This window comes from Homo sapiens, chromosome 9 (assembly GCF_000001405.40).
Source record: "Homo sapiens chromosome 9, GRCh38.p14 Primary Assembly".
Classification (NCBI taxonomy): domain Eukaryota; kingdom Metazoa; phylum Chordata; class Mammalia; order Primates; family Hominidae; genus Homo; species Homo sapiens.
In genome coordinates, this window is record NC_000009.12 from 11,122,616 (window position 1) to 11,699,331 (window position 576,716).

At 35.0% G+C, this 576,716-nt stretch overlaps 3 long non-coding RNA genes across 7 annotated transcripts, besides 2 other annotated features; all 3 read right to left on the reverse strand.

Moving 5' to 3' along the window:
- Positions 1–49,493: 49,493 nt before the first annotated feature.
- Positions 49,494–73,927, reverse strand: LOC102724027 (uncharacterized). The gene is made up of 3 exons (XR_001746617.1): positions 73,893–73,927; positions 72,659–72,832; positions 49,494–49,757 (listed from the first exon to the last, which is right to left on the reverse strand). It is a non-coding gene; the product is annotated as an uncharacterized LOC102724027 (long non-coding RNA).
- Positions 73,928–131,353: 57,426 nt separating this feature from the next.
- Positions 131,354–379,983, reverse strand: LOC105375974 (uncharacterized). 4 transcript variants are annotated; one of them, XR_001746618.1, is made up of 6 exons: positions 379,912–379,983; positions 234,132–234,276; positions 174,940–175,065; positions 152,790–152,921; positions 133,994–134,248; positions 131,354–132,373 (listed from the first exon to the last, which is right to left on the reverse strand). It is a non-coding gene; the product is annotated as an uncharacterized LOC105375974 (long non-coding RNA). The 4 variants fall into 4 exon arrangements; XR_007061893.1 differs by lacking the exon at positions 133,994–134,248; XR_929476.2 differs by lacking the exons at positions 131,354–132,373; positions 133,994–134,248 and adding an exon at positions 143,882–144,219.
- Positions 348,298–348,799: an enhancer, noted in NCBI's record as "H3K4me1 hESC enhancer chr9:11470913-11471414 (GRCh37/hg19 assembly coordinates)". NCBI's record gives its function as "activates a minimal SCP1, AML or CMV promoter by ChIP-STARR-seq in primed H9 embryonic stem cells {active_cell/tissue: H9 hESC(primed)}" and the evidence as "EXISTENCE:reporter gene assay evidence [ECO:0000049][PMID:30033119]".
- Positions 348,800–349,299: an enhancer, noted in NCBI's record as "H3K4me1 hESC enhancer chr9:11471415-11471914 (GRCh37/hg19 assembly coordinates)". NCBI's record gives its function as "activates a minimal SCP1, AML or CMV promoter by ChIP-STARR-seq in primed H9 embryonic stem cells {active_cell/tissue: H9 hESC(primed)}" and the evidence as "EXISTENCE:reporter gene assay evidence [ECO:0000049][PMID:30033119]".
- Positions 379,984–487,606: 107,623 nt separating the features above from the next.
- On the reverse strand, positions 487,607–496,134 carry LOC105375975 (histone-lysine N-methyltransferase SETMAR-like). Of its 2 annotated transcripts, none has more exons than XR_929479.1 (2): positions 495,881–496,134; positions 487,607–487,745 (listed from the first exon to the last, which is right to left on the reverse strand). It is a non-coding gene; the product is annotated as a histone-lysine N-methyltransferase SETMAR-like (long non-coding RNA). The 2 variants fall into 2 exon arrangements; XR_005646972.1 differs by lacking the exon at positions 487,607–487,745 and adding an exon at positions 488,421–489,330.
- Positions 496,135–576,716: the final 80,582 nt, after the last annotated feature.

Here is a 576,716-nt window from a genome sequence, read left to right on the forward strand (position 1 = left end):
CCTGGACATCCAGGCGTTTCCATACATCCTTTGAAATCTAGGCAAAGGTTCCCAAACCTCAATTCTTAACTTCTGTGTACCTACAGGCTCAACACCATGTGGAAGCTGCCAAGGTTTGGGATTTGCACCCTCCAAAGCCATGACCTGAATTGTACCTTAGCCCCTTTTAGCCATGGCTGGGATGACAGGGATGCAGGGCACCAAGACACTAGGCTACACACAGAAGGGGGGGCCTGGGTCTGGTCCACAAAACCATTTTTTCCTCCTACTCCTCTAGGGAGAGGGGCTGCAGCAAAGATCTCTGACATTCCTTGGAGATATTTTCCCCATTGTCTTGATGATTAACATTTGGCCTTTTGTTATTTGTGCAAATTTCTGCAGCAGGCTTGAATTTCTCCCCAGAAAATGAGTTTTCTTTTCTATTGCATCTTCAGGCTGCAAATTTCCCAAACTTTTATGCTCTGCTTCCCCTTGAACACTTTGTCACTTACAAATTTCTTCTACCAGATGCCCTAAATAATCTCTTTCAAATTCAAAATTCCACAGACCTCTATGGCAGGGGCAAAATGCTGCCAGTCTCCTTGCTAAAGCATAACATGAGTCACCTTTGTTCCAGTTCCCAGCAAGTTCCTCATTTCCATCTGAGACCACCACAGCCTGGACCTTATTGTCCATGTCACTATCAGCATTTTGGTCAAAGCCATTAAATAAGTCTCTAGGAAGTTCCAAACTATCTCACATCTTCCTGTCTTCTGAGCCCTCCAAGTCTCTAGGAAGTTCCAAACTTTCCCACATTTTCCTGTATTCTTCTGAGCCCTCCAGATTGTTCCAATCTCTGCCTGTTACCCAGTTCCAAAGTTGCTTCCACATTTTTGGTATCTTTATAGCAGTGCACCACTACCTGGTACCAATTTACTGTATTAGTCTGTTCTCATGCTACTAATAAAGAGATACCCAAGACTGGGTAATTCATAAAGGAAAGAGTTTTAATGGATTCAATTCCACATGGCTGGGGAGGCTTCACAATCATGGCAGAAGGCGAATGAGAAGTAAAGTCACATCTTACTTGGTGGCAAGCAAGAGAGCTTGTGCAGGAGAACTCTCATTTATAAAACCATCAGATCTTGTGAGATTTATTCACTATCACGAGAACAGCATGGAAAAGACCTGCTTCCATGACTCAATTACCTCCCACTGGGTCCCTCTTACAATACATGAGAATTATGGAAGCTACAGTTCAAGATGAGAATTGGGTGGGGACATAGGCAAACCATATCAGCAAACAAAGAGAGTGTTATTTCTTACTTTCCAACCTGCATGCCTTTTATTTTCTCGTTTTAATGCATTAACTAGGAATTCCAGTATAGTGTTGAATAGAAGTGTAAAGGGGGTATCTTCCCTTGTTCCTGATCTTAGGAGAAAATTTCAGGCACTCTTTGATGGTTAGAAAAAATGGGAATAATCTTAAATGCAGTAAAGGCAGAAAAGTCCTATATTTGGGGCTTAGCGTAGAGAGGAATAACCATAGTGAAAGTCAGAAGCTGAAATTCACATTATAAATCAAGAGCAATCGATCAGTGTTGGCAGTGTTGTAGGGAGTACTTATCAATGAATAAATCTGAATTTTCTACCAGCTTTGTATAGAGGGCAGAATGGCATCTCATCTCACCGCTACCCTGTGTTCCAGACTATAGCTCAAGACTGCTCAAGGCTTTAGTTCATAGGGACTGCCAGCTATGTTCTCTGAGCACCTTAGAATGGGCCTCAAGAATTTTTATTAGTTCAATAATCAGTCATTATGAGGAATCAAAAACAAGTCATTAAGGAATCAAGAATGTTTACCTACCACCTAACATATACTACTGTATGTAGGCAGGGCTTCAGAAGTAACTAAATCTGTTATCAAAATAGCCTGTGTATTGAAACTTCCCTTCAGCTCACTTTACTTAAGTGTTAACAGAACTATTTTAAAACATTTGACTTAGGATTTGATTTGTTTGTCAGAGTTCGTTGGAGAGCCTGATCAGGAGGTATTTGGTTTGAGATGGGAAAAAAGTATTCATGAATCAGTGACTAGATATATAAATTTCCTATTGTTGCTGTAACAAATTACCACTTCAGTGACATGAAACACCATAAATTTATTATCTTATAGTTCTCTAGGTCAGAAGGATGATACAGGTCACTGGTTTCACCAGGATAAAATCAAGGAGTCAGTAAGAATATGTTTCTTATTGGAGACTGTAGGAAAAAAAAATCATTTCTTTGTGGTTGTGGAACTGAAGCCCCAGTTTTCTTGATGGTTGTCAGCTGATTATTATACCCAGTTTCTACATAGTATATGCATTTTTTTTTTGGCTTATGGTCCCCCTCCTCTATTTCCAAAGCCAGCAACAGTGGGTTGAATTCTTCTCATGGCTCATGGCTCTGACCCACTCTTCTGTCTCCCTCTTCTACTGTTAAGGATTTATTTGATTGCATTTGGCCCACCTGAATAATTCAGGATAATCTCCCATTTTCAAGGTTTTTAATCTTAAGTTCCTTTTTCCATGTAGGGTAATATATTCACAGGTTCCAGAGATCAGATCAAGGGTATCTTTGGGACAAGGGTGTATTATTCTGCCTGCCACACTCAGTATTAAAGAGAACAAAATAATTAAAGTCAAGTAACAAAATATTTAAGTGAAGGTCAAGGAAAATTACTCATTTTTTTTTGTATAACAAAGACTGTGGTTCAAATAAGAAAATAATTTATCATAATGGTGGGCATTTGATATATATATTTTCAAGTTCATAGAAGATGGTTGTCTCAACATTCATTGCTCTTTGCAGTTTTTTCTTAAAAGATATTCCCCTGATGCATCTATTACCTTAAACTCTTTTGAGATATAAGGAAGTATATAGATTTTTAGCCTTTAGATATTCATTTTTTCCAAAGGTTGGAGAAATACTTGTTTCACTGAAGTATCTGGAGTGCTTGAATAATATAAAAATTTTTATATGATCACTTATTACTACAATGACTATTAATGGGAAAGCAAAGGATGAAGGGGAAATGGACACAGTTTCTAGGATGTTCAGGTTTCAGTTGAATGAAAGTATCATAGTTTGCTTTTCATTCCTACAATACTTTTCTTACCTTAATTTATTTAAGATTATGTTCTTAAATTAAATGATTTAGGTTATTTTTAGACCGATTCTTCTCCAATGTGCTGTTTTAGCGCAAGTCTGTCTTATTTCTTCTTGGTATTTTTCGGTGACATTGCACATGCTTTGGCATATAGTGAATACTCATATCTTGCTCATTTGAGTTGAATTTAAAGACACAGCAAAGCCAATTTTTTTTTGACTTGAGTTTTAATTTGTTCCCACAGAAACTATTATATTGACCCAGCTAAATACCTGTTAGTATGTTTTATATAAAATGGAATAAACTCAAGGAGGCAGTTTAACTTTCATTAAACTAGTTTTATGACTTTCTAGTGTGTAGTGGTAACACTTTAGGATAAAAGGTAACGTTTTGATTGCAGATTTTGAATTGCCAAGTATATTAACAAACTAATGTCATAAATATGTGGTAAAGTATACGTAATAAAATTAACCTACACATTTAACGTGGTATTAAGTAAATTTTATTTTTAATCTACTAAATTCAGACATAGTAATTCCTAGCAGAAACAGAAATTTGATAGCAAACATAACAGTGTATATTATTGAAGCTCTTACTGATAATCTCCTTCGATTTTAATAAAAATCCCCAAGACAGATAAATAGCATAAACTTGCATAGTGAATTGTAGGTCTAACAGTCTAATGTAAATATGTAATATTTCTTCCTATAAAGAGAAGTGGTGGTCTTCTGTGAAATCATACTTCATAGCTTCATTTTTAAAGGGGCTTATTTTCAACAGCAGTATTGAGTGTTCTTTAAGCCCTTCTTGGGAATTCTCATGCTGCTTTATCTGGCAACCAGAATGTGGACAATGTCACCAAATTGTTTAAAGTCTATTGCTAGGTGTATTGCTTCCACTTCGAGTCATCAGCTATGCTGTTCTTCCGGAATTGATTGTGAATTTTTCAGTTGCACATAAGCAAAATCTGACTTCAAGTGTTTTTTTTTAAAGGGGAATTTGCTGAGATGGTAATAGTCTGTCTTACAGAAACCAAAGATAAAAACCAAAGCTGGCCATCAGAAGCAAATGGAGCTAAGGACTATGCATCTCCAGATTCTGATGCCACTGCTCATCCCTGCTCCTAAGTATGCCCCATTCCCTCCACTCTTCTTCCTACCTTCCCTTTTATTTCCCTCATATTACTTCCTCTCCTGTCTCCTTCGCATTTTCTCCAGACATTTATTTTGCTCTTACGTGGTAAATACAATAATTTATATTAAGGGTTAGTACTATCAAATACCATCACCAGGTAGAATATTTATCTCCATTTTCCCAAGTATAGAAAATGCATTTGTATTTAAAAGCATTTTTACTGGTTGGTAGGTTAGCATTGGCCTAGTAAACATTTTCTGTTAAAGGACACATAGTAAATGTTTTATGCTTTGTGAGCCATGTTGTCACTGTAGTTTTACTCAACTTTGCCATGATTGTGCAAAAACAGTCATAGAAAATACGTAAATAAATGAGTGTGGCTGTGTTCCAATAAACTATATTGACAAAAACAGAAAAGAACTGGGTTTAACTCACAGGCCGTAGGTTGCCAGTTTTAAGTTAGGCTATATCACATGCATTTTCTCTTCTACTGCTCTTTATTCACGGCAGACTCAAGTATTTGAAGTGGCTCATCAAGGTTACTTGTTGCCAGACAGTTTTAAATATTAGTTTAAGTTGCACAGACACCTCTAACCCTCCAAATTTTTCTGGGTTATATACCACTTTGCTCTTTATAACCAGCCTATTCTCAAACAACAGAGTTGAAGAGCTATGGATTCTTTTTCTTCTGCCTTGTTGTATGGTAATGCCAGATCCCTGTGATAGCTTACTTTTTGTCATAGTTGGCTTATAAGCAACAAAGAAGCATTTGATCTCCATTAAAAGCTTCATCTAGTATCAAAATTAATTTTGACTGCTTCAGACATTGGTACTGGGTGATGTTTCCTGCAAGCAAACTTCAGACATAGCTACTGGGTGATGCTTCAGACATAGCTACTGGGTGATTCTTCCTGCAAACAAACTTTTCTGGTTGCTTCAGAAATTCCTGACGTGCTGCCTTTTACCAACATGAAGACCTACTCAGTCTGTAACTTCTTTGTTCCTTTTCTGAATGCCAATTTACTACTGTCTGATTGGTTAGTTTGCTGATGTGTTCACTGTTCTCATATATTATCTTCTATTTCTAGGCTATTCCTGGAAACTGAGACTACCCAGTAAATTTATTCATTCATTTATTTATTTTGGTTCCTATTCCTGCTCTGTTTTGTATCCATGATGATTATTAATAAATATAATTTTCTACTCTAAAAGTAGCCATTAGCCAGGTGAACACTGAGAAGACATTTAACTACATAATTATTTCCTTATCTTCTTTGTCTAAAATGCAATAAGGTAGATTTAGATAGGTCAATCATAATGCCTACATTCTCCTCTTTCCTTTTCTGAGGGGAACAGCTATATTCGCTAATTCCTTCTCAGAAAATAATCCTGTTCACTATTAGAGATTACCTATTTCCTACCAAGTGAAACTGGTTATATCCTCAGGGCCAGGTTGGCACTTGACTCAGTCAAGCCAAAACATGCCTGGAGCGTCATTCAGTTAGTAGTAGTGACGGAGCACAAGGGGATTCAAAGAAAAACAGAGATAATTGTTAAATCATGTTAATATAGCACACTAAATAGAAACTCAAGGATTTCTGTTCTGATTAGGAAACCCCCACAGATAGTGGCTCCACCCAAACTGCCTTGGATCCTGAACCATCTTCAAAGCCATAAACTATGTTCCCATGTTGGTGAGGCCTGAGTCTCTGCCCATCTTTGGTTCCTGTGATTTTCATTTTTTTACTGATGTGCTGCTTTATAATAAACCCATTGTTAAAGATAATCTGAGTCTCTAATTCATGTGTTCTGAACGAAATAATGAACACATAGACCCAAACACAAACACAAATAATAGAGAAAAACAATTTTGTTCTTGTGTAACCAAATAGAACACCAACAGAATATTACATTGTAAAAATAATAGGTTTCCTGAGTCCTATTTTATTTTCTACCTACGTACTTATGTTCGTATCATAAATAAGGAGATATTGAAAAAAGTTAATAATATCACATTACAGCTATATAATGTTGGAACACTCTGCCCTTATGAGGCTAATCAAAAAGTGTTATTAGGAATAAACAGAAAAGTGAGGGTAATTAGTTCAGGACTACCTTTAATAGATAATAATTTCATTTAGATCTGTTAAGTGTGGGTAATTTGGTGGGTGCTGTGAATGATAATAGAAAACATGGAGAAGTTGGATGTAAGCAAAAGACGTAATTTTAATGAACAAAAGACATTGAATTATAATGAAATTGGAAAGACTGGTTAATTTCGTGGAAAACTAATGCAATCTTTTAACATATTCTTGCATTGCATATGTGAAGTTCATAAAGATATGTGATGTTTCCAATTAACTTGATTGACATACTAGAGTTTTATATCTTTAATAGGTGGTATATTTGTTGTGTTGAGATGAAAATAAAATTTATTCTTGAAGTACTAAAATAAAGCATTTGTTTTACAATTAGTTTAGACTTCATGTCAAGCTATGATGTATAATACACATGATGTTGGGGTAGAAATTTTTGAACAGTTACTCAAAAGTAGTCTGACTTTTTATAGTAATAAGAAGACAGCATCAATTATAGTTTTCTTGATTTGAAAGCACAGCACTAGGCAAACTTTTCTAAAAACATGATCAATATTTATTTTGCACATGTTAGTCATTAACATTTTATTTATGAAGCTGATTTCAACACTATCAGATTATTTTTATTAAATCATGAAGATGTTGAATGATTTATTTAGTGAGTGTTCACGTACTACTAAGCACTTTTCCTATTTTGTCAATAAAACAATAGCTATCTTTCGTTGATTTTTAAATATGCATCAGGCAGTGTGTTGAGCCCTTATATATATTATCTTATTTAATCCCTGTGACAACGCATATAGACAAAAGTAACCAGGTTTCAGACGGTGAAAAAACTTTTCCAAAGGTAGCTAAGATGGTAATAGAATTGGAATTCAAAGCCCTGTCTTCCTATAATCACTCCAAACATTTTACAATTTTCTAAAGTCAGTACTGGTTCAGAGACATGCTGTTTTTAACATGCTCTAAATTGTAAACAATTCTCGTATGAGCAAATGCATAGTTTTCTAGTTATAAGAGATTTGTCATTAGCAGTTCTCAGATGCAAATGAATTTGCAACAGCATCAATAACAAATTATCAATATCATTACTAATACAGCCAGGTAAAGTGGAGCAACAAAAACTGAAGGATATTATTTGTCTGAGAAATTTACCCTTTCTCAGAGACTCCACACTGCATTATTTGCTGTTAAAAAGGAAGAGAGCACATCCCTCCACATTTAGATGTGTCACTTGCTGACATCATTTTACATAATTAATTGCCAAGACTCCTCTGTTGTAAGTCAGTTAAAGGCAAAAATTGTCTTTAGTATTGGCATATGGAGTATTTGTTATATTAACATTTTTCTCCATGCAGTCATCCAAAATGAGAGATATAATTATCTTTTTTTTTCCCTAAGTTTATGCCTTCATCTCCTGCAGTGGGTGGTCCATCGGACTTAAGTTTAATTTGAAAATTAAATTGCTATAGAAAGGCTTTCTAGTTTCAAATTATGTTGTATAACTCAGAAAAACAGAAAAGTAAGCATTTTCACAACTATTAATATATTATAGATATTAACATCCTAATCCATTAACAAATTATACAGCAGCAGCACTAATTGATGAATTATCATTTCTAAGCTGCTACTGGAAAAGTGAATTTTTTGGTCTAATTTTTTTTTTTTTTTTTTTTTTTAGTGTTGCTTTTCCTTTCTTAGAGAAAACATCCAGCCTAAGAAAGCATGTGGTGAGCATTTTAAGATGACAAATGGGAGGCCAACCAGTGAAAAGAACAAAGGGTGATTTATGGTTCTTTAGTAAATAACAATAATAAATAGCAAAAATCTTACTCATAACATCTTTTATAATTGTGAAATTCTTATAGTGTGGTATCCGTAATATTTTATCATCACATATTTGCTTTCATAAAGTATTATTTATTCAACTTTTTTTTCTGATACTGTATGATAATGATGGTCTGAGGAGACTGCTTTTCTAAATCATATGCTAAATCATGCAAGAGATTAAACTAGTCAACCTTAATATATATTACACAGATTGTTGCATTTTAAGTCCTAAAAATTGGTGTTCCAAATATGGAGGATATGATGTGTTTCTAGGATTAGCTTTTAAGCATCTCCACATTCTTCTAGTAATGGCCAAAGATTGTCAATTTCCTGAATTGCCATTTGTTTTTTGGTTGTTTTATCTTCCCAGTCTAGTTTTCTGCATTGCTTGCACTTGGATAGATTTAGGTTTAATTATAACATGTTAAATCTACATCTCAGATCCTGTGTGTTGGCAATGTTTTTACAGACTGGTCTACTACATTTACTGATTTAATATATTTGCATGCTGAAGTTAAAGGGACAGTACCTCTGCCAAAGGTAAAACAAATGGAGGACCAGGCATAAGATACTTTTGATAAAATAGCAATATATGGTAACTTAATATGTGTTATTATTATCATTAATTTTAGTGTTTCGGGAAGTAATTTTCATCTTCCTAATATTGTTTTTCATGCCTTGCTTACGTTTAAATTTGAGATTTTACCCCCTCGAGTTTATGTGATAACAGAACTGTTTGTCTATGTGAGACTGGGAAAAAGTAATTGAAGGATTCTTAGAAACAATTAAGGAAGGCTTTATATATGCAATCTTTCCAAAAGTTACATTTACTAAAAAAACAAAAACAAAAACAAAAAAATGTCTGACATTTGCTCCATTTTCTTGGCCAGATTAAAACTAGAGGCTATAGTAATAGTATTTTGAAGATGATGTGAGCAACCACAATTTGGTGATTTTGATATTCTAGTTTTCAAAAAGGATATTTTATTTTGCTTGAGTGTTTTCTTTTGACAATATAAAATATACTGACAAAGTGAGAGGCTGGAGAGACTGTAGCTGCTGTCTTTTTGCAGATGAAGTGTCATACCTCTTGGCAGCCTCAAGTGCTGAAATCAGTTGCTTATTTTCCAAAGGATATTAGCTGTTGGATCAGACAACATCTGGACTCTGAAATGTGTTCAGGTTGAAATTGGTCCTAAATGTTAAATTTAAGCGTTGACTTTGATCTTTGAGTATCACTATGCTTTTACTGTTGTCTGCATCAAATCATCTTTCTACATATAAACATTTTTACATGCTGTTGAAAGCATCACTGGATCAAGCATAGCGGGTAGACTACAATTAATAATGATTATATATGTGTAAACTAATCCTGCTATGATTTTGGTATTCTTTTCCATAGCAGTGGTTCTCAAGACTTAGCAGTTATGATTACTTTGAGAATACGATAACCATAAAACCATGCTGTAGAAATATAAAGTAAATTACCTCTTACTATTAAATTTTCTAGCATCTCTATTATGAAATTAAAAAAAAACAGGTAAAATGAAATGTAATAATATGTTTTATTTTATATATAAAATGTTAGTATTTTAAAATGTAACCAATCTAAAAATAATTTATGAGATGCTTTGCTTTGCATGCTTTTTATATTAATTCTTTAAAATATACTATTATTTTATAATTGCAGCAAATCACAATTCAGATACTAAATTTTTATTGGATATTCTTGATCTGAATTTAGATCTGATATAGTTGGGCTCTGTGTCTCCATCCAAATATGATGTCGAATTGTAATCCCCAATATTGGAGGAGGGGCCAGGTGGGAGGTGATTGAATCATGGGAGTGGACTTCCAACCCTTGCTGTTCTCATGATAGTGAGTGAGTTCTCACAAGATCTGTTTGTGTAAAAGTGTGTAGCACCTCCCCCTTTGCTCCCTCTTCCTCCTGCTCCAGCCACGTAGAATGTGCCTCCTTCTTTTTCATCTTCCACCATGACTGTAAGTTTCCTGAGGCCTCCCCTGCCATCCTTTCTGCACAGCCTGTAGAACTTTGAGCCAATTAAACAACTTTTCTTCATAAATTACCCAGTCTCAGGTAGTTCTTTAAAGCAATGTGAGAATGGACTAACACAAGATCTCATAAAATTTACAGTTGAAAAGTGTCTTCACATAATCAAGTTGTTCCAAACATACTACTAAAGGGCTTTCCAATAACTCAGTAACTTAACTGAGTCAAAAAATTATTTTCTTAGGCTGGGTGCGGTGGTGGCTCACGCCTGTAATCCCAGAACTTTGGGAGGCCGAGGCTTGCAGATCACCTGAGGTTGGGAGTTCGAGACCAGCCTAACCAACATGGAGAAACCCCCTGTCTACTAAAACTACAAAATTAGCTGGGCTTGGTGGTGCATGCCTGTAATCCCAGCTACTCAGGAGGCTGAGGCAGGAGAATCACTTGAACCCAGGAGGTGAGGTTGCAGTGAGCCGAGATCGTGCCATTGCACTCCAGCCTGGGCAACAAGAGTGAAACTCTGTCTCAAAAAAAAAAAAAGTTAAAAAATTATTTTCTTTTATATTTACATTCATGTTGACAAAATGGCTTCATGTTTTTTAGAATAATTGATTTATCTTTGAAGCAAAAACACATTACTTTCAAGACTACTTCTGTCCAAGTTAAGTAAATTCACTAACTCTCGTTTTGCTTACCACAGAATTCAAAGGATTATTGCATATGTTGAAAAACAACTCTAAATTTATCAATATCGAAAAAGGATTCTTCAAAGTTTTCTTGTATGTTTTGTAATTTGAATTATGTTATCAGTTATGACTAAAAATTCATATTCATAGAAAAATGTGACAATTAGTATTATTGATTTCTATGACAAAAAGTTTCCATTTCAACATATGTTATTTTACCTTTTTAGCTAAGACACAAATAAGCTTTACTTTCTTGGAGATTCAAATTGTCTCATTCATATGCAGTGTGATATTGAAGAGGAAACATATATCACATAGCCATTTTTGGCTTTGATATTGCATTGCCTTTGTTTCAAGAAAACCTAGAATTAAAATTAACACTACAGTAAATCTCTGAAAAACTTTTCCATGATACACACAGTGATTATTAGCAAAGAATCATTAAAGATCATTAAATTCATCGTCTTCAATTCTGTCAACAGTTCCATAAACTGACAATGATTCATAGCATCTGGATGTATATAATAAATGTTTAGCAACTCTATCCATAATTGACATGGTTTGGATATTTTGTCCCCTCAAATGTTTTTTTTCTCATAATTTTCTAAAAAAATATATGACTAAAGTAATTATTTTGTTTTAACATCTTTCTGTGTAATAATGGTTTTCGTTTTGAGCAAGAAACTAAGCCATCTGATACCTTGCCAAAATTATCAGCTCAGTTGAATTTAAAATCATTGAAAATTGTTTTGTTAGACATTAAACTCTGATTTTAGGAAACAAATCTCTTTGATTTTTCTTTTGACTGTTGAGAGAACATTTCTTATATTCATTATATAATTGTTGAAGATGTCCATTACTATTTTCTACTTTACTAGCATTAATACAATTTTCACAAAGATCGGGGTTTTTAAAATTTTGCTTTCCTGTAGCAAATTGCATTTATATTTATCCTAAAATGTGTACCTTCCTCCAGTGTCTTCTTTGTACTCTTCTAATGATTGTACTGGCTTCTGCAACTCCGCTTAATTTTTCATTAGTATCATGTCTTTGTTTCAGTTTTTACATTTTATTTTTCTCATTTTTAAACTGGAAAAATCATTTTAGCATATTATAATGAAAATAATACATATTTTATTTTAGTCACCAATTACAATTTACATAGATGTCACTGCAACTCATGTCGTCTACCTAGAATATCTAAATAAATACATTACAAGGTTATACCTGTGAAGAAAAAAAAATATGAACTGAATCATACAGTCGATACTAACTAGATCAATGGTATGTTCACATGTACTTTTGAAAGGACCTACATATTCCAAACAAATCCTAAAATGTGATTCATTGGTTAAAATGAAACACAGTCCCATTAAAACAATAACATTTTGTTTAATGAGAAATATTTCTCCCTGCTTCAATTTAAACTACTTACAATTAAATTAAATTAATTTTTCCCCTCAGCTACAACTATTCATACTTCAAGTACTCAATATACATATGTGCACAGGGGGCTACTTTTATTGAAAAATGTAGCTATAGAAACATTTCACAAAATTATGCAATACATACAAGATTGAACAAATATCCCTCGGGTGGAGAATACAAATAAAGCATAGACAGACATTGCAAAGCATCTCATTATTCTTTGTTACATAAATTATTATTTATGATTTATTTTTTTCAAAAATGATTCTTTTTACAGTTCTCTAATTTTGGAATAGAATCAACCATCAATGTTTGTCAATTCAATGAATGAACAAATTGTGTTGAAATATATGTTAGATGTATATGTTTTAGAATACAGGGAAAGACTTATTTTCCTTTTAAGTATATATGTTTTGTCTCTGAGATGTCAGTGTGGTGATTTTATTAATATTTTAAAATTTTATTATTTATTTGCTCTTAAAATAGACTGCACTTTATGTTTCCCAGAAGGGATTTTATTATTTGACTATTTTGGATGCCCAGTTTCTACATATTACATAGCCCAGACTACACAATAATAATGCATATCTTGAGCCTCCTCACAGTTTTGACACTTTGCATTTCTGGGGTAATGTTGGGGAAGATGAAAATTAGTCCAATTTGCAAAGTTTTTTTTAATATCACCACAACATGAAAGTAAGGTTAAAAGCAATGATCAGCGTTGCTCAGAAGTAAATCTAGACTTAGGTTTATGTAAACTAAAACCTTTTTTTTTTCTAAACAAGACTCTTTCCATTAGAGAGGCAGCACACCTAGAACATGCTTTGAATAACATGTTAATAATAATAAATGTTATTTTACAGCAGAACCTTTTCTCATGTATTGTGATACGGGATGTCAAGAGAAGAATCTAATGAATTGATAGCTTTGGAATTATGCCAACCTCAAAATGTGTTTTAAAACTTGCTTTTTCCTCTCTTGCTCTTGCTTTCAGCCTTGAAACACTTTAAAACTCTGCTTCTCCCTTTCCCACCAGGCACTTCTGTAAACAGTGCTTTCTTATCTAATTATGTGCTTGCTTAGAAATTCCAAGGGCCAATTTTGAAACAAACCAGACAGAATTACCCAGCTATGGAATGCTCCCACGTAGGTGGTGTTAGGGACAGTTAGCCCACCACTACTGGGCGGAAGAAAGGATGATGCAGATGGTACCTCCAGACAGGCAATTACTCAAGATAACCATTGGAGCAAGACATGCAGACCTGTACCCTCCTGCACCACTTCACATGTTTGCCACACCTTTCTCCTTAAACCCCTTCGCCCAGCCCAAAAAGTTGGTATGATCTGATAAAGGCATGAGGCTGGCCATTCCCCAACTGCTGGCATTTGAATAAAGTTGCTTTCCTTTCACTACACCTTGCTTCTGATTTTTGCCACTGAGCATCCAGCAGCCAAACTTGAGCCAGATACATGTTTACAAATTCAAATGTTTAGAACTAATGAACAATTTTACTTTAGAGAGGATATTATTAATATGGATCATGTGGTGTTCTTGAAAGAAATCTTGACAAAATACCAATTATCAATACTTATATTTATTTTTTCCTCAAAACCACACAATGGCTTAAATACGTAGGGCAAAAGAAACATTTATTAGAAAGAACAAATGTTTTTTATATCATTTTTCAAACTGAATTGCATTATAATAATCACAAGTAAAAATAAACATTTTAGCCTTAAAAAGATGGCAAAATTATTAACCCAATGTTTTATTCTTGAACATTAGAGCAATATAAACTCTAATGCTATTCCAACTCTATTTTTGACTTCTTTGTAACATGAAATGATGCCAGATAAATATATAAAATATAATTGCAAAGTCATTGTTTTGAAGTTTAAGTCTGAAATGCATAACAACAAAACTCCAGAAAAGTCAATTGCATGTATGTGTGTGTGTGGGCACGCAAGGGTGTAGGTGTGTGCATGTGTGTATGTGTGTGTCTGTTAGTGCGTGTGTTTAGACTCCTAGCACTGTAAGGGACATTTTGAGAAACAATTCAAAGAACAACTCTTTGTCATAAACACTTTTAGCCAGTAATTAACCAGGAGGTTGTCCTCATTTCGCCAAAACCAAAAGAAACTTGAAAGCCTTTCAACACATTGCATTTTGTCAAGAGACTGAATGAAGAACCGCTTCCACAGTGTCTGCAAAAATCTGAGCAAAATTGACTAATACAAATGGAGGTAAAGAGCGGTGTTACAAAGCAAGATTATCAAAAACTTAAAAATGCTGCAATTAGTGTATCGTCGTATAAAAAGAACTAATTAGTCTGATTTGGACCAGTGTGAATCAATGTGGACCACAAAATTAGCTCATTAGTGTTATTTATTAAATAAGCATTTTATAAGTGCCTGTTGTGGGTCTAGTACTTCATTTAACATGATTAATGTTGAGATCGACAAAAGATACACTTTCTCTTTTGCAAGGAGTTTTCAACAATGAGCAAGGTTCCCCTTCTTTTTTCCCTCAATGAGAAGTGATGTTCACACATGTTAGCCTATGATAATGAGCATAACCAATTGGTTATAATCCAACATAGCTGGGTTAGAGATGTATTATTGACAGAACTGTGCTCCCCCAAAATTCATATGCTGAAGCCCTAAGCCCCACTGGAACTGTATTTGGAGATTAGGCCCTTAAGGAATTAATTAAGAAAAGTAAGAGACATCAGAAGTAAGAGACACCAGAGATCTCTTTTTCTGTCACACATGTACAGAGCAAAGGCTGTGGGAGGGCATAGACAGAAGGTGGCCATCTACAAGCCAGGAAGAAAGCTCTTGTCACACAGCAGCCCTAACAGTAACTTGATTTTGGACATCTAGCTTCCAGAATGTGAGGAAATTAATTTCTGTTGTTTAGGCCAAACCGTCTGTGGTATTTTGCTACGACAGCCCAAGCACACTAATTTGTACTACAGCTCCTCAATAATTATCATTGCTGTGACTATGAATATTAAATCATTGAGAGTTGCTCCCTACTAGATATATGATCTGTTACTTCTTGTATACAATTTCCAGCAGACTCGCTGTAACCTCACCCCACTTTTCTACAATCAGAAAACCACATCTGAAAGATGAGGACAGTCTTATTGGAAAATGATGTTAATTTGTTGAATTGTATCAATTTGACATTGAATTGTATTAATTTGTTGATAGTAACAAAAACAAATTTTAAGATACCGCAGACAGATCAAGTCAGTAATGTGCCTTCGTTACTGTGAATAAATAATCTGGTAGATAGAGAACTGGGTAAAACAAAGTGAATACAGAGAGAAATATAGCAACATATATGCTAAAGATATCCAAACATATAAAAAAATTGGTACCAAAAAATCACATTTTAATTAAGCCTACATATTGTTTTATCATGTAATTTTAGGCAAAAGGTATCTCTTTAGTCAATGATACACAGAGAATTATATAATGTGAAGTCAGCTTTTTAAATAAGTGTTTTGTTGTTGCATATAAAATCTCTAGTTAATGTCTCTTTCAAGGTAGCTAGAGAGAAAATCTGAACTAGACACTGAGAAAAAAAAAAGCTGTTTATATTTTAGTGTCAAGAGGAGTTTTGGCTTTATGATTTGAGTGCCAAAATTTGTGCACACAGGTAAACAATAACCAGTACAAAATTGCATTTAAAGCGCTAATTCTTCTCATTGATACATAACATTTCAGTTGTGCTGCCAGGCTAGGTTGTGGAACAATTTCACTAACTATTCCCATATAGTGGTCCTTCCACAGGAAACAATATTTAACAACACACTCTGCCTTAACAAGTCCTAGTACTCTCTGTTTAAGAAAACTGTAATTGAGTATTATTTACCTGTTTTGCATCATGTTTTCTTGGAGCTACAACAATAATCCTGTGGCAATTTTTTGAGTCATTGGCAAAATTATTAGTACCAGGGGAACTCATGATATTTTTAGGATAAGAAAAATTGTAAAAATGCACACAGTATTGTTGTTACATTAAAAACTAAATAGTAAATACATTTTTTAATTTAATATAATTAATATAAAATCTGTGCATTCAATATTTCTGACTAGAGAATATAAGCGCAAGCACTGATGAATAATAATATAGAAGACTCAACATAATAGACAATTACTACAAAAAAGTTCAAAATGTTTTATTATTTTAAAATAAATAAGTGTTCTGTTTAAAACATAAGATTCTTCCTCATGGTTCATGTACTTATTTGTAATTTATAAGACATTGTGAACCTCTTTACAGAAAACTTCAAAGAAAGCAACAAAATTCAACTGAAACAAATATAAAATTAGTAATTTTGGTATCTGAAGCATTATTTCCTTTAATGTCAAATGCATTAAAATTATATCAGGTTCCTATATGACCCCTAATCAATTTAACATTTGATTTCAAGGAACACATGTACTGAACAGGTCAAGTACTATGCATTGCGGGAACAAAGAAAAGTAAGATGCAATTTCTGCCTTCAAAGAGCTTAGCATCCAAGAGGACAATCTTGTAACAAAAAACAATTCCAATAGTGTATTGGGTTAATGGAATGATTCCATGAATAAAAAATGGGAAGAGTGCTTCTCTTGGCTATGATTCAGTTTTCCTTAAGGAAATGTTTGAATCGAACCAAATAAGTAAAAGAAGGGTCTATAGATCCAGAGGTGCCCTAGATTTTTAAAAAATTTTTATTTTTTACAATTGGCAAAAAGTAGTTGTATATATTTATGGGGTACAATATGAAGTTTTGATACATGCATACATTGTGGAATGGTCAAATTATGTTAATAGACATATCTATCACTTCATGTATTTGTCATTTTTTTATAATGAGAACATTTAAAATTTATTCTTTTAGCAATTTTGAAATACACATTATTATTAGCTATAGTCCCTGTGCTGTGCATTAGATCATCAGAACTAATTTCCCGTGTTTAACTAAAACATGGTATCTTTTGAACAACATCTCCTCTTTCCCTTTAGCCATACCTTACCCTGCCCTGCCCCCTCAGCCTTTGGTAAACACCCTTCTACTCTCTACTTGTATAAGGTCCACTTTTTAAAATTCTACATATAAGTAAGATTATGCAGGATTTGAATTTCTGTGCCTGGCTTGACACTGCCTCATGCCACACTTTCACTGCACTTAGGAGTAAACTGTAAGTTAACATTTAAGATCTGATTTGAGTTGGTACTGAGTGGAAAACTGAAGTTCTGGATACACACAATATGAACTTTTCCTTTAACAATAGAACATATTACGAAAGACATAATCATTATATTACTGGTATTATTAGTCATTTATACATTAATATATGTTTGTTTAAACTTATACTAAGAGCAGGCAAGATTTTAAGAAAGTAATACTAAAAAATATATCTTGTAAATAATAAATTGCTTTGAACTTCCAAGTGGAATATAGAAATTTGCAAAAAGAATGCCTGAGGAGTTTTACAGGTTGCTTAAGTAATTTACCTTATTTAAACCTGGGTAATCTTAGAGTAGAAGCCAAGGTCTACATTATAAGGAAGCCCAGTTTCTCTCTGACAACTCAGAACTATTACTACAAAGCACTATTTTATTTTGAAACACTTGCAAAAAAGACATGAATAGAATGGCAACAAGTAATTCATTGTATTATACACTGAATAATAAGTAGGGATGTGGCTTATAACACACAAATGTAAGCTCTGGTGAGTAGTGGCCCTTTCCTATGCAATTTTTTAAAATAAGTAAAATATGACTTTCCATGTTCTAGCCTCTTTATTCTGTACTGTTTTGGTACTTTGCTGCACTCTTTTATGATCCACTAGTAAAAACATAAACTTTAGATTTTGATAGCCTCATTTTATGGTCTGTAAACTTGTTATAAGCACCTCACAAAACTGGTGGGAAAATTCAACACCTAAAACAATTCCAGACAATCACTCAAAATGGTAAGTTTCCTTTCTTTCCTATTATCACCCTTCAACCTTCTTAGAAGCCCAGAAGCCTAATGATATCTTGTTCCTCTTCACTTACATTCGTGTAAAACTCACTTCAAAATAGAATAGGTAATAGGGATGGGCAACAGGGAATTATTGTTTAATGAGTACAGAGTTTCTGTTTTATCAGATGAAAGCAGTTACGGAGGTGGATGATGGTGATGGCGGCATGACATTATGAATACATTTAATGCCACTGAATTGTATATTTACAAATGGTTAAGATGTTACATGTATTTTATCATAAGAAAAAAATTGGAAAAGCCCTCATTCATACTATGGTGTAAGTGACTAAATTACACTTTCAACTATTATGAAATAAGATGAAGATTTTGTTTCAGCAAAACTCTTATCTTGCCACACTAAATATGTAGCAGCTGAATGGGAATTTCTAACATTGGTGTACTGATAGTGTAGGGTGAAGTGAAAAGAAGCCGAGTAGATGCCTTGATCTGTTTGTAACATACATGCAATGTGCTTCTCAATATTTAGATCTCGTTCAAGGAAATTTGGATGCTATTCTTAACAACAAAGAGTTGCCTGTACACTAAGATCTAGGCTCATTTTGGAAAGTGATCTCTCATTTCCCTTGCTTAAGTTAGTGCCAAGTGATTCATCAGTGCCCTATTCTGCACTGTATACTTCCCTTTCAATTGAGGTCATTTTCTCTTACACCTCTGTCTTTTCTGACTTCTCTGATATTTGTTTATTTCTATCTATATGTGGTCATCAGCAGGTAACGCAGACCCTAAAAACACTAAGTTTTTATAAGGAAACTACCAAATGCAACCTAAAATATTCACAACTTCCTTTTATTCTTGTGTCCACTTGCAAGTAATACACATGTAGACACACATTCATACATGCACACATATGTACACACACACACGAGTTATTTTAGCTTCAAAGCTTTGCCATCTGGCTCATATTTAACAATTTGGTAAACCTCTTATTCAATCTTATTACATCTGGTGTCAATATTTCCAAAATAGTTGTGTTTGTCTTGAGAAATTGTAGAACAAGGTAACAAAACAAGGACTTTCACTGGAGGTTAGATTTAATCACTCTTTAGCTGCTTTATAAAAAGTACTATTCAGGCTTCAAGCCCCTGCCTCAAGAATTTACAGAATTTCAAAATTATATAAATTTTCATTATACAAATTATTCTAACATTAGTAAGCCAATATGATATAGGCAAACCTATTACTATTTTATTAAAATTAAAGTGGTTAAAAACATGAAGCCATCAAAATAATTGTTCTATCAGCTTCGTATTTCACTCTCAAATAGGAACCGACCTTAGGCAAAATGATGAAGCCGGTCCTCAGAGATGCCCTCCACACCCTTGGGCTTCTCATTGCCAGCTTTGTTATCTGATTCCTGCAAGCAATCCTCTGGCAAAGACTCAGCTTGGGCCTATGATCCTCAGTACCCTATTTTATGTCTTGACATTTCCCTGGGTCATCTCCAGATCAGAAGTTACCTGCCCAGTGTCAAGTCTTCCACCTACTTTCCCAAAGTTAATACACACACACACACACACAAACATATATATGCTAAAAACCAGTGTCTGCCTCTTTTTCACAATATCCAGTATTCATTTGAACAGATGTGATAATAACAGTAGACATTTTAAAACCTGTTTTTTTTGTTGTTGTTGTTGTTTTGTTTTGTTTTTGTTTTTTGAGACAGGGTCTCGCTCTGTTGCCCAGGCTGGAGTTCAGTTGTGGTACAATTATGGCTCACTGCAGCTTCAACCTCCTTGGCTCAAGCTATCCTCCCACCTCAGCCTCCCAAGTAGTTGGGTTTACAGGCTTGTGACACCATGCCCAGCTAATGTTTTAAATGTTTTTGTAGAGTTGGGGTCTCACCATGTTGCTCAGGATGGTCTTGAATTCCTGGGCTCAAGAAATCCTCTTTAGCCTCCCAAAGTGCTAAAATTACAGGCATAAGTCGCCACCCAGCACAGTGAATACTTTAAAACATTTTGAGGGTTCATCATTTATATCAAGCTTGTCCAACCACGGCCTGCAGGTCACATGTGTCTCAAGATGGCTTTGAATGTGGCCCAACACAAATTTGTGAACTTTTTTAAAACATTATGAGATTATATTGTGATATATTTTTTTCCCATCAGCTATTGTTAGTGGTAGTGTATTTTATGTGTGGCCCGGGGAAGCCAAAGATTGGACACCCCTGATTCATATATTATTCATCAACCACATCACAGGTTTTCTATTCCTTCTATGATATAGGCAGTTCTGTGATCTCAATGGCCACAGAGGTATATGGTGGTCAAATATATCAATGTGACAAGTGAAATAAATTAGGGCTCCAGAACAAGAAGTCCTGGTGTAGTGATTACCTGAATCTTAAAATCAGTTGGATCTGAAGCTACCAGTTGAAGAAAGCATGTATAAACTTAAGGGATTTAATAACCTTCTTTAGATTCAGAAAAATAGAAAAAAAAAGACAGCATACACAGGATGGCTCTGAAGATTAAGGCAATGAATTACAAGCCCCTCAATACATAGTAGCTAACAATATAATTATCATAATAATTACAATTATTGTGCAATAGGAACTTGAAGGAAAAGGCAGCTATTTCTAGAGTGCATCCTATACACCAGACATTCTGTTGGGCAATTAATTTGTAAATATAGTGTCATCATGTTACAACTATTAGGCTTTTCCTTTTTGAACATATTCTTTTCTATCTTATCTATTATTATTTTAAAAGTACCGCTTCTTTAAATAAAAAATATACAAAGACTCAAATAAATAGCTAAATATCAGGATAAATAATTTAATACATACATTTTACCAGTATTTTTTTCATTCTTTGAAATTATGTTAGACTAGAGTAGTAAAAAAAAAAAAAAAAAAAAAAGGTAAATGGACCTAGAGAAGTTGGTATGGTGGGAACAAATTTTCTGACTTAGGAAGAGGAAGAACGGCCACCTGTGTTGAGGTCTGTGGAATATAATGGAAATCAGCATCAAACTCATCTTGAGTGTGCAACCCTTGCTGATGTGCCACCTGGGAATAGCTCATTATTTAACCATGCTCTACCTGCTGGAAGTCAGAAAAAGAAGAGTCAGATTTCGGATAGCTTTTTGTGGGAATTATGGCTCAAAGAATAAACTTCAATCTCTAATCAAGATAGAATTAAACATATCAGCTTTGGTTATCCCATTCGCTGGTGCATCAGTGTACACACATTACTAGAGTGCACATTATCTGATTTTATTTTCAGTACAACATTGAATGGTATATATTATCCACCTGCTTGCATAGGTGAATAACAGACTTAGTTTTCTCCATTTTAAGTGCCTTACTCAATGTCACATATAGCAGTACAGATGGAATAAAGGTATGTGTCTAAACATGCTTTGATCTACTCAGAATTAATCCTGCAGTACTGTTATTGTTTTGCCCAGAGAAGTAATGTTGACAGAGCCCTTGGCATAAGAGAGGAAAAGACAAAAGGGAACAATTTTGACATTCAGTAAGATAATGGTACAAATTCATATTTTAAAACACATCCCATGTATGAAATACATGAATATTTTAAAATAATATTTAAGTATTATTATTAAAACATAAAAAGACAAGGCAAAGAGAATGAGAAAAGAGACTACAGGAAAAAACAAGCAAGGATTAGAAAGCAGATATGAGAAAGGTGAATTGTGAGACAACTATTTGATGGTGGGAAGCCACCCAGTTTACTCAGCAGAAATCTCAAGGGACTCAGTAATTGGTGACACAGATATGTCCTGAGTGATGCAGGGGTAAGATGACAATGAAATCAGAAGGGTTGTGCTACATCATTTTAAGAAGAAATACACTCCCTAACGATCTCGTCTTCCACTTTGTACAAACAGCTGACTTGCTCTTTCTTTGATTCTGACATAAGATTTGGGAAACTATAAGGAGATTAGATCCAGTTTAATGTGGAAGCTTAAGTAGAAGTTTACATATTAAGCATTTTGATGACCAGGCATATTTTCTCAAAAACCATGAATTGCTGGAAGGCAAGTGGAAAGTTAAAGGATTCTTCTCTGAAGAATCTAATTTGCTCAAGAGAAAAGACATTATATGCTAACATTGGAAATCCCCTAAAAACACACCTACAGCTTACTAGCCAAACTTACATGCATAAAGCTTTTAATGAGATTTTCAGGCTCATTTCTAAATATTAACAACTATTCTACAATCACTGAGGATAACTTTCAATAGGAGAGACAGATTATAGAGGAATGTAATTTGAAGGAAATAGAGACTTTATCAAGAGAAAATAGAGAAAAATGAAGAGGCAACATGAAAACTTGTCAGCAGTATTTACGGATATTTAAACATGACTCAATTATATAACACAGTAATGATACTCCTGAATTTATAGATAAGATAAATGAAAACCTATAGACATACATCAACTAGAACACAAATATTCATAGCAACAAATTGTGATATATATATATAATAGAATATAATGCAGCAATTAAAAGGAAAAGACTATTGATATGAGCAAAAAAAGAATAAATCTCAATATTACAATGCTTAGTGAAAAAATCAGACAAAAAGATACATACTGCATAATATAATTGACTTAACATAGTTTAAAAAGCAACTTAATATACAGTTACAGAAAACAGATCTATAGTTGCCTGAGGATCAGGATGGGGATGGCAGAGAGGAATGTGAAAGAAAGATTACGAAAAAAGAAAGATTTTTTGTTGTGTGGATAAGTTCCTTATGTTGATTGTGATGTGCCATTTAATGCATGTTAATTATACTTCAATAATTCTCATAATAAGAAAGTATATGAATTTTGATGTGGCAAACTTTCAAACACATAGATTTTTAATAAAAGTGCCAACTAGAAGGATAAGGTATACTTCAGAAATAGGCTGGTGTTATGGGTTACACTGTGTTCCCCCAAAATGCATATGTTGAAACCCTAACTTTCAGTGTGATTGCGTTAAAAGATAGGCCTTTTAAGGAGGTAATTAAGGTTAAATGAGGTCATAAAGGTGGAGGTTCTAATCCAATAGTCCTCATAAGAAGATGAAGAGACACCAGGGATGTGTGCAGAAGAGAAAAGGCCATGGGAGGACACAGCAAGAAGGCAGCCATCTGTAAAGCAAAGAGAGAGCTCCAGGAGAAATGAAGCCTTCTGACACCTTTATCTTGGGTTTCTGACCTTCAGACTGGGAGAAAATGAATCTACATTGCAAAAATTTTGTTTTTGCAGCCTTAGCAGAGGAATAAAGATAGTGAAGGAGTGGTGAGGGAGAAAGGAAGGGAAAATTGGTATCTTTCAAGACAAGGAGGGATAAAAAAATTTCAAAAAATATAAGATATATATATAGAGAATATATACATGCTCAGTATATATATATTCAGTAAGTTACTGTATCTGGATTCTGCTATATGACAGGAGGATACCATGAAGTTAGAGAGATTGCAATCCATTCCAATATACAAATCGTCAGGAAAAGCAAACTTATACTGATATATTAACAAAGAAAACAAAGAAAAAAGACACATTAAATCAGCCCTCCCCAATATAACAATTAAGCAAAAGAGAACTGTAAGATAAAACTCCAAACTGAATATACACTTGGCCCTTGAACAACACAGGGTTTAGGGCTGCTGACCTCCTACGCAGCTGAAAATTTCCATATAAATTTTGACTCCCTCAAACCTAACACTAATAGGCTACTTGGTGACTGGAAGCCTGATAACACAACAAATTAAGATATATTTTTTGTGTCATATGTTTATGTACTGTATTCTTAGAATAAAATAAGCAAGAGAAAAGAAAAATGTTATTAAAAAATCATAAGGAAAATAAACTATATCAATAATTGTACATTTTAAAATAACTTATAGATTATAATTGAATATTTGTAACTCAAAGTATAAATGTTTGAAGGGATGGATAACTCATTCTCCATGATGTGCTTATTTCAAATTGCATGCATGTATCAAAACATCTCATGTACCCCATAAATATACAGGTGTGCTATGTACCCAGAAGAACTTAAAGAAAAATAAAATAATATTTTTATTTTTAATAAATTAATATTGAATTTTAATGTCCTATAAACCTAAAAGTATAAAAAATACACATGACAAAGAAAGAAACATAGTAAATAAACATGACATAATTATAACATATTATTACAGAGTTGGCATCAATCATTTCACCTTATCAATAAATATAAAGGGACTTAACTCTGTCTTCTTTTCGTTAAAACTAAATTTTAGTTTGGCAGGCAAAGCAAAATTCATGCTGTCCACAAGTAAAAACCTGAAAGCAGTGTTATTATGAAGAGCTAAAAATAAAGACATGAGTAACAGTTTACCATGCAAATAAAAACAATAAATAAGAGGTAGTGATACTGATATTATACATATAATTCAAGCTATAAAGGACAATTGTGAAAAAGAAGGGTATATTCTAATGCTAAAAGCCACAGTCACAAGAAAGGTATAACACTTACGAATATCTATGTACCAATTCACATAGTAACCATTTTTTTGAAGCAGGAATTTTATGATATATAGAGGCATAACCAGAAACATCTAGTAATAAGAGACATTAATACGCTATTCTAAGTACGAAAGAGATTGACAAGACAAAAAATATTTAAGGAAATAGAAGATTTAAATAACATGAATGTTGACCTTGTGGACATTTATCAAACTGTATAAACTGAGAAGAGAAAATACAGCTTCTCAAGTGTCGGTTGAAAAAACTTGAAATTATTAAACCGCACCATGACCACAAAATGACGCTTCCTCCTGGAAATCAAGAAATATTTTCCTTACTCCTGATTTGCCCTGATCTATTTTTATGATTTCTGAATCAATAAAGTAGATCAAGTCTCAACATGGCTCACGTCACTTTGCAGGAAAAAAAAAAAAAAAAAAGCTGTAGGCCATTGCTGATGTATACCAAGAGAAACTGGGAAAACATTCCTGGGAATGTATCTTGAAGGTGTTGAACCGGGGAAAATACAGATTATTAATCTGGATAAGGAAGAGTTTATTTATGGGGATACTTTCCCTTGACTTAGGAGTTAACATACTATACAGACATCTGGAATTAGCCCCAATATGCTGCTAGCCTAGCTCCTTGAAACATAAAGTGACAGCTTATTATAAAAGTGCTAGGAGCCAGAATTCTAAGGTATTGAAAAGGGATCAAAAAGCTAAAAAGTTAGACATGCTCGAATAGATTAGTTACATAAGGGCAGGTTATTAGAAGACACACCATTCATCAGTTCAAAAAAAAATTTGCTCATTGGGGGACCACTGATAACTGTGGTGGTTGCAGTCCTTGTAGGCAATGGTTAGCAGACGAAGAGGATTCCATGGAATTGTGCTGTTTTGTTAATGGAAATGGTAGGCGTCTGGAAACGCGGAGGCCAAATGGCAGCACTTAAGCATATGAGGTGAAGTGAACATGATTACTGTAGGAAACAGCAAATCCCTAATGGCAACAAAATGGCCCCAGCCTGAAGACATTTGTGAAACTGTTAGTAGGTCAAGGTGTTTCTGGAGGAAAATATAGATGAGTAATCAACAAAGATATTGCTTGAATTATACAAACAAAAATGATCAAGAGTGTTTGAAATAAAGACTGATGTGAACAAAAGGTATCAACCAAATGGTTAGATAAATAATTGTAATATACACATGAATTGGGATATCATTCAATAGTGAAAATATATTAACTCTATACAAGAAAGAAACTTAAAATATTATGTTGACATATATCACACAAATGTGCATTGTGTATTATTTAAAGGCAGCCAAAGGTGGATAATACATTGTTTAGGTATACTTATATAGGAATATAGAGTTTAAAATTATAAGAAAAGCGAGGGCATGTTTATGCAATGATGATCTTATAATAATTACCTTTGGTGACTAAGAGGATATTTTCAGAAAAGGGTAGACAAGAGGCTTTAAAGTTACCTGCAATGATCTGTTTATTAACCTGTGGTTATGGTTCAAATGAATTTCTTTCATTAACATTCTAATTAAAGAAACTTATTTTAGGCTGGGCTCGAGCTCACACCTGTAATCCTAGCACTTTGGGAGGCTGAGGCAGGCAGATTGCCTGAGCTCAGGAGTTTAAGACCAGCCAGGGCAACACAATGAAACCCCGTCTCTATTAAAACACAAAAAATTAACCAAGAGTGGTGGCCCGTGCCTGTAATCCCAGTACTCGGGAGGCTGAGACAGCAGAGTCGCTTGGACCGGGGAGAAGGAGCTTGTAGTGAGCCTAGATGGCGCCACTGCACTCCAGCCTGGTCTAACCTGGGTGACAGAGCAAGACCCTGTCCAAACAAACAAACAAACAAACAAACAAAAAACCAAACCAAAACGAAAGGCTTATTTTAAAAATAATAAGAAAATGAATGTTGTAAGTGTATGTGCTTGGCAGACACAACAAAAATTAGAAAGTTGGTGTGCAAATGGTTGCAGATTTGACTAATGTAAGAATGTTCTATAACTACCTAATCTATGATCCTTCCCTTCATCGGAGTTGCAGAGATTTTATTTTAAAGAGTGAAATATGGAGTCTTGTTTTTCATGAGCTCCCAGAATCTAGCAGGCATTTGGAAAGGTTTGCTTCTATTTTTGCTTTTCACTTTAGGGGCTTTCCTCAATGAACCCCTTAAATCAAGTGCATCATTACACTACTGCATGCTTGAAAAGTGCTTTATATAGTGATTTTTATATATAAAGAGTATCATATATGATTTCATGTATGCCTCTTAATAATCCTAAGAGGCAAAGAGAGGCTCATTTTACAGCTGGTGTCTGATTCCCAGAGAGCGAACTGCTTTAAGGCCAAGATTAATCAGCGGATTGGAATTTAAACCCAGGCTTTCTAACTCAGCCATCTTTCACCTCATGATATAACCTTATATTTTATATTCTGACCCCATCCTATTATGTTTTCTCTTCCATACCAGCTAAGGGATCTTAGCTAGATTCTTTTTTTTTTTTTTTTTTGAGACGGAGTCTCACTCTGTCGCCCAGGCTGGAGTGCCATGGCGCGATCTCCGCTCACTGCAAGCTCCGCCTCTCGGGTTCACGCCATTTTCCCGCCTCAGCCTCCCGAGTAGCTGGGACTACAGGAGCCCACCACCACACCCGGCTAATTTTTTTTTTTTTTTTTTGTATTTTTAGTAGAGACGGGGTTTCACCATGTTAGCCTGGATGATCTCGATCTCCTGACCTAGTGATCTGCCCACCTCGGCCTCCCAAAGTGCTGGGATTACAGGCGTGAGCCACCGTGCCCGGCCAGCCAGATTCTTTAATGTCTTTTAGTAATTTATATTGTCTATGAGTGATTAGCTACATGGATAATATTTATGTGGATAGTAGCGTAACTCCTAAGTCCTATTTTGAAGATTACCTGAGAAAATAATTTTGGATTATGTATAAAATATAGTAAGAACAATATAAATGTTAACTTTTAGTAATAATGATCTTTTTTGCCATTTTTAATGCTGTTTATATTTTTTCTATTGCTGTTTTATTTTAGATTGTAATGTTCTAGAAAAAAGAGCCTAGGTTCTTTAACATATATTAACAGTATTCATCTCACAATTTTCCTATTGAGAAATTAACAAGAATTCCATGCCAATCATCCAGTGAGTATCATACTTCCCCTTCTTCTAGCTAAGCCATATAGGTCTAAATGAAATTAAAACTTTCCCAAACTTTTAGTTAACTGTTCAGTTTGCAACAATTATGAGAGTAAAACTCAGTATCACTTTTACTTCAATTATGAGTAGAAAATACAGATATTGCTGAACTCATTCCACATTTTATTGTAGCCATAGCCAACTGATAGTAATCTGACAGAAAAAAATGATATAGTAGTTATTTAATAATGCCAAGAAACCTAGATTCTATTCTTGACTAAACTTGCCTTTGGATAAGTCATTTTCAATCTCTAGATAAGGTTTCTCATCTACAAAAATAGGTAGGTAGTTATATGCTAACTGATGTCACTTTTAGAAATAAAATTTTAGAGCTCTTTCAGTGTAATGCAGTAATGAATGAATTAACTAGAGCTGAAAGCACATACACACAGAGAGACACAGTTTATACACAGTTTAAACACATAAAGATGTGATTTACTGAGTATCAACATTCTTTGCTTCAAACATATATATTGGTAAAAACTTAAAACTAGAAAAATACAGCTGCCACAAATTGTTCTATAGGTTATTTTGAGAAATCCTTAGGTTAAACTGCTAAATGCTAGCAACAGACATATTTCTAGGAATGATTTTCTGAGCGTGTTCTTAGAATAGTTACAGACAAAGCAACATTTGCAGACTAGCCAAGAATCAAGGGATTGTGATTTTTGCGTGCTTTAATATTTTAAGTAATGTATTGATTTCATGGTAATGTTCTGATTTTATATTAGGTACAGTTAAATTTTATTTGTCTATTACTACGTTAGGCATATTTTTGAATTACATTGACCTTGCCCCCAACTCATTTTCTAGATGTTTGCATCCACTGGCATCTGTCAAAATAATATGAATATTTCTGTATCTTCTCTTTTCCATTTTTTTGTTGTTCTTGTTGTTATATCTCATAATTGAGGAATAATTTACATATGTACTATGTATATCACAAAATTTATCTATTTTTAAGTAGGTATTAAGTTTTTGCTGTTGTATTATCATTCAAACAACCCACTTTTGATACACAGCTACTATTCTCTTTCTCATTTTCCTCATGCCCTTTGGAGCAAATTTTCTCTCCAATAGACAGCCCAAGGAAACAATTAATCTGTAATCTGTGATTACAACTTTACTTTATCAAGTATGTAGTTTTTTTCTGTAGGACTTTAATTGAGCCCAATATATTTGAAGTTCAATCATGTTGTTGCATATATCACTAGTTTGTTCATTTTATTGTTGAGAAGTAATATAACGTATGAATGTAGATTGTATTTTTTGCATTCTCCGGGTGAAGGTTATATGGATTGTTCCTGGTACTGGCTTTTGTAATAATGTTGAGAGGACATTCATTACAAGTATTTGTGGTGACAAATGTTTTTATTTCTCATGGTTAGATAACTAGTAGTCAAAGTACTGTTTCACCTTCTAAAAATTAGTAAATTCTTGTCCAAAATATCTGAATCATTTTACATCCCTACCAACAATACACGAGAATACTAGTTTCTCCATACCATCACCAATGTTGAATATTGTCAATAATTTTTAATATAAACGTGTTTGTTTAGTGGTAACTCATTGTGATATTGACTTGAATTTCCCTAATAAGTAAACATCTTTTCATGTGCTTATTAGCAATTCTATTATCTTCTTGTGTAATACACCTACTCTGTGTATATATAATCTAGGTGTTTGCATCCACTGGTTTTTCTCATAATAATATGAATATTATATGTTATATATTATTATATATTATATATATTTTATATATTTTTATATTATATATTAATATGTATATATGTAAAGCCGTGTTAGGTTAAAATATTTAAGTACTTGTATGCTTACAGAAAAACTGAGTGGACAGAATAGAGTTTGCATATAGCCACCCACACTTTTAGCTAGATGAACCAAGAAAAAACAGAGAAGATTCAAATCACTAAAACCTGTAGTAAAGTTGGGTCATTGTTACTGACTGGAAAAGAACAAAAAAGGTTATAAGGGAATATTATGAACAAATGTATGGCAATAAATTAGATAACTTAGGTAAAAGAGACAAAATCATAGAAAAACACAAACTACTGAAAGTGACTTAAGAAGAAACAGAAAATCTGAATAAAAATATAACAAATAAAGAGATTGACTTAGTAATTTGGAAACTTCCCACAACCAAAGGCCCGGCTCAGATGGCTTTTTGGTGAATTCTAATGAACATATAAAATATTAATAATTATTATTCACAAGCTCTTCCAAAAAAAATGGAAAAAGGGAGCAGTTCCTTAATCATTTTCTGAGTACAATATTACCCTGATAATAAAAGCAGACAAAAACCTTACCAGAAAAGTAACTACAGACCAACATAACCAATATATAATTAATAGAGAAATCTGAAAAAAATACGAGCAAACCAAATCCAGTAACATATAAAAAAATTATATACTATAAGTGGCATTTATCTCATAAGTGCAACATTAGTTCAGTATCCAAAAATCAGTTAATGTAGTACCACCAGTAAGGTATAAGGTTTCCTTTTCTCTGCAGCCTCACGAGCATCTGTTGTTTTTGTTTGTTTGTTTGTTTTTACTTTTTAGTAATAGCCACTCTGACTTCTGTGAGATGGTATCTTATTGTGGTTTTGATTTGCATTTCTCTAATAATTAGCGATGATGAGGATTTTTTTCATATTTTTGTTGGCTATTTGTATGTCTTTTTCTGAGAAGTCTCTGCACATGTCCTTTGACCATTTTTTAATGGACTTATTTGTCTTTTAATACATGTTTTTACATTCTGGATATTAGATCTTTGTGAGATGCATAGTTTGTAAACATTTTCTCCCATTCTGTAAGTTGTCTATTTTGTTGATGATTTCTTTTGTTGTGGAGAAGCTCTTTAGGTTAATTAGGTTCTACTTGTCAATTTTTTGTTTTATTGCAATTGCTTTTGAGAACTTAGTCACAACTTCTTTGGCAAGGTCAATATCAAGAAAAGTATTTCCTACGTTTTCTTCTAGGATTATTATACTTTGGGGTCTTACACTAAATATTTAATTCATCTTGAGTTGATGTTTGTGTATGGGGAAAGGAAAGATTCCAATTTCATTCTTCTGCTTATGGCTAACCTGTTATCTCAGCATCATTTATTGAATAGGGAGTCCTTTTTCCATTGCTTGTTTTGTTGGCTTTGTCAAAGATCAGATAGCTGTAGGTTTGCAGCTTTATTTCTGAGTTTTCTATTTAGTTTCATTGGTTTGTATGTCTGTTATTGTACCAGCACCATGCTATTTTGGGTACTGTAGCCTTATAGTATAGTTTGAAGTCAGGTAATGTAATGCTTTCAGCTTTGTTCTTTTTGCTTAGGCTCTTTCTTTGATACTATATGGATTTTAGGATAGTTATTTCTAATGCAAATATATGGAAATTAAACAACATCTTTCTCTGAAGAATGACATTGGTAGCTTGATAGGACTAGCATTGATTCTGTAAATTGCTTTGGGCAATGTGACCATTTTAATGGTATCTTTTTTTCCAATCCATGATCATCAAATGTTTTCCATTTAATTATGTTGTCTCTAATTTCTTTCAGCAGGATTTTATAGTTCTCCTTATAGAGATTGTTCACCTTCTAGGTTAGCTGTATTCCTAGGTATTTCATTTTTTGTGGCTGTTTTAAATGAAATTGTTCTTGATTTTACTTGAATTCTTAAGTTGTTCTTGATTTGACTCTCAGCCTGGATGATATTGGTGTATTAAAATGCTACTTATTTTTGTACATTGATTTTGAATCCTGAAGCTTTACTAAAATCATTTATCAGTTCTAGTAGCATTTTGACAGTCTTTAGGGTTTTCTATGTGTAGAATCATATTATTAACGAAGAAAAGTACTTGGATTCCTTTTTTTTTTCTCTATTTGGATGCCATTTATTTCTCTTGCCTGATTGCTGTGACTAGGACTTCCAGTACTACATTGAATAGGAGTGGGGAGATTGGGTTACACTGTCTTCTTCCAGTTCATAGGGCAATGCTTCCAGGTTTTGCCATTCTGTATGTTATTGGTCGTGGGTTTGTCTAAGAATTGCTCTTAATATGGTGAGGTGTGTTCCTCCAATGCCTAGTCTATTGCGGGTTTTTATTATGAAGGTATGCTGGATTCTATGGAAAGATTTTTCTGAGTCTATTGAGATGATCACATTGTTTTTGCTTTTAATTCTGTTTATGTGGTGAATCACACGCATTGATTTGTGTATGTTGAACCAGCCTTGCATCCCAGGAATAAAGCCCATTTGATTGTGATGTATGAATTTTTCAATGTGCTGTTGAATTCGGTTTGCTAGTGTTCTGTTGAGGGTTCTTGCATCTATGGTCATCAGAGATATTGGCCGGAAATTTTCTTTTATCATTGTGTCTCTGCCATATTTTGATATTATGCTGATACTGCCTTCACGGAATAAGTTAGGGAGGAGCCTTTCTTCCTTTTGGTGGAAATCATTTTAGTAGGATTGGTACCAGTTCTTTTTTGTACATCTGGTAGAATTCAGCTGTGAATCTATCTAGTCAAGGCCTTTGTTTTTGTTGCTGTTGTTGTTGTTGTTGGTAGTGGTGGTAGGTTTTTTATTACTGATTTAATTTCAGAGCGCTGTTGGTCTATTGTGGATTTCAATCTCTTCCTGATTCAAACTTCCTGAATCCTAATTCAATATTGTGTGTTTCCAGAAATTTCCTCTAAATTTCTAATTTTTTGAATAGATTTGTTCACAGTATTCTCTGAGAATCTTTTGTATATCTGTGGGGCCAGTTGTAACATTATCTTTGTCATTTTGGATTCTAATTATTTAGATCTTCTCTTTTTTAAATTAATCTAGCTAGTGGTCATTTGATCTCATTTATGTTTTTGAAGAAAAAACCCTTGGTTTTATTGATCTTTTATATGGATATTTGCATCACAATTTAATTCAGTTCCTCTCGATTTTAGTTATTTCTTTTCTTCTGCTAGCTTTGGGATTGGCTTGTTGTTTATTTTCTAGTTCCTTTAATTAGAAAGTTAGATCATTAATATGAAATCTTTCTAATTTCTGAATGAAGATGTTTAGCATTATAAACTTTTCTCTTGACACTGCTTTAGCTTCATGCCAAAGGTTTTGGTAAGTTACGTTATTACGTTCATTACTAGCAAATAATTTTAAAATTTCTGCTTTAATTTTCATGTTAACCCAGGAGTTATTCAAGAGCAAGTTATATAATTTCCATGTATTCATGCAGGTTTGAGACATATTCTTGATACTAATTTCTATTTTTTTCACTGAGGTCTGGGAGTGTGCTTGGTATAATTTTAATTTTTCTGAACTTATTGAGACATGCTGTATGACCAAGCATATGGTCAATCTTATATTATGATCAGTGTGCAGATGAGAAGAATGCATATTCTGTAGTTTTTGGGTGGAGTGTTCTGTAGATGTTTGTTAGTTCCAATTGGTCAAGTATGAAGTTCAGAGGCAATTTGTTAGTTTTCTGTCTCAGTGATCTAATGCTGTCAGTGGGCTGTTGAAGTCTCCCACTATAATTCTGTGGTCATCTAAGTCTTCTTGTAGGCCAAGAATAACTTGTTTTATGAACCTGGGTGCTTCAGTGTTGAGTGTGTATACATTTACAATAGTTAAACCTTCTTGGTGGATTATATCCTTTATCATTACCTAATGCCCTTTTTTGTCCTTCTTAATTTTTATGGGTTTAAGGTCTGTTTCTGTTTTATCTGATATAAGAACAGCTACTCCTGCTCTGTTTCATTTTCCATTTGCATGACAGATTGTTTCTCCATTCCTTAAGTTTGAGCCTGTGGGTGTCATTACATATGAGATGGGTCTCATAAAGAGAGCAGATGGTTGGGTCTTGTCTTTTTATCCACATTGCCACTCTATGTCTTTAAGTAGGTTGTTTAGTCTCTATACATTCCGGGTTCATATTAATATGTGAAATTTTGGTATTGTCATCATGTTATTAGCTTATTATTATGTAGGCTTGATTGTGTAGTTGTTTCATAGTGCCTATAGTGTTTAAATGTGTTTTGTGGTAGCAGGTGTGGTTCTCATGATTTCATGTTTAGCACTACTTTAAGGACCCTTTTTAAGTCTGGTCTAGTTGAAATGAATTCCCTCAGCATTTGCTTGTCTGTGACAGGTTTTATTTCTCCTTCATGTATAAAGCTTAGTTTGGCAGGGTATATTATAGAATTCTTGGTTATAATTTCTTTTTCTTATCTTCATCTCTTTCCATAATCCCATATTTCTTGGAGGTTTATTTCATTGTTTAAATTCTTTTTCCAAAAAAAAAAAACTCTGTCTGACTGAGTTGATTCAAAGAACTGGTCTTCAAGCTCTGAGATTCTTTCCTCAGCTCAGTCTATTCTGCTGTTAATAATTCTGATCATATTATGAAATTATTGTAAATTTTTTAGCTGTAGAAATTCACTTTGGTTCTTTCCTAAAATGGCTTTCATCTTTCAACTCTTGGATCATTTTAGTAGATACTTGGATTCCCTGTATTGGATTTCATCTTTTTCCTGAATCTCAGTGAGCTTCCTTGCCATCCAGATTTTGAATTCTATGTCTGTCATTTCAGACTAGTTAAGAACCATTACTGGGGAGCTAGCTGACACACTTGGATGTAATGGAACACTGGCCTTTTAAATTGCCAGAGTTCTTGCACTGATTCTTTCTCATCTGGGAGGGTTGGTGTTCCTTTAACTGTGGTGTAACTTGATTATATTCAGCTGGCTTCATTTCTGGATGCTTTTGGAGGGCCTGGGCTCTGTACAAGATCTTTATGTGTGAGTGATTCTTGCGTTTAGTTTCACAGATTTATTCATATATACTAGCAGGAAATGTTTGGTGTTGTAGTTTTGGCTGTGATTCAGTAGACAGCCCTTAAGAGTAATAGGCCATAGCTGGGCTGTGTAGCCCTTTTGCAGTTTCTTGCATTCACAGGCACTCTCAGTGATTGGGGATGAAGAAAGATTATCCTCTCACCAGGCAGGCCCTTTGACCTCGGAGGAGCCCTCTCCAAACACTGGTGTCATACCTGCGTTTCTTTGTTAGATGTTCTGGGCCAAGGGGCTCCCTCAGGAATAGGCTGCAGAAGACAAATAGGCCACACCCTTTCTGCAGGGCCTCTAGAGAGAAGCAGGCTCTGCTTTAGCTCTAGTTCCAGAAACCCATGTCTCACCTCTCTCAATACCCTGAGAATAAGGGCTTATCTCCTGCCTGAGTGGTGGCCACAGATCTCAGCTCAATACTCCTGAGCTGTATGCCACAATCCTAGGGGCAATGGGACATCCCATGGCTCAGGGTCATGCTCTAGCTGTACGGGAGGACCAGGTGTGGTCCCAGATCACTAGGGAAGTACTCAGGTGGAGCAATGCACTCATGCTGGGCTGCAGAAACTGTGCCATGCACCTGCTCCTGAAAGCTGTCTAGGCATGGGCCCTCAGAGGGATGGCTGGCAGGAGGGCTTGCAAAACAGATGGGCCCCAGTCCTGTGGGGAAGCTAGCCCTGCTCTCTCCCTACTCAGTGGTCCCCTGGGGCCAGAGCTTCCTACGGCAGGAGGTGGGGGAGACCCCTGAGGGATGAGCATATATGGCCACTCCTTTGCAGGAGCTGTTAATTGCACAAGAGCTTCTAGGCTCCATGCCCTCTGGAGGCCTGTGTCTGCTTACTGCTCAGGCACTTCACCCTGCCAGCTCACATGTCTATGGGGAATGCAGGGTCCTCTGTAGCTAGGATCCTGAGGCTTGTAGGAGAGTGAGCCTTCCCTGAATTCATTCACTCACCCCTTTCCCAGGAGCCAGTTTGGGACCAGAAGTTAGTGTTTGGGTTCCCTGTGCAAGGTTTCCTACTTCCTCCCTCTTCAAGCTCAGCTTCATCATCCTTCTCTATTCACTCTCAGCATTTTCTTTCCAAAGATCTGCCCAAATTATGTTGGTGTACTCAGTAGTTTGGTCTCTCTCATTGGGAGCAGTGCTTCCTGGTCATGTCTAGTCAGCTATTTTGTCCCCTCCTCCCTAATTCTCTATTTAGTGTATGAAAAATTAATATGCAAAATACATGTGGTTATGATAATAAGAAATTATTTACATTCTCACTAATCATGAAACAAAATATTGTGTAATAGAATATTACCAGAAACTTTGGTATGAGGCCCTCTCTAAACTTTTCCTTCCCACTAATCCTCAACATGAGTCACTACCCTCAATACTATCTTATTCATTTTCTTGTGGGTTTAAAATATTGGTATTTATCTCTAACCTATCTAAGTTTCTTTTTATCTTTGTATAACTAGAATCATAATTTTTAAATGACTTCATATTTGTTCAACATTATATTCTTTACAGTCATAAATTGATGTGGATAGTTGTAGCTAATTTATTTTTATTGGAGTATAGTACTTCATAAAATAAATATTTTAATTCATTTGTACACTGTCCTATATTATCCTTTTAAATTATTTTACTTTCAAGTTTATACATCATAAAATTTAAGATAAATCATGTCTATGTTGCACAAAGATGAATATTATTTTTCTATTTCTTAATAGACTTTATATTTAGAGAGGTATTATGATTACAGAAAGACAGAGCAAAAAGTACAGAGAACTCATACACTCCCTCATTCCTTATCCTCCTTTTCACCAATTACTGAGATCTTGCATTGGTGTGGTAAAGCTTTCACAATTGATGAACCATTATTGATACATGAGTATTAACTAAAGTTCATAGTTTACGTTGGGGTTTACTCTTAGCACTTTACAGCCCTATGAGCTGTGCCAAATGCATTATATCATGTATCCACCATCACAGTACACTCATACCTTGGAGATATTGAAGATTCAGTTCCAGATCACCTGCAATAAAGCAAATATTGCAATAAAGTGAGTCATACAAATTTATTCATTTCCCAGTAAATGTAAAAGTTATACTTACACTACACTTTAGTCATCCATGAGGCCTGGAATCAGTTTCTTTCAGACTCCTGTTAATGTTGATATTTTTACCTCCTCCCATGAATCATGAACACTTTTATTAGCATCTGAATTGGTGAATCATTTCCAGATTTTCAACTGACTGCTCAGATCTATCCAAGGAATTACCATCTATGACAGCTAACTCCTTACCAAATGTATTTATTAAATAATATTACTTGAAAGTCAAAATTACTCCTTGATCCATGGAATGCAGAATGGATATTGTGTTCACAGGCACAAGAATGACCTTAATATCTTTGTACATTTGCATCAGAGCTCTTGGGTGAAAGCTATGATGTACCAGCAGGTGCATTGTCAATGAGCAAGCAGTACTATTATGAAAGGAATTTTTTTCTCAGTAGTAGGTCTCAAGAGTGGTCTTAAAGTATTCAGTAAACTATGCAGTAAACAGATGTGCTGTCATCCGGGATTTGTTGTATCATTTATGAAGCACAGATAAAGTAGATTTCACATAATTCATAAGGACCCTAGAATTTTCAGAAAAATGAATAAACATTGGCTTCATTAAAATTAGCAGTTGTAATAACACCTAACAAGAGAGTCAGCCTGTTTTTTGAAGCTCTGGAGCCAGGTATTAACTTCCCCTCTCTAGCTATGAAAGTCTTAGATAGCATCTTCCACTAAAGTATGAGCCCATTTCATTTACACTAAAAATCTGTTGTTTAGTGTAGCCACCTTTATCAATTATCTTAGCTGGATCTTCTGGATAGGTTGCTGCAGCTTCTACATTAGCTGTTTTACCTTGTGCTTCTATGTTATAGAGATGGTGTCTTTCCTTAAACCTCATGAACCAACCTCTGCTAGCTTTCAATTTTTCTTCTGCAGCTTCCTCACCTCTCTCAGCTTTCCTAGAATTGGAGAGAGTTATGGTTTCACTCTGGATCAGGCTTTGTCTTAAGGGAATGTTGTATCTAGTTTGATCTCCTATCCATACCACTAAAACTTTATATAAGTAGAAAACTGTTTTAATTTCCTATTGTTATGGTTTGAATGTAATTTGTCTCTACCAAAACTGACATTAACATTTGATTTCCAAGTTGGCAGTGTTGGGAGGTATTTGGGTCGTGAAGGAGGATCCTGTATTAGAAGATTGATATCCTCTTGTGGGAATAGATTAGTTACTGAAAGTACAGGTTGTTAAAATGCATCTGGCTTCAATGGTTTCTTCTCTTGCTTCCTCTCTCATCATGGAATCTCTACACACAACCACCTTTTGCTTTCCAGCATGAGTCAAAGCAGCCTGAAGCCCTCACTAGATGCAGCTGCACAATCTTGAACTTTTTAGCCACAAGGATTGTGAGCCAAATAAGCTCATCTTCTTTATAAATTACTTCTGGTATTCTGTTATAGTAACACAAAACTAACTAAGACAGAAAATTGGTACTATAAAATTCTCTGATATGGTTAAAGTGGCTTTGGAACTGGGTAATGAGCAGAGGTTGGAAGAGTTTAAATTTGCAGGCAAGAGAAACATTGTATAGCAGTAAATGGAACATTAATGGTGATTCTGGCGAGGGCTGAGAAGAATACAAAAAGACCAGGAAAAGTTTGAAACTTCTTAGAGATTGGTTAAGTGTTCATGAACAAAATGCTGATAGAAATATAGACAGTAAATGCCATATGATGAGCTCTCATATGGGAAGGAGGAACAAGGTATTGGAAATTAAACAAAAGGTGATTTGTATTATGCCATAGCAAAGAAATTGGCTGCATTGTGTTCATACCCTAGAACTTTGTGGAGGGCCAAACTTAAGAGTGATAACCTAGGGTATCAAGCAGAAGACATTTCTAAACAGTAAAGTATTCAGGCTACTGCATGGTTACTTCTAACTGCCTACAGTGAACTGCTGGGGAAAAAAAAAAGAGCAGGGTGGGAAAACCTGAAAAATTTGTGGCCTGGCCATGTGGTAGGGAAGAAGAACAAGCTGTTTTCAGGAAAGAAATTAAAGAGTGCAGCTGAGAGAGTCTTTTAAAAAAAAGATTAGCATGGCTAAAAGGGAGCCAGGTGTTAATAGAACAATGAGAAAAAAGGCCTCAAGGACATTTCACAGATCCTCAAGGCTGTCCTTCTCATCACAGGCCAGGAGACCTAGAGGTACAGAGTGGTTTCAGGGAATAGGCTTGGGACACCAGTTTTCTGCATCACCTTAGTTACCCTGCTCCATGTATCGCAGCTACTCTGGCTACAGCATCCATGGCTCAAACAGCCCCAGATGTGGCTTGGGCCACTTTTCTGGAGGGCCCAATGGGTAAACCTTAGTGGCATCCATGTCAATGTGGTGCTAATTTTGTAAGCTGGCAGAATGCAAGAGAAATAACAGCATCAAGGCCTCCATGTAGATTTCAGAGGATGTATTGGAAAGCTTGGGAGCCCATTGGAAAACTTGTCCCAGGGACAAAATCACTGTAGAGATTCACTGCTATAACAATGCAGAGTGAAGTTTGGGTCAGAACTGCCACAAAGAGCTCACACTGGAGCAATGCCTAATGGTATGAGGCTGCCACTGGGACCCCAGAAATGTAAAGCCATTGGCAGCATGCAACCTCAGTCCAGAAAAGCTACAGACATTCAGTTGCAATCCATGACAGCAGCTATGTGTATTGCACCCAGCAAAGCCATTTAGGCAGGTCCACCCCAGTCTTTGGTGACCCAAAACCGTCACTGTGCCCAGGACGCATGGAGGGAAAGATTATGCTGGAGCCCTAAGATTTCATGTATGCTCTGCTGTGTTTCAAACTTGTGTACGGCCTTTAATTCCATTCTTTTGGCCTATTTAACTCCCAACCCTCCTTTCTTTTTTCTTTTTCTTTTCTTTTTTTTTTTTTTACAGGCTGGAAGGAATTTGCCTTGAGTTTCAGAAGATACTTTGGAGTTTGGGCTTTTGAGTTGACGTTAAAATGAGTTAAGATTTGGGGAATATTGGGATGTAATGATTGTATTTTGCATATGAAAATGAAACTACCTTTGCAAAAATTGTAGCAGTGAGAGAAATCTAACCTAACTAACTCTGTCTTGCTTCTAACCTCACAAGCTAACCACTTTTGTTAACTTAAGACAGTTCTTTTTTCAAAACTAACCCACTCCTTGTTTGGGGATGGAAATTCCCTTTATAAGACTAATGAAGGGGCATGAGTTTAGGATTATAGGAGGGGCCTGTATTCTGATGAGATAGAGGCATGGTTAAACAATAGCTAGCCATTGTTCCAGAAGTCACAAAATTTGTATCTTCCCCAATTGCTCCTGTAGATAACATCACTATTGTCAAAACCTAAGATTATCCTTTGAGACTTTTTTTTAGACTTTTGCATTCTGGTGACCAACTGACTCCACCCAGACCCATGACTCATACCAAGGAACTGACTCCTACCCAGAAATTGATCCAGAACATGAAAACAGTTTGAATACTCCTGTGATTTCATCCCCAACCAATCAGTAGCACTCATTCCCTAGCTCCTGGCCACTAAGTTATCTTAGAAAATCTTAGTCAAATGCTTTTGGGGCAGCAGGTTTCAGAAATGTCTCCCATCCTGCTGCTTGGCTGGACCTTCAATAATTAAACCCTTTCTTTGATGCAATACCTGCTGTTCTCAGTGCATTGGCTTTTCTGGGCAGCAGGCAAGATGAACCTGTTGGGCTGTTACAAATTAGACATGAGTTTTGAGAGCCAAGCATGGAATTCTGTGATTTAGATGTTGAAATTTGATCTCCAATGTGGCAGTTTGTATCAAAAGACATAATTACAACAAATTTAATTTAAACTTGGCTTTATTAGCAATTCTAGAATCAGACAATACTTAATTCCATAAAATAGAATATGTGTTCCAGTGAGTTGAGCATAAGAATTTTTGGTTTAATAGAAAATAATGGGCTGAATTAAACAGAAGCAAAGAATCATCAATCTGTTAGTTACTTTTCAAAGTTACTTTTCCTTCTAAGGCAGGGCCAGGGAGAAAAAAAAAATAGCTGACTAATTAACATCATGTTACCTCAGCCTACTTTTATTTGTGTATGGATTAATGTAGAGAGTTCATGCTCACTGAAAATTTAAACTGGCTTATTTGGGAAATAACTGATCTCTCTCTTCTGAATTCTGAGAAGGTCTGATGACAATTTAGTTTAGGTTTGGTGATGTGGAACTTTAGCATGGGTTACTCTATTTTGATTTTTAGTGTGGTCTGTTGGGGCTTAGTGAAAAACAATGACTTCCCATGATTTTTACTTAACAATTCCCCACTTTGGTTAGGCTGTCGCCTAAGTGAGATTGTCACCAAAACCTTGGGTATCAGTGCTACTCTCAGCATCATTTCAGGTTTCTAGTCTCAGAATGACATTTAACCATTATGACATCATCATCATTATCATACATTTCTTTGAGTTTTTGTTGTTTTAGCTGGAGAAAGACCATCTGACAGATGGCCATATGGAAATATTTAAAATGTTTTGAGAGAACACAGCGCACCAGCAAGACTACTATTCTGACTATCAAGATGATAATACAAAGAGTTTGGAGTACACTACTTAGCCAGGATCCCCATGATCAAACCAACTAAAATCTAATAGCCAGGCAAAGACCCGATCCATTTTAACCAAGTAATTGGATCTAAAAACCAACGTATTTATCTATGTGCATCAGGAAGTATCATCAACTGCACAGATTCCTCCCTCTTTAATTAGTAGGTAATCTAGCATCCCAAGACTGGGTCAACTTAATGCAGGCAGTGCAAGTTATCCTCTGAAGCTTTTGTAAAAACTTAACTACAGTACTATCCTGCCAAGCAAAAGAGGTAGGCACAAGTAAGGAAAAAGAAAGAGGGGTAAGAATCTTATTATGGTAGGGAGTTTTATTCTGAGAATCTTGGAAATAGCTTTTCACAGTATGAAGTTGGCAACTTCTTGTCCTAGTTTGCAGTTTGAATGTCTCTAGTTGTGGCATGGGGTGTTCTGGTAAACTCTATGTAGCTCACACATCAGAACTGAGACTTGTCCCTTGAAATTTATATTGAGTTGTTCAGCTTCGGCTTATAGGGCTTCAAGAACAGAGCAGTTCTTGTTTTTAGCTGGACAGCTGTAGCCAGATATTAGAAAAAAAAATAGAATTCAGAATCTGGTCCAGTCTGTAGGCAGACAATAAAAAGTCAAAAACAATGAACAGGGCTACAATTTAATAATAGCCACACTATAGTTTTCTTTTGAAATTAAATTTTTCTCTCTACAGTAACTCCCATTTCTATCAAAAATAGTTATAGTAAGACCAATTTGACTGATATTTTTATAAATGTAGTAAGTATAAACATATACACTTCTTTTAAATTTGCTCTGCTGGAAATTTTGTCAAGGAATCCCAGATCAGACTTTTGAAAATATCTCTTAATGCTAGGAAGGCAAAGCAAGGCAGACATTAAACTTTGCCTGCTCTATTTAATATCTTGAGGTTCCTAGGCCTTCTAAAAAGTCACAACTTTTTAATTACCCAGTATAAAGCTGAGAAACATTGAAACCAGACATTCTATGAACATTTTCAAATGTGACATTCCAGTCAAAGCCTTGGTAATATAACCACTGTTCCCAAATGTATCCTGTTAAAGAGAACAGATTATTATTGAATTTATGCATATAACTATATTGCTATAAAAAGTAAAAATACTCAAATTCTGGAGGGATCAGAGAGAGAGGAAAAGCAAATGTTCCTATTTTTGTTTAGAAATGTATGCTTTACCAAATTTTTGTAAACTATATATAGCTTAAAGGAAAAATAATGTTTTCTTAAATCTGGAAATCAAAACATTGAGAAAACCAGCAATGTCTCAAGTAAAGTTTGAAATAAAGTTTCAAATGTTTCAAGTAAAGTTTGAAATGTTTCAAATAAAGTGGTGAAATAAAGAAATGTTTCAAATAAAGTTGTGAAGAACCTCATAATTATTTTTCACTTGTTCATTCAGTCTCAAGTAAGTAATTCTTGCTCTCATCTTGGTTAGCAGTTTTACAAACACATCAGTTTCATATGAGTTTTGGAAATTTAGTCCAATGTTATAAACTCAAAGTTATTAGAAACCTGTCCTTGTCAGAGTTATTTTATTCTTTCCATGAACCTCCCTGAAGACATAACACTTTAGGCTTATAAATTTCTTGCCAGAAGGCTTCAGAAAGGCATCAAAATAAAGCAACTAACTGGAGAACAAGACCTAAAATGACCATGCTTAAATATTGTTATAGAACTAAGCTGAGGTCCACTCACCTGGTGCACATCCACACCAAGGTTTTGCAGAGGTAGAAAGGAAGGCATTTATTTGCAGAGCAGCAAGCAAGGAGGACCAGGAAGCTAATGCTCAAATCCTGACCTCCCTGATTTACAGGTAAGGGTTTTAAAGACAGGGGTAAATTTTGTGAAAGCAGAAGTTACAGACAAAATTATGTCAATACGTGGAGTTTACACTTGGCTTTGGCTAAAAATGGGTGGATACCTTGAAGTGATGGCTTACAGGTCATAAGCAGATTCAAAGATTTTCTGATTAGCAATTGGTTAAGAAAGGGAACGTTTATTTAAAAATTTAGAATCAGCAGAAAACAATATTGCCTCTGGCTTGTGGATGTGACTCCCCCGGGGTCCCTCAGGAAGAAATTTAGGACAAAGAATGGTGGTCAGAATTCAGCCTTCACATGCCCCTCATCTGAGATCTTTGTGCCAGCAGATCCTTTCAGGAGGGGTCTGGATTTCTGAATCTATTCAGGGACATATTTTTGGATGTTATCTTTGCCTCTACAGAGAACCAAACATCTCCTAACTCTAACTTCCTTGGCTATTGTTTTACACTACTATTACCTTCTTCTTTATCGAGTTGTTAATTTACTTCTCAGGGATAGCTAGGTACCTGGAATTTCCCTTGAAGGAACTGAAGAGTTTTATTCATTCCTATGCTTGGGGACTTGCAGGTCTCTAAGAGGGAGTCCCTGATCTGTCACAAGAGCTGACAAGTTCATAATAATGATTCAACTGACAAAGAAATTTGTTTATTTTTGGTGGCCTCCAACAATTTTACATAATAGCCATTATTATTACTGATAATGTATACTAAGACATAATAGATTTTTAGGAATCTTACAAAATTTTGGAACATATGTTAATAACATATTAATACAAACATAATTCACAGAAGATTAAACATGTTTTACTTGACAATGCTTCCCATAAAATTTATCATATTAAATAAGGCTAATATTTCTTTCCTGGACTTCCAGGAACTTATCTTCGATGTTCAAAGGTTAGTTTCACGTACAAAAGACTTAATTTTGATTTTGAGAAATCTGTCAGGAATGAAAGATTTAAAACACCTGATCAAAATAGACTCACAGGTCACAATGAAATAAAACTGAAGTGCCAAAAGGTTTCAAAAGCAAAAAACTCAAGAAATTATCTTGATGAAGCATAGAATCTCTGTTTTGTAGGCCAGTTACCTAAAAAGTAAAGAAAATCCTGCACAATTTTATATTTAAGAGCAGATGAAGGCTCTCAAAAAACCTTGTTGTTCCAACACAGGCGTCCAAACTCTAACCTTACTTACATCAGTGTATTTATGAAATTAATGTTCAATTTTTAGAAAAACTTAACAAATATTTCTCTTTAAATTTTAGTCTTCTTGATCATGCATAAATTTTTTTCAGGTGATATATTTTTCATAAACATTCAGTTTTGTCTTTTACTTCCTGTTTTTTTTTAAATATTGGCATTCCAGCTTAGGATAAAAATTTACTTTCCTTTTCCCCTTATCATTTTGACCACACAAAGTTCTATCTCATGCAAAAATAAAACAAAATAAAATTTAAAAATTGCTCTTTTTTATTTTTTATTACCAAAAATACAGCCTCATACTTTTAATTTTTAAATTTTTACATCTCTTCTACTTACTGGTTCCTTTCTGCCTTGTTTCTGTTACCTTCATAATCTGTATTTTTGAAACAACATTTAAATAACCTTCAAATTAGATGAAATTGCTTTTTTTTTTTTAAAGAAGAAGATAGCCTGATATCTTTTTATAATTTTCTCGTCAAAAACACATCTTACTTTCCTTGTATACTTTACATACAGAATTGTTTTCCTTAGAAAGTTGCATTTTGAGGAACATTTAGTTTGGTAGGTAGTCTTTCACCTTTGCCTGTTTCATAATTGTATTACCATCTTCAGAAAAGAGCCCTTTAAGGAATAGGGCAAAAAATAATTTGTAAAAACTTGTGATAACTTCCCCTGGGAGGCCTATTAGTCTTAATAATTAATATGGACATTATTATCAGAGGGTGAACAGCCTCTTTTTTAGATGTTGTCTTCAAATCTTTGGGGGAAATCCCTTTCTCGATGTCCTGGTTATTTCCACAAACAGCAACCAATTTTTGGAAACTGCTGTTTCCGGGGTCACTTATTGGAGAGCTGCCCTGGAGCAAGCCTAAAGGTCATTCTAGATTTTTGGTAGCCATGAAGCTGAAACACTTTGGGAATGATTTTCAAAAGGTCATTTGCAATCTTTTGGGCTCTTCCTGGCAATAAAAGTAGACCAGGTGAATCTTGTTGGATTGTTGATACCATTCTCAAGGGAATATCATTCTGCCTCTTTTATGCATTTAACCCCAGGTCCTACCAACATGTGTATTACTTCATAGAAGCCAGATATTCTGAGGTCATAAGTTATAATTAAGAAATAAATTCCAAGACCCCCAAGCAACTGAACAGATTCCCGTTTGGTCAACAGGACCCCAGGGACACCCTGGAAGCTGAGTTCCTGGCCATGATGGGATCAGAGGTATGACATGCCTTGTTATAGCCCCTCCCTCACTAACCACCATTAGGCTTCTTCCTAAAGAGCTAAACAGAAACTATTCCTTTCAAAAGACTTCGGTGCTGACTTCAGCCAAGAGCCTGACTGTGGCCCCTCCCTTTAGTCATTCACAACAACTGAGGAGCATTTCTTCATGATAAGAGACCACCAACCACTAAGTGGTTCTGGCCATTCTATGGAGGATGCTTAGTGAGGGTTTTTATACTCTCTGCTTTACCTTTTGACATCAAAGCATCCCCAGACTAAACCAGGGGTTGAGCTGCTTATTCTCGCAGCCCAATAACAAGATGCAGATGAACTGGGAAAGAGGAGAGTTTGTTTCTGTAACCGGGTACAGGGAGAAGGCAGGGAAAATATTGCCAGGCCAACTCAAATTTGCAAAGTTTACCAGAGCTTATATATGTTCTAAGCTATACATCTATGTGTAAGTGTGGATTCATCTAAAGACATAAATGATTAACTTCTAATCTATATCTAAGGCCTGAGACCTGAAGAACTTTTTCTGGAACCTCAGTAAATTTACCTAATCTAGATGGGTCCAGCTGCTAGCAGTGATTACCCTTATCTTGTCTCCTGCTAAATCATGAAACTTTGGGGAGTTCCTTCAGACCCCTAGTAAAACATGTTTATGGAGGTCTGGGGAGTACCTCAATTGGTCTATGATGCTTACTGATATAGTTAGGATCTGTTCCGGATATGATAGTTACTGACAATTACTGATAGAAGAGTATTAAAGTCTCCAACTCTAATAGCAGTTTTTCCATTTCTCCTTGCAATTCTATCAGTTTTTGTCTCACTTGTTTAGGTGCTCAACTTTTAAGTGCATACATATGAATATTTGCTGAGTATCGGAGTATTGACCTTCTATTATGTAATTCTATCCCTTGTCCCTGACAGTGAGGAGACATTTAGGCATTCTTCATTTTCCCCAATATTATGAAAATTACAGAATTAGAGTTCCTTCAAGATGCTCTTTGGAATTTTAATTAATGTTGATAACTCAGGGATCCACTCTGCCATGAGGGAACTTGACCTCTGTTTCAGATCAGAATTAATGTTGTTTGTCATAGAGTCATATTAAATAAGAGAAAGAAGAACCCAAGGGTGTGGAACAGTTTTCAGTGGGTGAATAAATTGCTCAGCAAGTATAACTGAGATGTAGACTAAAGTGATCATTGCAACCTTGATGTAATCACTCTATTGATAAGATAATTAAACAATAACTTTGAAAGGAGATATGAACTATCTGAAAGAACTCATCTACTCTGTTTTTACATAATTATTGAGTTGATGTTTATGGGCAAGCATTCTGGCATTACATAGGAATATCTTGTCCTCTCATAAAGGTTTTATGTGATGTGATGGAGAAACTATAAAATTTGGAAGAAATATTAATTAAAAACCAATGCTAAGTTTATTATTATAAGTTACAAAATGGTTCATGACCTTAAGCCTAACATTTGTTACTCAAAGAGTCAAATGTGCAACAAATAATGTTAACACCATGATAGATGCTACAATGAAATAATAAACTTATCTTTGCTTCCAGAAAACAGTAATAAGGAACCTCTCCCTGTGGACACTAGGCCAGGTTTTACAATAGGAGAGATAAATGAGCTGATTCTTGAATGCCCAAATGAGAAAGAACATTCTAAGAACAAAGAAAATAGCAAACAATCATTTGTATATGACTCATAGACTTTTAAATCAATTAATTGAAATTGAGAATTTATAAGGTTTATCAAACCAAAGTTATTTTTGATTATCTTTTGAGGATAGGAATTCCATATGGCCTGAGTTTATATGTACATTATACAAATATGTAAATATTAGCCAATTTAAAAGTATGTGTGTCTTATAGGTGCTATACACACCGTGGGTTGGTTGTTTACCTATACTTTAAGATTCACTTGTGGTTACTGATAATCCACTTATTACAATAGCTCAGATTCAAAGCACATGGTTAAATATATATACACATATGTTTATTAATATATTACTATATTAATATATTTAATTTATATTTTAATTATATGTAATAATATTAATTATTCAGTATAATATTGATATGTTATTGTAATTATAAATATATATAAATGTATACATGTGCAATATATTGAGAGAATATTTTATGTTTGTAAATAGCCATCTTTTAGTAAGAGGTGTGGTTTTGGCTTACATTTGGGTGAAAAACAATTTTCTTTTTGTTGATAGTCTTCATAAATAATTTTGACTCTAAAAGAATTAGAAAATATTTTGAACACCATTAAAATGTTCTAATTTTTTCTTTTTTTTAATGCATATCACTCTTTATCTAGTGCAGATTTGTTGGCAAATGTCTTAATCTTGATGTGTTTTATTCCAAGAGTCAGCAAACTTCTCTTGACTATTTGAGGCCTTGAAGAATGTATAAACTCTGTAGAAACCACTAAACTCTGCTTCTGTAGCACAAAATTAGCCATAGATAATACACAAATGAGTGGCTGGCTGTGTCCCAACGAAACTTTATTTACTAAAATAGATGACTGCAGGCAGGCTATAGTTTGCCAGCCTTTGCTTTAGTCTATTTAATTTTTTTCCTCCCTAAATGTGACAAGTGCTAATGTATAATGTAGAAAAAAATGTGAAGCTTAATCAATCCTTCAGGCAGGGAACATTATTAAAAATATTTGAAACTGTGTAAGACAAATACGATATGTTTGAATGTGCATTCAGGATGATGTATTTTAGACTTTAAGTACTAAAAAAGCTGAAAATATATCTTTTGTAATTCTAAATGTCTGAAGGTATTACACAGGAATGCAAGATACTTTCAACTAAAGTCATAAAATAGTGTTATTTACCAAATATAACATTTAGAAGCAATATTAATTGAAAATCAATGCTGAGTTTATTATAAACAGAGTTCATCCAAAACCTATAACTTTCCCTTTTAACTTACTTTATCAGAACCTTACATTTCTACTTTTAATATTTGACTATGTATATTCTTTGTGGATGCTGAAAGAGGGAAAAAAAGAGAAAAAGGAAAAAGAAATCATCTTGGCTTCAATAACAGTAGCTCACATCAATTCTAAGAAGTTGTTACATCAACTTTTCGGGCAAGACTCCACTGGTGGTGTTTATTTTTCATTAAATTCTGATTCTTGACAGAAGAGCTTACTGGCAGTAAAAGTAAAAAAATAATAAAATGTAATACAAAAACAAAATAACCTTGAGTCTTCCTAGGTAGAACCATTTCTGTTAGATTAAAAACATACTTTCAAATCTTTTTTCTAGTATTAAATAGTTACTATCTAACAATGAAAATCATATAGAATGCAAAAATTTTGAATGTGAATCAACATTTTTAATGCTTAGGTCACTGCCACATTAAATTTAAATTACTAAAATTTGAACCAAGATGACAATAACAATGATAAAATATTTGAAGGTGAAAACAAAAGAAAAAGTAACGAACAATGAAATATTTACTCTAATAATAGGTATGATAGAGATTAAGTTGATTGTGAATATTTCCATGTCAACTCTACATCTGTATAGACAGATATTGATAAAGACAGATAGTGTGGTGAGTTCAAATTGTTAATGTAAAATATGTGATATGGAGTGAAGTAGTTGAAATAATTCATCTGGAGCAGATCAAGATAATAATAACACATATATTACACCCTGTCAGGAATAAGAGTCATTTATTTCTTTCTTCTCTAAAATAAGGCATACTTACAAACATCCTTTTTGTGTTGAGCTGTCTTCCCCAAGAAGTAGTTGATGTCAGTTTCAAGTCAGCCATTCACACTGCAATCAAAGCCTATAATATCTGAGAGGTTTTCTTATGTACTGTGAAGTAGATGAAGAATAAAAATATCAGTGAAGGAAGAGAGGAATGAGAAAGTAAAAAAAGGAGAGAAAAAAACATAATTAAAAAGAAAGAAAGGAAGCTCTACCCCCATTCTTTTGGTTTTTTCCCCCTTAGAAGCTGGAGAACTAAATTCAGAAGTTTCTAAAAGTAGTAGGAAATATATTTGCTGATTGTGGTTGGGTAATATATTTTAAGATTTTTTTGGCCAAATTCAGATGCTATGTTGAGAGGCATAGCAATGACACTTGTGAAGACTTTATATATATGTAGTTTTTCACACCTATCAGGAGATTGCCCATCTATTTCAGGAACAAGACATAAAACAGTCTTCAGTTAGCCTAAGTAAGATTATATCCTCGCAGATTATCTTCTCGATATGGCAAAAGTAATGAACTGAAATGTCGTTAGCAATTCAGGCAATTATTTTCCATGGGATAAGGATGTCTGGTATTCTTCTATTTAGACTCTGAAAACTTTTTGTTCTCATACAGGCTAAGAGAAAAACATGACAATGAGTATTGGCATTAGAGAATCTTTTGTTCCATGATGGATGTGCTCCTTCTAGGAAGAGGAGGACGCTATTGGACCTCATTCATTAAATTGATGTAATGATGGCATGAACTATCACCCACAGAGATTTTCAATTGAATGTTATGCCACCAGTTACTTTCTCACAGCCTAACGGAGTGCCCATGACATTAGAGACTGATAAATTGTCCAGTGCCAATTAAAAAAAGACACTTTCCCTCTAAGCCATTTAGCTACAATATTCTCCCTTACTAGATTAGGTTCTATAAATCTGACAAGTATGATGGAAGTTTGTTTGTAAAATTCTTCAATTGAATTTTTGAAACTATATACCATAGGCTTCTGGGTTTCCACCCTGGGTCCAATGTCAGGTAGGACACTTATTGATGTCATTGAAAGACATTCTAAGTAGATATTGCAACAGAAATATGGAACGATTCAAATGTTTTGAGTAAAAATAAACTAATTGTGAAGAAAAATGCACCCATTCATTTATCAATCATGTATTGAAAACTTCAAAACTTCTTATGGACCTGCTTAGTACATGATAAGGCAGTATAAACTCTAAAGTTATATATTGTCCTCTGCCTTATACCTGCCACCTCTTTCAACTCATCTCAAATTGTTGGGTTTTGCAAAACTAACTCTTTTACCTAGAGAAATATTTTCTACTTTAGTAAGCAGATTTAAATCATAATGCAGTCTCTGAATGCACATCAGCCTCTGCTTCTGTTAGGTTGTTTGCCAAGCTAATGAATAACAGATTTTAATGTTCTTTTTTTTACCCCCATTAAAATCTCCTTAGGATTTTAGCATCCAACACATAAGAAGTAATATTTTTGTGACTTTTATCATGGGAATTATGTGATGAATATAGCCAGTTTTCTTGCTTGAGAAGTAGCGTGTCAATACTTTTTAAAAGCCTGGTGCCCAAGTTTGAATCTCATTTTCACTGTTCACTAGTCATATGATCTTGGGCAAGTCATTTACTGTTCTATGTTTCTGTGCCCTTCTAATAATATTATTATAAGTTTTAAATATAAATTAAATTAAGAATTTAGAAACGTGACAAGCACATTATTAGCATTCAATGTATACACTTACATCAAATACCAAAAAACCCCCACCTCTTTTGAAACAAAGTAAATTTAAATTTAATCATTATTTCACTTAAAAAGCATTTGGTATACCCAGCCAAAGGTTAGGTATTAGAGATATATAGATGAATAAATAATGCAAATGCTTGCCACGAATTTAGGGATGGCTCAGAAGACAGATGCATATATGTAATAAAGTAAGTCAATCATAAAAAATATTAATGGGTACTAACATTATAAGGTTAAAATAAATCCAGAATTGTATTGTTTACTCCTTAGAAATTTTAGATTAAATACACAGCTCTCTATAATCTATATGTCTTTCTGTAGATTCTATTGCCCAGGTCACTGATACCTTTGCTCAAGTGGATCTAACTAAAGAAAACACATGGAGAAAGCATTTATTACCTTTGCCTAGGGAGCAAGTTTCAGTGTAGGACACTGTGTTCTCTTCAGCTTCTTAATGATGGAGCATCAGTTAAAGCCCTTTTTGGGACACATGGTTTTATTTCAGCATTGAGAAATTCTTTCTCATTTTTGTCTTGTACAAAAATAAAATCAAATTGGCAGTGTTTCAGGAGCTTTAATGGACTTTGATATGAGCCAAAATGAGTATTTGACTTAACTGCATATCCATAAACAATTAAAAATTGCATAAACTATGTGAAGAACTAATTTTCAGGTATTAGACTATAGCTAACACAAGGCTGTGATTCTTGAGAGATGGGAAAAACAGCGGAAGAGATCCATAGTCTCTCTCTCTTTTGTTTGTTTTTGCCTTAGGACACTTTATAAACAACTGTAATTTCACTGGGCAGAGGAGAATGAAATGACAGTTTCGGGCTCCTGAGGTAGCAGCCTTGTAATGTTTTTAAGGTAACAGACAGGAGAGAACTGAATAAAGAAAACACTCTAAAAATCTATATAGGGATCCTCTTTAGTCTTCAACCACATTTGTATGTGTGCTCAGAGCCATGAGACCTGGACGAAATCAGGTGCTGGAGAAGGAGAGAGGTTTGTGAGCTGACAATGGAGTCTAGCGTTCACATGGTATAGGGAGAAATGAAAGAGTAGCTAAAGTCAACAGACTTTGACAAAGAATATATCAGGCATTTAATCAAGACCTCCCTGCATCCTCCCCTCCAAGAAAAAAAGCTACACTTTAGGAATGGGACTACTCTAGAACTACCATAATCCAACCTAAAAACAAGCCCTGACAGGATAAAGCTGATCCTTCAGGAAACTGACTGCCATCAAGAAAAAATGAACACTGGAAAAAATCAACAAAAACACATCAAAACATTAAAAATAATATTCACAGTGCCTAGTATACAAAAAAAATGTTACCAAACATGGGGATCAGCAGGAAAAGGTGACTGATAACCAAAGTAATAAGCAATCAATAGAAGCAGAGGCAGAGATGACAAGGACATTAGATTTAGAGGATAAGGAATTCAAAGCAGCTATGAAACACTAAAAATGTGTTCAATTATCTAAAGGAAAAATATAAAAAACATAATGGGAAAACAATTAGGATCCCAATAGACAGATGGAAAACATGAGAATGAACCTAGTATAAATGCAAAATCTGGAAAATACAAAATCTAAAATGATAAATGCAGGGATGGGATTAACAGTAATTAATTATTAATAATTTAAACACTATAGAAGAGGAAGTCAATGAACTTAAAGAAAAGGCAATATACATTCTCCAAACTGAAGTAAAAAAAGAACATTAAAATACTGAAAATAAGGCAAAGTGACTAGTGACCTGTGGGGTGGTATTTGGAGGTCTGATTTAAGAGCCCATCTCTAAACTGTTATGTCTACGTTAGCTTAATGATAATAATTTTCATAAATAACCTGCTATCTCTGGGTAGTTATAGAGTGCCTGGTTCTAAATATGAAAATATAACAAAAAATTTACCTTCATTTCAAGTGATTGGAAAGCAGTTTCAAAAATTCTACCTAGTTTTGAGGCAAAAGGAAGAATTCACTATAGTCATTGGGTAAATAGTTATTTAGGAAGATGAACTATACTGTGCTAGGGTTTTCAAACTAAGAATATATCATTTCATAAGAACTTATCTCTTGTGTATCTCAACCTATAAATTAATTATTTTTCTACAGCAGATGGTAATTCTGCCTCTACATGTAAGTTTAGTCTACTCAAGATTTTTTATTTTTAAAAAATTCAGTTATTGAATTTAAATTTTTCCATTGCTTTTTAAACAACAAAAATACATAGAATAATAAATATACAATAAAAATACATTGAATACATAGATACCTCTAGTAATCCCATTACATTTTGGAAGCATCTCTATCTTCTTACATTTTAAAACAAATTATATTTTTTGAAACAGCTATCTTTTTTGTCAGCTGTCTAAACATTACTGTTTTAAATTTTATAGACGTTAAAAAATTTTCCTTTACAATTTATTTTGCTTAGCTAAAGGTCATCAGAGAAATGTTATGGTTTTTATATATTGGCCTTCAACATATATTGATATAATTTGATATTTCATGACTTGATTGAAAATTTGTAACCAGTATAATGCTGAAATTCTAAACATCTCAAGGAAAGAAAGCAACTGTCATTTTTTAAAGCCTATGCTGTGTCAGACACTGTATTGACCCTGGAAGACTGATATTATCAGGATCTTGTGCAAGAGAAATTTCAGGCTAGAATAGATTAACAGAGTTAAACAACTAATAAGTGACAAAATTAGAATATAAACTCTAAGGATCATACTCTTACCTCTAGGATTCTTTTCAATAGGGAAGAGGAAAGCCGTAGGTGACTTTGCCTCAGGTTTTATAGTGCAGTTACTAAATCATGTTATTTTTGTTACATTCAATAAAACCTTTTTATTGGTTTATTTTTGTTTACATCATTACCTGGGAGATTGATGTGACTTTATTTTTTTCCTCAAACTAATTTTTAGATAAATATAAATACTGCATTTTTGTTATTCACTTTCTCTACAATGGCTTTTAAAATCTTTAAGCTCAAAGTCATACAGGGCACAGAACCATATAACACTAGATAGTTGCAAACACAGATTTAGTTCAAGCTGATCAAGTCAGTGTTAATTTAGAATTGATACTTAGGTCCAAAATTGTAAAGATATGTTTGCAAAGTGACAGAGTATTTTAGATTAAAGCTATATAAATTATTCAGAAAATTTTCCTGCATATTTCTGTCCCTTTTTTCTTTTTTTCTTATAATATCTCTTGTCTCAAACTAAACTTCAAAGGTGCATTTAACAATAATTGTTCTCTATTTGTAGCAATATTAAAAGATGTTATGTGAAAAGTAAGTTTAAAGGTCAAAAAATTGAGGGTAAATTCTAGCTTTGACAAAATAGAATAGATTTACTTACTTAGGGAACACCACAACTCTGAAAATATTTCTGTGCATAGTGATTCTCTGAACCGTATACAGAAAGCAGGTTTCCTAATTTTATTTGATAAATCACTCCTCATAGCAGTTGGTCTTTTAAACTATTATTTCAGGCAACAAACTTTGTAAAGTGTTTTCTGAATGGGTCTATTGATTTTAACCGCAAAGTCAAGGTCAATTTTCCTTTTAGGAAAGACACTTAAACTATCAGAGAAATTCTACGTATTATTCTTATTTTACATACATTATTTGTATTTAATCTGCACATTTGATTATATAGTATTAGTTTCAATTTTATGGATGTGACATCAGAATAACAGACACTTGTATTTGCTGAAGGTAAGTTTGTGATGTGGCAAAATGTACTACTGCCTCACTGCCCTTTCCCTGCCATCCCAAAGATAGCATGGACAAGTTCTAAAGCAAAACTAAGTGAAAAGGTATTCAAGCAAAGCCAGAGTGTGAGCTGTGGGTATAAACTATTTGCAGGTTCAATACCTATGCTATACCAGCTTCTGCTGAGAAGAACTTAAGAGAAACAGTGAAATATTTACTGCAACCCAGGAAGAGGTCCCACTAGCAATACACAAGTTTCAGTTCATCCGTATCCTTAGCAACACTTAGTAAAATTAGTCCTTTTAATTTTAGACATTGCAGAATATATAATACCTCTGTGATTTCAATTTGTATCTCCCTAATTACAATGATGCTAAGCATCTTTTCTTATACTTTTTCATGTTTCATGCTTTTCATGTTTTATTGCCATTTATGGATCTTCTTTGGTAAAGTGTGTTTAAATATTTGGTACATTTTTAAGTTAATTTGCTTGTTTTCTTATTGAGCCTTGAGAGTTGTTACAATCTGAATACAAATTTACTTTTGGATATATGGTTTCTGATCATTTTCTCCCAGTGTGTGGCCTATATTTTCATTCTCTTACAGTTACTCTCAAGGAGCAGAAGATCTTAGTTCAGATAAATCCCAATTTATATACGTTATTGTCTTGTGGATTGTGCTCACAATTTCTACCTTTTATGTGCAGTGTTTTGACCTTTTACATTTAGCATAATTATTGATATTATATTATAACAAATCCTTAGTTTTTAAAGTCTGATTGATTTTCCTCTTTTTCTCACTCTTTTGAATATTTATTTATGAACCCATTTTATCTTCTATGTTGGCTTTTAGCTATGTGTGTGTGAAAAACGTTTTTATTTTGTCTTTGCTTTTGAAAGATATTTTCAGGAATTATGATATTCTAGTTCAACAGATTTCTCAAGACACACCTTGCATGGTCTTTAAAAATAAGCCTGCTGTTGTTATTTTCCCCCCCCACTATACATTATGTCTTTTTATTTTCTGGCAGCTTTTAAGATTTTTTTTTCTTTATGACTCATTTTAGTAATTTAATTATAAGGTAGCTTGGTATATTCTTTTTCATGCTTATTGTGTTGATGTTTATTGAGTTTGTGGGTTTGGCAGTTAATAATTACTGTCAAATTTATTTTAAAAATTCAACTATTATTTCTCCATACTTATTGTGCACTATCCCACATTCTCCCTTCTCCTGTAGGGTCTTCGATTACATATATTATTAATCTGCTTAAAGTTTCACACAGCTCACTGATGGTTCTCTCATTTTCTTCAGTTTCTTCTTTGTTTTTCTCTATGTGTTTCATTGTGAATACTTTCTTTGGCTGTGACTTCAAGTTCACTTATCTCTTCTTCTCCAATGTTTAATATCCTGTTAATGTTTCATCACATGAATTGTATTTTCAACTCTAGAAATTTGATTTGAGTCTTTCTAAAATTATCCCATTTCTATTTAGCATGTTTTGTCTTCCCTGTACTTTCCCAGACACAGGAGAAATAACAGAGTTATAATAACCTTTTAATCTCCTTGTCTGCTAATTCAATCAGGTGTGTCATTTTACAATGTTTCCCTGGATTAAATCTTACTTTCATTATAAATCACATTTTTCTGCTTCTTTGCATTACTGGTAGTTTTTGACTAGAGCTACTCATCGTATATTTCACCTTATTTGTTTAAATAATAAAAAATTATTTCTATTCATATTCTTGAGTTTTGTTCTGGTACATAGTTAAGTTACTTGGAAACAGTTTTTTCCTTTTGAGTCTTGTTTTTTGGCTTTGTTGGGTGGCCAGGGTAACTTGTAGTCTAGGGGAATTTTTTTTTTCACTAAATAAGGTATAAGAGTCTGAAGACTTATACCAATGTTCCACGTGTTAAGAGATGTTCTACCCTGGCTGGTGGCATAAATCCCCAGGCCTGTGTGAGCTCCCAGCAATTGATCTCTCTGCCCTTTTTTGTAGATTCATTTACTGTCTCAGTTAGTTTCCTCATGTACATTTGCTAATCGGTACTCATCTAATTATCATAAGATGCACATTCTGTAGATCTCTGGAATTTTCTTTTTCTATAACTTCTCTTTTTTTTTTTTTCAACATTCTGCCTAGTAAACTGTAGCTACCTTGGTTTCTCTAGACACCCAGGTTTGTTCTCCACAACCAGACACTCCCTAGGCAGTAAGTTGGGACAACTGTTTCACTCACTTTCTTTGTTTCCCTTCTCTTAGTTATCACTGCCCTCCATTGCCTATTGTTAAAATCCTTAAAATTATTGTTTTACTATGTTTAGTTCATGTTTCCAGCTGAGGATTGTTCCAGGTTCTATTACTTTGTCTTAGCTGGAAATGGAAGTTCTATCAATGTGTATTTGTTTTTTCACTGAAGTTGTTTTGTGTATTTTGATGGAAGAAAATTGAGAGATACGGGAACTATTTTACAAACATGCTCTTCCCAGAATTTACTCTTATTTCCCCTTTTCTACCCAAAGGTAGAAAAGCCTTTGCGTACCCTTGTAATCTGTGTACTAGCTTCTTATTTCAGTAAACCATCACAAAGTTCAAAGTTTGACTTGCTTTTCTCTTCCGTAATCACTTGTAGGATGTCTAGATCTTTACATGGCCCCTCATGAATTCCTTCCAAGTCTTATCCTTACATTTCCCTATGCCTAATTTATGGGGTTATCCCTGATGATGGAGAATTTGCAATCACAAAACCTGTGATTCAGAAAAATGCTATTTATTCAGGAATTAGCTAGAGCTTGACACCATTTTCCACACTTTCCACTCTGAAACATACTCTTTGAGTAAATTTTCTTTGTTCATTTTTTTTCTCACTTTCTGCATTATTATTGGCTTGATAACCCTTAAATGCACTGACGTATGTAATAGCAAACAACATTTTATGGTCCGTCTCTCTCACCTTTGCTTTTAACTAAGAAGGCTACATAAGCTTTATATATATATGAGTATATATAATCTACATATATACATTATTTACATGTATATAATATACATGTAATTTACACAATTATAATGTAATTACATAATTATATATAACAATGTAAATTATATATATAAAGCTCATGTGGCATTCTTAATTATATATATACATAGATACATGTAATCTACACATATATATTTTTAAAATTTTATGCGTATATATATAACATACACACACACACACACACACACACACACATATATATATATACACACACACACACACACACACAAAATTTAAAAAATTAGAATCAGTGAATTTTTGTTTTCTACCCATTGGGGAAATATCTTCTGAAAAGCAACAGAGCAACAGCAGTTTTGAATATATAAGGTAAAAACTAATGCCTTCATATGATCAGGATGACTTTCCAAAATAGTTCACCTTCTCTACTGCACAGTTAATTTCAAAGCCATCTCAATTTAGAAATTTATGAGAAGAGTTTCTAAATCAGATTAGCAAAGTCTTGTCACAACTCAAATTGCTAAATGAAGAAAGTATTTGCAGTAGAGACTGTGCTTTTCTGCTGTGATGACTAAAATTAGCTTCACTTCATAAAATAGCATACTAGAGATTATTATATCCATAATGTGTCCAAAAGCATTTAGATAACTAAAATAAACTAAATATGGAAACTCTTATATTATTCCCATTAGATGAGCTTATGTTCTTATTTAAACAGACTAGCAACACAATAATCTTTATATGCAGGGCATACACATTTAAACCATTTAAATTATGTGTTCTTTTACATTTAACAAAAGCTGTTTATATAAATGCCTAATTTTCTATATTTCTTAAGAACCAGAGTTCAGTTCTCACATTCTAGTAAACCACTATAAGTTATTTAAACAAAAGAATATATAACATACTATCATAATAAAACAGCTAATTAAGAAGAAAAATCTTAGCTTAAATTAATTTGATGCATATTAAAAATTTTCATGTTAAGTTTGAAAGTGTTTTTTACATTGGGTTCATACTCCACTTATAAATGCTGGGACATACACAAACACATATATGCACACATTTACACACACATAAACTCCTAAAATAGGGAGCTAAAATCATAAGTTAAAGTGGCCAGACAGGAACATGTAAACAGCAACAAGATGAATTTAATAATTACGAAGAATGGAAGCCATTAAAAGCTACCTACAGGGTAGTTAACTGCATTAAATCAGTCTTGGGGAATGTTTACCAATTTAGAATTTACTCAATCACTTCTCTCTAAGGCGCATAGTAATTTCATTTCCCTTGATCTGTATAATCCTCCAAAATACAAAATATAAAGAAGGAAACAATTAAAACCTAAATAATGTAACCACATTAAAGGGCCAACAGATCTATATCCACTCTTCATGTTGCATTCAGGCATACATAAGTCATAAGGATTCTTTCAGCCATTCAGTATGTGTTAGTCACTACACCAAGCACTTTGAATAAAGCGATTGTCAAAGAAAAGACTTTTGCTTTCTTGTACCATCAAATCTAATGGAAGTAAGAAGACAGTGAATAAGTAAACATGTAAATTAAAGTGATATTTTCAGATATAATATGTGCTACAATTGGATATGGGGAATTAATAACAGCTTCAAACAAGAATTGTTTATTGAATATATAAAGTATGTAAGTCTTTATATTCTTGTAATGGTTCTTTCATTATATCCTGAATGACTCAGCTCTTCATGACAAATTCTTGTTATTGAAAATATTTCAGTGCAAGTTATTAACATGCTATTTTCAAATGAATTAAATGTAAAATAAATGTATATACCCCTTTACCTCACAATATTTTTCACTGTGAAAGGAAAACAAACTATGACAGAAGAGTTAAACATTTCTCATTATTTTTTTTTTCTGAAGGTACAGAAAGGATAGTTGGATAAAATATAGTATCTTTCAGATAGAAAGGACCCCTCTCTGGACTGACTTGCAATTTTTGTGAAGTATTAATATGGCTATATATGAGTGTATATGGAAGCCTCTGAATCACCTTTTTTTATGTTGAATATTTAAGTTACTCTTAAGCCCTTCGTTTTACTGATTCACACCTTTGGTTATGGGGCTGGGAATGGGGTTTGGTTTCACTGACTATTGGGTTTGAAGGCCCCTTTTTCCACTCTACTCGGCATTATAAATTATGCTATTGGGAATCACTTAATGTACGTGTTTAGTATGTGGTATTAGTGAGGTGAAATGATGGGATTAATACTGTTTTATTCAGTTAGATTTGCTTAAGAAAAATAAAATAACTTGGCCATATTCTCTGGATTTCCTTATCCAGAGTATGTTCTAAGAATGTTGGTGTTAACTAACCTCAAGGGAGGAATGCATAATGCAAATATGTGATACTGGCCAGACTACAGTAAGTGTATGTCCTTCTGCCATTGACTACAGTGTAAAATCCTACAAGAGTTATTTCACAGAGTTTCTGAAAAGCACACCTTTCATTTTGCCAATGCAGGGAGAATAAGGTTCCTTTTAAGCATTAAAGAGTTAATATTGTACCTAGGAATTTCCTCTTCCTTTTAGGTAGAGAAATTATGCTAGACCACCAAGAAAAATATGACCCTAGAACATTTTCTTATATCAATAACAACCTACTGATACTGGTCTTCCATACTCAGAAAAAAAACAATATTCCTACTGGCTACTGAAATATACCTTCAGACAATCAGCTTTTAATCTTTGTTCCTTTACATTTTTTATTACCTTTCCCCCTCACCTACTGAGTACATAGTTATATATGTGAAAATGCTTGTAAGCATACATACATACATATATTTTTCTCTTTATATACATCTTTGATTTGTGGTCTGTATTACGGAAGCCTGCTTCATGTGGTTTTTCAAACATTAAAATAGTTATTTTTCTTATTTCTCTTGGGTTATTTTTATTAATAGTCAAGTTAATTTGGGGAGCTATTTATATTGACTATCTCAAAAGTATAAATTTTAAAATTAATTCTTGTTTCAAATAGACTTCATTTTTAGAAAGTTTGAGCAACACTGATCAAAAGGTACAGAGTTTCTCATGTTACCCCTGCCCCCAGACATGTGTAAGCTACACCATTGTCAACATCCCCAGTCAGAGTGGTACATTTGCCACAATTTATAAACCTACATTGACACATCATTATCACCCAAAGTCCATAGTTTCCAATGAGGTTCACTCTTGGTGTTGTACATTCTATGGATTTAGACAAATATATAATAATATCTATCCACTATTATAGTGTCATACAGAGTAGTTTCACTGCCCTAAAACTCAACCGTGCTCTTTTTACTATCTGCATAGTTTTGCCTTTTCCAGACGTCATATAACTGGAATCATACGGTATTCAGCCTTTTAAGATTGGCTTCTTTCATATAATAAAGTGCAATTAAGTTTCCTCTATGCTTTTTCATAGCTTTATAGCTCATTTCTTTTTAGCCTGGAACAATATTCCAATACCTAGTTGTATTGCAGTTTACTTACTCATTCAGCTACTAAAGGACATCTTGGTTGCTTCCAAGTTTTGTCAATTATCAATAAAGCTGTTGAACACATCTGCATTTTGATTTTTTCACGTACATAATTCTTAAGTTCATTTGGGCAAATACCAATGAGTGATATTGTTGGATCATATGGTAAGAATATGTTTTATTTTATTTTATTTTTATTTTTATTTATTTTTTATATTTTTGAGATGGAGTCTTGCTCTGTCTCCCAGGCTGGAGTGCAGTGGTGGGATCTCGGCTCACTGCAAGCTCCGCCTCCCGAGTTCACGCCATTCTCCTGCCTCAGCCTCCCCAGTAGCTGGGACTACAGGCGCCCGCCACCACGCCCAGCAAATTTTTTGTATTTTTTTAAGTAGAGACGGGATTTCACCGTGTTAACCAGGATGGTGTGGATCTCCTGACCTCGTGATCCACCCGCCTCGGCCTCCCAAAGTGCTGGGATTACAGGCGTGAGCCACCACGCCCCGCCGAATATTTTTTATTTTATACAAAACTACTAAACTGTCTTCCAAAGCGTCGGTAACATTTTTCATTTCCACCAGCAATAAATGAGAGTTGCAGTTGCTCCCCATTCTCATCAGCATTTGATCTTTTCAGTTTTCTGGATTCAGGGCATCCTAATGGGTGTGTAGTGATGTCTCATTGCTATTTTAATTTACAGTTCCCTAAGGATATGTGAGGTGAAGCAACTTTTCATATGCTTATTTGCCACCTGTATATATTCTTTTTTTAAAAATGTCGATTCCTGTATTTTTGAGATGTTTAAAATAGACAAATAATTGTACATATTCATGGAGTACACATTGATGTTTCTATACATATAATGTACAGTGATCAGATAGGGTAATTAGCATAGCTATCATCTCAAACATTTATCATTTCTTTGTGCTTGGAACATTCAATATCCTCCCAGTAGCTATGTTAAATAATATATCTATTGCTGTTAACTATAGTCATCCTACAGTGTTAACTAACACTCGAACTTATTCTTACTATCTAGCTGTAATTTTGTATTATTTAGCAAATCTCTCCCTGTCTATTCTTTCCTTCAATGGATCTAATAGCCTCTGTTCTACTTTGAATGATATTGAGATTTTTGAGCTTCCACATATGAGTGAGAATATACAGTGTTTAACTTTTTGTTTCTAGCTTATTATACCTAACATGTCTTCCTGTTCTTTCCAGGTTGCTGAAATGGCAAGACTTGATTCTTTTTTATAGTGAATAGCATCCCATTGTGTGTGTCTGTGTATATATATATAATCACATTTTCTTTTTCCATTCATCTGCTGTTCAGCACCTTGGCTGTTTCCACATCTTGGTATGGTGAACGGTGTTACAATAAACATGGGGCCACTAGTCCTATTGCCTTGCTGATTGTCACCAGAACTAATCTTACTGCTCATTTATTTCTAGTATTTCTGGGTTTTATGGGGTTGTAGACAGTGATCCCCTGAGTGGCAATGGTGGTCAACGTGCATTCACTCCTGTTCCAAGTTTTTGATATACAAGGGAAAGCTACTCCTAAAAGAATAGGTGGCTCCCTAGGAAGTTGGGAGTGGTTACAGGATGGGACTTCTTCCCATTCATGACAGAGATAACCCCAGTTGGCACACAAATTGAGGCCTTATGGGGGTGTAATGTCTATTATTTGCTGCCAAGTTGGGTCTATAGAGATACTTTTTTCTTGTTCCAATGGGGGTGGTTGAAAGGCTCTTGTTTTCCAGAAGTGGGCAGTACTCCTACCTTCCCAGATCAATCACTATGTATGGTTTCCTCACTTACAAGTGGGATTTCATTTACCTCACTGTGGCCTTGGGAACTTGGCTACTAGGGTTTGATTAGAGCATTGTAAGGAAACTTCTACTTTTGTGTCATTAGCACAACAATGGATGAAAAACGGGGGAGAATACCTAACAAGTAAAGGTCTGGATACTAAGGGATCACTGTGGCTAATTGAGAGATCCATAGAGATGGCTGTGAGATTTTCCAGATGTGCCGGAAGAGGGAACTCTATCCTGGGGATATTGATGACAAATCCAGCAACCATTAAGATGATTTCCTGCTGCTATAATTTTTGAAACATTTACTATAGAGTTTTGTTTCCACTCACACTGGATTAGGTTAATTGGGAGAGCAAACGGAATTAACAGAGGCAGCCTGGTGTCTGGTCAAAGAAACTACAGTTAACTGGTGAGTCTGGGGTCCCACTGCTGCTTTTTGTAGCTCCCTCCTAATATCAGGAGCAGATTGAATAATAAAATGCATGCCCAGGAGAGCTTGGCCTTACAGGGAGTCAGGGTCTGCATTAGTATATTTTCCGAGGGCCTCATCCGGGTGACCCTGAAATAGAGTGGGATTTTCATCTTCTCCCCGAATTACTTCTCTAATCTTGCTATAATTAACTGGCTTAACCATGCACTTTTTAATACCTTCTATTAAAGAAGTTGGCATGTGGTTTCTGAGTTCAAGGTCCTGGGAACCTCTCTGGTAGTTTCACTGAGGGTCCAGATCTGAAACTGCACCTCCCCCTACACAATAAATGGCCTTGGTAACAAGCAGCACTCCAACTGCATATTCATGGACAATATCTAAAATCTTTTCTTTCTCCTCTATGGTACAGCAAGTAGATAATAATATTTGCAAGTCATGCCAAGTTAAATCAAAGGACATGGTCAACAAATTCCTCTATAAACTTCCCTGGATCCTCTGAAAACTGGCTAAATTTCTTCTCGCATAAAGCTAAATTGTACATTAAAAAAATGAGATATACTCTGATTGTTCCCCCATCTCTGTCTGCTTCCCACAATGGGGACAGATTTAATTTTGGGAGCTGATGTGGGGCCCCACTCTTGGTGGTATTGGTTAGGCTTATTTCTGTAGGCTGCAAAGGTATAGACTAGGCTTAGTTGGATAAGGGAGACGGGTGCCTAATGACCTTGGAAAGAAATCCTGCACTGGAGAACTGGCAGGACTTCCCTCAGAATTCAGGAAATGCAGAGGCTCCAAAGGGGGGCATGAAACTCCTAGCGGGTGCAGCTAAAAGGGGGTCATCTAAGATATCTAGTGCTGTCTTTTGGTCCCTGAAAGTGACATGGACTAGACACATTCTACAGCATTCTCTTAGGTTCAGATCCTGGTAGAGGCTATAAAAGCTGCACATAAGAAACTTCTCCTCATTTTCGTTCCCTCTTTTTTACAGAATAAGTCTAGTTGTTAAATAGCATTATAAGGTAAAGAACCATGTTTAGGTGAAATCTTTTGGTTCCCCAATTTGTATTGGACCTAAATGGTGTTGCAATAGAAAATGATTTTTTTTCCTCTATATTATCTAACTTGAATTTGCTCCAGTTGCCTAAATGACATCCTAGTGGCCAGTCCTCTGGGATACTGTCATGTTCACTTTCCAGTAAGGATTCTTACAGAAATTTTTTTTTTCAGTTTGCCCTAAGTCTAGTGAAAGCTTAGTTACTTTTCCTTTCAAATTCCCACATACTGCAGAGAAGGTGTAGGTAGAGGTAGTAAAGCTTTACAAATGTGGATTATGAGATATGAGTGGTGGGCAGTAGAATGCTTAGGGTCTGAATTCCAAAGAGATTGAAGTAAACATTTTAGTTTGAACAAAGAGGGATTAAAAAAACAAGGTCATTGTAGAAAGGAGGAAGGGTAAGGGTAAATAGTGTTGCTGAAAGGAGACCTTACAGGCCCCAAGCCAACAGAGAATCCACCCAGTAAGAGAGACATCGAAGAAAGTATTCAAGCATCCACTTGTCTGCAACTGTGGGTAGTTATCCAACAGGTCAGGGGGCCAAGAATCCCCATTCTCTTCATCCAACAGTCCAAGATGGGCTTGAGCAAGGCAGTTTATTGGACAGAAAGGAAGACAGCACATAGAGAGGGGTCCACAACTGGCTCTTACAGAAAATGATAATTTCCAACTTCAGGGCAGAAAAAAATGACACCAAGAGACCAAGATTCCCCCATGGGTGGGGCTATCACCCACAATCCTAGAGGGAATGTCAACGCTAAAAACCCCTGAGCATCTAGGGGGTGGCCAACTGTGACCTCCAAAGGCCAAATTGGAATCACAGAACAACATGACTATGGTGGTCGTGAATCAACACAATTGGGGACCTGTCACAACCAAGTGTCCTGACTTAAATAATTGCCCAAGTACAGTTAGCAGGAAGCCAAAGCAAAAAACAAAAACAACTATAAACGAAGCATTCATTTCAGTGTGGAAAATAAATGACTGGCAGAAAAAAAATAGGACAATACAGAGGAAAGGACTAAGAGAAAGGGTGACAAGAACATAGGCGGCCAGGCAAGCTTTTTTCATGACACCAAAATGACAGGGAACTTTGAATTGACCACCTAGCCAGAGGTCTTACTTCCTGGTTCACCCAATATTAAAAGGGGCCAGAGAGGATGCTCATCCATGTACAGGAGCCAAAATGGTCCCAACTGAACTCCAGCATGGAGTGAGCTGGGTGAAGTCACCCCAGGTTACCCTGGCTTGGGTGGACTTGGCTGCCACAGATGAAGTGGTGTTCGGATTTGTGACCTGACATTTGGAGTGGTGGGTCCCACATGAGGCAGCAGCTCTGCAGTTGCTCGCCCATCCACTCAGCTTCACTGCCTCCACCTGTCCAGAAAGATGATGGCTCTGAAAAGAATCTTTGGCTACTGTTACAGCTCTGTGGTGTTAGCAGCTCTTTAGTGTTACAGACTTAATGTTGCAGCTCTGCAGTTTGATCACCAATTGCCCTGCTGCTTCACCACCTCTCACCATCTCACTTCTTCACTGCCATCTCTTTCACCATCAGTTCCTCTCTGCTTCTTGCCATCTAGCTGCCTCTCCAAGCACTGACTTCTCTTGTCCCACGTTGGGCGCTATAATGCAGGGCACGTTCTTGGCTTTGCTCAGGAAATAATTTAAGAACAAGCTGGCAGTGGAAGAAAGGAGCTTTATTGAAGTGGCAGTGTTACAGATCAGTGACAGCCCGTTGCAGAGCAGCACTCACCCATAGGCAGTGCAGCAACACTAGTAGCATATGGGCTGTGACTATAGTAGCATGTTGGTTGTTGACTAAAAGTGAGAATTTATAATCACTTTTAATTACATGCAAATTATTGGGGGGTTATTCAGAAATCTCTAGAAAATGGGTGGTAACTTCTGGGTGTTGCTATAGAAAGGGCCAGCAACTTTCGTGTTTTGCCATGGAATTTGTAAACTGTCATAGTGCTGGTGTAAGTGTCTTATGCTGAGTGCAGGGAGGGCAACTAGAGGTTGTTTTTGAAGCCACTTGCTAGTCCTGGCTATTTTTTCATCTGGTTCTAGAAGCAAGTTCTATAGGTGTCTTACCTCAAAATGATACCTCATTGTGGTTTTGATTTGCATTTCTCTAATGATTTATGTTGTTGAATATTTTTAAAATACATTTGATGGAAAATTCTATATCTTTTGAGGGATATCTGTTCAAATCATTTGCCCATTTTTTAATCACATTGTGTTTTTGCTGCTGAGATGTTTAAGCTCCTTGTATATTCTGCATATTAATCCCATTGGATGAGAAGTTTGCAAATAATTCTTTTTTTCATTCTGTAGGTTGCCTTTTCACTCTATTGATTATTTTCTCTGCTGTGCAGATTTCTGATTTGATACAATCTCATTTGTTTATTTTTGCTGTTGTTACCTGTTCTTTTAAGGGTTTTAAAACAAAACCTTTTCCCCAAATTCCCAATATTCTGAAGCATTTCCCCTGTGTTTTCTTTTAGTCGTTTTAAAGTTTGAGGTCTTACATTTAAGTCTTTGATGGAGCTTAAGCTGATTTTTGCATAGGATGAAGGGTGGCGGTCTATTTCATTCTTCTGCATATGGCTATCTAGTCTCTTGTATATATTCTTTGGTGAGGTGTCTGTTAAGGTCTTTGGCCCAGTTTTAAACCAGACTTTTTTGTTGTTGACTTTTAAGAGTTATTTATATATTTATACATTTTACCTTTTTATTAAATAAGGTAATGGAGGTAAAAGGAGTATGTAATTTGCAGAATGCTATATGAATGTAAGAAGTTAAATGGAAAATTAAATTAACACAGAAGGCAATTAAGAGGTTATTACATTCTTCATAAAAGAGTTCTTAGCATTGTAAGACATGATTTATTATAAGATTCTTATAAATGGTGATCACCTAGATAGGTCTGGGAAAATGATTATATTTTCCATGTTTAATTTGTTCTTTTTGAAGAGAAACTTTATAACATAAAATTATGCAGAAACTTATTTTTAACTAATCAAACATGGCTAAGATATTCTTCCTCACATGATCTGAATAGAATTGTTGCTATATGTTTTAAAATGTTGTATAGTAAAACTACTTTTATAATCTATTAACTTGAATTTTCTGACTAAGGACACTGGTTCGTTCTAAAGATATTAGTACATATTTTATAAATGATGGCCTTGTTTTTACACAATCTGTTTAATTAGGTCACAGTTTCAATGTCAAGAAGTTTGATCGTTTTTCCCCCTGATATTTTAATGATCTACCCTTACATAATGAACCAGACTGAATTTTCAGTTGATCTAGTTCTGTCATAACTTTGCCAAAATCACTGACTAAGCCATTTTTCATTTCAGTGCTTTTGGTCACATATTCACAGTTTTAGAGTGCTTCAATTTTTCCAACCATCAGGTTATAGAGAAGGCCTATTACTGTCTCTAGTCATAACCTAATTCTTCCTGTTCATGACAGGGTCTGTTACCTGTTTTAGACCTTGTCTTTTCATCTGGTCATGTAGGTGTTTCTTATTTGGGAGCTATTTCTGACACTTCTTTTTCCTTTAGGGTATGGTTTTTTAATGAGTGATGATTTTTCAAACTTGCCTAAGTGATGCTTGTTATGTACATGCATAGTGCCGTCTAGTTTGTGGTTTATGACATTTCTAGGGAAAAAATTGTGATTTGTACAATTCATAAGTTAGCATTTTTCCAGTGCTTTGTACTGGTGGTACAACATAAACTTTAGAGATGGTAAAGACAATGGGAAAGGACATTAATATCTATTGAGGACCAAATAATATGCTAGGTGTTATGTAAAGCATTTACATACATTATCACAGGTAAATTCTAAGCTAGAACTTTCAGACAGTAATATTTTCCCATTTAATAGGTGAGGAAACAAAGGCTGTAATTTTTCATGACTGTATGGCTAATAAATGCTGGAGCTCACATTAACCCCAGGTTTATCTGACTCCCTTCTAACAAATTCTATTGCCTTTCTTCATCAAAGAAAAATCCAATCACTTTCTAACAGCTTTCCTTGTAATTAACCTACAAATACACTGGACATATTTAAAGTGTACAATTTAATAAGATTTATAATAGGAATAAACCTATGAAATCAGTAACAAAGTCAAGAAAATGAACATGTCCATCCCCCCTAAAATTTCCTCATGCCTCTTCTTACTTCTTCCCTCTATATCTCCTTCCACACTTCAGATAACTTGTTTTCTATTACTATGTATCCTTTTGTATTTTCAATAACCTATGTAAATGAAATCTGAAAGTACGTGCTGTTTTTTATGACTTATTTTATATAGCATAATTCTTTTAAGACTCATTTCATTCATATTGATGTAGATACCAACAATTCATTTCATTACAAAAATATACAACAGATAATTATAAATTCACCTGTTAATGGATATATTGGTTGTTTTCAGATATTGGGTGTTACTGAGAGAATTGCTTAGTGAGAAGCAATTGCTATGAACATTCATGTAACAAGTGTTTGTAAGTATGTGTGCTTTCATTGGTCAGGTATAAATATCTGGAAATAATATTGCTAAATAATATGATAGATGTATGCTAATTTTTATAACTATAAAACATATTTCTGAAATGATTGTTTATTTGACATTTCTCCTTGAAATGTTTGAGACTTCCAGTCATTCCTCATCCTTGCCAACACTTCATATGGTTCGTTTCTTTAATTTTATCCAGTCGAATGTGAGTAGTACTAATTTATTGTGGCATTAATTTCTGTTTCCCTAATAACTAATGATTTTGAAAATCTTTTTATATGCTTTTAAAAATTCCTGTATCTTTTTGGTAAAGTGTCTGTTCAAATCAATTTCCCACTTATTTATTGGATTATTTTCTTATTGATTTTGAGGGTTGTCTATAAGTTTTGGATATAAATCCAATATAAGATGTACGATCTGAAAATATTTTCTCCCTATCTGTGGCTTCACTTGTCATTTTTTATCAGTGTTTTTGATAAGCAGAAATTTTTCATTTTGATTAAATCCAGTTTATTGTTTGATCTATTGTCTATCTTTACATTAATACCAAATTATAGTAACAAAATACCTCTCATAATAGTAATGAAATGTCTTGTTTTGTGTATAGTCTTGACTGTCATAGCTTTGCTTTACAGTAAGCCATGAAACCAGATAATGACAGTCTTTCAAAGTTGTTCTTCTTTTTCAAATATGTTTTGAAATATGAGGTGATAATCAGGGTAAGTCTGAAGAGCTAGCACAGGATAGGAGTCATCTAGAGAAACTTTGTGGATTTTAGAGGGTTTTGATTTATTTTTGGACTTTTTTAAAAGCTCAAGTCTAACTAAATTATCTTGTAATTCCAAATCTTGGAGAGGTAAATTTCTGTAAAATCCATTCATTCAGAAAAAAAGCACATAAATCTAAAAATTTCCCTTAGGTTCTCTAATAGTAGCTAGATTTAATCTAAATTCCCAGATGGCTCAAACAAAAACAAAAATAAAACAATAACAAATGGCTCAGCATTAGTTAAGTGACTCTCAAACTGTACCAGGCCAGCCACCCAAGCAAATGCAAGGCTGACATTTTAAACAAATAAATGTGTCATGATCTACAGTATTCAATGATAGACAGGTTACCTGTGAGTCAGGAGACATTTATGCAGTTTACATGAACTCTTTGTTTTACAATCTCCTGAAATAAACTGGTCAAGGTTCTGCCACGTGAAATTAAGTGAATCCTGGTGAAGCATCTTTAAGGAACTAATGTAAATTTATAATGGTCCCAAATGAAGCAGAGGATAATTTAATTCTTAGGTGTTATAAAGAGGTATCAGATGCATAATTATTAAATAATCCTAATTTCTACTCCAAATGGGAAGAAAAATAAATGAATTGCTCAGTTATTAATACTTTTGTTTTAAGAATATAGTCAAACACTTGGGTGCACATTTTATGTTGCATCTGACAAGAGCCATGTGATTACAATTAAGAATAAAATAAGTCATATGGCGAAATCTCTTTATTTCACAATGAAAATAGCCTCTTTAATATTACTTTAATGAAGATTATATTAAAAGTAAATTATTCCAGTGTAGCTAAGTAGCTATTATCATTCACTGCTTTTAGTAATTACCTATAGCATAAATGTTCTCTAATAAAGTATTTCACACACCAATGTCTGCCATATTATTTTGCGGCCATAGTAATCTAAAATAATTTTTTATGAGAAGCAGAATTTCAGAAGAGACAATCAAACTAAAATCTTACTGGATCTTCCAGTGGCTACATTTTTCACAAATTTAGATTTATTTTTTTCCTTCAACAATATGTACAGAGACTATGAACTTTATTTTCGCTTCTCAAATATCTGCTCAATATTTTCTTGAGAGTGCCTCTAAATTTATTTTATATTTATTGCTTATAATTCACATACCAGTTGTACTGCTATCCTTTCAAGGCTAAACAGGAAGCGTGAACAGGAAGCATAAACAGGAAGCATAAACAGGAAGCATAGGGTCTTGATTCAATCTCAAAGCCTAGATTAACTACTATGGATGCAATTCCAAGCCTTGCTCAAATGCCTGGAAATACACAGGTCAAGTTGTAGACATTGTTTCTGACTACTGTTTCATCTCCCCACTGAAAAAGAACTTCATAGGAAAAATTGATTTTATAATATTGACGTTGCTGCTTACCTTAATATTTGTCCCTGAAATTATAATAACTTGAGAGCTTTTACATGAGGACTTCTATAACTCTGAAAATAAACCTGCTAATACACAGAAATAAGCTATAGTTGCCAGCCTTCAATTTTGTTTACCATTTGACACAAATCTGGTGACTATAGCAACATCTTGGCAAGGCCATACATATGGCAGAGTGCCTGTACTACTGATTATAATTTTCTGTTGACTGACTTTGAATTGGGAAGGCTGGTGACTCTAGGTCAAATTCAAGAGAAAAAAGTGCTTAGGAGAAAAATTTTAGCATCATTTGAGTTAAGCAATGGAAGAATTACAACCATAAGCATGCCCATTTTTACCAACTTTATTATCCACATCTATAAATTCATAATAATTATGCTCATATAGTAGCTTATGTAATACATATTTCATTATATGTGCCCATAAAATGTACTGTCAATAAAGTAAATGGGTAAGCATATCTTACACATATGCCACACATGACTTTTATATAAATCAAAGCATTCACATTTAAGATCATATAGGTTTTTTACATTGGTAAAAAAAATACTACCTCATGCAAATTATAGACTTCACAATTTGCTACAATATAGAAGTTTTTAAGAGAATGTCCCCTAAAGGCACTGGCAATTTGGCGTATATATTTAAGACAACTAACATGTTCTTATTAACACTGTACAGTATAAGAAACACATCTCATCTCTCTCTAACAAAAATTTTTGTTCATTTGTTATAGCTGGTGACAATAATGAACAGATGCCAATAGGAATGAATGATAATTTAGTTCACTTTAAATAAGGCTTACTAAAGTACAGAAATATTTTAAAAGATGATTACTTAGATTCAATGAATTTGTAATTGAAATAGATGCTGCAATTTTTTGGAAGAAAATGATCATTTAAAATAATTTGTTTCACCCATTTCATCTTGAATTACCAAATCAAGGGTATAATACAACTCAATACTAAAACTAGTAAAGCCCACGTTACCTTTTTGTGTCCACCTGTAAATTAGGTTGCTTTTTCCAAGACATTCTAATTATAAAATCCATGTTTCAGTTATTCAAGTCAACTGTAAATAAATGAACCTGCTTTAAGTCTGACTTCACCAGCTGTATTAATTTCAGACCACGTGTCTCCTTTCTTTGGTTTCCTCTATTGATTCTGGAAAAAGAGAATGGTATTTGATTAGAATGAAAGTGTATACTCCAGCCAATTTTGATATTTCATTTGCAAGTTACTTCCTGTAATGTCCTTCTCCTTTGATCTAATAATGAAAATGTGTCAGTATATTCTCATTACAACAGCAAGGTAAAGCAGCCCAAGCCTCCTGGGGCCAGAAGGACTATAATTTGCGAATTTAAAATGAGAAAACTATACTCTCAGTGCTTGCCAAGGAGTGTGCTGCAGACCCCTAATTTCTCCCTTCAGCAACTGAACCAACTGGGAATTTAAAAATGGGTGATACAAAAGGGTTCTAATATTGAGTGAGAGATGGGGGTGGGGAAGAAAAAGGAGAATGAGACTACAAGTAGATAGTAACTGTTGTGTTGACATTTTCTGCTCACTGGAGAATTATGATTAAAAAAATTAAAACAAAAACCAAAATATGTTGTTGTACACCCATTTCAACTTACACATCTTGATTCTTTATGGTGTTAATAGTATTTTGAATAGTAAAGCTTGATATGGATTTGAACTCACGTTTGAAAAAACAGCTTAAAACATTTCCCTCTAAGTTCACATAAAAATAAATTCAAGTTATATTCACTTCTAAAAGGCTAACAGCAAATAAATATATCTAGATAGTAACAAAATGTAGTGTAATGGGTGACTGAGTTTGATAATTAGATATATCTAACAGAAAAATGCACATGCTAAATTTATTTTAATTTAAAAACTCCAGCTGAATTTGTAATTCATGCACGTATCACATATGGATGTGAGGTAGTTAATATCCTTAAGATTAGAGGAACATTTTAACTCTTTCAAAAAAACATAAAATCAATATAATATTTTGTTTTACCTTTACCTTAAAAAGAAGACTTGAAAAATATGTGTAATATATATAATTAACATTGTTGTACACCTATATTAAATAATACATACATATTATTCCTTAGATACATATATTTACAGTTCAGTAATTTTAGTGGGTTGAACACTGTCTCTCCAAAAGATATATCTGAACCCTAATCCCCCCTACCTGTGGAAATACTCTTACTTGGATGTTGGGATGAGGTCATCCTGGATTTAGGGTGGACTCTAAATCCGATGACTGATGTCTTTATAAGAGAAAGAAGAGGGATATCTGAAATGCAAGAGGAAAACCATGTGAAGACAGAGGTACATATTGGAGTGATATGTCTACAAGGCAAGGAACTCCAAACATTGCCACAGCCCCTAGAAGCTAGTGAGAGGTGACAGCGTGCTAGCAGTCCTCACAGCTCTCGCTCACTCTCGGCGCCTCCTCTGTCTGGGCTCCCACTTTGGCGGCACTTGAGGAGCCCTTCGGCCCTCCGCTGCACTGTGGGAGCCCCTTTCTGGGCTGGCCAAGGCTGGAGCCCACTCCCTCAGCTTGCAGGGAGGTGTGGAGGGAGAGGCGTGAGCGGGAACCAGGGCTGCATGCGGCACTTGCGGGCCAGCTGGAGTTCCAGGTGCGCGTGGGCTTGGCGGCCTGGCACTTGGAGCAGCTGGCCCCGGGCAATGAGGGACTTAGCACCAGGGCCAGTGGCTGCAGAGGGTGTACTGGGTCCCCCAGAAGTGCTGGCCCACCGGCCCTGCGCTCGATTTCTCACCTAGCCTTAGCTGCGTTCCCGCAGGGCAGGGCTCGGGACCTGCAGCCCGCCATGCCTGAGCCTCCCACCCACTCCATGGGCTCCTGTGTGGCCCCAGCCTCCCCGACGAGCACCACCCCCTGCTGCATGGTGCCCAGTCCCATCGACCACCCAAGGGCTGAGGAATGCGAGAGCACGGCGGGGGACTGGCAGGCAGCTCCACCTGCAGCCCCAGTGCAGGATCCACTAGGTGAAGCCAGCTGGGCTCCTGAGTCTGGTGGGGACGTGGAGAGTCTTTATGTCTAGCTCAGGGATTGTAAATACACCAATCAGCACCCTGTGTTTAGCTCAAGGTTTGTGAGTGCACCAATCGGCACTCTGTATCTAGCTGCTCTGGTGGGGCCTTGGAGAACCTTTATGTCTAGCTCAGGGATTGTAAAGAAACCAATTGGCACTCTGTATCTAGCTCAGGGATTGTAAATACACCAATCGGCAGTCTGTATCTAGCTGAAGGTTTGTAAACACACCAATCAGCACCCTGTGTTTAGCTCAAGGTTTGTGAATGCACCAATTGACACTCTGTATCTAGCTGCTCTGGTGGGGCCTTGGAGAACCTGTGTGTCGAAACTCTGTATCTAACTAATCTGATGGGGACGTGGAGAACCTTTGTATCTAGCTCAGGGATTGTAAACGCACCAATCAGGGCCCTGACAAAACAGGCCACTCGGCTCTACCAATCAGCAGGATGTGGGTGGGGCCAGATTAGAGAATAAAAGCAGACTGCCCCAGCCAGCATTGGCAACCTGCTTGGGTCCCCTTCCACACTGTGGAAGCTTTGTTCTTTCGCTCTTTGCAATAAATCTTGCTAGTGCTCACTCTTTGGGTCCACGCTGCTTTTATGAGTTGTAACACTCACCGCGAAGATCTGCAGCTTCACTCCTGAGCCCAGCGAGACCACAAGGCCACCGGGAGGAATGAACAACTCCAGACATGCTGCCTTAAGAGCTGTAACACTCACTGTGAAGGTCTGCATCTTCACTCCTGAGCCCAGCGAGACCACGAACCCACCAGAAGGAATAAACTCCGAACACATATGAATATCAGAAGGGACAGACTCCAGACGTGCCACCTTAAGACCTGTAACACTCACCGCGAGGGTCTGCGGCTTCATTCTTGAAGTAAGTGAGACCAAGAGTCCACCAATTCCGGACACACTAGGAATAAGTAATCGAACAGATTCTCCCCCAGAGCCTCCCTAAGGAACCAGTCCTGCTGACACCTTGATTTCAGATTTCTGGCCTATGGAATTGTGGGAGAATAAATTTCTGTTGTGTAAGTCACAAGTTTGTGGTAACTTGTTAGGCCAGCTCTAAGAAATATAATAGAGTGATCTAGCAATAAATGCAAGCATACCTGATCACAATTTTAATTGGCCACCTATCATCTCAAAGATCAAGGACAATTGCATATAGCAGTAAAATAATCCAACAAGAACCATCTCTCAAAATATGAAATTTTGACTGCAGAAGTGACCACAGAGAATCTTTACTGAGAAAACTCATTTAGACATTTTAGACATTTAGACATAAAACTGCATTTTAGACATCTCAAAAAAAAAGTAGACATCAAGTTAGGTGGGGACAAAGACAATTCTATAGGCATTCAATGTTCAGAAGGCAAGTTGGTAATTTAATGGATGGTGTTATAAATCTGCCTTTGATCCTTTAGGAGGAAAGAATAGAGAAATTGCTTCTAAAATGAACCCAAGTCTTCAAAGGAGAAATTCTTAGTACTTTCAAATAATTTGGAATTCACCCTTTGACCAGATTTTAACTTTTTATTCACCTGCCTTTCTGAAACTTGAGTCTAACACTCCTCACTTAAAAATAAATTCCTGGATTCGACCCAAAATATTCTCATTCAGTAGGGCTAGGGAGATGTGAGTTTATTGTATTATTAATAATTATTTGAGTAATTGTGACAAAGGAGGTAGTGGGCAACATTTTGAAGTACACTGCTTAGAAAATGTGTTGTATCCTTATACCTCATAAAATATACCATGACACTTACTAAAAATACAGCTTCTCCAATTCTTATTCCTGACCCATTGAATTAGAATCTGCAGTTTGTAAGGCCCGCTGTGATTATTATGACTAGGCAATTCACAAGACAGTGGCTTAGAACCAAAAAATCTGACCTTGATTGATTTTGATACACACATTGACATCAATATAAGAAAGCAGGGACTTTAAGAAGAATATAAACCCATTACTTACCATTGTATATCACAGTATATATAAGTTTTGGAAAACACAGCAACTTGACCTGGTAGAAAAATTCAAGTTTTGTTCAAAAGTACCTTTGAGGTCAATGTTCATCCTAGTGTCTTTCTCAGCATCTGCAGATTCCCTCAGCCTGCTGCTTGAACAGTTGCGAATGAATGAAGATCACCGCAGCCTTCCCCCCTGCTGTTGCTCATTTGCCCATTAGCATCTGCTTAAGCAGCAGGCTGGGGGAAGCTCTGGTGCCCAATCAATGTAGCTGATGAGGGCTGGGGTAGGGAGGCCTCTGTTGCCAACAGAGCCAGAGCATAAATCAACTCCAATCTTGGCAAAGGTTATTAATCTTTGAAAGGGTGACTTATATATCACAGTGCTGGGATGGAGAAAGCTATGCTTGACATTTATGGGAAACAAGGTAAAGCTGAAACATTATTTGTATGCTAACTTGGGCAAATCCATTGAATGTCCTAAGTCACAGGTTCCTTAACCTGGAAAGTGATTTACAATAAGGTTCAAACCTTATCTGATGCTAAATATAAACCCAGAGATACAAAAACACCCCAAGAAAGAAAACCACCCTAAGACTTTTCTGGAGTAAATTATCCTATTTTTATTTAAAATGCAAGATCACCTTATTATCAAATTTCTCAGAAAAAGACTAATTCTACTCTCTCAAACTAAATATTTGTTATTTCCAAATTTTACAGTTTGGAAATTTGAAGACTTAGAGAGGTTAGATATAGATAATAAAAGAAGTTGGCTGGAAACTGAAAAGTAAAGATCCACTCCATCCTGAGCATGGGTACTAGCTTTATCGCCACATAAAATGGCCTACTTTAAGTATTCTGAACATAGGCAGAATGCCTGTGAAAAAGGTTGGATGTAGCACTGTAGGGAGAAGAGAAAGGCTGGCACAGATTAGGGTGAGGCTAGGGTGGTATATTGCCATCAAAACAGACAGGGTTTAAGTTACACAGAACATATGGAGTATTAAACAATGACACAGCATCTGAAAGTACTTTGCACATTGAGAAATGCTAAATGTAAACAGGTTAGTCTGTGAATTAGATGTTATTTTTCTCTGGTGTGAGGGATTTTTAAGTGACGTAAAAAGAAGTATTCAAACAGACCCACTGAGGACTGAGTGTTAAGTAGTTTGCAAATACAAGGCAGTTCATACAAGAATTGCTACATTTTCTACATCTATAATGGACCAAGTACAGTGCTTGGAAATCCCCTTTGAGTGTATTAGAAAAATATTAAACAAGATTCCTCTCTCAACAAGATTTCTGGCTACTAAGCAGATGCCAGCCATATATGAAAAATAAAATCACTACATAATCATATAGCTATATTATTCTATGATATATTGAAATAATAATATAAAAATGTGACAAAATTACTGACACAAATAGTTTGAATGCAATCACTTTCGACATCTCAATAGTCTCTTTCTAAATTGGAATGTAATGATTTACTTAATTTCTCCCTCTAATATATCATCCTTTGCTTCAAAAACTTTGCTTTCAGATGCAAGATCTTATAAATGAGCATTAATCTATATGATATTTAATGGAAAAATGGCGATGGTACTATTAATAGTAAAGTAATAATATTAATAATGTGCTGTGTAATAATATACAGTGGATGACAGTTTATCTCATCATCAGCCTAATAAAATGCAAACTCTCCCAAAGCATCCAGGATTGTAAGAATTGTAGCATCTGGACATCAGTGTTTGCATTTGTCCAATTGTTCAGCAGAAAAATTGGCACAAACTATCACTATCATTTTCAATTACTTTTGGGAATAACTTTCATGAATAGCAATTTTGATTAAAAAACAAGGTATATGAGTACTCTGAGTACTATTCTTTAGAATATTTCATTGCTTTTCTTTTTGAATTGAGTATAATCTAACTAATCTGTCATTAAGAGTAAAATCATGTACAATTTCAGAAATATGTATAGTATCCATATATATCAAAAGACACAGCTCAACAAAATAAAAAAAATAATGCTTCAAATGTTCTTAAGAGTATGGATAAATGCATTTAAAAGTGTCTTAGAAAGCCACATCAACCAATAAATATAGTCAACTCAAGTGAAGGGTCCTAGGTTTGAGCAAGGTCAAAGCTGAATTTCTAATTGCTATTGTATTTTAATTTTAGGTATGTATGTATGTATGTATGTATGTATGTATGTATGTATGTATTTAGAGACAGGGTCTCACTATGTTGCCTAGGCTAGAGTGAAGTTGCTATTTACTGGCACGATTGTAGCACACTACAGCTTCAAACTGCTGGCATCAAGCAATCCTCCTGCCTCAGCCTCTTGAGGAGCTGGAACTACAGGCATGTGCCACTGTGCCCAGCTCTCCTGATCTTTTGAACAACAATACTTTCTCTATGTATTCATTGTGTAATGAGGTAAATATAATTAAATGTGTGGAGCATTGAAAGATAATGTCCATTAACCAAACTAAACTGTCCAATAACCAAATAAGAATCCTATTATATTCACCAGTATCAAAATAATATTTCCACTTCTAGGCTGGATCTGGATGTCCTAAAGCCAAATATCTGAAGCTGGTATTTTAACTACCTCACCTGATTCTGAGGCATGCCAACATGGAGAACCCAAGATCTATATAACACATGGATAGGGCAGCCAGGCCAGGGCTGCTAAAGACCATTGATGAATCCAGGAACATGTGAGCCACTCCCTGTCCCATGAGTTCTCTCAGGATCAACCCAGATGGTTCCTTTTCTTTGGCCACCAATTTGCAGATTAGCTATTCTTGATCTGAGAGACTCCAACAGAAAGTCCTTAACTGGTCCTTATATTGGGGAGCTGGCCAGGGTGGGAGTAAGAGATGACCACTACCCATCGTGGGTAAAGTTTGAAAAAGATGAGGTTCTGGTTAGTCCAGACCTGAGATTTACATAGAGAGGCCTGAATCTGGGACACACTTGCTTGGAACTGAGAATCCTCAGGCTTCCACATGAAGGTAAAGGCTATGAAAACCTCATCTTTTTGTTTGTTTTAGCCAGGATGGTACCAAGTGAGGAGCTGTGTACGTGAGGATTAACCTCTTAGTTCAAAAGGGAATTTAGTCTTAAAAACTTCATCTAAGAGGAAGTGCTTCCTCTTGGTCCAGCCCTTTACCACTAATCAGTGAGTTTATAACCTCTGGAATAGTCCTGGCTTCACTCATTCACTTGATTGACTCTAGAGTCGATGACTCCTTTTCTAGGCCACATCTGGCATTGGTTATCCCATCACTTCCAGGAGATCTGCTTTAAAACCCTATGAATCCCTGTTAACTAGTAATCCATTTTCCTATGTCTTATGTCCCTACAGCTAAAGAGCTTCTACCTCCAGCTCTCACCTTAATTCTCTCTGCAATGAAAAATCTGCTCTACTTTACTCCCATTCCAGGGATCATCTCCCAATATGCAGCAGTAATATCCACCCTCAGCCCTGATACCCTCCCTTCCAAAACAGACATCTGTTCCTTGATATCTATCCATAATTACAATGGGTATGGTGAGATTTTCAATAGCATTTAATGAGCCTCTGCATGTTCTCTCTTGTAGAAATTTGAGAACTCTCTTAATTACACAAGGAACGGAACATAGATCTTTATTTATTTATTCATTAATTCATGTATATTATATAATTGTTGAATGAAATGCTTGACCTTGTCTAAAGGACAGAGCTCACTTTGGAAATTGAAGTGTTATTCTTTGAGTCAAAAACCTTAGCTGATAATATCCTTGAGTTATGGGTGGAACTGGGCTTCCCATCCCTCAAATTAATATGTTGAAGTCCTAACGCCTGTATCTAAGAACTAAGAGCACGATCTTACTTGGAAATAGGATCGTTGCAGATGTAAATAGTTAAGATGAGGTCATACTGGAGTAGAGTGGGACACTAATCCAATATGATGATTGTTCTTATATACAAACAAAATTTGGTTATGGATACACACACCAGAAGCACACCATGTGAAGATGAAGACAGAGATCAGGGTGATGCAGCAGAAGCCAAGGAATGCCAAAGATTCCAGCAAACTAACAGAAGCTGGGAGTGAGGCATGGAACAGATTCTTCCTCATGGCCCTCAGAAGGAACCAACCCTGCTGACATCTTGATCTCAGATCTCTCCCGAAATGCAAGGCAATAAATTTCTGTTGTTTAATACTCCCAGTTTGTGGTACTTTCTTATGACAGCATAACAAATTAATAACACCTTGATTTTTAATTTTAAGAATTCATTGTGAAATAACAACAAAGCAAACTTTTATTTCATGTACCAGATAGAAAATTTAGCTTATATTACATTTTGCAAACTGTCCACATTTTATCCAAAGCCCCAAACCATAACAAATGTAAAGAGATTTCTAAACAGAAAAACACTTCTCCATTCTTTGAACACTGTAGGAGAGAATAGAAACTAGGGGTTCACAGACTAAATTTGTTCTCTTACGTATTGTAGCTTCCCTGACACAACGCTTTCAAACATTGGATACATATCAATGGCTTTAGATGGGAAGTGTATATTTCCCATCTAAAGTTGTATACAGAACACACTTCTCTCTGTGGCCTTATGCTCTCCAATTTTACACATTTATACAGGCTTCTTGGCACATACAAGTAACTATACTTACTGTCTTGGCTCTGAATGGTTTAATCCAAGGATACTTCCTATGAAGTACCAATTAATAGCTTTTATTAAACTGTGCTTCCATCTCTGTCCTATGATTATGCTGAGGGACACTGCTTAATCATCAGCTGTTTCAAGGACATTGCCCATTCTTTCATTCAGTAACAATGGTCAAAAAAGTATTATTTCTTTATAGATGCTAGTGAAAAATGACAATCTTATAAATTATCATGGGCTCCCTTTTAAAAACTCATTTCATTACACAATGTACACATATATCAGATTGTCACTTTGTATAACTTATAAATATACAATCTTTATTTGTCAACCGTATATTCCAAAATAAAAAAAAAGTTACATATTTTTTCTCATTTTTTGTGTTATACATGTGAAAATCTTTTGCATATCAATGTACAGGTACATATGAAACAGATAAAGAAAAATGTGGGAATAATAGTATAATTTAATGCAAATATATTCAAATGGCAATATTTCAGGAGTATTTTTCTATGCTGGACTAAATTGTGTTTTCCCCAAACTCATAAGTCTAATGCCCAATGTCTCTGTATTTGGAGTTAGGTGTATAAGATATTAATTAAGGTCATAAACTTGGGTCCCTAATCCAATGTATCTGGTGTCCTTATAAAAAACAGAGACTCCAGGAGTGCACCTAGCGGTCACAGAGAAGAAACCTTGTGAGAACACAGCTAGAAGGCGACTGTCTGTAAGCAGGAAGAATGACCTCACCAGAAACCAGTTCTACCAAAAAACCTTGATCTTGAATGTCCAGGCTCCAGAACTGTGAGAAAATTAACGTATGCTCTTGAAGCTGCCCAACCTGTGGTATTCTGTTATGACTATCCTAGAAGACTAATACAATTACTTATCAACATAGGCTGCCTTTCAGTAATTAAGTGTAAGAGAGATAAAATATAATCGTGTAAAAATTTAAATACTGTTAATTTCTTCAGTAGAAATTCTCAGTCTTAGATATCTTTTCTGCTTAGATATAGGTCAAAAGTAGTCTTAAAAGCTTATCTGGGGGAGGATTTGTTTCGAAGTGATCCAGTTGATCAGTGGTATGGAATTGTGTTTCTTATTCTGTTCAGGCTACTAGTTCCCAGTAGCTTTAGAATTAAGATCATACAGGTGGACTATAGAGGGACTGGTGATTGAGACACAGGTGGTGGTGTTAGAAGGCTAAATAAATATAGGAAGACGGGTTTTCCAAGGAACAAGACTCAAAAGCCCCTTAAATTTTAAGATAGTAAAGAATAGGAAAATATAGGGCATTTTAGAGTTGGTTGCGCTTGGACTCTTTTAATTATTTTGGAGGATGATTGTAAAGATTAGAGTTCCACTTTGGAATGCTCTTCTTTGAATCGGGCAATAATCTATGATTAAATTAGATGGACTGGTTTTTACTAAGATTTCTCTTGGATTTCAGAAAAAAATTATTTGCATTTTAAAGCATATTTCAAAGAATCTGACTTTTACTAGGGGAATTGAAGGTTATAGAAAACAATGCTAGACTCGTAAAATTATAACTAAAACTAAATGAGATTCGTATAAACTAATTTTTGACACAAGGCAGGTGCTCAGGTTATTTTAGCTCTGGATCATAGGAAATACACTACTGTGGGCCTCTCTGGTAGTCATTCACTGACAACATCGGAATAGGTGGGTTACTACAATACTTTCAAATAAAAGTATTAAGACTTTCAAATAAATAATGCATAATAAATAAATACATACATAATGAATAAAAATCAAAGGAATATAGTAGGTGCTTAAGACAAATGTGTTGAACAGAACAGACTTCAGTGAGGGAAAGGTGAGGTAGACATAACTGCGGTGTTATTTATTTGACATTATATAAAGTCACTTAATGTAAAAATGTTTTATAAAATACAATGAAATGAGGATCTTTCTTAATAGCTTAAGATGGCAATAGACTGTAAATATGTAAAATTGGGATCCCTAATAGCATAAGTTAAGTACTTTAGATGGTTCAAAATTAAATACTTTAAAAGGCCATTCTTGGTCTTGTAGTAACTCACTCTAAAAAGTACTACTGAATGCCATGGAATAGGGGAGAGATTTGCAAACATATTTTGTTTACAACATAAGTCCCAAATTGCTTTTTCAATATATTCTCACACTTGTTTTGGGCTGATTCTATCACTCCATCTATTTATAATTAGGATTTTTGATTCCACTTCACAACAATTTTGATTAAATATCTCAAGACTTTTGCCTCCAGGAACCTACAGTAAATATGCTTCCTGGGGCCTCCTGTCACCATAGTGGACTATCCTTTCTCTAGACCACATGTCTCCTCACCCTGTATTCCAGAAGCAGTGCTTCTATGGCCTATGCAACAATCCTGCAAAGAAGAGAAGAGAAATAAATTCTTAAGTTTTATCTACCACACGATTTTGAATACGTTTTCTAATTTCAGTTAGAAATGACATTTATTAAAAGGGAGGGATTTTTGACTATTGAAAAAAAGACACTTTTCAGCTTCAAAATGAGTTGGAAAAAAATCTCAAAAGGTGGGTTTATTTGATACAAATTTAAGAGAATAAGAGGGAGAGAGCAGAGATCTTTTGTCTCCACCTTTAGCATTACAGGTAGTTGATATGGGAGTAATCTATTCAATCATCAAACTGACCAAATGAGAGATGGAATAAAAGTTATCATGTCTACTGTTTTTGTACCTTACTATGCTTGTGAATATACATATTAATATATATAATATAATTAACAATGTTCCATTATTTTATCTAGAAAAATAAAGGTTAAAGACTTTTTCAGTTTCTGTAATTGTCTCAATATTATCTAAAAATAACAATTATATTTTCCAATTAAAGTGATCATCAAATGAAAGGTAAACAAACTGGACTATGTGTCCTGCTTGAAAATCAAGCTATTGAAATGCCAGGCTAGCTCTGTCAAGTGTAGATTGGTCTACTATGAACTCAAACTGAGCTAATGATAGATAAGGAAGACAGGTATATTTGCTGGGTCTGCTGCTGTCATGAAGGATTCTTGGATAAGGTACTCTGAGTTATTATCTGTCTTTTTGAGAAAAGACAAATGGATTATGTACCATGTCAGGAACTTGTCATTTGCATAGGTGTAAAGTATGACAATTACTAATTTAAAATGTCTCAGAGCTTGAGACAGATATAATCTTTCCATAAACTTTCCACATATAATTTGAAAGGAAGACATGAGTCACATTCTTCATGTGTCTGATATTTTCTTAGATGGGATAAACTCCAAGGTTTACATGATGCAGAGAGACATATCTTGAATGTGATATTTTGAGATTTAAGTAAAGTAGTGATACATTTCTTGATTTTTTAAAGATTGCATTGTGAAAATAGAATCTAACAATGTGTACCCAAGGGCATTTTATAATCTAGAGCTAGCATGTATTTCAACTTTATCTTATTTCTTGATACCTAGTGTATTTTGTATTTTTAGTCCTGAGTCTAAATTAATTTTATCTAAAATTATTGAATTTACTTCAACAGCTTTATTGGTCTACTTTTAGCCAGGGTAAAAAGATTTGATATTTTAAAAATCTATCTATTCTATACTTGGGCTTTTTCTGAATATAATTTTGTAATCATAAAATTAGAAAGATTATGGCGATTTTAGTCTAACTAGTTCACCTAGTTTAGCTTCCCAATTAGAATCTTTTTTGCAACATCCCTGAGAGATGGCAACTTATTCTCTGCTTAAATGCTGCCCATAGAAGGCAATCTATCTCTTTTGACAGTGCTAATAACTAAAAATTCCCATTTATATGCTTGTCCTATAATTGACAAGTACTCTTTCTACTACTGCACATTGGATCACAGCAAAACAATCTTATTTTTCTTCTGCATGATAGTTCTTCAAACATATTCTTCACTCATTCCTTCATTTGCAAACATACATTGAGTACATACTAGGTAGCATAGGAAGAATTAGTTGAATAAAACACACTTCCTACATTCAGGAATTTACATCCTGGAGGAAGTACGTATGTATGACAATGTTTTAAGTGTTCAATTTATGTGAATTACCCAATGGGAACAAAGTGATCTATCATTAAGTTGCGATTTTTCTCTCTCATCTTTAGGTAGTATACAAATTATTGATCTTGAATGTCTACTGCTGAAATTTTTTGAGTTTGCACCCCAATAAATGTTACTTCTTTATATCTATTATATATTATGAAAGCACAGTAATTTATAACTATAATATGAATTATAAGTTATGCACAAATAGCCATTATAAAATAATAAATATAATATATATAGAAATTCTGACATTATCTTTCCAAATCCCAAAGCATCATCTGGCAGAAGCAGAAAATGACATTTCCTAAGTTCTCATGCAAAACTGAAATATTTTCATTTGGTTATTTTTTACATATTTGCATGGCAGGAGAGGGGGAGGGCATACTTCTGTCATTTTCGGCTGGGAAGTATCATTGCGGTCATGTCTGGTTTGCTGTGGTGGCTTCCTAATCATGACTATTAGCTGATTATGGTAATTTTATGAAATGGTTAGTTGAACACAGCAACATAGCTTTTTTTTGTGACTCAGTCCTGCAGTATTTCCTGAACGACTAACATAAAGTCAGTTTCTTCATTCCTGCCATTGATTTTGTAAGCCATTTAGTACCCAATAGGATACACTTTAATGTTACAACTAGCTAGAATAGATTTTATTCCATATGACCATAAAAATACATTAATGTGTTGATATTATTCTTCTCAAATGTGATACGTCTTAAATTTATTAAGTCATTCAAGTAAAAATATGTTTAAAATATATAAATTATTTCATTTAACCATGATTTATGGCGCACCTGCCAAGTACTTGCTGCTGTTGTTGGCACTGGGAATGTATCTATTGACAAACGTAAGACTGTGTAGGATATGATTTCACAACTTACCTGCATAGTTATACAACTTAAAACTTTACAACTTTAAACACTGTTTTACCTATTTGTAATTGCTTATAAATAAATAGTTCCTCCAAATATCTTACTTAGGCTCTATTATTTTGAGACTTATCCTTACCTGTTAGCCCCATTTTGAGACTAATCTCCCAAAATTATTAATTTGAAGAGACAAAATATAGCTTCTATGACAAACAATGAAAATATATATTCTAATTACATAGCAGTTATTAAATAACTCACTAATTACATTTTAGGTAAATAAAATGACTTTTTGAATTAAGACAGTATGTAATGTAACATTCTGACTAAAAGTGCTTAAACCCTTAAAAGTGTATTGAAAATCTAGTGTTGGTCAAAGACATATACAACGATTAGCACTTCTGGTGCTTATTTTCCTTGGTTTTACTAATTCTGTATATTTGTAAATGCTTTCTTATAACTGCATGCCCATTTTATAAGGAAGAGTAAGATAAAATGATCAAGAGTTGAGAAATATTTTCTTCTCAGAAAATGGCATAGCAAAACAGGACTCAATTCCCAAACTGAGATTTAGAAAACTCAATTTGAAAATATATGAAATATGAGAAAAATACAAAAATAACATGAATGTTTAAGGATTTCATAGAGCATAAACATTTTTAGATATACACGCCATCAATTTGAAGTAAAGCCACATTCATTTGACTCAAAAATCAAGTTTCTATGTAATTTAGAGTTAAGTCATGTGGTTTAGTTTCAAGAATCTCCTTTTGTCCCCAGCTCTATTTTTCTGTTTAGCTTTTTGTAGATTTTCTGTTGGCCAATAAGATAATTAAAATCATGCTCATTCTTATCCAAAGTATTTGGATTAGAAGAGTTTCTAGTGGAAAAAGCCTTGGTAATACATTCTGAAAACATTAAAATTTTAGTGTTTAATCAGTGCCCTCATTAGTTGGAGTTAGTGTGTGATGCATAAAATGCCTTTTTACAAATAGTTTGTTGATACATGAGATAAAGGCACATATAAGTCTACTTAATAGTTCTTTCTATCTGTTTAATAGTATTAATATTTTCTCCATATGAGCTTAATGTGTTTATATTTCATTAACTACCATGTAAGCAATAACTTTGATTCTAGAAATCCTGGAAATTTATAGATGGTTTGAGTTGAGAACTTCAGTATTTTTATTCTTTTTGAAAAATAATTTCATTGACTATTTAAGGTACTTTTCCCCAGTTGTATTGATTACTTTTCAGTATCTATTCACATAGCATCAGTCTGAATCCTGGTATGTGTCAGAAGTGCATGAAACCATACTGTTAAATTTGTATTTCAAAAATTGAAATATTCTACATTGGTAAATTAGTAGGTACAATTATTGTTAATGTTATAATTTAACAACTTCAACTGCTATCAAATGATCTAAGAAAATCTCAGAAAATACTAAATAACTCTATGTTCATATCAACAAAAGATTATAATTTTACAAGTACAATAATATTCAGTAGTTTTCATGAGTTAGATAGTTGAAGTTCAGTATTATAAATTGGCTTGAAAACTTTTGCCACTGCTGATCATGCTTAAAACTAAATGACCAAATGTAAGTTGAATCCTAACTATGAATTTCACTAATAGATTTTAGTGCTGGGCAGCCACATATGCTAAAATTATAATATAATTACAGCTGGATTCTAAAGGTCAAAGATATAAAATATTAAAGTTTGAATGAGAAATATTATATGGGTTTTAATATTCAGGTTTCAAAAGTAAATTATAAGAACTGGAATATCAAAATTAGCATTGTCAGTTATACATACCTGCAAATATTTGAATTTATTACACATGTCTTAGTTTCTTTTTGTTCCCTATAGAACATTTGTTCTTAAAAGAAATCAATACAATTTTCAGCTTGATATCCCCTTCTGTTTAATAAATAGTTTTATTAGGTAAACTATTACATTTTAAAAATCCTTACATCATCTCCATCTGTATCACCAACAAGAGTTAAATTTATAACCGGGACAACTTTCCATAAATAGTCATAGTTTCATTTTTTTTCTTTTGCTTATTTTGTTTTATTTGTTGTCAATTCTCCAAAGTTAGTGTTACATGATATCTATAAGAAAATGGTAACACAGGCCAATGTGTCGATGGTGTAAAAATACTCCAATACACCAACTCGGCAGTAAACACATTGAATACGTTTTAGTAAAGTTGAAAGCAGTATCTCTAGATGTTTATAATCTCTGTAAATTGTGTGTCTTATCTTCCTCATGAGGCATTAAGTTTGGAATCTGTTCGCCTGGTGATGTACTTTTATAGTTTCTTTAAGCTTGTTTATTTTTTCTCGTTTAAAGGATGAACTAATATGATTATTTTCTTGTCAAAAGTAATATCAGATAATAATAAACAAAAATACATGGCTAATAACAATCACTTAAAAATACTGTTATTGTTTGTGGGGTTTTTTTTTTTGCTATTATTGCTTTCCAAAAAGTATTATTTCTAAAAATTATTATTATTATTGTTGTAAATTAACTTTTGGTTGTGTTTCCAAAAGTTTCTAAGCAAGTATTACTCAGGAAACCATTAACTATCCTTAAAGAAATTTTGATTTCTTCTTATCCTGAAGCACATTCTATTAATATATAGTTGCCCAGATTCAGGTAGACTGAAAAATCAACATGCACAATTTGAAACTTCCATGTTTCTGACATTTGATTTATAATTTATGTTTGCAAACTCTGTTTCCTGACTCTGGTCATAGTATCTTCATATTGCTTGCCTGTCTCTTCTGATGTGTGGCCACAGGAGCCAGGATTACACCATAAGAATTATGAGAGCATTCCTTTTTCCCGTAATCTCAAATTAAATCAAACATCCAATTTTATCAAAACATAATGGTATCAACATCTAATTTGTATCTATATCTATCTATATTATTTATTCTTATTAGAGATTTCATTTTGGAAATTGTATAGAAATGATAGGTTGAGTAGAATCTCTGCTCCCAGTTCCAAATCTCTTAAAGTCATAGAAAACATATGCGATGATATTCATATGGAAACGAGAAGCATCATTGCAAACTACGATCTGTGAGAAATCTCTAGAAAGTATAATTTGATGGAAACATATCAACAAAATCGAAGTAAATCACAACCAAGAGCACACACATATATATGTTCTCTAATTGGTTCAGGGAAATTGAATCTAGAACAAGCATATATGAAATTACGGAAAAAATTATCGGGTAATTTATTAAGAAACTTCATTTTTAAGAATTCAGCCAATTTGTTCTTCATCTAATCCTGTTGATGAAGCCAAGAACATGAATGATCCAAATCATGAAGAATACTCTAAGATAAAATGAACTTTCAGCCTAATGAAAGGCTCCTAGTGAAAGCAGTATAGGACCCTAACAGCCAAGCAAAACTGGCGACTGCATTTCCCCACCTTATTGAGGAACTGCAGAGAATGAACCAAGGGAAATAGGGGGCTGAAGGAAATTTATTAAGAGAAGAGAATCACATTAAAGTATTCTTTACTGGAGCACAGAATATCAGTCTCTTCTCTCACTGCTAATAAAGACATGCCCGAGACTGGGTAATTTATAAAGGAAAGAGGTTTAATTGACTCGTAGTCACATGGCTGAGGAGGCCCCACCATCATGGCAGAAGGTGAAGGAGGAGTAAAGTCATGTCTTACATGGTGGCAGGCTAAGAGATAATGTGCAGGGGAACTCCCCTTTATAAAAGAATCAGATCTCAAGAGACGTATTCACTATTATGAGAACAGCATGGGAAAAACCCACCCCCATGATTCAATTACCTCCCACCAGGTCCCTCCCATGACATGTGGGAATTATGGGAGCTACAGTTCAATTCGTGATTTGGGTGGGGACATAGCCAAGCCATATCACATACCCGTGACTATTTTGTCAATTTATGGACTAGGAGCTACAAATTAGCAATAAATACATTTATATATAATAAACATGACATGATAAATGCATCAAATAAATTATTGATAAAATATTTTTCACTCATCAGATTGGCCATAATTGTGAAGATGGAGAACAAAATCATAGAGTAACTTGATATTCTTTTGAGGAAAAATGCCCAAAACTGACAGAGCAGTTTGGCTTCTGGTTATCTGTTCTTGAGAAATGTTTTCATAGGCTTATAAATGACATGCACATGATTACTAATTGTATTATTGCTTATAATAACAAAATAATTAGAAAAAAACTTTAAATGAATCCATAAGGTTAAGTAATATGTGTTACATTTCCACATATCCATTAAAAATACTGAGGCAGGGCGGGTGCGGTGGCTCACACCTGTACTCCCAGCACTTTGGGAGGCCAAGGCAGGTGGATCATCTGAGGTCAGGAGTTCAAGACCAGCCTGGCCAACATGGCGAAACCCTGTCTCTACTAAAAATACAAAAAAAATTAGCCAGGCGTGATAGCGGTTGCCTGTAATCCCAGCTGCTGAGGAGACTGAGGCAAAAGAATTGCTTGAACCCAGGAGTTGGAGGTTGCCATGAGCCAAGATTGCGCCACTGCACTCCAGCCTAGGGGACATAGTGGGACGCCGTCTCAAAAATAAATAAATAAATAAAAATAAAAAAATACTGAGTCAGAGATATGTACATACATAGAAAACATTCAAAACATTGTTAAGTAAAATAAAATAGTATCATAACAATATGCATTGTAAGGTAGAATATACCATTTATTAAGAGGCTTTACTTTTTTCTAATATATATTACTGTACTTTGACTAGCTTATAATGGAGGTGTATATTATTTCTATTAAAAATAATTTCTTAATTTTTATTAACATTTCCTATGAAGTAATAAAATCATTGCATTCTTCTAGAATTTTTAAAAGGAGCAGTATTTAATTATTTAAATAAAATGTTGAATTATAATAAAGTCTCTGATATACACCATCAGTTCTATTTTAATATGTGATGACTTCATAAAAGTAAATACTTCTTTCAAAATTTTTTAAATTTATATTTCTATGGGCACACTGTAGGTGTGTATCTATTTATAGGATACAAGAGATATTTTGATACAGACATACAATGTATAATAATCACATCAGGATAAATGTATCAGGTATTCATCACCTCATGAATTCATCATTTCCTTGTGATAGTTTGCTGAAAATGATGGTTTTCAGCTTCATCCTTGTCCCTAAAAAGGACATGAACTCATCCTTTTTTATGGCTGCATAGTATTCCATGGTGTATATGTGCCACATTTTGTTAATCCTGTCTATCATTGATGAACATTTGGGTTGGTTCCAAGTCTTTGCTATTGTGAATAGTGCCTCAATGAACATACGTGTGCATGTGTCTTTATAGCAGCATGATTTATAATCCTTTGGGTATATACCCAGTAATGGGATGGCTGGGTCAAATGGTATTTCTAGTTCTAGATCCCTGTGGAATCGCTACACTGTTTTCCACAATGGTTGAACCAGTTTACAGTCCCACCAACAGTGTAAAAGTGTTCCTATTTCTCCACATCCTCTCCAGCACCTGTTGTTTCCTGACTTTTTAATGATCGCCGTTCCAACTGGTGTGAGATGGTATCTCATTGTGATTTTGATTTGCATTTCTCTGATGGCCAGTGATGATGAGCATTTTTTTCATGTGTCTTTTGGCTGCATAAATGTCTTCTTTTGATAAGTGTCTGTTCATATCCTTCACCCACTTTTTGATGGGGTTGTTTGTTTTTTTCTTGTAAATTCATTTGAGTTCTTTGTAGATTCTGGATATTAGCCCTTTGTCAGATGAGTAGATTGCAAAAATTTTCTCCCATTCTGTAGGTTGCCTGTTCACTCTGATGGTAGTTTCTTTTGCTGTGCAGAAGCTCTTTAGTTTAATTAGATCCCATTTGTCACTTTTGGCTTCTGTTGCCATTGCTTTTAGTGTTTTAGACATGAAGTCCTTGCTCATGCCTATGTCCCGAATGGTATTGCCTAGGTTTTCTTCTAGGGCTTTTATGGTTTTAGGTCTAACATTTAAGTCTTTAATCCATCTTGAATTAATTTTTGTATAAGGTGTAAGGAAGGGATCCAGTTTCAGCTTTCTACATATGGCTAGCCAGTTTTCCCAGCACCATTTATTAAATAGGGAATCCTTTCTCCATTGCTTGTTTTTGTCAGGTTTGTCAAAGATCAAATGGTTGTAGATGTGTGGTATTATTTCTGAGGGCTCTGTTCTGTTCCATTGGTCTATATCTCTGTTTTTTTTTTTTACCAGTACCATGCTGTTTTGGTTACTGTAGCCTTGTAGTATAGTTTGAAGTCAGGTAGCGTGATGCCTCCAGCTTTGTTCTTTTGGCTTAGGATTGCCTTGGCAATGTGGGCTCTTTTTTGGTTCCATATGGACTTCAAAGTAGTTTTTTCAAATTCTCTGAAGAAAGTCATTGGTAGCTTGATGGGGATGGCATTGAATCTATAAATTACCTTGGGCAGTATGGCCATTTTCACGATATTGATTCTTCCTATCCATGAGCATGGAATGTTCTTCCATTTGTTTGTGTCCTCTTTTATTTTGTTGAGCAGTGGTTTGTAGTTCTCCTTGAAGAGGTCCTTCACATCTCTTGTAAGTTGGATTCCTAGGTATTTTATTCTCTCTGAAGCAATTGTGAATGGGAGTTCACTCATGATTTGGCTCTTTGTTTGTCTGTTATTTGTGTATAAGAATGCTTGTGATTTTTGCACATTGATTTTGTATCCTGAGACTTTGCTGAAGTTGTTTATCAGCTTAAGGAGATTTTGGGCTGAGATGATGGGGTTTTCTAAATATACAATCACGTCATCTGCAAACATCGCATGTTCTCACTCATAGGTGGGAACTGAACAATGAGAATACTTGGACACAGGAAGGGTAACATCACACACCGGGGCCTGTCATGGGGTCGGGGGAGGGGGGAGGGATAGCATTAGGAGACATACCTAATGTAAATGATGAATTAATGGGTGCAGCCCATCAACATGGCATATGTATACATATATAACAAACCTGCATGTTGTGCACATGTACCCTGGAACTTAAAGTATAATAAAAAAAATATTCAGAGATCGGGGCAACAATTTGTTGCCGTAAAAGATATCCAAACTGATGGATTTTGAAAGCAGACTCTTCCAATTTTATTTGTGCAGTGGAACTAAAATAAATCTCATTTAAAAAATACAAAACATAAAACTTTATTTTCAATAAATACCTCTGTAATAGTGAAAAAAAAGAATTCATCATTTCTTTGTGTTATGAACATTCCAATTTTACTCCCTCAGTTACTCAAAAATGTACAACAAATTGTTGTTACCCTGTTGTGCTACCAAATCATAGATCTTATTTATTATATCTAACTGCATACAAAGCATAGTTAATATTAACAAATGCAATACAAATACAAAACATTAACCATCTTTATTTTCCCCTTCCTCCCCACTACCCTTCCCAGACCTTGGTAACCATCATTCTATTTTCTATCTCTGTAAGTTCAATTGTTTTAATTTTTAGTTCCCACAAATGAGGGAGAACATAAGTTTGTCTTTCTGTATCTGGTTATTTCATTTAACATAATGTTTTCCAGTTCCATCCAGTTATTGCAAATGATGGGACTTCATTTTTTATGTCCGAATAGTACTCCATCATGTATAGATACCACAATTTCTTTGCCTATCCATCTGTTAATGAACACTTAGGTGGCTTTCAAACCTTGACTATTGTCAATAGTGCTGCAATAAGCATGGGAGTTCAGATATCCCTTTGATATATTGATTTATTTTCTTTTGTATATATGCTTGGCAGTGAGATTGCTGGATTATCTGGTAGTTCTATTTTTAGTATTTTGAGGAGCTTTCATACTATTATTCATAGTAGCTCTACTAACTTACATTCCCATCAACAGTGTATGAAGCTTCCTTTTTCTCCATATCCTCACTAGCATTCATTATTGGCTGTCATTTGGATAAAACCTATTTTAATTGGGGTGGAATTATATTAATATTTCATTGTAGTTTCTATTTGCACTGCTCTGATGATCAGTGATGTTGAGCACCTTTTTATATACCTGTTTGCCCTTTGAATGTCTTCTTTTGAGAAATATCTTTTCAGATCCTTGCCTATTTTTAAATTGAATTATTAGGGTTTTTTTTTTCCTGTAGAGTTGTTTGAGCTCCTTACATATTCTGGTTACCAATTCCTTGTTAGACAAGTAGGTTGCAAATATTTTTTTCCCATTCTATGGATTTTCTCTTCAGTTTGTTGATTGTTTCTTTTGCTGTGCAGAAGCTTTTACATTGATGTAATCCCATTTGTCCATTTTCAGTTTGGTTGCCTGTGCTTGTGGGGTATTACTCAAGAAAACTTTGCCTAGTTTCATATCCTAGAGAGTTTTCCTAGTGTTATTTTTTAGTAGTTTCATAGTTTCACATTCGTCAAAGAAATAGAAAATTAGTCCTAAAATTTATATGGATCTACAAAAGACCCAGAATAGCCAAAGCCATCCTGAGCAAAAAGAACAAAATTGGAAAAATCACATTAACTGACTTCAAATTTTACTACAGAGCTGTGGTAACTAAAACAGCATAGTACTGGCATAAAAACATGCGGACCAAAGGATCAGAATATTCAGAACTAAATCTATATACCTCTAGTGAACTTATTTTTGACAAATGTGCCAACAACATACATTAGGGAAAGAACAGTCTCTTCAATAAATGGTGCTGGGAAAACTGGATATCCATATGCAGAAGAAGGAATTTAGATCCCTATCTCTCATCACATACAAAAATCAAATCAAAAGGCATTAAACACTTAAATCTGACCTGAAAGTGAATACTCTTATGAATACTTTCTTCATTGTATTTACATTCAGCAAATATTTAGCATCTGTTCTGTATCAGACACTGCAATAGGTCTGAATACAGCAATGAAGAAAACCAAATCTTATGTATCTTATAATGCAGTGTGAGGAGAAGTGTTTATCTGATAATACTCCAGCCAACATATTTCTCACCTTATCCTATTGGTGAACTTGGTAGTGGGAATTGGGAATGTCTGGCTTAGTTCTAACCCCCAATCCTTCCCATCATACTTTCATCTGTGAGACATTACTTTCTGGTGAGTAAGTAGTAAGCTTAGCTTTGCAGGCCAGAGCTTATGGGATTAACCTGCTATTTTGTGGAATAATTCTAATTCAAGCCAAAGGCAAGAAATAAGCAAGCCCCTTCGTAAACATGTAGCCACATCAGTTATAAAAATAACATTCTGATATCTATGTCTTGTTATTCTTTTCATTCATCATTTGCTACTAAATGTAGATGGAAAACAAAGGTGCATTTATTGATCATCCTTGGAAAAAGTGATTATATTTGCCAGCAAAACCTTCCTTCCCACACTTTCAGTCCACAAATTACTGCATAAACGTCTATGCCTGACCACCCTCTGGATTATCTAACCAGTTCTATAGCCTCATAGAAAGTCAGAAAAACAACTGTCGATCCACAAATTACTGCATTAATGTTTATGCCTGACTGCCCTCAAGATTGTCTGACCAGTTCTATAGAGCGTCATAGAAAGTCAGAAAAACAACTAAGAATAGAATAGGGGAAAAGATGCACTATTTTCCCACAACTTCTATGAATGGAGAGTATAGGAAAACAAACATCATAAATCGGCTGGCTTAGTTTACTTACTAGGCAATTTATTGACTTAAAAAAAGGAATTTGGTTGTGAATAAGTAAATGAAGAAAGTATAGGTATTACTAATTTGTGAAAAATGAATTATGATTGATTTAATTTCTGTAGCAAATTAGAACATGGAAATAAGACAAAAGTAGAATTCTCATTAGGGCTTAACTAATATTACAAATTAAATCTTTATGGAAAGAAGACATTAATTTAAACCATTTATATTGTAGGTAAGAAATCTGGGAAATCAATTTATATGAAAGGTCACGTTATTTACTCTACATAACAGCATAATAACCTCTAATTACAAATGATCAACACAAGCATATATTCTGTCTGGTATGAAGAAACAAATATGAATGTACATATTTTTCTGTTTGCACACATAAAAAGCTAGATTTAGATTAGGTGATAAAGGATTTGCCTCATAGTATTGCCAAAAGTAAAAATCTTCCTGAAAAATATTCAGTGATGGATTTCATTGCCCAATGTGCAGGAGACTGGTGACATTGCAGATTCGCAATACATGCTTGGTAAATTGAATTTTCTCCCTAAACATTTAAAAATAAACAGTAGGTGTTTAACAGAGATTCGATAAAGGCTGACTCAATAATTTTGTTTCTGTGAATGTTTTAGTGGGAAAGTGCAGGCTTTGAAGTATAGAAGACGAAAACGAATCCTACCTCTGCTCTCTTTATCACATGCAATCTTGTGTTTCAGCGTCCTTATCTAAACAAGGATGTCAATAATGGGACCCAGTTACACATTTGGTTCTTCACCAATATGTTTGTTAAAATTAGAACTAGGCATATACAATATCTAACTATACACTGTGTGATAGTGTACGTTTAATAAAATTCCATTTTGTGGTTATTGTTATTTTCTATCCCTCAGCATGCTTGAGAAACAGAGAGAAATAGCAAATGCCTATTGTAGAGATCTAGCCAGTATGACCTGGCAGTGATTTTTCTTGATGCTATTTCCAAATGAAGGTTTAATCACTAGTAATGAATTTAATATGCAAATCACTGCCTCATCACAGCCGAATAATTTCCCAAAATTTACCAAAAGAAAGAGCATAGGAAAAAGATAAAATAGGAAATAGCGAACATAAGAAATAAAGGACTAACTCCTTTTCACTCTCCTAAGAGTTTGTCAGGTGCTATACAGAGAAAAGTGACATTGTAAAGGATGCAAAGACACAGAACACTGGACAATACTCTGTGAAGTCCTTTGCTGCTCCACACCCTCCACAGTGTGACACTTACTTGGCTATTCGAAGGATAAAAGCAAAGGCATTTAATAGAAGAACATTGAAACAATGGCTCCATCTTTGACTTCCAAGGACCACGAATTGTTGTGCCTTGTAAAAATGGCTAACTCACCTGCCACTAGGAATTTCTAATTTCTTATGCTAGAATTGAGCTGGCATTAACAATAATGATGTTATGATGGAACAACGTTTTTTGTGAATAACTATCTGTATTGTCTAAAAGAGCCTCCAATATGTGGCAAAGGATTTTGCAAATTTTATTTTAAGTGGCTAGCTGCTTTTCTGAGTTTTTTATGGAGGCTGAAATTTATTTAAAAATAGATTTGTATGTTCTTTTATCATTTTGAGCCAAAATCTCACTTCTAAATATCGACAAGCATAGCTTCCATGACACAACCGAGGAGGAGCAGACTTAGCACTATGGGGTGCCCTGAAGGGGCTTGGCTTCTTGGCCCCTCTGCTATGTAATCCAAATTACTCCAGTAACCCACGGAGTGATAATGGAAAAATCACTTATCTCCTTAGCTTAGTGTCTTCATTTCTAAAGTAAAAAAGTAAAATTCTATCATCTTTATGGTCTCCTTCATACCTGTCTCTAGTGGATAAACACAAATTGCTGAGACATATATTTGCTATCTAGGGAAAGTTAAAAAAGACTCTGTTAAAAAAAAATGCTACCTGTGTTCATTATCCCTTCTGGTTTGAAATATTTCTTCAGGATTTTTGCTATGCTATACAGCTAAATATCATTAGAATATTTTCAGTTTTAAAATATACAATATTTAGTGTAATGCTTTGTTTCTTCTCTTTTGTATACAAACTGTCACAAGAAGTATAATAAAGCTAAACCCCTTAAAGCTTTGAGAAATTATTTATGCAAAGCATATGTCACAATAGAGACAACACTGTCAAAGAGCAACTGTTATACATGGTAAATATTTCAATTCTTAGTGTTTTTTGGATTTATTTCATTCATAATTTTAAAAAGTTTTGGAGATTTTTATTCTGGAATATAATCCAAAAGGGAAAAATATCATACATACTGAGATCTTTAATTTATACAGTTTCTTGCATTTTCCAGTTTATTTATTTATTTATTTAAATTAGATTTTGTGAGGTAGGCAGGAAAAGTACTGATGTTTTCATATTAAAAATAAATAAATTTGAAATTTAGAGTCACACAGCTGAAAAGTGACAGGATTGAGACTTTAACCAAAGTGTTCTAAGACCACAAAGTACCTATACATTAAATAAATACTGCAAATCAATTTCAAAAATAAAGTTGATTGTCAAGATTCACTTTTTGTGCCTATAAAGATACATTTTATTCTCTTGTGAGTTTACGTCTCTTTTACTCTTTTTCTTTTTCTGAAAAGAGAAATTTTGAATTAACAATGTGAATAAATTTTAATCAAGGGGTCCAAAAGAGGATGAAAATATGGAAAAAGAGGTAAGCAGCGAGGCATCTTTCTTTTCAGTTTGTTTTACATATTGTTACGTAATTATCCAGTAGACATACAAACAAGGACCAACAAAAAGAAAGATAATGTATTTCCTTAACTCGAAAACATTCATTTCCATCTAAAGAAGATGCCAAGTTTTAACTAACCATTTCTATATTGTGGGATATATAGATTTTTTCCATCAACATAAAACGTATCCCTTGTTTTTAAATTACATTCATTTCTATGTAGGTTGAGATGACATTTCTCAAAATGGTGCCGGAACACTATGAAATCTCAACATTATACCGTAAATTCATTTTTGATAAAGTATTATTCTAAATTGCAATAAAGCATTACACTAAATTTTGTTTTTTAGACAAAATTATGTGGAAAAAAACCTCAAAACTGATTTTTATGCATTAACTCAACTTTATCAACTAATTGCCAAAAGACAGACTCCATTCCTTTATTTTTCGTAGCCTGTACCTAATTTCTTCCACCTGTAGAAGAGATTACCAAAGGATAATCAATGTCTGTCCCTGTTGAAGTTAAAGATAGAAAACTAAGGTTATTAGGCAGAGTAGGGTGGGAAAGAGGTAAAAAAAGAAAACAAAGATAATACCAAAATTCTATACTGAATGTTAAGTCATATCCGCTGTCTCCTCTTTACAATTTCATGAGTCTCAATTTTAACATGCAGGTAAACTATTTGAGGATAATTCTTGAAGAAATGAGTCACTGATATTTGGAGATCATGTACACATTATTTGGAATCTCAATAGTACTGGATAATAAGAATAAATTGAAACAAAGGGCCCAAAATGCTGAAACGAGTTGTCCTAGAATATACTTTCGTTGCATTATATACAAAGTTAAACTAGCCATCAATTGTACAGAGGCAGTAAAGATATTTTCGGGCTTTTACGACTAGACCAATTTACTTTTCAGTCTCATGTTCTTAGAATTAACTATAATAAATGCTTCAGCAAACAAGAAAGAGGACAACATAAGATTTAGGAACCAGGAACTTCAATTGAGGAGAAGAGTGATGGGAAGTTCCTGGTTAACAGCTGTACACTTTGCCTAAAGAACAATACATCTAGATTTTAGCAGAGGACAAAGATGAAATCTCTTCAAGAGAAAACTAAAAATATAATTGAGAGCAAATTTGGAAAACTTTCCATTTGGAAACATTATTTATAAATATGCCGCAGTTCTGTTTATACTTTTGAATAATAGAGAACTAGATGTATAAAAAACTTAAATGAAAAAAGCAGTTAAATAATTTTTAACTCTAGGAAATAGAAAAATTTCTACAAGAGAGGAAATGTAATTGAACTATACTACCAGTCTCAAAAGTGAGGTTATTTTGTATTAATTGTTTCACGTTTCACAAAAATTTTAATGTTAATGGCATTAAGAGGTACGGATTTGAATAATCCAATGTAGCGAAGGGAACAAAGTAAACTCATTGACTATGATAAGAGATCACAAGATATGGCAATGCGATACTTGTATTGGGTAATAAGTTTTATTCTAGCATTAATATCACTAGATTTCAATAGAAGTTCTTGAAACATCTAAAACAAATTAATAAAAGGTTTTCAATGGAATACATCACTTAAAGATTACAGAATCTTTGCTAACGCCATCTTGAATGTTTCTTGGGTTCTACCCTGAGGCAAGTCAATGAACATAAAAAGTAACCAAGAATTGAGCTGAACACTTCCTTCATCCTCTAATTAGAATGAGGATGTTTTTCTAATCTTTCATCCAACCAATCATTGCATCTGAATTTCCACCTGCAGTAGAAAAGCATTATTTTATTATAAAAATAGTTTAAAGTTGCATGCTACTCTCTTTTACATTATTTTATATATATTTATACAAATGTAGAAAATCACCGGGCATGGTGGCTCATACTTGTAATCCCAGAACTTTGGGAGGCCGAGGCAGGTGGATCACTTGAGGTCAGGAGTTTGAGAACAGCCTGAACAATATGGTGAAACCTCCCCTCTACTGAAAATACAAAAATTAGCTGAGCATGGTGGTGGGCACCTGTAATCTCAGATACTTGGTAGGCTGAAGCAGGAGAATTGCTTGAATCCTGGAGGTGGAGGTTGCAGGGAGCCAATATTGCGCCGCCATTGCACTCCAGCCTGGGCAACAAAGTGAGACTTCATCTCAAAAAAAAAATAAATATATAAAGACACATGCACACGTATGTTTATCGCGGCACTATTCACAATAGCAAAGACTTGGAACCAACCCAAATGTCCAACAATGATAGACTGGATTAAGAAAATGTGGCACATATACACCATGGAATACTATGCAGCCATAAAAAATGATGAGTTCATGTCCTTTGTAGGGACATGGATGAAATTGGAAATCATCATTCTCAGTAAACTATCGCAAGGACAAAAAACCAAACACCGCATGCTCTCACTCATAGATGGGAATTGAACAATGAGAACACATGGACCCAGGAAGAGGAACATCACACTCTGGGGACTGTTGTGGGGTGGGGGGAGGGGGCAGGGATAACATTAGGAGATATACCTAATGCTAAATGATGAGTTAATGGGTGCAGCACACCAGCATGGCACATGTATACATATGAAACTACCCTGCACATTGTGCACATGTACCCTAAAACTTAAAGTATAATAATAATAAAAAAATAAAATAAATAAATAAATGAATAAATAAAAATTTAAAAAACAAACGTAGTAAACATAATCAGATTTTTTGGAGCAAGAAAGTACTTTATAGTTGGTAAGTAACAAGAAAAATGTTAATAAATATATGAATAAAATTGTAATTATAGAAGTAGAAATAATGACTATAAAAGAAACATTTTGGTTTATTACACAAAACAGTGGGAAGGAAAGCCTTGCTTTTAAAAAGTTACTTTATAAAACAGTTAAGCTTCTTATAATTAATAAAATATAATTAATAGAAAGCATAAAATATATGTTGTGGATATGCATACCAAAATATTACAAAGTAGTTCCTTATAATGATAGCTGTATATTTAGTAAAATTTCATTAGTCTGTATATGTGTCAGCTAAATAATTTGCATACTTAGAAGTCCCTGAGTACTCATAAACATGATCAACTATAATGCCTGAAATGATTCTAAAAGCAAAACCATATTAAAAGAATATTGTGAACCTGGCCCAAAACTCACAAGAGGGACTCTATCCTATACTGTTGCTGAGTCTCATCCTTCAAAGAGTTTGCAACCTCACATTACAAATGAAAACAATGTTTATTTGAAACTGGGCTAATTAAATATGGATTTCAACTTTGCAGAGACAGTGTGTTTCCCACATGTTAACACCATTCCATGTGTTACAGAGAGTAAGACAGAGGAGGAAGGAGGGAAACAGAGAGAAAGTGTCAAAAATGTCTCATAAAATTTTAATAGAAAGATTTCTTTATCCTTCTATAGGTTCAGCTTAATATGCATTTTATATTTGGATGAATTCCCAGTACTTGAAATTAGAATAGTGAAGCTTAAGCACATGTGTGCTTCTTTAGAACAGAAAACTAAAGGAAATCACCTAATCAAGACTGTTCTCAACAATTTGATGCTTAACATTTCCCCAAATTGTGAGAAATTTATTAGCAATGCATTGCTGTAAATAGAGAACTTGAAATTGAATGGATAATCAGAGTTAAAAATAAAATATTCAAGCTTAGTTGGATGATTGCTTCCACATTTACATATTTATTAAGCATTTATTATGTACTAGGAGTGGTATTGGCCCTTTGGTAAGGGTAGTGAGCAAAATCAGAACAATTCCTGACCTCATAGAACCTGTAGTCAATCAGGCAACTAGTCCACAGTATAAAAGCAGTAGCAGCTAAATTACCTACGAATGGTAATCACTGACAAATATTTTGAAACTAAATCAGTAAACCTCAGACAAATGCAGGTTGACCATTCTAAGGTAAAATTATTAAATCTGTATTTGTTACCTGAACCAACTAGTAAGATAGGAACTGTTAATATCTCATCTTACATGAATTTTAATCTTAACTATGCAATACATAATCAACTACTTAAAAATTAGTGAGGAAATTGTAAATATCCTTTTTATTCCTTTAGTGAGATTTAGGTAATTAAGCATAATCATATTTTTTTCTTTCTTTGTCATCAAAAAATATTAATAAATTTAGTTTCAGAAAACATAATAGTCAAGATTCTGAATGCAATTCTCTTCCTACTAACAATTTTGTTAATTATTAATACTAAATTGGACAAGGAGAGCAAAAGAAAATATAACAAATCAATAGAAAAAATATTACTTCTAACTGTATTTAAATGTTTTCAAAAGTGAATTAAAAGAATTGCTGTGTTTTCAGACAATATTTTTTTAGTCACAAGAAAAGCTTCTTAAATAATACCACCAAGGTAGTGGTTCTTAGGGGAGGGGACATTTGACTCCCAGGATAAATTTGAAAACATCTAGAGACTTTTTAGTTGTCACACCAGGAATGGGACGGGAGACACTTCTATAGTCCAGTGGGTAGAGGCCAGAGATCCTGCTAAACTTCCTACAGTGAACAGGACAGTTCACCAAGGAATTACCTGGTCCAAAATGTTAGTAGTGCTAAGGTTGAGAAACTGTGTATTAAGGTCATAAAAAGTTTTAAATTGGACAAATAATTATAAGTGCATATGTGAACTTTAACATCTTAATGATATAAAATATAAAGAGATTAGCATTTTATCACATTCTTATACTCCTCAATTTTAAATTATATAATTTTCTTATTTTATATAATAGTTAATTTTAGTATGTGATTAAATTTTAATTAAAATATTCATATTGTAATGTCCCCGAAATTGTTCGATCATGGTTCTCTATCTAACTAGATTGAATGTTTACTCTCTATCTCTGTAATATGATGTAGTCTTATTGAGTTATTTAACTTGATCCTTTTTAATTGGCTGGATTGTATAATCAATTTTTTTTCCCAGTCACCATGAGAACCTCAAGAATATTTTTCTGGACATTTCAATCACTTTTATTCTGATAGAAGATTTTATCCCAGTATAATCTTGGAGCAAAATTTTCCTGAGATATGAAATAATGTTTTTTCATCTTAAATTAAATGTTGCCTGAGCAAAGCAAACTATCAGTCAGTTATCTTCTGTCTGCATGCTTGAAAAATTATTTCTTGTCCTATAAATTTTAATGATACAATCAGGCTTAAGATCTTTGCTTTTATTGCCCTGTAATCAATTGTTTTCAGTGGTTTTTCCTTCTATCTACAAAATCGGCTGTTCTCTTATGACAAAGAACCTTTTCTCTATTAAATATTTGAATAAACTATTTCTCCTTCTGTTGAATTTTCTACTTTCAGAACAGAAGTTATTGTTTTTATTCGATAATCTGTCTTCTACTCCTTTAATTGCTCTCTAATTTCTTAGCTATGTTTGCGCTTTTCTCTTGTATCTAGTCTTTCCTATTAGCAAGTTAATTTTCGGTCTTATCAATCTTTTCCTTGTGGCTCACAAATTATTGTGTAAAAATGCTAGTTTGATTTTCATTTATTTAGCTCTATAATTTATCATTTACTGTCATTTGGTATTTTTATTATTTGGCTTTTAATTTATTTATATTAAATACATGAACATATATATTTTAATACGTGGAATACGTTCTTTCTACTACTTATTTCCCCCCATTGCATATCCTGCCCAATGTTTGGTACTCCGTATCTCCATTGATATAATATTACTCTTTTTTAGAGTAGAGTTCTATAATAGTGAAGCCATTTAAAGTATTTTTTTATTATAAATACTCTAACCTCATTAGGTCTAGGAAGGCCAATGCTTATCAAGCTAGCTATGTTAGTATATCTTTTTTACTTTTTGTTTGTAATCCATTGTGAGCTAATACCTGGTACTTCTGTGCATAACTTGCTAACAGACCATGCCCCAAGTGATAAACTATTCATATTTGACATCAGTTGAACTGGTCTATATCTTACTAAATGGCATGAGTCTGCTAACAAAGACTTTGGATACCTCAATAATGTCAAATTTCTACCAAAGTTTCTAAATACTTCCTCTGAATTTTTGTACCTTTCTCACAGTGGGCCAGTGACAGATATTTCATGGACTACACTTTGAGTAATACTATATAGATAATACCTAGACTTTTTCTAATTCTATGTTAGATTGGTTTATTTTTATTGCTGGGCCACATGAAGTTTGAAGTCTACATATATCATGTTCTTTCCACTTTTATGTAGCCTGTAGTTAAACTGTAAAGAGGTTTCAGGAGGGTTCATATGACTCTAGGCATATTCCTAGTTAGTTCTATGTTTTGAGATTGTCTTATTAGTTTATATGAGACTTTATTCAATTTATTACCAGAGTAGCTGTCCAATGGGACTATTAGTAGCATGTATTTACTGGATTGTTGATATTCTCTCCAATTTAATACAGAAGAAATCTTCATATCCATTTGAGAGCAACAGTCTTCAGTTTTAAATGTCTCTCCCAGTCAGCCATTCTACTATTGCCTGGCAATTCAGAGAAAATACAAGGATTTCTCGTGGATTCATATTTTTCTGTATTTTTGAAGGTATGGTGACAATTATCAGGTCTTCTATCTCTTAATGTAGTTTCTGTGAGATACAGTTTGTAAACCCTGAAACTTTGAGGCAAGTCTCAGTTAATTCTGGGGAGTGTTATGGGGTGGGGGGAAGGGGGAGGGATAGCATTAGGAGATATACCTAATGCTAAATGACGAATTAATGGGTGCAGCACACCAGCATGGCACATGTATACATATGTAACTAACCTGCACATTGTGCACATGTACCCTAAAACTTAAAGTATAATAATAATAATAAAAAAAAAAGAAAGTTTATTTTGCCAAGGTTGAGGACACACATCCGTGACACAGTTTCAGGAAGTCCTAACAACATGTGCCCAAGGTGGTCAAGGCAGAGCTTAGTTTTATATATTTTAGGGAGACATAAGACATCAATCGGTATATGTAAGATGCACATTTGTTTGGTCTGGAAAGGTGGGACAACTTGAAGCAAAGGCAGGAAAACTTGAAGCAGGGAGGGGCTTTCCAGGCCACAGATAGGTAAGACACAAATGATTACATTCTTTTGAGTTTCTGATTAGCCCTTCCAAAGGAGGTAATCAGCTATGTATCTATCTCAGTGAGTAGAAGGATAACTTTGAACAGAATGGGAGGCAGATTTGCCCTGAGCAGTTTCCAACTTGAAGGGGCCAAGATATTTTTCTTTCACAGGTTGATATCAGGAGCCTGTCTCAATATATACCTGGATTTTCTAATTTTGCCTTTAGCTACCATTTTTTGAAGTTTATACCATTTGAAGTCTTTGCTTGTATTTTTATTATTTGTTGTTCTTATTTTTAAACTTATTTTCTATTATGTAAGTATTGAGGAAAACATTATCTTTAAAAAAACTTTAAAAAAAATTTCAACTTTTATTTTAGATTTAGAGAGTGCATGTGCAGGTTGGTTACCTGGTTATATTGCATAATGCTGAGGCTGGGGAATGAATGATCCCATCATCCAGGGAGTAAGCATAATATTAATAGTTTTTCAACCCATACCCTCCTTTCTCTCTCTCCTCTCTAGAAGTCCTCAGTTTCTACTGTTGCCATCTTTATGTTTAGTGCCTGGTCACTCATGAAATGGGAAGAAAGGTGGTAGACAGTGTAATAGTTAAAGAAAGAAGAAAGAAATACAAAAAGTGGCTCAACAATCAAAGACAGGTTTATTTTGTAGAATAAACCTGAGAGGGGATTCTGGCTGATTTCAGTCAGGAGCACTCTCTCTTACAGACTAAGGGTATTTTAGGGTTCAGGAAGAGAGAACTTATTACAGGCTTGGAATGTTTCTGTGTGGAGAAGCCTATTGGGGATTGGAACGTCTCTGGTCAGAGGGGAGGTTATCTTGGAGCTGACATCTCTCCGTCCAGAAGGGAGGTTATCTCGGGGCTGGCATGTCTCTGGTTGGGGAGGGGTTTACCTTAGGGTTGGAATATTTCTGGTCAGAGATGTCATTGTGGTTTATGATCATGCTGACCTTAGCCATTAGGCTGAAGCCCTTTGGATTTAGGTGGCTTTTGATCAAGGGGAACTTTAAAATAGCGATGCTTGTCCAAGATGGCAATGTTCCTGCTCTGTCAATGCAGACCTTATAGTTATAAAAAGGATGAGGGGCAGTGTGTTCTTTCTGGCTACTTCCTGCTGACGAGGCGATGGAGAGTTTTCTGGTCTCAGATTGACTGTAAGAGTAATGCCTTCTGTAGATGTTTTGGGGTAGTTGTCTGTGAAATGGCCATGATTCTGACAGTTAATAATCTTTGAGAAAGGTTAATTAGGAAGGGTAAGAACATTAGCCCTAGGCATATTATTAGGAGAGGGCCCAGGAATGGGATGACCCACGCTATGATTTTGTTCCCAAACAAATAATCTATTTCATTGTTTTGGTATTCCCTTAGCTTCATAGCCCTTTCAAGTCTTTCAGCAGTGTCTCTAACTAGGCCTGATTGGTTGAGATAGAAACAATATTCCTTACCCGATGAGAGGCAGATACACATGTTTGGAAAGGCCCATGTGTTATTTTCTGTTAGTAACCATTATTCTTGCTATGAAGATAATAATTAAGCAAAATACTACAGTAATTGAGATTCTCTGTCCAATATTCCACCCTGAGGGTGCTACAGTACATAGTCCTACTGCAAATAGTAGAGTGAGTAAAGCAATTCCCACAAGGTTGGCTTAGTAAATAATCTCCATTAAAAAGTTTTAATATTTAGCTTAAAAGGAGAGGTACAAATGACAAAACGTATTTGGTGAGGTAGGGGTGAGACTGAGTAAGATGAGTATTTCTCTCTTAGTTACTTATTTTTTATGATTTTCAGCTTCATTATATTGATATTTAGGATGTTCCTTTGGGCTGTCAGGGGTTGCTTCCTCAGCTTTCCAGGCTTTGACTCCAGTGTAATGTATCCAGGAGTTGATACGTGTAACAGGTACCGTCTCAATTACCCTGGGTTCCGTAGACTCACTAGATGTGGGGGCAAAGGACTCTGGACACCCTCAGTTATTAGTTGTCCGTGAAGAGATTTCCTCCCGTGATGGTTGGGGGGCTTGGAGGCAGCACTTGCTGAAACATCTAGTTTTCAGTTCATAGGGCTTTAAGAAAGCAAAGCTTATTTTGGAAAAGTATAGCCAGAAGAATTAGAATTTAATTTAAACTGTAGAAAATAATAAAAATTGAAAAACATTAGGCAAGACTAGAATTTAACAACAGGTGTGCTACAGTTTTTGAAACATAATTTTCTCTCTCCAGTTTCCCATTTTTATTAAAAGACAAATCATGGTAGGTCTGGTTTGCTTTATTATACTTGGCTTAATTATTTTCATATAGTGCAGCAAAAATAATTATTTGTTATGTAGGCCTTTTAAATTGGCATCGATGGAACTTTGTTCCTCAGAAGGAATCTGAGATAAGACTTTTTAAAGCTGAGCCCAGCCATGGAATTGTACTATTAAATACCTACGAGTTTCCTCTTGAGGTTCCAAGATAACTTGGGGTGTCTGCCCTCTTAGAAAGTGACATTCTTTACTTGCCACAGATCAGAAACACTGTACACGGACTGTTTGCACAAAATATGAGGCCAGCTTTCCAAGTGCTTTAATCTCTCTGTAAGTCAGGTTTGATTCCTTAAAGGAGAGCACACCATTCCGGTCAAAGCGTTGGTAAGATAACCAGTTTTTCCAATTGTGTACTGTTACAAAAGAACACAGATTATTATTGCACTTATTCAAATAACTATATTGCCATAACTTAAGAATACTCATAGTTTCTAAACTCTGGAGAAAATCAGGTAGAGAGAAACAAGTATGCTTCAAATTTTGTTTATGGGAGTATACTAAATTGTTAAAAGCTGTCAATAGCTCAAAAGAAAAGTTTCTTTGACTTTGAAAAGCAAAACAAAGGATCAGCAATATTTTAAGCAAAATGTCAAAAGGATCACTCCAGTCTCCTATCAGTTCAGCCCATGCAGTTAATTCCTGTCCCACATAATATTAATGAAGATTTTAGCTCTTCAAGAGTCCTGAATGTTTTTCCTCTATTCTGATGTCAACAATCTCCAAAGTTAACAGAAATCTGCATTAAAGAGTACCTGTTAGAGCTTTATAGCTGATTATAAAACTACCTTCTAAAGAGGACCAAAACAAGACAACAATTGTTTCTGGATGACAAAAAGTTTTAGGGTAGCCATAGTTAAAGTCACAATTGACAAGGATATATGTTACCTTTGTGGCACACAATAATTTTAACATAACAATTATAATTATTACTGATAATGTACACTAAGCTATATCAGGATTACAGGAGTCTCCCATAACTCTGGAACACATACCATTAACCTATTTATGCAAATATAGCCCAAAGAAAGCCAAACACCATTTTATATTTGACAAGGCTTTCTATATGACTTTATACCAAATAAGCCAAATTTTACCTTTATATGAGTGTGCTATTAATGTTCAACTAAATTTTTAATAAAACCTTGTTGACACATTTACCAAATTTTAGTGTTTGACCATAAGGTAAGATTTTTATAGACCCTTTTTAACTCTTTATAATTTTTGTTAAAGAGCAGGTTAGTGCTTTAAGAGAAACCTGTTGTGCTTTTATTTTAATGGGCAATTTACAGAAAAATTGGATAACACCCCTTCAATTTTAGCTAATATGTTTACCCACAGAATTTCCTTTACAATGAAGCTTCCCAAACTTGCTTAAACCTTCATTTTTATTTTATTTAACTTAAAAACAGTTCTTTAACCTTTTAATCTAGGTAAAAATCCACATTCTCATGCCTCCTTATAATCTTTTTACCAAGAATATATATAAACTGTTTATTCAATAGTCCTAAATAGATATTAAACTGTTAACTTTTAGCAACCTTTACTGTGGTTGGTATGTTTGGGATTTTAATTATCTACTAGGTGTAAAGCCTAGGACCTAGACAGAAGTGCAGATAAGGTTTGACTTATTCCAATATTAACTCCATGTTTCCTAGGTGTTACCTAGCTGCAAAGCAGGCAAATTGTACAGCTAAGAGTTAAAGTGGCATTTTATAAAGCATTCAGGAGCCTAATCACTTTTAAATTGTATAAATTCCCTTTATAAAATTTTTCATGACTTTCACAGACAATCTCTGACATGCCTCAACTTTCTGACTTGTTGTAAACATTCCTCTCTTTAAACAACCAGTTGCTCTACTTTAAGACAAGAATTTACCATGTAAAATTATTTCTATATAAATTATATTTTCTTTAATATCAAAGATGATAAACAGTCCTTTCCCAAAACAAACTTCCTTCATGCCTGTGGACTAGACTGCCTAAGGCCACAAGATTAAAAGTTAGGGTATTTCACTAAATAGTTCAAGATGTAGCTATCTTTATTAAACCAATATTAATGTTTCATTTATTAAAACATTACACAAGCGAAGATTATTCTGTTTGGGCTGGGTTATAGTTTCATAGCTGCTATGCCAAATTTTGACACCTTACAGTATTTGACAGAGATAAGTATGAAATTTCTTGATAAATAAATACAAACAAAAATGTATACTGGCAAGTCTTAAGACATTTCTAATCTTACTGTAACAGTAAATTTTAAAGACTAAAGTCACGTGAACTGAAAGGTCCCACAGCTTTTACTTTTCCCTTAAAAATATTTGATTCAAGTGCTTATTTTTCTTTGGCCAATTTAATAGAGCTTTTTAAAAGACATTGCACATGTAACACATACATAGCCACACAGACAACAAGAAGAAGATCCAGTAGTTATACGATTTTTTATTTTCTAATTTCCCAGTTGGATTATTGGCCTTCAGGTGAGGCCCTTTAAGAACAGGGCTAGGTAAACAACTTCCAAGGCCTAATAAACAAGCATAGCTGGAAGACAAAAACAGATTTTAAGAGGTACTTATTCACCTCTAATTCCAGGGGTTCCATAAGGAAAACAGATATTTTCCCCAATATGGGATTTGTGGCAACTTTTCTGTTTTCCCAAGGAGTCCTAAGCCACCAGAAGTCATTTTAGGGTGTTTCATACATGCACCAAGAGTGGCAAGACAGAATGGAGGAAAGTAATTCAGTTGACTGAGGGAAAACAAGATTTATGAAGAGAAAAACATAAAGGCCTTTTGAATATACTCATAGCTTATATATCCATTTTAATTAAGCTGAGCACTTTTTTTTAATCAGGGGTGAGGGTGGAGATTAGAATTATATAAATATTATTCCACTTAAAACTACAGAATTGAGTTATTGCAGGAATTCCCTGCAACAATGAGAAGGATTTTCAGAGAAAGATCCCATATGCGACAAATCAGACATGGAGAAAGGGACATGAACACAAGCAATGCCTTCAGTACCAGCCACTTAATGGAGAGGGAGAATGGCAGAAGTGGTTTGACTGGTTGGAGCAGTTTTTGAACAGATTAACAAGTGGAGAAGGAGGAGGAGTGGGGTTTGGGGCTGAAGAATTGGGGGCAAAAGGAGCCACTGGGCTGGAGGGTTTGGAAGGGTAAGGAGCAGATGCAGGGGGATGAGAATACAGAGAGGTTTTATCTGCAGGGTCAAAAAGGGTTTCAGAGGAAGGAGTTTCAGAGGGAGGAAAGACCCAGGGAAGGTTTTAATTAAGAAGGATTTCATGAGGGGTGCAGGCTTGACACAGGGAGGGTTGGGGTCTAAGTTAGAAGAAAACCTGAATATAGAGAATCTCTTGTCATTTGCCATTCCTGGTTATAAAGTTGTCACACTTCCTGAGAATTTGAAAGTCAAAGGTACCATTTTTGGGCCATCGGCTGTCATTGTCTAATTTGTATTGGGGCCAGGCTGTGTTGCAATAAAAAACCCAAATGCTTTGGCTTTATGCTTCCCATAAGCTGAGTTTGGTGAGGTTGTGAAGGAGACAGCCCAGTGGAGAGGATGTAGGAATGTAGGATTGTTTGGCACTCATGTGGACTGGTGAGAAGAGGCTGAGGGTGTCTGTTTTTGTTCTAGGCATCCCCAGACAAAAGACAGAGACCCGAAATCCTCTTTATAAAGAGGATGTTCAAGCTGAGAAGAAACTGAGTGTCCCCAAGATGTCTTCCATCTTAGTCCCACTGGTCATCTGAGGACCGGGATAGTAGACCTGACTTTGCTGGGTTCTGCAAGAAAGCCAGAGGAGGGCATATCTCACCAGTCAGCTGGATTAGTGTCCAATGTTGGATGTTCCTATTCGAATTGGCAAAGGACTTCTTGGACTGGAGTTGCACAAGGAAGACAGAGAGAGAGAGAGAAAAGAAGATGGAGGAGGAGGAGCGGAGAGAGTGAAATACCCATTGCAAGCAGTCGGAGGTGGATTCCTGAGACCTAAGGGTTTTGAGCACCCACTGGGGAGTAGCCCCTGAGCCTTGCAGTCCCCTTCAGGTTAGTTGTCCTCCTCACACAAATCACTCAAAAAGTGAAGTGAGAGACAAGACTGGGTGGGTGGCCAGAGACTCTCAGGATCCAGCGTGATGAGTTGCCACTGCCTACTGCTTCCTGGATTGCAAGAGAGCCTCTACCCCCAACACCCATCCCGGCTTTTGGCACCAAAATGTAAGAGTTAAAGAAACACAAAAAGCAGTTCAGCAGTCAAAGACAGATTTATTTTGGCGAATAAACCTGAGAGGGCTTCTGGCTGATTTCAGCCAGGAGCACTCTCTCTTACAGATTAAGAGTGTTTAAGGTTTCAGGGCAAGAGAACTTATCACAGGCTTGGAATGTTTTGTGTGGAGAAGTTTATTGTGGGGCTGGCATGTCTCTGGTCAGGGAGGGGTTTATCTTAGGGTTGGAATGTTTCTGGTGGAGATGTCATTTGTGGTTTATGGTCATGCTGACCTTAGCCATTAGGCTGATGCCCTTTGGATTTAGGTGGTTTTTGATCAAGGAGAACTTTAAAATGGAGGTGCTTGTCCAAGATGGCAATGCTACTGCTCTGTCAGATGGGGCTAGGAGCAGGAGATTGTGAGAGAAACTCTCTCTGCTATGAAACCCAGACCATGTCCCGGGTTTTGGCACCAAATTATATGAAAACATAAAGGAAAAGAGTGAGAGACAGGAGGCATCATCTCAATGGCCAAAAAGGTTTATTCACAGGAATAAGCCTGCAAGGGGTCCCAGTCAGTAGTCTGACTTACAAGCTGAGGTTTTTATCATAAAGTTTCTATAGGGGAGGGGTTGGGGAAGTGCTGGTTGGTTGGGACTGTTGGAGAGTTTCCAGCTGGGGATGGATGCACTTAGGGCTGCTAAGTTCTGATGCAGTTAGGGCGCTTATGCTCTGTTGAGGCTATGGGTGGGATTGATGTTTGCTTTGTTCCTGAGAAGACAATCATCAAGGTTGTGAAACGACATCACTATTGTTAGTCCTCACAATTTGTTTTTCTGTTCCTGTGTTAATTAAGTTAGGATAATGGCCTCCAGCTGCACCCATGTTACTGCAAAGGACATAATTTCACTCTTTTTGTGGCTGTATAGTGATGCATGGTGTACCAAATTTTCTTTATCCCCTCCATTGTTGATGGACACCTAGGTTAATTCTATGTTTTTGCTATTGTGAATGGCGCTGGGATCAACATGAAACTGCATGCATGTGTCTCTTTGGTAGAGCAATTAATTTTTTTGATATATATCCATTAATAAGATTGCTGGGCCAAACTGTAATTTTAAGTTATTTAAGAAATTTCAAAGGTGGCTGAACTACTTTACATTTCCACCAAAATAAAGGTTCCCTTTTCTCCACAGCCTCACCAGCATCTGATATTTGTTAAATTTTAGTAATAGCTATTCTTACTGGTGTGAGATGGTATCTCATCATGTTCTGGATTTGCATTTCTCTGATAATTAGTAATGTAGAACATTTTTTTCATATGTTTCTTGGCTGCTTATATGTCTTCTTTTGAGGAATGTCTGTTTATGTCTTTTGCTCCTTTTTAGCAGGGTTGTTTTTAGCTTGTTCAATTGTTTAAGTTCCTTATAGATTCTGGATGTTAGACCTTTGCTGGATATAGAGTTTGCAAATATTTTCTCTCTTTCTGTAGGTTGTCTGTTTACTTTATTAGAATTTTCTTTTGCTGTGCAGAAGCTCTTTAGTTTAAATGGCTTTCACTTGTCAATTTTTCTTTTTGCAATTGCTTTTAGGGATGTGGTCAAAAATTCTTTGCCAAGGCCAATGTTAAGAAAAGTATTTCCTAGAGTTTCTTCTAGAATTTTTATAGTTTGAGATCTTACATGTAAATCTTTAATCTGTCTTAAGTTCATTTCTGTCCATGGTAAAAAGTAAAAGTCTAGTTTCATTCTTCTGTGTCTGGCTAGGCAGTTATTCCAGCACCATTTGTTGTATAGGGAATCCTTTCCCCATTGCTTGTTTTTGTTGGTCTTGTTGAAGATAAGATGGTTGTAGTTGTGTGGCTTTATTTACTAGTTTTCTATTCTGTTTTATTGTTCTATATGTCTGTCTTTAAAAATTACTTTACTGTTTTGGTTACTGTAGCCTTATATTATAGTTTGAAGTCAAGTAATGTGATGCCTCCAGCTTATTATTTTTGCTTAAGATTACTTTTGCTATGCAGGCATATAAATTTTGGAATTTTTAAAATATCTGTTATGAATGATGTTGGTAGTATGACAGGAATAACTTTGATTCTGTACATTGCTTTGGGCTGTAGAACATTTCAACAATATTGATTCTTCCAATTCATGAGAATGGAATGTTTTTCCATTTACTTGTGTTGTGTGTGATTTCTTTCAGCTATATTGTAGTTTTCCTTCTAGAAATCTATCACTTTCTTAGTTAACTGTATCCCTAGGTATTTCATTGATTTAATACCTATTGTAAATGGGATTGTGTTCTTGATTAGACTCTCATCCTGGACATTATTGGTGTATAGAAATGCTACTAGTTTTTGTACATTGATTTTGTATTCTGAAACCTTTCTAAAATAGTTAATCAGTTCTAGTAGACTTTCGTTGGAGTCATTAGGGGTTTCTAAGCAGATAATTCTACTGTCAGCAAAGAAAGAAAGTTTGAATTCTTATTTTCCTATTTGAATACCTATCATTTCTTTCTTTTTCCTGATTTCTCTGACTAGAAATTCCAGTACTATATTGAACTGGAGAGGAAAGAGTCGACATACTTTTTCTGTTCTAGTCCTCTAGGGGAATGCTTCCAGCTTTTGCCCATGCAGTATGATGTTGGCTGTGGGCTTGTCATATATGGCTATTATTATTTTCAGATATGTTCATTCAATGTCTAGTCTGTTGAGAACTTTTATCATGAAGGGATAATGGATTTTAATGAAAGCTTTTTCTGCATCTATTGAGATGGTCATATGGTTTTTGCTTTTAATTCTGTTTATGCAGTAGATCACATTGATTTGCATGTGCTGAACCAATCTTGAATCTGAGAAATGAAGCCCACTTGGTCATGGTGAATTAACTCTTTATTATGCTACTGATTCACGTTGCAAGTGAATATTTTACTGAGGATTTTTACATCTATGTTCATCAGGGATATTGGCCTGAAGTTTCCTTTTTGGATCATGTCTCTGCCAGATTTTGGTATCAGGGTGACGCCGGCTTTGTGGAATGATTTAAGAAGGAACACCTACTCTCAATTTCTTGGACTAGTCTCAGTAGGACTGGTTCTTCTTTGTAAATCTGGTTCAATTTGTCTGTGAATCCATCTAGTGCAGGGCTTTTTTTTTTTTTCTTGGTTGTTGGTAGGCTTTGTATTACTGATTCAGTTTCAGAGTTTGTTATTGGTCTATTCAGATTTTCGCGGTCTTCCTGAATTAATCTTGGAAGGTGTTGTGTTCCCAGGTACTTACTCATTTTCTCTAGATTCTCTATTTGCAAAGAAGTGTTAATTTCATAATAGCTTATTGGAATCTTCTATGTTTTTCTGGGATTGGTTGTATTATCTTTGTCAGTTCTAATTACACTTATTTGGTTATTCTTTTTTTTGTTCTCTTTTTAAATCTAGCTAGCAGTCTATTAATCATTCTTATTCTCTTTAAGAACACTTTTGGTTTTATTGATCTTTTGTTTGGACTTGTGTGTCCTAAATTCATTCAGTTTTACTCTGATTTTAGTTATCAATTTTCTTCTGCTAGATTTGGGGCTGTTTTTATCTTTTTCTAGTTCCTCTAGGTGCAATGTTACATTGTTATTTGTAATTTTTCTAAGTTCTTGATATAGGTGTTCAGCACTATAAACTTTCCTCTTAACACTCCTTTAACTGCATACCAGATATTTTGGTAAGTTGTGTTCCTATATTCATTAATTTCAAATAATTTTATATTTCTGCCTTAATTTCATTGCTCACTCAAGAGTTATTCAGAAGCAAGTTGTTCAATTTCCATTTTCGTGTGTGTGTGTGTAGTTCAAGAGATCTTAATAATGATTTGTGTTTATTTCCACTGTGGTCTAAGAGCGTGTTTGGAATGACTCTTATTTTTTTTTAACTTAGACTTGCTTTATGAATGAGCACATGGTTGATCTTAGAATATATTCCATATGTGGATGAGAGGAATGTATATTCTGTAGTTGTTGGATGGATTATTCTGTAAATCTTTATTAGATCCAGTTGGTCAAGTGTTGGATTTAAGTCCAGAATTTCTTTGTAAGTTTTCTGCCTTGATGATCTTTCCAACAGTGTCAGTGAGGATTGAAGTCTCCCACTATTATTGTGTGGCTATCCAAGTCTTTTTGTGGCTCTCTAAGAACTTGTTTTATGAATCTGGGTGCTCCAATGTTGGCTGAGTATATATTTAGAATAGTTAAGTCTTCTTGTTGTAATGAACACTTTATCATTATGTAATGGTCTTCTTCGTTCTTTCTGATTGTTTTTGGTCTAAATCTGTTTTTATCTGATATAAGATTCATGACTCCTTCTATTTTTTTTTTTTTTGTTCTCCATTTGCATGGTAGATCTTTTTCCATCCCTTTACTTTGAGCCTGTGGCTGCCATTACATATGAGCTGTGTCTCTTGAAGACAACAGACAATTGTTTCTTGACTTTTTATCAAGCTTTTCACTCTATGCCTTTAAATTGGGCATTTAGACCAGGGGTCCCCAATGCCCAGGCTGTGGACATGTATCAATCTGTGGCCTATTAGGAACCAGGCCACACAGCAGAAGGTGAGTGGCAGGTAAGTGAGCATTACTGCCTGAGCTCTGCCTCCTGTCAGATAAGTGGAGGCATTAGATTCTCACTGGAGTACAAACCCTATTGTGAACTGTGCATGTGAGGGATCTAGGTTGCACACTCCTTATGAGAAAGTAACTGATAATCTGATGCAGAACAGTTTTATCCAGAAACCACCCCTCCATCCTACCATCTGTGGAACAACTATCTTCCATGAAACTGCTTGCTGGTGTGTCTGGAATTTATTCATTCCAGTGGGTTCTTGGTCTCGCTGACTTCAAGAATGAAGCCGCGGACCTTCATGGTGAGTGTTACAGCTCTTAAAGATGGTATGTGTGGAGTTTGTTCCTTCAGATGTTCAGATGTGTCCAGAGTTTCTTCCTTCTGGTGGATTCATGGTCTCACTGACTTCAGGAGTGAAGCCACAGACCTTCGCAGTGAGTGTTACAGTTTTTAAAGGTGGCACGTCCAGAGTTGTTTGTTCCTCCCAGTGGGTTCGTGGTCTCGCTGACTTCAGGAATGAAGCCGCAGACCCTCGCGGTGAGTGTTACAGCTCATAAAGGTAGTGCAGACCCAAAGAGTGAGCAGCAGCAATATTTATTGTGAAGAGTGGAAGAACAAAGCTTCCACAGTGTGGAAGGGGACCTGAGAGGGTTGCTGCTGCTGGCTGGGGTGGCCAGCTTTTATTCCTTTATTTGTCCCCGCCCATATCCTGCTGATTGGTCCATTTTACAGAGTGCTGATTGGTGCATTTACAATTCTTTATCCAGACACAGAGTGTTGATTGGTGTGTTTTTACAGAGTGCTGATTGGTGCATTTACAATCCTTTAGCTAGACACAGAGTGCTGATTGGTGCGTTTACAATCCTCTAGCCAGACAGAAATGTTCTCCAAGTCCTCACTCAACCCAGAAAGTCCAGCTGGCTTCACCTCTCACTGGTACCAAAAAGAATGGGGACCACTGGTTTAGACCATTTACATTCAAAGTTAGTATTAATGTGCAAGATTTTGAACCAGTCACCATCTTGTTAGCTGGTTGTTTTATAGACTTGATTGTGCAGTCTCTTTATATTTTTTCTGTACTATGTGCTTAAGGATGCTTCTGGGGTAGCAGGTATCAGTTCTTTGTGTCCATATTTAATATTCCCTTAAGGACTTCTTGTTTGGAATTTCTTTCCTTTGAGGATGTTGAATATAGGCACTGTATACTGGCAGAATATTTGTTGTAATGTAATTTGGGCTGCAGTCTAGTAGATGGTGCTTAAGAGTGATGGCCAGCAGATAGGCTCATTCTCAGGCATGCAACTCTTGGCTGAGAATTTCAGAATATTCACAGTAGTATTCTGTAATGGGAGGGAGAGAGATGATCCCCCTCACCAGGTCTACTCCACGACCTAGGGGAAGCCCCCTCCAATCACTGGTGCTGTGGCTGCATTTCCTTTGTTAGGTGCTCTGGGCCATAGGACCCTCTCAGACAGAAACTGCAGCTGGCAGACAGGGCACACCTTTCCCAGACCAGCCCTTCAGCATGAGTGCCAACGAACTTGGATGTCTCACTCTTCTCAGTGTTCTGGGAGTTGGAGCTCCTCTCTTGCTTGGGTGCTGCCCAAGCCAGTGAGCCTTGCCTAGCTAGGAGTAGTGAGGGTGAGTGGAGCGGCACTAACTGCTCTCCTGGTGTTTCCTGGGAGAATACAGAACTTTGCCAACCCACAGAGTTTAGGCAGGGATAGGGCTGCTCCACTGGATGCCCAAGCCAATGAGTGTCTCCTGGCTAGGAGCAGTGAAGGTAGGTAGAGTTGTATGGTCTGTCATCCAAGTGTTTCCCAGGGGAACATAGAGCTGTGTCCCTCAGCAGAGTCCAGGTGGGGCCAGGGCCAGTGCCCTGAAGTCCAAGACAGCAAGTCTGAACTGTTAAGCAGCATCAAGCATGGTCCAACATCTGGATGTTTCCCAGGGGAACACAGAGCTGTGTCCCCCAGCAGAATTCAGGAAGGGGTGAGGCTGCTGTTCTGGAAGCCAAAGTCTATGGGTCCCACCCAGCTAGCAGCAGCAAGATTAGGTGGAGTTGACCAGTCTGCTGCCTGGGTGTTTCCCAAGGACAGAGTTGTGATTGCTGGCAGAGTTCAGAGGCTGGAGCCACTGCTCTGGAAGTAGAGGCTGGAGCCACTGCTCTGGAAGTAGAAGCTGAGCCTTGTCTGGCAAGGAGGAGTGGAGTAGTCTGACTGCTTCCCCAACACCACAACTATGGCCTCTATTGGTGCCTTGGCAGCTAGTGCAAGGCTGCTTCAGGGTAATAGAAACTGTGGGGCTCCCTGGGGGCCCTGAGTAATACTTCTGCAAAAACTCCCAGTGGCTCTCACTATCAGTCTAGAGGCCTCTTGGGGGTTGTGGGGGTCAGAGGTGGTTCTCTCCCATTCTGAGGATTGCACAGGTCTTTGTGGGAAGTGTAGATTCCACAGGGCTCTTACTCTCTCACCCTTCCTTCACGTTAGAGAGGTTCTTCTGGCTCTGCACCAGGCCCATGCAGACAGCTGACTAGATTTGCTATTCTATGTTCTCCATGTGTCTTCTTTCTCCCTTGATAAAATCTAATGTGGTTCCTTAAACAATACACTTGAAGAGTCAGTATTCTCTTGCCATTTTATTTCCTCTTTATGACTGTGGCACCCACTAGCTTGTTCTATTCAGCCATCTTGAACTCAACCGAGATTTGTGTATGTTGAACCAACTTTGCATTCCATGAATAAAGCTTACCTTATCATGACAAACATTTTGATATGCTGTTGGATTTGGTTTACTAGTATTGTGTTGATAATTTTTGTATCTATTTTCATCAGAAATATTGACCCGTAGTTTTCATTTTTCACCAGAATTTTTTTATTTTTCACCAGTGTCTTTACTAGATTTTAGTATCAGGGTAATGCTGAATTTATAGATAGAGTTAGGGAAGAGTCCTTCCTTCTTGATTTTTTGTAATAATTTCAGTAGAAATTGTACCAGCTCATCTTCGTATGTCTGTTAGAATTTGGCTGTGAATCCATCTGGTCCTGGGCTTTTTTGTTGGTAGATTTTATATTACTAATTCAATATCAGAACATGATATTGGTCTGTTCAGGGTTTCAATTTCTTCCTGATTCAATCTCGGGAGATTGTATGTTTCCAGGAATTTATCTATTTCCTGTGTATTTTCTAGTTCTTAGCATAGAAATGTTCATAACAGTCTCTGAGGATCTTTTATATTTAATGGGATTGGTTGTAATGTCAACTTTGTCATTTCTTATTGTGATTTTTTGGATCTTCTCTCTTTTTCTTTGTTAATCTAGCTAGTGTTCCGTTGATCTTGTTTATCTTTTCAAATAACCAACTTTTGGTTTTGTTGATTCTTTATATGGATTTTGGGGTCTCAATTCATTCCATTCAGCTCTGATTTTAGTTATTTTTTTTTTCTGCTGGCTTTGGGGTTAGTTTTTTCTTGTTTTTCTAGTTCCTCTAGTTGTGGTATTAGATTGTTAATTTGAGATCATTGTAACATTCTGAGGTAGGCATTTAGCAACATTTTAAACTTTCCTCTAACACTACTTTGCTGATTCCCAGAAATTTTCGTATCTTCTGTCTTCATTTTCATTTTTTTCAAATAATTTTTAAATTTCTGACTTTATTTCATTGTTTACCCAAAAGTCTTTCAGGAGCAAGTTGTTTAATTTCTATGTAATTGATGAGTTTTAAGAGATCTTCTTGATATAAATTTCTAGTTTAAGTTTTGTCTGAGAGTGGGGCTGCTATAATTTAAATCTTTGTATTTATTGAGACTTGCTTCATGTCTGAGCATGTAGTTGATCTTGAAGTATGTTTTACATACAGATAAAAAGAATGTATATTCTGTGGTTGATGAATGGAGTATTCTGTAGGTATTAGGTTTAATTGTTCAAGTATCAAATTTAAGTCCAGAATTTGTCAGTTTTCTGCCTCTGACTTACATTTTAACTTATACATTTTCTGTGGCTTTGTGATTTTCACTGGTATTTTATCAAAGTATTTTTTGGTATAAATGAATTTTGTATTTTCTAAAATTATATATGGAAGCAGGTATGTGAAAAATTCAAATATATAAATCATAGTTATTATGCAAACACTTTATTCTTAACAAAATATAACTGCCAGAGAGGAGATACAAAGTAATTATTGTGGAAAACAGTGACTATGTTTGTTGAACATTTAAAATAGCCTTTTATCGTAAGAAAATAAATCTGTGAAAGATCCTAAACATAGAATAAACTAACATAATCTGAAGTTTTATGAGGATATCAGGGGGCTACTGCAAATATCCTTTAAAAGCATATATACTTATGGATGGGTTACTAACAGTATTTTAAGTTCTAGCACATATGCATGGTCATGAGTATGTATATCTGTGTGTGTTCATGTGTGTATGTTAAAGCCAAAGGAAAATACATTTGTAGCAAGAACTTTTACTTTTACCTTAAGAATATTCAAAAGAGTTACTTAAATACTTGTGAAAATTAGGGGCACTGATTCCTTGACCAAATTGATTAGAAATAGTGAATTATTTGGGAATAAAATTATGCTTTTTCTCTTTATTTTTTCTTTATTTTTCTATTTAAATGGTACTAATGTCTTGAATTTCCTAGGTTTGATGAAACAGTTGCTATTGTTGCATCCATTTGTAACATATAATTTGATATTTTATTACGTTAGATGTCATTGTAATTATTTGTGACATTTTATAAATTAGTCATTTTTAAAAAAATTAAACAGGCTATTTTAAAATTATTTTTAAACAAAAAGTGTTTTATTATTTGAAGTCAGAGGAATTTCTGAAGCCAAAATGGCTATAGGTAATATTTGATTTCTATTTTAATACACCATTTATATACATAAGGCAAAAATTAGAGACCACTTGATTCTCAAATTAAGCAATAATAATATAATCCTGCTGTTTAACGAGGCAATAATCTAATTTCAAGCAAGACAAATTATAAAGTAAAATGCAAATAAACCCATGGTGCAAATAAAATACCATGAAAACATTTTCCCTATTATGTTATGAGTAATTTAAATAAAACCACCCTATTCAAATAATGAAAAACATCATGTTTTCCTTTTTTGCTATTATTATTATTATTATTATTTTCTTTAACTTTTATTTAAGTTCAGGAGTACATGTACAGGATGTGCAGTTTTATTACATAGGTAAACATATGCCATGGTGGTTTGCTGCACAGATCATCCCATTACCTAAGTATTAAGCCCAGTATCCATTCGCTATTCCTCTTTATGCTCTCCCTCCCACCATGACCCCACTCTGACAAGCTCCAGTGTATGTTGTTCTCCCCCATGCGTCCATATGTTCTCATCATTCAGCTTCCACTTACAGGTGAGAACATGTGGTGTTTGGTTTTCTGTTCCTGTGTTAGTTTGCTGAAGATAATGAATTCCAACTCCATCCATGTCCCTCAAAAGGACATGATCTCATTCATTTTAATGGCCACATAGTATTTCATCATGTATATGTACCACATTTTCTTTATCCAGTCTATTCTTGATGGACATTGAGGTCGATTCCATGTCTTTGCTATTGTGAATACTGCTGCAATAAACATACGTGTGCATGTGTCTTTATAATAAAATAATTTATATTCTTTTGGGTTTATACCCAGTAATGTGATTGCTGGATCAAATGGTATTTCTGCTTCTTGGTCTTTCAGAAATCATAACACTGTCTTCCAAAATAGTTGAACTAATTTACACTCCCACCAATGGTATAAATGAGTTCCTTTTTCTCCACAACCTCACTAGCATCTGGGTTTTTTTGACTTTTTATTAATAATGATAGCCATTCTGACTGGCATGAGATGGTATCTCATTGTAGTTTTGATTTGAATTTATCTAATGATCAGTGAGGTTGAGCTTTTTTTCCTTTTAAGCTTCAAGTAAAGTAAGTTCTTGTTGGCCACATACATGTTTTCTTTTGAGAAGCGTCTGTTGATATCCTTTGCCCACTTTTTATTGGGGTATTTTGTGAAAAACACTATATTTTCCAAGAGCAAAAAATCAGCTAATATTTTCAAGTGCATATTTATCAATAAAAATATAATAAAGAAAATAAATAGAAAGAACTTCTAGTTACATGTGTCATTTTTATCAATAGTTTAAGTTGCTATGAACTTCAGCTACGATACCCTTAATTCTGCAGCATTCCCTAATATGTGTGAGATCTAAGCCACTATGACCTTAAACAACTAATCCTTTTAGAAATCTTTACTAAATTATTTCTATGGTAACAGGAATTGTTAGTACGATAGTTAGCTTTGGAAGGTGGGATCTGAGTGAAAAGGGGCAGGAGAGAACTTTGGGTTGGGTTGGAAATTTTCAATATCTTGACTAGAGTGATGGTTACATAGATAAATGCATTTGTGGAAACTGCATTTCACCATATGTCAGTTTGATCTTAATATAAAAAAAAAAGTGAAGAAAAAAATACACTCCCTTCACACATGCTTCCCCTCCACTCTGCCCAGTCCCATGAGCGCCACTGCTCCTTATAATTCACATGACTTTATAGGTTTATTTTTCCCAAAGCCTCAAACATCTTTCAGGAAATAACTCACATAATATCTAGTGTAAAAATATTTCTGAAAAAGGGCTCAAAATCAATCTGCCATGCAGAGTTTGGGCACAAATTTCACGCTACACTTTCCATTGTTTATATATATTTTTTAATTGTGGTAAAAAAGGCATAAGGTTAAATTTATGGTCAAGCATTTTTATGTGTACATTTGAGCAGTGCTAAGTATATTCACATTGCTGTGAATCTTCTAGAACTCTTTTATCTTGCAAAACTAAAATTCTATACTTATTAAGCACTAATTTTTATCTCCTTTACACTTACTGTTTTTGCTAACAATAAAAGTAAATTTGATTATTTTAGAGAAAATGTATAATAAAAGCCTAAAATCCCTACCCATGTCTTAATTTTTAGTATAGCTCATAAGAATATCAGCAATCTAATATTTTTACATCAAAAAATTTATTTAATTTTATTATTAAAACACATTTCCCATGTTGTTATTTTTATATTTTTTCTTACCTTTTTTCTTTTTTTTAAAGACTGAGATGCTAAGTTTGCCTTAATCCATATGACTCTTTAGAGTATTGTAAGTTCTATTAACATACATATCTAAAATCTCAACATTTACATTATCTTTAGAAGTCCACACAGACAACCCCTGAAAATTTCCTAGTTCTTAGCAACTTGGCTGATAAACTGTGGTTGATTTTGTTCAACTTTAGCTGTTAGCACAGTAGCAGCTACCCATCTGCTATCCCTCAGCCCTGTGGTAGGCAGCTACGCATGTGTTTCTGGAAAAGTTTGTACACAGCTTGTGAGAGGTAAGATGGGCTAAAAAGACTGTCTTCAAATATTACAGATTTATTCTCTGATCACTAATTGCTTCTTCTGATCACAGAAGCGCAGAAAAAGAGTTGACAGTAATTGTTGTTGCACTTTACTCCATTGTTCTAAACCCTTTTCCATCTGGTTAAAGTTATTTCCCAAGGATTTAAATGGCTGGCACCTTTTCTTCCCATTTTTATGTTTTCCTTCTTCCTCATTTGGGAACTAGATATCGAAGACTATAATATTTAACAGCAATCATACATACAAGGGAAGGGGGATAGGAAAGTCACTGTGCATGCCAGAGAGAAGTCACAGACTCAGAAAAGACCTAAGAAGACTTTAAAGGTGTAACTCAGGCTGAACCTTGGCATAGAGGCAGTCTGTAATTAAAAAACAAAAAAACAAAAAACAAGAAAGATGGCAAACCCCAATGAAGGGGAGAATCTGATTTTCAATGTTACATCTTTTTATTTGAATGTATAGTTTCAAGAAAATAAAAACACAAAGAAAGTATGGCCCATTCAAAAGAAAAAATAAGCCAACAGAAACTAAGAAAAAATTCTGATGTCTGGAATGCAAGGCTGGTTCAACATACAAAAATCAAAAAATGTAATCCAGCATATAAACAGAACCAACGACAAAAACCACATGATTATCTCAATAGAAGCAGAAAAGGACTTGGACAAAATTCAACAACTCTTCATGCTATAAACTCTCAATAAATTAAGTATTAATAGGACGTATTTCAAAATAATAAGAGCCATCTATGACAAACCCACAGCCAATATCATACTGAATGGGCAAAAACTGGAAGCATTCTCTTTGAAAACTGGCACAAGACAGGGATGCCCTCTCTCACCATGCCTGTTCAACATAGTGTTGGAAGTTCTGGACAGGGAAATCAGGCAGGAGAAGGAAATAAAGGGCATTCAATTAGGAAAAGAGGAAGTCAAATTGTCCCTGTTTGCAGATGACATGATTGTATATCTAGAAAACCCCATCGTCTCAGCCCAAAATCTCCTTAAGCTAATAGGCAATTTCAGCAAAGTCTCAGGATACAAAATCAATGTGCAAAAATCACAAGCATTCTTATACACCAATAACAGACAAACAGAGAGCCAAATCATGAGTGAACTCCCATTCACAGTTGCTTCAAAGATAATAAAATACCTAGGAATCCAACTTACAAGGGACGTGACGGACCTCTTCAAGGAGAACTACAAACCACTGCTCAATGAAATAAAAGAAGATACAAACAAATGGAAGAACATTCCATGCTCATGGGTAGGAAGAATCAATATTGTGAAAATGGCCATACTACCAAAGGTCATTTATAGATTCAATGCCATCCCCATCAAGCTACCAATGACTTTCTTCACAGAATTGGAAAAAACTACTTTAAAGTTCATATGGAGCCAAAAAAGAGCCCGCATTGCCAAGTCAATCCTCAGCCAAAAGAACAAAGCTGGAGGCATCACGCTACCTGACTTCAAACTATACTACGAGGCTACAGTAACCAAAACAGCATGGTACTGGTAAAAAAAAAAAAAAACAGGGATATAGACCAATGGAACAGAACAGAGCCTGCAGAAATAATGCCGTATATCTACAACTATTTGATCTTTGACAAAGCTGACAAAAACAAGCAATGGGGAAAGGATTCCCTATTTAATAAATGGTGCTGGGAAAACTGGCTAGCCATATATAGAAAGCTGAAACTGGATCCCTTCCTTACACCTTATACAAAAATTAATTCAAGATGGATTAAAGACTTAAATGTTAGACCTAAAACCATAAAAACCCTAGAAGAAAACCTAGGCAATACCATTCAGGACGTAGGCATGGGCAAGGACTTCATGTCTAAAACACCAAAAGCAACGGCAACAAAAGCTAAAATTGACAAATGGGATCTAATTAAACTAAAGAGCTTCTGCACAGCAAAAGAAACCACCATCAGAGTGAACAGGCAACCTACAGAATGGGAAAAAAATTTTGCAATCTACTCATCTGACAAAAGGCTAATATCCAGAATCTACAATGAACTCAAACAAATTCACAAGAAAAAAACAAACAACCCCATCAAAAAGTGGGTGAAGGATATGAACAGACACTTCTGAAAAGAAGACATTTATGCAGCCAAAAGACACATGAAAAAATGCTCATCATCACTGGCCATCAGAGAAATGGAAATCAAAACCACAATGAGATGCCATCTCACACCAGTTAGAATGGCAATCATTAAAAAGTCAGGAAACAACAGGTGCTGGAGAGGATGTGGAGAAATAGGAACACTTTTACACTGTTGGTGGGACTGTAAACTACTTCAACCATTGTGGAAGTCGGTGTGGTGATTCCTCAGGAATCTAGAACTAGAAATACTATTTGACCCAGCCATCCCATTACTGGGTATACACCCAAAGGATTATAAATCATGCTCCTATAAAGACACATGCACACATATGTTTATTGCGGCACTATTCAGAATAGCAAAGACTTGGAACCAACCCAAATGTCCAACAATGATAGACTGGATTAAGAAAATGTGGCACATATACACCATGGAATACTATGCAGCCATAAAAAAGGATGAGTTCATGTCCTTTGTAGGGACATGGATGAAGCTGGAAACCATCATCCTCAGCAAACTATCACAAGGACAAAAAACCAAACACTGCATGTTCTCACTCATAAGTGGGAATTGAACAATGAGAACACATGGACACAGGAAGGGGAACATCACACACAGGGGCCTGTTGTGGGATGGGGGGAGGGGGCAGGGATAGCATTAGGAGATATACCTAATGTTAAATGACGAGTTACTGGGTGCAGCACACCAATATGGCACATGTATACATATGTAACAAACCTGCACATTGTGCACATGTACCCTAAAACTTAAAGTATAATTTAAAAAAATCAAAAAAAACTTCTGATGGCAGATCTACTAGCCAAGGTGTATAAAGCAACTGTCTTACAAAGGCTTAAAAACTAAAGAAAAACATTGAGAAGTCAAGCAAACAATGCATGAGATCAATGGAAATACAAAAAGATATGGGAAACCCCAGAAAACAACATAAATCAGTTCTGAAGCTTAAGAGTGCATTAACTGATAAGAAAACATTTCTTAAAGGGATTCAAAGGCCAATTTAAGCAGGCAGAAGTAAGAATTAATAACCTGAACATAAGACAATGAAAAGCAATGAATCTGAGCAACGGAAAGGGAAAGGACTAAAGAAAAATAAACAGAACTGAAAAGATCGTGGAACACTCTCAATCATATCAACATACACATTGTGAGAGTACCAAAAAAAAGAAGAGAAAGAGAAGGGGAAAGATAATATTTGAATAAATAATAGACACAAACACTTCCCAAGTTTAATGAAAGACATGAATATAAACACCAAGAAGCTCAAGGAACTCTAACTAGGATGACCTCTAAAAGACCCAAACTGAGACACATTATAATCAAACTGTCCAAAGCCAAAGACAAAGAAAGTAGTTTTAAAACACCAAGACAGAAAAAAATTTACAAAAAATTCCCATAAGATTATCAACAGATCACTTACTGGAAATTTAAAAGGTGAGAGGCAGTGTGCTAATAAAGTCATCCCTCCATATATGCAGGGGATTTGTTCTGGAATCCTCACATCTACCAAAATTCAAACATACTAAAGTCTCACTGTTGTTCCTGCAAAATCTGCATATAAAAAATATGGCCCTTCATATATGCAGGAGTTGCATCATGAGAATACTGTATTTTTCAACCCATGTTTGGTTGATAAAAATTTGCGTATTAAGCAGACTTGTGCAGTTGAACCCATGTTCTTCATGGGTCAACTGTATATTCAAAGTGCAAAAAGGAAAAATAAAACGTGTTAACCAGGTATCTTATATCTGGTAAAACTCTTTTTCAAAAGAGACAGAGAAATTAAGACATTTCGAGATAAACAAAAGCTCTAGGAGTTTGTTACCATTAGACCCATCCTGTAAGAAATGCTAGAAGTCCTGCAGGTTGGAATGACACCAGACAGAAGTTCAAGGCCAGCCATGTGAAGAAATAAAGATCTCAGTAATTGTAAATACATGAGTAATCAATTATAAAGCCAGTATTACTGTAACAAAGATAATATTAGCAAACTAGGTTATGTGTAACCTAACTTTTTGTCTTCTACATAATTTAAGAGACTAAAATCAACTAATCACCCAAAGTAAAGAGAAAAGGAGGAAATGAGGGACAGAAAACTATAAGACACATGGAAAAATCTATAAAATTACAGAAAAATGTATTGCATTATTAGTAATTACCTATATGTAAATGTACAAAACTTTCCAATCCAAAGAGAAAAATTGGCAGAATGGGTAATATCCATGATCCAACAATATGCTCTCTATTAGAGACAAACTTTAGATTCATGTATTTGTCAGCTTAACACTGCAGATAAAAACATACCCAAGACTGGGCAATTTACAAAAGAAAGAGGTTTAATGGACACACAGTTCCATGTGGCTGGGTAGGCCTCACAATCATGATGGAAGGTAAAAGGCACATCTCACATGGTGGCAGACAAGAGAAGAGAACTTGTGGAGGGAAATTTCCCTTTATAAAACCATCAGGTCTTGTGAGACTTATTACCTATCACAAGAATAGCATGGGAAAGACCCAGCCCATAATTCAATTATCTCCCACCAGGTCCTTTCCCACGTGGAAAATATGGGAGCCACAATTCAAGGTGAGATTTAGTTGGAGACACAGCCAAACCATATCAACTCAAATACATGAATAACTTAAAAGTGAAGTAATAGAAAATCGCATTTCATGAAAATTATATTAAAAGAAAGCAGGGGTATCTATACTATATTAGAAAAAATAGATATTGAATCAAAAAACCTTACAAAACACAAAGAAGATCATTATATATTATTAAATGGTTCAATACAGTAAGAAATATAATATATATAACATATAAGTGTTATAAATATTTACACACTTAATAACAGAATATCAAAACATATCTAGCCTAAATGAAAGGAATTTAAGAGAGAGAGATAGTTCTACAATAACAGTTGGCAAACTCAATACACCACTCTCACAAATGAATAGAATAACCAGAAGAAGATAAGCATGAAAATAGAAGAACTTGAATGGCACAATAAACCAACTAGATCTAGCAGACATATACAAAACACTCTACCTAACAGTAAAAGAATACACATTTTTCTCAAATGCACATGGGGCATTTTCCAGGATAGACCACATTTTAAGCCACATACTAAGTCTCAATAGATTTTAAGTATCACTAGATTTAAAAGATAAATGTCATACAGAGTATCTTCTGTGATCACATAGATGAAATTAGAAATCAGTAACAGAAGAAAAAAAACTTTAAAAATATAAATTTATAGAAATTAAACAATACACTTTTTAAACAGTCTATAGATCAAAGAAAATAGCCACAAAGGAAATTAGAAAACACTTAGATATGATTGAAAATGAAGACACAATATAGCAAAATTTATATGATGCAAGGAAAGCAGTGCTAAGGAAAAAAATGTGAGCTTAAATGCTTATGTTATAAAATAAGAAAGATCCTAAGTTAACAATCTAATTTTACAAATTAAGAAACTAGAAAATGAAGAACAAACTAAACTAAACTCAAAGCCAGTGGAAGAAAAAAATAATACAGATTAGAGTAGAGATAAATAAAATAGAAAAGTAATAGAAAAGGTTGTTGAAACCCAAATTTGGTTCTTTGAAAAGTTCTAAAAAACTGTCAAATATTTAGCAAGATGGACCAAGTTTCTAAAATCAGAAATGAAAGTGAGGACATTACTACCAATTCTACAGAAGTGAAAATAACTATAGGATAGCACAATAAGCAGGTGCACTTGAAGAAATTAAACAATCTAAATAAAATGAACAACTTCTAGAAACACAAAATCTAAGTGAAATAACCTGTGAATAAATATAAAATCTGACTAGACCTGGAGCTAGTAAAACCACTGAATCAGAAAACAAGAATCTCCCAACAAAGAAAATCCCTGGACCTGATTGCTTCACTGGTGAATTCTGCCAATTATTTGGATAAAAATGAATACAAATCCTTAAAATTTTCAGAAATTAAATAGAAGAAAACACTCCTTAATTAATTTTCTAAGGCCAATGTTATTCTGATAACAAAGCCAGACAAAGACACAAGTAAAGAAATCTGCAGAAAAATACCTCATAAATGTTGATGCAAAAATCTTCAAAAAATGCCAGTAAACCAAATTCAATATCAAAAGTGTTATATATAATGACCGAGAGGGATTTATTCTTCTAATGCAAGAATGGTTCAACCTACAAAAATTAATGAATATACACCATGTTAACAGGATGAATGGGGGAAAACATTATTATTGCAACTGATTCAGAAAAAGCATTTGACAAAATTCAATATAATTTAATGATAAAATACTCAGTAAAGGAGGAATGGAAGAAACTACCTTAGCTTAATAAAAGCCACAAGTAAAAGTGCTATGGTTAACTTCATAAACAATGGTGAAAAAATAAAAGCTTCTCCTCTAAAATCAGGGATAAAGTGAGGATGCCCACTTTCACCACCTGTATTCAATAGAGTACTGGAAATTCTAGCAAGAGCCTTTAGAAAAGAAAAAGGAAGCAAATGCCATTAAAATTTGAAAGGAAGAAGTAAAATGATCTCTGTTTACAGATGATATGATCTTACATATGATTAATCCACAAAGAAATATATGTAGAGATTCCACAAAAGAGGAAAAAAAACCTTGTAGAATTAATAAATGAATTCAGCAAAATAGCAGCATACAAAGTCAACACACATAAATCAGTTGCATTTCTATACACTAATAATGAACAGTTCAAAAATAAAATTAACAAAACAATTTTATTTACAATAACCTCTCAAGCAATAACATATTTAGGAATTAACTAACCATGTGAAAGGCTACAATGAAAACTACACAATGTTGCTGAAAGAAATTCACAAAGACATATATAAATAGAAATACACTCTCTTTTCATAAATTGGAAGACCTAATATTGTTAAGTTGGCAATACTACTCAAAGCAATCTGTAGATTAAATACAATCCCTATCAAACTCTCAATGTTATATTTTGCAGAAATAGAAAATTCCACCTTAAAATTAATATAGAATATTCAGGCACTGTGAACAGTCAAAACAATTCCGAAAAACGGGAACAAAGTTGTAGAACTCATACATTCCTAATTCAGAACTCACTATAAACCTATCATAATCAAGAGTGTGGTGCTGGCATAAAGATATGCCAGGTCTGACCCACAGACCCTGACTGAGCGATGGATGAAAAAATGTACTGAGACACAGTATCCAAGTGAAAGAGCAGACTAGGGAACTGGGCTGATAACAGAAAGAGTTGTAGCAGCCACGGCCTTGACAAACTGGCACTGCAGGAATTTATTTAGTACAGATTTAATGACAAAGCCTTGAGTCAACACACTTGTGGGTAAAATTAACATAGTCTACCTCCCCACTGCACACGGAGAGAGCAATCCTGTGCATGGACTATCAAAGTTTGGTCTTAGGACAACATGAGTAAAAAAGCTATTTAGATAAACTCCCTGACATTCCCTTGTTATTTGCTTTTTGCTATTAGCTCAGGTAAGAGGATTAGGCTGCCTTCAGCCATAACCCTTTCCCAAAGCTTTAGCAAAACCTTCCTGCCTTCCAAGAATGTTTGCGTCTTCCTATAATTTTTCTTACAACTTTTCCCAACACACTGACTGAACTCCTACATCTCCCTCTTTTCTATTTTTAGCATCATGTTTTGTTGATTGAAGAGTATAGATGTGTACAGCAACAGGTTTTTCAGGCATGGCGCTCATTGCTTGTATTCCTGCTTTGCATCCTAGAATTAGTAAATAACATAAGACAAACATGAGTATAATTAGTAACATTCTTTTCCAATCAAGGGGTGGCCCCCAGGAGTGGGGGGTCTATCCAGGAGAGATGATCTGGCATACCCTTCCATAAGGCTGTTTGTTGGGTGTATAGATCTATGGCATTTAGGGATTCTATAATTGTAGTTTTAAGTTGCTTTACATCTGCTGTTAAATTGTCATGAAAGGTTCCCCAGAGGTGTTGTTTCACCTCATTCCAACTATATATTGATTGATTCCATGGTAAAGAAGTGACACAGATATGTTTATGCTCCCACTCGCAGTTTAATTGCTGTTGGAATGCCAGTGCATCTTGTCGCTCCCCCACATATTTCAAGGTAGCCTCGAGGGCTTACAGACGTGCAATAATCTTTTGATCTATACCCTGCTGTAAGAGAAGTTAATTAGACACATTTCTGGCCAAATTGTCTACAAAAGTAGATGTTTGTACTGATTTAGTAATAGATGCTACAACAATACTAGCAGTTGCTAGGATGGCTATGGTTGAGACTATAAAGGCTATAAGTGTAACTATGAATCTTTTTTATCTGACCTGGGACAGGGCACGTTCTAATGTGGCAAGGGCAGAGGAACCTTGCCAATCGCCTGTTAAATTGACTGGTAGGAAAGCCTCAGATTGTGTCTTCAATACCACGACATTAGTAATATTTAAGTTAGATATATTATAATTAGAGATACAAGAGGCAAACCAAGCCTGTCCCTGCACTCTGGTCACAAACGTGGAGTTTTGGGGTGTAATAGAAATATTGGTTCCCATAAGGAAAAAATATGGATGGGTAGTGCAAATCAGACACTCATTAGTGTGATTATGAAAAAAGGTCATAGTATAATTGTGACTGGAATTATGATATGCCCCATGCCACATGTTAAGGGGGATGCTAAGATGTCCCAGGCACCATAAAGTGTCTTGCGGTGGCATGGACTCTAGTTGGGGTCTGGGATATCCCATCCCCCATTGGCCCAAATTATAGGGGAATGGGACCTGGCTACAAAACTGTCATTGATGCCACGATAGACATGGACATCAGTATGATCACCCTGCAAATGGCTTGGGGGCTCCAGTCTAAGATGTTATAATTGCCTAAGTGGAGGCTACAGGCCTGTCTCCTCTGACAGACCTCCCAGCTAAAGTGGAATCCATTACTTTCCCAGCTTTGTTCTTTAGCACAGGGAGGAATGTTTGGGAAAGTGACATTGATGGCATTGTCCGGTTTGAGGCTACCTGCAACTAAGACTGTTAAGGCATTTCCTTTGCCATGATGTAGCCATAATTGTGTTTGGGCAGGTATACAGTAATGGTTAAAAGTTTTATAACTTACACACAGTGGGAGGATAGTGGAGTGATACGTAGTGTTACCTGGCACCTTAGTCCAATGTGTGCCATTAACGAGGGACCCCACAGAGGGTAAATCTATCCCTCCCAGCCAACCAGTTATGTTATTAGAGGCTGGGAAGGTGGTGTCTGCCCAGGTGGCAGGGTGAAAGAAAGGTGGATATAAGATAAGAACCCAATGGAGTATAGCAGGGACAGGTTGCAGACAAAGCAAGAGCATAAAAAGGATTAATACCCTACATGAGTTGCAATGCAAAACAGAGAGGATAGCAAGGAACAAATTATCTGGAGTGAATGGTGTCTGTGTCCGGAGCAGGATTTGCTCAGCCTCCTGAGTTGTCCTCTTCAGCATCCCCCAGATAACGTCCGTGGATTGTGTCATCCGAGGAAGCCGCATTGTCCAGGGCTGCTGGTCCTGTAGGGTCATTTTCTTCATTTCTGGTACTGGGTTGGGTTCTAGCCACAGCATGGTATGTTTTGCCGCATTGTGCTGGAATCCAAAGAGGACCTGAGGGGTTGTGAACACAAGCCTATCCTCTTCCCCATGTTAACAGTTCATTTGGACCACACCATACATTACTGTTTACATCTTTCCATAAAACTGTGGGTTTTATGTCTTGAGAGGTTTTAGCAAAGTGCTTTTATACAGCTGATTGAAATTTATCATCTAAATTTTAAAAATTAAGGTAAATGAGGCTTGTGCCAATAGTGTTGCAGGGTCCTTACTCATATTCCCCTTTTTTGTGTTTTGAGCATATTTTTAAGGGTGGAGTGGGTATGTTCTACTATGGCCTGCCCGCCCTTTGGGGTTATACGGGATGCCTGTGGAATGTTGGATATTCCACGTGTGACAATGTTGTTGAAATTGTGAGCTGGCATAAGCCAAACCATTATCAGTTTTAATTTTTGTGGGCCGCCCCACAAATGCAAAAGTTAAAGGAAGATATTTAATGACATATCAAGTGGACTCTCCAAGGAGAGCATGAGTGCTAATTAAATGAGAATTGGCATGAATGGATACATGTACATGTCTAAGTTTTCCAAATTCAAGGATGTGTGTAACATCCATTTACCGTAACTGATTAGGCTCTAGTCCTCTAGGGTTAACACCTGTTGAAGGAAAGGACGTGCCTGTGAGGTGGCAATCTGGGCATTGTAGGATAATTTGTTAACTAGCCTTTGGGTAACTTGAAATTGTTTAAATAAGTTTCTCCAGTTTTGGTGAAAAAATTGATGCAATTGAGTGGCTTGGTCAAGCAGTGATGTCATAACCTGTAGGTCTGCTTGATCATTGTCATAAGCCAATGGGCCAGGCACTGAGCTGTGGGCCCAAATGTGTGTAATAAAAATGGGATGTGTACATTGATGTAGCAATTGCTGAAGTCAGAGAAAAAGTACACACAGGGTGGGCTCCAGAGTGGACTTAATCAGGGCTGTCTCAAGGTTCTGCAATAAATAAACAGAGTAAGCAGAGTCACTAATAAGATTGATAGGCTGAGTGGAAAATATTTCCAAGGCCAATATTAAGGCTCCACCTTCAACTCTCTGAGTGCTAGTAAATCCAAAACGAGTGAGGGAATTATGCAGTCTCCACCAAACAGCCAATATTCCACATTTACCAGAGCCATCAGTAAACAGTTTTAAAGTGTTTGGTATGGGGGATTGAACTATTTTAGTAGGCAAAAACCACAGAAGTATGAGATAAGGACTGAAGGAGTTTGTCAGCAGAAAGGGCATTCTCTATATGGCCTGTGTAACTGGAGAGTGCTATTTGCAGTTCCATAGATAAGGGCAATACTGCTTCGAGTTGCTTTTTACTTAAAGGAATTCTGATAATATCAGGGTCACAACCTAGCAACTGATTGCATCATCTGCAGTCTGAATAGATGACTTTATTGACTAACTGGATATAGGGAGAGAGTGTTTTAGTCCTAGCATGTGAGCAAAAAACCATTCTAGGAAGTGCAGACCTAGGGTCATCTGTCCTATTAACCCTTTAGGGGAGTGTTTAGTGGGAAAAAGAAACAACTGAACTGAATACCATGGATCTATGCAATCTAGTTGCCTCTGAGGAATAGTTTGCTCTATCTCTTCAATTTTCCTTTGTGCTGCGGGAGTTAAATATCTGGGAGAGTCTAGTGAAGCATTGCCTTTTAAGATAGAAAACAGGTTCTGTAAATTATCAGTAGTTATGCCTAAGGTGGGATGAAGCTAGTTAATATTGTCTAGCAATTTCTGATAATCATTTAAGGTATGTAAGTTGCTAGTACTTAATTTAACCTTTTGAGGTCTTACTGACCAAGAAGTTGGTATGTACCCAAGATATTTCCAAGGAGAGGACATTTGTACTTTTTCAGGTGCTATGATTAAACCTCTTAACTATGTATTCCTTATGACAGAGGCATATAACCTTAAAAGTACTGGCTCTGTTGGGGCTGTTAGTAAAATATCATCCATAAAATGAAATAATCTTGCAATTAGGAAATTCTTTTCTACTGGGGAGCAAAGTCTGATTTATGTAATACTGACACATGGTACGACTGTTCAGCATTCCTTGGGGAAGCACTTTCCAATGAAATCGGCAAGCTGGCCTTTCATTATTGATAGCTGGTATTGTAGACGCAAATTTTTCTCTGTTCTGTTCTGCTAGGGGAATAGTATAAAAGCAGTCTTTTAAGTCAATAAAGATTATAGGCCAATCTCGAGGAATTATCGCAGGGGAGGGGAGCCCCTCCTGAAGGGGCCACATAGGTTGCAAATTAGCACTGATAGCACATAAGTTATGCAAAAGTCTCCATTTACCAGACTTTTTGGGAATGATGAAAATGGGTGAATTCCAAGGGTTCTATATCGCAGGCTTTTAATTGCTCCACAACTAACTCATGAGGTCTTTGCAATTTCTCTCCCTTTACAGGCTACTGTTCTACTCAAATAGGATTTTGAGAGAGCTATATCAAGGGTCGGGGAGGAATAACAATGGCCATTATTAGAAAGAGGTCTGCAGAGTGACCTCAGTTAACCCTTTTGTAAATGGGCTAGTGGCTCCGTTTTCTCAAATGCCTTTTTTAAATCTGTTTGCCTTGTTGATCTTGCATTACCAGGCAGGCTAAGAGCTGCCCTTCTAATGCCGCTTGCCTAAGACAGGGTCCCATAGCTGTAGTGTATACCTTGTCTTTTTTCCAATTGATTGGAGGAGAGGGCTCAGGCAAAACCTCCGTTTCCTCTTTGTTATTTTGGCCTGGTGATAGCAGGGATGAGGGATAAGGAGGCGGTAAGGTAAGTGATGGGTCCTCCTCCCTCTCCTTTTTAGGCTCTTCTGTGTATAACAGGGCCAGAGCTGCCCTAAGTAAGCCTGTAACATTAGAGATATTACTGGGACCCGTTGCCCTTGCATATGACATTGTTTATGATTTCTCCCCACTTGTTCCCAGAGCTCTAGGTCCATGGTGCCTTCTGCTGGGAACCATGGGTTATGAAAAACAACAGTTTGTATTAGGTTCCTTAATTGAGCCTGTGAAACCGAGGCTCTGCTAGCTTTAAGCATCTGTTTCAATACTTTTATATACTGCTTCTGTTGTGCTGATATCTGTTATCACAAGATAAAACCCTAGCCTGAACAATTCCCTCGAACTGGAAATCCCAAGCAGGCACCAATGACTTATTGACTCACTAACCGCACAGTCTTTTCACCTTTGTTTTCAAGGGTTGTGTCATGATCTGTTGCAGTGTTCCTCACGCAGGGAACCACCTGCCAGGTCCAATCCACAGACCCTGACCAAGTGATGGCTGAAAAAATGCACTCAGACACAGGTATCCAATGAAAGAGTGGGCTAGGGGACTGGGCTGCTCACAGAAAGAGTTGTAGCAGCCACAGCCTTGACGAGCTGGTGCTGTGGGAATTTATTAGTAAAGATTTAATGACAAAGGCTTTGAGTCAACACATCTGTGGGCAATTAACATGGTTGCCCCACCCCCCAGAGAGAGCAGTCCTGCACGCAGATGATCAAAGTTTGGTCTTATGACAACATGAGTAAACAAGCTATTTAGATAAACTCCCCTATGTTCCCTTGTTATTTGCTTTTTGCTATTAGCTCAAGGTAAGAGGATTAGGCTGCCTTCAGCCATAACCCTTTCCCAAAGCTTTTGCAAAACCTTCCAGCCTTCCAAGAAGGTTTGCGTCTTTCCTATAATTTTTCTTACATCTTATCCCACCACCCTGACCGAACTCCTACAAAGATAGACAGGTAGGCAAATGGAATAGAGTCCAGAAATAAACCTTGGCATATATGATCAAATGACTTTCACAATGTCCCAAGATCACTTAGTGAAATAAAGTCAGTCTCTTCAATAAATGCTACCTGGAAAATTGAATGTTCACATGCAAGATAATAATATTAGTTCTGTGTATAACACCATAAACAAAATTCAACTAAAAATGGATCTGTTACCTAAAGACAAGGTTTAAAACTATAAAACATTGGAAAAAAGCTTCATGAGAGCAGATTTGGCATACTCTATTGGATAAAACACCAATGCCATAGGTAACAAAAAAAAACTAGACAGAGTGGAATTTATGAAAAATGTTAAATTAATTCATCAAAAGATACTATCAGTAGAGTAAAAAGGCAACCTAAAGAATGAAGAATGTATTTGCAAATTACGTATTTAAAAAGGGACTGATATCCAGAATATGTAAAGAATGCCTCAAACATGTAAAGGATTTAGAGATGTCTCCAAAGAAGACATATACATGATGAAGAAGAATATGAAAAGATGTTCAGCATAACCAGTCATTAGAGAATCAACCACATTAAAAATGGGCAATGGATATGAACAGACACTTCTCAAAAAAAGGCATACATGCAGCCAACAAACATGTAAAAAAAGTTCAACATCATTGATTATTAGAGAAATACAAATCAAAACCACAATGAGATACCATCTCATGCCAGTCTGAAGGGTGATTATCAAAAAAAAAAAAAAAAAAAAGAAACAGCAGATGCTGGCAAGGTTGTGGAGAAATAGAAATGCATTTACACAGTTGGCGGGAATGTAAATTAGTTCAACCACTGCAGAAGACAGTGTGGCGATTTTTTAAAAATTTAGAACTGGAAATACCATTTGATCCAGCAATCCCATTACTGGGTATATTAACAAAGGAATATAAATCATTCTATTATAAAGACACAAGCACTCATATGTTCATTGCAGCACTATTCACAATAGCAAAGACATGGAATCAACCCAAATGCCCATAGTGATAGATTAGATAAAGAAAATATGGTGCATATACACCATGGAATACCATGGAGCCATAAAAAGGAATGAGATCATGTCCTTTGTAGGGAAATGGATAAAGCTGGAAGCCATTATCCTGAGCAAACTAACACAGGAACAAAAAAACAAATACTGCATATTCTCACTTATAAGTGGGAGATCAACAATGAGAACACATGGAAACTGGGAGGGGAACAATACTGGGGCCTGTTGTGGGGAGGGTGGGGGTGGGGAGAGCACTAGGAAAGAGAGTTAATTCATGCTGGGCTTTATACCTTGATGATGGGTTGTTAGGTTCAGCAAACTGCCATGACACATGTTTACCTATGTAACAAACCTGCATATCCTGCGCATGTACCCAAGAACTTTAAAAAATGGAATAATTAAAACAAAAATAAAAAAGCGGGGACTTCAAGGGATATTTGTAGACCTGGATTCATAGAAACATTATTTGAAAAAGCTAAAACATAGAAGCAACCCAAGTATCCGTCATCAGATGAATTGATAAGCAAAATGTGGCATATACATACAATGGAATGTTTTTCATCCTTAAAAAGGAAGGAGATTATGTTATATTTTACATCATAAATGAATCTTGAATACATTTTGCTGAAAGAAATAAGCCAATCCCACAAAGACAATACTGTATGATTCCACTTCTTTGAGGTAGATAGAGAATACAAAATTATAGAGTCAGTAGAAAGTAAAATTATGGTTACCAAGAGCATGGAGGAAGATGGAAGGAGGAGTTGTTATTTAATGGATGTAAAGTTTCAGTTTTGCAAGATGAAAAGTGTTCTGGAAGTGGACAGTGGTGATGAATGCATGACAATATAAATGTACTCAATATCACTGTACTCTACAGTTAAAATGGTTACGATAGTAAGTTTAATGACACGTGTTTATCACAATTTTAAAAAGAAGAAAAATGTAACTTGTTTTTCCCAAAGATCCAGCAAACTATTTTGTAGGTATTGACAAATTGGCTCTACAGTTTATATAGAATGGTAAAAAGCCTAAATTAGCCAACATAACACTGAAGAATAAGGGCAAAGTTGGAGTGAATACACACACATACACACATATGGCTTCCATGTATGTATGTTTATGTTTATAGTTTATATTATATGGCAGCACTATGCCAAGTGATAGGAATAAAACAATTTGTAAGACATGCTCTAAATTTGAAGAATTCAAGTCTTTTCCATGTAATGTTTTAGTTATGTGAAATATTGGTGAGATATTTATACACCCATGTGATCAATGGCATGCTGGATTTCATTGAATCACTAACTAACCAATAGGAATTGGTTAGAGTTATCTGCATGTCCCTCACTTTAAGTCTTTTTTTAGCAAGATTTCCTGCAGAAAAGTAAAAAGACTGACACATATAAGGCAGGGGAAAGAAAACAAGGAAACAAAACTTTTATTTCTATTACTTATCTTCCAATTTAGAACCTAGGTATATGAAATCATGATATTTGAAGCTATTAAGCAATGTGCCTGATACAGGCATATTTTAGTATATAAAAGGACTTGAACTGCCACAGTCCTACTAAGAAAATAAGGATTCAAAAATAAAGGGAGAAGAGACTAGGAGCAGTGGCTCACTCCTGTAATCCCGGCACTTCGGGAGGCTGAGGAGGGCTGATCACTTGAGGTCAGGAGTTCGAGACCAGCCTGGCCAACATGGTGAAACCCTGTCTCTACTAAAAATACAAAAATTAGCCAGACATGGTAGCAGGCACCTGTAATCACAGCTACTCAGGAGGCTGAGGCAGGAGAATAGCCTGAACCCAGGAGGCGGAAGTTGCAGTGAGCTCAGATTGCGCCACTGCACTCTGTCCTGGGCGACAAAGCTGGACTCTGTCTCAAAAAAAAAAAAAAAAAAAAGAATAAAGGAAGAAGAGAACCATCCATAGAACCATATGAACCATTAGTTCCAGACAGTTTTATGCAGTGGTTAGTTTTTCCATCTCTTATTGACAATGAAAGCTATCTAACTTGAGTCAAAGACAAATAATTTAATTAATCGAAGGACTCATACCTCTTTATTGGTGTTGGAGCTCATAATCAAATTATCGTAATTAAAGTAGGACACAGCACATAATTTTACATAACAGTATGATGTGAAACAAAAGTAGCTAATGTTGATGAACCCATTAATGAAAATAAGACTAATTGTGAGCTACAGGGACTAAATGGCCAGAATTTATAGAACTTATTTCCTGTAATAATGAGTGGAACGTGTGTGTTGGGTTTGTTTCTTTGAATGCCCCCTTTTCCCTTTTTATCTGTTTTTCTGACCGGACATCCATGACATTATTAGTACAGCAGTGAGGCTGAGTATCACCTCGCTATGCAATATTAAAATGACCTAGTGATTTGCAAATTAAGCATCCTATGGAAATTTTTAGTAGCTCTCAGAACAGCATGAGTGTGATTTAAGCCTCCTTTAGTCAAAACATCTGAAATCAGGATTCATTTACAGCTTAATCATTTATATATTGCCAACATGTTCACATTAAGCATATTGTTTTAGTACCAAAATAATTAGACAGAAAATACTAATTTGGCCATGCATATCATTTCAATTTATATGCAATGTACATGCCAAATGATGATTTGGAAGTTATTTTCATGTTTTAACCTCTTTGAATAGCCCTACTCATGACTGGGGATGTATAATATCAGGCATGCTTGACAATGGGAGGCCTGGTTGCCAAGTAAGGAATCTATTTTCCAAATTGATGCCAATGCATTGTGTGCCACATATATTCACAATTGCCAAGCAGCCTTTCTAAATGACTTGTAATCCCTCTGCAGATTGTGTTTCTAATTTATAAGAATTTTGCTTAATAGCTATGGATCTCCCTCAAACTTTCATTTGTCAAGCATGAAATTAATTTAGAGATTATTTTATGTTGTTCTGAGAGCATCCCCTTATTATTCACCATATCCTGAGAACCAATGTGCTCATTTCCTAATCCCTGTTAATCTTTCATTTGGTAATGTAGAAGTAAAGCAGCAGTTGACACTGCCAAAAGCAGTATTAAAATGTTCATTTTTATATATCCTGTGTCTCTTCTCAGCTTGTTAGTCATGGACTAAATAACATTATTTTCAAGCATTGCATATAAAACAGGGTTTAAATCTTTTGTTGTTATATGTAGTTAAAATCTTCCAAGGATTTACACAAATACCTTAAATGATAGGAAGGCAGAGATTGCAACAGGAATAGGTTGGTATACTTTGTTCTCCTTTGATCCCAAATTAACATTAAAGGAAAAAGTTTTGATTATGTCTGGATATGTAATCTGAGGGTAAGGACGACTAAATTGATTGTCTAATTTAAAATGTTCCTAAAGGAAATGTACATATTTTTGAAATTTAAAACCTGAACATGAAAACCAGATAAAATTTGCTATCTTGTACATGGTTAAAGGACAGCAAGGACCTCTTTGCTAAGCGTTGGTATAAAGGATTCCGTATACATGAAATTTATGTCAATTTACACTGTATATATGACTTGGGAACATTATTTCCAACTATTCAATTTTTATAAAGTTCCATTTATCTATTATATTTTTGTTGTTGCCTGTGCTATTGGGGTCATATTTAATAAAAAAATAGTGTAAAACCCAAGGTTGTAAACATCTGCTCCTGTTTTCTTCTAAGAATTGTATATTATTAGCTCTTAAATATAGTAGCTGTCATCATTCTCTTATTTGCAGTTTTATGTTCTGTGGTTTCCGTTACCCCTAGTCAACTGTGGTCTGAAAATATTATGCATGAATATAGTACAATAAAACATTTTGAGAGAGAGACAGACCACATTCACATAACTTTTATTACAGTGTATTGTTACAATTGTACTATTTTATTATTATTTATTGTTGTTAATTTCTTCCTAACTTATGTATTAAACATATATATAAGTATATATACACACACACACATATATATACACACACACACACACACACACATTATATATACAGTTACAGGGTTTGATACTGTCCACAGTTTCAACCATTGGGTGAGGTCGTGAAACATAGCTTCTACAGATAAGGGGAAATGACTCTATTTGAATCAATTTGAATTAATTTTTGAATATGGTATAATGGTCTCAACTTCATATTTTGCATGTGCATATTCAGTTTTTCTAGTACTACTTGTTGCAGAAACTTTTCTTTTTCCATTAAATTATCTTGGTACCCTTGCGAAATTCAACTGATCTTTAATTTTTTTTAATTTAAATTGTAGCGATAGAGTCTCGCTCTGTTATCCAGGCTGGAGTACAGTGGCACAATCCATGGCTCACTGCAGTCTTGACCTCCCAGGCTCAGGTGATCCTCCTGCCTTAGCCTCCTGAGTAACTGGGACTACAGGCATGCACCACGATGCCTGGCAAATTTTAAATTTTTTGTAGAGATAGGGTCTCACCACGTTGACCAGGCTGGTCTTAAACTTCTGGGTTCAAGTGATGCTCCTACCATGGCCTCCCAAAGTGCTGGGATTGCAAGTGTGAGCCACCATGTCTGGGTTATTCAATTGACTGCTTATGTAAGAGTTTATTATTGGGTTCTCAATTCAATTTCATTAACCTATATTTCTATCCTTATGCCAGAGCCATACTGTTTGATTACTATAGATTTATAGTACATTTTAAAAGAAAAAATGTGAATTCTCCAACATTTTTCCCTAATGCTGTTTTGCTTATTCAGGATTCATTGAAATAGCATATAAATTTCATAATGGGTTTTTACATTTCTAAAAAAAGACCATTGAGATTTTGATAGGGATTGCATTGACACTATATTGTTTTGAGTGGAAGCATCATTTTAACAGTATTAAGTCTTCTAATCCATGGACGTGAGATATTTTCCCACATTCATTCATCTATATTCAGAAAATCTATTGGTCTATTATCTTGTTTTCTCGTCGTGTCTTTGTAGCTGGCCTCATACAATGATTTCAAAAGCATTTTTTCACTTTCCATTTCTTTTGAAAGAGTTTGAGAAGAGTGGTGTTAATTCTTTAAATGTTTGATATGACTTACTGGTGAAGCTATCTGATCCTGAGTTTGTCTATGTTGGAAGTTTTTTGTTTTGTTTTGTTTTGTTTTAGAGCACCAAATACTTGTCTCTTCCTCCTCTTCTCTTGAGGGTTACAATTGCAGAACTAGTTGGGAAGCAAAATAGTATAAATATTACCACTGGCTTTGGAGTCCAACAAGCCCAGGTTCAAAACTTTGTGACCTAATATTTACAGTTTTTTTTCCATTGACAAACAATAATGGTAAATATTTATAAGGTAAAATGTGATGTTTTAACATATATACATATTATGGAATGATTAAATCAAACATATTCATCACCTCACATACTTACTTTTTGTCATATGAACATTTAAAATACAGGCTTTTAGCAATTTTGAAATTTATTATTATTAGCTAAACATTATTATTGACCATATTAACCATGTTGTGCAATAGATCTCAAATGCTTATTCCTCCTGTCTAACTGAAACTTTGTGCCTTCAACCAACATATCCCTATCTGCTCATCCCCTACTCTCTGGTAACATCATTCTACCCTCAACTTCTATGAGTTTGACTATTTTTTACTACTGATTCAACTCCCTTACTTGTTATAGTTCTTTTGAGATTTTCTACTTTTTCTTGAGTTAGTTTGGTAATTTATGTGTTTCTAGAAATTTGTTTATTTTATCTAGGTTATCCAATCTGTTGGTATACAGTTGTTCATAGTATTCTTTTATAATTTTTTACATCTGTAAAGTCAGTAGTAAATGACATTACATCTGTAAAGTCATTTTTCATTTCTGATTTTTATAACTTGAGACTTCACTTTCCTTGGGAGGAGAGTGGCTGGGTTTAAGCAATGACAGGTTTTTAACTGGACTTCAGATCCCTCTAATGGCAGAGACTGATATTTGAGAAGGTGATTATCTGTTAGCCAGAGACTTCACTTAGAGGACAACAGTCCTGCCACATTTTGTGGGGTATATAAAGTTAAATTATTTCCCATGGTTACTTGGTGGCCAGTGGCACCAGCAAAGCCACTGCTGCAACTGTTGGGAAGCAGGCTGGTGATCCTTTAACAACCAAATCAAGCTCCATGCTTAGGTAACCTACTAGCTGTTGAGCTTGACCTAGTGCTTGAGTTAAAATTCCCAGAGCCATTTCCTTCCTTCTTGACAGATAGTGACTGAATGCCTTCTCTATGGGAAGAGTAAGGCCTGGTGACTTAAGCAAGGCTTATTTTAACTGGTTAAAGGTTTTTTAAGCCTCAGGTTCCCAAGTCAAATTGTGAGTTTAGCTGCTTGAGTTTATTTTATGAGTTGATATAAAGGGTGATCTATCTCACACTACCCAGGTACTTATAGTCTGCAAAGTCTAGTAATGCCTAAGAATCCCTTCAGCTGTTTAAGGTTTTTGGTAAGGGAAAAGGAGGAAATAGGCCTAATATTTTTCTCACCTAGTGATCTGGTCTCTTCTGATAAGGCTAGACCTAGATACTTTACTGAAGTCTGGCAGAGCTGAGCCTTAGATTTTGAAACCCCACATCTCCTTTCAGCTAAGAAATTGAGGAAAGCCTCAGTGCCTTCCTGAGTCTTCCTCAGTTGGGGTACACAGGAGAATGTTATCTACATACTGCAAAGCTTCAACATGAGGGTGAGAAAAATCAGAGAGGAGGAATAAGCATGTCCAAAAGAACAGGGCCTCTCTTTGCAACTTTCTTCTGATATCAGGGGCTGCCTGAGTAATAAACTTGTCCTTTAAGATTAGATGTCATTCAGATGAATTGGAAGACAAGGCAGTTTGTTTCACTAAGGCTTCTCTCAGACTTTCTGAAAAGGCTGAGGGATTTTTATCTAGTTTTTGATCTATCATGGAAATCTTGGAGTAGTTAATAGGCTTGGCTCCAGTCTTTTGCAAGCCTTCCAATGTATACATTTAAAAGAGTTTTCTCCATTCTCCAATGCTATCATCATGGTCACATTTAGGGTCCTCCAAGGACACAGCTACTCTCCCAGTTGGATAAGGCTCTTTCCCTTCCCTGGCACTTTGTATAAGACACAAAGTTCAAAGCTCTTTCCCTTCGCTGGCACTTTGTATGAGACACAAAGTTCATCTCCAATGCTCTCCATTGTTTGCAGGGATGCCTGTTTCTCAGCAGCAGTTAGGGTTTGATTTAAGAGTAACATAACATCCTTCCAGGACAGTTTAAATACTTGTGTTAAATCCTGGAAGTCCACTATATGTGAGTGAAGATGGGGTTTGCTCAAAGAAAACTTCAGGGTCTGAGGATTAATGGAGATCCAGCCTGCACTTGAAGAGAATGCAAATTCAAAAATATGTTGTTACCCATCTGGAAAAGGATGAGAGAAAAAGCACCCCTTAGTCTCTTTTATCCTTTCAGAGTTACCCAGGGTGGAGGAAAACATAGAAAGGTTTACCCTTTCTCCTTTTTCCTCTGGTCTCCTCTGAGTTCCAGCAACTGTCATAAGTGCTGTCCACGGATGCAAGCATCACCTTCACCCATGGATCTAGAAGAGCTAGTTAGCAGTAGTAGTCATGCTTACCTGGGCAATGCCCTAGCGCTCCACTTGTCTCTGGGTCTCTCAGATCTACTCGACCCAAAAGACTTCCAGGTTAGCCAAGAGGCCCAAGAGAAATTGTTCAGCAATTGGATTTGGTGAAGAAAATCCAATTTAATGAAGAAAGTGTCCTGACTCTATCCCTGGCTTCTCTTACTATGACCCTAGTGAAGCACTGAATTCCCAGAGAATGAGATGAATTGACTTCTAAGCATAAAATCCCCCTTTTGTTTAAATGCCAATGTAGCTGGATGCAGAGGAGGTGTCTCAAAAGTACATAAGGATTAAACGTCTATCCTCCTTCCAATGGGGACAGTACTGGGCTAGAATTTGCCTCTCAAGGGAAGCTTCCTCCTGACTGTTGAAAGTGGAGTTTTTCTGTTTACAAATAGGGCATGGGGTCTGACCAGAGGGAATGGAGTTGAGGAAATAGAGGTTTGGGGCAAAGGACCAATAGGACCACCCACAGAGAAAAATCTCATTTCACTAGAAAGTGTGGGAGGGACTAAAATGTTAGGTAAAAACTCTGACTCCAAATTATTTTCAGGCAGAGGTTAAAAAAAGAGGTGTGGGGCTTGGTGGGCTGTCCTCACAGTAAGCCTTTTAGCAGGAAAGAAATGATTTGTCTCATAGAGGAACAGTTTTAATTCATTTGGCAGTGCTGTACTCTTACATGGAGGAAAACACAACCCAAATGGACAGTAGGATATTTACTTGGGATCAAATACTCTTCTATTCAGTGCCATGAATGACTATCACTGGGAGATTAAAAAAAGCCCTTACTAGGTGAAAGTTTAGGCTAAAACTTTTAAATACCCCTATCTCAAGAAAATCATAGAAGCAGCAATTATTTGAGTTACATTCCTGGTTACTAAGAAACTTTCTAAATGATCCCAAAAAGATTATCTCCACAGGCTGCAAAAACTCCCCCAACATAGCATAAAGAAGGGATAAGAGACATGATAGCCACAAAAAAGAAAAACAGAGAATGTGATAGGAAAGTCTGGAAATCCTGGTGCTGACACCTGATGGCTGTTGGAGACCCGAATTAGTCCAGGGGCCTTCAGGTAACACTGAGGTGTGACCTCAGACAGATGCCTTCAGTTTCCCCAGGACCTCCTTCTAACCCCACGTGAAGGACCTGTCTTAACTTCTGTTGTTTTCTTTCTCCTGTCTCAATAGAGCATACAATTTACATCATCAAACCTATTTTACATATTTTTCTTTATAAAGTAGAACTAGTAATAAGACTATATACATGAGAAGCTGCAAATCCCATTGTAAACTATTTAAGCTCAAAACCTAAGTCTGAAATACATTTTCTGTCATGTTCTTCAATGCACTTTTTAAATTTAATTTTTATTTAGAGAAAGTAAAAGTAGCTTATATCAGTGTATATTTCTGCGAGTTTTTATAAACACCTACAATTGTCTAATCACCACATACTCAAGATGAAAAAAAGAAAACCTACACCACATCAAAGAAATTTAGTCTTGAAGCCACTTTATACAGTCAGCTCTTCCCACTTTTCCACATACACAACCAACTTTGGGAATGACTCATCTATTTCTTTTCATAAAAATTTGCCTTTTACAAAATGTCATATAAATGGAACGCTGCCTTTTGAATCCTGCTTTCTTTACTTCACATAATACATTTGAGATTAATCCACATGTTGCATCTATTAGTAGTATTTTTTTACTGCTAAGCAGCATTCATTGTATAATGAACATATCATTGATTGCACACTCATTTACCAGCTAAACAACATTTACATTCTGATTATTGGTTATTAAAAAATAAAGCCAGTATAAATATTTACATATAGATATTTGTGGTTGCATAAGTTTTCATTTATCTAAACACCCAAGAGTGGATTACTTGGTCATAACATAAACATGAATGTTTGAATATCTAAGACATTCTTAATACGTTTTCCAAAGTGGTTGTAGCATCATATAAGAATACCAGTTACTTTGAATCCTTACCAGCATTTGAAGTTTTCACTGTAGTCATAAGTAACATTGTTCTGATGACTAATTATGTTAAACATGTTTACATGTGCTTAGTAGCCATATATATTTACTTTAGTAAAGTATCTGTTCAATTTCTTGCCCTTTTATAATGAACTTGCTATTTTGCTATTATTGAGTTTTAAGAATTTTTATATACACACACACACACACACACACACGTAAACCAAAAAGAAAATATACATATTTATTCTTTTTCTTCTTTTTCTGGATTAAAGTCCTTGGTTATAATAATAATTTGGAAACATTTTCTCCAGTATTTGCTTCCATGATCTTTATAGTGCCTTTCACAGAGCAGGAGAATTTAAATTTCATGAAGTCAAATTTATTAATATATTATTTTATAAAAATTATTATTTTCTAAGATACTCCATTATGCTTTTGGTGTAGTATATAATAAATATTTCCTGGTACAATATCATAAAAATATTTCTTTAACTTTTTTTCTATAAGTTAGTTTTAACTTCTTTATTTAGATTATTCATTTCATGTTAACTTTTATGTAAAAGATATGACTTAAGTTTAATTTATTTACAGGTGTGTTCAATTATTCCAGGAAAATTTCTTTTTAAGACTATAATTACTTTATAGAATAGCCAAAATTTAATTAACCATTTAAGTATTAGTATAATTCTATAGTCTCTATTCTGTTCTACTTATCCAAGTATCAGTCTTTTCTCTAATATCAAACTCTGTTGATTGCTCTAGATTAGTATTGAGTCTTGAAATCAGATATTGCAAGTCCTTGTATTTCCTAATACACTTGTATTTCCTAATTTTTTTTGTTTTCCTAATTTTTAATTTTTGGGGGTACATAATAGGTATATATATTTATGCGATACATGAGATATTTTTATGCAGGCATACAATGTGTAATGGCCATATCCTGTTAAATGGGATATCCAGTACCTCAAGCTTTTATCATTTATTTATGTAATGAACATTCCAATTATAATCTTATTTTTTAAAATGTTGTACTATAAATTATTGTTCACTGTGTTAACCCTTTTATGCTATCAAATACTAGATCTCATTCACTTTATCTAACTATATTTTTATACCCATTACCTATCCCTTCTTCCAACACCCACTACTCTTCCTAGCCTTTAGTAACTGTCATTCTATATCTCCATGAGTTAAATTGTTTTAATTTTTAGCTCCCACAAATGAGTAAGAACATATGAAATGTATCTTGATTTTACTTAAAACAATGTCCTCTAGTTCCATCCACATTGTTGTGGATGACAGCATCTTGTTTGTTTTCATGGCTGAATAGTACAGCACTGTGTATATATATCACATTATTTTTATCCATTAATCTGTTGATGGACACTTAGGTTGTTTTCAAATCTTGAATATTTTGAATAGTGCTACCAAAAAACATGAGAGTGTAAATATCCCATTGATATATCGATTTTTCATCTTTTGAGTATATACCTAGCAATAGGATTGCTGAAATATATGGTAGTTCTATTTTCAGTTTTTCAATGAGCATCCATGCTACTCTCCATGGTGATTGTACTGATTCACATTCCCACCAACAGTGTATAAGGGTTCCCTTTTCTCCACATCATCAGCAGCATTTGTTGTTGCTTGTCTTTGAATAAAAGCCATTTTAACTGGATGAGGTAATGAAACGCCTTTGCAAAAATTATAAGTGAGGAAATTACGACAGTGAACATAATCAGACTTAACTGACTCCATCTTGCTTCTAATCTTTAAGGTGTCCTTGTTTATTCCTGGGCATAGACCAAACTAACCTTGGGAAGAAATTTAGTTTATGGTTTGACTCTGAAACAATATTGATTAATAACCCTTTCCAGAAAAGACCTTCTGCCTTGGGACCAGTCTGCCTTTGTAGGACTAACAAATTAGCTACAAGAGTAGAAATTATGGTAAAGGGGTTATGTAGCCTCTGGATGCAAGAGTCTGAAGCTCCCCAAACTGCTCCTGGGGATAATATCATTATTGTAAAACCTAGAATCAATGCTTAAGATATTTTGCAAACACTGCACTCGGTGCATCAGCTGACTCCACCTAGACCCATAATCTGGCTCAAACCAGTTCTGCAATTCCACCCAGGAACAGAAGACGGCAAGAAAAGCTCACTCTGGCCCTGCTATGATTCCATCTCCAACCTGACCAATCAGCATTCCTCGCTTCCCAAGCCCCTACCCACCAAATTATCTTTTAAAAACTTCAATCCCCAAATGCTCCAGAAGACTGATTTGAGTAATAGTAAAACTCCAGTCTGCTACACAGCTGGCTCTGTGAATTACTCTTTCTCCATTGCAATTCCCCTGTCCCGATAAACTGGTTCTGTCTAGGCAGCAGGCAAGGTGAACCCATGGGGCAATTATAGTGATACCTCATTGTAGTTTTGATTTGCATTTCTTTGATAATCAATAATGTTGAGCATACTTTCATATATCTGTTTACCCTATGCATATCTTCTTTTGAGACATGTCTATAGAGAAATGCTCATTTCTTAGGTTAGATTATTAGTTATTTTTGTATTGAGCTGTCTGAGCTTCCTATATATTCCGGTTATTAATCCCTTTTAAGATGAGTAGTTTTCAAATATTTTTTACATTCTGTTGGTTGACTCTTCACTTTGTTGATTGTTTCCTTTGCTGTGCAGGAGCTTTTTCAACTTAGGGTGATCCCATTTGTCTATTATTGCTTTCGCTGTCTGTGTTTTTAAGGTATTACTCAAAAAACATTTGTCCAAATAAATGTCTTAGAGAGTTTCTCCAATGATTTCTTTTAGTAGTTTCATAGTTTGAAGTCTTAGATTTAAGTCTTTAATATATTTTGATTAGAGTTTTGATTAGGGGTATAGTTTCATTCATATATATATGGATGTCCAGTTTTTCCAGCACCATTTTTTGAAGAGACTACTATTTCCCAAATGTATGTTTGTGGTACCTTTGTTGAAAATTAGTTCATTGTAGATGTATGGATATGTTTCTGTGTTTCTGGCCTCGTACCTCATCTACCCAGTCCCTGTACAGTGTCCCTGACCTGTGTTGAGTAAAAAATGTCACTTTCTAACAGGCCCAGGATCCTCATGTTTTTAGGACCTCAAGAAGAGAGGAATTTACCCAACTCATAGGTGTTTGAGGGTACAAACTCATGGCTGGGCTCGACTTTAAAAAGGTCTGTTATAAGATTCCTTGTGGAACAGAGTTCCTTCAAAGACAATTTGAAAATCATATGAAAAATAATTATTTTTGCTGAACTTTATTTTGCAAACAACTCAGTCTTATAATTTGTTTTTAACAAAAATGAGGACTAAAGAGGGAAAAATTATATTTCAAAACATGTTATTAAATTCTGTTCTCATTAGTTATTTTTAAGTTTTTTTCCTACATTTTAGACTATTCCTGCTTATTCCTTTGAATCAACTAGTGATTTCCTCCTGCTGCTCAGAAGAAACAAAAAAGGATGTGTAGTGAAAACAACAACGACAACAATAAAACTGGATCAATATTCTAGTACTGGTTAATTATCTTGCAAATCGTGCCAGGTAATAGGAGTAAATATGATACCCATAACCCAGACGTTTTTTGGGGGGAAAATAAAACCAATGGAGATAACCAAAGCCAAGCCCATGCACCCAAATCTTAACAGACATAACTACAATCATCAGTTATCCAACTGTGTCAGCAGCCTCGGAATTTTTAAAACGTCATTAACCCCAGTCTTGTTTTAACACATGTTCTCTTATAACCTAAATTGTTTCTTTTTGCCTAGAGCCTATCATGCTCCAAATAGTGATACAAATAGAACCACGCATGGATGTGCTCTTCTTAAGAGGACCCTTAGATTGATCACAGGAGAAATCCCAGCTGCTGTCCCCCATATGATGCCCTCTCCAGCATGAAGTAGTCTGAACGATCAATGCACAATGTCCCTACTCGCACTTAGGGTTTTCATTCCTGGGAAATGGGGAATGGCGGAGGGTGGAGGCGGGGAACAAAACAGTTGACAGACAGTTAAGACAGGTTCTTGGTAGAATTCTTTTAAACATAGAAACAGCCTGAAAAATCAAGCTGCAGCTGCACAGATAAGGGAGCAAAACCAAACATAGAAATACCTTTGTTCTTTGTGTAATCAGCCGGCTCCCGGAAAAAAATTTCCTCCTCTTCTACAGACACGTACAGACACGTACATGGTGGGCTTCCTGGGAACTTCCATGAGAGGGAGGCATGCTGAGACGTGCCTGAAGCTGCACAGATAAGGGCAGTTACACAGATAGGAAAAATTTCTTATAAAAACCTTTGCATTCGACTGTAAAAACGGAAACCTTCTGGGGCCTCCTCTCCACTGCAGAGAGTTTTGTTCTTTTGCTTATAAAACTTTCACTCTAACCTCACCCTTGGTGTCCATGCTTCTTAATTTTCTTGCTCATGAGACAAAGAGCACAAATAACACCTCAGACAATGAGACTGCTTCATTGATCCTAGACGGCTTCAATATCAAAAAGATAATAAAATAAAACAGGCCAGGTGCGATGGCTTATGCCTGTAATCCCAGAAATTTGGGAGGTTGAGGCGGGCAGACCACTTGAGGCCAGGAGTTTGAAATCAGCCTGGCCAACATGGTGAAACCCTATCTCTACTAAAAATACAAAAATAAATAAATAAATAAATAAATAAATAAATAAATAACCGGGTGTGATGGTGTGCACCTGTAACCCCATTGACTCAGGAGGCTGAGGCAGAAGAATTGCTTGAACCCAGGAGGTGGAGGTTACAGTGAGCTGATATCACACCACTGCACTTCAGCCTGGGCACAGAATAAGACTCCATCTCAAAAATTAAAAATAAGAAAACAAACAAAAATAAACAAACAAAAATTCTCATCCCTAACTCATGCTGCCTTGAACATGAATCCTTTAGTGTAAAGTAGCTTTCTTTTTCCTTCTACTTGCCCAAACTTTACTTGTTCTTAAAGGCCAAGTTCAAGCCTCAACTTCCAAAGCTTCTTCAAAATGCAGAGTTCTGTCTTTAATATATTACTTCTGTTATATTCTGCAGCACTCTTTTGGAATGAACCCAGTTTAATTCTACTTTGTAAATTTTTTTTAGCTCTCCACCTTCTCTTCTGTCAATCCAGTTTGTATCATTTGTTATAGAACAGTGTCTGTCATGCATAGATGCTCAATAAATATGTTAAATAAGGGAATAAAACATTAATGAATGATATGTTTTTAATTCCCAAGTTAATGCTAACTTGCATGAGGCTAATTAAATTAAGCATGCCTAGTATCTGGCTTTAAAAAGACATGTGATGATCCGAGTAGAAAATTGGTTAAGCCCTCATCATCATCTCTCATCTCTCCATCTTCTTTGGTCTAAAGCATAGTTAAAATGGATTACTATGAAAACAGTGGGATTGACCCCTTCCCCACAGTTATTCCTTTGGATTCACCATAAAGAGTACTTTGTGATAATCAGAAATTCTACATCACAATGGCTCAGAATTTTGTCATAGGATGTTTGCTTTTGGTTACCTGACATGGGGAACAATTTCACAATGCCTAATTGTATCCTTTTTCAATGACTACCTTTGCCCTTTTACTTTGTAAAAGTTTGTTATTTCAATTGCATGTAAATAATTTGAATTCTATGTTCTATTGAACCTCACTCATTATATGGTCAGATTCCTTCTTTCCAATTACTTTATTTGTATAATAGAGTTGCATTTCTTTTGTAGGCACGTTTCAGTAATGTTCTTGAAGAGCCAAACAATTCAGAAAATATTGAGCTTTTAGTTTAATAAAACATTTAAACATTAGTGATTTAAAATCAAAATATCAGGTTCCAAAATCAGAGCTAGCACCAATGTAGTGAAATAGGAAGCCATTTAAACTTGCTAAGATTCAGTTCCTTCTATATAATGTGGACAAGACTAAGAACTGCTTGTTAGGTTAACTTTCAAGATTATGATCAATAATGAAAACTCTTGCTAGTAGTTAGTATTAGAAGTAATCACAACAGTTTTATTCATATCATTATAATAATTATCATGTTTACAAATATTAATATAATTTAATATTTAATATTATGAAATCCCAAAAAATAGTTGTGTCACCTTCCTGTTGTAGGAGAATGGATGTAGAGGCTTGCAGTCTAGGAAGAATACTTCTTACAAATAGGTCTAATAGTTATTAGATAATGAAGGATTCATTGTCTTAAGTATTTAATTCTTGATACCAGTCTCTATTTTATACCTAGTTGACTCAAAAAATTAATATAAGATGACAATAGTGGCAGATAAATTGGATAATATATGTGTTTATCTGAAGAATGGGTTTTTCCAGTAAACTCTTTGAAAGATCTCAGGTAAATTTCTCACTTTTCTATTAGTGACTGAGCTCCCCATATATTTGCTAAATTAACAGCACCCTAATAGAGTTTCTGATTTTTCCAAGTTGAATGCTGATAACTTACATTGCAATGTCTCTGTTTTTACCCTCAGCTGAAGGCAACACAGATCTTATTAAGATCAGAACTACAAAAAGAGAAAAAATAATCAAGCTCTGGAACAAAATATATATATATATCCCTATCTAATCTCTTCTGTTTTGTTTTGGCTTCATACATTCAACCTCATTCTGCCACTGGCATTGACTTGTATTCTGAGTTTTGTTATAGTAGTGACCTCCAACTAAAATATGTTTGGTAAAGATAATTTTATTTTTGTTGATTTTCTTTAATACATCTATTTGGCTATACAGAATATCTTACAATTTCCTTTGGAAAAATAAAATATTTACTTACATAACAACAACATTAAATATACTTTTTATGCTTATATTTTGAATAATTTATTTATTCATCCATTTGGTAAATGTCTCCAGAAATAATACATCACTTTGGTCAATGGTTTCAACTTTCATATGTTGAAAAAGAAAAAAAGGCAGGCATTCAGTATGGATGCCTGTATTATGGGATTTTTCAATATATTCTTTACGTATGAAGTTCAAATGAATTTATTTCAAATATAGCAACAGCATGTGATGCTAAGACACACCTCATTTTATTATGCTCTAAGTGTACACCATTGGAAATACAAATACAGTTAAAACTTTCACTATTAGGAAAACATGTCTCCATCAAGATAATTATATTAAAAAATATTTTGAGTTTGAGTGGTAAATTAGTAATTTCTTGCTTTTTTCCAAAAAATTCAACTGATGTGTAGATGTGTAGGAAGAAGCCACTTATGTACATGCTTATGGGTTTGCATTACACACACACACACACACACACACAAACAACACACACACACACACACAGACAAAACTTCTAGTCGCTGTTTGCTGCATAACAAACCACCCTAAAACACAGGGCCTTAAAACAATGACCTTTTATTTGCTATTGATTCCATTGGTTAATCATTTGGACTGGGCTCAGTTCAGTCATTCTGCTGATCTCACTTGTGCTCACTCCCAATTCTGGGTGATCCAAAATGACCTCACCTTCAAACTTATTAATTGTGCTACCTGTAGGCTGGAATTCTCTTGCCATAAGGTCTCTCATCTTCATAGAATCTAGTCTGAGTTTCTTTACATTTCAATTTCAGAATATCAAGATTGGTAAGAAGAAGCTGCAATACCTCTTAGACATTGCACATATCACATCTGCTATATTACTCAAAGCAGTCAAACCACGAGACCAACCTAGATTCATTGGGAAGGGGAAATGTACTCTATCTCTTGTAGTCTAGTAACATTACAAATGGCAATTCTGATTTCCAGTGTAGTATTATATTTAAGATACCATGGGAATAGTTATCCATTCTTGTCCATGTATGATGTGTCATACACTCAGCTTTACTTTTTTGTTTTGTTTTGTTTTGTTTGAGATAGGGTCTACTTTCGTCACCCAGGCTGGAGTGCAGAGGTGTGAACATGGCTCATATGGCTCCTACAGTCTCAACCTCCCAGACTCCAGCCACCCTCCTGCCTCAGCCTCCTAAGTAGCTGGGACTACAGGAATGCATCTCCACATCCAGCTAATTTTTGTATTTTTTGTAGAGACGGAATTTTGCCATGTTGCCTAGGCTGGTCTCAAACTCCTGGGCTGAAGCAGTGTGCTTGCCTTGGCCTCCCAAAGTGTTGGGATTACAGCTGATGTCTTATATTTAGCATTTTATTTTACTATATAATTGCACCCAATGGTTGAATAACATTATTTTGATCATACAGATAAGAAAGGTTAGATTCAATGAAGTTATTTAACAAAGTTAATATAAGACAGCTTTGGAATGAAAATACAAATTTTTCCAATGCCAAAGTTCAAGCCCATAACTTCTAGACTATACTGCCTGAAGGGCCACTTTGCTTGATTTTCCAAAAGAGAGAAAAAGAAGCAATAAAAGGTAGTTTAAGATGCAGCCATCACAAAACTGAAAATTTCTCCTCTCCTCCCCAACAGATACCCTGTTTACGGTAAGACTGATTTAGGAATATCTGCTGTAGCACTTAAGGGCTCACTATTACATTTTTTACTCATTTAGTTTTATTTTCTGAAATGTTTACCATACACCTTAGCTCTCATAATGCTGACCAATATTCTCCCTGACATATAAATAAATATAAATCTATGGTTATAATTTAGATTATGACTAGAATTTGATTCCCACTTTTGGTTTGCCAACATAAATTTCACATTTCACTGTAAATTTCAAGATTTCCTTTTTATAAGCTTAGTATCTTCCCTTTAATGTAGTATATAGGTATCTTTTAAAAGATGTTTTGCCTTAAAATTCTTCTTCATTTTAAAGAATTAAAATCTTATTTTACTAGTTGCATTGCAGAATGATGCAGTTTTTATATAAGAGGATTTACATTTTTAAATATGACTTATATAAGTCTATAATTGGTTTTTAATGCCAACCTATTACTGGATAAATATGCTTTTTTCTTTGTAATGTAAATGCTATAAACAGTGTGAGATGGTGAGAGATAGCTGTGTCTCACTTCAGAGGTCAGGTCAGACAGGGTAGAAACTGCCCCCAGAAGCAATCTATTATAATGGCTGTCTTTGGGTTTGGAGTATTTTTCACAGTCATTTTTCTCAGGGTACTCCAAAAAATAGGTACAACTAAGGAGACTGAATGAATGTGCACACCAAATGGAAGCTGCTACCCCACAACCTCTTTTGAAAAAAATTGAATACTATATCTTATTTGGTCACAGATGACTGGAACAAGATTTGGTTCTTTAGTCATTAGCAGTTCTCTGTAACATGCCCAGAGGATTTTAATGTAACCTGGAATGGAAGTACTACCTATTTAAATCTCTTGAAACTGGTTAATGAAAAACTAAATGAACGAAACATTGTTTAGGAGTAGTTTGAACAAGAAATGAGAGCGAGTCAGTAATTGGTAGTGGGAGCAGAGGATAAATGTCACCCATAGACAGGACAGAATCCAGAACTCCTGTGTGAGCAGAAATTTGAAGTTGATGGCAGACATCATAGAAAATCTCAGAATAGCTAAATCATCAACATTTCCCATTAAAATGGGGAACAAAGTGTGTTTACTGCTGGACTGGCAAATAGAGTATATCACTAGAGCTGTTTTAGATTTTACATTCCTCCTTTCCCACAAGCCTGACCTTCAGGCAATTGCAACTATTTTCTTTCCTGTCTAGATTTTTCAATTCACAAAACCTCTACAATGAATCCTAGTAATTACCATCTGTGCAAACTAAAAGTGCTTGCCTAGCATCAGAGCCAATAGAGACTAGATTGCGTGTCAGGGGAAAGGGATGGATATTAACCCTGCAAGGTCTATGGTTAAATAGAGTTTGAGAGAGGGCATTTAAGCACAAGTTTTAAAACACGTTATATAAATGATCAGTTCAATAGCACTAATTACACAATATTAATTTTTTGCCAAGCCTACTGCAGCTTCTGAAGTAAAGAGGTAGGATAGCTTCTAAAAGGCATTACAAAACTCTAGACAACTATTAGCTTGAACATTGATCTAAACTCACTTTAAGCTTTCCTATCAAATGTAACTCTAGTAAAAATGTAATTTACTTTCTAATTTACTAATATTCATTTTACTAACAGGAAATGTTCTTTTTCAAAAGATAACTACTTTAATATGTCTGATGTGTGTTAAAAATTTAACCACAAAATAGTACATTTAAAATTCAGAGGCTAGGCACAGTGGCTCACACCTATAATCCCAGCCCTTTGGGAGGCTGAGGCAGGCAGATCGCTTAACTCAAGAGTTTGAGACCTGTCTGACCAATACAGCGAGACCCAATTTCTACCAAAAATAAAAACATTAGCCGGACATGGTAGCATGTGTCTGTCGTCCTAGCTACTCGGGAGGCTGAAGTGGGAGGATCACTAGAGCCTGGGAAGATCACTAGAGCCTGGGAAGTCCATTTCTACCAAAAATAAAAACATTAGCCGGACATGGTAGCATGTGTCTGTCGTCCTAGCTACTCAGGAGGCTGAAGTGGGAGGATCACTAGAGCCTGGGAAGATCACTAGAGCCTGGGAAGTCAAGGTTGCAGTAAGCCAAGACTGCGCCACTGCACTGCAGCCTGGGTGACACAGAGAGACCCTGTCACAAAAAATAAGACGAATAAATAAAAAATTTAAAAAGAAATAAAATTCAGAAATATCCAATAGTACACATTAAATTCAGTGTGTAAAATGCAATGCTGTTTACTCTAATAATTAGAAAATGTTCTTGATTATATTTAGTTTTTAAGATGAAAATGTGTGATAAATTGTTAAATTAAGAAGCAGAGTAAATGAATTAAGGCAGTTTTATATTACTATTTTAACTACCATGTAAAGTTTTTGAAATTATATTTTCTCCTATATGATTTGTCAGAAAAAAGTTACATTTTCAGAAAGGTCTTCATATTATTCATTATGTGAAAACCTATGTAAAAACTGGCAGTTCAACATGTGAATTTCAATGTTATCCTTATGTGAGTTGTTGTAAAATGAGGAATAAATGTGATTGAAGCACTGCTGAAACAGCTGCATAAATCATCTTCTTTGTCTTGATTGTTGTTGCTTTACAGGTTTATCAGAGAAGCTAGTTTTCAATGCAGTGTAGAAATTGGTAAATAATAGCCTGTTCTTCCTTTCCTTTCTCTTTCATTTGTATGTACTCATAGTTCCATGATTTTACTAATAATTCCAAAGAGTGTGTCTCTATAGGTCACTGAATGAATACACATTTTAAATTGATGTTCAAAAAAGTAAGAATGATGGGACAAATAAACTCTAGCTTTTTTATTGGTTAAAACTCACTTGACAAAAATATCTCAAAGACTAAACTTTAGTTCTATTCTATATATTTCACAAGTATCTTTAGTTAATATCAGCACAACAGATAATAAACATTTACTTTAGTAATGAATACTTTTAAAATGTGCTTTATTCTGAACAAAATGGCAGAAGATAATTCCTCTTATTGGTAAAAATTATGTTTATTTCTATTCTGATAATGCTCATCTAATAAATATGAATAGATCCTTATTGAGAGTCAGTTGAAAGCATGGCAATGTAACACATCTGCCCCTATGATTTCTCCAAATACACCTTCTCCTGGGAATGAGATAAAAACATGGGGTGTCATTACAATGTATTTGTTTAACAATTATGGAGCATTATTTGTGCATACATCACTAAATACCAGAAATTAGAGTTAAATACATTGTCCCTGCCATCATAAAACAGAGCTAGTGGTGGAAACTGTTCACCTCCCCTAAGGCACTTTCATTAGCCTTAAGCCATGAACATGAAGAAAGCTGCCCCTGATTCCAGAAAAGCAGATGCTGTATTTTTCTAGAACATTTCTTAGTTTAACTGTTTTTCAAACTAGGAGGAATTTCTCTCTCTCAGTTCAAGGCTATCTAGATGAGTACAGAGCTTAAAGTTCAGAAAAAAGCAGATAAGATTCTTCTAATAAGAGGGAGAGATATATTAAAAATCATTTTGATGCAGAAAATACCTTTAAAATATGTGATTGCACACAATCCATTTGGAGAAAAAAAGACTTGATATATCTATTTATGGAAATCTATAGATAGAGAGATAGAAGCAGAGGCACTCATTAAATTCTACTTTAAATATTTGAGAGTTGAAGGGTAAAGATAATGGAAATTATTTTGGAGAATAGAGAACAGATTTCAGATACATTTGTAAGCAGACTGTAATATATTGGTAACCTACTGGATGCTAAGCATTTATGTAGAGAAGACTGACTCATAGATAATTTTGATATGTCTATCTTGAAAAAGTTGCAGTTGGTAGTGTCAATTACTTTGGTAAGAAATTGATCAGAAAAAATGAAATGTACATACTTATGAAAGGAAAGGGAAAATAAGAAAAAGCTATAGAAAAATATGAGATAGCTTGATATGCGGATATAGATAGGAATTTTTTATTACTTTTGAGGTATTCATAGGCCAACTAGCTTGAGGTAACAGTAACAATAAGCCATATGAAGTAATAAAAGAATCTGAAAATCATGGTTTGGTTTGGAGGTACTGATTTTTAAATTCATTACGACAAAGGTAGTAGTTGAAGCCATACACACTGATATCATTTATCAGGAAGAATAAATGCAGTGCAGAGAGCAAAGATCTTGGGTTGCAAATTGAGGGACACTAACATAAGCAAGATTAATCTATAAATATTGAGCACTCCAAGTGGGTAAAATAATCCCCAAGTAGAACAGCATTGCAATGCCAAAAAAGAAAAGTGCTTCAAAGAGTAGTCAACAGTGTCATATGCTGGAGAAAGATTAGACAGCATGACCATAAAAAATAGTGTTAAAATGACATGTAGAAGTCAATTGTGACTTCAGATATACACAAGTTATTCTAGCTTGACAAGTAAGGGGACATGGAGAAAAATCTATTCTTGTAATATATATTTACCAATCAGTGAATACAAAAAGAAGAGAGACAATTGGAATTGAAGCAAACAAACAACAACAACAAATAGAAAAACAAAAACCTTCAAGGAAGAATAATGCAAACTCTAAAATACATAGCAGACTTACGTGCTCTTAATTTATGAAATGATCCTGGTTTAGGATTCTGGGAACAGCCTTTTTAGCTGAAAGAATAATGAATTATGGCCAGTGACTAGGCTATAACCCCAAAAGTGACAAGACCAAGTGTGCCTTTCTGCCACTATATTGTCAATGACTAATATAATTCCATATTATGCATTTAGCAGTGGCTGAATAAATTAATGTTTCTAACCTTCCTGGTGACTTCTCTTCAGTCTTTTCCCTGAAGAGAAGTCACTGGGTGGGTTAGGTTAATTGGTACAGTTAGTAAGAAACAGGCCTTACAAACTGTACTAATTACCTTGAATGAGATATGACCTGTGTTCAGCTTCTGGTAACAGAGACCCAGATTCATGGTAGCCCTAGTATTTTTCAATTGTTTTATTTTTCTGTCATATGTGAATTGTATTAGAAAGGCAGACCAGGTTTGTCGTGGAAGTTCAAAGACATTACTAGAATTTCAGACTCCTATGTTCTGCTCTGTACATCTTATTTAGTAATTTCCATGCTCAAGGTTACATCATTACTATAAGATAGTCTGCTTCAGTTATTACATTTATATTCCAGGCAGGAAGGAAGAAAGAAGGGCACCATGGCAATTGCCTGCTGAGTGAACCCCACCCAAGGACTTTGGCTTAAATGTAATTATCCAGCCCTATCTGTAAGACAGCGTTAAGAATACACTTTTTAAATTGCATATTTTTATTTTCTACATCATCATAATGAAGAATTGCAAAATATTATTGGGTAGACAACAGTTTCTCACATATACTGTAATGTCAATAAATACAACTACCCACTATGCCAGTCTTTCTTCTGGAAACACTTTCTTTATGTAGATACTTCCCTGAGTAAGTCCACTGTTGCTCTGCCTGGGCTGTAATTTCTTGCTTCATGTTCTTTCCTACTGTGATCTTGACTTTTCAATAACTTCCAAATGTATAATTACAGCCCATATTTCACTTCTAAAAAACCTATATATCCAACTGCCTTTTCAACTTTTCCACTCTGATTTTTCACAGGAGTTACTATGTACCCAGCAAACGGAAGATTAAACTTATCATTATACTCCCAAAACTTGTATATTAATAATTAACTCAATCTAAAAAAATAGGTATCCCGATGCACCTATTTTCTCAATCTAGAAAATTCAGAGTAATGCCAGGTTGAGTCAGGACTCTAATTCCTATCTATAAGACCAAATAGCCCATTTTGCTTATTATTATGCCTTATAGCTACCCAACATTAAGCCCACAAAAACATCTAAAAAAGAAGAAAGAAACATGGAAAAAATAGGAAGATAAGAAAATAAGTATGAGATATTATAGTAGTAACAAATAAATTCGGGCTCTTTTTGAGTCATAACAACGTTTGATAAAAATGCATGATATAGTACATAGGAGTAAATTATACATAAGTCAAGGTATTGTTTGAAATTCTGGCAACACGGTCCTGGTGATATGGCACCAAATCTACCCAGTAGACTTGAGAGATTTGTAGAGGGAAATTTATAGCACTAAATGCCCACAAGAGAAAGCATGAAAGATCTAAAATTGACACCCTAACATCACAATTAAAAGAACTAGAGAAGCAAGAGCAAACACATTCAAAAGCTACCAGAAGGCAAGAAATAACTAAGATCAGAGCAGAACTGAAGGAAACAGAGACACAAAAAACCCTTCAAAAAATTAATGAATCTAGCAGCTGGTTTTTTGAAAAGATCAACAAAATTGATAGACTGCGAGCAAGACTAATAAAGAAGAAAAGAGAGAAGAATCAAATAGATGCAATAAAAAATGATAAAGGGGATATCACCAGCGATCCCACAGAAATACAAACTACCATCAGAGAATACTATAAACACCTCTACACAAATAAACTAGAAAATCTAGAAGAAATGGATAAATTCCTTGACACATACACTCTCCCAAGACCAAACCAGGAAGAAGTTGAATCTCTGAATAGACCAAAAACAGGCTCTGAAATTGAGGCAATAATTAATAGCTTACCAACCAAAAAAAGTCCAAGACCAGATGGATTCACAGTCAAATGCTACCAGAGGTACAAGGAGGAGCTGGTACCATTCCTTCTGAAACTATTCCAATCAATAGGAAAAGAGGGAATCCTCCCTAACTCATTTTATGAGGCCAGCATCATCCTGATACCAAAGCTGGGCAGAGACACAACAAAAAAAGAGAATTTTAGACCAATATCCTTGATGAACATTGATGCAAAAATCCTCAATAAAATACTGGCAAACTGAATCCAGCAGCAAATCAAAAAGCTTATCCACCATGATCAAGTGGGCTTCATCCCTGGGATGCAAGGCTAGTTCAACATACAAAAATCAATAAACGTAATCCAGCATATAAACAGAACCAAAGACAAAAACCACATGATTATCTCAGTAGATCCAGGAAAGGGCTTTGACAAAATTCAACAATGCTTCATGCTAAAAACTCAATAAATTAGGTATTGATGGGATGTATCTCAAAATAATAAGAGCTATCTATCACAAACCCACAGCCAATATCATACTGAATGGGCAAAAACTGGAAGCATTCCCTTTGAAAACTGGCACAAGACAGGGATGCCCTCTCTCACCACTCCTATTCGACATAGTGTTGGAAGTTCTGGCCAGGGAAATCAGGCAGGAGAAGGAAATAAAGGGTATTCAATTAGGAAAAGAGGAAGTCAAATTGTCCCTGTTTGCAGATGACATGATTGTATATTTAGAAAACCCCATCGTCTCAGCCCAAAATCTCCTTAAGCTGATAAGCAACTTCAGCAAAGTCTCAGGATACAAAATCAATGTGCAAAAATCACAAGCATTCTTATACACCAATAACAGACAAACAGAGACCCAAATCATGAGTGAACTCCCATTCGCAATTGCTTCAAAGAGAATAAAATACTTAGGAATCCAACTTACAAGGGATGTGAAGGACCTCTTCAAGGAGAACTACAAACGACTGCTCAATGAAATAAAAGAGGATACAAACAAATGGAAGAACATTCCATGCTCACGGATAGGAAGAATCAATATCGTGAAAACGGCCATACTGCCCAAGGTAATTTATAGATTCAATGCCATCCCCATCAAGCTACCAATGACTTTCTTCACAGAATTGGAAAAAACTACTTTAAAGTTCATATGGAGCCAAAAAAGAGCCCGCATTGCCAAGTCAATCCTCAGCCAAAAGAACAAAGCTGGAGGCATCACGCTACCTGACTTCAAACTATACTACAAGGCTACAGTAACCAAAACAGCATGGTACTGGTAAAAAAAAAAAAAAAAAACAGGGATATAGACCAATGGAACAGAACAGAGCCTGCAGAAATAATGCCGCATATCTACAACTATTTGATCTTTGACAAAGCTGACAAAAACAAGAAATGGGGAAAGGATTCCCTATTTAATAAATGGTGCTGGGAAAACTGGCTAGCCATATATAGAAAGCTGAAACTGGATCCCTTCCTTACACCTTATACAAAAATTAATTCAAGATGGATTAAAGACTTAAACGTTAGACCTAAAACCATAAAAACCCTAGAAGAAAACCTAGGCAATACCATTCAGGACGTAGGCATGGGCAAGGACTTCATGTCTAAAACACCAAAAGCAACGGCAACAAAAGCTAAAATTGACAAATGGGATCTAATTAAACTAAAGAGCTTCTGCACAGCAAAAGAAACCACCATCAGAGTGAACAGGCAACCTACAGAATGGGAGAAAATTTTTGCAATCTACTCATCTGATAAAGGGCTAATATCCAGAATCTACAATGAACTCAAACAAATTTACAAGAAAAAAACAAACAACCCCATCAAAAAATGGGCAAAGGATATGAACAGACACTTCTCAAAAGAAGACATTTATGCAGCCAAAAAACACGTGAAAAAATGTTCATCATCACTGGCCATCAGAGAAATGCAAATCAAAACCACAATGAGATACCATCTCACACCAGTTAGAATGGCGATCATTAAAAAGTCAGGAAACAACAGGTGCTGGAGAGGATGTGGAGAAATAGGAACACTTTTACACTGTTGGTGGAACTGTAAACTAGTTCAACCATTGTGGAAGTTGGTGTGGCGATTCCTCAGGGATCTAGAACTAGAAATACTATTTGACCCAGCCATCCCATTACTGGGTATACACCCAAAGGATTATAAATCATGCTGCTATAAAGACACATGCACACATATGTTTATTGTGGCACTATTCAGAATAGTAAAGACTTGGAACCAACCCAAACGTCCAACAATGATAGACTGGATTAAGAAAATGTGGCACATATACACCATGAAATACTATGCAGCCATAAAAAAGGATGAGTTCATGTCCTTTGTAGGGACATGGATGAAGCTGGAAACCATCATTCTCAGTAAACTATCACAAGGACAAAAAACCAAACACCGCATGTTCTCACTCATAGGTGGGAATTGAACAATGAGAACACATGGACACAGGAAGGGGAACATCACACACCAGAGACTGTTGTGGGGTGGGGGGAGGAGGGAGGGATAGCATTAGGAGATATACCTAATGCTAAATGACGAGTTACTGGGTGCAGCACACCAACATGGCACATGTATACGTATGTAACAAACCTGCACGTTGTGCACATGTACCCTAAAACTTAAAGTATAATAATAATAAAAAAAGACACACCAAAATATAGTCAAAAAAAAAAAAAGAAATAAAAGGCACTCAAGCACTTCTGCTTAAGACACTCAGAATTCAACTTGATGTTTTTCTTTGCAAGACCCTCATTATAACGCCTTAGTATGAAACAATGGAGAATCCCTGATCAGCATTTAAGGGTATTATGTTTCTAAGTCATTAAATGCATATTAATTGTTGTTCTTCCTCTGCCTGACTATTTACAAGTGAAGAGATGCCCAATATTTGGAGAATATGTACTCTTCCTTGACAGAGGAGCCTTGGATGGGATATAAACTATAAGAAAAAAGACAAAGAGACAAAGAAAAGTGCAGATCTTTATGTGATACAACTCTAAATATATTCAATTATTTATTTTTTATCTGCTGTAGTTACCATATTACTATGATGGGAAGAGGAGTAAATTGTATAACTTAAGATCTAATTATATAATTTATTTGTAATTATTAAATGTTTATTTTGTACTTATTATATGAGAGGAGCTATATGAGGTAGAGAGGAAGGAAGGAAGGAAAGAAGGAAGGAAGGGAGGGAATGGAGGGAGGGAAGGAAGGAGGGAGAAAGAAAGAAAAAAAGGAAGGAGCAAAGGAAGGAAGGAAGGGAGGAGAAAGAAAGAAAAGAAAGAAAGAAAGAAGAAAGAAAGGAAGAACAAGAAAGGGAGAAAGAGAGAGAAAGAAAAAAGAAAGAAAAGAAAGAGAAAGAAAGAAAAAGGGAATGTGTTTGTGTCTATAAACATTGCCCCTAAATATTTGTTAATACAACAAAGTTTTTTGAAGCACATGCAACATGAGAATCTAAATGCAAAATTTAAATACTTGATCGAGTATTTCTAGGCTGCTAGCAGTAGTTTTCCTCAATATGGTCCCCATTGACTCATTTTCGTAAGCAATTCATTCAGTGGACAAAATTAGTTAGGACCACAGTTTAGTGGTGGTCTGAATAATTCAAACATAATATGTAATATAGGTGAAATCATATACAAATAATAGGGAAGTTATTGTATTTCTGCTAAAACATAACACATAATGTTTTATTTCATAAAATATGTGCCATAACTACAACCCTTTCAGAGTTAAAAACCGAATAAAACAAGAAAAAATGATGTGTTAGCTGCCTCATTGTCAAAAGACGAGACATCTGATTTTTAAAACCTTAGGGTCATTTTAAAAATGTTGCCTGATGGTGCTTAGCATTAGGCTCAAAGGAGTATTTACCCTTAATACTTTATGCTTTCCTCCCATTACCTTTTCTTTTAATTTACTTTCTTTTGCTTCACAGATATTTGACCACTATAATAAGTGAAAAGAGGTGCTATGAATTGACATAATTGATTACCTCTTGAGGCAGTTACATAATCTCCATATTCCCAAGAATATTTCCATAATGTTAGTACTTAATACTTAATACGTAATACTTTATATTTTTATCTCATCCACAATTTGTAGGACAAAAGAAAAACTGTAATCCTTTTGAAAGCCATTTGCTGAAAAAGGGTATTGCTGTAATCATTGTGAGAAGTAGAAAGAGGAAGACTAAAGTAGAGAATAACAGATTAAAAGATAGATAGAGGGGGAATTCACTAAAATATCTGTGCGTGATAGTAGTTTGAGTGAAAATAAATGATGAATTATACAAACACTGCTATGAGAAAGATTCTGCCCCTTAAAAAGATCCAGGGAGAAAAAAAACTTTATTTTTGTTTTATATTTTTAATAATATTTAATGTATATTTTAAATTTATCTTGAGTTTTTTAAGTAAGATCAGGAACAAAGATGCAGACTTTCCAAGAGCGTAGTACCCAATAGGTAGTTTTCCAATCCTTATCCTCCTCCCACTCTCTACCCTCAAGCAGGCTCTGGTGCTTATTGTTCCCTTCTTTGTCTCTATGTCTATTCATTGTTTAGCTCCTACTTATAAATGAGAAGGCGTGATATTTGGTTTTCTGTTTCTGCATTAGTTTGCTTAGGATAATGACCTCCAGCTCCATCCATGTAGCTGCAACGGACGTGATCTCACTCTTTTTTACAGCTGCATGTATTACATGGGGTATATGTGCCATATTTTCTTTATCCAGTCTGTTGTTGATGGGCATTTAGATTGCTATTGCAAATAGTGCTGTGATGAACATACACATGCATGTGCCTTTGTAGTAGAATGATTTATATTCCTTTGGCATATACCCAATAATGGAATTGCTGGGTGAATTGGTAGTTATGTTTTAAATTCTTTGAGAAATCTCTGAAGTGTTTTCTACAGTGGCTGAACTAATTTATATTCCCACCAGAAGTGTATAAGCATTCCCTTTTCTCCACAACCTTGCCAGCATCTTATTTTTTTACATTTTAATAATAGCCATTCTGATTGGTGTGAGATGGTAACTCATTGTGGTTTTGACTTGCATTTCTCTAAACGTTAGTTATGTTGGGAATTTTTTTCATGTGCTTGTTGGCTGCATGTATGTCTTCTCTTGAAAAGCATCTTGTTTATCCCCACTTTTTAACAGGATTGTTTGTTTTTTCCCTGAATCCAGAATCTATAAACTTAAATAAATTAACAGATGCATAATTTGCAAATATTTTTCTCCCATTCTGTGGCTTGTCTGTTTACTCTGTTGATAGTTTATTTTGCTGTGCAGAAGCTCCTTAATTTAATTAGGTCCCACTTGTCATTTTTTTTTTTTGTATTTCTGTTGCAGTTGCTTTTGGTATCTTCATCATGAAATCTTTGCCAGGTCCTACTCCAGAATGGTATTTCCTAATTTGTCTTCAAGGGATTTTATAGTTGTAGGTTTCAAATTTAAGTTTTAATCCATCTTGAGTTGATTTTTATATATAGTGTAAGGAAGGGGTATAGTTTCAGTTTTCTGCATATGGCTAGCCAGTTATCTTGGCACCATATATTGAATAGAAGTTATTTCCCCAGTGCTTGCTTTTTTCAATTTTGTTGAAAATCAGATAGCTGTGGGTGTACAGCTTTACTTCTGGGTTCTCTAACCTGTTCCATTGGTCTATGTGTTTGTCTTTGTGCTGTTACCATGGTGTTTTAGTTACTGTAGCTTTGTAGCATAATTTGAAGTCAGGTAATGTGATGCCTCCAGCTTTGTTATTTTTGCTTATGATTGCTTTGGCTATTCAGGCTCTTTATGGTTCCATATAACCTTTAGAGTAGTTTTTTTTCTAATTATGTGAAGAATGTTATTGATAGTTTAATAGAAAGAGCAAATTAAATCTGTACATTGCTTTGGGCAGTATGACAGTGCTAACAATATTGACTATTTCCATCCATGAGCATCAAATAAGTTTTTTCATTTGTTTGTGCCATCATCTCTGATTTCTTTGAAAAGTGTTTTGTAATTCTCATTGCAGAGATCTTTCACCTCCCTGGTTAGCTGTCTTCCTAGGTATTTTATTTTTTATGTGTGGCTATTGTGAATGGGATTGCATTCTTGATTTGGCACTCAGCTTGAACACTGTTGTTGGATAAAAATGCTACTGAATTTTGTGTGTATTCATTTTTATCCTGAAACTTGCTGAAGTTGTGTTTTAGATCAAGAAGCTTTGGGGCAGAGACTATAGGGTTTTCTATGTATAGAATCAGATCATCTGCAAACAGAGAGAGTTTGATCTTCTCTGTTTTTATTAATATTTGGATACCTTTTATTTCTTTCTCTTGCCTGATTGCTCTGGCTAGGATTTGCAGTACTGGGTTGGATAGGAGTGGTGAGAGTGGACATCCTTTTCTTGGTCTGATTCTCAAGGGGAATGCAGCCAACTTTTGCTTGTTCAGTAGGATGTTGGCTGTGGGTCTGTTATAGATGGCTCTTATTATTTTGAGGTACGTTCCTTCAATACCTAGTTTATTGTGTCTTTTAACATGAAGAGATACTGGATTTTATCAAAAGACTTTTCTGCATCTATTGAGAGATTGTGTGGATTTTGTTTTTAGTTATGTTTATGCAATGAAACACATTTGTTGAGTTGTGTATGTTGAACCAATCTTGCATCCCAATGACAAAACCTAGTTGATCATGGTGGATTAGGTTTTTGATGTGTTGCCAGATTCAATGTTCTAGTATTTTATTGAGAATTTTTGCATCTATGTTCATCAAGTGTATTGGCCTCAAGTTCCTTTTTTGGTGGGTCTCTGCGAGGTTTTGGTACCAGAATAATGCTGGCCTCATGTAATGAGTTAGGGAGGAATCTCTTCTCTTCAAATTTTTGGAACAGTTTCAGTAGGAATAGTACTAGTTCTTCTTTATATGTCTGGTAGAATTCAGCTGTAAATCCATCTGACCCCTGGGCTTTTTCTGCCTGGTAGACTTTTTGTTATTGATTCAATTTCAAAACTCATTGTTCTGTTCAGGGTTTCAAATTCTTCCTAATTCAGTATTAAGAGGTTGTATGTTTCTAGGAATTTACCCATTTCTTGTAGATTTTCAAGTTTGTATGCATAGACGTATTTGTAATAATCTCTAATGCTTTTTGTATTTCTATGGCGCTGGTCATAATGTCATCTTTGTCATTTCTTATTGTATTTACTTAGATCTTCTCTCTTTATTTTTTTATCAGTCTAGGTAGTGGCTTATTAGTCTTATTTATTCTTTTAAAGAAATAACTTATGGTTTTGTTGATGTTTTGTAATATTTTGCATCTCAATTTCATTTATTTTAGCTCTGATTTTGGTTACTTCTTGTCTTCTGCTAGCTTTGTGTTTGGTTTGCTCTTATTGTTCTAGTTCCTCTAGGTGTGATGTTAGATTGTTAATTTGAGATCATTCTAACTTTTTCATGTGGGTGTTTAGCATTGTAAACATTCCTCTCAATACTGCTTTAGCTGTATCAAAAAGATTCTGCTATGATGTATCATTGTTCTCATTAGTTTCAAAGAATGTCTTGATTCTTACCTTAATTTCATCATTTGTTCAGAAGTCTTTCAGGAGCAGGTTGTTTAATTTTTACGTAACTGTATGGTTTTAAGCAATCTTCTCAGTATTGATTTCTTTTGTGTGTGTGTGTGCTGTGGTCTGAGAATGTGGTTGATATGATTTCAGTTTTTTAAAATTTCCTGAGAATTATTTTATGGCCAATTGTGTGGCTGATTTTAGAGTATATGCCATGTGCAAATGAAAAGAATGTATATTCTTCTTTTTCCTTTTTTCATTTTTTGTATATTTTTTGGTAGAGAGTTCCTTAGATGTCTATGTTATGTTCATTTGGTTTAGTGTTGGGTTCAGGTCCTAAATATCTTTGTTAGTTTTCTGCCTCAATGATCTGTCTAATACTTTCAGTGGGGTGTTGAAGTCTACCACTATTATTATATTATTGTGTGGTTATCAAATCTCTGTGTAGGTCTCTAAGAATTTGTTTTATAAATCTGGGTGCTACTGTGTCGTATGAATATATATTTAAGATAGTTAAGGCTTCTTGTTAAATTGAATCCTTAACCATTACGTAATGTCCTTATTTGTCTTTTTTTTATTGTTGTTGGTTTAAAGTCTGTTTCATCTGAAATAGGAATAGCAATCCCTGCATTTCTTTGATTTTTTGTTAACTTTGTAGATATTTCTCCTTCCCTTTATTTTTAGCCTATGTGTGTCATTGCATGTGAGTTGGAGCTTTTGAAGACAACATAAAGTTTGGTCTTGCTTCTACAACCAAATTACTACTCTATGCCTTTTAAGTGGGTTTTTAGCCTATATAAATTTAAATTTCATTTTGATATGTGCAGCTTTGATCCTTTCATCAAGTTGATAGCATTTATTACATAGACTTTATTGTGTAGTTGGTTTATAGTATTAATAGTCTATGTACTTAACTATATTTTTGTGGTAGTTAGTAATGGTCTTTCACTTCCATATTTAACACTTCCTAAGGACCTTCTGTAAGGCAGGTCTGATAGTAACAAATTCCCTTAGCATTTGCTTTTCTGAAGATAATCTTATTTCTCCCTTGCTTACAAAGCTTAGTTTGGCTCGATCTGAAATTCTTGGTTAGAGTTTCTTTACTTTAAGCATGCTAAATATAGGCCCCCAGTCTCTTCTGGCTTGCATGGTTTTGGTTGAATGTTCTGCTGTTAGCCTGATTGGGTTCCCTTGGCAGATGACCCATCCCTTCTCTCTAGCTTCATTTAACATTTTTTCTTTCATGCTGACATTGAATGACTATGTGTCTTGGGGATGGTCATCTTGTACAGTATCTTGAAGAGGTCCTCTGCATTTCCTGAATTTGAATGTTGGCCTCTCTGGAAAGGTTGGAAAATATTTGTGTATAATATCCTCAAATATGTTTTTACAAGTTGCTTGCTTTCTCTCCCTCTCTTTCAGGAACATGAATGAGTTGTAAATTTAGTCTCTTTACATAATTCAATATTTCTCAGAGGTTTCATTAATTCTCTTGTATTCTTTTCTATTTATTTTTGTCTGACTGAGTTAATTTTGAGAACCAATCATTGAGCTCTGAAGTTCTTTTCTTAGTTGTTCTATTCTACTATTAATACTTGCACTTATATTCTGAAGTTCTTGCAGTATATTTTTCAGGTCTATCAGATCAGTTTTATTCTGTCTTAAAGTGACTATTTTGTTTTTCAGCTCCTGTATGGTTTTATTGTATTCTTTGAATTCCTTTCTAAGGATTGGGATTTGACTTTCTACTGAATCTTGATGATTTTCATTTTTATCTATATGCTGAATTCTGTATCTGTCATTTCAGCCATTTCAGCCTGCTTAAGAAACATTGCTGGAGCATTAATGTTTTTGACTAGAAGTAAGAGACGCTCTGACTTTTCAAGTTGCTGGAGTGCTTGCTCTGATTCTTTCTCATCTGTATGGGCTGATGTTCCTTTAATCTTTGCAGTTGCTGTCCTGTAGATGGAGTTTTTGCTTTTATTGTCTTTGATGCCCTTGGGGAATTTTATTGTGGTATAAGGTAGGTTCAGTTGACTGGCTTCAATTCTGGAAAATTTCAAGGGGCCAAGGCTCACTTTAGCACTCCTGGGCTGAGCATGTTCTCTGCTCCCTAAAGGTTAGAAATATCTTTTGCTAGAGGGGCCAAGGTGTGACCAGTCCACTAGCCCCAACACTCTCACGGGACAGGGGGAGGGGTGCTGTTAAAAGCACTTCATAGAGATGGCAGCAGCGGGAACCATGATCACTCACATGTGCCAGCAGTTGTAGAGGTTTGACAGGGTACACACATGTTGGTTGGGGCGGGACAACAGTGGGAGTGGGGCAGTGACATCCAGGAATGCATTTGTGCTGGTGGCAGCAGCACAGCAGAGTGCCTGTGCATTGTCAGGGGCAGGGCAATGGCAGGGTGGTGGTATCTTTGCTTGTGTTTACACTGGCAGTGGCTGCAGTGCAGCAGGGCAGGGGTTCCAGTGTTTGTGCATGCACTCATGCTAGCAGCAGCAACAGCAGCACGGTGGGCTGCCTGTTCCTGAGCAGGAGTGGAATGCTGGTGGGTGTGGGCAGGGCAGTCAGGTGCAATTGTGCTGGCAGTGGTGGGTTATGTGCATACATGCATATCATTAGAGGAGATGCAATATCTGCCAACACCCTGACACAGAAAAGTGGTGAGTGAGGGCCATGCGGAAGTGTAAACCAGCAAAACAGCAGGGGAAAGCTGTGGTGAGGGGAGGCTCTGGGTGGGTTGGTCATGTTGGCAGGCACCAGTCTGCTTGAGCTTTCCAATGCTAAGGTGAAGTCAGCCAGCAAAATTGCTATGATGAGAATCCCGGAAAGAATGGTGGTTGGGAGCCGGGCGCGGTGGCTACCTTCCGTAATTCTCAGCACTTTGGGAGGCCGAGGCGGGCAGATCACAAGGTCAAGAGATGAGACCATCCTGGCCAACATGGTGAAACCCCGTCCCTACTAAAAATACAAACATTAGCTGGACGTGGTCGCGCATGCCTGTAGTCCCAGCTACTCAGAGGCTGAGGCAGGAGAATTGCTTGAACCTGGGAGGCGGAAGTTGCAGTGAGCCGAGATCGCGCCACTGCACTCCAGCCTGGCAACAGAACAAAACTCCGTCAAAAAAAAAAAAGGTGGCTGGGCATCTGAGGCTGTGCTGCAAGCAGATATGGCCAGGCTGGAGCCCCAGAAGAGGTCAGATCAAACTTTCTTTGTCCCATGGGCAAGACCACCCTGTTCTGTTGATGCCCGGCAGTCATTCAAAGGCTAAAGCCACCTAGACGAGCCTGGTAAGCCTGGGGATATGGGCATTCTTGGCCGTGCTCCACTTCAGCAATTCCTACACCAAACTCTCTGGGCTTCACACATACGGGAGTCCTACCTATGCCAACTCTCTAAGCATCTGTCTGTGCTAGCTGAAGTGTCCATGGGGATTGTGGATTCTCCTGCAGCTAGGATTCTGGGGGTCCATGCTGAGCGCAGGCCACTCCTCATCTGAGCAGTCCAAGAGTGGGTTATGGTGGTCAACAGCCCCAGCCAGGATTCCCAGCTTCCTCCCCTTTCCGTACAGTGACTGTGTCTTACCTCTGTCCACTCTCAATGCCTTCCCCACAAAGATCTGCTCAGAATGTGCCAGTCTTCCTGAAGTCTCATCCTTTTGGTAAGAAATGATCCACCTGGCTGTGCCTGGTTAGCCATCTTGACTTCCCCCTATATTTTGAATGAGAAAAGGTTTCTAATAATTCAGAAAATTTTCCAGGGAAATACAATTTTTCCTGATACTGATGAGAATCAAGCACAAGTCTTTAGGCTTCAAATTCTACTCCTCTCCACTAATTTACATATCATCTAAAAGTGTGACCACAGGTAGTCCTGCAAAATGACTGTTTAGAAATAACCTCAGTTAGGTTATTTCTAACTGAGTGTCACAGAAAATGACAGAGTAGGAATTTCCAGGACTTGGTCCTGCCACCAAAATAACCATTTAACAGGAAAAAAAAAAAAAAAAGAAGACTATCATAATAAACTACTTGAGAACTCCGGAATCTAATTAGACACAGCAAGTGGGGAGTCCCTCATGAAAGAAAGCAGAGGCTGTTAAACTTTCATAAGGGAGCAGCTTGCTTGAATCAGGTATTTCCCCCTATTCTTTATCCTCCTAGCAAACATGGGATAGTTATCCTACTATGTCATCTGGTGTAAGGGTGGACAAGTAACCTTCTTTACTTCCAATAATTTAGAATTGTAAATTTTGGTCAGTCTGGTGTCCCTTAGGGGAAACAATGGAGACACTTGCCTACTTGCCTTTGTTTGAAACCCCTTAGGCCGCATTGAATTCCCAAGAGGCATCTATCCTAAGATTTAAAATGGCAAATATACCTTGTTTCGAAATCCAGATATTTAAGAAAATCTACTTCATATCACAGGCTGACTACTGAGATAATAGAACAAAAATTTCAGTGACCACATACAAGAAATTCAAACTTTGCGAAAATATTTTGAAAAAGTCACTATATCAGTGTATGAGTAAAGTCCTCAAAAAATAACAATGGCAATCTCTAAGGAGTGAGAGCATTGTGGCAGAAATGAAAAAAATGTAGAAAAATAAACAGTGTCTACGGGAACTGTGGGACACCGTCAAGCATACCAATATATGCATTAGAAGAGTCCCAGAGAAGACAGAGAGAAAGGGAAAAAATATTTTAGGAAGTAATAACCAAAAATTTTCCAAATCTGATAAAAACCATGAATATCCTTATAAGAAGCTCAGTAAATGCCAAACAGGATAAATTCAGAGATTTACATTACCATCAAATTACCAAAACCCTAAAACGAAGAGCTAGAGACCACACGGCAAAAAGAAATGACTCATCAGGTACAAAGTATGCTCCATAAAGTTAACAACTGATATTTTATCATAATCTCTGAGAATAGAAGCCTGTGGGATGGACTGTTTCAGCACTGGAAAAGAGCAAAAAACTGTCAACAAATAATTCAATATCTGGCCATATGATTCTTCAAGAATAAAAGGGAAATTAAGACATTCCAGATAAACAAGCTAAAGGAGTCTCTTAAACAAATTCTAAAGGAAGGTGTTCAGTATAAAATGAAACATGTTAGACAATAAATAAAAGACGTGAAGAAACAAAGAACACAGGTAAAGTTAATTATATAAGTAAATATAAAGCCAATATTATCATATGTTGGCTTGTGAATCCTCTTTTTTTATACAATTTAAAAGGAAAATATCCTAAACAATCATTATAAGTCTATGGTAATGTCCACTCACTGGAAAAATATGTACTCTGTGACAATAACAATATAAAACTGGAGGGACAGAGATGTGAAGGAAAAGAGTACTTGTATGCTATTAAAATGAAATTTGTATTATTCAAATGTGATTTTATTTATACGTTTAACATGTTGATTGTGCCTGTCAAGATAGCCACTAAGAAAATAAATTTTAGGCCAGGCGTGGTGGCTTATGCCTGTAATCCCAGCACTTTGGGAGGCCGAGGCAGGTGGATCACGAGGTCAGGAGTTGAACACCAGCCTGGCCAACATGGTGAAACCCCGTCTCTATGAAAAATACAAAAATTAGCCAGGTAAGGTGGCAGGTGCCTGTAATCCCAGCTACTCAGGAGGCTGAGGTAGGAGAATCGCTTCAACCAAGGGGACAGAGGTTGCAGTGAGCCGAGATTGTGCCACTGCACTCCAGCCTGGGCGACAGAGTGAAACTCTGTCTCAAAAAAAATGAATAAATAAAAATAAATTTTAAAGTACACATTTTTTTTTTTTTTGCTTCCCTGGGCCACATTGGAAGAAGAAAAATTGTCTTGGGACACATGTAAAATATACTAACCCTAATAGCTGATGAGCAAAAATGGAAAATCACAGAACATCTCATAATGGTTTAAGAAAGCTTATGAATTTGTGTTGGGCCACATTCAAAGCTCTCCTGGGCCACATGTGGCATATGGGCCCTTGGTTGGACAAGCCTGATGTACAGTAAAAGAAAGAAGAATGTGATGCAGGATTTTTGCTCCTTGAAGCTAGGTATGGGTTCTTGTCTCACAACCAGGACTAGTTAACTAAGATACTTGAGACCACCGAATGCAACACAGTGTCATTAAAAAAAAAAAAAGAAAAAAAAGAAAAAAAAAAAACAAAAAAACCCCAGCTTGGATGGCATCAACAACAGAAATTTATTTTCTCACAGTTCTAGAGGCTATAAGTCCAAGATCAAGGTGTCCTCAAGTTTGGCTTCTGAGACCTCTCTCCTTGGCTTTCAAATAGTCGCTTGCTTATTGTGTCCTCACATGGTGTTTTCTCTTTGTGGCTGTGCCCTTGGTGTCTCTCTATGCACCTCAGTCTCTTCTTATATGGTTACCAGTAAGGCTGGATTAGGACCTATCCTAAGGTAGGGTCCCTTTCACAGCACATGGGAATTCTGGGAGATGAAATTTGGGTGGGGAGACAGGCAAACAATATCATTCTGTCCTTGGCACCTCTGAATCTCATGTCCTCACATTTCAAAACCAATCATGCCTTCCCAACAGCCCCCCAAAGTCTTAACTCATTCAGCATTAACCCAAAAGTCCACATTCCAAAGTCTTATCTGAGACAAGGCAAGCACCTTCCACCTATGAGCCTGTAAAATCAAAAACAAGCTAGTTACTTCCTAGATACAAAAGGGGTACAGGTATTGGGTAAATACGGCCATTCCAAATCGGATAAATTGGCCATGACAAAGGGGTTACAGGGCCCATGCAAGTCTGAAATCTAGTGGGGCAGTCAAATTTTAAAGCTTCAAAGTGATCTCCTTTGACTCTAGGTCTCATATCCAGGTCACACTGTTCCAAGAGGTGGTTTCCCATGGTCTTGGGCAGCTCTGCCCCTGTGGCTTAGCAGGGTAAACCCTCCCTCCTGGCTGCTTTCACAGGCTGGTGTTGAGTGTCTGTGGCTTTTCCAAGTGCATGGTCCAAGCTGTTGGTGGGTCTACCATTCTGGGGTTTGGAGGATGGTGGCCCTCTTCTCACAGCTCTATTAGGCAATGCACCAGTAGGGGCTCTGTATAGGAACTCTGATCCCACATTTCCTTTCTTCACCCTAGCAGAGGTTCTCCATGAGGGCCCCATCCCTGCAGCAAACATTTGCCAAGGCACCCAGGCATTTCCATACATCTTCTGAAATCTAGATGGAGGTTCCCAAACCTCAATTCTTGACTTCTGTGCACCTGCAAGCTTAACACCATGTGGAAGCTCCCAAGACTTGGGACTTCCACCCTCTGAAGCCACAGCCCAAACTCTATGTTGACCCCTTTCAGCCACAGCTGGAGCAGCTGGGACACAGGGCACCAAGTCCCTAGACTGCGCTCAGCATAGGGACCATGTGCCCCACCCACAAAACCATTTTTTCCTCCTGGGCCTGTGATTTGAGGGGCTGCCATGAAGGTGTCTGACATGGCCTGGGGACATTTTCCCCATGGTCTTGGGAATTAATATTAGGCTCCTTGTTACTTATGCCAATTTCTGCAGCTGGCTTGAATTTCTCCCCAGAAAATGAGTTTTTCTTTTCTATCTCATAGTCAGGCTGCAAATTTTCTGAACTTTATGCTCTGTTTCCCTTTTAAAACTGAATGCCTTTAATAGTACCCAAACTACCTTTTCAATGCTTTGCTGCTTAGAAATTTCTTCTGCCAGATACCCTAAATCATTTCTTTCAAGTTCAAAGTTTCATTAATCTCTAGGGCAGAAGCAAAATGCCGCTATCTAGTCTCTTTGCCAAAACATAACAAGAGTCACATTTGCTCTAGTTCCCAACAAGTTCTTATCTCCATCTGAGATCACCTCAGCCTCGACCTTATTGTTCACATCACTATCAGCAATTTTGTTGAAGCCATTCAACAAGTCTCTAGGAGGTTCCAAACTTTCCCACATTTTCCTGTCTTCTTCGGAGCTCTCTCAAGTGTTCCAACATCTGCCTGTTATCCAGTTGCAAAGCTGCTTCCACATTTTCGGGTATCTTTTCAGCAATGCCCCACTCTTCTGGTACCAATTTACTGTATTACTCTGTTTCCACATTGCTGATAAAGACATATCCAAGACTGGGAAGAAAAATAGGTTTAATTGGACTTAGAGTTCCACGTGGCTGGGTAGACCTCAGAACCATGGTGGGAGGCAAAGGCACTTCTTACGTGGTGGTGGCAAGAGAAAATGAGAAGGAAGCAAAGGTGGAAACCCTTGATAAACCCATCAGATCTCATGAGACTTATTCACTATAACAAGAATAGCACAGGAAAGACTGGCCCCCATGATTCCATTACCTCCCCCTGGATGCCTCCCACAACATGTAGGAATTCTGGGAGATACAATTCAAATTGAGGTTTGGATGGAGATACAGTCAAACCATATCCATACCATAGTGTTTTTGTCACGATAGCGCTGTAGTGTAAATTGAAGTCAGGTAATGTGATTCCTCTACTTTTGTTGTTTTTTCTCAGGATGGCTTTGGCTATTCTTGTTATTTATGGTTACATATAAATTTTAGAATTTTTTTCTATTTGTGTAAAGAATGTCGTTGGTATTTTGATAGGGATTGCATTAAATCTGTAGATTGCTTTGAGTAGTAGGGACATTTAAAAAATATTGATTCTTTTAGTTTATGAACAAGGAACATCTTTTCGTTTTTTAATGTCCTCTTCAATCTCTTACATCAATGTTTTTTAGTTGTCATTATAGCTATCTCTCACTTCTTTGGTTAAGTTTATTCCTATTTTATTTCACTTATGGTTATTGTAAATGTGATTTTTTAAATTTTGTTTTCACATTGTTCACTGCTGACATGTAAAAATGTTACTGATTTTTCTATGTTGATTTTGTCTCCTACAACTGACTGAATTTGTTTATTAGTTCCAAGTTTTAGTTTTTGTGGTGGAGTCTTTAGGTTTTTCCAATATAAGATTGTATTGATAGATGCAGAAGGCAGATAAGAGGGAGAGTTCCCCAGAGAATCTTCAACTCACCTGCACACTGGAAAAATTGGGTGGAGCCAGAAGAATTTTGTGCCTTGTGCAGTGGGGATGGGCCTGGTCTCTTCAGCTTGGGTGTAGTGGCCTGGAATTCAATCTGTGAGGTGGGAGCCCATTGGCAATAACCCCTTTCACTTTCCTGAGAGTTTTTTATTTGTTTTCTTTTTTCCTAATAAATTCCACTCTACTCACCCTTCAATGTGTTCCCATTCCTAATCCTTCCTGGTTGTATGACAAGAATCGAGTTTTAGCTGAACTAAGGAGCAAATATTCTGCAACATTTTGGTGGCTTATGCAGGGGTATGAGAAAGAGTGAGTAAGATGCAAACCAAAAAAGCTTTTTCCCTTTCGCGTCTAAGACTTTTTGTCCTCAGACTTCTGAGGGTAAAGGAAATTGTGCCTCACTGCTCCCCTCCCTGTCAGTCCAGGGGTCAAGAATGTCAGCCTTTTTCTTTTCTTTTGGGACAGACAAGCAAATGGCTCCTCACCCCCAACCCCTTTTAGGCAAGGCTGGGGCACATGGCCCAAAGGCGCTGCATGGCAGACTGGCCAGCATTTCAAGCCATGCATCCACAGAGTCTTCCTCTCCCTCAGCTAAAGGGTCCAGCTCAGTCAGGCAGCGATTAAGTTTATCACTCTGTTGAAACAATCCGTTTATATAAGAATAAGACCTGTAACCACCTGGCAATGCTTTGGTTTAGCCTTTGTCATTTTACAGTGGCAGCTAGGGTTCACTTCTGGCTTAAGAAATTAGTCCTTTCTGGTTTGATATCTGCATGACCTTTTGCCATTTGTTGTTTATCTTCTCCTCCAAAAACTGCCTTGGTTTTTCCTTTCTCTGAGCCTTTAGTCATGTTTGAAAACCAGAAATATTGCAGCTAAAGTTGGATAACAAGGAATTTAAAAGGATTTCCTTAAAGAGCACACATCTTAATTAAAAGTGGATATCCAAGTTACAGGTATATTTAAAAGGCCTTTATGTTTTTTCTCTTCTTGGATCTTGTTTTGCTGGAAAAGTTTTTTTTCTCAGTTGACTTAATTATTTTTCTCCATTTTGACTTGACACTCTTAATGCACACATGAGAGGCTCTAAGATAACTTCTGTGGTCATGGGACTCTTTGGAATAAATAGAGAAGGTGCCACTGGTCCCGTTTTGGGAAGAAATCTGTTTTCTTCATGGAATCCCAGGAATTAAAATTGGATAGATCCATTTCAAAATCTGTTTTTGTCTCACAGTTATGCCTGTTTATTAGGCCCTAGAAACTACATGTTTTCCTCGGCCTGCCTCTTAAAGGGTTCCTCATGGAGGCCAATAATCCAATTAGGAGATTGGCCCATGAAAAATCATATAGCTACTGGGTCTTCTCTTGCCTGTGTAGTTATATGTGTGTTGTGTGATGATGTCTATAAAAAAAGGAGCTCTAATTAACTAGCCTAAAGGAAGATAAGTGATTGGATCAAATATTTTTTAAAACAGAGACAAAAGCTGTGGTACCTTTTAGCTCCTGTGACTTTAATATTTGAGAAATAAAAACAGCCTTAAATATTATTGGTGAAATGCAGATGTTGTCAAAATGTAAATAGGTAAACTAAATTATGCATGTCAGATAATAGGTTTGCAAAATGTTATAAGGTTATAAATTGCTTTTTATGTTTTTGAGAAATGTTTGACTTGCCTGCTTCACAATTGGAAAGGCTTGGGACATATGGAATTAACAGCACCCTTAATTATGCACCCTTAATTATGAGTCAAACCTTGGCTGCAATGCGCACATAATTTAAACAACTTACCAAGTTTGACATTAAAGTTAAAAATTGCTAGGAGTTACCACATAACATGTAATTGGGACTACTAAAAATAGATTTACATGTGAGGTATGTAAGAACATTAAAATGTGTTTTTAATTAAAGATTATAAGTAGGCATAGAAATGTAAATTGTTGCATAGGGTTAAAAATCATTTTGAAATAGATAGGATAAAGCTAAAAGTTCAAACAAGTTGTGGAAGGATTGTAAAAGTTAATCTAGCAAAGGAAATTCCATGTGTTAATATTCTGACTAAATTCAAAAAGGTATAATATGGTTTTTCTGTAAAGTGAGCACTGAAATAAAAACACAAGGTACTCTTTTGTTTTTTTTTTTTTTGAGGTGGAGTCTCGCTCTGTTGCCCAAGCTGGAGTGCAGTGGCGCCATCACGGCTCACTGCAAGCTCCGCCTCCCGGGTTCACGCCATTCTCCTGCCTCAGCCTTCCGAGTAGCTGGGACTACAGGTGCCAGCCACCATGCACAGCTAATTTTTTGTATCTTTAGTAGAGACGGGGTTTCACCGTGTTAGCCAGGATGGTCTGGATCTCCTGACCTCGTGATCCGCTGTCATCAGCCTCCCAAAGTGCTGGGATTACAGGCGTGAGCCACCAACAACAAGGTACTCTTAAGACAGTAATTTTCTCTTTAGCAAAATGTGTAAAGGTAAAAAGATTTATGTTTTTTAAAAATTTCTGAGTCATCATTTTGGCAAAATAAATAACTTATGGTAATCTGGAATTCTATCTTATAATATACAGTGTTTTAAATCTCGGACATTTAACAGGCTTCCCAAAATCAAACTTCAGTTTCAAAATTGTTTTTCTTTATGCCTGATGTTTGGATGCTACAGAGGGCCCCTGGAGCATCCATAAAAAATGTAAACAGGATTATTTGACATATTGATTATTTGACATACATGATATTGCCAAAGTGATGTTTAATCTTCTTCAGGTTATATTTTAGGAAATAATATTAATATATGCTCCAAAATTGTATGGAATTTCTGTAATTCTAATGCCTGAGTTTATGTTTCCAATCATAATTAAGGTTATTATGTTAAGTTATTATAAACCACAGAGATAACCAAATATCTTTGTCAATCATATTTTTGAGTGTAACTACCCTGAATATTTTGTTATTCACATACAATTGTCTTGTCTACATCTTCTTCAAAAGATGTTTTATAATCAGGTATAGAACTTTGACAGGTGCTCTCAAATGCAGGTTTCTGATAACTTTGGACATTGTAACATTGGAATAAAGGGAAAATGTACAGGACTCATGAAGAGCTGAAATGTTTATGAACATCAAGCAAAACAAGAGTTGGGCTGGGCGCGGTGACTCACACCTGTAATCCCAGCACTTTGGGAGGCTGAGGTGGGAGGATTACCTGAGATCAGGAGTTCGAGACTAGCCTGACCAACATGGAGAAACTCCATCTCTACTAAAACTATAAAAAAAATTAGCCAGGTGTGGTGGCCCATGCTTGTAATCCCAGCTACTTGGGAGGCTGAGGCAGGAGAGTCGCTGGAACCCAGGAGGCGGAGGTTGTGGTGAGCCGAGATCGCACCATTGCACTCCAGCCTGGGCAACAAGAGCAAAACTCTGTCTCAAAATAAAATAAATAAATAAATAAATAAATAAATAAGAGTTATCTGAATGGACTGAACAAATAGAAAACTGAAGCAATCTTTTCACTTTTGCTTAGAACATTGCTGATCCTTGTTTTGTTTTCCAGAGTCAAGGAAACTTATTTTGAGCTATTTATGGCCTTTAATATTTGAGTGAGTATACTCCCATGAACAACATTTGGAGCATAGTTGTCTCTCTCTCTCTGCTGGGCTTCTCTGGAATTTGGAAACTAGTTGTGAGTGCTATTAACTTATGGCAACAGGATGCAATTGGAGAAATAGATTATTTTACTAAAGTTTTGATTAGAAGGTTATGCTTCCCTTTAAGAAGACAAGCTTGACTTGCAGAGCCAATAAAAACCCCTTGGGAAGACTGGCCTCATACCTTGTCTACACAGTCCCTGTACAGGGTTCTTAACTTGTAGTGAGTAAATAATGTCACTTTCAAACAGGCCCAGGAACCTTATGGTCTTTGGACCTCAAGAAGAGAGAACTTTAGCCAACTCACAGGTATTTGAGGGTACAAACCCATAACTGGGCTCAGCTTTAAAAGGTCTTATCTGAGATTCTTTGTGGAACAGACTTCCATCAAAGCCAATCTAAAAGGCCCATGTAGAGATAATTATTTGTCCTGCAATTTATGCAAATAATCAGGCGAAGTGTAAGACTAAAGTCTATTTTTCCAATAACTCAATACTATGATGATTTGTTTTTAACAGAAATGAAGACTGGAGAGAGAGAAATTATGCTACAAATCTTATACATTTGTCATTAAATTCTAGACTCATTGGTTGTTTTTAAGTTCTTGCCTACAGTTTAAACTAACTCTGCTTATCCCTGTGAACCATCCAGTGATCTCCAACAGCAGCTTATAAGGAATAAAAAATGATGGGTAATGTAAAAATTGAGATCAATATTCTAGTTCTGAGCAATTATCTGCAAATCCTGTCTAGTGATGGGTCTAAATAGGATGCCCATCACCTGGAGGTTTCCTTTTTAGGAAAGTAAGACCAAGGGAGCTAGTCAAAGCCAAGCCCCATGCACCCAAATCTTAGCAAGCATAATTATAGTCACCAGTCATCTGCACATGTCACAGGACATCCTTTTCTCTCCCTTGTTGGAGGAGAACTGAATTCCCCAGCTTCATCTTAGCATTCAGCTTATAATAAAGAGTCCATGCAACCCCCTCCCTGAGACATGTTTTTGGTCCCAAACTCAATTCCAAGTTTCAGGTGGAAGCCCTAGGAAAGAGAACTGGATCAGAGGGATCCATAGGCAGATGATAATGGAAGTTAAAAGGCATAGTGCAGGTGAGCATGACTAATTTTTGCTCATTAAGCCAAGCTTCCCATTTCATGGATAAAGGTCATGCTAATATCCATGGCATAAATGAGGTCTAGGGAATTCAAAGGCTACTGACTGCAGGGGAGTTAGGGGATATGTTGGCATATCTGAGTATGGCCCTTCTGTTAACATGGGTGAAAGCCACTTTAACACCCATGGGCTGCACCCTATTATTGTCGCTTAGACTCGAGTATATAAGAATGAAAGAAAGAAAGAGGAATGCCTCACTTTCTCTCCATACATACCCCAGGTATTTGCTAGAAAAATAAGGAAACCTGGAAAGCATTACTTCCCTTTTTCTAGATTAGTAGCCATTCATATTCAGTTTGTACTTCTTTCAAATGCATCCTGAACCCCTCAGACTCCTTTGAAAAAAATGCCTCCTTTCTCCTTCTTCCTCCTCTGTCCTTTCCTCACTGATATGCTATTGTGTCTCTGTACTGTGGGACACTCCCCTCCAAACTGGAAAAAGTTAATTTCTCGGTTGGCTTAGGATTGGGCTCAGGGAAAGAAAACCCAGAAGCCCAACATGCCAACAAAAGGGTTAAAGTTTTTGTTTGTTTGTTTTATTTTTTTGCTCTGTTTTTTTTTTTTTTTTCTTTGCCAGTTAGGCTTTTGGCCTCCTTCTCCCTGTGAAAACTGGTGAAAGTCCTTGGGATTTTTGGGCTGTCTTTACTCCTCCTCCACTCATTTCATTTTTATACATGTCTTCAAATAACCCAGTTTGTCTCTCCTTGCATTCAGGCTTTTGAACTCCAAATGATCATGCAACAGGGCCTCAGATGAGGGCCCCTTTTGCCATGGACATTTGGATAGGCCACTGAGGGAGATCTGACTGCCTTTTTCCCAAAACAGCAGCCACTATTGGCAGGAAGCAGTTAAGATCAGTCTTTGCCCTTATCCTTATTTTTATTCTAATGGCAGTTAGATGTACTTTTTTAGGTGGAGGGATGATAAATGCAGGAGGCAGATAAGGGGGAGGGTGCTTGGAAAATCTCCAACCCTCCTGCACACTGGCAAAATGGGGTAAAACCATGGAAATTTCATGCCTTGTGCGTGGGGAAGAGCCTGGCCTCTTCAGCTCACGTGTTGTGGTCTGGAATTCGTGGAGTGGGAGCCCATTGGCAGGAACCCTTCTCGCTTTGCTGAGAGGTTTTCTTTTTTTCTCAATAAATTTTGCTCCACTCACCCTTCAATGTTTCCTCATTCCTAATCCTTCCTGGTCATGTGACAAGAACCCGTTTTTAGCTTAACTAAGAAGCAAACATTCTGCAAAAGTATCATCTGCAAGCAAGAATAATTTGACTTTTTTTCTTTCCAATTCATATGCCTTTTTTTTCTCTTATCTGATTTCTCTAGCTAGGAATTCCAGTAGTATGTTTAATCATGATGGAAGTGAGAATCCTTGTCATAGTCCAGACTCTAGAGAAAAGGCTTTAAGAGTTTATTTATTCAGTATAATACTACCAGTGAGTCTGTCATATATGGCTTTTATTGTGTAGAGGTATGTTCCTTCTATATCCGGTTTTTTGATGATTTTTATCATGAATAAATGCTGTTGAATTTTATCAAATGCTATTACAGCCTCAATTGAAATGACATATGAGGTTTGTCCTTCATTCTGTTGATAAAATGTATCACATTCACTGATTTACATATGTTGAGCCATCCTTGCATCCCTGAGATAAATCACACTTGGTCACGATGAATTATCTTTGTAATGTGTTGTTGAATTTGGTTTGCTAGAATTTTGTTGAGAATTTTTGCATCAATGTTCATCAGACATTTTGACCTGTAGATTCCTTTTTTTGACATGTCTGTCTGGTTTTTGTATTAAGGTAAAACTGGCCTCAAAGAATGAGTGAAATATTTCCTCCTTCTGTATTTTTTGGAATAATTTGAGTAGAATCAGTATTGGTTCTTTAGATGTTTGGTAAGATTCAGCAGTGAAGCCATTGGGTTCACTTTTCTTTCCTGGGAGACTCTTTAGTACTGTTTCAATCTTATTATTTGTTATTGGCCTATCCATGTTTTGGATTTCTTCATGATTCAATACTGGTACGCTTTATATGTCTAGAAACTCATCTGTTTCTTCTAGTATTTCCAATTTATTGGCATATAGTTGTTTACAGTACTCTCTAATGTTGCTTTTAATTTCTTTGGTGTCTGCTGTAATATTTTTTTACTTCATATTCTGTTTATTTTCTCTTTTATTTTTAGTCTGGTTGTAAGTCTGTTGATTTTATGTATCTTTTTAAATACTTGGCATCATTAATTTTCAGAGAAATGTAAGTCAAAACTACAATGAGATATCATCTTAGACCAATCAGCATGGGTATTTGCAGAAAGTCAAAAGACAACAGATCCTGGCATGGCTGTGGAGAAAACAGAAGGCTTAGGCCCTGTTGATGAGCATGTAAATTAGTTCAACTACTGTGGAAAGGAGTTTAAAGATTTTTCAAAGAATTTATAGCAGAGCTACCATTTGACCCAGCAATCTCATAACTGGGTATATATCCAAATGAAAATAAATAGTTCTACCAAAAAGACACATGCACTTGTTTGTTCTTTACAGTACTATTCACAAGAGCAAAGATATGGAATCAACCTAGGTGCCCATCAGTGGTGGATGGATAAAATAAATGGTACATATATACCATGAAATATACCATGGAATACTACACAGCCATGTAAAAATTATCATATCATGTCCTTTGCAGCAACATGGATGCAGCTGAAGGACATTCTAAGAAAACTAATGCAGGAACAGAAAACCAAAACTGCATATTCCCATTTATAAATGAGAGATATGCCAGGCACAGTGGCTCACACCTGTAATCCCAGCGCTTTGGGAGGCCGAGGCAAGTGGATCATCTTAGGTCTGGAGGTCAAGACCAGCCTGGCCAACATGGTGAAACCCTGTCTCTACTAAAAGTACAAAATTAGCCTGGTTTGGTGGCAGGCGCCTTTAATCCCAGCTGCTCAGGAGGCTGAGGTAGGAGAATCACTTGAACCCGGGAGGCGGAGGTTGTAGTGAGCTGAGATTGCACCATTGCACTCCAGCCTGGGTGACACAGCAAGACTCCATCTCAAAAAAATAAATAAATAAATAAAAATAAGAAACAAAATAAATAAAAGTGAGCTAAACACTGGGGACTCATGGGCATAAACCTGGCAAATACAGATAGTGGGGATTACCAGAGCAGGGAGGAATAGAGCGGGGCAAGTGTTGAAAAACTATTGGCTCTTATGCTCAGTATCTGCTTGACAGGATCAGTTGTACTCCAAACCTCAGCATTATGCAACATACTCAGCTAACAAATCTGCGTGTGTACCCCCCAACTCTTAAATTTGCTTTTATGAAGCTGTTTTCTAGATCCTGTAGGTGTTGTTTATTTTTTTAAATTATTTGTTCTCTAGATTCTTCTGCCCATGTATTTTCGGATAGCCTCTTTTCAAGCTTATTATTTTTTTCTTCTGCTTGAAAGTATCGTTGTGCTGCTGAGAGACTCTGATGCATTATTCAATACATGAATTGAGTGTTTTAGCTCCAGAATTTCTGCTCTATTTCTTAAAAAATCATTTAAAAATCTGTTAAATTTATTTGATAGGATTATTAAATTTTGTCCCTGTTTTACCTCAAATTTCATTTAGCTTTCTCAGAAACAGCTATTTTTTATTCTCCCTCTGAAAGGTCACATATCTCTGTCACTCCAGAATTGGGTACTGGTGTCTTACTTAGTTTGTTTTGTGATGCTGTAATTTCCTGAATGGTCTTCGTGCTTTTGGATGTCTTTCAATATCTGGGCATTAAAAAATTAAGCATTTATTCTCATTCTTGCAGTTTGGACTTATTTGCATTTATCCTCCTTAAGAAGGCTTTCCAAGTATTCAAAAGGAATTGAGTGTTGTGGTCTAAGTCTTTGGTCACTACAGCCATATCTGCATACAGGGTACCCCAAACCCAGTAATGCTGTAACTCTTGCAGAAGCAGCACTTTGGTGCTCCTGAGTAAGATTCAGGAGAATTCCCTGGATTACCAGGCAGAGTCTTTTTTTCTTTTCCCTTACTTTCCCTCAAACAAACAGAGTCTGTCTCTCCATGCTGAACTGCCTGCTGTTGGGGAAAGGTGATACAGGCACTCCCATTGCCACCACCACTGGGACAGTGCTGGATCACAACTGAAGCCAACATGGTATTAAGTCTCTCACAAGGCCCATAGCAGCTAATACCTGGGTGCCACCAATGTCCAGGCCCAAGAGCTCTTTGGCAGCAGGTGATGCATCCTGCCAGAGCTGTATCTCTCTATTCAGGGCAAGCAGGTTCTCTTTTGGCCCAGGGTGTATTTAGAAATGTTGTCTGGGAACTGTGTCCTGGAATTGGGAACTTTAGGAATATACTTGGTGCTTTACTTTACTATGACTGAGCTGGTACCCAAATTGTAAGACAAATACTTTTTTTTTTTTTAACTCTTTTCTTTCTTTTCCTCAAACAGAAGGAGTTCCTCCCAATGGAGAACTCCAGTGTTATCCAGGTAGTAGTTGCCAACTCTCAGTGGTAGCCAGGGAGTAGTTGTAGTAGTTGCTAACTCCCAGTGGCAGCCAGGGAGTAGCAGTAGTTTAGAAACTCCCCAGGCCTGCCAGTGGCAACTACTACCTGGCTACCACTGATGTTTATTCAGGGCCCAAGGACTCTTGAATCAGCAGGTGGTGAATCCTGTGAGGGCTGGTCTCTGCGTTCATGGCAATGGGTTCCCTTCTGGCCTAAGCTATGTCTGGAAATTCTATTCAGAAGTTAAGGTCTGGAATTAGGGACTTTAGGAGCCTGCTCAGTGTTTTATTTTCCTGTGTCTAAGTTGGCACCCAAGTTGCAAGACAAAGTCCTTTATATTCTTCTCTCTTCTTTCTTCAAAAAGAAGGAGTTTCACCCTGTGGCCACCACAGCTGAGAATGTGCTGGGTCAAACCTAAAGCCCGCACAGTACTGAGTCTCACACAAGGCCCATGGCAACTACTACCTGGCTGTTAACTGATGTTTATTCAAGGCCCAATAGCTCTTCTGTCAGCAAGTGATGAATCCTGCCAGAACTGAATCTTTCCCTTCATGTCATCGGGTTCCTTTCTGGCCCAGCATGAGTCTAGAAATATTATTCAGGAGCTAAGGCCTAGAATAGAGGCTTTAAGACTCTTCTTGGTGCTTCATTTTACTGTGGATGAGCTTTTATCCACGTTCCAAGACAAAGTCCTTTTTACAATTCCCTCTCCTTTCTTCTAGTAGAGGGAAAGTGTCTCTCCTGGAGTTGTGAGTTTCACTGTCCAGAACTGGGGGAGGGGTGGCACAGCACTTCCTTGGACATCTCAGCTGTTGTCTTACTAGGTCATGTGCTCCCCAAGTCCACTGGCTCTGAGCCAAGGACAGCACCAGGACTTGTCCAGGAATTGCAGTCCTTGTGGCCTAGACTGCCTTTTAAGATTATTTAGAATCACAGAGCACTTTAGCCCACAGTGGTGAAGCTAGCTGGAATTCAAGTTCTGCCCACTGGGAAGGACGATTCCTCTCTGTGTAGGCCTGGTGTAAATGTTCCCTCCTTGGGCACTGGATGAATTCTGCTCTATGCTGCTTTTTACTGTGACAGTGCAACACTGAATTCCAATGCAAAGTCACACAGTGATTTTTCTTTTCATTCCCCAAGTATTCAGATTCTCTCTTCATGCCATGTGGTGGCTGCCAGAGAGAAAAGTGGTGTCAGCAATTCAAGACTGTGTTTCCTTACTCTCTTCAGTGTCTCCTTCCTTGATATGATGCTAAAACCAGGTACTATAATTACTCACCTGATTTTTGGTTCTTATGAAGGTGCTTTCTTGTGTGTATAGTTGTTAAATTTAGTGTTCTGGGGCAGGAGGGTAATTCCTAAAGAGTTCTATTTGGGTATCTTGCTCCACCCCCTCTCTCTCTGAAATTTTTATAGCTATTATATTTCTTTTGCTTTTTTAATACAATTTTTTAAATGAACTTGTCAGTATCTACCAAAATAAAACCCTCGTGTATTTTGATTGGATTATACTGAATCTATATTATAAATATTCAGAGAGTTGATATTTTAAATATAATATATCTTCTAATTCCAACATATGGCATAAATTCATTTATTTAGGAACATTTTGATTTTCTTCATTAGTATTTGTTAGTTTTGAGCAGTATCTTGCATGTATTTTCTTAGCTTAAAATCTACATATTTCAAGTTTTTTTTGTACCATTTTAAGTAGTACTGTCTTTATAAATTGAAAAAAAAGTTCAACTAGTCGTTGCTAGTATATATAAATGCTATTTATTTTATTATACTGAACTTTTATCCTCCTACATTTATAAACTGACTTATTTGTTTTAAGATTTTTTTTATTTCTTTGGATTTACTATGTGTACAATTGCTTAGTCTATGTATACTGAAAATTTACACATTATAAACTGACTTATTTGTTTTAAGATATTTTTTGATTCCTTCGGATTTACTGTGTGTACAATTGCTTAGTCTATGTATATTGAAAATTTTATATCTTCCTTCCAAAGCAGAATGTCTTTTATTTCTGCTCTATGTCAAATTGGACTAGCCATGACTTCCAGTATAATTCTGAATAAGAGTTATAATCAGAAAAATCCTTTCCTTATTTCTGATTTTAGGGGGAAAACATTCAGTATTTACCATTATATATAGTATTTTCTGTAAGTTTTGTATAGATAGCATTTATAAGGTTTAGGAATAATCTTTCAAGTATTAGTATATTAAGTTTTTCATCAGGAATGGATGTTAAATTTTGTTGAATACTGTTTCTGCATCTGTTCAGAGGCACATGCAATTTTTATTCTTAGAGTCTTTAGATTTTTGAATGTTAAATCATTTCAATTGTATTTATCCTTGCTTTCCCAGGATAAATACCATTTGGTAATGACGCAGTAATATTTTCATATGTTCCTTCTTTGGGGTTGCTAATATTTTCTTTAAAAATTGTTTCTATATTAATTAGAAATATTGGTCTAAATCTTCGTTTTCCTATAATATGTTCTCTAGTTTTATTGTGTGGATTGTATTGGTCTTATAAAAAGTTTCAGAAAGCTCCCTTCCTCCTCTATTTTGTGAGATTATGTAAATGAATATTATTTCTTCTGTACATACTTTCCAAAATTTTTCTGTGAATCTACCTAGGCCTGAAGATTTTTTGTTGTTATTGCAATGTTTTAATTGCAAATTTAATTTCTTTTGTGGATATATTATTGGTGTGCTTAATTATTTATAAATTTTGATAAATAGCATCTTTCAAACAATGTGTTCAATCATAAGTTGTCATATTTATGGACAGAGATTTACTTGAGAAATGCCATTATTTTATTTTTTATTTATATTGGGCCAGCAGTGATATTTTTCTTTCATTACCTTGGTACTTTCTGTTCTCTTCTTTTCTCTCTCTCTATATATATTTGTTCTTGGTCATTTGGGAAAAAGCTGTCAATTTTATTGATTCTTTTACTGTAAACCAGATTTTTCTTTAGCTGGTTTTCTCTGTTGTTTTTCTTTTGTTCAATTTCATTTATATTTTTTATCTTGATACTTTTTTCCTTATTAATTTTGTTTTAATTTTCCATATTTTTTATTGTCTTAAGATAGAAGATTAGATTCTTGATTTAAGACATTTCTTTTTTTCTAATATAATAATGTAATGCTGCTATGGGCTGAATGTGTCTCCCCCAGAATTCATTTATTGAAACTGTAAACCCCAATTTAATGGTATTTGGATATGCAGCCCCTGGGAAATAATTAGGTCATGAAGGTTGGGCCCTCATGACAAGTTTAATGTGTTTAGATAAATAAACACTAGAGAGCTGAAGTTTTCTCTCTCTACTCTTTGCTATATGAAGATACAACAAGAAGATGGCTATTTGACAAGCAGAAAGATGATTCTCATCCAAACTCCACCACACTGCTACCCTGATCTCTTGACTTCCCAGCCTCTACCATTATGACAAATAAATTTCTGTTAAGTAACCCAAGCTATGGTTTTTTTACTGTAGCATCTAGTACTGACTTACACAAATGGTATAGAGTTTCTTCCTAGCACTGCCTTGGTAACATACCACAAATTTTTATACGATGTGCTTTCATTGTGTCCAGCTCAAAATATTTTCTAACTTCTAAATTAAGTTAGAAATTTTGACCAATGCATTATTTGACCAATGTATTATTCAAAGATCTGTTGTATTTTTTCCAAATAATTTGTGATTTTCTAGATGTCATTATTTACTGATTTCTAGTTTAATTCAATTATGCTCAGACAATAGACTTTATATGATTTCAATATTTTAAGCTAGATTTATAGGATTTTTTCAGATATGTATATATATTATGACAAACTGTTTTTGATGTTCACAAGGCAGCATAGATCAGCAGCTGATAAAGTGAACTTGGAACTCAAGAGAGAGGTTATAGAGACATGTTCAACTTTGGGACAAGAAGAAAGAGTTAATAACAGGTTTAAAATGCATTCAGAGGAGAATCTAATGTGGAATCAAGAAAAGCTTAAGAAATCCTACCTTTGACCATATTGGAATAAGAGAACTGGATGTATCTATCTACTTGAAACAAATAGAGAATAATAAAAACATAATTAGTTTTTAAAAGCTGGGAATTATTAAACAAAACATAATGACCCTGACAGATGCAACATATATGAGCTGAAACCTATAACTGCAACAATTTCATTCCCTGAGAGATTTTTCAAGCCACAATGCAATGAAAGGGAGCTTGGGCAAGTGAAGCAGATAAACTGAAAAAGGGTTAGACATCTAAGAGACAATGAAAGAGAAAGTAGCTAGAGTTTATAGATCAGGGTAGAAGAAAGGAGGGCTGCAGAGACAGAACTCAGGAGATAAACAAAGGATGTCCCTAGAATATTCATAAAAATATTAATAAGCACATGCATGTGGTGACAAAAGTATCTATGGCCAAGAAGAAAATCACACAAAATAAGAGGAAATGGTACCTGATTACTGACACAGAATTTCTAAAAATATATTTATTATTATTTTAAAATTTTTATTCCTGTTTGCTTCTTTCTACCAAACATTCTGGAAAACCTATAATTCACAGGCTATTGGGAAGAATATTTAAAAGAGAACAGTTAGCTCCAGACTAAACAATAACTATTGTCCTGTCTGAAAAATATGTTAAGCAAAACCTTATTGGATAAAAGTGTTCTAGAACAAAAGTGTTCAAAGATAAGTCCAGAAATACAAAATCATCCCACACTCAACAAGGTAAAAAACACAATGTTGGGCATCCAATCAAACAGTGCTAGGTTTGCAGAGAAGCAAGATTGTATGACCCATTGTTGCAAGAAAAATCAATCAGTTGACACAGATTCACAACTGACACAGTTACTAGACTTAGCCAACAAGGATATTTAGAAAGAGTTATTATAACTTGAGAATACATATATTCAAACATCTAAGGATGAAAATCACAACGACTGAGGAAAAAAAACTGGATGAGTTGATAAGAGATTAGACATTACAAAATAAAATATTAGTAAATGCAAAATTATAGAAATATCAGCTAAGACAAAATAAAGTTAAAAATATACATCTTTATATATAACATAAATATATATTTCTGTATATTATATAACTCCTATAATATGTAATAAAAACTATATGTACACAAAACATTAGTGAACCACGGAACAACTTTATGCATCCTTGTAACTGAAGTCTCCAAACTGGAGTGAAAGAGTAGGGAGAAATACTTAAAGAAATGACAACTGAATTTTTCTGGATCCAAGAAACTCAAAGAATCCAAAGCACAAAAATCATGAAGAAACTGCACGAAGAAATACTTCAATCTAATCATCCCATTGAGTATAGCTGACTTTAGAGACTCACTTCTAACAGACAATGAAAATAGAAACAAATAGTAAGTTTACAGTAGAGAAACGTAACAGATATTACCTTACTCAATGATTAAGGTAAACATTATCATTGATGAATCATTTTCCCAGTATTCTCTGATATGATATGATAAGAAAGGCACATAATCTCTGGAGTATACCTCCCTAAAATTCATAACCTTATTCTATTCATAAAAAAAACAGACACACTCATATTCAGCAAAGGAACTTAGCAGTATTCTTCAAAATGTCAGTCATGAAAGAGAAAGAAAGACTTTGAAACTGTTGAGAGGTTGAGGAGACAGGTGATATGACCACTATAGGAAAGTGATGTCCTACATTGTATCTTGGGAGGAAAAAAGGACATTAGTAGAAACACTAGGGAAGTATGAATAAAGTCTGTGGTTTAGCTAATTGTATTGCACCATTGTTAATATCTTAGGTTTGATAAATATACCATGATTATGTAACTGTTAAAATTAGGAGAAACTGGGTGAAGGGTATATGAATAGCACCTGTACTATCTTTGCAACTCTTCTTTAAAGAAATTCAAATTCATTTCAAAATATAAACTTAAATAGATACTATTTGCAAAGAAATCATTCAAGTATATTTAAAACCAGAATAACTATGACTTCAGAATGCTCTGTGACCCAAAAGATATCACCGATAATGTTTGCTTGAAAAAACAATCTTAAATTATGATTTGAAAATATTTCAGTTTGTGGTTGCTTATATTCATTCTAAAAATAAAATAGCAGTTCAAATAGATTATCTTGATATTTTCAAGTTAGAAATATGTCTTCAAACAATATGGCACCGTTACCCCATATATTGCAAAAGTGTACACCTTGTGTGCAAGGCTGGCAGGTGTACCTGTTATTTAAAACATTCCACATAGAACTTTTCAGATTCTGACATTTTAAAAGGGATTATTCAATATTTTCTTTTATACAAATATGAATATAAACATAAATAATCCCATGTCTTTACTATTCCTGGTCCTACTTTGATGCAGCAGAGAAGAGAAATGGGTCATAATTTTGAAAAAAGAAAAGAAAAGAAAAATGCTAGTAGTGGGAATGAGGAATTACCATTTTCCTGTTACTTTTAAAACTGTTTATAGCATAGAAGTCAGAGCAATAAGGTCATAATCTACCAAGACAGCCTCTCACTCAGCAAATACAATGAGAACATCCTTAATGTCAAGGCACCACATTAAATTGCTCTGTGGGAGACAGATGAATTTTCTAATAACCAATTTTGCATTCTTAGGAGGCTTTCTCACCATTTACCATTGCCAGGTTTTCTGCTGTTTTGTAGTTTACCATTCTGTTGTATTTCCAGAAGGATTGCCTAGGGCAATTAGCAGTCAAGTGAAGAGAGAGATGATATGCACCTCATCTCAAGTTGCAGTTGACACTGAATAAATATTTCTGGTACTGTGTAATAATCATATTGCTGTGTTTAAAAAAATCTGTAACAAAATCTTCACAATCGTTCAGTGGGCCCTGTTTCAAATACTGCTGCACTTCTGAGGCTCATTCTCAAAAATGGAGGAGAAATTTAACTATATTTACACCTAAAATATAATCCTTACAGACAAGAAGGAATTGGAATAGCCCTGCAATACCTGTGATTCAGATGAACTTAACTCTGCCTTTTGCTCTTACCAGAAAGGCACAGTGTCATATTTTGGCCACCACACAAATTCGGAAACTAGGAATCATCCACAAGAAGAAACTATTTTGTTGCCTTTTTTTTCTACAAAATAATTCTGCGTTGATAGTTTGAGAAAATAATATAAATCAAAAGCCATAAGGCAATTAAAGACATTATAGTGATTTTTGCCTAGTGAAATTATCAGTTAGAGGATGATCGTTAAAATTGCACACTGCATACACTTCAGTCTTGAAAGATTGGCAGCTCCCTCTACTGTTTCTCTGGGTGAGGTGCGAGAAATCAAGTCTCACCCCTTTGTGTAATTTCCTTTCCTGTGATGCTGGACTTTCACAGCTTGTCAATTAATGGCCTTCAAACTGGCAAGCTTTCAAACACTGGCTGACTTTCAGTAGTCTGATGGCACCTTTAGGACACCTGCTTCGAAGACCGATCTACTTCAAAAGAAAGCTTGATACTTCTATTAAAGCAAGACATGTGAATCACACTCTTTCTTTGAAGCTTTCTATTTCTGGGTATATCCGTCTGGTCTGTTTACAACAGATGCAGGCTTCTTCTGAAAAGCAGTCCTCCTGGCAATAAAAATTTGTGGCTTCAGAATCTGATTTCTTTTGCATTTTTTGCGGAAACATTCATTATTTTTTATAAAGCTCAGATTGGTTTGCATCTATTCTTCTAGACCTCATTCATATCACATGTAAAACCAACTTTTTCATGTTTTGTCCTGCTAGATACATTTCTCATAATGCAGTCTTCATTTCTTTTAACCATGCTTTTGTTATTGTGACTACAGAGAAAAGGGGAAAGAAACAGGTGCTATCGTCTCTCTAAATAGAATATTCCAGGAACTTGTCTGCATTTGTAATTCCTTTTCTATACACTGAGAAGATCTTTTAAATAGCCTGGAAGAAAAGTATTCATTATACTATAGTGGCTCAACTATTGCAGCTTAAGACACAAGGATAAAATAACCTGCTTCATTTGTTAAAACATGTAGAAGCATAATTACTTTCTTTTCTCCTTAAAATAAAATTTAGCACAACAGTACAGATTCTCTATTAGAAGTTCATTTAAAACATATAAGAAAATGAATAAAAGAAGTAAACTTCACTTCATCCCAGTATCTGTTCTTAGAAATAATACCATTTATTTAAAAGAAAATACACACATTTTTGATAGAGTTTTCTATACTAAACTAACCATGGTTACTATTACTTTTCAAATGAATTGACAGTATTTTTTCCAAAAAATATCTTTTAAAGATAACAAGGGTAGGCCAAATATAAAGGACAAAGTAAAACATACTTTTATTAGAAAATAATGACTTTGTTATTTGTGTAACTATGAATTACTCTGTGTATAATGGCAATAGTATTGTGTATCTCTTGATGTCAGGTAGTTGTTCCTTATTACAATGAGACTAAATGTAGAGACAATTTCATGGACTGACAAATGTATAAGAAAATATTTCTCCCTCTTCTCTTTCCTTCTTCAAGGTGCTGTAAGGCAGTGTTGAGTTTACAATAATAAAACAGATACAGATGCTATATGTGAAATGCTTTCAATTTTGAAAGGAAGATGTTATATACATAAATAAACATGAGTTAAAATGCTAAGAGCCTTACAAAAGTAGAGAGTTAGTATTTAAGGAATTTGAAGCAAATATTATTTAAGTAGATAGGGAAAAATCAAATTCCTGAACAGTATACCTTGAGAAAATACATCTGTTTCTACATAGCAATGAAGCAATCATGTCAATTAAGATAAAAAATGTCAATTTTAACACATAACCAGATTGCAGAATATCTCACACTGATGTTCCTTGACAGCTAGATGTTTCACTATTTATGGCAAATTCTTCATGGACTTTACAGCCTAGAGCCTTGAAGATGTAATGAATAATGATACTCACACTCTTATCATTTGATCACTCAACATTTTTTTACTCATTCAACAAAATTATGAATACAAAATATTTCTTGGCACATGAAAAGAAAATATTGAAATGCATAAAACTAAATGAATTGAAATGGAAATAAAAGAATCATAATTCAAATTTTAGTAGAAATTTAAATTAGTCCTCCTTAGTCAAAGAGCATGAAAAACATCAAGTTGGTATGAACTAATTTTGTTATGAGTTTACCTGGATAACCAGTAAGAACCAGTTGTAGGGTTCTATATGAAAACTATCTCCAGTGCCTGTAATATCCTCTGTCTCATTCTCTAAAATTTTATTGGAATAACTTAGCCTCGCTGTAATATGCTGCAGCATTACATCTAACATCTCATGTTATTGCAGCATTCACTGGTGCATTGTCCAAAGCCACTTAGGACAGCAGCTGAACTGCAATGGAACATTTAAATATTTTCTTGTCAGATATCTAGCTGCTAGCTTGCTATGTTGAGATCTAATAACTCCACATTTTCATTTCCTTTTTTTATTATTGTACTTTAAGTTCTGGGTTACATGTGCAGAACGTGCAGTTTTGTTACATAGGTATACACGTGCCATGGTGGTTTGCTGCACGCATCAACCCGTCTCCTACATTAGATATTTCTCCTAATGTTATCCCTCCCCTAGCCCCCCACCTCCTGACAGGCCCCAGTGTGTGATATTCCCCTCCCTGTGTCCATGTGTTCTCATTGTCCATTTCAACCACAAACATATGCCATGGAAAAACAGGGCATACCTGTAGCTCCTGAGTCTGTGTATACAAAAAATTCTGACTCTAATTATGATCAGATAGCTAACTACGTTCCACTGAAATATTTTAGTTGTATAAGCAAACGCAAAGTGTGGTGTAAATACTATTCTTAAGCCTGGATATTTCTGATTCAGGTAATAAGTTAGAAGTGTCTGACATCTGTTGTTTGTAGACAAATAGTTGCTTTCATATATATTTTCTTGCCTATCTCTCTGCAAAATATCTTTACAATAATAAAGTTATCTCTTTTCTGAAGTATAATATCTACTAAGTCACTGAAAGATTAGACATTTGGCTTTGTCAAATGTGAAAGAAAAATTACACATTTATCACTCAATATTATAAAGGATTTCTGATAGAAATACATTGTTTTTTAGAAGTTCAGATGTTGTTACTAACATAGGGATGCTAGGTGCATTATTATCAACAGTGTAAATTAAGACTTTCTTTCTTCATTTTACAAATGTTAAAAAAACACATTCTTTTTAACCTGTATTTCCCAAAGATCAATAAACAGACTTGCTATTATTCAGGCATTGTTGGTTTCATAAAGCATACTTCTTTGTAGAAAGCTTTGCCATGAAATCTCATACACTCATGTGCTTGGACACAGTCACTTCTATGTTCCTATCACTAGAATTTCATAAATTGTCTTTCATGTTTCCATATTTTGCAGATGTTACAATGTAGAGAAATATGAGGATGATACCAATCTGTGTGTTGGTTCATCATAGAACAAACTGGTGATCTAATTAAAATAACATGTTACATTTCTAAAGAAACTGATCATAAATATTGTCAGAACTGTCTAGTACATCTACTACTCTAAGGATATCTGTCTTCCAATTGCAAATTATAATGCAATAAATTTTTACTACACATCAACATATCCTGAGTTGATTTTTCATGTTTCATCTTGGTGTCAAGATTTTGAACTGCCTTTCTTTTCCGTGTGAAAGTGTGATCACATGAATTTCGTACTATTTGACTCAAATGTTGGCAAAGCTTTTGTATCACATCTCCCAGGATCAAAAATGACACCTTTATATTATACTAAAAAAACAGATTTGCTATGAGCAACTCTTAGATATACTTAGCAAGAATACAATAATAATGATCATAGAATAACATGAAACAGACATGCCTGCCACTGTATTTGTATTCACAAATTTAAAATCTTTTACAGAAATGTTGAGGGTAATTTTAAGAGTTTTTTCCTTCACTATAGTTTAGCTGCATTTAAACTTCTTTCTTAAAGAGTTTATTTCTACTTAATGTGTTTTATTAGTAACATGTTCTATAGCTTAGCTTTGCTCAAACAGCAAAGAACATTGTAAATGCCTTGAACAAACTCTACCAGTTAAAGCTTTAAAATGGATAGAATCGACTTCTTGCTTCATTAACATGGTCATTCACATAATGTAATTCTAAAACCACATGGGTGGGTCTTATGTCTAGATAAGGTAAAGACAACTAAAAACTGGTATGGCTCATGGACATTTTTCATGTTGAATTGAAGATGTAGCTCTTAATAATTGGTGTGAAAATTGGGCATGCTAAGATAAACTATAATATGACTATGGTACCTTTGGGACTTTAAATATGATTAAATTGAGGTTTTGCTTTTTGAAGTGATTGTACCAGCAAGAAAAATTGATAATAAATCAGTAAATGACAAATAACCCTGGATGCTAGAACTGTCAACTCATAGTTAATTATCCAATGGAGAGTAATTTTTCAAGAAGATAGTGTTTGATTCCTTTTATTAAGCATATTTTTGAAGGAGTGAAACCAAATTTGTGTGATTCATCACCTTCCCAGATTATCATTGTTTATGTCCTTTTTGGAAAACAGTCCTTGTTTCTAGTCTACATTAAATCACTGTTAAGGCTTGGGGTCAGGAGAGCAAACATACAGTAACCATATACTTAAGAGACTCAAATAGTCTGAATTATTCTTATATAATACAAATATATTTATAGTTATATACAATATATAACATGTAATATGAATATAATTATATTGAAGATAAAATAATTATTTTTAAATATGATTATGTTTTATAAACATTAAGGAGTGTGTTGTACATATGAGTATGATTATTTCATGCTTTCTGGACTGTTTCTTAAGTAGCATTATGTTTTAACTTTCTCCAGACAGTGTAATGTGGTGGTAGCTCTTTTTACCAAACAACTGCATAATGTTCTTTTTCCCCCCGCTGAAAAAAAAATGTACTGTAGGAAGCCTTCAGACAGATACACTCCCTTTACCTCCTAACTCCATGATAAGCACTTTGTTTAACTCCAGCCCAATAGCTCTGGCTATGTATTTGCCAATAGCAATGTGCTTCTGCTGTGAGAAATCAGTGTGTAACATTGATAGTATTGGAGGTTATGGTCCCAGAACTGATGAATCCCTGAATTGTACAGAAGAATCATGTTTGCCACTTATTTTTAGGAGGAGATTAAATATGTATAGGGACAAATGCAAAAGGGAACAAGATATATCATTTTGATTTAGTTACTAAAAAAAAAAAAAAAAAAAAAAAGAATGGTGAAGCCCATGGACACTGGTAGATTGCATGGAACCTAAGACCAAAAGGGCTGAGACTTAAAGGACTTCTGCCTACCATGTTTGACCAAGAAAGAAGGAACCTGTGTGGAAAAAAAATAAGAATTTGTGAGTGCAAATGTCCAGGCCTACTCCCATGTGGCAATAAGCAATAATGATTTATTTTGTTAAAGCACATACTTTGTGCCAATAGTATAATAAGAGTTTTTATGAATTATCTTCTTTCATCTTCATGTTATCATATAAGTTTTTATCTGCATTGTCCTCAATTGCATATGAGGACATTGATTTGTTTTTATTAGTGTTTTTTTACTTATTCATATTTTCTATATCCTCTTGAATACATTTTTAATTTTGTCTACAAAAATGTTTTGCTTTGTTTTTGAAATTTATTAAAATAATGTAATTTATTTTAATCTTATAAAACCAGAGACCTTTGTTCACATGTTTATCTGCTGACCTTCTCTCCACTATTATCCTATGACGCTGCCACATCCCCCTCTCCGAGAAACACCCAAGAATGATCAATAAACACTAAAAAAAAAAAATAAAAAGAAAGAAAGAAACACTGTCAATTAAATTCTGACATGCTACCTGTTGTGGGATGCAACTCGATTTCAGAGATATTAAAATTTGGGGGAAAAGTGTATCTTAAAATCACTGAAATGTATTTTGTATCTCATTGCTTTCTATATAACCATTATAACATGATTAGATTGTTGTAATTAGGCAAAAATGAATCTCCTTATAATTAAAAAAGATAAAATATCAATATTCTCTAAAACTATTGCTTTTTCTCCTTAATATTTTTGTACTTTTCTCTTTTTACATTACATGTTTTGCTAGTGACTTAACACTTTCTGAAAATCCGCTTTGAGTTTATTGAAGCTGTTTTCTTGGGGGTTTCAAATTTTCTGTTTATTGTTGTTGTACAGTTTAACAGCTTTGTAAAAATAGCCTGTGAACTCTGATTATTTAACACTTGCTGATTTCTATATGTCTCCATAAATGGCCGAGTTATAAAAATACCGCCTCAAAGTTCAAAATTTGTCTGATGTTATGTTTTATAGGTTCCATTAAGTCCAGTTTGATAACTGCAGTATTCAAAACTTCCTTGTCTTTGCTATGTTTTCATCAGAGAGAGGTAAGTTAATCTATTACTATGCATTTCAGAGAGAGGTAAGCTCATCTATGGCTATATTGGAAGTTATGGAAAATTGAATGATTGCCTAACCATTATTTGCCCTTTTCATTTCCATGAGTTTGTAACTTTGTAGGTCTTCCTGTAGACCTACAAAGTAAAATTTTTTTGTGACACTTTACCTACTTGACTTGCTTTAAACCATGTGATGTTAGCAGACATTGTATAAGTAGGAGCTTGTAATAGGTTTGTACACTGAGGCTTGCCCCTTAATTATTCTCCTTTTGAAGAACAGTGCTTCTCCCAGGTAGCTGCTGTTACTAGAATGATCACTTGTGGAGAACACTACTAGACTTGATTATCTGTATAATGCAAGCTGAGCTGTAATTGCAGCTTCAAACAGAGCTGCCAAACTGAATCTGTAATGGGTTACCACAGTTTTTAAAAATATACTCTAATCATCCACTTACTTTTTCTTCCTTCCACTTTCACCTCTTCATTCCTTCCTTTAGACACTTCTTTCTTTATGGCAATGCATGCTTATCTAATTATGATCTTGCTTAAGAAATCCAAGAGGATAGTCATGAAACAAACCAGAATCCTCCTGCTTAGGGGCTGCTGTAAACAATTAGTTCACCATCATGGATAACATCAACCAGATCTCTGGATGTGGGATTACCCAAGAGAGCCATAGGAACAAGACACATAACATAACCCCTGTACTCCACACATCTCCAGCATGTCTCCCATACCAAGTTTCTCTTTATAAACACTATGATAAATTTCAGAATTTAAAATGGCACTTTAGAACACTAGTTGGCCATCTTCTCAGTTTGCTGGCTCTCGGATTAAAACTGCTTTTCCTCTTAACAAACCTCATCTCTTATGTTTGGCTTCTGCAACCAAACCTTGGTCTGGTTACAAATTCACCCTGAATTAGCTGATCTCCAGCCAACCCACACCTGTGAGAGGAACAGATTCTTGTTATATGCCACTGTAGTTCCATTGTTGGATTTTATGAAGTATTACTATGGAAGTATCTAACTGATTTAGGGTTTTGTTATTTTCTCATTTTAATTTGTCAGCATTATACTCATTTTTATAGTTCATGCTGCCTACAATTATATAAACATTTAGGTGATTGTGTGTGTGTGTGTGTGTGTGTGTGTGTGTGTGTATGCTACTCTATTTCATACCTATTAATTACTTACCTTTATATTTTCCATATCTGACATAATTATTTTTACATTAATGGTATTTAGCTAGTTTTTGTATGACACATGACTGACAAAATTTCTTCCTTGTTTTATCTTGGGTATTTACCTCATATGCCATGTATGTATATAAACATTTTATTTTGAAATAGTTTAGATTTTTATAAAAGTTGCAGAGATAACATGACACAGAGTTCATATACACCCAAGTTTTCACTATAGTTATTATCTAACATTAATATGAAATATTTGTCACAACTAATGAACTAATACTGATACATTATTAAGTAAAGCCCATACTTTATGAGGAGTTTTTCTAAGTTTTTATCTAATGTTATTTTCCTGTTACAGGATCAAATTTAGGATACCACACCACATTGTTTTGTCAATTATCTTTAGTCTCCTCTTTGCTGGGACAGTTTCTCTGACATTTCTGGCTTTTGATGACCTTAAGATTTTTGAGGGACACTGGTTAATACTTTGTATAATTTCCTAAAATTTGGGCTTGTCTCATAATTGTTTTCATAATTAGATTGGAAATACAGGCTCTGGAGAAGAAACCACAGAGGCTACATGCTGTTATTATTATATCATACTAAGGGTGCATGCTATCAACATGACTTATTGTTATTGATCTTGTTAAGCTTGGTCACAAGCAGAGGGAATGTTTGTCTGATTTCTTCACTGCGAAGTTATTCCCACGCCCTCCACCCCCACCCCCATAATTCCTTACTGTACTCTTTGGAAGTAAATCACAATGCCTAGCCCATATTTAATGGGTGGGGAGTTAAAATGCCTCAGTTTCTTATTGCTGCTATAACAAATTACCATAAACTTTAGTGGTCTAAAACAACATAAATTTATTATCTTATAGGTCTGAAGGTCAGAAGTCTGAATAGGTCTAAGGTTTTCATGGAGTTGAATTTCTTCTGGAGGCTATAAGGAAGAATCTCTATTCAAATCCTTCTTCCATCTTCAAAGCCATAGCACAGTATCATTACATCTCTGTCTTTCTCTCTGACCCCCGGTTTCCAGTGTCACATCTCCTTCTCTTACCTTTCTGATTCCTTCTTTCTTATAAAGACCCTTGGAATTTCATTAGGTCAACCAGATAATTCAGAAATATCTCTCACTTTAAGATCCTTAATTTAATTACATCTGCAAAGTCCCTTTTGCCTTAATTGCAGGAACATATTCAAAGGTTCCTACAAAGTTAGGGGAAGAAAGGGAGGCATTACCTACTTACCACACATACTGGGTACCACACATACATTCATATATTTGCATAGATTTAATTTTTTGTTCAAAAATGTTTCATCTTTCAACATTTATTTTTTAAATGAATTTTACTATGTATACTTACGGTATACACTATGATGTTATGGCAGGAGTCCAAAACCTGGACCAGTACCAGTCTAAGGCCTGTTATGAACTAGGCTGCACAGCAGGAGGTGAGCGGCGAGTAAGCCAGGAAGTTTCATCTGTATTTACAGCTGCTCCCTATCACTCAAATTACTGCCTGAGCTCCGCCTCCTGTCAGATCAGTGAAGGCATTAGACTCTCATAGGAGCATGAACCCTATTGTGAACTATGCATGTGAGGGATCTAGGTTGCACACTCCTCGTGAGAATCTAATCTAATAAGGAAACTAATCTAATAACCATTGTTTCATTCTCTATCTCAGTATATCGTACTTTTTTAGAAAACTGAGATTATGTAATATTTTTCTTTTCGTGTCTGGCTAATTTCACTTAGCATCGTGTCCTCCAGGTTTATTCATATTGTGGCAAACGGCAGGATCTTCTTTTTTAACGCTGGATAATATATCATTATATATATGTGTAAATATATATTCCGCAGTCTCTTTATTTCTTCATTCATTTGTCTATGAATTGACACTAAGGTTGTTTTCATGTCACATCTTCCAAACATAGCTTGCTTTAATTACTCAGTAAATATCTCCCAATTTCTCATATTATTGTTAGAGTTTTAATTATGCTATCTTCCTGAAGACAAAACAAATTAGTTATTATTTTTACATTCAATAGGTGACAATTTTTTGAAATAACATGTCAACTTCTGAAGCTTTGATTCTATTTTATTTCTTCTGTTTTGTGGTTCATTTTCATACCTGCAAAAAATATTTTAGACTTCTTTTGCTATGCTTAGTGAATTTTTGAGGCTATCTAAATGACTCATGATATTTAGATCTTTGCTATGGATTATATTTTTGTCACTATTATGTGTCTTTTTGTTTTAATTATTTCACTTTTAATTCAATGTTGTCAGATATTAATTTCTTAATCACTGCTTTCTCATTTTGCATTTGCCTTTCTCTCTTCTCCATTTTCTTGTTAGAGTAAATTCCTCATGAAGCCATAAATGTAGCTTGAAAGAAAGGGAGTGAAGTAGGAGAAATGACTAGGAAGCTTCAGCCAACTGCTTATGTGCTTCGCTTCACCTTCTGGACCTTATTAGACCTGGTCTCACTTATTCCATTCTGTTACATGAAAAAAAAAAAAACTGCTATCAATGTCTAATTTTGTGATTTATTTGATCAGATAACATATAGCTCCTGATAGGTACCGTGATGTCCTGTGATTGTATATTTAGTGTCTGCTAGTGCCCAGTATTGGGCAGAAACTACTTTTTTTAAAAAACTACTTCTATTTTAGATACGGGGGTATATGTGTAGATGTGCTACATAGGAATATTGTGTGATACTGAGGTCTGGAATGTGACTCTTGTCACCCTGATAGTGAGTATAGTACCCAATAGGTAAATTTTCTAGGTTAGAAAGTCATAATAAATTAGCATGATCTTTCTCAAAAAATTACAGTTGCAAAATTTTGGACTTCTCTATTGGAGTGTGGCAAAGGCTTTCTCTGGCATTTATATTTGACAACAATGCTACCGAGATCACTGCGTGTGCTTTGCCACGTTGCCCAAATGGGAAAAGAACAACTGCTTTGCCATGTTGCCCAAATGGGAAAAGAGCTATTCTACCTACTATAGAGCCTTTTGTTTGCTTTTGTTTTGCCTCAGATATTACTGAAAATAGACAGACTTCTAGGATACATAATAAGTGAATCTGAACAATATGCCTGCATATGGTACATATTGCCTTCAAATATCAGAGGCATAACCACAAACATTTGGCCTTTTTGCATCATGTAGTAAAGCTCAGAATATTCTGTTTAGAAAAATACTCCAATATGCCCAAAACCACTGGATTCCTAGAACTTCTGCTAATATGGGAAGCCAGGAACTTTTCAGGATATATCTTCCTCTCTGTGACATGCAATCATTTACCAAGTTATATCTACATTTTTACCAAGGTATCTAGATTGCTTACTACTTTCAGTTCACCAGGAAAATTAGTGAAATATGATTATTGTAATATTCAACTTTGTACTTTTTGAGATATTAAGATGATCAAAGATACCCCACATAACATTATAACAAAGAGAAGAGTTACCTTAACCCTTAATTAAGACAATGGAGGTATTGTGCTGCTCTTGCCATGTAGAAATGAAATGGGATTTTTCTTGGCCCTGCTTTTGCTAGCCAGAATTCCACTTCTGTGGCTGGCCAGGCCTCTGCTTATTTGTTCCCATCACACTGCTCTGACCCATGGCTCCAGGGCTAGCCCAGCTCCACCCCTGCCTGGTGCCAGCAAAGGATGAGAGGGTTACAGCTTACAGCTCCTTTCACCCCAGCTCTTTGGCACGTCCCAGGTTCTTGTCCTGTGTCCAAGAAGAATGAGACTACTCTAACAATGGAATGGTGAGGAGAGTGGAGAATAATTTTATTGAGCGGTGAAACAGCTCTCAGCAGAGAAGGGACATGAGGATGGTCCCCTCCATCCCCACCAGACACATTGGGTGATTTCTCTCCCAGTGTGGCTGGGTCTGGGCTTTTATGGGCTCAGAATGGGGGAGTGTGTGCTGATTGGTTTGTGGGTATGCAAAAAAGCTAAAACAAAGACACCACTCAAAGGTGGGCAGAACAGTAAAAAAAAAAAAAAACAATTAGGGAAGAGTAGGTACATGTAAAATAGGTGAAGTATGAGGGTCAATCACAGGAAAGTGTGCCAAACAGGAAGAGAGGTTCTCGGTCTGATCAGTGGATTTGACTTGTAGCTTGGCTTTCAGGCTTTAAATTGTCTTTGGCTTGAAGGTGAGGTTTCACTGGGGACCTGCCCCTATCTGACTAGGCATTTGACTGCCTTCTGTCACTATTAAACCAAACTGCTTCTGATTATTATTCTGATATAAATAGGAATTAAAGCATAATTTAGGTCAATAACTGCATATATTTGTGTATTAAGTATCAGATATTGCATTAATTTGTTAGAATAAGAATACTTCATCTGGAAACACAGCTGAGATTGGCATATGAATGTGTCTACATTTCCAATAACTAATCATTATTATCCATGTGCTATTTGCACTGGGCAAAATATAATTCTCATAGGGATATGGTAAGAATCATCATCTCCTGTAACCCTCTTTAATCTCTGCAATTATCCTAGAGATGTGATATTGCTCTTGTCTTACTTTCCTGGCAAAAGTCAGTAGTTTGAAGGGTTTTCACTTGCCCTATGTTTTATAGTAGCCCTGATTCCATAGATCGAGAAACCAATTAGGAATCTTCTCATCTTCTAGATATAACTAATTATTCCCACAACACATTGAGAGGACCAGATAAGTAACCACAGGATGAGTCTATAATCACATTTGATTCATTGTGAGGCATACTGGTGTAAGGCTTCTGATATAGACTGAGATGTGTAAGCCTCATTATGACTAATAAAACACTGTGACATTTTGATTTCAAGGAATTAATGTCAAACCTAAGCCAGTTTTTGCTATTGTGAATATGCTTCTAAGAATATCATGTGCAAGTCTTTGTGTAAATATAGGTTTTCATTTCTCTCAAATAAATACCTCATAGTAGAATTGTTGCATTATACAGTAAAATTATGTTAAACATTTTAAGAAACTGCCAAATCGTTTACAAAGTGATACATTATTTTATATTCTCACCACAAACATTTCAAATATTCCAATTTCTTTATATCCTTGCCATCATTTATGTTTCATTTTATTAAAAAAACAAAAGCCATCCTAGACAGTGTGAAGTAGTATCTCATTGTAGTTTTGATTTACATTTCATTAATGGTTAATGATGTTGAATCATTAAATATGCTTATTGGTCATTAAATATGTTTATATCTTTTTTTGAGAATATCTATTCAACTTATTTGCCCATTTGTCAATTGAATTGTTTGTTTTTGAGTTGTTAGCACTCATCATAATATTTTCAATTTGCAGGAAAGCAATGGTAAGAAATGAGGTATTTATAATAGAATATTTTATTACAACATAATTTTTATGAAAATTAAAATTAAAAGAGAAGCCATAATGAAAATAAGGTTTCAAGTGGCTCATTTGCTAGCCATACAATAAAAAGTATTTATTAATAGGAAGTTAGTGAACTACTGTGTGATTACAGCATCCTAAGAAATATGTCCAAAGAAATAAATTTGTGTAAGAATATAAGACTCTTAGTAAGAATAGTTCTTTAAAGGGTTTATAACACTTGGAGCAATGCCAATAGTCAATCAAAAAGCAAAGCAATTGCTTTTCTAGTTGTTTGCATTGAGTTTTAAAGAATAGAAAGTGATACTGCCCATTTATTCAGACTCAATAAATGATTAAAAGATGAAGTGATTAAACAATTAGAGAGTCAGCCTCTGTTAATAGTGTATGTAGAACAATTACAGGGCAAAATGTTTTAGGAAAAGTTGAGAAAATACTGATTTAGTATAACCTGAAGAGGAATCTGCTAAGAAGTGTTAAAATTCATGATAGTAAAAATATATGTGGGGCAGAAGAAAGGCTTAACTGGACAAATTTACAAAGATTGTGAAATTTTAAGGTGTTTAAATCCTATGGTGTTCATTGTATTATGTATCAGCAGGTATTTGGAAGAGGAAAATATTTAACATAGCATATGTTGTTAAATTAGTAGAGTCAAGGGACAATGTCATTAAGAATTGTGAACTCAACCATGATTAGCTATGTAAGTTTTTGTCATAATAGACTTAATGTACTGAGTAGCCCTACATCACAGCAGTTTCATGTCTTACCTTATAAACTTTTGTTTTAAGCTTTTGAACTTAAGGCTAAGATTGATATTTTTCTACCTATGGAGATTCATTCTCAACTACTATTATTGAACACTGAATATTTTTGGAAATTAGCTTTGCCACATGTTGATAACATTTCTTAGTGAATTTAATCTAAAATCACAAGGTAAAACAGTGTTCATGTATGAAACTTATATTGTGACAGTGTTATTTTGACAGAGATTACTGCTGTTTGAATTACAAATAATGTCTAAGTCCTTAATACACTTTTCATGCTGTCAAAGTTAAAACAAGATGCAAAATCTCCACTCCCACAAAAAATTCAGCAAATATGTTTTCAAAGTTTAAATTACATTCCAGCAACATTTTTCAGACATCAATGCAAGTGCAAATACAATTTCCATATTTCTCAATCCACTTAACTGTGTAATTGAGGAGCTTCTACTAATATTCATTTGGAAGTGATTGATCTGCAATGTGATGGTATGCTAAATGACGTACATAACAATAGAAGAGTTTAATATGTCTGTAAATGTCCTCTAAATGGAAAATATTCTCAATTAAAACCATATGCTCATAGATTGATAGCAGAATTTATCTATGAGCAAAGGCATGTTCAAAGATGACCTATGTAAAATGCGATTACAGATCAGAAGTAACACATGAAGTTTTGCAATTTATTTAATAGAAACGCTAACTTGGAACCTTAATTGAAAAACATCTGTCCAAACAATACCATTCTTCTACTTAGCAGACATGTATTGCAAAAAAATTGTATGCAAGTTTAATATATAATAAAATTATATATGTATTTATAATTTTATCAATTACAATTTTTGCATTTCTTTCTCTCTTGTTACATAAGCATCTACATACCACTGATTTGCTTCTTAGCCTAATGAGCCTAAATTGCTTCTTATCTGGCTTTTTACAGAAAACGTTTGCTTACCCCTAATATATTGCTTCCTACTTTTTGTGTAAGAAAAAAGGAGAAATAAGAACATGCCTATATATATCTGCAATTTTGAACCAAAGAAACTCCCACAATAGGTAACATAGAGATTAATGAAACTGGTTACCTTTAGGGTATAGGTAGAAGTGGGATGGAAAGGATCTGGGGAATCAGGGAAGATAATACTTCTTTGAATATATCTTTTTACACAGTCCTGCATTTTCAAACAATTTTAAGTTTTCATATTCTCACAAATAAATGAATACAAAGATATATAGATAAATAAATAAATACTATCAGCAAGGATGGAAAGAAAATCCCCCAAATTTAATACAGACTCAAAACGAACAAACCTAGATATCAAATGAATAACAAAACCACATTTTTATAGGATTAAAAACAACATTAACTCAAGTAACTTTTGAACACAGTATTAGAATTACATATCTTTATGAAAAAGACAACAAAGAACTCAGATAAGAAGCTCTAATTAGTACATTTTTCTGAAAATACTTTTTGTACATTCAAAATTTGAGCAAATAAGTAAATGTTTTTTGGATAATGGTTGCTGACTGTTAGAGTAGGGAAAGGACAAAGGATAGCAACACCTTTGGGGTTTTGCTAGATTGGGATTGGAGTTATCAGTATAACCTGATGATTCGTCTGTGTATTTTTAGATAGTATGATATAGAACCGAATATAGATTTATTTAGGTTAATATACATTGCAAAGATTACACATATTGGATAGTTGAAAGGAATCACAAGACTCCACAGAGCATAAATATGCAGGACTTTCGCAGAGGTAAAGGATATGGTACAGCAAGAAAAGAAAATCAATCACAGGCAAGCTTTGGGGTACATAGAGACTTCCACTTACAGCTACTGAGGATCCTTTATTAGTTTCATAAGACAAGCTTTATTTCCAGGTTATGAACCACCAAGTATTGCATAATCTTTATTTTAGTAGAGCTCAGGTAGATAGCTTTAATATTTTTTTAATGCTCCATTTGTTATTTAGTCAGAATAGGCTGTCTACAAGTTTGACTAGGTATAAGCTGTCAATTTACAAATCCCTAAACAATGTAAACTTGTTGGCCCTGAGTGTTCCTATATGTCTGGGCATGCACACATCTATGGACATGTGAATGTGAGTATACATTTTACTTCCTAATTCTGTTCCTTGAGAGGGTCTGGATGCAATGAACCTCAGTAAGAGTGAACCCAATTAGCACTCACATTTTACTTATTGAATACTGTTCTCCCTAGAGGAGCCAGGGTTCCTTAGATAAATGGCTTATTACCCACCTGAGGCAAAAAAAAAAAAAAAAAAAGCATAACATTAGCCTGGGGCATTTTCTTGTTCCAAAGAGGTGAGCTGCTGGAAGAATGGCAACGCATATCAAAAAGAAACAAGTTAGCTTGAAGATGTCAAGTCTGGGAAAATTTGACCTATTGGACAAATCTGGGAAAATCTGAGCAGGAAAAAACATGTAAAACTAAAAAAAAAAATAAACAATTGAATAAAATAAGAATCAATAAATCCATAGTAATGCAAAAAAGTAAATGAATGAGTGAAACAAAGAAAGGAAGGAGGGGAAACTGATTTCTTCCAGTACATTGCCAACTAATCAAGGAGAAAAAATGATGGAAAGAGGAAAGCATAATTTGGCAACAATAATAATTGATTCAGTCAAGAATATTAATGAATAGTAAAATTGGTGAGTAAATATTTGGAGAGTAACAAAATACATACGTCTTAAAAGTGTCTGCCCACAAGATATTTACTATTTACAAAGTGTGAAATAGTGATGTAACCACAGTGAGGAAACCTGGCACTCATTACCTAGACCAAATGATTAAGGTTAAACATTGTCAATAATGAGAGTAATCAACAGAGTGTAGCTCCTGATGTGATACACTGAGGCAAACTCAGCATCCCTTCTTTGGTATTCCTGCCAAAAATGTACAACTGGTATTTACTCATGAGGAAATATCAGACAAACCAAACTGAAGGAAGTCTTATAAAATGTGTAGTTTGTCCTGTTCAAAAATGGCAAATTCAAAAAATTTATAGGAAAAATTTAGGAACATTTCTGTACTAAACGTGTCTAAAGAGACATGCCAAAAAACTGAATGCAATTCATGATCAGATTTTCTATTACTATAAAAGAAATTACTTGACCAACTGGCAAAACCTGAGTACAGTTTACAAATTAGATAATGGTTTTGTTCAATGCTAATTTTCTAGTTTTGATAGATACCTTGTAAGGGAATCTCTTCAAGTGATTCTCAGAAGAAAATTATGAATTTTGATGGTTATAAGATGAAAACACAAAAATTAACACTTGTACTTGATGACAAAAAAAGAAAAATTAAAAAGATAAATGTATTAACAAATTATATGTATGCATATATTTTTGAAGACAGCATCTTGCTCTGTTGCCCAGGTTGGAGTGTAGTGGTGCAATCACAGCTCACTGAAGCCTCAACTACCCAGGTTCAAGTGATCCTCCCACCTCAGCCTCCTGAGTAGTTGGAACTACAGTCTTGGGCTGCCATGCCCAGCTAATTGTTTTATTTTTGTAGAGATGGGGGTCTCACTATGTTGCCTGGGTTGGTCTCAAATTCCTGGGCTCAAGCGATCCTCCTACCTTGGCCTGTCAAAGTGCACAGTGCTGAGATTAGAGGTGTGAAACACTGTGCTTGGCCAACAAATTATATTTTTAATAATTTAACAAATGAAGTACAAGATTTTTATTGAAAAACAATATAAAAATTTGGGCAATCCTTAATAATACATAAAATAATTACATATATGTTACATTTATGGATACAAAATACAATTTATTATTGCTGAAAGTTTTTCCTAAATTATATAAATATAACGCAATTTCACTCAAAATCCCAGTAGCATGTTTTATAGACACAAAGAAGCCACACCACAAAAATAGCCTCATACCCTAGATGCTGTCATGAGTCTGAGTTATTTTTTGGAAGGCCAATCTCACCAATTGATGGATCTAATTGGGCAGTCCTGAATTGTGATATCACACCCTATCTTCTACATTTCAGCTATGGTAGTAAGTACCTGTATCTTCCCCTCAAAAATATCCATACATAAAAATGAGGATTCCTCCAAAGGTCAGAGAATGCCTAAACCACGCTTGTTTTTTAAACTACCTCTAAAATTGTAGGCTAATTTTATAATCAAAAAAGTATTTGAGTAGTTAGCCAATTATTCACAAAATATAAATTATGCATATATTACTTAGTTTTGGGTATTTATGGAAACAAATAAAATGCATATTCCTGATCTTGAGATGTTTGCAAAAAATGAGGCAATTAAAATATATTAAAACATTTTTGATTCTAGAAGTTAAGGACTTCAATCTAAACATTTATACAGAGCAGTAGAACCAAGGAGAAGTAGTATTAGATCTGTTGGGAACCACTGGATTATTTGTTTTTTATAAGGTAGCATCAAAGGTAATAGTTGATGGATAAATGAAAATTTGCCAGACAGAAAACAAATGTGAGAACTGAAAGCTGACGTAATATATCCCAGTACATCAAGTCACAAGCTTTTTTTTTTTTTTTGAATTTTTCCTATTAGCTTCTCAGCTAGAAATATTGCTGCAAAGTATTCAGCTCCAAGACATTTGGAGATCAGCTTTATAATTCATTATGTGAGTGCTATTAACAATGTAGGCCATCCTGCAGCTTTCAGTTTTAGCTATATGCCTTTGCAACCTAGGTTCTAAACTCATTGCTTCTCTATAGCTACAAGAGGGCATGTGCTATAAATATGTGAGTTAACATTAAATGATGTGAGTTAAAATTGCATGATTTAAAAAAAATTAATCTTATTAAGTTTAGGTGTCTCTACATTTTCCTGTTGTTAGGCAAAATCTGGCCTTCTGGATCTAATTAATCTCACATTCAGGTTTTCTCTCATCTTTATTGGTCTTAAATATTTTTGTAGATATGTAAATATATTTCAGGGATTACATACATTGTAATAAGGACCCCTTATAGGCCCTAAACCTAGTTTAAAGTACACTACTATTTATAACTATTAGTTATTTGGTTTTAGGTAAAACTTTTAAGTAAGGATATCAGGATCTCCCTAGAGTTACACTGATTACAGTCCTCTTAATTTAGTAGGTACAATGGTTTTGCTTTTCACAGTTTCAGTTCCTGTGGTTAACCACAGTCTGAAAATATGCAAGTATGGTGTAAGATAGTTTAACAGAGAGAGAGAAAAAAAAAGACCGCATTTACATAACCTTTATTATAGTACAATTATTATATTATTAGTTATTGTTAATCTCTTACTGTGACTCATTTATACATTAAACTTTATCATAGGTAGGTATGTATAGAAAAAAAATAGTGTGTACAGTGTTCCACACTACCCTCAATCTCAGGCATCCACTGGGTGTCTTGGAAAATATCTCCTGCCAATACGAGGGGACTACTGTATAGTGGCTTTAATATTAATAATGAACATTTAAATTCAGAAATTAAATATACACCGATCTCTCTGTCTTAAATATTTTCTCCCTTTTTCTATCTCACCCATCTGGTTAATGACTCTATTTTTAAGATTTCAGTTTAAACATCATTATCCTAAGGGATACTTCACTCACCATCACCACTAATTTCCCTCCCACCTCCAGGACTGGCAGATCCTCTTCTTATATGCCTGCTTGTTTACTTTGTATTATTTATTAGCACTTATCATGGCTGACAGGTAAAACTGACTCAAGCAAGTACTTGCTTACCATGTATCTCCAATTTGGACTCTAAGTCTCATGAGAGAAGAAGCCAATTCTCTTTTTTATCTTATTCAGTACCTCACACAGTATTTGATTCTCAGTAAATGATTTTTGAATAAAAAATGAATAAACTGAACAAAATTCTTTTAGAAGACCTAGCAAGACCATTGGTGAACTACTTGAGGAATTGTCAGGTCAATAACAGGTGTAGATATAACTAATTAGTTTCATGTAAAACTAATTACTGTGAAGATAATAATGTACATCTTTCTTTGATCATTAATCCATCATCATAATGTGACCAACACAATTTCTAGCCACTAGCAGGTGAATGAGGGTCTCAGTCCTGTTTCTACTGTCTCTTTTTTTTTTTTTATCCTGCATTACATGTTTTATTGTCTCACAACTATTTTTTTCTATTTGACTCAAGGGATTCTCTAACTCACTTTAGATTTACACAGTTTAAAAATTTTTTTATTAAGATTGCATATTGGGGCCCAGGTATGGTGACTCATGCCTATAATCCCAGCACTTTGAGAGTCTGAGGCAGGGGCATTGCTTGATCCCAGGAGTTTGAGACCAGCCTGGGCAACATGGCAAAACCCCATCTCTACAAAAAACAGGAAAAAAATAAGAAAATAAAAGATTAATGGAGCATGGAGGTGTGTACCTGTAATCCCAGCTATCAGGAGGCTGAGGCAGAGAATCGAGTGAACCTGGGAGGCAGAGATTGCAGTGAGCTGAGATCATGGCACTGCACTCTAGCCTGGGCAAAAGAGTGAGACCCTGTCTCAAAAAAATGTGTATTAAGGATGCAGAAAATATAATATTTTTTAAAATTTAATTTTTTATGTAATTTATCTACATTTGTTTTGAACCCTATTATTTTAGGTGGCAGAAACATTGACTTAGCCAACATGGCAATTCAGCACATCTCTGTTGCTCCAAATTGGAAACAAGTTGTTGGTGTGTGGAGTGAGGGCAAGGGGAGGGGTTCTTATAAATGCATGTGTAAACACACTTATATGTGATCATCATCAGTCCATGTTGGTTTCCACTGCTCACCTTCTCTGACATTCCAGTTTTGGTCCCTATGGACGTTATTGTAGCATCTCTTTCCTTTCTAAAAGGCTGCTTTTAATCTCATTTCACACTACATCTTCTGGAGCAACCTACATGGCACAAGCAATATTCAACTGCTTCTTTGCTATGCTAGCTTTAGAGGAGCTCAGTAAAGCCAGGTATAATCTAATTTCTCTCAGATGCCAACACCTAATAATTCCTTGCATCCTTCTTGTCTAATTATCCCACTGTGATTCTATCTTGTTGCAAGAGTGGTTGGTCTGTTTTAGAGGTTTCAGGTATTTTTTTTCTTTTGTACTGAGTAATATTGTGAACTAAACTTTGGAAATTCAAGGTTTTTCTTTCTTGTTGTTGTTATTGTTTTAACTGCTCGCTTACCATAATCCCTCTTTCTAGTGGCAATGAATATCTTGGAGAATAACTGACATATTTGGGAGAAAAGTCAACAGGTAAAGAAGAAATCAGGGGATAATTGCTTAACATTTCCAAATATTAAGCTGTTATTAATAATTGTAACATAATTGTCTAGTAACTTTAGAATAATTTTATGCCTCATACTGAGGCTGGTATTGCTACCGCACTCTTTGCTTCACGCTGGCAATTATAGCATGTTATTTTATGCTGAGTTTAGTCTCCTATATGTGCCATTCTTGCTAATTTACCCTGCATCTGCTTTATATAATATTGATTTACTTTGGCCACTTTTTCTAAGAGCAGCTTAGACTTCCAGTCAGGCTGTCGGTAGATGGGCCACTATTATCTTTCTGATCTCACAAACACCACTAGAATTACTCATTTTATCCTTGAATTCCTTTTACACAGGCCAGGATAGCTCAGGACAAGGACTGACCTCATACTCCTCAAGATTTCTAGTTTCAATGACTCCCATTAGTCCTGAAACATCAGTGACCTTGAGAGCTCTGATTTCATCATCCAGTAGCACAGAAGGACCTATTTGTGCTGCTCCTAGATTTAGTAAAGAAAGAAAACCTTGGGAACAGATTGCTTTCAGGAAAATTATACTCTGTATGAAAAAAATCCTTTATTGAAAGGATTTTGGTGTTTCCCCTTTTAAAAACTCCCCTCATTTTTCTCTTCCTGTTGACTTTACTTGCAAATGTATCATATATTCTTCAAGATATTCATTTCCACTAGAAATAGATATTATGGTTAGTGAGCAGTTAAAAAACAAAACAAAAACAAAAACAAAAATTCCCATTTATTAGAGCTCACTAGTAGTAAACGTCCATCTTAAACATATCAAACGCTATTTGCAGATAGAAATAAAAAAGAAAACAATGGAGCTTCACAATACTTTGAATCCCTAAATTTCTCCTAGCAAACTACAAAGATTATCCTGGAAAATGGAAACTCTAACACCTGTGAACCTCCCCTTCTTCTCTTCCTTGTGTGCTCATTTTTTATACTTCAGCTAAAACATACCTGCCTTCTTGCACTCCCTCATTGACATACATATAGGAGGATTAAGTTACCAGCATTTCCTTCACCTTATCATTTCATTGGTAGACAGATGACTGAATTTTTCACTATTTGTATTGATAGGGTACAAATTGCTGATTATTGAATATTATAATTACTTTTCCTGTGTACAAAGTGATCATTCATAGAATCACTACTAGTTATAATTGAAATTAAAATATGTTTCTGAAAAATTAAAATTTAAAAACTAAGACATAAAAAATGTGGTCAAGAAAATTTGGAGATGTATTTTGCATTAGATAAATGCCCCAAGGTTTTCCAGATTTTGTATGTATTCAACATTAATATAGCTCTAGGTAGTGATTTTCCAACACATAGGGAGTTTCTCTCTCCACCCTCAGCAGTTTTCAGGTTCAATTTGAATCCTTGAGTTAAGAAAAAACTCAGGAGTGTATAAAATACAAAACTAAAGCCTTTGTTAAAAAGTGCAAATGTATTTACAAAAAATTTGAAAATATCTATACAGCAAACATTCAACAAAGTTAAGAAATATAAACAACATATAAGTAGGCAAAGAATTTCTTTGACTTTCCAAGTGTTTTTAAAAATCATTTTTAAAGAGACAAGAGAAAATGGAAAAATGGACACGATATTGCCCAGGCAGTTCTAAGGAAACTGTAAAGGGAAATCAACATGAAATATTCAATCTCACTGTGAAGTAATAAATAATGATAAGATCAGAAACCATTTTTACATACCTGGCAATTATTTTCGAGTGTAATTTGGCAAGATCCGTCAAAATTAAAATGCATGAAAACTTGGGCTCTATAATTCTAGGACTGGGCAATTACAACAGGTATATTTGTATGGTATGCAAAGATAAATCTTGTACTTTCTGAAAGTATAAAGATTAGAAACATCCTATAGTTTCATCTGTGAAGGTCTACTTAGTAAATAATGAATCGCATTATGGGGCTGTAGGTTACTTGAGGATAATATCAGATTCTTATGCATTGTTGACTTCCTGTAGGAATTTGATGTGGGCACTTGATAAACTGTTTCTTGTAGTATTAAATGATTGGATTGCAAAAATTGATTTAAAATACTTGTGTAAGTTTCATGAATTATTGAGCGACTAGGAGATATATCAGGATATATATCAGGCATATGAGCAGTAAACAATAATGGTAGATGCAGTATGTGCTCTTACTGACCTTAAAAAGCAAGATTGAGAGATTGTAATGTTAATTTACATAATAATTTTCAAAGTCATTAGTACTTTATCATCTATCTTTCATGGGATTAATTAGGACAAAAGGTAGAAAGCAGGTATTACATTGTAAATATATTTTTGATAAACATCTATCTATTAGTGAGTAATCTGCTTAGTTTTCTTTTCCTGAGTAACAAATTAACACAAGCTTAGCTACATAACAACACAAATTTATAGTCTGTCCTATGCTTAGGTTCTCAAAACACCATAGTCAGTGTCATCTGCTGGGCTTTTACATGGAGGCTCAGAAAACAAATCTGTTTCCAGTTTCACTGGGTTTTTGTAGAATTCGGTTGTTGGCATTTGGAGGACTAAAACCCCATTTCCTTGCTGGAGGTCAGTCAGGATCTCTCTGCCTCTACAGGCCACTCACCTCCATATTCAAACTAAGGAGGACAGGTTGAGTCTTTCCTTTGCTTCTAATCTCTTCGACCTCCACTTCAGCAGTATCACTGCTGTTAAAAGGTTTATGTGAATAGATTAGGTTTACCCAAATAATCTTTCTTTTGATTAAGTCAAAGTTAACTGATTAGTGACTTTAAAATCATCTGCAAAAAGTTCATTTTGCCATGTTACCTGGCATAATCAGAAGATGATCTCTCATGATACTCCCAGTCCTCTGGATTCTAGTGAGAAATCTAGAGGAGACATTTTAAGTTTTTACCACAGTCATATACAGTAGTCTCTCCTTATCTAAGAGGGATTTGTCCCAAGAACTCCAGTGGATGCCAAACTGTGGATAGTACCGAAGCCTAAATATATTATTTTTTAAATACATACATACCGTTGTTAAAATTTAGTTTTAAATTAAAGACAGTAAGAGATTAAAAAAATAACTAATAATAAAATGGAGCAATTATAATAATATGCTGTAATAAAAGTTATGTAAATGTGGTACTGTACTTACCTATTTTCAGACCACAGTTGACCATGGGTAACTGAAACCATGGAAAGAGGAACTGTGGATAAAATGAATAGACTGTATTTGAATTAGGTGATTATGATTGACCATCCAGCTAGATCTTGGTGTTGCTATTGGTAAAAAAAAACAAAAAGTCTACTAGATTTTATTTGCATAGATATTCATCTGTATCTTTTAGTGGGCACCATAAGATAGATAGATAGATAGATAGATAGATAGATAGATAGATAGATGATAGATAGATAGATAGAATATATAATCTATGTATCTATAGATACAATATATAATCTATCTATCTATCTATATATATATAATATAATCTCAAGAAAATACATTTTAAAGACAACATTAAGCATTTTACCCTATAGGTCTACACTAATGCTGGCTTACCTTGAAACTTTGTATTAGGAAGAGAACTGTAGATCAGCAGGAAAAAACAAAATGTTCTTTCGATTATGATAAATAATCAAACAATTTGTTTTGGACATCCTTGCATATTCATTTAAAAGAAAAACCCAGAAGTAAAAAATAAATTATTTAACTTTTAATTTATAATAATGTAATTAATCTTTTCAAATTATATTAAAAGCACATTGGTTATATCGTATATAGTTTCATCTTTTATGTTTTTAGTTAATAATATATTGCTTGTAAAGAATGAATACTATAAAATTCCAATGTACTATGAATATTCATTATTCTTTAGCTAAATCAACATTAATTATGAAGTATCTTTAAAATTTTACAGATTTCTCAATAACTATAATTTCCATAATATGAGAAATCTTTTCTCATTGTTACTGTTAATTAAATGTAACTAGTAGCATTTTCTAAGTGCTTGGTCAATATTCTCATCATTCTTTTTGGAGGTGGGAGAAGGAGTTCACACAGGACAATAATCCTGTTTTACAAAAGGTAAAGTAGAAAAAGTGAAATGTAAATTTTCACTGCAGTTATTATTGTAAAGATGGAAAATCGAACCCAGACTGGTTGAATAATTTCCTAATAATCTCAACTTTATTTTATTGTTGAATCTATACATACTGGTAAAAACTTTGTGATTCAAAAACATTTGTTATACATTTATACTATATCTTAATTGAGACCAGGTTCTATAAAGGTATGGGGAAAAGTTCCATGAGGGTTTTACAATTTTTATTTACTCATACATTTAATAATTTTTTGAACATCTACTACTTATCATGATTTATGTTAATAAAATGGGTCAAAGAATTGGGAAAATCATTTCCAACTCTCCCTGTCTTTTATTTGGGGTTTTTGTCTGTAAAGTAACTGGTTCTTTGAACTTGGGAGTACATAATGACTTGTGAGTAAAATAAAACTTCTAAGCTCTACTTCTTTTTTTTTACTTTACCAATATTATTTACAAGCTACTGTTAGAATTTGAATATCAGTTGTTTGAAAATGGCAGTTGGAGAGTCAGTGTACATGGTTTAAGATTCAGAGTCATACAACTTAGACTTGCTTTTGACATTATCACTATATGACTTTGGCACGGTAATTTGTCTTTCCATGTTTCAGCTTCTTCACATCGAAAATGGGGCTAATGGATGTCATCTCATAGGATAGTTAAGAGACTTAAAATGTGCTAAGCACATAGAAAGTGGTCATTAAATGCTAGCTTTATTATTATTTTTATTAACTATTTTAGTCTGATAAAGGGTGAGATTCAAAAAGAATACAGTAAATTATAGTAGTTTCTGACATGATAATAATATTTTTTGGAAATCATAAAAATGACTGCAATATCTTAGAACAACTCTTGCTTTTTACCAAAAGTACAGTAAATGGTGAAGTTCAAAATTATTGTTATCACATTTACTAGACACATTTATTGGCTTCTGTGAAACACTGTTTTAAGCACTTTAAAATTATTTTTACTTATTTATTTATTTTGAGATGGAGTCTCGCTCTGTTGCCCAGGCTGGAGTGCAGTGGCGTGATCTTGGCTCGCTGCAACCTCCCACCACCCGGGTACAAGCGACTCTCCCGCCTCAGCCTCCTGAGTAGCTGGGATTACAGGCAGGCACCACGAAAACCTGCTAATTTTTGTATTTTTAGTAGAGACGGGGTTTCACCATGTTGGCCAGGCTGGTCTCGAACTCCTCTCCTCAGGTGATCCACCTGCCTTGGCCTCCCAAAGTGCTGGAATTACAGGTGTGAGCAACTGCGCCCAGTCGCATGTTAAAATTATTAACTCATTTAGTTTTCATAGCAATGCTTTGAAGTAGTTAGGGAAATAGAGAAACGATATATAATAATATTATCTATGTTTACATTCCTAGTGAAAAAGACAAGATTTAATTCCAGGCTTTCTCTCTCAGGAATCCAAAATTCTGAATGAAAAGCTATCTACTTCTTAATTTTGAGTATTATAAAATGATCAAAACCCTAAAGGCATTAGGTATATCTTAATAATTAGAAGTCATAGGTGGAGTTCAGAAATTCTGCATTACCTTCGGCATTTGCTATTTCAAATAATATGGTATTCCCAATAAACAGCAAGTATGAAGGGAAAAATCCCAAATATAATTGTGAAAATTTCTATCTTCAACATCATTAACATATTATTTTCCTACAAAAATACATAATTTCAAAGTAATAGATAAATATTCACAGCCTAATTCTATAATAAATAGTATGAAATATCATTTTATATAATTGATGCCAACTATTTAAGAACAAGATAAACAAGGGGAATTACAAACTTATTTATATAATCTCCACATTCATATTGCCAATTTTCTACTTTATATTTTCCTAGGTTGTCCCGAATGTCCTTAAAAACAATCATGTTACAAATTGGATTTGTGATCTTTACCTTTCCAGATCTTACTCTTTCAGTGTTGTTTTGTCTATCACCTTCCACTCTAATCACCCATCACCAATTTTTAAACATTTTAAAATGTTTAGCTCCTATGCACCAGTAACAAGAATGCGTCTAATAAAATGTTTGTAACTTCTAAAATCATTAATAATTCAAAACTGAATCACTTATGACAATGCATGAACACTAAGTGTTCATAAGAGTAGAAACCAGAACTTATGCTATGCATTGAAAAAAAGAAATTATTTCAAACAAATATAGTTCCAATGGGAGGCAATCATACCCAATGGAGTGCTAAATTTAAGAAGACTGATAATGTCCCTTGTCAGTGAGAATCTGGGATAACCGAAACTCTCATCCTTTGCTGGTGAATGGTAAAATAACAAACACTTTGGAAATCAGTACACATTTTGTTTTCATAAAACCAAATAAATTCCTCCACTGTGACTCAGAAATTCTACACTTTTCGTATTTATAGCCAAGAGAAGAAATGTCCAAGAAAAAAACTTGCATGTAAATGTTCTCAAAAGTTTTATTGATAATAGAATAAAACTGAAAATAACCCAAATGCCCTTGAAAAAGATAATAGATAAACAAATTGTGGTTTATCCATAGAATAGAATACTGCTCGGCAACTGAAAACAAAAACATCCAACGAACAAACAAACAAAAAACCCACTACTGATGCAACACAACTATGAAACTCTAATAATTTTTTAACTCTCCTGAGAGAAAGAAGCCAGGCACAAATGTGTACATACAGTATAATTCTATTTATATAAATTTGTGAAACCAGCAAAACTAATAGATGTTGAAGAAAATCAGAAGAGTTATTACTGGAAAGGAGTCATGATCCAGACCCCATGAGAGGGCTCTTAGATCTCGTGCAAGAAAGAATTCGAGGTGGATCCACAGGGAAAAGTGAAAGAAAGTTTATTAGAGAAGTTAAAACAAAAAAATGTGGCTACTCCTTAGACACAGCAGCAGCATGGGCTGCTCAGTTGCTTATATTTATTACTTGTTGATTATATGGGAAACAATGTATGAATTATTCATGAGTTTTCTAGGAAAGGGGTGGGCAATTCCTGGAACTGAGGGTTACTCCCCTTTTTAGACCATATAGGGTAACTTCCTGACATTGCCATGGCATTTGTAAACTGTCATGGTGCTGGTGTAAACTGTCATGGTGCTGGTGGGAGTGTCCCTTAGCATGCTAATGCATTATAATTAGTGTATAATGAGCAGTGAGGGTGACCAGATGTCATTTTCATCACCATCTTGGCTTGGGTGGGATTTGGCCAGATTCTTTACCACATGCTGTTTTATCAGCAAGGTCTTTGTGACCTGAATCTTGTGCTGACCCCTTATAGCATCCTGTGACTAAAGATGCCTTAACCTCCTGGGAATACAGCCTAGCAGGTCTCAGCCTTATTTTACCCAGCCCCTATTCAAGATGGAGTCACTCTGGTTCATACACCTCTGACACAGTGATTGCTTCTTGGGATTAAATGAGAAGAATGATTACAGAATGTTCTGGAGGTGAGTTTCATGAGTGCATATATTTCTCAAAACCCAGATCTGCACATTTAACTTTAAATTATACCTTAATATAAAGATGAGATGCCAAAAATAAATATGACAGATTAAAATAACTCAGATGAAAGCTTGTATATATGACACTACAGTTATATCCTACAGCCACAGCATCTGCATAATGGGATTGAGAGAAAAAAAACTTTTATATGAGGAAGACCAGCTCTCTTTAGTCATCAGGCTCAGAGAGACATTGAAATGCAGCAGTCCACATCACACTCCCCTCTTGAGCTCAATAATCACCTCTTGAAGCCACTTGCTTTTTGGCTTCTAGACTAACTGACACTAAGTAGCCATAAAATGCCATACACCAGACACCATAAGCTTGTACTCCATGGTTCAACAATGTGCAGCCAATCACTGACCGATGTTATTTCTGTGCCCAGTTAGAATTCCTGTCAAACAACTTTGCATCAGCCCATTCGTTGTCCCCTTTTTTCCTTTAAAAACATGCCTGTAAGAAAGGCCTGACGGAGCGCTCCCAAAGCAACATGAAACATTTCCCAGGCTGCATTTGCCAACCTTGGCTCAAATAAATGCTCTATAATAGTGCTGCCACGCTTTCTTCCTTCTGGTTGACAGGTCACATTTATTTGCCAAAAATAGTTACTTTACTTTTAGACAAGTACAAAGGCAGTTTTGGGAAGACAGAAGTAGGTATATTTTAAAAATTTCCCCACATTAAGTCCATGTGTAGCTCCACTGGGATGAATATCAGACAGTCCCTTCTTCCTCAACTTGCTCCTTTTGTTCTATTGTCATTTAAATAGAAATCTCTTTTGTCCTGTGTTCTGATTTCCTCTCCTACCAGTTCTTACTGTATTCTGGTAGTTGGCTATAATGTCTTTACTTTCATGGTGCTGTTTCTTTCCTGACTTGAGCCTGAAGAGTATTCAGAGATTTCTTTATGGTAATATAAATGATGCAGGATTTTTCTCGGCCCCTTTGCCAGGCTTGCAGCAGGAGGTGCCCTGTCTACCCGGCCCACCAGGCCATGTCCGGCTTGTGCTCCAGCCCCTGGCTCCTACAGCTACTGCAACTGTGTGCTCAGCCCCTGGTAGGTGGTGGGGTGTGAAAGAGCAAGTGCAGGGTCCAGTCAGCTGTTCAAAATGCCAGCACAGTGATGGATTCCATGCAGGACTTGCTGCTGGACCAGGCATGTTTCCCCAAAAGGAATGTGGTGGCACCCAGGCAGGGGTGCACATGACCCCGAAGAGACTGGAGGGGTGTTGCAACATGCTAATTAGCTCTTTTAGTCCTGCCATCCACAGCCTGACAGACAGTGGCATGTTAACAGCACAGTCGGCCTCTTGCCCTGCTCTGGACCATAGCTCCAAGGCTGGCTCAGCCCTGCCATTGCTTCCCATGGTGTAGAGTGGCTGCCCTCCTCTGGCAAAGAACAGATGACCAAAATGTTATAGCTGTCTGAGTACCCACGTTTGGTGGGTCCTGAATTCTCGTCCCCCATCTAAGAAGAATGAGGATACGCTGACAACCAAAGAGTGAGGGAGGTGGAGATGAATTTTACTGAGTAATGGAATAGCTCTTAGTGGAGAAGGGATGTGGGGTTGGTCCCTCACCCAAAGTCGGGTGGTTTCTCTTCCAGTGTGGCTGGGTCCGGGGCTTTTATGGGCTCAGAATAGGGGAGTGCATGATGATTGGCTTGTGAGTATGCAAAAAATAGTTAAAGGCACCACTCAAAGGTAAGCATAACAGTGTAAAAAATCAATTAGAGAAGGGTAAGTATATGTAAAATAGGTGAAGGGTGGGGATCAATGAGAGGAAAATGCACCAAATGGGAAGAGAGGTTCTCAATCTAGTCCTTGGATTTACCTGGGACTTGCAGCTAGGCTTTAAACTCTCTTTGGCTTGAAGGTGTTATTTCATTGGTCGCTCACCCCTGTCCGCCTAGGATTTGTCTATCTCCTGCCACTATCATAAACACCATTCCAAAGTATTTTAAATTCCTTACAATGGAGTATCAACCAGGCTTTTCTCCTAATAGGGCCCTTCCTTCATAACAAACTATGAATAATTATCTGTCACTGTCTTACCAAACACCAGTTCCCTCTACGGGTGAACAGAAGTAAAGAAGGTGACAAAAATAGGTTGGGGTGACAAAACAAAATGCTTTCCTGCTGTACTTACTTCTGCTATCTGAGGAATAATTCTTAAGAGAGCAAGGTATTATAGAGCTCAAGCTGGCTCCGAGAAAATGATGCAGTAGGTTTCTCAGTCTTTGGCATGTCTCCAGACTCAGCCTCGTTTGTCTCTCCTAACATCTCACCTTTTCTTTCCTGTGCTCCCAAGGGCAGGCTGCACATGTCTACCAGTCCCTATGAAAGTGTTAGCTGATAATTAAGATGATAGCTAAAGCCTAAGGTGTTAGCTGACACAGTTTAAGGTATAAGCCTCCTGATGAATTTACACTTTAATCAGGGACTTTGAAAGGTGAAATCCTAATTTTGTTCTTTTCATTTTCAATGCTCCGTCTTTAATATTTTTTATTATGAATATTCATGAAGAATATTCAACTCATGTAATTAGGGTGAAATAAACATATTTATAACTAGATCTATCAGTTCCCATAATCTGATCCTCTTTCCATCTGCACTATTTATGAACAACATTCAAAACAAAACAGTGGCCAAAAAATAGATATATGGACCACATCATGCAGAGCTACTTATAATTGCCTTTATTTCCTTCAGCCAACTCTTTCAAAAGTCAAAATGACTATTAGTAACCTTAATTGATATTTAAAATTGAAGCATGGCCAGCATAGGATTCTTAGCTCCTACTAATATGAATAAAATTGGTGTGATTTCTTAACCAAAGAAAAATGGCACAAACTTGCCAGACAAGTATTTTATTGACCTTGTTCGTATTTATTCTAATTGATTACTTTCAGGGAAGAAAATGTCATAACTTTGGAGGGTGACAATATCTTTGATTATTTTAAAAGTTTTACTTCATTTCACAAATCATTCTTCTGTAATTTCTATGGTTTTCTTAGTATTATATCTGGATAGTACACTTTCACTAACTGTATGCTTTCTTACAGTCTGTATTTTATATACAGTTGTTGGTATACCACTTATGACCTTTTCTATCTAGGTAAAGCATTGCCAAGATCTTCACATAAGATGATTTTCTAACCAAGTCATCCTTCTCCTTTTCATCTGAAATAATTTTATGTTTTTTCATTTAACCTATTTCCAGTTATCAATATATATATTTTTTGAGACGAGTTCTAGTTCTATTGCATAAGCTAGAGTGCAGTGGCACGACCATAGCTTACTGCAGTCTCAAACCCCTGGGCTCAAGCAATCCTCCCACCTCAGCCTCCTGAGTAGCTGGCCCTATGGGTGCATTTCACCAGGCCCAGCTAATTTATTTTATTTATTTATTTATTTATTTATTTATTTATTTATTTATTTATGTCTTTTGTAGGAATGGAGTCTTGCCATGGTGCCCCAGCTGGTCTTGAACTTCTGGGCTCAAACAATCCTCTTGCCTGTGCCTCCCACAGTTATCAATATTGAAAGCCAGTTACTGATGATAAGATAGGTAAGACTGAACAATGGCTGAACTTATGCATTAATTAATGATTGGGAAACCCCTGAATCTTTGTGCTGTGAGTTGAGAAGTTTGATCTGGCATCAATGCAAAAAGATGTATAAGAGGCTGAAAGTTATTAAGGGCCTCAGCGTTAGCAAGGCAGAGTGGAAACAGAAGGATGTACATGGGGTTGGACTAAATGCAATATTCCTGCTGTTAGGCAAATGATTACCTGTGGGAGGACGGTGCAACAGATCCAAAAGTTTGAATGACTGTGAGTATAAAAGTAACACTGAAATCTGAGGATAGTTAGAAGAGGTTTAGGAAGCAAGAGTGAATTCAAATGGAATATACTGAGGTCGAGTTACCAGAAAGATATTTAGAAATATCTTGAAGATAATATGACATTTTAGAGGTGACGCTAAGAGAATACATATGTCTAGAGAATTATATTTCAGAATTTAAATTAGTAGAATTGAGAAGTAAGTTTTTGTTCCCAGAAAGAGGATAAGATGAACCAGGAGTGCCAGTGAACAAAAAAAATCTTTGAGAAATATGCAAAAATAAGAAATGGGAGGAAGGAATGATGACCAAAGAGACTAAAAAGGAGTAATCTGGGAGGTGGAGTGAGAACTGGTGTCATATATTTCACAGAAAATGAGGGTTCAGAAATATTAAAAAGAGATGTCATGTCTAGTATTAATAGCTGTCATTAATATGCACTAGACCCTTTACTAAGTACTTTAAGTACCTTATCTCATTTAGAGTTCAGAACATCTCTTTAAAATAGAAGCATTAGTTGCACAAAGTAATAAGTCTCAGAGTTTCCTAAGGGCAACTATTCAGAAATTAACAAAGCTATATTTTGAATCTCAGGCTGTATGAATGCGATGTAACCACCTACCTACATTATCTTAAAAAATGACTGTATCCTAAGATTGAGAATGAAAAAGGGTCAAAGTGTTTGTTAACTAAAGAGTGATCTCTGAAAGAGTAGTTTGGGATATGTATCAGGATAGAAGCTTAGTGATAAATAATTGAGATGTGAATGCACAGTAGACATTGTAGAGAGTGACAAGAAATTTGGCCCTGAAAACAGACAGCTTAGTTTGATGGGTTAGCTGAGTAGAACGAAGGAAATACATTAAATGCTCTCTCTCTCTCTTTTTAATGATTAAGGAAACTAGAAAATCACTATGTGTTAACAGAATCGTTTTACATTTGTAATATGGTAGTTCTGTGGGTCATTGACTCAGAGATGAAAGCTGACACAATTGAATAGCAATTTATGCTCACTGATGCATCACTGGGAAATGACCTAAATTAGATAGCCCTTTTTAAAAGTAATTACATACATGACATTAAAGAAAGTGAAATGCTAAAATACTAGGCAGAAATAAAAAAGAATTACATTAATCTTGTAGAAAATAATGCTTGTTTTGTTGAAGAAATATTAGTATCCATAAACTTTAGACTCTATCACTTCCTGGCACAGATATATAAGTTACAAAAATCTGAAAATATATACATATTCATAAGCCTGGGATGGTGCTTTTCAAAGTTAAAAGAAAGTGACCAGAGCCTTAATTTTATTTTTTGTCTTCCAAGACATGAGTAATTTTATAATTGTATGATATATTATAGTAACATAATGCAAAGCATGTCTGGCTGAGAGCCACTATTGTGGCTCTTGTGAGAAGATTTGTGTAACTGATATTTTGATTGAAGGTTCTAATTAATTCGACAACATTATCCAAACTTTGAAGAAACTAAACATATTAGAGTATGAGATAGAACATTGGTGTATTTTGTAAAATTTCATTTGATATGGCCCACAAAGGTGGAAGAAAATTCATTATTTATTAATATTTATAATATCATTTTTCTAAGGGACAGAAGACATGTACTTTTTCATGCTGGGGCAGCTGGCACTTAATTCAAATGCACTGTTCTTCACTCTAACACATTAAAAGACATTTTGACACAAATAATGCACATTTTTAATACCTTCAAATATAAGCATACACGTAAAACACATTAAATGATTGTCTATGGGCAGTATATAGGCCAGGATACGAACACACACACACAGACACCTACAGACACACACACATACACACTTCTTTTGTCTAGGTGTGGCCATGTGACCAAGTTATCACTAAGTAAATGAGAGTAGAAACAAAATATGCACTCACTAGAGGGCCTCTTCTATCTATAGGAAATGTCTCTTTGGGCTTTCTCTCCTTCATGCGGATATGCAGTCACCCAGTTCTGACTATATAGAAGACACAATTACCTTGGAAAGAGCAGCCCAACAGTATGGAAAAAATATTCCTTGAATGACCTCAGGAAAAAATGTTTTCTTCATAGCCTAGACTTTACTGACTGTTATAGAAAGGAAAGAGATAATAATAGTAATACATTGTATTGAAGCAAGCTTTATTCTCAGTTGAATCAGAATTCCAAGGGAAGAGACTAAGATGTGTTTGCCTTGTCATTGACCACCAATAACAATGACATTCACATGCAAGGCTGAAAGTTTTGTACCACTAACTGTCCCCAAGAAAGCCTGATTGGAAAGTATTATTAATTGTAAGTTAGAACAAAATAATCTTTTTGGAAAGGGCTGTAAATTATCTAAAATCTTCCATTTTTCTTCTTAATTATACAATTTTTCCTAATTTACACAAATTAGGAAAAGAAAATTCCTATCTTTATTGCTCAAGATTCTCATTCTACACTCATCCCACAGGTAGCCTTGCCCGGCTCACAGAAGTACATTTTATTTTATAAATACATATACTTGCCCATGCAATTTTCCATAATAAAATCATGTAAGCCATAATATTTAAATAACTTTTTTTCATTCACAAAAATATTATGGACAGATTCCATGTTCAGCACATATAGTTCTACCTCTATTTTTTCTGGAAATGCTGCTTAGTATTTGATTCTATTCCTCTGCAAATAGTGGAATAGTCATTTATCATGGTTATTTAGATTGCTATCAGTATTTTTCTATTACAATATATGTTTTAATAAGTTGTTCACAGGTGTGTATATAGATTAATATGTATTTATGTACTCAAGCTACTATTTCTCTAGCTAGATTCATAGAAGTATTGTTATTCTGAATACAGCAAGCATAATTCATCCTAAAATCTTTCCCCCAAAATGTTGGCCCCACAAATAATATATTAGAATATCCATTCTCTACACTCTCACCACCAGATGTTAGGTTTTCATCTTCAGAATATGATTAATTAAAGTTTTTGTAAGTGGCCAATATCAGTTATAGAGACACATGACATCTCTAAGTAAAATGTGTGAGGAGAATTATTTAAATATCGAAGTTCACTCAGATAACATAAAGTAGGGTAATGGCTACTAACAGTTGGTGTGTGTTATATATGGTTAACTTTCTGTTAGGAAGCATAGTAATTACATTGCCCCTTTTTAACCTTTCAAAATATATGTAATGTAAATGTTCTCTTTTTGTTCATATTGTTCCCTCTAGAAGCATCAGATGGTGTAATCTGGATTTACACCATCACGGTAATTGAAACATGAATATATTTGAATTGCTTTCACAATTGTGAAGCCTGAATTTAATTATTTTTCTTAAGATGGGTAGTAGGATACAATCACAAAAATAAACAATATATTCCCTGCTGTTCATGGCACTGTGTCAAGTACTATACAGCATGAAGCTAATACAGAGGACATTACGTTAATTCTCAAAGATTTGCATTTGAAATTCTTTAGGATAAAAATTAACATGGAATGAAGTTGATTGTGATTTAAAATAATCTCATATTCTTTTATTCATTTCTATTTTTCTTTGCTACTTTCCATCTTTTTGTATGCAAGGATGAGGGAAATAATTGACTATTTTCAGAAAGAGTAAAAGAGAAATGACTAGAAAACACGATGTAGTAGAGTAACTGAGAAACTTCAAGCAATGTAAAGCAAATGGGGCTTTAAAAGATGACACCTAGAAAATCTGATTTTCCCAGAGTCTGAATTACTAGAATGGGAAAAACTATACAGAAAACAGAATAGTGAAAACGTGTGCAATAAAAATGAAATACACCATTTTATCACCTCAGAAATCAGACCAATAATAAATAAATATTCTGTGAAATGCAGGCTTTGCCATTAAGATATCAAAAGCCTTTATACCAAAGTGGCAAGTTCTTTAAAAGAAATGAAAGCAAATTCCAAATTGAGGGTATTGTTCAATTTAAAAATTTATAAGATCCTGTGATTCCTCACACAAATGTAATACGGTGCAGAACAACACCAAATTACCATTCTGCCCTCATCCTACGCCTGAGGAGTACATTACTGGGAGGAAGACAGGTTTCAAATAATATCAGAGAAACATATAGAGTAAATGTGTGTGCAAAATTCCCAGTTGTGCTTGTTTAATTAGATGCTGGTAACAGCAGCAAACAATAGTAAAGAAGGCATGGAAATAGAGTGTTAATGAGATTCAAATAAATCAGATATCACTGTTGGAATACAGATAAAAGACAAGCTCCAGTATATCTGCATTTTAATCAGCCTGATCACAGTTTTGATGAATGTGCCAAAGGGACTGTTCTTTGCTCTGTTTTCATAGTGAGTGAAAGGCAACAAAAGGAGCAGTTTTGATTTTTACACTTCCTGACAGATGAGTCATATGGGATTAATGTTGGAATTCATTAAAGCTAGAATTCTACCTAAGGATCATATTTCACAGGATATATACATTACCATTTTATAAAGGTGACATTTAAGAGCCTGGTTAGCTATTTAACAGATTTTGGCAATTGGACAGGACCTAAGTATATACACATGATATTACTAAATATATATGCATACATAAACACACAACACAAAGTGTGCTACATTGCTTAGGAAAATATTCTGAGCCATACACAAAAAAATTAATTTTGCTGGTATTAAATAAAAGCAAGAACTCCCAAATACAGAGTCATTCTCATTATCTAACCATGCATTAACCAAGTTTCTAGAACTGCAAGATATTTTAAGAAGAAAAATTATTTTATTAGGTAAATATTTACTAATAAATTAACTGCTAAAGATCAGCCGCCAACTAGGTACTCACCACTTAACATTAGAGTTTATTCCACTTGGGTCAGGCACAGTGGCTCATGTCTATCCTCCCAGCACTTTGGGAGGTCAAGGATCACTTGAAGCCAGGAGATCAAGAACAGCTTGGGAAAGATAGCAAGACCGGGTATCTATAAAAACTGAAAAAAAAAAAAAATTGGCTAGGGTTGCTGACACACACCCGTAGTTCAGGCTATAGACCTAGTTACTCCCTTGTCCCAAAAAAAGAAAACAAAAGAATTCATTGCACATGGATAAGTCAGTCTTATACTGAATCTCAGGTGTATAGAACATTGACATTATAGTGCAAATATAATAGAAAATAAGATCCAATGAAAATTACAGATCTTGAAAAGATGCAAGATTTTATGAAGTTGATGAAATTGCTGGAGAACTGCTCAAATAATCTACAAGAACTTGACAAAGGAGATTTTTTGATAATTAAAATGGATAACGGTCAAGTTAATTTTCAAACAATGTTTAATACTTCCAAAGAGGATGTCTTGAAGATCAAAAGACCTAGGATCATTGAAGAATGGTAACACTCCTGAATATTTTTCCTAAATACCAATTTTGAGAACACATTATGGAAGCCAAAGATGAAGCAAGATATACTATATCACACCACCAAATAATACTTTTAGAAACAAAATTTGATTAATAATCATTTATTAATATTTAATTTGTCCTAAATTTCAGATCATATATGTAATTATGAATCAGAATTTTTCTCAATACACAAAAATATTTTTAAAAATAACATTTTAAACATTTTTTCTTCATTTACTATTAATTTAGACACTCCCATCTGTGCCTGCAATATAAGTTTGAATCACTGAACTTATCTGATTGACTTCTTTAGGCTAAAATATCTATCATTCTGCTAGGCCGGGCATGAATAAGACATAGCTCCTCTACAGAAGCTCACAGTTTACTGTAAAGAACATTCATGTAAACAATAACAGTATTCCACTGTGATAACCAGAATAAAAGTTGTAAATTAAAATGTGAAATTTAAATGCAAAATTTGGTATCTTGGGTCACAGAAAAAAACACATAGATTCTATTTGGTAGAGAAACAAATGAAGTCATATTTTTTGTACCTGTCTATACTTTTCTTAATTATGAAGATTCATTTGATATTGTTATGAATATATGTGTTTGTATTAGTTTATATTTTCTATATTTGCCACATTTTATGTTAATCTTTTCTCTCCTAGCATGCATAATTTATCTCTGACAGTATTTCACAACATTAAATCAGCTTGGGGAATATAAAAGGACATCATAACTGTAATTCTGAAAGATTCCAGGAAAAGAAAGATGGCTGTGTGAAAACATGTACTTGGTCTGAGAATGACAAAGGGTAAACATATAAAAAATTAGAAATCTTTAGAAATAAGTGCTACAAATTGATTTACTGAAGTGGTAGTCTAATTTTGCTCTTTTGCAAGAAAAATATCTAACAAATATCAAGTCTATATAGCTTGTCAGTTGCTTTTTCAGATACAGTCATGTAACATACAACCATAATTTGGTCAAGAATTGACCACATATACTATGGTGGTTTCATAAAATTACAATGGAGCTGAAAAATATCTGTTGCCTAATGATTACTTGATGAAAAGTATATAGAAAAGGAATACAAAAAAGAAAATATTTTTCTATAGCCATAGAACCGTGCTTTTTAAGGTGTTACTGTAAAAGAGTCAAAAGTTTTAAAACTTTAAAATTTATAAACCTAAAAATGTTACAGTAAGCTAAGGTTAATTTATTATTAAAGAAAGAAAATTATAAAATAACTTCAGTGAAGTCTAAGCTTACAGTGTTTGTAAAGCCTACAGTAGTTAGTGTACAGTAATATCCCAGGTCCTCACATTCACTCACCACTCACTCAGAGCTTTAGTCCCGTAAGCTTCATTCATGCTAAGTACCCTATACAAGTGTAGCATTTTTAATCTTGTATATCATATTTTTAGTGTACCTTTTCCATGTTTAGTCTTGTTTAGATGTACAAACACTTACCATAGTGTTACAATTGCCTACAATATTCAGTTCAGTAACATGCTAAACAGGTTTGTAGCTTAGGAGCAATAGGCTATACTATATAGCCTAGGTGCATAGTAGAATTTTCCATCTAGCTTTGTTTAAGCACACTCTATAATATTCACACAATGATGAAATTGCCTAATTTGGGGGACGTATGCTATGTCCTCTGGATAAATAATTTTCTATTTCTAAATTAAAACCCTAGAGAGTGACCATACATCTTAGTTTGCCTGTGATATAACTTGTTCATATCACATGTATTAAGCCACCTTAATGTTTATAAAGACTTTTTTATTCTTAGTGTCCTGGTATAGAAAATGAATTATCTGCTTATCGTCCATGGTAGACTGTATTTATGTGAGTAAAAATGTAATATAAAATACATACTCTGCAGCAGAGATACTAGAGACTGCCTGCCATAAAGTAATTGCTCTTTACTGAATAAAATGTGTGTGTTTCCAAATAAAAATTTATGTGGATTAGACCACAGTCTGAGCATGTGTTGTAACAGTGGATGCAAATCACTATATGGCTATTGCATAAACTTCATTTTCTGAAAATTTGTGTGTGTATTTTACAATTCTTTGGAAACTGAATAAATTTTGCAAATAAATATTTTTTAAAATAACAGAATTCATCATTTTAAGATAAGCTTCTATTCTTTATATTTTTAAGGAAAATATTACCAATTAATTCACGACCTGCCATTGATTTTCAGACATATCTGATTTTCAGACATGTTAACAGGTAGATTAAAAATTGAAAAAAAGCAGTACAATATTTCTACTCTGTGTAATAACAAATTAATAAAATGGTATTACTGGTTATCACATTATTTACTCTTTATAAATATATTTGTGTTAAGTAGACATCAGTGCATCAATTTTCCTGTGGAGGTCATCATATTCTGTTCTGTGGGATCATAATTTAACAAGTCAGGAGGCTGTGCAATATATCTTTCAAATGTTTAATATTTCTAGATATCTCACTTATGTTATATGTGAATTCAACATTGCACTTATTTATATTGAACATGTTATGGTGCCAGAATCTTTCCTAATGATAATATTCACCCATTTTGACTTATGAATATTTGTTTAATAACCCATTTAGGTCAGGCACAAAATCAAAATAACTCTATAATAGTGCATTTGGGGAAGGTTCATTTTAACAATTCAGTGTATTTTCTTATTTGCAATCACATAGAATAGGGTTGGCTCTCAAGCCTGAAGTTAAGCTGGAGTTTAACACATATATGGAGAAAAGACATTTGTTGGCAACTACCATTCTGCTTTCTGTATCTATGAGTTTAATTTTTTTTAGAGTTCACATATAACGTAAGTGAGATCATACAGTATTTCTCTTTCTTTGTCTGACTTATTTCACTTAGTAAAAGGTCCTCAGTTTCATCCATGTTGTTGCAAATGGACTTCCTTCTTTTTTAATGTCAGAAATATACCACCATCCCTGCCCCGACCCATACACATTTAACTTCTTCCTTTCTGATTTGAATGCCTTAATCCCTCTTTTTGTTTTTGTTTTCTGTTTTTGAGACGGAGTCTCACTCTGTCACCCCGGCTGGAGTGCAGAGGCATGACCTCAGCTCACTGTAACCTCCTCCTCCCGGGTTCAAGTGATTCTCCTGCTTCACCCTCCTGCATAGATGAGATTACAGGTGCATGCCACCACACCTGGCTAATTTTTGTATTTTTAGTAGAGACAGGGTTTCACTGTATCGGCTAGGCTGGTCTCCAACTCCTGACCTCAGGTGATCTACCACCTTGGCCTCCCAAAGTGCTGGGATTACAGGCGTGAGCCACCATGCCTGGCCTGAATGCCTTTATTTCTTTTTTAACCTAATCACTCTGACAAGTACTTCTATTACTATGTTGAATAGAAGTGGGAATCCTTGTGTTGTTCCTGATCTTAGAGGAAAAGCTTTTAACTTTTTTCACCATTGAGTATGATGTTACTTGTAGGTTTGTACTATATGGCCTTTAATATGTTGAGGTATGTTTATTCTATAAGTAATTTGCTGAGAGTTTTCATGATGAAAGAATGTTGAATTTTATCAAATTCTTTGTGCATGTGTGTATTTATTGAGATGATCATATGATTTTTGTTCCTCCATTCTGTAAATGTGGTGCATCACATTTACCAGCTTGTGTATGTGTAAGCATCCTTACATTCCTGTGATAAATCCCATTTAATCATGTAAATGACTCTTAATGCACTGCTGAATTTGGTTTGCTAGCATCTTATTAAAAATTTTTACAATTATGCTGTGATGATTGACTGTCGATTTTATTGGATTGAAGGATGCAAACTATTGTTCCTGAGTGTGTCTGTGAGGTTGTTGCAAAAGGAGATTAACAGTTGAGTTAGTGGACTGGGAGAGGCAGACCCACCCTCAATCTGGGTGGGTACCATCTAATCAGTTGCCAGCATGGCTAGAATAAAGAAGGCAGAAGAGGGTGGAAAGAGTAGACTTGCTGAGTCTTCTGGCCTTCATCTTTCTCTTGTGCTGGATGCTTCCTGCCCTCAAACATCAGATTCCAAGTTCTTCAGCTTTTTGACTCTTGGTCTTACACCAGTGGTCTTGCACTTACACCAATGCAGACTGAAGGCTGCACTGTTGGCTTCCTTACTTTTGAGGTTTTAGGACTTGCACTGGTTTCCTTGCTCTCAGAAGCAAGAATGCAAGCAAAAAGATAACGGAATAAGATTTCTAAAATATTTTTGAAAACTAAATATCATCTTTGCTGCAGCATGGTTGGAGCTGGAGGCCATTATCCTAAGCAAACAAACACAAGAAAAGCAAACCAAATGCTGCGTGTTCTCACTAGTAAGTGGGAGCTGAACACTGAGTATATATGAACACAAAGAAAGGAACAACAGACACTGGAGCCTACTTGAAAGTGAAGGGTGGGTGGAGAGTGAAGATCGAAAACTACCTATCAAGTACTATGCTTATTACCTCCGTGATGAAATAATCTGTACACAAAACCCCTATGACACACAATTTACTTAAATAGCAAACCTGCACATATACCCTAAATTTAAAATAAATAGACAAATATCAACCCAAAATTTTATGCCCAAAGCAAATATCTTTCCAAATTGGAGACAAACTAAACTTTTTCCGAAACTCAAAGTAATTTATCTCCAGAAGACCCAACAAATGTTTAAAGAAGTCCTTCATAAAGGAAAATGATAGCAGGGAGAAATATGAATCAACATGAAGGAACGAAAAAATGCTGGAATTAGTGTCTATAAGGCAAAATACAAGAGAGTGTTTTTCTTGTTACTTAAATATCTCTGGAAGATAACTGTTTAAATAAAAATGATAAAAATGTAATGTGACATATGAAGTAACAGATGATAAATAAAATGTATACCAATTATATATAAAGGGCAAGAGGGGAAAAAGGAAGTATATACTTGTATGGTTATTGTGCTATATGCGAAGTGGTATCACTTCTGAGAGGGGACTAGGAAAATTTCAAAGTAGTTGTTATAAATTTTAGACTAGTCACTATTGTAACAAAAAATAGTTATCACTAATAGGCCAATAAAGAAGATAAAGTTCTATTATAATTACTCAATTAATCTAAAGGAATGCAAAATAAGAAGGTAAAGGAGAAAGAAGTAAAGAAAAATAAAAAACAAATATCATGATTATAGATTAATTCTAAGCATATCAATAATCATAGTAAATGTAACTGGTACAAATGATACAATTAAAAAGCAGAGATTGTCAATTAAATAACAAACAATAAACAGCTACCTGCTACTTAAATATGTTTCAAACATAAAGACTCACAGATGTTAAAATTAAATTATGCAGAAAGATATGTCAAGTAGCACTAACAAAAGGTAACTTGGAGTGTGTCTATTGCTATCAGATAAGGTCGTTTTCCGAGTAAAGCATATTACCAGGAATAAGGAAAGGCATTTTATAATGATAAAGGAGTTTACTTATCAAGACAGTATAACAATCATAAACAATTATGCACTTTATAACAAAGTTTAAAAATACCTAAAAAAATACTTATAGAAGTTAGGAAAAATAGAAATTTCAGAGTTATAATCAGAGATGACATTTACAGAACGCTCTATCCAACAACAGCAGAATAAACATTCTTTTTAAGTGCACATGAAACATTTAATAAGATAGGCTTACTCTGGACAACAAGACAAGTCTAAATACATTCAAAATAATTCAGCTCATACAAAGTATGTTCTCAGACCAGTATGGAATTTAAGTAGTAATCAATACCAGAAAAAAATGTTCAAATGCTTGAAACATAACTAATAGACTTCTAAAAAAAATTATACCTTAAAAAAAGAATCAAATTGGAGAGTATTTTACCCTTATTGCAAAGACACATCATTTCAAAATTTGCATAAAGCCATTCAAGAAGCATTGAGGTCAGGGAGGTGGCCTATCATCCCAGCACTTTGGGAGGCCAAGGCAAACGGATTACTTGAGCCCAGGAATTGGAGACCAGCCTGGGCAACATGGTGAAATCCTGTCTCTACAAAAAATACAAAAATTAAAAAAGGAACATTGGGTAAATGTATAGTATGAAACACCTACATTAGAAAAGGAAAGGTCTCAAATTAATAACATCAGCAAATTCCCTAATAAAATTAGAAAACTAAGAGAAAATAAAGTTCAAAATAAATAAAATAAATAATAATAATGTGGGTGCAAATCAATGATTAGAATGCATAAAACAATAAAGAAAATCAATGAAACAAAAGGCATCCCTTTGAAAAGATCAATAAAAATGATACATTTCTAATCTAACAGATTAAGAAAAAAGAGAGAAGATCACACCTTACTAATAGCAGTAAGAAGAGAGGTGACACCACCACAGATTATGTATGTATATTAAAAGACAGACATGGTAACATTATGAACAACTCATTGTCAATAATCTCAGCAATTTATGAGAAGTGGACAAATATCCTGAAAGATGCATACTACCAAAGCTCATTCAAAAAGTAGATAACCTAAATAGCTACTTACAATTAAAAAACCTAAATTGGTGATATAAAATATTGTAACAAAATAACCTCTAAACTTAGATACAGTCACAGGGAATTTTATAGTACATTAAAAATATTAATTATTTATTAACTTTTCCCAAAAATGAAGAGGAGGAATTAATTTTCAGCTTATTCTTTGAGGCTAGAAAATAGGTAGCAAAATAAAGCAAAAGTATAAAAAGAAAAGTACAGATACATATTCTTTGTGAATACAGATATAAGAATTCTAAACAAAATATTAGCAAATCATATTCAACAATATGTTAAAAGGATAATGAAAAATGACCATGGACAGTTAAGTCACCAATTTAAGACTGTTTTAATATATAAGCATCAATCAATGTAATTCACTCCATTAACAGATTAAAGAAGAAACTATTGATCATCTCTTATAGACACATAGAAAGCATTTGGAAAAATACAAATTTCATTTCTGATAGAAACTTTAAGCAAAGTAGAAACAGAAAATATCTCAAACTGATCAAGGGCATCTATGAAATCCTGACAAAAAATATTATATTTAATGGTGAAACACTGAATACTTTCTTCCACATATCAGGACAACAATGGAGATGTGAGGTCTCACCACTTCTATTCAGTATTGAACTGGAAGTTCTAATCATGCAATTAGCCAATAATAATAATAATAATAAGGGGCATCCAGTTTAGAGATGAAAAACTAAAATTTAATTCTCATATGAATTTATTCTTTTTTTCAAAAAAATTCTGTGGAGATTACAAAAAACAAATCAAAGTAAATAAACAGAAGCAGCTTCTAAAATAAACAGTTTAGATATTGCAGGTTCTAAAATAAATACAGTACAATCTACTGAGTTTTTGTACACTAACAATCAGAAATTCAAACAAAAACACCTATACAATTTAAAATAGTATAAAATACACCTTCAAAGGGATTGATCCAACAAAAGATCCACGAATCCAATACAACCAAAGATACACACTGAAAACCATAAAGACTCCTGAGAGAAATGAAACATTAAATAAAAAACCTTGTTCATGTGTTTAAAGTCTTCGCATTGTTAAGATGTAGAATTGATATCTTGATATACTGATATATATCTCAAATTGATATATAGCTTCAACAAAATCTAATATAATTTTTACCAGCTTTTTTTAATATAATTGACAAGCTGATTCTAAAATTCACATGGAAATGCAAAAGACATACAATGGTTAAAACACTGAAAAAGAAGAACATTGGAAGACTAACACCGTATGATATAAGACTACAACAATCAAGATAATGTGGTAGTGTCATAAAAACACACTAGCAAATCAATAGAACCTAATAGGCCAGAAATAGACCAAATCATGTATATGTAAACTGATTTTACATCAAAATGCAAAGAGAATTCAGAGGAGAAAGGATATTTTTAATAAATGGTATTAGGAAAGTTGGAGATACGTATAAATAATACACTATTGATTCCTATCTCACATATTATATAATAATTAACTAAAAATGAATCAGTAATTTACTTAAATGTAAAGCCTAAACCAGTAAAAATTCTAAAAGAAAATCTTTACAGCTATTGGTTTAAAAAAGTAGCTTAGTTTGAACATCAAAAACACAATTTATAAAAGAAGAAAAAAGATTAATTAAATTTCATCAAAATGTAAAATGTCTGCTCTCCATAATACACTCTTAAAAGAAGGAAAACACAAACCATAGAGTGGAGAAAATGGAATTGTGTCCATAATGTATAATGAATTCTCAAAATGCAATAATAAAACAATCTACCTAATAAATATGAGGATGAGAAAATAAAACAGACACAAGATGAATATATCAATAGCACAGATTTGTAAACAAGCTGAACATCATTAGTGTTTAGGGAAATGCAAATTTAAAAAATAATATATGCCTACCCATTTATTATAATGGTTAAGATTTAAAAGTTTGGCCATATTAAATCACCATGGAGGAAATGTAGGAACTAGAATTCTTATACACTCCTGGTAGGAATATAAAATGATACAATCACATTGAAATTCAATTTGGGAGATATATCTAATGCTAGATGAGGAGTTAGTGGGTGCAGTGCACCAGCATGGCACATGTATACATATGTAACTAACCTGCACATTGTGCACATGTACCCTAAAACTTAAAGTATAATAATAAACAAAAAAGAAAATTAAAAAAAAAAGAAATTCAGTTTGGCAATTTTTTAAAAATTTTGGCAAATTTATCACATATGATCCAGTCATTCTTCTAGGTATCCTTAAAAGAAAAAAAAATTATATATATATATATATATATGTTGTTAAAAAGACTTGCATACCCATAGTCATTGCAGCTTTTCTAGTAATAGCTAATAAGTTGGAAAACAAACAATGAATGCTCATCAACAGGTCAGGTATATAAATCCAATAGAACACTGCTCAGCAGTAATAAAGAATAAACGATAAGTACAACATCATGGATGAAACTCAAAATAATTATGCTGAGTGGAAGAAGCCAGACCTAAAAGAATATGTCCTATAAAATCAATGCATATGAAATTCTAGAAAATGCAATTCACTGTCGATAGAGAAACAGGCAATTGCTGGGAGAAGGGAGGAAGAAGGGATTACACTTGATCTTAGCCAAAAGGCCGACAAGCGATAAGAAGGGATTACAAAGGGAAATGCAGAGTTGGCCTCATGGAACGACAACCATTATGGATGCACAGAACCCGTGCTCAGACCTGCCCTGTGCTTGGGGTTTAATGCGATGCTGTAACCCTCTTGAAATTCTTATTTTATCTTTGAGTTTTTGTTTTATAAATGGAATCACAAAACGGAACATGTGTGACAACTGAACATGTGGTAGGAGTTTGGAGCCTTGGCTCACACGGGGCCTCCTGATACCACCCTCTACTGCGACGAGGACAGGTTCTTGGCTGCCCTCTCACGAACTCTGGCACCTTGGGACCCTACCCCAGGACCATTGCCACCTTTAATCAGGAGTGGAGACCAGGTTGCTTGGGCGGGGAGGTGTATGCAGTGCAGCTGCATCCCTCTGCCCCTGTGGGAGCCTGCGTGCGTGGGCAGAGAGGGGAGAGGGAGGGCCGGTGTGGCCCAGAGGCGTCTTAGGGAAGGGTAAAGAGAAGACCACTCTGCTTTTGGTTGGCACCACCTCAGCACATTTGACAGGCGATCCACAGGGGAGCTCTTAGCTATCCAGATCCAGGAATAGAGCATGTTGCAGGATAGAGGTCGCATTCCTTGGAGGTGTCCGGACCACAGAGATGGGACTAAGGGACTATGAACCCGTAGAAAGAGGAGATTGACTTCCCTGCACCCCGCAGGGATCCCACATTTTTGCTATGCACTGGTTACTGCAAATTGTATACCTTGCCCTGGGAATTTGTGCTCACTTTTCACATGTTCACTATCTTGATTGTGGCAAGGTTTTCACAGGTATATTCCTTCATCAAAACTTACCAAGTTATAACTCTTTACATATGTGCAGTTCATTGTATGTCAGATATGCCTTAACAAAGCTGTGGCAGAAAATCCAAGAGCAATGAAAAAATGGGTCAGTTTATTACCCACTGATATGTTTGTATATAAACACCTAGTTCTATATATAATTTGGATAGAAGAAGAATATTGTTTTCATACCCATGGAAGGCAAATAATTAGTAGTACTTTTATCACGAATGACAGGCTATGCAGCTATCAAACACATAGCTGAGGAAACAACTGCTTTCCATATTATGTAATACAAAATAGCAAATTTACAAAACTAGTTTGTGCTTGAATCAGGTAACACTATAAGGCCACACTGAAGATTTTTCAAATCATTGCAAGGGATTTTGACTGAAATCCTAGTTAGGTTAAATGGAGGAAACTAAGTATAAAGGATCTGGAGTTTCTTTTAAACAAATAATTCCAAGGCTATATTTCAAAAAATTAAAACATGGGAGTCCTGTCATTTCTCCCACTGATCTATTTGCCAGTCAGAATAAAGAAAGTATTAGCAGAATTTTTTTTTCCACCAATTCTATTTCCTGATGTGAGAAATTTTATTTAGTCTAGGAGGCCAGGAAATTCACTCCCTAGCATAGCTTTCAAATTAACCTAGCATAGCTGTGGCTGATCATGGCAGAATCTTCTTGTCTTCAAGACACTCTCTTGCTTCCTGTGGCTACCAAAGAAGGGTGAGATTATCCAATTGAAAGACTGAAAAGGACAACTGTTAATGTGTACTAAAGAGTATTATACATCTGTTTAAGAGAATATGAATTCGGTATCTCCAAGGCAGAATAATTGTTATAAATATATAAGTAAATATACATATATATGCATACATATATATGAGCATTCATGAACCCGAAAAGCCAAAATATAGCTATAAGCTAACACTGTTTAGATAATCAATAATAGGTCTTTAAAAAATAAGCAATATATAATGACAACTACCTTTATAGATGTTCATTATGTATGTAAATGCATACAAATATTCACTCAAAATTGATAAAAGGATTATCCTTTTAGAAGTATCTTGAATTGTGGAAGCAGCCGAGTGGAATTGTAATGTTATTTAAGTTTGAATTATTTTACAATGTGAATGTTAACATTTGCTGTGTATACCTAAAAATGATTTTCAAAATTACACATGAATGTGCTTTGTAAAAAGTGAACAAAACATATGAAAAACAAATGACAAAACAAGTGACAAACAAATATCAGAATCATTCACCACAATTAGAGTTATTACTGTCAGTACAGGGATCTGCAAGAGCAAACATGCCAAAACTGGAATGAGGGTAAGCTAATGAAAGATTTATTAGTAATCCTGGTTATGTATCCTAACCAAAAAGAGAAATAAATGTGTCATTAATGCAGAGCCACTTATAGTAAAGGAGCAGTGTGTGTTCTAAAGAGGAGATTTGTGCTCAGAGACCTCCAACACTTCCACAATGAGAGTGCATTTAAAAGAAATCTGCTTTTAATATCTTCTTCTATGGCAGAGAATTTATTGACTCATAGAAACTAACATTTGTAGAATGCATCCATTTCCCAGGTATTGTGCTAGGCAGAGAAATTCAAAATATATGATGTATCTCTAATTGCCATGAAAAAATAACAAGATGCTTTGATTGAATTACTCTGGTTTCCTCATTATTATAAAAGCCACACTGATATGATTGCCTAAAAGTTATTGTCCCGTACATTTTTCAGGAATGCTTCATTGATATTTGAATGCAAACTACACATAAAATAAGAAAAAAATGGAGTTGCTATTAGCTATGATACATTCCTGGCCTTTTAAAATATGTGTTTGATATTCCATCCATTTAAGACAATGTTTTTCAAATAATGAATGACATATATTCTTTCTCTCCTTCTTTCTTCCTCAAACAGGGGGTAATGTGGAACTGTTCTAGAACTCTGACTGGACTGAGGCAAAATCTTTAGGCAAAATTATTTTAGCTCTGTGCTTGGTGCTTTTCCTTAATATTTCACTGGGTTTGAAAATAGAAGATCAAAGTGAAAATCAGTGAAGCTCACCCAAATGTCACAATTGGTTGTACTCATAGTTTACAAGATAAAATGAACAGACTTGCATGATGTTATCACCAGGACAGTAATTGAAATGCTGATTATGACTGCATACATAGTCAAAAGAAAATGAATGATATTAAAAATCATACATAGTCGGAACACCTCTAATACTTTAAGTCCACACAAAGACATCACATATTTACTACGTTTCAGAAATATCATCATTTTTGTCTACACGTAAATTAAATGTGCATTTTATGGCATATAAGATAGCAACTCACTTGACATCCTACTCAAATTGAAATTTAAAACATGTTAAATTTATGTTGAATAGTGGCCTCTACAGGGATAAGAGAGCAGCAGGACTGATTTTTACTGTGGTGTAAGAAAATCTAAATTGTATGTTTAACTTTTTGTATGTCAACTAAATCACATAGTCCATTATGAAGGGAATAAAATACACAGCATTAGTTTCAGAAAGTACTCTTTTGATCATTTATTAACAAAACTAAAACAACAAACAGTTTTTTCCTCCAAATGAGGCGACTGCAGGCCTATTTACTTTGCTTAACAAGAATTCTCTTAATTTTGGATTATTATAGTTTGTCATAATCCAGAATTGGGATGGGATTTGAAGAACAATACAATTAAAATGAGAATTAAAGTGGTATCCAGGTTATTTTTAAACAAATAACTTCTACTAAAAGCAAATAAATACATAATACTTAGTCAATGTGTTCCAATCAGGATACTAGAATGTATTTAAGACAAATGAACAAGAAGGTATCTTTCTGAGTCTTACTGATTCTCACAAAAAGAGTAATCTTATGATATTCTATAGCTATATAAATAATTTCTTCATTAGTGTGTGTGTATGTGTATAATGTATGTGTGTGTGTACATGTACACACACATATATATACACAAATAGATTTAAATAAGAACATGAACATGAAACATTTTATGTTTAAATAAAAAAATGAACCTGGAAGTCAGAGGTGAAAAATAATGTGATTGAATTTTTAAAAGCCTTGGATATTTTGGAAGAGAAATCTTAAAGATGGAGAAATGTATATTAAAACTACATTTGATAATACCAATAATTCATCGTTGCTTCAGAAAAAATAAAAGTGCCGCCAAATGGAGGGAATTCAGAAATTCCTGAGCAAAGTGCTTGTTGAGATAAATTCCTGAAAGGAAAATTAAACAAACACGCCATTAAAATAGGAAGCTTTTTTCTACAAGCATTACACTTAGAGCAGTAAAATAGAGCATGAGATTCAAAGTCTTATTTTTAAAAAAAGAGAGTTTCAAATAAAAGTTGACGATGGATGAGTCATGTCCTATTCTTGATTTGGATAAAAGAAATGGCCAAACAAACTGTTAACAGAAATTTAAAGACTACAATACAAGTTCAATAAAGTTGTGAGTTCAACAGACTGAAAGTCTTGGAAATCCAGTCAGGTAAAGTAACTGGAGAAACTACTGGGGTTCCATATAATGAGTGTTCCAATGGCTGAGAAGGAAATCAGTGCACATATTGTTAAATTCATTATTGGTTTTGATCATTAGAGCATCTTTCTCCAATTAACCTTTTCTCAGCAAAGTAAATGAGACCCTGATTGTCTGCCATCATTAATGTATCTTTAGAAAGTTAGCAATTCTCTTCTTTCTCAACAATGACATTTTGAAACTTACTGCTTTTTGTATGGAAAGCACTTTACTTATATTAGGCCATTAATAAAACTATCCTTTTGGAAAAAAATAGAAATTTATTTTAAAATTAATATGTTGGTTCTTTTCTTACAAACTTGTACACCTACAAAATAGCAAGATGGACACCCATTATAATTTTTTTTCAAATGTTATTGTTATTACTAATTTATTTATTAGAAGAGTTGGAGTAGTGTTCCTGTCTAGAGATTACTCTAATGAAGTCAAATACATCTTTTTATTCAAAGCTCAATTTGGAAACAAAAGCAGCTCAGCTGGGATTTATGTAGCTAGAGTTCTAATTAAGAGCATGACCCAAACATGCAGTTATTATATTTTAATTGGAAAAGTCCAATCATATAGATTTTGTAAAGGCTTAAAGTGTCTTTACTGAAAAAATCTGTGTTCATATTTTCTATAGGTTCTTTCATATATGTGTCAAAGTTTGATAAAAACATAATTGAGAAATTACTTACTCTTTATAGCAGGCATTCTTTGACCCTGTTATGGGCAATAAGGGCAGTGAGATCTGAGGATTGCACTGAACAATTTTATAGTAGCAGACAAAGTAGTTTCATTATCACAGGCTCAGTTTTCTCTTGTGAGTCTTAGGCAATTCTTTCACTGTCCTTATTGCAGTCAATTCGTTATTTGAACCGTTTTCCTCTGAAGTCATGTTGTTTCATGGAGTACCTTGGTCTGTCCTGATTCCCAAGGCTCCCTTTAACCTAAAAGTTATTCTGATGGGTCTAAGACAGGGATTCCTCTCAAAATCAATTTGAAGGCTGCAAAGATATTTAGTGTAGTATTTGGAATAAATATTACTTTGAGTTGAAACACATCCCTGAAGGGCAAAAACTAATATAGTCCAAGCAATATGCTGTTGGCAGATCTTAAATAAGCTCTATCCTCTCACGGTTTGAGAGGCAGATTGCTTATGCTTCATGAGAGCCAAGCTTCTTGTCTCAGGAACATAAAGAATGAGATTCTGTCCTGAAGGACCATTTCACAAATATTGGAATTTTTATAGTGTGTCTAGTTTATTTGTTATAATACAAAATATGTTTTTCCAGTGTTTCACAAGTTCAGCACGGGCATCAGATTTTCTCTTGCTCAAGCATATTGCCCAAGGCAAATATTAGCATTTCTGGTGACATCTTATTTTGGATTATGAAGTGCATCCAAAGTGTGAAAAGGTTCACAGTGAGCAGTCTAACTACAGACTCTTTCTTGAAGATGAGTTACCCCTAAAGTCATTTTTCCCCTTTCAGTAATTTATGCATTGTGACCTGGTATTATTTTTAGATTTCAATTATTTTGTGTATGAATTTCAACAAAATGTTTTTTACTCCACAACAGAACCCAAATCCAAACCCAAACTCAACTTTATTTGGTAGAAATGTTTTAAGAAATTGACTTTGGATTTGGAAAATACTATGAAAAAATTATATGCATATCTCTTCAATATACAACTTATATGTGGATGACTAGATATGCATTTCATAAGCAATGTATAAGATTGCATAATGTGTTTTGATTTTTGTTACAAATTGCATTATTCTGTTTGAATTAATCTGCATCTTCTCTTCACCAAACTTGTTTTGCATATCTATCCACATTGATATATAAAGATCTACTTCATTCTTTTAAATCCCTACATGATACTCTTTTGTTTGAAAATTATCATTGATAGATATTTAGATTGTTTTCTAGCTTTTAGAGTTAAAAAAAGAAAACAAAAGCAAAGCAAAACCTTGTAACAAACAACTTTGTAATCGTCCCTTTGCAAGGGACACTGGCAAGAGGTTTGTTTTAGGTTAAATTTTCAATTTTACTACCATCAATTTCAATTTATTTGCAATTTTGTATTTTAAAAAATAATATCAAATTAAAAATTGCTTTTATTTAAATAAGTCTATTATAGTTAACTGCCCCTTCAATTTCTTAAACATCTTAAGGCTACTCAACATAATTTTTTTCTAAAAGGATTATATATACATATTTCATATTTAAATATATACAAATATTTTATATACTTATATACATATTATATTTGTATATACATTTTACATATGTATTTATATATATTTCATATTTAAAAATGTAGTAGAATCTCTTAATGTTTTTCCAATGTTTCATTTACTTTTAATGACTGTTTAAACTGTTAAACTCTGCACAATTCAATTACTGATTTACAACCAGACTCAAAACAAAATCTAACAATAACAAAGTGCTCACTAAATTTCCACTACTGTAGATTAAAAAAAATCTTAATGATACTCTAAGCAAATACAATGACATAAAATCTTATTTATTCATATTAAATATCATTAATAACTTGAGGGATCATTTTAATAAATGAACTAAGCAAACGTTTCTTAGGAACAATTCAAAAATAACATCTTTGCCTTACAAGATGATTTTTATACCTCTTATGTAAGTTGCAAATATATTTGTCTACACCTCAAGCACTGACATATTAACTTTTTACAACCTCAAATATATTTCCATAATATCAAAAACATTATTAATAGCAATATGACTTTTCTGTAAAATACAATAAAGATTTACTTAATCTAAGCTGTTATTAAAAAGAAAATGCACTGTGACATCAGCCAACTTGGGAAAGGAAAATAAACAGAGATAATGTAAATTTAAATTTAATATTATTTTATATAAAAAGGAAAAAGTCACTGGAGTTTAAACCCAAAATTTATTAGTTCTGTAAACCAGTCTGGTTTTAAAAAGTCTTTAAGCCTTGTCTGAATCACATGAAGTGGTATCTACTGTATTATTCTGCATTTTCTTGGTTGCACATGACCACATCCATTGGCCTATAGTAGGCATTACTTGTTTTATATTAATAATATGTTAATAAATCCAAGTATCTGAGTGACTTCAAAGGACTTACAATTTGATTGAAAAATTCTAGCTAGCTTCACAGTGGATTGAAAGTTAAAAAAAGAGAAAATTTCCCTTTACAATTAGTTTGAGTACACTAGTTTGAAAGGGATTATATGCATTTACACACACATAGATACTAATAACATGGCAAAAATCCATTGTATAACTAATAATAGCAGTATATTATAATAAAAAGAATAGGAAATTGACCAGTATTATAAAAATTGAGTAGGGCCAGCTGGGTGCAGTGGCTCACACCTGTAATCCCAGCACATTGGGAGGCTGAGGCAGGCGGATCACTTGAGGTCAGGAGAGCGAGACTGGCCTGGCCAACATGGACAAATCCTGTCTCTACCAAAAATACAAAAATTAGTCAGGCATTGTGGGGGGCACCTGTAATCCCAGCTACTCGGGAGGCCGAGGCAAGAGAATCACTTGAATCCTGGAGGCTGAGGTTGCAGTGAGCTGAGATTGTGCCACTGTACTCCAGTGTGGTTAACAGAGTGAGACTCTGTCTCAAAAAAAAAAAAAAAAAAGATTAGGAATTACATACAAAGGCCTTTTCATAGCCTAGACATCTGGGCAAAAAATATGAGCCTCCCAATAATTACTAATTAATGAAATTTTATTTGTTGTTTTCCTTAACATTTCTCTTTTGAAGAGAACATTGATATAATTCCTGAACTACTGATAATTTTGAATTGTTGGCCTGTATTTACTGAATTGAGAAAACAAAAGCAAATGATCAAAAAAGCTGTTTATTTATAAATTATAAATGGAGTATCACTGATGTGCCAAAATTATATCTTTGCCCCGAAGAAGATCACAAAATAGATTTGGAAACAATTACATGAAAATAATTACAAAGAATTATACAATACTTGTATGTATATAATTTATTTTACACACACACACAAACACAGAGAGAGAGAGAGAGAGAAGAGCTACCTCCTTTGAAGTGCAAAACATAGCCAGCAAGGATGAATAGAGACTTTAGGCGAAGGTGTAAATTTATAAGGGAATGAATGTGTGCGTATGCATGTTTCTGTTTTTATGTATGTGCATGTTGGTGGAAGAGGTTGCTGAAGAATGCATGAGGAGGGCAGGGCAAGAGAGACAAAGAAAGAGCAAATACAAGGCAAAATCACAGCACTCATGGTGCTAAGGAATTCCATGGAGAATAGTACTGATGAAAAGTAGAATACTGGTCGGGCATGGTGACTCACGCCTGTAATCCCAGCACTTTGGGCGGCTAAGGTGTACGGATCCCTTGAGCCCAGGAGTTTTAGACCAGCCTGCGCTACATGTTGAAAACTCTACAGATTAAAAAAGAAAAAGAAGAGGAAGAGGAAGAAGAAGAAGAAAAGGAAGAAGAAGAAGGAGGAGGAGGAGGAGGAAGAGGAGGAGGAGAAGAAGGAGGTGGTAGGATGACAGAAAAATTTGTGGTTGAATTAAACTTAGGGGCCATATACCAAGTTTGATTAAACAGGAGCATAAGTCAGAACTGCTAATCTACACTAGGTTGTTTTCTATTTTTTTTACTCTTTTACTACTGTTTTATTTTAAAATTTTATCTCTACTTTTAATATTGGATGTGTACCACAGCTGTCTAAAAAAGTTCTGCCATTCTCTAAATATTTTGTCTTAGTTTATTTATGAAAATGAGAAAAATTATTTATATTTCAAAAGTTTCTGGAACAGAATTAATGAGTTTATACATGCAGAGAATGTATAATTGTCTATGGTACATGTTCAGCACTCAATTAGTAAATAGAATATGAATAGAATTAGAGACACTGGAAGGACATAAAATTAAATATTAGCAGTGCTTATCTCTGTATGGTAGTATTACATTTTATTGTCATTCCCACTTCATACACTTTGGTATTTTATATTTCCCAATTTTGTCTATAATGAATATTAAGTTACTTTCATCAGAAAGATGTTTCTGAATTTATAGTAATGTTTTTACCATTAAGCCTTTTTGCCCTTTAATAGGATTTATAAAAGTTACAGCAGGAGCTCGAGTCCAGGAGAGCTGTTGGGTTGAACTGACAATTTTTCCTTCTTTTATGTTACTGCACAGTTGAGATTATATGTCAACACTTGTTAATGTATTTTATTCTTCATACTTTTCCAGAAATCAAGCAAATGACTATTAAAAAAATGTTGTCTGAGTTTTTTTCCATCATTCCTTCCCCTACCTCCAACTTTGTAGTTTTGTTTTGTTATTGTTACTGTTTTCATTGTTGTTTGAGCTCATTTGTGTTCATATTGTTTTCATTTGTTTGTTTATCTGTAGGTCAGGAATCTGATCAAACTTTAGTGATATTTATGAAAGAGAAACAGGTGATGCATTCAGTCAGAGTTCTGGTGTATTTTCTAAACAACTCTAATGATGGTGGTTGAGAAATGGCAGAATTATAGGATATCCTCCAAATTATTTAGCCCCAGGGGCAATGATCAGAATACTGATAGAAAAACCGAGTTGACTGGTGACCAGAAAGAATATTAAGAATAGTTTAAAGTCTGTGTCCTCACATAGTCATCATTTCCTCCTTAGGATTCTTTATGACAATTCTATCTTGTTCCCATCTCCTCTTTCTTTTGCTAGGTTTGAAAGTAGGTGAAATATTTTAAAAATTTGAAACCCCAACCTACTCACTTTTGAACTCTTCTATCCACTTCCAAAATATTAAAACACAGCCCTTTGACTTGCTTTTACTTATTCAGGATGCTAGTGGAATGAGTAATCCGATTTAAATTTCAATCCTATCAACACACACACACACTGTCTACCCCCAAGAACTGTCTCTAGAAAGAAACTTTATATCCAATACTAGCCATATGTATTTCTTAGAATCATCCAGGGAAAAACCTTGATTTTTCCAGAAACTGAAGTTTTCATATGTAGTATCGGATGGATTTCAATTATTTATTTATTGCAGATGAAAAAGAGAGAGGGAGAAGGATTAAACCTTTTGGGAGAGAGTTGGCTGTACATTGTCACTTTGAAATTGAAAATTCTACTAAATTCAGGTTGTTATTCTTAGAGTTTTAAATCAAAAGCTACTTTCAACAAAATTGTTTTCCTCTTTCAACTGTGTATGGTTTAGATAAAAATTGAATGACTGTTTTTGAGTGACTATTGATGAAGTTAACAAAAGATTTTATTAAAATGTTGAGATTCTACATAAATCAAACAGAATCAGAATAAGAAATTAAAGGTAAAAGAATTATTTACATACCAAAAAAGTGGAACTAGCAATGTCTAACCTTGCCTTCTTTTAAGAAAACTCTGTGTCTGTGTTGCATAAAAGTTCATAAAACAGGCCAGGTGCAGTGGCTCATGCCTGTATTCCCAGTACTCTGGGAGGCCGAGGTTGGCAGATCACAAGGTCAGGAGTTTGGGACCAGCCTGGCCATCATGGTGAAACTCTGTCTCTACTAAAAATACAAAAATGAGCTGGGCGTGGTGTGCACGCCTGTAGTCCCAGCTACTTGGAAGGCTGATGCAGGAGGATCACTTAAACCTGGGAGGCTGAGGTTGCAGTGAGTCGAGATTGGGCCATTGCAGTCAGCCTGAGTGACAGAGCAAGACTCTGTCTCAAAAAAAAAAAAAAATTCATAAAACCATTTTCAAAAGCAATTTATTACTTTTATAAAACATCCTTAATGATATTATTTCATGTTCTTTTGTACAATATACTTTTTTTGTATTTGCCAGTTATTTATCGGCCATTTTTTGTTAGTCCACAGAAATTTTAGCCTAGAAAACCCTATAAGGAATGTTCAGTGGATAACCCAATCTAATCAAACTATATATTTATTCTTTTTCCTTGACTCTCATTCACTTACTATATCTGATTTCAGTAATTATTTTCACCTATTTTGTAACTTCTTGGTTCTCTTCACCATATGTGTACTCTATCCGCAGTGTTCAAAAATGCAGTGATAAGAAAAACAGATGAAAATGTGAACAATGTTTTAGTGTAAGCAGAGACACAATGGACTCCATAGACTATTCCTACTCTCTCTCAAAAATACCGGTCCTGACATGCATATGTTCATGCATGATCAAATACACACACACACACACACACACACACACACATACATACACACACACACACACACAGAACAAGGGCAGGTAGAAACTAATTGAAAACAGATGAATTGGAATTCTTTTGTTTTTGAAAGTATGGTTATATAAAATTTGCACAAGAAATGTACTAGGACACAAATCTGAAAATCAAGTAAAGTTGAAGGGTTCATTCAATGGTAATCTCGTTCCATTCAGAATTAGAGAGACAGAAAGAAACAAATTGCCTGCTTCAGTGGTTGTCTTATGCTCCAGACAGCCTGCTTAATAAGTTAGTTTTTTTCTCTATGGAAAGTAGATCTATAGATCTTGTCCGAAGCTTTTGGGTAAGAATTCCTCCTGGATTATTAACTAATGGAGGGTAATAAAACAATTAATTAGCTTAAAGAATAAGCAGACTCATAAAAGTCAGAAAAGCTATGAATATATCCTGAATATCATGGGAAAAACTAATATTCAAAGAACGTTAAGACAGTTCTGCAAATAGACTTAAATCAAGAGGCGATACCAAGTTTTATAATATATTTAGTCTGTTCTCAGCAAGAAAATATTGCTTCATTGCTGTCAAACAAACAAGGATGAACAAATAGACAATCTGCACATTAAATCTCCTGGTATGGTGTTGATTTGGTTGGAATCTACAAAACTACAAAAGAATAAAAGGAATTCTCTTGTATAATTATATTTTTTGAGAAATGTTTTGACACTGAAACATGATGAAGTTGACCATTGGTTCCCTTGAGTTCTGTGTCTGTGGATTTCACCGACTATGAATCAAAAATATTTGGAAACACATTTGTGTTTGTACTGAACATGTACAGACTTTCCCTCTTGTCTTTATTTTCTAAAAAATACAGTATAACAAATATTATCATAGCATTTACATTGTATTAGGTATTATAAGTAATCTGGAGAAGATTTAAAGTATGATTTAAAGGATGTACATAAGTTTTATGGAAATTATACCCCATTTTATATCAGGGATTTCAGCATCTACAGATTTTGGTATCAGCAAGAGTTCCTGGAAACAATCCTGCATGGATATGGATACTGAGAGATGACTGTTCACGGTGAGATAAAGCTGTTAATAAAACTAATAAAAAAGCATTCTCAGATATCTAGTCAAAAAGAAATATATATGTAGGATTCTTCCTAATGAAAACAAAAACAAAAAAGTAAAGACTTATTTTAGAGCACGGGAGTATCAAAAACTGAAATTGTGGATCTAAAAGAAAACTGGTGAAAAAGAAAAAGATGAAAATTCAACCACATTTTTATTAAAATAATATTCATATAAGATTTTCAAACAAAATCGTTTTGTATTTTACCACTGACTGGGTGTCTTAAACAACCAAAATTTATTTTCTCGTAATTTTGGAACCTAGAATCCCAAGATCAAGGTGTTGGTAAGCTGGGTTTCTCGTGAGCCACCTCTCCTTGGCTTGCAGATGACCACCGTCTTAGTCTTTCCTCACTCATGGCCTCTTCTCTGTGCATGAGCATCGCTGGTGTCTTTCTTTGCATGTTCTAATCTCCTCCTAGTCAGGACACCAGTCAGATTTGATCACAGCCCATCCTAATGGCCTCATTTTAACTTAATTATCTTTGTAAAAGCCCTGTCTCCTTAGAACTTATATTCTAAGGTAATAGGGCTTAGTGCTTCAACATATGAATTTTGAGGGGAACATAATTCAGTCAATAGTTATGAAATGGGAGAATTCCCTGACCCCCCTTACAGGAAGTACAACAGAGGTGTGTCACCTATTTGGTCACAGCTGCTGCTCAAACCCCTTGTAGGAGGGGGAGCACGTAGATGGGCAGTTGCAGAGGCTGGGGCAACTGCTTTGGACTCTGGTCGTTGGTAGTGTGTAGGGCTGGGTGCCTGCAACCCCAATGTTACAATGCTCTATAAGCCTTGCCGTACGCAGATAGCTTTAAGTGTTAACCAGCTCAATGGACCCTCTGTGTTTTCCCAAGGGCAGAGGGCCAGTGTGACATCTTTCTGTATCCTGAGCTATTGCCCAGCGTCCCGGAAGAATCAGGTCTCACACGGGCCTAAAGAATGAATGCAAGGTTTTATTGAGTGGTGGCAGGGCTCTCAGCAGAATGGATGGGGAGCAAGAATGGGAGAGAGAGGGGGAAGATGTTCTTCCCCTGAAGTTGGGCTGTACTGCAGCTGAACTCCTCTCAGCGATCAATCTGTTCCTCCTCTTCTCTCTTTCTCTGCCACGTCATTTTGCCCGTTCATCTGCTTGTCTTGTTTCCTCCTCTGCTGGTCTGCTCTTTAGCCTGGGATTTGGGGTTTATATGGGTACAGAATAGGGGACGTAGCAGGTCAAAAGGCAACTTTTGGGCATGAAAACTGGAATGCTTGTTTTCGTTTAGGGCTGCAGGTATCCAGGCGTGAGGGTGGGGCCTTTGCCGGGGAACCACCTTCTTCTACCCAGTATTTCCCTTTCTCCGGTCCATATCAATAATATTGGCTTACATAAGATTGAAAAACAAAAACATTTAAGCTCTTTTAAAAAACAAGATTTTCTAATAAGAGTTTATGAATCAAGACATTAAGGAATAAACATAAGAATGTCAATTTCTATTTGGAAAGTTGAAAGCTTACATATGAGTTCTTTAATACAATAAGAAAAGTACAACCCATGAAATAAAAACATTGACAAGTTTCATGTCACTAAAATTAAAATATACTTTCTGAAAGACACTGTCAAGAGAGTTACAAAACAAGCCACAGACTGGGAGAGAATATTTGTAAAATATATCTAATTAAGAAATTATATCGAAAATATACAAAGAACTTTTCCAACTCAATAAGAAAGCAAAAAAAAAACTCAAGTAAAAATAAAGATAGCTCAGCAAAAAAGACAAATGTGAAAAAATGCTCAATATCATTTATAATGGGAGAATTGCAAATAAAAGTAATACTACACAGTAATAGTTCCTTGTTGTGTAACCAAGTTAGTTAAAAAGCTATGTCTCCACAAAAACCTGCATGTAAGTGTTTATAGCTGCTAAAGTCACAATTTCCCAAACAACCAGAAGGTTTATACATATGTAAATGTATTAACACATTGTAGCAAATCCACGTGATGGAATATTACATAGCAATAAAAAGAAATGAACTATCAAGTCATGAAAAGACATGGAGAAAATTTAAATGCATATAGCCAAGTGAAAAATACTAGTCTGAGAAGGCTACATACAGTGTGATTATAATTATTTGACACTTCAGATATAGAGTTAGCTACAGTATCAGTAGTTGCTAGAGGTTTGGAATAAGGTGTGAAACACAAGGGATATGTATGCAATGACAGGTTGAGCACAGAGGATTTTAGAGTGGTGAAAATGATTCTCCATGATACTATATTGTGGATATATAGCATTATTCATTTTTCAAAACCCATAGAACTTTATGACACAGAGTTAACCCTAATGAATGCAAATTTTTAAAATCCTTTAGGAGTTAAGGGGTTCACAGGAAAGAATTCAAACCGTGACCCGTGACAAGAGATTCTAGCTATATTAAAACTGCATGAATCAACCTCACTGAAGGGGTTGGGGGAAAAGCAGTGAAAAAATGAATGCAATATATACAAATAAAGACTAAAAAATTGCACAGTTATGTTGTCATAATTTTGACTAAATATAAATGATACAAAATTTAAAAACCAAATTTAATAACATTAATTAAGCATAGATAAAACAGTATAAATTGCCTTACTTGTGTGGGAGAATTTATTATGCAACATACAAATAAAGATGGCATCAATTATAAGAATATTAATACTATATAGGGAAAATGTGAGGCATAATTTGCTTAATACTGTACTGTAAATTTATGTAAATAAAATAAATTTAGAATTAAACACGTGGTCATAAACCACAGTTGTGCTAGCAGTTTTTTTAAAAAGAGGCAAAACAAAATTGTAAAATGGAACAAATAATAGAAGATTTTGCATGATTATATGCACAGGCATACTTCTGAAGTATTGTGGGTTCAGTTCTGGATAAGTGCAATAAAGCAATAATGCAATAAAAGTCAATCACATGAATTCTATGGTTTCCCAGTGCATAAAAAAGTTATGTTTACACTATGCTATAATCCATTAAATGTGCAGTAGCATTATATCTGAAAAAACAATGCACATATCTTAATTTAAAAATACTTCATAGCTAAAAATGCAAATAACTCCCTGAGACTTCAACAAGTCCTACCCTTTTTGCTGGTAAAGGGTCTTGCCTCAGTGTTGATGGCTGCTGACTGATTAGAGTGGTGATTGCTGAAGAATGGAATGGTTGTGGAAGTTTCTTAAAATATGACAAAAATAAAATTTGCCACATCAATCAACTCTTCCTTTCATGAAAGATCTCTCTGTAGCATGCAATGCTATATGATAGCGTTTTACCCACGGTAGCATTATTTCAAAATTGGATTCAATTCTCTCCAACCCTGCCACTATTTTAGCATAAAAATGACAAACAGGTATATGAAAAGGTGCTCAATATCATTGATCATCAGATAAATGAAAATCAAAACTACAATGAGTCATTATCCTACTCCAGTAAAGATGGCTTATATCCAAAAGTGTGGTCATAACAAATGGTGGTGAGGATGTGGAGAAAAGGGAAAACTACTACACTCTTGGTAGGAATGTGATTTAGTACACCACTATGGAAAACACTATGGAGGTTCTTCAAAATAATAAAAATAGAGGTACTGTACAATCCAGTGATTCCACTCCAAAGTATGTTCCCCAAAGTTGGGAAATCAGTATATTGAAGAGATATCTGCACTCTCGTATTTTTTGTAGTACTATTCACAATAGCCAAGATTTGGAAGCAACATAAGTGTCCATCAACAGAAAAACAGATAAAGTAATTGTGGTATATATACGAAATGGAGTAGTATTAAGCCATAAAAAGAATGAAATCCTGTCACTTGCAACAAACATGGATGGAATTGAAAGGCATTATGTTAAATGAAATAAGCCAGGGACAGAAAGACACACTTTTTATCTTTCCACACATTTTGGAAAACTAAAACTTAAAGCAAGTAAACTCATTGAGATGGAGAGTAGAATGATAGTTACTAGAGGCTGGGACTGGTAGTGAGGGGGTGTGGGCATGGTTAGTAAGTACAAAAATATAGTTAGAATGAATAAGATCTAGCAGTAGATCAAGGACAAAAGAACAATGTATGAACAATATAAAAGTTCCTGAAAAGAATACACACAGGAATCATAGAGTTGAAAAATCCAATAACTAAATTGAAAAAGGAACTAGGAAAGGAAGAACAAACTAAGCCCAAAGCTTGTAGAAGAAAGGAAATAATAAAGGTCAAAACAGAAATAAATGAAATAGAGACTATAAAAACAATAGAAAAGATCATTGAAATGAAGAATTGGTTTCTTAAAAGATAAAAAATAGAAAAATCTTTAGCTAAAATAACTAAGAAAAAATAAAAATGTTTAAAATAATTAATGTAAAAAATAAAGGAGGAGACATTGTTACTGATATCACAAGGGATCATAAAAAACTACAATGATCAATTATATGCCAACAAATTTGATAACATAGAAGAAACAAAAACATTCACAGAAACAAAACTTACCAATACTGGACCATGAAGTAATATAAAATCTGAACAGACCAACAATGAGTAATAAATTAATTCAGTAATAAAGAGGCTTCCATCAAAGAACAGCATAAATTGATGGGTTCACTGGTAGATTCAATCAAACATTTAAATTAGAACTAATACCAATTTTTCTCAAACTCTTCCAAAACTTACAAAGGATAAAATGGTTTAAAAATACTTTAAAACTTATTTTGTGAAGCCTGTATTAGCCAGAAAAAGACACTATAAAAAAATAAGATTATGAACCACTATCCCTGATGAACATAGAAGCAAAAATCCTTAACCAAATATTAGCCAACTGAATTCAACAGTACATTGAAAGTGTCACTCGTTAAGAGCAACTAGGATGTATCTCTGGGATACAAGTATGGTTTAACATAGACTAATCAATAATGTAATTCATCACATTAACAGACTGAAAGATAAAAATCATCTCAATAGATGCATGAAAAGCATTTGATGAAATTCAACATCATTTCATTATAAAAATTTCTCATCAAAGTAGGTATAGAAGGATTTACTTCAACACAATAAATATGATACACTACTAGCCCACAGCAAACATCATACACTATTGTAAAGTGTTGAAAGCTTTTCTTCTAAGATAAGGAACAGGTAAAGGATGCTTACTCTCCACATCTGTATAGCATACTAGTGAAAGTCCTAGCCATAGCAACTAGGCAAGAAAAGAAATGAAAAGCATCTAAATCAGAAAGGAAGAAATAAAATGGTCTCTATTTGTAGACGGCATGATTTTGCATATAGAGAAACCAAAAGACACCACCAAATAACTATTCAAATTAAGACATAAATTTATTTATGTTGCAGGAGATAAAATCAACATATAGAAATAAGTAGCATTTCTATACATCAACAACAAACTACTGTAAAAGAAATTATAAGAGCAATCTCATTTGTAATAGTGTCAAAATATAAAATACAAATAAATTTAACCATGATGGTGTAAGTCTTGTACTTTGAAAACTGTAAAACTTTGGTGAAAATAACTGAAGATATAAGAAATCTCCTATATTTATGGATGAGAAAAAATCATAATGTTAAAATATCTATACTACTTAAAGTGGCAAAAAAATTAAATAAAATTCTGATCAAAACTGTAATAACATTTTTTCACAGAAATAAATAAAAAATTCAAATATTTGTTCAGAGCCACAAAAAAACCCATAACACCCAAAGCAATTTTGAGAAAACAGAACAAAGCTGAAGGCCTTAAACTACCTTACCTCAAAATTTACTACAAACCTATGGTAATCAAAACAGCATGGCACCAATACACACACACAAAGACCAGTGGATGAAAATTAAGAGCTCAAGAATAAATTCAAATGTCCAAGGTAAAATGATTTTGAAAAAGTTTCCAAGAACACAATGGAGAAAGGATAATCTCGTCAATAATTGATGCTTGGAAAAATGTATTTTCACATGTAGAATGAAATTAGACCCTTATCACAACCCATAGAAAGTAAACTCAAAATGAAGTAAACACTTAAATGTAAGACCTGAAATTGTAAAACTACTAGAAAAAAAATCATAGGAAAGAAGTTCTTGACATTGGTCCTGACCATTTCTTTTGCTATAACTCCAAAAGCATATACAAAAAAGCTTAAATAGACAAATATAATTGCACAAAACTAAACAGCTTCTGCCCAGCAAAGAAAACAATCAACAGAATGAAAAGATAACCTTCAGAATAGGAGAACATATTTGCAAGGCATACATATGATGATATGTTTTGGATCTATGTCCCCACCCAAATCTCACAGTGAATTGCATTTCCCAATGTTGGAGGTGGGGCCTGGTGGGAGGGGATTGGATCATGGGGGCAGATTTCCCCCTTGGTACTGTACTACAATGGTAAGTGAGTTCTCATGAGATCTGGTTGTTTAGAAGTGTGTGGCACCTTCCCCCTCCTTCCTCCTGCTCATGCCATATAAGACATGCCTGCCTCCCCCTTTGCCTTCCACAGGATTGTAAGTTCCCCAGAAGCTGAGGAGATGTCAGCATCATGCTTCCTGTACAATCTTCAGAATCCTGAGCCAAATAAACATTATATATATATATATATAAATTACTGAGTCTCAAGTCTTTCTTTCTTTTTTTGTTTTTTGAAATGGATTCTAGCTCTGTCACCCAGGCTGGAGTGCAGTGGCACAATCTCAGCTCACTGCAACCTCTGCCTCCCAGGTTCAAGAAATTCTCACACCTCAGCCTCCTGAGTAGCTGGGATTACAGGTGTGCACCACCATGCCAGGTTGATTTTTGTATTTTTAGTAAAGATGGGGTTTCACCATGTTGGCCAGGCTGATCTTGAACTCCTGACTTCAAATTATTTCCCTGCCTCTGCCCCCAAAGTGCTGGGATTACAGGTGTGAGCCACCATGCCTGGCCTCAGGTATTTCTTTATAGCAGTGTGACAATGGACTAATACATAAAATTGGTACTGAGGAGTGGGGCATTTCTATAAAGATACCTGAAAATTTGAAAGTGACTTTGTAACTGAGTAATGAACAGTTTAGAAGAGTGTGGAGAGCTCAGAATAAAACAGGAAAACGAGGGAAAGTTTGGAACTTCCTCATTGAACGGTTGTGACCAAATACTGAGAGTTATATGGACAGAGATGAACAGGCTGATGAGGTCTCAGATGGAGATAAGGAACTTATTGGACACTGGAGCAAAGGTCACTTTTGTTACACATTTGCAAAGAGCTTGGTTGACTGTGCCCCTGTCCTAGAGATCTGTGGAACTTTGAACTGGAGATACGTGATTTAGGATATCTGGTAGAAGAAATTTCTAAGCAGAAAAGCATTCAGGAAGTCACCTGACTGTTTCTAAAAGCCAAGTGTATATGCATGAATAAAGAAATGATGTGAAACTGAAACTTATTTTTAAAGCAGAAGCGGAGCAGAAATTTTGGAAAATTTGCAGTCTGGTCATGTGATAGAAAAGAAAAGCCCATTTTCACAGGAGGAATTCAAGCAGGCTGCAGAAATTTGCACAACTGAAAAACAAAAAGGCAAATACCCATAGCCCAGAAAACAGAGAAAAAGACTTGAAGGCATTTCAGAGACCTTTGTCACAGCTCCTCCCATCACAGGTCCAGCTAGTTGTCCAGGAGGACTAAAAGGTTTCATGGACCAGGCCCAGGGCCCTGCTGCCCTGAGCAGCCTCGGGACACTGCTTACTGCATTTCAACCACCCCAGTTCCAGCTGTGGCTCAAAAGGGCTCAGGTACAGCTTGGGCCACTGCTTCAGAAGTGCCAATCCATAACCTTGGTGGTTTTCAAGTGATGTTAAGCCTGCAAGTGCACTGAATGCAAGAGTTGAGGCTTGGGAGCCTCTGCCTAGATCTCAGAGGATGTATGGGAAAGCCTCGATTTCCAGGCAGAAAACTGCTGCGGGGGTGGAGCCTTTATGGAGAACCTCTACTAGGGCAGTGTGAAAGGGAAGTGTGTGGTTGGAGCCCCCACACAGAGTCCCCACTGGGGCATTGCCTAGTGGAGCTGTGAGAAGAGGGCTGCTATTCTCCAGACCCTCAGATGGGAGATCCACCAGCAGCTTTCACCCTGCACCTGAAAAAGCCACAAGCACTCAACACTAGCCCATGAGAACAGCTGTGGGATCTGAACCCTGCAAAGCCACAGGGGAAGAGTTGCTCAAAACCTTGGGAGACCAATCCTTGCATCAGTGTGCCCTGCATGTGAAACATAGAGTCAAAGGAGGTTATTTTGGAGCTTTAAGAATTAATAACTGCCCTGCTAGGTTTTGGATTTGTGTAGAGCCTGTAGCCCCCTTTTTTTGGCCAATTTCTCCCTTTTGGAACAGGAGTATTTACCCAATGCCTGTACCCCCTGTACCCCCATTGTATTTTGGAAATAACTAATTTTTTTAAAAAAAACTCATAGGCAAAAGGGATTTGGCCTTGTCTCAGATGAGACTTTGGACTTTTGAGTTGATGTTTGAATGAGTTAAGACTTTAGGGGACTGTTGAGAAGGCAAGATTGTATTTTGCAACGTGAGGAGGACATGAGATTTGGGGGGGATCAGGGCAGAATTATATAATTTGAATCTTTGTCCCCACCCAAATCTCATGTTGAGCTGTAACCCCCAATGTTGGAGGTGGGGCCTGGTGGGAGGTGATTGGTAGGAGCAGAGTTCCCTTTTGGTACTGTATTGTGATAGTGAGTGAGTTCTCATGAGATCTGGTTGTTTAAAAATATGTGGCACCTCCTTCGCCCTCTCTTCTTCCTGCTCCAGCCATGTAATATGTGCCTACTTCCCATTCACCTTTCACCATGATTGTAAGTTTCCTGAGATTTCCCAAGAAGTTGAGCAGATGCCAGCTGCATGCTTTTTGTATAGCCTGGGGAATCATATGCCAATTACACCTCTTTTCTTTATAAATTACCTAGATTCATTCATCCAGACCCCAAAATGTTAGATTCATGGACAGTTTGCACTGTGCATCTGGAAAGGCTGCAGACACTCAATGCCTATTTCTTCATAGCAGTGTGAGAACAGAGTAATACATATTATAAGAAGATAATATTCAAAATATATCAGGAAGTTAAAAATCTCAATAATAAGAAAGCCAATTAAACCAATCAAAAAATGGGCATAGTACTTAAATGTACATTTCTCAGAAGATATACTAGGCTGGGCGCGGTGGCTCACGCCTGTAATCCCAGCACTTTGGGAGGCCGAAGCTGGCGGATCACGAGGTCAGGAGATCGAGACCATCCTGGCTAACATGATGAAACCCCGTCTCTACTAAAAATACAAAAAATTAGCCGGGCGTGGTGGCGGGCGCCTGTAGTCCCAGCTACTCAGGAGGCTGAGGCAGGAGAATGACATGAACCTGGGAGGTGGAACTTGCAGTGAGCCAAGATTGCACCAGTGCACTCCAGCCTGGGCGACAGAGTGAGACTCCGTCTCAAAAAAAAAAAGAAAAGAAAATATACAAATGGCCAACAAGTATATGAAAAAAAAAATTGCTTAATGTCACTAATTAGTGGAGAAATGCAAATTAAATCCCCAATGAGATAGCATCTTAAACCTGTTGGAATGGCTTTTATCAAAAGCCATTATCAAAAGAACAAAAGATATGTGTTGGTGAGGATGTAGAAAAATGGGAAGGAACCCTTGCATGCTGTACAGGGGTATATAAATTCATGAAGCCATTATTAAAAATAGCATAGAACTTTCTCAAAAAATTAAAAATAGAAATACTGATGATCTGGCAACTTCCACTTCTGGGTATACATTCAAAGGAAATGAAATCAGTATGTCAAAGAGATACCTGCATCCCAATATTCTTTGCAGCATCACTCACAATAGCCACAATATGGAATCAACCTAAGTGTCTATCAATGAATAAATGGATAAAGAAAATAGGGTTTATACATAAAATAAAATATTATTCATCTTTAACAAAAAAAGAAGTCCTACAATATGCCACAACATGGATGAAATGTGTGGTTCTTATCCTAAGTGAAGGATAAATGCTATATGATTTCACTTACGTGAGGTATCTAAATTAGCCAAATTCATAGAAGCAAAAAGCAGAATGGTGGTTACCAGGGACTGGAGAAGCAGGGTGAAAAGGCATAAGAGAGAACACAGAGTTGTTCAATAAGTAAAACGTTTTAGTTATGCAAGTTAGACATGTTTTAGAAATTTTTGTAGTATCTTTCCTGTACAGTAGGTTCTTGAATAAAATGGGATTTAGGGTTGCTAATCTCTTCTCTCAGCCAAAAATCCACATATAACTTTTGACTTTCCCAAAGATTAACTACTGATAGCCTACTTTGACTGGAAACCTTACTGATAATATAAACATATACATATTTTGTATATGTATTACATACAACATTCTTACAATAAAGTAAGCTAGAGAAAAGAAAATTGTATTTAAAAAATCATGAGGAAGAGAAAATGTATTTACTATTAATTAAGCAAAAGTGGATCATCATTAAGATGTTCATCTTCATTATCTTCATGTTGAGTAGGCTGAGGAGGAGGAGGAAGTATAGGGGTTGGCCCTGCTATCTCAGGGGTGATAGAGGTGGAAGAAAATCTGTGTATAAGTGGACCTAGGCAGTTCAAACCATGTTGTTCAAGGGCCAAGTGTAGTTATAAAGACTGTACTGTACACTTCAGATTTTGTTAAAAGTGTAGACACCCTATTAAATATTTCCACCACAATAAAACAATTAATAGGTGGCATTTTGTGTTTATGAACATCAGAAGCAATAAAGGATCAACAATTTTTGCTAGTTTGAGGGTCTCCAAATTAAAGGTAAAGTTAAGACAACTAAAGTTATCTTTGCTGGTAAAACATCAAAATAACTCTTCTGTGCAAATCCAATAGATAAACACAAATGGGAAACTGTGTTTGGAGAGGTATTTTTCAGGCACTCCATAATGACAAAAAGGGAAACTGAAGGGATTTAAAATCCTACCTTATCATTTTCTCCCCTTAATCCCTCTGACACCCTAAGAAAATAGTTTTCCTGAAGATAATGTTGAACCTGAAGAGTGCCCAGGTGTACAATTTAAAATCACTTAATGAGATCATCACTCTTAATTTACAAAAGAGGAAAGTAAATAGTGGAGAGGTTAGGTGGCTTGGCAATAATAAATGCTTATTAACTAATAAATGAAGTGGTAAAAAATATGTATCAGGTGTTTGCTTCTTAAGATGTGAAGCAAAATATATTCCAAAATCATATATCAAAGTGGGTGACATAAAAAATGTCATGGTTATCTGTGATTCCTACAAAAATTGATATAATTTCTTGATGTAATCATATAACTTTAGTTACTTGGGAACCGTCAAACAAATACAATAATCACAAATGGCCTTAAAACAAAAGGTAAGCATCAGACATGAAAGTGTGATATAATACAGGTCACTTTATCTTGGGAAAAGCAGGAGACAGAAAATAGTTCTTTTTCTTTTGCTTATTTAAAGTAAATTGCATTTATACCATTTTAGTGGACTGTTGACTTTATAGCTCAGTGAAGCACACTGAAGTATAACACATACAAGTTCATCCAGTTTAAATTAAATCAATATTCTTAGTCAAGTAAAATGAAAGTGTGAATAAATGACCATCAGTGCTTAGCACACCAAAAACTGGACATCTTCCCAGCAGTCTGGCTAGTTTCATTTCTCAGATCAGATTTTAAATACATTGGGATAGCACTTTGAAAAATAATAATCTCACTATCAAATTCTAGCAGCATGGACAACGTTGTTTTACTCACACTTTGTCACTTCTTTTTTTTTTAACAAGTTGCTATCTGTATATTAATCAGGTCACAGCTTAGCACTTCCTTTGGGAAATTTTGTCTGACCACAGAAGAGTGTTTTAAAGTGACTCCTGAAAAGAGTTTAAAGATTAAACATGTATCTCTGTCTTTCTCTTCTCAAGATTCTCTACAAATAATAGTAAAATTAATAAGATTTATTCACACAAGGAAAAGGAGAATAAAAGTAGGTAACTAGTAGGGTATTTAAAAACATGATTGAAATAAAAGCTAACTATTCATTCAACAAATACATATTATTCTATATATTAGGTAATGTTCTAATTACTGAGAAAATTTCAGTTAACATAAAGCTTGCATTCTTGTGAATAAGTAGATAGTAAGCAAACAATCTTTATATTAAACATAATAAATTATTTGTAAATGCATGTTTATATGATATATGTAATATACACATATTTGATGCAACACAATTTAAATATACATTAATATTTTACATTTTAAATCAGAGGGTGGTATGGTTCGGCTGTGTCCCCCATCCAAATCTCATCTTGAATTGTAATAATCAACATATGTCAAGGGTGGGGCCAGGTGGAGATAATTGAATCATGGGGCCAGTTTCCCCCATACTGTTCTCCTGGTAGTGAATAAGTATCACAAGATCTGATGGTTTTATAAATGGGAGTTCCCCTGCACAAGATCTCTTGCCCACCAGTATGTAAGACGTTCCTATGCTCTTCCTTCTTCTTCTGCCATGATTGTGAGGCCTCCCAAGCCAGGTGGAACTGTGAGTCCATTAAACCTTTCTTTCTTTAGAAATTACCCAGTCTTAGGTATGTCTTTATTAGGACGGTGAGAACAGAATAACACAGTAAATTGGTACCAGGTAGTGGGGCACTGTTGTAAAGGTACCCAAAAATGTGGAAGTGACTTTAGAACTGGGTAACAGGCAGAGATTGGAACAGTTTGGAGGGCTCGGAAAAAGGAAGATGTGGGAGAGTGTGGAACTTCTTAGAGACTTGTTAGATGGCTTTGAACAAAATGCTTTAATAGTGATATGGACAGTAAAGTCCAGGTTGAGGTAATCTCAGATGGAGATTAAAAACTTTTTGGGAACTAGAATAAAGGTGACTCCTCTTATATTTTAGCAAAGACACTGGTGGCATTTTGCCCTTGCCCTAAAGATTTGTGGAACTTTGAACTTGAGAGAGATGATTTATGGAATGTGGTGGAAGAAATTTCTAAGGAGCAAAGCATTGAAGAGGTGACTTGGGTGCTGTTAAAAGCACTCAGTTTTACGTATCACAAAGATTTGGATTGGAATTGGAACTTACGCTTTAAAAGGGAAGCAAGAGCATAAAAATTCAAAAATTTGTAGCTTGATGATGTGACAGAATAGAAAAACCCATTTTCTACAGAGAAATTCAAGCTAGTCACAGAAATTTGCATAAGTCATGAGGAGACAAATGTTAGTCACCAAGACAATGGGGAAAATGTCTCCAGGGTATGTCAAAGGTCTTCAAGGCAGCCCCTCCCATCACAGGCCCAGAGGCCTAAAAGGAAAAAAATGGTTTTGTGGGCCAGTCCCAGAGCTTTGCTGTTTTGCTGTTTTGTGCAGTCTTGAGACTTGGTGCCCTATGATCCAGCTGTGGCTAAAAGGGCCCAATGTAGAGCTCAGGCCTTAGCCTCAGATGGTGCAAGTCCCAAGCCTTGGTGGCTTCCAAGTGGTGTTTAGCCTGCAGATGCACAGAAATCAAGAACCAAGGTTTGAGAACCTCTCCCTAGATTCCAGACGATGTATGGAAATGCCTGGATGGTCCATGCAGACGTTTGCTGCAGGGGCAGAGGCCTCATGCAGAACCCCTGCTAGGACAGTGAGGAAGGAAAATGTGGGTTGGGAGCCCCTACACAGTGTCCCCACTGGGGCACTGCCTAGTGGAGTTGTGAGAAGAGCGCCACTGTCCTCCAGATCCCAGAATGTTAGATACCTGGACAGTTTGCACTGTGCATCTGGAAAGGCTACAGACACTCAGTGCCAGCCCATGACAGCAGCCAGGAGGGGTGCTGCACTGTGCAAAGCCACAGGGGTCAGCATGACCTGGATGTGAGACACAGAGTCAAAGAAGATAATTTTAGAGCTTTAAGATTTGACTGCCCTGCTGGATTTCAGAGTTTCATGGGGACTGTAGCCACTTCATTTTGGCCAATTTCTCCCATTTGAAACATGTGTATTTATCCATTGCCTGTACCTCCATTGTATTTAGGAAGTAACTGACTTGCTTTGATTTTACAGGCTCATAGGCAGAAGGTACTTGCCTTGTCTCAGATGAGACATTGGACTGTGGACTTTTAAGTTAATGATGAAATGAGTTTAGATTTTGGAGGACTGTTGGGAAGGCATGACTGGTTTTGAAATGTGAGGACATGAAATTTGGGAGGGGCCAGGGCTGAAATGATACGATTTAGCTGTGTCCCCACCCAAACCATACCTTGAATTTTAATAATCCCCACGTGTCAAGGGCAGAGCTAAGTGGAGATAATTGAATCATGGGGTGGTTTCCCCCATACTATTTTCCTGGTAGTGAATATATCTCAAGAGATCTGATGGTTTTATAAATGGGAGTTCCCCTGCACAAGCTTTCTTGCCTGTCACCATTTAAGACATCCCTTTGTTCTTCCTTCATCTTCTGCCGTGATTATGAGGCTTCCCCAGCTATGTGGAACTGTGAATCCATTAAACCTTCTTTTCTTTATAAATTACCCAGTCTCAGTATGTCTTTATTAGCAGCATAAGAACAAAATAAAACAGATGGAGATGAATCCTATGAAGGCTAACTACAAGATAAGAGGTTAGAGAGTAAATGAGGAGGGGTAGAGTGGCTACATAATAGAAAATGGTCCATAAATGCCTCTAGCATTAGGTGATAATTAACTAAAACCTGGATGAGTTGTGGAGGCAAGCCGTGCAGATATCTAGGAGATAATAATTTCCTGAAGGGTAATCAGGAAGTGTGAGCATTCTGAGGTAGAGTATGCCTAACAAATGTCTTATAAGACAGCATAAGAAGGCTAGTGGGTCTGGAGTTCAGTGAATGAGGAGACAATGTTGAATTCCCTGTGTCCTGGAAGTGATCTTTCTTTCCAGAATCCTTCTTCAAGGAAACTCAACTTCCACTTCTTTTTGGAAAAAGGGTGCAAAGGAAGGTAACTTTTTGAGTCCTTTAACGTCCGAATGTCTTAATACTGTTCTCATACTTGCTTGAAAATGTAACTAGATACAGAACTCTAGATTAAAAATAATTTCTTCAGAATTGTAAAGAAAACTTTTTTTTTAGCATTCAGGAAAGCTGTTAGAAATATGATTTCAGTCTCATTCTTTTTCTTTTGTTTGTGTCCCTTTTTACCTATTCTTCCATAAAAATGTATTTTTGCTACATATTTGTAGATATTTTAAGAACCTTTGAGTTTCTTTCTTATCAACATTTTAATTTATGTACAATAATCATAAAATATGTGTATGTATAATAAAATATATATACATCAATAAAAATCTATAATAAATAATAAAAATAAACATAAAATAATATAAATCTTAAGTATTTATACATGGGTTTTGAAAACTATGTATAACTGCATAATAACTACACAAAAAATATGTTATTTTAACCATCTCAAAGTGCTTTCTTTTGATCAATTCTACCATGTCAATATCTACAACTACCTCTGCCCAAGGCAATGACTGATCTTATTTCTATGATTATAGATTAGTTTTACCTATACCAGCATTTAATATAGATGACAATATAAAATGTATTATCTTTGCTTCTGGATTCTTAATTCAACATCTTATTTTGAGATTTGTCCATGTTGTTGTATGTATCAATACCTCCTTTTTTTATTGTTGTATGGTATTGTAGCATAAATATGCCACAATTTGTTTATTCATTCTGTTACATATTGTGGTTTTTACTATTTGGCTATTTGGATAAAGCTGCTATACACACCTTTGCACAAGTGTTTTATGAATGTGTATATTAACTTATCCTTCTTTTAAAATTCATTTATATTTCTAAGAGTGCAAATACCTTATAATTGGGTAGATGTGTAATTGACTTTACAAGTAACTAACAATGGCTTTTCAAAGATATTTTATAACACCCACTAACAATCATATGTGAGTTCCATTTGCTCCAAATACTTAACAGTACATATAAGTGTCCGTCTTTTTAATATAATTCATTCCACTGATTTGGAGATGAGATAGAGGATATAAAGAAGCTATTCTGCCATCCATAGGTTCACTTTACCAGGTGGAAACCTCTGTGGGAAAGGAGACAGATGACTTGGTCTAATACCTTTATCTAAATGAGTTTCTTCTTTTGAAAGAGTGAATAATATCTACACATATTATTTATATTTATTCATTTTGTTGATTTATTCATCTATAGATGGACACAATTTGATTTCATAGCTCAGCTACTGTGAATACGCTGCAATAAATATGGGAGTGCAGATATCTTTGGATATTCATTCCTTTTGGATATATACGCAGAAGTGAGATTGCTGGATCACATGGTATTTCTATTTTTAATTTTTTTGAAAAGTCTCCATACTTTTTTCCATAATGGCTGGACTAACTTACATTTCCATGAACAGTGTAAAAGAGTGCACTTTTTTCCACATCCTCACCAACACTGGTTATCTTTTGTCTTTTTGTTAGCTATCCAAGCAGTAGTCAAGTGATATTTAATTGCTGGATACTTTGTCTCTTAAGTGTCCTTAGTATAATGTTCATGGCAAAAAGAATTACTTATACTAACCTACACACAGTAATTTATGAATCAGAACTTCCTAGAGAATATGTGAGTTATGTAGTCCTCTGAAATATAACATTGAAATCATTCATAACTTAAAGAATCTCTTTAACTGAAGTGTCCCACAAAAGCTCACTTGGAGAGATCATTGTTTATTCCAGGGCTAAGGGAGCATGTTTTCTCCCTTTTGCCCTTTTTTTTTAAATTATGGTATTTCATATACATTGCAAATTTTCTCCATAGGGCTGGTAGTCTCTGGTTTTCTTTTCACACTTAAGAGAAAGGGACTATATTGCTATTTATTAGAATGTCTATGACTATAGTTGGACCTCTGAGCTTAGCTGCCTTCACTTTTGAGTGAATGAAATGGCAAACATACATTTTATTTGTGGGAACTACTTAGAAAAATGCAGATCCTTTCCTTGAAAGCACTTCATTTTCTAGGAAAAAAAATTCTAAATTTCTAAATTTCTAAAATTCTAAATTTCTAAATTTCTCTCCAGGAGGTTGAAATGGACAGTTGTAATTCTGCAAGAAGTGTAAATTTGGGACTATGTTTCTGACTTTTTGATATTCAGACTTTGAGATACTTCTCGATTTTGAGATTCTTACATAAACCTTTCTTTTTCGTGTGCCTCATATTCCCAAGACTTAAGCTTGACTCATTAGATTATCCATAGAAAAACTTTATATTTTGTACCTGGGAGAGAAAACCAAAGCAGCAATGTTAGAGAGTGTGACAGTGATCCAGGAGATAAAATATTCAGGTAAAGGTTGGAAGAATGTCTAAGGAAGTAAAAACAGTGGGTGAAGTGGTTGAAGATGAATTTAAGGCCAGGATGTTCTAAGTAGAAGGAAGGGAAAATGGTCTAGAAGCTCCATAAACACACAAAACAGGCTGTAATGTGCTGTAAGATGCTAACATGCTGTAGAAGATTTAGTGCTTTTAATGGTGAGACATTTTTAATAAAAATAAGAAGTGGAGATTATTTATTGAAGTTTATTGGATATGTTATATAGGAGGTACTGTCTCAGCAAAGAATGTGTTTAGTAGAACGTAACAGAAAATTGAGTTATAGAGGCTGAAATGATCAAGGCTTTATTTTTCTCACCTAACAGTCTAAGAAGGCATTTTCTGATTTCAGTCAACTTATTTAGTGGTTTCCTAAGGAACTAAAACTCTTTCTGTTTTTGTTTCTCTATTCTAGCCGCTAACTTTTTATGCCTACACTTTATCCCTAATAAATGTAATTACTAATGTTGGATGTAAATGGCTTAAATGCTCCACTTAAAAGATACAGAATGACAGAATGGATAAAAATTCAACAACCAAGTTTGTGCTCTCTTCAGAAGACTCACCTAACACATAAGAACTCACATAAACTTAAGGTTAAGGGGTGGAAAAAATATTCCATGCAAATAGACACCAAAAGTGAGCAGGAATAGAGAAATCTTAATTTGCATAGGGATATTTAATTACTGCATATTAAGTCACATTTTTCTTTCTATCATTATTTACTTATTTTTTTCTAAATATACTTTTGGATTTCATTTTATTTATGTTTGAGACACTGTCTCATTCTCTCACCCAAGCTGTAGTGCTGTGGCCCAACCATAGCTCACTGCAGCCTCGAACTCTCAGGCTCAAATGATCCTCTCACCACAGCCTTCAGAGTGGCTGGGACTACAGACTCACCACCTCAAAACAGATGATGAAGCAAGAGCAAATAAAAATTTCTTTGGCTTCCAAAAATCTCCTGAAAAAAGAGAGTTTTTATCAAGCTCCGAAAGCCACTCAGGTAAAGCTAGCACTTTTGTCAAGGAAGGAGCAGAGGAAAGGAAAATTAGCGAGGCATGTTGTCGTGCGCCTGTATCCCAGCTACTCAGGAAGCTGAGACGGGAGGATTGCTTGAACCGAGAGGCAGAGGTTGCAGTCAGCTGAGATTGTGCCACTACATTCTAGCCTGGGTGACAGGGCAACACTCCATCTCAAAAAAAAAAAAAAAGTACTTAATTTTTTACCAGAAAAAATACTCCAAAGAAAAAGTTATTTTGATAGTGTTTCACCTGTAACTTTCAGAGAAAATAAAATACCCTCAACATTCCAATGGGTTGGCAAGATTGCACTTCAGATGTGTGTGCATAGGTGTGCCTGTCTAGTATATGTAATAATGATATATATTGATTCTATAACAAATATTTAAATTTATTTTTATAAATATAATTTTTAATTATACAAGTTATTTGCAAAAATTTATTTTTTAACTTCCTATTCTACTTTTGTAAGCCCTGAAAAATATCCTAAATTTAATACAAGTCTGAAACATTTATTTAGTTGCCTCTCCAAGGTATTTCCTAGGTTCCAAAGGTACAAAGATAATTAGAGTAACAACTTTGCCTCTAGCAGATAAAAATTTAGAGAAACTTAGTAGCTACTGGTTAAACCAAGCAAACAAACAAAAACCCTCAACTAGAGAACTTCATAGATTTTTAAATGAAAAAAACTTACTTGTATTGGGATATGCATATTGCAAACAAGCTAACTTGAGATTTGAGAAAAAGACAGCATGTTTTGTATGAGTGACAGGGCCTCCCAAAAGCATTTTGCACGGCATAAAAATTAGAAAGTTCTAGAGAGTTATGAAAAAAATACATGAAAAAGAAAGGTAATAAATTGGTCTTAATTTAAATATCAGAATTACAGAAATCATTTTTCTACAGTCTAATTTAGCTAGTTTTTAACAAATTCTTATAGATCTTTTTTTCTTCTCTCCCATCATACAGCCATCCTTGATCAAATATTATTTACTCTATCTTCCAAACATATTGCTACTTCTTCCTTACCACCCCTACTGGTAGTACTCTTGTCTAAGCTATCATTGCTCCTCTGATGTTGTGGCCAGAAAAATATGCCGCCTCAAATTCTTACTTCATATATGAGTGAGAACATCCAAAATATATCCTTCTGTGCCTGGCTTATTTCACTTAACATAATGTTCTTCATTACACATTTTATAACTGTATTAAAATATGACATATATACCATAATTACATACAAAAATTATATGCTCATAAAAATTGAAAATTAAAATTGAAAGAATTCCTGCTTCAAGAGGCTTGCTGTATTAACAGATCCATCTTCAGCACTTTGGAATCCAAAGCTGCTTTGTGCTGAAGCCAAACTTTCCATGGGCTGCTCCCCACCAATGACTGAGCACGGCAAAGATCTAAGTCACATGCATTCCTCAGAGATGTGGGATCCACGTGACAAGATGTTCTTGACTCTAGAATTCTGTCAGCCTTGCCAAACTTCCTTAGATATGTACCAAAATCGAAGACTGACCTTTCTTCCCTCCCTCCCTTCCTTCCTTCCTTTCTTCCTTCTCTCCTTCCTTCCTTCCTTCCTTCTTCCATTCCTTCCTTTTTCAGAATAGTCAGACCTTAACCTAGGTCTTTTGGCTCTCCCAGCCTCCTCTAGTCCCATCTCCATTTTCCCTCCCAGACATTTCCCTCAATAGATCTCTTGTACATGGAATCCTGTCTTGGAATCTGCTTGCTTCCCACAAGATCCAGAATAACACACCATTGTTACTGAAGTAATATTCCAAGTGATCTTGCTCTTTTATTCCCCAACAGACAATCCTCATTAACCAAACAGCTAGAATTCTCTTTTAAAAATGTAATTCAGAATATTACTTCTATATCATATCCCCCTACAGCTTTTCTGCATATTCTGATTAAATACCAAAGTCCTTAAATTTTATAAGACTGAGGTCCTTGTATTAACACGTGCTGTTCTATCATCTGGGAATTCTCTTTACCAAATAATCACATGACTTACTCCTTCACCTACTTTAAATTTTTAAACTTTGACATTTAAATGAAGCTTCCCTGAGCACCCTTTTCAAAATAGCAACCTTTTGCAGCCTTCAGATATATTCTATCTCCTTTTCCTACTTTCCACTGAATGGCTGCAGCAGTTCTCTCTGGTTGCCTAACAACACATGGCAGAGACTAAAGGGACTATAAAGTTCCCTCATACCACTCCCACTCCGTTATTTCTAGCCTCAATTCCATGAAGGTCTCTAGGTTATCAATACAGACATGCAACTCCCATGGGCATCTGATTATTTCAGCCGAAGGTTGTTTGACCTCTCTGGCAAAGCATCTTAATGATTATAAAATCCAGAAGCCACATGTTTGGATTCTACCTGTCTCCTAGAGTCCTTACAAAATGTGGAACAGTAATGAAGAGCAATCACTCTTTTGGAAACAATCCAAACTGCATAATTGCAAGCCTGGCCCCTGCATACCTTTCTATAGCACGAGAGTCTTTAGAAATCTATTTTTTATTTCACTGCTAACCCTTAGCCTGTGAATTCTAGTCTACACCATGTTTGCTGATTCCCTCAACCCTTTATTAGATAGCATTTCAAAATACCATGTATTTTATTTGTGTCACATAATATTTGCCTCCCTAATTTAGAAGGTAAAATCCACGAGGGTGGATTATTTTGCACCTTTTCTTTTTTACTTATATATTTGCAGTACCTATAATACAATAGACACTGAAAAAATATTTTTGAATGAATGAACATACACATGGATCAATTGCATATGCATAAAAGTTGTGGATAAAATCATCAATCTTATGAATTTTGCTAAATAAATAAAAGAAAACATTATGAAAACCATTCCACAAAAACAAAAATGTTAATATTCTACATGCACAGAGTTCAATTTTATGAAAAAATATTAATATATAATAAATAAGTGGAGTAGAAAATGAATGAACAATATTTCTCAAAAAACAAATGTAAGAGGAAATAGAAAAATAAAGTTTTAATAAAAATATTAAAATAGGCCAGTGCTGATGGCTCACTCCTGTAATCCCAGGACTCTGGGAGGCCGAGGCAGGTGGAACAACTGAGGTCAGGAGTTTGAGACCAGCCTGGCCAACATGGTGAAACCATCTCTACTAAAAATACAAAAATTAGCCTGGCGTGGTGGTGGGCACCTATAATCCCAGCTACTCAGGAGGCTGAGACAGGAGAATCACTTGAATCTGGGAGGCGGAGTTTACAGTGAGCCAAGATTGCCCCACTGCACTCTAGCCTGGGCAACAGAGCAAGACTCAAACAGTGTATATACTAAAATAAAACAACAATGTATTCGCCTATCTACTTTGCAAGAATCAAATAATAATGATAATATTCAATGTAACCAAGACTTCAGAAAGCTAATTAACTGTTTTCTACATTGGTTTATATATATTTTCTGGAGGGCAATTGAGAAAGCAATTTCAAAATTTTAAAATACTAATTTTCTTTGAAGAAAAACTGCAATTCCACACAATTGCTAATGTGTGAAAGTTAATATAAAACATGATATAATTGTATTTTTTAACTAACAGACTTTAATCTTTAGAGCAGTTTTAGGTTCACAGCAAAACAGAAAAGAAAGTACATGGAGTTCACAAACCCTCCCCTATACTCTCACCAAACATCTGCAACATGCAGTCTTCCCCAACACCAACATGCTGTATCATTATGGTACATTTGTCATAACCAGTGAACCAACATTAACACATTATCCACCAAAGTTCATAGTGCTCATTAGGGCTCACTCTTGGTTTTGTATGTTCTATGGGTTTTGACAGATATGTAATGGTATGTGTTCACCATTACAGCATTACACAAAATAATTATTCATTTCTTTTTTCATCCGATTTTTCCTCTCATCACCACTCCGCTGTAAGTCCTGGGTACTGTCTCCATGGTTTTGCCTTTTTCAGAATGTCATATTTTAAACCATATATAGCCTTTTCTGATTGGCTTTTTTCACTTATCAATAGGCTTTTAAGATTTCTCCACATACTAATATTTTTCCAGCTCTAAATAATATTCCGTTGTATGATTACACCACAGTTTATTTATCCATTTACCTCATTAGAGACAGCTTGGTTGCTTCCAAGTTTTAGTCATTATGAATAAAGCTGCTGTATACGATTGTATATTGTTTTTGTTTGGACATATTTTCAATTCATTTGGATAAATAAGAAGGAATGAGTTTGCCAGTACAGGTATGTTTAGTTTTGTAAGAAACTGCCAAACTTTCTTCCAAAGTTGCTGTACCATTTTGCATTCCCATCATCAATTAATATGAGTTCTTATTGGTCCATCCTCTTCAGTGTTTGGTGTCAATGTTTTGGATTTTGGCCTTTCTGGTAGGTGTGTAGTGGTCTGTTACTGTTGTTTTAATTTTTAATTCACTAATGACATATGCAGATAAATATATTTTCATATGCTTATTTACCATCGTACATTTTTTATGAAGTGTCTCATTTTTAACCATTTCTTAATTGGTTTGCTTTTTATTGATGAGTTTTAAGAGTTTTCTGTGTATTTTTCATTTCAGTCTTTTACCAGATATGCATTTTACAATACTTTCTATTTTCTTCTGGTCAGTGGCTTGTCTTTCATTCTCTTAACAGTGTCTTTTGCAGGGCAGAAAATTTTAATTTTAATAAAGTCCAACATCAATATTTTTTATGGATCATGCTTTTTGCATTGCATCTAAAAGGTTGTTACCAAAACCAAGGTTATCTAGATCTTCTCCTATGCCATAATATCTTCTAGGTCTTTTACAGTTTTAAATTTAACATTTAGTTCTATTGTTAATTTTATGTTCTTTTTGCAAAAAACATATGATGTTTTTCTAGATTTTCTTTTGGTATGTGGATGTCTGGTTATTTTAGCACCATTTGTTAAAAACTCTATCCTTTAACATTTGAATTGTCATTGCTCTTTGTTAAAGAGTATCTGACTATGTTTGTGTGGGGTTGTTTTACAAGTTTTCTATTCTGTTTGTCTATCCTTTCATCAATACCACAGTATCTATTACTATAACTTTGTGGTAAGTATCACAATTGAGCAGTATGAGTCCTCTGATTTTGTTTTTCTCCTTCAAAGGCATTTTTACTAGCTGAGTCTTTTGACTTCTATTGTAAACTTCAAAATCAGTTTGCTGATATCTACCATATAACTTACTGGGATTTTGGTTAAGAATGCAAGGAATTTATATAGATCAAGTTAGGAAAAACAGACATTTTAACAATATTGAATCTTCTATCCTTCAAGACAGGTTATCTCCTCATTTTTATTTAGATCTTATTTAATTTCTTTCTTCAGAGTTTTATAGTCACCCTCATATAGATCTCATAACATATTTTATTAGGTTTATACCTAAATATTTCATTGTGAGAGTCCTAATGTAAATGGTATTGTGTTTTTTAATTTCATATTCCAATTGTCTATTGGTGATATATGGAAAAGGAATTGATTTTTTTATAATATTTATAACTTGAAAACTTGCCATAATTGTTTAGTAGTCTCAAGAGGTTTTTATTGTTGTTGTTGTTGAAGATTCTTTTGTATTTTATACATAAACAATCCTGTCACCTATGTACAACAACTATTTTATTTCTTCTTTCCCAATTTGTACACTTTTTACTTCCTTGTCTTTTTGCTTTAGATAGGACTTCCAGTGTGATGTTGAAAATCAGTGGCAAGAACATGACATAATTGCTCCGTTCTTGATCTTAGAGGAAAAGAGTTTTTTATCATAAATATGTTATCTGTCTGTTTTTGTGTAGATTTTTCTAATTTGAGGAAGTTCCTCTCTATTTCTGGTTTGCTAAGAGCTTTTATCATGAGTGAATATTATTTTTATCAAATGATTTTTCTTCATTTATTGAAATGTTCATGTGATTTTTTAAATTGATGAACCAGATTATATTAATTGATTTTCCAATGTTAAACCAGCCTTGTATGCCTGGAATAACATGATGTTTATCATGCTTAGTACTCTCTGAGATTTCTAGATCTGTGTTTTGTTTGCTTGGTTTTGTTTTGTCATTAATTTTGGAAAATCTCAGTCTTTGGTATTTCAAATATATTTTCTGATTCTTCCTTTCTTTCTTTGAATTCTTGTATTTCCATTATGTGTATGTTACATATTTTGTAACTGTCCTCTGTCCTTGGATATCCTGATGTGTCTTTTTCACTTTTTTTCCTCTTTGCATTTTACTTTTGTAAGTTTCTATTGATATTTCTCTAAGTTCACTGATTCATTCCTCAGTCACGTCAAGTCGGCGGATGAGCACATCAAAGGCATTTTTAAATTTCCATTCTAGTGTTTTTGATTTCTACCATTTCCTTTTGATTCTTTCTCAGAATTTTTTTCTCTGTGTTTATGTAACCTGACTGTTCTTTTGGTTGTCCAATTTTTATATTAGCACATTTAGCATATTAATTACAATTATCAATAACTCCTAATATGATTCCACAACCTCTCCCATATCTGAGTCTGGTTCTTATGCTTAAGTCTCTTCAAAGTATGTTGAGGTTTTTGTTTATTTGTTTGTTTGTATGTCTTCTCAATTTTTATTGAAAGCTAGACATGATACACTGAGTAAGAAGAATGACAGTAAATAGAACTTTACTATGACGTTTTATGGTTATTTCACAAGGAGTTAGCCTATGTTTATTGTTTGCTATAACTTTAAGTGTCTGAAGCTTCATTTTTCCTGTTTTTGTCTCCCCTATTGGCTTTGGATTTCCCTAGAGATTTATTCTTAAGTAAGGTATGATAAATATATTTCTTACAATTGTATTCTCCTGTTACGATATTCCTGTTATGATACAGGAACCCAATTTATGTTGTGGTAAGATGTTGGGAAAGAGAAAGTGTTCTATATTCCTTTCATTATGCCTCAGTCTTTTGGTGAGTCTGTGCCGCTGGGTTTTGACCTTCATAATTACTTCTCTGTTTCTACTCCCTCCTCCTCCTTTGAGGCTAGGTAGAAAAGCAGAAGAATATTGGAATTTGATACTTCCCTTCCCCCGTGTGAATGCTGGAGGTGGCTAGGGTTGAGTATTTCTCTTTAACCAGGTTAATTAACTTCTGCTAAAAGCCAAGGTAAATTAGGTTCAGGTAAAATTGCTTCCCTGGTAGTCAGTTTATTTCCCTCCAACTCAGTAAGGAGCACTAGAGGATTTTCCTCTGAATGACACCATAAAATCTTTGTGGGGCTACTGGAGATAAAATTCATGAAAATATGCTCCCTCTCTAAGACTGTGCCTCTCGGGAGTCTTAACTCTCAAGCTTGTTCATACTGAGCCTCTAGAAATGTATAAACTACATTTTAAGCTTTTCTACTCTGGTACTGGTTTCAGAGGAGAATATTGCTCCTAGGCTCCTGCTCCAGCAAGTTTTGATTCTTTGGGTCACCCATCTTTCCATCTTAAGGAGCAGCAATTTACTGTTGACCTCATATACTGATGGATCTAAGAAGAGTAGTTAATTTTCAGTTGGTTCATCTCTTTTCTTATTGTAAGGATGGGAGTGATGACTTCCAGGCTTCTTACATGAAAAAATGAAAACAAGAATTTCATAGTTGTATTTTATTCATTTGTTTCATATTATTACCTATGGATGACATATATATTTTATATATATATGAAAGATATTCAAAAGACATTGGAGTTAATTATTTTGAGAAATGTGAAGGTGTAATATTAATATCAAAAGTAAACTGCATTTCAATATTTGAGCAAAAACAGTGAGTAAAATTTCTAAATAATTGCATTTAAAATTGTAGATGCAATAGAATAAATAAGAATAAATTCAAACCCTATAAGCAGATCCCTTTAACTGGAAGAATGAGCAAAAATCTGATATGCAATGGAAAGATACTTTAATTTTAAAGTGGGCAATATTTTTGAGCCTGTTAAAGAAAATAAAGTACTATAGATAAGATGCCGCAACTACTTCTATGAAGGAATAAAGCACAGCTTTCAGAAAAATAGTCATGTTTATGAAAGTGTATCATTAAGTCATCTTTCATCACCATTAATGATATCGACTTTTTTACTCTAAGGATGGATAAAACTGATTATTATAAGTACACAGATAAATTAGAACTTAAAAAGAGCAAAATAAAATGCATGTGGTGACTCTCAGCAAGCCTGGTAAAATAATAAAATTATTATTGTACATGTTTTAATATTTTAAAAAATATTATTTTAAAGAAAAAAGTACACACTATTAAAATATTAAAATATTGTTTAAAATCTAAACTATATATAAACATTAGAGAATTTACTCAGGCAATCAGGACTGGTACAAGTAGATAAACAGTATATAATCATTCTTTTTAACAGCAAGACATAAAATATACTATTTTTTTAATGCTGACAATTATACTAATGAAGATTATTAAATTTTTTTTTTAGCCAGGTGCTGTGGCTCACGCCTGTAATCCCAGCACTTTGGGAGGCCAAGGTGGGCGGATCACCTGAGGTCGGGAGTTCGAGACTAGCCTGACCAACATGGAGAAACACTGTCTCTACTAAAAATACAAAATTAGCCCGGCATGGTGGTGCATGTCTGCAATCCCAGCTACTCGGGAGGCTGAGGCAGGAGAATTGCTTGAACCCGGGAGGCGGAGGTTGTGGTGAGCCGAGATTGCACCATTGTACTCCAGCCTGGGCAATAAGAGTGAAACTCCATCTCAAAAAAAAAAAAATTTTTTTTTAAATCATGAAGATTGTAAAAACAAAGTAGTAAGCCTTTCTTGATTCTAATAAACAATAAAACACAGGGCATAAAGCATATATATGGGAATAAAGCCTTTAATAAAATAAAGATGTTAAGGTTTGATAAATTGTTACAAATTGGAATTATTTTTCAATTTTACACATATTACGACAGGCCTACTTAGTGATTTTAAATTATTTCATTTTTTCCTATGGACTCAAATAAGAATATACATTATATATTGCTCATATACACACAATATATACACATAAACAGAGACACAGAAATACAGAAAAGAAGAAAACGTAAGAGAAAAATATTTATATTGGTAAATTAAATTAACAGCAAAGCTATATCTTTTGTGAATATGTATGCACTAAAATGATATGTAAAATGTATACAATAGAAACAATTAAAATAAATTGACAGCCAGAAAATAATAATGAGTTGTCTGCATAATGTTTTCAGTCATTGACAAAGGAATAAAGTGAAAAACACCCATACACACACATATATATACACACATATTTAAATACACACTTGTAAATATATAACTAATATAATCATTACATTCATTTCAAAAGAGCTCATAAAATTTCATGAATTAACCACTAAAATATTGAATCTGGCACAATAATATAATCAAAGCAAAAGTATCCAATAAAGTTAAAGCAAAATGAATACATTTGAAAGTAGCCAAAACCTTAGAACTGACTAATATAATAGAAAATTTTCAGGTATATCTCAAAAACAATTAAACGAGAGCAAAACAAGAGGCAACATTAACAACATATGATTTTATCACAGTTACTCAGAATTAGCACCACTAATATTCTTAACAGACTCCAAAATGCCCTAATGTATGGCAAATTTTTAGAAATATACATTTATCTAAATTCGTCAGGAGGTGCAAAACATAAAGATAGCTATACATTAATTAAGACATTAGCCATATTTATTTGTCAAAATATGCTGATGGCTCAACTGGTTTAAGTGTAAGACATAACATATTTCAGGGAGGACAAATAGTATCTGAGGGATTCAACTGTAGAAAACAGAATTTATGCCAGCTATTTGCAGTGAAAAATAAATTGCAATGTATTAAAAAAATTTTAGTTGATTTATAAAAATATAGATTTGTTGAAAAACTAAAAAATGGAAGCTTGGCTGAGCTTTTAAGAGAACTCTCAGAGCCACACTGGATATCCCAGAATTTTCTGCCTTTGTATATCAAGATAGTGTTTAATGAACTACTATGCAGTATTGGCTCTAATATTGTCACTCTTTCACCATGATCTGAACTATGAAATGGGTATTCTGCATTTTTCCCACACCCTTAAGAAGCTAGGAGGTTTTACCAAAGCATCTCTGATATAGCAGCAACAAGAAAATCTAAGGTCTTTTGGACCATACTAGCTAGCGGAATTGTCAGCCATCAAATGATTGGTCTCCTTCTCATGTTGCTTTATTTCTATGTTCAAAATTCCTTTTATATTCTTCTTATTGGTGCAACTTGTACCACATATGAAACTCTAAATCCAAGGCAGTCTAGGATATGTATTCTTCCATACAAAAGAAAGATTTCACAATACAAAAAAAAATGTTGACGTAGCTAATGAGCTAGCAAAATGATGATCAAACATTTAGATCCAAAGAACCCTGCATATGCTAAACACAGTTTTGACAATTCCAACAGACTGTTATTTATGTGAGTTTTATTTATCAACAGTTGTCACATGATAAAACTGTATTTCAGAGGTTATGTATTTATTATTTTATTTTAAAAAACATTAAATAATTTATTAAATGTTAAGATAGCACTTTTTCCCATGGAAAAACGTTTATATTTTCCAAAGGAGAAAAATCATAGTATGAATTTTGGTATGCTTTTACATTTTTCAAAATTTCTTTCATCTGTATTCGAATAGAAGCAGTTGGGTTCCTCATATTTTCCTCTGTATTCAACCTATTATTCTCTTATTTTACTTTGTTTTAATATACCAAAAAAAAAAAAAATTTGGCCTTGCCTAGATAATGTCATTGGAAAGGAAGAACTTTGTGTACTCCTGAAAAGTTCTCAGAGATACTGGGGCTCCTCAGGCCATACTTTCCTCAGAATATATATATTTCTTTCTATCTCTCTCTCTACATATGTATATGGTTACATATACATATCTACATATGTGTATGTATATGGTTACATATACATATCTACATATGTGTATGTATATGGTTACATATACATATCTACATATGTGTATGTATATGGTTACATATACATATCTACATATGTGTATGTATATGGTTACATATACATATCTACATATGTGTATGTATATGGTTACATATACATATCTACATATGTGTATGTATATGGTTACATATACATATCTACATATGTGTATGTATATGGTTACATATACATATCTACATATGTGTATGTATATGTAGAAAGAGATAAATAAATATATATAAGAATGTATATCTGTAAGAATTAATATTCTTAATTTATATATATTTACAAATTAAGCTATTTAAACTCTACTACATTTAAGTTGAAGATGAAATAATCTCAAAACATTTTTACGGAGGAAAAAAATTAACAAATAACAACAAAACCTTTCTGATATAAAGCCTAGAAATAAATACCACATTAATTAAAGAAAGACCGGCCTGGCGCGGTGGCTCACGCATGTAATCCCAGCACTTTGGGAGGCCGAGGCAGGTGGATCATGAGTTCAGGAGATCGAGACCATCCTGGCTAACAGGGTGAAACCCCTTCTCTACTAAAAAAATACAAAAAATTAGCTGGGTGTGGTGGCGGGCACCTGTAGTCCCAGCTAATCAGGAGGCTGAGGCAGGAGAATGGCATGAACCCGGGAGGCGGAGCTTGCAGTGAGCCGAGAACGCACCACTGCACTCCAGCCTGGGTGACAGAGTGAGACTCCATCTCAAAAAAAAAAAAAAAAAAAGAAAGACCAATCTCAGTAATGAACAACACACATGCATAAGTCCCAAATACATTTTACCAAGTTGATATAGTGATGTCAAATAATTATATCTAATTAAACATGTAGATTTTAATCCAAAAGCATAAAATATATTTAGCAGTAGGCAGTGTATTAATTAAATCCATTGCACTTATATTTCAAAAGTATAAAATATAATCAGAAACAAATCACTGACATTGACATCAAAATGTATTGATAAAATTAAGAATATAACATTATAACAAAAAACACAAACCCTAATAATTGACTATAATGCTTTGTATTTATTTACTAGTGAAATATTACAGGCATTCTCATTAATGTCAGAGCAGTGCTAAAATGATTTTACTTTTGACATAATGAGCAATAAGGATATATACATAAGACATCTGAAAGAATATGGCATATATAAACAGTGTTACTCTCTGGTGTGAGATAATTATAGAGATTCCTTTTTTGCATATTCCATTTATCTAAAATTAATGTGTCTTATTTACATAGTAAAACATTTTTAAAGAAATTTAAGTAAAGGCTGCTTACCCAAGAGACTTAACAAAATCAAGACTTAACCAAACCAGAAAGTTTAGATATAATTGATGGGGATTAATACAGCAGGGAGATTTAGAAAAAGAGAATAAAGACGGCAAAATTATTTTCAGGCAAAATATATTTTAAGAAAAAAATAGTACAGAGAGCCAAATGGTATATTTCATATAACTAAATCTCATGAACAACAACATTAGGTCTATATCAGACATTAACTTTTGTGGGACAGTGGCATAGACTGAAAACAGATGTTCAGTGAAAATCATTTTCAAATGGGAGTAAAAATGACAAAAACACAAAGATAAGACTGAGAAATTATAAGACTAGCCATGAAGAAACCATGAGACTGGTGGCCATTGCAGCTCTTGTAATTCCTCTACTAGACCTCTGACTATTCCAGAGCTGGGTTAACACAATGGATAAAGACACAATAGTAATAAGAAACTTTACCACACTCTTAACAGCCTTTAAAAATCTGAAGTTGCTGTAAAACAGACATAGACATTTTGAATCATATTAAAATATTGAATACATATTTTATATGCTAATTTTTATCATATGTTATAGATAATATAAAATCAATGCCGCATAACTATTATTTCCAAAATAAAGAAAATAAATGATCACATTGTAAATCCTTAAGATGAAAGTATTAGAATAGTCTTTAAAATTTGCATAATTTAAGAAGTATGTATAAGAATATAATTCTCATCTTATAACTCAACCTTATTATTTTGGACCTCCATTCTAACAATATGGTTAAAATCTAATCTTTTCATTATTTAATGACCACCTAGTATGCATTTTACAGTATGGGTTGTTGCCCATTTAAAATATGGACATATTTAATCTCCAAAGACACAAATCATGCAAATAATAAATCTTATGCTATAGTATTACCATATTGTGAATTTCAAAATACCATGGAACATAAATCTGTAAATAACAAACTTATACTATTCACCCAAACCCTAATAGTGATCCTTCATAATCATATTTCAAGTTTTATCTACTTTACACTACCATGTGATTTCTTTTTGCTGTAATACATTAATTTATTTTTTTAAGTTAGATTACTGAATAGAACTATACTATGTTAATTTTCCATAATCAAACAATTCACATCACGAATATTAGATAATTTACTGATTGTGCCTTTTCATTGCATGTAATTGAAATTTACACTGTGGTTTTCATTTGCATTTCCCTGATGACTGGTGATGTTGAACGTTCTTTCCTAAAACACAACATTTATACACTGTTGGTGCGAATGTAAATTAGTACGACCTCTATGGAAAACAGCATGGAGATTTCTCAAATAAATAAAAGTAGATCTACTATTGGATCCAGAAATCTTTCTACTAGGTATCTAATCAAAGGAAAATAAGTCATTAATTATATCAAAAGACACCTGCACTCATGTTTATTGCAGTAAAATTCACAACTGCAAGATATGGAGTCAACCTAAGTGCCCATCAACTGAAGAATGGATAAAGAATACGTGATAGAGATCACATTTTCATATGTATAATCTCCCATGGAATACCACTCAACCAATAACAAAGAATGAAATAATGTCTCTTGCAGCAGCTTCGATGAAACCAGAGGCCATTATTCTAAGTGAAGTAACTCAGGAATAAAAAATCAAATACCACAAAGGCAAAGATACTAAGTGGTATAATGGACATTGGAGGATCAGAAGTGGGGAAGGTAGGGAATCAAAAATTAGCTATTGGGCAAAATGTACACTATTTGGGTGATGGGTACACTTTTAGTGGGGTTTTAGCCCCAAATTCACCACTATACCATTTAACCATGTAACCAAAAACCACTTGTACCTCTAAAGCTATTGAAATCTAAAAAAAAAATTTACAAATAGATACAAAGTGACATTTTTAAAGAGATGGTAATTTTTGCACAATGTTTATTGGGATCAGATACTTAAGTCTTTATTTAATATGGAATGTTATTTATCTATTAAAAATGAAATAGTCCCTTGTTTGTAAATATGGGAGAATAGCAATGAAAGAATTTAAATAAAAAGTCCAATTACAAAGTAATGTATAAAAGATGAACTTACCTTTATGAAATATATAGGTGAACAACCTGTGTGTAAGTTTATATTAAAGGAAGTTATGTAATGATTCACACCAATCTTAAGGTGAAGTATCTCTTTATCCTTCCACTGCTGAATCACAGGAGATTAACTTTTTCTCCAGGTCTCTAACTATGTGCTGAGTAAGGTTATAGAAAATTATTTCTCTTTAAATAATATATTCCATAAAATTATTCAAGGATTATCATTATACTCCAGGAAGGCTTGCAGATAAGCAGGTCATCAATCTAGACCAACTGAGATTAAATTCATGCTATGCAGCCTATGCTATGCATAAACCTGGGTCAAAATATTTATAATGAATATTTTTATATACTTATTTTACAGCAGCTATATAGTATGAAAATCACTAACATAAAAATAATTAAACTGAATATTTGTAATAACCAGGGAGGAATTAAATTGATCTAAGACAACTATGTTCTAATTACTGCATAAGTTTTCTCATGTTGTTGCACCATGTTAATAATTCTCTTACACATTTTGTCTAGTATAATTGGTACTTATAAATAAATTTGAACTGAGTGATTTACAACCATATTAAATTTTTAATTTCTTCAGAAAGAGTGTGAAGATTATGGAAATGTATTTATGATCACAAACTGAGTGACAAGACCAGAGCACACACTTTTACAGGTATTATAAAAAGGCCTTTATTAAGAGACTATATACATAGACTTCTTTACCCACTTATGATGTAGAAAGCTGCAAAGAAGATTGCTTTTATCCTAACATTGACAAAAAACTGTATAAACTACAAAACCATGACTTTGTCAAGTATAAACTACAAAATCCTAACTTTGTCAGTTAAGAGTAGCCAATCAAACTCATTATACTCCTTAGTCAAACTAACTGCACTGGGGAATGTTGGGGAAGAAAAGGGTAAATTTAGGGCTTGAAATTCACATCTCAAGTGCTAAATAAATGACCTGAAAGTTTATATGTGTGGCCTGAAAGAAATCCTTACCTTCTATAGCCATAGTACGAAGATTTCTGAAAACCAGACCCCAGTCTCATCCTAATAGTGGCTGAATTACAGCATAAATTGAATTCCCAACATTATAGGGTGTTGATAGAAGCAGTGGCCAGTATGGAGTCACTGCCATGAAGCCGGCTGCAGTGGGGGAGGCATGGCTGGGACTGCACACTCCATGGAGCTGATGCAAGCCAGAAACAGGTGAAAGCCTCACCCCCTTCCATGGTGGAGGGTTGGGAGCCCTGCCCTCCTGGGTGCAGCTGCAGTGGCCTGGGCGCAGCTGCAGTTGCCTAGCCACAGCTGCAGACCTGGGCACTCTCAGGGACCCTCCTGCCACCACAGGATCAGAAGTGCCTATTCCCACTGCCTGGCCTCTTCCTGCTTCCGGCACTTGCTCTGGTTTCAGAGAAAAGTTATGGCTGAGCCTGGGTGCTGTCACAAGCTGGCCGGTATGCAAATGCTTGGAGCAACACTGACACATAAGCTCCCTGCCACCTCAGTCCCGTCTGGACTTTGGGCACTGATGAGCAAGAAGGGAGGTCAAGCAGAGGCTAAGAATGGTGTGGTGCAGGCCTGCAGTTGCCTCTTGGCATGAACAGCCTGGGTACTCTGGGCACCGTGGATGGCAGTATAATGGCTGCAGGAGGCAGACAGGCACCTGGGCAGAAGGAGTTGGTTCCCAGTAAAACCCCACCTTCAGGCCGAGTACAGCCTAAGGCCTGGGGCTGTGCTGCCAATTCTGTGGACCAGAATGAGAATTTATGGTGCTTTCTCTGGGCCTACAGATGGACACCCATGGACCAATCAACATGTACTTCCTCCCCTCTGAAGCCCATAAAAACCCCAGACTCAGCTAGGGGATGGGATGACCTGCCTGCAAAAAGCAGCTACCCACTGTGGATCTCCTCTGAGCTGTTCTGTCACTCAATAAAGCATCTCTTTGCCTTGCTTACTCTCCACTTGTTCACATACCTCATTCTTCCTGGATGTGGGAAAAGAACTCAGTACCTGCCAAATGATGGGGCTGAAAGAGCTGTAACACAAACAGGGCTGAAACATGCACCTTGCTCACCATGTTACAGGCAACAAGAAAAGATAGAAGAGAGATGGAAAGAAGATCTGAGGCCCTTTGGGGAGCTCAGACCTAGGAGCTCCCCAAACCAGGACTGTGACACCCTCTTTGGGGCTCTGCAGTTCCTGGTGTCTTCAAATTTCTGAGCATCACTGTGTTCACCAGTGCCAGCTGTGGAAGGTGCTTGAGAGGTGCCTGGTCTGGCCTCAGCCTCGCAGGAAGCTGGGACCCCCTGTTGGCGCTTGTAGCTGCCCACCCTGCACAGCCAGCATGCCTGGCTACACGCTTGCTCACTTACACACCCCTCACTTCACCGTTCCATGCCTGGCTCTCCACTGGTATGCATGGGATCCAAGTCAGTAGCATAAGCTGAGTGCAGCCTGCCAGGCTGAGTGGGTGGAATGAGCCCAGTAGGCCCAAGCAAAACTTTGGCAAAGGTGCAACCAGCCACAGACCTTTCCAGCCTGAAAAGTGACATCCTAAGAATCCTGTGACAGTGTGTTTTATTAAAGAAATTCATTAATTGGTAAGGAATGGGATCCTGATAACTGGAATGGACACACGTGGGAAAATGTCAATGAAACTGACGACACTGAACCTTTAAATTCTATTCAGTCTTATTTTTACTAGTAGAAGTAGCTCTTCTACTTCTCTCAGAAAGGGTAACACTATTTTGCCTGTAGTAACCTTCTCTGAAATAATTACCTTGCAAAACAATGCTGATTCTACTTGCTGTGAAATATGACAATAGGTCTATGTCCAAGGAATTCACTTGTATTATCATGTTTCTTCTTATCCTGAAACAGCTAGCTTGATAAAATTGTGCAATGCTAATACCTTGCAAGGCTCAAGCAGTATACTCCAGATGTGTGTATATGCTCTAAATTTGTGTCCAATACATGGTTTTGTTTCTCTCATTACCAGGATTCTCTGGTCCAGGAGTCAAGGGGTGAATGCAGTACAGTTATCTGGGTATCCTTGGACTGACTCAGTTCTATCTCTTTTCTATCTTATCTTTATCAAGAATAACGGTGGAATGTGCTGGGAATGCAACACCCTGAGATAAGGGTTGGCTGACAGAAACAACATGGGCTCTGTTGCAGCCCTCATAAAAAGATGTCCTTCAAAGCTTTTGCCTAGTGCATCAGGTTGCCCTGAGGTATAAACCCTACAGTGGGCTGCTTTCCTTGGTCTCTCAGCTGAGGTGCAAATAAGACATGCATAGTCAGGACTCTATCTGCCCCGAGCAGCTTTCCTGAGCCTTGAGTCACCTGTTCACAATGAATTCTAGGTTTCTGCTGTACTTTGCTGCCTATCTGTGAGTAATACATCTGCTTCAAGTAACCTGTTGCTTATGATTTTATTCTGTCTCAGCAGACCCAAACAAGTTTGTAACCAATGCACAGTGAACCTGCTTCACAGTGAAAATGAAAGTGGCATCACTTACTATTATTTCTAGTGATCCACTAGCGAAATTTTTACCTCCATTCCTCATTACCACATACCTTATTGGTCTGGATGGTTTAGACCATCTAGCATTCCAAAGGAAGGAATGCTTCCTCTATGAGACATAATAATTTAATTAACCTGTAAGTTAAGACTGCCACATGGTCACTTGGAGCTTTTCATGCCCTTCAATTAATTGGCACAGAAAAGAGTTACTCTACTGGCTGGGATGGTGGATTCTGATTACCAAAGGGAATTAGCATGCTACTATACAAAGGAGATAAGGAAGATTATGTCTGAAATATAGGACATTCCTTAGAGTATCTCAGTACTACCATGTCCTGTGATTGAAGTCAATGAAGAACTACAACCCAATTTAAGCAGGACTGCTAATGATTCAGACCCTTCGAAATTCAAAGTTTGAGTGATCCTACCAGGCAAAGGGCCATGACCCACTGAGGTGCTTGGTGAGGGCAAAGAAAATATAGAACGGGTAGTAGATTAAGATTTTTATGAAAAACAACAGGTGACCAGTTAAAGAAATTAGGAATATAATTGCTATCAGTATTACTTTCCTATTTTTTATAAATATGTTTGAATATCTGCATTAAGTATTTTTTCTTCCCTTTGTTATTTCCTTCTTATAACATAAAATGTATCAATAAGTCCCAACTTTACATCACAGTATTTCAGTTATAGGATGTCCACAAGAAGAGTAAGCAACACTCAAGTCTTTTGTATCTTTTACTAACAAAGGGCATATCTTGGTTTCAAGAAATAATTGAAGAATTATAAGTGTAACTTGGAACTTCATGTTATCAGTTACATTTACCCATAAACCTGAAGTAAAAATACAGCAGCAATCATGTATACAATAAAAGGAGATAAATTATATATTTATGTAAATATTTCACAGATTATATAATTAAAAAGTTAATATGGTAACTGTTATCATAATACAGATTTAGAAAGTGACTAAGGACCAAGTTTCAGAAAGTGGGTACTACAATTATCTTGGCATGGTTTTGAAGGCTCATTGTGCTAAATGCAATGCATTCATTAAATGAATAAAATTGCATGTGAATGCTTTCAAAAGGAGAAAAGTAAAGAATTTGATGAGTAAAGAATGCAATTGTTATTTTGACCTTAATTAAAAGAAATAAAAAACATCAGAATTTGAGGACAAAATAACCATTCCATTTGGAATGTAGACAGTAAAGAAATAAAAAATTAGGAAAACCCACCAATATATCTAGCTTTGATAAAGGCAGATACTTCTGATGAAAATTCTTGTATTATTTAAATACCCAGATCATAGCTATGGGGCTGTTTTGTGAATCGTAATGTCACAAAGCTCTTCTTTGAAATATATTTGTGCCATTTTTAAAGCAAACAAATACGCCAAAACATCTGTTTATCCTGGAAAGAATAAACATGCTTCTGGCTGCATTGAGATTAAAAAGGAATATTCTTTTCAGGTATTCTATCCAGTAATGTTCTTTTCTATTTCATAAAACCTGGTTCAGAATATACCCCCAATGAATGAAGAATTTTTATTCCTAGCAATGATTTTCTTTAACAGTTGTTTAGTATGACAATTTCAAACACATACCTTGTTGAATATATACAGAAGAAAGAATTTAAACCCTTGCAGTTAATGGACTGCACTTGTAATTATAGTTCAGTTGGTTAAGTGACTGAGGGAAATCAATTTACTCCACGTTACCAGTGGATGTCATTATTATATTCAATGAAGTCCCCATTTAAAATGCATGTTCAAGAAATAAACCCACTGAAAGAACAATTTTATTTTATATCATATTGCTGTGTTTCAGGTAATTTTCTTATGATTCCAGTTATCAAGCAGTAAAGACAATGGTTTCTCTAAGTTCTCGGAGAATTAATTACCGTTTCAAATGAAGGTAAAATTACCTGTTTGGAATTATGTCAATTTCACACACACAAAAAAAGGCAAGAGAAACAATTTAAGAAACAACTAATCAATTTAAATTTTTATGGTTCTTTTTAAAAAAGTTTATGGAAACACTGAAAACATTCTTCACACTAAGGAAAATATTTACATATGTATTGTAATAAATTATTTGGGCATCGTTGCCAGCATTTTTCCCCCCATGTGAGTTGATTAGAACATGTTGATTATTAATTGTTTTCAGAAATGTTTAGGCATGACAGCCTCTTTTTGCCTTATTTTTTAAATTCTATTCAGTTCATTTATTAGTTTGATCACCTGACATTTCTCTTTTTTCTCATGGTAAGTGTAGAAAGATTTGTACTACTCCTTTCTGAGGAACTGAAATGCTCTCGAGAGCCTTGCTTAAGAGACAGGCACTTAATGTGAGAGGAGGTTTGTTCTGTGACACTTGAACCTTGGCCTTTCCGCTAGAGTATTTGACAAGAGTGCTAAATCTGGTGGTAGCCTTCTATTTATCCTATTATGGACATTTGTGTCCCTTAAGCATTGACCTGAAACCTCTAATCCTTTGCTAAGAGACTGTGTACACCAAGCAGATGGTAGTTCTTTCAGTTAAAATAAAACTGAGTTTGACCTTGCATCTAAATGTGAACTATTGTATAATATACTTTCTTATTACATATGGTTTTTTATATTTTCTCAATGTAATGCCCAAAGAAAACCTATAGCTATAAAAGTTCTAGTTTAGAAATAAACACAATATTAATATTGATGACAGGATAGTCATCATTGCTTAGACATTCCCTATAAATTATTTCTTGAGATTCAGTTATACTTTGTCTACTATGTGCTAGGCACTTTACACTCATCATCATATTTAATGCTCAGAGTAACCTGCTGAATTATTAATTCATTATTATCATCATTCTATTTTTATTTATTTTATTTATTTATTTATTTTTGAGACAGAGTCTCACTCACTCTCTTGTCCAGGCTGGAGTGCAGTGGTGCTGTCTCGGCTCACTGCAACCTCTGCCTCTCAGGTTCAAGTGATTCTTGTGCCTTAGACTCCCGAGTTGCTGGGATTACAGGTGCATGCCACCACGCCCAGCTATTATCATTTTATAAATAAAGGAACTAAAATTCAGAAAGGTAAATTATCTTATAATTAGTGAGAAATAGATCCTTGATCATAACAAAATCTGGGTACTTTCAAAGCCCTTACTTATTCCACTAAATTTCAAAGCTCTTTACAATCTTCCTCCAAAGTACCCCAATCATAGAACAATGTCAAAGTTTAGCTCAGATAGCTCCCTGCAAGTTTGAAATTTTATGAAAATTTCATTTTTCACTTTGAAAATGATTCACACTTTGTGTGTATTATATTATGCATCTGAAGTTGTTTATAAATATTTAAAATTATTTACATGCTAAATTATTCTTTTTTATTCAAATATTGGGCATAAATTGATATTCTAAGATGTAACTTTATGTTTATCCTGCCACTTCATTAAATAACTACACTCCATTTTGTACTTCCAAATTGCAGGAATATGCACACCAGTTTGAGAAGCACAAAATAATACATGAAGTAAATGGTATAAACAAGGCCATGGGACTTCAGAGGGCTTGGCAAAGTAAAAGGACTTCAGTGTATGGGTGAAGAATAGGGTATGCATGAACATGTGGCAGGTTCATTAGGGGGGAAATATGGAAAGCATGAATTGTAGTCATTGTTTTTAATTAATTGCTTGGCACTCTATTTGGAAAAGAAAAGAAAACAACTGACCTATAAAAGCAATGATGTGCAAGCCAATACACCCTTTATTAAGTGATTGGTAAATTGACAAGCATCATTCCAGATGCTTGAATGGTGTAAACGTTTCTAAAACATGATTCTTGCCCTCAAGATACTATTATAACAACCTGAGACACATATAACCAATATTAAAATGTAATGTGATAAGTATCATAATAGAAGTATGTAGAGGATACACAGAAACCACAAAAGTGGGTATTATACTTGAGACACCACCTTCCTTAGATTTTTAAGAATCTTGTACAGCGGAGGATCAAGAATGGGGAATATGACACAAGTATATGTCTAGTAAATGTTAAGTAAATGTGTTTACTAAATGTTAAGTAGTTTAGTATGCCTAACTTCAAAGGAATGCTCATAGGAGGAAAAAATACAAGGAGAGGAATAGTACGTAAAGCAAAATAAGGTAAATAAGGCCCCCTTTAAATGGTCACATGACTTGCTGCAGTTTTCTTTTCTAAAATTCAGTGTCCTTGTAATTACTTGTTCAGTGGCTGTCTTCTCTAATAGAGTGTAAAATCAAAAATTGCAGGGGCTGTGTCTTGTTCCCCCTTCCTTAGCACGGTTCCTGACACATAGCATACATGAGGCTTCAGAAAATCTCCAAAGAAAGAAAAGAAAATACGTACTTGATGTAGTGTACCAGAAACAACCAGTGATTAAAACTCATGGTTAGGGAGTACCACCTGAAAACCAATGTCTTCAGAGGACTTGGCTGGAAATAATATTAGGAATGGCTTGTGGAAGCCATCCAAAAGTGGATGAGATAGTAGTCCACCCTCAGAACTCACAGCTGGGATGATGAAAGACATGGTTCAAGTAGTGGCAGATCATGTAGGAAAGAAAAGAATAAATGAGAGATGTTTGCTCAAGATAAAATTGTCCAGAATTTTGCATAGTGGTATAAAAAGACTGAAGGAAAAACATAAGATAGAAAGAAGACAATTTCCAATATGAAGGACAGGGGATTAAAAGGTGACTTTGAGAGAAACGAAGCCTGTTTTGGGGAAGAAATTAATAAGACTTGATTAGAAATGTGGTTTGAAACTACTAAGATTTGTGATTGAAGAAATTTATCTGCCAAGGATCTTTTATCTATAAGTTTTATTGTTGAGGTGTTAAAATATCATCGTTTAAGAGTAAGGATAATGCTATAATTCCTTAAACTTGTTTTACTGCCTAATACATCTTTTTTTCTTCAAGTCGCATTCTGAAAAGTCCTTTTACAAACGTGATTACTGTTTTAAAATTTAACATAATTTTTCTTGGAAAAGTGAATTTGCAGATTCAGACTCTCGTTCTTCACACTGATTCCAATCAGCAGGGATTTATATCCTTTGTGAATGGCTTATATCTTCATTAGAGTCTTATGGGGTGTGCCCTTGAAAAATCTTCTCTTTCTAAAGGTAACAACGAAAAGTAATAAAGAAACTTTGAACTTCTCCATAACAGTATCTACTTTTAATTTTTCTTTAGGGAAATATTTCAAAGCCTTTCCTTTTTATTTTAGTTTTAGGTTTTATTATTTTTTAGAAGAAAAAAAATCTGTCTTGTACATCATATTTGAAAAGCCTCTGTTTTTCTCAGATAATGAGGTCCTGGGGCCTATAGGTCTGAATTAATACTGCAATCACATCAGGTTTCCTTTAAGCTTTAGATGAAATGCAGGGGAAAGACCAATTCAATGACTCAATTTTCCTCAAATATTTTGCCTCCCAGTGATCAAAAGGGGATTATAATAGTGTTTACTTTGTTCTCTCCTCTGATCAGAACTCTCTAAGATGATTTTTAGAGTATAGTAAAACAGGTTTCATCTCCATTTACAATATTTATCACTAGCAAGAGAAGGAGGTAGGTATTTCTAAAGGTGTTAGAAGAATCATAAGTGAAGTCAGGGAAAATAAAGAAAAATATTGTAAACTTTTGGCAATAAGATAAAAATAACAAGTAAACCTAGAAGATATGTTTTCTTTTTTTTTTTTCTTTTTGAGGCGGAGTTTCACTCTGTTGCCAGGCTGGAGTGCAGTGGCATGATCTCAGCTCACTGCCACCTCTGCCTCCCAGGTTCAAGCGATTCTCCTGCCTCAGCCTCCTGAGTAGCTGGGAATAGAGGCACGTGCCACCACACCCAGCTAATTTTTGTATTTTTAGTGGAGATGGGGTTTCACCACGTTGGCCAGGATGGTCTCGATCTCTTGACCTAGTGGTCTGCCCACCTCGGCCTCCCAAAGTGCTGGGATTACAGGTGTGAGCCACCGCACCCGGCCGAAGATATGTTTTAAAAACATTTCTTATTTTAAGAAAAAAGCTAAAATATTATGAGTGGTAAGTATGTTTGAGACTGTGATGGAACGATGACAAAAAAAGAAAGCAATAAAACAGACATTTGATTCTAAAAGCTCAAGTAAAGTAATACACATGAAATGAATTTAGATAATGGTATAAAAGCCCAGAAAAAGGGCACCAGGGAAACTTTAATTATTTCATTTGTTTGCATAAGAAATGAATAGAAAGTAGATATTTGGATGCTGAAGAAGAAACAAATAAGTATACTGAAATCACATTTCTCTGTATGATATGGGACATGAGTCCCTGGTATTATGAATTTTAAAAAATACAAACTTCAATATGTCTAAGTGTAGACAAGCTAATATTTATAATGCATAATGTTTATAGTACATTACACTACTTATAAATACTTATTATATTTATAATACATTATAATGTTGGTACAACTCAATGTTATAGTAGGTTATAAATGCTCAGTTATTTATAATATCGAGGAAATTATTCTTTCAAATTCTAAATTTAGATGAATGTACAGCCAAACCTAGTTCTGTTACACTCAAAATAAATGTATCTATATATATTTTATGAGTAGCTTTAGATATTGTAAGACTTTTCAAAATACTTTTTGGCACATTAATAAACAATGGTGAGTAATGCTTCTAAGACTGAATGCACCTGTTTTAATCAAATTCTTCTCTGCCCTAACTTAAATTAAGGCAGCTAGGATGAATTAAATATATAAAAGCAAGATGCTATGTAATATTTGTGGGTGGTGAACAGGAAACTATGTTGTAACCCTACTTTCAATGCACTCAGAATTGAAGCAAATTTTCCACTGGGGAAATACACAGTTTCCTAGTAGTCAGAAAACCTGAGTTCAAGATCCAATAAAGTTGTGAAACAGTTTATTTTTGCCAGAATTTTTTTTTCAGTTTTGACATGAGAGCATTAACTCTCTAAATTCACTGTGATAAGATTAAAGAAGACAGAGAAAATGAAAGTAAAATAGACCACTATGATATCATTATACATAATAATGTCTATTCTGTTCTTTGCCTCTGTACTGACTGCATGGCCTTTCTACGAGAAAGAAAAATAATAATGGTAGACAAGTTTCATTTTATTTTATGCATGTATACCTAGTCTTCCCCTTAAAATGGCTCGTTGACAATTAAAGTTGCTTCTGTTGGTTTTTAATAATAACAACACTGATCTGCCTGTTGTATTTCTTTAGATGAGTGCCTGGATATTTGCCTTGAATCACAGCCTGGCAATCATAACCTTGCTAGGATAGAGTCAGTCCTCCCATTAATTCCTGTCTTCCTAAGCTCATCCTGTAGTGCCAGCTAAACCTTTTTAATCTCCTTCTTCTGACAAAGAGCCTCTTATTCAAAATTTCAGTTCATGGAACCAAAGAGGAAGTATCAACATGTTTATTTGTTAATTTTTCAGTTGAGAGTTAATACTATATTCAAGAGATATCCTGATGGACCAGGGAAGGCAAGAAAAAGAGAGAGTAGTTTTGAATAGGTAATAGACTATTTGATCTCTAAAGACAACAAAATCATCTAACACACCAGTTTTGTTTCATATATGCTTCCTTTTAAGAGCCAGGACAGAATAGATTCTGTCTCCAGATGATTACTATGCTGGGACTTAGGTTTATGTATCCCTGTCCCAAGGCTCTGGTGTGCTCTGTTACTTTCCTAAAGTGATATATATAGTCTAATGGTTGCTCTCCTGATTCATATTCCTCTCAGGTACTTTGGAATGATATCATCACAGGAGGAACATGGAAGTTCTACAGCACATGTAAGATATGTGTTCTTAGTCACTGGGTAAGTTACAGGTGGTAAGGGGTTTCAACATAGAATGGATATGACAAAAATATGCGGTTAGAAAAAATGCACATAGAGAAAGGTGGGCTTGGAGTTATAGGAAGTGGAGATATAGAGTAAATCTCTAATTTTTGGGGATTAATTTTTTGGGTGTCTAATTTTTTGGGATTTCCTGGGCCACATTGGAAGAAAAAGAATTGTCTTGGGCCACACATAAAATACACTAACAATTACAATAATTGATGAGCTAAAAAGAAAAAAACCAAAATCACACAAAAAAAACCTCGTAACACGTTTTAAGAAAGTTTACAAATTTGTGATGGGTTGCATTCAAAACCCTGCTGGGCTGCATGTGGTCCATGGGCCGTGGGTTGAACCAACTTGCTAGGAGGAAAAAAAAAATCATTGGGTTGACTATGCCATTACCTTGAAGGAGGTCAGGCCTTAATTCCCTAATTTCTCAGCATTGGCAGATAATTTACGGAAAGTAACTGTATTAGTTTGTTCTCACACTGCTGATAGAGACAAACCCAAGACTGGGTAATTTATAAAGGAAAGAGGTTTAATGAACTCTCAGTTCCATGTGGCTGGGGAACCCTCACAATCATGGTGGAAGACAAAGGAAGAACAAAGGGACATCTTACCTGGTGGCAGGCAAGAGAGTTTGTGTAGGGGAACTCCCATATATAAAACAATCAGATCTCATGAAACTTATTCTGTACCACAAGAACAGTATGGGGGAAACTGCCCTCATGATTCAATTTTCTCCACCTGGCCTTGCTCTTGACACATGGAGATAATTAAAATTCAAGGTGAGATTTGGGTGGGGACATAACCAAACCATATCATTCTGCCCCTCACTCCTCCCAAATCTCATGTCCTCACATTTCAAAACCAATCATGCCTCCCCAGTATTCCCCCAAAGTCTTAATTCACTTCAGCATTAACTCAAAAGTCCACAACCCAAAGTCTCATCTGAGGCAAGGCAAGTCCCTTCTGCCTACGAGCCTGTAAAATGAAAAGCAAGTTAGTTACTTCCTATATATAATGGGGACACAGGCATTCAGTAAATACAGCCATTCCAAATGGTAGAAATTGACCAAAATGAAGGGGCTAAATGCCCCATGCAAGTCTGAAATCCAGCAGGGGAGTCAAATCCTAAAACTCCAAAATGATCTTTGCCTTCATGTGTCACATCCAGCTAATGCTGATGCAAGAGGTGGGTTCCCATGGTCTTGGGCAGCTCCACCCCTGTGGCTTTGTAGGGTACAGCCCCACTTTTGGCTGCTTTTGTGGGCTGGTGTTGAATGTCTGCAGTTTTTCTAAGCACACGGTGCAAGCTGTCAGTGAATCTATCATTCTGGGGTCTGGAGGATGGTGGCCTTTTTTTCACAGCTCCACTAGGCAGTGCCCCAGTGGAGACTCTGCATGGGGGCTTCAAACCCACATTTATCTTCTGCACTGCCCTCACAGGTAGGTTCTCCATGAGGGCTCTGCCTCTGAAGCACACCTCTGCCTGGACATGCAGGCATTTTCACACATCCTCTGAAATCTAGGTGAAGGCTCCCAAACCTCAATTGTTGACTCCTGTGCACCCACAGGCCCAACATCACATGTAAGCCTCCAAGGCTTGGGGCTTACACCCTCTGAAGCTAAGGCCTGAACTCTCTGTTGGCTACTATTAGCCACAGCTAGGACACAGGACACCAACTCCTGAGACTGCACAAAGCAGCAAGGCCCTGGGCCCAGCCCTGGAAACGATTTTTCTCTCCTAGGCTTCCTGGCTTGTGATGGGAGGGCTGCCGTAAAGACCTCTGAGACATGCCCTGGAGACATTTTTCCCATTCTCTTGGCAATTAACATTTGGCTCCTGGTTACTTGTGCAAATTTCTGCAGCTGGCTTGAATTTCTCCTCAGAAGATGGGTTTTTCTTTTCTATCACAATGTCAGGCTGCAAATTTTCTGAACTTTTAGGCGCTGCTTCCCTTTTAAACATGTTTTAATTTCAAATCATGTATTTTTGAATACATAAAACTGAATGCTTTTAACAGTACCAAAGACCTTTTGAATACTTCGCTGCTTAGAACTTTTTTCCACCAGATGCTCAAAATCATCTCAAGTTCAAAGTCCCACAGATCTCTAGGGCAGAGGCAACATGCCACCAGTCTCTTTGTTAAAACATAGCAAGTGTCACCTTTGCTCCAGTTCCCAACAAGTTTCTCATGTCCATCTGAGACCACCTCAGCCTGGACTTCATTGTCCATATCACTATACGCATTTTGGTAAAAGACATTCAACAAGTCTCTAGGAAGTTCCTAACTTTCCCTTATCTTCCTGTCCTTTTCTGAGCTTTCCAAACTGTTTCAACCTCTGCCTCTTACCCAGTTCCAAAATCACTTCCACATTCTTGGGTATCTTTACAGCAGCACCCCACTCTACCAGTACCAATTTACTGTATCAGTCTTTTCACATGCTGCTGATAAAGACATGCCCAAGACTGGGTAATTGATAAAGGAAACAGGTTTAAAAAACTCTCCATTCCACATGGCTGGGGAGGCCTCACAATCATAGCAGAAGACGAAGGCAGAGCAAAGGGACGTCTTACATGGCAGCAGGCAAGAGAGCTTTTGCAGGGAAACTCCCATTTATAAAACCATCAGATCTCATGGAACTTATTCACTACCACGAGAACAGTATGGGGGAAACTGCCCTCATGATTCAATTATCTCCACGTGGCCCCACCCTTGACACTTGGAGATTATTACAATTCAAGATGAGATATGGGTGGAGATACAGCCAAACCACATCAGTGACTATGTCTTTCTGTTGTTCTTGACATTAGCTATAATCTTTCTTGCATTGCTGATAAATATATGAAGCAGTATCCTTGAAATTTTATCAGAGGTTCTTTAAGTCTTTAGATTACTGGGTGATTGTCAGAACCAGCTGGTAGCAGCATAGAGAATTTAAAACTTTGGTTAATAAACAGCAGTTTTTCTGACAGTGAGACAAGTGTTTTGAGTGGATAAGCATAGAGAATTCTTACAAAGAAGTTATCACAAGAGGTATTGTAGCAAATATATTTCCCTACTACAAAACTAATACTTTTTTTTAGGTACTGAAGTGATAGGAAGTAAATAGAGATGTCCAGGTCTTTTACACACTAATTGAAAGTGTGGTTGGTAGACTCAAAGAGTAAAAAAACTGTTTAACTTATCACATAGCTGTAACTGGTGTTAGTTGTAGGTTGATTCTGTGAAAGAAAAGTACTATTTTCCTATGTACATCTTCTAGCCATAAAATCAATTATTAGCCTTGGAAAAAAGTTATTGCCACTTTGATGACTTTTTTTTTTTTTTTTGAGACATAGTCTTGCTCTGTTGCCCAGGCTGGAGTGCAACTGCGTGATCTTGGCTCACTGCAACCTCTGTCTCCCAGGTTCAAGCGATTCTCCTGCCTCAGCCTCCCAAGTGGCTGGGATTGCAGGCTCCTGCCACCATGCTCAGCTAATTTTTGTATTTTTATTAAAGACGGGGTTTCACCATGTTGGCCAGGCTGGTCTCAAACTCCTGACCTCAGGTGATCCACCCGCTTTGGCCTCCCAAAGTGCTGGGATTACAGGAGTGAGCCACCGCGCCCAGCCCCATTTTGATGACATTTAAGAGATGGTCGGGGAGTGAAGTTTAACCAAGTAAAGAAAGCCCTGTCCAAACTTTCAGATCTATCCTTAATTTTAGTGTATTTTCAACTCTCAGAAAAGTTCTGTGTTTAAAATATGATCACTATCCATACTTCTGGGCAATATTTGCAAACATGAACAGACTGTCATGGTTACCAGGTAAAATAATGGTCTGGTTATAGCACTTGGACTAGGTGCCCTGGCAAGAATACACAACTTCCACCCTTATAAAAATATCTGAATATTCAAGGACAACCTCTGCATCACCCTATATATCAATGTTGATTTTTTAATCCTCTGGTTTGTGTGTTTTGTCACACCAAACCACCCTTTTGGCTGGAGGATTAGATAAGTAGCTATGAAAATATCCTGAAGTGAAGTGACCTTTTACTTCAGAAAAATAGATACAGAGTCATGCATGTCCAAAGTGGAAAGCTAAAAGAAGGGAGATATGAATTTAGCTATGAGTACTATGTGAGAAGCTAAATGGGGATGGAAGATCGAGGGAAGACAAAATGAGAAACAATTGATGTAAAGAAAGAGATTGAAAACAAATTCTGGAGGCAGATGATATTCTGGGTTTGAAGCTAGATTAGCCACTCACTGGCTGGAAAAGCTAAAACAGTCTTTAGCTTCTTTGTGCCTTAGTTTCCTCAGTTGTAAAATGGGATGATGAGTGTCTATTTCTTAGGGTTTCTATGAGGATTAAATGTGATAATATTTGCAAAGTACTTAGAAAAGTTTTTTGCACATAATTGTATGTGTGTGTTTAATGAAACAATATGCATAAAAGTTGAGCATGAGCATGAGATACCCTGGATAAAAGACGAAGTAGGAGAAATTATTTCTGCCTAGATGGTAATAGATAACCTTTATAAAATGCTTTATCTGTGTACTGAAGACATGCATTGTCACAGGATACAAGGTTCTGCAGGTATGGATCACTTCAGGGAATTCATCCCCTTGAAGTCCATTCTGCATTCAAGCCTTAGTGGTCTCATTGCCCCCAGTCAGGGGTCAATGTAGGTTAAGTTACCACAAATGTGATTGCCACTGAATATATTTAATATGATGTGGGTGCAATTTGACTACACTGTGTTTACACAGAAATCTTCTTATCTCCCAGGGGCAGTGTCAGCTGAGCACATTCAACTCTTGGATGCAGCTCCATATGAGCAGGCATGAGGCTTACCATAAATGGCCTTTCTAAGGTTCCAGGGGAAAGTCGCCAGCAATGGTATTTTCTAACCATACCATGCTTGGACATGATTCTGATCCTGTGAATGCCTGCTTATAGAACATTCCATTCACAATATTATCTGCTGTAGTCAAAAGAGCAACAGTGACTTCTGCAGATACGGGTGTCATGTAGCCTTTGCACCCAAGATATTGCCTCAAAAGAACTTTATATGCTTGAAAGCACTCAATGTATCAGTTGCTGGCTGCCGCTCAGTAGCATATCCTGTATAGATAAAAACTGAGATTTTTCTCAAGGGTATAAAAGAACTAATATGGCAAACATAACCAGCATACCATAATTTGAAGTTGCAAGTTAGTATTATGCAATCAACTCATCAAGGGATGCTGTTTATGATTGTTTCTCTTTTCTCCAAAACATCCAGATAAAAAATGCTCTGGTAAAATTTGTGTGTTAACTATAATCCAATTTACTTCCTTGAGGGTCAGAAAATCTGAATGATTCCCGATTGTTGACACTCCATTTGAGAGAAAGAGTGGAGTGTTACTCTCTTGAATTCAAATGCTCTTTGGAAACAGAATGATGATATACTTCCCTGTGTCATTATTATTCATTTATCTGTCTTCCCCTATTTGCCACATTTGCCTTTTGCTCCCTGTATTACTCCTGTTAACTCAGACTTTGCTTCCCTGGCAGGAGTTTCTGATTTAACCGCACTGTCCATGCACAGAATTGGTAGGAGGAAAACACATTGATTTTCTCCTATTTGCATTCTCAGGAAGAAAGACAAAGATAAAGGAAAATGGAGAAATTACTTCTAGCCAGTACAGCAATACTACTAATTGGTCAGTTTATTCACAAGCTACGTTGTCATCACTTTCCAATCCAACATTCCACTAGGAATATGTCCAATCAACACTTTCCAATCCAACATTCCATTAAAAATATGTCCAATCAAATTCAGAGTAATTGAAATAATGTTCTGAGTGGTAATGCCATTCTCATTGGATATGCAAGTATTAGGCACAGGCAAGAAATTCACAAGAAGACACTAAACACATAATTTCAGGCTCTGTAGAAGCGGCATAGAAATGTAAATTCATGAATCATTTCTTTTTAAACACATCATAGTGGTAACTATTTTTATTGATAACACTATAATTAGTCAACTATTTATTAGTGGTAAAAATATAAATTGTTATATTTCTGACAAAATTTCTTGATGCAAAGAATCTTTATGTTGATACAATAATTTCCCTTATACTAATCTCTCTTAAAGAAGTAATTGAAGATTTTTGTCATTTTTATGTGTTGATAAAATTATTTTGCTTTACCTAGGTTGTAAAAATATGTTCTTAAATAGCTGACACTGGCTATTTCTGCCTTCTTAATAGTAACATAATTAATCTGTATGGTAGAATAAGTAGTTATTTCAATAAAACAGCACAAAATACAATTCTTTAATAGATTTTGATGGACTTTTTGGTGGAGAAAGATGGGACTCCTGGGTGCAAATAACATATAGGCAGTACTAAATCGTTCTGTGTAATAAAATGTGAGGTTTTGAGTGTCAAGAGTACCCATGAGAAAAAGAAAAAAAGATGAAAGGGAAGGTTGGAAAAACAAAGGGGTGAAAATCAAGAGATGGAGAGAGAGATACTATATATCTGGTCCCATGGGGGGATCCTGGGATGCCAGGGAGCCTGGGGAAGACTGTTGACAAGTGAGAAAGTCCCTGTTGTGGGAGTTCTTGAGAAAATTTTTTGCAACAATACATAACATTTAGTTTTAAACAATTTTATCTGCCATTATGTAATCCTCATCTCTGTCTCTACTCTCTGAACAGAAATCACCAACATAGAATAATATTGTGCTGCTAATGCTCTGGAGAATGAGATTGCTTTCTTCAGGTTTGGGGAAATATGTGGAAAGTAAAAGATTGGTTACTGAGGGCAAGGGATCAATGAAATTCAGAGAATAGACGGAAAAAGAAATGACATGACATGAGAAAACATGTCAATGTAAGACCCAAGAACAAACCTATATCTTGAGAAGTATGTTGTAGTTCCCACATTATTTGACATAGAGACTTAGGAAGCTTATATTTTTTGTTATTTGTTCATTTGATTCTACTATTAATGAGAAATAAGAGCCATCTATGTCACATTATGCTAATAATTTGAAAAACACCAAAATATTTAAACACTTGAAAAATGTAAAATTGATTATGTGGCTTTTATAGGATTCAATAATAGACATTCATATATTTGTATCTAGTTAATAACATGAAAAAAGCTCAAAAATCACTAGTGTGGGAAAAGGCAAAAATAAAAATATGTATTTTATCCAGCGAGAAACTGCACAACCTGCACATTATTTTTTTCTGAAAGACTATGGGAAAATGTGCAAAAATGTTAGTCAGTACATATCTATGGGTAGAGGCATTAAGAGAGGAATTGTTTTAATGCCTTCCTGAATATACCTATTTTTCTATACAATAGATGTATTCTTGCAATAATCAGAAAAGTATCATTAAGAAACTCAAATTTATCAGTTTGTTCTCATCCCATGCCAAAAGGAAAACTATCTTTTTTTTTGGTAACTGATGCTATTTGTATATTTAAGTCATACTTAACCTGTATAAGACTTTAAAAGGAAAAAAGTAGGGGAGGAATAGCTGAATTTGGGTTGAAAAGAAAAAATTCCTTTGGTTTATCAGACATGGTAAAAAGCCAGAGTCAGGCTTAAAACTGTCAGCCGCAGAGAATGGGATACTGAAATATTGGAAAGTAATGGAAATTTTGCAAAATTACTATGGGTATTACAGCATCAAACTATCTATAAAAGCTGGGTCATTTTGAGATGTTTCTAATTTGCTCTATGGGGTATTTCTTTTCAACGGGAAATCAACTTGGCATTTAAAATTGAAGTCAATGAGAAACTAGGTTAATTTCATGCAATTCAACTCTTGAGCCAATTTTTCTGACTCACATTGAGTCCATAAATATGTATTATTAACATTCTGTTAATACAATACAACTTGTTATAGTAAAATTATCGAAGCTCAGATTTGCAAAACTGTTTCTATTATCCACCTTAAAAACCTACAGTGAGAAATAACTTCACTTTTCATGTAAAATACATGAAAAGTGGAGAAGAATGCCATCTATCCAATTTTCAAGTTTCCTTGCTGTAAAGATAATGCTTTTGTTTTCCAATCACTGCCTCTCCAACTGGTAGGTAGTAGAAACAGAAAACACGCAAACTTGAAATTGACATGCTTTGCAGAATCTAAGATGGAATGTTTCTCTGCCTATCAGTTCAGGCAGAACATATAATTATTTTCACATCTCACAGGAGTAGTCCTTTCAGCGTTAGATTTTCTTAATGCTCTGAGTCGGCAATGACAGGGAGAAAAAGAAAAAGAAGGGAAAAACACATTTGGGGACTGTCATTTGCAGCCAGTTCTTTGAAACTAATTTTGGAATGACTTTTAAATTCTGCAAAACATTTATCAGGCAATTCTCTTGATGTAGAAAACAGTTATTTCTCAGTTAAATTTGCCATAAAGTTTTCCCAACTCTTTGTCTTCTTTTTGACAGGCTATTTTCAGGAATGTCATCACTGCAGGGAAGGTAGAAGTGTGACTGCTGTTGTAGGCAGACTTTTGTTAATGCATTCTTGTCCAATTCCACATTGTGAAGTATTTAGGTATGGCTGTGGCATAGATACTTATATGGATAGAAATGACATAATTATTGCAATCTTTAGGACTCAATTTGCAAACTGGAAAACGACTGCCATTTGGATCTCATGAAAACTCTTCTATCTTTTAGCAATACAGTTCATGATTTGATTCTGTAGATAATTCAGTATAAAATATCTTGTTAACAGGAGGTACAGGAGTTAATATCATGGAACTGAAACTACTCTAAGGCATTAGGATATATAATAAAACTTAGGTAAACTAAATGGAGCTCTAGTAAAACCCATTGTCTGATCACACCTCTGACTCTATTCCATTCATCAAATACTTGCTGCAAATTAAAAACTTACAAAAAATTTCTACTGTAGGTCACCCAGCAGGGAAATAGCAGGGTTATTTCTTTTGTGTCCTGAAGGGAGATACATACTGAATAGGCTCTAGAAATGTAAAGGAAAGTCTTACTGATAATGATGTAAGCTCTTAATATCCTATATCCCTGAGACTTTCCATGGAGTCTCATAGATGATAAACAAAAAATGAAGCACACTGATAAAACTCTTGGCATAATTCTCTCTGAGGATGAGCCCTGAAAGCTTATTTTGAAACAAATTCTGTCAGCTCTGAGAACCACTGCATACTAAGCTAAAATAGTAATTATTCTACAAACATTGCTAAGGATTAAATTAGATGCAATCACGGAAGACCTCAAATATATCATTTTTTATAACATCATCTTTCCGTGCTGTTTTCACTGAAATTAGAAAGAATAAACTTAACAATTACTGAGTGCTCACCACTATGTCAATAGTTTAGTCCTAAAAATTTAGCATTAGACACAGTGTAATTCATAATCTGCAGCCAGTCTATTACTTGAATTGATTTCCTACCACCTTTCTTCTCTTCTCTTGCAACCTCTTCCCATGGCTTCTATTCAAAATGAGACAACTCTATGCCCTACCGTAATTCCATGTATTCGTGTACATGTTATCTCTACTTGTACAATCCTTTTTAACCTTAAAAATGATGGATTGCTGCTATTTCTTTAGGATTCAGTTCTGCAAAATCTTCCCTGACACCACAAGATAGCCATCTCTTCCTTGTTTGCACTACAGCATTTTACACAGTATTCTACTGAGATGGGAATCATCCTAAATACTCTTTTTATGGGAAATGACATGTTCCTATCAGAGACGAATATAAGATAATAAATTCCTGCTGTTAAGGTAGTCACCCACTTCACTTGCACTTCTAAGCTGTTGACATAACTTTGTCCTATTATCTTCTACACCCCCTTGATAACACAATACAGGAAAAGAGGAGTTAAGGTAAATTATATTACATATCTTTTGTCATTTTTTTCCTATAGACCCTGCCCATCCTAGGTCATCTGCACCCCCATGCCCCTCACTAGCAAGAAAAAAGTTTCAATGACAGGACATACCATACGATACAACTGGAGATGAACATGGCACAGGGAAGCTTACATTATAAAATTCAAGTTTTGGGAATAGGACACCTAGTCTGGCAGCTTGGGTGCAGCCGCAAGCCTTCTAGAAAGAAAATGAAATACAGGAGTAAGAACCTATGCATAAAATTAAAACCTGGACCAGAAGACTACATGACCCTTCTCACATAGCTAAAGAATTCTGTGATAGGAGTAAGTATCAAATAGCAGAACACCAAAAATAGCTGCAGTTCAGCTACAGCATTTTGATGAGAGAAAGCAGCCTCGAGACTGCGAACTTTTCAAATCCTCTGTTGACATATATTGTGCTACAATGTAACTATTTCTTGATAAACCTTCCATAAACAATTCTGAATTTTTAGAATTATGAATACAATGTAATTTTTAAAATTCTATATCACCAACATATCAAACAGTAACTGACATGAAATATTTTAGTGGACTTTGTTTGGAATAATTAAAACAGGAACAAAGTAGGATTTTACAATTAGATATCCAGCAGTGATCTACTGAGCAATTCATAGCAATTCAGACTTCTTTTCATCATAAAGTGGTGGGAAAATGGAAATAAAAATAAAATTTCTAACCCCAACTTTAGAAAAATTATTTTGAAGTAATATTGAAAAAATAAAGGTTAGAATGAAATTTCCACAGTAGCAGAGCTTATGAAATTAATACAGAAAACCAACCAAAAGTTCATCATACATGCATTTATTGTTTTGATATGTATTTATTGAGAATTATTTTTATTGAGAAAAATCAAGCTTTAAATAAATATTTTATATTTCTCAAATGAGTACCACATTTAATCAATTAGTTATTTCTACACTTCTTACAGAAAATGATAAATGTTGTTAATTTAAAAACTGCAAGATACACATTATAATCTTACTTTACAAATACCTAGTTCTCAATATATACAACATATTATAGATGATCCTATTTTATAAATCTACTTAAAAAATATACAGTAGACTGTGTGTGTGGCTCACGCTTGTAATCTTAGCACTTTGGAAGGTCAAGGTGGGAGGAATGCTTGAAGCCAGAAGTTAGAATAAAATATATAGCATGTGATATATAATTTTACAAATATACATATTTTAAATATACACAAAAAATTCTGAAATATAAATAAATACCTCCTATTTTTCTTCTTAGCCATTTTCCCTTTTTTTGTATTGCTGTTTTCATCCCCTCAACAGAATGATATCACAGAGTACAAAGAAGAACCAAAGTCATTTTCATGATTTCAGTCTCTAAAGTGAAACATCACAGGGCTCATTTATTTAGTCAAAAGAGTTGATGTTTTAAAGGGGGAGAGATTTCATTCCACTTCCTGTTCCTCAAATTTAGGTTTCGAGAAGAGAGAGAATTGCTAGAACGTAGCAATTCTGAAACAATTCTCTCTTCTCTAAACCTGTTTTAGAATTGCTAGAATGTAGATCTGTACGAATATATCCTAAAGTTCCTGTGTTTTTTATTTTTTTCCCAGCTCTTTGGAGAGTATCTAGGCATGGAGATTTTAATGACCCAGAGCAGTAGAAGACAGAGTTGAATTATTTCATTGTCCTCAAACATCATGCATAGGTGTCTACTGGAGACATCACATACCAAGTGGCTTTGCTTGATCAATGCCTGAAACCAGGACATGCCAACCAGTATTGCTCAACACTTGCAGGCATGGAAATGAGATGATGAGAGATGGATAACACCCACACACAGACTTTGGTTCTATATAAAACTTCAAGTGTTTAGATTTGACTTCAGAGAAAAGAGTGTTGGGTTAAATTAAGTCTCAGCCACTCCAGCAGCAAAGAGTTTTAAATTTATGGTAAGCCCTCTTCTACCTTATCTAGCAGGTATGAAGTCAATGTAACTAAAATTGTCACTTATTTGTCTTGCTTCTCTTAGTCATAGTGGGTAAGCAATCACTTTCTTCCATATTTTTCTTCGATACCTATAGTAGCTAAAAAAAGGTAAGTTACTTTTGATGGTTCAGTAAATGACACTCAAATTTACCCTGCCCACATCTATTCTGAATGTCCCTGATTCTGCTTCTCAAGAGAGTATGGACTTGGCTGAGAATCCGTATTGATGCTGCTTAGATTCATTAAATTCACAGTAATCTCTTCTCCAACCTTCAGAAGATGCTCAAAAACCTGGCTGATGAGGTCCTCCAATTTCTAACATTGTTAATAGTCTACTCTAAACTACTTAAGAATTCAACCATAGCCAATAATTTTCCTTTATTTGAGAGAAATAATAGCCCCAAAGGCTGGGTCTTTAAGAAGTTTTAAATTACATTTCTTCCTCTGAATCTCTTGCAAGCTCTTGTGGCTGTACTCTGGCCCCAGGGGCTTTCAAAGATTTTGCTTGTGACTCCACAGTAAGGTATATTCAATAGATACCAAAAATAATAAAATTATAAAACAGCATCTTTACTATGAGTGGTACACTCTAACATTTTTCTTTTCTATTCTATTCCATTCTAATGATTTTTATATCATTTAAAAATATTGGTTATGACTAGACTGACAATAATGAGTGTCTCCAGGAAAATCCTGGCTTATCTTTGTTAATTCCACATAATTATTTGTACCATTTATGTTTCTCTGTAAAATGTTTCATGTTGTATAATAAATTATTTGGTTATCCCAGTTAAAATTCACTAAATTGATTTCTCAGCATACTAACAGTTGTAATTCAAATATTTAGGTATTTGTCTTCTGAATTAGACATTTGTTTCTCTGAAAACATCTCCAACTTTTCATAATTTGTCATCCTCTCCCATAGACTGAATTTGTTTTGTAATTTTCTGAAATCTTAACCTGTTTCTTGGTGATGTGCACAGGACTGGGCTCTAAGCATTTTGTTGATACCCTATGATTCTTACAAACTCAGATACAAGTGTCATTGAATTGTCAGAACGTATACAAATTTTACTTTTTCATTTTTAAAATAATTAAGTGATTTAGGAATGTGGTATTAAAAATCACCTTACACATCTTATAATTTCTTTGCTTTACTTTTGAAATGTCTTTGAAATTCATCTCTTTCATAAAATTATAAAATTTGAAATTTCTTTCCTTAGGTAAATGCTATACAAGTGCCAGCTAGAAAAATCCCCATTCACAAACTTACAGTACTTTCTACTCATTTGCCTTTATTGTTGGGTCTAATTTGGGTGATTTTTGGCCTTTGCTGTACAGGCAGAAGTTGTTACGAATAAAAGTTGTCTTTTTCTAACTATTCTTTCTTTATTACTCTGCTCTTTTGGTTTCACTCAGTTTTCTCCTTTCTCTGATAAATAAGAGAAAAGTTGCAAAAGGCATTGCTTCCCTTTTGTGATTCTAGTATGGCAAACATCAAGAGGAAGATCTACATGCTAGAAGTGAGTGACCAGAAGATGAAATGACTGTTATTTTCTGGTAAGATGTGGACTATCCAAATATTTGAAATATCCAGCATAACCCTAGATAACTTACTATATAAAATAAATAATTATACATTATTTATTTTAATATAAATAGTAAATAAATATACTTAATGTTTTAATATAAATATTAAATCAATATTATGAAAACATATTATTTATTATTTATTTTAAATATCCAGTATACTCTTAGATAACTTACTATCTAAAATAGCTATTTAACTATTGCTTGAAGCCACTATTGCAGGACTTAATGTTATTTGCAGGATATAAAATCCTGATAGATATTTTGATACCAGAAGTGACTGTTGCAAGTAACAGAACCTACAATGTTATTTATTTGATTGGTTAGGTAAGGAACTTTATAGTGAGTATCCTAAATCATCAGGCTGAGAGATAAGAGACCCGTTTGTAGAAGTGACAAAATATTTGGTAAAATATCTGATTGCTATACCCTGTAAACAGAACACTTTTCTTCTGTGATGTTAGGGGAAATTGGTGTGTATCTTATTCTGGTAAAATCCTTATGAGAGAACAATGAATTCAAGCCAGAGCCAGATATATATATATATATATATATATATATATATATATATATATATATATATATATATACATATGTGTATATTATACACTATATAGCCACTTTAAATATACATATGTGTATATATGTGTAAAAAGTACATTAGCCACTTTATATATACATATGTGTCTTCCCTCATTAAATAATAATTTGTAAATATTCTAAGATCAGAATAATTGTCCACTGGTGTTCTTCAAATCAACAGAGACTATTACACTGGAATCAATTGACATGAATTGAGGTAGTTCTTAATGAGCATGTACAATGTAAAATGACGAAAATCTTGAAAAGTCACTCCAAATGTGATTTGTACAACCTAAAAGTACACTTCTTTTTTATTCATATTCTCTGTACTTCTGTTTGTGGTTTTGCTCCAGAAAGTCACAGAACAAAAGTTTCACAACAGGGAGAGGAATGCTGATAAGGCTCATAAGGCTAATTTTCAGAAAATATTTCCCAGAACCACTCCTAATAAAGACATTTTGGGGAAAGCTTTAATCTTACTAATATGGTATGACTCTATGTCCCAACTCAAATCTCATGTTGAATTATGATTTTGAGTGTTGGTGGAGGGACCTTGTGGGAGGTAATTACATCTTGGGAGTGGATTTCTCCCTTGCTGTTGTCATGACAATGAGTGAGTTCTCATGAGATCTGGTTGTTTTTAAGTGTGTAGCACTTTTCTTTCTCTTTCTCTCTCTCTCTCTCTCTCTGCCACCATGTGAAGATATGCTTGCTTCCCCTTTGCCTTCCACCATGATTATCAGGTTACTAAGGCCTCCCCAGTCATGCCTCCTGTACAGCCTGCGGAACTGTGAATCAATTCAACCTCCTTTCTTTATTAATTACACAGTCTCAGGTAGTTCTTTAAAGTAATATGAGGATGGACTAATACAGAAAATTGGTACCAGAGAAGTGAGGCATTGCTATAATGATATCTGAAAATGTGGAAGCAGCTTTGGAACTGGATAACAGGCAGAGGTTAGAACAGTTGGAGGGCTCAAAAGAAGACAGGAAGATAAGGGAAAGTTTGGACCCTCCTAGAGACTTGTTGAATGGTTGTGATCAAAGTGCCGTTAGTGATATGGACAGCGAAGTCAGGCTGTGGTGGTCTCAGATGGAGATGTGGAACTTATTGGGAACTGGAACAAAGGTCACTCTTAGTAGAGAGACTGGAGGCATGGTGCCTATTCTCTAGAGATCTGTGAAGCTTTGAACTTGGGAGAGATAACTTAAGGTATCTGCAGGAAGAAATTTCTTTCTTTTCTTTTTTTTTTTTTTTTTTTTTTGAGACGGAGTTTCATTCTTGTTGCCCAGGCCAGAGAGAGAGAAATGGCGTGATCTTGGCTCACCACAACCTGCACCTCCCAGGTTCAAGTGATTCTCCTGCCTCAGACTCCCAAGTAGCTGGGATTACAGGCATGTGCCACCACGCCCAGCTAATTTTGTACTTTTAGTAGAGACAGGGTTTCTCCATGTTGGTCAGGCTGGCCTCGAATTCCTGACCTCAGGTGATCCACCTGCCTTGGCCTTCCAAATTGTCGATATTAGAGGCGTGAGCAACCGTGCCCAGCCTGGAGGAAAAAATTTCTAAGCAACAAAGTATTAAAGATGCAAAATGGCTGCTTCTAATTGTGTATGCTCATATGTGTAACCAAAGAGATTATCTTAAACTGGAACTTATATTTGAAAGGGAAGCGAAACATGAAAGTTTGGAATATTTGCAGCCTCACCATGTGGTAGAAAAGAAAAACTTGTTTTCCAGGGAGATACTCAAGCCAGCTACAGAAATTTGCATAAGGGGACCTGAATGTTAACAGTGGATAATGCCTCCAGGGCAAGTCAGTGACCTTCATGGTAGCCCCTCCTAGCAGAAGCCTAGAAGCCTAAGGAGAAAAAATAATTTCATGGGCCAGGCCCAGGGTCCCACTGCTTTTTGGAGCCTTGGGACATGGTACCTTGCTTCCCAGCCACTCCAGCTCCAGCCACGGCTAAAAGGGGCCACGGTACATTTTGGACCATTGTTTCAGAGGGTGCAAGCCCCAAGCCATGGCAGCTTCCACATGGTGTTGCTTCTGTGGGTGCACAGAAGTCAGGAATTGAGGTTTGGGAGACTCTGCCTAGATTTCAGAGGATGTACGGAAATGCCTGGATGTTTAGGCAGAATTCTTCTGCAGGAGTGGAATCCAAATGGAGAACCTCTACTAGGGCAGTGCAAAGGGGAAATGTGGGGTTGGGTCCCCCACACAGAGTTCCCACTGGGGCACTGCCTAATGGTGCTGTGAGAGGAGGGCCACTGTCCTCCAGACCCCAGAATGGGAGATCCACCGACAGCTTGCACCATACGCCTGGAAAAGCTGCAGGCACTCAATGCCAGCATGGGAAAGTGGCCATGGGGGTGCTGTACCCTGTAGAGCCATAGGAGTGCAGCTGCCCAAAGCCTTGGGAGCCCATCCCTTGCATCAGCGTGCCCTGAATGTGAGACATGAATTAAAGGACATTATTTTGGAGTTTGGAGCTTTAAGATTTAATGACTGCCCTGCTAGGTTTCAGACTTGCATAAGACCTGTAGCCCCTTTGTTTTGGCTGACTTCTCCCATCTGGGGTTGGGGCATTTACCTAATGCGTGTACCTCCATTGTATCTTGGAAGCAACTACCTTGTTTTTGATTTCACAGGCTCAGAGGCGGAAGGGAGTTTCCATGAGACTTTTGACTTCGACTTTTGAATGGTGATATGAGTTAAGACTTTGGGAGACATTTTTGGAAGGCATAATCATGTTTTGAAATGTGAGAAGGACATGGGGTTTGGGAAGGGCTAGAAGTGTAATGATATAGATTGGCTCTGTGATCCCACCTAATGTTGAATTGTGATCCCGAGTATTGGAGCTGGGGCTTGGTGAGAGGTGATGGATCACGGATACAGATTTTCTCTTTGCTGTTCTCATGAGATTGAGTGATGTCTCATGAAATCTGATTGTTTAAAAGTGTATAGCACTTCTCTCTTTACTCTCTCTCTTCTGCCATGATGTGAATATGTTCTTGCTTCCCCTTCATCCTTCTGTCATAATAAGTTTCTGGAGGCCTCCCCAGCCATGCTTCCTTTATAGCCTGTAGAACTGTGAGTCAATTAAACTTTTCTTCTTTATAAATTACCCAGTCTCAGGTAGGTTTTTATAGCAATGTGAGAACAGACTAATATACTTACCAAACAGCACTGATTTTCTGTGTTACTGTAAAGCAGCTCTAAGAACAGAAACTCCAGTTCTTGATGGGGGGTGGGGTGAGTATTACTTTAAGGAGAATACTAAGATTTATGATTTGGCCATAGAAGATACAGAGCCCTTTCCTTGAGAGAATATCTAAAGTTCCTAAGACTAGATCAAATGATGTCCCACTGAGAGGTAAAGTGATATATATGCATATTCTTTAAAAGTAGTACTCTGGAAATGTGAGAAAGATTGAGAAAAGAGCTATCCTGGTTATGTAGATAGAGAAGTTTAGTTAATAATGGATACTCTTCTAAGGAACTATATCAGAGACCTAGAAATATAAGGAGAAAGGAGCAGAATCAGCGTACACAGATTACAGGAGATGACAAGGGGAGAAAGTAAAGTAGAGACTTTCATTTTTGGTCCTGTAGAATGAAGCTGTGTATGCCATGGCTTTTTTACTATATCCAAAAATGAAATATTACAGGAGTTTTAAAAAAACTCTCCTATAGCAGGAAACCAATGTCATGGAGAAGACATCCTAAGGATGCAGAGTGCATGACTGGAGACTAAGATGGAAGAACAAACCTTGATTGTGTGGAAAATATATCCGGCATTCTTCAGTAATGAAAAATGCAGTGAAATCATCACCAGTACTCTTTCTGGGACTCCTAATGAAGATGTACTCATCTTGCATGCCCACTCTGCTCTGAGCCCAGGAGATTGACCCACATTTTTAACTTTTGGTTGGTTTACCGGGTGCAGTCATCGCCAGGAGACTGGAAAGCTAGCTACAGGACAGAGTGGTTAGGGTGCTACACTCTCTTGCTTTCTCCCTGTAAAGTCACAATAGGTTGGCTTCTTTCTTGCTCAAAGACCACAAATTTTATTGGGTTGTTTTCTTCAACAGCCATCATCTCTGGGAATCATACTGTTCTTCCTCACCTAGAGATAGGATGAGCTTTCCACAACCTTAAATATTAGAGATGCTACACATACTGTGTTATTTGTTAAATGTGCAGGAATAAATATTCTGGAGACCTAGAATGAATAAAAAATTCTGGTAACCCCAGTGGAAAATCACCAGTGTCTAAGAAATTTTGGAGATATGTAGAATGTACTTGAATGATTAGAATTAGATTACCATGATTTAGTCCAAGAAAACATCTGTATCAATGGTTCTTTGAAGATATTGGAATGTAATGGGAAGAACATGCAGTTTTGACAGAATGGCTACATAAGAATTAGAGAAGAACAGAGATGGTATTTAAGAGGTGCATCTGCAAAACAGCGTTTGATTTGTGAATAAAATGAAATTTACTGTGTGAAATTTGTGACCAGAGGAAATAACCTTCCACGGATTGAATTGCTTATTTTTAGCAGTACTGAGTGAAGCCAACTTTGGGATTAAATGAACCAGTCTCCTGAATTATTTGAATTACCTTGGGTTACAAGTGGTTGTTGAAGCAACGGATTTCTCTCCTCAACTCTTGGCACTATTAGACTGGTTACTTATTCAGAATACTCAGAATGTAGGATCACAAATCAATAATATCCAGTCTTGTCAGTTGGGAGGAGATATGGGTAATTTGTGTAAGAAAGCTAGAAAATTTAGGAGGAAAAACAAAACAAAGGAAATTCATTATGAAAGACTTCAACATAAAGATGAAAAATGTCAAGTGATAAAGCAAAGTAATTAAGTTCTTAAATAATATTGATTCAAGTAAAGACGGCATTTAATCACTGAGAACCACATCTATGGCTGACAATGTAGAATACGGCTGAATCTGGTTTGCCTGTTCCATACAGATCTCAAAGCCTCCAGAGACCTAAACCCACTGACACCATAATTGCTTTGAAGAACAATGGAGAAATCTGAATGGGAATAAAAGTGACATAGTCTTATAACCTAAGCATGGGTTTTCAATGAGTTTCTGCATGGATTTGGGTTCTGACCATCTGATATCATCTGTAGAGAGAAAGTATCTTCTGACTGCATAGGGTTAAGCATAAATAGTAAACCGAAGTGACTTCAAGGAAAAACAGTGGCAGCATAAACTGAACGTACTCCAGTTTCTTCTACTGCTGTCTTCAGAAGTTGACTGAACCACTAATCTTTAGAATTGAGAGAGCTATGAGTTCTTAGCCATTTTGTAAGGAGTTGAACAGCTTCATTAAATACTGATAGCGATCAGAGGCAGCCAAATCCCTAGCCAGATAGGGGCAAGTAGCCTGTAAAACCCCACCTCCAAGCTGAAGACAGTTTGAAGCCTGTAAGCCAAGCTACAAATTAAATCCTTGGACCAGACTGAGAAGTTGTCTTCCTTTTTGGCATGCATCCCTCTGATTTTTACCCCCTGCTTCACTCTATTTTACATATACCTACCATTTCCTAATTGGATTTCTACACTGTTGTGCCGACTTTTGAGTGGTGTCTTTGCTTTAACCTTTTTTGCATACTAACAAACCAATCAGAATGCACTCCCCATCCTGTGCCTATATAGACCTCAGACTCAGGTGGTGGAGGAGGAGATGGCCTGACTTCGGGGAAGAGACAGCATAACTTTGGGGAAGATGACCTGCCTTTCCCATCCTCTCTCCAGCTCCCCTCTCTGCTGACAGCCATTTTCATGGCTCAGTAAAATTCTCTGCCTTCACCATCCTTCAATCATCCATGTGACCTCATTATTCTTGGACACTAGACAAGAGCTCGGGAACCACCAAGTGCACGTACCCAAGAAAGGCTGTCAAACTAGCCCTTTTCTCTAACTGGTGGATGACAGCCACCCTATGTGACAAGGCAAGAGGCCAACTGAGCTGCTAACATGCCACTGTCCATTGGACTGTGACACTAAATAAGCACTGTAACACCCACTCTGGGGCTTCAGGGTCATGGGCACCCTCACCTGGGCACCACCACATTCCCCTCAAGGCTATGCACCTGGTCTGGCTACAGGCCCCACACAGAGCTTTCTTTCTCCTGTGTCAGCACTGAGAGGCTGGCTGGATCCCACACTTGCTTGCTCACATGCTTCCTCCCACAAGCAGTTGAGCACAGTGGGCTGAGTGGATGAGAAGCATCTGCTGTGAGTCTGGTGAAGGGTCTGACAAAAATCCTGCATCAATACCACACTTCATGCTAATATGATGGATGGGAGCTACAAAGGCAAAGGATGCATCATTCAGTTTTTAATCATATTTTGTGGAATTTTGGAATGTAGTAGCAAGTATCCAAACAGATGTAAAAAGAAGGGGAAAAAGAGTATGGCCCAAGAACATGTTGGGAGACTGGAGCCTGTATAGAAAAGGAAGCAAGTTTTAATGCTAGAAGCAGAAATGATGAGGAAACTTTTAAAAACAGAGTGTCAGAGTGTCTCATTTTAAGATTAAAGTTTGGTGAAGCAATGCCATATCCTTCTTATTCTGAAATACTCAAAGTTCCTTTTTATTTGAGTCATACTTGAGGAGAAAAGGGGTCATAGTGGTCTTCAACAGGCTGTCATAACACAAAAAGAGATAAAATATTTCTTAAGAAAAAAGAAAGTGAATATTTATAATCTCATGGACTTTGGGACAAAACTTCTTAAAATAATTATTGTTTTGTATCCATTGCCCAGAGTATCCCCTGGCGATATTGAGAGGACTCCTGTGTTTTCCACGATATGAAAGATAAAGGACAAACCAGTTTTAATTAAATCTTAAAGTACTGAATAGCTTTAAGTAGCTGGAGGGTTTAGGGTCATTGAGGAGAAAGACACGTCAGTTACATTTGTATTAGTACACCTTAGAGGTATTTTCCAGTAAAGATTTTTTTAGTGGTAAGAGTGAAATCATATTTCACAAGTTGAGTAGGTGAAAATTGCAGAATGAAAATTTATTCGCTACTCTCTAAGGAGATTCTAAATAGGCTATAAATGGCTTAAAAAGGTGAAGTTTAACTACAGAAAGGTGCAGCTCAATCAAATTAAACATTTACATTAAAGATAATTTAAGTGATTAATTTATAGGTCATTCTTTTTTTTAAATAGGCATTGCTAATTTATCTTTTCAATATACTTTGGCAATAGAGATGAATGTGGAATGGTTTCTTTTGAGCAATACATTGTACAGAATAAGAAATAGATACATAAGCGAGTGCTTACATAAAAAAAAAAAAGGTCTCAATGTCCTAGTAATTATGCAGATGCAGAGCATGGTAGTACTGGGGGAAGAGCAACTAATGCTGCATTGAGATGTGAATAAGCCACTCCCATTAGAGTAGAGTCTTGACAGGAGAAGAAGTGGAAATTCACTGAGCAAGTAGAAAGGAAGACATTTCACGCAGAGGGAACCCACTATGCCAAGAGGAAGGAAGCCTGTAGAACTCTGACACTTACAGGAAGAAGAAAATAATTTAGTATCAAGAGGGAGTAGTGGTGAAAATGATGTAGGAAAGTTAGGCTGAGACATTTCTATAGGACTTTGCGGACTGGGCTGGCAAGTTTGAACTTTACTTTTGGACCACTGAAGTTTGAAGAGGCAAGATGGTAGTGATACATTACAGAACTATGCTTTAGCCAAAAGTGGGTTTGAACATTGTTTTGATCAGCTCATTTAAAAAAATAAAGGGCCAGGTGTGGTGGCTTATGCCTGTAATCCCAGCACTTTGGGAGGCTGAGGTGGGTGGATCACCTGAGGTCAGGAGTTCAAGACCAACCTGGCCAACATGGTGAAATCCGTGTCTCTACTAAAAATACACGAAAGAAAAAATTAGCCTGGCATGGTGGTGGGTGCCTGTAATCCTAGCTACTCGGGAGGCTGAGGCAAGAGTATTGCTTGAACCTGGGAGGCAAAGGTTGCAGGGAGGTCGAGGTTGTAGTGAGCCAAGATTGTGCCATTGCACTCCAGCCTGGGCAACAAGAGCAAAACTCCTTTATATTATAATAATATAAATAATATTTATTCTTATTATTATCAATTAAAAAAATAAAATAGCCTTCAAAGATTCAGTGGATTAGAGCTCTAGAATTTTATTTATTGCTCATGTAACATGTCTAGATGGGCATTCAGGTCAGCAGGGCAGCTCACCTCCAAACTATCATGGAGAGCCTCCTTCTATCTTGAGCCTCTGCCATCTTCAGAGGCTGGGTATATTCTGAACCTAGCTGGTAGAAGCAGAAAGAGAACATGAAGGAGACATACTCCCTCTCCTAAAATGTCCAGTCAAGAATTGGCACATATTACTCTCACTGATTTGTCTATAGTAATGATGCCATACCTAATTGCAAAGTAAATTAAAGAATGTATTGTTGTTTTATGTTCAGAGTAAAAAGACTTAGAGCATGCAGATAAAATTCAAATATATTACATACACTTAAATAAATATATATGATTTCTGACTAAAGATATCTCATGATTAATGCACTCATTGGTAAGAAAACTAAAATACGGAATATTGAAGATAGATATTTGAAATTGGTGGCAATAAACTGGAAAAGGTTGGACATCCCTAGCCTTGCTGTACTTAGATAAAGGAGTATTTTCAGTCAAATATTTGCTTAAAATGCAGTATATAGATCCTTTCAAACATTTCTCTGAAGGGCCCTTTCATCCAGTGACCTCTGAAAAGGCTTTTGGGCCCTAGCACAAACTTAAAATGAATATGACACACTTATAGACTGGGGATGACTCAGGCAAAGGTAAGAGAGCATATGAGTTCACAAGCAGTGAACAGAATGGGCATCTCTTATTTGTGAAAATCAGTGTTTTTTAGGTGAACTTGAAAACTGCTAAAAAAAAAAAAAAAAGGAACCATCTTACTTTCTGCCGACAGTATGTGAAATGATGAGAAGATTTTTTAAAAAATAAGAAAGTAATCTTTTGAAAGAATTTTAAAGTACTGTGGATGGCAGAGTATACAAAAATCCTCTTGACCTGAATAGACACTGAGAAGAAAGCAGTTTCCCCATGGAGTCTTTTAGCTATGGAAAATATTTACGAAACAACTCAGTAGTTATATTCTATACGGGTGACAGACCTGACACTAGTCACCTGAGCAAAACCAACTCCTTTCATCTCCCCATCTTCATTCACCACACTTCACAATACTACCAGCTACCTGTGGTTATCATCTGTAGCAAACTTACCTGATGCATTAGTATCTTTGGGATATGCATAGATCTCATATTATATACAATTTAATCTTAAAGAACTGTTTAGCACAATTTGACTTCATAGTAAAAATAGTTATTGCTTTAATTTAAGTCTCCATTTTCTCTCACTTGTCTTACTAGAGTAACTTAGTACTTGGCTCACTTTATTCCAATTCATTATACACATTACTTCCAGAGTAAATATCCTAACGTATGATTTTGATCATTTCACTGCCCAGAATAAAACTTTTCTGTGTCTTTCTATTGCCTACAGGCTATACTCTTCTACACACCATATATATTTCTTTATTATCCAAACCCTGACTACCTTTTCTGTTTTACCTCTTCTGCTTTTCCCATTGGTATGTTATGCTACAATTATGCTGAAATATTTTCTCAAATAGACCAGATTCTTTTCTACTTCTATATGATTATGGATTCTTTTGATTACTCAATTCTTATCCACATTATTAATATAATAGTATCTACATCAACATTTATTTGAAATATCCATTTCCAGAAAACTTTCTCTGTTCTTTACAGTCTGAATGGGATTCCCCTTCTAGATACTGCCACATTACCAAGTACCTATTTTTCATTGATCTTTTAGGTGCTGCTATAACTACTGGTTTAACTATCAATCTTCCACTTTAACTTTTAAGCTCTTTGGAGGTGGGGCCTATCCCAGTTTTCTTCCTCTTTTTATGTAGCCCCAGTATCTGGTACAGTATATGATATGTAGTACACATTTGATATATATTTGTTGAATGATTTGTGTTCAATGTAGTAGATACAGAGATTTGCCTTCATATAAGAATTGTTGCCCAGATGTCATCAAACAGCCTCTGGCTGTTTCCTTCAGGATGCACCTTTACCACAGAGAGCTTCCTAAGGACATATCTTTCCTAGTGTGATCTACATCCAATGACTCATGAAGCGGTTGTTATAAAGTCCTGGCAAATTGATCTAGGGAGGAATATCCTGATGGACCATGAATCTTCCTTCATGGTGATCACTGAAGCTTGTTAGGCCTGCAGAGCTGAAGGATTTTTTCCTGCTACTCCATACTGCTTCCATCTCTTTCTTTACACAGATTTTTAGCTCTAATTACTAGTCTGCCCATGAAACTACATCTTATCCTTTGTATTTGGATAGCACAGCTACAACAGTTGATACCAGGAGTGGTCTCAGAAAGCAGGCAGCGAGATAGAGTTTGCAAGGTGGATAACTTCACTTGTTCCTGGTTGGAAATGAGGACCTTATCACTACTAGTTGATTGAACTTAGAAAGCCCTTGGCATAAATTCTAATTGTGAAAATCTTTACCCGTGGTAAATTGTGATGTTGTATAGGTAGAAGGCCTGTACTAGCTGGTTCTAATTATTAGGAATATCAGAATTACAAGGAAATTATAATGATAAGGGCAATGGAATTGGATGGCTAAACACCATTGATACAAAAGAAAAAAAATGCTTCTGGTTATTGGTAGACAGGTAAATGTCAATTTTGAAAGTCAAAAGATATCCTTGGTAGAATAGAAAGAGGCTTTGAAAGCTGAGGATGAGGATAAGGATTTAAAAGAGAGAGCAAACGCTGGAGAAAGGTGAATGCCTAACCAATGCTAGGACAATTATAGCATATCAGGGCCTTAGTTATGACAAATAGGGACTGTGTTATTTAATAAAGATATATTTAGGGGATTCCTCACAACATTTTGAATTACCTGAACACTTTGATCCTGTTTATCAAGCACTATCACTCTAACTTATTGAAGACAATAAGGAAGGCTCTCCCCCGTAAGAAAACACATATCTCCTTAGGATCTGCCGCCACCTCTGCTTCTGGCTACTAGACCTAATACTATGATTAAGTTTATCATAGCCCTGTTGAGAACATGCTGAGACTGATAAAGAAAGAACGAGCCTGTACCCCAATGAAGGTGTAGGTCCTAATTAGCATGTACCAGCATAGAGTGGAGGAGTATGTACAGATTGGGTTCTGAGGAAGTTTGATCGAGGGAGATGGGGCAAATAAATCAGCATAAGGGAGAGATTATTGATTAAAATCACTATCTTAAGTTGTAGGATTTAACTGCCTGCTAAGGACTCCCCAAATTCTCTTAGAAATATGGACAAAAGTCTAGACCATTTATGTGCAGCGAAAATGCCAGAAGTTCCATGGTTGATGGGTTAGCAAAGGACTAAAAGACACAGTGGGAGATACATCACAGCATTACATCCATGATATGGCCTAGATAATGCATGATTTATTGAAACCCCAAGAAACATGCTGGTGAGAAGGGTGTTAATCATAACTCAGAAGTCAATGGTGACTCTCATTCCTCAGTGGAAGTAACCATTACAGAATTAGATTAGCTGACAAGAATGGGGATAATAGGATCCCAAAACAATAATGGCAAAATGCAATGTTTACCTGTCAGAAGATAGATGGACTGAAATTTAATATTAGCAGCATGTTTAAATTGCAGATAAGGACTATAATTTTCTCTATGGAAAGTTATAGAGATGGGATAATAAACTTAATGCCCCTAGGGGAAAAAGTAAATGGGCAGCCAATAAGGACACTATCAAAACAAAATCAGGGATGAAATATGAGGTAGCTAGGGAAGTTAATCCCCCAAAAGCAAAAACAAAAGTCCCCCAAATCTTGCCAGTTTTCATACCTAGAACCTATTGACTGAAGATTTTGCTGGGTCTCCTGGAGGAAGAATTCTGCAATACCGGGGAAAAGACTTCAATAGTAATAATTCTACAAATGTGTCCCCAAAGTTTCCTATAGTTATTTATTTAGATGAATGTACGCTGGTGAATGAAGGAATATCCAAACTTATTGAAGAATGTTAGTTAAAACATTGACGTTGATACATGTTGACTTGATGCATCATTATGTCTGTCTCCCTCTTTTCTTCTAGTAAGGGCATCAATTCCCTTAAGAGGGCTTCATCTTCATGACCTAATTACATCCCAAAGGCCTTTCTTCCTAATACCGTCATATTTGCAAGCTAGAATTGTAACACAGGAATTTGAGGATGGGAAGGCCAAAACATTAAGCTTATAGCAGCATCCATTGGCACTACCCCTTATTTCAGCCAAAGTAATAATTTAAAAGTAATAATTTAAAAGTAATATTATACTCCAAGGGAATGAAAAAAAATAGCTCTGTTCTCAAGGATCTAAAATATGCAGAAGTGGTAATCTTCATTTCATTCAACAGACTAATTGGGTCAGATGAGCAAACAAGTGGCTAGTTCACTGTAGGTTTTGCTAAGATACATGCATTGCAATAAATGATAGATCCCACAAAGATTCAGGAGCCTTCAACATCCGTACATTTTTTAGGAATTTAGTGATCATTAGCATGCTAGAACATCCATCCCAAAGTAAAGGACAAACAATGGCAGGTTGTAGCTCCAGTCGTGATTAAGAAAATGTATTAACTGTTAGGCCTCTTCAGGTTTGAGAGCAGAAACTTCTACACTGGGTAATACTGTCCAGGGTAGTACACTATGTGACACAAAACTCTACTAGTGTGAAGTGGGCCCAAAATAGGAAAGAGCTCTGCAGCATATCCATATATGTTCTCATAGACCCTGTGATATTAGAGGTAGCAGTACTGCCAGGATTAAATATCTTGTGGAACTCATGGAAAGTGCTTGTGAAATAATCACAACAAAGGCTTCTGGGGTTTTAGAGTAAGGCCATGCTACCTGCAACAAAGTATTATAGGCCTTTTGAGAAACAATTTCTAGCATGCTCTGCTGGAGACATAGTTGCCTGATATGGTTTAGCTGTGTCCGCACCCAAATCTCATATTGAATATAGTTCCCATAATCCCCACTTGTTGTGGGAAGGACCTGGTGGGAGATAATTGAATCATGGGGGAGATTACCCTCATGCTGCTGTTCTCATTATAGTGAGTGAGTTCTGATGAGATCTGATGGTTTTATAAGGGGCTTTTTCCCCTTTTGCTTGGCACTTCTCTTTTCTACAATTATGTGAAAAAGGACATGTTTGCTTTCCCTTCTGCCATAATTGTGAGTTTCCTGAGGCCGCCCCAGCCATGTGGAACTTTGAGTTAATTAAACTTCTTTCCTTTATAATTTACTAGGTCTTGGGTACTCCTTTATAGCAGTGTGAGAATGGACTAATGCAGTAAATTGGTACTGGGTATTGGGGCACTGCTGTAAAGATATTAAACAATGTGGAAGCAACTTTGGACCTGGGTAACAGGCAGGGGTTGGAACAGTTGGAGGGCTCAGAAGAAGACAGGAAAATTGGGGAATGTTTGGACATTCCTGGAGACTTGTTGAATGGCTTTGAACAAAATGCTGATAGTTATATGGACTCTGAAATCCAGGCTGAGGCGGTCTCAGATGGAGATGAGGAACTTGTTGGGAACTGAAATAAAGATGACTTGCCATGTTTTAGCAAAGAGAGTGGTGGCATTTTGCCCCTGCCCCAGAGATCTGTGGAACTTTGTACATGAGAGACATGATTTAGTGCATCTGACAGAAGACATTTCTAAGCAGCAAAGCATTCAAGATGTGACTTGGGTGCTGTTAAAAGCATTCAGTTTTATGTATTCACAAAGATATAGTTTGGAATTTGAACTTGTGTTTAAAAGGGATACAGGGCATAAAAGTTTAGAAAATTTGCAGCCTGATGATGTTATAGAAAAGAAAAACCCATTTTCTGTGGCGAAATTTAAGCCAGTTGTAGAAATCTGCATGAATAATGAGAAGCCAAATGTTAATTGCCAAGACAATGTAAAAAATGTTTCCAGGCCATGTCACAGGTCTTCATGGCAGCACCTCCCACAACAGGCCCAGAGGCCTAGCAGGGAAAAATGGTTGCATGGGCCAGACCCAGGGCCTTGCTTCCTTGTGCAGTCTTGAGACTTGGTGGCCTGCATCCAGCCAGTGGCTAGAAGGGGCCTAGGTACACTTTGGGCTGTGGCTTCAGAGAGTGCAAGCCCCAAGCCTTGGCAGTGTCCATGTGGTGCTGAGCATGCGGGTACAGAGAAGTCAAGAATTGAAGTTTGGGAACCTCTGCCTAAATTTCAGAGGATGTATGGAACTGTCCAGGCAGAAGTTTGCTGCAGGGGCAGAGCCCTCATGGAGAACCTCTGCAAGGGCAGTGCATAAGGGAAATGTGGAGTTGAAGCCCCAACACAGAGTTCACAGTTGGGCACTGACTAGTGGAGCTGTGAGAAAAGGGCCACCATCCTTCAGACCCCAAAATGGTAGATCTAGCTAGAGCTTGCACTATGCACCTGGAAAAGCCACAGACACTCAATGCCAGTCCATGAAGGCAGCTGGGAAGGAGGCTGTACCCTGCAAAGCCACAGGGGTGGAGCTACCTAAAACCATGGGAACCACCTCTTGCATCAGCATGACCTGGATGTGAGACAGGGAGTCAAGGGAAATCATTTTAGAGTTTTAAGATTTGACTGCCCTGCTGGATTGTGGACTTGTGTGGGGCCTGCAGCACTTTCATTTTGACCAATTTCTCCCATTTGGAGCATGTGTATTTGCCCAATGCCTGTATCCCCATTGTAGCTAGGAAGTAATTAACTTGCTTTTGATTTTACAGGCTCATAGGCAGAAGGGACTTGCCTTGTTTGAGATGAGATCCTAGACTTGGACTTTTGGGTTAATGCTGGAATTAGTTAAGACTTTGGGGGACCGTTGGGAAGGAAAAATTTTCTTTTGAAATGTGATGACATGAGATTTGGGTGGGGCCAGGATTGGAATGATATGGTTTCTCTGTGTTCCCACCAAAATCTCATCTTGAATTATAGTTCCCATAACCCCATGTGTCATGGGGGGGACCCAGCGGGAAGTAATTAAATCATGGGAGTGGTTACTGCCATGCTGCTATTCTCATGACAGTGAGTGAGTTCTCTCAAGATCTGATGGTTTTATAAGCGGCTTTTCCCTCTTTGGCTCAACACTTCTCTTTCCTGTCATTATGTGAAGAAGTTACGTGTTTACTTCCCCTCCTGCCATGATTGTAGCTTTCCTGAGAAACCTACATGCAGACATGCAGAGCTGTGAGACAGTAAAACCTCTTTCCTTTATAAATTACCCAATCTCAGGCAGTCCTTTATAAAAGAATGAGAATGGCCTAATACAGTGCCTAGTCATGAGATAGCAAGAGACCACTCCACTGAAAGAGTCCCAAGATCCCAAGAAGATATTGTCAGGTGTGTAAATTTTTATGATTTTTCAGGCATATTCAGCAGCAACTCAGCACAATATGAAAGTCATACCTCTGGAATCAGATATGAATAGAACCAGAGCTCACAAGCAAGTTGCATAAGCATGTAGGCCAGATCCACATGTTATCCACCACTGTTGCACTAGTACTCCTCTCTCAGCTCCCACCTCTGGCATAGGAAGGACTATTTGACCAGTGATGGAGGAGGTAAAATCTGAAGCTTTCTTGAAGGATGTGCCAACAATGGATGGCAATTTCACCATAGCCTTACTCAGGAATGGCCTTTAAAATCAATGGTGAAATAAAATTCTTCAAATGAACTGCTTTATGCTCTCCATCTGCCAACCTAGTTTGCAAAAAAAGAAAGGTGGCCTGAGGTTAAAATATATATGATGTCATGGGCAGTGGCAAGTGGCCTGTGTGACTTTTCATAACTCTGGGAAAAGAAAGTTTGGAATCTGTCCACACTATGTGCATAGGGCAGACAAGGGAGTGGACACAAAGTGTGATGATCTTTTTATCAATGCACAGCATAAAGCATTCAACAAAGATATAATATGCTAATTGGTTTCAGGGAGCCTCAGTCATTAGCCCTTCAAGTATTGGCACATTAGCAACATAAGCTGAGTGGACACACTGAGAGAGATGGAGGCTACTTATGGGACCAGTAACATGAGCTCCAACTTACTGACGGTCATTTAAATACATCTGATACTGAATAACCCATCTCGCAGCAACAGAGACTAATATTTAATGCCCAATATGGCATTATTCCACAAGGAGACCAACTGTCCATTTCATGGAGACTTATACAGTTGAACCCTTTGATCCTGGTAGGGCCAAATATTTGTTCTGGTAGGAAATGACAGAAGGCTTGGGTTTCCACAACTTCTGGGCCTCAGCCAGCACCATGGTCTGAGAGCTTATGGCTAATCCACTGGAATGGAATTCTATGCAATTCCATTGCATAGGAATAGTGCAGGGAGCATATATTGTTTGAATAAGCTGGACAAAGAGATGATCCAAGAAGGGATGGTGCAAAATTTCATTATGTTACTCAGAACAGTGCACAATTTAAAACTTATGAATTATTTATTTCTGGAATTTTCCATTTATTATTTACAGTCCATAGTTGGCTATAGGTAACTTAAAGTGAACAAGCAAAAGAGGTATGAGAGTGAGTCAAGTTACATGGGACCTACTGGTTGCATGAAATACCATACAACCCATTTGTATTGGCCTGATAGCTTATGAGTATGATCTCCTGAATTTGCAGTTGAAGTGTCAGCTTTGAGATGATACCATACAAATTAGAGGCACCATCTTTTGGATGTAGTATATACACTGACTCAAAATCCTCATATGTTGCTGTGTATTAAAAAATATATGGATCCCTATAATTCTGTCTCTGCAGTGCTATGGGTCCGGGTCTGCACATTTGACATACTTCTGCTAGGAAATTCAGCAAAATTCACATTGGACTTAAAAATTAAGGTGGCCCCCTGAGCACTGCAAGTTCCTTTTCTAAGGACAAAAAGTCAAACAAAGGAACCATCACTTTGGCAGTGGTAACTGATAATAATCACCAGGTTGTAAGACTACTGTTACTCAATGAGGACAGAGAAAAGTATATGTACATTCAATTGATGTACTACGTTCTCTTGACCAATAATTATAGCACAAAATGGGTAAGTACTTGAGAAAGGCATGGCAATCAGAGACTCAAGCCCCTCAGGGATAAAAATCTGATTTCTACCACTAGTAATGTCACTAAGACTAGCAGAGGTGATAGCTGAGGATAAAGAAAATCTAGAATTGATGGCAATTGATTAAGGCAATAATTATTGGTTGTGATTCTGAGACCAGTGAAATGCTGCAATGACTAGGGCTGTAGGTTATTCAACTGACTTACTATTTCCTTGTTTCCCCCACATAGAGGTCCACTGGAATCCTAGAGAAGCTGCACCCTGAATGGATATAAAGAAGTAGACCCAAGCTAAAAGGGTGGACTGTATTGGACATTGATATTAGTAGTAAGACCCCTCTTTGAGGGAGGAATTACCGCTCTAACAGCATATATCCTCAAATTGTTAACAACATCAGCCTTTACTTCAGCTCTAGAAAGCCAATTTGCCCGCGGGTGCTCATTTCCTGGAGTAGCCCATTTTATGACTGATTATGGTGGTTATATAAATACAGAGAAATGAAGGTTTGGACATTTCAGTCCAACATATAACACTCTGATGAACTATAAAGCTCCAGAACTCTTGCAGGATTACCCTGCAATATAGTTGCAGGCTAGACATGTTTATCTCTAATAAATATCCTGCACGCCAAATTTCATCTCAGCCTCTGCTCCTGGAAAACCTAAATAGCAACAAGCAGTATTAACATATAATTGCTATATCAGATATGAAAAACATACTAAAACTTCATTTAGAGACAAATTTTTTGAGCATATCTCAGTTAGTGTCAACTTTAACTTTTATTCTAACTCCATACTTCAATATGATATTTATGTGCATATGCTGAAAAAAATAAACAACAAACATAGATGTAGATATAGATATGGAGTTAATAGTTAAAGGTCATGCCAACTGTGATATGCTTGTATTTGAAGCTTTCCTGAGAAGAAAGAAGGCAAGTGACAGTTTTATCCATTTAAACAAAAAAGTAACACAAATATGTCACATCTCTAAAGATAATACACGATTACTTCTACTCAGTTGTCATTTGCCTATCCCTGAAAAGTAGGAACCTCATTTCTGCTATTCATGTATTACTACTTATCAGGAAAGTAGAAAATGATGAAACATAATTACATCAAAATTGCCAAGACATACACTGCCAAAGATTATTTAGGGGCTGTGCTTAATATTTGTTTTATGATAGCAGAAAAAAGAAGGAGGAGGAGGAGGAGAAGGAGAAGAAAACCTGTGAAAATATATTTGAATGAAAAATCAGATATCCATGCCCTTTGCTGTGTCATATTATTGTTTACTACATTTTGCACTTCTGCAGATAGAAATCCAAGAAGAACCTAGAGGTTGCTAAAGAAAATTAGTATTTCTTATGCTCCAATTTTTGCTTAATTTTAATTACTTACTTAATTAAAGGCATTTGCCATTTTCTATTTATCAAAGCAAAGCAATGAACAATGCAAATCTAGAACTTACTAACAAAATCAAGTTTTTCAAAAACTCTTAACTGATATTATTTCATCCACAAACTCTATAATAAAGATGATACAATATAGAGTTTAGAACTTGAGGATTATAAACACTAGCATGGATAAAAAGTGTTTGATTTTCTTATGGTATCATCCTGTGAAGATATAGACTCATGTGCAGGAACACATGAGCACTAAGCAGTAAAATAGCAAAATGTCAATGAGGCAGCTGTCTCTCTGACCCCAGCTGCTGCATTAGAGGCATTATCTTAACACTAGGAAAGTAACAACTACAACTGCTAAAATTACCATCTGAATGATTGTCCCATGTACCACTTGAATATTATTTATCTCAATTTATCATTTAAAATGATCTCTACTTAAAGGATTAGAGAACTGAGGCTTAGAGAATTCAAGTAGCTTCCTCAAATTCACAACACTAAACAGTAGAAGAGTGGGTAGTAACCTGAGCATTTGGATCTGCCTAACCAGCTTAATATATGAAATATTCATATATGACAGGAATTCTCCAAAAATGATAAAGAATAGAGAGAAAGAAGCAAGTCATCTAACAGACAAATAGTACAAGTATGGAATATCTATATCTCTGTTTATGTGTATGTCTATGTCTACTTGTACATCTATGTCTGTGTCTCACATCTATGTCTACTTCTACATTAGTATCTTTATCTATGCTTGCTGGTTTTTTCCACCATACAGACACAAATATCATTGTATTGATTCTCAGGGAGGGATTTTATTTGAGGCAGTTTTTAGAAAAGATTTTCAGAGAAAAATTTGTGTTACTGAGAATAACGACTTCTAACAATAGAGCATATACTTGGGTTTTCTAGCAGTAAGTAGAAAGAGAAAAAGCTAGGATATATGAGATAGAGTTTGAAATCCACATGACTAAAAGAGACTTAACTTGGATCAGTTGACAAGGTTGTGAGCCTTCCTCAATTAGTACAGTGGCCACAATATCAGGAGAGTGACTACTTGGCACCGTTGTTGAATGTTGAATGAGGCACTGCACTGCAGAGGTCAAACAGAGTGGTCAACAGGAGGATAAAATCTGGATAGATTAAGACAATCCATTCTCTGGCCATTTCATCTATGTACTTATGCAAGAGGAATGCTTGTAATTATCAGAGCCATGCAGTAAAATCCCAGAAACTTTGAAAATTTGCTAAGTATGTGTTCTTATCCTAGTAAACTGAGATTAATAAAGGAGAATACTGATTTCCCTTTTTTCTTTTTAATTCTTGTGTTTATTTAGTTATATAGTCTGGTATTACAAGAATCTCTTCCATGTTAATAGCTAAGAAATAACCAAAAACCTGGAAGAAACCAAAATTTATGAGTCACTTCCTTAGGAAATATCAGATAAATATAAATGACACTTAAAACAAAATAATGTCTAAATTTGCCTTTGCTATTGCTGTTATTAGTTTGGAAGTGCTCTTATAAAATACCTGAAAAAACAAATGACTAAGCTACTGATGATGATTATAACAATGACAATAGATAACATTTTATCAATTACAAATACTTTTATTTATGTTTCAAATCTCTCTTAAAATTATTTTGTAAAGTTACATGATATCACTTCATGTATAAAGGTGAGGAAATAGATTCAGAAAAGACAAGTGATTTTCTGAGAACATACACGTGACTAATGGCAGGCCGTCTGGTTTTAGTTCTTACATAGTCTATTGCATCATACTGCATTTCTGTCTTTGAAGAAAAAGAAAACTAGCAGAAAATATACTCTTTTCATCACAGCACAAAAATCCAGAAAAAAAAAGCCTATCACATTACAAGACTCATTTCTGAGTGAAAGAGAATTATTTTTGATAGCAAAAATAATCTTCAGTTCACAGTAGTAGAGCAACTTTGGAGACAGCTGGTGTAAGTGAAACAGCCACATGGTAAATGTATTCAGCCCTGAAATAGCCTCTGACACTACTCAACGAACTTGTAATGTGTCTTGCAGCTCGGGCTGCTCTTTGGAAACCACTGAGGGTGCAATCCTGCTGCCCTTGCATTTCTTTTATGCTCACATAACTCCCATTAACATTGCTCAAAGTTCAGGGTACTAGGAAGTAAGGGCAGTTTTCTCTCCTTCTTCAATTCTCAATAGCTTTGCAGTCACAGACATTTAGTGGCATTTTCTCAATAAGAAAGAGGTGTTTTGCACAGAAACAAGAAAGCTGCAGGGAAGCCCTGCTTACTGCAGGGAATCTCTGTATGTTGAGCCATGTGACACATGGCTCTGGTAGGGCACCAGATGCTTGGAACCACCTCAGGGCTCTAGACGGTGGGGAGGGAACTCCCATTGGCTCTGTGTACACCTGATTGGCTGTTTGACAGCAATGCCTTCTAGCCCAGCAGTTTTTGTTCCAGTACTCACCAGATGTAATTAGCAGAGTCAGAAGGAAGCAACTTAAAATCTGCCAAACTAGGTCTGTAACCTCATTGTTCGCTCATTAGTAATGCAGGATATATGTTTAGAGCAACAAAATTCCTATAAAAATACACAAAAGATTTCTTCACTCCTAAATTTTGTCATAGTTCCTCACTTTGTAAATGTCCTTTTATAAAATTGTCTCACAAAATGAGGAGTCATTTTCAATTGAGACCTGCTTTGGTTTACAATTTACAAAACTCATAAGGACATTCAGCAAAATAATAATTGGAGAAGCCCAGGGTATTGATGTAAACTTCTTATAGGTTAAGATTCTGCAAATTGCTTTCATATCTACTCAATTTCCATATGAATAATTATCTATACACTGATTTATTCATATATTACATTACATATTAAATGCACTGAGTGTTGGTATTTTAAAAAATGCAAAGTGAACATTATCCCTCAAAAACAGAAACAAAACTTCATCCCTAAACAAAATATTCCTCTTTAAATTATTATTTTTTGATGAATGTGCTGTCTTTGAGATTTGAACTAATTCCTGAACACAATATCTTTATTTTTTCCTGAATTTTTTGCTAAAAATTTTGGCATGCATATGTCAAAATTGTACTAGGTAAAACATGAGTTCTGTTTTGAAGCAGATGCAATTGAAGCTGTTTTCAAACCTTTTCAGCATTCTCAAATTACAAAATAGGTAAGAGTCTGGAGTAAAAGAGACAAATGAAGATAATACACGTGTGTTTTTTTTCAAATCTACAGAACAATTTTAATTTTTCTTCCACTGATCCTTCCTTTGTTTTGATTTTTTAAAGCAGTGCAACATATGTTATGGCTAATCATATATGAGCCACTGGGAGAATAAATGCTGTCACTATAATTAATGGTTTAACTCACTCTGAGTATTTTCAGTATTAATAACCAAAATAGGAATTTTGTTTTAGTGTGAACAGGAACATATGTTGCTTTTTCCATTTTGTCTTTAAGAAATGAAAATGGTGAACCTGCTCATTCTTTTTAGTTTTTGGTGGCTGTGTTGATTAACAGCAGATCAGAGGAGTATGGTCAATGCCCTGTGTGCCAATGTGGCACAATTTGTTGGCATTCCATTAGCCCTCAAGCCTCACTTTTTGCCTCTATTCTCAAGATAGTACAGGGCAGTGTAAGGGATTTCAGAGGTAATGAGTTAGTGCTCTGGATCGAACAAACAAAATTATAAGCAAGGAAGCAAGTGAAAATTTAATAACAGTGAAAACAACCTTTGCCTGTATTTCTAGGTTTGTATCAGGAACCCTCTTTAAAAGGATTCAACATTAAATAGTAACATTCTTGTCTGGCAGTAAAGAAATTTCTTATAGTTAAATCTGCTTTCTGTTTAAAGGTCTTATAGAGTGTTCACTTAACAGTATAAAAATTATGATCTCAATACATATGTAACTATAGTTTTTCCATGATAATTTTTGTTCCATTTGTTTGTTTTATTTTATTTTTTTCTATACTAAATTAGGGCCCGAAAATTTTAAAGTACCCTCATGAATATATGGATATTTTATGACCACATTAATTACCATGACAGGAAAAGGCATATGAAAAAAACTTCTCTGCTCTAGCAGTCATTTTTAGTATCCTTTTTAGAAAACCAAATAGTTCATGAAAAGACTGCCTATATGTTCTGGTTTCAAGGCAGACTTACTTTGTTTGTTTGTTTTAATTTATAATATGGTACTTTGAAGGGCAAAGTAGCATCACATGTTTACCTATACACTTTCAATTAAAAATTTAGATATTTTCAGTATCTTCACCTCAACATTGGCACCATGTTGATTCCAAGGCTATCTAACCTATGAATAATATTGAGAATTTACTTCTAAAACTTACTAATAGATAGTTGTATACTTAGAAACAGAGCCAGCTTCATTTTCCTCAATCCCTTCTAATAGACACTAACACATTCTAAAGTGATATATAAGAAAACTGCTTTCTTATCTATTAGCTTTTTACCTAAATAAATGGTAAAAGTATTTCTTCAATTAGAATTGTCATTTAGAACTACAGTTTAGTTATACCATTATTATTATCAATCATTGTTGAATTTTTCACAAATTATCATCAACATCATCAGCAAACAAAACTAACAAAGAGACCAAAATAAATAAATGGACTTTTGTATGTGTGTGTAATCGATACTTGATGTACAACAATATATAATTTTCATACACAGAGACCCTATGTGGCTACTCAATCCCAGTCTTTTGCTTCATGTACATTTGCTACCTTACTCAACCCATTCCATAAAGGTGTTTATTATGATCCCTATTTAGGGATGAGACAACTGGGACTTATATATGTAAAATGACTTGCTCAAGGCCACTCACTTAACTATATAGGCTGGAATTGTTATCCTTACCTCAGTATCTTTGCAATCTTTTATACCTTGTATCCTACTGCTTTTAAACAACATTTAAATTTTATTTTAAAGAAAGAAGAAATATTTTTAAAAATTTGAGACATTTCAACGGGAAGTTCAGGGCATAGGATTGTAACTTCTGTACATATTTATGAAAGGTGCTATTTTGTCAATAATAGGTGTTCATTATCTTTAGTCAATGAAATGGCAGAGGGTGGGAGAAAAAAGATTTTGGTTGAAAGAAAACAATGAACAAAAAGCATGTTTGATCTACCATCGTATAGGATTTATCCAACAAGATAAAATTAGTCCCACCTAAAAAGTAATACAAAGTTTATAAAAATGTTTCTTGGCCGGGCGCAGTGGCTCACGCCTGTAATCCCAGTATTTTGGGAGGCTGAAGCGGGCTGATCTCGACGTCAGGAGATCGAGACCATCCTAGCTAACACGGTGAAACCCCGTCTCTACTAAAAATACAAAAAAATTAGCCGGGCATGGCGGCGGGCGCCTGTAGTCCCAGCTACTCGGGAGGCTGAGGCAGGAGAATGGCGTGAACTCGGGAGGCGGAGCTTGCAGTGACCCGAGATCGCACCACTGCACTCCAGCCTGGGCGACAGAGCAGGACTCCATCTCAAAAAAAAAAAAAAAAAAAAAGTCTCCCAATGCAGGAATAGGTCCAGAGCAAAGCAATGGGCAATAAACTTTGGTTAAGTGTTACTGTTATTATTATTAGTAGTAGTAGCAGTAATAAGGGAATAGCAAAAATAAAATGAAAGCAGTAAAAAATAAAATAAAATAAATCGATATTCTAGGAAGAAAATATTGAGGAATGAAAGAGTGAGTAACTGAGTTATCAGTGCAATTAGTATAACAACATTGAACTCATGCCTGTCATCCCAATTCTTTGGGAGGCCTAGGTGGGTGGATTGCTTGAGCCTACCAGCTGCAGACCAGTCAAGACAACATGATGAAACCCCATCTCTACAAAAATTAGCTAGGCATGGTGGTGTGTGCCTGTAGTCCCAGCTACTTGGGAGGCTAAGGTGGGAGGATCACTTGGGACTGGGAGATAAAGGCTGCAGTGAGCCCTGACTGCGCCATTGCACTCCACCATGTGTGACTGAGTGAAAACCTATCTCAAAAAAAAAAAAAAAAAAAAAAAGAAAGTGATTTGTTTAGAATAATTCCATGTGGACTATGACTTATGTTCACACTGAATGGCTGAAATGTAGTTGAGTCCTAAGAAATAGCATTAAAAACAAAATTATCTACTTTGTAACAATATAAATAGTATGCTAAATGAGTAAATAGATTGTATGTGAAAATAGATATAATTCTACTACATCAAATGTTACAGGCAAAATATTTATATTCTGTTAGTGAGTTTAGTTTTTCCAAAGTAATCCTTTATTATATTTATAGATTTGATGTAAAAGTTCCCCTTCAGTTAATGCTGCCAAATACAGGTATTAAAGCTATCACAAGTGCCTCAACAGGGAAAGCACTGAAGTCAGTCATTTAAGAATCTCCTACAAAATGGCACCTCAACTTGAAATATTCCTACTTGTATAAATAAAACTTCAGATTTTTTTATTTGTCTTTTAGAAAACAACATCATCTTGATTATTTACCTTTGCATAGTTATCTGTTTTTATGTTTTATAACTTTTTAAAATTAGAAATTCATTTTGCATAATTTTGTTAGTAGACATGCTAATTTGTCTGTAAGCCTCATTGATACAAGCAGAGTCACATGGCCATCTGAACCTCAAATGAGGCTTAAATATTTGTTACTTATTCTTTCTGACTCCTGAGGCATACATGGGCAAAGGAGAAAGGGGTTCGACACATCCTTTGGACATTTCAGTTTTTTTTAACATCAAACGAGACTCAAAAATTAAAAATTATCACATTCACAATTTATATATGAGTTAATTTCCTAATTATAATTTGAAGATTATACAACTGTTGTTTCATTAATTTTTCTAATCATTCAATAAGATGAAGGTGTGTTTGCTGTTCTTTTACTACAAACAGGGAGGAGGTTGTTACTTTAGACATAGTCATATAATGACACATTTATACTATCAAGGTTTATTAACAGTATACTTTGTCAGAGTTTAGAATAAATATTTTAATTGAAAAGTAGATTAATAGATGGAATTGTGTGCTTAAACTTTTTTGGAACAACCAGAGGATTGGAAGTAAGTGCAGCTAAAACTTGACAGTAGATTTCAAGAACTAACACTAACTACCATTGAGAGATAAGAAAGTTACTCTTGCTTTTTCTATAGCAAGAATTCCTCCAGTTATATTTCACACACAAAAAAGGGGTGGCTAATAAAAATAAAAATAACAAACATCATTTTGTATTTAAAATATATAATTTAAAAATAAAAATTGCATGTATTCAAGGTGTACAATAAAATGATTTGATGTATGTATACATTTTGTAAAGATTGCCACAATCGAAGTAATTACAAATTTATCACCACTTACAGTTATTTTATGTGTGTGAGAGTGGGGTAAAAGCACTTAAAAATCTGTTCTTTTATCAAATTCCAAATGAACAATACAGTATTATTAAATATATTAACTATGCTATACATTAAATCTCTAGAACTTATTCATCTCTTAACTGAACATTTGTACCCTTTGACCAAGATCTCTGCTCTTCATTTTCCCTACTCCAAAATCCCTGGCAACCATCATTTTACTCTCTGCTTCTATGGGTCAACTTCTTTGGTTTTCATTCCATGTGTAAGTGAGATGATAAAGTACCTGTCTTTCCATATTTGGCTTGTTTCCCTTAGTATAATGTCCTCTAGGCTCATCTATTTTGTTGCAAATGGTAGGATTTCCTTCTTTTTATGTGTGAATAATATTCATATGTGTGTGTGTGTTTTTGTGTGTGTGTTTGTGAGTACGTACGCACTATATTATCTTCATACATTCATCCATGGATTAACATTTAGGTTGTTTCCATATCTTGGTTATTGAGAATAATGCTGCAATAAACATGAGGGTGCAAATATCTCTCTGACATACTGATTTCATTTCCTTTAAATATATATCCAGAAGCGAGATTGCTGGATTATATGGTAGTTCTATTTTTATTTTTTTGAGTAGTCTCCATGCTGTTTTCCATAATGGTTGTACCAATTTACATTTCCATTAACAGTGTACAAGGGTTCCCTTTCCTTTACACTCTCGCTAACATTCATCATATTTTGATAATAGCCATCCTAATGGAAGTGAAGGGATAATTTACTGAGGCTTTGATTTGCATTTCTCTCATGATTATATTAAGTACTTTTTCATAGACTTGTTGGCCATTCATATGTCTTCACTGAAAAATGTCTATTTAGGTCCTTTGTCTATTTTTAAATCAGTTTATTTCTTTATTTGTTACTGAGTTGTGAGTACCTTATACATTTTGGATATTAGCCCCTCAGACCTATGATTTGCGATAGTTTCTCTCATTCCATAGGCTGTCTTTTTATTTTGTTATTTGTTTCCTTTGCTGTGCAGAAATCTTTTGAATTGATATAGTCTCATTTGTTTATTTTTGCTTATGTTGCCAGTGATTTGGGGTTATATTTTAAAAAATCATTGCAAAGACTCTTGTCAAGGAGCTTTTCTCTTATGTTTTCTTCTATGAGTTTTACAGTTTCAGTTCTCACATGTAAGCCTTTAAACCATTTGGAGTTATTGTCCGTATATGGTGAAGACAGGGGTCTGATTCCATTCTTTTGCATGTGGATATTCAGTTTCCTCAACAAAATTTATTAAAGAAACTATCCTTCCCCCATTGTGTATTCTTGCTGATTTCTATTCTGTTCCATTGGCCTATGTGTTCGTTTTTATATCAAGACCATACTGTTTTGATTACTGTAGCTTTGTAAAATAGCTTCAAATCAGGGACTCCAATGACTTCAGCTTTGTTCTACTTTCTTAAGATTGCTATGGCTCTTTGAGGTATTTTGTTGTTCTATAGGAATTTGGAGATTTTTTTTTCTATTTATCTGAATAATGGGATTGGAATTTTGATAATGGTTTTATTGAATCTGTAGATTGCTTTGGGTAATATGGACATTTTAACAATAATAATTATTTTAATCTATGAATTCAGGATATCTTTTTATTTACTTGTTTTTAACCAGTATGATGCTCTGTTGTTTGAACACTGGACTGTAGAATCTAGCTACATATACATCTCTATTACTTTACTCATTATCAGCAAGAGCAGCAAAAAGATGCCATATATGCTAATATCTCAAAATGTCAATATCTCAATATGTCAAAATGATTTTCATTGTTGAATCAGTATGCTAGTTGCAAGGTATCCTGAGAAATTCACCTTTTTTTCTGCTTTCTTACACCTGAGATACTGATAGTTGTGTTTAAGTGTTGGGTTGATGGTCATAACCTCGATTAAGCAAGGTCAGTTTCAAGATCTAGAAAAGTATTATTGATTTGGAAGTAAAAATGAATAAATGTTTTGTATACTTCCCAAGGAAACTCAAAATATATGACCAGGCCAAACCAAATTGGTAGTAAAATTATTTCTTAGTCATGTCTGGTTTCAATGGGAAGATAATAAAAAGGAAATCAGTATTCATTTTACCATAATACAAACAATTTATTAATGGTGGTTTTGTATTTATCTCTTTGGGATATCAAAGTATTATAAGCTTTTATTAAAATAACCTATCATTTAGGAAACTGATATTTTCCACACCCAAAATTTCCATTGCTAGAAAAATAAATGTCATACATTTTCAACTTAACTATTACAATGCATGCCTATTAATTCCTATAAATGATGTGGAAAGATCTCTTCAACTTTATCTGGTTGGATGACAAATGTTTGTTCTTCTGCCTTGATGTTTCAGCATTACTTTTGAATTATTAAAGAGAGATTCAGAACTCTCTAGACAACTAATGTAAAGCACCTCTCTAAAATCAGATAAAAATATAAAATTCTAAACATTACCCAAGCTTTTAGAAAATTTGATTAAAGGATTAGATCTGTCAGAATGCACTGTTGTACATTTTTCCTTTCAAGAAGTGAAAGAGAATAGATACATACAAAAGAAAATGTGATTAAAAGAGAAAGACAGAAATGCATTAATAGAAATGACTGATATCATTTCCCTATATAATTTTGAGAAATACAATTCTATTAGTCATGACTTTTTAATATTTTTTAAAGATTCTTATGTCCTTTGAGTATATGAAAGTTTCTAGGTATAATAATAATTAGCATCTACCTACATTCTTCAAAAAATCTTTAGGCATTCATCTAAAATTAAGTTATGTAAGAGTGTTATTAGGTAATGTTTATAAGTGCATGATGCTAAGGATATTGTGTCATTAATAGAGAATTAATGGTGTGTTATTAACAGAGAATTAACAAAGTCTGTGGAATCTAAATTCCAGATTTTTTTCCTTTTTATTATATCCTGAAGTGGTATAGATCCAGAATTGGTAATAAGTTCTGTTACACAAGACTTAGTGATTCCACTTAACATTTTCTTGATGTACATTGAGTAACTTCCCTCTAAATTATAAAAGAGAATTAATAAACTTTTATAAATATCATTGAAAATCTTGTTTTAATGTAGCTTTGAAGAAATTAATATTTTTATTATTAAAAATCATACTGTATTAGAAAGAAATATGCACAATTTTATGAAATAATACCTTCAGGCTAATATGTATATTTATATATCACCAAATGATTAATATATTTCTATACATATGTTTATACACACACATGGCTGATGATTCTAAGTCTGTGATAACTGAAGAACAGTTTGGATAATTTTCAGATACAATTGACTTTGAATACTTGTGATAACTTTAAAATGTTTCTATTATTACAATCAAATTTTAAAAATGTGTAAATACCCCAATTGTTTAAAATGTCTATTTTATATTTAAATAGCAAAGAGAAAGTGTAAGGAAAGCTTCTTGAGCTTTCACTTTGGTTGTGCTGCTCTGAAAGCTGTGGAGAATTCACTAAAAATTTTTGGGCATTAATATAATCTATAAAATCTATAAAATGAATGAATTTATGTAACTATTTGTAATGACTTTTTCCCTCAAAGATAAAGGAAAATCCATCTAGGTTTGGAAATCTCTAAGTCAAAAAAATTACTCTAATTAAGCTGTTTCTTGGTGTCATATCTGAAATAATCTTTCATGTAGTTAAGAAATTATTTAAAGATTGTGGCATAGTGTAGGTGGTTCTTCAAATTCAAGATTGTGGTTAGAATCTGTGCTTTGATACTATTAAAAACATAAACAAAACCCAAATCATTAACATTACTTCCCTTAGTTACTAAATATAATGATGTTATTTGGAAAGTCTCTAAAATTTTTCTGTTTTCTGTATTAACTTCTCACTGTACATAGGGGTGATTTATCATCACTCCTGAGAGATAATTGAGAAAACATTTAAGCTAATAAAATTTTTATTTTAACAGTGTACATTAAAACTCCATGTCGTATTGAATATCTAAGAATATTTTAACATTAAGTCAGTTTTTTATTGACTCCTGAACGTTTAAGCATTGTAGACTTTTACATCCAACTTCATAAAATTTATCTGTATTGAGTCCATAATCAACAAGTCAAGAATGCTTTTGGGTTAAAAGCCAAACATGCCCCTATTATGCCTCATGTTTTATTATTGTACCAATAATTAATGAATAAACAAAATGAATAAACTTTTTGTTTTAGAAATGTGTAAAACAGTTCAGATTAAGAGTACTATTCTTTTCCATATTGGTGTTTATTTCAGCCATCCAAAAAAGCCTACATTGATGTAATTCTTAGTTCAAAGGGTCAGGCATTATCTTAAATCAGTCTTTTAAGTTGATTTTTTATGTTGGAAGATGATTTTGGCAGAGTAGAGGCAATTGCTTTCCTCCTTCTATTTTCAAGTGTATTTTCTACCTAGTATATATTCACTTTAAAAAATGTGCTTAGGCCGAGCGTGGTAGCTCACACCTGTAATGCCAGCACTTTGGGAGGCTGAAGCGGGTAGATTACCTGAGGTCAGGAGTTCGAGGCCAGCCTGGCCAACATGGCGAAACAACGTCTCTACTAAAAATACAAAAAAAGTTAGCTGGGCATGGTGGTGGCCACCTGTAATCCCAGCTACTCAGGAGGCTGAGGCAGGAGAATCACTTGAACCCAGGAGGTGGAGGTGGCAGTGAGCTGAGATCACACCATTGCACTCCAGCCTGGGCGACAAGACCAAAACTACATCTTAAAAAAAAAAAAATGCTTAGCCAAATTCTGATTATTATACGAGAAGGCATTACTGATTAAACTTAACCTCTTGATGCCTGGTGTTGTATTACTTATTAGAGTAAATCATTTGCACAAGGTGTTCTCTGTCTCATTTAGAGCCACATTTACTATTTTTTTTCTTTTCCAACAAAGTGTTTAAAGGTTAGCCCTTAATAATTTTGCAATACAAAGCCATCAAATATTTTGGTTTTTCTTCTCACAAATAAAAAACAATTTGAGCAACAACATAAATTAAGTAGTGTTGGATTATAACCCAATGCATAAAATAAATAACTATGAATCCACACTGATATAAAAATGATAAGATTGATTTAAAAATGTAGGATAATAAACAAATATTCCATGGAGGATTTTAAATAATTCATGCAGATGTACTATACTCAAGAAGAGTAATCATAATTCACTGCTTCTTAAATGCAGGTTGTTCATGGTGATTTCCTTCAAAAGACTACATTATAGAAAGTGGAAAAAAAGGGAGCTTTTACAATGGAGAAATCTGAAAAGTACTATCTCAAGCCAAGTAATCAAAGTCAGTATCAATGATAAATTATGTTGATAGCATGTGACTTTAATATAATGTAATAAAATGGCGTTTTACTTCTATAATCTTCCTCCCCCAAATACATAATACCAGTTTATTCATGAGAAAAAAAATCAGATACAATTCAATAATGAGTTATTCTACAATACAACTGCCCAACATGTTTCAAAATTGTCAAGGTCATCAAAGACAAGGAAATCTGTGAAATTGTTACAGCCATGGGGTACCAAAGGAAATATAACTAATGAAGTGTAATATTGTAGATAAGATCTTGGGGAAAAAAAGGACATTAGGTAAAAACTAAGGAAATCTGGATAAAGTATAGACTTAAGCTAAAAATAATGTATCAATATTGGTTCATTAATTTTAGCAAATGTGCCATACTAAGGTAAGAGGGTAATAAGATGGGAAACCATGTTCCAGAGTATTTAGGAACCCTCTGTACTATCTACTCCATTTCTTTTTATCTTTCTCTATATATAGCTATTCTAAAATAAAGTCTATTAAAAACACATAAATGGCCCGAACCCACTGTATGAATTCGATTTGTAACTATGCAACTTCCCAGTAAGAAGTGTCCAGGTTCTGATGGCTTTACTGCTGAATTATGTCAAACTTATAAGAAAAAAAATACATAATTCACACAAAAACTATTTCAGGAAATAGAGAATGCATGAATAATTGCCACCTTATTTTATGAGACTAGTATACCTCTTGGCACCAAAAAAAAAAAAAAAGGACAAAAACATTATATAGGAAGAGAATTACAGATAATTATCCCTTCTGAACATAGATGCAAGAACCTATTGCAATATGTTAATCAAGTGCAGGAACATCAAATAAAATATATAAATATAATATCAAAGAGAATATATTGTGATTACGTTGAATTTATCACAGTAATGCAAGGTGTGTTAGCATGTGAAAATGAATACATATATTTCAGTGAATTAGCTGAGTGAGCAAAATACCATGCTGTATTTATTTCAAGAGATATTTTAAAAATCATTTTAACAAATGCAATTCCTGTTTATGACTTCAAAAGAACCTCAGCAACTTAGGAATGGAAGGAAACTTTCTCAAACTGATAAAGTGCATCTATGAAAACTATACATCTAATATCATATCTAATAATACAATGTTGAGTGCTTTTCACCACACATTGGGAATAAAATAAATATGCCCATTTTTCCATTTCTAGTTATTAATGTACTGGAAGTTTCAGTACAATCGGGAATGAAAAGTAAATAACACTATTCACAACAGTGAAGACACATAATCAACACAAATGCCCATCAATTATAGACTGGATAAAGAAAATGTGGTACCTATACACCATGGAATACTATGCAGCCATAAAAAAGAATGAGATCATGTCCTTTGCAGGAACATGGATGGAGCTGGAAGCCATTATCCTCAGCAAAGTTACCCAGGAACAGAAAACCAAACACAACGTCTTCTCACTTGTAAGTGGGAGCTGAATGATGAGAACACATGGGTACTTGGTGGCAAACTACACACACTGGGGCCTGCAGAGGAGGGGTTAGGGGAGGGACAGGATCAGGAAAAGTAGCTAATGCATGCTGAGCTTAATACCTAAATGATGGGATGACCTATGCAGCAAACCACCATGTCGTATGTTTACTTATGTAACAAACCTGCGCATCCTGCACATGTATCCCTGAACTTAGAAGTTGAAGAAAAAAAAAAAAAAGAAAAGTAATAATAGTCACATACTTTAGAAAGGAAAAGGCAAAACTATCTTTATTTATAGCGCCATAATTTTGTATGCAGAAAATCATAAAGGATCTTCAAACAACTAGTAAAGTTAATATTAAATTTAGAAATGTTGCAGGGTATAAAGTCATTAAAATTAATTTCATATATAACATCAACAAAATATTTAAAAATCTATAAGAATCCCTTTCAATAGAATTACAAAATATCAAATCCTTAGCAGTGTATGCCACATAAAATGTTCAAGATTTCTAACCTAAAAGCAACAAAACATTACAAAGAAAAATTAAACAAAAGTTGAATAAGTGGGGAGATGCATCACTGCTGGCGGTAGCAGCCTATCTGGAGTGGCAGCTGCAAAGATGCTGGCTGCAGCAGGGAGGTGTGATTGTGGCTGTACGCTCTGCAGGGCGGCAGAAGCCAGGAAAAGATGAAAGCTCCACCCCCTACTTAATAACTGGGGCAGGAGCCCCAAGGTTCTGTGCACAGCTGCAGCTGCCAGGGCAACTGGAACTGGGCATCCCTGCACTCTCAGGGGCCCAGGAATTCCCCTTTCGCTGCAGATTTGGAAGTGCTTGCTACTGCTGCCTGGCCTCTCCTAGCTCCCAGCGCCCACTCCAGGGCAGAGCAAAGCTGTGGCTGAGCTCACTTGCTGTTGTGAACCAGCCAGGTGTGCGCATGCTCAGGGGGGTATTGACTTACCAGCCCCCTGCCACCTTGACCCCTTCCGGACTTTGGGGACAAACAAGCATTGGAGGGAGGTTGAAGTGGGGCTGAGGGTGGTGCGGGATGGGCCTGCAGGTGCCCGTTGGCACAAACAGCCTGGGTGCTATGGACGACTTGGTGATGGTGGCAGGAGGCAGACAGACTCTTGTGCACAAAGGGTCAGGTCGCCAGTGAAACCGCACCTTCAAGCCAGGGAAGACACGAAGCCTGGGAACCAGCCTGCCAGTTCTGGGTGGAGTCTGTGGCCCAGAGTGAGAACATATGGTGCTTTCTCCAGGCGCACCCATGGCCCCCGTGGACTAATCAGAACGTACTTCCTCCCTTCTGAGCCCGTAAAAACCTGGGCTCAGCCAGACACACAGACTTTGGGACTACCAGCTTCAGGAAGAAGCTACTAATTTCAGGTCTCCTTGACTCGTGGGGACAATCTGCCTGCAGAAAGAAGCTACCCCCTGGTGGTCTCCTCTCAGCGGAGGGCTGGATGCTCACTGGGACAACCTGACTGTGGAAAGTAGCTACCCACTTCGTGCCTCTTGGGAGCTCCTCTGTGTCTCAAAGAAGCGCCTCTCCGCCTTGATCACCCTCCAGTCGTCCACATACCTCATTCTTCCTTGATACAGGGCAAGAACTCAGGACCTGCCGAATGGTGGTCCTGTATCACAGGCAAAGAGCTGTATCGCAAGCAAAGCTGAAACATCCCCCACCCCCCACTTACCATGATGACCATGTTGTGGGCAATGAGAAGGACAGAAGAACTGTGGCCCTTCAGGAAGCCCAGACCTAGGGGCTCCCCGATCCAGGGCTATGACACCCTCTTTGGGGCTCTGCGGTTCCTGGTGTCCCCAAGCTTCTAGGTGCCACTGCATTCCCCTGGTTGAAACACAGGCGCCCACAATGGAAGTTGCATGCAGTACATCTAGTCCAGCCACAGCCTTGCAAGGATCTGGCACATATACTGGCACCTGGAGCTGCCTACCCCATCCACAGCAGGTGGTGTGCCTAGCTGTGCACAGTGGCTGGACAGCATGCTCACTTGCCCATACAAACCTTGCCTCTCTGCACTTGGTTCGCTCCTGGCAGGTGTGGGATCTGGGCTGGTAGCACTTCTGAGTGCAGCCTGCTGGGCCAGGTGAGTGGAATGAGTCCAGTATGAGTGACCAATACTCAGACAGAAGGCACTGCCAGCCACAGAGGTTTCCAGCTGGCAAAGTGACACCCCAAGGATCTCATGACACCATATTGATGGACTAGATAATTCAATAGTTCTAATGGGTAAGTTTTTTCAAATTAACAAATAAAGTCAGTAGAATCTTATCATTGTTTTTTATAAAAATGTACAAATGTTAAAATTTATTTGAAAGGGCAAAGGACCATGAATTACCTAAGTAATCTTGCAAAAGAAAAAAATAAAGTTTGAGAACTAACCCTGCTTGACATAAAACACACTATAGTAATTAAGACAGACAGTGTAGTATTGGCAACATAATTGGTAAATAGCTCAATGTAAATGAATAGACTTTAGATACTAACCTGTATATGGATAAATAATTTTTGACAATTGTAGCAAAGCAATCAAATAGACAAAAAATTTTAATCAGTTTTTAAAATAAATTTTAGTGCTAGATTAGAAAGAAGGAGAAGGAAGAGGAGAAGGAGGAGGAGGAGGAGAAGCAGAAGCAAAAGCAGAAGCAGAAGCAGAAGAAGCAGAAGAAAGAAGAAGGAAAAGAGGAAGAAGGAGAAGAAGAAGAAGAAGAAAGTAGAAGGAGGAGGAGAAGGAGGGAAGGAGAAGAAGATGAAGGAGAAGTGGAGAGGCAGGAGCAGGGGAAGAAGATGTAGAGGAAGAGGAAGAGGAAAGGGAAGGGAAAGAAAATGAAGCAGCAGCAGCAGCAACTTGCTCTTGGCTCATATCTAACAACTCACACAAAAATCAATTTGAGGTGGATCATAGGCCTACACTTCAAATCAAAATTAGTAAAATAATAGAAGAAAACAGGACTGTCTTTTCACAATTTTAAGTTAGGCCAAGATTTTTTAGAGGACACAGAATGTATGAAGCATAAGATATAGCATTGATAAACTATAATTTATAAAAGGAAAAACTCATGCTCATCCAAAAACATGACCAATAATATAACTAGTAGAAAATATGTCTAAGTCCTCTATATGACTGAGAAGAAATTGTAGTAGCCAAGTGTATGTTTAAAAAAATAAAAACAAGGACCCTAGTAATAAACAGGCAAATAAACCAATAAAAATGTGCAAAAGTATCAAATGGATACTTCTCCAAAGAAAATATAGAAAAATTCAATATATGCATGAAAAAGTTTTTAGCATCCTTAGTCAGCAGATAAATAAAAATACATATAAAAATTAGATACAGCTACATAAAATGACTAAAATAAAAAATTAAAACAACAAACTTTCTAGATCATGTGGAGCAAATAGAAGTCTTGAACTTTTTCTGTTTCACTGTAAAATTGTACACTCACTTTGAAATCTTACTTGTTCTCCATCTCAGTTATCCATCTGGCATTTTTTTTCCTGGGGGACAAACACCCAATAATACCTCATAGTACTTCTTGCAGTTATGAATTGCTGTTTTTTTTTAATTTTCTGAGAATTTCAGGGTTTTATTTCAAGTGTAGTTTATCTTAAAGTGGGATAAATTACCTTACAGAATTATGGCTTGGAGCTCATTTACTAATAATAACTTGAAGATATAATTAGCTTTAATTACTATTATTTACATGTCAGATATTTTGAGATTCCAATTAAATATGTTAACCGGTTTCATTATTTACTTTGTGCCTCTTCCATTCTTGTCTCTTTGATATATATATATATATATATATATATATTATATACATATATAATACATTGTCTCTCTATGCTTTATTCTGAACTTACAATGCAATTTATCTTCAAGTATACTAATTCTTTCTTTAGTGCTGCCTAATCTCCTGCTAAATTCACCTATTGATTTTTTTATTTGTACATTGTGTTTTGAATTATATAATATTTAGTTTCTTGTGGAAGTTTTCAGCTTTTTTATTTACATGCTTGGACATGTTTGAAGTCTTTCTATTATTAGCAAGAGTAATTTTTACCTTTGTATGTCTCTACAACCTTTTGCCTCTGTTGATTTGATGTTTTCATTTCTTTTCACAACCATGTTTGTTCTTTATTTTGTGCCACATCATGTATTTACAAAATTAACTGTGGATGTTTTATGAGGATAGGGATATTACTATTTTCTTCCAAAGATGACTTACATATATTTCTACTAGGTGACTGGTATAGCTAGAAATATGAGACCACCTTGTTCAAGTTTCAACAAGTGAGATGATTTGCCCCTGCACTGCAATTCTCTGCAAGTGGACTCCTCCATGGCTCCCTACATGTTACCTTATATTGCTCTTGGAATAATAATGATATGACAATTATATTAGGCTCTTGTTTAGTTCTTATACCTCAGACACTCTTCTTAGTGTTTTAGAAATAAAAACTTATTTACCACTAACAACAACCCTATGAAGTAGGTAAAATGTTTATCTGGATTGTCTTGGTCTTGGCTAGATGGGCTCTTTTTTGGTTCCATATGAAATTTAATGTGGTTTTTTCCTAATTCTGTGAAGAAAGTCAATGGGACTTTCTTGATGGGAATAGCATTGAATCTATATTACTATGGGCAGTATGGCCATTTTCACAATATTGATTCTTCCCATCCATGAGCATGAAATGTTTTTCCATTTGTTTGTGTTCTCTCTTATTTCCTTGAGCAGTGGTTTGTAGTTCTTGAAGAGGTCCTTCACGTCCCTTGTATGTTGTATTCGTAGGTATTTTATTATCTTTGTATCAATTGGGAATAGGAGATCACTCATGATTTGACTCTCTGCTTGTCTATTATTGGTGTATATTAATGCTTGTTTTATTTAATTATTTATTTATTTTTTGAGATGGTGTCTTGACCTTGTTGCCCAAGCTGGAGTGCCATGGTGTGATCTCAGCTCACTGCAACCTCTGCCTCCTGGGTTCAAGCGATTCTCCTGCCTCAGCCTCCCAAGTAGCTGGCATTACAGGTGTGCACCACCATGCCTGACTAATTTGTATTTTTAGTAGAGACAGGGTTTCAACATGTTGGTCAGGCTGGTCTCAAACTCCTGACCTCAGGTGATCCACCCACTCTGGCCTCCCAAAGTGCTGGGATTACAGGTGCAAGCCACCATGCCTGGCCAATGCTTGTTATTTTTGCACACTGATTTTGTATCCTGACAAACCTTAGCAAAAAGAGCAAAGCTGGAGGCATCATGCTACCTGACTGCAAACTATACTGTAAGGCTTCAGTAACCAAAACAGCATGGTACTGGTACCAAAACAGATATATAGACCAATGGAACAGAACAGAGGCCTCAGAAATAAAACCACACATTTATAACCATATGATCTTTGACAAACCTGACAAAAACAAGCAATGGGGAAAGGATTCCCTATTTAATAAAGATGCTGGGAAAACTGGCTAGCCATATGCAGAAAACAGAAACTGGACCCCTTCCTTATACCTTATACAAAAATTAACTCAAGTTGCATAAAAGACTTAAATGTAAAATTCAAAATTATATAAACCCTAGAAGAAAATCTGGGCAATACCATTCAGGAAATAGGCATGGACGAAGATTTTTTAATTAAATCACCAGAAACAATTGCAACAAAAGCAAAAATTGACAAAGGAGATCTAATTAAACTACAGAGCTTCTGCACAGCAAAAGAAACTATCATCAGAAGGAACAGGAAACCTACAGAATGGGAGAAAATTTTTGCAATCTATTTATCTTACAAAGGTCTAATATCCAGAATCTACAAGGAACTTAAACACATTTACAAGGAAAACAAACAAACAAACAAACAACCCCACCAAAAAGTGGGCAAAGGATATGAACAGACACTTGTCAAAACAAGACATTTATGAGGCCAACAAACATATGAAAAAAAGCTCATCATCACTGGTCACTAGAAAAATGCAAATAAAAACCACAATGGGATACCATCTCACGCCAGTTCAAATGGCAATTATTGGAAAGTCAGGAAACAACAGATGCTGGTGAGGCTGTGGAGAAATAGGAACACTTTCACACTGTTGGTGGGAGTGTAAATTAGTTCAACCATTGTGGAAGACAGTGTGGCAATTCCTCAAGGATCTAGAACCAGAAATACCATTTGATCCAGCAATCTCATTCTGGGTATATACCCAGAAGATTATAAATCATTCTACTATAAAGACACACACACACGTGTGTTTATTGCAGTACTATTTACAATAGCAAAGACTTGGAACCAACCTAAATGCCCATCAATGATAGACTGAATAAAGAAATTGTGGCACATATACACCATGGAACACTATGTAGCCATAAAAAAGAATGAGTTCATGTCCTTTGCAGGGACATGGATGAAGCTGGAAGCCATCATTCTCAGCAAACTAACAGGAACAGAAAACCAAAGACTGCATGTCCTCACTCATAAGTGGGAGTTGAACAATGAGAACACATAGACAACACTGGGGCCTGTCTGGGGTTGGGGGGCAAGGAGTGAGAGAGCATGAGGACAAATACCTAATGCATGTAGGACTTAAGACCTAGATGATGGTTTGATAGGTGTAGCAAACCACCATGTCACATGTATACCTGTGTAACAAACCTGCACTTTCTGCACCTGTATCCCAGAACTTAAAGTAAAATAAGGAAAAAAAAATGTTTATTTGCATTTTACAAAGAGGTAACTGAAGTAAGGGAAAATAAAATAATTTGCCTATGATTACTAGTAATTATTAGAACCACAATTTACCTTCAGGTTTCATGTTCTTAACTACTGTGCAAATGTGCCCCTCTCTGGAAAGATGGTTGTCCTCATTAGCAACTAATCACTTTGTGAAAATCAGTTCAAGAAATTACTCTTCCCTGCAAGATTTATACTTTAGCAAAGGATCACAAGCTATGTTAGGAAAGCTTTACAATATGTAAGTCAAGCAGTGCCTATCTGTCCTGTGGTGTTCCTTGCAATTAATAAACTTCTATTATGATTGTGAAATTTAAGACACGTGAATAGAAATGATAATTTGGCAAAAGATTTTACAAGTACATGCCAATCATGTACTATATAGCTGATACTTATTATGGAGTTTATTATGTGACAGCAAGTCTGATGAGTCATTTACATATAATATTGCATTTAATCATTAAAGCAAATATTTAATAAATATTATTATTCCTATTTAGGCAAGTGAGAAACCTGAGAATTAAACTTGTGTGAAGACAAATGGAGACACATAGCATTACATTTCAATCCTCACCATTTTGCCTCCAGAAACTGCATTTTAGCTCCAATACTGTATTATTTACATGATATAGACATAGAGGTCTGCACATATTCTAACTACATGGTTAACAATTACTGACAACAGCATCTTGCTGAGTAATTGGTCTTAATTCAATATTTTCATTTTGACAGATTGTTTTTCGTTTTAGTTTTACTGACAAAATAAAATAAATCAGTACTTTATTTTGGCAACTAAAATTAGAACACAGGGGCCAGGCACAGTGGCTCATGCCTGTGATCCCAGCACTTTGTGAGTTTGAGGCAGATGGATCTCCTGAGGACAGGAGTTTGAGGCCAGCCTGGCCAACATGGTGAAACCCTATCTCTACTAAAAATACAAAAATTTTCCTGGTGTGGTAGTGCATGCCTGTAATCCCAGTTACTTGGGAGGCTGAGGCACTAGAATCGCTTGAACCCTGGAGGTGGAGGTTGCAGTGAGCTGGGATCTCATCACTAAACTTCAGCCTGGGCAACAGAGTGAGACTCGGTCTCAAAAAGAATAATAATAAATATAATAAAATAAAATAAGAATATCGGTTAAAATTATGATGTCTTTCTTTACCCAGTGATACAGCTCAGCATCAAAATTCAATAATTATTCATGCTTATTTGAAATGAACAGCCAATTTTCTTTAATTATCTGATACCATCTTGATTTCCCCTTCTATCAGAAACTTTTAGAATAACGAGTACAGTTGTTTCCAATAAAGTCATAAATATATATATGTGTAAATTTAATAGTTCAATTTTGTCATGCCATTAGTGAGAATGAAGACCTATCACCACATATACTGTGATTTATTTTTCATGTGTATACAGTTGTTTACTAATATTAAACCCTGGAGTGAACTAAAATATTCATAAACAATATTAACAATGGACAAAAAATAGAAATTCTGTATTGTAACTCCTTTAGTGGCTATACAAAATAATTATTTTCCAGTAAGAGGTAAATTAATAAAAATAAAATTTCCATAAACAATATTTTAATGTGTCTATTCATGTCTGAATGGGGTAGAGTTATTTGTGTCTTTTCACTAAATGCTTTCCACTAGATCCTTAGTTATAATGCATTGCATCTATTTGATAATTGTTAATTATTTTTTGAAAATAATTTCTAGCAATCTCAAAGAGACAATAGTGAATGTTACACAAGATGATACCTGTCACCAAAAAAGTAACTGAGAAGTAGAATGTTTGTGAGCTTGAGAGAGAGAGAGAAAGAGGGGGAAAAGGCAAGAGGAGAAACTCACCAAATTTTAGAATTGAATATCCCCAAAATAAATTCCATTAAAGACTCGCCATCTTAGTATTTGCACTGTAAACAATTCAGTGGAAATTATAGCCATTTAACTGCTCCTTTTCAAAATCCATGTATTAGAGTATGGGACAATGAATTCAAGAGCAGCTACTTCTAAAAATCATATTTAACCTAAATCACTGAATTGCTCTTAACAAGTGACCTTCGAACATCTCTTAGAAAACTTAGAAAACGTTTTCTAAAAGAAGGATCTCAATGAAACATCAATAAATGTTCAATGCTCAGTTAAAAGGAAACATTTATTTACTAAAGAATTACTTTTTCTGATGAAGAGCTAAATTTGCACTAGTAAAAATTATCTTTAAATTATCAAAAAATAGTTGACTTGAATTTGAAAATGTGTCTTGCAAAGAAGCTATCATAATACTGCCACTGTAATATTGCTGTTAATTATTTTCATCACAAACTTTGGTAATTTGATTTTCTTTATCAATTTTTCAAATAGTTATAATAAGAACCACTTTGAAACAATTGAAATAATTAATTTTTGTTTTATTTAGAGAAAAGTAAGTCAAGTTGTACTTCCTTTCAAATGTTTTCCTTATGTCAGTATTAAACTTCTAATACAAATTCCCTTTAATAATGAAAGAAAAATGAACTACTTAAAGTAGAACATGAGGTTTTTAAAATTATACTTTAAGTTCTGGGGTACATGTGCAGAAAGTGCAGGTTTGTTACATAGGTATACATGTGCCATAGTGGTTTGCTGCACCCATCAACCCATCATCTACATTAGGTATTTCTCCTAATGCTATCCCTCTACCAGCCCCCTACTCTCTGACAGGCCCCTGTGTGTGATGTTCCTCTCCCTGGGTCCATGTGTTATCATTGTTCAACTCCCACTTATGAGTGAGAACATGTGTTGTTTGGGTTTCTGTTCCTGTGTTAGTTTGCTGACAATGATGGTTTCCAGCTTCATGCATGTCCCTGCAAAGAACATGAACTAATCCTTTTTTATGGCTGCATAGTATTCCATGGTGAATATGTGCCACATTTTCTTTATCCAGTCTATCATTGATGGGCATTTGGATTGGTTCCAAGTCTTTGCTATTCTGAATACTACTGCAATAAACATACATGTCCATGTGTCTTTATAGAATAATTTATACTCCTTTGAGTATACACAGTAATGAGACTGCTGGATCAAATGGTATTTCTGATTCTAGATCTTTGAGGAATCACCACACTGTCTTCTACAATGGTTGAACTAATTTTCACTCCCACCAACAGTGTAAAAGTGTTCCTATTTCTGCACATCCTCTCCAGCATCGGTTGTTTCCTGACTCTCTAATGATCACCATTCGAACTGGCCTGAGATGGTATCTCGTTGTGGTCTTGAATTGCATTTCTGTAATGATCACTGATGATGAGCTATTTTTCATGTTTGTTAGACGCATAAATGTCTTGTTTTGAGAAGTGTCTGTTCATATCCTTTGCCTACTGTTTGATGGGGTTGTTTATCTTTTTCTTGTAAATGTGTTTAAGTTCCTTGTAGATTCTGGATATTAGCCTTTTGTCAGATGGATAGATTGCAAAAATTTTCTCCCATTCTGTAGGTTTCCTGTTCACTCTGATGATAGTTTCTTTTGCTGCGCAGAAGCTCTTTAGTTTAATTAGATCTCCTTTGTCAATTTTGGCTTTGGTTGCAGTTGCTTTTGGTGTTTTAGTCATGAAGTCATTGTCCATACCTATGTCCTGAATGGTATTGCGTAGGTTTTTTTCTAGGGTTTTTATGGTTTTACGTCTTATGTTTAAGTCTTTTAACCATCTTGAGTTAATTTTTGTATAAGATGTAAGAAAGTGTTCCAGTTTCTGTTTTCTGCATATGACTAGCCAGTTTTCCCAACACCATTTATTAAATTAGGGAATCCTTTCCCCATTGCTTGTTTTTGTCAGGTTTGTCAAAGATCAGATGGTTGCAGATGTTACGTAGGCATTATTTCTGAGGCCTCTGTTCTGTTCCATTGGTCTATATATCTGTGTTGGTACCAGTACCATGCTGTTTTGGTTACTGCAGCCACGTAGTATAGTTTGAAGTCAGGTAGCATGATGCCTCCAGCTTTGTTCTTATTGCTTAGGATTGTCTTGGCTACGCGGGCTCTTTTTTTATTACATATGAAATTTAAAGTAGTTTTTTCTAGTGCTGTGAAGAAAGTCAATGGTAGCTTGATGGGAATAGCATTGAATCTATAAATTACTTTGGGCAGTATGGCCATTTTCATGATACTGATTCTTCCTATCCATGAGCATGGAATGTTTTTCCATTTGTTTGTGCCCTCTCTTATTTCCTTGAGCAGTGGTTTGTAGTTCTCCTTGAAGAGGTCCTTCATGTCCCTTGTAAGTTGTATTCCTAGGTATTTTATTTTTGTAGCAATTGTGATTGGGAGTTCACTCATGATTTGACTCTCTATTTGTCTATTATTGGTGTATAGGAATGCTTGTGATTTTTGCACATTGATTTTGTATTCTGAGACTTTTCTGAAGTTGCTTATCAGCTTAAGGAGATTTTGGGCTGAGACAATGGAGTTTTCTAAATATACAATCATGTCATCTGCAAACAGAGTCAATTTGACTTCCTCTCTTCCTATTTGAATACCCTTTATTTCTTTCTCTTGCCTGATTGCCCTGGCCAGAACTTCCAATACTATTTGAATAGGAGTGGTGAGAGAGGGCATCTTTGTCTTGTGCTGGTTTTCAAAGAGAATGCTTCCAGCTTTTGCTCATTCAGTATGATATTGGCTGTGGGTATGTCATAAATAGCTTATTGTTTTGAGATACATTCCATCAATACCTAGTTTATTGAGAGTTGTTAGCATGAAGGGTGTTGAATTTTATTGAAGGCTTTTTCTGCATCTATTGAGATAATCATGTGGTTTTTGTCATTGGTTCTGTTTATGTGATGGATTACGTTTATTGATCTGTGTATGTTGAATCGGCCTTGCATCCCAGGGATGAAGCCAACTTGATTGTGGTGGATAAACTTTTTGATGTGCTGCTGGTTTCAGTTTGCCAGTATTATATTGAGGATTTTTGCATCAGTGTTCATCAAGGATATTGACCTGAAATGTTCTTTTTTGTTGTTGTGTGTCTCTGCCAGGTTTTGTTACCAGAATGATGCTGGCCTCATAATATGAGTTAGGGAGGAGTCCCTCTTTTTCTATTGTTTAGAATAGTTCCAGAAGGAATGGTACCAGATCCTCTTTGTACTTCTGGTAGAATTTGGCTGTGAATCCCTCTGGTCCTGGGGTGTTTTTTTTGTTTTTGTTTTTGTTTTTTTTTGTTTTTTTTTTTGGTTGGTAGGCTATTAATGCTTCAGTTTCAGAAATTGTTATTGGTCTATTCAGGGATTCGACTTCTTCCTTGTTTAGTCTTGGGAGGGTGTATGTGTCCAGGAATGTATCCATTTCTTCCAGATTTTCTAGTTTATTTGAGTAGAGATGTTTCTACTATCCTCTGATGGTAGTTTGTATTTCTGTGGGATCAGTGGTGATCTCCCCTTTATCATTTTTTATTAGGTCTGTTTCATTATTCTCTTTTTTCTTCTCTATTAGTCTGGCTAACAGTCTATCTATTTTGTTAATCTTTTCAATTCTTTGATTTTTTTGAACTTTTTTTGTGTCTCTATCTCCTTTAGTTCTGCTCTGATCTTAGTTATTTCTTAGCTTCTGCTAGTTTTCGAATTTGTTTGTTCTTGCTTCTTTAGTTCTTTTCATTGTGATGTTAGGGTATCAATTTTAGATCTTTCCTGCTTTCTCCTGTGGGCACTTAGTGCTATAAATTTCCCTCTATACACTGCTTTATTTGTGTCCCAGAGGTTCTGGTATGTTGTGTCTTTGTTCTCACGGTTTCAAATAACTTATTTATTTCTGCCTTAATTTGTTATTTACCCAGTAGTCATTCGGGAGCAAGTTGTTCAGTTTCCATGTATTTGTGCAGTTTTGAGTGAGTTTCTTAATTCTGAGTTCTAATGTGATTACACTGTGGTCTGAGAGACTCTTTGTTATCATTTCCATTCTTTTGCATTTGCTGAGTAGTGTTTTACTTCCAATTATGTGGTCAATTTTAGAATAAGTGCGATGTGGTGCTGAGAAGAATGTATATTCTGTTGACTTCCAGTGGACAGTTCTGTAGATGTCTATTAGGTCCACTTGGTCCAGAGTTGAGTTCCAGTCCTGAATATCCTTGTTAATATTTTGTCTCCTTGATCTGTCTAATATTGACAGTGGGGTGTTAAAGTCTCCCATGATTATTGCGTAGGAGTCTAAGTCTCTTTATAGGTCTCCAAGAATTTGCCTTATGAATTTGTGTTCTCCTGTATTGGGTACATATATATTTAGGATAGTTAGCTCTTCTTGTATTGCTCCTTTACCATTATGTAATGCCCGTCTTTGTCTTTTTTCATCTTTGTTGGTTTAAAGTCTGTTTTATCAGAAACTAGGATTACAACCCTTGCTTTTTTTTTTCTTTTTTTGCTTTCCATATGCTTGGTAAATATTTATCCATCCCTGTATTTTGAGCCTATATGTGTCTTTGCATGTGAGATGAGTCTCTTGAATACAACACAGTGATGGGTCTTGAATCTTTATCCAATTTGCCAGTCTGTGTCTTTTAATTGTGGGTTTTAGCCTGTTTATATTTATGGTCAATATTGTTATGTGTGAATTTGATCCTGTCATTATGATGCTAGCTGGTTATTTTGCCTGTTAGTTGATTCAGTTTCTTCATAGTGTTGATGGTCTTTACAATTTGGTATGTTTTTGCAGTGGCTGGTACCAATTTTTCCTTTCCATATTTAGTGCTTCCTTCAGGAGCTCTTGTGAGGCAGGCCTGGTGGTGAGAAAATCTCTTAGCATTTGCTTGTCTGTAAAGGATTTAATTTCTCCTTCACTTATGAAGCTTAGTTTGGCTGGATATGAATTCTGGGTCAAAAATTGTTTTCTTTAGGAATGTTGAATATTGGCCCCCACTCTTCTGGCTGGTAGGGTTTCTGCAGAGAGATCCGCTGTTAGTCTGATGGGCTTCCCTTTGTGGGTAATTTGACTTTTCTCCCTGGCTGCCGGTAACATGTTTTTTCTTTTTCAACCTTGGTGAATCTGACAGTTATGTGTCTTGGGGTTGCTATTCTCGAGGAGTATCTTTGTGGTATTATCTGTATTTCCTGAATCTGAATGTTGACCCTAGGGTGGGGAAGTTCTTGAGTGTTTTCCAACTTGGTTGCATTCTCCCCACCACTTTCAGGTACACCAATCAAACATGGGCTTGGTCTTTTCACATAGTCCCATATTTCTTGAAGGCCTTGTTCATTCCTTTTTATTCTTTTTTCTCTAATCTTGTCTTCACACTTCATTTCATTAAGTTAATCTTCAATCTCTGATATCATTGTTCCACTTGACTGATTCTGCTATCGATACTTGTATGTGCTTCACGAAGTTCTTGTGCTGTGTTTTTCACCTCCTTCAGGTCATTTATGTTCTTCTCTAAACTGCTTATTCTAGTTAGCAATTAGTCTAACCTTTTTTCAAGTTTCTTAACTTCTTTGCATTGGGTTAGAACATGCTCCTTTAGCTCAGAGTAGTGTGCTATTACCCACCTTCTGAAGCCTACTTCTGTCAATTTGTCAAACTCATACTCCATCCAGTTTTGTTCCCTTGCTGGCAAGGAGTTGTGAGCCTTTGGAGGAGAAGAGGCATTCTGGTTTTTGCAATTTTTATCCTTTTTGCCCTGTTTTTTCCTCATCTTCATGGATTTATCTGCCTTTGGTCTTTGATGTTGATGACCTTTGGATAAAGTTTTTTTTGTGGGCATCCTTTTCGTTGACGGTGATGCTATTCCTTTCTTTTTGTTAGTTTTCATTCTGAGAGTCAGGCCCCTCTGCTACATGTCTGCTGGAGTTTGCTGGAGGTCCACTCCAGACCCTGTTTGCCTGGGTATCACCAGTGGAGGCTGCAGAACAGCAAAGATCGCTGCCTGTTCTTTCCTCTAGAATCTTTGTCCCAGAGGGGCACCTGCCAAATGCCAGCCAGAGCTCTCCTGTATGAGATGTCTGTTGACTCCTGCTGGGAGGTGTCTCCCAGTCAGGAGGCACAGGGGTCAGGGACGCACTTGAGGAGTCAGTCTGTCCCTTAGCAGGGCTCAAGTGCTGTGCTGGGAGATCTGCTGCTCTCTTCAGAGCGGGGAAGCAGGAACGTTTAAGTCTGTTGAAGCTGTGCCCACAGCCACCCCTTCCCCCATGTGCTCTGTCTTGGGGAGATAGGAGTTTTATCTATAAGCCCCTGACTGGGGCTGCTGCCTTTCTTTCAGAGATGCTCTGCGCAGAGAGAAGGAATCTAGCAGGCAGTCTGGTTACAGAGGCTTTGTTGAGCTGCAGTGGGCTCTGCCCTGTTTGAACTTCCTGGTGGCTTTCTTCACACTGTGAGGGCAAAACTGCCTACTCAAGCCTCAGTAATGGTGGATGCCGCTCGCCCCACCAAGCTCGAGCATCCCAGGTCAGCTTCAGACTGCTGTGCTTACAGTGAGAATTTCAAGCCAGTGGATCTTAGCTTCCTGGGCTCCGTGGCAGGTGGAGGGACAGAGGGATTCTGCTGAACTAGACCACTTGGCTCCCTGCTTCAGCCCCCTTTCCATGGGAGTGTACAGTTCTGTCTTGCTGGCATTCCAGGCACCACTGGGGTACGAAAAATGACTCCCGCAGCTAGCTCGGTGGCTGCCCAAATAGCCGCCCAGTTTTGTGTTGAAACCCAGGACTCTGGTGGTGTAGGCACCTAAGGGAGTCCACTGGCCTGTGGGTTGGGAAGACCGTGGGAAAAGTGTAGTATCTGGGATGGAATGCACCGTTCCTCACGGCGCAGTCTCTCTTGTCTAGGGGAGGGGATTTCCCAACCCCTTGCATTTCCTGGGTGAGGCAATGCCCCCACGCTGTTTTGGCTCGCCCTCTGTGGGCTGATTCTATTCAATTTCAAGGGTGATCAGATATTGAGGGTAGGTTATTGACTAAACAAATTCAGCAGGATTCTTGTGAAAATTGGATTTATAACAACATCCCCCAAAATGGACTAGCCAGTCCCAATGAGATGAGCTGGGCACCTCAGTTGGAAATGCAGAAATCACCTGCCTTCTGTGTTGATCTCACTGGGAGCTGCTGAACAGAGCTGTTTGTATTCGGCTGTCTTGCCAGCCACCCAGAACATGAGTTTTTGAAGGTGAATCTGAGTTACAATACTTTTAATTCTTTTAAGTATGATCACATTACATTTTTTTTATTAACTCAGAATGCCTCATGGTTATATCTAATTTTCTGTAATAACATTAATTTTAAAAATGTAAATAAAAAAATAAAAAATTTAGAACCCAGATAAAAGGCAAACAATGTTTGCCCTGTTCTTTTATAGGTCAAATTTAAGGGAAGAACTTCAACTGACATAACAATGATCACATTGTGGAACACAGATGAGAATCAGAACTTAAATTATCAAGGAACCATTATTTGAATTATATATTTTACTTAGGGCTTTATTGTATCATAAATTTCCTATAGCAAAACATAAAAATCATTAGGATATGAAGAACTTATTGATATGACTGGATGTTAATTGTATGTGCTTGATATGAAAAAATGTGCAAATATTATACTCCTAGCTATATCTAAGAATTATCTCTGAATGGTATTGGATTTAAGTGTATACAAGTGCCTTCAAGGGATAATATTCTTATTTATCTATACAGTTTCTTCTGATCTTGCATAGTACTTTTATATGGTATTCACACAATTATGTCTATTTGTAAAGACTCAAAAAATATTTAGTGCCAAAGCAACTTGACAGGATTCTTGCTGAAGGCAAGTGTGGGTAATCAGATGCCTAGGGTGGGACTGGGATCCTATTCGATTTCAAGGGTGATCAGATATTGAGGGTGGGATATTGAATAACAAAATCAGCAGGATTCTTGTGAAAACTGGATTTATAACAACATCCCCCAAAATGGAGCCTACTTGAAAAATATCTCAGAGGGACCTGACTAAAGTTTGGTCAAGGAGAGAATCTTTGTCATTCCCTCCTCTTGTTCAAAAATAACAACAAAAACAAACAAACAAATGGACAAACAAAAGAGGCAATTTTCTTTCCTCTGAACATTAAGTCAATTTCTTGTGTTGTTGCCTTTTGTTCTTTTTTAATCAGCTGACCTATCTGTTAGGACTTGGTGACAATTGCTAATTTCTGTACAGTGCAACCTATGAGACTTTTAATGAGAGGGAAATCTATTAAGATAAACAGAATGACAAAGATTAGAATTTGGTCAGTCTATAAGCCAAGCTTTGAAGACCTTCAGGGATCCATCAGCAAAAGTCTCAGGGCCCACTGTCTTTTCTCAGTGTTGTCAGTGTGATGGCAGTGATGCCATGAATTTTTTTTCTTCTACCGTGCAAACCTTCTTAGTTATGGCAGTGATGTCAGATAGACGGCTGAGCATGGTAAAGACAGTAAAGGCAGTGAAGTCTTAGATTAATGTATGTTACTTTTCGATGTTCTGTATGATTTTCCCAATGAAATGTGATTACATCTCTGTCACTAGAGATGGTAGAGAAGGTACCCCAAGTAGGGAAGATTTGTTCTAGGGAATCTTTGGCAACTGATGTTGCTGAAGCATTTAGTCAGGGGAAAGTCTCCAATCATCTAGAAAATACACAGATTAGCTTGAGTACATATTGGTAGCATTGTGCTTTTAGCATTTGTCAGCCAAGGAAGGATCCTGGGTGTGCTGTTTCCCTGCCTTGCCTCACCTTTACATTTTTTCCAGGGTAGATGAGGAAAGTAATAATTCCTTGGTTCACATAAAAACTAAAGTGTCCAAACTACATTTGTTTAATATATTTTGTGTTTTGTTCTCTCCTGGATGAGTCATGTTTTCTAAATCACACACGATGGCTTGAGAGATAGACTTGGGAGTACCAAGCAGCTGTCTTGAGGTTTATAAAGTTCATGTGGAGATTATACATCTGACTTTTTCCTTTCCAGTCTTTCAGAGTCTGAACTCATTATTTGGTCCACGTGAATATCTTTTTACGATTTACTTAGAAGTCATGCTAAAGAAGTTATCTTCTTCAAGGAAGAATGCATAGTCCCATCAGTGTTCCAGGGCCATGGAGTGAGACCCTGGGGCGTAGTTGCATAGCTTGGAAATCGCTTGGATTTCTTGGATGGTTGGGGAAGGGGCTGTTAATTTATTGTATTTTTTTAGCTAATTTATTTCCCTGTGCCCCATCTGAGCTTTTTCTGTACTATGTCCCTAAGTTTTAATTATAGCAGTGTTCTGGGGATACAACAGTGCCTCTAGAAGTTCTGCTATTTGTGGCAAATATTTTTACTGGAGTACCAATTGCTGTCATTAATTCTCTCTGTTTCCATAACATCCTCAAATTATGAATTGCACCCAAAACATAACACTTATTAGTATATATGCTAACCTCCCTTATTTTCACTCTTTTGCCAACTCCAGTAAGAGAGATTAACTCAGTCACTTGGCAAAACTTGATGTTCTAGAGGTTTATGTTGATCAGTGACAGCATATTGAACCTAGAAGATCCTATCTCCCCTCTGGAGATAGGAACAATCCTGGAGATAGGAACCATCAACATAAATAGTGAGGTCAACTTGGACAAGGGTGTTTTCTGATAAATCTAGCCTAGGACAAGATAATTATCTACTGTTAACAATACAATCATGGGGTGTCTCATCAGTGGGCAAAGGAAGCAAGGTGGCAAGGTTAAGGTTTTGACAGAAATGTGTTGCGATATGAGGGGGTGAGAATAGCAAAATCACAAAGGATAAGTTGGGACTTAGGAAAATGTTGTGTGTTTTTATTAAGGAAGAGGGTCTGCATAGATGAAAAACCACATATGTCATGTAGATGATCTAATATTAAATCAGAGATAGCTTAGAAATATTTGGTGGTCGCAACCATATAGCTTGAAGGCAAGCGTATATGCCTTAGCTACTGGGTCTAAAGCCAAACTGTATCATCCCAGAGGTTTCTGGTGCCCATTATGCCTCTGGCATAACACTCTAGGGCTATGACCCTCTTGTAATGCACAAATAAGGACAAAAGCAAGGAGTGATTGTAAAGTCCAAGTGTAGAAAGTGAAAGTAGAAATCCCCTAAGGTCATGGAAAGCATCTTTGGATAAGTGTTCCCAGAGTACCAGATCTGCAGATGATTCTCTAGTTAAGGCATAGAAGGTGAAGGTGAGGCATTCACAGAGAAATTAAGAATCCACATTTTACCATATCCCACAAGACCCCAAAATTCTCTCAGTTGTTTGGTTTCAGGGAGAGAAAAATGCTGAAGAGTAGAGCCTCATCTAGAGATAGTTTTATCTGTGGCTGAAATATTATGACTCAGCTATTAAATATATTGTGAGCATATTTGAATTTCATCTCTAGCCCTCTTGTGCCCCTTTCTTGCTAATGCCTTAAGGAGGTATTCAGGGTTTAAAAGGCAGTTGTCATAACTGTCAGAACATAGAAGGAGACCATTTACATATTGGATTAAGGTAGTCTCCTGGGAATTTTATGTTTTCCAAATTGACATTTAGGGTGTCCGAAAAATGAAAAATATGTTGGTGTCTCAGCAGATCCTTAGGGTATAGCAGTCCAGGTACACTGTTGGTTTTCCCAGGTGCAGGCAAACAAGTTTTGGGATTTCTTATAAAAGGGGATACTAAAAATGGCAGAACGCAAATCAATGGCCATGAAAAATTGGGTATTGGAAGTGATAGCAGACAGGATAGTATTAAGAACTAAGGGAAAAAATCTAGATTTGACAATTTTATCGATATATCTCAGATCTTAATGGCCAAAAATTGTGATTATTATGTGACTAGAAACATAACGGCCAAAAATTTTGAGTACTACATGACTAGAAATAAAGACAAGAAATTTTTGGTCAAATAACATGGATTATCAGGCAGAGTTCCTCGAGTCCTGCTGGATTTAAATGATCTTGGGAAATCCTGCGGCAGGGTATGAGAGAATTTATTTCTACCTTAAGCATTTCTGCAGCTCAAATGCATCCAGTATTGGTAAAGGAGAAGAAATTCTGTCTAACAGTTCATTTAAATCATTAAATAGGTGTTAGATTGAAGGGGGCAAAGGAACTTAGGGAGGATGGACAAAGCTGTTAGAGGATATAGACATGAAAGGAAGTAGCTGGGGACCTGCAGAAGGAGTTCTTCCAGGGCACAAAAAAATTTATACCCAAATTCATGATAAGACTGAATCCTAACAAATGTACCGGGGTAGTAGAGCTGAGAAGGAATTTATGTAGAACTTTAAAAGATCCCATAGAAATATTAAGAGTTTGAAACAGAGGTAAATCATGAGGCGAATTATAAAAACTCACAACTAGTTAAATATGATGATTCCAAGAAAGTAGGGGAAATAAAACGAAGCAGTGTTAAGGGTAAATTGTGCTGCCCTGGTAATGAGAAACATGTTGGAGTGCCCTTCAATGAATAGATATTTTTCCCCCTTGTGAGTTTAGTGATAGTTGAGGGCATTGGTTATTTACCTCCCCAGAGCAGAGTTAATAATTTTATGATGAGGAGGAGGCTCAGGCTGCCACCCTCCTCTTGTTGTCCTGGCAAATATTTTCATTAAAATTTTGGCAAGTGTCCTAATTAATGAAAGCCTGATATTTTGGGGTTGCCATAGATTAAATTTCTTATGTTTTTTTTTCTAACTGTTTCAATTATAATGTTACAAGTTTGGATAGTGTGCTTTTAAATTTTTTTGGAAAATACTGTCTTGATACAATTAGGCTAATGTTTGGTACTTAGACATGTTTGCATTTTGCTAGTTAAGATTATTTAAGAGCATTGACCTGAGGCCATTTGCAAAACTTGTGACCACAGCAGAATCTTGTTAAGGCAGTTTCAGCCCTGAATACTCTTTTCATGTTGTCTCTAATTGATGGTGAAAGTTTCATCCCTCTGTTATTTACCATTTTAAATACATGACCAAGCATCTTTGACTAGATAAATTTGAGGAATGGTTCCTAGCAGTTATTCTCTTCCCTTAGTTTCTGATGGGAATCATGGGTGGTTTGAAACTCTTGAAAGTTTTCAGGAATGGTGGTCCATTTGGGTTTTTCAAACCAACCTATACCCCAAACGGGGTATTCAAACCCCAATGGGTTTTCCAGGCCTATCTAATAAGAGGATAAATTGATATAAATTTCCTTAGCTTTCTTATAGAGTCCAATGGGAGAGCAAGTTTTTCCATTTGAAACACTTTTGTCTATATGGCTTTATTTTTATCTGAAGTGACAAAAATGGAAATAATTTAATAGATTTAAATAATAAAATTGCGCTATTGTTACATAGAAAGATGTCACTGTCAAAAAGACCAAACTAGAAAACTTGGCAGGGGCATAAGAAATAATCAAGTACTTCAAGTAATTCCACTGTGAGGTGATATTTATAGATGTAGGACAACACTTCTTACTGTATGAACTATTGGATTCCTGGAGATTCAAGAGACACACCCCAGGGGACGGTGAAGTGAAAGCAATTTTTATCATAATTGAATCAGTTATTTTTTATTGCTGCCATAAGAAAATACTACAAATTTAGTAGCTTAAGACAGCATGAATATATTATCTAACAGTTCTGTAGATCAGAAGTCTGACACAGGTCTCACCATACTAAAATCAAAAAGATCAGCAGGTCTGTGATCCTTTCTAGAAGTGCTGGGAGAAAACATGCGACCTTCTTCATTCAAGTTATGCACAAATCTAAGGAAGCTTAAACTATCTTGGATTGTGTTGCTTGCATACTACTCAATTACTAAACATGTCAGCATTCATTAAATTAATAAATATCTAAATGTCCTGCCAATAGTGAAGATAAAACATAGGCTCAGAAACATACTTTTCAGTTCCAGGAAAGCCTACTTTAGTTTAGATGTCTTGACATCAGAAAAAAATCAATCTTATCAACAAACTATAAACCATTAGACTTTTATTATATTTAAGTTTTTTCTAATACCATATGGATGGATATACTGTTGAAAAGTTGTAACAATAATTCTGAAAAATGATTGTATTTATGACTGCAGAGAAATAAACAAAAATTGATATTTTTCTTGGAAAAATTAATTTCCAATTAATATAGATTTTTTATTTCAGTATATAAGGATTTCTTTAAAGCAAAAGACAACAGACCCACAACAAATAAGCTGTTATCAATTCATTAATGGCTTTCCAAAACATGGTATTAAGAATATACAAAAATAAATCTATATTTAGATAAAATATTTAGCATTGAACCACACAAAATATATTCCTCAAAATTAAAACTGACAGCCTTGCTCATATATTCTTTTGTAAGAAAAATGTAAATATCATAGACAAATAGACTGAATATTTAAAAGGCAGTAGGGTTACCCATGAAGCTAATGACATAGCTACAAAGCATCTTAAAACTTTATACTCATCCTACTGAACAATCTTCTAGGTCTTTGCTGAGTTCTTTCTCATTCTTCAGGATTCAGTTAAAGTGTCACATTCTCAAGGAGCCTTTTCCTAATAACCTCTGGCCCCTGTAGCAATCCTTATCTGCATATGATCCCTTATTGCATTATGTAATTACTTGTTTAGTCTTAGCATCTCCACTTTGATAAAAACGGTTTTCTCTTCCTTCTTCAGCATTATTTTCCAGTGCCTAGAACTGTCTCTGGCAGGTAGGAAGTACTATACAAATACTTGTTGAAAGAATGAATGGATAGACAATGTTAAGCTCACTTAGAAAACCTGAGGCCAGGTTTCAGGCGTGCCTAATATAGTAGAGGGGCTTACAGTGGGGTTAGGGAAGTGTGAAGTAGCAGCCTACGAAGAAGACTACTACAGACAATTAGAAGTAGTATCCAGTCCAATAAAAGCAAAATGACATAAAAACAACGACAACAACAACAACAGAAACCTCTAAAACATTTTCAAACATAGAGTAAAAACCATATATGATAAAGCTCTATATTTACTTGAGAGCTATTAAAAGTCAGTGTAGTAAGAGTTCCACAAAGGTGCACTTTTTGTGCCAACCACAGAAATTTGAACAGAGCCCATGTAGGCTGCTGGGCTATACAATCACTTGAGTGCACCTTGGCCAAACATATTGGAGAAAATTGGAGGCACAAAAGCAACCTCTTGAACTCAAAATTAACAAATGAGCTGACAGGAGAAGAAATGGGAAGAATTTTAATTTGTTAATTCCTGCTATATTACCAGCATCTTACTAGGGAATGAGTGCTTGCCCCATCTTGTAAAACAATATGAAATCACCATTTTACAGATAAGGACCCTGTAGGTCATCATTAAGTAACTTGCCAAAGTACCCAGTTAGCAAAATAAAAATTAGAGTATGAAGCCAGAACTTGTCAGCTACACAGTCCATTCTGTTTCTACCATAGCATGTTAACAAGAAACCTTTCTGATACTTGAGAAATTTAAAGTGACATTCATTCACTCAGTATTGCAGAGAAGAAATTTCATCTTATTCCAGGTACAGGTGATTGTATAATCATCTTACCTAGCATCAAGCAATTTTGTGCCAAATAATAAAATAACTAATTAATAAAATAGAAATTTGAACATAGTGCAAGTCTACACTAATTTATGGCTTAAAACATGTTTAACCTATTGAGAAGGTATTCTTGAGCATCTCATTGAGAAAATATTAGCTGATTTGCAAATGATTGTGTTGACATCAGTGATAAAAAGAGGGTCAACAGCAGTCAGTTTTACACTCCAGAGGCAGTATCAGAAGAAGAGATGAGGCTGGGTGCAGTGGCTCATGCCTGTAATTCCAACACTTTTGGGAAGCCGAGGTGGGTGGATCGCTTGAGTCCAGGTGTTTGAGACTAGCCTGAACAACATGGCGAAACCCTGCCTCTACAAAAAATTAAAATAATTAGCTGGGCATCGTGGCACACACCTGTAGACTCAGCACATGTTTTTCCTCTCAATAAATGTTTCATCTGCACTGATTTACCTCCTCAGGGTCAGCTCTCTTATGGTTGTGAGTGCTGTTTGAGGACATGGATGAGGGTGACTTGGGCTTTATTAGTGAAAGCACATGCTGTCAATGTGGATCTGCAGTTAGTTTGTCTCCCCAATATTCTAGTGATGTGAAGAACACAATATTGCCATAATCAATGAGTTTCTTCAGTGACATTTCAATAAAACGTCATAGCTAGGAGGAAAAAGCTAAGCCAATGGTTCTTGATCTATTTATAATATAACATTTTCAAACATAATTATATTTTCATCCCCAATACACACAACAAATCAGAATGGAATTTTTTTTTATTGGTGTTAGTGATGTCAGGGGACATGAGGCCAGCATTTGTGTCCTTCATCTGACACCTCAATGGCTCCTAAGGACCTGTAAATATAACAAGATGAATGCTAGTTTAATTAAATCTTCCAGTTTACACAAGGAAATTCTGAGATCCAGAGAGATTAAGTTCCTTGTCCAGGGCCACACAGATGATTGGTATTGAGCTGGGGTCCTGGCCACATGGTCTTTCTCTGGCAATGGTTTCCCATCCTCAAATCCAGAGCTCCCTGTCAGAACTTTCTCCTGTAGACTTGGTTTCCATTTCCATTTCCACCAATTACAGGAGTAATTCTGAACTCCTGAGTAAATGCAGAAAGTTTAAGGAATGCAGAGGCCTTAACTGCAGTTTTAACAGTGTATTAGTTAGGGTGCTTCAGAGACAGAACTAATAGGATGTATGTATATACGAAAGGGAGTTTATAAAGGATAATTGGCTCACATGATCACAAAGCAAAGTCCAATGATAGTCTGTCTGCAAGCTGAGGGAGAAATAAACCAGTAGTGACTCAGTCAGAGTCCCAAAGCCTCAAAAGCAGAGAAGCTAACAGTGCAGCCTTCAGTCTGTGGTCAAAGGCCAGAAAGCCCCCAGCAAATCACTGCTGTAAGTCCAAGAGTCCAAAGGCTGAAGAAACTGGAGTCTGATGTCCAAGGGCAGGAGGAATGAATGGAAGCATCCAGTACAGAGGGAAGATGAAAGCCAGAAGACTCAAGTCACCTTATGTCACTTCTTCTGCCTACTTTGTTCTAGCCACTCTGGCAGCCAGTCGGATGGTGCCCACCCACATTGAGGGTAGGTATTCCTCTTTGAGTTCACTGACTCAAACTTAACCTCCTCTGGCAACACCCTCACAAACACACCAAGAAACCTACTATACCACCTATGTAGGCATACTTCAATCCAATCAAGTTGACACCTAATATTGATCACCACAAACAGCCATAATTTGCCATTCTTATCACAAACACACTGAATTCAGAAGTGATTTTCTTCAAACCTTTAATACAGGCTCAGATCCATAAATTCCTTTCTGTTGTTATTTAAATATTTCAGGGGTGTGTGTGTTGTCTCCAAAACCAGTGAGCCAGTGAGAATGCCCCTAGAGGACAGGAACACATATTAGAGTCATATGAAGAAAAACAAAGGGAAACAATTATATCTGGGTCATTGCTTACCTAATTACTTTTGAGGGCAAGATAATTACAGAGTAAGGAACTTTCATTGTCTGTCAGCAAACCTGTAGACCTATCCCATAAAAAAGATGGCTGCTTAGGTTTTGCTATGTTTTTATTCCAAAGGAATTTTCTTGAAATAGAGTTGCTTTCTGTTATTTTTGTATGTTATTGCCATATCTGTGATCTTTACTTTTCCTCTATTGTTTGCTTGTGAAAGCTGTAGTTATAGATAGTTGTAATCTCTTTTAAGTAGATATTAATATATATTCTAATATTTATTTTGTTTACTACATTAAACACATTTTGCTGACTTCCAGATAAATATAGGAATATGTATACTTGACTTCCTAGAAGATCACTTCATATCAGAATCAACAAGCACAAACCTCTGTATTTTGGGGGAAAATATAAGGCTTCTGATGTTCACATTTTGTGTAAGCAATTTTGAGGATTTGTCATCATTTTTGCTCCTTAACACTTAGTCACAATATTATGTGTAGTACGGTATTTCGATACAATTGCAATCAGTACTTTATACATGCATGCAAATATCAGCTATTACAAGACAATACAAATGATTTCTACTTTGTTTATTCGTGTGCATGATCTTGAACTATTATTGCCAGGGAAACAAAATATTTGTTACCTGTTGGAAAAAGTTACAAGTGATTGAGTCCTTTGACTTCAATGGTTGGTAGAACAGAAACAAATTAACTGTGCAGGAGACACAAAGATAATGTTTAAGTTTACTTTTACAGAGAGAAAGGGATCTTTTGGAATTTGATATTTTTGACATACAATTTCCCTTTTGTTTTTCCTTCATTATTAATAGTGGTGCTATGAATAACAGAGTATCTGAGTTTAAGAAATTAAAGGACTGGGGAAATTTCCTGAAATTTTTGCTTTGGGTGTAAAATTTAAGTAGCTGTCATTGGCTAAGTCTTGAAAGAATACCAAAAATCTATGAAGGGGAGAGCATACAAGATTGACATAAATTTCAAATACAGTGCTGGAAGACTGATTTAATACCAGCATGAAGAAGCTTTAAACTGTGGTGAATTTCATTTTGGCATTAAGGATTGGAATAGTATATGGGAATGTTTTCCAATCCCTTATACCTCTGATGATTCAGAGAAAAAAAGAGCCTACACATTTATGCATCACAGAATTGAGAAAACTAAGTGAAACTATCGCGTGTGTGTGTGTGTATATATACATATACATCATATAAACTAACAACTGATACAGATAAAAGACAAATAAGATAAGTAATAAAATACTTTGAGATAATCGTGTTGCATATCAACAAACATTTTAAGTTACTTTGTGGGAAACATCTTTATTACATTTTAAATTGGAGCAAATGCTGTTGACAGTAATATAAGAAAGAAACTATCAGTGGCAGATCTAAATTACCTCTGAGGCTTTGGGTTTTTATAGTTCTAATTTATATGATTCTGCTGGTCTACAGAAATTATTTTTATAACATATACATTCTCCATAGTTAAAAATCCTGACTAGAAACATTTATCATCTTAAATATGGCTAAAAAATTCTGATCTTAAGGGATACTAGGGACAATTTATCACCTTGAAAATGGATAAAAATTTTTCTAATCTTAAGGGATCTCACCTCATAATGTAAAGGCAACAGCTAGATTTATGGAGTTAAAATATTGTTTAGTTTAGCTCAGAAGTGTTTACGTATACACATTGTAGTAGTAGCTGTAGCTAATTGTATAATAGGCTTACGACCCTAATATTTATTTCAAATTTAGCTTTATTTGGTTGGTATTCTTCTGGTTTTGTGTTTGTATATGAGAATTAACTCTTCAAACATCCAAAAATAGCCTTCTTTCTTTTAAATTAAAACATTTAAAAAGAGGTTTACATAAATAGACTGTTGGCAGAAAGAGTCAAACCCTGTAAAATATTTGAAGAGATTTATTCTGTGTCAAATATGAGTGACTGTGGCCCGTGACACAGCCCTCATGAGATCCTCAGAACATGTGCCCAAGGTGATTGTGGTGCAGCTTGCTTTTATATGTTTTAGGAAGACTTGAGACTTCAATAGAATACATTTAAGAAATACATTGGTAAGGTCCAGAAAGGTGAGACAACTTGAAAAGGATGGGGAGGGGTGTTTGGGGGTCGGGTGGGGTGGCGTGGGGTGGCTTCCAGGTTACAGATAGATTTAAAAATTTTTTGGTGGACAATTGGTTGAGTTTATCTAAAGACCTGGGATCAATAGAAAGGAAATGCCTGGGTTGCCATAAGAGGTTGTGGAAACCAAAGTTTTATGCAGATGAAGCCTTCAGGTTTTAGGCTTCAGAAAGAATAGATTGTAAATGTTTCTTATCAGACTTAAGATCTGTGTTGATGTTAATGCCTGAGAGGTAGAATGAAGCATGTCCGACCCCTACTTCCCATCATGGCCTGAACCAGTCTTTCCAGTTAAAGCACCCTGGCTGAGGAGGAAGTCCATTTAGATGGTTGGGGAGCATTAGAATTTTATTTTTAGTTTATAATAAGAAACAAAAATTAGGGCTTAGTTGCAAAACTGATCTTTTTTTTTTTTAATTTTGAGATGGGGTCTCCCTCTGTTTCCCAGGCTGACTTCGAATACCACCTTAAGTGATCCTTCAGCCCCAGCCTCCCAAGTAGCTGGGATTAGAGTCACATTAAACTCATGTTTTAAGCCTGAATTGGGTCCCCATAAAATTCATATGTTGAAGTCTTAACCTTAGAATGTGACTATATTTGGGGATAGGTCCTTTAGATGTAATTGAGGTAAAATAAGTTCAGATAAGTGGGTCCTAATCCAATTATGACTGTGGTCCTTATAAGAAAAGAAGAGTTGGGAGTCCCAGGCGGGTGTATCACCTGAGGTCAGGAGTTTGAGACCAGCTTGACCAAAATGGTGAAACCTTATCTCTACTAAAAATACAAAAAATTGGCCAGGCGTGGTGGCAGGTGCCTATAATCCCAGCTGCTTGGAGGCTGAGGCAGGCAAATCCCTTGAACCTGGGAGGCAGATGTTGCAGTGAGCTGAGGTCACGCCATTGCACTTCAGCCTGGGCCATGAGAGCAAAACTCCGTCTAAAAAAAGCAAAGAAAGTAAAGAAGAGTAGGGCACAGACACAAACCAAAGGAAGACCATGTGAGGAGGTCACAGATTGAGAAGGCAGCAAACCAAGGAGAGAGGCCTCAGAAGAAACCACATTTGCCAACAACTTCATCTTGAAACTCAAGCTTCCAGGACTGTGAGAATATAAATTTATATTGTTTAAGCTACCCAGTCTATAGCATTGATAGGAAGAGGAGGCAAGAAATTCTGGGCAGAAGAGGACAGGTCCTTGGTGAGGACCAAAGTGAGAACTTACATCCCTGTTTTCCCGCTTGACTACTGCCTTTTCTAAAACCACCCATGCCCACCCTGCCTCCGATCCTGTGCCCATTAGAAACCTCAGGCTTAACCAGCAGAGAGAGGAGAGGCAGCTGAACATCAGAGGCTAGGGTTAGATGTGAGAGAGAAGTGGCTTGACTTCAGAGGGACAGCTTGACAGCATAGCTTTGGAGAGGAGTGCAGTCATCCCTACAAGATTATCTTCCTGCTCCATCCCTTTTCAGTTCCCCTTCCCACTGACAGCCACTATCACTGGCAATAAAATCCTCCACATTTACTATCTTCAATTCATTCATGCGACATTGTTCCTCCTGGTCGCCGGACAGGTACTCATGTGCCACAAGTGTGGATTCAAATGCTGTCACACTGACTCTTCACTGAGCTATTAACACTTAAGCCATCTGCAGATGGCAAAGCTAAAACGGCACTGCAACACTTCCTCTGGGGCTTCAGGGATCATGGCCATCCTGCCCTAGACATTGCCACAGGACCGGTACGGAATTTACTCTTGCCAGCACCCAAAAGTGCTCGCCCTGGCTCCTGCACCCACTCACCTGTGCTCCCCCTCCCACAATGGGTGGAGCAGCAAGTGAGTGGAGTTCACCCATGTCAGTGCCCATGCACTCCAGTTCCTGCCTGCGAAGAGGGTCAGGGAAATATCCTGCTTCAGTATTTTGTTATGGCAGCCTTTGCAAAGTAATTCAAATACTAAAGACAAAAGGTAAGCATGTTAGGCGCTTTTACAATTATTTCTTGTTTTTTAACACCATTCTTAACCTTCATTCCCACAAAAAAAAAATGCTAAAAATAACTTTAGCATAAGCTTTAGATAAGATGAAGAAAACTGGATGGTATCCTTCCTGCAAACTTACTACACAAATGCAAAATCACAATTTTTCTTGAATTTTTCATAGTTGAAGTCTCACAGCAATCAACTAAGTTGAAATATTCACAGATCCAGGCACCCACATGAAAGAATGTGGCGCAAGCAATTGAAACTGCATTTGCAAAAATTATATCAGTAAGAAAATGATGGCATTTGGGGAGATCTGATCTAGCCAAAACCTCTCCTGCTTTTAGCCTTCAAGCTGTCTTAATTACTCCTAGGCATAGCTAACTTTAGTAGACATTTAGTTTATCCTTTGAATGTTAATAGCCCTTCACCCAAACTCAACTGCCTTTGTAAAGCTACTGAGAGACCACCAGGCTAGGGAGAAGAGAGAAGCCTGAATTCTTCAAAGTATAGACATAAAAGATTGCCAGCCATTTATTTTGAAGGTCACAAGACATGCAACTTCCCCAATTACTTCTGCAGATAACATCACTGTTATAGAACCTAAGGTTGGCCTTTTGAGATATCTTTCTGAAATGGGAAAAGTTCCCTTGTCCCCCTAGCAGGCTGTGCAATGGGGGTGTGACTCGCTTCTTCAGTGCCCTGCTGCTCAAACCTCTAGGGGAGCATACAGATGGGCAGGCTGTGGGGCTCTGACCCCACTGCAGTGTTTAGCGGGTGAATGTTTACAGCTGAAGCCCCCGTGGGCATGTGTTACAGAGTGCTGTTTTCGTTTAGCTGTCCATAGGCGGCTTGTGTTAGTCAGCTCAATTAGACCCCTGACTTATCACAAGGACAGGGGGCTTTCTGTATCCTGGGGTTCTCGCCTTGGTGTACTGGAAGAATCGGATCACACGTGGGCTTGGAGAATGAGTGCAAGGTTTTATTGAGTAGAAGTAGCTCTCAGTAGATGAGGAAGCCAGAAGGGAGACTGGTTTTCCCCTGGAGTTGGGCCACTCAGTGTTCCAGGCTCTCCTCCAATTGCCCCAGCCAAACTCTGCGTTGTTCTGCCGGTCAGTGGCCTCCCCGCTGCCGGTGCCTGTTGGTGCATTCCTCTCCATGTCCAGCAACCCGTGTGTTCCTCCACTGATGTGCTCCTCTCGATGTCCAGCCACCTGTGTGCCTACCTGTTAGGGTCCTGAGGTTTTCATATGCACAGGATGGGGGCATGGCAGGCCAGGACAGAAATGCAACATTTGGGCAGGAAAACAAAAATGCCTGTCCTCACCTAGGTCCGTGAGCACAGGGCCGGGGGTGGAGCCCTAGCCAGGGACCATGCCATTCCCCCCTTCCGAATCATTTTCAGGTTTTTTGCACTTCTGACACCCATGGCTCCACATGGACCCACCAGCCCATGGCTCCTGTACCCACCCCAAAGTGACTCAGCACAAGAGAACAGCTTCCACTGCCTATGATTTTATCTCCAGCCCAATTGGTCAACAGCAAGCACCCACTGTTGCCACACTACTACTTCCCGCAAACTACCTTTGAAAAACTCCTAACTTATGAGCCCTTGATGATACTTGATTTGAGTAATAACTCCATCTCTGGCATGGCATGGGTGGCCTTTTATCAATTAAACTCTCTTTACTGCAGTTTCCTGAACTGACTTTTTTTTGTGCAGCAGGCAGTAAGAAAACCCAGTTACACAATTGCTTTTCTAAGAGAGAGACCAGACCTCTTGTAAACCATAATTTTGTTACAAATTTTAGCAAATGGCCAAAGGCCTGGTTTGAGGGGATTACAGAACCGGTTGTAGCACCAGACATGGAGAATTCAAAACTGCTTTCAGTCTTTTTTCCTCTTTTTCTCATTAAGCACATGCAAGCAGGATTGGCAACAGAGGAGTGGGGAGACAGGGAAAACCCTGTCTTGTGCTGGAGGCCTGGAGGGGAGGGAAAGAAGGAAACAATGAAGAAAAGACAAAACAGAGGCAAAGGGGGGCAATAATCCCTAAAAGATAGGAAAAACAAACAAACAAACAAACAAACAAACAAAAAAACAAAATAAAACAGCTGGGCTCTGGATTACCTTGGGTGAGCTTCTAGCCTACAGTGTAGGGAGAGGGAGAGGAAACTTAGGCAGAGCCCAGACAACTGTTTGATTTGAGGAGATGGAGCTAAGAATATGGGAAGATAAAAGTGGCTAGAGTTTGTAGAACAGAATATCATAGAGCAAAGAGCTGCACAGAGAAAGAACTACAGAGATCTGTAGACTCCACCTAGAATATTTAGCAAAATGATTATGAGCACATGCATGTAAGAAAATTACTTGAGAATAGGAAGAGAAACACCCGAAGTCATACAAGAGAATAATGCCTGGCACTCACTCAGAGCCAGGAGTAGTACCTCTTCCCATCAAACAGATTGAAAAACTCAGGACAACTGGGTCATTAGATAAGATACAGTAATCAGAATGGTTTTGCCTCAGAAATGTAGAATACCTAACGATAGACTAAATACTGCTTTAATAATGCCTAACAGTTGTTAACAACAAAAACTGAAATGATCACACTGTTTCTACATAGCCTGTGTGATTCAAAACAAATGTCAAAAACAATTTATAAGAGTATAAACATATTCATCACTCACCAAGGTGAAATTCACAATGTAGATATCAAGTTAAAAATTATCAGGCGTGCAAAGAAGCAGAGAAATATGACCTGTTAAGAAAGAAATATTAATCCATCAAAATCCAATTAAAGCATTTATTGGAATTACCAATAATGTTAAATTGTTATTATAACTGCATTCAATATATTTAAAATTTTAAGAAGAACATATAACAGAAGAAAATGATTAATCAATTCCAAAATTTTCTAGCCATTATTTTGTCAAATATTTGCTCTTTAATCACATCTCTCTATTCTTTTCTTGGGACTTCACTAACACTTATATGTAGCCACCTGAGGTCACATAGCTCAGGTATATTATTGTTTGTGTGTTTTATTTTGGAAAGTTCCTATTGCTATTATTGAGTTTACTAGCTTTTTTCCTTTGTAATATCTACTGTGCCTTTAATCTCATCCAATGTGCCTATTTAGCTTTTATCTCTAAATTTAGATGTCATTTTTTAATGGAGTTTGTCTTCATCTACTTAAATTTTTAACATATTAAAGTTATTACAATTGTTTAATGTATTTGATAATTTAAAGATATCAGAAATTTCCCACATATCTGTAAATAAAACAACACCTTTTATACAATGTATTGGGCCAAAATAGAAGCCTCCAAATTTTGGAAAATACGGTGAATTGAATAAAAATGAATACTACAGATATTGAAGTTTGAGGCAAGTAGTTAAAGCAGTGCTTTCTGGAGTTTTAAGGCATGAGTGTTTTAAGCTTTCATACTAGGAACTACAAACAAACAAAATAAAAAACTAATTACAACTAATTGCTCTCCTTCCCCTGCAAAAATCAAAGGAAGTTAAACATAAAAACAAAATCAATGGGATTGAGAACAGAAAAACAATAGAGAAAATAGTGAAAATGTATGATTATTTATAAAAATCTATTAAAAGAAAATTATCAAGTTAGATTGACCAGGAAAAAGAAGTGAGTCATAGTGTACACACAAATTGCAAATATCAGGAAAGAAAGGGGGAACATTGCTACATACCATGAAAGTATTTAAATACTAATAGGGGAAAATTGCAAAGAATTTTTTTTAAATGGTACACTTTTTAAACGGTACACTTTTTTTAAACGGTACACTCAAGAGGAAACAGATAACATGAATAGTCATGAATCAAGTCCTGGATAAGAAATAGTCTTAGATTAAGAAAATTAAATTTGTGAGAAAAATATTCAGGAGAAAAAATGTTCTATTGGTTCAGAAGATTTCTGCAAATTTTACCCAACATTTAGGAGAAATACTGAGGATGATTTCAGCAATGGTAGAGTAAAAACCTTCAAAAACCTGCTGTTCTGTAAAAACACAGGAAACTGGCAAAATTGCCAAAATTAATGTTTAAGAGAAATATATATCTAAGAAAAATGGCTGAATTTTGGTAAGAATGGTGAGATTCATGGCATTTAAATTTTCCCTATTTCATCCCCCAATAATGTAATCACCAGATGGGTTCTTCATGCCCACTGCACAATGACCACAGCATTGCCGTAAAGAAACAGTTTAATTGACATGAGGCCGGTCAAGCTACACAGGAGACAGAGTTAGTACTCAAATCCATCTTATTGTAGGCTAACAGGATAGGGGCTTTTCAAAGGTTGTTTGGGGGAATGGGTGGATGTGACTAGCCAATGGGTGCTTGCTGCTGATTAGTTATGTTGGAGAGGAAATCATAGGAAGTGGAAGCTGTTCTCTTGTGCTGAGTCACTTCGGGGTGGGGCACAAGAGCCATGGTTTGGTGGGTCTATATGGATCCATGGGTGTCAGACATGCAAAAAATGAAAAGATATCTCAAAAGGCCAATCTTAAGTTCTACAATAGTGATGTATCTGCAGAAGTAATTCGGAAATTTGCATATATTTTGACCTCCAGAATAATGGCTGGCAACTGTTTATGTCTACATCATAGCAGAACTCAGGCTTCTCTCCTCCTTCTAGTCTAATGGTCTCCCATTAACTTTATAAATGGGGGTTGAGCTTCGGGGAAGGGCCATTATCATTTAAACTATAAACTAAATGCTCCCACAGCTAGCCCAGCCTAAGCCCAAGAATAATTAAAGCAGGTTGAAGGCTAAAGACACAACGAGTAATGCTAGGTCAGATCTCCCCCATAGCTGTAATTTTCCCACCGCTGTACTTTTTGCAAAGGCGGTTTCAAAAACGAACAGCTTCACCATCATTGTAGCCATAAAAACTAGAAAAGTAGCAGGAACCAGAGGGGAATAATGTGTTTCAATCTCCCCCAAAAGTTACCAAACCCAAAAATATTCATTATTTGACCTGTCTTGCAGCTTTATGGAAAAAAGCCCAGGCATGGGTTTGACCTGACTCAGAGCTTACTCAATATGAACAGCCTTTGCCTAAAACCCTTATCAGAAACAATCAGAGCCAATCATTTATGCCACTCATTTATTATTGCATCTGTTTGAGACAACGGTAACAGTTTGGGCAAACAAGAACCTGACCAAAATATTGAAAGAAAAGCTGAGCTAAACCAGCTAAAACATGTAGAGATTCCTGACACGGAGAAAGTATAAACTAATAATTGCTTTAAGCCACTAAATTTTGAGTAATTTTAAAAAATGTAGCAGTAGATAACTAAGAGGGATCACATGGCTAGAATTTGAGGAAATATCATCTTAAAATAATGCAGTCTAGCTTCATTTCTGATAAACAGTCTTTTGTCACTATGCTCAAAGTTGACCTTTTATAATTTTATGAACTATACAACTTCTAAAAAGAAACACATGAGAAAATCTTTGTGACTTCTAAATGGAAATCCATAAAAGAAGTTTTGTGACTTCTACGGATATGACACAAGAGCACAAGAGCTTCGGTTTTCCAAAAAATATTGTTAAGAGAATAAAAAGAATTCACAAATTACGCGACAATGTGTGCCAGTCTCACATCTGATAAAATATTTATAATTAGTATATATAGTTTACTTCCAAAACACAGTAATTGGAAAAAAAATTCCATTTTTAGAATAGGAAACAATTCATAAAAAGAGAGATGCAAATTAAAAGTACAATGAAGTACCACTATAAACTATTAAAAGGAATAATTTTTAAAATTAACAATTTCTGATAAGGCTGCTGAGCAATGGGACTCTCATATTATCCAGTGAGAGTGCAAAATAGAATATCACTTTGAAAAATAGTTTTTCAGTGTCTTATAAATTTAAACATACACTTGCCACGTGAACCTGTAATCTCTCACCTAGGTATTTGCCAAGTGAAATAACAAACTTTGTTTTTACAAAAACCCTTATGCAAATGCTTATCACAGTTTTATTTAAAGAAAACGTTGAAGCGTTTCAGTGGTTTCAAATGGGGAAAGGATAAACAAAATGTGCATGTAAATGAAGAAATGCTATCTAATAATACAAAGGTACACACTACTGATAAATATTAACGGGGATAAATCTCTGGCTTTAGTTCATACACCTCAGAAACATGACATAATCATATATTCAACCACTATACAAACTAGTGTTTTTAGTACCATGCACCGGGAATACCTTCACTTCCTTTCATCCTCTAGAGCAGAACTGCTCCACATGCCAAGCAAGTCTTATTTTTGGTCCCTGACTCCCAAGGTTACCTTTTCCAAGGATGCTAATAGAGTGTGGTAATGAAGCACTCTAGTTTTGTAGTTCAACTATTCAACCATGGCAGAAGTCTCTAACTCATTTATTTAAAAAATGTGAATTTAATGATAGCTTCTAGTCTTCCTTTTAGAATCAAATGAAATAATATATCAAAAGCACTTAGCACAGTTTTTGGTCCAGTTTAAATGGTAACTATTCTTATTATAATTAATAATCACATGCTGCATTTATCCATATAAAATTTCCTGATATAAATAGTTCACAAAAAGGCAAAAATAAGCACTTCAGATAAAGATAGCTATTAATGAAATCTATCCTGTCATCTCTATATGAATATATAAGTGTATCAATATATAAATATATGAATCAATAACATTCAAGATATTATCTCAAGAGTATGCACATTACACATGGAGGTTGAACTGCAGCTTCTCAGAAGAGCTTATTATTAAGTGCCTCAGTTTTCGTAATATCTAACGGATAATGCAGGTGATTCTTGGGTATATCACCCTAGGACAGTAAGAGAAAATGATTATATATATATAGAGAGATAGATATAGATATAGATAGATAGATAGATATTAGAAACAGTTACAAGCTAAACACAAATCAAACTAAAACAATAACTTTTATCACATCCTTAATGTGATGAATAGCTAGTGAAAACTAAATTATAAATTGTGAGTTAGCTGTACAAATGTGTTTTGTGTTTTGTATTTATATTTAACTTGTCATTGGTTTAAATTTTTTTATTTTTGAGCATAATGGGTCACTATTGATGTTACTGTCCTTATATTTCTTCTTTTTTTCTTTAATAGAAATGGGGTATCATCATGTTGCCCAGGCTGGTTTCAAACTCCTGGACTTAATCCTTCTGTCTCAGCCTACCAATGTGCTGGGATTACAGGCATAAGCCACTGCATTCGGCCCAATACAATTATATAGCCTTTATAATTGCTTTTTAGTCTCCTTTTTAAAAAAATATTATTCAATATATTCAAATATTATTCAAATATAATTGACAGATAAATAATTGCACATATTTAATGTATATAATTTGATGAACTAGGACATATGCAAACATCCATGATACTACTACCGCAATCAAGGTAATTCATATGTCTGCCACCTCCCAATATCTTCTTGTGTCTCTTTGTTTTTTGTTGTTTTTGTTTGTGTTTTTTACTTTTGCTTGCTTGTTTGTTTGTCTGTGGTAAGAACACAACATGAGCGATCAATCATCTTAAAAATGTTTGAAGGGCACAACACTGTATTTTTAACTACAGCACAATGTTGTACAGCATATTTCTGAAATGTATTTATCTAGCACAACTGAAATTTATACACATTGAAAAATAACTCCCCATTTACCCCATCCTCCCACCTCTAGCAACCACTATTGTATTTTCTGCTTCTATTACTTTGACTGTAATAGATGTCTCTTATTATTGGAATTACACCGCATTTGCCATTTGATGACTGGCTTATTCCACTTAGTATAACCTTCTCTGCATTCATCACCTTGTTGTGGATGACACGATTTCCTTCTTTTTAAAGACTGAATAATATACCATTGTATTTATGCCACATTTTCTTTATATGTTCATCTACTGATGGATACTTGAGTTGTTTCCATATCATGACTATTGTGAATAATGTTGCAAATAACATAAGAGTGCAGCTATCTTGTCTATTTCAATTATTTTGAATATGTATCCAGAAGTGGGATTGCTGGATCATATGGTAGTTCTATTTTTAATTTTTTAGAAAATTCCTTATTGTCTTCCATAGCTGCTGCAACATTTTACATTCCCACTCAACAGTGTAGAAGAGCTCCAATTTTTTCACATTGTTTTCAACATGTGCTACCTCATTTAAACTGATAGTTGAACTAACTGGTGTGAGATGATATCTCATTTTAGTTTTGATTTGTGTTTCTCTGATAATAATGTTGATTTTTTTCATATGCATGCTGGCTATTTGTATATATTGTTTTGAAAAATATCTACTTAAGCCCTTTGCCCATTTTAAAATTGAATTATCATTATTATTATTTGCTATTTAGTTGTAAGAGTTCCTTACATATTTTGAAAATTAACTCCATATTGAATACATAATTCTGAAATATTTTCTCCCAGTCCATCGGTTACCATTTTATTATTTTGATTGCTTCCTATATTAAGTGGAGCTTTTTAATTCATTGCAGTTCCACTTATCTATTTTTGCTTTTGTTGTCTGTGCTTTTAGTGTCATATTCAAAAAAGACTTATACACTGAAAACAGCAAAACACTGATGAAATAAATTAAAAGAGACTCACTTAAATGCAAAGATATCCATAGTCATGGCATGGAAGACTTTAATATTATTAAAATGTTCATACTACACTATGTGATCTATAGATTTAATATTATTAACATAAAAATTCCAAATATGCTACATTTTGTATAGAAAATTTTAAAAATATCTAAAATTCATATGGAACCACAAAAGACCCAGAAGAGCAAAAGTAATTTTGAGAAAGCAGAACAAAACTGATTCTGATTTCAAAATATATATGTGATAAAGCTACAGTAATTAAAACACGATGGTACTATAAAAAATACAGACCTATACATCATGGAACAGAATAGAGGGCCCAGAAATAAACCTACACAAATACAGACAACTGATCTTATACAAGGGTGCCGAGAATACACATTGAGGAGTGAATAGTCTCTTCGACAAATATTGTTGGAAAAACAGACTATCCACACGCAAAATAATGAAATTGGACCAGAATTACCTTACATCATACACAAAAATGAACTCAAACTGTAACAAAAACTTAAAGACATGAAACTTTAAAACTTCTAGAAGAGAACATAGGAAAAACTCTTTTTGACATTGATAATTTGCTGCCTTGTTAATGATGACTTTAAAAAGCAATCATCCATTATTTCTAATGGGGTAATCAAATTTGTATCTCAAGACACAGTAATGGTAAGAATCAAAGTCACTGTCAACTGTACATAAGCAACTTGAGGCTTGCACATGGATTTATATGATTGGTAAAAACAGAAGTAAAGTGATTCAACTTGCATAGTACCTCTATAAGAAAAATAAACTGGCTGGGTGCAGTGGCTCATGCCTGTAATCCCAGCACTTTGGGAGGCTGAGGTGGGCAGATCACGAGGTCAGGACATCAAGACCATCCTGGCAAACATGGTGAAACCCTGTCTCTACTAAAAATACAAAAAAATTAGCCAGGCATGGTGGTGGGTGCCTGTAGTCCCAGCTACTCAGGAGGCTGAGGCAGGAGAATGGCATGAACCTGGGGGGTGGAGATCGCGCCACTGCACTCCAACCTGGGTGACAGAGCGAGACTCCATCTCAAAATAAATAAATAAATAAATAAATTATGACTCTAGGTTTATGTTGAGGAACAACTCTTGAATTGTACCCATATTGATGCAACAACACTGTTGCTACAGCACTAAATGGGTTTTGATTTAAAAAAATATGTGTATGCAGAAATAATGACTAAGGCATGGGGATATAATAAAATAAATGAATAAAAATAAACAAAACCATATACCAAAGCCTAAGGCACTGTTATCTATTAAAAGTTTCTGTTACTACGGTGATATGGTTTGGCTGTGTCCCCACTCAAATCTCATTTTAAGTTATAGCTACCATAATTCTCACCTGTCGTAGGAGGGACCAGGTGGGAGGTAATTGAATCATGTGGTCAAATCTTTCCCATGCTGTTCTTACAGTAGTGAATAAGTCTTACAAGTCTGATGGTTTTATAGAGGGGAGTTCCCTGAATACATTCTCTTGCCTGCTGCCATGTAAGACCTGCCTTGCTTCCCCTTCACCCTCTGCCATGATTGTGAAGCCTCCACAGCCATGGGGAACATGAGTCCACTAAACCTCTTTTTCTTTGTAAATCACCCAGTCTCAGGAATGCCTTCATTAGCAGCATGAGAACAGACTAATACATTAAATTGGTACTGAGGTAGTGGGGCATTGCTGTAAAGATACCCCAAAATGTGGAAGTGACTTTGGAACTGGGTAACAGGCAGAGTTGGGAAGAGTTCGGAGAGCTCAGAAGAAGACAGAAAAATGTGGGAAAGTTTGGAACTTCCTAGAGGCTTGTGGAATAGCTTTGACCAAAATGCTGACAGTGATATGAACAAAAAAGTCCAGGCTGAAGTGGTCTCAGATGGAGATGAGGAACTTGTTGGGAACTGGAGTAAAGTCATTCTTGCTATGCAAAGAGACTGTTGGCATTTTTCCCATGACCTAGAGATCTGTGGGAGTTTGAACTTGAGAGAGATGACTTATGGTACCTGATGGAAGAAATTTTTAAGCAGCAAAGCATTCAAGAGGAAGCAGAGCAAAACTATTTGGAAAAGTTGTAGCCTGATAATGTGAATATAAAAGAAAATCTCATTTTCTAGGGAGAAATTTAAGCCAGTGCAAAAATTTGCATAAGTAATGATGGGCCAAATGTTAATCACCAAGACAATGAGGAAAATGTCTGCAAGGTATGTCAGAGACCTTCATGGAAGCCCCTCCCATCACAGACCCAGAGGCCTGTGAGGAAAAAATGGTTTTGTGGGCCTGGCCCAGGTACCCTCTGCTGTGTGCAGCCTAGGGACTTTGCGCTCTGTGTCCCAGCTGCTCCAGCTGTGGCTAAAAGGGACCACAGTACAGCTGAGGCCAAGGCTTCAGAGGGTGCAAGCCCCAAGCCTTGGCAGTTTCCACATGGTGTTGAGCCTGTGGGTGCACAGAAGTCAGGAATTGAGGTTTGGGAACCTCTGCCTAGATTTCAGAGGATGTATGGAATTGCCTGGATCTCCAGGTAGAAGTTTGCTACAGAGGCAGAGCCCTCATGGAGAACCTCTCTTAGGGCAATGTGGAAGGGAAATGTGGAGTTGAAGAACCCACACAGAGTCTGCAGCAGGGCATTGCCTAGTGAAGATGTGAGAAGGGGGCTACCATCTTTCCTACCCCAGAATGGCAGATCCACCAACAGCTTGCACCATGCACCTGGAAAAGCTGCAGACACTCAACACCAGCCTTTGAAAGCATCCAGGGGGGTTGCTGTACCCTGCAAAGCCACAGAGGCAGAGCTGCCCAAGGCCATGGGAGCCCACCTCTTCCATCAGCATGACTTAGATGTAAGACATGGAATCAAAGGCGATCATTTGGTAACTTTAAGGTTTAATGACTGCACTATTGGATTTTGGACTTGTATGGGGCCTGCAGTCCCTGTGTTTTGGCCAATTTCTCCCATTTTGAATGGGTCTATTTACCCAATACCTGTACCCCCATTGTATCTAGGAAGTAACTAACTTGCTTTTGATTTTACAGGCTCATAGGCAAAAGGGACTTGCCTTGTTTCAGATGAAACTTTAGACTGTGAACTTTTGAGTTAATGCTGAAATCTTTGGGGGACTATTGGGAAGGCATGATTGGTTTTGAAATGTGAGGACTTGAGGTTTCGGAGAGGCCAGGAGTGGAATGATATAGTTTGGCTGTTTCCCCACCCAAATCTCATCTTGAATTGTAGCTCCCATAATTTCCACCTGTCAGTTACCAGGTGGGAGGTAACTGAATCATTGGGTGGGTCTTTCCATTGCTATTCTAGTAGTAGTGTATCAGTCTCACAATATTTGATGGCTTCATAAAGGGGAGTTTCACCTGCTGAACTCATTCTCTTGCCTGCCACCATGTAAGACATGTGTTACTTCTCCTTTACCCTCTGCCATGATTGTGAGGCCTCCCTAGTCCATGTGGAGCCCTCATGGAGAACCTCTGTTAGGGCAATGTGGAAGGGAAATGTGGAGTTGAAGAATCCACACAGAGTCCACAGCAGGGCATTGCCTAATGAAGATGTGAGAAGGGGGCCACCATCTTTCCTATCCCAGAATGGCAGATCCACCAACAGCTTGCACCATGTACCTGGAAAAGCTGCAGACACTCAACACCAGCCTGTGAAAGCATCCAGGAGTGAAAATTGAGTGAAATTTCAGTGGGTTTACTTTCTCCCATTTGGATATCTTTTTTTTTTTCTAATAATGACAGAAGACTAAGTTACTTTATTATGTAATAGTAGTTTAGGTAATGGCCAGTAGTTACAATGAATGAAGCTAAAGTAATATTATATAGTTATTAGCTTGAGGCCGGTAGTGTTATCTTTGCATATTGGAGACAACATAAGGAGAGGGAGTAAGACAGAGTCCATATTCATATATTACAAATGAAATACTGAAACAATCCAACCTAGAACAATGGCAGTATAAACTTTTGGGGTCTAATTTCACTATTAAAAAGTATAAAAACTGCTGCTGCAAAGTTTGGCACATTAAGGTAGTTTTATTATTTTTTTAAGTGTTCCAGAAAAGCTTTAATACATGTTGTCAAGACTGAAAGACTCTTCTTTAAATTATCACTTGAAACCAGAGATACCCTATACTACTGAGTTGTATGTTGGCTGAGAGTTGTAGGATAAAGCTGTTTATGATGACACAACCTTTAAAAGGGTTTATCTTTGTCAAACAGAATATGTCTATTGAAATATATAAATTTGAATGACTCACTATCTTACAGTTCACATATTCTAAGATGTACTTTCCATATATAAAGAGTACTAAGTGCTCTTCTACCAAAGAGAATTAAAAAACAAACAAGCACCCCTCTCTATTGCCCCAGTGTCTTTCTTTGTCCTCTTGATAAGTGTTTCTTCTGTTTTTTCACTCTCTCCTAAAGAACTATCAAAGTTTTCTTGTTAAAAGCACCATTTTGTTGTATTATGTTCTTTTTTAGGGACTTTCACTGAATTGCTGTTTTTACAGATAAATCAACCCTTTACAGTGAGATGAAAGATCATTCACACAACACCTCAATCTTTCTTTTCTTTGACATTTCCCAACATTGTTTTTTCAACACGAGCTATCCTATGTGCCAGACATTGTCATTGGTTTACACATTTGTTTGCACCTTTTCCTCCCCATTTAATGTTCTTGGAAGTTAGGATATTTTGATTCAATGAAAAAGAAGTAGCTTAAATTTCTGCTTTTGTCAGGTCCTTTCTCATTCTTTTAGAAATAATGGGTATTTTGCTTTAAATTCACAACTTATTCTTAATATCTCTGTTATGACACTAAGCATATTGGATTGGATTGCCATCACTAATTTACCCATCTGTGTTCTTCATTATACTGTGAGTTTCTTGAAGATGAAAAATTTTATTATCTAATTGTATTTCCAGATCTAGCACAATTCTTTGAACATACTAGGTGTTTATTCAATATTTATTAAATTTTAAATTTGTGTTAAATGTTTAGGTATGTAGGAGGGGAGGGAAAATGGTTAGGAATATAACCCTAGATAAATATCTATTGTTTTATTAATAATCTATTAAAGATACATGTACATGATTAAAAGATGAACGTATTTGTAGTATTACGTATAAAGATTATTTGATTAACAAAATCTGAATGAAAGAAGAACATGATTAATTTTACCTTATGATTGTTTATTCAAATATTTCCCATTATTCTAATGCTTCATAAACAAGTGTTTGCCATGGTTTTATCAAGTGCTATTTTATATATTCTCGTTAAAAATCTTAGATATTTGCTATTGATACAAAGCCCTATGATTTAAATTTGTGATAATGAATGTTACTGCCTAAAAGGTAAAGATTTGTATTGTAATAGCTTCCTCATATGATAATTTAGAAAATATTAATATATTGTTTCCTGTAGAACAAGCAAAAGTATTAATTTTTTGGTCCATCTAGTAATCACTTGTCTACAGCTATACACCAGTTGTTACTAAAAAGAAGGCAGATTACTTTTCACAGCAAGTTGACAATGAATAATTTGATATTAAATTTGAAGTGAATTTGCAAAGGTATCAGATGAAATAAGTTGGCCATATGCACCATATGGTCTTGGAAAGGTTGCTGGTGCACAGGTACTAAGGAGGAAGTCCTGAAAGTCTTATCTTTCACTGGAAGAACTATATCAGCTACTGCTGCAAGAGATTCAACTATGAAGAAGATAAGTATCTTAAATAATTGGAATCAGATCATGGTTGTAAGACATCTTACAAAAATCTCACTTAAGGCTGGAGGCATAATTATCTGTTTATGGCAAATCAGAGAAAATGAAAGGACAAATGCCATAGTAGAAAGGTTTCAAGCCAAGATACATAAAATAAACCATACATATCATATTATAGACAGTGACCATAGAAATGAGTTAATATCAAAATTGTGAGATAGCTGCTGTTTAAAAAGAAAAAATAAAGGAAAAGGAAAGAAAGAATGAAGGAAAGAAGGAAGGAAGGAAGGAAAGAAGGAAGGAAATAAGTTTGATTCAAAGCTTGACCCAAGTGCAATTTGGGGAAGATTATCTGTTTTATTCAAATCTGGCATAAGCAGCAACATTTTACATTCTGCTGAAAACAAAGGGCGTTGTTACTTGCTCCTGAGGTAAGGTTTCTTTATCTAACTTTATTGTATTAGCAACTATAAGAGAATGTGAAAGTTCAAATATTTTACCTTTTTATTCCTTCAGTGATTTTAGGTTTGTTTCATTGTTCCTATCCTGTGGGTTGGGTCACTATATAAAGATAGATTATACTCAGTAATTTCTTAAAAATTTTGTATGAGTTTGTTTACATAATAGATCTTATTGGTGTTAACTTCCTTTTCTCTAGAGAGCAAACTAGACAAATGGTTCAGATATAATATAGATCAAAGCAAATATATTGTTTGCTGTTGGCTAGAGGCCAATAATTTAAAGGCTAATATGTCAGAAACTATGCTAGTACAAGTAGATTTCATCAGTATATGGCCTAAAATGTAAATATTCATTATGTATTAAACAGTATAATCTTATCCAAATAGGTTCTTCATACTCATATTTTACCTTGTTCCCTGACACAAATATCTAGGGCTTCCATTAATAAGGGTCTGATAGGATTTGCCTCTGTGTTCCTGCTCAAATATCATGTCAAATTGTAATCCCTTATGTTGGAGGTGGGGGGCCTAGTGGGAGGTGATTGGATCATGGGGGAAAATTTCCCCTTTGGTGCTGTTCTTGTGATAGTGAGTGAGTGATTGCAAGATCTGGTTCTTTAAAAGTGTGTGTCACCTCTCACCCCTTCCACTTCCTTCTGCTCCAGGCATGTAAGATGTGACTGCTTCCCTTTTGCCTTCCATCATGATTGTTAAGTTTCCTGAGGCCTTTCCAGAAGCAGAAGCCTGCATAGCCTTCAGGACTGTGATCAAATTAAAACTCTTCCCTTCATCAATTACCCAGTTTCAGGTATTTCTTTATAGCAGTGTGAGAATGGACTAATATAGGGTCTCTTTCCATCAGCCATCAACTTTTAACTACATTTTATATTTAGAAGTGTAAATACTCAGCTTCTTTGGAGAATAACTAATTATGGGCTCCTATAAGTCATGCAAATTGAAGACAAGTAGACATACCTTGTTTTATAGGGAAGAAAGGTGTCAGAGATTGTTTTATATACTTTTTCCAAGGCTGTCTCTCCCAAAACTCTTTTCCATGCTGTGCTCCATATTGGTAAACTAGCATAACAGTAGGAAGCGTCCTGGGAGAAAAGCCATTTACCGATCCTCTTTTGGAATTTGGTCTTACAACATTTCAAATGAATGGATATGATACTGACAGAACTTTGGGCAATAAAATATAACAAGTGTCTCAAAGAAAAACAAACATGAGTAAGATATTTGGATTGGTGACCTTGGCTACAGAGTAACAAACGGACTTGGGGCCGCTAATTTTCTGAAACAATTAGGTGGAGGTCAAAAGCTCACAAATATTCAGGAAACTCCACTTGAGAGTATGAATATAAAGTAGGATCCTGTAGGCTTAGAAGCCTAAATGTGGAAGACAGTGGCAATACAAAGCTGAGAGAATAAGATTAATTTAAAAAGAAAACCCAATGTAATTAAATGAGTAGAAGCAGGAGGTGTACCAGTGGGCCTGCATCCACCTTTCTTAGATATAAATACGTCCTTAGTGGTAACAGTAGCAGTGAACAAAGAGAACTCCTCCAAAGCTATTCATGGCTGTTTAAACAGCATTTACCCAGAACGTCACATCCCAATGTTTCAGATTTCTAGTAACAATTTTGTCATTTTTCAGCTTCAAATCATCTAAGTCTGTGTACTGATTTCAGGGCAAGTGACAGGAAATAATGGAACTTGCCCTTTGCATAAAAATTAGCTTCAGGATTCTCTTAACACTCAAGAGATCTGGCAAGAACTTCAACAGGTATATGCTGGACTTCATCCAAATCTATACATGTTCATTACTATGCATAGAATCTCAAAACAATATAGCACTTCAAAAGTGTAATACTGTGCATTGCATTTAATGAGAATAAAAAAGAGAGAAGTCAATAAGATAGATATTATCAAATAAATGTTTGAAACAATACACTTAATGAAAGATTTGGGCAGACAGTGAAATATTCATGAAGAAGCCTGAATCTTAGATGGGTCCTGATTTAGAAAATATGATTGAGAAAAGTTGCAGAAATGTGGATCAACACTACTTATTTAGGAGAGAAAAAACAGACCAACTGGCTAAATCAGATGGCTTGTAAAATAATAAAATAAAAGTGACAGAAGTTACCTAGGCATCCAAATATATTTGAACCTTATATGGATGGGTTTAAAAGGTAGCATTCAATATGGTCCACAGAATAAATACGTATAAATGAATTACCAAAGTTGCGGGTGTTTTTCCCCCACACTGTTGGGAATTGACTCTAAGTACATTAGAAATTGATGGCATATGTCATCCAGTCTAGGCTTACAGTATTAATGAAATTAGTTGATGTGCTCAATGTGCATAAAAATGGTATTAAACACATACTCCCTCCCAGAAATACAGAATATCAATTTCATTGAACTTGGCATAATTCCATAAAAATCTAATTTAATATTTAAGGCTATCTAAAAGTCAGAAATATAACACCCTATGTAAACAATGACCTCCAAAATTTGTATGTATAATTCCAGGTATGTATATATTGCTATAATTTTCATCACATCTAAGTATTTTTTCATGAACATCTTCTTTATATATCAAAATATATCTATGTCATCTAGTAATAAAATCATCTAAATGTAAATAACCATTTCTCTATCAGATTTTTGTTCTCTCAGACTTAATTTTTTTATTCAGTTACTATTTTTGCCCTTAAAATGATATGTAAGGCAGAAGTTTCTCATAAAACATGTGCTCAAATATTTTTCCCCTTAGAAAAGTTTTAATAATGAGTAAAGTTGTATATTTTAAGAATTTTAAAGAATCATGGTATTAATATTATAGGCCCTTGCATATAGATACATGTAGTATGCACTCATTTTATTTCATTAAAGGTGTGTGCTTCCAAAACAGTTACTAAGTTTTATTATATCCTACTGGAAATCCCTTTGTGTTATTTAATTTGTTTAATGGCATAATCATGTATTATAAGAACATGGGTCTAGAGCTACAGATATTTTTTAATTAACAGAATCTCTTCAGTCTTATTTCCACTCTTTCTATTCTACTCTAATTTTGAACCAGACTCTCATCTCCCACCTAAACACTAAGATTTGCGTGGTTTTCTTGCTTTCAGGCATCTTTCACTTTGAAAATACAATGATCCTCTTTAATTATACTGTCTCAAGTCCTTTCATTGACTGAAGTATTTTAGTTATTCTGCAACAAGTGCAGGCATGTGTCTACCAATGTACTTAAACTTATATCTATGTCCTCAGTTGCCAAGGAAATGCTTATGAAACAATTTTTATTACAGACATCACTAATTTTGTTGATTCAACATATCACAGAAAAAATCTTCATGAAATACAGTAAAAAGGAATTACTAGACAGTAAAATGTAGAAACAAAGATTTAAAAATACAAAGTCATTTAAATTATTGCGTTCCACAGATAAGAAGTAAGTCCAACAAATTTCCATAAAAATCAATAAACTCATACTCTCAATTTCTGCACTCATTTTGTCACAGAGCAGCAGTTAAAAGTTTTCAGAGTGGCTCTGATCATTGGACCACATTTTGAGTAGCAATACATTGAAAGATATGCAAAGCCACAGAACTATCTCCCTGAATAATGGCCATTAGTAAAAAAACTTTTTGAATAATTGTCACTGATTTTCACACTTCAAAGTATTGCCACTTAGCATCTAAACTATATTATAAAATATCTATGGTTTTTCTCTGTGTGGGTATAGTAAACTAGAAGAGAAGGCATTTTTAGAGTTAGTGAGTAAATAGTAAAGTTTTATTTTTATTTATTTAGGAACCTAATATCAGATACAGCGGGGTTAGGTATGGTATGATGGGACCAAGGCCACATTACAGCCTGGTCTTTATAAGCAAAATTGGTCAACTGCAAAAGTAGGGCAGGTAGCCAATACGTGCCAGAAAAATGAGCAAAATTAGAATCATGGAACCATTAATACCCACTGAACAAAATATGTATGCTATTCAGTCTCAGTTTAGATAATACAGGCAAAAATCTATAGGTTCTAAGATCATATTGATCTGAATATGGTTCAGTTTTATCTATATTTAATTTCAAATTTTTCCCTCTTCAAAACCAAAAGATTTCTGAGACCTATGTAGCAGCATTATATAATGAAGTGGAGCACTCTTTGGAATTCCGGCAGATAGAACTGGAAGACAAAACAGAGCTTTCTCTTTCGTTACCTATGAACATGTCAGGAGAACAGCATTAGAGTTTAGTGTTGAGGAGAGGTTGATTTTTAGAGCTCTATGACTACTGAAATTACTGTATAAATTAGTTCCTATGTACTCATTGACAGTGAGGTAGAAGACATTCTGATTCTCCAAAGCAAAAATAAGCTATATGCATAAGCTGTGCCTTACCTGTCTCTAAAAGTACAAGGAGGGTAGAAAGCAAACAGCCTTATAAGGGGTTCCACAGTAAGCCTGTCACAGTATGCCAAGTCAAGAGAAGAAGAGATCTGCTAGCCTCTTCCCACCTGTGGATTTCTCACTACAAAATTCTTCAAACAACTGCTTTTAAATTCCAGTTAGCGAAGTGCAGTTTGAATGCAACAAAATTAACTGTTTGTTATAACATTAAGCCGATACTCTTCAGAGGCATATAAAAGAGTACAGTCTCTGCAACATAACTTTTACAGAATCCATATTACAATCCAAAATGACTTCATATATGGAACACAAGGAAAATGTGAATTATTCTCAAAAGAAAAGGCCATCTGAGATAACACAGACATTGGAATTAAACAATATTTTAAGGTGGCGATTATAAATATGCTCAAAAATGTGTAATAAAACATACTCACAGTGAAAGAAGATAGAAAATACTTTCCAGATATATTAATTATGAAAAAAACTTAGAAACTTTAAATGGAAACATTTAAATTGAATAATGCAATATCTGAAATAAATAGTTCATGGATATGCTAAAGAACAGAATGGGGAAGGCAGAGAAAAGCATCAGTTAACCTGGATATACATTAATCGAACTCATCCTATTTCAAGAACAGTAAAAAAACTGGAAAAATAAATAAACAGTCTCACTGTGGGATAATATCAGAAACTATAATATGCATGTAATTGGAGTCTCAGAAGAAGAAGAGTAAGAGAATAGGGCAGAAAAAGCATTTGAAGAAATAATCTCCATATTTTCTCCATTTATTTAAAGATATAAACTTGTGGCTTCAATAAGGCCAGTGAACTCCAAGCAACACATATATGAAGAAAACCACACCTAGGCACATCATAGTCCAATTGATGAGATCCAAAGATAAAGAGAAAATCTTGAAGGCAAAAAAAAAAATGAAAAAATACCAATATATTACATAAGAGGCGACTGCAACTTGGCTGACCACTTGCTCCTTATCAGAGACTATAGAGGCCATAAGACTATGAAACAATAGCTTTAAAGTGCTAAAAGATACAAAAGTAATTATATAAACCAACATCATAACCAAGAATTTTATATTCCACAGAAATATTCTTCTAGAATGAAAGATAAATAAAGACGTTTCTGGTAAAAGAAATCTAAGAAATGCTTCACTAGCAGACCTGCACTACCAGATATATTAAGGAATGTTCCTGAGGCTGCACAGAAATAATAATATATGAAAATTAGGCTCTTCAGCAAAGAAAGGACATAAGAGAAAATGATGCTGATATTTGTCGCAAAAATTAAAATTTTTGTTGGACAGGTAATATAACATCCTGGTCCTTCTTCAAGGAAAAACTATTTCTAAGTTCCCCCAAAGCTGGCAGTGTTGTACAGAAATGGCCTTTAGTTGACAGCAACTTCTGGGGTCACTTCAGGTAGATATTCTTTACATGTAATTACTATTCAAGGTGGAGACATAAGTGTCTAGTCAGTTGTGAACACACAATAACCCTGATGGGCCATTTCAGCTTCAGAGCTCCTGATAGGGTAGGTTGGCCCTTCTGGGTCTGTGTTGCAGGTAGACTACTCCCTCTACGCAATTGTTTTGCCTCACCCTCCTTCTACAGGTGTTATTCCAAGGAACAATACCTGAGAAATGTAATGTACACTAAAATGTAATTAAAATAAAAGAAAATATGCCCTTTAAGGTAAAAATCATTGGACAGGATAAAAGGACATTGGGTCATGATAAAGTATATAATTTATGAAGAAAACATAGTAGTTAAAAATCTGTATGCAAACATCAAAGCAGCTAAAGACTTTTTTTTAAAGTTTAGAACCGTAAGGAGATCTTTATAAAATTTCAATTTTTTTTAGTAGGCTTCTATAAGTATCATTCATAATTGTATGGATATATTAGAAAAAATGTTAAGATAAATTTAAAATTTGGTTATATATTTAGAAATTACATACACACAAACTCATATATATATATACAGTCATGCATCACTTAATGATGGGGAAACTTTCTAAAAAATGTGTTGTTGTGTAAATATAGTAGGATGTACCTCTACAAACCTAGATGGTATAGCCTACTACACGCCTAGGCTATAAGGTATAGCCTATTGCTCCTTGACTACAAACCTGTACAGCACGTTACTGTATTGGCTTCTTTAGGCAATTGTAATACAATGGTAAATATCTGTGTTCTAAACCTGTCTAAACATAGAAGAGGTAAAGTAAAAATGCAGTATTTTAATTTTATGGGACCACTGTCTTATTCATGATCTGTTTTTGACCCAAACATTGTCATGTAGAGTATGACTGTGTATATATATATACATATATATATGTGCATATATATATATGTATATATATATATATATATAGTGTGTGTGTATATACATATATATACATATATGTATCCCTTTTATTACATATGCCTATATATGCTTTACTGGGAAAAAGAAGTAATGATTAAATAGAAAATTTAACACTTGTAAGCTTTAAAACTTACAAGTAAAAATTTAAAACTTCTAATCAAGGAAGATTTAGAAAAATTGTAAGTAATGATGAATTGTGACTGATTAACATTTCCCCTGAAGCTGTACAAATTGACCTTGACTTTTAAAACATGCAAGAAAGCAAAACTAAGAGCAATCAATCCAATACAAAATGTAGCTTGTATTTAGATATTTATTTAACTACAACTGTATAGTTAACTAAATGTACATGAGACTAAACTGACAGTCTGCCAGATAGGTCCTTCTTGTCTTCAACATCATTCAGTCCCAGTATTGCATTTCCTTCAGTGATAACAAATTAAATGTGCTGCTTCCTCCTGCGCTGCAAGAAGTCTCCTGCCTGGTGTGAACATCATTTGGCATTAACTAAGACTACCTATCTCACCAGAGATCTAGCAGTTCTATAAAAACTTTAGTTCACAGCTGTCATGTGGAATAAGCTACCAGTTGAAATTTCTGCTTCTACTTAAAAATATCACTAACTTTAAATTTGTTCAGATATAATCAGCAAATAAATAAATCTGATTTCATTTAGTGAATGTAAACAGGTGCATCATCAAAAACTAACAATGGGTAATAGTTTCAAATAATTGATACAATAGGAAGATATGGGAAGATTATGATAGAAGAACAAGATTTTATTCCAAAAAAGTAATGAAACTGTTGAAATCATAACATATAAATAAGGTAACTTAAAGAGAAAAGCTAAAGATTGTTTTGCTTACTTATGTTTTTAATTTTTAACTTAAGTTAAAGAACTGTATCAACATGCTGTATTTATGCTACTTTCCTAACTTGCGGCTATTATACCTAATAATGTATTCTGTGTAAAGTACTAGGGATACAAATAATAGAAATATATTGTCCTGATCTTTAAGATTCCACTGTTCAAATAAACCAGTGGTTTTAATTCTGTCTGGTACTGTAATCATCTAGGATAGAGTGGTGGCCTATAAAAATATAGATGCTCAGGTTACAACCTAGACCAATTAAATAAGAATTTCTTAAGATAGAGCTGAGAGAATGCTATGATCTAAAATATTTAAAGATTATTTCAATGTATGCAGCCCACAAAAAACACACCTTTTAGAAAAACATTTTAAGTGTAAAATAAATTTTAAGATATTTTCTAATAAAACTTTAGGTTAAATATTTAGAAATTCCTAAAATATCTAGCTTTTATTTGATCTTAATGTAAAACAATCAGTATACTCTAAGGCTACAAAATTCATCCCTTACTAAATTTGACAGAAACAAAAAAAATAGTGAAAAAAGATCTGTGATTTAGCAATAAGAACACATTATTATTCTTGTTATTGTGTCATTGAATATAACATATATAGTATGACATATAAAACATGCACTGATACTAAGAACGACTTGATTTTTTTTACAGTATGTTTACATGTGTATAACTACAAATCAGATAAAAAATATGGAATATTTCCAGAACTTGGAGAGTTTCACTTCTGCACTTTCCAGGCTATATCTCCCTCTACAGAAGTAATCACTAATATGACATCTATATTTATTAATTTGACTTTTATATAACAATATGTAATGAAATCATATAAATAGAATTGTACAGTATTCAGTATATAATTTTATATCTTGTTCTTTGTAACATCTTGTTTTTGATAGAATTTAAAAAATGTAGATAATTTTCAAATTGTCAAAAATAAAATTTAAATATCAGTATTAATTTTTTTAAACTTAATATTCATTATTAAAAAAACTATTCTTTGAGCAGTTAAATGTTATTGGCTGTGGAATTTTTCTTTGCATAAGCAATAAAAGTACATAAGGCAATAAAAGTGAATAATAGATCTTGACAAATTTATGCTGTGGTGATAGATAAGCATGAATAAAGCTGCCAATTATGCCTTCTGTCCCTCCAAGAGCAGATCATTTCTCTCTGAATCCGGGCTAGTTTTGCTACTTCTTTTGTTTATTGGAATGCAATAGAAAGGATGTTGTGCCAGTTCTGGCCTAAGTTCTTAAGGTCTTGCAGCTTTCCTCTTTACTAGTTTGTGCACTCTCTCTTGAATACTGGTCATTATATTGCAAGGAAGTCCAGGTAACTTGCTGAAAACAGAAGACTCATGGAAAGGCCCTGAAGAATGAGCCACACCACGGAGAGATGCCCCATAGAAGAAAACTGAAGTGTGCTGGCTCAGCTCACAGTTGAGTGCAAACACATGCATTATCACTGTTAACTAATATGAAGCAGAAGAACCATGTATTCAACCCACAGAATTATGAAAAATAATACATTTGTGTTGTTTGGCTCCAATACATTTTAGAGTGGTTTGTTACACAAACAACAAATACCCATAGATGGCTGAAAAAGAAAAAATGCACTTGGAACTCACATGAAAGCAGTCATTCGCATTGTATTTAAGAAGAACATGGAATACTTTAAAATGCAGTAGAAACTTAAATTTCTGCAATAATTATTAAAATTTCACAAATAATAATATTTAGAAGAATGGGTCGGTATAATTTTTTAAGCAATTAAATAGCACATTTTTCTTCATTTGCTATTGATAAAAATTTATTGTATGTCAGCTTGCAACAGTGTTCCCAGTTCTTTGCATCCTTCTATTATTAGAATAATATATATCCATGCCCTTTGTACGTCCCATTAAAATGGAATTACTGCCTTTGTCCCTCTCTGGTTGTGTGGGTTTGATCATGGGATTTGCACTTGGTAATAGAATTTGAGTAGAATTAACATTAAGCCAGTTTCTAACTGAGGCTTTGAGATATATCATATTTCTACACACTTTTCTGGCACTTCTATGGTTTGATATAAGGAAAACATACTCTACATAGCCACAGATCAATAGCTGCTGTAAACCAAACCCAGATTTTCCCTGCTGAGTACCGTAGTGCCTTAATCAAAATACCCAGGGAGCAAGAAAAATAATATCTGACTATATAAATTACTGAGGCTTTGAGGTTGTTTTTTGAGGGGAATGTAGGAGAGTTGGTAACTGACTAATACAAATTTAATCATGTCCTATGTGTTATTGCAATCCCTTCATAAAATAATACTAGTTTACAATCTTTAGAAATATCATAGCCTAATTCAGAACATTATGAGAATGATCTTGATAACACAAGTTATACAATATATACATTTTGTATATATTGTATAAGCCAATATCGACAAATGGGATCTAATTAAACTAAAGAGCTTTTGCACAAATTACCTTTAAGGACACACGCAGTCTGAAACTGAAGGAACATAAAAATATATTCCATGTGAAAGTAAATCAAAAGACAGCAAGAATAGCTATACTTATCAGATAAAATAGACTTTAAGTAAAAAACTGTAAACAGAGACAAAAGAGATCATTATACAATGATACAGGAGTCAATTCATCAAGAGAATATAACCACTATAAATATATATGCGCCCAACATTCAAACACCTAAATAGATAAAGCAAATATTAATAGATCTTAAAGGAGAGATAAACTGCAATATAATAATAATATGGGACTTCAGTACCCTACTTTTCAAAATGGACAGATCATCCAAACAGACATTCAATAAAGAAATGATGGACTTGAACAACACTATATAGAAAAGTGACCTAACTGACACATACAGATTTTTCTACCCGACAACAGCAAAATTCACATTCTTCTCAAGTGCACACAAAACATTTTCCAGAATAGATCATTTGTTAGGACAAAAAATCCTAATAAATTTAATATGATTGAAATGACATCAAGTATCTCTTTTTACCATGATGGTATAAAACAAGAAAACAATAACAGAAGGGAATTTAGAAAATTCACAGATATGTCCTGGAGAATCTCAACCTATTTCTCCAGGGATCACGTGCCCATTTTACTGGGATTGTCATTTAAGATCTTTAAAATGCCTTGACAGTTACTCAATCTTCAGTGTACTATAGAACTCTTCAGAAAAAAAAATAGAAATAACAAATGGAATTATAAACTAAAAATATAAAACCCTCAAACTTTCATGTCTAAAATATACTATTGAGGGCTTTATGAAAAATACACTCAACCACTTCTGTTTATTTTTTTTCTTTCCCTTACAAATTACTAACAAGCCAAATCATTTATGTAAGAATACCATCTTTAACACTAAAGACCTTATTGCAAGCAGACATGACAAAATAATATGTGGGGCTTATGAAATTCACATGCTGTTATTATCAATTGATAGTGGCCCACTTTCTTCAACATCCTTCTAAGTCATCCTTGTATTACCTAAAATCCAGAGACTGTCTTCTAGAAGATTCAGAGAAAGGTAGCCCTTGATCCCTAGTAATGGATGTTACCAGGTATTATCAAGAATAAGCACAGCAATAAAATTGCAAGGCAATAATTATTAGATGTATAATTTCCATGAATTCATAGATTACTGAAAACTGTTCTACCCTGAGACTTCAAACTTAAGAATAAAATGATTTTCATGAAGAAGCAGTATCCACCTAAGATGTTTCTGATTTAGAAGATTGCTGTGTGAAGTATTTAGCTTCTTCCTAAATCCAATGGAACAAAACCCAGGTTTAATTTTCATGTACTTACTTATTTCCCTCACTGTCTAATACTCCTATATTTAGTTCTGAGGAATTTTCATCTTGGAAATAAGAACTATACTCCAGCTTTTTTTTTTTTTTTTTTTTTTTTTTTTTAGCACAGTGTGATCTGGTGTAGAAGTGAACTATCAACTCTGATCATCTATCTGTTAATACTTGTCTGTGTTGCAGTTCTCATATATATAATGTTCAGAGTCTCAAAGTTTGCTGTATATTTTTAATCACATCATACTATTTGAGAAATGACCATTTGACAAATGTTCAAACACATCTGACACATATGCAGGTTAAAACTCATCACAGGCCGGGCATGGTGGCTCACGCCTATAATCCCAGCACTTTGGGAGGCCCAGGTGGGGGATCACCTGAGGTCAGAAGTTCAAGACCAGCCTGGTCCACATGGTGAAACCCCATCTCTACTAAGTATACAAAAATTAGCTGGGTGTGGTGGCAGTCACCTGTAATCCCAGCTACTCGGGAGGCTGAGGCAGGAGAATTGCTTGAACTCGGGAGGCGGATGTTGCAGTGAGTTGAGATAGCACCATTGTGCTCCAGCCTGGGCAACAAGAGCAAAAACTTCGTCTCAAAACAAACAAACAAACAAAAAACTCATCAGAAACTCAATATGCTAGAACAATATGTCAGAGGTATATATCTGGAACGAATATGTTCCCAGATTATTTTCTTAGTCTAGGCTGAAAAATGACTTAAAAAGAACACCAAGAACAGAAACAAACATTTTACATATTACTCTGAGTGTAAAATAGTTATAAACACTTGGTTTTAAAATTTAGCATCATCTTTAAAGGCAGAATTTTCTCCTATCCTATGATTAAAAGGTTTTCCTTCTAAAATCTGAAAAAAATTACACTGGCCCATGTAGATCTGGAGATATAAACAGGAGGATAAATAGCATCTTTGTTAATAGCACAAACAATGTAAATGGTCATTGACAGGGGAATGAAAAAAATGTATCATTTACAGAGTACAGTTATATTTATCAGTAACAATGAGTGTACCGCATGTAATAGACTATAAGAAAATTAGTGACACAATGTCATAGAATAAAAGCAAGTGATAGATATATGATGACTTCTTCATAAAATGCCTAAATGAGCAGAATTTTTTTTAATTGTTACTACCAGAGCAGGGCAAGGAGCATTGAGAGATCTACAAAACTACTATTTTAAATAGGTTGACCAAAAAGACTTACTGCAGTAAAATTCACATAAAAACTTCAAGACTGTAAAGAAGTCAACCATTTGTCCATTTAAGAGGTGAGAGCTTCAGATAGAGGGAACAGGTGAAGTGAAAGCCCTTAAAGGCATGCCCAACTACTGTCCAATTCAGATTTTCCATTGGAAATATTTTAGTCACACCATCACTTTCTCTGTGCTCTGGAGTCTCTCTCAAATTAGGCAATTACTACTTAAAATGTAATACATCATTTCCTGTGAAAAGCCTAACTTGAAATATAGAAACTCATATAGATTCTTCCCTTTTTTGCTTACTTCTAACAGAATGATTAGTATACTATTTACAAGTTTTGTTTTCTACTGTCTCTTCACATTTGAATCTGAGTACCTTTCAAGTGTTGAGTTAATATCAATAACTGAATTTCTGTTATGCAGCACCATCCCAGCACATAGTAGGCAGTCGGTATAAGTTATCAAGAGAATGAATAAAAAACTATGTAAATGATGAAAGAGAAATAAAATATTCTCAGGACATAATTATTGGATTAGGCTAGGATATATTAAATTACAAAGTACTCAACTTTAGTATAAGAAAAACCATAAAACACACACACACATATATATATACACACACATATATGTATATATACACAAATTCAAATATATCACTGCACAGCCTCTACCATTATGCAGCCTACACAAAAGTAATAGAGGTAAGTATTAAGAAGTAATCATGCTACAAGAATAAATGTGTGAGCTATGAGGGAATAACAGGTGGCCTAATATGGACTAGGTTCAAGGAGAGGCTGTTATTAAAATGAAAAACTGAGAACTTAACAGTGAATAGGACTTAGATGATGAATAGGAGAAAATGTGTTCCAAGGAATGAAAATAGCTGGTACAAATGCCCTAAGATCAAGTTTTACAAAATATAATAGGCAGAACAAATTCATAAAATGTACAAACATGCTAAATCATTGAACAGGTAAATATATGTTTTATACAATAAGGAAAGTTTAGCTTAAAACTGCATTTTTTATTCTTCATATATTTTTAATATTCTGTATTTTGTGGCTAAATGAGTAATGTCTCTAAGGTTAACCAGAGCGAATTAAACAAACCAGCTCTGGCTCTTTATTTTTAATTTTGCCTTAAACAAAACTTATTAAAATTGCAATTGGGACATATCAACTGTATTTCAAGAAATATGCATGCTAAAATGGGAAATAATTATTCAAAATACAAATCTTTTAAAAATAGCAAGTAATATTCAGATTTATTATTAAAATAAAAATAATATCTTTATAATTCATATTTATTTTTAAAAATGTGTCATTTTTCAGCATAAAAATGACCTCCAGTTGTTGACAAATAGTGATAAAATGAAACATGAACTCCACAGGGTTAACGCTTCTGACTTAAGAAGCATAAATTTCTTATATTCAATGTGCGGAATGGAAATTGTCAGTGATGCACATTACCTTTGTGGGAAAAGAATTTTTTTAAAAGCTCACTTCTAGCTTAAAGAAAAAGCAGGCACTGTATCATCAAATAATAACTGGCATAATAAAAATTCACAATAACTTTCCTGGAAAAGTACCTCTCAGTGATATAATGTCTGTCAGATATGTCAGTCATATGAAATGTTTAACTTACCAAGGTAAGTAAAGATTCTAAAAAAGAAAACAATCTATCTTGAATTATCTCACAGAAAGGATTAAAGATTACTTAAAAAAGCTGTAAGAGTTTCCTTCTTATGCAGTTTGGTAAAATGTTAGAAAAGGAGGAAGCAAATCATTACACATTTTTAGCCACATTTTCTTTTCTGGCTCTATTTCCAATTAGATCATGTTAATTAAAAGGAATCATTTGTTCTAATATTTAGCTGCAAGTTATTAGGACATTTTTCAGGACCCACTAGACTTTCCTTTTTTTTAGAATAAGTCTTTATTTTTTTTTTATTATAATTTAAGCTGTGGGATACATGTGCAGAACGTGCGGGTTTGTTACATAGGTATACACGTGCCATGGTGGTTTGCTGTACCCATCAACCTGTCATCTACGTTAGGTATTTCTCCTAATGCTATGCCTCCGCTAGTCCTCCCCCTCCTGACAGGCCCCCATGTGTGATGTTCCCCTCCCTGTGTCCATGTGTTCTCACTGTTCAACTCCCACTTATGACTGAGGACACGTGATATTTGGTTTTCTATTCCTGTGTTAGTTTCCTGAGAATGATGGTTTCCAGCTTCATCCATGTCTCTGCAAAGGACATGAACTCATCCTTTTTTATGGCTGCATAGTATTCTATGGTGTATATATGCCACATTTTCTTTATCCAGTCTATCATTGATAGGCATTTGGATTTGTTCCAAGTGTTTGTTATTGTGAATAGTGCTGCAATAAACATACGTGTGCATGTATCTTTATAGTAGAATGATTTATACTCCTTTGGGCATATACCCAGTAATGGGATCGCTTTTAAAACAAGAAATGTATCATAATTTAAATCATCACCCTTCATATCCCCATTTGTCTCAGCCCAGTAATCACCATACTCAGAGTACAATCATCACCATATTAGTCCACTCACCTTAAAAACTTAATTCCTTGCACCTTTCCTCCCCTCAAACTCTTTCACTGGGTCTTCTGTACTTTAGACATGTGATTTAAACAAATCTTCTCCAAACTCAAGACCTTTGCTTGATGTTTCCTTCATCTTTTCAGTCTTGGTGAGAACTGGTGTTCTCTTTATTGATGAAACAATTGTCTCTGTAGGCTTCTCTAGCAGGAGACTTTTTCTTTATTTCATTCCTTATAACTAGGCACCAGGAGGTAGTGTAGGTATTTTTTTCTATATTCCACTCTAAAATGCAAATCAATTCTCTTAGCTACTCCTTCAAAATGTCAGCTTCTTTGAACTTCATGTCATCTAACCAACTAAAATGAAAACATTACCCCTCCTTCTAATTTATCATTGGCCAATCGCTTAGGTATCTATAACACACGTTTCAATCACTGAATAATATTTTGCCTTCTACTTCACTTTGTCTTCTCTATTTCTACATTGGTCACCACCTCAGTGACTTCAGTATCCATATGGGTAATCCACAACATAAAACTGTTCACTTTCCTGTGTCCTGTATCTCATAATTGAGTGCTAGTGAAATACCACAAGATGACAATATGGTCACATATTGGAAATGATCATATCTATTAATTTTCATAAATTCCGAGTTACAGGTATTTTCCATTTCATCACATAATAATTAAGAATTAATAAAATTACTAATTTTTACTGTACCATCAAGGATAATCTTAAGTTAAACCTACTTATCTTTATTCTTCCTTTTAATCATGGTAATGACAGAAAATAACTACTAGTATTGTTTGGTGCTGCTTCCAAAACTCATGAAATGGCAACAGAAATTTCTTTTGTACTATTGTTGCAAAATGTTAATGCAGTAAAAGGAAATAACACCTTAGTATTATTTTTCAATTATTTTGCTATTACAAATCTTCTGAAAGTGTCTGGGAAATGCTCATGGGTCAGAACGAAAATGAAAACAACTGTTCTAGAATATTCATTTGAAAGTGAAGAAAACTTCATCTGAAGCATATATTTTAAATTAGATGCAGAATTTCTGATGTTCTGATATTTCTAGGATACTGAAATAGACAGAAGATGGGTGTTTAATGTGGTTTTTACAACAGAGCAAGAAATAGCATACACCATCTTTTGATTCTTAAGAATGGTGAGGATTTTGAAAAATAGAGGAAAGGAGGTTTAAAAGAAAGGTCTACAGTTAAGCATTCAAAGGTTTGAATACTATGTTCAAGGGAATGATTGAAGGAACAGGGGGTGATTAATAATTAATAGAAAATAGAGATACAGTAGAAATATTTAATTATTTAATGAGTTATATCATTAAATTGTAAGACTTCTTTCCATGTTGTTTAGGGGGCAAACCAAAAACCATTAGGTAGAGATACAAGGAAGCAGAATTTAGCTTAAAGATAATTTCTAATTATTATGCCAATCTTGTGAAGTTCTCACTGAAAATATTAATGTTAAAGTAGATTCGCATTTGTTCGATCATGCTCCAAGGATAAATGATGCTTAGAAGAAAAGCACTCTGACTTCTGAGGTGCCTTGCCAAACTAAAATTTTATTTTTTGCTTTAATACACTGTAGTGCTCAAATATATTATTTAAGGCCTAAAGTATATTACAGTTTAGATATTCAACCAAATGTTTTTTCCTCTAATGCAACCCACATAAGGAAACTTGACTTTATCTAGGCTTGGGATATCCTTACATCACACGGAAGCTCTCTCCCCAACAGATCACCTCATGGTTTAATCTTTAAAACATGTTCTTGTCTAACCTACTTTACCTATTAAATATAAAAATTATTTAAAAGTGACTCCAACAGTGTCCAATAACTGGACCCTAAAAGACATTTAAGAAATCAACTTTCTTTTACAGTTAAAATGTATACTACTTGGTTAGAATCTTTTGCACTTCAAAGGCAGGAAAGAGGAAGAGATTGCCATCTTTAAAAGTTTGAGGGCCAGAGTAGCTAATCAAAGTCTACTGCCAGAGGACATTTTTAAAAATTAACTTTATTTCACATTTCTATGATACAGTTATTTTGGGATTTAGCAGTTTTTAGATATGTATATACTGCCTCTGAATTTTAGATAGTCTCCTCATAGCCTAAATTGGCTCTTTGGTAGGTAATAATTCTCGAATGTGGTGGAGAGGTCTGCATATTCAGATACACAATCTAACATGTTCTGATTATGGGATTTCAATGAGACCTCTGATTACTAGATACCTGTAATGTGTAGAAGAGCTAAACATTAGGCTCCGAAGTTCCTCTACTTAGCTTCCCAGAACAATAAATTTCATATAGAAACAAGATTGATAGAAAAAAATAGATTCACCTTTGCATGGTACATTCCCAAACTGCCCAATATATTTAATTAGTAATTCTCTGAATCTGAGTAATAAGAACCAAGAAAGAAAAAAATAAATAAAATGACTATTGGTGCTATAACTTAAAGCTTATATAACTTGAAAAGTTTTGCTTGAATCTAACTATCTAATTGTTAAAGACAAACATCAATCAAATTTTAATATGAGTAAAAAATAATTAGTCATGGCTGTTCTATACAATATTTTTTTTTTAATTTGGATACACTTAACAATATACTTTTGCACTTTTAAACTTAAACTGCTTATTATAAAAGCAGTATGTGCACATTTAAAAATATTCCAAAAATAAAGACTTCTTTCTTGTTGCCTTGTTTCTCTTTCCAGGGTAAAATATTTTGCTCATGCTCTCTCAGAAATTCTTTGCGTATATATGCCAGTTTTAAAATAGAATTATATTTTATATATTGCACATATTTTTAATTCCTTTCATTTTTTACTATATCTTTGAGATTCTTACATGTCAATACATACCAATTTTTCACTTTCTTAACAGTTTAATAGTATATTACTGTATAGACACACTATAATTTGCATGAGCAGTCCTAGATGAACATATTAATTCCAGTGTTACTTGAAAAATCAAGTTACAATAAATAGTATTATCCATATATTTTAGCATACCTATAATATTTTATTTTGTGACATTTTTTATAATCGGGCTTGCTGAATTAAATGCCAAATGTGTGTAACAGTTTTGTAAATATAGCCAGATCCTAATATTCAGTTTCTGTTATCCTATGATAACTTTAGCCTCATTTTAGGTTTCTAGTAAATATAAATTTGTAAACTGAGAATGAGGTCTATAGTGTAGAACAATGATCAAATGAAGGCATATAGCTTCTCAGTGATATATGATGCTTTTTGTTCCATATCTGTTAAGTACAAATGAAAATTGATCTGCTGTTTTATTCAGAGTTGGTTCAATATGACTTACAAATGAGGTTCAGTTTGATAGATCTTATTTGTTAAACACAAAGTATCATAGTTTATTGATTCTATGATATTTTAAAAATATTTATATAAATAATATTTATATTTATTTGTATTTTGCTCCCCAAAAGCTATTTTTTAAAAGACCTGGTTATACAAATAATGGTATTTTACAGTTGAGGGAATAGATAATTAAAATATTAATGTTACCACATTAACAGACCTAAAGAAAAATGTGATTATTTTCATAGATGCTGAAAAGAGTTTCATAAAATTTTAATAAACATTTCTGATGAAAACACACATTTTATATTAATACATAGACTCTTACCATTGCAAAGCACATATATCTCATTATGGACTTACATTTCTTCCTAATGGGAATAACTTTGAAGTATTCCCAGTAAGGATAGAAAAAGGGCAGTGTTGTTCACAGAATAGCCCTTTGCTATTTAACATTTTATTCAAAATATCAGACAATGCAATTAGACAGGAAATAAAAAACTGGAGACAAAAAAATTCCAAAGAAGTAATAAAGTTTTTATCTTTATGAATGATTTGTTTGGATAACTGGAATAGTCATGAATAATTAATAAACATAAATGAATTGAAGATGTAGCAGGGAAGAAATATACAATAAGTGGCTCATATTCTCAAGAAATAACCACTTAGAAAATATAATAAAGCAAAACTTATTATAGCAAGAAAAAACTATAAAATAGAAACACATTTTAAAAGTTTTAAAAACAAATGTGAAGAGATATTTAAAACATTAATAAAAGACACAAAAGTCTATTTGGAAAAAGGAACAGATATTTGTTTTGAGATAAGAGAATTTAACATTGCAAAGATGACAATTCTACCGAAATAAGCTTATATATTTAGCACAATCCTAGTAAAAATGCCAAGATATGTCCCTGACTGAGCCAGACCAGCCGTATCTATCATGCGTATGAAAAATGCATATGAAAAATTTCCATTTTTTATCTATGAGGCAATGTCTAATATTAGACTCACCATCTCGAGGTAAACATTAAAAACACTATACAAAAGATGAAAATAACAGTTTTTTTGATAACAGACAATAAGCAAAGAGGACTTTGTTCTCTGATAGAAATATTCAAATAAGACAAAACCTAGCATTGGCCTGCTTTTCTGCCCACAGCACTATCTGGACCTTGGCATAGAGAGAGTAGTTTAAGAAACACAAATTTGTCTTTGGTTTCCTTTGGTTGAGAAGAGGGAAATAAAAATTTGGAAGGATCAAGACAGTGAAAATAGAGCTGAAAACTAGAGAGAAGGAAGCTACACAGAAAAGGAAACAAATCTGCATAGAGGTTTTATGTATTTCAGGCTGAATATTAAGCTGTGAATGTGAGTGAAGCTTTACAAACTGTAACTTAAACAATTTGAAGAGTGTGTGTACACACACTACCATCACCACCGCCAAAACCACCACCACCACCGAACAACAATCAAACAGAAAACATGATGTAAGCTTAACAATTACAAGACCTCCTACAATGATGAGAAACATTTGAGTTTTAACCAGCCCTAGTAGGAAAAATATGGAACATTTAATAGAGAACCCAGAGGGTTATGCCTTACTAGTAGGGCTCTCAGGTTAGATGTACTAATTACTAACTACTGCTATAGTTATTGGTACCAATTACCTCAATTAGTACTGGTAAAGTCTACTCTAGACCTGCCCTAATAAAACCTTCAAACAAGACTTGAATGCACCAAGGTGACCTGAAAACTACTTAATCATTTACCTAAATGAGTTTCAACACTTATAAAGGAAGACAATAAAATCCTAACACTCTACACATTATTTTTTAATATAGCACTCTGATGTAAATCATTAATGCAATATAATCCAAAAGAAAAAACACAAAATAATAAACTTTCCTCATATGTATGACTAGTAAGTATACTTTAATATTATTCTATATTATGGTAATATAGTAATATAATAATAATATTACTATAATATATATTATAACATGGATTATATATTACCCATTAAATAGTAATATATAGTGTGTATATAGTAGTAATATTACTATATTATAGTATCATGTATTATTAGAATATATATTATGATATAGCAAAATACTATAATGTAATATAGCATATAGTACATTATAGTAACATACTATATTATATTACTATAATATGTTACTATAACCTTATAGTATTAGAGTAATGTTACTAATAATTTTGAAACTGTGTCATTTTTATTATACTGTAAGCAGATACATAAAATCTATACCAATGTTAAGAAAAATATTTAAAATTTGTAAATATTTTAAATATTTTTTAAATTAATATTTTAAACTTAGAAGTACAAAATAATATAAGAAAAATATAATCTTAAATTTAAATTTGGCATGTCTACACAAATTAATTTTAAAATTTCATTCCTTAGCTCTGTATACTGAAAGACCATTCATTAGCAGTGATCATCCCTAGATTCCCAACCTTGGTTTCTAAGTATAATTCCTCAGTAACAGGAAGAGAGTCTGTTAGAGAAGCAGGTATTTCTATTTGTAAGGCTGGAAAAGTACACAAAAAATATGGTATATTGTGTCTTACCAAAGGCAAAATAGCTTTCCAAGACTAATTTGAAGCATGTCAAAAGACACTGGGAAGGAAGCAGGGATGGGGAGATGGAGAGAAGTTGGTCAATGGGTATTATCTTACAGTTAGATAGAAGGAATGAGTTACAATTACCTATTGAACACTACGGTAAATACAGTTAACAGTAATGTATTGCATTTTTCAAAAACAGCTAGAAGATGAATTCTTTGTGTGTTCTTACCACAAAGAAATGATAAATATTTGAGATAAGAGACATGCTAATTACCCTCATCTGGTCATTACACATTGTTTACGTATATTGAAACATCACACTGTACTCCATAAATACGTGTAATTATTATGTGGCACTTAAAAATAAAACTAAATTAAAAAAAAGAAGACATAGAAGGTAAATTAAAGATACTCCCTAGCCACATTTGGCAATTAAGCACTTAAACATTACAAAGAATGTAACTGTAATTGATTGTTATACACTAAATATATAGATACATGTCCATATTGATCCTCATGACGCAATTAAATGAAAACATATGATTCATACAAATCCTTAATAAATAAAAGATTAAAGAATCAAAAAGAAAATAATCAAGATTATATATTGCTTTTTGTAGAATTATAGTTCATCGTAGTTCTTTTTAAAGAACATCTAAAAATTTATGTTAAGAATCTAAAGAGGTGTAAGATGTAAGAACCAAATATAATGTGTGACTTGGGTGAATGATGATTTAATAAAAGTAACTATAAGAGGTATTTTCAGAATAATTAACAAAATTTGAGTATACACTATGTATTATTTAATATTTGAAAATTATTGTAAATTTTCTTTAGTGTGAGAATAATATGATGATGATATAAAGAGAGACCCTGTTAGTAGATCTAAGGTGAAACATTTATGGTTGAAGTGTCATGGCCTCTGCAACTTTCTTGCAAATGGTTCAGTAAAACAAAAAAGGTGAAGATAGATGCATAGAAAAATATATAGATAGAAAAATGGATAGATAATAGATAAATAGAGCAAATTTGAAAATATTAATTGATAAATCTAGGTGATCATTTTATTATTTTAACCTGTTCTATATTTTTGGAAATTTTTATAAGAAAAAAATACACAATATAAATAATATACACTTCAATTAGTGTTATTTCATCATATTTAATCTGAATAAGATAAAAAAATGAAAATATGTAAACTTTCCTTCCAGGTACCAAAAAAGCAGGTGTCTTACTCTATAAACAGTTCTTTGGAATTAAAGTTCAAGTCCATACAATAAATAGAGTCTTATTCACTATTGTTATTCTATTCACTATGTGCCTGACACATAGAAAGTGCTCAATAAATAGCCTAGTTGAATGGAAGTGACATAACTCTCACTTCTGACCATTTGGCTGGTCATATCTTACATGTTAGTTTGTTTTAAAAGTCATTTTTCTCAAAGCAATTAAATGGGGATTTTAGATCCAACTTGAAGAAAAAGTTACTTTCTAGTACATTGAAGTGAAAATATATCGGAACAAAAGTTACTATCAGATTTTTATTTGGAAAATAGCTTATTCAGGAGCAAGAACTGACCGAGTGTCACGCTTACAACTCACAGTATCATATATCTTAGAAAACCTCAAAATGAAATCTTCATTGATGTTAATCAGATTTTCTAGAAAAAATTCACAATTATCTTGATGAAATAAATGCATCACAGTTTTGCTTTCCTAAAACTATCATGTATATTCAAGAAAATGTTAAGTCTAATTGGTTGGTATTCTAGCAGAGTAGATGCAGTTTCTAAATTCAAGTACTTTGTCATGCCAAAGTTTCTTGGAGAAGACCCAGCTTTTGTGCTGATTTTTGTGGTTTTTAGTAATTTTGCTTTCTTGTGCTAAGAGTCCTTGGCCTCTCTTAAAACATGTTTTAATATTGCTTTAATTGAGCCTCTGACCCACAATTCAAAAAGGGGCTCTATGTTTTTTAAAATGAAAAACATTTATAAATTTGCTAGGTCTTTTTGTTTACATTCAGAGCTATTTTTCCCCTTTAATCTTTAGTAATTTCAAGTAGTCAGTTTCAGTATCTGCTGGTTTTATTATGCCTGTTGTTTCTTTGCTGTATTTTTACTATGCTGTGACAGCACAAGAAAAATATCTGGTTTGTCTTCAGTAACAGTACAGTAAATATTCATCTAATGACAATGCTAATTGCCTGCCAACACTGCTCCTTCGAACCAATCTCTGTCTCTGTCCAACTTACTCTTCTGCAAACACACACAAACATATTAAACATATTATTATAGCTTATTTCTCTTTTTCTGAGACAGCTTTAGTTACTATACTTTCATTGTCTATTAAGGCATGTTCACTGAGGTTTTGTTACACACTGTTAGGCATAGTGGATCACATGTGAAAAAGACTTTTTTCTCACCACCTAACTGAGGTCTAGGTTTCCAAAGCCTAGGAGAGAAAATGCAGTGGGGGCCAGAAATGCTTCAGATGCAGCACAGATTGATGCAAATACATCTACATTCTGCAAATAAGCAGGTCACTTATCAACATCAAACTCTGATCTTATATACAGTACCTGACATCATTAGCATGCCGTAAAATAATTGCATTGTATTAAAAGTCTGGTAGATGAAATGAAAGAAAAAAATATATTATTGTTTTAAAGACAACTTTCTAAAGACAACAACAAATTAAATTTATCTGCTACAGGACTCTCCAACATAACTTAGTAGACAAGCCTGAATTTGTCAAGAATGGATTTTACATGCAGTCTTGGAGATATATTTTGCATCTGTCCATACTGTCTAGTGTCCTGGTGTTCCATAACCACTTTGTTGGAAATTTCCATCAAAATCTGACTGTATAAATAAGTCATTACTTGAAGCTATATTAAACCTCCATATATCAACTTTTAATTCACTTTCTCCACAATATAAATCATATTTTCATTAATTTTTGAGGCTATATTTTTAGGTTTTCATTTATGAACATTTGGCACCTATGTTGATGACCTTCCAATCTACCTTCTTTATCTTAAATTTGTGTCTCTGATACTGATCCTGCACTGGGAGTCAAAATTTGTATTTTCTTATATTAATCATACTCATTATCTTTCAAGAAAACCTGCTTCTATTTGGTTTTATCTAACTGAGTTAATGTTATCCTTATCATTCTAATTATCCAGTAGAGAGACTTCTGACTCAGGTTTATCCCACCATCTTTCTTTATGGTACTCCATCTAGTAGAACATAGATTTCTTTCGTGCATCCTAAAATAATCTTACTTTCTTTTTATTACATATTTACTTATTTACAAAGACATTATGACTCCTTAGAAAAATTAAAATGACATTTTAAAGGATTATGTATACTTATATGTGGGAAAAGTAATTTTGTTTGCTTGTTTGTTCATTTAATACTGCTTAGATATTTAAACTTCTTTTAGGAATGGAGCCATGAGACTGTCATTTTAATTGTAATCTTGATGGTATTCAGAAGATTGAGTGTGACTAGAAATACAGTCACCCCCTCAGTTTGAGCAGGGGATTGGCTCCAGGACCATCACCCCTAGGAATACTGAAATCTTTAGATGATTAAGTTCAGTTCCTTATATAAAATGGCCTTTTATTTGCCTATAGCTTGTGCACATCCTCCCATATACTTTAAATCATCTTGATTACTTATAATACCTAATAAAATGTAAATGATATATAAATAATTATTATACTGTGATTCTTTTATTTGTAGTATTTTTATTGTTGCATTGTTATATTTATTGTTTTATTTAATACTTCTGATGTGCAGTTGGTTGAATCTGCAAATGTAGAGCCTGCAGATATGGAGGGCTGACTGTATTTTATATCTTGGTTGTGTTAAATGAGAACACTGACTATTTTGGAATACCCTAGAGATAATAACCTTGTCTATATTTCTTCAGGCTAATTTTTTCTACTCGGAAATTAAATAGTAACAAAAAAGAACATTTTCTATATGGAAAATGGTAAGCTTGTATTGATTTAGACTGAATAATAGTTAATTCACATAAAATTTCTCCCATTATATGCAGGAAGCATAGTCTTTACTTCTAAGAAATTTTTTAAAATTTATATTTTTTGAACAACTTTTTATTACTATTAGGTATACCGTATTTTAGATATTAGTTATAAATTTGTTACTATGGAAAAGTAAATAGCAGTCTACATTTCTGAACTCTCATGTTCAGATATTTAAATCAAGATGCAAACTACTTACTGAAACATAACTTAAGAATAGACAGTCAACACTTTATTGTTATTCTCTAAGTTGGACATTTTAAGAAAGATTGGTGGTTTTGAAGTGGCCTAAAATTTTATTTTGAGCTATTAGTTTCTTTTTCTTATTAACGTAAAAAGTCATCACTGAACAAATCCATTATATTCTCCAGCTAATTCATATCTATAACCTATGTGGAAATTACCAGGTAGATGTGCCCATTTTCTTCTACTATTAGTGTTGTGAATAGGAGCATCAATTTGATCTCTTTAGAAAATGGTCCTTTATACTATGTAGCACATTAGCATTAAAAATATGGCATTGATGAATTCAGCTTCTATCAAAATGCACTTTGGTGTCAATGTGACCATGGTCACATACCTATAAAAAGCTCCACTTGATTTTATTATCTCTAATTGATTTTGAGAATTTAATATCTCCAATATTTTTAAAATGTTTTCTTTCTTTTTAAAATTACTTCAACATAAAAAGAAGCATTATGTCTCAAACATTGGAATACAAAGTTAATTTAATTTTCTTAATGAATTCCCCACATCTTCTTGTAATAACAGAAGAAAGAAACCCTAAGCCTTAGTTTAGTAATATTTTCAGAAGAGTCTATATTTCTTAACAATACACGCGAAGAATTATAAACCATTCTATTGGTGAGTTTTATTTAATTAAATCTCAACATTTATTCATGTTTTTAGAAAAGAGGCATTTAAAATATTAGCAATGATTAGGCTTTTTAAAATCATTGAAAATTAATTCTTTAGGTTTAATATAATGACAGTCAAAGCATTAAAATAATATTCAAAATGATGAGATGTATAAATCAGAAAAGTGTTATGATAAACATTGGTATACTAGTAGAAAGTTCCATAGAAATCATATTAAACTATTATAATGGTATAGATTTTAGATCATTTTGAGTCTTTTTTTAATGCAGTCTATTTGGAGGATTGTTCCTTGTTCTATATTTTAAGTAATATAACTTAGCCTTTGGAGAGAAAGTACAGGAAGTTAGAAGAAATAAATAAGCATAGAAGAGAAAAAAGGTAGCCAAGAGGAAATGGAGAAAGGATAGAAGGGACTAATAATTTAAAATAATAGGCCGCGCATGGTGGTTCACACCTGTAATCCCAGCACTTTGGGAGGCCAAGGCAGATGGATCACCTGCAGTCAGGAGTTCAAGAACAGCCTGACCAACGTGGAGAAACCATGTCTCTACTAAAAATACAAAATTAGCTGGGAGTAGTGGCACATGCCTGTAATCCCAGCTACTCAGGAGGCTGAGGCAGCAAAATTGCTTGAATCTGGCGGGTGGGGGTTGTGGTGAGCCGAGATCCTGCCATTGCACTCCAGCCTGGGCAACAACGGTGAAACTCCGTCTCAAAAGAAAAAATAAATAAATAAAATAATAAAATGGGAAAATAAATTGGGCTTTTCTATGAAAGTTAATTTTTTTTAGTTCACATATTCAAATGAATATCTTATTTGGAATCAGTTGTATAAATACACACACGTACGCACACATATACATTCACAATTTATCTAACATGTTTTCTTTACTAGTATGAATTTCAATGGCTAGGTTTTGTAAATTATAGCTAGTTAAAATGGAATAAATTTTGTGTTAACTATCTGAATTGTTATAATTCATATATAGAAATAAGATATTTATGGCCAGTTAATGTCATTGATTTTATTTCCATATTAAGCTTAGTGTCTACCAAATGGAATTAGTGATAGAAGACCAAGCTAAAAGTTATTTATAGTAAATATTAAAACTGTCCCAATAGAATAATGTCAAATAGTGTAAATTTTTAATAGTTGAAATTTTGATACAATTGTTATAGATGATATTTTGTGAATTCTTAATACAATTTTTAATGATACCATGCTATATTATAGAAAATAAACATAACACTCCACTAAGAGCCTGGATATGTCTACCTGGGTTTAGATGACAGATCCTCACTGATGAAGTGTTATAGTCATTCTTTATGTATTTGCTCCTCTGCTTGAAGGGATGGTGTCTATTTGCTGTGTTTATCTTATAAAAGATGGTATGCTATGAATGTTTGTGTTTCTCCAAAATTCTGTGTTGAAACCTAACTTCCAAAATGATAGTATTTTGGGAGGTGATTAGGTCATGAGAGCTCCTCTGTCATGAAAGTGATTAGTACCTTTATAAAAGAGTTTTCAGGGAGGGTGTTCACCCCTTCTGCCATGTGAGGACACTTAGAAGTCTCCATCTATGAGGAATGAGTCCTCACAAGACACCAAATCTTCTGTTACTTTGATCCTGGACTACTCCGCCTCCAGAGTTGTGAGCAATAAATTTTGTTGTTTATACTTTACCTGGTCTAATGTATTTTGTTAGAGCATCCCAAGTGGACTAAGAAAGAAGGCAATTGGGGTAATTTCACATGAATCATTACTTTAAAAGTTACTTTATTCTTCCTCTTGGCTACTCTTCTTCTTAGCCAGTTAAAAAGTAAATTAAGAAAGCTGCACATTTAAATAAAACTCATGTATGGAATGTTACATTTTCTTATTTATTTATTTTTATTTTACATTTTAGTTTAGTATTCTAACCTGGAGATGTTACATACACTCAGTTAAAAGTTCCCAATTTTAACACTATTTACTGTAGGAACTAAGTAAATTTTAGATCATTTGGAATTTTGTGAAGTTAAATTTACTTCCTCTAAGAAAGTACATATGTTTAGTTTTTCTGGAATTAAAAAAATCCAGTCTTTTGGGCAGATTTTACTTAGCATAACATGTTCCCTAGACTGCTTTGAAACTTGGAAGATATTCCTGAACATCTCATTAGAGACAAAGTGATTCCTAGCTTTACTTGTGGGAAATACAACAACAAAAACAGAAAATTAGATGTTTAATCCTATAGAAAGGGTATATTGGTGTTTTAGATGTAAGTATTGAAAATTTGGCAGATCTTCCAATAATTCAAAATGTACATTTTGCCAATTTGCTTTGATATTTTGGCAGTAAGCCACTGTTTTTACCTTTGTTTTCATGTGGGCGATGTACTGAATACCATCTCTTTACAGAACATGTTACAATTAATTCATTTCAATACAATGTAAAGAAAAAAAGACATGCTCTCAGTCCTTCATAATATTTTATGTCACAGGTTGTAGTCACAGTTAAATGTTGTGAGACAATTATTGAATCCATGACTAAAATATTTGGATATGATTGAGCAGAAAGTTTCAGCAGTAAGTGAATTTGATGTGGTTTTCACATCAGTAAAGGTTTTCTGAATACCTCCTGTGTATCTTGTTTTGTATATGTTGGGTGAGATAACAATCAATGTATTTAAATCACAAGCATTCTTATACACTAATAACAGACAAATAGAGAGCCAAATCATGAGTGAACTCCCATTCACAATTGCTTCAAAGAGAATAAAGTATCTAGGAATCCAGCTTACAAGGGATGTGAAGGACCTCTTCAAGGAGAACTACAAACCACTGCTCAACGAAATAAAAGAGGACACAAACAAATGGAAGAACATTTCATGCTCATGGGTAGGAAGAATCAATATCGTGAAAATGGCCATACTGCCCTAAGGTAATTTATAGATTCAATGCCATCCCCATCAAGCTACCAACGACTTTCTTCACATTTTGGAAAAAACTACTTTAAAGTTCATATGGAACCAAAAAAGAGCCCACATTGTCAAGTCAATCCTAAGCCAAAAGAACAAAGCTGGAGCCATCATGCTATCTGACTTCAAACTATACTACAACACTACAGTAACCAAAACAGCATGGTACTGGTACCCAAACAGAGATATAGACCAATGGAACACAACAGAGCCCTCAGAAATAATACCACACATCTACAACCATCTGATCTTTGACAAATCTGACAAAAACAAGAAATGGGGAAAGGATTCCCTATTTAATAAATGGTGCTGGGAAAACTGGCTAGCCATACATAGAAAGCTGAAACTGGATTCCTTCCTTACACCTTATACAAAAATTAATTCAAGATGGATTAAAGACTTAAATGTTAGACCTAAAACCATAAAAACTCTAGAAGAAAACCTAGGCAATACCATTCAGGACATAGGCATGGGCAAGGACTTCATGTCTAAAACACCAAAAGCAATGGCAACAAAAGCCAAAATTGACAAATGGGATCTAATTAAACTAAAGAGCTTCTGCACAGCAAAAGAAACTACCATCAGAGTGAACAGGCAACCTACAGAATGGGAGAAAATTTTCGCAATCTACTCATCTGACAAAGGGCTAATATCCAGAATCTACAAAGAACTTAAACAACTTTAGAAGAAAAAAACAAACAACCCCATCAACAAGTGGGCGAAGGATATGAACAGACATTTCTCAAAAGAAGACATTTATGCAGCCAACAGACACATGAAAAAATGCTCATCATCACTGGCCATCACAGAAATGCAAATCAAAACCACAATGAGATACCATCTCACACCAGTTAGAATGGTGATCATTAAAAAGTCAGGAAACAACAGGTGTTGGAGAGGATGTGGAGAAATAGGAACACTTTTACACTGTTGGTGGGACTGTAAACTAGTTCAACCATTGTGGAAGTCAGTGTGGTGATTCCTCAGGGATCTAGAACTAGAAATACCATTTGACCCAGCCATCCCATTACTGGGTATACACCCAAAGGATTATAAATCATGCTGCTATAAAGACACATGCACACGTATGTTTATTGTGGCACTATTCACAATAGCAAAGACTTGGAACCAACCCAAATGTGCATCATCAATGATAGACTGGATTAAGAAAATGTGGCACATATACACCATGGAATACTATGCAGCCATAAGAAAGGATGAGTTCATGTCGTTTTGTAGGGACATGGATGAAGCTGGAAATCATCATTCTGAGCAAACTATCAGAGGGACAAAAAACCAAACACCACATGTTCTCACTCATAGGTGGGAACTGAACAATGAGAACACTTGGACACAGGAAGGGGAACATCACACACTGGGGCCTGTTGTGGGGTCGAGGGATGGGGGAGGGATAGCATTAGGAGATATACCTAATGTAAATGACAAGTTAATGGGTGCAGCACACCAACATGGCACATGTATACATATGTAACAAACCTGCACCTTGTGCACATGTACCCTAGAACTTAAAGTATAAATAAAAGAATCAATGTATTTAGCAGAGTACTGTGCACATAGAAGATAATTTAATTGGCAAATATTAACTAAAATCAATCTTAGTTAACTTAGAATTTGTGGATCATTGTACTAAACACATTTTCAATTAGATTAAATATTCTTGCACGTTAGGTGGATTTACTAAATATTTGAGGGAAAACTGTCTACATGCTTTTCTTCTGTTGTTATTTTATAACCATTCATCTTTCTTTTTTCCTCTATTCATTCTATAACATTCCCAGAAGCAGATATTAGTGTTTTCTGTTCTTGGATACTGGTTCCAGTAAAACTCTTATCTAATTAAATCATATGATCACATATCTAAAAATGTGTTATAATTTGGCCCTTATATCCTAATACTGCCTCTTAATTAAGTAATAACAAGATGATCTTGTTTACTGTTGAAAATCAATATCTCAAAAGCATACAGTAGCCTTCCTAATTTGAGCCCTTATTCCATGTGGTAGTTTAGAATATTATGACTCTTAAAGTGTGCAGCTACACACTGACTAATTTGTGTTACTTGAAGCGATTGTCATGTACAAGACAGTAAAATTGTTAGGCTACCAAAGTAATTAGCCACTATATTAGGTCTTACTAGGCAATGGTGCATAGCAGATTAAAAAGAATTGGTGAACAGAATTGAATCTGCAGCTGCTCCCTAGCATCGCATAAAAAATTCACTTAGTATCTTGAAATATTAGGATGGGGTACATGTCTCCAGGGTGAATCTTTTGAAATATAATTCCCATTCACTGCTCTCCCCAAATCCAGGGACCCTGATTTCTCACAATGATCTTTTGAATGGCAGTACTTGAACTTCACATTCTAATACTAATGATTAATGTATAAGAGTTTTGCAGTTTAGTATCATTTTTTCCCTCCCTGAAGCTTCTTGGATTCTGATTTCAGTAACTGATTTAACATATAAATTGGCCCAAACTTGGCAAAAATCAAGAATATTTAACAGGGCACAGATGGTGCAGCAGAAAGCAATATCCAGAGATTTGGGTGACTCGAGTGCTCTCTAGCCCTTCACCAGCTGCTTTAGCTCAAGTGTGAATAAAGACCTTTTAGGAATCAATGAAAACGTCTCATGTTGTGCCTAAGTATTGCCCACCCAACCAAATTGACACCAAAAACAGAAACAACCATATGGTTATAAGTGTATTAGAGAAAAGTAGGTTGCAGCTTGATACTTAAGATTAACTATGTTAACGTATTACTGCTGATGGCTTGCACATTGCATACTTCTAAAAAGCATATTAAAAAAATACTCAGCTCTGCCACACTTTGCTGTCTGTTAGATTTTTGCCTTAAATATAAAAGAAAGTAAAACAGACAACTATTGCCAAAGGCCAGAGGATAATGGAGAAGACATCCCACAGTTTCCTTCAACAATTGAAAGGAAATCACTATCAAAAATTTTATATTTTAGCCTTGATACAATATGAACTGAAGTGAACAATTAATTTTTTTCAGTGACTAGAGGTGATGTGTATGTCTTGTCAGCTTGGAGGAAATGATCAGTGATTATACACACTGATTACACTTAACATGTGAACTTTGATACCTTTTCATGTAGCTAAAGACCTCCAGCAACTGCTTCCATTTTCAGTAGGTAAAGTTAAATAAATGGATCATTTTTCTCTACATATACATTAAAAACTTAAGCGGGCATGTTCATATAGAATATACTTCTAGCCTAGAATCTACAAATATTTTATTTTAGCCAGGTTTTATATTTTAATTTCTTATTAATCACAAGTGAGGATGTAAAAAGAACTTACTAAATAGAAAATAAAAGAAGCACTATTAAAATGCAGCAAAGGAATTGAACAAATGCGACCCTGATAGGTAAAAAGAATGACTCAAACATTTATACCACATGTATTTTACTAAATGATAAATTTACCTTAAGAATTAAGTGTTTTAAGTTACCTATTTGTCATTATAACTGATTTATCATAATTATGTATTTATAATGATTAATCATTCGGGTATACTTATGAAAAAATAATTATATCTAAATTTCCCCACTTCTGAATTGGATTATTCTACATGTTATCTACAAGAGTACAACATGGACATGTTTTATGTTTATTTGCTCTTCCAAATGAAATTTTATATAGAAGATTATATAGAAGATTCGAAAGCATTTGCGAATGGAACTGAGACTGCAGCTGCTTGCTAGCATCCCATAAAAAATTGCTTAGTATCTTGAAAGATTAGGATGGGGTGCATTTTTAGTTGAATGCTTTATGTTGAATGTTTTATTTGAATATCATTAGGGGGCAATAGCATGAGCCTTATCTTTAAGGATAATAAGGCAAGATAAAACTGCAAAAAGTTGGAAGCAGGTAAAAGATGCCAATAATGAGTCTGTTGTGTGTTTATTTGGGACCTTTAACTCAATCTTTTTACAAGTAAGAAAAAAGATCATATGAGGAAAAATTTTGCGCTAGAATGTGTAAGAGAATTGAAGAGATAAAATAGAGTTCAATCTTACATTTTGATTGGAAATGCATGGGTTAATTAGGAAAATAAAGAAAAGAAATAATAGAACTGAGGATGAAGTAGACTGTAATTTAGGATGTCACTTAATTTGTGTGATTAAAAACATTAAAAATAGATCTGATGAAAATACACCACAATGGAAAAGTTATAATCACTCATCCACTTGTTAGATCTGATCTTGTTATCAGATCCAAAACACACTGACTCAGGTGCAGACTAGGTTCCTTGAGGAAGAACACTGCAATGCCTCCCAGTCTTTCAACAAAGGACATCAATGGTATATTAGAAAAAAGCAGAATATTGAGACATTTTGAATTCTGTTATATGCAGAATTTGAAATGGCACTGATACCAGATATCCTAAAGTGCTATTCTGGCTTCTTGGTTATAGGGGGCCTATGAAGGCCAGGTAGTACACACAATTTTGGCACAAACATCTCACATTGGATCCAATAGTTCCACAGACCAATTTGTGCTATTTACTTGGTACTATGATCCATAAGTAGGATGAATGCACTTAGATGGTAGCAGAATCCTCACAGTGTTTTTCTGACCTAAGATGTTAGAAAAGGCTGAGGTGAAGCTCCCCCAAAGTATTTCTCCTCTCCCCACACCAAGTTAGTTAATCATAAGTTGTACCTCCCACCTGTGAGAAACTGTTAAAATTTTCAATGTAACATGTGACATTAAATGATGCAGAGGTTTGTGGGTCCCACTATATCCCTTTTATTTCACGTTTGCCATCAGTGCCCCCCCTATATAAAATGTGACCTAAATGAAATACCACTTAGTCAAGTGGTATTTCCAGTTGCAGCGGCTTTGGCAAGTATGATATCTTTACTGGAGTAGAATTGCACAGCCTCTGGCTCTTGGCATGCATTGTTTTCAATTCTCATCAATTAAAATGATCAAAGTCCATTTTATGTGAGAGGTATAGCGATACACATTAATAGTCTTGCTGCAGAGTTATGTTAGCTCTGTTGACCTCCTGTCATAATATGGTCCTTAGAAACCTTCATAGTCTTTATGGATAGAACATCATCCTGGTACATTATATTGATGACATAATTTTAATATTGCAAGTATTCTTGATTATGATGCATGCATGCTGAAGGGTGGAAAGTGAACTCTAAATGATTAAAAAACTCATCGTATTGGTAAGGTGCCTCTAGAGACTTTAAATGACTCTATGGTTAACTCTGTCCGTCATGAACTACCTAAACAATACTGCCACAAATAATAGGGTTTGACTGGTACAGAAGATATACTTATTGTATGATGAAACATAAATATTCAGGATCAGTACTGATGGCAGTGGCAGCCTGTCCAGAGTGGCCAGTGCAAAGGCATAGGCTCCAGTGAGGGAGGCATGGCTGGGGCTGCACGCTCCATGGAGCTGGCAGCACAGGAGCCCCACCCACGTAGGCACAGCTGCAGCTGCCAAGCCATGGCTGTAGACCCAGGCATCCATGCACTCTCGGTAGCTTGGTAATCCCACCTACCCCAGCAGGCTCAGAAGTGCCTGCTCTTGCTGCCTGGATTCTCCCAGCTCCCAGTGCCCATTCCGATTTTGGAGCAAAGTTGTAGCTGAGCCTGGGCACTGTCACAACCTGGCTGAGTGTGCACACATTCATGGTGGCACTGACATGCCAGCCCTCTGCTGCCTTTGCCCCATCCAGACTTTGGGCATCAACAAGAATGGGAGGGAGGCCAAGGGAGTGATGAGGGTAGCTTGGTGCAGGCCTGAAGTTGCCGCTCGGCAGGAGCAGCCTGGGCGCGATGAATGCCATGTGGATGGCAGCAGGAGGCAGAAAGCCTCCTGTGTGGAAAGGGGCAGATTCCAAGTGAAGCCCCACCTTCAAGCCAGGGATGGCCTGAAGCATGGGGGCTAAGCTGTCAGTTCTGGTTAGTCTGTGGTTGGGAGTGAGAACTTATGGTGATTTTTCCAAGCCCCACTATGGCTGCCCACTGACCAATCAGCATGTACTTTCTCCCTTTTGAAGCCCATAAAAATCCCAACTCAGCCAGACTCACAAAGATATCCCTGACAAACTGCCTGTGGATAGGAGCTATCCACTCTGGATTTCCTCTCTGCTGAAGACTGCAGACATCGAGATGACCCATCTGTGGATAGGAGCAGCCCGCTCTGGGTTTCTTCTCCACTGAAGGCTGTAGACGCTGGGATGACCTGTGTACACAAAGGAGCTACCCACTTTGGATCTCCTGAGTGCTATACTGTTGCTCAATAAAGCACCTCTTTACTTTGTTCACCCTCCAGTTGTCCAAATACCTCATTCTTCCTGGATTTGGGACAAGAACTTGGGACCTGCCAAATGGTGGGACTGAAAGATCTGTAACACAAACAGGGCTGAAACACACCCTCCCATCCCCTGCTTGCCATGTTGCAGGCGACAAGAAGGAGAGAACAGCTGTGGCTCTTCTGGAAGCCCAGATCTAGGGGCTCCCCAAGCCAGGGCTATGACATCCTCTTTGGAGCTCAGTGGTTTCTGACATCTCCAAGCTTCTGGGTACCACTGCATTCCCCTTGTCCAGAAAAGGGTGCCTACAGCAGAAGCTGCTTGCAGTGCATCTGATCCAGCTACAGGCTTGCACAGAGCCAGCATGTCTGGTTGTGCATCTTGGCCAGACCCCATACTCTCTGGCTCATGCACCCCTCACCACTCCGTGCTTGGCTCAGCCTTGAACAGATGTGGCATCTGGGCCAGTAGCATGAGCTAAGTGCAGCCTGCCAGGCCGACTGTGTGGAATGAGCCCACAGGCCTGAACAAAACTTGACAAAGGCATTACCAGCTAAAGGGGCTTCCAGCTGGGAAGGTGACACCCTAAGGATCCTGTGGCACTAACAAGTGGTTCCAGGAGGCACAGAAAAGAATGCAGTAGTGTCCCTTTATCCATGGTGGGCATATTTCAACACTCCCAGTGGATGCCTGAAATCTTCGGTAGTGCTGAACCTGAATGCTGTCAATCAAAGCATATTTCAGTTCATGTCTTCCACACACAAATTGTTTTCATCTTAACTAAGCACTTATGTGCTGTGGCAGCAACTTTTGCAGTTTGAGGTGCAAAAGCAAAATCAGCATAAATTTCTTTACCCTTCTTCACAATTTCATAGAAAGAAGATTTGTTCTTATCACAGATCTTAGGAAGCTCATCATACAATACTTTTTCATTTTTTAAGTTCAGAAACTTTCACATTCTGACTTAAAGGAAGCACTTTACAGCTTCTCTTTGGTATATTCAAATTGCCAGCATCACTACTCTTGTGCCTTGAGGGTCATTATTAAGTTAAATAAGGGTTACTTTATGACAAGAAGTGTCATATGGTCTATGTGATAATGGAGATGCCTACTGACTAACAGGGTGGTAGTTGAACAAAGGGGTGATTCATGACTCAGTCAGGGCAAAGCAGGAAGTCATGAGATTTCTTCCCACTACTCATAAGGGTCCACTATTTAAAACTTATGAATGGTTTACTTCTGGAAATTTTCACTTAACATTTTTGGACTGTAGCTGACTACAGGTAAATGAAACCCTAGGAAATGGAATCTCATAGTAGCTCCTTGTATTGGTACAATGACTTTGCCCCAACAAAGCTATGGACTTATAAGGTGTTTTCTATTTCCAAATAATAGAGAAGAAATAAAATTCGGGTACATTTCGTGGATGGATCACCTCAATGTATGGTGTGAGCTGAAAGTAGAGAACCACTGTACTATATCCCTACTTAGTGATAAAGTTCATAAGAAATAGGGACAAGAAATTTTCTGAGTGGACAGTTTTGAGAATTATAATTGTTTCTTTCCTTGTATGGTGGGTAAAACACTCTAAGAAAAACATTACAGAAACTATTGGGCAATGGCCAACAGCTTTTTCTCAAAGTAAAAAACGGTCTGAAAAACAGAAACAAACATGATGAGCTCTATTTTATTTTAATACCCATCAGTGAACATTCACTACAGAAGAGACACTCAGAAACCAGGTAGACAGAATGAAACATTCAATGGACAGCATCCAGTCTCTGTTCTGGCCAGCTTACGGCTTGTTAAATGGGCACATTCTATTGTAGAAGGAATGGAGACCATTCACGGCTTTAACAGCATCAATTCTTTCTTGCCAAGACTGACTGATAATTCTTGTGCTCTGCCTTAATGTGTCAGCCTTAACTGATTTTTGCTGCACCATGTATGATTGTGTATGGAGAGTTCAATATAGTACCAGCAAAAAAAAAAAAAAAAAAAAAAGAAAACATACAGATAAAATAGAGGCTAATTTACTATCAATAGTGATGCAAAAATTTTAAGTAAATTACTTGAAACCTATTATAAAAATAGCTACATTATCAAACAGAATTAATTCATTAAACTTAATGTTGGATCAAAAATAGAAAATATCGAGTAAAAATATTGCGGTGCAAAAGACACAGGAAACATAATCTTCCTCTCCCACATACTGACTCTCAAATAAATGCTTCCCATCCTTAGTGCTCCTAAATTCTAATGGATAATAGATACCATTACCCACGCAGATAGTTTCCTCCAAGGGATACAGTAAAGATTATACTAAACCTAAAGTAATGACTTTTTTTCCTGGCCACTTTGAGTATTGTAAGCTGGTATATATGTAAGAGGAGAAATGAGTTATACTACTAGCATGAGCAAAGCCCGTATTATAATGAGGAGCTGATGCCGAGTGTTACAGTAAAGTAGCTATAAGTATGTTTTGAACTCAATTTCCCCTGAGAAACATCTTGGTGTTTTCAAGCTCAGTGATAACTCTCAAATGTGTCCTTGATGGAAGGACTATCTGACAAAGATCAAGAAAAACAAAATCTCAGACCCCTCTGGGATAAAAGTCTGAATCACTCAATCAGGCAAGCACACCAAACTAGCTGAAGAACTGACCAACAGTGAGGGAAATCTAGAAAGGTTTGTGGAAAAAGAGATGATAAAAATAAATTGTGGAATAAGGACCAGGTGCAGCAGCACATTGAAAATTTAATCACAGACACATATGTGTGTGTGTGTGTGTGTGTGTCTATATATATATATATATTACAAAATAAATAGAATCAATGATAGTTAAAGGAAATCTGAATTTCCCTAAAGATTAGTGATGTTGAGCCATCTGTATGTATTTGCTGATGAAATGTCTATTCAAATCCTTTGCCCATTTTTAATGGGGTCATTTGCTTTTGTCTCTGTTCAGTTGAAGTTTTTCATACATTTTGAAAATTAACCTTCTTTCAAACGTATGGTTTGCAAATGTTTTCTCCCATTTTCGGTTATCTTTTCACTCTGTTGATTGTTTTCTTTGTTATGCAGAAACTTTCTAAATTGATGTAGTTACACTTTCTATTTTTGGTTTTGTTGCTTGTTTTTGGTGTCTTGTCTAAGAACTAATTGCCAAGACCAATGTCATGAAGCTTTCCCCCTATTTTCTCCTAGGAGTTTCACACTTCAGGTATCACATTTAAGTCTTTAATCCATTTTGAGTTGATTTATGTTTAAGAGTCCAACTACGTTTTGTATGTGGATAACCAGTTTTCCCAGCACCATTTGTTGAAGAAACAAAGTAGCCTTTCTCTATTCTTTGCATCTTTGTTGAAGATCAGTTGATTGTATTTGATTGGGTTAATTTCTTGAGTCTCTGTTCATTCGTTTTATATGTTTGTCTTTCTGCTAGTATCATACACTCTTTTAATTATGATAGCTTTCTAATATATTCTGAAATCAGAAAGTGTAATTCCTCAATCTTTGTTCTTTCTCAAGACTGTTTTGGCTATTTTGGATCTTTTGTGTTTTCATATAAATTTAATTTTTTTTCTATTTCTGTAAAAAATATTATTAGGATTACTGATTCAATGCATATAAATTGTATTGCATCTGTAAATAACTTTGGTAGTACGTCCATTTTAACAATGTAGTCTTACAATCCATGAACACAAAGTATCTATTCATTTGTGTTTTGCTTAAATTTTATTATTCAATGTTTTGTGGTTTTCCGTTTACATGCCTTTCTCATCCTTAGTTAAGTTTATTTATAAGTACTTATTTTTGATTGTACTGTAAATGATAATTTTTCTTAATTTTCTCTTCAGATAGTTTGTACTTACTATATAGAAATGTTGCAAGTTGACTTTGCACAATTTTTTTTCTTTTTTTTGTATATTGATTTTGTATTTTGATTTTGCATCGTAATTTTACTGAAATTGTTTATTAGTTCTAACAGTTTTATTGTGGAATCTTTAGAGTTTCTACATACAAGATTATATCAGTTGTAAAAAGAGATGATATTACTTCTTTCTCTCTGATTTGGATGCCTTTTATTATTATTTTTTCTTTACCAATTGGTCTGGTTAAAATTTCCAGCACTATGGGGAATAGAAGAGGGATAACTGTCTTGTTCCTGATGTTAGAGAAAACGCGTTTTAGTCTTTCACTATTGAATATAATGTTAGATGTGAACTTTACATATATGGCCTTTATTATTTTAAAGTAATTTCTTTCTATTCCTAGTTTTTAGAGAGTTTGTTTTGTTTAATCATGAAATGATGTTGAATTTTTTCAAAGGCATTTTCTGCATCTATTGAGATGATCATGGTTTTATACTTCATTTGTTAATGTGGTGGATCACATTTATTGATTTGTGCATGTTAAAACACTCTTGAATGTCATGGGTAAATCTGGCATGATTATGGTGTATGATCCTTATAGTGTGTTGTTAAATTCAATTTACTAATGTTTTCTTGGGGACATTTGCATCTGTGTTTATCAGGGATGTTTCAGGGTAATTTTGGCCTCATAAAATTATTTTCACTTTATTTTTTGGAATAGTTTGAGAAGAATTGACATTAATTTTTCTTTAAATGTTTGATCGAATTCACTCATGAAGCCATATGGTCCTGGGCTTTCCTTTTTTGAGAAGTTTTAAATTACTGATTCAATCTCCTTACCAGTTATAGGACTGCCCAGATTTTCTCTTTCTTTTGGACCTAGTCTTGGTAGGTTGTATATTACTAAAAATTAATCCTTTTTTTCTAGGTTATCTAATTAGTTGGTGTAAAATTGTTCATAGTGGTCTTGAATATTTATTTTGTATCTCTACTATCAGTTGTAACGTCTTTCTCTCATTTTGATTTTTTTTTCTATTTGAGTCATGTTGCTTCTTTTTATTAGCTAATGGTTTGTCAATTTTATCTTTTCAAGAAATCCAGTTTTGTTGATTTTTCTCTATTGCCTTTCTGTTTTCTAATCCTTTTGTTTCTGTTCTAATCTTTATATTTCTTTCCATCTGTTATCTTTGGTCTTAGTTTGTTCAGCTTTTTCCAGTTATTTAATGTATAAAGTTAGGTTTTTTATTTGAAATCTTTTTTTTCTTAATGTCATCATTTATCACTATTAATATCCTTCTTAGTACTATTTTGTTGCATTCCATACGGTATGACATATTGTATTTTCATTTTCATTTGTTTCAAGATAGTTTAAATTTGTCTATTGATTTCTTATTTGACTCATACATAGTCTGTTGTTTATGTTTCACATATTTATGATTTTTTCAGTTCTCCTTCTGTTATTGGTTTCTGGTTTAATTTCACTATGGTTGGAAAGTATACTTAGTATGATTTTATTCTTCTTAAATTTGTTAAAACTTGTTTTATGACCGAACATGTTTACTATTCTGGAGAATTATCAGTGTGTACTTGAGAAGAATATATATTTTGTTACTGTTGGGTGGAGTGTTGTGTATATGTCTGTTAGGTCTACTTGGTCTTTATGGCTGTTCCAGTCCATTGTTTCCATATTGCTGATCTGTCTAAATGGCTGAATGGGCTATCCATTATTGAAAGTGGGGGTATCGAAGTCTTTTACTATTATTATATTGCTATCTATTACCCTCTTCAATTCTGTCAATGTTTGCTTATATATTTAGGTGCTTTGATTTGGAGTATATATATATAAATAATATATATTAAAAAAATATATAGATAGATATAAAATATACTAGGTCTTATCAAAGTTCTGAGACAGGAGGAACAGAATCTATTGCTTTGGACGCCTTTAAAAATGCAAGAGCATTGGACGTACTGCCTACTACTTTTCTTCCCTCCCTGATAAAAAGCTAGGAGCTGTTTCTTTTTCCCCTAAGCACTCTGCACTGTGCTAGTGTATGCCACTGTAGCATGCGTTAGCCTGCTAGCTATAACAAATATATATATATATTTTCCTGGAAAACTGACCTTTCATTATTGCATAATTTTTTCTCTTATGACAGTTTTTCACTTAAAATTTGTGTCTTCTCATAAAAGTATAGATGATTCTGCTTGTTTTTATATATTGCGTGCATGGGATATCTTTTTTCTTGCCTTCATTTTTAGCCTTTCTGTGCCCTTAAATCTAAATGGAATTCCTTTTGGACAGCATGTAATTGAATCTTGGTTATTTTTAATCAATTCAGTTACTCAGTAGTTTCTTATTGAGAAATTTAATCATTTATATCTGAAGTAACAGTTGATAGAAAAAGAATTACTGTCTTGCAAATTATTTTCTGTTTTGTTTCTCTTTTCCTCTCTTGCTGTCTTCATTGTGTTTTTACTTTTTATAATAATATGCCTTTGATTCTTTTCTCACTATTTTTGAGTTTGTCTTCTATAGATATTTTATTCATAGTTGTCATTGGACTTAGGTAAATCAACTTATAATAGTCTATTTTAAGCTGATAAGAACTTGACTTCAATCCATATAAAAACTTATACTTTTATTCACTCACATACTTTATGTTATTGATGTCATAATTTACATATCTTTAGACTGTCAATATGCATATTTTATACTTATGGTTACTTTTAATGTTTGCTTTTTAACTTTTATACTTTAATTGAAAATGATTTACCTAACATTATTACACTACTACAGTATTCTGTATTTGTATATATATTTACTTTTAATAGTGAGTTTTATAATTTTTTGTGCTTCTGCATTTCTCTTTCATATTATTTCATTCCAATGTTCAAAATTCCCTTTAGAATTTCTTGTAAGACAGTTATCATGGTTAAATTTCCCTCAGTTTTTGCTGGTCTAGGGATGTTTCTTTTCTCTCTTTCAGTTTTGAATGACAGTTTTTCCAAGTAGAGTATTCTTAGTTGACAGTTTTATTTCTTGCAGAACTTCAAATATGTCACCTCACTCTCTTCTGTCTTGCAATGTTTTTGCTGAGAAATTCAATGATAGTTTTATAGAGGTTTTCTTGTACCTTAAATGTCACTTTTCTCTGTCCACTTTGAAAGTTCTCTCTTTGTCTTTCACTTTTTACAATGTGATTACTATGTATCTCAGTGTGAATGATTTTTGGATTTATCTCTTCTTCAAGTCTGTTGGCCTTTTTGAACATGGACGTAAATGTCCTTCCTCAGATTTGGGAAGATTGGGTCACTATTTCTTTAAATAAGCTTTCTGTCTCTTTCTCTTTAGTCTTATTCTTTTCTCCCATATTGCATAAGTTAATCTGCTTTATGGTGTCAGGAACTTCTTAAGCTCTCTTGACTCTATTTTATTATTTTTTTTGTTTCTCCAATTGAATAATTTCCAATGACATGTCTTCTAGCTTGCTAATCCTTTTTTCTGCTTCACCTAGTCTCTTATAGAACCCCTATTGTACATTTTTTACTTAAATTATAATACTCTTCAGCTCCATGATTCCCTTTTGGTCATTTAAAATATATTTTCAATCAGTTTATTAGAATTCTCACTTAGTTCATAAATTACTCACCTAACCTCACTCATCAACTCCATAATTGTCATTTGAATTATCAGTCACTAAATCATATCTCTATTTCATTATCATGTTTTTCTTGAGATTTATTTTACTCATTTGTTTGCAACATATTTCCCTGTGTCTTCATTTCCCCTAACTCTTTGAACTGGTGTCTGCATATTAGACAAAACGGCCACCTCTTTCAGTCTTTGTGGACTGGTCTTATACAAGAGAAGACCCTTGCTAATAAGTCTGGTGAGAGATTCTGAGGACCTCTCAAATCTTTGTGGTAGTTCAAATTGCTATCTTTGTGGTTGGTGGCCTCTAGTTTTATAAAATATGCTAGGTCTTATCAAAGTTCTGAGACAGGAGGAACAGAATCTATTGCTTTGGACGCCTCTAAAAATGTAAGAACATTGGACGTACTCTCTACTACTTTTCTTCCCTCCCTGATGAAAAGCTGGGAGCTCTTTCTTTTTCCCCTAATCACTCTGCACTGAGCTAGGGTATTCCACTGTGGCATGTGTTAGCTTGCTAGTTCAAAGTGGGTTTTTAATCTTAGTGGCCCCTAGGTGGCTAGAGTATGCTGGGTCCCATTAGCTCTTAGGGGTAGGTAAGACAGAAACCAGCACCATGGTCAGGCCCCAGAAATATCAGTCTTGAATATATAATCAAGTCCTTTTCCTACTTCCATATGGGTGAGATGGGTATTTCCTTTTCATCACTGGGCATCATGTCAGAAGTACAGCTTATGGTGAGACACAGTTGGAATACTTCTACTGGTTTCTGGCTAGTTTCATGCTTGTCTGGGAATATAGGAGTCTCCCATTTAGTTTCTGTATTTCACACAAAGGAAATTATTTTGTGCTTTGTTTTGAATCAGTGTGTTCATGGTGGGGGGGGAAGATTCAATTCTTTTTATTCCATCATCTTTCTGATGTACCAAATTGTACTTTATGTCTTGGATATTTTAAAGATCCCAGTAGGACACAGATGATATACACAAATATGGATAATTCAAGAAAGGTTTAATAAAGGGACTGTTTACAAAGCTATAGGTAGTTGAAACTGTATGGGATAGTGCTGAACCACAGGGTTAATGAAAAGTAGCTTCTATCTCCCTGTGGAGTTGAAGGGATTTGGGAATGGCATGATACTATGAGGTGGGAAAAGTATAGGGTTAAGAAGGGTGGAGAGTATGGTAGGCCAGTCTTAATCCCTGAAATCTGTGGATGTTATATGGCAAAAATATGTAATCCAGTTAAATATCTTTAAATGGCAGTATTATTCTGAATGATCAAGGCAGACCCTAAATGCAATTACTTATATCCTTAAAAGAGGGAGGTAAAGACAGAGTTGACACAGACAGAAGATGATAAAGCAGTGCTACTACAGATGTAGATATTGGAATTAAACAATTAAATTCAGAGAATGCTGGCTGCCCCCCAAAGCGGAGATGACAAAGAACAGATTTTCCCCTAGAGCTTCTAAAGTGAGTGCAGCCCTGCCAACCCTCCGATTTATGCCCACTGATAATGATTTCAGACTTCTGGCCTTCAAAACTGTGAGAGATTAAATTTCTTTTATTTTAAGCTCCCAAGTGCGTGGTAATTTGTTAAAACAACTTCAGGAAATCAACAGAGTGAAGGGAATTGAAAATAGAGGATAAAAAGCATAAAGTTAGAAATATAGTAGAAATACAAGTAACTTTGGAGCAAGAAAGATTTGATTTGAATTTCAGATTCCAAACCTATTATTTCTGTAACTTAGTGTTTTGAAAAACAGTGACAATTCTCAATTAAGCAATATTTCTTATAATCTACAATGTGCCATGTGTGTTATATGAAGGTGTTGATGGCACTTTAGTAGTTGCTAAATAGTAACATCTATCATGCAAAGTAATTGACAGAAAAAGATATTGGCATTATCATTATGGAAAGAGGACTTGGAAATGTCATATGAAAAAGAATGGAAAGAACTGAGACCATATGTTACTAGGATCAATGAATAGAAGCAACAGAACCATAGTAAATATAGACTACCTAAATTATCTTTTGAATAATAAGAAGGAATTGTATAGGAAAGTATGCCTGAAATGCAGGAATATGTGTCCAGAATGTCAGAACTAACACAAATTTTAAAAAGTCCACCTGAGTGTTAGAACAAATATTGTTGATGTTGAAAATATCTCAGTGGAGATGAGAATTAGTTCCTCAGCCCAGTGTAAGACTGGATTAAAAATCGTGCATGGATGTGCAGGGCAGGAGGCTGAAGGTGAGCTGCCATGGAGATTTGGTGGCTTTCTTAGTCTGGATAATATGTATGAGGAGGCAGACAGTGAGTACATATCTATATCTAGCTTGATAGACTTCTTGACACCAATAAATGCTTTTTATATAAAGTATAGACCTTCTTTTCTAACTCTTGCCAGACTTCTGAGTTTTATATATTTAATCCATCTTTATCTTATATTGTTTTTTTTTTAAACCACAGGCAAAACCACAAGCAGCCTGTATTTAAACAAGATAATATATTTAACTTCAAACTAAAATAATAACATTACATGTCAGGTGAAGAGAACATCTTAGCTTTGATCTCAGTGTATCATCAGTGTATAAGGACTCTCTATTCCCTTGCCACTGCCTAGCCCATTGCGGGGCAACAATCAAACACAGAGATATATCAATGGAAGGGAAAGGCCAGACTTAATTCCAGCTGGTAGGGTAACATAAATTTAGATTGCATTGATTCATTAAGTTTTTTAGCTTTTATAGAAACAGGAGGCTCCTATGAAAATAACTTATGACATTGGCTTATGAACCAGGTCACAACTAATATTCTGAAATTTAGCAAATAGGTGTGACAAAATAAACCATTGTTTAAGCTTCATGGAGAAGAATGTACCTGGGCCAACATATTCCAACCTCACTCTTGGTTGAAACCAGCAGCATCATGGAAAGTTGAGATTAAAATTATCTAAGTGCAGAGTATCTGTGGGATCAGTAATATCATTCTTGCATATATATCTTCTTAAATTCTTTTGGTTTTAATGCCAGGGTTATTTGTGTTGTCATCAAAGTGTACTTACAAGGAGGGCAGAGAGAACACAGTGGTTATGCTATAGGAGGAATTCAAAATGACCTGTTCTAAGTTTTTAGAATATATGTGTATGACTAGAATTAACTATTTGAAACCCACCCTATAACTTATTATAGTCCTCCTAGTTTTCTTCTTTTAATTTCAGTATCTAGAAGAGTGATAAAAAAACAATATTTTAGGTTTAATTTATAATATAAAATGTGAATAATTATTATGAATAACAGCATGGCTAATAATAACCTAAATGAAATTTTTTCACTGATTATAAATTATTTGATTTGATATATTTCTTTTCTTATGAAGAATAGTAATCATAATGATTCATTTCTTCATTCAGGAAACTAGTACCTCTTTGTGGACTACCATGGAAACTGTGTACGTGGTTTATTTAATATGCCTTCTGCCTTTCTTCCTCCTGAATAATTTTCTCCTATATAGTCACACAATCCCACTCTCTAATCTCTTTCAAATTCCTCCAAAATCACCTTCTATGCGAGACTTTTCCTTTACCGTCTCTAAAATTTAATCTTTCCTCCATGATAATGCCTATTCCATGTCCCTGTGTCATTTTTACTCTTGGTGCTTGTCGCCTTTCAACATACTATATATCTCATTTGTTTTCCTTGTGTATTAACCATTTCCCACATTAAAATACAAACTTCATGAATCATGGATTTTGCAGGCTTTGTTCCATCCCTGGCATGTGAATGACTGCTTGGTCCAGAATAGGTGGTTAAGTAAATGTTTGTGGATTGAATGGGTTAATAAATTAGATAGCCTAGGACGATATTATAGTTAGAAATACAACAAAATGTGGTCTTGAATAACTGAAAAGTGTAAGGGCTGTGTGGATGAGTAACAGTTTGCAAAAAAGAGATACAAAAACTTGAGATGTGGGTTGAAAATTCACAGAAGGGTTTAGTTAAGGAAGCAAAGGTAGAGATACTTTAAGAAGACAGTGCTCTGCAGGATCAAGAGGTAAAAGCTCTTAAGAAAGAAGATTCATGAACTGTCATAGATATCACCCATAAACTCAGTGATACAGTGATGCTATGGCATTACAGTGAGTATTAAACCTGATTGAATTGGGCTTGTGAATAAATGAGAGCCAAAGAAATGGAGACTCAGGTTCAACAACCCTTTCAGGAGTGTTGGCTGCAACTGGAGGCAACAGATGTAGCTTCAGAATAATAAGCACTTGAGCACTTGAAGATAGGATTTATTTTTTACAAAAGGCACACGTGTGACAGTATTTAAAATGCAAAGGGAAGACTTAGAGAGTAGAGTATGTCTAAGAAAAAAAGGCTATTAGTATAAATTTTTAGAGATGGAAAAATACATGGTGTGGCAGACTCTGTTAGTTGCCTATCGAATTACATTATCTGCTCTACTACAAGATTCTTGATTTTTTTCAACATGAAAATGTACCTATTTAAAAATGCTCATCTCATGGTTTTATTGTTGTTAGATGTGGCCATGTGATCCATTTTAAATGAACACATGTAAAGAGAAGTCATTGTTGAGGATTCCAGCAATGCTTATTTGAAAATCCAAACATCTTTTTTAACTTGATAAAGGTTTTCTTTCTTTTCTTTCTTTGTTTCTTTCTTTGTTTCTTTGTTTCTTTGTCTGTTTGTTCGTTTCTTTCTTTCTTTCTTTCTTTCTTTCTTTCTTTCTTTCTTTCTTTCTTTCCTTCCTTCCTTCCTTCCTTCCTCCTTCCTTCCTTTCTCCCTTCCTTCCTTCTTTCCTTCCTTCCTTCCTTCCTTCCCTCCCTTCTCCCTTCTTTCCTTCCTTCTTTCCTTCTTTCTTCCTTTATTTTATTTTATTTTTTTTTTGAGACAGAGTCTTGCTCTGCCACCAGGCCCAGGATGGAGTGCAGTGGCGTGATCTCGGCTCACTGCAACCTCCACTTCCTGGGTTCAAGCGAGTCTCTGGCCTCAGCCTCCCGAGCAGCTGGAACCACAGGTGTGCGCCACCATGCCCGGCTAATTTTTGTATTTTTAGTAGAGATGGGGTTTCACCATCCATGTTGGCCAGGACGGTCTCAATATCTTGACCTTGTGATCTGCCCACCTCGGCCTCCCAAAGTGCTGGGATTACAGGTGTGAGCCACCGCGCCCAGCATTTTTTTTTTTTTTTTAACTAAGAAGATAAACAAACCAACAGGCAGAATATCAGAGTCATCCACATGTATACTGAGCTCATACAGGATGAAAACATGGCTTGAATTGAGGAAAACAGAGTCAACAGCAAATAAATACAAAGCATTACATGAATGATATGTCAGATGATAATTAGGGATTGGTAGTCTTCTATTCACACATTTTTAATGTTTTAACCAAGATTTAAAAAAGGTAAATATGATAGAGTTCTGGATGGAATTTCTTCCCATTTATGTTCGTATATTTCTTTTATGTTAGGCAGCAGTGTGAATAAATGAACAAAAACAGAAGATTGAGCCCTTGTTATTTTACCTTATTTTAGTTTCTTTTTTTGAAAACTTCCCTATAATGTCTGCTTTACTGTTTTTTAATTATTATTATTTTTTAATTTTTTATTTCCATGGGTAGATACTAGGGTATATATTTATGGTTTCATGAGATATTTTCATACAGGCATGCAATGAATAATAATCACATCAGGGTAAATAGGGTATCCATCACCTCAAGTATTTATCCTATGTATTAGATACAATTCATTAAAAATATTTTAAAATGTACAATTAAATTGTTTTTTACTATAGTCATCCTGTTGTGCTAGGTAATACTAACTACATCTTATTCTTTCTTTCTAACTATATTTTGCACCCATTAAACATCCCCACTTCTACCCACAGCCTTCCCCCATGCCCCCATTACCCTTGCCAGCTTCTGGTAACCATCCTTCTACTCTCTATCTCTGTGAAATCAATTGTTTTAATATTTAGATTCCACAAATAAGTGAGAACATGTGAAGCTGGTCTTTCTATGCTTGGCTTATTTCACTTAGGATAATGGCCTCCACTTCCATCCATGTTGTTGCACCTTTTCATATACCTGTTTGCCATATGTATGTCTCCTTTTGAGAAATGTCTCTGAAGGTCTCTTGTCCATTTTAAAGCCAGAGTATAGATGTACATTCTTGGCATCTTTGTAAAAAATGAGTTCACCCTAGATGTATGGATTTATTTCTGGGAACTCTATTCTGTTCCATTTTTCTGTGTATCTGCTTTTATGCCAGTACAAGGTTGTTTTGATTATTATAGCTCTGTAGTATAATTTGAAGTCAGGTAATATGAATCCTTCAGTTTTGTTCTTATTGCTTAGGACAACTTTAGCTATTCTGAGTGTTTTCTAATTGCATAAAAATCTTAGGATTTTTTTGTATGTCTGCAAAGAATGTATTTGTTATGTTGATAGGAATTATAATGAAACTGTAGATGGCTTTTGGTAGTATAGACATTAAAAATATCATTTTTTTGCTTTCTAATTTCTTGCATCAATGTTTTATAGTTTTCATTGTACAGATCTTTCACTTATTTGATTCACTTAATTTCTAAGTATTTTATTATTCTGTAGCTATTATAAATGGAATTACTTGCTTGATTTCTTTTTCCAATTGTTCACTGTCAGAATATAGAAATGCTACTCCTGTTGTAAGTTTAATTTTGTATACTCTGACTTCACTGAATTTATCAGTTCTAACAGTTTTTTTTTATGTGGAGTCTTCAGGTTTCTCAAAATATAAGACAATATATTCTGCAAAAAAATCATAATTTTACTTCTTCCTTTCCAATTTGGGTATCCTTTATTTCTTTCTCTCGTCTGACTGCTCTACCTAGGATTTCCAACAATATTTTGAATAACAGTGTTAAAAGTGGGCATCCTTGTCTTGTTCCAGATCTTAGAGAAAAGATTTGTAGTTTTTCCCCATTCAGTATGATGCTAGCTGTGAGTTGGTCATATATGGTTTTTATTTTGTTGAGGTATGTTCCTTCCATATCAAGTTGTTTGAGGGTTTGTATCATGAAGGGATGTTGAATTTTATCAAATACTTTTTCAGCATCAATTGAAATGATCATATGGTTTTTGTCCTTTATTCTACTAATATGATGTGTCACACTGATTGATTGATTTGCATATGTTGAACCATCTTGCATTCCTGGAATAAACCACAATTGGTCATGATAAATGATCTTTTCAATGTGTTGTTGAAATCAATTTTTAATATTTTTTGAAGATTTTTGCATCAATATTCATCAGTAATATTGGCCTATAGATTTTTTTTTGATAGGTCTTTGTCTGGTTTTGGTATCAGCCCTTTAATATGTCATGGCACTCTCTCCTGGCCTATAAGATTTCCACTGAAATGTCTGCTGCCAAATGTATTAGAGCTCTATTGTGTATTATTTCTTTCTTTTCTCTTGCTGCTTTTTGGATTCTTTCTTTATCCTTGATCTTAGGGAGTTTAAGTGCCTTGAGATAGTATTATTTGGGTTAAATCTTCTGGGTGGTCTATAAACTTTCTGTATTTGCTATTGACATCTTTCTCTAGGTTTGAGAAGTAATCTACTATCTTTTTGAATAAATTTTCTACCCTATCTTTCTCTCTGCCTCTTCTTGAAGGCCAGTAACTTGTATAATTGCTTTTTGCAGGCTATTTTCTAGATCATGTAGGTGTACTTTATTCTTTTTTATTATTATTTTTTGTTGCTGTTGGCTGCATATTTTCAAGTACCCTGTCTTCAAGCTCACAAATTCTTGCTTCTGCTTGATTAATTTTGCTATTGATTCTGATGCATTCTTTAACATGTCAATTGCATTTTTCAACTCTAGAATTTCTGCTTGATTCTTTTTAATTATTTCAATTTTTTGTTAAATTTATGCAATAGAATTCTGAATTTCTTTTCTGTATTATCTTGAATTTCTTTGAGTTTTCTAAACAAAATTGTTTTGAATTCTCTGTCTGAAAGGTCTCATGTCTTTGCTTCTCCAAGACTGGTCCCTAGTGCCTTTTTTAGTTCATTTAGTTAGAACATGTTTTCCTGGATGGTCTTGATGTTTTCTGATGTTTGTCAGTGTCTGGAGTCTGAAGACTTAGGTGTTTATTGTAGTCTACACATTCTGGGCTTGTTTGTACCTATCCTTCTTGGGAAGGCTTTCCAGGTATTTGAAAGGACTTGAGTGTTGTGACCTAAGCTCTACCTGCATTAGGGGGCACTTGAGCCTAAGTAATGCTGTGGTTCTTGCAGACTTGTAGAGGTACCACCTTGGATAAGATCTCAGATAATCCTATGGATTACTAAGCAGAGACTCTTGTTCTTTTCCCTTACTTTCTCTCAAACAAATGGAGTCTCTCTCTGTGTGCTGAGCTGCCTGTGACTGTGGGTGGTGTGACACAAGCACCTCTGTAGCCACCACCGCTGGGACTGTGATGGGTCAGACCTGAAGCCAGCACAATACTGGGTCTTGCCCAAGGTCCAGGGTTACCACTACCTTGCTATTGCCTATGTTCACTCAAGGCCCTCGGGCTCTACTATAGGCAGATGGTGAAACAAGCCAGGCTTGTGTCCTTCCCTTCAGGATAGTAAGTTCCCCCAGGCCCTGGGTAGATTCAGAGATGCCATCAGGAGTTAGGGACTGGAGTAAAAAAATTAGTACATCTACTTTCTATTTTTCTATTATACTATTAATATAATAGTTATTAATATAATAACAATATAGTTTTCTATTATACTATTAACATGTTTGAACTTGTCCTCAGACTTCAAGAAGCAATTATTTCCTCTCTTCCCACTCCTTTCCGTGGAAGAGGAGCCTCACTCTGGCTACCACCATGACCAGAGGCCCACAGGAGTACTGCCAGGCTACCACCAATATTTACTTCAGGCCTAAGGCCTCTTTGGTTAGCTTGTGGTGAATTTTGTCAGGCCTGGGACTCACTCTTCAGGGCAGTGTGCTCTCCTCTTGCCCAGGGCAGGTCCATTAATGCCATCCAGGAGTCCAGGCCTGGAATCAGGCCCCCAAGAGCCCCCATGGTGCTCTATGCTACTGTGGTCAAGCTAGTATCTAAGATGCAATATAAAGTTCCCTTTAATTTTCCCTTTGCATTTCTCAAGCCACAGCCACCATAGCAGAGAATATGCTGCATCTCATTTGAAGCTAGCACTTCTTAGAGTCTTACCCAAGGTCCCTGGCATACTACCTGGTTATCACTGCTGGCTATTCAGGGCCCAGGGGCTCTTTAGTCAGCAGGTGATGGGTTCTACCAGGACTGAGTCTTTCCGTTCAAAGCAACAGCTTCTCTTCTGGCCTAGGTTGTGTCTAGAAATGTTTCTCAGGAGCTAGGTCCTGGAATGGGGCCTCATGACTCTGACTAGTGCCATATTCTAATGTGGCTGAACTGGTATCCAAGATGCAAGACAAATGCCCTCTTTAATCTTTCCTCTCCTCTCTTCAAGTGGAAGAAAGGGATCTCTTTGGGAGCTGTAAGATGTGCTTCCTGGGGATAGGAGAATGGTGGCACAGCACTCCCCTAGCTGACTTGCCTTGTGTCTCGGTAGGTCATGTATCCCCCAAGACTGCTGGCTTTGAGCCTAGCCTAGCACTAGGACTTGCAGTCCTTATGGTTTAGACTGCACTTCAAGTTTATTTAGGGCCCCATAGCACTTTCGCCCATGGTGGTGAGGTTTGCCAGAACTCAAGTTCTAACCACTGGGATGGGTGATTCCCCTCTGGCTAGGGCTGGTCTAAATGCTCCCTCTGTGGGAGAGTATCAGCTGAGTTTAATCCAATTTTGCTTTCCACTGTGACCAGGCAGCACTGAGTTCATTGCAACATATCACAATTGCTGTGCTCTTCCTCCCCCAAGCTCCCCCATTTCTCTGTGCCATGTGGTTGCCATTGGGAAATGGGAGCAAGGTGGAATCAGTAATTCAAAACTATCCTCGTTATCTGTTTCAGTGCCTCTTTCAGTGATACAAAATTAAAACCAGGTACTTTGAAGGCTCATCTGATTTTTGGTTATTATGAATTTGATTTTTGTTTGTAGATAGTTGTTAAATTTGGTGTTTCTTCAGAAAGGGAGACTATTGGTGGGAACCTCTATTCCACCATCTTGTTCCACTCCTTCTCATTTCAATTTCTATCAATGTATATTACACTAAAAATAATGTATTATATATTTTGGGCTTTCCATCTTATTTGTGCCTGTGATCTTATTTCATCTTTACCTCTTTACCTGTAGTTTTCATATATTCATTTGTCAACCTAACTACTAGGCACCTCCCTTGTCATGTTCCACTATGAACTTCCTTCCAGTGTTATTTTTTCCCTGCAATCTTTACTAATAATTTCACTGCTTCTTTTTGATCCAAATGGAAATTACGTTATTTCCTTTGGTCTCTTCTGAACTCTATTTTTAAAAAGTGATTTATCTTAATTTTTCAAGCTTTTAATGTTAACTGGAATCCATCCACTAGAAACACAATTTTAGTTAAAATTTTCATTCTCCCATTTAGTTTCTTTCTTTACACATTGAAAGGTTCTATTTAATTTATCTCATTGAAAAAGTACTAACATATAATTCAGTTGATCTGCCTTGACTATAACTACCGTGCATATTCGGTGCATTCTGACATTGATCAATAACTAATCATATAAATATTTTGGGGCTTGTTACTAAGAAAGACAAAAGTGAACAATCCCTACCTAATCTTCATTATCTTAGGCAATGGGCTCATATATGTATACAAGTAATCATAACATAAGGCATACAGTTATTGGCAGCATATGAAAAATAAAAACATAACCTTAGATTTTCACATAGAAGTGCAGAATAATTTATAATGAGGTAATCTGTAAAGAAACTAATTAGATATTCAAAAAATTAATAACTGCAGGGATGAAGAAGGGTGAGGAGAAAGATAAAGAGGAGAAAGAGTAAATGAATAAAGGAGAGCAGTAGAAAGATGAGTTAGGAAAGGAGGAAGAGATAAGAGCTCAAAATACAAAAGAAGGCAATCCAGGAAGTGGTAAACCAAATCACCAAATTTATATTCATGAGAAAAGATGGCACTTTCAGAAAATGAGTAGTAGCTGTAAATAGCATACAGGGGTATGACATACAAACAATTATAGAGACAAACTGGGAAACATCTTGAATGTTCTCCTACAGCATTTGATGGATGTCAAGAATGGATTGTCTTAGGTTTGCAAAAATCAAGTAAGTCATTGTTAAAAACACAATTTATAAAGAAAGTTCCAAATATAATATACCATTCTTTTGGCCTACTTTCTATATCTTTATTTAATCATTGGATGGTAATTTCATTTTTGAAATACATTCAAGCATTGGGATCTATGAGAACATCATTATTATAGGCAATATATTACAAATAAATAGGAAATAATATAATTCATATATATTTTCCTCATTTCTTATAAAACTAAATATTTAAAAATTAAAAAATGATTCTTGAATTTGATGTTTAAAATATTATTGTTTTTATTAGTAGATGAACAGAGACAAATGAAATGCATTCATTTAGATAACACTCATTATTCACCTGCTTAGTGCTGTTGCCATCATATTAGGTATGGTAGTTTATACAATTACTCTTATATAATTGGTTTAAATACCTTGTGTAATAGGGTAGCATTTTAGTTCCTTGATGGAATAAATGAAGAAATCTCAAATCTGAAGTATTTACTTAAAAATGTGTTATTATCACAATCTAAATTTTCCTTTGGTTTTCTTTGTTTTTCTTTACCACAGTTGAGTTATAATTTAAAGAAAAAATATCCTAATGTATTGTTCAGAATCCCCAAAATGACTTTTACTTTTGCCTGGTTAGGTTTATAGTTCTTATTATTCAAGAAGAGCAAGTAATAAAAAAATCATTATTCAAAGTAAAAAACTGGTTTATTTCAACCTTCTCAATTAAAGCCAAAAATTTCAATCAAATAAGCTTTCAGGCAAAGAAGGATAATAAATGCAATAGTAAAGCAGTATATATTTGTGCATTAAAATTAGGGGACCATATGCAATTTTTGTGCTTCATTGCTCAACACATGCTGATAGAGAGAAAAAGGGCTGGTGAAAGGCATTAGCCAGGTAATAAGCTCTGGAAAAACTGGCCTTGTGACAGGCTACTAGATCAATCAACTCAGCACAATAAAAGCATTGTGTTTTAAAATAAAGCCAAGGGAATAAACATGGGCAAATTAAAATATAATTTATGATTTGAGCCCCAAATTTTTATCAAATAATCTCATAGGTAGTAGAGTCTCCACATATGCAGAGCTGAACTCATTATCTGATTTCCAAAAAAACAAAAAATTAATCATTTCTATTTTGTTCCACCCTCCCAGAAGAGCTGCTGTACAGGAAAAGTTTTTACCTGGAAATTTTGGAATCACAGTCAAATTTTCACTCTGGCTCATTTCTACATTTACTTATCAATTGCTATTATTATGTTATATTAAATTACTTCACATTATGTTTGTTCTATTCTCTTCTATTTCACATACATGATTTAATCTGTCATTGTTTCTTTTTCATTTTCATGCCTCTGTTTTTCATCTGCCTTAAAATTTAACTAATAATTATAACATAGCCAAAAACATCTCCACTGAAGTGTGACTGAAGATTCTTCTTCCTCTTTTTCTATCAATTCCAACAGTTACTTGTGTGATTTTCTTAAATAGAACATCCTGAAATTGCCTTGAAAGTGTTCTGAAAGTTATTACTTATACATTGTTGTCTCATCGACATTTAGGCATAGAGATGTTACCTTATCTTGACTATAAAACTTGAAACAAAATATCTAAATCCTCCATTAATCTTACAACTTTTTTCAACTATTACATTATTTTCTTCATCTATCTTAAGTAGCTCCAATCCTTTATATTCCAACTTCTCAACAAAGAGACATAAGTCCATGTTCTCAACTTCTACTCATTTTTAAACTTACTCCAGGGACCCACTTGACGAGGCAGTCTGTCCATTCGCAGATCTCAAACTCTGTGCTGGGAGAACCACTACTCTCTTCAAAGCTGTCAGACAGGGACGTATAAGTCTGCAGAAGTTTCTGCAGCCCTTCATCCTAAAAACTGTCAATAAATTAGGTATTGACGGGATGTATCTCAAAATAGTAAGAGCTATTTATGACAAACCCACAGCCAATATCATACTGAATGGGCAAAAACTGGAAGCATTCCCTTTGAAAACTGGCACAAGACAGGGATGCCCTCTCTCACCACTCCTATTCAACATAGTGTTGGAAGTTCTGGTCAGGGAAATCAGGCAGGAGAAATAAATAAAGGGTATTCAATTAGGAAAAGAGGAAGTCAAATAGTACCTGTTTGCAGATGACATGATTGTATATTTAGAAAACCCCATCATCTCAGCCCAAAATCTCCATAAGCTGATAAGCAACTTCAGCAAAGTCTCAGGATACAAAATCAATGTGCAAAAATCACAAGCATTCCTATACACCAATAACAGAGACAGAGTCAAATCATGAGTGAACTCCCATTCACAATTGCTTAAAAGAGAATAAAGTATCTAGGAATCCAACTTACAAAGGATGTGAAAAACCTCTTCAAGGAGAACTACAAACCACTGCTCAATTAAATAAAAGAGGACACAAACAAATGGAAGAACATTCCATGCTCATGGATAGGAAGAATCAATACTGTGAAAATGGCCATACTGCCCAAGGTAATTTATAGATTCAATGCCATTCCCATCAAGCTACCAACGACTTTCTTCACAGAATTGGAAAAAAAAACTACTTTAAAGTTCATATGGAACCAAAAAAGAGCTCGCATTGCCAAGACAATCCTAAGCCAAAAGAACAAAGCTGGAGGCATCACGCTATCTGACTTCAAACTATACTACAAGACTACAGTAACCAAAACAGCATAGTACCGGTACCAAAACAGAGATATAGACCAATGGAACAGAACAGAGCCCTCAGAAATAATACCACACATCTACAATTGTCTGATCTTTGACAAATCTGACAAAAACAAGAAATGGGGAAAGGATTTCCTATTTAATAAATGGTGATGGGAAAACTGGCTAGCCATATGTAGAAAGCTGAAGCTGGATCCCTTCTTTACACCTTATACAAAAATTAATTCAAGATGGATTAAAGACTGAAATGTTAGACCTAAAACCATAAAAACTCTAGAAGAAAATCTAGGCAATACCATTCAGGCCACAGGCATGGGCAAGGACTTCATGACTGAAACACAAAAAGCAATGGCAACACAAGCCAAAATTGACAAATGAGATCTAATTAAACTAAAGAGCTGCTGCACAGCAAAAGAAACCACCATCAGAGTGAACAGGCAACCTACAGAATGGGAGAAAATTTTTACAATCTACCCATCTGACAAAGGGCTAATATCCAGAATCTACAAAGAACTCCAACAAATTTACAAAAAAAAATCAAACAACCCCATCAAAGAGTGGGCAAAGGATATGAACAGACACTTCTCAAAAGAAGACATTTATGCAGCCAACAGACACGTGAAAAAATGCTCAACATCACTGGCCATCAGAGAAATGCAAATCAAAAACCACAATGATATATCATCTCATTGAATGGCAATCATTAAAAAGTCAGGAAACAACAGGTACTGGAGAGGATGTGGAGAAATAGGAACACTTTTACACTGTTGGGGGACTATAAACTGGTTCAACCATTGTGGAAGACAGTGTGGCGATTCCTCAGGGATCTAGAACTAGAAATACCATTTGACCCAGCCATCCCATTACTGGGTATATACCCAAAGGATTATAAATCATGTTGCTATAAAGACACATTTACACGTATGTTCATTGTGGCACTATTCACAATAGCAAAGACTTGGAACCAACCCAAATGTCCATCAGTGATAGACTGGATTAAGAAAATGTGGCACATATACACCACGGAATACTATGCAGCCATAAAAAATGATGAGTTCATGTCCTTTGTAGGGACATGGATGAAGCTGGAAACCATCATTCTCAGCAAACTATCACAAGGACAAAAAACCAAACACCGCATGTTCTCACTCATAGGTGGGAATTGAAGAATGAGAACACTTCGACACAGGGTGGGGAACATCACACAATGCGGCCTGTTGTGGGGTGGGGGGAGGGGGGAGGGATAGCATTAGGAGATATACCTAATGTAAATGATGAGTTAATGAGCACAGCACACCAACATGGCACATGCATACATATGTAACAAACCTGCACATTGTGCACATGTACTCTACAACTTAAAGTATAAAAATAAAAAATAAATAAATAAAATAAACTCACTCCAATCTAGATCTCATTTGCACATCCTCCTCTGTTCTGACCTAAGTGATTGAGCCTATCACCTCTGCTTATATTTCACTGGTGAAAATAAGATCAAGTCTCTATCTAACTTCAAGGGGATGAAAAGGAACAAACCACCAGTGAACAGTGAAGGACCAGAAAAACTAGTGAATAGACTAATGATGATAACATCATCCTGTCAATAATGTTCCCTGCCTCAATGAACTATCAAGCCAAAGTCTGATGTGTTTTTAAGGACATTTAAATGTCTCTCCATTTATCAACCTTCTCTCACTTGCAGATTGAGGGTCAAAAATAAGTTAGTAATTTGCTAGACTATTGAATGTCTCAGTATGACTTGTCCCTTTCCTCTCCCACTGAATACCTGAAACACCCAGTATTATCAAATAAGTATGCCGTGAAATATATAGTACCAATTTTTTTAGTACCAATTTTGATGCAGAATTTTATGACTATATAAGGAAAGACTGCCATGATTTCCCCTGTCACAGATGAGCCTAGAGGTAACCCATCAGAAAAGAAGATTCTGTCTGGCTTTAGTATAAACACATGACTTCATTCTCTCTGACTCAATATATCCAAAACTAGATATTTGTGTATGTGTGTAAACTTTTTCTTTTGGAATTTATATTAAAAGTCTATTCCAAAAGAAAAAGTTTACACACACACACAGACACACAAACATATCCATTGCAGTGTGGTACGGTGTAGAAAAAATCTGAAATCAAACTAAGTGTCCGAAATCAGAGGTTTAACTACATAAATATTTACACATCAACTTAGAGGAATATTTTTAGCCATATATAATAAATGGGCATTATGAAGATTCATGTGAACATAGATAATTATTTGTGATATGTCCAGTAAAAGAGCTGTATGCAGTAATCCACCACACCAATTAAAATAGGTGTCTGGAAATTAACACTAATATGCTGGGCATTTAATGTCTTATAGTTTTGTATAGTTTAGGGAATTAAATCACCATTGCAATTGTTACATTGAAGAGTTATACAATAGAAAATAAATACTGTATATTAGGAATATGGCTATGAATAAGGAAGCTAAAGTTCTGCCAGTGGGAACTTCTTTCATGAGATTACGCATTTGTTTATGATAAAACTCAAAGAGGAAATAAATCAGAAAGGAATGGTTTATAAAGAAGCTACCTACACACTGAAGGTAAAAACATGAGATTTTACAGTCAGAAATGGTTGGAGGTAAGAATATTATTTTCTGTTAGAGTATTCAGATATGAAGCTAAAAAAGACTAACTGAGTCAGAAGCAATGACAATGTCTCATTTCCTTCTTAGGCCTGATTACTGCTTTTATGCGTTTGGTAGCCGACAGCTAATTAGTAATGAATGGAGTGAGAACATGAGCCCTTAGGGAGAAAAACCCATTCTTTGGAAATATATAGTGATATTAATCCTACAGAAAGTGTCTGTATGTCAATTATTTAGGAAAATGACTTAATGTAAAGAATTGCTAAGTAGATATGACAGTGTTAAATAGGTAACTGGAAATGCACAAAGAGAATTCTGAGATAATGTGGAGGTAATATTTGCAGGAAACACCTGATAGTTCTAAGGCTGAGGGAATGCAATAAATGGCTTGGATTATAATACTTTAGGAGCTTTAAGAAAGAGCCCTGCCAACTGAAATTCAGATCTCTGAGGAGGTTGGTCCTGACCGGCTGAGCCTAGAAGTCTGAAGAGAAGAGTCTCAGCCCAAGGTGCTGATGTCTCTGAAGAGGAAAAAATGATGTTCTAACATTTAGAAAACCTGCAAACTAGATTCGACTGCTGCTATTGGAAGTTACTGCTGTTTCTATGGTGAAGAAGCAAGGTTGATAAAAGAATAAGAGACAAACAGAAAGCAAGGCCTTTCTCCCACCTCAACCTTTTCAGTCTCTCTCAAGGGTCCATTACCAGCAGAACCTAAAAAGGAACAAGATGGCAAAACAAAAATGTGGAGTGCAGCACACCATTCCCAGGATAGTAAAGCAAATTACTGATAGACAGAAACTTATTAACTAGCGCCACAGGAGTCACCAGAGGTCACTGGCCTGAGTATATATGTATTGGGTCTTTTACTTAAGGTTTCATTTGTACATACGGGTGCCATGAACATTACTAAACATTGATTACATGTGAAGCAAATTGCCAGACACTTTATATATAAGTATATATATTATATATGATCCACAGATTCCACATGATTGTTATTTATTAGCGGGTTTGAATGTAGGTTCCAAGTTAGTATCTGGGTTTATATCAGTTAGCCTGACATTATTACTAATAGCAGCACCTTTTACTCTCAGAACTGTTTCAATTTGCATTATAAATTATAACTGAACATATAACTTAAACATATACAAACAATTCAATCCACATTAATTTGTGTTTGACTAACAACATATATAAGAAACCTTAGTGATGAAATGGAGGAAACACAGAATTATATAGCTGTGGAGAGTACAGAGAAATTTGAAAGGAAATATTTTGGAAGAATGAAATGTTTGAGTTAGGTATTCGATCAGTGAAAGTTCACCATTGTGTTGAGGCAAATAAAGTCACTCCAGATAGCATAGACAACTTGGGACCCATGGGAAAAGCATAAAGTTTTAACCAATACATGAAATAATTTTGCAAGTTTATACATAGACATAAGCAACAAATAAAAAGTATCTCTTGCTGCCTCTGAATCTATCCTAACACTTCAGTTAAGACTCTATAATATTGATGGTGCTAGGAGCATTGCAGATATTATCTCATTTAAAATTAAGGGAAATACAATCTGGTAATTACTTTATTATTATTATTATTTCCTTGTTATGAATGAAAAAATAAAAATATGATATACAAAATATTGTCTTTCTTTTACTTCAGAATCTGAACATGTGACCTTAATATAAGTAAAATAAAATCAGAGATACATACTCAACGTTTATTTTCTTACAATCTTTGTTTCCAAGATTACTTCCACCTTTTATCCACCCGGTGTCACAAGCCTTGTCTAATATCCATCTCACCATCAACATCTTATATTTGGTTTCTATGTCGAATTGCTTATACTTACCAAACACCTTCAAAAATAGTAACACTAACAGGTTACAGAAGACATATAAACTCACAGCTGCCTTTTAAACGCATGTTTTAGAGAAAAAGCCAATCTCAGTCAATGTAATGGTAAGAAATGCTAAGAAATGTATTTCTTTGATTACTTTATCTACGTAGTTAAGCTATATCATTTTAAAAACTATTTTTCATGTGGAGATAACTATAGATTTACATGCAGTTGAAAGAAATAATATAGAGATCAATAATATAGAGGGATCAAGTTATCATTTTTTCCCATCTCGGAAAACCATAGTGTAATAACAAAACCAGGATATTAATACTGATACAATCAAGATACAGAACATTTCCATCACTACAAGGATTTACCTTATCACCCTTTTATAGCAGCATCCAGGGCCCTCTTGCTCTCACTATCTCCTTAACCTCTGGAAATCACTACTTTGTTCTCTATTTCTATAATTTTGTAATTTAAAGAATATTATATAAATTGAAGCATACAGAATGTAATCTTTTGAGCTTGGCTTTTTTTAACTCACCATAATTTTTTGGAGAGTCATCAGTTGTTATATCAATAATTTGTTCTTTTTTATTGCTAAATACTACTTCACTGTATAGATCCACTATGATTTGTTTAACCTTTACCTATGGAAGGACATAGGGATGTTTCCAATTTTTGTCTGTTGTGAATAAAGCTGCTATAAATATCTGTGTACATGTTTTTCTGTGAATATATATCTTCATTACTCTGGGAAAAATTCCCAGAAATATAAATGTTGGGTTGAAGATGCAGTGTTTTTAATAAAATATTTAATTATTCTACACACACACACACACACACACACACACTCTCTCTCTCTCTCTCTCTATATATATATATATTTTAATGTTTTGAAATTAGTTAAAACTTTTTTAAAAATTTTTTTATTATTATACTTTAAGTTTTAGGGTACATGTGCACAATGTGCAGGTTTGTTACATATGTATACATGTGCCATGTTGGCACACACACACTATATATATATGTATATACATATGTATATACATTAATATATAATATATATGTATTTTCTCTCTTTTACACTTTAATAACTGACATAATCATATACTTTCTGTTGGTTGGGTATGCAAATTGTCAGTGTGTGTGTGTGTGTGTGTGTGTGTGTCTGTGTGTGTGTGCATGTGTCTGTTTCTATGTGGGGGTCTACCTCATGGAAAAAGTACTTGGTTGGAGAGATTACAGTTCCAAAAGAAAAAAAGAGATACAACTTCCAAAACATGATTGTGAGATATTTTCAGGTCTAAACAGAAATAGATAAACAGCTATTAATAGGAAATGTGCTATTGAATAAAACATATGGAAGGAAAGCACTATACTTCTTTCATGGATTTAAGATACTGTCTATCTTCCCTTATTTAGAGAAGCATTTACTTCCTTTACACCAGTGTAAATAAGTACAAAGGTTTTAGACACATAGTAGATACCCATCTGGGTATGTTTTCTGGGAGAAATGCACCTGGGAACTGAACAATGTTACACATCACTGAGCTGGAACATCTAATTATCACTGGTGAGGAAAGCCCTGAATCGGTCCGCTTTCAGATAACATTACTGTATTTGTTTGTGCTGTCAAGATATCTACTTGTCATTTAAGTAGCTACTGATGAATGTCTCCATTCATCAGATATTGGAAAGCAATGTGTCATTGGAGGACAGTCATTAGTATCCAGGTTTGAAAGTACAGTATCTAGTGAAATAAGGTAAAAGAGAACTCTAATTCACGATTCTTTTGTAGGACGTAAAACACATGGTAAACTGAGTCCTGTGTAATAATCTAATGGATACTGTCAAAGGAAGTTCTGCATAAACTCTGATACTAGCTTCAATCTCCCCAATGATACTTAAAAATAAAAATTAAAAAATCTAAAAAAAATTAGCTGATGACAGATTATTTCTCTTGTCCAGCTGACAAATTTTTCAGGTTTATTCTTTTTAAGGCCTTCTCTCATGTAATCATCTAGTTGAAGGTTTCACGTTAAGCTTTCTAGAGAAAATATTTTCATTATACTATTAATTAAATACCTGCCAGTCGCTTAGAACAACAAAAATAGCCACTTTAGAGAAACAATCATTTTATTAAACTTTTACTCACGTATAGTACAAGCAGATAAGATATCTTACTGGCTAAATTAAACAAATACATTGATGAAACATTATTGTGGGAAAATTTTTCAGGCTGCATAGTTAATAGAAATAATTTTGCTCTATTCTGAAATGCTTGGCATAAATATAAACTCATATACTCATATACTCTTTGGTATAAGAATACTATTCATTTTAAAAGTATATACTTGAGCACTGTAATTTTGGTATATTTATATATTTATACTATTATGCATAAGCAATTTCCATTTCAAAATAATTTTCCAAAACAATTGATATTTTCCAAATCTATTTAATTTTTAAGAAATGACTCAATATAACAATTTTAAAAATGCAATTTAGGAAGAATATACTAAAGTTCTATGTTTATTTGGATTTTCAAGTTAAATTTGGTCTTAGGAGCTTTTATTCAGCTCTTCCTTTACTGACACTTCTTTCAAAGAGCCAGTTTCATGTCTCCTAACACAATATCTATTACTGAGAGCAGCATCCTGTAGAAAACGCTGTAATGACCATTTCCTGTGTTGAGCATAACTTCTCTCCTAGACAGTTACAACTTCATCCTCTCATCTTCTATTCAAGAGAGTATATGATGGTTCAAACGAGTAATGAGGCAATTATTTGCAAAAGCAAATTATTGGATTTTAGTGTTGCCATTATTATTTATTAATTTGTAACATAGCTCTGAATTGATCTTGACATTCCAGCATCATAACACACCAGTTGAAAAACACTATTTTACAAAAAGTATAGACATACACATAAAACATTGTGGTAAATATAAAAGCTTGCTTTAGACATGTAAAAGTGCATTGGGGCAAAGTTTATCATAAGCCCCTTGTTAAAATTTTAAGTTATATATTCCTACTTCCTTAACTGATTTTAAATTATAATTGATAGGAAATGGACATAAAATATCTGAATTTTTCAGTATCAATCAACGTTATGTTTAATTAGAGAGAAGATAACTGAGGAAGAAAAGATTCAAAGGATTGAGAAGTTATTTTGCTGAAAGATTCAACTTTACAAATAAACAGGTTTCTTTTCAGAAGAAACAGGAAGTCAAAAATTTAAAAAGAATATAGATTAGAGATTGAAATATTTAAATTTGGATGCAAGGCTCACAATTGTACTTCACACTAGATGACTTGGTATTAAATCTACTAAAATTCTCCCTCCTCTGTGAAGTTTTTCTCTTTCTATATGTTGTTATCATTTCCTCTTCTGAGCTTCTGCACATCCTACTGTCTTCGTCATCTACTAAATTTTTAATCTTGCACTGTTTATAGTATCTTGTATATGGTTATCATAAGCTACAATGCATTCTTTTTTTTTTCAGTTTACTAAAGCCATTTCCATAAACTCCTTCAGATCAGAAGCCATTTGCTATACTCCTTTTCGCTGAGTACACAATGATGTAATGGGCTACATTCAAAAGTTGTGGTGTTTAATGGTATTAAATTACAGACACGTAGGACCTCATAGAAATGCCAGTGCTATTATGGATTATGGTGCTAATCCAGAGGTGTACAATAATTGTGTGTTATTGTAAACACACACACACACACAGACATTTCCACTGTAATTGGAAATTATTAAAGACTAAACATATGTATTTGTTTGTGTTACTCAGAATATTTTATTGTTCCAAGCATCACAAATGATTTACAAATATTAATCCAACAATTAAAATGGGAGAATCCCGAAATAAATAGTTTTGGACTTTATCCAATAGTGCATATTTATCTGTGTCTATGGAAATATTACCCAAATATCTCTATGTATACTAGAGTAAACTTCTCTCCTTGTCTATCTTTAATTGCTTTGTTACAATAGAAGTATAAGTTCTGTTCTGTTTTTCCTTATTTTGTGCTCTTATCAACCATTCAATGTTCTAAACCACTGAAGTCAGTGCAATGCCATTTCACTCAAATATATTATTTGTCAGATCAAAAACTGATTGCTTTATTTCAGAAGTATTTCACAAGGTTGTTTGTGTGACTAGAAAGCATTTCATACAATGAAAATATGCTTTGTTTGAAGGAGAGCATAACAAAATAAAATGATACTTTTAAACTATTGGAAAGTAGGTACAATAGAAAAAAATATTTTCTACTAAGCGATGTTAAAGCCTGGGATATTTTTCTAATACTATCCCCTAGTAATCCATATTTGACCTATTTCAATTTCACTTCTCATTGATTAGTACCCTCATTTGTCCTGTAAACATTATACCAAAGTGGAAACTGAGGCTAAAAGAAATAAATTACATCATATTTATGTAACTGTATTAAGTGCATTTTTGCTTTGCTCATCCTTGTTACAGTTAAGCAAACGTATATTTTTTAAGACAAGCCTTCAACATTCTCATAGAAATAAAACAATTATTCCACCTGAAAGCTATTTGAGACCTAGTAAAGCTTTTATTACAGAAATTATTTGTTATGCTTGCCCTCATTAATTTAGTTATTTAATATCATTTTCCATGACTTATTTAGTGGAAACCAAAGTTAATATATAGATACATACATTCATATATAATTAGTTAACAACTATAATAAACAGTAGAAGTTGTTATTTTTTCTTTTTCTAAAAGAAACATAAAACACTATAAATGACTACTTTTTAATTTACATGGATACGAAGTTTGTGTGTGTGTATGTGTGTGTGTGTGCGCGCGTGTATAATACCTCATTAGAATTAACCTTAACTACACATATGAGTGACAACCTGGTAAAATAAAAGAAAAAACTTATATTTTTTGAACTCATGGTAGTATAAATTCTTTGCCTTTAAAATTTTGAGTTATTTCTAGATTTAGAGGCAGTTGTAAAAAGCAATACTGACAGGTCCATACTGGATGGCTTATGAACAACATAAGTTTATATCTCACAGTTCTAGAGGATGGAAGCCCAAGATCAACGTGCCAGTATGGCTGGGTTCTGATAAGGGCCTTCTCCAGGCTGCAGGCTGCCAACTTCTTATTGTAATGTCACCTGGTGGAAAGACAGCTAGCTAGGTTTCTTGCCTCTTATAAAGGGTACTAATCCCGTTCATAAGAGCTTCACCTTCATGATCCAATTATCTCTCAAAGGTCCTATCTCCTAATACCATCAAATTGAGTTTAGGGTTTTAACATATAAATTCTGAGAGAATACAAACATTCAGTCCCTAACAGTATATTAACAATCACTGCATACTGACATTTGTACTGTCAAGATATAGAACATTTCCATCACCACAAAGATCTCTTGTGTTTCAGTTTTTATAGCTGTATCAACTACCCTCTTATACCCACCCTCTCCTTAACTCTGGTAAACACAACTCTGTTCTTCATTGCTTCTATTTTAAGAATGCTATATATTATGACATAAATAAAAATAATAGTGTAGAGGCCTTCGAAATATATTCTTTTTCATAAAAGCAACAAGAAAAATGTCTAAAGTTGTTGAATCAACTTTTCAGAAATCCGAAAATTAACTAAAGCCTTGAAGCAAGTGGGTGAGTGTTTATTCAAGAAAAATAGGGGACCTTTGGTAAGAAAAGTAAGCTTTGTTATGTTTCAGTTTACTTAGCTTCAGCCCCCACTCCCCAGCTCAGTAGTAGCTTTGAAAATGACATCCATATTACTGATACTGGAGGAAACAGAGTGGAGCTGGAGCTCTTTACAAGACTCATCCTCAAAACCATCATTATTTGACTTCTCTGTTGTTTTCCTAGAAGACCCTAGTATAGAGGCTTATCTTTATTTGACCTGGTTCAGAGTCAACCCAGTGCTAAAAGGGAGAAGAGAGATGATGGAATGGGGAGGTTAAGTTTATTAAAACATTTCCAAGAAAGTATTTTAACATTGCACCTGCATGAAGCAATGGATAACAGTTTGAAAAAATAATAGTTTAACTAAAAATCTTTAAAATATGGCTAAGGAATGAGACACCTATATGGACTTTCAACAGCTTTTATTTATTCCAGGGAATCTGGAAGACAATATGCACGTGTAGGGTTGTGTGCATGCATAGAAAAGACAGGAGGAGCCCTAAGCTCTAACCTTATACTCATCTTAAGTCTCTGCTTATGCAGAAATTGAAAGAAACTTTATGTTTCCTGGCTGAGTATTAAAATGAAGCCTAAATACGTCCACAGAACCCTTTAGCAAATACCTGAACATGTGTTGGTTCCAGGCATTTATGGAAATCTGTGTCTTATTAGCTAATTGTTAAACTAACCAAGAAAATAATTCAATAGGCTTATATGGCAAAGAAAACTTAAATAATAAATTTGAAAAAGTCACCAACAAATAAACAATGACTATAATAAGCAGCAAAATCAAAAAACTGTAGAGAAATGAAAGAATCTAAATTTCAGAGTAGCCACACTGTATTATTGTTTAAAATATCTAGTTTCAAAGCAAAAATATAACTGTTCAAGGAAACAAGAAAGTATGGCCCATAAAAAGGAAAAATAAACAAACTGTTCCTGAGAAAGCCAGTGCATTAAATCATCTATTTTAAACATGTTCAAAGAGGCAAAGGAAACACTGTGTAAGAAAAGAAAGTATGTAAATAATATTTCATCAAATACAGAGTATTAATAAAAAGATACAAGTTATAAAAGAGAACCAACTAGAAGTTCTGGAATTTAAAGTGCAATAGTTAAATACAAAATTTACTACAAGGGGCTCAGCAGCAGATTTAAGCAGGCAGAAGAAAAAATCAGTGAACCTGAACATAGGTTCATTGAGATTATTCAGCCTGAAGAACAGAAAGAAAAAAAAAAAAAAGAAAACCAAAGCCTCAGAGGCCTGTGGAAAACTATCAAGTATACTAAAATTCTCATGATATGAATCTCAGAAGGAGAGGAAAGAAAACGAAACAGAAGAAATGTTTGAAAACATAATGGCCAAAAAAAATCTCCTTTGGTGAAAAAATATTAATCACCATTAATTTACCAAGAAACCCATTGAATTACATGTTCAACAAAATAAAAGAGATCCATAGGCATTCACATCAATATCATATATTTGAATGCCAAATGCAAAAAGAGAATCTTCAAAACAGCAAGAGAGAAATAATAACATATTCAGGTGATCTTCAATAAAATTAACTGATTTCTCCTTAGGCCTCATGAAAGTCAGAAGGCACTGATATGAATTAATCAAAGTGCTAAAAGAAAAAAAAAAGTAAAGAAAAGTTCCAAATCTAGCAAAGTCATCCTTCAAAAATGAAGTATTTATTAAGACTTTCCAGATAAACAAAAATTGAGCCTATTTGCCAATAGCAGAACTACCCTGCAAGAAATTCTAAAGAAAGTGGTTTAGGACAAAATTCAAGAATAATAGAGAGTAATCTGAATACACATGAGAAAAAAAAATAACACTGTTAAGGGTAACTCTATAGGTAAATTTAAAAGAGATCAGCTTCAGGCATCAAAGTGTGAAAAGTACCACTGACCTACTCTCCACCCACTCTCCACTGAGACTGGTGAAACTACGTGTGTGCATGCGTGTGTGTGTGTGCTCAAGGCCTTTGGCAATGGTCCTGAGTGCAGTATCAAATAAAAAATATATATTCTAGAAAATACATAAACATTTAATAAGACTACTTTTTTCTCTTTGTCCTTTATGCACAGAAAGATGCACTTTACTCCAGATCGCTGTAGCCAGGAAGACAAGGCTCCTTCCAATGTCCAATTGGAGAGCTTTGTCATCAGGAGAAGCAGGATGTCAGCACTGCTCACTCTACCCCAATTACCTATTGCTCAACTTAAGAGTGGTTGAGAGATTAGGGTCCCTTTTGTTACCCAACCCTCACTTGTGGAAAGGAGACTTTACATTGGGCATGATGTTCTGAGAAGACTGAGGTCCTAATCACCCTTAACACAGCTTGTCAGGTGGTGGTTCCATAAATGGAGAGGCAAGTTGAGAGGGCTCTGGGCTGTTCCCTCCCCACCCCCAACCAAGTATGTAGACCCTAGAGCAGAGTCTTAGAGAGAACCTGACTATTGTCTCCACCCTTAGATACATATTCCTAGCTCGAATATTTTACCTGGGAGGAGCACAGGCCATAAAACCAAAAACTCTTCATCCGTTTACAAAGGAACTAACTTTATTTCCAGCAACGTTTGGAGAAGTTGGGTCCTAGGTGTGCTCTCAAGAACAGTGGAAGTTGTGGTGAAAGAAAACGTGGAGATTCAAGATACAGATAAAACTATAGTCCACTTAGTTTGCAGAAAAGGACCCAGGAAAAACGCATTTGAGAAAAGCGCTTCTAAGGTCAAGACAAAAATCAAACACTGACCACAGAAACTATTCCTTAAAAGGAGCTAGGATTTTATAGGGTTAAATTTAGAGCAGTTTATCACCCCATGATATTATTACAAATAATTGAGCAATCCTTTGACAATTCGTGGGATTTAACAGTTGAGCGTGATCAGAGAAATAAAGAGCCCTACGGTACCACTATCCCATGGATGCTTTTTTTTTTTTAACTTCCATAAGTTTTGGAGAAATAGGTGGTATTTGATTACATGAGTAAGTTCTTTGGTGGTGATTTGTGAGATTTTGGTGCACCTATCACCTGAGCAGTATACACTGAATCCAATTTGTAGTCTTTAATCCCTTACCCCTCTCCCACTCTTTCCCTGAGTCCCCAAGGTCCATTGTATCATTTTTATGCCTTTGCATACACATAGCTTAGCTGCCATTTATGAGTGAGAACACAGGATGTTTTGCTTTCCACTTCCGAGCAATTTCCCTCAGAATAATAGTATGTAGTTTCATGCAGGTTGCTGTGGATGCCATTAATTCATTCTTTTTTTTATGGCTGAGTAGAATTTTATCATATATATACCACAATTTATCTACTCATTGATTGATGGGCATTTGGGCTGGTTCTATAGTCTTACAATTGCGAACTGTGCTTCTACAAACATGCGTGTGTAAGTATCTTTTTGGTATAATTACTTCTTTTCCTTTGGGTAGTTACCCAGTAGTGGGATTTCTGGATCAAATGGTAGTTTTACTTTTAGTTCTTTAAGGAATCTCCACACTGTTTTCCACAGAGGTTGTACTAGTTTACATTCCCACCAGCAGTGTACAAGTGTTCTCTTTTCACCACATCCATGCCAACATATATTATTTTTTAATTTTTTGATTATGGTCATTATTGCAGGAGTAAAGTGGTATTGCATTGTGGTTTTGATTTCCATTTCCCTAATCATTAGTGATGTTGAGCATTTTTTCATATGTTAGTTGGTTATTTGTATATCTTCTTTTGAGAACTGTCTATTCATGTCCTTAGCCTAGTTTTTAATGGGATGTTTTTGCTTTTACTTGTTAATTTGTTTGAGTTTCTTGTAGATTCTGGATATTAGTCCTTTGTCAGATGTATAAATTGTGAAGATTTTAGCATACCCAAAGCTGTACCTCCCCAAGGAGAACCTCAGAGGTTAATACTATGAGAAAAGAAATAGACATTCAGAAAAATCATTCAAGCAGTCACTAAACAATTCAAGAAGATAACAATAACTAGGTGCAGAGGTGGGGAAGGAAAAAAAGAAGTACCCAGAGTTGCTATAATATGTTATATGTAATGTCCAGTTTTCAACAAAACCAAAATTTGAGGTATACAAAGAAACATGACAGTATGACCTACACCCTAGAAAAAACTCAGACAACAGAAATTGCCTGTAAGAGTGAACAAATGCCATTTTTATCGGAAAAAAATCATAATAGACATTTAATACATTCACAGAATTATAATAAAACATGATTAAAGCAGGCTATATGATGACAATGTCATCTCAAATAGAGCATTCGAATAGAGAAAAAATATTTTTAAAAAAGCAAGTAAAAATTCTGAGTTGAAAATACAGTAAGTAAAATATTTAAAAAATGCACTAGAGGGGTTCATCAGTGGATTTTAACTAGTGGAATAATGAATTAGTGAGAATGAAGATAGATGGGTATTCTGCAAGCCAAATAACCCAAAGAAAAAAGAACTTGAGAAAGAGCCAAGATCCTAAGAAAGTGTATCAACATATGTGAAACAGAATGCCAGAGAATGGGAGAAAAAGAAAGGCGATATATTTGAAGAAATAGTAACTAAAAATGTCCCAAAATTATTAGAAAACAATAGCCTGCATTTTCAGGAGCTCAATAAACTCAAATGGAATAAACACAAAGAGATTTTTTTTAAAAAAAAACAGACCACACAGTCAAAATGCTGAAAGTCAAACATAAGGAAAAAATATTGAAAGCAGCAAGAGAAAAAGTAATCATTTCTTTTATAGAAATCCGATAAAATTAATAGCTGACTTTTATGTAGAAACCATGGATGCCAGAAAGTAGCAGAATAACGCATTCAGTGTTCTCATTGAGCAACCAAAACAAACCAAAAAAAGCCTATCACTCAAGACAACCTGTATCCAGCAAAGCTATCTTTCAAAAATTAAGGCAAAATAGGAAGTTTCCCAAATAAGGAAAAACTGAAAGTATTTTTGATAGCAGGTCACCTTACAGGAAATATTCAAGAAAGTTTTTTCAGGCTGAAAGCAAGGCATCCTGACAGTATTCTGAATCTAAATAAAAGGAAGATGCACCAGTAAAGGCAAATACATAACTCTAAAAGACAGTTTTAATTTTTCTTCTTTCTTTTCTTAACTGGTTTAAAGAGAAATTGTATAAGAATTACATATGTAATATATTGTGGGTCTTTAACATAAAGAAATGTGACACATGTGTAGCATATTAGCCAACATGAGCACAGAGGAGGTGGATGTGAGCAAGTGAGTATTTGACTAAGTAAATAACTACCAATTGTAAAGTAAGAATTATTGCAATATATTTTTGGGTTTTTGATGTTAATGGATGTAATATGGGTAATAATAATACCATAAAAGGAGGAAAAGGAAATACAGCAACACAGAAGTAACATTTCTGCATATAATTGGAATTAAACCAGTATAAAACTGAAGCTGACTGCATAAATGTCTTCTTTTGAGAAGTGTCTGTTCATGTCCTTCGCCCACTTTTTGATGGGGTTGTTTGTTTTTTTCTTGTAAATTTGTCTGAGTTCATTGTAGATTCTGGATATTAGCCCTTTGTCAGATAAGTAGGTTGCGAAAATTTTCTCCCATTTTGTAGGTCGCCTGTTCACTCTCATGGTAGTTTCTTTTGCTGTGCAGAAGCTCTTTAGTTTAATTATATCCCATTAGTCAATTTTGGCTTTTGTTGCCATTGCTTTTGGTGTTTTAGACATGAAGTCCTTGCCCATGCCTATGTCCTGAATGGTAATGCCTAGGTTTTCTTCTAAGGTTTTTATGGTTTTATGTCTAACGTTTAAGTCTTTAATCCATCTTGAATTAATTTTTGTATAAGGTGTAAGGAAGGGATCCAGTTTCAGCTTTCTACATATGGCTAGCCAGTTTTCCCAGCACCATTTATTAAATAGGGAATCCTTTCCCCATTGCTTGTTTTTCTCAGGTTTGTCAAAGATCAGATAGTGGGTGCAGCACACCAGCATGGCACATGTATGCATATGTAACTAATCTGCACATTGTGCACATGTACCCTAAAACTTGAAGTATAATAATAGTAAAATTAAAAAAAAACTGAAGCTGATTCTAAGTTAATGAATATGATAAATCCTAAAGAAAGTGTTGAAAAAATCAAACAATAGTATAAAAAGCATTAACTATATTAAATAAATTAAAATAGTACATTATAAAATACTCAATGCAAAAGAAAGCAGTAAAAGGGGAATACAGCAACAAAAAGACATGAGATATGTAAAACAAAATAAAAGGGTAGAAAAATCGTCTATGTTTATAGTAAAATTAAATGTAAGTGGACTAAAAATCGAATTGAAAGTCAGAGATTATCAGACTGAATAAAAATGATTGAACATTGTGCTTTTTGCATGAGACAAGTTTTAGATTCAAAGGTAAGTATAGATTGAAAGCTAAAGAATAGAAACAAATATGTCATGCAATCAGCAATTACAAAAAAATACTAGAGAAGCTATACAACTATCAGGAATAATAGATTTTAAAACCAAAAGTATTACTAGACATAAAAAATAACATTTTATGGGACTCCTATGCCCCATTTTCAAAAATGGACAGAACAACTACAAAGAAAATCAAGAAGGAAATAGAAGACTGACAATATAAACCAAATAGACCTGAAGGACATCTACAGAACACTCAACCTATATAAGGAAAATGAAAGATATAAAATCAATTGCCTGCCATTATATGTTAAAACACTGAAAAAAGAGTATACCAAACCTAAAGCAAGCACAGGGCAGTACATAATAAAGATACATCAAAAATTAATAAAATAGAAGATAAAAATCCAACAGGGAATAACAACAAAACCCAAAGCTACTTCTTTGAACATTTCCTCAAAATGGACAAAACTTTTTTAAAAATTTTGTTCATTTTATTTATCCTTTTTCAAAATATTAGTTTTGGGAGCGTATTTACCTAGACTAACCAAAATAAAAATAGAGAGGATATAAGTAATTAGAATCAGAAATGAAAGAGGTGACATTACAATTTACATCAGTGAAATGAAAATTATTGTAGACCTAATTATACTATGAATAATTGCACACCAAAAATTTAATAACCTAGTGGAAACAAATTCTTAGAAACATACTAACTATTGAAACAGGCATAAAAAGTGGACAATCAAATTTATAACAAATGTAGAGATCAAATTGGTAGTCAAAAACTACTTAGAAAAGTCAACATCGAGATGGTTTTGCCACTTGATTCCACCAAATATTTTAGAAGAATTAATATAAATTTTTCACACTCTTCCAAAAAATATAAGAATAGAAAATATTCTACTTCATTAATGAGGCCAGTATTATCCTAATACCAAACCAGAAAAATACATCACAAGGAAAGAAAACTACTGACAACTAGCTCTTATAAATGTGGATACAAAAATTATCTGTAGTTATTAGGACTAGTAAACATGGTTAGTAAGATTATTGGATACAAGATAAATATACAAAATCAATCATATCACTGTATTCTTGAAGTGAACCATTAGGAAATGAAATTTGGGAAACAATTTTATTATAATAGTGTCAAAGATTAAAATATTTAGAAAGAAGTTTTTAAAATTTCAAAATTTGTACTCCAAAATTACAAAATATTCTTTAAATACATTTCAAAACCTAAATAATTGAAGAAAAATCTTATTTATGGATTGAAAGACTTATCTTTATTATGATGGCAATATTTCCCAAACTGATCTACAGACTTGACATAATTCCTATCAAATCCCCTGACTTGTATGTATGTAGAAATTAATGAGTTGATTCAAGAATTCATAAAGTGGGGAAAGGACACTCTATTCAACAAATGGTTCTGGGATAATTGGCAAGCCACATGTAGGAGAATGAAATTGGACTTATCTCTCACCTTATACAAAAATCAACTCAAGATGGAATAAGGACTGAAATCTAAGACCTGAAACTATAAAAATTCTAGAACATAACATTGGAAAAACCCTTCTAGACATTGGCTTAGGTAAAGACTTCATGACCATGAACTCAAAAGCAAATGCAAAAAATAAACAAAGATGGAAAGATGGGACTTAATTAAACTAAAGAGCTTCTGCACAGCAAAACGAATAGTCAGCAGAGTAAACATACGACCCACAGGGTAGAAACAAATCTTCACAATCTATACAATTGACAAAGGACTAATATCCAGAATCTACAAGAAACGTAAACAAATTAGCAAGCAAAAACAAAAATCCCATTAAAAAGTGGGCTAAGGACATGAACAGATAATTCTGTAAAGAAGATATACAAATGGCCAACAAACATATGAAAAAAAGATCAACATTACTAATGATAATCAAACAATCAAAAAATACTAGATGTTGGTGTGGATGGGTGAAAAGGAAACGCTTCCACACTACTGGTGGGAATGTAAACTAGTACAACCACTATGGAAAACAGTGTGGAGATTCCTTAAAGTACTAAAAGTAGAACTAGCATTTGATCCAGCTATGGGTATCTACCCAGAGGAAAAATGAATTCATGGCACTGGCAGCAACCTGTATGGGATTAAAGGCTATTATTCTAAGTGAAGTAACTCATGAATGGAAAACCAAACTTCATATGTTCTCATTCATAAGTGGGAGCTAAGCTATAAGGATGCAAAGGCATAAGAATGATACAATGGACTTTGGGAACTTGGGGGAAAGGGTGAGACAAGTGTGAAAGTTCAGACTACAAATTGGGTTCAGTGTATACTGCTCAGGTGATGGGTGCACCAAAATCTCACAAATTACCACTAAATAAATTACTCATGTAACCAAATACCACCTGGTCCCCAAAAACGTACAGAAATAAAAAAACATTTATAAAAATAATTCACATGAGATTGCCAGGAACCTAGAATGGTCAAACAATCTTGAAAAAAAAAAAAAAAAAGAAGCACAAAGCAGGAAAGCTCACAGTTTCCAACTGCAACACTTGCTCTTGAGGAATTTCAATTACAACATGGTTCTGGTACACAAATAGACAACATAGATCAATGGAATAGAATTTAGAGTCCAGATTGACTCATACATCTGTAATCAACTGATTTTCAACCAGCACATTGAGATTATTCAATAAGAGAAAGCATTGTCATTTCAAGAAATCATGCTGGAGCAACTGGATAACCATAGGCAAAAGGATGAAGTTGGATTCTTATCCCATATAAATAATAAATTAATTCAAAATTGATTAAAAAGCTAAATGTAAGAGCTAGGATTATAAAACTAATAGAAGAAAACATAGGAATGAATATTTGTGATCTTGGATTTGAGAAAGAATTTTTAGTTATGACACCAAAAGCACACACAGTAGAAGAATAAATAAATTGTATTTTATCAAAATATAATATGTTGTGCTTCAAAGGACATCAAGTAAATGAAAACACATAGGCCGCGCGCAGTGGCTCATACCTGTAATCCCAGCACTTTGGGAGGCTGAGTCGGGTGGAGCACGAGGTCAGGAGATCGAGACCATCCTGGCTAACATGGTGAAACCCTGTCTCTACTGAAAATACAAAAAAAAACATTAGCCGGGCGTGGTGTCCGGCGCCTTTAGTCCCAGCTACTCGGGAGGCTGAGGCAGGAGAATGGCATGAGCCTGCGAGGCGGAGCTTGCAGTGAGCCCAGATCACACCACTGCACTCCAGCCTGGGTGACAGAGCGAGACTCTGCCTCAAAAAAAAAAAAAAAAAAAGAAAAAGAAAAAGAAAACACATAAAGATTTCTTTCACAGAATGGGAGAAAATATTTGCAAACCATGCATTTGATAACAAATTTGAAGCCAAAATATGTAAAGAACACTGACATCTTTGTGATAAACACAAACACACACACACACACACACAATCTATGGGCAAAGGATCTGCATATTTAAAAATGGGCAAAGGATGTGAATATTTTTTCTAAGGAAGACATACAGGTGTCCAATGAACACATGACATGATGTCTAATTACTATTAGTTGTTATAGAAACATAAATCAATATGACAATGAGATGCCACTTTCTTCCCCACTAGGACAGCTATAGTCTGTCCTAAAGTCAGAAGCTAAAAGTCAAAAGCTAAAGTCAGAAGGCAAGTATTGGCAATGATGGAAAAAAGAAAACTCTTATAAACTATTGATAGATGTGTAGATAATGTAGAGATAATGTAGTTACATTCAAAAACAGTTTGCAAGTCCTGAAATTAATTAAGCATAGAGTTACCATATGATCTAGTAGTTCCACTCCTGTTCATATACAAAGAGAAATAAAATATATGCCATTACTTTGTACATTAATGTTTATAGCAGCATTATTCACAAGAGGTAAAAACTGGAAACAATCACTAACTGATGAACTGATAAAGAAAATGTCATACATCCATACAAGAGAATATTATTTGGCCATTAAAAAGGAATTATACGTTCAACAATATGGATGAATATTGAAAACATTAGGCTAAGAGAAAAAAGCCGGTAATTAAAGACCATATATATATTATATGACTGTATTCTTATAATACGTCCAGAACAAAAACAAAAATCTATTACAATAGAAAGTACAATAAATCAGAGGTTCTCTAGAGCTGGGAGCTGGGAGGGGAGCTTAGAGGAGAAGAGTGGTGCTAGCTAAAGTTTTTTTTTTTTTTTGGAAAGGTTATTTTGTGTGTGTGGAAATAATGTTCCACAATTAATTGGGATGATAGCTTCACATGTCTGTGAATATATTGAAACCATTAAATTCATCACTTTACATGGATTAATTATATGGTATGTGAACAATATCTCAATAATACTATCTTTAAAAAACAGTATAAATGTATTTTTCTTTGAAATTCCTTTTTATAAAAAGGCAACTGCATAAAGCAATACTAATAAATGTTTGTTGAGAAAAACACAATGTGTAAGGACATAATTTGTAACAATAATAATATGAAGGAAAGGTAAAACTTAGTACATAGGATCAAAGGTTTTGTATACTGTTGAAATTAAGTTGGTGTTATTCTAAACTATAATGTCATAAATTAAGATATTAATGTTACTCCCCAGGGCAGCCATTTATAATAAAACTCAAAATATATAGAAAAATAAATAATAAGGGAATTAAAATTGTGCATTATAAAATATTTAACACAAAAGAACACAGTAATGGAGGAATGAAAAAACAAATAATATAGAAAAGACAAACTGCATAAAGTAAAAAAATTGTATACTACATTGTTGAATTTGTTACATATATAAATTATGTACAAATAGTACAAAAAAGGCAGTGAGAAAACAGAGCTATATAGGAGTAACAGTCACACATTTTACTAAAATTAAGTTAGATTAAAACTGAAGTCGATTCTGATAAAATAAGTTGTCTCTTGTAATCCCTAAATACTAAGAAATTAAATAAAAATATCTAATGTAAATAATTTTTAAAGTAACGATGATGCTAACCTAGAAATAGTAAAAGAGAAACAAAAGAATAAGAAATGAGACATATAACAAAACAGAAACTAATGTGGTAGATGTGTACCACATCATAATTGTTAACTCAGTTGGGAAACAATCTTAATAACTAGTTTTCAGTGTTGATGTGTACTTTCTTTTGCCTTAATTATACAAACTCTACACATTTCCAAAGTTACTCATGTCTCCATTTCCTTCCAAACTCCCAAAGAGAGGTTGATTTATACATTTGTAGGACAATTAGACTCTTTTGTTTGCATTTCTTCCTTAGATTATCTGGTCTCCTCAATTATTATAATTATTATTTTAAATTTGCAAACATTAAGGTTCACTCATTCAAGATCAATGGGTTTTAATCAATCCAAAATACAAAGGGGCTTCAAAAGGTTTATGAAAAATAGAACTAAAAGCCAAAATAATAAATATAAACTGTTTTTACAGTTTTGCCTTTTCCAGAACGTCATAAAATTAGAATCATACAGTATGTAGCATTTTTAGACTTATTTCACTTCGACATGCACTTAAGCTTTCTTGGTATGTTTTTATAGTTCTTTTTTAAAACTCACAGAATAATATTTAGTTGTATTAGTTAATGCAGTTTGTTTATTCATTCACCTATTAAAGGACATTTTGGTTGCTTTCAGTTCTTAATGATTATGCAAAAGTTGCTGAAATACTTGCACCATAATCTTTTTTGGACATACGGATTCAAACAGTTGGGTAAATACCTAGTAGTATGTTTAATGCACTGTATGGTCAGAATCTGCTTAATTATGCAACAAACTGTCAGACATTCTCCTAAAATGTCTGTGTCATTTTAATTAGCTCCAACAATGAATGAGAGTTCTTTCTACTTCGCATTCTTTCCGGAAGTGGGTATTGGCAACATTTTAAGTTTACCCATCCTAATAGGTGTGTAGTAATATTGTTTTATTTGATTTTGCAATTTTCTAGCGACAAATAATGTTGAGAATCTATTGATATATTTTTAGTTTTATGTCCTTTTTGGGGATGTGTTTCTTTGGATTTTTATGCATTTTAAATTAGACATTTTGTTTTCTTACAGTTGAGTTTTAATTTTTCTTCGCATATTTTGGATACACATTCTTTATAAGAAAAGTCTTTAACATATATTTTCTCTCGGTCTGCAGCTTCTCTTTTCATTGCCTTAACAGTGTATTTTACGTCACAAAAGCATTTCATTTCCTAAACTTCAATTTGCGTTTCCTTTTTCTCTTATTTTATGAATGATGCTTTTGGTTTTGTATCTAAAACTCATTGCCAAATCCAAGGTCATAAAGATATTCCTTTATATTTTCTTCTAGTCCTATAGTTTTGTTTTCCATTTAGGCCTATGGTCAACTTTGAGTCAATTGTTTGAAAGGCATGGGTCTACATTCACTTTTAAAATCTTTCACATTTAACAGTTCAATTCTTTCATAACCATTTGTTAAAGAGTATTTTCCCCCACTAAATTGCCTCTGCTCTTTTGTCAAATAACAGTTGACTTGTGTATAGGTGTATCTCTAGGATCTTCATTATTTTCTATTTAACTTCATGTCCATTTTCTTGCCAATGCCATTCTGTCTTAATTACTGCAACTTTATAAGAATACATATAGTTAGGTTGTATGATTTCTCTGCTTTTTGTGTACACTTTAACTTTGTGTTGGCTACTCTGAGTTTTGCCTTTCCATATAAACTTGAGAATTATAGATATCTACAAAACAGCACGCAAAGATTGTTATTGAGATTTCATTGAATCTACAGATCAATTTGAGAAGATCTGTCTCTTTTAGACTATCGAGTATTCCAATACATGGGTAAAGAATATCTCTACATTTATTTATAAGTTGTTTTATTTCTTTATTCAGAGTTCTGTCATTTTCTAAAAATATATCTTGCACATATTTTATTGTATTTGTACTTAGGTACTATATTTTAGGTGCTATATTAAATGGTATTTTGTTTTTGATTTTAAACTGCAATTGTTGATTCAGTAATCATATAGAAAATAATTAACTTTTGTACATTAATCTTGTGTCCTGCAATCTTTCTATCATTGCTTATTACAGTTTTTTTTAATTGATACTGTGGAATTTCCTGTGTAGACCATCATGTCATCTGTGAACACAGATTGTTTTATTTCCCTTCCAAATGTTTATCTTCTATTTCATTTTCTTGTTTTATTACATTACCTAACATTTCCAACATTATGTTGAAGTTGTGAGAGGAGACATTCTTGTCCTATTCCTGATACTAGTTCCAAAGTATCTATTTTCTCACCAGCAAGTTTGTTGTTAACGGTGGCTTACTTGGAGATGTTCTCTCTCGAGTTAAACTTTTTCTCTATTCCTAGTTTGCTGAGAGTTTTTGTTATGAATGAGTAATGACTTTGTCTAATTTTTTCTGAATCTACTGATATGACAGTATGGTTTTTCTTCTTTAGCCTGTTGATGTGATGAATCACATTAATTCATTTCCAAATGTTGAATCAGCCTTGTATTCCTGGAATAAATCTAACTTGGTCATGTTGTATAATTCTCCTTGTACATTGTTGGATTTGATTTGCTAATATTTTGCCAGTCATTTTCCATTCTTATAATATATTTGTATAGTTTTGTTATGAGGGTTTTAGCTGGCATGTGCTGACATTGCTTTGGCAGTGAATGACCACTGTCTCACTATTGTTTGGTTGAAGTAGAATTTCAGGCTTCCCAACTGGCTTCCAATGATACCCAAGGGAGTTTCTTCTCATCACTGTTTGGAAGATGTTGTAGTTCTCACTCCCCTCAAGTCCTCAATTGATAACTCCCTGGCTTTGAAGAGTAGCAGTGACTATTTTACTTTCCCCACATGTTCTCCACTCATGTAGAGATGGAGGAGGGGATGTTTTACCTCTTTACTGCTCAGCAAAGGTGAGAGTCCTGACTCTCCTCTAGGTCTCCTCTGACACCACTCCATGGAAAGTGGTAAGAGGAACTCATTATTGCCTAGCAAGGCAGGAAACCCTAGGTCTTGGTTCAGATTTTGCTGTTCTGGAGAGTGGAGTGTGTCCCTAGTTTTTATGTATGTATGTGTGAACATCTGTTTCTGTGTGTGTGTGTATGTGTGTTTGTGTGTGTTGTTTGGCTTCAACTATCTAGTTATTATCTAGAGCTTTTTTTGTCTAGGCTGCCTTTCTGGTCCCTTGGCTAGATAAAGTAGGCTTTTAGTGCTTTCTTTTTGTTGGGTGCTTTTTATTTTGTTGAGAGAACACCCACCAGTGATTTCACATTAGTAACAAATGCTTGGAGCACTGTGAAATAAGACTTACTAGAGACTTCTATACGATGAAGAGTAAAATAAAAGAAGAAAGATGTCATTTAATAATTGCAACTGATCACACACACACATAGCACATGCACGAAAATTATTACGATTGAACTGTATGTACTTGTGCACTTGACAAAATAAAAATTAAAACAAAAAGAAGTTTTCTGCATAATGATATATTTTAAATTATTCAAGCTATTATAGTCAACATTGTATCTTATTGGTTTTTAATAGTTTAAGCATTTTTTCCACACTGAGCATTATTCTAACATAAAAAGTTACTTATTTTTTCATTGCCACAAGTTATTTCATCTGGTGCTTAACTAAAAAATGATTTCAATATTAATGAAAAAAATGGCTATAGTTAGAGCTGTTAAGAGAAAGAATGTGTCTCCACTTTGATGAATTATTGAGAGAATTTCAAAGATAATTGTGATTATAACTGCTTTTCACTAGGTTTTCTGATTTTGAAACCTAACTATTGCTTCTCTCCCTCATGATTTAAATAGTTCTGTAATCCTTTAATGGCTAGTCTTATATTAACATACTTCATATTTATGGAAAAATGAATTATCTGCTATATATCTATCTAAGAACCAAAAAGTAGCAAGCTTATTTGAAAGGCCTCTAAGCTGCAATAGTTTTTCAAAAGCACTTTCGTTTTGTTCTCATATTTGCAAAACAGCTTCATCCTTAGAAGGCCACTGGATAATTATAAACACACACACCCACACACACACGCATACACACTCACAAACCAAAAGAAAAGAATACAGAATATCTGTAGTAAAAATGGATCGTTATTATGTAATTTATCCCAGAGTCAAAAAATTTTAAAGGTGTCAGAGCTCTTTGAAGATGTCATTAGACAAAAACATATTAATATTGTTAATGCCAATGTTATAACCCTCATTCACAAAGATATATTTAAACAATGTTCAGTATAATTTTGTTAATAAATGACAGTACTTTAAATTGGAACAAGGAGTTAAACCTATGTTAATATTTTAATAATGTATGTGTTTTTGTATTCAGTTTTAGTAAAGAAAAGATTTTAAGTAAATAATTTTAGTATATAAAATTCAAGACACATAATTTAAAGTAAGGAAAATTATTTTAAAATGAAGATAGCTGACAATAAAACTGAATGTAGAAATTAACTTCCACGTCAACTAACTAAATATCAAGTATGACCTCTACTCCTAATATGTATTCCTAATTATTCATTTATTTTTATTTATATTTTTATGTATGCATTTGTGTATTTATGTCTTGCTTATTTGTTTTTAGTTTTGCATTTTAACAGGATACATTTTTTAAAAAGTTGTTGTACAGTCCCTTACATAAGAAATTATTAGATCTTTGATTATACTAATGTAAATTTTACTACTGCACTTAGATTACAAGTTTTTTTAGAGCATAGATTATGTCTAAACATCTGTATCTATATTGCCTAATAACGTTCTTCTATGTATACATTATTGTTGGAATTCCATAAATCATTTTCAAAGAAACCATTCTCTTCATATATTTCAATTATGAAACATAGTAGAATTTTATCTCAGTTCTGCAAATATATCCAAATTGCTATGATGCAATAAAAATTTATAAGTGAATAGATATCATAATTTATTTTAAAAGTAAATTCATTTTTCCTATTCTTTAATGATACAGGATTTTTTCTTATCTACATTTAAATGATTAGATTTAGTTTTGAATTCTGAGTGGATCTTTATTCCTCCAATTTCCTTGTGTAAATTTTGGCATACTTATAAAAATAAAAAGCAATATCCACACTTCTTTTTTATAACCTGTGCTTACCCAATTTGACAGATGAGGTTGAATGCTGAAGACTTGTACTGAATCAAGAGAAAAAGTTGTTGAGAGAAAGGCTAGTAGATTATGTTCCCTGTTTGATTTCAAAAAGATGAGCCAAATAGCTAGAAAACAGAACTCTTGAGAGTTTAGAGAACACCAAATTCATCATCTAGTGTACAATAAATCTCTTCCTTGGATAGATTTATTTATTTTATCAAACAGGGCTTCATATAATGGATAACACTGGTGTAAAATGGTGACTATTTGTAACAGATGTTGCTAAATGCAGGCATTATTCCAGTGGGAAGAGAGGTGAGGTCCAGGATAGAGCAAGTGCGCAAGACAGACTTTAAAGAGATCATTTCCATTCAAGTTTAAGAATGATGTGCACCTCTATAAAAGTACATTCTTTTTGTGATGTAAGCTTGAGGAAGGGTAAATAGATGTTAAGAAATCTTCCATAAGAACATCAGCACGAGCCCTACACTGAGACTTTAAAATGTTTTTTATTCAGGTCTATGTACATTTTTCCAGAGTAAAAGGTTCCAGATACACTGCTATTCTTAGTTTATATGCATGTGGTTCTTACAGTGTAAAAAAGAAAAAATGAAAAAATTCAGATAAGGGTGAATTCAGCCTAATTTAGTGACATGATGTCACTTTGTCTTTGATTTCTGTCTCTGCTTTGGCCTTAAGCTTCATTAACAGTAGTTATAGTTAAGCCTCTAAACATTTAAAATTTCAACTTCTTTTTTCTTTTTTTTTAAAGAAAAAGGAAAAGAAGAGTCAGTGCTGACCTTCAGTGATTTGGGGTAATGAATTTTCAGACATAAAATCTCATAGGCTCTCTCACAAGAGATCAGTTGCTAGAGTTTTGGTCAGGTCAGTGTTATCAGAGTAAAAAAAAAAAAAAAAAAAAAAAGGTCTTTCTAATGATAAATGTAGTTCAGGATATCTGCTCGCATGGCAAGTTCAAATATGAGAGAAAGAGGCACAGTTCCCCTTCCTATTGACTCATTGGCTTCTCCAGAGTCATGCACTGTCTTTTTCTACCTTTTTTTTTCCTTTTTATTTTCTTTTTTATTTTCTTTTTTTGAGATGGAGTCTCACTCTGTCGCCCGGGCTGGAGTGCAGTGGTGTGATCTCGGCTTATTGCAACCTCTGCCTCCCGGGTTCACGCCATTCTCCTGCTCAGCCTCCCGAGTAGCTGGGAATACAGGCGCCTACCACCACGCCCGGCTAAATTTTTTTTTTTTTTGTATTTTTAGTAGAGACGGGGTTTCACCATGTTAGCCAGGATGGTCTCGATCTCCTGACCTCGTGATCCACCCACCTCAGCCTCCCAAAGTACTGGGATTACAGGTGTGAGCCACCGTGCCCGGCCAAGTCTTGCACTTTCTAAAGCAAGAGAAACGTGTCAAGATGATCCATGGTCTATACTCACTATTAAGGTATATTAGAAACAAGAAAATTACTCTCTGCCCAGAGACAGGCAGGGATCAATACCCAATAATGTAAATCAAGCCCACAAAATATTGAAAGAAAACTAATGTTTTGGCTCAGTGATTTTACAGAAAAGTGGTTATTTCCGTGTTTGCCAACTTAGAATAACTAGGGCCATTTTTAGGAGTCACGCAAAATAATATGTAGAATACACACACATACACACACACATACACACAACAGATCAGTCTTTTCACCAAAAAAAGAGAAAGAAAAAAGAAAAAATACCCTGACACTCATGGCTATACTTTCCTGTTAGAGGTATGATTTAGATATATTATTACTGAGTGATAAAAGAAAATCCCCTTTAAGTCATGTTTACCTGGGGAGAAAAATGTTATAATATTTTCACATGTGCTTACTTACTAACATTATTTTAGTTGTCCAGACTATGATAAACAAGCTATTTTGAAGACAGTATATAAGGTATATATGGGTACAGCTTATGAATTTCTGTGAAATACTTTCTAAGTTAATGCAATGACTGCAGGTGTGTAAATGGTTACTGAAAATATTTGTCTAATGGATTTAAAAGCTAAAACAACTGACTAGTGTGGGGGTACTTAACATATTTTAAAAAGAGCAAACTCAGTAAATCAAGGTGAAGAAATGGTCCTTACATGATAAGGCAATTGACAATGTCCCAAAGCCCCCCAAAAAATAACTGCCCTGCTCCAGGATGAGAGAGGGGAGTCAAATCTACAGAAGCTAATATTATAGACACAATAATCTATATTGCTTGATACCAGCAGTGGGGGCAACAGCTCCCAGACCAGAGTCTCTAAAAAGTAGAACCACCTTACTACCTGAAGTTGCAGAGAGTAAAATTGTGATTTATCACAAATTATGCTAAATCCTGCATGTCTCCCAGAGTGCAGAATTTAAGACTGAGGGGGGCCTTTAGTGTATACAACCTAGAATGTATTTTTTTTCTCCTGTGATACATTACATTTTTGGGTTTTGGAATGAGAAGCATGGCCTTGGAGATTAACATAGAAAAGAGCAGTGTCTCAACCATTCTATATCATTCATGAATAGCGATCCTCCTTCCATTTTGACACAATTGTTATAAAATCTCTACATATTAAAAGGAAAAGAAAATGGAATAGAGTACATAGTTATAAAAATCTAGGCCTGGCGCGGTGGCTCACGCCTGTAATCCCAGCACTTTGGGAGGCCAAGGCAGGCGGATCACGAGGTCAGGAGATTGAGACCATCCTGGCTAACATGGTGAAACCCCGTTTCTACTAAAAATACAAAAAATTAGCCAGGCTTGGTGGCGGGCGCCTGTAGTCCCAGCTACTCGGGAGGCTGAGGCAGGAGAACGGCATGAACCCGGGAGGCAGAGCTTGCAGGGAGCCGAGATTGCACCACTGTACTCCAGCCTGGGCAACAGAGCGAGACTCCGTCTCAAAAATAAATAAAAATAGATAAATAAATAAATAAATAAATAAATAAATAAAAATTATCTTAGATATGTAGGAAACCCAAAATTAATCCAATTAGTAATAAATGTACTTACATGTGTTACAAATGAATAATGTAACAATGATAAAGGGTATGCAAAAGAAAAGAACCTAACCTAAGTGATTTTGGCAAACACTATATTTTGACATAATTTAAGGCTAAAGATGAACAATATTGTACATAAATATTGGACTCCATTTAGTAAATTTGTTTTTCAGAAGGGTATAAGAAAATAGGGAACTATATCATGGATTTTGAGAGCCAGATGAATCAGTCTGAGAATGGGGTTGTGAATACGAAATTGAGGAAGGATACAATAAACCCTCTGGTGTTAGGCTGAAATCTGAAATACCAGTATAAACTAATGGTTTTCAACCTACACACACACACACACACACACACACACACAAATGGAGATAAACAGAAATAGGTGCAGATTGTGCATGTGTGTGTTGAAGGATGGGCGAATATGCCCCCAAAACATGCCACTTTGGCATAAGGATTATTTTGTCTATAGGCACTTGAAATACAGTATGTGCAGAAGAGATGCTCATGCCTCTCCTTTTCTTCCTGAAAACTCCCAAGTGAAAGCTTCCTCCCTTATACCTGGAAGAAAGAATTGTTCTTATCACCAGAGATGAGAGGTCGAAGCTGAACAAATTCTGTAAAAATAGATCTTGTTAAAATAACTCTTATCATCTTATTTTCTTTTTCTCTCTCTATTTTAGTTACTTTCTCAATGCTGCCCCGTTTTTCAAGCTAGTATACAAGCACTTAGGTTTTGCCACTTGTGTCTTCATTTTCCTATGAGGGCTCCCATGTGTGTAAAAAAACTTTGTATGCTTTTTTCCTATTAATATGTCTTATGTCAAATTAATTATCAGGCCCAGCCAGAGACCCTAAAAGAGGAAAGGTAAAATTTTGCACCCCCTACAGTGTGTGTGTGTGTGTGTGTGTGTGTGTGTTTGTATGTATTTATATGCAACCCAGGAACAATAAATACACTTAGTACCTAGATGTTGCCCTAAATATCATTCTTCCAGAAAGAAATAAAGGGTATGAAAATTGGAAAAGAAAAAGTCAAACTATTGCTGTTCATCCATGATATGATTGTATATGATATGATTGTATAGTTTGAAAGCCCTAGGCTCTTCCAAAACAATCCTAGATTTGAAAACAAATGCAGTTAGTCTCAGGTTACAAAATCAATGCACACAAATCAGTAGCACTGCTACACACCAACAATAACCAAGCTGAGAATCAAATCAAGAACTCAATCCCCTTCACAATAGTGTCAAAAACATAAAAGAAAATGCCTTAGAATATACTTAACCAGGAAGGTGAAAGATCTCTACAAGGAGAACTACAAAACACTGCTGAAAGAAATCATAGTTAACACACACAAATGGAAACACATTCCAGGCTCATGGGTTGAAAGAATCAGTATCGTGAAAATGACAACGCTACTAAGAGCCATCCACAGATTCAATGCAATTCCTATCAAAATATCAACATAATTTTTCACAGAATTAGAAAAAGCAATCCTAAAATTCATATGGAGCCAAAAAAAGAGCCTGAATAGCCAAAGCAATCCAAAGCCAAAAGAACAAATGTGCAGGCATCTCATTATCTGACTTCAAGTTATACTGCAAGCTATAGTAACCAAAACAGCATGGTACTCGCAAAGAAGTAGACACATAAACCAACGAAACAGAATAGAGAACACAGAAATAAAGCCAAATAGTTACAACTAACTGATCTTCGACAAAGCATACAAAAACATAAACTGGGGAAAGGAAATTCCATTTAATAAATGGTACTGAGGAAACTAGATAGCCATATGCAGAAGAACGAAACTGAATTTTTCTATCTTATCTTATACAAAACTCAACTCTAGATGGATCAAAGACTAAGACCTGAAACCATAAAAATTATGGAAGATAACCTAGAAAAAACTCTTCTGAACTTTGGCGTAGGCAAAGAATTTATCACTAAGACCTCAAAAGCAAATGAAACAAACAAACAAAAATATCATTCTTGCAATGAAATGAAATAGAGCTCTTAAAAAAATGTTGATGCCAGAGCTAGAGCAAGAAAGCATAAGACACACCTGGAACACGTGTAGTGTCAGAAAGTAAGGCATTCCATATTCAAAAAATGATGTTGGCTGATCTAAAAGATGCAGAATTCAACTTGAAAGATCTCCCATTGGCTAAATATAGAAAAGTTTTAGCAACAACAATAATGAAGAATTAACTAGACAATAAAATAAATACATTATTTCATAACAATATAATTAACAATTGAGTAAATGAGTACATTGGGTAGAAGAGATCACTTTTTATTACAGTAGAATTCCAATTAAAAATGTAGAAAAATAGAGAAAATAGAAAATTATCTTCGTCAATCACTGCAGTAATAACTTCCATGGGCAAGAAGCATAGAAGATGCTAATATTAATTAAAATTATTGAGAAAGTTTGATTAGATATGATATTTTCAGAGCCTTAAACTATTTTCACACAAAGTATTTACTGAATGCAAAAACAAAAGTAATTACTTTACAGTGACGTGACCTGGCAGAACCTACCTGAACAAAGTTATCTAGGTTAACATTACACAATATTGGGACAAATAGATGTCATATAACTTCTGATATGATATACTGGGAAGGCATTAAATTACTTCTGTAGTAAAATTACCAAAAATTTACAACTTCAGTTTAATTACAAAAATATAAGGCAAATACAAACTGGAATAAATTCTATAAAATAATTGACCAGTAGTATTTCAATACAGCAGTCATTTAAAAAAAAAGAACAGCTCTCTTGTATTGAAGATTGGAAAAACATGACAATTAAATAGGAGCTGGGATCCTGAATTGGACTTACATAACAAAAAAGGCATTGGTGGGATAATTAGTAAAAACTGAATAGGGCCTATAGATTAATTAATACTATGATACATAGCAAAATTACTTTCCTGGTTTTGCTAATTGTACTACCCTGTAACTATGTTTGATGTAAACATTTGGAGAATTTGGGTGAAGGGCATACAGAAAGTTTTTGTGTTATTTTTGCAACTATTTTATGTCAAATTATTTCAATTTATAAAATAAAAGAAAAAATCAAAATGTTAAAAACAGTGGTATAGACAACAGTGTTATAACAGTTCTCAATAATAAATAAAATTGGGAAGGAAAGAAATAGAGTGAAAAGAACTAGATTTGCAGAAACAGATATATTATAAATGTTTACTTTTTGCTAGGCATTTTACTTCTTTATTTATTATACTCCCACAATATCCATTGAGAAAACACACTTTTTATTATCGGCAGGTGAAAAAATAGTATATTATTTAATATGTTTGTTGGATATAATCAGATTCACGTATCTCTATCTATCTATCTATCTATCTATCTATCTATCTATCTATCTATCTATTGCAATACAAACAGGGATTCGCAATACTTTTAGACTACAACTGTGTCCACAGAACCCAAATATAACAAGGTGCTAGTGACCCAGAAAGGAGCATAAGAAAAATGAGAGAGCCATCAATGTTTTCTGGATCTTACATTTTTTTCTCTATTTGCATATTTTTTAGTCTTTATTTCTCCATTTTTAAACTTTCTTTTAGTACTTCTTAGTCATCATGGTAGATTACTGAAGCCCCAGTTGTAGGGGTACAATTACTGTACCCCCAATTGTAGGGTTACAATTATGTTTTATAGCCATACACAGATTAACTGGATTAACCCAAATTGCAATTTGAAACTTTACTGTAGTACAAATATGGCTGCTTCAAGTTAAATTGTGTGTGAGTTGGAGGAAGAGAGGGAGTGAGATTAGATGGAGGCAGCAGTGTTTCCAGAACCAGTAAAAATATAGGTACTATACTTTGCTCTTCTTACCATCTTATCTCTGCTTCTGCTTTTGTATCAGCCTTACTTTCTTTGTTTAGACCAGCTCTCCATGGTTTTTCATATACATCGTGAATGCCTACACACGCACACAGGCTTCCTTTAACCAGTACAGAAAATCGTTTTGTGCACAGGTTTATTCAACTTTGACTTGAGAGTTTGATCTTATAAAGTGCAACCATGGCTGTTGGAGGCCACATTCATAGTTGAGCTTAGAACATTCTGGGAGAAAATGAAAGAACAGGTAAGAAAGGTAGACACACAAAAGCAGCCACACTGAATAGGTTTGGATTTCAGCTTCATTAATGTAAAGCAAATGACCTTAAGAGGTTGCTTAACCCCTCAGTAACTTTTCTCATTTGTAATAATAATAATAATAATAATAATAATCTTCTAGACTTAGGATTAATGAATTGATACATCTAAACATCTAAAATCACTTAGAAAAGTTCCCGGCAAATATAAAGTACAGGGTAAATATTAGTTATCTATTTTTATCAACAGAAAGTAGACCTGCTTGGTAAAAGTACAAGAGGTGAAGATAAAAGTAATGCAATAATACCAGTAAAAATATGTTTGAATATAAAGAAAATAAAATTATATTTGATTGGAGTTGCAAAAGAAAATAGAATGAGGCCAAAACTACAGGAATAGAAGATTATTAAAAGTCTGGAAAATGTCATAAAGAAGGCTTTTCATCCTACCTTTAGCGTCCGACATCACTTTGGATATAAAATACATGAATAAGCTTCAGTAAAAATGCTGTTCCAATGTAATCTATATAAAGAGTCTATATATTTGTCAAGAATTACTGGTTGTGAAAGAGAAGTGAGTGTCAGCTTCAGCCTTTTGGAAGAAGAGAGCTATTTATTTATTTTTTATTGGTATTGTAGATACTAGATCATGTTGTTTGTCTTATCTGCAAAGTCCTTTTTGGCCTTGCATTTCAGGTGAATGTAAATCAAAAGCCTTTAAAGTTATGGATCCTGATGATTCACAAGGTAATCTTGCAAACACAGCAGGGAAATATACGACTTGCAAATTGCTTAACTGACATCTCTGGTATTATCCTAAAATATTGTTGCAGTAGAACTCATTTTATAATATCTCAGCTTGATGATATTTTAAAACTTTACCTTTCTCAAGATAGATATATTGCCATCCATTTGCATACTTTTATTTTTTAAATTGTATGTGGATTGAAGGGCAGGGTGCTTTATTTCAGAATAACTAAAATATACCCTTTTCATATGAGCCATTCTTAAATGTGTTAAACTTCTTATATTGAATTTTTAAAAATTTCTTAACATTTGAATTTCTTATCATTATAAGTTATGATTGAACTTGCCTATAAATTAACACAACGTTGCTAAAGATTTTCAATTTTGGATTACCTTATTCCATGAAAAAAATGCCTATTAAATGTAGAATTAATCGTTGGTGCTTTCAAATGATGATAATACCTTTAATGCAATTTTTCATCAATGTAATATACATTTCCCACAATCAGCATTATAACGTACTTAGCGATTTTACACATGGCTCTTTTCACTCAAGTAGCTCATGCTGCAGAAATGTAAGTGTAGAGCTATATTCTCACAGATTGTTATTAATTAAACCTAGGTTTCATAATGACATTGTCATTGTGATTTCAATGCAGACGTATGCTTTCATACACATTTAAAGAACAACATTGAAATTATTTTCATATATTAGAAAATATTCTTACTATCCATACCTTGACAAGTAGATATTGCAAGGTGTAATTGGAGAGATGCTGTTCAACTCAAGGAGTATTAAGACTAAAGTTGATTTGATGGGAAATCACATAATCTCTTATAGATAAGAAAAAAGGGGGACTGAGGCATATTATGACTGAAAATGCTGCCAGTTTTAACGATTAACAATGACACTTTAGGCCTGGCGCGGTAGCTCACACCTGTAATTCTAGCACTTTGGGAGGCCAAGGTGGGTGGATCACCTGAGGTCAGGAGTTCTAGACCAGCCTGGCCAACATGGTGAAACCCTGTCTTTACTAAAAATACAAAAATTAGCCAGCCATGGTGGTGGGTGCCTGTAATCCCAGCTACTCGGGAGGCTGAGGCATGAGAATCGTTTGAACCCAGGAAGCGGAGGTTGGTGTGAGCCGAGATCGTGCTACTGCACTCCAGCCTGGGTAACAGAGCGAGACTGCATCTCAATAAAAAAAAAAAAAAAGGGGAGAGACTTTAACTTCAATTATGGGTGAATAAGCAAGATTATGAGATATTTTATATATGTGTAAACTAACACATATATATGTATATATAAAATGTGGATAAATACGTGTGTGTGTGTGTGTGTGTACACATATACTTTTATTAAAGTGGATCTTCTATCTTTAGATATACATTTTTAAATGAAATAAGAAAAAATAAGAATGTAAATGGAAAGAAGAGAAATGTTTCTTTTAACGTAAAGGAAATATTTGCATTGAGGAACAAGATTGATTTAAAATATGGAATTCTTATCTGCAGACATTCAATCCAATTTGATTCAAATTGTGTCAGTGTAACTAAAGATACCCATTTTGATCCACTCAACACCGAGAAGGGGAGGGCAAGCAAGTTAATTCCCTCATGAAATAAAATATTCTTTGCAGTTTTGGAGCTATTTTTGCTCCCTCTGTTTTGCCTCTTATTACTTTTATGTAGCAATTGCAAAACTTGCCAAGGTGAAATGTTTTGAAACAAGAATGCATCATTGGCACTACTCATCATGCTTTTAGTTGAGGCTTTATAGGAAACTGAAATAGGAATATATGGAGGAAGTTTAATATAATAAATATGAAAGAAACTGAATGAAAGAGGAATAACATTAGGTTTACTGAAGATAGGAAGGACATCTTGAATACAAGCACAAACAATGGAACAGGTGGACAAGAATTTAAATTTGTTTCCATATAGGCTATTGGGTTTTACCATGTGTATTAATAATGGTGACATTAATTTGGAACAGGAGTTAATTTTCTCTATGCCTGACCAGTGGGAACAAACAAGGTCTCAGTAGACATGAGAGATATTTTCAATATATTTCCAGATTATTCAAGTGAATGCCTGGTATTTTTCTTAATAACTTTATTAATTAGTATTTTCAATATTGCCAATGCATCTCTAAGGTAGCTAAATTTTATCCCAAAAATAGTTAATTACTAATTAACAAAATTTAATTAACATTTTAATGAATACATTTTCTTTATGAGATGGCATTGGGTGAAGTTTCTAGTTCTCAGATTTAATAGTCAATTATGTATCAAACACTGACAAAATTACATCATCATCATTAAAGCACTGTATTTACACACACTTATTTTCCCTTATTTATGGCTGAAAAAACAAAGTTGTAAAGGTATAAATGTTGGTGAGGATATACACATATATAAAACAGAGAAAATAGATGATAGATTCTCAACTGATGTGTAAAGTTCTTTTGATCAGTTTTGGATGCATTTTGTATGGTGTGGAAATTAAGTACGAATTAACAATTATATACCCTTTCCCTTCCAATATAAAATATTAGCTTCAACAACCATACTACTCTCTGTGACGTTCTGCTTGACTAATGTCCTCCTTTGTCATATTTGAAGGTGTTTAGGTGGGTGCTCCTTAAAGAATGCATGGTTTTCATAACTTTCTACTTGCCTAAAGTATATTTTAAGTCTTGCTGGATAATCAAATGCTTTTTAGTCTGGGCTTGTGGTTTCTCTAGAAATCAATTGCTTCACTATCTTTTATATTCATCTGTTTCGCTTCCCTGTGACATCAACTCCATCTGAAGATCTTTATTAGATATTCGGCAAAATTATGCTATTTCTTTGACCTCTCGTTCCCTTACTTCTCTCTCAATTTAATGGCAAGCTAGAACAGTATCTATTGTCTGAAGCCAGGTGGAATAAAGGGTGGAAAAGCCATATATTTGATCTGTTTTGTGCCAAAAAGTGGAATCATTTTGATCAGCTGAAAAATATTATGAGGGCTATATAGCTGAGAGCCTTTTCCATCTTGTCTTTTACAGGGATCTAGAAACATTTGTCTCATTCAATTTTTGGACATTGAAAACTTCTGGACCCTTTTCATTTGCTTCATTTCTACTTGCAGAACTCACCAATTCTCTCTGGAGCTTGTACATTTCGGATTTAACATTGTCAAATGTGATCAATAAAAAACAGCACACATTACTAAAATTCTGTTTTCCAAATTATTTCCTTAGAAATACAACTGTAGTAGTCATGTATTCTAACTTCCATGTTAATCATAGATGGGTTTTCTCCCATCTATGGGAGAGTATAGATGGATTTGGCAGTGTATAGATGGATTTTCAGCAATGAAGCCTGCTTTATGTTTTAATGAGTTGCCTTTTGTAAGAATCCTATGCCAGTGTTATCTGTTTTAGATTTACTTTTTATCACTGTAAACTAAGTAGTCTAATGAACAATTTTAAAATCTCGCTGGATTTCTTGCTCCTGCTACAGCCCAAAGCAGTTCAGTTTCTCCTTTCCAAGGGATGACTGAGGAACCTAGGTTCCATCATATTAAACATTTTGATTAAAAAAAAAGGGCACTGTTGTCTTTCAGTCAACAGAAATGTGAGAGAGAGATATAAGTGAGGTTGGTGGGGCTTGAAGAGACATATCATGTTTATCATTTAGCTCACTATTAAGGTTAAAAATCAACTATATGACTCTATTAAGAAGCAAGAAAAAATGAGAACTGAGGGAAAAATGAGGGAACTATAATTTAGCTATTTTCTAGGCATAGAAAATCGATTCAGTCATCACATATCATGTCTGTATATCTGTGTCCTGGCTACCTGGCTACTTCACACTTTCCCAAGCAAGACTAAGACAAAGTCTCATTGAGTTACTCTGTCCTACCAAAATACAGGATCTCCATGTGTCCTGGAATCCTTCCCATGTAGTTTGTGATTCAGATATAATTCCTCTGGGTCTTGTAACCTACAGACCAAAGAGAAATGTTACCTCCTCGCATGCCCCTCACGTATATTACATACTATTTAAGTTTTTAAAAACTCATGTGAAAAGAAAAGAATGTAAGACACAACTAAATGGTCCACGGCAATGTAAAATTCTCTCAGCATCAGACATTATGAATATTTCCAATGCATATTGAGAGAATAAGAAATTCAGTGACTCATAATTATAGAAGTTGAGGACTTGAACTCTTTAGGCTGGAGTGTTAGTTTTTATTGACAACATAATTATTTTAAAAGCAATTTACTAGGCTTCCAATCTATTTACTACCACCTAGTGCAACTTGGTAGTTATTAGGTCTTTCTTAATACAGTCTTCAAATTCCTTTTACTCTTTGCTTTGATCTCTTTTCTCCTCTCTCCTTCTCTTTCCCCTCTCCTCCCTTCCCCTATTTTTTAACTTAATGGTGGCTTTCTTGAGGGTCTCAGGCTTTTTTAAAAAATGGCTGATATTAGGATGGTGGAAAAGTAATTGAAGTTTTAGATCATGAATTTTAAATAATTATAACTAGGCTCAAACACATTTTTATTAATCAAAATAGGAACCATTACAATCAACACATCTTTGCCAATTAGAAATAGGTTTCCTTATTCCTGTAGCATAAAAATCCATGCTTCAGGATTTGACGCACTCTTGGAAAGCATTTTCTGCATTCTGCTCGTTGTGGAAGCATTTTCCCTGCAAAAAGTTGTCGAGATGCTTAAAAAAGTGGTAGTCAGTTGGAGAGAGGTCAGGTGAATATGTCGAATGAAGCAAAACTTTGTAGCCCAATTCATTCACCTTTTGAAGTGTTGGTTGTGCAAGGTGTGGTTGAGCACTGGTATGGAGAAGAATTAGGCCCTTTCTGTTGACCAATGCCAGCTGCAGGCATTGCAGTTTTTGGTGCATCTCATCAATTTGCTGACTGTGCTTCTCAAATGTAATGGTTTAGCCGGGATTCGGAAAGCTGTAGTGGATCAGACTGGCAGCAGACCACCAAACAGTGACCATGACTTTTTTTGGTGCAAGTTTAGCTTTGGAAAGTGCTTTGGAGCTTCTTCTCAGTCCACCGACTGAGCTAGTCATCGCTGACTGTTGTATAAAGTTCACTTTTTGTCACATGTCACAATCCGATCAAGAAATGGTTCATTGTTGCATAGAATAAGATGACACTTCAAAACACCTATTTTTTTTTCATTTTCGCTCAGCTCATGAGGCACTCACTTATCAAGCTTCTTCACCTTTCCAATTTGCTTCAAATGCCAAATGACCACAGAATGTTCGACGTTGAGTTCTTCAGCCCCTTCTCATGTAGTTGTAAGAGAATCAGCTTTGATAATTGCTCTCAGTTGGTCATTGTTAATGGCCAGCCACTGTGCTCCTTATCTTCAAGGCTCTTGTCACCTTTGCAAAACTTTTTGAACCACCACTGCACTGCACATTCGTTAGCAGTTTCTGGGCCAAGGGCATTGTTAATGTCGTGAGTTGTCCAAGCTGCTTTACTGCCCGTTTTGAACGCAAATAAGAAAATCGCTCGAATTTGCTTTTTGTCTAACGTCATTTGCATAGTCTAAAATAAATATAAAATAAACAGCAAGTAATGTCACTAACAACAACAGCAACAACAACAACAACAACAAAAACTAAAGGAGAAATGCACATTAAAATGATTTATAACATAACCGCATTTATTTAAGAATGTATTCCAATACCAAATGGCAAATTTCAACAATGCAAAAATTACAATTACTTTTGAACCAACCCATAATTACCATTTCAATTACTGGTTCTCAATGTACCTTTTTGCTTGAAGAATTTCTCAATCTACCCTCTACCTACTCTTTAAGGTATAAAAGAAGTTAGTTTCCCTATTCTCTCAAGGTGGTAACTTCTGGGCTTCATCTATTCCCTTGCAACTGGTCAATTCTCTCCTGAACACATCTCTATCTTGTATTATTTTGCAAAATGCAGTTTATAGTAGCCAGTAGCTCACATTTTGATTCTGTGCTACCAGTTCTCCTAGCTAGATCTGCCAATTATTTGACAGGTACATGGCATGCCTTTAATATTTCAAAAGGAAAATATCAAATGTATTTCCACTGCATTACATTCCTGTCTCTGGTAAAATTCCCTGGCCATTCAACTGCTAATCCAATGATATTCATAACCTTTCCTTATTTTTGCTACCACCCTCTATACTGCACTGATCAGGGTAATTAATTCCACCTATTGCATCAAATAGAACAAAAAATGCTTTAATTTAACAAAATAAATATGCTCTTAATTAAAGTTAGGGTGGTAAGTGCTCTCTGTTCTAGGCCTATTTGAGGACATAGGCCTACAAGTGGTTCTGCCATTTACTGGAGCTTTTATCTACTGGATCTTCTACATCTATAGCTGAGAAGGACAAAGACAGATTTTGAGACTCATAGGAGAAGTTTTAGAGGCCAGAACTAAAATTAGAAAACACTGCTATCAGCAACATTTCATCTGGTAGCTCTGGTGACATGTCTCCTGCTTGGCTACAAAATGCAAACTTCCTGTATGCTGAAAAGCATATTGAAATATTGAGATAAATGCATAGTATTATCTCTGTCTCATGATAGGGTCTAGAACAAGATATGCAGGGTGTCTTTAAAATTTGAGATTTCTGGTTTGGGGTTTAACTTTTTTTTTTTTTTTTTTTAGCTTTATCCTCTAGCAAAAGCCACTGCTGTCTACAAAACAAAACAAAACAAAACAAAAAACATGGTATGAAGTACCTCTATTGTTACCTTTGTATGTAATTCTAAGTCCTAAGTCTGTCACCCAGACTGTGTCTAGCTTCTAAGCAGCCTTCCTGTGAACATGTGTTGGGTTATGATTTACTCTTGTTGTGTTTTACAGTCATCTGAATTCACCTATTTTCTATCTATAATAGTAATTTTGTGTGTTAACTTGACGTGGGGGGGGGGGGCATGGTATGCCCAGATATTTGGTCAAGCATTATTCTGGATGTTTCTGTGAGGGAGTTTTGAATTTGTATAACATTTAAATAGACTGAGGAAAGCAGGTTACCCTTTCTAGTGCAGGTGGGCCTCATTCAATCAATTGACAGCATGACTAGAGCAAAAGGATGACCCTCATCTGAAGAAGAGGGAATTTCCCCTAAGTGATTGCGTTTGAATTGAGACATATTTCTTTCCTGTCTTTAAACTTGAACTGAAACATCAGCTCTTTCTAAATCTCTGGCTGCTGGCCTACAGAGTAAAATTTACATAATCAACACTGGACGCTGGAAGACAGAAATAAATGGATAAAAACCAAAAGACACATTAATGAAATGTTTACAACAACAAAAACAAAAGTAGTGATGGAATATTAACATACATAACTAGTAGTATTTTTTATCATGTTCCCTAGAAGCACATCGCATTATCACATTAATTTATTCTTTCTCTCTTTCTGTCTCTCTTTTTCTGTCTTTCTTCGCCTGTCTGCATGTAGTAAACACTCTGTCCGCATGGGAGAGCCAAGTAATTTATCCAAAATTGCCAGTAACTTGGTGACTAACAATGTTTATTTCAAAGGTGCAATCTTACTAGTCTCACCTGGCTGGAAACTCAAAATCCATGCTCCAGACAGCTGTATCAGTAAGGTATGGGCTACTTTGATCTTTATTTCCCTGATAATTTTAACCAATAGGCAAAAGATTCCCAACTTGGGAAGAGAAAGGATTAATACAATTATGCTTAAAAGTTTTGGTGAATAGTTTATGAATCTGGAAAGGTAACTGAGAAATAATGAGTAGAAAGTGCAGCTTTTCATGCAGACTTGACCTGAAAATCATATGGGTATTGCTCTTCAGCATTGTACCCTATGGTGGCCAAATTGCACAATCATGAGCTCTGTAATTCCTTACCATCGGGATACAAAAATTGTGATGATAGAATCACTTTGGCCTGTTTTTCTCTTTTCAAATAGAATTTCTTTTTACTCTTGCATTTCAAAGTCAGTTATGTTTCTTTTCCCCCATTACTATAGCATTATTGTACATGTTAGAAACATATCTGAGTTTGTTGGAGACCTAGTGGAAAAATTTAAAATACATAGAAAGATGGTGAGGGAATGGGGGTGAGTGAATTCTACATACTAATATTAATAAAGGGAAGATAGTGTGAATGGATGATGAATAATCAAAGAGGTGAACTATACTAGGTGTTAGAGGTTAGTTTATTTATTATTCAGTCCCAGTAATTTCTCACATGATTCCTCGACTATGGAGATTGGAACACTAGAAATTCAATTGCCAAGTTTGTTATGCTGCTGGACGTATGTACATGACACCTTTTGGAAAAATGAAACAGAAGTCAAAATATGGTGGAATTTCTTGGGAAATATTGCTTGCTATCACATGGAACACTCCTGTCTTTCTTCTCCTTGTTCTGGCCTATAATGTGAACATGAAGTTAGACATGTGGAAACTATGCTGTACTCATGAATCCTAAAGCATGAAGAAACCTGTTGACACTGTGGGATAGATATTAATAAATACAGCCTGTTTCCTGATGACATTCTTGATTGTTTAATTAGGCCTGGGCTTCTCATTCTTGAAGTTCTTTTTATGAGATGTTGTTTAATTCATATTTAAACATTTTAAATTTTTTTAAAAACTAAGACACAAACACACACCTTAGGACATGCCTAAACAAGGTAAGGATCATCAGTATAAATGCCTTCCACCTCCTAGAAGGTCTTCAGAGACAGTATAAGGAACGAAGCTCTCATCTCCTATTATAACAGTACCTTCTTCTGGAATACCTCCTGAAGGATCTGCCTGGTGCTATTTTATAATTAACTGTTTTTAATATAAGTAATATATTTAAAGTAATATAATATTACTTTAAAGTAATGATAAAAAGTATCATGTCATAGAAGCATAAACCAGTAACATAGCCATTTGCTATCAAGTATTATATATGATACATAATTGTATGTGTTATACTTTTATACAACTGGCAGCACAATAGGTCTATTTACTTCAGCATCACAACAAACACATGAATAATGCATTGTGCTATGACTTTATGACAGCTACGATGCAACTAGGCCATAGGAATTTTTCAGCTCCATTATAATCTTATGGGGCTACCATCATATATGTGGTATGTCACTGACTGAAATGCCATTATGCAGTTTGACTGAAAATAAATTAATTGACATTATGGTATAGTTTGAGATGAAAATAAGTAATAAAGGAAAATTTAGAATGTAAACCAAACATAAAATTCTAAGCCCTCCCAACCACCTGAATGGACCCCTCCTCTTAGCCCAGTGCATTCCAAAGTTAACCTGAAAAACTAGCTCAGGCTATGATGGAAAGGAGGGGTTGGACATGCCTCATTATACCCTCCTCTTTTGGAATTTAGGCACAACTCACCAACATTAACATTAAAACAGAGACTTTAAGACTGAACTGACAAAACAGACTCTTTGTAGCAATAAGATACCAACATGACAGATAGCAGGCCCTGAAAGAAACTGAAGTATTTTACCCATGTCGACAAAAAGAGTCACATTCTGTAAAATATTTGAAGATACTTATTCTGAGCCAAATATGAGTGATCATGTCCCATGACACAGCGCTCAGGAGTGTGTCCTAAGAACCTGTGCCCAAGGTGGTCTGGGTGCAGCTTGGTTTCATACATTTTAGGAAGGCATGAGACATTAATCAAATACATTTAAGAAATACATTGGTTTGGTCCTGAAAGGTGGGAAAACTCAAAGCCGGGGGACTTCCAGGCTATAGGTAAATTTAAACATTTTCTGGTTGACAGTTGGTTGAGTTTATCTAAATTCATCTGATCCATAGAAAGGTAATTTCAGGTTAAGATAAAAGATTGTGGAGACCAAGGTTATTCTGAACTCTTACAGTGGTTGCTCTTAGAGACAATTGATGACAAATGTTTTCTACTCAGATCTTTAACAGGTGCTAGATTTTAGTTAATCTCTTTAGTATTGGGAAGGCCTAGAAGAAAAAGATTTACCTATTTAATAGAGATTCTTTACAGATGCGAATTTTCCCCCACAAGGGACTGCTTTTCAGGGCCATTTCAAGATATGGCAAAGAAACATGTTTTGGGGTAAAATATTTTTATTTTCTTCCTTGTAATAGTATGCCAGAGTCAGGTTGGAAAGTAAATCATGATACATAGAGTTAAATAAAACCCATCTGATGAGAATTTATGGTTTGTAGGGCATGACTACCCAGACCACTTAGACAGGAATTTGGGCAAAAAACAAATAAACAAACAACAACCAAAAAACAGAGCTTAATCCTCCCCCTCAAATATATTTGACATATTTTGAAATGGTCCTACAAAGAAAACAATAAAACAAAAATAAAATCCAGAAAAACAAGTGCCCTAATTTTTCAGAAATTTGTACTCCGATATTTTCTGACAAGATAAGAGAATTTCAATATTTATTTGTGCCACATCTTTCAAAGAATTTTAAAGAGAATATTGTCCATAAGTGTAATCTTCCTTTACAATAATTTATTTCCTTCCTTCCTTTCTTCCCTCCTTCCTCCCTCCCTCCTTCCGTCTTTTCCTCTCATTCACTTTCCTTCTTTCTTCTTTTCTTTCCTTCCTTCCTCTTTCCCTCTATCTCTCTTTCTTCTTTATAAATACTTTTTAATCCTCTGTAGCCTCTTCAGAAAAATTTACTAGAGAAAACATTTAAACATTCTAATTTGTAGCCTTCCAGATTTTTCATAACTTCTTCCAACATTTCTATTTAGAAGCTATTTTTCTTTTCAATATTTAGACACAGTTAATCTGACTTTAAAAACGGTTATGAGTCTCTCCACTTGCTGTATTCCCCAAAACAAAGGATATCATGAGATTTATGCAACAAACGAGAATTCTTGTACTATTCCAAAGACTCTGATGCTGTTTCTCCTCCGCTGCTCCCATTTTGCATTATAAAAAACTCAGGCAAAATAACCCTGATCACAATTCAAGTATCATCTCCACACAGATTTCTATATGGTAATCTTTGATAATATGAGTTCAATTTGTTTACGCTTTGATCTCCTTATTGCTTTTATCCTCCTGCCTAGTACTAATTCATGAGGACAGAAAACACCTTAGAATTTGTGTGAATAGTAGCAATTTGGACTCAAATTTATCTATCTTTACCGAACAATTCCATATGTCCTTCTCTAAGCTCACCACCTTTCGCTATTCCAACTCCACAACTGCCATGACTGCAGACTTGCTCTGGCAACAACTGTCCCACTGTTTACACCTCCATACACTCCCAGTACCTATAAGGCCTTTTGTGTTGTACCTATAAGACCATGTTAGAAATTTCTCTCCTCATAATGCCTACCCCATTAAATCATACACGTCTTATAAGTGACCATATCCTACCCAAATAATGTATGAAACATCCTTGTATATCAGAACTCACACAGTACATTGCTACATGTATACATATTAGTTGGGCAAAAAGAAAAACATATTTATCAAGATTTGTACAGGAAAGTGAATTCCAATAAAACAGAACTGACCACAAGAGGTACAATTTAGGCTACTGTTAAAAGATATAACTTTTACCATGAAACATTATATTTCCTTTATTTAGTTTTAAAATTAATTATAAAAAGCTAAATATTATTTTAAAGATATTATTTTTTAAGAAATCATTTTTCTTCTGTTTTCCGGTTCCAACCTTCGCACCCTGGGACTTCGACCGGCCCAGGATTTCCACCATTTTATCGAAAATGCTAAATATTGGCAGTGCCAAGGACGTCTGAAGATGGTAAACCATTCCTCCACAAAACCACAGCTCCCCTGCGACCCAGGTGCTGGTAAAGGGTAACAACGTAGGAGGCCCAATCCCCTCGCGCTTCTCAGGGTCCCCGGCTTTCCGCCCCTGTGCCAGACGACGGCGTCCTAACGGCCACCCTCTCCCAGGAACCTCCAACGACGGCGCCAAAGCCACAGGAGCCGCCTCCCACCTGAGGCCCGCACGCCATGTTCTCCCTTTTCCCGACCCGTAGGGGCGCCCCACTTTGGCCATGCGCTTCCCGCCCGCACTCGCCGCGCAGCCATGAGGGGCGGGCCTCAACTCACCGTGGCCAATACGGACCGCTGGCGCGGGGTCTCTGAGGGAGCGAAGCGGCGAGCGGGCTGCAGGCCGAGCAGGGCCATGCGGCGGTAGTGGCGGCAGACAGGACAGAGCCCTGGCAGGAGAGGCACAGCACGTCAGGTGAGACAAAGACAGACGTGGCCAGGGGGACAGCACACGTGAGGTGAGGCCACGTGGTGCGAGCTCCAGGGCTGGTGAGGCAGCTGGTTTGCGCAGGCACCCCAGCCACGAGGTGGCGCCCTGCCCTCGCCCTGCCCCGACCCTTCCGCCCAGCACCCTCTGCTCTGCTCTGCCCCTTCTGCTCAGCACCCCCTGCTTTAACCTGCTTTTTCCATTCAGCGTCCCCTGCGGCCTCCCAGCCCTCATTCACCTCACTTTCCACCCGCAATGTCCTACCCACTAAAAAACTCTCTTGCCACCCTACCCTGGGCCCGAACCCCACCCCACACTAATTATCTCTTTTCTCCCGGGTAAGGTGAGGGACTTGGCACCCCTGCCCCCTCCCTTTGTCTTCCTCTTTACCTATGCTTCATATGCCTCTCAACATGCCCTGGCATTGGCAGAGTTTATAGCACACTGTTCGCTAATGAGAATTAAATCTTCCGTAAAATGTCTATATGTTAATTCTTAACACTGAAAACCAAGAACAAGTTTTTGTAGTCTGCTGATGATGTAAAAAATATTCATGGTAGGGTCAAATAGTGTTTGGACCCAGTAGAGAAGGTGATGTAGTTATCTGTCACTAAAGCTAATTTTCTTATCATTTATTTATTTATTTTTGTAAAGACGGGTCTCACTGTCACCCAGGCTGATCTCAAACTCCTGGGATCAAGCCATCCTCTTGCCTCGGCCTCCCAAAGTTCTGGGATTACCGGCATGAGGCACTGTGCCTAGCCTCTCTTGAGGGAAAAGTAAATATGTTGTGATTTTTAAATTTAGTACTGTAATAAACCTTTATCCACTACAAAAAAAAGTCAGTAATATTTCATGTGTGGACTAACAAGTATACTTGTCAAACAATGCTATACCTCCAAGTTCACAGTTCACCTGTTTTAAACTTTAAATACACAAAAAAATCCTGATTGGTCACATAGAAAAAAATAAATAAGTAAATTACTGTCTAAAGTCACTTGCAAAAAAAATTGTTTTGTATGTACTGTGTTCTCTTCAAAGAGTTTTACATGCATCAACTAATTTAATCTTTATAATAATCCTATAAGATAGAATTTTTTCTCACCATTTTACACAAGGAAAGTAAGACTAAGAAAGTTCCAAGTTAGTGCAGCATTTATGGGCAGAGCTGGGAGAGAAATCAGGACAGTGCAGTGACAGAGTCTATAAACTACTCAGCCTTTGGGCTTCAGGGACAAGTCTTGGATTTCTTCTTTTTTTTTTAACTTACAATAATATCAATATAAAAAACAAACATTACCAAGTGTTTGTTATGAGAAATGTGCGGCTAAGATGCTCCAAAAAGGTTGAGAATGATAAAATAAGTCAAAGTAAAGAAGTCCAAGTAGTGTTTTTGAAAAGAATATGTATAATAAATTACCTAGAAGTAAAAATTTTAATTAACTTTTTTATGTGTACTAAAAAATTTGGTATTTTTTTATAAATATCTGCCACATTCAATTATTTTCTGTATTTTCTCTGCAAAAGGATTTGCTTGCTGTATTTAGGTACTAAATTGAATTATTAATCGTTACATTTTCCACAGAAATTTCAGGGAGGCTTGATCTAATCTTGTTGGTCGCCCTATCTCTTATAATCATTTCTTATTTCGTTTCTAACTATTTTACTTAGGAACTACAAATGAAAATTACTTTCTCAGCTAATTACAATTAATTTGGGACTCTCTTTCCAGCTAAAAATTCAATATTGATTTATTTTCCTTTGTCATGCACAATTGCTCTGAAATGACAGGTATTCTGAAATTACTTTTCAAAGGCTGTATGTTCTGGTGGTTTAAAAGCATGGGCTTTGGGGTTAGAGAGCTCTGCCAACTTCTAGCCAAGTGCGTGCCTCATTTTCTACATCTACCCTTCTTAAAAAATTTTAAATATATTAAACATTACTAAATTGTACCTCTTAGTGTATCAACATATTTCAATAGTATGTACATGTCTAGTATACATTCAGTTTAATCATGTCTTGTATACATTCAGTTTAATACTTACAAATCTATACATCTTTTTGCTCATTTTCAAAATAAGTTTGTTTTAATTGAAGAATACTATTATTCATCATGTGCATGTTGTTTTGAAATATGTATACCTTGTGGAATGGCTAAATCAAGCAAATTAAAATTTGCATTTCTCCATATACTTATCATTTTTTTTTGTTGAGAACACTTAAAGTTTACACTCCTAGAAATTTTCAAAAATGCAATACATTATTAACTGTAATTCTAGATTACTAAAATAATTATCTCTGCTCTTTAATTTTCTTTGAAGCTATGATTATGGAAGGTATCAATGCATGGATCAGGTGCTATTATTTTAGTGAAAGAGAAATTACTATCCTCATGCATAAAATAGCTACGTGTACTGAAATAAAACTCAAAGTGGGGATGGATGTTAAACTTGAACAATTACTTTTGGCAAGACAGTTGGCATAGTTACAGTGTTACACTTTTTGCATTTCCATCCTTCCACCTACTGCCTATTTCCATTAACTCTTGTACCACCCAACGCATTAGATAAGCCGAACTTGGTGTAAATAGAAGGAAACATTAATAATTAAATAAATTTGAAATCACTTCAATTTTTACAGAATGTTTTTCTTGCCTTTTGCCTCCAAAACTGATATGTGAGCTCTCTTGGAAAATGAAGACAATATTGTTCCTCTTAAAAAATACATTATTAATTATAATCACCGTATTGTACAATAGTTTTTGAACTTATTCCTCCTATCTAACCGAAACTTTCTATCCTTTGACCAACATCTCCCCAATTCTCCTGCCCACCTCCTGGTAACCACTATTCTACTCTGTACATCTATGAATTCAACTTTCTAGATTCTGTATCTAAAAAAGTGAGATCATGCAGTAATTGCCTTTCCGTGCCTGGCTTGCTTCATTTAGGATTATGTCATTCAGGTTCATCTATGCTGTCACAAATAACAAGATTTTTTTTCTTTTTAAAGGATAAATAGTATTCTATTGTCTATACATGCTTACCCTAGATATATTATGGGTTTAGTTCCAGACAACTGCAGTAGTAATGCAAATATTGCAATAAAGTGATTCACATGATTTTTTTCCAGTGCATATAAAAGTTATGTTTACACTGTAGTCTATTAAATGTGTAATAACATTGTTACAAAATACATATACCTTAACTAGAAATCCAGCATGTATTATTAAATTTTATTTAATGTGTACAGCTGGAACCACTGGTCGACTTTTAAGCAAGGTGATCTTTTATAACTTGTGTATAGCATTTCACTATTTATATTAATATCTTTCCTTTTAAAAGTAAATATATCCATTAAACATTCTTAATGTTGGTTGAAGATGATCCTATTCAATCAGCAATTATATGAACATTGAAGCAAAGCCTCTGGGTATTGCATAATTGAAAATAGAACCATAGATTGCCAATTTGAAAAATCAGAGGATGAAACAGCAGTAATTTTAAAAGTTTTATGTATTTGTGTATAATAACCATTAAAAGTTACATTTTTATTTAAAATAAATTTCATCTGTCATTTCATCTTAGTATAATTAAGATAGTCCTATTTCTGGCCAAAGGAAATAAAGGGAAACTTTAGATTTTTATGCAGATAGAGAGTGAATTGGTGGAGAAAAATAACAGGTTATAGTAATAATTTCCAATATAATTATAGGAAGATAGTGGTGGTTAGTACCTCCACCAACATCAAACTATATATTTAATCTTCTGATTTTTGTTTAATCAGCTTTAGCAATATGTTCATGCTTAGACAGAACCTTAATGAGTAACTTCTAATTTCACCCTATCTATTCTGTTCTAATTTATCTAATACTCTCCATTTTACTAATTTTGAGTTGTACACATCAATGCATATCATAAGGAAAATATTTTCCCATTTTACAACATAAAAAATTATTACAAACCTTTTCCAAAACAAGACAGGTACTATTTACTGGGTTACTTACACAATCAGGATTACCTAGTATCAGGTTGCATTATTATTATTATTATTTTGAGATGGAGTTTCATTCACTCTTGTTGCCCAGGCTGGACAAGCTGGAGTGCAATGGTACAATCTTGGCTCACTGCAACCTCCGCCTCCTGAGTTCAAGAGATTCTCCTGCCTCAGCCTCCTGAGTAGCTGGGATTACCAACATGCACCACCACAGCCAGCTAATTTTTGTATTTTTAGTAGAGATGGGGTTTCACAATGTTGGCCAGGATGGTCTCGAACTCCTTACCTCAGGTGATCTGCCCGCCTCGGCCTCAAAAGTGCTGGGATTGCAAGCATGAGCCACAGCACCTGGCTGGTTGCATTATTTTTATAGTGACATATTTATAGTGAACGAAGATGACAGATTTGAACAACACAGAATCTATTGGACAGTACATATAGGACACATAGAGGACAGAAAAAGCATAAAAATCTTTTAATGTGTAATGCTTATAAGAAAACAACATGGAATGAAAACTCAGGTATGAGATGAAAACTGAAATACAGAAGCATGGTTGTAACATGGTAGGCATCTTTCTTTCCCTTGGCCTCAGTTTCTTCATTTCTAAAATGGAGAGGGGGGAGAAAATGACTAGTTTTTCTCAAACAGAAGTTGCATGCTAAAATAGTCTGTGAGATACACAGACACAATGTAATCACATAATGTCAGCTGAGGAAATAGCAATTTTGTGAGCTTTCAGATCAAAATGAAGCTAATACAATCAAATGATGGTACAATCAGAAGGATTTCTGAACATGTACTGGTTAAGCAGCCTTCTGACGCTTGGCTGTCCATAGGAATCCTAAGGTGCTGTCATAAACAAATATTACAGTAAGAAATAAAGAAACAATAAAAACTGTATAATCACAGATTTTAAGATTAGTCAGCGTTCACTACCACAACTAGAAGGACTTTCTAGTCTGGAATACTGCCATATTTTAGGAGCCCTGAGAATTAGTCTCTGAGATGGAGATTAAGTTGGTTAAGAAGTACGCTTGGGATCAATAACTGGCAAGGAAATGGGAAAGAAGCAGGAAGGAGGAAGAAAAGTCAAGCTATTATGCAGACCCAACAAAAGTCTCAACTAACTTGGTGAGAAGTTCAGTAGCTTGAATAGCCCAGTAGCTCTTCAGGGTCATCCTAAAATTGGATTGGATGGCCCAAAACTTCTGTTTCAACATCAACCAATTATTAAGTATGGGCTTCTGCAAAAAAACAAAATACACAGTCATAGGCCAGGCAGCTCTCTAATAGCTGAGGCAATCCCTGAAGAGAGGTTTGTCTTCTGACAGCATTCTTGGCAGAAGGGTAGTAAGTCCTTCACTGAATGGAAAACTGGAAAACTGGGGAGCCCATAATAGTAACTGCTATAGTCTATCTTTTGCAGCATTCTGCTTGACTTCTTCCTGCACATCCTGGGAACAGCTTTTCCAGAATTAGAGTTGAACCTCTACTTTTGAGGAAATTTAAAAAGGAAGATTCAAGGAGTACTCTATACTCCCCAAATGCAGCAGCTGGTGTGAGGATGCAAATGATTCTCATTGTTTCTCACTACTATTGTGTATTTTATATTTTCAATCTCCTCTAGCACCCCTGCTAATCATGGTGATTTATCTGGTCTCTGGCTCATGGAATCCCAAACCTACTCATCATGACTCCCATTGACAAGAGTTTCTTCTCTTGTGTTTATTGTCACAAGTGAACAAAACAATTGCAATAAATGGTCTCTCAAACATATAATTAACAGCACAGTTAATTACCAGTGCCATTTTTTTCTCTAGGTTATCTTAAATCAACACCACTGATAGTGTTAACAATTGGTTTGCTACTTTACAGTGGGTGCTATATGTGCTCCCCTACTCCTCAATGATAACCAAAAGCTAAGTGATCAAGGTCCACAACATGATCTTAGTGCTTTATCAAACAAGTGTTGTAGTCTATGATCTGCAAGAAGGTGACTCTCAAGTAGAGTTGGACATACAAGTTGCTTACTAGTAAGGGCATTTGAGATCAATATCTATGGAAGGGAAAAGAAAGAAGAAAACTAGGCAGAAGCTGAACTATGCTACAAGCTCAACAGCACCTTTACTAATCCAGTCAAAATGGCTGTTAAGGGTTTGTCCTGTATTTGGTTCATTATAGTCAGTATTTTTTATTTGAGATGAGGTCTCGCTCTGTTGCCAAGCTGGAGTACAGTGGTGCGACCTCAGCTCACTGCAATCTCCGCCTCCTGGATTGAAGTGATTCTCCTGCCTCAGCCTCCCAAGTAGCTGGGACTACAGGTGCCCACCACCATGGCTGGCTAATTTTTTTTTTCTTTTTGTATTTTTAGGAGAGACGAGATTTCACCATATTGGCCAGGCTGGTATTGAACTCGTTATAGTCAGTACTTTATACTTCCATTTAGTAGTTGTTAGAGGTGAGCCAGCCTGGGAGACAGCACTACCTTGAGCCAGGCTGAGGCAATCTTTGAAGATCCTTCAGAGATTAAGGTTTTCTGCTATCAGTATTATTTAATAGTTGGTGTCACAGGTCCTTCATTGAAGAGGAACCTATGTGGTACATTGCAGAATCCAACAGTTGTCATTAATAATAATAGCCCCATATTCAGACATATGATATTAAAATTTTAAATCCTTGGTTCATTAATTAAGAAGTTTCAGGTAATATACAAGTTTATCTGAGTTTGGAAACAGTCTTAACCCTGGAAGTTTAAAAGCTTCCATGATTAGAAAATAAAATAAAAAATATTTAAATTACCCCATTCACATATAGTTGACATTTAGCAGGTATCAGATTAATGGTAGATTAACAAGATGATTAAGTAGTTAGTTAACATAATTAATAGGTTTGGGTGCCCTTCATTAGATATAGGAGTCAATAAAATGGAGTACCTGTCACGGAATTTGCTTAGAGAGGAGGAAGAGACTTTTAAAATGTGTGAACCAATGCATGGGGTGTAGTTATAAGTTCTATGGAGAAAAGAATAACACCAGAAGATAAACAAATGAGTAAACATTTGATGGACTCCTCATAAATATGTTCTAACTTTATACAAATGTTTTAAGAGTTACAGTAATTTTCATTTTATTGGTGAGAAACATAAGACCAAAAAAGTAAATAAATTGCTTGAAAATCACACATTTAAGTGGTAAAGCCATCATTCAAAGCAAGGTAACATAGGCTTTAACAGCCCAGCTCTTATATCTGTATTCCCATGTATGTCGCAGCACTATTCACAATATCCAAGGCATGGGATCAGACTAAGTGGCCATCAGCTGATGAATGATGAAATAAAATGTGATATAAATACATAAGGAAATACTATTTAGCCCTAAAAGGAAGAAAATTATGTCATTTGCTGCAACATGGATGAACCTGGAGGACACCATGCTAAGTGAAAGAAGCCAAGCAAAGGCAGATAAATATTGCATGATCTCATATGTTCTAATATGGTTTGTCTCTGTTCCACAAGCAAATCTCTTCTCAAATTGTAATCCCCATGTGTTGAAGGAGGGACATGGTGGGAGATGATTGGATCGTGGGGGCGGTTACCCCCATGCTGTGCTGGTGATAATGAGTTTTCATGAGACCTGGTGGTTTTGAAGTGTGGCATTTCTTCCGTCACACACTCTCTCTCTCCTGCTACCATGTGAAGAATGGCCTTGTTTCCCCTCACCTTCTGCCATGATTGTAAGTGTCCGGAAGCCTCCCCAGCCATGCAGAATGTGAGTCAAGTAAACCTTTTTTTTTTTTTTTCGTAAATTATCCAGTCTCAAGTTGTTTTTTATAGCAATGTGAAAACAAACTAATACCAAAAAAAAAAATGGTATCAGAAGTTGTGTATTGCTTTAAAGATACCTAAAAATGTGGAAGTGACTTTGGAAATGGGTAATGGGCAGAAGTTGGAAAGGTTTGAAAGTCTCAGAAGAAGACAGATGAGGAAAAATTGGAAACTCCCTAGAGACTTGTTGAATGTATTTGACCAAAATGCTGATAGTGATATAGACAATGAACTCCAGGTTGGGATGGTCTTGGATGGGGTTGAGGAACTTATTGGGAACTAGAGCAAAGGTCACTCTTGATTTGCTTTAGCAAAGAGAGTGACAGCATTTTTCCCCTGCCATAGGGATGTATGGAACTTTGAACTTGAGAGAGATGATTTAAGGTATCTGGCAGAAGAAACTTTTAAGCAGCAAAACATTCAAGATGTAACCTGGCTTTTTCTGAAAATATATAGTCATATGCATTCACAAAAAGATGACCTGAAATTGGAACTTATGTTTAAAAGGGAAGCAGAGCATAAAAGTTTGGAAAATTTGCAGCGTGACCATGCAGTAGAAAAGAAAAACCCATTTTCTGGGAAGAAATTCAAGCTACCTGCAGAAATGTGCATAAGTAATGAGGAGCCAAATGTAAATATCCAAGACAATAGGGAAAATGTTTCCAGGGCATTTCGGAGTTCTTGACAGTAGCCCCTCTCATCACAGGCCCGGAGGCTTGGGAGGCAAATATAGTTTTGTGGGCCAGGCCAAGGGCCCTGCCATTCTGTGCAGCCTTGGGACATGGTACCCTGCATCCCAGCTGCTGCAGCTGCACCCACGGCTAAAAGGGGCCAAGGTACAGCTCAAGCCATTACTTCAGAGGGTACAAGCCCCAAGACTTGGTGGCTTCCATGTGGTGTTGGTCCTGCAGGTGTAAAGAAGACAAGAGTTGAGCTTTGAAAGCCTCTGTCTAGATTTCAGAGGTGTATGGAAATGCCTGGATATCCAGGCAGAAGTCTGCTGCAGGGGTGGAGCACTCATGGAGAATATCTATCAGGTAACACAGGGAAAATGTGGGATTGGAGTCCCCACACAAAGTTCCTACTGGGGTACTGCCTAGTGCAGCTATGAGAACTGGGCTACCATCCTCCTGCTCTAGCATGATAGATCCACTGACAGCTTGCACTGTGCACCTGGAAAAACCACAGATACTCAATGCCAGCCCATGAAGGAGCTGCCCAAAGTCTTGGGAATCCACCCCTTGCATCAGTGTGCTCTGCATGTGAGACATGGAGTCAAAAGAGATCATTTTGAAGCTTTAAGATTTAATGGTTGCCCTGTCAGCTTTCAGAGTTGCGTGTGGTCCCTGACCCCTTTGTTTAGGACAATTTTTCCCATTTCGAATGGACACATTTACCCATTGCCCTTACCCCCATTGTATTTTGGAAGTAACTAACTTGATTTTGGTTTTACAGGCTCATAGGTGGAAGGGACTTGCCTTGTTCAGATGAGACTTTGGACATGAACTTTTTTATTTTATTTTATTTTATTATTATTATACTTTAAGTTTTAGGGTACATGTGCACAATGTGCAGGTTAGTTACATATGTATACATGTGCCATGCTGGTATGCTGCACCCATTAACTCATCATTTAGCATTAGGTATTTCTCCTAATGCTATCCCTCCCCCCTCTCCCCACCCCACAACAGTCCCCAAAGTGTGATGTTCCCCTTCCTGTGTCCATGTGTTCTCATTGTTCAATTCCCACCTATGAGTGAGAACATGCCGTGTTTGGTTTTTTGTCCTTGCAATAGTTTACTGAGAATGATGGTTTCCAATTTCATCCATGTCCCTACAAAGCACATGATCTCATCATTTTTTATGGCTGCATAGTATTCCATGGTGTATATGTGCCACATTTTCTTAATCCAGTCTATCATTGTTGGACATTTGGGTTGGTTCCAAGTCTTTGCTATTGTGAATAGTGCCGCAATAAACATACGTGTGCATGTGTCTTTATAGCAGCATGATTTATAATCCTTTAGGTATATACCCAGTAATGGGATGGCTGGGTCAAATGGTATTTCTAGTTCTAGATCCCTGAGGAATTGCCACACTGACTTCCACAATGTTTGAACTAGTTTAAAGTCCCACCAACAGTGTAAAAGTGTTCCTATTTCTCCACATCCTCTCCAGCACCTGTTGTTTCCTGACTTTTTAATGATCGCCATTCTAACTGGTGTGAGATGGTATCTCATTGTGGTTTTGATTTGCATTTCTCTGATGTGCAGTGATGATGAGCATTTTTCATGTGTTTTTTGGCTGCATAAATGTCTTCTTTTGAGAAGTGTCTGTTCATTTCCTTTGCCCACTTTTTGATGGGGTTGTTTGTTTTTTTCTTGTAAATTTGTTTGAGTTCAATGTAGATTCTGGATATTAGCCCTTTGTCAGATGAGTAGGTTGCGAAAATTTTCTCCCATTTTGTAGGTTGCCTGTTCACTCTGATGGTAGTTTCTTTTGCTGTGCAGAAGCTCTTTAGTTGAATTAGATCCCATTTGTCAATTTTGGCTTTTGTTGCCATTGCTTTTGGTGTTTTAGACATGAAGTCCTTGCCCATGCCTATGTCCTGAATGGTATTGCCTAGGTTTTCTTCTAGGGTTTTTATGGTTTTAGGTCTAACATTTAAGTCTTCAATCCATCTTGAATTAATTTTTGTATAAGGTGTAAGGAAGGAATCCAGTTTCAGCTTTCTACATATGGCTAGCCAGTTTTCCCAGCACCATTTATTAAATAGGGAATCCTTTCCCCATTGCTTGTTTTTGTCAGGTTTGTCACAGATCAGATAGTTGTAGATATGTGGCATTATTTCTGAGGGCTGTGTTCTGTTCCATTGATCTATATCTCTTTTTTGGTACCAGTACCATGCTGTTTTGGTTATTGTAGCCTTGTAGTATAGTTTGAAGTCAGGTAGCATGATGCCTCCAGCTTTGTTCTTTTGGCTTAGGATTGACTTGGCAATGCAGGCTCTTTTTTGGTTCCATATGAACTTTAAAGTAGTTTTTTTCCAATTCTGTGAAGAAAGTCATTGGTAGCTTGATGGGGATGGCATTGAATCTATAAATTACCTTGGGAAGTATGGACATGAACTTTTGAGTTAATGCTGAAATGAGTTAAGACTTTGGGGGATGGTTGGGAGGACATAATTGATTTTACTTTTTCTTTTTCTTTTTTTTGGGGGGAGACAGAGTCTCGCCCTGTCACCCAGGCTGGAATGCAGCGGTGTGATCTCGGCTCACTGCAACCTCAGCCTCCCAGGTTCAAGTGATTCTCCTTCCTCAGCCTCCCAAGTAGCTGGGATTACAGATGCCTGCCACTGTGCCCGGCTAATTTTTGTATTTTTAATAGAGACAGGATTTCACCATGTTGGCCAGTCTGGTCTCGATGACATAACTTATTTTGAAATGTGAAAAGAACATTAGATTTGGGAGAGGGTGGGGTGGAATTATATGGTTTGGCTCTGCACCCAAATCTCATCTTGAATTGTAATTCCCACATTGTGAGGGAGGGACCTGTTGGGAGGTGACTGGATCATGGGGGCAGTTTCCCCCATGCTGTTCTTTTGATAGTGAGTGAGCTCTCACAAGAGCTGGTGGTTTTATGATGTGACACTTTCCTCCTTGCACCCTCTCTCCTGTCACCATGTGAAGAAGGTGGTTGTTTCCCCTTCACCTTCTACCATGACTAAGTATCCTGAGGCTTCCCTAGCCATATGGAACTATGAGTCAATTAAATCTCTTTTCTTTATAAATTACCCAGTCTCACATAGTTCTTCTTAGCATTGTGAAATTGGACTAATCCATATGTATAATTTAAAAAGTTGAACTCATAGAAGTAGAGAGTGAAATGGCATTTACCAAAGCCAAGAGAAGGGAACAAATGAGGCGATGTTCATCAAAGGGAAAAATGTTTCAGTTAGGCAGGAAGAATAAATTTTTGACAACCTTTGCGAGCAGGGTGATTGTATTTTGTCATAATATATTGTACATTTCAAAATTGCTGATAATAAATTTTATATATATTACCACAAAAAGATGGGTGAGGTCGTGAATATGTTAATTAGCTTGAATTTCATTCCATATTGTATACATATATCAAAATATCACATTGTACCCCATAAATATATACAACTATAAGTTCTCAATTAAAAATAATATTGATTAACAAATACTAGAGTTAACAACTACAAATATTAGACGTAGTGGATTTGGAATAATCACAAAAGTTCATAAATGCTGTTTCAGTTATAATATACATTAACATTTGAGTTTCCTGTGCTGTTGAGGTTTGATTAACGCTACTGAGGCCGAGCACAGTGGCTCACATCTGTAATCCCAGCACTTTTGGAGGACGAGGCAGGTGGATCACCTGACGTCAGGAGTTCGAGACCAGCCTGACCAATATGATGAAACCCTATGTCTAATAAAAATACGAAAATTAGCCAGGCATGGTGGCATGTGCCTGTAATCCTAGCTACTCAGGAGGCTGAGACAGGAGAATCACTTGAACCTGGGAGGTGGAGGTAGCAGTGAGCCGAGATCATGCCATTGCACTCCAGCTTGGGCAACAAGAGCAAAACTCCATGTCAAAAAAAAAAAAAAAGCTACAGTTTAATACCAGTAAAATGACAACTCTTTTACTGCTTTGTATAAAAAATATACCTGTCTATTATCATATGATAAGATATATATGTGTTGTATAAGATATATAGATATAATAGCATGGGAACATTAAGGTATGTATTAATGTGTAGCAAATATACATGTATGAATGTGTTGTTGGCTCTGTGTGTTTGTGTGTATGTGACGGGTTAGGAGAGAGAAATATGAAATCCTGGAATGCACAATATCAGGATATCATTAATGCTATTTTGGCACTATATGAGGAGGCATGGGTTACTTATTAAAATATCAGTTCAACTATTAGAGATAAAGAGACTATGATTACTGATAAATTTTCACATTATAGCAATTATTTCAAATAACCTATTGAAACTGGTTTCTTAAATTCCATTGCTATTTATAAGGAATCACAGCTTGTATCAGTTAGAGTTAGCTCTTTTGTGTGGGAGAAGAGCAAGTAAAAGTCAAATTATTCACAAAAAGAAGGTCTCATGAGGATTTTTTAAATGATAGAATTTACAGAATTTTTCTTATAGTCATAAAGTATTGACTAAAGAAAAAACTGTTGCTAAGCAACACCTCCACTGCCCCTACCCACTGCCTTATTTAGTTTCATGTGCAAATTCACTGAATAAGTGTCTTTGCCAAATTTTTTTAACAAAATATGCCCAAATAAAAATGAAACCCACCATCTAGCCAAACAGAAAGCTCAGGAAAACGTATTACTATCTACTGTCGTTATTACCTGAAAACTCAGCTTGCAAATTTGTCATACAGAATACACAAATTTGGTTAATTATTTTTTTTGGGCAGTTTTCCAGTTCATGGATTTCAGTCAGTAATTTAACCTTCTCTAGCTCCAAATACTGTGTCCCTTTGTTTCTACCTAAAAAACGAGAAAAACATCCGGGGCACAGTGGCTCAAGCCTGTAATCCCAGCACTTTGGGAGGCCAAGGCGAGTGAATCACGAGATCAGGAGTTCGAGAACAGCCTGGCCAACATGGTGAAACCCCAACTCTACTAAAGATACAAAAAATTAGCTGGGCGTGGTGGCAGGCCCCTGTAATCCCAGCTACTAGGGAGGCTGAGGCAGGAGAATCATTTGAATCCAGGAGGCAGAGGTGGCAGCAAACTGAGATCATGCCACTGCACTCCAGCCCGGGTGACAGTGCAAGACTCTGTCTCAAAAAAAAAAAAAAAAAAAAAAAAAAAGAGAGAAACTTTTCTTTCAGTGCTCTTTCATTAAATAAAGTGTCATTTTGATTTTGAAGTAGAATGAGTGATACCTTATAGTCTGTGCCAAATGTTTGATTGCATTGAACATAATTTGATCAACATATTTGGTGCTTTGTTATTACAAATGACTTGTCTAACAAAAATGATAGAAATTAATGCATAATGATGGTTTTGAGAGTAGAGTTTTCAAGTCTGACTATCCTTAGATAAAACTTAGAGAATGCCTGATAAATTGAAAAAAATAACATAACATAGAAAATTAAATAAACCAAAATTCACCAGTAGTAATTTTTCTCCACTATTTATCATATAAGTATTAACATTCAAAATAGCCATGTGGTTATGTTAAACTTTCAGGAAATGGCAAAAAAAATCTTATTGGCAGATTATATTAGTTTATGTTCATTCAGTAAAGTTCACAAATCTTAACTACACAGCTGATATGTATTTGCAAAGGAAGACACTCATCACCGCTGAGATCAATCTGTAACTTACAATATGTTCCCCTCCCTGTCTATTCTTCCAGAAAAATAAGCATAATTTTTATTTCAGTTGCCATCTGTCAGTTTTTTTTTTCTGTTTTCAACTTGGAATAATTCAGCAAGTTATATTTTGAGTCAGCATTCAATCTATGATATTCATCTAAGTATTCCATGTTTTTGGACTGTAACAGTAGTCAGACCTCTTTTTCAATTCTGTGTAATATTTTCTCCTTTGGAGTATACCATAGTTTACACATTTTTGCAGTGGCAGAAATTGGATGATTTCTAGTTGCGTAATTTGCTATATTAATTGCTGTAATGACCCTAGTTTTTCACACCTGTCTGTATTCATGTTCTTTCATACTGTCCCTCCAATACAGATATTCTTGGTAGAGAGACCTGCTCTGGCCAATTGGAGAGTAGCAAGTGTAATACACTTAAGAAAACTGAAAAAGTACCTGTGCATTTCATCTTTCGTGGATCTCTACCCTCTAACATGTCACAAGAACATACCTAGCTTGGATGGTTGATAAATGTGAAAAGTATATGGAAAATGGCTGAGGCCATCCTAAACTAGCCAAGAGTATGTGAACACTTATATGCCAGACAGCCGAGTCTGGAAACTGAGCTGTCCACCTGATGTACAATTAAACTGTTGATGTTGAGTGAGCTCAGACAAGGCCATAAGTGAGGGTACTAAGTTTTGGAGTGGTTTGTTACAGCCCCAATACTAACTAATACAGACTGCATTGTAACAGCCACAGACATTGTAGCATGTCTTTTTAGTCTACATATTTACTCACATTGAATAAATACCTAAGAGTAGAATTTTTAGAATGTACATATATGCAGTTCTGCCACATACTATTAAGCAATTTCCTCAAGTGTTTGTACTCATTTACATTCTCATCAACAGTGATGGAGAGTATTGGTTACATCATTCCATTAAAAAAAATTTTAGCTATTTTGGTAGGTTTATTGTGGTAATTCATTGTAATTTTAATTTGCATATCTCTGTGAATAATTATTTAAAATACCTTTACTTTAGAATTTTGGTCATTTGATCATCCTCTTTTGTGAAGTGTCTGTAAAAGTTTTTTGTCCTTTTCTTAAAATAATTATTCTTTAAGTTCTAGGGTACATTTGCACAACGTGCAGGTTTGTTACATATGTATACATGTGCCATGTTGGTGTGCTGCACCCGTTAACTCATCATTTACATTAGGTATATCTCCTAATGCTGTCCCTCCCCCCTCCCCCCACCCCATGACAGGCCCCAGTGTGTGATGTTCCCCTTCCTGTGTCCAAGTGTTCTTATTGTTCAATTCCCACCTATGAGTGAGAACATGTGGTGTTTGGTTTTTTGTCCTTGCCATAGTTTGCTGAGAATGATGGTTTCCAGCTTCATCCATGTCCCTATAAAGGACAAGAACTCATCATTTTTTATGGCTGCATAGTATTCCATGGTGTATATGTGCCACATTTTCTTAATCCAGTCTATCATTGTTGCACATTTGGGTTGGTTCCAAGTCTTTGCTATTGTGAGTAGTGCTGCAATAAACATACATGTGCATATGTCTTTATAGCAGCATGATTTATATTCCTTTGGGTATATACCCAGTAATGGGATGGCTGGGGCAAATGGTATTTCTAGTTCTAGATCCCTGAGGAATTGCCACACTGACTTCCACAATGTTTGAACTAGTTTAAAGTCCCACCAACAGTGTAAAAGTGTTCCTATTTCTCCACATCCTCTCCAGCACCTGTTGTTTCCTGACTTTTTAATGATCACCATTCTAACTGGTGTGAGATGATATCTCATTGTGGTTTTGATTTGCATTTCCCTGATGGCCAGTGATGATGAGCATTTTTTCATGTGTCTGTTGGCTGCATAAATGTCTTCTTTTGAGAAGTGTCTGTTCATATCCTGTGCCCACTTTTTGATGGGTTGTTTGTTTTTTTCTTGTAAATTTGTTTGAGTTGTTTGTAGATTCTGGATATTAGCCCTTTGTCAGATGAGTAGATTTCAAAAATTTTCTCCCATTCTGTAGGTTACCTGTTCACTCTGATGGTAGTTTCTTTTGCTGTGCAGAAGCTCTTTAGTTTAATTAGATCCCATTTGTCAATTTTGGCATTTGTTGCCATTGCTTTTGGTGTTTTAGACGTGAAGTACTTGCCCATGCCTATGGCCTCAATGGTATTGCCTAGGTTTTCTTCTAGGGTTTTTATGGTATTAAGTCTAACATTTAAGTCTTTAATCCATCTTGAATTAATTTTTGTATAAGGTATAAGGAAGGGATCCAGTTTCAGCTTTCTGCATGTTGCTAGCCAGTTTTCCTAGCACCATTTGTTAAATAGGGCATCCTTTCCCCATTTCTTGTTTTTGTCAGGTTTGTCAAAGATCAGATGGTTGTAGATGTGTGGTATTATTTCTGAGGGCTCTGTTCTGTTCCATTGATCTATATCTCTGTTTTGGTACCAGTACTATGATGCTTGGTTACTGCAGCCTTGTAGTATAGTTTGAAGTCAGGTAGCGTGATGCCTCCAGCTTTGTTCTTTTGACTTAGGATTGACTTGGCAATGGAAGCTCTTTTTTGGTTCCATATGAACTTTAAAGCAGTTTTTTTCCAATTCTGTGAAGAAAGTCATTGGTAGCTTGATGGGGATGGCATTGAATCTATAAATGACCTTGGGCAGTATGGCCATTTTCACGATATTGATTCTTCCTATCCATGAGCATGGAATGTTCTTCCATTTGTTTGTGTCCTCTTTTATTTCGTTGAGCAGTGGTCTGTAGTTCTCCTTGAAGAGGTCCTTCACATCCCTTGTAAGTTGGATTCCTAGGTACTTTATTATCTTTGAAGCAATTGTGAATGGGAATTCACTCATAATTTGAGTCTCTGTTTGTCTGTTATTTGTGTATAGGAATGCTTGTGATTTTTGCACATCAATTTTGTATCCTGAGACTTTGCTGAAGTTGCTTATCAGCTTAAGGAGATTTGGGGCTGAGATAATGGGGTTTTCTAAATAAACAATCATGACATCTGAAAACAGGGAGAATTTGACTTCCTCTTTTTCCAGTTGAATACCCTTTATTTCTTTCTCCTGCCTGATTGCCCTGGCCAGAACTTCCAACACTGTGTTGAATAGGCGTGGTGAGAGAGGACATCCCTGTCTTGTGCCAGTTTTCAAAGGGAATGCTTCCAATTTTTGCCCATTCAGTATGATATTGGCTATGGGTTTGTCATAAATAGCTCTTATTATTTTGAGATACATCCCATCAATACCAAATTTATTGCGAGTTTTTAGCATGAAGGGCTGTTGAATTTTGTCAAAGGCTTTTTTGCATCTTTTGAAATAGTCATGTGGTTTTTTTAATTGTTTCTGTTTATAAGCTGGATTACATTTATTGATTTGTGTATGTTGAACCATCCTTGCATCCCAGGGATGAAGCCCGCTTGATCATGGTGGATAAGCTTTTTGATGTGCTGGTGGATTCGGTTTGCTAGTATTTTATTTAGGATTTTTGCATCGATGTGCATCAGGGATATTGGTCTATAATTCTCTTTTTTTGTTGTGTCTCTGCCAGGCTTTGGTATCAGGATGATGCTGGCCTCATAAAATGAGTTAGTGAGCATTCCCTCTTTTTCTATTGATTGGAATAGTTTCAGAAGGAATGGTACCAGCTCCTTCTTGTACCTCTGGTAGAATTTGGCTGTGAATCCCATCTGGTCCTGGAATTTTTTTTTGTTGGTAAGCTATTAATTGTTGCCCACATCACAATTAAAAGAACTAGAGAAGCAAGAGGAAACACATTCAAAAGCTACCAGAAGACAAGAAATAACTAAGATCAGAGCAGAGCTGAAGGAGATAGAGACACCAAAAACCCTTCAAAAAATCAATGAATCCAGGAGTTGGTTTTTTGAAAAGATCAGCAAAATTGATAGACCGCTAACAAGACTAATAAAGAAGAAAAGAGAGAAGAATCAAATAAATGCAATAAAAAATGTTAAAGGGGATATCACCACCAGTCCCACAGAAATACAAACTACCATCAGAGAATACTATAAACACCTCTATGCAAATAAACTAGAAAATCTAGAAGAAATGAATAAATTCCTGGACACATGCACCCTCCCAAGAACTCATCTTTTTTTTAATGGCTGCATAGTATTCCATGGTGTATATGTGCCACATGTTCTTAATCCAGTCTATCATTGATGGACACTTGGGTTGATTCCAAGTCTGATTCCAAGTCTTTGCTATTTTGAATAGTGCCACAACAAACATATGTGTGCATGTATCATAGCAGCATGATTTATAATCCTTTGGGTGTATGCCCAGTAATGGGACGACTGGGTCAAATGGTATTTCTATTTCTAGATCCTTGAGGAACCGCCACCCTGTCTTCCACAATGGTTGAACTAGTTAACAGTTCCATCAACAGTGTAAAAGTGTTCCTATTTCTCCACATCCTCTTCAGCACCTGTTGTTTCCTGACTTTTTAATGATCACCATTCTAACTGGTGTGAGATGGTATCTCATTATGGTTTTGATTTGCATTTCTCTGATGGCCAGTGATGATGAGCATTTTTTCATGTGTCTTTTGGCTGCATAAATGTCTTCTTTTGAGAAGTGTCTGTTCATATTCTTTGTGCACTTTTTGATGGGGTTGTTTGATTTTTTTCTCATAAATTTGTTAAAGTTCTTTGTAGATTCTGGATATTAGCCCTTTGTCAGATGGGTAGATTGTAAAAATTTTCTCCCATTTTTTCGGTTGCCTGTTCACTCTGATGGTAGTTTCTTTTGCTGTGCAGAAGTTCTTTAGTTTAATTAGATCCCATTTGTCAATTTTGGCTTTTGTTGCCATTGCTTTTGGTGTTTTAGATATGATGTCCTTGCCCATGCCTATGTCCTGAATGGTACTGCCTAGGTTTTCTTCTAGAGTCTTTATGGTTTTAGGTCTAATATTTAAGTCTTTAATCCATCTTGAATTAATTTTTGTATAAGGTGTAATGAAGGGATCCAGTTTCAGCTTCCTACTTATGGCTAGCCAGTTTTCCCAGCACCATTTATTAAATAGGGAATCCTTTCCCCATTTCTTGTTTTTGTCAGGTTTGTCAAAATCAGATGGCTGTAGATGTGTGGTATCATTTCTGAGGGCTCTATTCTGTTCCATTGGTCTATATCTCTGTGTTGGTACCAGTACTATGCTGTTTTGGTAACTGTAGTCTTGTAGTATAGTTTGAAGTCAGGTAGCATAATGCCTCCAGCTTTGTTCTTTTGGCTTAGGATTGTCTTGGAAATGCGGGCTCTTTTTTGGTTCCATATGAACTTTAAAGTAGTTTTTTTCCAATTCTGTGAAGAAAGTCATTGGTAGCTTGATGGGGATGGCATTGAATCTATAAATGACCTTGGTCAATATGGCCATTTTCACTATATTGATTGTTCGTATCCATGAGCATGGAATGTTCTTCCATTTGCTTGTGTCCTCTTTTATTTCGTTGAGCAGTGGTTAGTAGTTCTCCCTGAAGAAGTCCTTCACATGCCTTCTAACTTGGATTCCTAGATATTTTATTCTCTTTGAAGCAATTGTGAATGGGAGTTCACTCATGATTTGGCTCTCTGTTTGTCTGTTATTGGTGTATAGGAATGCTTGTGATTTTTGCACATCAATTTTGTATCCTGAGACTTTGCTGAAGTTGCTTATCAGCTTAAGGAGATTTGGGGCTGAGATAATGGGGTTTTCTAAATAAACAATCATGACATCTGAAAACAGGGAGAATTTGACTTCCTGTTTTTCCAGTTGAATACCCTTTATTTCTTTCTCTTGCCTGATTGCCCCTGCCAGAACTTCCAACACTATGTTGAATAGGAGTGGTGAGAGAGGGCATCCCTGTCTTGTGCCAGTTTTCAAAGGGAATGCTTCCAGTTTTTTCCCATTCAGTATGATATTGGCTATGGGTTTGTCATAAATAGCTCTTATTATTTTGAGATACGTCCCATCAGTACCTAATTTGTTGAGTGTTTTTAGCATGAAGGGCAGTTGAATTTTTTCAAAGGCCTTTTTGGCATCTATTGAGAGAACCATGTGGTTTTTGACTTTGGTTCTCTTTATATGATGGATTACATTTATTGATTTGTGTCTTTTGAACAAGCCTTGCGTCCCAGGGATGAAGCCAAATTGATCGTGGTAGATAAGCTTTTTGATGTGCTGCTGGATTCAGTTTGCCAGTATTTTATGAAGGAATTTTGCATCAGTGTTCATCAGGGATATTGGTCTAAAATTATCTTTTTTAGTTGTGTCTCTGCCAGGCTTTGGAATCTGGATAATGTTGGCCTCATAAAATGAATTATGGAGGATTACCTCTTTTTCTATTGATTCGAATAGTTTCAGAAGGAATGGTACCAGCTCCTCTTTGTACATCTGGTAGAATTTGTCTGGTCCTGGACTTTTTTTGGTTGGTAGCCTCTTAATTATTGCCTCAATTTCAGAACCTGTTACGGGTCTATTCAGGGATTCAACTTCTTGATTTAGTCTTGGGAGGGTGTATATGTCCAGGAATTTATCCATTTCTTCTAGGTTTTCTAGTTTATTTGCATAGAGGTGTTTATAATATTCTCTGATGGTATTTTGTATTTCTGTGGGATCAGTGGTGATATTCCCTTTATCATTTTTATTGCATCTATTTGATTCTTCTCTCTTTTCTTCTTTATTAGTCTTGCTAGCGGTCTATCAATTTTGTTGATGTTTTGAAAAACCAGCTCCTGGATTCATTGATTTTTTGAAAGGTTTTTTGTGCTTCTATCTCCTTCAGTTCTGCTCTGATCTTAGTTATTTCTTGCCTTCTGCTAGCTTTTGAATTTGTTTCCTCTTGCTTCTCTAGTTCTTTCAATTCTGATGTTAGGGTGTCAATTTTAGATCTTTCCTTCTTTCTCTTGTGGGCATTTAGTGCTATAAATTTCCCTCTACACACTGCTTTATATGTGTCCCAGAGATTCTGGTATGTTGTGTCTTTGTTCTCATTGGTTTCAAAGAACATCTTTATTTCTGCCTTCATTTCGTTATGTACCCAGTAGTCATTCAGGAGCAGGTTGTTAAATTTCCATGTAGTTGAGCTGTTTTGAGTGAGTTTCTTAGTCCTGAGTTCTAGTTTGATTGCACTGTGGTCTGAGAGACAGTTTGTTATAATTTCTGTTCTTTTACATTTGCTGAGGAGTGCTTTACTTCCAACTATGTGGTCCATTTTGGAATAAGTGTGATGTGCTGAGAAGAATGTATATTCTGTTGGTTTGGGGTGGAGAGTTCTGTAGTTGTCTATTAGGTCCACTTGGTGCAGAGCTGAGTTCAGTTCCTGCATATGCTTGTTAACTTTCTGTCTCGTTGATCTGTCTAATGTTGACAGTGGGGTATTAAGATCTCCCATTATTACTGTGTGGGAGTCTTAAGTCTTTTTGTAGTTCTCTAAGGACTTGCTTTATGAAGTAATTGTCCTTATATTATTGTTTTGTAGGAAGTTTATATATGTTGGTTATAAGACCCGTGTTCAATGTCTTCTCTCGTCTGTGGTTTGACTTTCAAACTTGCAATTGTGCCTTTAATTTTATGTATTTATTGTTAAGAAAGTTACATGTATAAATATTTCTTATCATAGTTAGTTTTTTTGTGTGTTTCGTGTAATACATTTCTGCCTATTACCAAATCAGAAGGATAACCTCATTTTAAGAACTTTTTTTAGCTTTTCTATTTAAATCTATGAATTAACAGAAATTGTTTTTGTAAATCATGTGACATATTTAAACTTTCATTCTTGTTACATGGGAGGAATCCCATTGATTCATACCCTCTATTGGTATAAATTTTTGTTTTTGTTTTCGTATTGAGACAGGGTCTGGCTCTGTCATATAGGCTGGAGTGCAGTGGCACGATCTTGGCTCATTGCAACCTTCACCTGCCGGATTGAAGTGATTCTCCCATCTCAGCTTCCCAGGTAGGTGGGACCACAGGTGTGTGCCACCACGTTTGGCTGTTTTTTTGTAGAGACAGAGTATCACCATATAGCCCAGGCTTGTCTCAAACTCTTGAGCTCAAGCAATACACCCGCCTCAGCCTCCCAAAGTGCTGGGATTACAGGCGTGAGCCACCAAGCCCAACTTTCCAATTGTTTAATAAACCTTAGCAATGATTACAATTACACACTAAATTTTCTACTGAATCTCTGAGCATGAGGGTATTATTGAAAATCCTTGACAAAGCCATCATTTCTCACTGCATTGCCATTGCTACTTCGACATACATTGGGTGATTGTTTATGATTATGCTTTTAAAATCATTATTAGATTTCGTTGATCCATTTTTCTATCACAGAAATAGTTTTCATTTTATTTGTAGTTGTATATTAAAATGTAGCTTCGTGGTAGGTCCCAATTTCATATAGTCTTATAATAAAAACTTGATATCTGTTACTGTAAGGACTCCAGCTTTGTTCTTGGCCTTTCTACCTCAGATTTGTTTGACCCTTCATCATGTGATTTTATAAAATCCATTTATTAAGTCTAGTAATTTATATGTATGTATTAAAAATTATCTGGGATTAAAATTATGCTACTAGAAGTAATGACAGTTGTATTTCTTCTATTCCAATATTAGTACATTTTTTTTTCCTTGATTGACTAGTTCCTTCAGTACAATGTTGAATACATATAGTTATGGTAGACATTATTGTTTTGTTCCAGATCTTGAAAGAACACGTACCACGTTTCACCATGTTAGTAATTTTCATTGTACATTGAAGAATATACCTTCTATTTCTGACTGAGATATTTTATAAACTATTTTTTTTATTTATTTAAAATGCATTTACTTCACCTATTGAAAAAATTAGATGACATTTTATTCTTTTGCTGGTTAAGGGGGGGAATTACACTGATTATATTCAAATATTAAATCACACTTTCATTCCATGAATTAATCATATTTATATTGATGTATCCCTTTTATGTATTTCTGCTGGCATTTTACTAATATTTGGTAAGAATTATTGTATTCCCTTTGTTGTTGTGAAAGATACTAGTTTCTGGTTCTTATCTCTTGTAAATTTTTAAGATTTTTTTCATCAAGGTAATGCTGGAATTATAAAATGTGAGAAAGAAATTCTGCTTTTTAATTTTGCAATGTTAATGTTATTTCTTTCTTAAATATCTGAGAAAACCTCAGCCATGAAGACATCTTGAACTGGAATTTGTGGGAAGAATTTAAATTATGGGTGAAATTTCTTAGTGAATATAAAACTATATTTTTAAATGTCTTCTCATCTCAGTTTTGCTAGCTAACTTTAAAAATAAATTTGTATATTGTATTCAAATTTTAAAATTTATTGCAAACTGGTTATTAATATTATATTTTCATTGTGTTCTTAATATCTGTAGTATTTACAATGAGTTCTCCTCTTTCAGCCGTTAGTTGATTTTTTATATTCACTCATTTTTGCTGATTATTACTAGGTATCCCTCACTATTAAAAATTATTTTCATACAACCAATGTTTTCATCGATAATTTTCTCTTTTATACCCACTTCAGCTTGCTTTTGATTAGTGCTACAATGGAAATTTTTTTCTAGTCTTTTATTAAAACTTATTTTTATCTTTATATTTTAAGTGTGTTTTTGTTGGCAAAATATGGGTTAGTCTTGCTTCCTTCTTTTTAATCCAATGTGCCAATTTCTGCCTTTTAACTTGGTGTTTAAACATGTGTATTTAATATGATTATAGACATGGTTAGGTTTAGGTCTATAATCTTGCTGTTTAATTCCTAAATTTACTTTTTTCTCCTTCTTTTTCTTTCTGAGATTTTTTCATTTTAATAACCCCACCTTATTATTTGTTAGATTTGTAGCTGTTTGTTCCATCACTTTAATAGTTATTTTAGGATTTATAGTTATATAACTAGCATAGTAGGATTTATAGGAATATTACTGTAAATTATTGCTATCTTTAAGTGGTATCTTATCAGTTCACACGTAATGTAAGACCCTTATAGTATTATATTTTCATTTATCTTCCCCATCTTTTCTTTCATTGTTGCCATACATTTCACTTTTACATATTATAAATCCCGCACTACAATGTTAATTCATTTACACATATATTTATATTTTAAACAGCTCTAAATAATTAGCCAAAATCTTATAAATTTAGTTGTGTGATGATTATTTCCAATGTCCTTTATTCCTTTGTGTAGATCACATTTCTGTATGTTATTTTGCTTTTCTGCCTGAAGAACTTTCTTTAACATTTATTGTAGTGTGTGTTAGCAAGTGATTGGTTTGTCCCTTGTATGCCTCAAAACTCTTTATTTACTCCTTAAAAAAAACGCACTTTGGGGATAGCATTCTAGGTTGGATGTTATATTTTTCTTTTCAGTACTTTGCAGATGCTATTCCATTGTCACCTTTCTTGTGTTGTTCTAACAAGTAATAACCGATCATCCATTACTTCCTTCTGCATATAAATTTTTCTTCTGTTGATTCTTTAAAAATTGTTCTCTTTATCACTGGTTTTGAGCAGTTATGATATGAACCCTAGTATTTTTGTTTCTTTGTTTTGATTCTTTGGTTGGAATTTTTGTTGGGGTTCTTTGTTGTATGGAGTTGTAGTTTTCATCAAATTTTGAATATTCTTGGTCATTTTTTTCTTTCAAATAGATATCGTTAGCTTCAAGTTTCTACTCTTCTCTCTTTTCTAGGACATGGATTACTTTAAGTGTAGTAGGGCCCTTAATCTTGTCTCACCATTAACTAATACACTGTTCATTCTCTGTCGTCTTTCTGCTTCATTTTGAGTAGGTTCTATTATTATAACTTCAAATTTTCTTCTTCTGAAATGCCTAATGTGTTTCTGACCCCATCCAGTAACTTTTTTGTCTTAACATATGGTAGTTTTTATTTTTATAAGTTAAATTATTCTTTTAAAATGTATTGTAAGTTTCTACTTAATTTTTTGAAAGTTAGAATAACTTTTGCTAATAACTTTTGATGTAATTCTAATATTTATGTAATATCTAGTTCAGTTTTAATTGATTTAATTGATTTATCTCAGCATGGGTTGGATGTTCCTATTCCTTTTCTTAAATGATCAGATTTTTTGGTTTGCAGACGTGAATTTTACATTTTTGATGAATGAATGTTTTTGTATTATTACAAATGTTATTGATTTTAATTATTGGATACAGCTTACTTTTAAATAGGCTGATCATTTTAGATTTTACTATTATGATACGTTAGTCAACGAAGACAGCAAAGCTCTGTCTGGGGCTAATTATTCTTCATTACTAGAAGACTTTCTTGAATATTCTACCAAATGTCCTTTGAATCTTGAAGTTTTCCAGTATGGCTATGGGAACAGTCAGTATCCCTGTATGGATGCTGTTCATTGTACTCTATATTATTTGGGAGTTTTCTTTTTTCAGGCCTCACGTATGTACTGTTAATACTGTGCTTAATGTTTGAGGGGTCTCATTGCAGATCTGTGGAGTTCTCTCTCAGTGTAGCTCTCTCTTACTCATTTCTGCCAAGTCTATCCACCTTGGTCTTCTTACATCTCAGCACTGTATTCTTAACTCAAGGAGCTCTCTTGGATCTCCCTGGATTCCGCAGCCTGCATTGATGCCTGGCTACTCTTTTCAGGCAGTGTCCTTAGTTAAAATATGGCTCACATTGATTTTGTTTGTTTCTTATTTCTTAGCAATCACTGTTTTTCACTGCTGGAAATCTGTAACTGGAAAAAATCAGTGTTTTAAATATTTTGTCTGTTTTTCTTTTTTTTTATTATTATACTTTAAGTTCTAGGGTACCTGTGCACAGCGTGCAAGTTTGTTACATATGTATACATGTGCCATGTTGGTGTGCTACACCCAACAACTCGTCATTTACATTAGGTATATCTCCTAATGCTATCCCTCCCCCCCTCCCCACCCCACAACAGGCCCCAGTGTGTGATGTTCCCCTTCCTGTGTCTAAGTGTTCTCATTGTTCAATTCCCACCTATGAGTGAGAACATGCGGTGTTTCGTTTTTTGTCCTTGCCATAGTTTGCTGAGAATGATGGTTTCCAGCTTCATCCATGTCCCTACCAAGGACATGAACTCATCATTTTTTATGGCTGCGTAGTATTCCATGGTGTATATGTGCCACATTTTCTTAATCCAGTCTATCATTGATGGACATTTGGGTTGGTTCCAAGTCTTTGCTATTGTGAATAGTGCCACAATAAACATACATGTGCATGTGTCTTTATAGCAGCATGATTTATATTCCTTTGGGTGTATACCCAGTAATGGGATGGCTGGGACAAATGGTATTTCTAGTTCCTGATCCTTGAGGAATCGCCACACTGTCTTCATTTTGTCCAGAAGGTAAACCTAATCACCATCACTCTGTCTTATCTGGAAGCTGAAATCTCATGTATAGTATTATAGTCTTTAGTCTCATTAAATTTATAATTGGGAATGTGGACCTTATTTACATGCCTGGAGCAGGAAATCAAATTGTTATATATTTATGAAAGACTAATTAACTCTCTTTCCTACTGTGGTTATTATTTGAGTCTTCTGAAACCTTCTTTAGAGATTTGATTTATTAAGAGGAATAACCAGTGAGAGGTAACAGGAAATGTTTACTGCCTTTCATGCCCTGGGCTATAAAATTATAGATTCGACACCAAGTAAAGATATATACAACCTATGACACAAGATCTGATCACAAATAATGTTTTTAATGTTTATTGAGAGATACATCTTTTCAACAGTGATTTGTGTGAACATTGAGCACTGTTACCTCAAATATTTTTGCATAGTTCTTTGTCAGCTCGAAATAATCTCTTCACATGCATGAACTAATCAGTATGCAGCTGAAAAATACATAGAGACCCTCTACAGAGTTATGCATATTCTTTCTGGGCATGCCTCTCTTCTGTAATATGCTGCACTGTGAACTCTAGATGCTTCGTCTCCCTACATTTCAACTCAGAGTGTCCACTCACCTTTGCCAAGATTTCCCCTTCCCATGTATTGACCTTAAGAAAATAAACTGGAGTAATTATGGAGCTCATTTCATTTGTTTCCTGTTGCTCAAGAGTAACTACCCTTCATAGCTAAATGGTCAATTTATTGTATATTATTTTTATATCCAATATGAAAATATTTTATATGCAATATAAAAATAATATGCAATAAATTGACCATCCAGCAATGAATGTATATGTATTTATTTGGTTGTTTCATCAGGCAGATGAAGGTAAATCTAGCCTCTATTACTTCATCATTCTGTAAAGAGGAAATCCCAGCACAGGATTTAATTATAATATCTTTATTATCATTTAGTTACTTTTTTCTAAATCCTATTTTGATAACTTGCATTTGGGCTATTTAGAAGGCTGTTTTGCTATTTTAAAATAGTTAAGAATTTTATTTTACATTTGCTTATTGATTTATATGTCAAGTACACTATGCCATGTAGGATTTTAAGATTTTAACTTGAAATTTATTGGTAATTGCATTATGGAAAAGCATATTATTTTATTTTGGTAAACAGGCCCTGTGCACTTCAAGAGAATGTGTAATTTGCACTTCCTGAGTGTCAACTAATTAATATCAATTAAATAAACTTTACTTTTTTTTAATATCATCTATACACTAGCAATTGTTTAATTGCTTTATCAATTAATGGGAGAATTGTATTAACGTGTGGATCTGTGTTTATAACTTGGTAAACTCTTGGTTTATATGTTTAAGTCTTGTTATTCAATGTACAATAACATTTTAGGATTAATATCTTAGGATTCATTTATATATTTAGTATATAAATTAGTTTTTTATCATTATGAAATATCTGGTGGTATTTTATCCTTCCTTTTTTACAGTAAATTTTTATTCTTCGTATTTTTACCCTTTATGCACACATATATTTAAAGTATGTCACTTTCAAGAGGGATGTAATTTTACTTTTTAACCAGTCTAACAATCACAAGCTTTTAACGGAAGGATTTCATTCATTCATATTTACTGTAACTATTAACATATAGAGATGAAATTCTACCATTTTATTAAATGATTTATATTTGTACCACCTTGTTTTCACATTTTTAAATTTTTTAGATTAAAAAAGCATTTTAATATTTTTAATATTAAATTTTAATGTTTTTTTATTTTAATATTTCTTCCATTTCTCCATTATCATTTGCATATTTATTTCTTATTGTTATGTCACTTTCATATATTTTTGACTTGTAAGAGTCTATCTTGAATATGTAGTTTAGTTACCTCAGAAAATGCAAGGATTTTCCTAAGCAATACTGCTTAACATCTTTTTCAGAGGTAAAGCCATTTATTGATAGATAAAACAAGATAGAGACATAATTGTACAATACCGAATTGTTTCCATGTTGGAGTTTCCAACTTTACGCATGTACAGTCACGCCACATTTTTTTATCTCAACAGATGATACCCCAATTTTTTCTGCTTTACTGCTTTTAGAGATAAATAATTTTATGTTATTTCCAAAATTAAAGTGTCCCAAATTTATACAAAGTTCCAACCCTGAAGGAGGTGCCACATTATCAATGAAAAGATCTGTGATTACTGTGTTGTAGAGATGAATCTTGTCTGGATTTTAAATAATAATAGATAAGTTTTTGCAAAAAGAAATACTAGTAAGTAAAAGTGATAGTAACAATAACCACAATATGAGCTTGCAAATATTTTTGAAGTAGAAAGTAAGAATTATTTGGAGAATAGAAAATGTTACTGAAAAGTTGTTATATAGGTGAATTGTTAGAGGCTTCAAATAATATATAAAAATGCAATTTATGGAACATTTAGTAGGTACTCATGTAAGAATTATGAACAAAAATGTGTGCACACATTTATTTTTTAATAGACAGTAATCTAGGAATTTACTACTATACTTTAAAGTCAAGTAATGAAAGATTAAACTAAAGAAGTAAAATGAAAAGCAAGACTTGTCATTTGAAAGAATGATGAACATTTATTTATTGGAAGGATAAAACGTAGCCCAATGGAGTAGTCTGTTGTGATTTCAAAGTTTTACACTCAAGTTAATGGTAATTAGACAAGAAGCATAAAAGAAAAAGTCAATTTGTGGGGAGAGGAAACTAAATTTTAATTTGCACATGTATAATTTTAAATTTCAATCATTGATGTAAATGATGGTTTCAAGCAAGTTTTTGGATAAACAAGTCTGAAGAGATTATAAAAGGAACCAGTTGTGATGAATTCACCACTGAAGCTATGAATGGTTATATGGAATTACTGTGGGTGGAAAAACTAGATAAATTTTTTTTTAGAATTTAGGAAGAAGTACCAGAAAAGATGACTCAAAACTATCAGAAAAGAAAAGCAGCAAGAATAGTGGCTTCCAGAAAAATGCATTTTTGATCATTTCATTAGCATTCTGTCTCTTAGAATGTTAATGTTGTCATATAAATTATTTTGGCATATGTGGTTAGTGCTAATTTGAAAAAATCTGTGATGCTACTTATAAAAGCATAATTTGATTAGATTAAGAAATAATGTTTTTGTTGCATAGTATTTCCACTTGTTTGATCAGATTATCATTACCTATTAAGCAAACTGTAATATAGAAAACTACACCATGGGAACGTTTGAGTAATGCATGAATGTTTTTTTTTTTTTGGAGACAGAGTCTCACTCAGTCCCCAGTCTGGAGTGCAGTGGCGGGATCTCAGCTCACTGCAACCACCGCCTCCCAGGTTCAAGCGATTCTTCTGTCTCAACCTCCTGATTAGCTGGGACTACACACGCCAACATGCCCAGCTAATTTTTGTATTTTTAGTAGAGACGGGGTTTCACAATGTTGGCCAGTATGGGCTCGATCTCTTGACCTCCTAATCCGTCTGCCTTGGCCTCCCAAAGTGCTGGGATTACAGGCATGAGCCACCGTGCTTGGCCATGAATATTTTTACATGCCTATTTTATCCTTTCCATATGTAGCTGTATCTGCTTTATGAAAGGGCTATTGTGATGTTATATGATATATAATTTTTCTAACAGATTATCATCATTCAGTGTATGTCATCTTCTTTATTTTGTGAAACTTTAAATTAATTTTCTATCACTGAAAACATTTTATTCATGATTTTCCTGTAGGAGATTTTGGTGGTGGTTTCAAAAATTCAAGCTGTAATTTCTTCAAGATTTAGTGAATTGAACTAAGAATTTTATTATTTGTGAATGCTACATTGTAGGCTGTACACTTGAGGTTACTAACTTTTGACAATTCCTGTGCCTATTTTTTTTCCAAACTGTAACTCAAAGAATTCTGCATTTATCACTCAGATCCACTTATTTCACAGGCTGGATTAAAGATGATAAATCAATGGCCAAAACTGCATTCTCTAAGTTTTCAACAATCTGGATTTGAAAGTATAATTCTATTTTCTTCAAATATATTGAAAGTTAAAATTCCTGTTAAAAAATATTCCTAGACTATTGTACGGGTATCCATGCTGACTTTCTTTGACCTTTGCATGTATCTTGGGATGCGTATAATGCTTTTTGAGGTTTTGTTTTTTGAGGTAATATGGAAACCAATTCTGTACTTAGTAATGTGTACAGTTATTTCTTAATCAAGTCCATAAATGGCTTTCCCTTTTTAAAATAATGTTAAGGAGTTGCTGAAGAAATATTTGTTCTTACATGTATTTATTAGTTTGGTGGAGTTTTTTTTTTCTCACAATATCTACCATATCCAAACCATTCCATAGTTTTTATAAATCTTTTTATATGCATATTATACTGATATACATACAGTTTATTAATGCTATGTAAGTAAAGTATTATGTTAAACTAGTTTGAGCTCAAACTCTATAAACTTTTGGTCAGAAAGCAACAAGTTCAGATGAAATAAAGAGTAGTCTACTAGTATATGCACTAGTCAGTATGTTTTACAAGTTGAATTGAGGCTATTGATTGAATGAAATTAGTTTGGTTGAGGTCACTTATTTCTGATTTTATTAGTGGTGATAAAAATTGGTAGCTTCAAGCTCCTCAGTGAAAGCAACAAGATAACACTATGTAGGTAACGTGGTGTGTTAGATAAAGAATAGAGTAAGAAAAAGAATTACCGATATCATAGGTAGTCATAGTGGTAATGATCAAATTAATGACCCTTACAATTCTGTGGTGGAGGATTCCAGTTTCCTGTAGAGTGATAAGTACAGGTTGCAGTGAACAGAGGAAATGAAAGGGAGCTGTTAATGAGGGGACATCTGCTTCCTTAAAAACTTGGCTCAGATAGTGCTTAGTGCATCCTCACTAGGGAAATAAACCATTGCTTGAATGATAAATATCTGTATGTATTTGGAGGAGGCAGGTGGGTCATCGTTCAGCAATTCCAGTTGCTACACCGATGAATATGGGAGGAGAGTATAAGTAAAAATGTTTAATTTTTGCATTGTTGATGATACCTTGCCAGTCATCTTCTGGTAACAACAGAGAAGCAAGCTCATTATTTCTTGCATGCCAAATGTAAAGAAAATTTTTCTGACTCCTTTTTCATCCTTGTTTTGCTTCATTTGGATAGGCCAGTGGCTGGTTGGATAATGTACACTCTTACAACAGCACCTTGTCGTTCATCTTGAGATAAATGCTTTCTGTAAATTTTCGCGTTTAAATGAATGCAGCTGCCTTCCTGTTGCTTTTGTTCTCAGGGAATTGACTGTTTGTTTATTTTATTCTCCTAGCAGAGGTATAATGTAACCTTTTAAATACTGGAACCTCCCTACTGTCAGAGAATAGAAATAGTCACCCACTCTTTTAAGGAAACAACTTCTTTTAAAAATGTATTTTAAAACTCTTTTCGGTGCAATTTTATTAAAAATCTCTGTGCCATTCCTGAGTAAAAAATACCTCATCTTTTGATTCAAAAGAGGGGCTGGTTTCAGAATATGAAGAAATTGAAATCAAAATTGTTCTCTTTACGTGGATCTGACATTTTAAAATAAGTATATGTACAAATCATTATACAGTTTCAATGTATGAAGTATATTTACCCATTAGTAGTTAATGAGCTAACCCTTGATCTAATTCATGATGCAAGCACATATTTTAAAAGGAGTATAAATATTTTAAATTTATATATTTTTATGTGTTGTTATGTATAACAAAAAGAACTTCAGTAGATATTAACTTTTAACAATGATGTTCTTAGATAAAAGGTATAAAGTTTCAAGAAAGCAGCTGACTTTATCTGAACTGTATCTCAATTACAGTCAGTATATTGATATTATATTCATAAATAATACATATAATATATCAATATACATATTCATATCAGGCTTTACCTTTGCATCTTGACCTTAGAAAAGGTTCCGTTGGACTGAAATGAAACCAAGAGAATGTTAAGGGTTCTTGAATTATAGAGATTAATATACTATAGGTTGGGACCGCCCAGGGCTTCAAATAATTCTCATGTGGTACATATCATCAAGGGGAACTAATCAGAAATCCTAGACTTGTTGCCTACATAGTTTGGGTTAATGGTGTCAACCCTATAGCCAAGGTTAGCACATGTTTTCTCCAAAATGGTTAATTAACAACAATTGTTAAAGTTAATATTTGGGGTCTTTGAGCCAGATACAGTGTCTGTTGCATAGTCTTTTTTTTTTGTACAACATTTTTAAATCTAAAAACCACTATTAGATATTGGACCATAAACTATAGGCCATGGGCAGAATTTGGCCATCTGTAGAGTTAAAACTCACTCCTGGTTTGTAGGAACACTGATGAGAAAAATACAGATGAATTCTGAAACAGCAAAAGTGGTTTAGGAAATACAACAAAATTGGGTATGGAAAAATAATTTAAACCTCAGTGCTGATAATTATCAGAAGGATAGAAGGAGAATGCTTCCTTGTTTGAGAATGTTGACAGGATCAAGAACTCTTGAAGAACACCTTGAAAAGTGTGGGTAGATATGAGGGGTGACACATGAAAGATACTATTAAAAAGTCATTATCTTTGATTTGGTGTTATAAAGAGAACAAAACCACTTATTAGGGGAAAAAACAAATCATTTTTTTGGTATGATCAGTTCAGGTATTGGTGTCTTGGCCGGTTGTAGACTTATCACATATAAAATTCTTAACTGCTATTTTATAGGCATATTATAAACTAAAAGGCGGGGAAATTTCAATGAAGAAAGAGTTATGTATGGTTGAATTTTTAAAGGAATTATTTTTCAAAAGGGAGATAGAGATGAACATTGAAAGATTATACTACTTAAAACTGCAGCTTCTAGAATAAAGCCTGCTAACAATTAGACATTTCAGATAGCCTGTACCTATATTAATTGGTTTCCTTATGAATAGAATGTAGCAGCAAGAGGTAAAGGTATGGTAATCCAAGCAAAAGGGTAGCATGGGTATAAGCACAAAATGGAATTCACAAAAAGTGGAGATGGTCTTTAATACCTTTGGGGAAGTAGGAGGAGTGTTGGGGCAACACTGGGTCTAGTTAGGTTCACAAGCAGATAGAAGACTAAGGAAAGGAGTGGGAAGAGCTCTCCCTTTCCTTTCACACTGACAGTCCTCCTGTGCGGTCAGGGCCTCACCTGTATTGTTAAAAGGGGAGATGTCCAGACATTTTACGTCACACAAAATAAATTTATTTATGCAACTCTTGGTGGGCTATTGACTGCCAATATTTGGACTACTGTAGCTGAGGTATTATCCCTATTTGAGAGTAAAAAAGACAGATAATATTACAGTATGCACAGGAAGATATCTTCCTACTTTTAATGTCAACTAGTGAAAACTTTATTTGCATTTCGGTTGCTTAATGACAAGAAAACACAGTGCTTATTCTTCTTGGAGCCATACTGTGGTCAACTAGTCCCTCCAGACACAATTCTCTAATCCTAGTTAACCCCTCCTCCTGCATCATGGGTCATGTATTCTTCATTCCCCCCACTTCTTAGCCCCAGGATTTCTTATTTGTCCTTGTAGGGAGAGAGGAATCTGGATTTTCCTCTCTTTCACTGAAAATTTACCGCTAATCGTGTAAACTTTGGCTGTAGATTCCCAGGCTCTTCTGATCCCCAAATCTTTATTTTTTCTCCCAGACTAATGGTCTTTAGGTCCTTAAAACTGAAAGTTTAACAAAAATTCAAAGTGGAACTAGACTTTTTTTTTGTTCACATGTGTCTATAATAACAAACTTTTATTGAAGACAATGTATGTAGAAAGCCTTTACTGTTCCTTATGTGAAAATAGTGGGGCAGGAAACAAAGAGTAAAGACCTGAAAAATTATGTTGGGAAACAACACAAACAATTTAATATAAAATATGTCCCCAATACATAAATTAAATAACAGCGAGTCATCTGGCTTGATCCTCTTGTTAAGCACATGTAGAGAAATAGTAACAACTGAACCTGAAATGAGTAATTGAGGCTATAAAGTTAAAAGTGTCATACAAAGGAATCTCTGCTCCTCTTATTTTGACGGGTTAGAAATAATTGTTAAACGTTTTCAAAAATAAGCAAGATTTGGTAAGTTTCTTAAAAATTTGATTAACTAAGCACAAATAAACTCAGAAAATAAGGTGGGTTGGAATGACAGAAGAGGAAAGGTAGAATGTGATATTGAACATGCTCACTGACCTCATTCAATTTCAGCTGGTGCCAGGTATCCCAGCAAAATTATTTACTTTTACCCTAAAAACATACACCAGTTATTAATGATAAGTTTTTTCTATCCTAATTTTTAAACTATTTAAATGGTTGTCATATTATAGAGCGCTGGAGTTAAAAATGCAATGACAAGAACAGATGGATAAAATTTATTAAGCTATTTGATTTTCTTAACAGCAAGGTGAATCTTATGGATTAATGCTTCCCTATTTAATTCATAGGATATGGAGTAGCAGAACAGTGTGTGTGTGTGTGTGTGTGTGTGTGTGTTTTCCAATAACTTGTGCTTCACTTATTGATATGGTGGTACAATAAATTAAAGTCGAATTTCTGTTCTAGCATTTATTCTTCAATGTTCATTCTAATTGGAATAAATATTTCTTCCATGTTCATGAGATGAAGCAATTATTCCTCAAAAATAAATCAAAAAGATTTCTCTAGAGAAGCCATCCTTGACCTCTGCAAATAAATTTCAGAGCTCCTTCGTCCTGTGATCTCTGTACCAAATACATTCTTTGATCATTAAGCTTCTGACATTGTTCTATAATTTATTCCTTTTTTCTATTTCTGCACCTTAATACATAGTAAGTTCCTGAAACGGACTGCTTTTCTTTTCATCCCAGGATTCCTGGTGCCTGACAATGTGTCTGACCCACACATTTTTTGAAATAATTTCTATCAGTTTAACTGAATGTATTTGAGAATTTTCATAGCAAGTAGCCAACTAATTGGAAAATAAAACCTGACTAATTTTGAGTACATCCACTTGCAATACTTTATGATTTGCAATAAGGCGCTTTTCTAAATTGATTCATTAAATTAGCTATCAGAATGTGTGGACTTTTATATTACCCCAATATATTATTAACTATGTTTAAAAGTTTATTTTAAGCATTCTTAAAAAATTTAATCAATCATATTTACAATCCATTTGCAAAAAACCTTTTGTTTGAGAAAATAAATATTTTTATGAAAAATTGCCTAATTCTAGATGCAGCATATGCTTGTATAGATTAACATTAAATTAATGGTAACAATACTTAACATGAGTTCTATCCTTTTAACAAAATTTTAAGTGCACAGTATAGTATTGTTAATTATAGGGATGATGTTGTACAGCAGCATTTATAGAATTTGTTAATCTTCATAACTAAATTTACTCTGTTGAACAGCAACTGCCCATTTTCTCTCCTCAACAGTCCCTAGCAAACATTGTTATACTTTCTGTTTCCAAGAGGTTGACTACTTTAAATATCTCATTTTAGTGATATTATGTACTATTTTTCCCTCTGTTACTGGCTTATTTCACTTAATGTTCTACAAGTTCATTCATGTTGTCACCTATGGGAATATTTCTTCCTTCTTTTTAAAGACTAAATAATATTGCATTGTATGTGTATACTACATTTTCTTTAACTATATATCTTTCAGACATTTAGATTGTTTTCGTATCTTGGCTATTGTGGATAATGCTGTAATAAACATGGGGGTTCAAATATCTCTTTAATATTTTGATTTCAAATCCTTTGGAGTATACCCAGAAGAGTGGGATTGTTGGATCATATGGTAGTTCTATTTTAAATTATTGGAGGAACTTCCATACTGTTTTTAATAGTAGCTGCACCATTCTTCATTCTCCTTAAAAGTGGATACCAATTTCTTCACATCTTTGATAACACTAATTGTCATATATATGTGTGTGTATATATATATGTGAAAGTTCTTCAAAAATTAATTCATTATTTTTTCTTTTTAATTACTTAACAATTATAAAGACATAGAAGTTTCCCGACCTTTTAGGTAATATTTTTAGTACAATTCTTAGGGGAAAATGGTTTGTAAGATGCTATCCTTCATTTTTATTCTGAAAAGATGAATTCATATCTCTTTTCCTTATACTTCTAACATTTTTATTTATAAGGTATCTCATTTACTAAGATGTTATTTGGTTTCTTTTTTGTTTTGCATTTACACATTTCTTAGCATGCCCTGCATAGAATAGATGCTCGTAATTTAATATTTTCTCAAAGATCAGATGTTAATATCTATTGTGGGTGATTTGTTTCTTCAACTACATATGACTTAAAGGAGAAAAATATGGCTGAATGTTTAAAATATATCTTTAGAAATTAGCATTGAGAAAAGTTTGTTACTATTTTATAGAAACATTGATAGTAGTTTTTCCAAAGGATAAAAAAGTTAATAAAATTTATAATTTTTTCATAAATTAAACCAAATTAATATAACACTTTTAACTTTTATTAATATTACAAATTGCAATTTTATTTTTGTAATATACCACTCAATAGAGAAATCAACAAACAAGCTCACAGATTTTCTGGACATGATGTTTGTCAGAGTAATGAGTAAATGGTTAGCATCATAATATATAGAAATTCCCCCCACATTTACAAAAATTAATTTGTTGTCAAAATGTCATCAAAATATGAATGAAGCCTTTAATTTACAAGCTCAGGGACAAGTGGTAGCAAGATATGAAATTAATCTGTGAAATATTACAGGTTGCAAACAGATACAGTCTGAAATATAAGCAGATACAATCTGGAATAAACATTTTTTAAAAAGCATAAGAGTTTTTCCCTGCATTGAGAAAGCAAAAGAAAATGGTCTACCTAATTGAATAATTAGCATATTAAAAAGTGCCAAAATGTATTATGGAATTTTTTGAGTCAAATATACTATGTATTACTAAATAAATACTCTCAAGGAATCATTCATTGTACATAACACGTTGTCTGTATGTAAGTTATCTATGCAGACAAAAGAAGCCTTGTGCTTTGTGCATATTCCAAAAATATAGTATATGGTATGATTTTGTTCAAGTAAGCAGAAGAAGACAAACAGAAAGAGGATTGAAATTGTTACTGTTATTAACAGGCTTGCTCTCTCAATTAGTACAGTACGAAGCCTTAACTTGTGTCAAGATCACATATTGTTGCTGTTAATCTTCTTGTTTTCACCACCTAATTCTGTGGTCAAATAGGTTCCATTTTTATTTACATTGTGCAGACTTATAAATTCCTCATGATGATGTCTCAGAACCAGATTCTACAGATTCAGCTTGGATTTTTCATCACTTATTGCAGTAGATCTCCATTAATGGAGTGAACCAAACTGCAGTCAAACTAACAGAGGGACATAAAGCATATGTACAACAACATTTAATGACAGGCCCAGAAATGATTGTGGGGAGGCAGTCTTCTTTAATATACATTTTACTGCCACAAATTGATCTGGATGACAAGTTCAATTTAAAACCAATGTTTTTTCAGAATCTTTATGACTTTTTCATAGGCCAGCCATTTCAAATGATTGACAATAAGTTTTCAAAGTGGTTGGTGCCCTGGCTTTAGTGAAAACCGTGATGTAATGAGACAGCAGTGATATCTCAAGCTCTAATCTTTCCTTAGACGCTTTCTGGCTTTTCCACAGTACGTTATATAGTGTCTCAATGAGAAAGTCAAGAGTCTAAGAATATGCTTTGATTTATTTCCTGTAACTGTGATTCTAAAGACTAAAAGAAAAAGATCAGAGAGAGAGAAAGTAAATATATGTCACACAGCAAATACCTAAGAAGCAGTGTTCTCAGAACTTCTTGGAAGACTCATAGTCTAATTGTCAGACTCTATTTGCTAGAACTTCATTGAGTAGCATGTGTGGCAGTTGGGAAGGCTTGGGATGAGAGCAGATATTCCAGTCCTATTGATGCAAAACAACCCAAAGATAGTGAAATAAAATAACAACCAGTTTATTATGCACAGAGATTCTGTGGCTTAGGAATTCAGACAGGGCAAAATGGAATGCCTGGACCCTTCTATACATGTTTTAGACTGCAGTTAAGAGAATTGAATTAGTTGAGGATGACGTGAACATTTGTGGCGTAGAGTTATCTGAACATTTTTATACTCGTGTGTCTAGTAAATTTGTCCTGATGATATGAAGGCCATTCTTAGCTGGGTCTGTCACCCAAGGGTTCACAATGGGGTTGAAGATGGTTGAAAAAGAAATAATTAGGTAGTGGTTAAAACAAAAACCTGATTAAAACCTGGTGTCTATATTAAGACTGTCATAGAATAGCAAGTGCTAAACCCATAAGGATTATTAATTATCAGTGTACAGGAAGAACCTTGGTATGGCTGGGTAGATGCCTAACATGAATATAATGCAAAATAAAAATAAAAAAAGTAGAGCGAGTTAAAAAGTAAGACATGCAAATTTAAACTTAGAGATAAAGCACGTGAATAATTACTGAATAAACAAAATAGAAAATAATGCACAGATGGTCAGAACAAATGTATTTAGGAACCAAGGACCAGATAAATTATTCTAGAAATGAATTTGTGTTCGTCTTATATATACATACTTAGTGTTCTCATAGTTATACCTTAAAGACAATTGGCAATTGATGACATTGATAACACTTCTGTGAAGACATATATTTATAGAAATCTTCAGTGCAGAATCAGGGACACAATTGCTAGGTTTTTGGAAGGAAATGTGTTGCAGAAATGGGAGTACACTCTTCCAACATTAAATACCAAAGGTAAATATATAGAAGAGCATTAATTATTCATTTATGGAAAATATTATTTATATAGCAGGTCTCAGATATTAGATGATGCTGGCAAATCTATTTCATTCAGAAATAATATTGAGTGCCTGTTAAATACAAGGCATTATGAAAAAACTCAGCAAAAATAACAAGATGATATCCAGCCACATCCAGTCATACACACTCAGCTTATGCACACACACACACACACACACACAACTTGCAATTTAGTAATGTTAATTTAAAAAGTGTACACACATTTAAAATTTTCAATAAATATGTAATACATTATTGTGATTAGGAGATATGCTATTTTTTAAACACATACATCTTCATATATTGTGTGTATATATAGGCCTATGTGTATATATGTAGTATATAGTGCATATAGTATATATGTATATAGGTGTATATGCAATATACCTGTATAGACTTATATATGTATATACCATATGCACAATATACTATATAGTATATACATATATGTGTATATCTGCACTATATTACATATGTGTATATATGTTACATATATATGTGTATAGTACATTACATATAAGCATAAATATATTTCAATAGAGATGCCTAGGTAGGTAGAAAGATTTAAATAGCATGTATTGCCTGAGTGTGGTGTCTCATGCCTGGTAATCTCAGCATTTTGGGAGGACGAGGTGGGCAGATCACTTGAAGACAGGAGTTCAAACCAGCATGGCCAACATGGTGAAACCCCATTTTTACTAAAAATACAAGAATTAGCCAGGCATGGTGACGCATGCCTATGGTCCCAGCTACTCAAGAGGCTCATGCTGGAGAATTACTTGAACCTGGGAGTTGGAGGTTGCAGTGAGCCAAGTTCACGTCACTGCATTCCAGCCTGGACGACAGAGTGTGCCTCTATCTCAAAAAAATAAATAAAAATAAATTTAAAAAAATAATAAAATAGCATGTATCTTAATCATGATGAAGCATTAGGTATTGATAGTAAAATCATGGGAGATGGAGAACAAAGATAGGGAACAAAGTTGTTCCCTGTTAACAACTTTACATCCCTTTAAAAACGAACTTTTTATATGAAATTCAGCATTATTTAAGATTCAGCAAGTTTATTTTTGAGTGATTGTATGTCATTCTAAAATAACAACATAATTTAATAGAAAAACCAAATAACAAATGTCTCTTTCTACCTTTCACATCATTTACCTAACAAGCAAGTGGATAAGTATTAAAATATGTAAGTTTTAAAAATTCTAGTCATAAAATCATAATGGATGGGGAAAGCACTTCCAGAATTTTAGACTAAATTCTCCAAAATTCTGATCCTCATTCCTAAAAGTAACAAGAACACTAGCAAAAATTGCCAAAAATAACTTCCAAACTCTGGAAATCAACCAGATTTGTAAAGGAGTGTTTGTTCAGTGAAACAGGTAAATCTCAACAAGAATAGTGAGCTTCGTGACATTTTATCTTGTCCTATTCCCATCACGTTTTTTTTTTTTTTACAGTCCTTGAGTAGATTTAAAAATCAGCATCCTCAGCTGGGCGCTGTGGCTCACGCCTGTAATCCCATCACTTTGGGAGACCAAGGCGGGCAGATCACCTGAGGTCAGGAGTTCCAAACCAGCCTGGCCAACATGGTAAAACCCTGTCTCTACCAAAAAAAATACAAAAATTAGGTGGGTGTGGTGGCAGACGCCTGTAAGCACAGCTACTCAGGAGGCTGAGGCAGGAGAATTGCTTGAACTTGGGAGGGGGAAGTTGTTGTGAGCTGAGATAGTGCCATTGCACTCCAGCCTGGGCGACAAGAGTGAGATTCTGTCTCCAAAAACATAAAAAATAAAAAAAAATCAGCACCCTCAAAAACCAGCAGCTTTGCAGGCACTGGGAAAAAAGAAGAGAATCAATTTGGAGCGGTGCAAAATGCCTCATTCTCAAATAATTGTTACTCTTTTACATGTCTGAAGGCCTTCTGAACAACCTTCATTCACAGAGCTTGAATTTATTTTACCTAGACCTGAAATTTTTCAGTGGAAAAAGATATTTGCATATTTGTCAAAAAGTCAGCAACAATTATTTAGCATCACTACTGCCTGAGGTTGCGATACTAATTGGAGCAAACAAGAGACTAGCTGCTGATTGAAAGCATGGAAAAAAAACCTGAGGAAATGGATATTAATAAATGTCTTTGAAAAATCTGCAACATATTCCTGGAAATTTAAAAGGCCAACCAAACGTGTAGGGCTGTGCAAAAGCCCAGAAAATGTATAAGAATATCATAATTGTTCCACTGTGTCCGACCATGAGACATTGTGCAATTGAGAAGTGAATGCTAAGGCAGAGTTATAAATTGGAAGAATGTCGAGTGTGTTCCTCATACAAAGACCTTCAACAAAGTGTAGAGAAAATAACATCCAAACATTAGCTGACCACTAAGCTAACCAATCAAAAACACAACTAGCCACATACATCAAAGAAAACGTATTTTAGGGCATTAGTTCAGGAAAGTCACTAAACAAACAAAAATCAGTCATGACAACTAGCTGCAACAACAGAGCAACAACAAACCCTAGAAAGGAGGAGTATCTAATATCCAGAGTTGACACACTGTAATATTTTAAATGTCTGGTATACAACAAAAATTATTAGAGATGCAAAGAAACAGGAAAGTATTATCCTGTATGTATGCAGAAAAAAACCCAAGCAGTAGGAATTGTCCCTGAGAGGACCAAGAATTTGAACTTAGAAGAAAAGTATTTTAAATAATATATATACACACATGTGTGTGTGTGTGTGTGTGTATGGTATGTAATGTTTATATATGTATGTAGTATATATATGTGGTATGTATCTGTGGTGATGTATATTATATGTGGTATATAATAGGGTATATATATGAGGTATATATATGTTGTATATAATGTGTATAAATGTATATATATATGTGGTTATGTGGTATTTATAAGTTATATATGGTATATAATGTATATGTACTATATATGTGGTAATGTATATATATGAGATATATAATGTATATATATGTGATGTATCTATATATGTGGTAGTGTGGTATATATATGTGGCATATGCTGGGGTAATGTGGTGTGCCTGTGTATATATGTGGTATATATTATAGTATTTATACACACTTTTTTTTTACCCATTGGTTCATTAATGGACACAAGTTGTTTCTATGTATTGGCTATTGTGTATAATGCTGCAATTAGATGGGAGTGCAGGTATTTTTATGAGATGGTGAGTTCATCTTTGGGTTTAAACTAAGAAAAAGGATTGTAGTGTTATACAGTAGTTCTATTTTTAATTTCTTTAGAAATCTCCATACGTTTTCTGTAAAGACTCTACTCATCTACATTTCAATAAACAGTATACTAGGATTTACTCTCCTTCACACACCCACCAACATTTAACACTTGTCTTTTTGAGAATAGCCATAATAATCTATGTCAGGTGTTATCCCCTAGTAGTTTTAACCTGTATTTTCCTGATGATTAGTGAAGTTGGGTACCTTTTTATATATCTGTTGGCCATTTTTATGTCTTCTTTTCAGAAATGTCTGTTCAGGTAATTCTCCCATTTTTAAATCAGGTTATTTGCTTTTCTGCTATTGAGTTGTAAGACATCTTCATACATTTTGGATATCTATTACTTATCAAATATGTGCTTTGCAAATATTTTTTACCAGCCAGTAGGTTGCCTTTTCATTTTGTTGGTTGTTTCCTTGGCAGTACAAAGTGTTTAACATTTGACGTAGTCCTATTTATTTATTTATTCTACTTTTGTTTCTTGAGCTTTTGGTGTAACATCCACAAAACCTTGCCAAAGACAATGTCGAGAAGCTTTTCACCTGTTCTCGTTTAGATGTTTTAGCATTTCAACTTTTACATTTAGGTCTTTTAACCATTTTGAGTTGATACTTGTGTTGGTCCTATAAAGATAAAATAAAGGTCAAATTTTATTCTTTTGTATGTGGAAATCCAGTTTTATCACTACCACTTATTGAAGAGACTATCCATTTCTTATTGTATCCCCTTAATGTCTTTGCTAAACACTAGTGGATCATTTATGTTTGGATTTATTGAAGGATTCTCTATTCCATTCACCTGTTTCCATTTTTATGCCAAAAAACTGTTTTTATTATTATAGGCTTGTAATATTAATATTAAATCAGGAAGTGTGATGCTTCCAACTTTGTTTTTATTTCTCAGTATTGCTTTGGCTATTTAGCTATTTGGCTTTTTATGGTTCCATACAATTTGGAATTATTTTCATTTTTCTATTAAGAATGCCATTAGAATTTGGAGAAGAATTGCATTTAGTCTGTATATTGCTTAGGGTAATTTGGTTATTTTACCAATATTAATTATTCTGATTTATGAACATGAGCTATCTTTCCATTTATTTGTGACTTTAATTTCTTTTATTAATAATTTATTATTTTCAGCATGCCAATGTTTTTACCTGTTTGTTTACATTTATTCCTTTTTTTTGGACGCTATCATCAATCATTTTCTTGATTTCCTATTTTAACTAGTTGTTATCTGTGCATATAAATATGACTGATTTTTATATGTTGATTTTGTATTCTGCAATTGTAGTGAATTTATTTATTAATTCAAATAATTTCTTGTGGATTATGGGGGTTTCCTGCATATAGGACTACATGATCTGCAAACAGGGATAATTTTACTTTACAATTTCCTATTTGGATGTCTTTTATTTATTTATTTTGTCTGATGCTAGTACTTTTCAGTACTGTATTTACTAGAAGTGGCAAGAGTGGGCATTCCTGCCTTCTACTGATTCAGTGGAAAAGCTTTCAGGTTTTCTGTTGATTATTATATTACCTGTTGGTTTTTCATAAATGGCTTTTATTATGTGGGGGATCTTTCCTTCTGTTCGTAAACTGTTCAGAATTTTTGCCAAGAAAGGAGCTGAACTTAGTCAAATGCTTTTTTGTGTGTCAATTTAGATAATCATGTGGTTTTAATCTTTCATTCTGTTAATACAGCACATTGATTGATTTGCATATGATAAACCAGACTTGAATGCTAGGGATAAATGCCACTTGGTCATAACATATAATCTTTTTAACATGTTGTTGAGTTTGGTTTGCTAATATTTTATTGACAATTTTTGCATCAATATTTATCAGAGATTAGGCCTATAGTTTTTGTTTTTGCTTTTTTGTTTTTTTTCTTACAGTATCTTTTGCTTAGGTATCAAGGTGATATGGTCTTCTAAAATGTGTTTGGGAATATTTCCTCTAGCTCATGTGGAAGGGTTTAAGATTGGTAATAATTCTTCTTTGAATGTTTGGTAGAATTCATTCATAAAGCCATCAGTCCTAGGCTTTTCTTTTTTGGAAGGTTTTTAATTACTTTTTAAATCACTTTATTTGTTATTGTTCTGTTTATAGTTTCTATTTCTATTCAATATTGGTAGGTTATATTTTTCTAGGGATTTACTTATTTCCTCTAGGTTATCCAATTCTTGGCAATTAATTCATAATAGTACCTTATGATTTTTTTTTAATTTTGAAGGCATCTGTTGTAATATCTCACATTCATTTTAATTTATTTAAGTCTTCCCTCATTTTATCTTAGATATTCTAGTGAGAAGTTTTTCAATTTTATTTTTTAAAATAAACAACTCAGTTTTATTGATATTTCTATGTCATTTTCTGTCTTTATTTGATATTTGTTCTAATTTTTAATGTTTCCTTTCTTCTGCTAACTTTGGGTTTAGTTTTTCTTTCTCTTTTCTAACTTTTCTAGAAGCATAATGTTAAGCTTTTTCTTTGAAATATTTCTTCTTTTTAAGGTAGTCATTTATTGCTGAAAACTGCACTCTTAGAACTGCTTTTGTTATATCCTATAGATTTTGGTATGTTGTGTTTCCATTGTTATTTGTCTCAATTTACATTTATTTGCCATTTTGATGTTTTCTTTGATCCATTGGTTGCGCAAGAGCATGTAGTTTAATTTTCATATATGTGGTAATTTTCCAAAATTTCTCCTGCTACTGACTTCTAGTTTCACACAATTTTAGTTAAAAAAATGCTAGATTTCATTTCAGATTTCTTGAATTTGTTAATACTTGTTTTGTGGCCTAACATAAGGTCTAACATGGAAAATTTTCATGTATGCTAGAGGAGAATATATATTCTGCTGTTGTTAGATGGACAGTTTTATATATGTCTGGTCCATTTGGTCTAAAGTGCAATTAAATCGAATATTTTCTTGTTAATTTTATGTCTTGTTATTCTATCCATTGCTAAAAGTGGAGCATTTAAGTTCCCTATTATTATTGTATTGCTATCTGTTTCTTCCTTTATATTTACTAATATTTACTTGATATATTTCGGTGCTCTGATGTTGGGTGTGTAAATATTTACTCTTGATATGTCCTCTTGATGAATGGACACATTTGTCATTAAATAATGAACTTCTTTGATTTAGTAATAGTTTAAAATTTGAATTCTATTATATCTGCTATAATTATAGTCATCCCTTCTTTTTTTGGTTACTATTTGCATGGAATATTCTCCTCCATCCCTTTACTTTCAGCCTATGTGTGTCCTTAAACTAAGATGGTTCTGTTGTAGGCAGCATACAGTACAATCATATTTTCTTTAAATCCATTCAACTACTCTGTGTCTTTTGATTGGAAAGTTTAATCCATTTGCATTAAAAAGGATTATTGATAGGTAAGGAATTATTCCTGCCATTTTGATAATTGTCTCTGATTGTTTTTACTTTTTCTTTATTCCTCTATGTTGTATACCTATGTAATTTAGTGATTTTCTGTAGTGCTAAGCTTTGCTTTCTTTCTCTTTCTTATTTGTGCATTTGCTGTAGTTCTACTTGCTTTGGGGCTAACATAAGACTTACATAAAATACAGTTATAAAAGATTATTTTAAGCTGATAACAAATTAACTTTGATCACATGCAAATACTTTAGACTTTTACCCAGTCCTTCACAATTTTTATTTTTGTTGTCTGTCAGAATTCACAACTGTTTGAATTGTGTATTCCTTTTTTTTTTTTTTTTTCAAATTTTAGGGTTTTTATTTTACTTTTTAATAGTTCATTATATTATCTATATTTTATTCTTTTTTTATTATACTTTAAGTTTTAGGGTACATGTGCACAATGTGCAGGTTAGTTACATATGTATACATGTGCCATGCTGGTGTGCTGCACCCATTAACTCATCGTTTAGCATTAGGTGTATCTCCTAATGCTATCCCTCCCCCTTCCTGCCACCCTACAACAGTCCCCTGAGTGTGATGTTCCCCTTCCTGTGTCCACGTGTTCTCATTGTTCAATTCCCACCTATGAGTGAGAATATGCGGTGTTTGGTTTTTTGTTCTTGTGATAGTTTACTGAGAATGATGATTTCCAATTTCATCCATGTCCCTACAAAGGACATGAACTCATCATTTTTTTATGGCTGCATAGTATTCCATGGTGTATATGTGCCACATTTTCTTAATCCAGTCTATCATTGTTGGACATTTGGGTTGGTTCCAAGTTTTTGCTGTTGTGAATAGTGCCACAATAAACATATGTGTGCCTGTGTCTTTATAACAGCATGATGTATAGTCCTTTGGGTATATACCCAGTAATGGGATAGCTGGGTCAAATGGTATTTCTAGTTCTAGATCCCAGAGGAACCGCTACACTGATTTCCACAATGGTTGAACTAGTTTACAGTCCCACCAACAGTGTAAAAGTGTTCCTGTTTCTCCACATCCTCTCCAGCACCTGTTGTTTCCTGACTTTTTAATGATTGCCATCTAACTGGTGTGAGATGGTATCTCATTGTAGTTTTGATTTGCATTTCTCTGATGTGCAGTGATGGTGAGCATTTTTCATGTGTTTTTTGGCTGCATAAATGTCTTCTTTTGAGAAGTGTCTGTTCATTTCCTTTGCCCACTTTTTGATGGGGTTGTTTGTTTTTTTCTTGTAAATTTGTTTGAGTTCATTGTAGATTCTGGATATTAGCCCTTTGTCAGTTAAGTAGGTTGCGAAAATTTTCTCCCATTTTGTAGGTTGCCTGTTCACTCTGATGGTAGTTTCTTTTGCTGTGCAGAAGCTCTTTAGTTGAATTAGATCCCATTTGTCAATTTTGGCTTTTGTTGCTATTGCTTTTGGTGTTTTAGACATGAAGTCCTTGCCCATGCCTATGTCCTGAATGGTAATGCCTAGGTTTTCTTCTAAGGTTTTTATGGTTTTATGTCTAACGTTTACGTCTTTAATCCATCTTGAATTAATTTTTGTATAAGGTGTAAGGAAGGGATCTAGTTTCAGCTTTCTACATACGTCTAGCCAGTTTTCCCAGCACCATTCATTAAATAGGGATCCTTTCCCCATTGCTTGTTTTTCTCAGGTTTGTCAAAGATCAGATAGTTGTAGATATGCGACGTTATTTCTGAGGGCTCTGTTCTGTTCCATTGATCTATATCTCTGTTTTGGTACCAGTACCATGCTGTTTTGGTTACTGTAGGCTTGTAGTATAGTTTGAAGTCAGGTAGCGTGATGCCTCCAGCTTTGTTCTTTTGGCTTAGGATTGACTTGGCAATGCAGGCTCTTTTTTGGTTCCATATGAACTTTAAAGCAGTTTTTTCCAATTCTGTGAAGAAAGTCATTGGTAGCTTGATGGGTATGGCATTGAATCTATAAATGACCTTGGGCAGTATGGCCATTTTCATGATATTGATTCTTCCTACCCATGAGCGTGGAATGTTCTTCCGTTTGTTTGTATCGTCTTTTATTTCCTTGAGCAGTGGTTTGTAGTTCTCCTTGAAGAGGTCCTTCACATCCCTTGTGAGTTGGATTCCTAGGTATTTTATTCTCTTTGAAGCAATTGTGAATGGGAATTGACTCATGATTTGGCTCTCTGTTTGTCTGTTATTGATGTGTAAAATGCTTGTGATTTTTGTACATTGATTTTGTATCCTGAGACTTTGCTGAAGTTGCTTATCAGCTTAAGGAGAATTTGGGCTGAGACAGTGGGGTTTTGTAGATATACAATCATGTCATCTGCAAACAGGGACAATTTGACTTCCTCTTTTCCCAATTGAATACCCTTTATTTCCTTCTCCTGCCTGATTTCCCTGGACAGAACTTCCCACACTATGTTGAATAGGAGTGGTGAGAGAGGGCATCCCTGTCTTGTGCCAGTTTTCAAAGGGAATGCTTCCAGTTTTTGCCCATTCAGTATGATATTGGCTGTAGGTTTGTCATAGATAGCTCTTACTATTTTGAGATACGTCCCATCAATACGTAATTTAATGAGAGTTTTTAGCATGAAGGACTGTTGAATTTTGTCAAAGGCCTTTTCTGCATCTATTGAGATAATCATGTGGTTTTTGTTGTTGGTTCTCTTTATGTGCTGAATTACGTTTACTGATTTGTATATGTTGAACCAGCCTTGCATCCCAGGGATGAAGCCCACTTGATCATGGTGGATAAGCTTTTTGATGTACTGGTGGATTCGGTTTGCCAGTATTTTATTGAGGATTTTTGCATTGATGTTCATCAGGGATATTGGTCTACAATTCTCTTTTTTTGTTGTGTTTCCACCAGGCTTTGGTATCAGGATCATGCTGGCCTCATAAAATGAGTTAGGGTGGGTTCCCTCTTTTTCTATTGATTGGAATAGTTTCAGAAGGAATGGTACCAGCTCCTCCTTGTACCTCTGGTAGAATTCGGCTGTGAATCCATCTGGTCCTGGACTTTTTTTGATTGGTAAGCTATTAAGTATTGCCTGAATTTCAGAGCCTGTTATTGGTCTATTCAGGGATTCAACTTCTTCCTGGTTTAGTCTTGGGAGGGTGTATGTGTCGAGGAATTTATCCATTTCTTCTAGATTTTCTAGTTTATTTGCGTAGAGGTGTTTGTAGTATTCTCTGATGGTAGTTTGTATTTCTGTGGTATCGGTGGTGATATCCCCTTTATCATTTTTTATTGCGTTTTTTTTATTCTTCTCTCTTTTCTTCTTTATTAGTCTTGTTAGCGGTCTATCAATTTTGTTGATCCTTTCAAAAAACCAGCTCCTGGATTCACTGATTTTTGAAGGGTATTTTGTGTCTCTATTACCTTCAGTTCTGCTCTGATTTTAGTTATTTCTTGCCTTCTGCTAGCTTTTGAATGTGTTTGCTCTTGCTTTTCTAGTTCTTTTAATTGTGATGTTAGGGTGTCAATTTTGGATCTTTCCTACTTTCTCTTGTGAGCATTTAGTATTATAAATTTCCCCAAACACTGCTTTGAATGTGTCCCAGAGATTCTGGTATGTTGTGTCTTTGTTCTCGTTGGTTTCTAAGATCATCTTTATTTCTGCCTTCATTTTGTTATGTACCCAGTAGTCATTCAGGAGCAGGTTGTTCAGTTTCCATGTAGTTGAGCGGTTTTGAGTGAGTTTCTTAATCCTGAGTTCTAGTTTGGTTGCACTGTGGTGTGAGAGACAAGTTTGTTACAATTTCTTTTCTTTTACATTTGCTGAGGAGAGCTTTACTTCCAACTATGTGGTCAATTTTGGAATAGGTGTGGTGTGGTGCTGAAAAAAATGTATATTCTATTGATTTGGGGTGGAGAGTTCTGTAGACGTCCATTAGGTCCGCTTGGTGCAGAGCTGAGTTCAATTCCTGGGTATCCTTTTTAACTTTCTGTCTCTTTTATCTGCTCAATGTTGACAGTGGGGTGTTAAAGTCTCCCATTATTATTGTGTGGGAGTCTGAGTCTCTTTGTAGGTCACTCGGGACTTTCTTTATGAATCTGGGTGCTCCTGTAGTGGGTGCATATATATTTAGGATAGTTAGCTCTTCTTGTTGCATTGATCCCTTTACCATTATGTAATGGCCTTCTTTGTCTCTTTTGATCTTTGTTGGTCTAAAGTCTGTTTTATCAGACTAGGATTGCAACCCCTGCCTTTTTTTGTTTTCCATTTGCTTGGTAGATCTTCCTCCATCCTTTTATTTTGAGCCTGTGTGTGTCTCTGCACGTGAGATGGGTTTCCTGAATACAGCATACTGATGGGTCTTGACTCTTTATCCAATTTGCCAGTCTGTGTCTTTTAATTGGAGCATTTAGTCCATTTACATTTGAAGTTATATGTTATGTGTGAATTTGATCCTGTCATTATGATGTTAGCTGGTTATTTTGCTCATTAGTTGATGCAGTTTCTTCCTAGCCTCGATGGTCTTTACAATTTGGCATGATTTTGTAGTGGCTGGTACCGGTTGTTCCTTTCCATGTTTAGTGCTTCCTTCAGGACCTCTTTTAGGGCAGGCCTGGTGGTGACAGAATCTCTCAGCATTTGCTTGTCTGTAAAGTATTTTATTTCTCCTTCACTTATGAAGTTTAGTTTGGCTGGATATGAAATTCTGGGTTGAAAATTCTTTTCTTTATGAGTGTTGAATATTTCTTTTGAACTTACTGTAGCTGTAGTTATTTATGACCATTTTGACTTTTGACCTTACACTAGATATTTGAAAGATTTACACACCACCCTTACAGTAATGAAGTATTCCAAATTTGATTATAAGTTTACCTCTGCCAGTGAATTTTTCACCTTTTTTAATGTTTTCTTGACAATAATTATTATCTTTTCATTTTCCATTGAAGCACTCCCTTTAGCATTTCTTATAAGGCGAAACTTGTGGTGATAAATTTTCACAGCTTTTGCTTGCTGGAAAATATTTTTTTTTTCAGTTGTGAAAGGCAGATTTGCTGGGTAAAGTTAGAATTTTTGACTGGGAGTTTTTTTGTACTTTTTATCAGCACCTTGAATATATCATCTTATTTTCTCCTGGCCTTCATGGTTTCCACTATGAAATCTGCTGATAGTTTTAAAGAGATTTTCTTGTATGTCACTTGACACTTTCTATTTCTGCTTTTATTTATTAATGAAAATTTTATGTTTAATCGAAATGTAATATGGGTATATATTTATGAGATACACTATGTTGTTTTGATATATGTATAAATTTTATAATGATCAAGTCAGTGTAATTAACAAATCCATCACCTCAAACACATTATTTTTGTTGTGAGAATATTCAGAATGCTCTCTTCTATGTATTTTGATAAATATACTAAATTATTGTTAAATACAGTTATTCTACTGTGCACCCGAACTTATTCCTTCTATGTAAGAGTAAATTTGAACACATTGACCAACCTCTAACCTCCACCCCCACCATTCCCAGCCTCTAAGTAACCACTTTTCTAATTTCTATTTTAATAAAACATTTTTTTTTAGATTCCACATATGAGCGAGTTCATGTGGTTGACTTATTTTACTTAACATGTTGTCCTCTGGGTTCCTCCATGTTGTCACTTATGACAGGATTTATTTTATAACTTAATTTATCCATTCACCCATTGATGGACTTAGGTTGACTCAGTATCTTGGCTATGATGAATAATATTGCAATAGAAATAGAAGGGCAGATAAGCTCTATGATACATCAATTTCATTATATATATATATATATATATATATATAAAGAATAGTGAGACTGTTGAATTATATGGTAATTCTATTTTTAATTTTTTGAGGAATCTTCATACTGTTTTCAGTAATCGCCATACTAATTTACATTTTCACCAACAGTAAGTACCCAAGTTATATTTCATTTTTGTCCAAATCCTCATCACATGTTATCTTTTTTTCTCTTTGGTAATAGCCATTCTAACTATAATTATGTGTATCTCATTGTGGTTTTGATATAAGTTTTTCTGATGATTAGAGGCTGAGCATTTTTTAATATAACTGTTTGCCACTTGTATATCTTCAGTTGCAAATGTCCATTTAGATCATTTGCCCTATTTTTAATCAAACTTTTTGATTTTTTTTGCTAATGAGTTTTTATTTTATCATATAGCCTGCATATTAACCCTATTTCTGATGTAAAGTCTGCAAATATTTTCTTCTATTCTGTAAGTGGCCTCTTCCCTCTGTTGATTGTTTCCTTTTGTATTCAGAGCTTATAAGTTTCATATAACCCCATTTGTCTATTTTTGCTTTTGTTCTTTGTGCTTTTGAAGTCTTTTCAAAATAATTTTTGCAGGGACCAATGTCATGAAGTGTTTTTCCCTGTTTTCTTCTGGTATTTTCATAGTGTTGGGTTTTATATTTAAGTATTTAATTTATTTTGAGTTGATTTTTTTTAACTGGGCAAGAGATAGAATCTAATTTGATTCTTCTGCATGTGGATACCAATTTTCCCAGCACCACTTATTGAAAAAACTGTATTTCCTCAATCTGCATTTTTGTTCCCTTTGCCAAAAGTCTATTGGCTGTATATATTTGTATTTATTTCTGGAATCTTTATTCTTTTCCATTGGTCTTTGTGTCTGTTTTTATGCCAGTACCATGATGTTTTCATTAGTATAGCTTTTTAATATATTTTTAATTGAGATGGCATTATGGCTCCAGCTTTGTTTTGTATTATTTTTGCTCAATATGGCTTCAACTGTTTATGGTCTTTTGTGATTCCCAACAACTTTAGGACCGTTTTTTAGTTTTCTATTTCTGAGAATAATATCATTGAGATTTTTGTAGAGATTACACTGAATATGTAGATTGCTTTGGATAGTATGGACATTTTAACAATATTAATTATTCCAATTCATGAACACAGGATATCTTTCCGTTTATTTGTGGTTTTTTCTATTTCTTTCTTTTGCATTTTATAGTTTTCAGTGTAGAGATCTTTCACCTCATTGGTTAAATTTATTCTTTGATATCTTAAATATTTTTAGCTATTGTAAATGTAATTGTTTTCTTGATTTTTTTATCATAGTTTATTATTTGCGTGTAGATATGCTTCTGATTTGTGTGTGTTGATTGTGTATTCTGTAACTTTACTGAATTTACTGTTAGTTCTTACAGTTTTTGGTAGAGTCTTTAGGGTTTTCTACATATAATAATATGCTCTGCAAATAAGGACAATTTGACTTTCTCATTTCATATTTGAAAGCCTTTTATTTATTTGTCTTTGTTAAATGATCTAGCTAAGACTTCCAGTACTAGATTGAATAGAAGCGATGATAGTGCACATTTTTAATTTTTTTTTCCAGATCTCACCAAATAATATTTCAACTTTTTTCTGTTATAGTATGAGGTTAGTTGTGGGTTTGTCATATATGGGATTTATTCTGTTGAGGTATGTACTTTCTATGTCTAATTTGTTTAGAGTTCTACCATAAAGGAATTTTTATCAATTGTGTTTTCTGCACCTATTGACATAATCATAAGGTTTTATTAATGCATGGATTACATTTATTGATTTGTGTATATTGCACTATACTTGCATCCCTGGGATAAATCCCACTAGAGCATAGCGAATGAGATTTTAAATGTGTGTTGAATTTGTTTGCTAGTATTTTGTTGAGGATTATTTAACCTATTTTTATTAGTGATAGTGACATATAGTTTTATTTTATTGTGTGTCTTTTTCTAGTTTTGGTGTGAGGATAATGCTTGCATAATAGAATGAATTTGAAAAATTTCCTTCTTCCTAAATTTTTTGGAATATTTTGAAAGAAATTAAGTGTTTGGTAACATTTAGCAGTGAAGTAATCAGGTCCTGGGCTTTTTTTTCATAGGATACTTTTTATTATTGATTCCATCTCATTACTCATTATTGGTCTGATATAATTTGGTTATTTTTCTCCTCGAAATCTCATGTTGATATGTGATTCCTAATGTTGGAAGTGGGGCCTGGTAGAATGCTTTTTTTTACATGGGGAAGATTCCTCAAGGATGGATTGGTGCCCTTTAATTGTAATGAGTCAGTCTCACTCTATTAGCTCCCATGAGATCAGATGTTTAAAAGAGTCTGACACCTCTTTCTTTCTCTCACTTGCTACCTGTCTTCCCATGAGTAAAAGCTTCCAGAGGCCCACACCAGAAGCAGACACTGTTGCCATGCATCTTGTACAATTTGCAGAACTGCGAGCCAAATAAACTTCTCTTTACAAATTACCCAGCCTCAGGTTTTTCTTTATAACAATGCAAAACTAACTAAAACTTGCTCTGTTCAGATTTTCTGTTTTTCCATGATTCAATATGCATTGGTTGTACATTTCAAAAAAAAATGTATTCTAAGTTTTCTAATTTATTGACATACAGTTGATTGTATCTTTATGATCTGTTGTATTTCTGTTATCAGTTATCATGTCTGTTTTTTGTTTCTAATTCTATTCATTTGAGCCTTCTTTCTTTTATCTTATTTGACTGATTAAAGTTTTATCAGTTTTATCTTTTTTTAAAAAAAACTTTTATCAATCTTTTGTAATTTTATAGTCTCTATTTTGTTTACTTCTATTGGCTTTTACTATTTATTTTCGTATAATTTCAGATTTAATTTGTTTTCACTTATCTGGTTCCTTGAAGTATAGTATTATGTTGTTTATATGAAATATTTTCTCTTTATTGAGACAGGGGTTTATTGCTATAAATTTCCCTCTGAGTAGTGTCTTTGTTGTATCCCATAGATTTTGATATGTTATGCTTCCATTTTAATTTGTTTCTGTTTTTTTAAATTTCCCTTTCAATGTGTTCGCTAACTCAGTCATTGCCTAAGAGCATATTATTTAACTTCTGTGTATTTGAATAGTTTCGGAGCATCCTTCTGTTTTTAAGTTCTACTTTTATAACATTTTGGTTGGAAATAAAATTCGATATGCTTTTAATTTAAAAAATTTATTAAGACTTATTGTGTGGCGTATCCTGGAGAATGTTTTGTATGCACTAGAGAAGAGTGTGCATTCTGCTGCTGTTGGATTGACAGCATCTGTCTATATATATATATGTGTATATATATATATGCACATATACATACAGAGATATATGTTTATATATAAACATATGTGTGTGTATTCTATTATATATAATGTTCCTTCTGTACTAGAGAAGAATGCATATTCTGCTGCTGTTGAATAGACAGCATCTGTCTTGATAGATAGATACAGATATACAGATGTAAATATATCTGTTAGGTCCATTTGGCTTAACATTCAGTTCTGTTCCACTTCTTCCTTATCCATTTTCTGTCTGGTTTATCTATTATTGAAAGTGGTATATGAAGTTCTCTAATTGTATTGCTATCTATTTTTCTCTTCATGTTCATTAATATTTGCTTTATATACTCAGGTGCTTCAGTGTTGGGTGCAATATATATTTACAATTGATATGACTTCTCATTGAATTGTGCCCTTTATCATAAAATAATACTCTTCTGTGTCACTTTTGACAGTTTCTAACTTGAAGTCTATTTGACTTTTCGTATAAGTATAGACACTTCTGCTCTCTTTTGGTTACCATTTGAATGAAATACCTTCCTTTGCTTTTTAACTTTCAGTTTATGTGTGTGTTTAAAGTGGATCTCTTCTAAGCAGCATAGCTGGATCTTATTTTCTTTTTAATCTTTATCTACTCTCTTTTTTGATTGGAGAATTTAATGTATTTTCAATCAAAGTAATTATTTATAGGCAAGAAATTGCTACATTTTGTTAGTTGTGTTTATTTTGGTTTATTTTGTAGCTCATCTATTCTTTCCTCTTTTATTGTATATCTTTGATTTGGTGATTTTCTTTAGCATGATTTTTTGTATTTCTTTTTCTTTATAATTTGTATATCTACTACAGTTTGGCTTTGTGTTTACCGTGAAGATTACATAAAACATCTTATAGTTGTAATAGACTATAGACTGCTAACAACTTCAGTCACATTAAAAATGTCTGTACTTTTACCCTACCCACCAATAATTTACATTTTTGATGTCACAATTTACATCTATTTAAATTATGTATTTCTTAACAACTTATTGTAACTACTATTATTCTTGACTATTTTGACTTTTAAACTTTATAATAGAGAAATATATTATTTACAGAGCACCATAACAGTCTTGGGATATTTTAAGTTTGACTATATATTTACCAGCAAATTTTATGTTTACATGTGTTTTCATGTTAATCATTAGCATTCTTTGTTTCTACTTGAAAAACTTCTTTAAGCATTTTTTGCAGGGTAGGGTCTGTTGGCAATGTATTACCTAAACTTTTGCTTGTGTGAGACAGACTTTACTTCACATTCATTTTTGAAGAACAGCTTTTCTGGGTATAGTATTTTAGACTGATAGTTAGCTTTTATTTTCTTTCAGCACTTTGAATATGTTATCTCATTTTCCTCTGGCATGCAGGGTTTCTGCTGAGAAATCTGCTGATAGTCTTATGGGGATTTCCGTATTTGTAACTTGATGCTTTTTTCTTGCTGTTTTTAAAATTCTCTGTAATTGACTTTCGACAGTGTATTATAATGTGCCTCATTAAGATCATTTTTGATTTCAACGTGTTTGGGGACCTTTAAGCTTCAAAGATCTGGATGTCTCTATGCCTCCTAAGACTTGAAAAGTTTTCTGTAATTATTTCATTAAATAAGCTTCTTATGCCATTCTGCATATTTTCTTCCTCTTGAAATTTCTTAATGTAAAAATTTGTTTGCTTAACAGTATTAAATAATTTTTATAGGCTTTCTTTACCATTTTAAACCTTTTGGATTTTAAATGATGTGAATTAGTGTTTTTTTTAAAATTGTTGGTAATCTCTACATTTCTATGCAGGCTAAAATATTTTAATAATTGGCTTTCTACCTTGTAATAGTGAATTCTATTATTCATTTTGGCTAACTGACTTAAGAACTGTCTGTGGAAACCATGGGACTGTTTATTGCTGTCGCCTGTTCTGTGTCAGGTCAGGTTCAAGGAAGCATAAACTTAGTTCAGGTCAAGGTTACAAAGGTAAGGGGAGAGGATGGAATAACACTGCAGTGAGAAGCATGGTTAAAAAAGATTTTACCTTTCTTAGAGAAGAGAAGAGTTTAATTTTTATTTAATTTTTATTAGGTCCTCATTTTATAGTTGAGGAAACTGAAGTTCATAGACCATATTTGATGACTCCAGATCACTCAGCTTCCTATGTAAAAGAAATACCCTAGGAATCTGGAGCTTCCATCTTTCATATCCAGCCTATTGCACTGTGGGGTTGGGTTCATTTTAAATGATTTTATAACTCAATAGGTGTATAAGCCTGATTAGAATCATGTGTGTATGATGATTTACCCTTGCAATATGTTTCGCTTAGTAGTTTTAGCTAGTCCTCAACTTCCAAATACAGTCGTTAAAATTGCCTTGGTCTTCCTTATATTAACATTAATATTTTCTAGATGAAGGCACTAGTTTCAAAAAGATTCAGTGAATTGCTCAGAGGATAACTTAGGACCTAAAATTAGCTCACTTGAATTCTAAGCCTATAACTGGGCCACTATACAAAATTACATAATCCTTGTTACAATCATATTGTTAGAAATGTCTTTCTGCATTTTATAAGCTTCTCTGGAAATCATGTTATTATTCTTTCACCATTACAGGAGTACAATTGTCAAAGCAGTATAATTTATGATTATTATTATTTCTGTAGTGTCTGCAAAAGTATATTTAATCCATGAAGACCTAAATCTTGATGCTATAAATTTGGAGAGGATGTAAAGCGAGGCTGATATTTATCTTTGATTGTGATTGTGCACTTTCGTTAATTTGAATTTCACCAATTCACACTTCAGAGTAATTTAGTTAGGGTATTTGCTATACTATAATAAAATCGCCTGAGCTTTGACTTATATGTAATTAAATGGTAGGAAAATTAATACTTGCTTTTAATATACTGAAATTGCTAAAAGAACATAAGGGATGCTTTCAGGTGTCCAAGCACTCTAGAAATCATTTACATACAAGCAATTGACGTGCTAATTTCAACTCATTCTTATCTATTCATTGAAGCTAGTAAGGTTCAGAACATGAGTGCTTTCTTAGGCTAATTCCAATTACAGTACATAACAGAGAGTATTGAAAATGTGTCTTGTTAAAATAGTTGTATAATTTGGACCTTTGACTAAGGGAAACTAATCCAGATTAATGAATTTTCTATAGTAATGAAAAACTTTATGCTCTCTGATAAATAAAAGAGAAACTATCCTGGTTTTAGTTTCTATTCTCAGGACTAATTGCTTATTTAATCAAGAATTTTTGCCTTGGTTATAATTTTAATTATTCAATGAATATAGATTTGCATTTTTAGAAGTATATAGAAAATTAACAATTTTTAATTTTAAAACGCGAGGGCCAGGCAAAGAATATATGCAATAACAGCCAATTCAGGATGTCTGGTTAAGAATTCAAATAATCTAAGAAAAAAATGAGTAAATATTAGTACAAGTCAAATCATGAATTTGAAATTATATCTGGTAAACTATTGATATGCAAGTATGTTAGAAGTCATCAGAGAAAGGGCCAATGAATCAAGTATTTGCAAGTTGGAGGGAGACTAGAGGATGCGTGAGTTACTAAAAAGCTATTATGAAAAAATATGGTATTGAGTCAAGAAAAAGACCTAGGGTTCAAGTTTTAACACTGCCACTTAACAATTATGTGGTTTTCTGCAAATTAACTTTGTGGCACTTCTATTTCCTTCTCTGCAGAAACGCTGAGTATAATACCTGCATTCTCCACTCCTGTGAGTTTACTATGAATATTAAAAAATACCAATGCATTCTTAAAATTTTCTATAAATATAAGGTCTGTAATAGTTTAAAAGATAGCCTATTAAATGACTAATTTGACCTAGAAAAATTCTGGGTTTGGTGATTTTAAAGAAGTTAGGAAAGACCACTTTGTTCTCCCCATGCTAGCTGAGAGCTCTCCATTCTTCACTAACAGAAAATCTGTCAAATAAGAGATTCTGACCAAGAGTGCTAGAAAAATGTGTGATGGAATGGCACTGAAAATAGTGGAGCCCAAGGCAAAAGCATGATCGCATTAATTGGCAGCCCGCTGGCCCCTAAAAATGTACTGCAGCACTGGAGAGGCAATTGTCAATACAAAGGCTGCAAGAACAAGTATTTTCTCTTCATTATGGTATTAGAGTTTATACATAAAGTCATCTGAAAATTAACATTGATTTTATCATTGAGCTTCAATCCTCTGTCACTTAAAGTATATTCATTTGATCCCTTTTGTTCTAGACCGACTTGATTGTCTAAGCCCCAAGGAAAAGAAACATTGGTTTGTTCCTTTTAGGTTTTTTTTTTTTTTTCAGTAGACACTAGTCAAGTTTCAGAAATAACACTAAGATAAATTATTTAAAAATTACTACTGGAAGCCGGGCGTGGTGGCTTACGCCTGTAATCCCAGCACTTTGAGAGGCCGAGGCGGGCGGATCACAAGGTCAGGAGATCAAGACCATCCTGGCTAACACGGTGAAACCCCATCTCTATTAAAAGTACAAAAAATTAGCTGGGCGTGGTGGCAGGTGCCTGTAGTCCCAGCTACTGGGGAGGCTGAGGCAGGTGAATGGCGTGAACCCGGGAGGTGGAGGTTGCAGTGAGCCGAGATCGCAGTGAAGCATTGGTTCCTGGGATTTTCTTTACTTGAATACTTTTTATTATGGCTTTTATCTTGTTATTTGTTATTAGTCTATTCAGGTTTTGGATTTCTTCATGGTTCAATCTTGGTAGATTTTATGTGTCTAAGACTTTATCCGTTTCTTTGGAGTTTTTCAATTTATTGGCATATAGATGTTCGTAGTAGTCTCTAATGATCCTTTGGGTTTTTGTTGTATCGCTTGTAATTCCCATTTTTCATCACTGATTTTATTTATTTGGGTCTTCTTTCTTTTTTACTAAAGTAGCCTTGCTAAAGACTTGTCATTTTTGTTTACCTTTTCAATAAAACAGCTTTTCACTTTATTAATCTTTAATTTCATTTATTTGTGCTCTGATCTTTATTATTATTTTTTCTACTAATTTTGGGTTTGGTTGGCTCTTGTTTTTCTAGTTCTTTAAAATACATCATTCGGGTGTTTCTAGTTTTTCTACTTTTTTGATGTAGGCATTCATTGTTATAAACTTTCCTCTAGGTACTGCTTTTGCTGTATTTTCTAGGTTTGGTATACCAGTGTGTCTTGGTTCTTTATCCAGCTTCTCCCTCTATGTCTTCTAATTGGGGCATTTAGCCCATTTCCATTTGACTTTAACTAGAAATAGAAATTTAGGAAAAAAATTATGGTAGAATTTTTTCTTGATTTGTAGTTTTTGTCATGATTCCTATTAATGTTCAGCAAGATAATATAACAATTGTAAATATACATGAACCCAACACTGGAGCACAGAGATATCTGAAGCAAATATTACTAGAGCTAAAGAGAAATAATGATAACAATATAATAAAAGCTGCAGATTTCAACATGCCACTTTTAAGATTAGAAAGATAATCCAGTCAGAAAATCAACAAAGAAACATCATGCTTATCACTATGCACAAATAGATCTAATAGATATTTGCAGAACATTTTATTCAATGGCTACAGAATATACATTCTCAAAGATAAACCATTTGTTAGGCTATAAAATAAGCCTTTAAAAAATTAAATTATATCAGGTATCTTCTCTGACCACAATTGAATAAAACTAGAATTAATAAAAAGAGGAACTCTGGAAACTATACAAACACACAGAAATACATACGTTTGCAGATGACGATTCTATATCTAGAAAACCCGCACATGCTCATAGATAGGATGAATCAATATCATAAAAATGGCCATATTGCCTAAAGCAATTTATGGATTCAGTTATATAGCTATTTAAACTAATATTGAGATTCTTCACAGAACTAGAAAAAACTATTTTAAAATTCATGTGGAACCAAAAAAGAGCCTGAGTAGCCAACGCAATTCTAACCAAAAAGAACAAACCTGGAGGCATCATGCTACCTGACATCAAACTTTATTACAGGACTGCAGTAATCAAAACAGCATGGCACTTGTAGAAAAACAGACACATAGATCAATGGAACAGAATAGAAAATCCAGAAATAAGACTGCACACCTGCCTACAACTATCTGATCTTTGGTAAGCCTAACAAACCTAACAAAAATAAGCAATAGGGAAAGGATTCCCTGTTGAATAAGTGGTGCTGGGATGACTGGCTAGTAACATGCTGAAGACTGAAACTGGACCCCTTCCTTATGCCATATATGGATTAAAGACTTAAATGTAAATCCCCAAACTGGAAGACAACCTAGGAAATGCCATTCAGAACGTAGGCACGGGCAAAGATTTTATGACGAAGACACCAAAAGCAATTGCAACAAAAGCAAATATTGACAAATGGAATCTAATTAAATTAAAGAACTTCTGCTCAGCAAAATAAACTATAAACAGAGTGAACAGGCCATACGGAATGGGAAAAAAATTCTTGCAAACTATGCAGCCAATAAAGTCTAATATCCAGAATCTATAAGGAACTTAAACAAATTTACAAGAAAAAAATGAACAACCCCATCAAAGTGTGGGCAAAAGACATGAATAGACACTTTCCAAAAGTGTACATACATGTGGCCAACAAGCCTATAAAAAAATCAACATCGCTAATAATTAAAGAGATGCAAATCAAAACCACAATGAGATACCATCTCACAGTATGAGATACCATCTCACACCAGTCAGAATGGTAATTCTCAAAAAGTCAAAAAGTAACAAATGCTGGCAAGGTTGTGGAGAAGAAGGAACGCTTACACACTGTTAGTGGGAGCACAAATTAGTTTAGCCATTGTAGAACACAGCGTGATGATTTCTTGCAGACCTAAAGGTAGAAATACCATTCGACCCAGCAATGTCATTACTGGGTATATACCCAAAGAAACATAAATTATGCTATTATAAAGACAACATGTATGCATATGTTCATTGAAGCACTATTTGCAATAGCAAAGACATGGAATCATCCTAAATGTCCATCAATGATAGACTGGATAAAGAAGATATGGTATATATACACCATAGAATACTATGCAGCCATTAAAAAGAACAATAGTATGTCTTGTCTTTTGTGGGAATATGGATGGAGTTGGTGGCCATTATCTGTATCAAGCTAACACAGGAACAGAAAACCAAATACCACATGTTCTCACTGATAAATGAGAGCAAAATGATCAGAATACATGGACACATAGAAGGGAACAACACACACTGGGACGCCTATTGGAGGGCAAAGGGTGTGAGGAGGGAGAAGATCAGGAAAAATAGCTAATGGGTACTAGGCTTAATATCAGGGTGATTAAATAATCTGTAAAAAAAAAAAAACAAAACCATGACACATGTTTACCTATGTAGCAAACCTGCACGTGTATCCCTGAACTTAAAAGTTATAAAAAAGTATAACAATAATTTACTTTTGAAGAGAATGGACTGATAGTACTTTATCATTAAAGACTACATTTAATGATAAAGTCATTGGTTGCCAAAATTGGCGAAGTTATATAGGTGGTAGCTCTAAAACTTGGTGGAGGCTGGGCACGGTGACTCACAGTTGTAATCCCAGCATTTTGGAAGGTTGAGGTGGGAGGATCACTTGAGGCCAGATGTTTGAGAGTAGCCTGAGCAACATCATGAGATCCTGTCTCTAAAAATCATAAAAAAATATTAGCTGAGTGTCGTGACAGACACCAGTAGTCCCAGCTACTTGGAAGGCTGAAGTGGGAGGATCACTTGAGCCCACAAGTTTGAGGCTGCAGTTAGCTCTGAACATGCCATTCATTGCACTCCAGCCTGGGTGATAGAGACCATGTCTGTAAATAAATCAAAAAAATAAAATAAAACTTGGTGGGTATATTAGGGTAGCTGCAAAAATAGATCTCAGCTCAATGTTTTAAAATGTATTACACATTATATGGCACTTGGGAAAGAAGGGACTGCAGATGGTAGATGTGCCTCCACTTCAGGAAATATATCTCAATATAAATTGCAGGCTATCTGTGGAGGAAGGAAGATTCCAGGGTTGGGAGAACTAGGGGCCAAATGGAAACCAGATCATTTCTTTCCATAGGAGAATGAGACGTGCAGTCATTTTCCTGGGGTGAGAAAGAAGATGCTTAATAGTATCTCAGGGCTAGAGGGTAATTGGGTGGCCTCATTGCTGTAGAATGACACAATCACCCTTTTAGAGAAGTCACAGGAACATTTAGATTGGTTAGAGGTAACTCTCTTGTCTAAGTCTTTCAGTGACCAGGGCCACAAAAATAAAACAAAAACAAAATAAAACAACAAAGCAAACCAAACCACGCCAGCAACAATGCCTAGGAATGAAAGAGGATGTGCAGTTTGATTTTGGGTCATTTCCAAGAATAGTCCAAAAAATGAAGAAAAAAAGGAAGACTGAGGGAAAGAAAAAAGAAGGAAGGAGGGAGAGAAAGAAAGAAGGACATTTATAATATTAAATATCTCTGCAATGACAGGTCAAGGAAATATGTGAGCTACATTTCCTTATTTCACTGAAATAAGAATATGAGGAGCTAGAGGAGGCATCACATGGTTTTACTAATAAAAATACAGTGGTGGAAAATATAGAGAAAAATGATACTAATGATAATAAGAAGTAATAAGTAATTATTCTGGCCATTTGATGTGGCTTTCCCTAATTTTTTGCATCCAGTCTTTAAAAAAGCTGTAAGACAGAGATACATATTATATCCATTTTAAAGCTGAACTTTCAATCACAATACAATAAAACACATTATTATCAGGATCTGTTCTGTCCCCTCACTCTAACCTTTTTTTTAGGAGGTTGTAGCAAGGGAAACATAAGATATGATATATGTAATAGATATGACTGTGGTACAGCTAAATCATCATTTTAATATTTTAAAATAAAGAGACTGCTATCTAAATACATCTGATATAATTTTCTGTAGTGTATATTGAATAACTTTTGTTAAAGTACATCTAACCCTTGAACAACACAGGTTTGAACTGTGCAGGTCTACTTATATGTGGATTTTTTTCAACAGTCAGTGTGCCTGCCTCTTCCGTCTCCCCTTCTACCTCCTCCATGTCTGCCACCCTTGAGACAGCAAGACCAATCCCCTGTCTTGCTCCCCTCTCTTCAGCATACTGAACGTGAAGACTACAAGAAGAAAGATCTTTATGATTTTCCACTTCAACTTAATGACTAGTAAATCTATTTCCTTTTCCTTATAATTTTCTTAATTACATTTTTTTATCTAGCTTACTTCATTTTAAGAATACAGTGTATAATATATATAACATACAATATGCGTTAATAACTGTTTATATTACTAGTAAGGCTGGTCAACAGTAGGTTAGTAGTAGTTAAGTTTGGGAGTCAAAAGTTATATATGGATGTTCTACCGTGCAGGGAGTTCATTGCTCCTCATCCCTGTGTTGTTCAGGGGCCAACTGTGTATAATTACATCGTAATTTTGTAATCAGAGACACAGATACTTCAACTATTTTATCATTTTCTAAATGCATAAAATCCTGTGTATTTTCTAGGTGTCACAGTCAGAATCCCAATAATTTCCTTATGCCCATAGCACAGCTCTCTGGTATGCTAATGTAAGTAAATATGTGGTGTGTGTGTGGCGGGGGGCGGTGTAGGGAGGTGGCGTAAAGACTTTTCAATCATTTTGATCTTTTGAAAGAATCTCTACCTTTTTACTAGAATCAGTGAAATCTAATTGGAAGCATTTTCAAAATTTTTAAGTGAAACAATTCAAATTATTGTCCTCCACATTAAATTATTAGTAGTCATTTCTCATAAATGTATGAATAAGTTTTGCTATAAACCCCCATTCTCTTTATCCAACAGCATGTCTGCCTCACTCAGTAGAATAGAGATTAATTTATTAGTAAATGTTCTTGAATGGGGAGTAGTGTCTCCATAAAAATGTTAGTGAATTGAATTTATGTGACATTGCTGTTTACTAGTTTTCAACTGCTGGAATGTTCATTTTGATGTTGTTTATTTTTAAGAAAATCCAGTGATGCAGACAATAATCATGCAGCTTGTTATTTCACTATGGAATCCCTTAAAAGATAATCTCCCTGCAGAAAATCAATGTAAGTTGTTACATAAAGTTTTTAAGAAGTTCTAACTCGGTGGCATAAAGAAAACATTTAACTTTATTTTCACTTCCTTAACTCCAAGGGAATCTTAACTTACCTTTGCTAAGAGGCCAAGTTCTTGTTCAAAACATTTTAACTTTAAGAAGAGATACTAATCAATTTTTAGCACCTTCCCCAGAAAGGAAGAGTAAAAAAATCCATACACAAATTATTTTCACATTAGGAGAAGTTCTTCCTGTTGCTAGCATATTGAACAGTAGTTGATAATGTTTAGTCAAAATGAATTAACCCTAGCAATTTTTCAAGGAATTTTAAAAAATTAGATGTTCCCTCAAAGATGAGATTCACAATCTGAGGTACTTCCAACTCTATCTGTGGAAAGAAGGACAGAAGAGAAGCATGGTACAAGAATTATATGGAGAGTAAGAAACTCAGGCAGGAAATAACAATACATCTTGGGAATCTCTGGAGGATTGAAGGGATTTTTAAAATGTTGATAAATACATTAAGCAACTCTAGTGATTTCTCATTCTCCCTTTTTTAGACATTTACAGTCCTGTGCTTTAAAACAATCTACTGAAAACATTTTGAAACATTCAATATCAATTTTATATCATCTTTTCTTTCGATAAGCCGACTAGATAAATTATTTATTCATGATGACCCACTTTTCACCTTCTATAATCTGAAGGACATGCTTGTCAGTGTTTGAGAAAATAAATTTTTAAAATCTTGAGGAGAGAGCTCATTGTTAAATGTAGCACACACTTTAGCACCTATCTGTAATCTTGAAACAAAATGAAAATTTCTTGCAACAGAAAAACTTACATCTAACAAAAAGATATGAACATGTAACTGGCTTCAAGTACTGGAGTTTCAAGATGAATAAGAACTCTGATTGTTCTTGAGCGGCCTGGAGGTGTATAATAATATTGTAATAACAAGGATATTAATGATAAAAAAGAAGGAGATATGGAAGTTGTTAAAAGACTGCTTAAGGTAGCATGTATTACTTACCATAAATGAAGATGCAAAAAATAAAACAGAAAACTCTAGGCCAGTGGACTTATCACAGAAAACAAGTAGAGAAGACATACTTTCTAATGCTTATGGTAGGAATATGTTAGAATGGGGAGATATTTCACAAAAGGTGATAAAAACATCTGTTTTATATTTGCTAGATCTCCCAGAAATAAGAGATCAGGGAGATAGTATTAAAACTGAGGATAAATTAATAATATTCATGAATCAAACATTTTCTATAACTAGAGACCATGAAGTCTTGTAACCTTAAAATTAATTTAAAAATACAGCTTTATGACAAAAAATTATCAGGGCATCATTTAACACTTAAAGTGGGGACTGTGCATTTAAATTTTTTCTCTTCTGTAATATACTGAAATGATGTTAATTATGTATAAATTATATATGTTTATGTATATACACACACACACACACACACACACACACATATATGTAGATAGATAGATAACTTATTACCAAAAGGAAGTGGGGTTCTTGGGCACCATCAGATATATTTCTTAAGAACATGGTAGGGGAAATAGAAAAGAAAAGGGGATAATCCAAAATAGAGAATACTGAAGCTAAAATATGCACCAAAGAAAAAGGCAACCTCAAAAGAAAGTATTTTCTTATTGACAAATGCCTGAAAATGACAAGAGCTTAAATCGGATACTATAGACAGCAGAAGTAGGTTGTGGTTTAATAACAAGTTTAAATCGTTTGTAATATATATATGCATAAGTGGATGTGAGGTCCAGGTTAGTTCTTTCACTTCTGTGCACATAGAGAAATTATAATAGAAAACCCTACTCAAAACTGATATCTGGTCTCTAAGATATTGAATATTTTTCCAAGGAAATACAAAAGATTCCTTGGAAATTAAAAATCAGATTTTCCAATAATTGAATCAAAATATTGCCTGGGATGTAAATTTAAAATAAATTTCTAAAGTGTAGAGAAAAGAAAAAAGATGCAGAGATGGGAATAATCAGAGAAGAGTTAAGTGGCATTGATAATTGTTTGTTTTTTGTTTTGTTTTGTTTTCTTTTCTTTTGAGATGGAGTTTCGCTCTGTTGCCCAGGCTGGAGTGTAATGGTGCGGTCTTGGCTCACTGCAACCTCTGCCTCCCGGGTTCAAGCGATTCTCCTGCCTCAGCCTCCTGAGTAGCTGGGATTACAGTTGCACACCACTACACTTGGCTAATTTTTGTATTTTTATTAGAGACAGGGTTTCACCACGTTGGTCAGGCTGGTCTCAAACTCCTGACCTCGTAACCTGCTTGCCTTGGCCTCCTAAAGTGCTTGGATTACAGGTGTGAGCCACTGCGTCCGGCCCAGATTCTGTATTCTGTCTGTCATTTCAGTCATTTCATTCTGGTTAAGAATCATGTATGGGGAGCTAGTACAGTCATTTGGAGGTAAGAAAACACTTTATCCTTTAGAGTTGTCAGAGTTCTTGTGCTTGTTCTTTCTCATCGGTGTTGGCTGATGCTTCTTTAACTGTGGTGTAATTTTAGTATAGTTAGTTGTTGGTGTTTCTGGATGTTTTCAGAGAGCCAAGGCTTTGTGCAGGGTCTTTATTTGTGACTGAATTCTTGTCCTTGGTTTCACAGGGGGGCATATTAGCAAAGTATTGTTGGTATTGGAGTGAAGATAGCCTAGCCAATTCTCTGTAGGGCAGCTGTGATGTGCCAGAGGTGTAAGTAAAGCACTCAGGTCTTTGTTCTATCCCCAGCCTGGTGGCTGTGACAGATGGACTGTCAGTTGCCTCTGGGAACACTACCCAGAGAGACTCAGAGCTGCTGCTAATAGAAATGTTTAGCTGGGGGTTGGGAGTGGCTGCACTGTGGGTCTAAGCTTGGGCCCTACCTGGTGAAGAATGAGATCAGGGATCACAGGGAAGAGAGACTGGGCTCCTCTTTATAAGGCAGTTGTGGTGTCTGGAGGGTACTGCCACAGTGGCAATGGCAGAGAGCCTGTGGGCCATCTCTGGGATTCCCTCCCCAGACAAACACAGAGCCACATCAACTGAAGTGATCAGCTAGGGGTAGGGCAGCTGTCCTCAGGGCCCAGGTCAGGAGCCCCTGCCCAAGGAGGAGTAGCAGGGGAGGGACCCATGTGGAAAGCAGTCTGGCCACTTTTTTCTGTGTGGCAGCTGTGGTGTGCTGGAGGCGCATGTTAGTTGTTGGGCTCTTTGCTCCTTCCCCAGCTTGAAGATAATAGAGGCAGGAGCTGTGGCAGTGGCAAAAGCTGCAGGCCTATTGTTTACTTCTGGGAGTTCTATCCAAGAGAACTGCAGAGCTGTGAGCAGCCCGAATGCTCAGATGGGGATGGAGTGGCTGTGCTGGGGTCCCATGCCAGTGGGCTTTACCTGGTGATCTGTAATGGAAGCAAGGCCTGCAGTTCACCCACTCAGTACCATGGGTGTGGCCTCTATCCTGGGAGCACGGGAGAGAGCCTGTCCTCCCTTTTGGTGAAGCTATGCAGCTGGTGCCTGGGTGCTCCAGGGTCCAAGGCTCCATGTGGTCCTGAACAGCAGCTCTGCCCAGACTATACACAGCTCTCTATCATGTCAGTCTACAGGCCCTGGGGTGGGGTTGGGGGTGTTAAGGAGAATCTCCTGTGCCCAGGATTGCAAAGGTCTGTGTCAGAAATGTGGGTTCCTGGTGCTGTAGCCCACTCACCCTTTCCATGACGTGGGGCACTTCCCTTGGCTCTGCACCAATCCACAGTGGGCGGCTGTCCTGCCTCATCCCTCTCTCTTCTCCATGGGTCACGTTGCTTCTGTGATGAATCCCGACGTGCCCTCGTGGATGATATAGTTAAAAAGCTGGTGTTTACTCGCAGCTCTGTCTCCTCTCCATGAGAGCAGGACACACTAGTTGCTTATAGTCAGCCATCTTGGAACAAGATTAGTGCCTCCTAAGAGTGAAGAAGAATGGAAAATGTCCTCATCTAGAAGCATTCTTGTGGAATTTCCTTACAATAAAAGTGGAGCTACAATCCTAAATGTTTTCAGAAGGAAAGACCCATGTCCCTAAAGAGAAACATAAATTCAACATGTATCAGATTTCATCATTTCATCGGTAGAAATAAATGCTAGGGAAAGCATAGAACAGCCAGATTCTGAAAAAAAAATTTTCAGGTTGTGTGTCCCAAAACAAGCTATTTACCCTCTCTGTGTTTTAGGAGAGCTGTATCTATTTGCCCTTTGATTTTAGAGTGACAAAATTTTCCCTTACAGTAACAATGATTTAGTGGCAAGGATTTTATTTTCTACCCTAAGATCTATTCATACTATGATATTTTATTTTGAGATTAATAACATAATCTCTATATCACATTTTAGTTAGATTTTATAGTGTTTTAAAAGCATTTGAACAAAAATTGAATGTAACTCAAGAGAAAACAATTTCTAAAAAGAAGCAGAACCAATTATTCAGGAATGAAAAAAAAATTAAAGGTGACTAGGTCAACAACCAGCAAAATATAATGTAAAGGAATCTGAAAATTCCCCTTATTATGAGATAGTTTTCTAAAAAGTTACATTAAGTGTTATTTACAATTCTGTGTAATATTGAAGACTTAGTAAGAGCTCCTTAGAAAGGATTGAGCAGGAGACAAAGTGGGTTAGAGAGGGAATAGAGAAAGAAATTTTGGTGTTATGTAAAACTGTACATTTAAGCCAACATGTTTGAAAATTTCTCAGATACAGCAAGTCTGCCAAGCACATAGAATAAAAAAAAATGATCTATATGCTTCATTCGTTACATCTTGCTTTATTTGATACATCTTGCTTCTTAAAGAAATCACTGTCTGGTAAAAATGGAATGAAAAATTACTCTCCTCCTACCCTGGGTAAATTGGTCAGTAGTGGAAGTGGTCTAGTCTATTCAAATAATTTTCTGGCCAGGCGTGGTGGCTCACACCTATAATTCTATCACTTTGGGAGGCCAAGGCAGGTGGATGGCTTAAACCCAGGAGTTCAAGACTAGCTTGGGCAACCTGGAGAAACCCTGTCTCTATAAAAAATACAAAAATTAGCTAGGCATGGTGATGTGCACCTGTAGTCTACTTGAGAGGCTGAGGTGGGAGGATTTCTTGGGATCTCTTGAGTCCCGGAGGCGGAAGTTGCAGTGAGAGGAGAATATGCCACTGTTCTTTAGCTTGGTTAACAGAGACGCTTTATCAATAATAATAATAATAATAATGTAATAAAATAAATGATTTTCCTGATTTTATAACAGCTCATGGAAGTTTTGCATGAAAAAAGTTGAGAGTTTAACAGGCAGTCAACAATTATATTAACATAATAACAATCTTATGAGCAAAATTTATTTATTTTATGCTTTCAGAGTCACTTTAAGCACCAACAACAAATGGCTCATTTGCTCTTATAAAGCTTAATTGTTCCATACCTTGACATTATAAATATGATATAACAAGTAAACGTTAAATGGTGAGATAAAGAAGGTAGGGTCTGGTACAGAAGCATGCATTTACTAGTCTTGCATAAAGAAAAAGGTGTGACCTATGTCTGATACCTAAAGAAATATAAATTTAAATAAATTTATAGAATTACAATTAACCAATAGAATAACTAAAAATACATATCTAATTTTAAAAAATTGAAAGAATCATAAAGGAGGAAATTTTGGATGCTATGTGAGAGTTAAGGATTATATATGTAGGCTTGGAGATAGAAAATATTCTTTGAAAAAACTGGTGAATAAGAAGTGACAAACAGGATGTGTGTGGTGGCTCATGCTTGTAATTCCAGCACTTTGGGAGGCTGAGATGGGTGGATTGCCTGAAATCAGGAGTTCGAGAGCAGCCTGACCAGCATGGTGAAACCATGTCCTACTAAAAATACAAAAATTAGCTGGGTGTGGTTGCATGTGCCTGCAATCGTAGCTACTCAGGAGGCTGAGGCATAAGAATCACTTCAACCCAGGAGGCGGAGGTTGCAGTGAGCCTAGATTGCACCATTGCACTCCAGCCTGGTGTTTGGATCAAACTCCCTTTTACTTTGAGTACATAAGAAAAGGAACATGGGAAAGAACATAAGAAAAAGAACATCATCTATATCCCTAAACATACGCAGTAGAAAAAGTTTATGTTTAGGGATATAGATCATATAGTGACAGCATTAAATGCTGGATCTGTAGGCTCCGAACTTTTCATGTTTTCTTTACTGAACATGATTTTGTGAATGTTTGCAATTTGCATGTTCTCTAAATTGCTGGGTCCCCACCCATTGTTCCTCTTGCTCAGGTGAAAGGGCTATGCTTTATTTGGAATACAATATTGAGGGAAAAAGAAAGAGTGACTCTTACTGATCTTTGTCTACATTTTTACACTCACACTTGCATTTTTATACTATGTGCATTCAGTACTAATTTAAAATAAGCAGAAGAAAAAGAAAGAATGATGAGAAAAACTTTACACCACTTTCCAACATGCTATAATAATTAATGGTGGCAATGTTATCCAAAGCAGTAATTTACCAGAAGAAATGTTATTTTTGTATTTGTGTTTCTTTTTTAAGTTTATGCTCTCTTTTAATAATTAACTGACAATTTTTATGAACAAAATAACAATTCACTGATACCAAGGGGAATCGATTAATTATTTTGAAGGAATAATTCTTATTCCACTCTCATAGCAAGAGGTAAGAATATATGTGGCAAATTTCATTTTTCTCTTTGTGTTTGGAAGTAAAAAATTCCTACGCTCATGTAAAACAAATATACTGGTATAGAAATAAGGAAATTAAGTGGAAGTTCACTACTTCTCTGATAAAAGCATGATAATATCAAAACGAGGGTTTCTTTTTAATATTTAATGTTTATGATTATTTTTTAACCATTGTTTCTAAAGAAGACAGGTTGTAATAAACATGTAGTGCCTATTAATTATGAATATTGCTATTGATAAATTCTCCTGGTTAAATTGACCACATTTCATTTTCTGCTATAGTTTTTTTTTCCACTATGTTGAACTCATATTGATCTTATTTATCATGAATGATGTAGTTCATTTTTGGGAATAAAATGTATTTCTACAATGGACACACATATGAGTATGTACACACACCCTACCACAAAATGTTAGAATGAGAAGAGACGTAATATAATCTCTATTCTTTTCTGCTCCTTTAAAAACTAAGGCTCAAATAATATAAATTCCTAGAGGGAGGGCCCAGATTTCTGACTACTCTGTCTAATGTTCTCTCTACATTATTACAAAGTATATTTTATTCATACTATGTCTTCATATGTATCCACAATGGTGCTGTTATTTCTATGTGCATTTTTTTATACTTGAGTGCAAAAACACTTTTCTTATTGGCATACTTATACATAGTTATTTGTTTATAATCCTTTTTTTGTTTTTTTGAGACAGAGTCTTGCTCTGTCACCCAGGCTGGAGCACAGTGGCGTGATCTCGGATCATTGCAAGCTCTGCCTCCCGGTTTCACGCCATTCTCCTGCCTCAGCCTCCCGAGTAGCTGGGACTACACGTGCCCACCACCATGCCCGGCTAATTTTTTTGTATTTTGAGTAGAGATGGGTTTTCACTGTGTTAGCCAGGATGGTCTCGATCTCATGACCTCATGATCCGCCCACCTCGGGCTCCCAAAGTGCTGGAATTACAGGCGTGAGCCACTGTGCCCGGCCTATAATCCTTTTATATAATCCTACTATGGAAGAAAATTAAACTATTTTTCACTTTATGTTTCTCAGAAACCTTGTGTTTGTTTATTCTGACAATGAATAATCTTAAAATGTTACATTCAGTAAATAGCAAAAATTAATTTTAATAATATAGTATTTGTATTTATTTTTCTTAAATAAAAGTATATAATAAGTTAGTTTGTTAAAAATATACAATAATTCATATACTGGGGAAAATTGAAGCAAACTTATTAACCAAGAAATCTAAGTCAATTTTAGCTAGTATAAAACATGAAATTATACTTAGAATTGGGTTCATTGAACACAATGTTACTTCAGAAGAGGTTGTTTTCAGTGAATAGATGATTATTATAGAGTTCTGATATTGTTACTCTCAGATCATGAAGAATGTGTGAAAAAGAAGATATTTGTGGTGGAATCTCAGAATACAGATAAAATACATTTAAAAGTATTTGGTATTCCATCTTTTAATATTTTAAACATTTCACTATTACTATATGATGCTTTACATCATATAATAATAATTTAGAATGAAATTTGGAATAATTTGTCATAAAAATGACCAGAATTCAATGATCATATTTGAGTATTACAAAGTAAATAATGCTTTTTTTCACAAGCTCTTGAGTTAGGCTGTATTTTCAGAAGACCATGGTTGAAAGAAAGAGCAGTACCTTGGGAATTTGGAGACCTAGTGTCCTCCTGGTTTTCTTGTTATCTACTTCTATGATCTTAAACAAGTCATTGTGTCCAAGACAGCCAGTAGGTACATGCTTGTACACAGGAGACACATGTATTTGTTGGAAATATATTAGAATTGCCAAAAATGGATCAAATCACCTACATAACTTCCATGACAAAAGTCATTATTTTGTTTGTTCTGCATCAGGAAAAAATAGCATATTTGTCATCAGGAAAAATAAATAATCACAAAATGCCAGTATAATTAGTAGTCTTCCCAACCAGTCCACAGATTTTTCTTCCCCTCTCCCTGCCTCCATGCCCTCAATCACATGAAGCCTTTAGACTTAAGGCCACATCTAGGTATGTATTTCTAAAACATTGTAGCGCATTTAAAGATCTTCCAAGTCTCAAGAGACAGGCTATCATAATTTGTCTTTCAAATCTATTATACAAGTGTATATTTTACTGATTTTTCTTTACAAAAAGGTTAGAAACATATTCTTCCATGTAGTTTCTTGAATCTTTCTCTGATATACTCTCACTGGTTATGGTTTCCTTTAAAATCTTTATCAAAAGCATGGAAATGTCCTTTACAAAGAGATTGGATATAAATTTAGTAAATTAAGTATTGAAAAGCTGCAGCCCTCAGAGGATTTTAAAATAATCAGATATGTCACAAAAGTGAGAAATTAATGAATGAATGGTTAGAATAGATTTGACTGAAGCAATAACAGGTATATAAGTTCTGCAGGTCTTTCATTAGGCCTAGAATTCAGTATATTTCACACTAGAGACTCTCTGCTATAAATGTGTTTCAATGACATTAGTTTATGAGTGCAAAAAAAAATGGCTTGAATCACAAATGTTCAAAAAAGGGGATTTTTTTTGCCCATTAAAGACATTCAAATTGACAAGGAGTTATTCACATCTTTATTGGTTTGATGGCAATAAAACAGTGATGTTTATTACTCTTTAAGCCCAGTATGTCAGCATTATTTTCACTTGTCCTTTCACACTGAGATTATTGCCTTAAGAGGTGCATTAATTCTGTCAGGCTACTTCCACAGAAGTCAGCACAATATGCAATTATCTGCAAAAGGAAGAATGCTTCTTAGGGCCCTTCTATAAAAAAGCAACTTAAATGCTTAAAGAACATTTACATTACCACATCAGAAAGAATATTGCTTATCATGAATTTAGATATTCTGGGATATATGTCATTCCTTTTTTTTTAGGTGGAGTCTCACTGCAACCTCCACCTCCCAGGTTCAAGTGATTCTCATACCTCAGCCTCAGAAGTAGGTGGGATTACAGGTGCCCACCACCATGCCTGGCTAATTTTGGTATTTTTATAGAGACAGGGTTCAGCATATTGGCCAAGTTAGTCTCGAACTTCTGACCTGAAGTGATCCGCCCACATCGGCCTCCCAAAGTTCTGGAATTACAGGCATGAGCCACTGCACCCAAACTATAAGTCATTCTTGACTGTTTTTTTAATAAAGTCTAAAATTTAGATATTGTACTCTTGTGAGTTTTATATTGGTGATTTTGAGACATCTGTTGATTTTTTGGTCTACATTAGTTTAATATATATTGCATTTTTTCCCAAATGACAATCATGCCAACCTGCCAACTACAGATAGCATCTCAGTTTCAGCCTCTTCTTCAGGTAAAATACTTCCTTTTCCTTTGAGTTGCACTCCCAACTCTGAAAGATGTCAAAATGAATATTGATTGTGTCGTATAAAATGTATTTTAAATATGCCCATTCTTAAGAATTCACTACGAAATGGTGGGAATTTCTTCAGCTTTTTTTGCATGCCACGATAAATATTGGATATTGTAAAGAATCTGCTGCACAACTTCCTTAAGTTATGCACATTATATTCATTTACCCATTTAAACCTTAACTATAAACTCTGTATTAGTTCATTTTCACACTGCTATGATGAACTGCCCAAGACTGGGTACTTTATAAAGAAAGGAGGTTTAATTGACTCATAGTTCTGCATGGCTGGGGAAGCCTCAGGAAACTTGCAGTCACAGCGGAAAGGGAAGCAGACACCTTCTTCACAAGGTGGCAGGAGAGAGAGAGTGAGAGAGGAAGTGCCAAACTTTTAAAATCAACAGATCTTGTGAGAACTCCCTCACTATTGCGAGAACAGCATGGGAGAAACCACCCCCATGATCCAATCACCTCCCTTCCTCCACATGCGGGGAAAGCAGATTCCTCCCTTGACACATGGGGATTACAATTTTAGATGAAATTTGGGTGGGGACACGGAGCCAAACCATATCAAACCCTAAGGTGTTACTCTTCATACCTTGTATAGGAAGAATAAGTGACACAAAGAAGTTAAGCATTAAATATCTTACCTAAGTTTTTGCACCTAAAAAGTTGCATAAAAGGCATATGAATAAAGTTTTGTGCTTTTCCCACTATGCTTCATGGTGTTATGTTTGTTTATTTAATGAAAGTATATAACCAGAAATACTTCATCCATACACCGTAAGTTCTTTGATGGAGCAAGGACACAGTATATTTTATCCCCACACCAAATCAATCAAACAAACAAACAAAAAACCATTAGTGAATGTCATCTTACTCAGTGTATATGAGCAGTATGAACAGAACAGACTTGCAGCATGTTTTACTGACAGTGGTCATTGCTTGAAGGTGTTTTGTAACTTAAACTGTCACTTTCTAAGACTAAACAGAATTTTCCCACATATGGTCCAAATGAAATGCATAAGATTGGCTAGGTGCAGTGGCTCACGCCTGTAATCCCATCACTTTGGGAGGCTGAGGTGGGTGGATCAGGTCAGGAGATCGAGACCATCCTGGCTAACATGGTGAGACCCTGTCTCTACTAAAAATGTAAAAAATTAGCCAGGCATGGTGGTGGGTGCCTGTAGTCCCAGCTACTTGGGAGGCTGAGGCAGGAGAATGGCATGAACCTGGGAGGCGGAGCTTGCAGTGAGCTGAGATTGTGCCACTGCACTCCAGTCTGGGAGACAGAGCGAGACTCCATCTCAAAAAAACAAAAAACAAAAACAAACAAACAAAAAACACAAAATATTATGAACTAACATTCTCCATTTACATGTGACTATAGGATATCTCCAAATAGATATCTCACTAGTACCTCAAACTCAAAGAGTCCTATACTATTACTACATCTTGTTCCCTTTCAAATGTCCTGTTTCCTCTGTGTTATGTGCAGAGCTGGTACCTAACAGTATAGCCCACACCCAGTGCTCATTCTTGATCAGTATTCATATTATAGCAGTTATAGAATATTTTAATATTACCTTTAGTGGTTTTCCTATTAATGAAAGCACCACAACATTCTAAGGAACAAGTTTCAAAATTTAAATTTTATTTATGCATTTTCAAATGAGTTGATAATTATTCCAATATTCCTTGTAAGTAATTCAGGATTCTGATCTTTTCTTTTCACTTCCATTGTTTTCCCTCAAAACTCACTACCTGATACTTGATCTATGACAATAGACTTCTAATTAGTGTTCCCTTCTTTCTTCTTTTGTTCCATGTTCTATTTTGTGAAGCATGTTCTATACCTGAGAATTTTTTTCATGATTGTGTATGATTACTCAAATATACTATCTAATATTATTATCTTAGCCTTTATTTCTCTATAATCTAGTCCCTAGTTGTATTTTCAATATTATTTTTCCATGTTACTCTTTCATCTCACTACATTGATTAAACATCCCCTTTACTGTAAGCCTTCCTTGCCTATCAATGCTTTGTGTCTTTGCTCATGATGTTCCTCCACATATACTGTATTTTTTAAAATATGAATTTATTCAAATCCTACCTAACCTTGAACCAACAGCTCAAATGCCACTGGACTAGTGATATCCTTCTTTGTTCCCTCTACTCGTAGTAGTCTGACTATCTCTCTAAATTTCTATGGCCCCTGTATTTACATGTTTTGTGGCAATTATTCTCTTTGCAATTAGAGTGCCATTTTGGTTTTCCATCTACAGCATAGATAGAACAATGGAGAAGATCATCCATTAGAATTTTAAGCACAAGGTCCTTTTTAATTTAATTTTGTGTCACTTCCAATGCCCAACACATTGCCTGCCTCAGAGTAAGCATTAAAATAATATTGGAGAAGTTAATATCATCCTATAAACCAGTGAACAGCATAGTTATCATACTGAGTTATTTAAGCTCAAAATACATGGTCAGATTAAAACTCATAAAATAATATAAAGATTAACATGATGCACTATGGGTTTTCTAATCTAATCACCTTGTAGATGTTATGCTTTCAAATTGCTTTTTCCCATGTAATATCTCACTGCCAATTAGGATATATGTATTAATAACTTTCAATCTATCTATTGCATTTTTTCTTAGGACACACTGACTGTATTTACAACAGTTATCTCAAATTTACCAAATAATGAATCAAATTTATTCTTTTCCTTACCTACTGATATAAATATTCTCTGATAATTCCTGCTTGGTTTAATAGTGTCACCATATAATTAGTCTACCAAGTCAGACATCTAAGAATTATCTTTGTATTTTTCCTCTTCCTTATCTACCCTGTAACTAGTGAAATACCAAGTCCATAAACTCTTTCTTATTTAATATGTGCATTTTGCTTTCATAGTTAAAGTCTGTGCTACATACCAATTGGCTACAGGATAAATGTTAAGCACTTAAGGAGAATTCAAAGTCCTAACAGTCTGTTCCTAATCTCTTTCCAGCCTCATTTCTTGTCATCATCTCCTTTTTTAATCTTCTCTGAATCCTATTCACATTTAAATGCTAACTATAGCACAATCACATCTTGATGTTGCATACTTCTGTGGTGCACATCTCTTTTTTCCTAAATTGCTTTTCCATTTCTTTGTCACCCATCCCTGTGGCAATGCTTTTCATTCAACATTTCCATTTTTTTTCTCTGTAGATAAGTGACCTTACCATTTACTCTATGTTAATTTCTTAATATGATACTTGACACCTGATAGGTCTTCAGTAAATATTTTCAAACAATAAAATATTTTTCTGTACACTACTTACGAATTTTCGTGTGATCCACGACAATGCAAAATGTAACTTGTGTGGCTTTCCATTGCTTTTCTTAGGATCAAAAATACGTGATTTTAAATTATTCAGTAGAAGAATGCTACTCTTAAGCTTATGCATATGAATGCATTTTCATGTAGCAGAATTTCACATCTTCAGTCATTGAGTAAGCCAATAAGTGGCTACAAGTGCAATATTTAATTCTGGAAATTTCAAAATTAAATCAAGTTTTATCACATTTGATTGCATTAAGTTGTGCTAAAGCTGGCATGACAGTGTTATCTAATAATGAGCTGGCCTTAATTGTGTCAAAAATTATGATTTATTGTGAATAAATAAAAATACCAGTCTGTTTCTTTATAGCTTTTCATAACTGCAATAAATGCATGTTTTATAATTTCTGCATAACCTCATTTTAATTAATATTATCAATTATTTCAGCAGATAGTTACCCTGACCATTAACTAAAATTTTTCAATTATTGTTTTAATCTGGTTTGAAAAAATCATTTCAGATTTTTCAGCTATGTCAATAAGAAGTGTTACGTTTCTTTGTTGTTGTTTAAAAAACACAGATTTTTTTTTTTTGAAACTCATAAACATTGCGGGTCTTTCCAAAGAAAAAGAGTTTTTAAACATTTTAATCTTACGACAGACATTAGCCCAATATTTAATAAGACCCACATCATGACTCATTTTAAAATTCTGACCTGTAGGCCATCAACCTGTTTTCCCTGACAATAACAATATCTAGTTATTGGTTCTGTCTTTCATTTTGGACACAGTGTGTGTAGTATATATGGGGGAAGGGGAAATTCTTTTCCTGAGATCTACAGTTATGTGATAATTTCTTCACTGTGGGAATTTGACATCCATTATCTCAGATTTTTCTTTTCATAGGAAACAAACAAACAAAAGTATATTTTTGTTTTGTATCATGGTTTTCTGAATATATGGTGGAGGTGGAAAAGATGATTAGCTAGGAAGGATATTAGACTTCATGTAAATAAAATTGAGTCACCTATATATGGGATTAATACAGGAACATATCTTGGGTATTCAAGGAAATATATATTTCAAAGCCAACTAGCCAAAAATTTTATGATTTTTTTCTCAGTTGTGTTTGCCAATTGTTATTCTATTAATACATACCTCCCATGTCGACAGCATTAAATCTGCAGAAGTACAGAATTAACTAACAAGCTCTAAGAGATTGTGAAAGAAATAATGTTTATTGCCCTTCTTGTTTATTATAATATAAAATTACTAAACAAATGTCACTATGCACCACTCACTATATGCCACTCAATTAGGCATTTGCATACACATGCATACAGATATACAATGTATACTCAGAGTAATGCGGATAAATCAACCACATGAAATTACTAAAAGACAGATAATCAAGTTATTCTCCATTGAATAAGCATGATTTTTATTAATAAAGATTAGTGTACAACTCTCTCATTTCTAGGAATGACAAAATTACATTGTAACTGTATAATGAAAAGGTCCGTACATATGTATACTAAAACATGAGATTACCTCACAGATGATATTGCTTAATTAATTTTTATGAGTGCAAACTCATAAAAATACTCATAAAAACAACTCAGCCTCAGTCATTTATATGAAGTCCACTTTTTTCGCAGATCTCAGTATGCTGTAAAAGAAAAATAAAACAATATTTTGGGGAATTGCAATAGTCCAG